Raw genomic sequence first — 576,716 nt, forward strand, 5'->3', positions numbered from 1 at the left:
TGTGTCGCGAAGTGAAATACAGCGTTTATACACACCTGAGAGCGTCTGACCTGAGCAAAGTTCATAAGTTGTGAAAACTCCTCAACTTTTGAGACGCGAGCGAGACAGGGGGAGAAAGGGAGACGGGAAGCACAAATGCAACGAGACACTGATGTATTGAGGAGGTGATGTGTGCTGACTGGCAGCCAGGGGCCCGGCAGGTAGGCAGGACCCCCGCGGGCCGCTCACCGTGATGAGAGGTTTGTTCGGGGAGCCTCCGCGTGTCTTGTGATTGTTTCTCAGGGCTCTCAGAAGTTTCCGGAGGGGGTAGAGTATTGACTGTGGAGTATTTGAGAATTTTTTTGTGACAGTTGCATAAATAAATAAAAACACAAAGGGAACCGGAGGGAGCTGAACCTGTGTCGGCTGATGGGAAGTAGAAAGAGAAGGAATCAAGGCGAACGAGTGACTGATTAGAGAAGCATAGCACGAAATCCAGAGCAGAGCCGTCAAACAAGATACCGTCACTCCACTGAATCGGAGCGTCCAGTTCAGAATCAGACTCTCTGACAACTATCAAAATCCCAGAATCATTGTCAGATATTTTGTTTTAAATGCAACTAGAATCTTTCTAGAAGATGCAAATGTGTGCATTGAAATGACTCTTGTCTCATCTTGTCTGCTTTGAGCAACTGGCGACTGATGATGTTCACTTTTTGGGTGTTATTCATGGAACACGAGCAGAACATTTCTGTGTAAATCACACACTTTCATTCAAATCACTTAATGCTCATCAAGGCTGTGTTTATTTGATCAAAAATACAGTAAAAAAAAAAAAAAAATTATTACAATTTTAAATAACTGTTTTCCATGTGAATATATTTTAAAATGTAATTTATTCCTGTGATCAAAGATGAATTTTCAGCATCATTACTCCAGTCTTCAGGGTCACATGATCCTTCAGAAATAACTCTAATATGCTGATTTTCTGCTTAACAAACATTTCTGATATTATCAATGTGCTGCCCAACTGTTTTTGCTGAGACTGTGATACATTTTATTTTTCAGGATATTTGATGAATAGAAAGTTCAAAAGAACAGCATTTGTTTGAAATAGAAATCTTCTGTAATAAATGTCTTTACTGTCACCTTTGCTCAATTTAATGCATCCTTGATGAATTTTAAAAAACTTACTGACCCCAAACTTTTCATTCAAACAAATCTTTCTTACATAACTTGCACATTTGATTAAATGATATGTTTCATGTACAAAACAAATAATATATGATTTACGTTCTGCTTGTATTTCATAAATAAGGCCTATATTGCATAATCTATTATAACTTTGCTTCTGTCTATTATAGCTAACCACTTTCCCATGAATCTATTTGTCCTAAAGGAACATGGGAAACTCATTTACTGAGCGTCACACATGACATGTATGATTCCCTGCCATTGCTTTCTGTGTGATTCAGAGACGTATTTACAGACACAGCAGGAAGTCGAATCTGGACACAATCCACCTGGCAACATGCAACACTTCGGTTTGTCTGCCAGTTTTCATAACACAATTCTAATTCCATTTGGGAGCGTTCCCAATTCCGACGGCTAATCTTACGCCGGCTCCGTTTGCTTTGTGCTGTGAAGGAGTGCCCACGGAACGGCTCTGCAGACGGTAATAAAATCAATGGCAGTGATTGAGGATTAGATTTCACACTTACCAAGACGCGTGGAGGAAAAGGATGCGGTGCTTTGACTGGCACCATCATCTCTAATTCATGCCTACAAATGTGTTCTGAGAGTGTGGCAAACAGGCAGGATTCAAACTGACACGGGTCACAGGTGTCCATAACCCAGACAGAACCAGAGAGCGGTACATCACCGTTAGCTGCTGCTGGTGAGGCCTCATGCTCTGACCTCTGACATTGTAAGGCACAAATACAGACAGAAGAGCAGAAGCTGGTGAACTGACAGTAATTAAAGGAATAGTTCACATGAAAATGTGCTGAAACTGTACTCACCCTCAGGCCATTCAAGTTGTAGATGAGTTTGATTCTTCGTTAGATTTGGAGAAATGTAGCATTGCATCACTTGCTCCAGGAGGAGGATCCTTTGCAGTGAATGGGTGCCGTCAGAATGAGAGTCTAAACAGCTGATAAAAACATCAAAATAATCCACACCACTCCAGTCCATCAGTTAACATCTAGAGAAGCCAAAAGCTGCCTGTTTGTAAGAAACAAATCCATCATTAAGATGTTTTTAACATCAAACCAGTTGCTTCCGGCTAAAATACGAGTTCATAATCCATAATAATGCTTCCTCCAGTGAAAAAGTCGTTTTATCTAAATCAGGAAATAAATATGTAGAGATCAAGCACCGTTTAAACAAATATGTGGCTGGATTTTGATGTGAGAGACAACAGGGGATGGACTTTTTCCCTGGAGGAAGCATTATTATGGATTTTTATATGTAGCTATAAAGTCATAAACGTCTCGATGAAGGATTTGCTTACAAACATGCAGCTTTTGGCTTCACAACACATTAATTTGATGGACTGCAGTGGTGTGTGATGTTTTTATCAGCTGTTTGGACTCCATTGGTGAGCAAGTGACGGAATGCTACATTTCTCCAAATCTCTAAAACTCGTCTACATCTTGCTTGGCCTGAGGGTGAGTAAATTCGAAGCATTTTTGGGTGAATTATTCCCTTAAATGGCAGTGCTGTTGGTTTCTGTGTGGATTACTGCAGATCACTTCAAATGTAGCAAATTTTACAGGGTGAAAAGCACTCTCAGTGTCTGGATAATTGTTACAATGTAGCAGTGCGGGTGGAATGTTGAAGTTCAACTGTTACATTTCAAATTTAAATGTTTCATTTTGAGTCAAACATGCCTGGCTGAAAGAAATGGGTTGCGTTCTGTTAAGAGGAATCTTTGAAATGCTTCTTTTTATTTTGCTTGTTCGTTTAGTTTTTAAGAGGACTTAAGAGTTTGTATTTTCCACAGCACTGTTTGAACCCACCTCACTGTGTGTTTTTGGTCTTTATAGAACATAATGATATTATTTATTCCTCTGCATTTCTTTTGGTGTTCCTGACATTGTTTGTGACATTCACCAAATGTTTTGATGTTCCTGTCTCTGATCTCTGGTTATTCCATTTGACAGCGTCATGTTAATACACCGGAAATTAAACCTGAGGTTTCACCAAGTCACTGAATTACACTTTAGCACTTTCTTCAGGACAATGATGAAGACACAATGCTTGAACTGAGAGACCAATCAGATCAATCAGAGAATGTCAATCTATTGATCAGTTGTTTTTCTTATTTTTGTTCCTATGAAATCTATAAACCTGGGGAAACAGCAATAAGCGTGATGTATAACTAGTGATGTGAGCGTCAGATGTGTTGGAGACGACAGTAGATCCATAAACCGTCTGTTCACCTGCGGTTCAGGTCAGACGCTGTGGACGGAGTCGCCTGCGGCACCAATCAAAACCTGGATGGACAATAAGCACACAAACTGGATATTATTAAGAAAAGAACAAATAAAAATTATTAAGAATGAGACTGCGTCTGAAGACTGTCATTTGAGCGCCTTAAAAATGAAATTCAGCTTTAGCTGATATGCATGTTTTAAAATGTAGGCTACATTCTTTCTCTTTTAGGAAAGTAGACCAAATTATTGATGCATCATGTTAGCCAATCATAACAGAGGAAACAGATGTCTTAAAGGTACAGTAGCAAAAAACTGCCTGTTTAATTGTAAAGATCAGGCTGGATCTCTTGAAAACCTAAAATAGCCTACAATTGTTTTTGGTGCACTTACATTACAAATAGACTTCAGGGAGAAAATGACTTCACTGCAATAGTATTTTTGTCTTGTTCTTCAGTACAAATAACTAAACATTATTCAATCAAGACATTTTCTTTAGAAGCAACATGACAGAGATATTCAGTCTTTTCTCAAAAAAAAGTATCAAAATGAAGTTTTTGCTTAAAACAAGAACAAATATTTGCCAATTAAGTCAGAAAAATCTTTTTGATTTCTGTTTGAATTTCTTTTTCTAAATTAATTAATTAAAGCAAAAAATCAATAAAATAATGTCAAACTAAAAATGAAGAAATCGCACAGAAAGGTTTTGCCCTGAAACACAAATATGTATCTCAAAATTATTAATAAATAATAAAAGATAAAAACAAATGAATTAATAAAAAAATAAAATAAAAAAGACTTATCTTAAGTAATTTTGCTTCTCATGTAATTGTATCTTGACTGTTTATATTTGTACTGGAAAACAAGACAAATACTATGAAAGAATTTTTTTTTTTCCGATGTTTAAATGTTTATTTCTTACATGTTTGATTACAGAAATCCATTTAAAAATGAAGGATTTGGCTTTTCATCTTCTTTCCATTCAAACTCCTGTTTCAGTCTTAAATGAGCCCTCGCTTTGTGTTTCTGGTCCGCAGGAGCTGCTGGTGTGGATGTCAGTCTCTCTCTGCCCTCCACCATCTGTCTAATTACACCTCCACAAACCAGCGTCAGGCTGTCTGTTATAATTACGGAGGAATCTCCTCGTGTGACACCGGGCAAGCCGAGTGTGTGTGTCTGTGATGCTGGTTAACTCTCTCCTGTAAGGTCACAGATGTCAGATCCAGACGCTGAGAGCTGCAGCTCATGTGTGGTCTGTTTAGTTTCTTAAAGATCAGACAGTAATGCAGAAAAACCTGAGAGCGCTTCAAAACAGTTTTTACGCTCGCTTGAGGTGGTTTTTGACTTGTGCGAAAAAGGCTTAACGCGAATAATGGGAGATGGAAACGCATTTAGCGAATAAATCCTGCATAAGCGTTCAAAACCGTCATGTGACTTTGTGCTATGGGATGGCATAACCTGACTAACCAGCGGACTGATTTTGTTGCACAGCATCTGAAATGTTGTTATGGTCATTCTGAAGTGCCCGAGCAAAGTCTGTCAGAGTATTTCTGTATAACTGCCTCCCAGAACGGTCTGCCAAATAAACCTATAGCAGATCAGTAGGAACACGTCAGTTAGAAATACCAAGGGTTCACTCAAAACAAGGGCATCTGCTTTTAGCTATTAGTTGGAACCAGCTTCCAGAAGAGATCAGATGTGCTCCAACACACTGTAAAAAAAAACTAAAGTTGAGCCAACTTGAAATTTTAAGGCAACCAGCTTCAGCAGATTTCTGAGTTTGCTCAACTTATTTTTGTGGGAGATTCTCACATTTTTGTTGTATAAACCTAAAACGACAAGTTGAGAAAACTCAAAAATCTGCTGAAGCTGGTTGCCTTAAAATTTTAAGTTGGCTCAAATTTTTTTTTTTTTTTATAGTGCAGTAGCCACATTCAGATCCAGACTCACAACATCTGTTTAGCTGTGCATTTGCTGGATGAGCACTGTGCTGTATACCACTGATACCACTCTATGTATCTATACATGTACTTTCCCTAGTGCTTGTTGCAGAGTAGGAATAGTTTGTATACAGTAGTTCATTGTGTTGTACACTTAAAAGTGATGTGAGTAACGGGGGGCCTGTGCCCCTGTAGAGCTTTATGTCTAGCAACGCCCCATATGATGTTAAATTAAGAACATTTCTTTCTGGAAAATGAGCACTGATAAATCCTTGCTAATAAGAGCAGGGACATTTAATAAGAAAATAAATCGGATAGTATTTGATTTGATGTTGTTGTTAACACTGAATCTAGGAGTCAGAAAACTCATTTTCTGGTGTCAGTAACCCCAAATCTCCTCAGTCACTCGTCCTAAACTAGCAGCGTTAATGACTGTGTGCCGTCGGACTGACGGACGGAAGCGCTGGGATAATCTGATCTGGGTCTCTCCAGGTCAAACACTAAAGTAATTAATCCTTTTTTGCTCCCGACGGATGGACGGATGGACTGCTGCTCCGCTTCACCTTTCTGTTCCCATCGGCTTCTTTCCCAAACTTCTTTTTATTTCTTCATCTCACAGCAGAGAGATTCTTGGTCACTGTGTGAGAGAGAGAAATAAATCTGGACTTTATGTGAATTGAAGTGTTTTTGTAGTGGTCCATTTGAAGGTCTGCAGGGATTATGATGGATTTTGGTCATGTAGAGAAGCGTAAGTGTGTCAGACAAGACACGAACTGATGTAAACCAAAACAAGAGGAAAATACTGTCAGACATCCTCAACATTCATAAAAGCTAAACATCAGTTTTGTAAAACAAAGATTTATTTATTTGTTTGTCTATTAGTTTTTAAATGTTACTTGTTTGTTTGTTTTTGTTTTTATTTTGTTTTTTATTTATTCGGTTTTGATTTTTGAATTTAGATGTATTTTGTTTTTATTTATTTATTATTTTAAAAAATTGTTTTGAATTATTTAATTTACTGGTTCATTTAATATTTATTATGTATTTTATATTTGTTTATGTTTCGTTTTTATTTATTATTTTATTTTTAGGGTTTTATTTTAATTTTATTTCAAAAATATTTATTTTATTGATTTTATTTACACTTATTTTTATTTATAGTTTTATTTAAATAAAATGTATTTCATTTAATTAATATTTATTTTATATGTATGCATTATTTTTACATTTTATTTTTAGTTTATTTCATTATTTTTATTATACAATTTTATTATATTATATATAATTTATTATTATCATTTATTGATTTATTTTTATTTTTATTATATATATATTTATTTGTATTTATTGATTTATTTACATTTTTCTTTTTAGTATTTTTTTTAATTTAGTGGTTAATTTTTAACTTTAATTTTTTCTATTTATTTGTTTATTTTTATGTATTTCTTATATTATTTCTTTAGTTTTTATTCTTTATTTGATTTAATTTGTTAAGAATAATATTTTGACTTCATTGTTCAGAGAATATATCTTGAATTAAGTTCATACAACTGCATTGGCAAATGTTTTTTTTTTTTTTTAAACATATCTTAAAACATGTTTCTTTTAAAACATTTTTAAGGCAATGTTTTAGGCATACTTAAGCTATTTCCCCTGCTCTCCTGAAGTATTGTGGCTTGTCTTGGCGTTTGCGTGCTGCTCTGTGGCTTTACAGTTTTTGGGTTTTTTGACAAGCGCTGAAATTGTGCACTTTGACCTTTCAAACCCTTCATAAACTCCCTATTAGATCTTTTATCCACTTCTTTATTTATTTATTGCTCAGCATAAAATCCTGCATCCAAAAAGCCTCCTGACATCTGTCTCCCCGCAGCTGTCCGCCTGCCAAAAAACAGCAAAATCTCCGTCTTTCTGCAAACGCTTGATTGCGGGGAATTACGCCAGTCATCAGCGTTATGAGTGCGGGCCGGACGGGCGGCATGTGGGTCAAAGACATCAGTTAAAGCAGGTTGAGGGGCTCTTAACCCACTTCTCTGGATTATAGAGGGACAGCGGTTAAAGTCAGGACAGGAGAAGAGGGTTTTGGCTTCATCTCCTCCTCGGACCCGTGACCCTCAGAAATGCTCACAGGCTTAGGAAGATGCTGGAGCAGATAAAGCGTCATGTTTGAGTCTTTGTTGTAATGTCAGCTTTACCGTTTACATCTGTTTGCTGTCAAAAAAAAAATTAATAACTGTATTCAGCAAGGACGCATTAAACTGATCAAAAGTCACAGTAAACATTTATAATGTTACAGAATATTTCTATTTCAAATAAACACTGTTCTTTTGAACTTTCTATTCATCAAAGAATCCTGAAAAAATAAAATGTATCAAGTTTTCCACAAAAATATTCATCAACACAACTGTTTTCAATATTGATAATAATCAGAAATGTTTCTTGAGCAGTAAATCAGCATATTAGAATGATTTCTGAAGATCATGTGACACTGAAGACTGGAGTAATGATGCTGAAAATTCAGCTTTGATCACAGGAATAAATTAGATTTTAACACACATTCACATAGAAAACACTTATTTTAAATTGTAAATGCAGTAATAAATAAAATAAATGCAGCCTTGGTGAGCAGAAGAGACTTTCAAAAATAAACATTAAAAAAATCTCCAAGCATTTCTATTCTAAATATTTTAGCAATGGTTTATAATCACCATACTTGCATTCATGTATACTAAACTTTGCCAGCAAAAGTAGCAAATGAATCAGATAATATTCATTATGGAATGACGTCAAGTGAAAAAATGTATGTAGCCTAGACCACAGAATGTACAAAGTATATCAGCATGACAGTTAAATCTGTTTACAGGAATTAGTTACTGCGGTAATATTTATAAATGAGAAATTTCTTTTACTTTATTTGTGATTTAAATATGTATGAGATAATTTCCAAATTTTATGCCATATCAAATCATCAACACAGCTATTCCAGAAAGTTCTAATAGGAGGTCTAGAGACTTTCAGACGTCTTTACTGGAACACGGTCCGCTTGGGTGTGACGTCAAACGCAGGTCTTTATTTACCCTTGCATTGCAAACAAGCAGAGATTACGCAGTAATGAGGTTTAGTCACAAGCTTTTTAAAATGCTTTTCATTGGTTAAATGCTTGTAAAAACCCACAAACAGATGTAAAGATGACCAATAGCACTGATTAAAAAATGACGAAAGATAAGAGGTTTTTGCCCGACAGCATATATGTTTATTTATTTTAATTTAATAATTTCGGCACAGTGGTTGGGAAACACTATCTAGTAGATCTAGTGGTGACATGTAAACTAAGGTTAATAGCTGGTTACTGTTTAGTTTTATATACAGCCAATTCATCACAATATCAGAAATGATTTACAAAGGCATCTGGTGCTTTAAACCCTACTGAAGTTCTTTCAGTGTAAATCTAACCTTGTTTCACCTGGACGGCTGTCAGAGCTGCTGGTTTGATCCAAACATTTTTAGCAGTCAGAGGATGAAAGACCTTCAGTAACCCTCACAGAAAATCATGAAAGACAAAAGAGAGAGAGAGATGGGGGACAAAATAACTGCCTTTTTCTCTTTGAATCAGTCTAATGAGACACATACACTGTCCCACTCCATCAGAACCAACAGATATAGACACATTCTGATACTAGAAGACCAGAAGGACTTCTGTTATGATTAAAAGAGGCCGTTATATCGTCCCAACAGGAAACACACGACTGTCTCATTTCACATGCGAAGAGGTCAGCCAATCACAACAGAGCTCATTTACATACACGTCTTAAAGAAGAGTTGGAAGACAGATAATTGAGTGTTGGAAAAGTTCAAAGAGCCATGAGCGTGGAAAGGGCCGAGACAAATAATGGAGGCCAGGACTCGTGATCGCACACACACACCGGCCGTCTGATGGAGAGATGATGATGATGATGATGATGATGATGGTGTCAGATGCACGTCATTCAGACCCTTTGAAGACACTGAAACAACAAAGACTCTGAACGACATCCTTCATTACAGGAACAGAACAACAACGGCCAGAGCTCATCTCTGTGTGTGTGTGTGTGTGTGTGTGTGTGTGTGTCGCACAAGACAGAATGTACAAAAGAGAGAGGAACAGGTTTTTCTCATCAACAAATGGTGCCATGGTGTTACCATGATTGTATATTTCCATTCAAAAGTTTGGGGTCAGTAAGATTTTTGTCATTAATATTCTCTTCTGCTCACCAAAAATACAGTACAAAAATTGTGAAATATTATTATGATTTGAAATAGCTGTTCTCTATGTGAATATGCATTAAAATGTAATTTATTCCTGAGATCAAGCTGAATTTTCAGCATCATTACTCCAGTCTTCAGTGTCACATGATCCTTCAGAAATCATTCTAATATTCTGATTTACTGCTAAAGAAACATTTCTGATTATTAACAATGTAGAAACGGTTATTTTTGTGGAAACCATGATACATTCTATTTTTCAGGATTCTTTAATGAACAAAGTTCAAAAGAACAGTGTTTATTTGAAATAGAAACATTTTGTAACATTATAAATGCCTCTACCCTCACTTTTGATCAATTTATTGCATCCTTAATGAATTATAGTATGAATTTATCTTTTATTTAATTGACCCCAAACTGTTGCACAGTACTGTATATGATCCAGTACATAAAAATAATAATAAAGAGCAAAAAATATCTTGCGTGAAGTTTGATTTATGTGAGTTTAATAATGTTCATTTTGCACATTTTCAGTGAAAGCAGACATAATCAGGTTTGGTGGGTAAATTCACTTGCTCATCTTGCTTTACACACAGTGATCTTCAAATGAGCTTCTTCATGAGCTGAGAGTAAATAGACACAAACACTCTTGATTTACACTAATTTTGATGTTTATTTTGTAGATTATGTGCCATTTAACATACTACAGCATGACCTTTTTTCAGATTTATGAGGTGGTAAGACTGATGAGAGTCGACCAATCAGAACGCAGCTTGACAGACACAGCGTGATATAATTTACATAATTCCTGCATAATAAGGACAATCAGAATATTCCAGTTTCCACAGAACCACACTGAGCTTCTTAGCAGCTGCATAACAACACCCTAGCAACCAACCAAACATGCAGGTGAGTGTAAACACAGGCTCAGATTTTCTGCACACAGATCCCAGATCAGCCCTGGAGACTCTGTCGAAGGTCTTCGAGAGCTCGTCTGGTGTCTGATGGTGTCTGAGTTTCCACTGTGCTCTGGATGTGTGTTCGCTGCTCACACGCGCTTGTTTTCAGGGTTTCTGTTTCTCTCGCTGTCTGTTTTCTGGTGTTGTGGAGAGTCCAGCTGGACTCTATCTGTTCTTAGACCGACCACCAACAACAGCTTCAGTGAGCCCATGGGTGTCTTATTTAGAAAATTTATAGATTTTTCCACAAATAGGTCACAAATTAGTTTTTTATTACTGTTTTTAAACCAATAGAGTGATGCAGTGATTACGTATTTTTATAAGTCACCCCACTGGCTTTTGATTATTGCACAATATACGCTCTGCGGCCAGCAAAAGTTCATGATTTTTACATGTTTTGTTCATTAAGATGATTCCCACAATTAATGAACTGTAATTAATGAATTCTGAAGCCTAAATACAATCACTAGAAGTTAAAAAAAATAAATAAATAAATAAATAAATTGAATATCACTACCATAAAGCTTCCATTAAACTCTTTAAAATAAAATAAAATAAAATGTATGAAATTATACTACAGATAATTTGGACTCTTTATACATACACATTCAATTAAATCAAATGAAATTATTTGTTTCGTAAAAATCATATAAATATTATACAAAATAAATAAATATTAAGTAAAATAAAAAATATTATAAAATATAATGACATTTCAAATTTATTTAACATAATATAAATGTAGTATAGTATGAAATATAATGTAAATATTGAGGACAAACATATTGATCATTTGTCTAAAACACTTAAGTGAAATCATTTCCGAGCACTATTTTGCACCCCATTCATGTTAAGGGACTTATGCAGATTTACGACTGATTTATTCATATATTTGTTCATGTCCACACACAGTAAAAGCTCATCAAACGCTCTCAGCACTTCTTCTTTCCAAGAGGTCGTAAATGACTCATCAGCTCTGAAACGGCCTCCATTTCCATTCCGCTCTCGTGTAGACAGAAGGTCATTTTCATACCTCACCTGAATAATCGTCATCCTCATTTATGGGAAGGCGATAAATTGCAGCAGTCCTTCAACAAACGTTGCACTTCCTGTCAAGATACACACACGTCCACAATGGGTTACACTTTATTTTAAGGTGTCCTTGTTACAGTGTAATTATACATTTAAGCAATATTGTACTTACTATATGGTTAGGGTTTGGTTTAGGGTTACTTGCATGTAATTATGCATAATTAATTGTTATTATAATAGTAAGTACATGTAATATGTGTAACAAGGACACTTTAAAATAAAGGGTTACCCCACAATGCTTATCTGCATGAACGTCATGAGCTCACAAACACACTGAACATGGAGTCAATGAAACTGGAGATTATATGTGACCCTGGACCACAAAATCAGTCTTAAGTCGCTGGGGTATATTTGTAGCAATAGCCAAAAATACATTGTATGGGTCAAAATTATCAATTTTTATTTTATGCCAAAAATCATTAGGATATTAAGTAAAGATCGTGTTCCATGAAGATATTTTGTAAATTTCTTACCGTAAATATATCAAAACTTCATTTTTGATTAGTAATATGCAATATGCATATTATTTATTCAATTTATGGAATTGACACTTAAGACTGGTTTTGTGGTCCAGGGTCACATATACTGACAAACTGAGAGCCATGTTTGATTTATTAATCCACCGCAACAGTTCAGCGTTATAGCTTTATTTTTTAAACCAGATGTCCTAGAAATAAATTCATAAGCATTCCTGTTTCTCAAACTGTAGAGCATGGTACTAATAATCTAATATCATCACTGTTGTGGGTTGGAATCCCATGAAAATGATCAAATGTATACTTTGGATGCAATGTAAATCGTTTTGGTTAAGAGCATCTGCTGTATGCATTTTTCAAACAAATGAAATTTGTTTCATGATTTTGTCAGCGTCCAATTTTTGCCTCTCTGTACAGTTTACCATTGTTTTGCTGCTCTGAGGTTTGTCCCATATTCACCAGAATAGACTGAAATCATCAAGATAGACAGACAGATAGATTTTCAAAATGATAGATATTCAAAATAATGGACAGATAGATAGCAATATAGACAGATAGATAAACTCTATCTCTCTTCTTCTGTTGGTATATTTTTCAGGAATATAACAATGCATCTCCTTCTCAAAGTACAGCATCCAAATATCAGGAAAACATTGTGTTGCTGCGACCCAGTTTCACTCTGCCCCATATTTATTACACACACACACTCCGCTTCACTGTCAAACCTGTCGACACAAAGACCTTGAGCCTCTGGTGAAGGTGTCGTGTGAAATTCAGCGCCGCTAGAAAATAGTGTCTCACCTCCTGACTGTGCACACACACACACACACACACAGCGTCTTAATGAGAGCACTGCTAACACTGGAGAGAGAATTCATGTCATTACTGACATCAGGAATGTAAATGTAACAAAAATATACCAAATATCTTAAATGTCTTCACTGTTTAAAGCTCTGTGCGTGTGTGTGTGCACGTATTAAAATGTTTACATATTCTGATGTGCTTGAGAGCTCTAAGTGGTTGCTGTAGAGTTATGTGGTTGCGGTGGTATTCTTTTTTTTTTTTTTTTGCCATTTTTGCCATTATTTTGACAGATCAGAGCTGACAGGAAGTGAAAAGTGAGAAAGAATGTAAGTCACTGTACTGTGGTATTCTGAGTTATCATCAGTGTGTTGCTATTGTGTTCTCTCTCACACACACACACACACACACACACAGAGAGAGAGAGCGAGAGAGAGGGCTACAGGCCATCAGACCACAACTGAGGTCAGAGAAAGAGTTGGGTTTCATTTTGGAGTCATTTCAGTGAGTCTGAAACACACACCAATACAAGTCAATAATATATAGATAAATTCAAATGGTGTCTTTCAAAATTTCCCTGACCTTTCACTTTCCTGTTTGTTGACAGCTGATACATTAATACCACTTTACCACAGTTTTACTGTCGTAGTTTCAGTTACCGCTTATAAAAAGTACTTCGGTGTTTTTGGAAATAGTACCATGGCAAATACCATGGTGTTTATACACTGGCATGACAGTAATATCAGGTTTGGTTGAAGTATCTTAGAGTACTTTCGGTTTACATCTAACAACTCTCTTTCTCTCTCTCTCTCTCTCTCTCTCTCTCTCACGAAATAACCCGGGAAAGGTGCGTTGCCATGGCGACCAGGTCCTGCCGTACAGGCGCGAGATTAGGCCGCACGCTGCCATTTGCATGCAGATTGTCCAGCTGGTACCTTGTCGTCATGGCGACGGCACACAGAATCCCAGCATCCCTCAAATGAGCGACATCACCCCAAATACACCTGACAGCTTTAGCACACACACACACACACACACACACTTGTTCTTCTGGGACTGACTTATAATTGAATTTATAATTTATTTACTTATAATTTAATTTACTTGTAATTCTTTTCTATTTCTATTATTATATTACATATATTATGTGCTTAGAATATTTTTAAATGTTTGATTTTATAATGGGGTCACAGCGCCACCTAGTGACTGACTGTCACATATGCTGCAGGCTTAATCACCATTTACATTTTATGATTAATTTTTCCCTTTAAAAATGTTACTAAATTATACAACATTTAACTTACATTTAACTTATACCTTATAAATTTAAACCTTATATATTTACACTTTTATAATTTCAGAGTGCAGGACTAGTTAAATGAACTAGTGAAAGCAAAAATGTGTGTGTATATATACACAAAGAATCAGCTCTTTATCATTTTAAATTTATTAAGCTTTAAAAAACCTTATTTTATATTCATATTAAAATCATATTGCATCTTTTGCATTTTTATTTAATATGCATCAAATTAAAGTTAAATTCCAAGAATATTTTCACCACTGTACTTTTGTATTTGAAACTACTATGTGATTATATTAGGCAAGACCAAATTTCCTCATGTTCGGAATACAGTACTATTATCACATTAGAATATTTCAATTATATTAACCTGTTAGCATTCCAACGTTCCACCTGCGGGACATTTTGCATCGATTAAATTATATAAAATACTTATTTCTTAACTACCTATAACTGTAAGCTAATACCTATAAAGTAAAAATCAATAAATAAGGTCCAAAGTACAGTCCTATTAAAATCTCAAAAATAAATATGGATATCTATTTAATAATAAACAAAAATCAATACTTAAAGAGTACCATCCAGAAAAAAAAAAAAAAAAAAATTAAAAAAACAAACAAAAAACTAAAAAAATTATTGTAAAAAGGGGCTTTTGGGTTTTAACACTTGGAATTCAATAAAATAATGTTAAACGGGATATAAAGGTAATAATAAAGTTATTAAACAAAGACAACACGGTCAGTTACAAAAGATCACCTGGACGCTGTAATTAATTCTGAAGTTTATTCGTCCCATTTCAATTAAGAATTTGAATTCATCAAAATGCCTTATAAAGAGTTTATGGCTGAAACTCACTGATTGCTTACAGGAAAGATTCTCTTCTAAACAAATCCCATCAGTCCACTGAAAGAATCAAAATGGCATCAGATTGCATCTTGGTGTGTTGTGTCGTCTTCGTTACGTCCTACTGTTCACGTCACAGTTTAAGGCCAAGGGGTACGTGAACGTACTATCAGAAAATTTGAATTCCATTAATGTTTGTGGCAACAAAACATCGTAACGCACTGAGGTTTCGTTGGGTTCCCGCCGTGTGGAGGGATTATGGGACAGAACGGACCTCAGGTGGTCGTTTCTTCATCTGAAATACAGTCTCTTCATGCACAGGCATCCTTCATAGTACCTAAATCAATAGTCTGTTGCAAATCATGTTTCAATATCAAAAAAACATATCGATCGCAGTACAAACGTGTCATCATGTCACAATCTCAGCTAATCTATGACCCGGCGAACACATACACACACACACACACACACACACACGTTCTCTCACACACACAAAAACTTTAAAAAACGTTGGAAAATGAACAAAAACCCCAACAAATACATACATGAAAACATCAATCATGTTCCCATGATTCCAACACAAAAGCAAACAACAAAAAAAGCAACAGAAAAACTGACAGTGGGACCCAGAGAGTGTCAGCCAGGGGGAAATCCCCCATAATGCTTTGGGCCTGACGCGCCGTGGCCATTTGTATCCAGTGATGTCGCCTTTCAGAGCCTTTTCGGGGGCCACAGCGTGAGCGCAGACGCCCCTCGGACCCTAAAACAGCAGCACTCGAGGGCGAGGGGCGGCACGAGAAAGAGAGAGAGAAAGAGAGAGAGAGAGAGGGAGAGAGAGAGGGAGGGCTCTGGGGGTCGGGGCGGAGGACAGGTAGGGCCGGGGGTCGTCCCGTTGTCCTGGAGGGGCTAGCGGTTGTTTTTGGCCGCCTCTTTAGCTGCGATGATCAGCGGCGTGAGGCTGGACAGAGGCTTGGCCACTTTTAGGAACTGATGCTGCAGGGAGAAAGAGAGAGACGTCACTTCTGCTCACCAAAGCTGCATTTACTGCATCAAAAATATAGTAAAATCTGAAAAAATTATGAAATATTGTAACATTATTACAATTTTAATTAAAAAGTTTTTTTTTTTTTACTTTAATATATTGTAACGTAATTTATTCCTGTGATATTGTTATAATTTTACAATAGAAATGCTTGGAAAAAGACATGTCTTTAATATACAGAGATTTTTTTAATGCATGTTTTTTAAAGTCTCTTCTGCTCACCAAGGCTGCGTTTATTTTATCACAAATCTGAATCAAACATCTGGAATATTATTACAATTTAAAATAAGTGTTTTCTATGTGAATATGCATTAAAATGTAATTTATTCCTGTGATCAAAGCTGAATTTTCAGCATCATTACTCCAGTCTTCAGTGTCACATGATCTTCAGAAATCATTCCAATATGCTGATTTACTGCTCAAGAAACATCTCTGATGATTATCAATGATGAAAACAGCTTTATATTTTTTGTGGAAACAATTATACTTTTTTTTTTTTAAGGATTCTTTGATAATTAGAAAGTTTAAAAGAACATTTATTTTATTTTATTTTTTTTTTTTTTCAAACAGAAATCTTTTGTAACATTGTATGTGTCTTTACTGTCACTTTTGATCAGTTTAATGCATCCTTACTGTTCATTTCTTTCATTATAAACCTGTTTTAATGTAATGCATTAGTAAGCACTTAATTACTGTAATTTAATTATGTTTCACTGTAAAAAGCAAAGTAAGGATTACTCCTAATTTTTTAATTTCCAGGTACTTCTTATGTAAATGCATTAAACCCTGTATAGACTATATAATTTCACATTTAACATCTCAAAATTTAACATCTAATGTTAAAATGTATGTTTTTGATCTAACCTTCCTAAATAATAAATAGTATTTAATAAAGTAAATAATAATACAAATTAAAAGCTTTCCTAATTGACAAATAAAAGTTGTCTACTTAATTTTTATATTGTAATAATTGTAATCCATTTGCCACTCAAATCTATTAATTTGTTAGCATGAAAAGTGATTTATGTTTTTTCATTTTTATTTTTTAATGAACCGATAAATTATTTTCATGCATCACTCAAAGTCTCTAAAATTTTCTAAGTCACTTTTTACTGATATATATTGATCTATTCCAGGTTTATCATTGTTAACTAATACTAGAACCATAAAAAAAATTGTTACTTGAAACAAGCTGTTTTAGGCTGGTTCCAGAGGCAACATTTTTCATTTGAATTTAGTTTAAACTAAGGGCTAAAATTAAAACTGAAACAAAAAAAATTATTAATTAAACATTGATACTGGAAGCTAATTTTGATCTAATAAATCTAGGAGGAAACACACACACACACACAAACCTGTAAGAGCTCCTTGGCAGAGCCTCTCTTCTCCACGTCCATCTCCAGACAGCGGTTTAAGAAATCCCGAAACACGGACGAGAGTTTCTCTGGGTTCTGCAGCTCCGGCGTTCCATTGGTGGCGATGAGATACAGAGCCTGGACAACAGCAGGGGTTAAAGGTCACACAGAAATCATCAACATTAACTACAGCATCAGTTCCTTTTATTTAAAAAAAAGTATGTTCTTGTAGATACTACATCATGATCCAATGTAAATCTAGGCCTATATAAAATCATCCAGAGGTTTCTAAAAAATGAACAGGCAAACTGCCCGTTGTTGCCACTATATCAGACTACTGCTTCAGTTTTGTTTGCCACAAATTAACCTCATGTCTGCCCACAAATAGTTTTAGCAAGCATATCAAGATAAAAGCTTTTAGAGCTGATGCAAGTCGAAATAAATGTTGTATTCTGTCCTCCCGCAAAGTATCAATCGATTAAATCAATGCAAACGTTTTCATTTATTGACATCAAGAGAGCATCTGAAGTCACTCTGAGCTCACGAATCCAGTGATCTAAAACAAAGGATGGATCTCATCATCATAATCAAGTGTGTGTGAACCTGGTCTTATGCAACAGCCTCAAAAGTCCAATAATTGTAAGCAAACTTGTTACATCCCTTATCTACATAATATTAGACATTTATTTATTTGTTTCTTTCTTTCTTTCTTTCTTTCTTTCTTTCTATCTACTCAGCATTAGATTTTTATTTTATCTATATTTGTATTTATTTTTCAGATATAATTTTGTATGTAATATTATTAAACAATTAATTCAGATCAGGAACATATACATTATTTTAATATTATATGCATTTAGATTGTTTTATTCCACTGTTAAAATTAGACTATTCATTTATTTATATATCATTTTATCTTTTTTTTTTTCTCCATAAATCATTTTGTATGTAAAAAGCTACATATTATTAAACAATCAATTCAAATCAGGAATAGATATGTTATTGAAATATTATAAACATTTATATTGTTTTGTTCCACTCTTTAAAATGCAATAAAGAAAAACTAAAAAAAAAACAAACAAAAAAAGTATATTTCAGATTTTGAGATGATCTCATCTCAAAATACAGATTTTTCTAGATTTTTCAACTCTTTATTTATTTGTCTTGGACTGAAGGGGTTTGTAAATTGCATGTGTTTATTAAAAACATTTTTGTTACATATTATTGTTTTAAAACCTGTATTGTCTATAACACCTTATATGAAATTTGATTTCGTGTTTTTCATGTGCAATTACTGCAAAATACTGTTGCATCACCATGTTTTTTTTTGTTACATGGTACCATGGTAATACCACAGTTGTTGGAAACCCATAGTACTGCAAATAATACCATGGTTATATTTATATATCTCATGATCATCAAGTACCATGCTATTACCAAAAAACAGGAACTGAGTGTGGCTTAGAAGTCTTTATTCTCACCCTCAGAGGGTTTTCGTTGAGGTACGGCGGCTCGCCCTCGATCATCTCGATAGCCATGATGCCCAGGGACCAGATGTCCACTTTGGGCCCGTAAGCCTTGCGGGTCACCACCTCCGGGGCCATCCAGTATGGCGTCCCAACCATGGTGCTCCGCTTGCTCTGTTCAGGAGTGATCTGAGCGCAGAAGCCGAAATCAGCTGACAGACAGACAGAGAGACAGAGAGATGTTAAGACCGGCTGCTGTTAAATAAACTGAAAGCATAGCGGCAGATGCATAATCTGGACTCTCACTCCCTCTACTGATGAAAAACATAAAACCACTGAGAAGCCTTTGCACAAATGAAAACATCATAGTCATTCTTACTTGAAATCATTGTCAAAGCCAGGGGTAGATGAGGCCAAGATTTACATACAGTTTAAAACCCAGAACAGCCTTAAATGTTTTGCAGCCTGAAACAAAAATTTGCAGCCTGAAACAAACTCACTGAGTTTGACCGAGCCATCCATCCCCAGCAGAATGTTGTCGCTCTTGATGTCTCTGTGAATGACCTGATTCGAGTGCAGAAACTCCAGCGCTTGGAGACACTGCATGGAGAAGAACAACAGAGTTAATAAAGCAAATGAAAGCATGCATGTTTCAGCAGGGCCAGGTACGGGGGAATAGAGCCACTGCCCCTCTTTGGGTATAATATGTAATAATGTCATAATAATATACTACACTGCCTTATATAAGACCTTATAAAAGTGCTAACAACTTGTTCAAAATATCCACATTCTTATGGATTCGATAAATCTAATCAAATTATTTAACCCAATCAGATGTAATCTAAATAACACCAAATTTGCTGTTGTTGGCACTTTGTAGACAAAAAAAAAAAAAAAAAAAAAGCTAAAGGCAGTTCAACATCGCAAACATGGATCCAAACCTCCAGCAAGACAGCAGATTAATCACCACATAGAATACTTTGCAGTTTTTCACACTTTAATTCTTGTAATTATGTATATTTCCCATTACAATCACTTGTCTTAGTTGATACTAGTAATCTATAACACATCATATTTATAATATTTTATTAAAACCAAATTTAATAGTAGACCTATAAATAGTTTAAAAAGGTAATATAAATGTTCTAAATGAGTTGTGTATTAGTATATAATATAGATTTATGCTATATAAGATTAAATTAAATGTCTAATACTTCCATTGAAGAGGAGACATCTTAATCTATTATTTATTTAATTAATTTATCTTAATTGCAAATCATGAAAGATGAGGTGCATCACGATATTTCAGGACAGTACCAAATAAAAAAGGGCTTGCTGTAAAAGGAACAGGTAAATATCAAAATGTGCAACAGTAAAGATTTCTGTTATTATCAGCAATGTGTTCACATATCAGCAATTCTATCAAAACACCTCCAATAAAGTCTGAAATTATTACAGAGAGTGCCGTCTTCTCTTTTAATTGTATATTGGTAACAACTGGATATTTTGTATTAACAAGGTCTGGGCCACTGTCCCTCAAAATGTATGTGCCCTGTGTTTCAGTGACAAGAGGCTCACGTGACCGTGTTTCAAAGCGACACAAAAGCAGAAAGTAGTGAGCCGCCTAGCTTCACTGCACAACGCTCTGCAAACAAGCTTACTTTCAGTATTCTATTAAGTGCTTTTGTCATTTTTGTTAGATATATTTAGATATTTCTATTTAGCTGTAATTTATTTTTATTTCAGTTTTTGTAGCTAATTTTAGCACTTCATCTTAAAATTACTATATAGCATTATTTATATACTAGTATAGTATTTATTAATATTTTTAAATGGCTTTGATTTTTATATATTTTCAGTTTTTATTTTCATTTTATGTTTGTCATTTTTATTACATATTTCTATTTAGCTGTAACTTATTATTTCAGTTTTAGTCATTTAATTTTAGTAACCAATTGTATTACTTAATCTTACTATATACTATAATTTACATACTATTATAGTATTTATTCATATTTTGAATGAGCTTTTATTTTTTAGTTTTAGTAATTTTGGTTTAAGTTTCAGTATTTTATGTGTTTCTGTGATTATTTATTTATTTGTAGATATTTCTATTTAGCTGTCATTTATTTTGAGGTTTTTTTTTAAGCTTCTGAATTGAGTTTTAGTAGTGTTTATACAGTGTTATTTATATACTATTATAGTATATATTCAAATTCTGAATTAGCTTTTACTTTTATATTTTCAGTTTAGTTTAAGATATATTACCAAGTTATTATATTATATTTTTATATATATTATATTATATATATATACACATATACATATACACACACATACAGGGATTCAATTGAATTAAAAATTTGCTATTTTACTCAATATTTGTGTGTGCTGTGTATTTTTGTGTTTATTAAAGCATTTTGTAGCTCGTTTTAATGACATTAAACTCTATTGGAATTAACAGAGTCTTTTTAATTAAGGAATGCTTTTGGCGAGTTGCCTATGCAGAGTGTTCCAAAACTTGTGAGGTTCGGTTTCACAGGAGACTGTTTTAGTAGGCAGCTAGACAGCACGGCAGCTCAGCAGGTTTGGAAGAGATGCACACTCACTTCCCGACAGACGGCGGCGATCTGAGCTTCATCCATACATGTCTCCGTCACCACGTCTGTCAGGGAGCCTCCGGCCAGATACTCCATCACCACCCACAGCTCGTCCCCCACCAGGTAACTAAGGCAACAAGAGCGCATCGTCAACACACGTGATGCAGCAGCATCGCCGTGACAACAGAATCACTGGACCCTCCTGCTTTTATTAGTGCAGACGTGGAGAAATTCCTCATGGACACAGAAACACATCAGAGCCGAACAGAAAAACACCTGAGTTGATGTCACCACAATAGTGCTTGGTGGAATGATCTCATCACGTCATTGTTTTTTTTTTTTTTGTGACTTTTTTTTTTTATTACAGATTCATATTCATCTGATTTTCATTATCTTTAGAAACTAAATTGTTTTAGATCATAAGATCACTTGTTTTTAAAGAAAATATATTTTAAATTATTCATTATCATTTTAAATGTATTCCTTTTCTTGACTTACGCATAGTCGAGCAGATTTTGGAAAGTTTGCAAAGATTGTGCTTAAAAAAAGAAAAAAAAAAGGAAAATACACAGAAAATAAAAGAAAATATTACTTTAAAATAAAATATAAAGTTAAAGAATAAAAGCAATATATATATATATATATATAAACGTAAATAAAAAACAAATGCAAGAAAAGAAAATATCAATTTAAAAATAAAACAAAAAGAAAAGAAAAGAAAATGTAATGTAAAAGAAAATAGCAAAGAGGAAGATGTAACAAGAAATAAAAATAAAAATAAAAGAATAATAAAAATAAAATATATCAAATACTAAACGGAAATATATATATAATTGTGTTTTTGTTTTATACATACATACCGTATATATATATATATATATATATATATATATATATATATATATATATATATATATATATATATATATATATACACACACACACACACACACACATATATATAATATAATATATGCATAATTAAAAAATAATTAAATATAACTTTGAAAAAGAAAAAAAGAAAAGAAAAATAAAGCAAATTGAAAGTATTCTCTCCGAGAAGAAGAAAAAAATGCAAATCTCTTTTTATTTCAAAAATTTCATACATTTTTATACGTATAAAAATAATTAAAATGCAATATTCTTACAGGAAAATGAGAATAAATACTGATTAGGGAATAGCTTAATCTAATGAACTGACCTGTCCAGGTAATTGACGATGTTGGGGTTCTTGTTTTCCCTCATGACTAAGATCTCGTTGATGATCAGCTCTTTCTTGGGCTGCTGCTGTAGGTTCATCTGTTTGATGGCCACCTGAGAGACCAACCATCAGAATAAAAGCTTTCAGACTTGACGATGAATCAGAGTTTCTGGCTCCATTAACATGAGTGAGGATTGGCTTTTTGAGATTAGCTGTGTGTGTGTGTGTGTGTGTGTGTGTGTACGCAGGTTCAGCTCTGAGGAATGTCATCAGATCAATATCACATGTCGTTTCCCTCCTGCATCCCCTGATTCACTGCCATCGATCAGGAGAATGTCGAAGTCTCCATCGGAGGCGCGTTAATGATGACGAGAGTTGAAGAGCATGTGGATGCCGAAAAGACCGTCAATATCTCCAGTTCTCCATATGAACACAAAATGCTGCCAAATGGCGTATTTTCCATTCATGTTTCAGAAAATGTGCAAAATATAATAGCTAAAGTTAATAAAGACGGTGTTTGGGTGGTAAAAGGACATTGCTACGCGGTTGCTAGGGTGTCCAAAACAGTTGCTAGGTGGTGTCTTACTGGGTAAAGGGTTAACTGGACTGCCTTACAATGGTGCATGCAAGTCTGAAAATTATATAATGTGTCACATAATATATTATTATATATATAATGTTTGTAGTAGTAGTAGTAGTAAATAATTTTATGCTGTTTTTATTTTATTTTATTGCAGTTGGAAATAAACTTGAAGTTAACTTAAGTCAAAATCTTATTACTTTACTGATTAATAATAATAATAGTGACGCATGCCTTATTAGTGATGTTAGGCAAGTACTGACCTCATGATGTTCCATTTTAAGCATTATATTTGTTGAACAAATATCATTTAATGGGCACAATGTGTCATGCATGTGCTAATGTTGCTTTAACATCTATAAGCAAACGTAATGTAATAAAATGTACAAAATGTAATTAAATTTGATATTTTACAGGTTAAAAAAACCCCCAGTAAATTATATTTTTATTTGCATTATATTTAATTTCGGAATTTCATTTGATATATTTTAATATATATGCGTGTATACACACATATACATATACATATACACACACATATACACACACACATACACACAAATGTTTGTTTTTGTGAAAAGTGGGGACATCCCATAGGCGTAATGGTTTTTATACTGTACTTACTGTATGTGCTATTGCCTACACCAACCCTACACCTAAACCTACCCCTTACAGGAAACTGTGCATTTCAACTTTCCCCAAAAAAACCTCACTCTGTATGATTTATAAGCGTTTTGAAAAGTGGGGACATGGGTCAATGTCCTGAAAAGTCACCTTCACCTTGTAATACCTGTCATACATTTGTCATTATACACATCTATGTCCTGACTTTTCACAAAACACGCACACACACACACACACACACATGCATGCATACACACACACACACAAATATGTATATAGTAGTATTAGTAAACCAAAAAATATATAATTTATGCTGTATTTTATTTTGTTGCAGTTGGCAATCAACTTGAAGTAAACTTAATTCAAAACATATTCTCTGAATATATTGCCTTATTATTTTACATAGAAAGTATATAAAATCAATTTGTTGTGTTTTATTTTACATTTTATTTAATTTAAATATATAAAACATTATTATTTCTAGTAGTAGTATAATTTTGTGCTGTTTTTATTTTATTGCATTTGGAACTAAACTTATCAAATTAATTCAAATAAATATTTTCCAAATATATTCTCTTATTATTTTACACAATAAGTTGTTGAAATCATTAGCCCACTGGTCAATAATAATAATAGTGATGGTTGCCTTATTAGTGGTGCTTGGTAAGTATTAATTTCAAGCATTATATTTGTTACACACATGATTTAACACATGCAATATGTCATGCAGGTGCTGAATGTTGCTTTAACACCCATGAAGAAATGTTATAGTGTCAGTGCACACTCTTCCTGAAGAAAACGCTCGTCTAGGTGACGTACGTGTGAGAAACGTCACCGGCTGGCACCAAAATCTCACCTCTTGTCCTGTGGCGATGTCTATGGCTGTGTAGACTGTTCCAGACGCCCTGATGAGGGAAGAAAATGAAGATGAGGACTGTTTAAAGATTTTTTTGGATTTGGCATAAATAATAAGATAAAATGTCCATCATTAATCTCACCCCTGGCCAATCTTCTCAAATCGCGTATACTTCTTTTTCGGGTCGCCCACGCTGACTATACTTCCTGTGGAGTGAAGGTCACGTGTTATTTTAAAAGGTAAGAAACACTACAAAAAAATGAAAACTTAAGAAACACAGGAAGACAAAAAGGCAGCTGTTTAAAAGACAAAAAAGAAGAATGAAAATGTAGTGTTTCAGAGCTTCACAACTAATCAAACTTATAATCAATACACTGATATGACCTTGTGCAATGGAGGTGTTGAATTAAAAAAAATAAAAAAATAAATCAGACAAAATAAAAGCTCAAGGATTAAGCAGACTGCCTTAAACAATGCATATGCAAAATTTTAAAAGAAATGACATAAAATAGCATATAACAAGTAAATAAATGAATAAATAAATAAATAAATAAATAAATGTTACTATTATACTGTTATAAACTTTGATTATTGAGAATGATTATCAGTCTTTCTACATTTTTTTCTACAATTTAATTCAATGTGTTACTTGCTATATCTTTTTGTAATTTATTGTAAAAATTTACTAGCAATTACAGAGTAAAAAATTGTTTCTACACATTTTTTTTCAGTACAGTAATAGAAAATTTGATGCTGTTTTTATTTTATTGCAATGAGAAATATAAACTTAATTAAAAAGTCGATATTAAGTTTGTAATAAACATTTAAGCAAATATATATTTTTAATTTAATGAATAAAAATTTATATTTTACAGGTTAAAAAAACAGTATTATTGCAATAATATTATATATTGCTTTTATTTAATTTTACATTGATTTAATTTTTTAATTAATTTTTTATTTTTTTATTTATTTATTTTTTTTATTTAATATTTTATTTGATCAAATTAGCTGGGTTCCAAATGTGTATGAAATATACATTAGCTCTACTCCGTCACATCGCCAGTCGTCTCTGTTGCTTCACAACAGGCATCGCTTGCTAATTCTTTTCAAATGCTTTGTTCTTTTAGTCTATTATTATGCCTTTTGTTAAATGTATGTCATGTTGCGGTTTGAAATGGATGCAAATACTTGTGAGGATAAACTGAATCGTTCCTCTCACAGTGGACACATATAAGAAGAGAGATGCTCAGCTGTAAGACTCGGTCGTCTCAGTTACTCAAACAGACTTCAGTCCCACACATGCAAACGATCCTTTCCAATCAACACAAGTTGAGCAATGAGAGAGAGAGAGAGAGAGAGAGAGAGAGAGAGGGGGAGGAAAAGGACTCTAAGCCTTTAGGAAAAGACGGATTTACAGGCAGTGGGGTAACGGAGGCTGGGAAAACACAGAAAGGAAGAAGGCCGGGGTCTTAAATTCAGGGAAAGACAGAAACGTCTTCATTTTGACCTGTAACCCAGCAACTATTGATGAACGGACGTTTTAAATGGAGGACGACAAATCTTTGGCCGAGAGGGGCCTGAGGTGACAGAGAGACACACTGGATGACTGCAGCAGCATCCCGTTCTTACCAGCAGAGGGCGATCTGAGCACGTCTGGAGCGCATGGGGTTTTTAATAAGATACAGGTTCTTAGAAAGTCATGCATCTCTACAGCAGCTCAAACTAAATGACTGCCAAACATTTCATGCTAAACAATAACAATGCATGTAAAATAAAACAATTATGACTGCAAAATAATGCAACACAAAAAAGAAGCATTGCATGAACGACTCAATCAAGAGATACAAGCAGGTTTGAGTTTCTCCATAAAATAAACACATCATACATATTTGATATGTCAGGAATAATGTGCAGTCAGCCGGTCATTAACATAAAATAAACCTTGACGGGGTGATCTGTTTTTTTTTTTTAGCAATAATGTCTTGCTGACTGCACATTATCCTGCTTACAGGGCTACTTACTAAATAAATCAATAATTGGACATGAAATATTGATTTGTATGTAAATTATTATATCACATGGGGAGAAAAATAGACCCGAAGAGAGACCTAAAACTAGCACAGACTAAATAAAATACTCTAAATCTAATATAAATGGATCATTAATACATATTTTATTATTGTCATCTGCCACTTTTTTAAGATAGACTAATCAAAACCGAAGTCTCTTCTCACCAAGGTTGCATTTATTTGATCAAAAATGTTTAGTAAAAATTGAGTAAAAATAGTAAAAGAATGTGATATTATAAATTAAAATAAGTGTTTTCTGTGTGAATATATTGTAAAATGTCATTTATTTCTGAGATCAAAGCTGAATTTTCAGCATCATTACTCCAGTCTTCAGTGTCACATGAAATTATTCTAATATGCTGATTTGCTGCTCAAGAAACATTTCTGATTATTATCAATGTTGAAAACAGTTGTTCTGCTTCATATTTTTGAGCAGACCGTGATGCATATTATTTTTCCCAATTCTTTGATGAATAGAAAGTTCAAAAGAGCAGCATATATTTGAAATAGAAATCTTCTGTAACATTATAAATGTCTTTACGGTCACTTTTGATCAATTTAATGCATCCTTGCTGAATAAAAGTATTAATTTCTTATATATAAACAAAAAAATCTTACTGACCCCCAAATTTTGAACAGTACTGTATATCACTCACAATGGGCTCTAGAAACACAAACATGACTTCTGACCCTTGAAGGTTTGAGGTGTGGACACTTACGAAGTTTCTCGAGTATCTCCTCGTCGGTCATCTTCTTCTTGCGTGTTTTGTCGGTGTTTTGTGGGGTGGAGGGTGGAGGGGTGTTGGAGTTGGTGTTGGTGGTGCTGGCTGTGGCGGAGGTGGTGGAGGGTGTTGGGGTGGGACTGCCGCCATCAGCGGCCGCGTTAGTGATGGGCGACGTAGCGGCGTCTTTGGTGGAGAGCGGAGGAGGAAGAGGGTCAATAACGGAGCGCGTGTAGATCTGTGGGGTGGAGACACGCGTTATATTAGCAGCAGATGAAAAAATACATTTAATATATAAAATGAAATGAAATCAATTAAAACGTAAAATAAATTAAAGAGTTAATTTTTTTTATTAAAATAAAAATAATAAAGAAATAATTAATATAGAATAAAATTATAGAATAAAATTATATATAATAAAAAGAGTGAAAAATAAAACAAATATTATATATATATATAGTTGGAGTTGCTGGTTGTGGTTATTTTGTGTGTTATATTATTAATATAATATAATATAATATAATATTATATTATATTATATTATATTATATTATATTATATTATATATATATATATATTAATATTAATATTAATATGTGAATGCTGGCAAATGACCATGGCATAAACGGGATAATCAACGGCTAGCTGTGCATTAAACGATTTGAATGCACACGGAGGCGAAGAACCGCCCGACGCCAGCGCGGCGTGCATTCAAATCGTTTAATGCACAGCTAGCCGTTGATTATCCCGTTTATGCCATGGTCATTTGCCAGCATTCACATATTAAAGATGTTAATAATATTTGCGCTGCAATATTTGACCGGAACAATAAAAATAACGGTCATTTTACTATATATATTACTATTTACTATGACGGTCTGTATTACTATTCAACTGTAACTATATGTTACTATGGTTACCAATGTTTATAGGAAGCGCATTAATATAGAACGTGATTAAACTGACCTGGAACTACCTGTGCAGTTCAACGAATTTAATCAACACCTGCCAGCCAATCAGAATCGAGTATTCAGACAGACCATGGCATAAATATATATACACAGGTGCTGGTCATATAATTAGAATATCATCAAAAAGTTGATTTATTTCACTAATTCCATTCAAAAAGTGAAACTTGTATATTATATTCATTCATTACACACAGACTGATATATTTCAAATGTTTATTTCTTTTAATTTTGATGATTATAACTGACAACTAAGGAAAATCCCAATGACAGTTGTCCAAAAGACGACCATTGACACGTTGCACAAGGAGGGCAAGACACAAAAGGTCATTGCAAAAGAGGCTGGCTGTTCACAGAGCTCTGTGTCCAAGCACATTAATAGAGAGGCGAAGGGAAGGAAAATATGTGGTAGAAAAAAGTGGGTACAAGCAATAGGGATAACCGCACCCTGGAGAGGATTGTGAAACAAAAGCCATTCAAAAATGTGGGGGAGATTCAAAGAGTGGACTACAGCTGGAGTCAGTGCTTCAAGAACCACTACGCACAGACTTATGCAAGACATGGGTTTCAGCTGTCGCATTCCTTGTGTCAAGCCACTCTTGAACAACAGACAGCATCAGAAGCGTCTCGCCTGGGCTAAAGACAAAAAGGACTGGACTGCTGCTGAGTGGTCCAAAGTTATGTTCTCTGATGAAAGTAAATTTTGCCTTTCCTTTGGAAATCAGGGTCACAGAGTCTGGAGGAAGAGAGGAGAGGCACACAGTCCACGTTGCTTGAGGTCCAGTGTAAAGTTTCCACAGTCAGTGATGGTTTGGGGTGCCATGTCATCTGCTGGTGTTGGTCCACTGTGTTTTCTGAGGTCCAAGGTCAACGCAGCCGTATACCAGGAAGTTTTAGAGCACTTCATGCTTCCTGCTGCTGACCAATTTTATGGAGATGCAGATTTCATTTTCCAACAGGACTTGGCACCTGCACACAGTGCCAAAGCAACCAGTATCTGGTTTAAGGACCATGGTATCCCTGTTCTTAATTGGCCAGCAAACTCGCCTGACCTTAACCCCATAGAAAATCTATGGGGTATTGTGAAGAGGAAGATGCGATATGCCAGACCCAACAATGCAGAAGAGCTGAAGGCCACTATCAGAGCAACCTGGGCTCTCATAACACCTGAGCAGTGCCACAGACTGATCGACTCCATGCCACGCCGCATTGCTGCAGTAATTCAGCCAAAAGGAGCCCCAACTAAGTATTGAGTGCTGTACATGCTCATACTTTTCAGTTGGCCAAGATTTCTAAAAATCCTTTCTTTGTATTGGTCTTAAGTAATATTCTAATTTTCTGAGATACTGAATTTGGGATTTTCCTTAGTTGTCAGTTATAATCATCAAAATTAAAAGAAATAAACATTTGAAATATATCAGTCTGTGTGTAATGAATGAATATAATATACAAGTTTCACTTTTTGAATGGAATTAGTGAAATAAATCAACTTTTTGATGATATTCTAATTATATGACCAGCACCTATATATATATTCATTTTATACATACACACACACACACATACATACATACATATGTATGTATATGTATATTAAACAAATAAGTTACATATATAAAATAAACCATGGTTTCCTTAGTTTCCTGTCCAGATGTGTAACCACTCGGACAAAAAGTATCAGACCACATGGGGCCCAAACGGAGCGATGGATGATTCACAAGACATTCTGGGAAAGGACCGGCCGGCTGGTACCCACAGAGACAATAAAACACAGATTCCAGCACATCTCGGTCTGAAATGACTCAAGTGAATATAATTCTGTCCTCAGACCTTCACAAGCTGAACAAAACCCTCAAGATTTCTGCTCTCTGGAGCCTCGGTGCTTAATCTGCTACAACAGAACCAGATCACTGTGACGCGTATTAAGTTTCCTGCTCTTTTCTTAGAAGATTGCTTTACAACACTGGGGTTGGGCTTGTGTTCTTTAATTCATTTTGGAGACAAAAAACAGAGCATAAACAAGCAGCCAAAGAACTGAAGTGTGCAGTCAGGTGTTGATTCATTACAGTGACTCCATGGAAACTGTGTACAGCAGCGTCCATCCTGATACTCGCTCAGAGCCGCCAGGATCAGCATCACACACACTCACAGAGAGCGCAGTTCTTTACTATTAACCTCAGAACAAACACCAGCTTTGTGTGCGAAGGGTTAATAAAACACCAGTACAATATGAACAGATTGACATCTTCACCACGACATTAAGACATAAATGAAAATAAATTTGTCTGAAGAGTTTTTTTTTATTATTTGAGACAAACCTTATTTTTAACCAGTGTTTCATTCTGAACTAAACATTTTAAAATTTGTTAAAACTGTTTTTGTTAACTGAAACAAAGCTGAAATAAAATAAAATAAAATAAACAAATCAAAATAATAAAATAAAATAAAATAAAATAAAATAAAATAAAATAAAATAAAATAAAATAAAATAAAATAAAATAAAATAAAATAAAATAAAATAAAATAAAATAAAATAAAATAAAATAAAATAAAATAAAATAAAATAAAATAAAATTTAAAATCTTAAATGAAAATGCTGCCTTGGCAACTAACTAAACCAAACTAAAAACTAAAATAGGAGTAAAACTAAAACTTATTAAATTAAACCTAATGTAGATTAAATTTTAATTTAACTTACATTAAACCAATTAAATAAATAAAATAAAACACATATAATACAATTAAATATTATCATCATCATCTATCCATCTATCCATCTATCTATCTATATATATATATATATATATATATATATATACACACACACACACACACACACACATGAAATAAAACTAATGAAGTAAATGAAAATGACAAAAGCACACGACAATTAAAACAAAATTCAATTTAATTGTAAACTGATTAAAGCTACTTCAAAATAGTATTCCGAATAGTGTTGTCAAAAGACCCGGTACTTCGGTACCAAGTCGGTACTAAAAAAATGAAAACGTCACGGTACCAGGTTTTTTTAAGTACCGGTGGTACCGAGTACTACCCGGTCAACCCGGTTCTTGACGCGTACAGCCCTGATTTCCGCGATGCATAAATACATAAATACATAAACAACATCTCCAGAACTGCTCTGAGAGTCACTTCACGAGCATTTTACCGTTTCATTTTAGTAAAAACAGCGTCATATCATATACACACAAAAAGGTAAAGGAATTCACGGCAACCCGTCAAAATAAAAGTTCGGTTTAGACATTGTGCCAGAAATATATTAGGCTACTATTTAGTAGAATGTATGTCATACTACTACTACTACTACTGTTTAAAAAAATTTATAAAACGTAATTTTTTTAATAAATAATATAAATAAACAAATATAATTAATTAATAAATAATTAATAAATAATAATAATATTCACACAATATTTCTTCCATATTTTAATTTTAATAGTAAACCCCCTTTATTTAGGCCTACCAAAAATAAAATGTTTAAATTTCATTAATTAAAAGACAAATTAAATTTGGGTGAATCTTGTTTACAGTTTTCCATACTTTTATTACTTGTGGAAACACTTGAAACACAATTTTAAATAAGCATAAAGAATGGCATTGATTTTTGTACATTTTATTTTTGTTTGACTTATAGTGTGAAATGGTGTTTTTTTTAATTAGCATGTTTTTGTGTATTGCTTTGGTACCGAAATTGGTACCGAGAACCGTGGATTTTCACTGGTATTGGTACCGAATACAGAAATTTTGGTACCGTGACAACACTAATTCCAAATAGTAATAATAATAATAAAAAATATATATAATAGTATATAAATAATACTAAAATAATACTAAAATAACAATGTTTCTAACATTCAAAATGAAGTGCTCGCATTGTAATTTGTTCTTCTTGGAAAGAAAAAAGAAAAAAAAAAAGAAAGAAGTCCTTTAGGGATACATATTTGCACACTAAGCCACACTCAAACATTCCAGATTTTTCTCTACTTTTCTCAGAATCAAGATTATTGTTCTATATTTTTTCAGTGATTTCTGTTCTGAGTGAAATTTTCAATATTTATCCTGTGTTTACCCTATAATATTTTTATTCTAATTTTGGAATTTTTCAACACTGTAGCATGAGCTCAAAGTTCACAGACAAGCCCTACATGCCCTGTGTCCACTATTGCTGGTGGGGGTGGGTGTGTGTGTGCATGAGAGAGAGAGAGAGAGAGAGAGAGAGAGTGTGTGTGTGAACACATTACGGGACATCATTCATCTCCTCTGACCTAATGAGTGTGAAACCCCTTCACATCAAAACCACACATGAATGAGTGCTGATGGAGCATCTTTAATCATCCGGGCGCCTCAAAGCCCACCAGGCCTGATCTTGTGATCTCCAGACAGATGAAGGGACACACACACATACACACTCCTGCAATAAAGCTCCAGTCACCTACCCGACACTCTGAACACATGCATATTTATTCTGTAATTACAGGTTAGCTTGGAGGCGTCTAGAGTCAGAAACCTCATTATTCCAGACTGCAGACTGGACTGTCATGCATCTGCATCTGCCAGCCAACACCCACAACACTGAAAGCACCTCACAACCGCCTGTCTAACCAACCACAATAAACTACTAACCACCCCACAACTACTCAGAGCACCTTAGCAATGCCCTCGGAAACACTTAAAACACTCCTAGAAACCTCCTAGAAACCAATCACCACAACCACTATCTGTTTGTCTGTCTAGCAACCAACCACAATAACCTACTAACTACCTAGCAACCACTCACAATAATCTACTAACCAGGATTATTATCGTTAATTCAAACTAAATCTATTAAAAAATATTTTGTTAATTGAAAAACTGAAGTAAAATAAAACAAATATTAGATTTAAAAAAAAAAAAAAAAAAAAAAAACTAAAATGAGAAGTGTTGACATGAAATAAGTTTCAGTCGAAGAGTGAAAATTACTAACTGGAAATAAATAAATAAAACTGAACCAAAACTGAAATAAAAGAACGGAAAAAAAATCAATAATATTAATATTAATATTAAAATAAAAGCCAATTCAAAATATTTTCAGAAATTATACTAGTGTATAAATAACACTAAAATAAAACTGCTATAGATCAAAATAGAATAGATCAAAAACACCACAGGAAACACTTATAAAGCCTCGTTCAGACTGTCAGCCCAAATCTGATTTTGTGCATATCTGGATGGAATCCGATCTAGACGACTGACTGTCCACACAGTTTATCGCAACTGTTCATATCTGATTTGTGTGTCCATAAGTGTTCTTTCGTTTTACAGAATGTGCATTGGTTTCTATGGCAATGCCGTTGCTTTGATATGCCAACGCTTAAAAACAACAATACAGTTTGCAATACAGATGTTGTCTAATCACATGACAACATGTTCCTGTCGCGCTGGATTATTATTATTATGGATTTTGTTGTATGAGGCAGCGGCAGAAATGCAGGAAGCTGGCATGTGCGGCTTTATTCTGTGCTACCATCTGCTGGTTTCAACACTCAAAGAGGTACGTATACTAGCAGTATATTGTCTTTTTCCGCTTGACTTGCAGTTCGCAACTGCACAAGTTTGTTTCTGCAAAGACTTTCATTATGTTTTCTATAAAAACATCCTGCGGTTTTACGTTTTACGTAGCGTGAAAAAGCTAGGCTAAATCTGATCTGAGCAGTCAGACTGAAATGGATTTCCAGAAATGCGATTTGAGGATTCCAAACCACATACAAATGTGGCTCAAACGGATTTACACAAATCGGATTATGTTCGTTAGTTCGTTGCCGTTCAGACTATCTAAATATGATCGGATTTCAATCGGATTTGCACAAAAATCGGTTTTGGGTTGACAGTCTGAACGAGGCTAATTCTATAGGCAATACGAGGCAACTGCCTAGCAACCTTGCAAAATTCCTTAGCAACCACCTGGCAACTACCCAGACATAAGATAAAATAACTAAACTAAACTAAAAATAAAAATAAATTAAACCTAAATAGCAATATAAAAAAAAACTAATAAAAATACACAAAGCACATAATGACATTATGTAAAAAGTCAAAATAATAAATTCAAATAAAAACAATAACAGAAAATAAAAAATTTAAGTCGAAGCACTAAAATTACTAACTGGAAATAAATAAAAACTTAAATTGAACTAAAACTAAAAATGAAATAAAAAAATAAATCTATATAGTAATTTTAAAAAATTACTAAAAATATAGAAATAAAACAAATTCAAAATATTAATAACCTAGCAACCTCACAAAACACCTTAGCAACCACCCAAACATAAGGCCTAAATAAACTTAACTCAATTTTTTTACATTTCCCGTAAGCATTTAAGGCAACATCTCAAAGTGAGTATTTGCATTTTATTTTACACCCATTATTTTATTTTTTATTATTATTTGCACTTAGTGTTATTTTACTTTTCAATTTCATGACAAAATGAAAGTATAATTTTTTATAGAATAAAAATAATATATCCAAACTCAATCTGAGAGCATAACTGAGAGAATATTTAAATTACTTAAACCAAATGAAATTACAACTTTTTTTGCCTCGCCAAAAAACTGCAATAAGTTTAAGTTGCCGCACTAAAATTACTAACTGGAAATAAAAGACAAAACTGAATTAAAACTAAGACTTAGTTCACACTGCAGGTCTTAATGCTCAGATCGGATTTTTTGCGCTGTTGTTCACATTGTCATTTAAATGCGATTGCCATCAGTCTCCTGTGTGAACCGTATACAGCCCTGAAGTGACCCGCATGCGCTGAAGAAGACGTGACATCAGACGCAGCGCACTGTGTTTGCGGAAATAAAAATGGATAAGAATTACACTAAAATGAAAAATATAAAAATAAAAGACAATAAAAAAAAATTATTATAAATAATTATTTAATAAATAAATAATAATTCATTATAAAAAACTATACTAGTATTTAAAAATATATACACCCTGGAAAATGCTTAAAACACCTCAGCAACTGCTCATTGTCCCATATAAGTAAATACTCACAGATTTGGTGTGTTCGGGACGGGGTGCGATGATGGGTGGAGGCGTGGCTTCATCCTCATCCTCATCCTCGGAGACGGTGGCCACGGCGGGGGTCTCGGAAACGGTCTTGGTGTTCTGCGGAGCATGAAACAAGCCGAGCAGGAAGTGAGGCTGACCGACTGACATCACAACATGAGTGCAAAACAAACCCAACGCCAACATGCCAACCACACTCAACCCTCGCCAGCTGACCCAATACACCCCAAATAAAACTTCACTCCCCCATCCCGCTTCACATCTAACCTGATTCGGTCTGAGCTACGGCACGACTCAGCAGGAGAATTGGATGAAAAAGATGCTGATTCACAGTGCAGAGAGAGAGAGAGAAAACGAGAGCAAGAGAACGAGAGAGAGAGAGAGAGAGAGAGATAGAGATGAACCCACTGGCACTGCCTGGAGTGGCTGGCATCACTTCTGTCCTTCTGTTGAGTGGGCAGCTCTTACAGGACTCTGTCACCTTGTTGTTCACTGCATCCCCCCCCAGTTTCAACTCTCGGTTCCCTCCTCTCTTTCGCGCTTCCCCCCCTCCCAGCAAACTTCCTCCCGTCCCATCCTCTGTCAATCTGTCGCGTGAGCCGAGAGGACATTTGTTCACATTCCCCTCCTGACCTCAAATGTTTTTCTGCATGTCACAGATAAAACTGGAAAACAGTCAGACGTCACAATGACTCACCACTGCGTTGGAAGAGCTGAAGTTATCTGCACCTTTATCTGAAATTAAAAACAAGACGAATGAGAAATGAGAAAGAGACATACAGTAGATCTAATTTACAGACACCACCTTGCGGGTATTGTTTTTTTCAACTGCTGATTTATAAAGGGTTCAATGGCTGATATGAAGCCATTAATAAAAGTTATATAATACATATACACATATATATATATCATGAGATTATGCACAGGCCCAGAAATTAGATAATTATTTGACACAGCAAAACTGTTGTTCTGTGTAAAATGTGCGTAAAAATCATTCTTCTGGAAATTGTTACACAAAATTGAATTAAGCTTAGTTTTATGAAAGTTTTACAGAGGTATTCGTTCTTCATTTTGCTCATATGTCATGAATGGAGCCCAGTATCAAAAAATCAAAACAAAACATCAAATCAAAAAGATTAAAAACATTAAATGTGATTATCCATTGAGATGCTATTTTATAAAATATATAAGGATAAATATAAAAGAAAGAAATAAAAATATAAATAATTATACATAAAAAAAAAACTGTATAATGTCAAATATATACATATACATATACATATATATATATATATATATATATATATATATATATATATATATGTGTGTGTGTGTGTGTGTGTGTATATATTTTTTAATATATATATATTCATAATATATCATTAAAAAATTATATATATATTTTAATTATTAATTAAATTATTTAATTACATATATATATATATACACACACACACACACACACATTCATTTTATATATTTGTGTTTATACGATATATAAATATTAGTGCTGGGCAACGATTAATCACATCCAAAATAAAAGTTTTTGTTTATATAATTTGTGTGTGTATTGTGTATATTTATCATTTATATATAAAGACACTCATGTACAGTATATATTTTGAAAATATTTACATGTATTAACATGCATATATTTATATTCATAGAATTTATATTATATATATATATTCAATATATAAACATAACATTTTTCTTAAATATATACATGCATCGGTGTGCATTTATATATACATAATAAATATACACAGTACACACACACATATACAGGTGCTGGTCATATAATTAGAATATCATCAAAAAGTTGATTTATTTCACTAATTCCATTCAAAAAGTGAAACTTGTATATTATATTCATTCATTACACACAGACAGATATATTTCAAATGTTTATTTCTTTTAATTTTGATGATTAGAGCTTACAGCTCATGAAATTCAAAAATCAGTATCTCAAAATATTTGAATATTACTTAAGACCAATACTAAGAAAGGATTTTTAGAAATCTTGGCCAACTGAAAAGTATGAGCATGTACAGCACTCAATACTTAGTTGGGGCTCCTTTTGCCTGAATTACTGCAGCAATGCGGCGTGGCATGGAGTCGATCAGTCTGTGGCACTGCTCAGGTGTTATGAGAGCCCAGGTTGCTCTGATGGTGGCCTTCAGCTCATCTGCATTGTTGGGTCTGGTGTCTCTCATCTTCCTCTTGACAATACCCCATAGATTCTCTATGGGGTTCAGGTCAGGCGAGTTTGCTGGCCAATCAAGCACAGTAACACCATGGTCATTGAACCAGCTTTTGGTACCTTTGGCAGTGTGGGCAGGTGCCAAGTCCTGCTGGAAAATGAAATCAGCATCTCCATAAAGCTTGTCAACAGAAGGAAGCATGAAGTGCTCTAAAATTTCCTGGTAGATGGCTGCGTTGACTGTGGACATCAGAAAACACAGTGGACCAACACCAGCAGATGACATGGCAGCCCAAATCATCACTGACTGTGGAAACTTCACACTGGACTTCAAGCAACATGGATTCTGTGCCTCTCCACTCTTCCTTCAGACTCTGGGACCTTGATTTCCAAATGAAATGTAAAATTTACTTTCATCTGAAAAGAGGACTTTGGACCACTGAGCAACAGTCCAGTTCTTTTCTCCACAGCCCAGGTAAGATGCTTCTGGCGTTGTCTCTGGTTCAGAAGTGGCTTGGTAGCCCTTTTCCTGAAGGCGTCTGAGCGTGGTGACTCTTGATGCACTGACTCCAGCTTCAGTTCTCTCCTTGTGAAGCTCTCACAAGTGTTTGAATCGGCTTTGCTTGACTGTATTCTCAAGCTTGCGGTCATCCCTGTTGCTTGTGCACCTTTTCCTACCCAAATTCTTCCTTCCAGTCAAGTTTCCATTTAATATGCTTTGATACAGCACTCTGTAAACAGCCACACCTTTCAGTAATGACCTCTGTTACTTACCCTCTTTGTGGAGGTGTCAATGTTCGTCTTCTGGATCATTGCCAAGTCAGCAGTCTTCCCATTATTGTGGTTTCAAAGAACAAGAGATACCCAGAATTTATACTGTAGGGATGGTCATTTATTCAAACTCAAATGTAAATATTCTAATATTTTGAGATACTGATTTTTGACTTTCATGAGCTGTAAGCTCTAATCATCAAAATTAAAAGAAATAAACACTTGAAATATATCAGTCTGTGTGTAATGAATGAATATAATATACAAGTTTCACTTTTTGAATGGAATTAGTGAAATAAATCAACTTTTTGATGATATTCTAATTATATGACCAGCACCTGTACAGTGGGGAAAAAATTATTTGATCCCCTGCTGATTTTGTATGTTTGCCCACTGACAAAGAATTGATCAGTCTATAATTTTAATGGTAGGTTTATTTAAACAGTTATTTGAACATCTAGACTGCTATAGCTTTAATATGGAAGTGAGTGTCACACCTGTAAAGCTCATGTATTTCTGGCTGTTGGTCGTTTCTTTAGAGTCATAGAATTTAAGCACGTCCAGAACGGCCTGAGGATTCTTCTTCTGCTCGAGTTTGGTGATGTTGGACGTCTGGAGTAACCGTGCCCACTGCTCAGGCATGCCCTACACAGAGAGCCACGAAAACAAGCACTGAAGACGGTGTAAACCACGGTAATCAGTCCGTACTGTCACCCAGAACTATGACAGTCACAATGCAGCTTTCTCAAGCATGCCTTGCCAAAAGCAATGGTAAACCTAACAGACAGATTAATATGGTCTCATTTGTGATCAGTTTGAGTGTATTTGTGGTGAAGACACGCTGCTGGACCACCGGCATCAGTTTAAGGTCTAATGGACTGAAGTAATTTGAGTGTCTCTGCTGGTGTGGTTCTGACCCACCGGCTCTCATTAACACTCATTACACAAACTGAACTCAACTCAGTGTCACACACAGGAAACGTACAGCTGATTTAGGGGTCAGGAAAAGAGCACAGCTCATTTAATATCTCATCAAATATAATAAACCAGATGTAAAGAGGAAGACAGATCTGGACCCGGAGGTTAATGCTGCAAGTCTGAACTGCTGGAGGTTCATATTCTATATTTGGGTTGCTGATGTCAAACGGGTGCTAGTCTATAAATATATATCTTCAGTCATTTTTCTTTCAGTTTGTCATTTTTTGCTTGCTTTCTTTAGCATTTTCCCTTTATAATCAGATGAGTTCATTCATTTTACAGGTTCAGTGCAGATTCAGATTTGGCTATAATTTGTCAAAAAAGTTGTCTTACTAGACAAAAAAGTCAATATTTTGTTCCCAGTGGTTGGCGAACTGGATACTAGATCAAATGTGGAGTCACAAAAAGAGAGTCTAATAATTTAGAAATATATGCATATGTAATAATGTCTTAATGTTTAAATAAAGAAGTTTTCTACACAGAGCATGTTGGCACCCTGCAGGAAAAGATCTTTGCTCAGACTTACAGTGAATTCTCCAGTGACGGCGTCAAAGCCAACATGGATAGTGTGCTCAAAGTCCGACGGCAGAGAGATCTCCGGGCGCTCCTTCTTCTTATTGGCTGAAGACGAGGATGGGTGAAATAAGAGAATAACAGTTAAGGGATGTTTAAACTTCTATTATTCAAATATTTAGTGTAAAACATGTTTTTTATTCTGTATCTTTATTAGACAGATACAGTACAGAATAATGAGAAACTTTTGCATATTTTTTTAAAAAATTATATTACAAATAATAAATTAAAATAACTAGCTAAAGTTTGTCAAGACAAAAAGCCTGAGAAACATGAAGGTTTTCAGTTTGAAGTAGTCTGAAGTAGTTAATATCTTAAAGTTTGAGGGTTTTGAAGGCCATTCAGAAAACATAAGGACAGATGATTGTAGCATGCATGTTTTATTATGTTGCTAACATGTTTTAACAATGTTACCATGATTTAACACATAGCCAGCATGTTTTAACATGTTGCTAACATGCTTTAGAACATCGTTAATGTTTTAACATGTTAGTAGCCAGTTTTAACACATTGTTAGCATGATTTAAAACATTACTAACATGTTTTAACATGTTGCTAGCATGTTTTAGAACATTGCTAACATGATAGTAGCCAGTTTTAACACATTGTTAGCATGATTTAAAACATTACTAACATGTTTTGGAACATCGCTAACATGTTTTGGAACATGGCTAACATGTTTTGGAACATCGCTAACATGTTTTAACATGCTGCTATAGCATGTTTCATCATTGTTATCATGATTTAACGCATAGCCAGCATGTTTTATCAGGTTGCTAACATGTTTTAGAACATTATTAATGTTTTAACATGTTAGTAGCCAGTTTTAACACATTTTAGCATTATTTAATACATTACTAACACTTTGCTAGCATGTTTTAACATGTTTCTAACATGTTTAGAACATTTCTAACATGTTAGTAGCCCGTTTTAACACATTGTTAGCATGGTTTAATACATTACTATGATGTTTTAACACTTTGCTAGCATGGTTTAACATGTTGCTAGCATGTTTTAGAACATTGCTAACATGCTAGTAGCCTGTTTTAACATTGTTAGCATGATTTAATACATTACTGACATGTTTCAGAACATTGCTAGCATGTTTCAACATGCTCATAGCATGTTTTAGCACTTGTTAATTTTGCTGGCATGTTTATCACGCTGCTAGTATGTTAGTAGCATTTCGTAGGCTAATTGCTTTTGCACACATAAATATAGAGAAATATGTTAATTTTACATATTTACAATTCAATTTTTTTTATCCATCTATCTATCTATCTATCTATCTATCTATCTATCTATCTATCTATCTATCTATCTATCTATCTATCTATCTCTGAAATATTTCCATAAAACATCACACCAATCCCTAGTTTTTGATACATCTTATTTTAGTGCATATTAGCTTAAAATGGCAGACAACTAGTGTTAGTGATACTTATAAGTTTTTTGGACCAGTGCTGATCTTCATAAAGTCATCATTACAATATATACGCCGTCTGGCATGTATTACGCTCTGCTCCAGTTCCTGTGTGTCACTCATGTGTGCAGATGCTGCTAATGCCTGTTATAAACGTCCTCATCTGCTCTGTGCTGAAGCCAGGCAGGGTCTTTAATATTAACTATGTGCTAACGGGCTTGTAATTAACACAAAACAGTCCTGCAGAAAGACGAGCTGCTCAGAATGCATGAGTGAGACGAACTCTTGACACAGAGACGCATGCGGACGCACAGGTGTTTAGAGACGCGTGTTATACACTGAGAAAGTGTGAGAACCTGCTGCCACAAAATAGGGGTGGGAATCTTTTGGTACCTCATGATTCGATTCATATCGATTCTTGGGGTCACATTTCAATTAAAAATTGATACACTATTTTTTTATTTTTGATCATGATTCACGATTATTTTGATACAAAAACACACCAGTCTATAGTATGGGTAGCCCTGACTCAAGAAATCAGTGTTTCCTATTAGCTATTAACTTCCTAATAAAAAATATTTTACACTTCCCATTAGGGATTTGCTCAAATCCAAATACAGTGTTTAGAAAGGAAAAGACATGTACTACGGAACCCCTAAAGGCAATAAATACAAGATAGGAGGAAAAATATATACATCAATGCTTTCTCTCACAATTTTATCGTTGGGTAATTTTACTGTATATAAATTGCGGGCATCGGGGAGCTGTTATTAATATGGGCATTGAAATCGCTTTTGAATGCACAATCTCTTTTGAGATCGCGATCAAAAGTACTGTGTGTATACTATGGAGCGGCAGTACTTGGCACACATTTTACAAGATTAGATGTTTATCCGTGGTGTTCAGAATCTGCAAATAATTTGCATTCAACATCTCTCCTTACTGTCTTTATGTGGTAAACGAAATTTTATGTACTGTAATGTAACAGGCAACCACTAGCAAGCGGCTAACCATGTCCCTTTAGTGGCTCTGTAGAACATGTTCGTTTTCCATGCCTTTCTGAATACTTCCCATAATAACAAAAGTTCAATAATTAATAATATTTTTCCAAACACTTGCCCTCGCTAAAAATGGGGCCGGATATATTTGTTTTTCCTCCTTGCTGTTGCTGTTTTGTTCCCGACAACATCATGTTGTTACTATTATTATTATATTAACTAGAAAATCGATTTTTGAAATTTGTGAATTGATGCGAATCGCTAGAAGACTGAATCGCGATGTGAATTGATTTTTTCCCCTACCACAAACTAAGGGGAACTGACCCAACAGATTGGTGTGAATAAACCTCAAAGGTCAAAAGGTTTATGGTCATAAAGTTGGTATTTGCTATACAGATGTCTTGTGGTGCTTCTCGAGACCTTTGACCCTGATTCCTTTTAAGTCCTTGTTTTAATAATCACTCACTCTTGTCTCCACCTCCGGTGAGTATGGATCGGATGAAGCCTTCTTTCCTCCTCTTGTCCTCAGGGTTGGGCGGCAGAGGTTTGGAGCCGTGATTCAGTGGGCCCGAGTCTTTACCGGACGAGCCAATCATGGTGCTGGTGTTTCTCATGGGCGGAGCTGGTGGCTTGTCTTCTACTTCTCCATTGTCTGACATCTTCAGCTGTGGGCGTGGGCCGCGTGGCTAAATCTGAAACACACAACCAATCAGAGCTACTGAGTTGGTGAAAAGGGGAGGGGCTAAAGTAAATCAACAGCAGGGGATGCTGGAATGAAACAAAGAATAATTAGATTTACCAAATTACCACCAATCTTCTTTTAATAGCATTTAGATTCAACTAGGACACAGCAGGAAAAAACAGCTAAGACTGGAGAAAACACCATCTGATGTAGATTCAGTCTGCTGTATGTATTACTTACAATTTATATTTATATATATATATATATATATATATATATATATATATATATATATATATATATATATATATATATATATATATATATATATATATCATGGTTACCACAAAAACATGAAGCAGCACAACTGTTTTCAACTGATAATAATAGAAAAATGTGTTTAAAAAAAAAAATAGCAAATCAGCATATTATAATGATTTCTGAAGGATCATGTGACACTGAAGACTGGGGTAATGATGCTGAAATTTCAGCTTTGATTAAAGGAATAAATTGCATTTTACAATATATTCACATAGAAAACAGCTATTTGAAATTGTAATAATATTTCACAATTTTATAGATTTTACTGTATTTGTAATCAAATAAATGCAGCATTGATGAGCAAAACAGACTTCTTTCAAAAAAATAAAAAATAAAAATTTCACCAACCTCAAGCTTTAGAGGTTTATTCAAATCACCAATCCTAATATGAGCAATAGTGAATATTCCCTTATTAAACAATGTTCTTAGTTTTCTTTGCTGAAAGGTGCAAAGAGACCAAAAACAGCCCCGTCTTTGCTGTAGAAAGCACATGATACAGTGCAGCGGCTCTGACATCAGTCCTGTCACCTCGACTCAAACCAGGATTATGTAATACTGGACAGACTGAATTATTTTTGGTTTGTGCCCCTTAATATGAAATGCTTTTGGGAAGCTGACATGTGCTGCAGCGTGACATGTTCGTCTCCATTTAAAACTATTTTAAACAACGTTTTGCTGAAATCGTTTTATTCAATGTTACACATACAGATTTATGATGGAGATGGAATACTTTTTTTTTAAGTTACAATAACTAACAGAGACCAGTTAATAACAGAGACCAGTTACAATAACTAAAGATGCACTTTTTCCTAAACAAAAACATTCATAATAATAATAATAATAATAATATAATAATAATTACAATTCTTCTTCTTATTATTACTACTACTTTCTTTTCTGCATTTCATTTCACCACTAATTTTATGTTTTTATTTTTAATTTTTTAACTAAACCTGGCATTGTATATACTATGACAATTTTGACTATGGCAAATCGCTCTGGATGAAAGCCTCTTCTAAATGAATAAACGTAAATGTGACTTCTACCCTAAAATCTTCATGCTATTTACCAAAAATGGTTCATGGGCAAATGATGTGTCAACTACTTCTGAATATGCGAATCTGGGCACACAATCCAAACAAGACACAGAGATAACAGCGTCATGACAAATACAAGCACCAGATACTGACAAAACAAACACAACCCTTATCTTTAAATTCAAAACTGTCACTATCAGCTCTAGTAGAAGTAGTTGTTATTATCAGTCAACATTAATATCAGTCAATCAGTGCCAACAGAGAGCAGCATAATGCAATTTAATGACAGCAATTGAGATGCACACAAGCCTGCTGAATGAAATAAACATCTATTTTACACAACATTTACTCAGAATGGCCAAACCTCAGTCAGTCCATCACTAACATCAAGTGAACATTCAGATCATTCACACGAAAATATAAATATAAAATACACGTCTGTTGATAGTCTGTAATAAAACTTCACCTCACCAAACACCATCCAGCATAGTGACCCTCGATCCCTGCAGTATTCCTGTAAGAACAGCACCTCCAGATCCCACCTGACTCTGAGCGAGTGTGTGTGACTGTGTGTTGGTTTTAAGAGGTTGTGGCCTCCCTGATGTGATGTCACAGGCGAACAGGAAAGACTATGAGTTTGATCTGTGACTGACTGGCCATGAATGGTGTAACACAATAGCTGAGATTCAGAAACACACACACATACACAGAGAGAGAGATAATACAAACAGGAAACTGTATTACACTTCAGCCTTGAGAAAACATACATCAGAAAGGCAGCAGGGCAAACAAACACACAACACAAGTGTGTTAAAGTCACAGTAACACTAAACACATGCACACACAGCTGGTCAACGACTGCTTGAGAGTGACAGGATCTGTTGTGTGAAACCCTTTTCCATCACTATGTTTTCTATGTTTTACACTGAGCTAATGATATTTTATATCGCCTAACCTTACATGTAACCTTTCTGCCGTTTTAAATTCTCCTGAAATCATTATATGTAGCCTATATCAAGTAATTTTTCTCTCCGTCTCCCTTAACGTAGCTGATTTCAGGTTGAACTATCCTTTTAGTCCTCACAATAGGCAAAACCTGACCCACACACAAAGAGACACACACAACGCCCATGCAGACTCACATTTCAGACAGTGTCGTCACATTTAGCAGAGGTCTGTCATCACTGTGGTCTCTTTTATCAGGAACACACACACACGCCTTAGTTAAACTAAATACAGAGTCGAGGTGTTAAAGTTCATCTGCTGATAAACGTGTCTACAAAAAGATGTGACTAAAAACACATGCACACATCTAGGCCCCATGTAAAAAATGTATAAAGATAACTAAATAAATCAAATAAAGTAGAGAAAAAGCATTTAGACAATGAAATGAAATAAAAAATTGTTAACTAATAGCCTACATAAATAAAAAAGATAAATAGGTAAACAAAAAGAATAAAGAGATAAATGAGTAAAAAATAAATAGATCAATAAAATAAATAAATATATGCATAAAAAGAAGAAACAAATAAATAGATAAAATAATAAATGGATGGATGATGCATGGATGGATAAATCAAAAGATACAAAATAAAACAAAAACAAATGAAATCAGTAAATAGGTCAATAAAAAAGCATGACTAATAGATAAATTAAAAAGAATACATAAAAATACAGCTAAAAATAAATGGATGGGTGAATGAATGAATGAATGGAGAAAGAAAGAAAGAAAGAAAGAAAGAAAGAAAGAAAGAAAGAAAGAAAGAAAGAAAGAAAGACAAAAAAGATTAGTGATTTGAATTTAACACCCTAAACCCAACTAATGAAAATTACAAAAAAGTACAAAAAAAGGATAAAATAGTTTATAATAAGAAACAAAGTCACAGTGATTTAAAGCAATTATGAGAAACCGAGCTGCCATTGTGAGCCGCACTGTGAGATATAAAGTAAAATTAAGTTTAAAATCACCAAAACACAAGTACACAAGTGTTTTAGAGACAAAGACAGTGAAACAGCAGGAATGAGGAAGTGAGTAAGTCTTTGGGACTTTGGTCTGGTCTCTGGTAATTAAACTGACCTCAGTGCACGCACACACACGTCTAACAAACCTCAGGTGCTTTTCATTCAAGTAAACAAAGGGCTTCCATTCACAGCTGAACGTGTGTTCCCCTTCATTGTCTCAAAGAGCACATGCAAAAACCAGAACCAAGTTCTGAGACCTGAAAACCACCAAACACACACCATACATAAGAAGTTCTAGCGTGTACCTGTGAGTCAGTGCTCTGTTTATCAGGTCGTCTACACTTAAATGACATGATAAACACCTGATGGCCGTCCTGTGACGCACCGGCGAGACATCAGATGTCATCAGTGTGGTTTGTCACTGATCTCGACAGTGTTTCACTGTTTTATCCTCACCTGGCTGCTGCATCCTTCAAACACTCAACACAACTACTCCTGGTTTTCATGTCTACAGGCCAACTGCAGCTACAGTGAGCGGCTCTGATTGCAAAAAAAAGATATAATTAACTCAAACTCCCATTTTATTTTAATTGCAATAATGACTGGAAACAGGCTAAATGATGCTGATGCACAAATCCCACCTGGTTTACTCTTTCAAAACATCTTTCCCACTCTAAAACTAATGAAAACTTGGTTCCGCTACTGCATGCAAAAAAAAAAAAAAAGGTTATTCTGACTTTTTTCCTATCAATTTTGAGACAAAGTCAGAGTTGCGAGATGTAAACTTGCAATTCTGAGGGGGAAAAAAGCTAAATTGTGCGATATACACTGGCAATTGCAAGAAAAAAGTCTTATTAGAATTGTTAGATAAAAAGTCACAATTATAATTAAAATTATGCAATTTAAAAAGCTGAATTGCCAGATGTAAACTCAAAATTGTGAATTTCTCAAAATTCTGACTTTTTTCTTGCAATTCTGATATTTTTTTTTATCAGGTTATTGTGCAGTTAGTGTCATTATTGTTAATTAAAATTATTTAATAAAGATTTTATTAATTGAAATAAAATATTAGATTAAAAACTATTAAAAATACACAAAAATTAAAGCGAAACAGAAATATTAAAAGGACATAAAATGATTACATTTTAAACTGACATTAAAATCGAATAAATACTCCAGTGCTAAATAAATAATGCTAAAACAACATGCCGACAGAGATGAGGTGGGGTTTTCTGAGCTCAAGCGAGATCACACAGAACAAAGCATCATTCATCAGGATAAGAATAGCTCTCGTCTCTCTGGAGGTGTAACAGAGCGAGGAGTGACGGAAGCACAGCTATTAAAATAGCCGCTGCTATAAATGTAGGAATTGTGAATTTATGGATTCGCCTCGTCAAGCAGCTCCAGTTTGAGAAGTAAATTCAATTCTGAGCTCTTCTTGATAGACTCCTAGAAACACAGGTTTCTGATTACTCCTGCCTCACGCTAATTAAACGCTGGTGTTGTGACATTCGTTGGAATCAGCCGACAGGTTTGGGAAACGGTTCCCCGACATGTGGGTTAATTTGCCTCCAGCTGCGTGAAACGGCCTGTATGAGACCTGCACGGCCAGGCCAGAAACAGCTTTTCATTACCTCCGTGAAGCCACGCAGAGACAGAACTGGCACACACACGGTTTAATCTCGTGTTCAAGCTGGTGTTAAGAAAATGATAGCAAACAAAGACGCGTGAGAGGGTGTGGATAGACACAAGATGTCTGATCCTGAGACTAAAATTACACTGAAAGCATCTTTAAACATTCACACGTCAGAAATGCATCGAAGAGACACAAAACAATATTCATTTTGCTAACATGTCTAAGACTATTAATATGATTGTTTCTGCTATTAAACTCTTTTTAAAAGTTTTAATACCTAGATTTATGTATAAAGTATTTATTAATATTTTGAATACAATTTAATTTTACTTTAGGTTTTAGCTATTTCAATATGTGCTTTTGTCACTTTTATTTGATCTAGAAACAATTTTCAAATTGCTAGTAAATTTCACAAATAATTACAGAAAATTGCAAGACAATGAATATTTTTAGTAGTTTTTTTTAAGTTGTGGTTTTTCATTTTTATTTTGTTTTATTTTTCAATTACTGAGACAAATTTGTAATAGTTTTAGTTGGATAAAAATTGAAAGTTTCACACAGCCAAACTTTAACAGAATGAGAGCATTTGATTGACAGGCCAAGCGGCCAATCAGATTTTAAATGTTTTTAACATCCCATTCAGGGGTGAGTTTATTGCTGATTTCACAATAATAGACTGACATAGTAAAAAAAATTAAATAAAAAAAGTCTGTCTGAACAGAATAAAACTGCTAAAAATAGTTTGTAACCATTAAACAAAGAAATTTCATGAACATAATTCAGAAAACAAAGCTACTAAGTACCTCGAACCAAACTCGTGACATCAATCTTGCAAACTTGTTAAAATCCTGTAGTTAGTTCTTCCTCAAAAATACTAAATGCATCAACCCAGTCTGCATCTTGTGCACGGCGCATAGTAATATGTGTGTCCAATTTGCATTTATTATTTTAGGCAATATGCAAGGCGCACGCAAGGGCGTTCAGTCTGAGAGACAGCCTACTTTTTATGCAGTTTTCTTCCAGTGAAGACATTCCATATAAATGAAATAAACCTGTCTCTCTCGTCTGACGCATGCGTTCACACACGTCCTTCTGTTGCACCTCGGAGAAACTCATCTGAATGTCTGTCTGATGTCCAAACACTCGACTCTGACAGCGATGGGCTCACGGACATGACAGATCTGTTTCATAACAAGACCGCTGAAATCAGAGTCTCTCGACTGACCATTCATCAAGACATTCACAGTGGCCTTTTAATATGATATTAAACCATTTTTTGACTTCCTAATAATTGTTCCTGGTCTCATTCGGCACAATTCAGCACTAAACATTATTGGAAGGAAAATACAAATGTTTGTTTTCAGTGTTTCATCAAAATGCTGAGGAGTGCAGGCAGAATTTAAAGGAATAGTTCACCCAAAAATGAAAGTTTGCTTAAAATGTCCCATAGGCGTGGGAAGTGGGGGTGCTGCAGCACCCCGTTTTTTTCTGTGGGCAACTGTTTAACTGTTTTGGGGGGGGGGATCAGAGTGTCTATTTAAATCAGCCTCTACACTAAGTGCAAATAGCCCGCCTTGTTTGGCAGAGGCTATTTACACTAACTCCACTCACCAACGTGTAATTGGACTAGTCAACATTACAAAAGACGGAGCTCAGTTGTCAACTCCAGTGGCGCAGGTGGTCAAGTGTGTGTAATACTCTTTTTGATGCGATCGACCCGGGTTCAAATCTGCCTTTTGTCAAACTTTTTTTCTCCCTTTTCACATTTCAAATCACAACAGAAAAGCATTTATTTTTAATAAAAATTAAATAATCAAAAAGTTGAAAATAAAGTATCGGGTAGGGTTAGGGTAGGTGTAGGGAGGGCTTTTGTCCCAATAAGGTGGCATCCATTTAATAATTTGAATTAAAATTAAGATTTACACTTAAGTCATTATTGCATACTGTTTTATAATGTATTACAATACTGAGGTGCAGATAATTGCCACTATTTGCAATAAGTAATTAGCAGAATATCCTGTTATTATAACATGGTATAAATAGAATCTATAGCTATTTGCACTTAGTGTAAATAGCATATCACTAAAAAAATACTGATATTTTCACAGTGTAAATGGCATCTAATTGCTATTTGCACTTAGTGTAGCATCTATTGTATTAAACTGATGCATACTTGACACGCACATTCTGTCATGCCAAATCATGCATGCAGCACTGCCTATGCTTGCTTTTATGTTTGTGAATGTTATGTTTGTGTTGTGGGATCTGTAGGTTGTGGCTAAGTGATGCGTCTTAAAAGTGGAACATGGAAATCTCATGGATGTACTGAAAAAAACGTTTTATATTTTTTTAAACACTTAGGCTAATGTATTTCCCGTGTGCAGTCAAATGTCCAGGTGTATGGGCTATGCAGTGTTCTCAGTGATTTAATTATTTATTTATTTTGTTCTCAGCGATATGCTTGTGTTTTCCGGAGTTTGACATGTTATATACTCGGTATTGTTTCCTAATGGTTTCTTAATAAAATCAGCAGCTGATAAAAACATCACGATAATTCACAAGTAGTCCACACCACTCCAGTCCATCAGTTAATGTCTAATGAAGCCAAAAGCTGTGTGTTTGTAAGAGACAAATCCATCAAAATATTTTAACTTCAAACCATCGCTTTTGGTAAAAACTATTATAGCCTATAATCCATATTAACTCTTCCTCCACTGAAAAAGTCCATCTCCTGTTGTCTCTCACATTAAAATCCAGACACATATTTGTTTAGACTGTTTTAGTTTGCAAACGGGGTTTAATCTGTGCTGATTTCTATCTCGATTCAGACCAGATGACTTTTTCACTGGAGAAAGCATTAAAGGACTCGTATTTAAGCCGGAAGCAAGTTAAAAATGTCTTGATGGATTTGTTTCTTACAATCACAGCTTTTCACTTCATAAGATGTTAACTGATGGACTGGAGTGGTGTGGATTATTGTGATGTTTTTATCAGCTGTTTGGACTCTCATTCTGACGGCACCCATTCACTGCAGAGCAAGTGATGGAATGCAATATTTCTCCAAATCTCAGTAATTTTCAATATAGAGTGAACTGTTCCTTTAAAATAATGCATGCATTTAAAACCTCATGGAAAAAAGCAATATTTGGTTTCACTCATAAATGAATGCATTGTGAATGATAATTCACGCTGTCTTTAAAGGCAAATGGCACGAGAGGAAATGCACAAAGGAACCATAACAAATCCAAAACCAACAAAACCTAGTTACATTTCTTGCCTTGTAATTGTTTGTGAAATTTGCCAGCAATTTCTGAGAGAAAAATTTTTTCCTCAGTGTAGCAGGCTGAGGTTTCAATCGATGCATATGACATGCAACTCAAAGCTTAAACTATGTGATATTGGAGGAGTTAAATATTTATGGCTTTCTGAAAACTGCATGAAATCTCACCGTCATGCACAGAATATTTCACATGGCCGATCAAACTCTGGGTTCAGTGGCTTCAAAACTCTAGCAGTCTGTCGTTCCCTGGAGATCCAGCTTTAAAAACACGCTCAGGCCCGGCAGGACATGACGCTTCACATCTCCCCAGGAGGACACACGCTCTCCCAGGGTTAAACTGGGTAGCAGACCATCCCGTCATCACACACACCCTCCAGACAAAATAATTACACATTCTGATGTTCAAAGACAGATGATGTGAGAATGAGCAATGCATGTGTGTGTGTGTGTGTGTGTGTGTGTGTGTGTGTGTGTGTGCACAGCCAGGCATCTATTAAAACCATGAGAGACGATCATAACAGTGCCGGCGGTCGTTGGAGGGGGTCGTGTTACATACGGAGAACAGTGTTGCAGCTTTATGTACATGCTAATGATCTACACAGGGTGGGGTGCAGCCAGACACTTTAAGTGTATATTTTATCATATTTTAAAAAAGCACAGCGCTGCAGCTCCTAAATATGCTGAATTATTCCCAAGACACACAGGAATACTGAACTCACAGTTTTCAGGTGGAATTTGCTGGTATTTCCTAAAAACACATAATCTTGGAGGACAAGCAAATTGCACATATGAACATTTTAAATGATGCATAATAGATTGTTCCCAAGTTGGCATAATTAAACAAATAAATAAATAAAATATTATAATATAATATAATATAATATAATATAATATAATATAATATAATATAATATAATATAATATTTTAAAATATAATTTAAAAATATTTTAAATAATATATTTAAATACATTTGCAAATATAAATTTTTTATTTTTTCAATCAATGCACATACCATGCAACTCAAAGCTTAAACTATGTGATATTGGAACAGTTAAATATTTATAGCTTTCTGAAAATGTTGTGAAATCTTGCTGTCATGTAAGGAATATATTTGCATAATAGATCGTTCCCAAGTTTGCAAAATCTGCAATATTAAAAAAAAATAATAATTATCAAGAGGCAGAAAAAAAATATATTATTTTAGAAATATTTAAGAAATTGTAAAATATTTTAATTAATTTTAAAACATTAATATTTAAATGCTACAAATATAATTTTAATAATAATATTTCTAAAAAATAAATATTAAATTAAAAATATATAATTAAATATTTTAATTACTTCTGCCAAGATTAATCTGTATAAGAGACATTCACTTTGAATCCATAAGAAAAAAAACTGGATTTACAGATTTCATTCCTAATTTTACATTGTGGTTGCTAATATTATGCATTTCCTCCCTAAGAATCAATAATCATGATAATCTTCAATTATCTTGAAAAATAAAGCTGGATTAAACATCATATAGACATGAATAAAGAGCTTGAATGTGCAGAGCATGCTGGGAAGACAAAGAACTTACAAGATCTGGAGGAATTTGGTTAAGAAGAGTGCAATATTATGCCTGCAATTAAAATATATTAACATTGTATGGTTTAATTCTTCATATGTAGCGGAGAATGCCCTAAGTGAGCTAAATGTGTCTTTGGGGGCGTCCGGGGATGTGTACAATTGCAAAACAACTTCTAAATGGAGTAAATCAGGTTCTAATAAAATCTAATTTTAGGGTTCAGGTTAATAGAACAAAGTGTGTGTGTAGCGGAAACACAGAGATCATCCAATCCCTGGAGTCGTGATGCTGCCATGGCCCGAGCCCAAAAACAGCAGATGGTCCTGAAGAAACACGGCCAATTTACATATAAATCAACAGACAGAGAGAGAGAGAGAATTAAACAACGACCCACGACACTGAGATCTGAGCAGGAGACTCCATCAGTGACCGCAATGACACTCAAACTCACCATTATCAGACTGGTTCAAATTGGCTTAGCTCTTGGATTAGTCTTGGACTGGCGGATTAGTGTTGGATAAACTTGGGCATAACATGCAATCACACAAATAAACACAGTCCATCATCCAGTTTTCTCCTCATGGTGACCATGGAAACATCTCAAGGAGACTTCATCCATCATGCCTGAATCCCAGACTCTCAATATGTCTGCCGTTCCTTTCCATGGTCTTTTGCTTCTATATAAAGATAATTATAAATACTACAACCTTACCCTAACTGAAAACTTGCAGCATTTTTAGAATTTTTAAAAAGAATAAGCTCTATTTATATGTAGTTTGAAGACATTCCCAGATGTCTTAAAAGGAGGTTTTATCAGATTCTCTCACTTTGTGGCAAATAATATTGCTAAGAAGGTACACACAAAAACACGCACAAGAAATGTAGTCTGGATCAGTGGTTCTCAGCTAGTTTTGCTTTAGTCCCAGATTGGAAATTAAGTGGAGATCGAACGCAATACCGAAATTGTTTATCGTAAAAAATGTCCTTAAAAATCAACATTTAAATGCATGACTGCACAACGGAGTAAAAATCAAAAGTGTTTTTAAATAAAAAGTAGTAGTAGTATTGGTAAATAGGCTAAGTTTTAATTATTTAAGCTTTTTTTTTTTTTTTACACAAAATATGAAATATTACTAATAATATTACTTAAATTATTAATACTTCACTAAAAATAAAGCATTTATGAAAAATACAGCAACAACATAATATTAATAATAATAATAATAATAATTAAATAAATTATTTTTAAAGTTTTAAACAGAATAGGAAATATTACTATTAAAATTAAATATTTGTATTACTTAAATTAGTAATTGTTATTATTATTATTAGTATTATTATTATTAATAATATTAATACTATTATACCTCACTATAAAATAAAACAGTATTTAAGAAAAATTCAACAACAACAACAACAATAATAATAATAATAATAATATACAAGATTAAAATTACAGCACATTATTTATTGCTCTCTTAATTTTCATGCATTAAACCATCAAGCTTTTATTTTAAGACCCTTTAAAGCTTCTCTTTTGTTGGCGGTCAAACAGCCAGTTTAGAAGTGCTTCTCATTACATGTTTGGCAAGATGGTTGGCGCATGTTGCACTCCCAAATGCATGATTTGATAATCACGCTAATCCACATCACGATTTCAGTTTTAATTCGATTAATCGGTTTGGTTTCTAAACATGTTTGGCTCACAATCCACCACTGACAGCCTCCAAACTGCATTTGCATTTACTCCCCCAGCAGATGCATTTTAACCAAACGAACACGCCATTACACAAAAAACAACAGGAAACAGGAAGTACACACTTCAGGGGAGTCATAAAACTTCAATTTATATCCCATCATCCCTCCAGCATCCAGACGGGACGCTGGGAGGGGCGGCAGGCCTCAAACACACCCGCATAATCTATGAGACGCGCCGCTCGCTCTAAGAGGCATTACTGACAAGACCCCCGCTGAAATGTTAGTTTAAGGAACATACGGACATCTTGCTTGCAGAGTCCTCTGGGAGACGAGAAAGAGAGACAATAGCATCTATTTTTTTGGGGATGGGAGTGTCTCTATGGGACCCTGAAGATGAAGGGGAGGGGATTATGTGTGACCCTGGACCACAAAACCAGTCATAAGGGTCATTTTTTTTTAAATTTAGATTGAATAAGCTGAATAAATAAGCTTTCCATTGATGTATGGTTTGTTAGGATCGGACTATATTCGGATGAGATACAACTATTTGAAAATCTGGAATCTGAGGGTGCAAAAAAATCTAAATATTGAGAAAATCGCCTTTAAAGTTGTCCAAATGAAGTTCTTAGCAATGCATATTACTAATCAAAAATTCAGTTTTGATATGTGACCCTGGACCACAAAACCAGTCTTAAGTCGCTGGGGTATATTTGCAGCAATAACCAAAAATACATTGTATGGGTCAAAATTAATCGATCTCTCTTTTATGCCAAAAATCATCAGGATATTAAGTAAAGATCATGTTCCATGAAGATATTTTGTACATTTCCTATCATAAATATCAAAACCCAATTTTTGATTAGTAATATGCATTGCTAAGGACTTCATTTGGACAACTTTAAAAGCCATTTTTTGCACTACAAGAGTTGTATCAGCCAAATACAGTCCTATCCTAACAACACACATAAATGGAAAGCTTATTTATTCAGCTTTCAGAGGATGTATAAATCTCAATTTAAAAAAATTGACCCTTACTGGTTTTGTGGTCCAGGGTCACATACAGTGAGGAAAATAAGTATTTGAACACCCTGCTATTTTGCAAGTTCTCCCACTTAGAAATCATGGAGGGGTCTGAAATTGTCATCGTAGGTGCATGTCCACTGTGAGAGACATAATCTAAAAAAAAAAATACAGAAATCACAATGTATGATTTTTTTAACTGTTTATTTGTATGATACAGCTGCAAATAAGTATTTGAACACCTGTCTATCAGCTAGAATTCTGACCCTCAAAGACCTGTTAGTCTGCCTTTAAAATGTCCACCTCCACTCCATTTATTATCCTAAATTAGATGCACCTGTTTGAGGTCGTTAGCTGCATAAAGACACCTGTCCACCCCATACAATCAGTAAGAATCCAACTACTAACATGGCCAAGACCAAAGAGCTGTCCAAAGACACTAGAGACAAAATTGTACACCTCCACAAGGCTGGAAAGGGCTACGGGAAATTGCCAAGCAGCTTGGTGAAAAAGGTCCACTGTTGGAGCAATCATTAGAAAATGGAAGAAGCTAAACATGACTGTCAATCTCCCTCGGACTGGGGCTCCATGCAAGATCTCACCTCGTGGGGTCTCAATGATCCTAAGAAAGGTGAGAAATCAGCCCAGAACTACACGGGAGGAGCTGGTCAATGACCTGAAAAGAGCTGGGACCACCGTTTCCAAGGTTACTGTTGGTAATACACTAAGGCGTCATGGTTTGAAATCATGCATGGCACGGAAGGTTCCCCTGCTTAAACCAGCACATGTCCAGGCCCGACTTAAGTTTGCCAATGACCATTTGGATGATCCAGAGGAGTCATGGGAGAAAGTCATGTGGTCAGATGAGACCAAAATAGAACTTTTGGTCATAATTCCACTAAACGTGTTTGGAGGAAGAAGAATGATGAGTACCATCCCAAGAACACCATCCCTACTGTGAAGCATGGGGTGGTAGCATCATCTTTGGGGGTGTTTTTCTGCACATGGGACAGGCGACTGCACTGTATTAAGGAGAGGATGACCGGGGCCATGTATTGCGAGATTTTGGGGAACAACCTCCTTCCCTCAGTTAGAGCATTGAAGATGGGTCGAGGCTGGGTCTTCCAACATGACAATGACGCCAAGCACACAGCCAGGATAACCAAGAAGTGGCTCTGTAAGAAGCATATCAAGGTTCTGGCGTGGCCTAGCCAGTCTCCAGACCTAAACCCAATAGAGAATCTTTGGAGGAGCTCAAACTCCGTGTTTCTCAGCGACAGGCCAGAAACCTGACTGATCTAGAGAAGATCTGTGTGGAGGTGGGCCAAAATCCCTCCTGCAGTGTGTGCAAACCTGGTGAAAAACTACAGGAAACGTTTGACCTCTGTAATTGCAAACAAAGGCTACTGTACCAAATATTAACATTGATTTTCTCAGGTGTTCAAATACTTATTTGCAGCTGTATCATACAAATAAATAGTTAAAAAGTCATACATTGTGATTTCTGGATTTTTTTTTTTTTTAGATTATGTCTCTCACAGTGGACATGCACCTACGATGACAATTTCAGACCCCTCCATGATTTCTAAGTGCGAGAACTTGCAAAATAGCAGGGTGTTCAAATACTTATTTTCCTCACTGTATATTTACAGTAGGAAATTTACTAAAAAATCTTTACTTAATATCCTAATGATTTTTGGCAGAGAAGAAAAATAGATCATTTTGACCCATACGATGTATTGTTGGCTATTGCTACAAATATACCTGTGATACTTATGACTGCTTTTGTGTCTACGGTCAGATATAGATGTTCGCTTCACGGGACGCAAATTCTGGAAGTTGACTAACAGGACGGCCTGTAAGAAACTCTAAAGACAGTGTCTGGCAGGTCGATTTCATTGATCAGCTTCTGGCTGGCGGTTCTCCTTCAGCTCGCTGCTGCTGAGTGCGGTGAGATGGGCTCTGGATCTCAGATCGATACTGTGACTCATGGGTAATTCTTGCCTGTCGGACTGCAGCGATGCTCAGGATAGAGGAATCTGAGCGCAGCACGTGTCTGTGTTCATCTATACCATCTCTCTCTATGACTAAAGCGAGTGAAAACTGAGTCCGTTAAATTATGTTTAAATGCATAGAGTAGACATTTGAGATTTGCTTTAAGAGCAGCTGAAAGCCTCTGATGGAACATTATATTGAGCGTTTGCCAGATTTGCTAGGAACTTACGCTTACATTTAAGAATGTGAGAATCAGCAAGATCTCAAAGTTGCCAAAAAAAACTTCGGCTCTGTCAAACAGACTTTCTTCTTTAGTTTTAGGGCACTAAATGCAAACTATGCACTATGTGAATTGGTGTATAGAGGTATAGGTGTATAGATATCACCCTTCATTTAATAATAATAAAGTTTTTTTTTTTTCAGCAAGGATGCATTAAATTGATCCAAATGGCATTTATAATGTTACAAAAGATTTCTGTTTCAAATAAATGCAGTTCTTTTGAACTCAAAAGAACTCAAAACTCAAAGAATCCTGAAAAATAAAATGTATCAAAGTTTCCAAAAAATATGAAACAGCACAACTGTTTTCAACATTGATAATAATCAGAAATGTATATTGAGCAGCAAATCTTTAACATCTTATATATGTACACTGTATAATAAATCCGTAAAATTACAGGCAGCTCATTACCAGGACATTATCCATTAATTTTACGGATATTTCCATGAACTCTAAAGCACAACTCAATGTCTAAAATTCAAAATACAGGTAAAACACCTGTAAAAAAAATAAATACAGAAAATTGTCAAATTAATATGGTAAATTTTTTAGTGTATATATCCTATACTTTATCATACATAGATGCAAAGCTTCAAATTGTTTGCATCTAATATCAACACTTCAAGCAACCACTCGCTCTATCTCTCTCTCTCTCTCTCACCTCACTGTCTTGTATTATTTATAATATCGATGAGCAATCATGTTAATAAACACAAAGGCAGAGATGACTGTGCCGCGGTCACGTGCTCTACAGGCCGCTCCTCCTCTTAAATAAATCTCTCTCTGTGTTTGTCAGACAGTAATGTCAGCAGAGACGGACTCTTGGCTCCAGTACCGATGGAGCAGATCGAGTGTAATATCACTTAATGTTCATACGCAACGTAAACTAAAGTGAGCAGAGCAGCGGTGAGATAAATCACAGCTAGTGTTGATGTCAGGAAATCTCTAAAACACAGACATAAACACGTAAAAGGAGACTTTCCACTGATATTTAAAAAAAAATAAACACTCTTAAGTGAATAATTAAATAAATACTGATGTATCATATACTTATTTTGATTTTATAAAATAAATAAATAATGACATCTCTTTTACCTCTACTGCTCTAATAAATAAAAACATTTTTGTTTTAAGAAAAAAATAAGCAAATAAGTAAATACTGATGTGCCATATTGCTTTTATAAACAAATCCAATTAATAAATAACAAATAATCAGTACTGAATAATGTATTCAAAATAAATAAATAAATAAATAATCAGTACTGCTATACCATACTTATTTTGCCTTTATAAAAAAATAAATACTGATGTACCATAATGTGTAAATAAGTAAATAAATAAACAAATAATCACTGCTGAAAAAAAAAGAAATAAATAATCAGTACTGATATACGTATCATATACTTATTTTGCTTTTATAAATTAAAAAAAGCTGCTGATACACCATGTAATTATTTTGTTTTTATAAATAATTTTTTTTATTAATTTATTAACAACAAATAATCACTACTGAATAACAGTATAAATAAATACATAAATAAATCACTACTGATATACCATATACTGTATATAAACACTGACTTCTGTTGTTTTATACTGAGCAAATGATGTTTTTCATCCCTTTTCATCCCTAAATCTAACTCATACACACCGTTTTGCATTTAAATGATCAGCAAGACATTATTTGGTGTATTTATTAAGGCTTTTCTCAAAGGAAGCTTTAGCTGCTCACTACTATGCAGGTGATTTCAGGTTGTACTGTTCTTGTGGGAGCATTCAGTCCTCTTAATGTGGACAAAACCTGATCACAAAAACGACAGCGGCTCATGCACACACACAAAAAAAACACATAACAGGGCTTATTCCAAAGACAGCAAAATGATGATCACGTTACGAGCGCTTATGGGAGACACGTCAGCTAAAAGTAAGTCCCATCGCTGTAGTTACACCACGTGTCTCCCAGAATGCCTTGCGCACAACTTTCCGCTCAAAGCCAACCTAAAGTCTCTGCTTTCTCTCGAAGGGCTCGTCAAAGAGCTGTAATCTCATGACATCATGTGCAAAACATTCCCTGTCCCACCCTTGGATTCCTTTGGATTCACAAAACTAAATTTTTTGATGAAAATACAAGTGGCGAATGCACACAGAAACATCACCGTATGATGCTAAATTATTTGTGTGACCCGTTTTAATCATCCACCAGGTGAAAATCTGAACATCTGATCACTTCATAAATTTAATGCACACCTCTCCTCATACTTGATAGTAATACTTGACTTTACAAACACGGTTAATTTCATTTTTACTCAAATAAATGTATAAATATAAAAAAAAAATTTAAATAACATGTATAAATGTATAAATATTGTGTATATGTATTACGTAAATATTAAATAAAAAAATATATTCAATAAAAATATTTAAAAAAATAAAAATTGATATTTAAAAATAAATTAAAATACATGTATAAAATACATACACACATACATATACATATATATATATATATAAAAATCTGAAAATAAATATATAAAATAAAAATAAATAAAATGTTTAAATATATAAAACATAAACTAGCTGTCTATGAACTTTCAGGTGTGTTGTGGGAGCTTGAGAGAGATTTAAGAGTGAAATGAGAACAATGCATAGCCTGTGGTAGAATAGGCCTTTCTATTATTCATCAAACCCCCACCGGCTCGACTCCACCTCTGCTGCTTTACAAGAGGCACACAGGTATCAGGTATAGCGCTGAAAGCAGAGAAACAGACCAAAGACAGACAAAGAAACACAAAACGTTTTGTGCAACCTAGTATGAAAAGGTTTGAACCAAACGATTCACAATGATTTTTGAAGTTTCCATAAAAATATATTCATAGGTTTTTAATGCTGCTGTGCACATTTATACTTGTGCACATAAATGAAGATGATTAAATATCATTCTTCCCGTCAGCCTAAATGATAACAGATTAAACAAATTCAATTTTCAGTCATTCTTTCTGCAGGTTACATTGACACGCCAGTAGGTGCCGGGAATTTACTTCATCTTAATGAGCGAGTCATTGATTTATTCATTCAACGATTCGTTCAAAAACATTCATTCAGGAAAGAAACACCCCTACTATGTGTTGCTTTTAGATGCACAATGGTTAATCTTTGGAATGTATTTTAATTCATTAAAAAACTATAATAGTAACAATAATATCATGTACAGGGCCTACAATTAACACTTGCCAAGTGCTAATCAAGTAAAATCAGTGTTGGCGAGTATGAGACTCTCCAGTTGGCCGTTAAGATTTTTAATTAATGTTACTAATTCCTGAGAATGCGATATGGTTTAGTGCGATCACCAAATCACAAAGTGCTGTAATTATAAAAATATGTAATCTAATGCAAAAAACAACCCGTAAATATTAGTTTAACAATTTTACTGTTTTTACATTAAATAATAATAATAATAATAATAATGATATATAATAATGATAAATAAATAAAAAATATTTATAATAATAATAATAATCATCATCATCATCATCATCATCATCAAAATTAGTTGCGTTTCTCCAATGTCCAGCATGTTTTTTTTTTTTTTCAAAATGTCATTTATAAATGTGTGCGTGGAATTATGATTAACATTTGTACTATTCATATTATTATTATTATAAATATAAATATATTAATATGGATAAAATATATAATAGAAATAAAGCTATATAACTCAGTTCTGAAATCAGGAAGAAAACAAGTTTGAATATCAGTTGTATTCCCTGCAGGATTTTTTTTGACGGATCGCTTGATTGGTGTGAAATATTCAGGGTGTGCAGATGCAAGTTGAGACATTTAAGTCGACTGCTGATAAACTGGTTATTTCAAATCATACTGTTATCTTACATCAAAATGAGCTACACCACATCCATAAAAATACAAAACAAGCCTGGAACGGGCAGAGAGCGCGACCTCACAGAACAAATCGGAGCATTCGATCGAATGTAAAAACGGCTTCAGAGGTCTGCAGATGGAGGATTTTACAGCACTCTTGAGCAGAGATCAAGGGGAAAAGCAGATAAAGTGCTCCAGACAGGCTATCCCACAATGCACTGGGCAGGCTCCATCACTTTTAAGTGGATAAGCATGAGTACGGTGCGGACTGCAGGGAATGCTGGGTGTGCAAGTGATGGATGGGCATCCGACTGAAGAATGATCTGGCACGGACTTACAGATTTCCCACCAATCATAGTTGGAGAACAGCACGTCAGCCCCAAAACATCTCCAAGCGCACACGCACACCTGTTTGGCAGCTCAACCAAACATGCACTCAATTCAACCTGGAAGAGATGAGAGAACTGGCTCTATAACAGCTCAACAGAACAATACTCAAGCATTTACCTGCTTACAGACCATCAATAATGTGCATAAACCTCTGAGCCAAAGTGTGATTTCAGACGGCTGGAAGATTTCAGCAGGATTTTTATGGCTGGAACTAGCAGGTGAGCAAGGTGTGGTTAACTCTCACACGGCCAATAAAAGCTGAGGAGAGATGGCAGGCCTGCCGATGACTTCAGCACACAATCCCCTTCTATCATATGATAACCATTAAGAGCAGAAAGAAATACGAGGCCATGGAAAGAGCCAGATCTGTGTGACACCTTTGAGTTACTGGTGTGAATCGGACAGACCAAGCTGTGATGCTCACTGGATCTTCAGTGCAAACAAAGTCCACACACACAAACACATTGAGTTTCCATGCTTTTTGGGGACATTCCATAGGCGTAATGGTTATTCTCCTGTACAAACCGTACACCCTACACCAACCCTTCAACTAAACCTAACGTTACTCCTTACAGAAAACTTTCTGCATTTTTAGATTTTTAAAACACTTCATACTTGTTACCTCATGGGGACCAAAAAATGTCCCCACTAGTGTTGTCACGGTACCAAAATTTCAGTATTCGGTACCGATACCAGTCAAAATCCACGGTTCTCGGTACCAATTTCGGTACCACATGCTGATTAAAAAAAACACACTATTTTTAATAAAGTCAAACAAAAATAAAAATGTACAAAAATCAATGCCATTCTTTATACTTTATTTAAATTGTGTTTCAAGTTTTTCCGCAAGTAATAAAAGTATGAAAAACAGTAAACAAGTTTCACCCAAATTTAATTTGTCTTTTAATTAATTAAATTTAAACACATTGTATTGTTTTGGTAAATAAAGGGGATTTACTATTAAAATTAAACTATGGAAGAAATATCGTGACTTCTTAAAAAAAATAAAAAATAAAAAATAAATTTAAAAAAATTATATATATGTAAAATTATATTTCTGGCACAATGTCTTTAAGATGAACTTTTATTTTGACGGGTTGCCGTGAATACCTTTACATTTCTGTGTAGCTATATGATATGACGCTGGTTTTACTCAATGAAACGGTAAAATGCTCGCGAGGGGACTCTCAGAGCAGTTCTGTAGATATTGTTTATGTATTTATGTCCTCATTGAGACGGCAGATGATGAATCACCGCGAGCGTCACGCGCGCTTCAGTGTATGTAGTAAAAAAAAAGAAAAAACCGCGCATCTCTGCCATTCATTCATTCACTCACACAGAGACTCGCAGAACATGCGGGATTCATATTTGAATCGACTTTTGCAGCTTAATATTTACAGATACTAGTCCACGTCGCGATTTGATTTAAGTGCAATGACCTACTTTTGATTAATTCATCCAAACTTTGACAAACTCCGTGACATCCCGTGCTAAACTGTAAATTCCGTTTTTATAACTGGATTCCGAGATTCCGTCCGCGTTTTCTGCATCGCGGAAATCATCGGGCCGTACGCGTCAAGAACCGGGTTGACCAGGTACTCGGTACCACCGGTACTTAAAAAAACCTGGTACCGTGACGTTTTCACTTTTTTAGTACCGACTTGGTACCGAAGTACCGGGTCTTTTGACAACACTAGTCCCCACAAGGACAAGGATTTCAGATATTGCCATCTTTGTGGGGACATTTTGTCCCCATAACGTGGATTTACCTGAACCACACACACACACACACACACACACACACGCATTTAGACATCTAAATGAGGAGATACCAGGACCCTGGACCACAAAACCAGTCTTAAGTGTCAATTTTTAGAAATTGAGATTTATACATCACCTGAACGCTGAATAAATAATCTTTCCATTGATGTATGGTTTGTTAGGATCGGACAATATTTGGCTGAGATACAACTATTTGAAAATCTGGAATCTGAGGGTGCAAAAAAATCTAAATACTGAGAAAATGGCCTTTAAAGTGGTCCAAATGAAGTTCTTAGCAATGCATATTACTAATCAAAAACGAAGTTTTGATATATTTACGGTAAGAAATTTACAAAATATCTTCATGGAACACGATCTTTACTTAATATCCTAATGATTTTTAGCATAAAATAAAAATTTATAATTTTGACCCATACAATGTATTTTTGATTATTGCTACAAATATACCCCAGCGACTTAAGACTGGTTTTGTGGTCCAGGGTCACATATACTATTGCTTTTATAAATAAATACTGATGAATGAATGAATGAATGAACTATGAACTTATTTTGCTTTAAAAAATAAATCCTAACCAGCAAAATACTTTTAGGCAAAAAAAAAAAAAAAAAAAAAAGTACTAATATACCATATGCTTGTTTTGTTTTTAGAAATAAATAAAATCACTACTGATATGCCATTCTTATATTGCATTTAAATACTACTATATTTTACTTTTATAAATTAATAAACATAATAAACAAAATCACTACTGATATACTGTACACTTATGTTTTTATATATAAATAAAAATACTTTGATAAACAAAATCTGATATACCCATATACTTATTTTTGCTTTTACAAGTAAAAATAAATATATTGATATACCCTAAACTTACATTGCTTATAAATAAAGCACTATATACCACCATAATTATATTGCTTCTATATTATATATATTTGTTAAGAATAAATAAATCAAACAAACAAACAAACATACATTCACAACCTTTTAGAAATTAATAAATAATGAAATGAAGATTTACAATATATAAAAAAGTCCATAGTTTGAAGTCCAACAAAATGGGCGGGGGCTCACACCCGTCACACACACACACTTATATATGCGTGCACACACACATACACACAGACACTTCTTCTGTAAATGAGGGGAATCCGTGACGCAGCTGTCTCCATCCACCAGCTGTCCAGCTCCTCCCTCATGAAGCCCAATACTCAGAGGTGCCCATCGCCATGACAACCTGCTGAATAATGCACGCCTGCACGGCATGCTGGGAATGAAGCGCTCCAGCGGAGCACACACATACTGCTCTGTCTTCTTCGCTCTTCAAAGAGCCTCTATTTTACACATTCACAGCACTTTATTCTCTCCCTGAAGTCCACTTATGTTCAAGTTTCTTTCACCAAAATACCCCTGATCATTACCACCCTTTCTCCAATCCACGGCTATATTTGTCATGTTAACATCCTTAAAAGACTTCCATCTTGAATATCTGCCAATGCAATAAAGTAAAACACAAATGCCTTTAAGACACAATCCCAGTTTAAGCATCTCAGGAATTGTCTTTTTATTCAAAAAAAGACCAAAACTGTTTTTGTAAACATCAATATGCAAATGTGCTCTGCTGTGATTGGCTGATCTGCACATACCGCAGTATATCAGGCATCAAAGATGCGCAGGCATTACAGTAAGAGGCTCTTAAATGTTTCCTGCTCGATCATCTGATCTGTTCCAGTCTGTGTTTTGCGAGTCAGTTGAGGTGAACCGGTTTAAATAAACAAGGAAGTCTTCATGATTCTAGCTTAATACATTTTAGTCATTCATGCACCTTCCTTTATAATTACAGCATTAAGAAGCATCTCGAGCCTAATCATGAGATCTGACAAATCCCCGTTCTGTTTACATGCAGCACAGCTTCCTCAAACCGAGATCTGTCATTCAGCTCACGCAGACCATCCTAAACGCTACAGTCTTCAAACCGGTCTCTGAGACGTCTTTATCTTTAAATAGCCCTCCAATCAAACATTTTGGGACCTTTAGCCAATGTTTCCATATGCTATAGTGTGCTCCAGACAAAATGTGTTTTTTTGTAGATATGCAGAATAATCGATAATAAAATACAAATTTAAAAACAAACACACACACACACACACAATTAAATAAAATAAAAAATACTTTTTTCCCCTTTCTTAACAGTCAACAGGTTGCAAAGGAAGAGTTTTGAATTTATTTTGGAAAGCATCCGCATTACATTCATTTAAGCCACAAGTTGTCAGCTTTTTTCCCCCCTTCCTTTCTTTCTTTCTCCTTCCTTCCTTTCTTTCTTTGCTGATCTGTAATGTTAATTAAAGGCTATTAATTTGGCAATTAAAAATATATCACAGTTTCCACTAAAATATTGGGCAGCACAACTGCTTTCAACATTAATAATAATCAGAAATGTTTCTTGAGCAGCAAAACAGCATATTAGAATGATTTCTGAAGGATCATGTGACACTGAAGACTGAAGTAATGATGCTGAAAATTCAGCCTTGCATCACATTAATAAATTACATTTTAAAACGTATTCAAAAAGAAAAGTTATTTTAATAATTTTTCACGATATTACTGACTTTACTGTATTCTTGATCAAATAAATGCAGCCTTGGTTAGTAGAAGAGACTTCTTTCCAAAAAATCTTACTCTTAATAGAGTAAATATGAAATATTTGTTATATATTTTTGTAAAGTAATAGTGTAATCATGTCCTAGGACCTTTAATATGCTAAACCATTTAACGGAATCTTTAAAACTGTTTTGATCCTCACAATCCAGTAATATCTTTGCTTTATGATGTCACTCAATCAACCATTAGGTCAAAGTACACCTGATATTTTGCCAGAGGTGGAAAGAGTACGAAAATATTTTACTCAAGTAAAAGTAAAAAGTAGCTCATTTAAAATTTACTCAGAGTAAAAATTACTTAGTTACTTTTTAACAGTGGGAGGGACACAAAATGGGATCGACCAAGGGTGTCAAACTCGGCCACAGCACTACACAGTATAGATATTACCCTAATTAAACACATCTGATCCAGCTAATCATAAACTCGGTAGGGCAGCGGCTCTCCAGGAACTGAGTTTGACACCCCTGGGATAGGCCTATAAATCTCAAACTCATTGTTTTTAATTAAAGGAATCAGTTATTTAAAATAATAAGACATTTAGGCAAATTAAATCAATATCAACAAAATGCATCTTTGCAATGCAGAGGAAACACAGAAGCTTCATCTGAAGTGGCATTTAGATGTATTTACACACTGTTTAATGCAGGACATGAATGCATTTAACCTGCAGTTACAAATGCAGAAATAATGTTTTGATATATAAGACATAAAATGTTGAATACTCATTTGAAATTATAAAAAAAATAAAAAAAATCTAAATCAAAAGATACTTTTAAATGTGAAATTAAAACCGCCAGTAGGTGTCACCAAGTCACTGTTAATAAGTGAGTCATTGAGACTGAACTGAATCATTTAAACAGTTGATTCATTCAGGAACGAAACACCGAGAAGCAAAACTGTGCTGTGGCTGTGTTTGGGATTATTTTTGTTATTGTAAAAAAAATCTATAGGCTATGTAATCATGCTGATTTTTGGAGAAAAACGGCACTCTTCGTGTGATATTGATTTACTATATGAAATGACATAAATATACATTTTCTGCCCCTATATCTTCAATTCCGTGATCATTTAAAAAGCATTTTTTATCAGACTGAATCATGCAGTGAAAGAGCGCGCGCACTGGTCTAATCTACTAGACTTCACGGCACTCTGTAGGAGTGTTTTGTTTGGTTTTTGGCTAAATATTGATAATGTCAAATCGCACATCGTTAAAACAATGACGATATTATCGCAGTCGATATATCGCACACCCTTGCACCACTGTCTTTTTGCCTAATTTGTGCAAAACCTTTTGCTAAACTGCCAAAGCTTCATTTTAACCACCAATGCAATGATGCAAGTATTTACTTTACCTCTACATGCTTGCGAAGGGTTGATGTTGAGATTTATAAACTGCTAGTTTGGTCTCCCTAGGCAAACACAGTTTACGCTGCATAAACATGGCCAGGGGTTCACTTTCAGCAGGTTTGGTTTTCAGCTGGGCCTGCACCATTAACGCCTGTCTTGTCATTCTGCATCTTTCTTCTGATTTTAGCGCCAGTTTGTTCTCCTGCCCATTATATACTGCAGTAGTTTCCAGGAAGCGATTTTTCTTTCTTTTTTTTTTACTCAGTAATTAATGTGTTTTAAAATGTAGCGAAGTACAATACTTCAAACAAAATAAACTTAAGTAAAATTACAGATTTAAAAAATTACTTAAAAGTTAGAAGTGCACAAAAAGCTACTCAATTACAGTAACGCGAGTAAATGTAATTCGTTACTTTCCACCTCTGTATTTTGCAAGCTTAATTGTTCACTAATAAACATTATGAGTAGGGGTGGAACGGTACACAGATGTCTCGGTTCGATACGATTTCTGTACAACGGGGAAAAAACAACAACAAATCTACTATGCTCGGTTTCTTTTCATTTATTTTGAACAGACAGTAGTAAAAATTAAAAAAATTTCCACCTAGATGTGAAAATACTAAATATTATTATAAAATCTGCAGTACATATACATACAAGGAATAAATGCTTGAAATATATTTGATTTAGTTTACAGATAAACAAGGGGGAAAAAACAGTGCGACACGTAACGTAGCCTATATGCTGAGTTTTCAGTTAATTTTTGTAACACAAAACACATCAGTTCCAGCATTGCTAACTTGACAGCGCAGTTGGTACTTTATCAAAATAAAATACAGTGAACCAAACATCAGCGCGCATGCCTCTGTGTCACCGTTGGAATGCGAAGCCTATAATTTACATAATAAATAATAGTTTAGCATTCAGATAATTTACATAGCAAATGTGTAAATATTATGGAATATTTGGATGTGTGCCGAATGAGAGAGGTAGGATACACGAGCACAAAGCTTCATTTCGCATGTATCGTTCCACCCCTAATTATGAGTAATGTTTGCATGTGCATAGGAATGAAACTAAAAACATACATTTAACCTTACCAGGAAGTTAAATTGTGAAAATCAACAAATGAACTTTGAGAACTGTGGGCCCTTTCTGAACGCCGGATGCTATTGAATGAATTTTGCATGTGTGGACTCTTTTATAGTTCTTAGTCATATCAGAGTGGGCGGTGGATGTTTTATGGTTCATGCTGTGGGGGAGTTCATAAAGGATTCAGCTGGAATATGAGTGATGACTGAATACGGTCATCTCTAAAATAAGAAAAAGGAAGCTTATTAAATTAGTCATTAACGTACAGAGCTTAGAGGAACTGTTGATGAACTTGTTGATGAACTTCCCATCTCTGCCATGCGCTGGTTGAGAGGTCAAGAGTGAATCAGACTCATGAGACACATCCAGGTATTTTCCATTCCAAACAATGACTGACACACAAAGCATTCCTGTGATGACATTCTGTGATGTGAAACAGGTGTACAGACGGTAGTCACTAGTTCACTCTGTCTACTGCCCACATAAGCGGTTACTTCTAAGGCAGCATCCTAACTCGAAATCTAAAACATTTGGAACTTTATATGAGACTTTGGCTGAAGTTTAATGTCACCTATGTTGCCTTAAAATACCATCCAATTTGGCAAACCACCAGGTTTTCCTTCTTAAAGGAAAAGTTCATGCAAAAATGAACATTTGCTGCTCATTTACTCAACCTCAGGCCATCCAAGATGTTTCCTCATTAGTAGAACAGTAAAGAAGATGTTTAGCTGAAACCGTGGTCCTTGGTGATTCATACAATGCAAGTCAATGGCTACCGTCACTTTGAGAGTCAAAAAAGCAAGTCAAGGATCACATGGCTCCTGACTACACATTAAAGGTCTTATGAAGCTAAATGATATTTACAGCATTATCACCTGTAATCCAAAGCCTCAGGCAAACGGTCCGGAGTGATGTCCGGTTCATAAACGAATCATTCTTCTGAACAGGTTCTTTTTAGTGAACTAGATGAATCAGTTCACCGAATCAGACTGAATCATCTGAAACAGTTTGTGGCTCAAGCTGCACAGATCTACAAGTTACTCGATCAAAACTCACTTTTAGATGTGTGACAGTCACTCTGACTCGAAATGAGTCAATATACTGGCGTATCTGATCCTATGATGAATGAACTCATTCAGTGCTCCAGTTCGACTCGGACCAAAGACCGATGATACGAGCATGAGTTAAACGAACGCTTGAACGAAAGGGTGAAATGAAAGTTTTTATGGTTTCTCATGATTTATGTGAAAAGGTGAACTGATGAACGCCAGTTTATTCACTTTATATGTTTTAGACATGAAAAACATTCACGTTTCACATCATTTCTGGGTGCAATAATAATATAATTGCGTATATGTTACATCAACGTGTGGTTATGTATACAAACTAGTGAATTGAACTAGTTTATTGAAACGAACTGTCCGAAAGAATCAGTTCAAGGAAAATAATTAGATTTCCTCTTTGCTTAAGACTCTGGATTACAGGTAATGGTGTAAATAATGTTCAGTTTCTTGCACAGACCGATCATTTCACTTCATAAGGCCTCAATAGGCCTATATCTCCAGGAACCACGGGTATTAGTTTTGTGTTCATATGCTTTTTTTTTGACTCTCAAAAACAGATAGCTGCCGACTTACAATTTATGAATCACCAAGGACCACGCTTTCAGCTAAAAATCTTCTTTACTTCTACTGAAGAAAAAAAGCCACCTACATCTTAGACGGCATGAGGGTGAGTAAATTAACAGCAAATCTTCATTTTTGGGTGAACTATTCCTTTAAAGCAACATGAAGTGCATTAACTAACACAGTTATAAAAGAGGATGAAAGTGCAAAACATATGCAACATCTTTAACAAGGTACAGCTCATGACATAAATGAAGCAATGTTACACACACACAAAAAAAACATTCTTCAGGATTTTTGCATTTTTCTTGCAAGAAAATGCAAGTAATCTTTGCCCATGCAAAACTCACTGATGTAATGCTATGGAGTTCTGAGTGGTTTATAGCATGCAGCTAGCTGGTGTTTTAAGCACTTTTAAGGTGTTCTGGGTGGTTTCTGAGATCCATGTGACACACAGGCTGAGGGGGAGGAAGGGCGAGGAATAGGAGGAGTTGCTGCTCATTTCTTCTGATCTCATTCGGGGCCTCGCACTGAGACGATAACGTACAATGACAGGTATTGCATAACGATAAAAAAGCCAAGGAAAACTGGGCCACAGGAACGCAAAATCAAAACCCGCACGCATGCTGCAAACTCACTGAACCTTCAGAGGATTCACGGGCTGGATTTGCAGAAGCAAATTAGGTTATACAATCCTGTTCCTGAACATTACATCCAGTTCTTGTTATACACATTCTGAGCAAAATCCATTTTTAAAATGCACAAAAAGTTTATTTACTATAAACATACATAACAAGAGCAACAATTTCAATGCAATTATGAGATACAGTTTTAGAGCACCAATTAGGCATCATTTATCTTTAAATGTGGGTGGAGCATGATATTATTTCAGCTTAAGTTTCATAATCATAGTACAATGAACCATTTTAAAAGATCAAGGGAAATCAGACTACTTATATGACACCTTTAAGCGGTCACATGAAAATCAGCATCTGACCAGAGACCAAAGGAGTGAGATCAGACATTTCACTGCCTCCCACACTCTTCCTGTGTACTGATGCTTTTCTTTAAGGACGTGACCTTAAGATTAAACCCTTTTTTATTCCCATCTCTGCAACGGTAAAGAGTAGCTGCATTGTCCACTGCTGTAACTGGCTAACACGCTCCGCATTCTTGCTTTTGTTAGTAACCCTTGCAGAGAAACCAGGAGAAGAATATTCCCATATGCTTCTACTCGCATCAGTAACCTCCTTTTCTACTCTGCCATGGTTCTTCCATTATTCCTATAAACAGATTATGAAAAGACCATCACATGTATTGTACACTATTGTTCAAAGGGCTTTTTTAAATAAATTAATATTTTTCTTCAGCAAATATACATTAAAATAAACAAAAGTGACAGTAAAGACATTTTAAAATGTTACAAAAGGTTTCTAATTCAAATAAATGCTGTTCTTTTGAACTTTCTATTCAATGAATCCTGAATATAAAAATGAATATAAATAAATATGAAGCAGTACAACTGTTTTCTACATTGATAGTAATAATCAGTAATGTTTCTTGAGCAGCAAATCAGCATATTAGAATGATTTCTGAAGGATCATGTGACCCTGAAGACTGGAGTAATGATGCTGAAAATCCAGATTTACATCACAAGAATAAATTACACTTTACAATATACTGAAACAGAAAACATTTTATATTGCAATAATATTTTATAATTTTACTGTATTTTTACAGTAAAAGACCCCAGGTGTGTAATTTGACTTTTAAATGAAACCTTCATCCTTCCACCATAAAATGCAAGATTCCCTGAGAAATGCATTATGTGCCCTAAAAACCAAAGACAACAAGGCACATGTACCAATAAGAGAAATCTCTATCATTTGTGACTGTGAAATGCCAAATCTGGAACAACCATAAAGTAGAGTCAGACACACTCACATAACAATGAGCATGAAGTCACAGCAGCGTCTCTGGGCCAAACGCACATCTGGAGGGTGTGTGTGGGGGTGGTTGGGTTTTTGTCCCGTGTTTTGGGATGATAAACAGGGTGTTACTGAAACCATATGGTGATGTGTGGCCCAAGGGTGTGCTTACTTCACAATCACCGACCCCCACTTCACTCTGACAGCACAAACCCCCAATAAATGAATCCGATTGCCATCTACAGATACACAGACCTGCATGTGCCTTCAAGCAATTAGAGACCCATGTGCAGAAATGCTTACATTTTTAACAAATTATACTGATAAGCATTTCAAAAAGATGACGCAATCTCACTGCTAAAAATACCCTTAAACGATGACGACAATGTTGTGAGAACGAAAATCCTCCACAAACTAGATCGGAGACTGATTGAAAGCCACTTGGTTGGTACAGAAGTGAAAGATTGCAGAATTATAGCCGTCTGTCATTTCCTCATTACCTTTTAAGCGCATATGTTCTGCAGGCCATTTACAGATATCAGAGCCTGGTGCAATATCCCGGAAGAAACACGCGCTTGACTTAACTGGTTTAAGGATTTTGCTGATACATGTGACCCAAATCAGTCCAAAGCGAACTGAACCACTGCCCGCTGCTCTTATCTTACACTATCATCTACAGCGTGTCACGCAGATCCACCATCCGTAATGAAAACACATTACCAACAGCACTGCAATAAAACCACACGAATAACCCTAAAGACTTCATTCTGAATTTATGCTTCTTAATAAACACACTTGTAAAAGCTTCAGAATATTAAGAGCCTACATGTTTTATTTCCATTATATTCCATGCAAAAGAAGCCAAACGCATTCTGTAGCCCAATTCAGCTCAACCGCTGAAAAGGTTCTTCAATCCTGAAGGAATGCTAATGGTATCATAATTTGGACACAATCCAAAGGATCCAATAAGAACCAAACACCAAGGAAAACCTGAATTTCCTAATGTCAGCTCATCCACTAGAACTGAATATTTTTAGATTCTGGACTGATCTTTTCCAAAATATAATACAATATCCATTAGCAATCCTGTATTATTTTTTGACAATGGATTTCTCATTGGTCCAGTCTGAACACAGTGACAGTCGAGAGCTGCTTTACACACCCAGCAGTGTAAATACTGAATGAGCATTTTCAGACTGTTGGGTAACTGTTAAGTAATATTTTAACATTTAAATTTACGTATTTTGCAGATGCTGTTATCCAAAAGAACATAAGCAATTCATCCAAAAATTTTATAAATTTGTAAACCGCTCCAAAAATGGAAACACACAATAATAGATGCACGCCTTATGATGATAATAATAATGATGAAAACTACTAATACAAATAATAAAATTTTGCAATTTTTATATTTTAGATTCATTAACATTTATATTTAATTAAATGAAAAAGCTAAATGAAATAGTACTCTAATTACATATTGTATTATTTGTCAAAAATTTTAAATGCATATTAAAATATATATTTAACATATATAAGATTATATATTAAAGAACAAATATTACAGCCAGTATTAGCATTGATATTTAACTAATAGCAATAGTAAATAATAGTAATAAAATTAATATGGCATTAATGACAGATTTTATTATTTGTCAAATAAAACTAATTTCATATTCGAATGTAAGCATTACACAGACATTATTAACGTTATTATTGAGAGAAAAAAAATTATGTACTACTGCTAATAATAGAATGCATGTCACATTTACATATTAATATTTAACCTATTATTGTCTTATTAAACATTTACATGATTGTAATTGTTTTAATATAACATTACACATGGTGCATACCAGAAATATTACACAAAGATCGATGTCATTATTATGATCATCCAACACGCATATATTTGGATGTTGTTAGATTGAATAGAAAGCGAGCATACCTTGTGTTGGAGGCACATGTAACTCAAGCACACATCAGACGCTGTTATTTGATCTCAAACCACATAAACGCGGAGAAGAATCACTATAATCAGAGCAATTCCTGCTGATAAAGCCACATCCACATCCGAGTGCTGTCTTTGATGAATAAGCAGCTCTTCCTCTGTCTGCTCTCCACAGACACGCGCCCCACGCCAGCCAGTGCGTCTCCGCGTCACGCAAGGTCCCGCTGAACGCGACTGCGGCTGCGGCGCGTCACAGCGGTAAAGAGCAGGCGGCACGCACTCACCTCTGTCCAAAGACGCGAATGTGATTTCCCCGAGCAGACTCTCCCTCTCTCTGTCACGCATTCAGCGGCTCTCCGCGCTCATTAGCTCCAGTGTTCTCCGCTCCGTCAGTCTGTCTCTGCCGCTGCTGCTGTAGAGACGCACACAAACCTGCTGCGTGAAGCGCCGCCCACGCGCGATCCCACTGGACACTGTTCCCCACGCAGCGCTGCGCTCACGAGACGCGTCACCTGCGCCAGTGGAGGAGGAACATGCAATATTAAAGACACCACATGCCTGATATCTCATCATACAACTCTACATGTATGCCTTAGAAATAACAGGGATGCGGCCTAGACACAGACAGACAGACAGACAGACAGACAGATAGACAGACAGACAGACAGACAGACAGACAGACAGATAGACAGATTATATTATATATTATATATATTCTATTATTTTGATCTTTTCATTGTTATTATATTTCTCCACATATATTTCAAGCTTAGGCAATATTGTATTTTTACAGTCATGCCAATAAAGCAAAATTGAATTGAATTGAATTGAATTGAATTGAATTGAATTTAATTTAATTTAATTTAATTTAATTTAATTTAATTTAATTTAATTTAATTTAATTTAATTTAATTTAATTTAATTTAATTTAATTTAATTTAATTTAATTTAATTTAATTTAATTTAATTTAATTTAATTGATAGACAGACAGACAGACATATAGATAGATAGACAGATAGATATATAGATAGATTCAAAGGATATATTATATATACAGTATTATATAACAGTATTATTGTGAAATATTATTACAGAATTGTTTGTTGTCTACACACACACACACACACACACATAAATAAATAAATAAATATATATATATATATATATATATATATATATATACACACTGATAAAAATGATTTTGTGGTGAAGTAAATACTACAGAAAAACAAATGTAATTTCTACATTAAATAATTTAGTTCAGGCAAGAATTTAAATAAAAGATTAAATTCAATATTAGTACTCAATTTAAGCTTGTAGAATTTAAAGTTTGAACTTATAAGTATATTTGACTTGGAATTGTTTGTTATTTTTACAAATATTGTTTAAGTAAATATCAATGTCATGATCCCGTTGTTCCCATCATGCACTTGGGCATGAATAATTAATAAGGTAATTATTTTTTGCTGTTTTCGAGATGTATTTAAACTGTTTTATGGTTGCTTTTGTTGTTAGGTGAAGTAACTTGCTGTTTTGCTCAAAATGACCCATTCGCACTCAAACACTATTCACTGATTGTCACCGTCATTGTGTATCATGTGCCAAGTATTCAGGTCTCTGTGTTCATTCAGTTAATAACTATATTGAATCAACATATTACCTTAAAATGAGTAACGAGCAGTTTACTTGCTTACATACGTGCTTGTAACTTAACCACATGCTTTATAGGCTTTTTTTTTTTTTTTTAGTGGTATGTTGTTTAAGTAAAGTTTACAAACTGTGACTGAGTGAAATGTACTTGAGTATTGTAGGGTAAACTTAAAATAATTCAGGAGAAATTACTCATCAAACTCTACCTGGCCACATTAAATTTACTTAGTTCCTTTACTAATTTTAGATAACTTAGTTAAGTAGATTTGACTTAATTTAATTTAAATTTTACTTTAAAAATATGCATGCAAAACCTTGCAAAATAAAAATTAAGTAAATTTAACTTCTTATTTTTTTCAGTGTACACACACCCACACACACACACAAATATATATATATATATATATACAGGTATATATACAGTATATTTCATCTGGAATGATGTCATGAAAACTCCATTACTAAGTATGTCAGCGCCCTCTGCAGGTAATTATCAGATAACAGACTAGCCAGTGTTGAGGATTACCACTGTTAAAGGTGATGAAGCACCTGTAAATGTTTAATAATTGCTTTGTTAGTTTTTATTATTAGTGATGATATATACAATATTTAATCAGAATAGCTAAATTAACTATTTTGATTTTTGATTCATTAGCTATTAGTCAGAAGTCAGAAGTCAGAAGTCAGAAAGAGCTTTATTACAAAGTTTGTTTACACACACAAGGAATTTGACTTGACGACAGGAGCTTCCAGTGCAGAAGAAAGTACGGACATAGTGCAACATACAAGATAGTGCAGACATACATAGGAATAACTCAGTAGAAATGGAATATAGCTAACACTAACATGAGAAAAACAGAAAATTAAATAATGCACTTTTATCTAAAGTCATTTTTGCTTATTAGTATGGTTGAACTGGATCAAAGGTCAGTAGCAAAGACATTGGCTAGTAAAATGAGATTAGATACATTTGTGTTATTTAACATATTTAATTATTGCAAGTTTGTGTCATATTCTGAGTTTGCAATTCACTGTTTTAATTCATTTTGATGAATACTAAACCTTTTTTTTTTTTTTTTTTTTGCGAGCGATATGAATAATGCACATTCACATTTAGTATAAAACTACAGTACGATCATGTTCACACAGCGCACACAATGCCTCTGCACTTCCAATTTCTCCCAATATGGGGACAGGAGAGCTGTCAGTCAATAAATAAAAAAGTAACTCAGATATTTTCTTGTAAATTAAAAAGTAATGCGTTACTTTACTAGTTAACTGTTCTATTCTGGCCAGAAGACAACAAAAGGCAACATTTTTAAGAGAGAATTATGCACATATTTATTTGTGATTTATTAGATATTATGTAAATGCATATCTGTTGCATATCATATCAAATACATTTCTTTTTTGACCTTTGATACTATAATGACCTTTTTGGTTTTGCCCAGATCACCATGACTCATAAGAGTAGTGACTCAAAGTGACTTGCAATATTCATGATTTACTGTCTCTCCACCATCATCACTCTGATGAGACAAGCATGGGTTAATTCATTTTATTATTAGTCACACGTTAGTTTGGGATTGTTAAAATATTTAAATCTACATACATTATCTGATTATATACAGTGTTGGTGAGTAACTAGTTACATGTATTTGCGTAATTGCGTAATTTAATTACAAAATAATCTGTTACAGTTGCTGAGAATTTGTTTTTATTAAATTACAGTTACTTATGAAAATGTTAAATGAATACAAAGGGGGTTACATCTGAATATTTTCACACACATACAGATATGATTGATTTCTTTTCCAAATTGCATTGACTGCTTTAAAATAGAGACACCAATGTTTCAGGAGTTTAGGACACAGAATAGGACACGTGCTTATTTAACTGTTTTATTTCCTATTTGGGTTGATGTATATGCTTTATTTTTTAAAGATCAACTGTTTTTTTTTGTTTTTCAAGGTATTGTTAGATGCCAGTGTTTCCTGCTGTAGCTATGATACGATTTGATTTCAAGTAGGCTATCATAGCTATTAAAAGGTCTAAAGTCTGATTTTGTGGTAGCTGTACCTTAAAATTAAATTGTTATAACCTTAATTCAAGTGATGAAGGATTTTGAAAGTCTAACATCAGTGTTGAGTTCTACTGTATCAAAAAGTAATCAAATGTAATCAGTTACATTACTTTAAATGAATTGAAATAGTTACACTACTTATTAAATTTTAAATAGGGCAACTTGTAATCTATAACCTACAGTTTTACATTTCCAAAGTAACCTTCCCAACAATGATTATAGTTTTTATATGATATTTTTCTTATATATTACATTACATTACATTACATTATATTATATTATATTATATTATATTATATTATATTATATTATATTATATTATATTATATTATATTATATTAAAGAAGCTTATATTTCTGTTAGATTAAAGGGTATTCAGGTAATGTTTATTCTTTTCCCTTTTCAAATCTTACTAAAGCTAAAGGACTGGCTCACATGAATATTATTTACGTAACCAGACGTTCTCCAAGTGAGCCTCCTGATTGGCTGACGGGCAGACGTGGCGATAGTCAGCTGACGAATCACTGTTACGATAAAGATTGCCTCATGAATATGAATAAGATGGTCTGGACACTCCAGGAAGTCGCTAGCATAGTCTATTTAATATTCATGAGTCAAGCTTTTTGCCATAGTGGGTTGCGCTGATTGAATCAAAGTGGGCGGGGCTATTGGCGCGGAGGCGTGGCCGTTGTAAAGTTGCCTGACCGGATCAGAGTTTAACACGATTATTCGGAGGATGAGATGGCAGAGTTGGCCGATCTCGCCGTCTCCCTGTCCTTCCTGCTGGGGATTGTAGTTTTTAGCGAAGTGGCGAGGAGAACGGCTTTATATCTATTCCCAAATAGAAACTGGATCATCTATGCGCTGGAGTCGATCTCCACTTTTCAGCTGTGCGCATGCACGCACGAGTTAAAGCTGCTCGCGGAGGTGGGCGGACTGGAGCCGCGGATCTCGCTGACGCTCACGTTCCTCATCTCGGTGGTCTACGGACTTTCATTCCGCGGCGCGATCTGTAACCCGACCGGCGCTCTGGAGCAGCTCTACCTCGGGACTCTGACGCGGCGATGCGCGCTGACGCGGATCTCATGCCAGCTGATCGCGGCGGAGGTGGCGCGGCGCGTCATGCCTCACGCGTGGGCGCTGGCGCTCTCTGACCTGCACGAGCAGCACTCGCTGACGGGCTTTACATGCACGAACAGCCCCGTTAACGCGCCTCTGCTGCAGGCCGCCGCGGTGGAGCTGGGCTGCGCGTTTGTGATGCACACTGCGGGGTTTACCGTGGAGAAGGTGGAGGAGAAATACCGCGTTCCTGCGATAGCTGCTGTCATCACCACATTAGTCTATGCAGGTGTGTGTGCACTGACCACAGCTACCATGCTACCACCACAGTACTTTATAAACTGTGCAAGTGTTCTTACCGGCTTTTTCAAAATTATCTATCTATCTATCTATCTATCTATCTATCTATATATCTATCTATCTATCTATCTATCTGTCTGTCTGTCTAGAAAATATCTATCTATCATAATATTTTCTATCGTTCAGTCTATCTATCTATCTATCTATCTATCTATCTATCTATCTATCTATCTATCTATCTATCTATCTATCATAATTCTTTCTATCGTTCAGTATATCTATCTATCTATCTATCTATCTATCATAATTCTTTCTATCGTTCAGTATATCTATCTATCTATCTATCTATCATAATTCTTTCTATCGTTCAGTCTATCTATCTATCTGTCTGTCTGTCTAGAAAATATCTATCTATCATAATTTTTCTATCGTTCAGTATATCTATCTATCTATCTATCTATCTATCTTATCTATCATAATTCTTTCTATAGTTCAGTATATCTATCTATCTATCTGTCTGTCTGTCTAGAAAATATCTATATAGAAAATATCTATCTATATCTATCTATCTATCTGTCTGTCTGTCTAGAAAATATCTATATAGAAAATATCTATCTATCTCTATCTATCATAATATTTTCTATCATTCAGTATATCTATCTATCATAATTCTTTCTATCGCTCAGTATATCTATCTATCATCTATCTATCTATCTATCTATCTATCTATCTATCTATCTATCTATCTATCTATCCATCTATCATAATTCTTTCTATCGTTCAGTATATCTATCTATCTATCTATCTATCTATCATAATTCTTTCTATCGTTCAGTATATCTATCTATCTATCTATCTATCATAATTCTTTCTATCGTTCAGTCTATCTATCTATCTGTCTGTCTGTCTAGAAAATATCTATCTATCATAATTTTTCTATCGTTCAGTATATCTATCTATCTATCTATCTATCTATCTTATCTATCATAATTCTTTCTATAGTTCAGTATATCTATCTATCTATCTGTCTGTCTGTCTAGAAAATATCTATATAGAAAATATCTATCTATATCTATCTATCTATCTGTCTGTCTGTCTAGAAAATATCTATATAGAAAATATCTATCTATCTCTATCTATCATAATATTTTCTATCATTCAGTATATCTATCTATCATAATTCTTTCTATCGCTCAGTATATCTATCTATCTATCTATCTATCTATCTATCTATCTATCTATCTATCTATCTATCTATCCATCTATCATAATTCTTTCTATCGTTCAGTATATCTATCTATCTATCTATCTATCTATCATAATTCTTTCTATCGCTTCAGTCTATCTATCTATCTGTCTGTCTGTCTGTCTAGAAAATATCTATCTATATAGAAAATATCTATCTATCTCTATCTATCTATCATAATATTTTCTATCATTCACTATATCTATCTTTCTATCTATCTATCTATCCATCTATCATAATTATTTCTATCGTTCAGTATATCTATCTATCTATCTATCTATCTATCTATCTATCTATCTATCTATCTATCTATCCATCTATCTATCCATCTATCATAATTCTTTCTATCGTTCAGTATATCTATGCATCTATCTATCATTCATTCATTCTGTACTGTATTTTGTGAAGGTGGTCATCTGACTGGCGCTGTGTTTAACCCGGCACTGGCGTTCTCAATACAGTTCCCCTGTCCTGGGAACAGTTTTGCGGAGTACAGTTTTGTGTACTGGATTGGACCAATACTGGGTGAGCAATTAGTATTACAACATTCACTTTGACCTTTGAAGAAATCCTTCAGAGACTGTTCTGTAATCAGCTATTTTTGTTAGGAAAACAAGTGTATCCTGTCAAACAAGCATAACAAAATACCAATCAATAAAATGTGTTTAGTGCCAGAGGAAAATCATATTTGCACAGTAGTCATGAACAACACAAACTACTCAACAAAATGTCTGAGAATCATTTAAGCACCGCGTGTATTTCTCAATGTTTATTTGCTCACAATCCAAACCTATATTCATAAAGCACATGTGTGCATGATAACTCATAGTATTTATTGTTAACAGCAAGAAAAATACATTCTATGTGTTCCACCAGGATCTTCATGCTGTTTTCCCACTTATCTTACAGGTATGACAGGCTCTCTGCTGCTTTTTCACGAAGTGATCCCTGCTATTTCAGGGAAAAGCACAATTTCAAAGCACTTAAACTCTAATGGACTCGAGATGAAAAAGATGAAGTGAATTAAGGCCTTATGATAGACTGTGATTGCATATGTGATTATATACTGTGAATATACACTGTAACTCTTCTGCTCATCTCCAAGTAATAACCAGGGTTTGTGGAGGTTTTAAAAGGTCTTAAATCGCCCTTCTCAAGGCCTAAAAAGGTCTTAAATCCATAACATTGGAAAAATGAATATCTTCCTCAGTATTTTGTCTTGTATTTCTAATACAAATATTTAAACATCCTTAAATCAAGATATACTTAGTTGATATGCAAACTGAACATATGAAGTTTGATTAAAACAAGAACAAACATCTGTCAATGGGGAATGAAAACTTTTACATTTGAATTAAGTTGATTTGTCTAAGCCTACTAGCATATATTTGTTCGTTTTAATCATAAACTTTTGATCAATTTCTCAGAAAACAACTTTAGTTATTTTGCTTCTCTAATAAGTGTATCTTGATTTGAAAATCTTTAGACATTTGCACTAATGCAAGACATTTACATTTAGAGACCATATGCAGTTTATTCCTTTATTTTTTTTCTTTAAAGTATTACATTTTATCTTCATAAAACCTGCAGAAACTCTGAATGACGAAACTGAAGGGTCCTTAATGTTTTTCTTTTTTAGAAGGTTTTTGGTGAAATTTCAAAATATCTTAAATGTCTTTTTTAATAAGAACATGCGTATTCATGAAGCACAATGAATCTGTAATGGGCAAATAGCTGCGGGTTTACAGCAACATTCATAAAAAGCACATGGCCTGTATGCCGAGAATCAACTGTAAATGAGTTCAACTTTTTTATGTGTTAAATCATATTTTAGCAGATGGACATTCCTGGAATAAGAGATCTGAAGTGTTCTATCGCTGTTAGAATACTATTTTGTGTTACATTCTACTAGCGATGGTTCTTACCTAGTAATAGGTAAATGTTATAGTAGTACTAGTAATCTTTAGCACAGTTTTGCAGTGCCTTTGGATTATTCTGGGTAAAATAACCTGGGAAGACCACACCGGATTGAGTGCCGCGTCTACAAGCCAATGCAGAATGTATAATATGGGATAATAACACACTCCTGTGTTACGAGGATTTAAATAAAGCAGTGATAAAATCTGTTTGTAATTAAACATTACATAAAAGCACATGGCTCAGTGGTTATTTAACTTGAGAGGGCAAACAGGCTGTTGTGAAATAGCTTCTGATGGACCTTTGACATTTTGCGAACGCACAGATGTGCTGAACCAAACTGATATGGCAATTTGTTTTTCACTACAGCGTGCAACAAAAGGCAAGCAAAACGGAACAAATCAAAGTGAAAAATTGTGATATGTAGCTTGCATAAAAGGGCGTTCACACATGAATTGTGCGGTCAAATTCCAGCTTTAAAGGAATAGTTCACCCAGAAATGAAAATTTGCTGAAAGATTATCAGATTTGGAGAAATCTTGCTCAGCAATTGATCCTGTGCAGTGAATGGGTGCCGTCAGAATGAGAGTCCAAACAGCTGATAAAAACATCACAATAATCCACACCACTCCAGTCCATCAGTTAACATCTTATGAAGTGAAAAGCTGCGTGTTTGTAATAAACGAATCCATCATTAAGACGTTTTTAACTTTAAACTGTCGCTTCTGGACAAAATACTGTACAAGTCCCCTATCCATAATACTTTCTCCAGTGGAAAAATTCCATCTGGTCTGAATCAGGAGAGAAATCTGCATAGATCAAGCACAGTTTATAAGCCAAAACAGCTCTAAACAAATATATGTGAGGATTTTAACGTGAAGGACAACAGGAGATGGACTTTTTCACTGGAGGAATTATGGATTATGGACCTGTATTTGGGCTGGAAACAAGGGTTTTAATTTAAAAAATAATAATAATTGTTAATAAGATTTGTTTTACAAACACAGCTATTGGCTTCACAAGATGTTAACTGATGGACTGGAGTGGTGTTGATTATTGTGATGTTTTAATCAACTGTTGATTCATTCTGACGGCACCCATTCACTGCAGACAATAAAATGCTGAGCAAGTTTCTCCAATCTGCTCCCATGAAGAAACAAACTCAAAATCTTGGATGGTCTGAGGGTGAGGCCGTTTTCAGCTAATTTTCATTTCTGGGTGAACTATCCATTTAATCTTAATAAACAAATTTATTTAGTTTATTAAGATAATTCAGATAAATCGTTTATCTTAATGTGTGAAATACTAATGATGGGTGCTTTAATTACAAAAGCTCTGATACCCTTCAGAACGATTGATCGTAATAAGATTGGGAGGAAGTTTTAGCAGGTGTGTGTAAAGTATCATGTGTGAATCATTAGCAAGATCATCTCAGCACACTCAGAATAAGTATGGAGTTCATTTAGAGGCCAACAGATATGCTTTTAAGATATATAATTAGTACATTTCTGAAACATTTAGCACTTGTGCAAGCTGCTCAGCCAGGGTCTGTTCTGTGTGTCAGCGCTCGCTGCTGTATTCGGTTATTAGAACCGAGTCCTAATCAACAGAGACAGAAATAGCACAAACCCCAGCATTCATTCATGAGAATATCTGTCCGATTACAGCACTGAATAATATAACGGTTTAAACAGGAGGAAAGGCGACTTGAAGTTCACTAATACAGTGACAATCAGCACAAGCAAAGGAGGGAGAAATCATTATCGGAGCACCAACAGAAAAAAAAGTCTCATAAAATCCAGCGTCAAGGTCACATTTCATCCCATAACCAAAAACATAAATTTTGTATAAAGACAAATAAAATACCATTCTTTTTTTATTTTCCCTCTTTTATCCTTTTAATGACAATTATTTGTGAGGTTACCATTATGTATCTGGATTTTTTTAACAACTCCCATTACTCTCAGTGATGATTTTTAAAAACAATATTGTAACAAATACTGCCATGATGAATACTTTTAGTAATTCTTGTGTTTTCTGTAATTTTGATTTTTTTTTATTAGTTTTAATTATAGCTGAAATTGAATTATTATTTTTTTTTTTACATTTTATTACAGTTAATGTCTATTTCATATCGAGTAAAGCATTTTTTATTATTTTAGTTAATGATAATAACCCTGTTATGCACAATACAACAATAAATAAATAAAAAATCTTAAATGACTCTAAAAATAGGCTTGATTTTCTTCACAAAGTATATGATCTCATATCTTTCTTTGATTTTGAAATCACCCAGACATTTCTTGACAGATTTTGTGAGATTCACCCATATGACTGCAGGATGAATTCACCGATAAAATATTTGACCTCCTGTGAGGAAATACACAGGAAATGATTAGAGAAGGATGTCTCATAAACATCTGACTATAAATACAAACTGAGAACGAGCCAAAATGAGCTAAATGAGTATTTTAGTACACTTCAACACATTACAACAAATTATAAAAAGAACCGCCCAATATTTCATAGACAAACAAAACACCAAATATGGGGAAAAAATGAGGCTTTGGTACAAAAACAGATGTATTTATTGAAATCTCTAACAAACTCATCAACATCACTCCAATGAGGAGGATCATTCTGGAAGCTGGTCTTCAGGGAAAACTACAAAATAGATTAGTGGGAACTACACAGGGCCGTGCATCTGGAAATGTACGGCCGTGGTGTAAAACAGCCCATTAAATTCAAGCAAGGAGAGACAGAAATGATAAGAGCTTTGAGAGTCAGCCGGTATCCCAGCATGCCTCACTGAAGTGCTTCAATCAGCTGTACAGAAACGCAGTCCATCTGTCAACAGATTGAAGAATTCAGATTCACACAGGAGCCACACAACAGCTTTTATGTATTTTATGTATGAATTATTTCTTGAAGTGTGCGAATGAAAGTTGGCTGGTCAGTTCTCACTGTCAACTTTCATCAGTTTCTGTCCAAAAAGTGTTGTTTTTGTCAATTAAAACAAACTATTAAAAATAGCATTCAGTTACTGAAATAAAGATGAAATAAAAAATAAATTAGATGATTTCAATTTAAACTTGAAAATCATAAAACATCAAATTTAAAACATAAATATGAAATAAACAAGTTTAAGCTTAAGTATTAAAATGACCAAAATCTACATGAAATAAAATCTATATAGAATGAAATGTTTAAGAAAATAATGGTAACATGTAAAATAAATAAATATTTCAACAAAAACTAACCAAAATAAAAGCACAAAATTACTTAAATTGCAACCGAAACAAAAATAAATCGAAAAATAAATATTAAAAATGGAAATGGTTATTAAAAAATAAATAAAAATATTTAAACAAAAACTAATTAAATTACTAAAACTACAAACATGAAAAAATGTTTTAAAAACAATAGAAATATTAAACAAATAAGAAAAGTTAAACAAAAATTAATAAAAAAAGAAAATACTAAAGCAAATAAATGACTAAACTACAACTGAAGTACAAATAAAACATAAAAAAACAATATTTAAAATGATGATAATATAATATATAATATTCCTTTTGAAAAAAAAATTAATAAATATAAATAAATATATTGTATATATTTATATTTATATATATATATATATATATATATATATATATATATATATATATATATATATATATATATATATATATATATATATATATATATATATATATATATACAAACTAAAAAAAAATACAAAAGCACATAAAATTACAAAAACATAACAATAAAAAATGAAATGAAATAAGACCCAATTCAAAATGTTAATACATTTTGTAGTAGTATATAAATAACACTGGCCAGGACAGGAAATGCAATTGGACAATCAGGATTTTGAAGACACAGTTGTATATATTTACCAGTGATCCACATCGGCGTCGTCAAACTGTCCAGCAATTGTGCTCGAGTCGACTTCCATTCCATCTGAACACAGAGAGAGGGAAGAAAAAGTTTGATCACCGTATTAAATTACGACCGTCCTGCCCTGTGCTACTCCACTGGGCTTTACCCATTACACATCCATTAGCGCTCAGGAAATCCTGCTTACAGACACACACCCATCTGACCATCACGTCTGCCTCTCTCAAAACACTGAAATCCAGCCACATGCACACACACAACAAAACACTCATGCATTCTGTTCAAAACATGACTGTTTTAGCATCATGTGGGGTTTAAAGTAGCATGACTTTTCTCTCTCACTGCCATCTAGTGGCTTCTCATGTGCATTATTTTTTTAATTGATACATTTTTAAATCAAGTAAATTCATCTGGAATGTCCGTAAAACAGGTTACGAAGCTGTCAGAATTATATTTATTAGATTTATATACATTTTGGTGACACTTTTGGTAACATTTTATTTGCAAAATGAAAAAAAAAAAAATTAACTGCATTATTTAAACTAACAACAATAATTCTGCAGAATTTAATAATCTTTGTTAATGTTAATTTCAGCATTTAATAATAGATTTGCTAACATTGCTTAATGCACAGTCAACATGAACAACTGTATTTGTTTACTTTACCAAAGATTAATAAATGCAGTAAAAATAAATTGCATATTGCTAATGCATCATATGTTAAAAAAATGAGACCTTATTGTAAAGTGTTATCTATATTTTAATAATATATATTTAAATATTATAATAATATTGGAAACTATAGTTACTATGGTACAATTTTGTGGGACTACCAACTAAACTAGACCACCACTACTGAAATAAACTATCAATGAGTTGTCACACACAGACCTTCAAATTCGGCCGACGGCACGTCGGTTCTGACTCCAGCCATGTGGTACTGCTGTGCGACGGACTGGGCCAGCATCCCCTCCAGCCTGTCCAGTGTGGCCTGACCCTCGGCCGTCAGGTGAGACAAACCCTCTTCATAGGTGTAAAACGTGGGGACTTCGACCTGACCCTGACCCTGCTCTTGCTCTGAGAGAAAACAGGAAGAATACATGAGCACTGAAACAATGTGAAAGCTGTAGAGGAGACAACAAACCTCAGTCTCAGATCACGGACTTTAATATTCCATTAAATAGTAGAGAGAAAAAAGATCAGCAGTTGTCAACCAGGGGCCAGGAGTCATTAGGGGGCCTCAGGAAGCTTTAAAGGAGATCTCAAGATGGCTTTAAAAAGGCCAAACCAGCTTTAAAATAAGCTAAAAAAAATTTTTTTTTCTAATTTAAATTATTATTTTTATTTGTTTATATAAAAAAGGGTTGAAAAGCCTGGATATGTGTATATATTTTCAAAAAATTATTTAAAAACCATTTATTTTTAAAGTTAGTTTTTCAATTTCATTCAATTTTTAATAGACCTGGAAAAGTCATGGAAAATGATCAAATCTTTATAAGTCATGAAAATGTATATAATGAATATAGATTTTTCTAGTTATTTCATGCACTAAAATATTTAATAATGCAGTGACTTGCTGAGAAATTGCCATTTGAGAGTAAAAAGTATTTTAAAACTTATCTTGTAATTAAACAATGTAAATTCATTGCTCAATAAAGAGTGAACTCGAAAAAAAAAAAAAAAACACCAAAACATCTAGAATTACGGAATTAAATTATTTCAATTTGAATCACTTATAAGAAGTTTATTTAATTATTTTAAGAATTACAGAATTTTTTAAATTATTTAAAATTAGTTTTTCATTTTTCTAGAATTACAGAATTTAATTATCTTCATTTAAATTGTAATTATATACAGAATTTTTTTTTTAACTATTCCTTTTTTTATAAGCATTACATTATTTCAAGAATAACAGAATTTAATTGTTTGAATTTAGAATTTATTGAAAAGTAGTTTGTTTCATTATTCTAGAATTAAAGAATTCATTTATTCAAATATTACTTTAATTACTTATAAATAGTAAATTTCATTTTTTTTTAAAATATTGCCATTCCTGGCTTGTGTAAATAATAATAAAAAAAGCTTTTATCAGCAGCTTTTGCGCCAGAAATGTCTTGGCCTGTTTGAGGGGGTTTGAATATTGTCTTGGACTCTGGAGGACCTTGGAGTCCAAAAGGCTGAGAACCACTGCACTGATGCATTATGGATCCAAATGACTCACCAGCCTCTTCGACGTCATACTCCTCTCCCTCATAATCGTCATCATCGGTGTCGGCGTCATCGGGGTCGGGGTGCAGGGCCTGACAGTCACACATGGCGGAGAACATGGGCTCCACTGCACACACAAACACACACCATCACTCATACAGGAGAGATGCTCACGCTCAACTCATCCGCGCTCCTTCCACACACTCACATGCGGCTTTATCACTGGGCACGAAGCGGATCTCTGTGATGGTTCCTGAGTCTTCGCTGTCGCTGTCGCTCTCCTCATCGTCCTCTCCTGCATCATCCGAAGCTTTATCCAGCTGCTCTGCTTCAGCTTCATCTGGAAACACAATGAAGAACGGTCAGGTCAAACCTCCGGAAACCAGTGCATCTCTGTTTTGGAAGTTGACGCCTCACCGTCCAGTTTTGCATTGACCATCACATACAGGTGCTCTTCTGGAAAGGCGCCGAGATCTCGTGAGATCGCATGCAGACTGATGGAGGGGTATTCAAGACAGAAACCCATCCCTGAACCATCAAACCAGGACAGATGTCTGCGAGGACAGAAAACAGCTGCATTAGTACATACATCCCAAAAACAGCATGGCATGCTAATACCATGTTTTTGTTTGTTGCTTGTTTTTGACATGAGCTACCTTGTAAATACTATGTGTGTGTGTGTGTGTGTAAAATGTATAATACATAATTATTAATATAATACATATAAATAAGTAATGAAATATAAATTATATATAAATAACCATTTATATATAATAAATATAACAAAATAAATAAATAAGTAATAAATAGCTAAATATATAAATTATATAACAATATGATAAATATAAAATGAACAATAATAAAAATATGCTGCTATATTATGGAATATATTTACATAAAATAATGAAATATACAAATATAAAAATATAATTATTTACATTTATAACATGTATTATACATTATAAATATAAAATACACAAAATAAATGTCTAATTAAATAAAACATACAAATTTATATATAATTTAATTACACGTGTTTTACATTGAATTATTCTGTAATTCTAGAATACATATACATATATATATATATATATATATAGAAGTAATCAAATAATATTTTATACATGATGTATAACATTGTATTGTACATAATAGATAATGAAATATTATAAACACATAAAAAGTATATTTAGATATTTATTTATAACATGTATAATATATTCTAAATATAATACATATAAAATAAACAATAATCAAATAATCAATAATTACAATTTATTTCTATAATTTTATGTACATTATATTGTAATACATATAATTATAATAAATAATTACATATAATAAGTAAGAAATATATTAACAAATATGTAAAAATAAACACATTTAGATAACGTTACTTATTTATATATCACTATATTGCATGATTACCATCTCATGCAACCACTGTACTACCTCAGTACTTTTCGTAAGGAGACTACTACCCTTGCTAGCCATAATGTATGTTTATTTATAGAGTCTATGCATATATAAATAACTAAATGCGTGCACAGGTGTTCCTGCTGTAGGACACACATGGCACATGAGCACAACACTGATGCTGTAAGAAACTCACGCCTCAGCCACAAACAGCGTTCCTGCTCCCAGCCTCTTCCCGTCCAGAACTGCGGTTGTGTCGGCCTGCTGGAGCCTCACGCCCTCGCTGGGTGGATGCAAACTCTTCAACACAACCATCCTGATGAGTTAAATCACTGTGAAGCTGTGAAGGCGCGAACACTGATGCTCTATTGAGACAATACGCAAGTAAAGCGCGGCAGCGGCAGCAACAACAGTAACTCTCATTCAAGCGTCACGAAGCTTTCTCCTTTAACTGCATTCATGTGCAAGTGAAACGCAGCCCGTTTGCGTGGCGAGAAACTTTCAAATGGATTATATAGTTCAAAGACTCGCTGTCATGCGTCACTTCTGTAGTATTCACTCATTGGGCGACAACTGGCACTAAAAACTGTTTCCTGTGGAAAAATCCCGGTTCATCACTGCAAGGGGCGCTAAGTGGCCCAGAAAGGCTGATTCTCCATTGAGACGCATTCAAATCTCAATACGTTTTTTGTCTTATTGGAGACGTTTGCGCAGTTATAAGTATAATTTTATAAATAAACCAATTACAAAGATTAGTATATGTTAAAATATCGAGTATTCAGCAGAGCAATATCTGAAAAAAAGATTAAACAAAATACAATAATATGTAATCGTAAACGATTGTGATTGGTCAACGGTCTGGAACGAAGAGAAAAGTAACAGCTACCACGTGATATCGCTGCGCGTTGCTGCTTTAGCAGCGATATGGATCAAAAATAGCTCTTGAAAAACAGTACTAAGAAACGTTAATAGGGATTGAAAGCTATTCATTATTTTTACACAATTTAACGGACTAATTACAGATGACGTACGGCCGCTAAGCACCGCCCAGTGTAAAATAAGTGTTTAATCCATTCCACCCGTTATTTATTTCTATCAGCGCCAGACGCGCCGCTTTATGACGCAAGAAAAGAGCGCGTGCGTTTCATATCATAAACAAAAGCGTAGCGCGTCTTCAGGATCGGAGGAGATACTGCACAATTTTCTTTGTTTACAATTTAACTAATTCAGCTGATTTAAATATAACATTTAATGCATTTAATAACATGTTTAATAAATGTTTCAAAATGTAAATATATTCCTTTATTGTTTGCATATGGGTATTCAACCAATACACACGCATGTTTTTATACCCATAACGATAACATTAAGAGACTACACAGGATATTTGCACTTTCAATACCATCCACAGCACAACGTTTGCATGTTTGCATTACTAAACATCTAAAATATACACTTTCTCTTATTTGTTCATATGCATTTAAATCTAAAATATGAAATTTTCATGTTGTCAACTACCTATATACAGTAAGTAAATGCTGCTTGTTGTTACTTCAATCCATTACAGGTACTTAAAAACAAAAAAATACAAACTAGGAGCCAAAAACATTAACAGCAACATTTAAGTTTATTTCTGTTTTGTGAATAATTTCCTTGAAATATGGAGACGTACATCTGGAAAGTAAGAGTGAAATAAAATGAGAAGGAAAACACGAATTCCAGTAGTACACGGCTCAAAAACACATTCTTTAACAGAAAGCAAAGACCATAATTATTTTAAAACACCATTATTATTCTAGTGCTTGTGGGTTTTTTTTTTTTTTTTGAATATTGGATTTGTTTTGTAATGGGGTGGATTTGTGTTGAAATGATTTCATAGTGTTCTAATTCAAACAATCTTCCAGCATAAAGAACACCAGCCTGGAGTAAACACTAAAAAACAACTCTAAAAAGAGCGATCCAGACTGTTGTCGAACAGAACATTTCAACAATACAGTACCAAACGGCACCGTCAAAGGTGCTTGAACGACAAGTGCATTCAGTTGACACGTTAAAACTCAAGACAGTGTCCTAAAACTTCAGCAACAGCTTTCAAAGTACAGAAAATGTCCTAATCTGAGAAATAAGTAAATAATATTCTTTGTAATACAATGTTATTTTAGGTAAAGAGAGTATATTAGTCTTTTAAATTAAAATCATTTGCAGCTAAATTGCAGATCTTTAATATTAAGATCATTTTCAATTATCGTCCAATGTGTCTCTTCCTTTATTTGCTGGTCTACTAATTTAGTGTATAGGAATAATTCACCCTAAAATGAAATTTTGCTGAAAATTTAAAAATTTGTTTTTTCATTTAAAGAGATTTGGAGAAATGCTCAGCAATGGATGCTCTGCGGTGAATGGGTGCCGTCAGAATGAGAGTCCAAACAGCTGATAAAAACATCACAATAATCCACACTACTCCAGTCCATCAGTTAACATCTTGCGAAGTGAAAATCTGTGTGTTTGTAAGAAACAAATCCATCATTAGGACGTTTTATACTTCAAACCAGCTAAAATCCATATTAATGTTTTCTCCAGTGAAAAAGTCTGTCCGCTGTTCGCTCAAAATCCACCCATATATTTGTTTAGAGCTGTTACGAACTGTTTTCGCTTGTAAATGATGCTGCATACTTCTCTCCTGATTCAGACAAGACTTTTTCACTGGACACGGGATTTAACTTGAAGTTAAAATATCTTAACGATGGATTTGATTCTTACAAACATGCAAGATGTTAACTGATGTACTGGAGTGGTGTGGATTATTGTGATGTTTTTATCAGCTGTTTGGACTCTCATTCTGACGGCACCCATTCACTGCAGAGCATCTATTGGTGAGCAAGTGATGCAATGCTACATTTCTCCAAATCTGCTCCCATGAAGAAACAAACTCATCTCCATTTTCAGCAAATTTTCATTTTTGGGTGAACTGTTCTTTCAATTAAATGAATGCATTCAGGCAAGGTTCGGCATCACAAGTCAATCCCAAATTTCCTTCAGGTACAAAAAGAAGAAAACATTAACACAGAGAATGTAAAAGTCCAAAACACCAGTTTGAAATGCACGTAACACGTAAGCTTCAAATGCGCACCGTCCAGTGTCTCAAGAGGACGACCGAAGTCGCTTTATACAAACGAAATCGTACTGGCCGTAAATGACAAAGTGCTTTACTCTGAGGAATGGTGACTGGAGTATTAAGAAGACCCTGTTCTAAACCGGTAGGACGATGCATGCGGCTGGATGAACTAGAGTGCATTCAAACATCTGAACGGACACTACGGCATTCGTCTGGAAGCTTCGTTTTTGGTCCACTACACCCAAAACCAGGAGACTACGGTGACTGATGAGGGACATTCCCGTGACAAGGCGATGAGAAAATAAACGTATTTAACCTACTGAGCTGATCATGACAACTGTTCACTGTCGAAAACAAAGTTAACAAGGTCCGTGACTCCAGTGAACTCTTCCTCATCCTCATCGTCGTCGTCATCCTGAGCTGCGGCCCTCAGCGGGACTAAGCCGTTGTGCCTGACGGGACCTCGAGACCTCGCTGTGTGCTTCCATCGAACGCTTCCTCGTGTGTTCTCCTCTTCCTCCTCTTCTTCATCTGTTTCGATGCGGTTCGATCTCTTGCGGAGAGGCTGTTCGTCTTCCTCAGAGTCCTCTGTTTCTCCTCCATCCTCCTCCTCGTCTTCACTGGAGCTTCTCTGCTGTCTCTGTTTTTCTCGTTTGTGCCTGTGTTTGGAGTCTTGCCTTGATGAATCACGCTTGCGTCCTTTTCCTGATCTTTGAAGTGATTCCTTTGGCTCTTTAGGAAGTATGGACTCTGGAAATACAGGAGGAGAAGAAAACAGTTTACATTTCTAGTTGTAATTAAACAGAATGGCTAACAGTGAGCTAATATTTATATTTAGTGACAAAATGGTGGGAATTACAAAAAAAGAGAGGGTCCTTAGGGATGCATAGTTTCATTTTAATATTGTCTAGTTCTGCAAAAAAAAAAAAAGTTTCTGAAAATTGTGCCATAAATAAATCATTATGCTGAGCACTATGAGTTTGAGCAAGAACAAAAATTAAAAGACACACCACTACAGAAAAACCAAGACCAAAAATATATTTATGAATTAAAATAACAAACAAACAAATGAAAAATACAAAAATACAGAACAATTTTTTTTTTTGGGGGATAATGATAATGTAGATAATGTCTAAATATATATTCAAATGAAAAACCTAGTAAAAGTTAGTAATTATGACTAAAAACACACTTCCTTGCACTTAAAAAGATCTGCTTTCCAAGCACTGGATTTCAAATTACTCATATTACATTAATAAATACATTTGATCTATTTTAATATTATATATTTTAATATCATATTTTAAAGTTAAACACTATCACAAATATTATTTCTAATATTTTGTGCGCTCAAATAAATGCATGAAGCCTGCACATTAAACAAAACACACAAAAGTGAGTGGTTTTTACATTTTCTGATACATTTGCCTGAGGAAGCTCTATTGAATGAAATGTTGATAGTTTGAGTTGTGTGCAGGATCTATAATTTTTTTTCCAAGTCTATTTTGGATTTTTATCTGTCATATCTACGAATGACTTGGGTGTGTGAGACACTATATGTGACCCTGGACCACAAAACCAGTCTTAAGTCGCTGGGGTATATTTGTAGCAATAGCCAAAAATACATTGTATGGGTCAAAATTATAAATTTTACTTTTATGCCAAAAATCATTAGTATATTAAGTAAAGATCATATTCCATGAAGATATTTTGTAAATTTCCCACTGTAAATATGTCATAATGTCATTTTTGATTAGTAATATGCATTGCTAAGAATTAATTTGGACAACTTTAAAGGCGATTCTCTCAATATTTTGATTTTTTTGCACCCTCAGATTACAGATTTTCAAATAGTTGTATCTCGGCCAAATATTGTCCAATCCTAACAAACCATACATCATTATTCAGCTTTAAAAATTGACACTTAAGACTGGTTTTGTGGTCCAGGGTCACATATTTTCTATTATTTTATGTATAAATAAAAGGTGCATCATTTCAAGGTGAATTTTGTCTTGTAACATGAAATCCCCTCAAAATACAAAACATTAAAGTAGGGGTGTCCCTGACTAAGGATTTGCATAGTCGAATCGGGATTTTCGAATCTTGCTGATAGTCGAATCATATGTTTGGGGGCGGGGTCAAAATACATTACCAAGAGTCAAGTTAGGCATTCAACAGTCATAATTACTGACAATAACACACAGGGAAAATGTGTAACGGATGCCTCGCAGATACAAAAATAATGTTTTATGTTTTGATTAAAAGATAGTTAACATTAAACGTCAGTGAAACCCTAAGAATTCACAACATTTTTTACAACAGTGCTCTCATTATAACGTTATGTATATGACAGTACACTGTTAAAAAAAAATTAAAATAAAAAGTTGAGCCAACTTAAAATTAAGGCAACCAGCATCAGCAGATTTTTGAGTTTTCTCAACTTGTCGTTTTAAGTTCATACAACAAAAATTTGAGACAACTCAAAAATCTCCCACAAAAATAAGTTGAGCAAACTCAAAAATCTGCTGAAGCTGGTTGCCTTAAAATTTTAAGTTGGCTCAACTTTTTTCTTTTTTTTTTTACAGTGTAGTTATTAATGTTCTGCATTTCTGTTTTGAGCTGCGCACGCTGAAGATGACCAGCAGAATAAAGCATTTGATAGCAGGTTTTTAATCAATGGGATTTAACTCATTTATCTCATATAGAATACACTTCGTTATTTATACAACATAACGTTAATATTACGAATTATAGGCTATCTGCACAAAACGCCCCGAATGCATGAACGTGTCTGCGCGGCTCTGAATGAACTCTTGTTGTGGATGCGTTCTTCACGCAACAACGTGCAGAAACACAGCAACTATAAACTCTAAAAGCGTTTTATTATAATAGTGTTCTCATTATAATGTTATGTATATGACAGTCCCAGTCATAGTTATTACTATTCTGCATTGCTGCTTGTCCTGCTCACGCTGCGCGCTGAAGAGATAATCACCGTATAGTACTACAATAAAGCGCTTTACTGCAGCGCAACTCAACCAAATGCATCTTATACGAGATAAATAATATATATACAATATATATAAACCATCTGAAATGTTTTGAAATCACTTGTACCCTACCAAAAAAAATCCAGTCTTTCACTCTGCCTGTGTCAATTTGAGTCTTGTTAAAGATTTAAATCCCTGCCACCAAGATGCTCCTCTGTCGGTCATGGATTATGGAAAGTGAAACTTAAATCTATAAGGGGTGGTTGCAGTTATTGTTAAAATATTTCTTATTTACAGCATTATCTTAATTGGGAAATTGGGAGTTTGGGAGTCGAATCAGGCTCCTCCTATCGAAGCATTGAATCGTCGACTATTCGGGGTCACCCCTACATTAAAGATTACTGAAACAAAATAATATAGTACATTCATTCAATTAAAAAAAAAAAAAAGTTATTATACTTATTGTCTTTGGTCAGTTTCGATCACCATGGATCACAAGTGTGACCCCTAAGTGAGAAATACCAGAGTTGAGATAACATTTTTTGGGCTTTTTTGCTTTTATTTAGATTGGACAGCAGGAGGACAGATAGGGAAAGGACCTCGAGTCGGGACTCAAACTCAGGTCTCTGGACCATATCAGAGCACTTGCTCACACAGCTATGGCTCAGATGACATTGGCATAAATAGCCATTTGAAAACAGGAATGTGGCTGCGCTCACCTTCACTGTTGGAGCTGGACAGCCGTCGACGGTGAGGAAGAGAGGAGTGTTTCTGATTGGATGCCTTCCGTGACCCTTCAGACTCTGACGTCTCATAGTAGTTGACCTGAGAGTTCTGCCGCCGTCGCGGACGCCTTCTGTTCACGTCCACGTCGCTGTCGCTGAACTCGTTAGAGCCTTCTGTTTCTGCCAGATCAACACAAAAGTAAAAACCGTAAGTGAAGAATTCAATGTGACACTAATGAGGCTCTGTTCCAAAACCTAGTGACCTACCTAGACAGCCTACCTCCAAAAACACAAGCAACAAAATTATGCTGCCTTATAAAGTAAAGATACCAGTTCACTAACTTTGAAAGAGTCTATAACTGCGTCCCAAATGACGGACTATACACTATGCACTTATACACTGTGTACTTATGCACCATGTACTCAACCATGTAGTGTATGAGTTATATAAAGTTATTTTGTCATTCCCCTTCAGTGTGAACATACTACTTGTACTATTTATACTACAAAACGTTATAGAATAGTGCATAGGTACGCGATTTAGGACGCACCTGATATGTTATTCATTTATATGAATGGATATGAATACAGACCCATTTCCTCTTCCTCCTCCTCCTCTTCCTCAGAGTCTAACATGTCCTCTTCCTCCGAGGAGCCTCTTCGTCGGGCGGGAGGTCTGGGTCTGCTCCTCCTGGTTCTCTGGGTGTGAGCGCTTCTTCCTGTTCTCCTGGAGACGGGTTGATTCTCGGCGTCACTTTCACCGCTGCACCATTCACTCGCGTCATAAGAGCCTGCTTCACCATCAGATGCACCGTCTCCTGAAACCACAAAATCCTCCTCCTCCATGCTAGCAACATAGAAATCAAAACAAAATAATACTTTTATTCAGCAAGGAGGCATTATATTGATCAAAAGTGACAGTAAAGACATTTGTAATGTTACAAAAGACTTCTATTGCAAATGAATGCTGTTCTTTTGAACTAGTATTCATCCTGAACAAAAATGTATCACAGTTTCCACAAAATTCAACTCTGATCACAGGAATAAATTACATTTTAGAATATTTTAAAATAGACCATTATGATAGTTTTTTCCCCCCTTTTTTACTGTATTTTTGATCAAATAAATGCAGCCTGGGTGAGCATTAAAGATGAAAAAAAAAAGAAAAAAGAAAAAAAAAGTTAAATGTATTAAAAAAAAAAAAAATTACTGACACTTAACTTTTAGGACAACTACATTTCATGAATATTAAACATTTTTCCCACAACTCTCATCGTCAATAGATAAATAGATGTACTGTAATACAGCCATTTTAGTGTATAATTTACTACATTACAGCACAAAATACTGTAATGATTGACAATGACAAGAGTGATAATTATTAGATCAATGTAAGTTAAGCAGTACAACAAATACTACCATAATGTATAAATAACTTAATTTTGCATTATAGAGAAATTTTGGAGAAAAATTTTGGTGTTAAATAATCATGCAAAAAAAAAACATGATAGTCCTAAAAATACTAAAATAATGTCTTATTTCTTTAAAATATGTAAAATAGGTATAATATGACCATCGCTAGTTCTTGACAGGTTTTGTGAAATTCATCAGGAGCCTTTTAAGTCTAGCCTAAAATCTTATTTGTTTGATAAGGCTTACAATCTGTATTAATGCTTTCCTGTCTTACATTTTATTGCCTAATTTTTTTAAGTAAATGTGTTTTTTCTTTTTCTTTTGTTGTAAAGCAGGTTGGACAACCATGGGTTGTAATTAATGGTGCTATATAAATAAAATTGCCATTGCCATTGCCAAGCATAGAATATTTGGAAAGCATAATTGTTTATTTGTGAATGCGGTATGTTATATTTTGATGAAATAGTATAAAATCCACCTAATTCGAACCCCAAAAGCCCAAATTTGATTCCCTGGTACTGTAAATATTCTGGTGTGTGTTTACACACACCTGTCACTGAGCTGGAACTCATCCTCGCTCTCCTCCTCATCCTGCGTACTGTCACTGTCCAGGTCATTGAGTCGCCGGCGTTTCCTCTTGCGCGGGGCTGGAGCTTTCACAGGCCGCCGACTCTCTCGGCTCACCGCGCTCCTCTGCTGACTCGTGACGGGTGCCGCAGGTTCACCGCGACCAGCGCCTGCAGGACACGCCACCACTCAATTCAATATGCAACCAAAAACATATTATAAAACACTAAACAATGTCTCACGTGACCAACCTCCTCCTTCTGGATCTTGAGGATCTTGGTCTTCCTCTATTGCTTCATCAATGGCTTCATCGAAATCATCAAATCTGGTAGTTAGTGATAAGAAAATCAAGAATTAGTCAGACTTCAGATATCTACTCTTAAGAGTTTATTTCTACAAGAAATGTTGATTACCTATAACTGATGGATTTCCTCGTCCTAGTCGACCGCCTCCCCAGATTCTTAATCTTCTTGGCATCTTTTTTCTTCTCTGTCAAGCTGTCCTCTCCATCACCATCCTGACATGATAAAGAGGAGTGCATTTAAAAACCAAATAAAGCTGATTCAGACATTTTAATTCTCACCTTATTAGCTTACAGTATATAATTAATATATGTTTAATTCATTTATATATAGCATAGCATACTATGGCTTACTATAGTATACCATGGTATAAAATAAGGTATTTTACAGTATGGTACAATATAGCATAGCACATTATGTTATAGGAAATTACAGTATGCAACATTCTATAAAAATACAATATAATACAAAATAACTGATTTATGTTTAATGAATTTAGATATACGCTACACATAATTTAGTATAATATACTATTGTATAGAATGAGGTACTATACAGTATGATACAGTACAGCACATTATGTTATAGGAAAGTACAGTATGTAACATTGTATAATAATATGATACAATATAATAATTAATTTAGATATAGCATAGCATATTATGGCATTATTTACTGCAGTATAAAATAGCATATTGTACAATATAGTATGGTACACTATAGCACAGCACATTTTGTTATAGGAAAGAATGGGACATTATAATATAATATAACATAATATAATAATTAATCTTTAATTTAAAAATAGCATAGCATAGTATGGCATAATTTACTATAGTATAAAACAGTACAGCATATGGTACAATACAGTATGGTACAGTATAGTACATCTCATTATTTTAAAGGAAAGTACAGTATGGGACATAATAATATAATATAATATATCATATAATATAATATGGTAACACTTTACAATAAGGTGTCATTTGTTAACATTAGTTAATGTATTAACTAACATGAACAAACAATGAACAATGCATTTATTACACTATTTATTAAACTTTGTTAATGTTAGTTAATTAAAATACAGTTGTTCATTGTTTATTCATGTTAGTTCACAGTGCATTAACTAATGTTAACAAACACAACTTGTGATTTTAATAATGCATTAGTAAATGCTGAAATTAACATTAACTAAGATGAATAAATGCTGTAGAAGTATTGTTCATTCTTAGTTCATGTTTACTAATGTTGTTAACTAATTAACCTTATTGTAAAGTGTTACATATAATATAATATAATATAATGGCTGCATACTCACTGGGGTGGGTATAATGTTCTCCACACTGATGCCCACATACACTAACCGCTCACGTCTGTAAGAGAGAAAACAAGAACCAAAACTCAGAATCACATAAGGCTCCTCGTCATTGATGATGATTCATGGGAACAGAGATGAGCTGATGAGAGTGTTTATGACGTGTGTGCATGTGTGTGTGGATCTAAACCTTCGTTCAGCTCTCTCTTTCTTCTTCAAAGCCGTGTCCAGATTCTGAAGCTGCTCTTCCAGCCTCTCACAGAGAAGCTTCTGTGAATGACAAGAGCATATACTTCATGAATACAGCTCACATGCGCACACAAGCCTATGACACAGAGACTGAACCCCTTACATGCTGGCAGGGAGGGCAGAACCATTCTCCATCAGGAATGATCATTAGAGGAGGCCTCAGACAGGCCGTGTGATAGCCGCTGTCACACATGTCACAAAGAAGGATCTGGGACAAACATACAAGAGAGAAATGATGTTCTTTAAGAATATTAAATAAGCAAATAGTTTTAGTTATGTCTCTTTTTAAAGTATTATCTATGCCATTTAATTAAGTCTCATCTTGTAGCTTGAATCATTTCAGAAGCATTTGTGCCTCAATTACACTTCATATTCTTTTATACAGTTTTTAATGAATATTATAAGCTGAATAAGCCCTTATACCTACAGTGGGAACCATAAGTATGTTCTATTATGTATGTCTAATTTTACTTTTTTATTCATTTATTTATTTACTTTAAACAAGTGCTTTGCCTCCCAGGCAAAGAATATGGGTGATAATCAATGTTATTTTAGAATTATTTATACACTATTACATTAGTTATTAATATTTTAAATTAGAATTTATTTTTAATTTTCAGTTGTCATTTTCATTTTTGTCAGTTTTTTTTTTTTTTTTTTTAGCTTTAATTTATTTTAGTTTCAGTTATTTCAGTACTTCAAACTGATTTTATTTTAATTAGTTGCCAAAGCAACAATTCTAATATTTCTAAAGTTTTTAAAGTTTCAGTTTTTCATCTAATATTTATATTTTATTTCACTTCAGCATTATTTCAACTAAGAAAAAATATTTTAATCGTTTTAGTTGTATTTAACAATAAGAAATTTTCAAATATCCCATAGACCTGTAGCGAATTTCTCTTAATTTGAACTAGTAAGTAACCAGCTAGCAACAACCTAGCAATTGTATATCAACATGTTAAAAACCACATAGAAACACTCTAGTACTGAGTTTCACATGAGCAAGTACCACTCATGTTGTCATTTGATACTGTGGTTGTACACTGTACATTTGAGTCCTAGACAACTCTCCCTTTTGGGACATTAAAGTATAATCGATTAATAACCTATAGTAGTAGTCTGAATTGATGAACAATAACTCACTAGTTCTGGGTGGTTGGCGAGCCCACAGTGTTTACAAGCATCTTCAGGTGGAATCTCATTGGATTGGTCCGATTCGGTCTCACTCTTGTGGTCTCCTTTCTCTGATTTGTTGTCTTCATTGTTTGCGGATTTGTCGTCAGGCATTTCTTCTTCCCGCTCCTGAGCTCCTTTGGATTTGCAATTTTTCGTACGAATTTTCGACCAACGTTTCCGCCTGTGTCGCCGTTTGGCCTAAAAGAGTCAAAAGAACCATTTGCGTGACTAAAAACACACTGTAAAATTCATTGGACTGGATATAAAAAGCTTTCGTGCTACCTTTAAAGACTTGGGCTGTACTTCCGTGTCCACTTTTTTGTGCATGTCCTTCTTGGGATGAACTTTCGCCTCTTCGTCTTCTATGCATTCCTCTTCCTCCTGAGCCGCTGAGGAGGCTGAAAGTTTCCCGTCTTGTTTCCTATCCTGACTATCTGCCACCTTGGGGCTGGGCTTGCAGATTCTGGCAGATCTCCGCAGTGATCTCCGATTGCTGGTTTCTGATTCTTCAACATCCTTGTGCTGGAGTTCAGGCGTTCGTCTATGAAGCGGGATTTTAATCTTCAGGCGAATCCCTTCCTTCTGAAGTTCTGACGATACCTCTTCGTCACCGTTGCGTCCAATTTTTTCAGCATCCTTTTCCAAAACCTCTCCAATGCTGGATGCGTTTTGCCCGTCTTCTCTTGCTTGCAGCTTGGATTTGGTCTTTTGTGAACGTCTCTTTCTTGAGATTTTCAGACTTTTGTCTTTGCCGACATCCTCAACATCAGTTTTCTCTCCAGCTGACAAACCAGCCGTCTTGCTTTTGAGTTCATCATCTTTATTGTCAGCTTTTTCCAACTTTTCCTCAACTGAAGTGGTCTCTTCAGTCATTGGCGACTCCCCAACAAGGTTCTCCACTTTCGCAGACACATCTGGGCTCTTACGGCAAACATCTTTTGACAAATCCTCAGGGATACTACAAGGAAGAGGACCGTTGTCTGCTTGAACCATGGATTTCCCAACAAGGACAGACTGTCTTACACTATCTGTGCCTCCAACTTCAGTCTTCAAGACATTCCCATTCCCATGATGACCATTTGAAGAATTATCGTTTTCATTCGATGGCTTTTTAAGCTCAATGGGACCTTTGATAACACCTATGTATTGTTCTCGTGCTGCCATTTGGTCAACCTTTGGCTCTTGTGGGACAGCGATGATGGCTGTTGGTCCTTTCTCCCCATCTTTTGGGTATTCTCTGCCGATTTGCTTTTCCTTCAATAGCAAGACGGCAGGATTGCGAACGATTATACCTCCCGTGCTGATGCTACCGTTGCTGTTAAGGTTGTTGTTGTTGTGATTGACGTTGCTATAGTGATTGCTAACATCATATCCTCCACTCCTCTTCAACTCCCTCTTCTTCAGTGGTATTTTAGCCTGTTGGTCGCTCTTTAGCTTGTTGGTAGCTCTAGCCACGTTCTCAAACACTGGCTCTTTCGTGTCTTCGTGTGCCTCTGATTTCACCGTCAGGTCGTGTTTGATGGAAGCAGGGGGCATGACGACGGAAATGGCGTTCCATGGTTTGGGACAATCTTTTGGTTCTTCTTTGACGAGTGTTTTGATCGTACTAACCCTGTTGTCAATGACAACTTTGGGGTTAAGAATTTCTGCAACTTTTTCTTCTTGCTCTGGTTTAATGGGATTCGTTGGTTCTTTCTTAACGTCTTTAGGTATTAACCCACTCTCATTGGAATTGAAGGTGCTGTTGGTAAAATCTCCTTGTCTGGATACATGGTTCTTCAAGTCTTCGGCCTCACCTTGAAAATGAAACGATACAGAACTACATGAGAAACGGTTTAGTTTCAACCTCTATAAGTGAGAGCATGGCTGTAACTACACATTGACGCTTCAGAATCGGCCACTGGAAAACCACAGCGGTTGACCACTAGTCTGGATACTTTGTGAGACTCTTTCCTCTCAATGTCTTTGGTGCTTACAGCCCTGAATGGAAATTATTTTCCAATGAGTTTTACCTTTAACACCTTCTGTCTCCATTCTTGGGCTGGTGGGACAGTCTTGCTTCTCTTGGTCAGTCGCGGCTGGGTCAATCTTGGCTTTAAGCTGTTCTAGTGTGTCTGCGAGATCATTCCTAGTCCTGTTGAAACAAAAATGCATTTCTTATTCTTTGATAAACTTCATTAAATTAGATTTCACTCTTATACTTAGCTTGTATACTAGTATAACAAGATTAAACTTTTGAGGGAACACAAATAATGTTAAAATGTAGTCCATGTAATGTTCATCAAAATTCATGTTTCCCTCGTAATTTTGGTAAACAACATTCTGGTCTTCTCCCCACTATTTGCTCACCTTGCAATGCATTTCCATGAGGACCCATCCAAATCATCCTGTTCCTCAGAATAAACACGTATATTCTGTTCTTGATCTAACTGGAACCAGTAGAGAAGACCTTCCTTGTCTCTACCGATAGGCTGTAGACGCATCTTGTCTGGATCTTCCTCGTTGATTAATGTCTTAAACTTGAGATTATCGTCAAACTGGCACTCGCACAAGTACTGTAAGAGAAATAAGGAATAAAGGTGAATCTCACAGTCGCAATAGATTTTAGGGTTAAATATGACGTGGACACGTTCTTGACAGGTTTCATTAGAAGCAATACAACTTTATAAAGTAATATCGCCATCAAAACAAGTCAAACTCTATTGCTTGAGTACAGAAAATGAGTTGCTTTGGAAATACTGACCTTTAAAATGCCAGTCTTACACTCTACCGTCATTTCCAGGTAGCTTTTTCTCTCCATTTCCCATGCCCAGGTGCTGTTAAATTCCTGGCACACCTGCATCAACATGGTTTTGACAAACAGATGCATTTTCATGGACGTTTACATATTCATAGCATATGATTTAAAACTAAAACACTTACCTTTACAAGATACTTCTCCCATCTGTCTGGAGTGACGCTCTTGCCAATCTTCCGCAGTAGTTTGACATGGAGCTCAATCAGCGGCCGAGGAACTAAATTGTACAGAAATCAGAATTTCTATTATTTTACCATTTGTAACATTCTGTGGGGGAAAAAAACATGCTTGCGATACCTTTGATATTTTCTTAACTGATGCAAATCACATTCAGACATTTTTACATAACCAAACACTTTTATGTGGACCACTGTAGTTACGTATGCAACTCATAATAACAGCATTTATTTTTTTCTCATTATTGTTTTTCTCATAAATGCACTTTAAAATACATCCCTCTCATTACTATACAATATTATCAAATCCATCCAATCCTCTGTCAGCGATGTCAGAGCATGAAGACCAATAATTCTGCGGTGACGTTCACATACGCAGTTCTCCTAAATGACAACATTAGTGTGGTGGACCTCGCATTCAGCTATTGTTATACGACACCTACGAGTACACAATTAATACAGTGCTCAAAGGGGGCGGGGCGTAAACAATCGCGCGTAAACAAATCTGTGCAGCGGTACTATTATTACAATCGTTACATTGTAACATAGGAAGTTTGACAGCGGCCCGCGCATGCGCACGGTGTGGCTACGGTCCCATCGGTGTTTATAATCTGAATGTAAATGTATCAGGCCAATTTATCGAAGTGTCTCTGCATTTAATTGTGGCCAACAGCATGCTAACACCCTTAGCAGTGCGTATAGTCAGTGATATGCTAAGATTAATCTTTAAATGTGATTTTTTCCCACTGGTTAAGGGTGGAAAAATCACACATGACTGCTTTCAAAAACACTTCGCTACTTCACGTTCCGTTTGAAAAGCATCGGGGACACGATTCCCATCCAAACAAAGACAACGAGGACCCAACAAGCCAAACTTTAAGTGACCAAACCCCTGATGGGTAAAGATGAGGAGCCTGTCCAAATAAACACAAACCCAGCCTGTCGCACAGCTCACCCGCCGATGTCTCCTGTAAGTACCGCTCCAGCTGGGGGAACGTCAGCTCGGGCAGATCCAGAACAGACCCGTAGCGCTCCAAAAACGAGCAGACCACCGCAAAACCGGGACTGACATCTGGAGGAAGAGCCGCTGTGGTGCCCAGAGCAGCCATCTTTCCTGGAGATGACGAGCTGTGCTCTGCTTAGACCCAAAACTGCCCACAATACACCGCGACACCCACCCAGAGCATCATCCAGAGGGGCATCGACAATGCCTCGCCACCATCACAACAATAAAGTGTTGATGAAGATGATGAAGATCATAAAGTGCTGCTTTAACATGCCCACTGACTCTTTTGTAATAGAAAAAGCGTCGTTCATTCGTGATCGGGATGAATAGTTAAATAAATAAATACATTATATTGTATGTAAATGTAAAAAAAAAAGAGTTTTCTTTTTTTTTTTTACTTCGATAACACACAATATAATATAATGGAATATAACATATCACACTTATTTCCTCAGACATTTTTCTATTAAACATATCGTGCTTGTGTTTATTCATTATGAATAATTAAACTGATAAACACATAAATGCAAATATAGATAATATTTTGATAACAACAACAATAAATCATTTTATTTATGAATTATAACCATGTAATAAAATATTCTTATATATTTTATTTATTCCTTAAGCAATATCATAGCACGAAAATCAATAAGAGTACTTCTGATATGACGTTTACATATGCAATTCTCTTGATATATAATTATATTTTATATTTTATATGAAACGTCGTGGCAGGTCGGTTGAGATGATGAGTACCATGCCGTTGACTGACTGACTCCAGCTTTTTGTACGTCACTGAACGGCAGCCAATCAACGTAAAGTGCTGAAGCGTACGCTGATTTGACGCTGGCCACTGACGTACGCGGTGGGTGTGTCCCACCGTCACACGAAGAGAAACACAACACAAGCAAGATTGAGTTGCAGGCCGAGGCAAGCTTATATAATATAAATTAAATACATGTATAGTGCATGAATTATAAAGTTGTTTTTGTTACGAATATAATTTTTGCATGAATAAAAACCTCGTTTAAAGCAGATAAGGCAGGTTTTGTTGTATGCATGTACAAGTGCTTCGAAGCTGGTTAATCGTTTTCTAAATTGTATTTTAGATATAAAATGTTTAAAAAAAAAAAAAGTTGCATCACTTACAACAAAGTACACTGATGGTGCCAAATAGTAATACCATAATACTGAAATTTTAACCTATTAATGTACTATTTTATTTACACGGCACTCCCAAGGATCTTTAAAAATAGCATGGTACTTACTTAATAAATGCATGCGATTTGTCTTCCACTCTCTTACAGGAAAGCTGATCATGTCTTCTCCAGAAATTGCTTCTTTATCCTGGGGCCACATGAAGGTCAAAGGTTGCTCCACATCCTACAAAGACTGTAAAGTGTGGCCGGGTGGCAGCCGAGCCTGGGACTGGCGTGAAACCGGCACAGATGTAAGTTGAACACCAGATCACACTGTAAAATCATCCTCAACTTATATATGTCTTCTTATAATTTGATATTGTCAAACATTGCAATGCATTTGAGCCATTTACCCTTTACATTACAGCAATGCCTAATATAATTTACATTCTATGATGAGAGAATGAGCTTTATTTCCAGGTATGTTTTCACATACGAGGAATTTGTTATAGTGACAGAAGCTTCACAGTGCAACAGAATGACAGCGACAGGACACAGATAATAAAAAGAATAATATACAAATATACAAAATAGACAAATGTACAAAATAGCAAAAACACAATATATAATATAGACAATTATGTATGTACAGATATGTGCAAACTTGAAATGTAAATAAGTATGTGTGTTAGATAAATAAGTGTATAAATAGTGTGTGTTCCACAATTATTGTCAGGTGTTCATGAGATGGATTGTCTGAACAAACTGTTCCTGTGCTGGTCGTTCTGGTGCTCAGAGCTCTGTAGCGTCGACCAGATGGCAACAGTTCAAAGAGCGAGTGTGCTGGATGTGAGTGGTCCAGAGTGATTTTGCCAGCCCTTTTGCTCACTCTGGATGAGTACAGTTCTTGGAGAGTGGGGAGGGTTGTACCAATGATTCACTCAGCAGTCCGGACTACCCTCTGTAGTCTTCTGAGGTCAGATTTGGTAGCTGAGCTGAACCAGTTAGTTATTGACTGCAGAGGACAGATTCATTGATGACGGAGTAGAACTGTTTCAGCAGCTCCTGTGTCAGGTTGAACTTCCTCAGCTGGCGAAGGAAGTACAGCCTCTGCTGGGCCTTTTTCACAATGGACTCAATGTGATTGTCCCACTTCAGGTCCTGAGAAATTGTGGTGCTCAGCAACCTGAATGACTCCACTGCAGTCACAGTGCTGTTCATGATGGTGAGTGGGGGGAGAGCAGGGGGGTTTCTCCTGAAGTCCACGATCATCTCCACAGTTTTGAGCGTGTTGAGCTCCAGGTTGTTAAGACTGCACCAGACAGCCAGCTCCTTAACCTCCTGTCTGTAGGCAGACTCGTCACCGTCCTGAATGAGACCGATGACTGTGGTGTCATCTGCAAACTTCAGCAGCTTGACAGAGGGGTCTTTAGATATGCAGTCGTTCGTGTAGAGGGAGAAGAGCAGTGGGGAGAGGACGCAACCCTGGGGAGCGCCAGTGCTGATCATACTAGTGCTGGATGAGAATTTTCTACAAACAGGATCCTCACATAAGTCCCTGGTCTGTCTAGGTGTTGCAGGATGTAGTGCAGTCCCATGTTGACTGCATCATCCACAGACCTGTTTGCTCTGTAGGCAAACTGCAGGGGGTCCAGTAAGGGTCCAGTGATGTCCTTCAGATAAGCCAAAACTAGTCTTTCAAATTATTTCATGGCCACAGACGTTAGCGCCACAGGTCTGTAGCATAGACTGTAAAAAAAGATGGACGACGCGACTCCGCTTCCTTCCACTATAGAAAAGTGAAGCTAAAGGATCTCAATGTGGCCGTTGCCATCTTGAGAAAATTACGTCATTTGGAGCCCGAGTCTGCGCGGTAGTGTCGTGAGGTGGAGCCGCGGAATCAAACTCCCGCAGACCCAATCAACCATAACGACATGCTTGGGCTGTGCAATTAATTGAATTCGACTTTCGGTTTCGTGATTAGCAGTAAATCGCCATCACCTGCTTTCAGATGGAGCGGCAGTTAATACAAAGAGCCGTAGTTCACTGACAAGCTACGCTAAACCGCGTTCATAATCAAAGGTGATTCGTCTTCTACTGACGAGATGTGCATGATAATCGAATTCGATTAATTGCACAGCTCTACGACATGCCCCGTTTTTATAGCATCAAATTACTAGCTAAAATGAAACTTATCACAAAAATGAACAATTGAACATATATCAGTGTAATAACTACCTTAAATTACCAAAACGATATTTCGGAAAATTGTATTGGAAGTGTAATTTATTTTTTTTTTTGACTCAAGTCCCATTCATTTACATGGAGAGGGTGGGGTTTATGACCTGTACTGCAGCCAGCCACCAGGGGGGCGATCAAAGAGCCCGCAGCTTCACTTTTCAGGACATGTGAGGCACACCCGGTCTGTAGTCATTAAGTTCAGTAATTTTGGGTTTCTTTGGGATGGGGATGATGGTGGAGCGTTTGAAGCATGAGGGGACTTCGCACAGCTCCAGTGATCTGTTGAAGATCTGTGTAAAGATCAGCGCAGGTTTTCAGACAGACTGGTGTCACACCGTCTGGGCCTGGTGCCTTCCTTCTCTTGTTCTTTCTGAAGACCTGGCCACATCATCTTCACTGATCTGCAGTGCAGGAGGGGGGAGGGGGGAGAGGGGGGTTGCAGGAGGTGTGAATGGTGTTTTTTCAAACCTGCAATAAAACTCATTCAGATCGTCTACCAGTTGTTGATTCTCCACAGTGCTGAGGGATGGTGTTTTGTAATTGGTGATGTCTTTCAGACATTTCCACACTAATGCTGAGTCACTGGAAGGGAATTGGTTCCTTAGCTCTCCAGAATAATTCCTCTTTGCCACTCTGATCTCCTTTTCCAGTGTGTATTTGGCCTGTTTAAACAAGAATCTGTCCCCATTCCTGCGAGCATCTTCTTTGGCCTGACGGAGCTATCTGAGTTTTGCAGTGAACCACGGTTTGTCGTTGTTGTAGGTTAAATAAGTCCTGGTAGGAAGGCACATATCTTCACAGAAACTGATATAAGATGTTACAGACTATGTGAGTTCGTCCAGATCGGTGGCAGCAGCTTCAAAAACAGTCCGATCCGTGAGGTGGAAACAGGCTTGTAAATCCCGCTCTGCTTCATTAGTCCTTCTTTTTACAGTCCTTAATACAGGTTTAGCTGATTTCAGTTTCTGCCTGTAGGTCGGTATAAGATGAACCCAACAGTGATCAGTCCTAAAGTTGCCCGTGGGACAGAGTGATATGCATCCTTTATTGCTGTGTAACAGTGATCCAATATATTACTATCTCTGGTGGGACATGTGATGTGCTGTCTGTATTTTGGCAGTTCACGGGAGAGATTGGCTTTATTAAAGTCCCCTAAAGAATGATTAAAACAGAGTCCGGGTGTTGTTGCTCAGTCTCTGTGATCAGATCAGCGAGTTTCTGTAAAGCCAGGCTCGCGTGAGTTTGTGGAGGAATGTAAACACTCGCGAAAATGAACGAGCAAAACTCCCGTGGCAAATAGAATGGCTTACAGTTAATGAAGAGAGCTTTTAGATCGGGACAGCACATCTTCTTTAACACAGTTACATCTGTACACCACCTTTCGTTGATGTAAAAGTTGATTTCTCAGTGCATAGTAGCAAGATGCATCTACTTATTGTTTATTGCTATTTTCAAAATTTTAGAATAATAGTAAAGCTTTTAAAACTATGAAATAACAAAAATAGAAGTATGGGGCTATCTAGTGACCAAAATGTTCAACATATTATCTTGTATTTGAACCAGTCTGCTTTAAATGTTATTTATTAGAGTTCTATCTAAAGTGCATCTGTGCTCCTGCCAGCATCATCCAGGCGTCCAGCCAGCCGACCTGGAAGAGGTCCTGAGGAAAGGAGTGCAGACGCTGGTCATAGGAAGAGGAATGAGTGAAGCTCTTCAGGTAACAATGTGAATTTGCTGATCAGCACTGTCCATCATCTGAATATTGCAATCCTTAAAGGAACAGTTTACCCAAAATTGTAAATTTGCTGAACATCTACTCACCTTCAGCCCATCCAAGATGTAGATGAATTTGTTTCTTCATCAGATTTGGAGAAATGTTAGGATACATCACTTGCTCACCAGTGAATCCTCTGCAGTGAATGGGTGCTGTCAGAATGAGAGTCCAAACAGCTGATAAACACATCACAATAATCCACAAGTAATCCACACCACTCCAGTCCATCAATTAATGTCTGTGAAGAGAAAATATGTTTTTAACTTCAAACCATCACTTCTGGGTAAAATATGAGTCCATAATCCCTTCAATGAAAAAGTCCATCCCTTGTTGTCTTCTCAAATCCACCAACATATTTGTTATGAACCGTTTACGCTAGTAAATGGTGTTTAATCTGTACACATTTCTCTCCTGATTCAGACAAGATTTGTTTTTCACTGGAGGAAGTTTTATTATGGATTATGGTCTCATATTTTTGCCAGAAGCAACAGTTAAAAGTTAAAACATCTTAATGCATTTCTTTCTTACATACAGGGGGGAAAAAAATAATTTGATCCCCTGCTGATTTTGTACGTTTTCCCACTGACAAAGAAATGATCAGTCTATAATTTTAATGGTAGGTTTATTTGAACAGTGAGAGACAGAACAACAACAAAAAAAATCCAGAAAAACGCATTTCAAAAAATTTATAAATTGATTTGCATTTTAATGAGTATTTGACCCCTTCGCGAAACATGACTTAGTACTTGGTGGCAAAACCCTTGTTGGCAATCACAGAGGTCAGACGTTTCTTGTAGTTGGCCACCAGGTTTGCACACATCTCAGGAGGGATTTTGTCCTCTTTGCAGATCCTCTCCAAGTCATTAAGGTTTCGAGGCTGGCGTTTGGCAACTCTAACCTTCAGCTCCCTCCACAGATTTTCTATGGGATTAAGGTCTGGAGACTGGCTGTAGGCCACTCCAGGACCTTAATGTGCTTCTTCTTGAGCCACTCCTTTGTTGCCTTGGCCGTGTGTTTTGGGTCATTGTCATGCTGGAATACCCATCCACGACCCATTTTCAATGCCCTAGCCCTGACGGTACATGGCCCCATCCATCGTCCCTTTGATGCGGTGGAGTTGTCCTGTCCAGAAAAACACCCCCAAAGCATAATGTTTCCACCTCCATGTCTGAGGGGATGGTGTACTTGGGGTCATAGGCAGCATTCCTCCTCCTCCAAACACGGCGAGTTGAGTTGATGCCAAAGAGCTGGATTTTGGTCTCATCTGACCACAACACTTTCACCCAGTTCTCCTCTGAATCATTCAGATGTTCATTGGAAAACTTCAGACAGGCCTGTACATGTGCTTTCTTGAGCAGGGGGTCCTTGCGGGCGCTGCAGGATTTCAGTCCTTCACAGCGTAGTGTGTTACTAATTGTTTTCTTGGTGACTATGGTCCCAGGTCCCTTCACAAGATGTTAATTGATGAACTGAAGTGGTGTGGATTAGTTGTGATGTGTTTATCAGCTGTTTGTGGAGTCTCATTCTGACGGCACCCATTCACTGCAGAGGATCCATTGGTGAGCAAGTGATGGAATGCTACATTTCTCCAAATCTGTTCTGATGAAGAAACAAATTCTGTTCTGATGTTTTGGTGAGAACATTTTCAGCAGATTCAGCAAATGTCACTTTAAATAAACTAATCTGTTTTTTAAATGTTTTAGGTGCCTCCATCCACCCTAGATTACGCGAAGAAGCAGGGTGTCGATGTCAGGGTGTTTCAGACCGAGCAGGCTGTTAAAGAATATAATGCTCTGGCAGGACAGGGAGCTAAAGTCGGCGGGGTCTTCCACTCCACCTGCTAATCACATCATTAACACAACCAGCTAATTAATTTACTTGGTTGTTTAAAGTGCCTTACATTACAAATGAACATTGTTTTCTTGCTTTATGCTTCTTAATTTGCACTAGTCTAAACTACTGGAGGATTTTTTTCCCTTTGGTGAAAATGTTATTTGCTTTAAAATCATTAAATGATTATTCTTTGAATGTAGGCTACGAAAATACCCCATTATCACACACACCAGTGATACAAATGAACAAAAAAACATTTATTTCAGATAAAACATAATTGTGAAAACACTTGATTTTGTGTTGGCTGTTATTTTCACATATATACTGCCTGGATTCCTCGGGTCAGCGCCGAGCTGGTTTGGGCATGATGAAGACTTTGACGGGTTTGCTGAGGTGGATTGTGCCCTCGATGCAGCTCTCGCTGGTGGGCAGACCGTCCATACTCTCATTCCATGCAGGTTTAGAGGCAGATTGTTTACTGCTGCTGGAGCTGTAGGCCAGAAGTAACCGCACCTCAATCTGACAGGCCTCTGAAAGTAAAAACACCAGTGTTATTTTAGTATCACTGAGATACTATTATAGTTTTCATTAATAGTTTTTATTTTTATATTTTCTGTTTTAGTTAAAGTTTGAAGATTTTTATTTTTTTTGCATTTTATTAATTTACTTAATTTACTTTCAAGTAACCAAATGTTTTTTTATGATTTTAGTTAAACATAATAAATAAATAAGAACAAAAAAATGCGTGATGCATTTTAGATTACATTCTTCTTTATGCTGTGATTGTTCTCTTCAAAATGACTGGAATGGTATCAGATGGTACTACTATGATAGAAATGTACACGTTAAAGTACTATGGTATTTGTATGGTACTTCAAGGTATTTTGGTAAGTGGAGTATACGAAAATCTTTTTAGTGATGTCTTCCTGCAATTTGTTAGTCAGTATAATCCTAAATTGGTAATTTCCATGCAAAATCAGAGTATTTTTAGGTGCCTCCATCCACCCTAGTATTTAGTGAAAATTATAAATTTTAAAAGTTTAAAATTTTCCTTTATATTTTCTTTTCTTTTTTTAATATTATACATATATAATACTATACTTTGTGTTTTCTTACATTGGCATTAAATTACAGAAAGTGTTTCTATAACAACAGCATCTTTCTCTTTTCTGACCTTTTCCTCTTTTTGTAAGGTCATAGAAATGCTATCGTGGATTTTTTCTTTCGCTATTGGGGCAGGTGGAAATGCAAATATTATATTTGTTGTAGTTTCTGTTCACCACTATATTACACAACTATGACAACTTGCGCTTCTGAAAACCCTGAAAATGTGAAAAGGGTCCATAAAGACAGGGAAATGCATTTAAAAAAAAACATCAATTTTTATTTTCACAAAAGCAGAAATGTATTCAGCCTCAGTATTCTGGTGGTCACACAGACACTCTCAGATATAAAATAACTCATGCCTTGTTGGACTGGATGCAGTTCTATTTATATCTGTGGAACTGTGAAGGGTTCATGCTGTTCGCTGCCAGCAGAGAGAGATTTGTCATGGTGTTTGCAACATTATTTTATTCAAGGACAAAGAATAGCTACTGCATAATAATCCTCAACCAAAAATATACAACTGATGTCTTGATGTGCACGTGTCTATTAAGGCACATTTCAGAAAGGACACGTACCTGTCCAGGCAGAATGAGAGAGATAAACCTGCGTGATCAGTCGCACACGTCCAGGTCCTGGGGTCCTGAAATCTCCAGGTTTAGGGTGGATTATGTGAGACTGTCCATCTGGATACAGAACCTGTGGGACGATGAAGAAAAAAAATGAATAATGTGCATCAATTGTACAAAGGTTTTATTAAACAAATTATTAAAGCCAATATAAAATGGCTCATTTTATGCACAAAACACAATTTTCAATGAATTGCAATGTTTATGCAACTGGCATTCCAAAGTGAATGCATTCAGATAAAAGTTTTTTATGCATTCATGCATTCAATGGGAATCAAAAGTATGACCTTAGCATGCATAGGTTGGGATTTAAATGCATCAATCAGAAATTGATTAGATGGGCTAACGTGTCTACAAATGGTTGGAAAGTCATTTTTCTTAGTGAATTGTTCTTAATAACAGTTTTTTTTATTTAACTGAAAATAAATGAGGTTAAAGCTTCTGACCTGCACTTTGACTGTTGTCTGTGGATCTTGTACGTGTTCAAGAGTAGCATCGATGTCTAACGCCACTACCAGACCAGTGGTGAATTTCAAAGGGTTGTCTGATTCTCCTGTCGGCTCAATAATTGTCGCTGACGCCCTGTGGATCTGACAAACCAAAATAACCAGAAAAAGAGATATTTCAACAAACATTTGGGAACAAACAATCTAGAACTTCCTGAAGGATCCACAAACCTGCTCGGGTAGTTTGAGATGGATGAATCTGCTTTGCCGCAGTGTGGTCTGAAGGATTTTAACCAGATCTAGAGGTTTGCAGGCCGTCAGCCTGGGCATCAACTCCAGGAGTTTCTCCACAAAACTGTCCTGAAAATGGGGTAACTCTGTCATGAAGAGCCTGAGAATGGAAAGACAAGAACATTCAGTGATTCTTCATACATAACAGCATTTAGATTGAGATCTTATGCATGTATTACACATCATCTTTGACCGTTTTTACCTCTGAAATGACTCCACATCCTGCAGGAACTTCTCACAAACACCAAGTACACGGTCAACCCTGTTATTTGGAAGAAGAAAGATGATCAGTTTCAAGACTTGAGATTTTATTGCATCATAAAGTTTATTAGTAAGTGCTGACCCTCGTTTGGATCGGGCCGTCAGGATGAGCAGTAACGCTTTCGCCTGCAGTCGGACGTTGTGAATAGAGGCGATCTGCTGTGTCTCCAGACCGCTGTATAAGAACTCCAGCTTATAGGTCTCATCCAGGATCTGTCACACATTACAAAGGATTTTTGGTCAAGTTTGGTGAGATGACTCATGTTCAAATTAATTTCGGTAGGACATACCTGTCGAGCAGCTGTTGAAACTTTGGCGTTCTGTTTAAGACAAAGCGGCACAGCCATGGTCCATAACTTCTCCTGGAGTGCCTGGGGTTAAAAGAAAAAATAAAAGTTATGGATATGCCTTATTTTATCAATACAGTTACAAGGGTTTACAAAAGCATTATTTAAAAGATCTTATTACTCTTATGCTCATCTAGGCTGCATTTATTTGATCAAAAATATAGAAAAAAACTAATAATGTGAGATGATATTATAATTTAAAATGACTGCTTTCTTCCAGTCTTCAGTGTCACATGATCCTTTAGAAATCCTTCAAATATTCTGATTTGCTGCTCAAGAAACATTTCTTATTACTATCAATATTGAAAACAGTTGTGCTGCTTCATATTTTTGTGATGCATTTTTACAGAATTCTTTGATAAATATAGAACGTTCAAAAGAACAGCATTTATTTGAAATAGAAATCATTATAAATGTTTTTTACGGTAACTTCTAATCAATTTAATGCATCCTTGTTGAATTAAAAAAAAAAAATGTCCTACTGACTCCCAAATTTTGAATGGTAGTGTATGTAATTATATTCAGTAACAATAATAGTGACTAGGTTTTTACATTTTCTTTAGAAAACAGGAGTTGTGATAAAGAAGCACTAGCAGGGATATTTGTATTCACCTTGGTAAGCAGCAGTTGGCAGTGCAGGTATGTGGCACAGAAATCCGCAGATCCGGCCAACTCCGTCTGCAGCTCCCCCAACCGCTGCAGATCTCTGCATGTGACACAAATCAAAATCATCTTAACAAACACTTTATTAAAAGACCTTAAAATAATATAGTTGTAGTGCATTAAATGTTCGAACCTGATGGTAAACTCCAGCAGATCCTGAGCACCAGGTGTTTCCAGGTTCTGAAGGGCGCTGACCCGAATGAGACTGTCCTGAAGGAAGTTCTGTGCCGACTCCAGGCTGCCTGATCCCACGCCGGACGCCTCCAGACCTGAACTAGCAGTCTGCTTTCTGCCCGGCAACTGAGACAAACAGCAAAGATATGGAAGATAATTAAATTGCTAAAACAGAATAACGAAAGAAGTCACATCTGCTCACCAAGGCTGCAATAATTTTATCAAAATACAATAAGTATATAGTAATATTATTACAATTTAAAATAACGGTTTTCTATTTGAATATATTGTAAAAAGTAATTTATTCCTGTGTTGCAAAGTTGAATTTCCAGCATCATTACTGCAGTCTTCAGTGTCACATGATCCGTCAGAAATCACTCTACTATGCTGATTTGCTGCTCAAGAAACATTTCTGATTATTATCACTTGTGCTGCTTCATATTTTTTGTGGAAACCATGATACATTTTCTCAGGATTCTTTTAACTTGATCAATGTCTTTACTGTCACTTTTGATCAATTTAAATGCATCACTGCTGAAAAAAGTATTAATTTCTTCCAAAAACATGAATTTAAAAAAACTTGTGAACGGTAATGTATATTATCCTTAAATAAAAGTGAAAGGCTGGATATGAGGTATGCAGGCAGGTTTCTCACTCGGAGGTGTGGTACCAGGTGGGACAAGCTGTCACGCAGGTAGGCGTAGTGCCTAAACGTGTGATCCGAGAACAGTGCTGGCATGGTGGGACAGGATTTGGCTGCGTTGAAGACCAGAACTAAAACAGCGATGTCTGAACAAACCCAGGTCAGGAAAACAAGCTATGAATATCCAACACATGAATATCTACAGCTCTGAATAGACGGGAAACAGAAATTATCCAACAGCAAAGTCTGAACAGCAAATAAACACATGAAATTTGGAAATGCATTTCAGCCTGAATATTAAGATCAGAGTTATTCCTGCCATTCAGTATTCAAAGCAATTTGCTTATGTCGTATTATTCATCACATGTGACCCTGGACTACAAAACCAGTCATAAGGGTCATTTTTCCAAATTGAGATTTATATATCATCTGAAAGCTGAATAAGTAAGCTTTCCATTGACGTATGGTCTTGATGTATTGATGTATGGTTTGTTAGGATCGGACAATATTTGGGTGAGATACAACTATTTAAAAATTTGGAATCTGAGGGTGCAAAAAATCTAAATATTGAGAAAAACAGCTTTACTGTCCAAATGAAGTCCTTAGCAATGCATATTACATCCAAAAATAAGTTTTGATATATTTACGGTAGGAAATTTACAAAATATCTTCATGGAACATAATCTTTACTTAATATCCTAATGATTTTTGCCATAAGAGAAAAATCAATAATTTCGACCCATACAATGTATTTTTGGTTTTGTGGTCCAGGGTCACAAATGCTATGTAAATAGTCACATGCATTAACATGTTATGACGTCAGATGTGCAGGATACAGGCAGGGTCGTCCATGTCTGGTTCTGGGGTGTCGAAATATGGATGTGTGCTAAGCAGCTCAGGGACAATCGGCAGCACCAGGGTCGGGTGTCGAGAACCGAGGAACTTCAAACATCTGGAATGCAGGAGGAAAAAAATAATACTAAGCACGGGGCTGGATGACAGCGAAAAACGGACAGGAACAGCCACTGGAACTTACTTCCAGACCGAGTTGCGGTCGGTCGGGTACTTGGAGAGGTTCTTCAGGAGTTCCACGAGGGCCAGCTGGATGCACTCTTTAGTGGACACATTAGTGTAGCAGAGCAGCTCATGCAGGGCCTCGCGAATGTCCCGTGATGAGTCCTGCAATGAATGGCCAATTAATTGGTCTGATATTATGGCTGAATGATTTGGGAAAATGTCCAAATGCAATTTTTCTGATAAACATTGTGATTGTGATTTAAAAAATAAATGCGCTAGGTTTGCCATGCTTGTTTGTAGCCAAAAAAACATTTGGTTATATTTAAATGACTATATACTACTACTACTACTACTAATAATAATAATATTATTAGGATCATTATTAGGATTATTGTTGTTATTACTATATAAAACATTACCAAGAAATAAAATATTACTATTGTGATATTTCACTGTAAAAAATTATATATATATATATATATATATATAAAAATAAAAATACAAATAAATATAAATACAAAATAATATATTATTCATATAATAACAACAACAACACTAATAATAATAATAATAATAACAATTATTATAATTATTATTATTGTTGGTGGTGGTACTGTATTTGTTAGGATTATTGTTATTGTTATTGTTATAATTTAGAAAATTAAGAAATATTACAATTGTGATATTTCATTGTAAAATATATTTTTTTAATTATATTATTATTTTACTGTAGAGTACAACTGTAAAATTACTGTAGGCTACTAATATTTATATGTTTATAATATTATCATAATTTATACATTTTCAAATGCAGAAAACTGCAGAGAGCAAAAAGTTTCAGTGCTACGCTTCACCCTTGAAACACACAGTGTATATATTTGTTTAAATTAATAAAATTATCAAATTGCAGGTTTTGTGATTTGATAATGACACTAAGCCTTACTGCAATTTTGTTGTATTTTGATTAACTGTACAGCAGTCATGTTTACATTTCGCTCAGTGGTTTAGGTTTTGTCACATATATCAGTGGCCTACCTCCAGTACTGCGAGGACAGTGTCCAGCTGGTCTTCTCTGAGCGTGATGTGAGTCGAGATCTGCCGCAACACGTGGATGGACTGTAGCCGCACCTCCTCGATTTCATCATTAAACATGTCCACCAGGAAGTCAAGACACTTTTCAGCAAAGCTGGGTGAGGATTGGGCGAGGGAACATAGTGCCTCTACTGCAGCAATACGCACCTCTGTGAAAAGTGATACCAAATGAATAACTAAGTGCTAAAATGTCCTCAAAGATAAATAATGGTAGTGTTTTGAAATACATACCGTACATCTCATCTTCCAAGCCATGAACAAAAGCCCCACAGGCTCCAGAGTCGATGAGATTTACGCCCGAAGTGTCGACTTTCTCTTTAGGAGCATCATCGGCCCATCGCCGTCCAGATGAGAACTCTCCAGAAGCATACAGTTCTTTTGCTCGTTCATGAGCAGTACGTTTCCTCTGAGACAGAATGAGAATTATGTTTTTAAAAGTTCTTGCATTTACGTTTCTTGCATGTTTTTCATCATTTGTTTTGTGTATAAATACCCTGAGATCTGACATCAACTTCTTGTCTAAAGTCTGCTCCAGAAAATGAGGGCTGACTTGATGCATTGAGCCCTGAGAGAGTGAAAGAGTTGGATGGAAAAGTGATTGGTGAGTCAATAAGAAATGAATCATGTGGTTATGCTACAAACACACCCGACACTCACCAGCAGTTTTGCAGCTTGCACTCTGACTACCCATGAACCGTCACTGACCATGTGACAGATCTTCCCGAAGGAGTCGTCCACCAGTCGGATCTCCTCATTGGAGGAGGGGATGGGAACAATACTGTTAATGCATAACAACAAATTAATGTTCAATCCATGTTAAGAGACTTCATTCTTGAGTTTCTTGAATTGAAATAACCATTTCAAACAGTGCATGCTTAGAAAAGAAGAAAGCAGTGAGTACACAATGGCTGCAGTCAGCATTACCTACTCTTGAAGACTGGATGGGCACATATATCAAAACACAAAGTAAGGCTTCAGAAATACAGAAGAGATTGAGTCTCTACCTCTCAGGATAATGCTGGCTCAGAACCCAAACCATCTGCACCGCTGCTGAACGAACCTGCTCATAATCATCACTCGAGAGCTTACAGGCCTGTCCAGGGGATCAGACATTCATATGCAAGTTATTTCTTTTGTAATCTCATGCTCAGTGGAATGAAAAATTAAAAACATATATTACCATTCAGAAGTTTGGTAAGAAAAACTGATCCACTGACTAAAAACTGATCCACACAGTGAGGATGCTTTAAATTGTTTAAAAGTGTCAGTAAAGACATATATGTTACAAAAGATATCCATTTCAAATAAATGCTGTTCTGAACTTTTAATTCATCAAATAATCCTGAAAAAAATGGGTTCCACAAAAATATGAAGCGGGACAACTGTTTTCAACACTGATAATATTTAGAAATGTTTCTTGAGCAGCAAATCAGCATATTAGAATGATTTCTGAAGGATCATGCGACACTGAAAATTCAGCTTTGCATCACAGGAATTAATTACATTTTACAATATATTCACATAGAAAACAGTTATTAAAAATAATAATATCTAATATTTTTACTGTACTTTTGAACAAATAAATGCAGCCTTGGTGAGCAGCTTTCAAAAACAAAACAAATCTTACCAACCCTAAACTTCTGAACGGTAGTGTAAGATTATTATAGCTGATATTGACCTGGTTATAAATAGTCTGTTGAATTTTCATCCCTCTTTCATGTAGCTGCAGCTGATCGGAGAAAGTAAAACACACAGAAATGCAAGTAAATAAAAGTCACATTTTATGCATTTTAACATGACGTTATTCTGCAGAGCTCATGTACCATGGCTTTGATGGCGGCGGTGCGAACACGAGGATCCTGGTCCTGGAAGTAGTCGCTGATCAGACTCTGTACGTCCCGTACAGGTGACGTTTGTGCTCCGGGTCCTGCATCAGTCTCTTTACTGAGAGGTTTATCAACCGTCCCCAGACAGCCCAGCAGCTGGAGACACTTATTCCTCACTCCGAAATAAGTGCTTGTGAGATGCTGAGGACAAATATAACATGAAAGTAAAATATTTAACAATTATAATAATATATCTGATTCAGAATGATATAAAACGTTTCAACCATTGTTACTGCCAAAGTATGATTTCAGTGTTATAGGAATGGTAGATATCTTCTTAGTTATTACGATCACCTTGCAAGCCACATCTATAAGTCTCTGAATGACAGCGATCTTGTCTGGGAGTTGAGTGCCGATGATCAATAGAGTGTCCAGAAGCTGCGCCAGAACCTGATGAGACTCTAAAACACAGGCAAAATTCTTAGAAAAATCCGATTTCCACACACAATTAACCCAAACTAATCAGCATTGATTGCATTATACAGGGCTTGGCAGTAGTGAGGAATTTTTCTGCTGACCTAATTGGCCAGTAGTTCAGATTCTCACTGACTCTACCATAACAAACAATACATTTTAGTAATGCATTTTATATGTGTCAGAATTTTATTTTATTTATTTATTTTTATTATTGAGTTGGTCATACATTTTTTATTAAATTTTACATTTTACCAAAAAAAAAAAAAAAAAATCATATAATCTTCTAAAGACACTTTTGTGAACTATCCGGGGCCATTATTATTGTTGAGGTATGACATTAAGGGGAGACACGGCAGGCAAAAACACAGTTTTTTCATGCACCTGTCAAGTTTGAGATTTTGGCCTTTTTGGTTTTTCATAAAGTGTTTTTTCAGACTAGTGGAAAGAAAATATCCAAAAGGCACAATATATATTTTTAAAGGCCGTTTTCTCAAAATGAGTTTTTTCTCATACGATGAGCCATAAATCTCAGTAGCACTTACACACACACCAAACTTTACATTTTTATTCCTGTCTATATCCTGAAGGTTTTTACAGAGGGATTTGTTCATATATAATTTGCTTGAATATATACAACATTTTATTCCCCCAAAAATTGTGAAAATATAGCATTTTCTGTCCGTTCTAAGCATTTTCTGAATTATGGAGTGACAAAAATGAGATACTTATAATACAAAAAATGTTTGCAATTATCAATGTAATCAATCAGCTGGGTAAGTAAGGTGATAACTATTAGTTGTTGTTTTTTTTACCCTATTCACCCCGCAGTGTCTCGCCTTAAATAAAACATTTGTTTAAATGACAAAGACATTTATATTAAGTGTCACATTACTCTGTAGTGGAACATTATAATTTTAAATCAAAGACTTACTTTCATTGTTGAGAGTGTTTATAGCATCATCTACTACGCAGTCTGGAGCAAAGCCCTGGGTTTTCGATAATAAACCCAACAATGAAGCGATCTTCAGCCTGACAGAGTTATCTGACTCCTGTAGACCACATTAATGCAAACACATAAGACACAGTTATTAAAAGTAATACATGAATTTACTTACATCATACACACATAAACTGAAATGTGCAAGTGTCTCATTTTTAAATTTATAAGTGGTAAATAATCGATATCAGTATCAAGGAACATGTATTTGCAGGTTTCATGAAGCTTGTGTGTTGCGATACCTTGTAATAATGCTCGAGCAGTATGCGCACGACCCCCTCCACGCTCTCAGCCTCCACAGGTTTCCGTGCGAAATGCAGCAGGTACTGCAGAGCGTCTGTGGGGCTGGTGGCTTTACACAGGTCAATGTGAAGAGCGGCCGATTTACTGGGTTTGGTCAGTCGAAGCTTTTTCGCTGGAACCTCCTCAAGAGTCACCTGCTGCAAAAGAGGTGATCACATGTTCAAAAAACAATAACAACAACATAATCAGCTTAAAATGCCCTGATATAAACATTGAGAAAAGACTGATATCACTCAGACACAATGAATGCCTCAGACACAACCACTTATTATTGGAGACTGATTCATTTGTGTTATATATATATGTTTCATTATCACACAATCTAAGAGTTTACTTATCAAACACACAAACAGCAATTGCTGGCAATGAGCTGTTATTGTTCAAAGACTCCAAAGATAAAATAAATGGAAAACACATCATTACGACAAAAAGGGAAATTTAAGCATCAATGAGAAAATAAGAAGTACAACATATATGCGCATATAAAAATGTATAAATAGTGTTTCAACTGTCCACTAATTACAACAGACTTTAAATAATACAAACTACGACCAACTAGCACGCACAAATGGGTTTTTATTATTACAAAAATAGTTAATACACATAATAACGGTTACAGTAATAATCACACTAATGCTAAATGCTACATCTGCTTTACCTGTATTCTAAAATTATCATTATAACATTATAATATTCTGTGACCAGCACAATAATGACATTTTATAATCAGTATATGCAGTGTTTTATGTGTTCACCTGAGAAACTTTAGAGAATTCCTCATAAACTCGTTTCTTCAGATGAGCTGCCATAGCTGTGTTTATAGCTGCGCTTCTGCTCTTCTTCGCGCACACTGTTCAGCGGCGTCAGAAGTTTGCGGCGGAAGAGCGTCACCTCATGGACGGAAGTCTTCAGAAATCACACATTCTATGCCTTATACATACTATATTTTTATTGTCATAATATTAGAAACAACCTATTCTGATTTTAATGAGATAACAATACCACAGATAAAAATATTCTTGACTCTTTTTTTGCTGAGCTTGACCTTTCACTCGTATCAGTGACTATTCACATGGAGAGATGATTAAAGATTTCAATAGGCCTATCTATTTTAAAGAATTATAACATATACCATAAAATATAAGCGGCTATAATAATAATGCAACAGAGAATAATGGACTAAATGCATAAAGCAATCAGTGAATATTAGACAATAATGTAATCAATTAAATTTATTTTTGACATTCAAAAAAACTTGGTATCCTGGTTCTTTAAACATATATGAAGTAATACGATACTACAACAGCAATTCTGCTGGAAATGGCACATCACTCTTTCTTAATATTATTTTGCACCGTTAATGATCTGCATGAGCAAAGGGTTCATCAAGTGTCTTGGCAGCAAAAAAAAACAAAAAAAAAAACCCATCATAAACACATGCTGTACAAAGTGAAAATAGATATATTATTTACACATAGCACAAATTAGGGAGATTATAATGTTGGTATATGAAGTGGACCTGTTTTCACATTCTTATATAATGCATTGGGAAAGCATGATAAAATATACCTTAAATACAATGCAAGTTGCTTTGGATAAAAGCATCAACCAAATACATAAAAGTTGCATGCATAAAAAAAAAAAATGCATCAAATTGTACAATTCTCAGATGTTGACAAATGAACAAGCCAAAAGCATTCCTTAAGACCTAAAGCTGATTTGAAGGGTTTATGGTTAAATTAAAAGCAAATTAAAGGCTGCAGCGTCTAAAACTATGCATTTACCTAAATTATGTTAAGTCCATTTCTGTACACACAACTTGCATTGCCACAAAGCATGCCACAAATGCTGCTGATAAAAACTCAAACATACATTCCTAATAAAGACACATCCGTGCAGAAGCTATTTTAAGCCAAAAGCCAGGATTGTATGAGTCAATATTAAACAAGGGTTTAACAGATACTGACAGATAAGAACACCGTTGCACATGATTGACAGCTGTCGAAAGGTGGGTCTGCTAAAGGAACAGAAGCTGTTAATGTCGAATTTGTTTGATAAGCTGATTATATAATATATAAATCATTCCTTCACTTTTTAAATGCCTATTTCCAGGTCATGAGCTTGGACCTGAAATTCTTCACCACCAAGTGAAAATCAATTTATAGAAGAAATCATAGCTTTTAAAGAGAAACCCTTTGTCTATGCTGTGTGGTTGGATCTTTACTTTATATCCTTTGGCCTCTATGTCCATTTTGACGCAATCTAACAGATCTTCCACTGACGCGGGAGCTTTCCACGGACCAAAGCTCACCACAGACTCTCTCGGGGTGCCGAGACTGTCAATAGCATCGTTGTGTCTGGCTAAATCATCTTCTGTCCTCAAAACACACACGATTATGTTGGAGTAGCGTGAGGCAATGGCCTCGGCTCTGGCCACCCGCACAATCACCTCCAGGTTTTCTCGATAATTCGGCACATGGGCCAAGAACTGCTGTCTCCCGACTGCCTCTCCGAAGAACTGCGGCGTCTCCTCGATGGCTTTGACAAGAGGTTTGATGTCATAGTAAAGCGCCTCCTTATGCACCTCCTGCAGGTGTTCAGTAGGAGGTTTCTCCGTTCTGAGGTACTCAAGGATGTACCTGAAATAAGTCCCATCGCGGTCTATGAAGTGACGGCCCTCAGAGTCCATCCGTTTGGTTGATCCATTAAACAGGTCCGCCAGTGTGGAGTTTGGGAATTTACGGATGGTTCCCAGCGTTGTGCTGAAGACATGACCTCCAATGTTCAGCTGCACAACTTGGGATTTCTGTGGAGAGAGAAAACATGTTGGTTTTAACAGTTAATATGAATAGTTGATTGAAAGTCTGAGAGATGCTGACCACTCTTTGTCATTATTGATACCAACACAACAGACTATCTAATGTCTCCAAGGTGCAATTAAAGACCAACATGAACTGAAGCAACTTTTGTGGAATCAAGCTAAGCAACAAAATAAGACATAATTCAATAAATCTCTTAATAATTAAAAGTACAAAAAGGACACAAAAAATCTCAAAATATTTATTTAAATCAAATATGTCAAATGTGCATACAATATATATATATTGTGTATAAACGTAAATTGTTTATATATGTGTGTGTGTGTGTGTGTGTATGCATATAAGTCTATCCTAGTAATCCTATATTATATATTTTAATGTTTTACATAATTTACAATTATATGCTTATACATACATACATGCACACACACACACACACACACACACAATTTAATATATATGTATATTAATACAATATAAATGTATAGAGCTAATTTGTATGCATGTTTGATAAATCTGATTAGTATAATATTTATATATATATATTTCTAATTATATATAATTTACTTCTGTTCTAATCCTATATAGTGTGTGTGTATAAAAACACTAAAATTAAAGCAAAGATTGTTATATTTACATACACACTATTTATAACACTACCATGAATTCGGAAAATTCATAGAAAGAAACATATGTTTAAAAACCATGTTACTGCTGTGATCATGTACATGTCAGTACGATAATAGAAATAATAACGCCATGCATTTAGTTGGAGTTAAAGAATGTAGCACAAGCAGCAGATTTAATGACATAACTTGCAATTAATGTTACGAACTGCATTCTCAGTATTTGAATTTTTAAAATCACTTTATTAATCTCGGTTTGAAAATGAAAATGTTTAATCTTTTACCAGCTTCCTCCTTAAGCATACAATACTATTGGGAAGTAAGTGGTTTCTTGTTACTGGACGAGTATCGTGTACTAAGTGCATGCACAGGATGTTAAAAACAACTCGCGCGTATTTGCTTTACAGGAGGTGCTGTGAAAATCTTGTGAACAGCACGCGATGATAGAGACATAATAATCTGTCAAAAATGTAATTAATTTTACATAAACACATCTCAGGCGATTCAAAAGAATAGCTGAAACACAGAACAGCTGTTACGTGAAACAGAACACGATGCAAATGTTACAATGTATCATTCCATTTCTTTCTGTTCATGTTTAATGTCTTACCGACTGCACAGGTGCTGAGGACTGTTTTCCAGGCGATTTATAGTCCGGTAAACTCATGATCTTCAGCTAAAACTTCTGTTCTTCATGCAGGTAATAGCAGCTCAGGCTGTGAATCAGGTGTGTGTGTGTGTGTGTGTGTCATGGGTGGATCTTATAAAGTTACACACACACACACACACACAGACAGGTAAGGCAGCACGGAACTGCTGCATTCCCTTCTAGCTTCACGAATAAGAATGAACTATTTGTTAAAAACACTGAAAAGGTTTAATTCAACAGTCCACTAACAAATAGTGGTTTAAACGTGTTTGTTTTGGACATGTACCATTGTATCATGTATAAAAGAACTATGGTAATCCTTCTGCACCACGATTCTTATCATAGCACTTTTGGTAACACTTTATTTTAAGGTGTCCTTGTTACACGTTACATGAATTTACTACTATAATAATAACAATAAATTATGCATAATTACATGCAAGTAACCCTAATCTTAACCGTAACCATATAGTAAGTACATGTAGTTAATTAATATTACGCAGTACTTTAAATGTATAACAAGGACACCTTAAAATAAAGTGTAACTCACTTTTTTTTCAGGTTAAGAACTAATGGCCATTAAAATAAAACAAGTGTAATGTTCAACTAAAGGCAGCTGATGACCTCTTCAGCAGTGCTTCTCAACTTGGCGACATAAAAGATGACTAATTAAAATAAACTAAAAATCAAGATTTCTTATTGTAACTTAACTTCATTTTAAAAGTGTTATTGGTCAATATTAAGTGGCCTTAACTACTATGTACTTACATCAAAAAATAAGTACAATGTACTGTATTGCAAAACACTTGCTGCTATTGAGGTGGGATACAGAAGAGGTTAGGGACAGGTTTGGTGGTATGAGTAGGTTTAAGGGTGGGTTAGGGTGTAAGGCAGGGGTCATCAAACTTGATCCTGGAGGGCCGGTGTCCTGCAGAGTTTAGCTCTAACTTGCCTCAACTCACCTGCCTGGAAGTTTCAAGTATACCTAGTAAGACCTTGATTAGCTGCTTCAGGTGTGTTTGATTAGGGTTGGAGCTAAACTCAGCAGGACACCGGCCCTCCAGGACCGAACATGGTGACCCCTGCCTTACACTCTAACCCACCCTAAATTACATTTAATTATAAATGCAATTACAGTTGTAATTACATGCAGGTTTCTTAAAAATACAAGTATGATTTAAAAACATGTACACAATGCATCGTAAAAATGTATTTAAATGAAAGTACATAGTAGTTAAGGCCACTTAATATAAAGTAGGTCCATGTTATTTAGAAACACCTGTTATTTAGATAATGTGTTATTTAGAAATTGTGGTTGAATATATATATATGCATGTAAACATATACATGTCTCTTTAATTCTTATCCAGAAAATACCACAGCTGGGAAAGTCACGAGGCCTTTGCATATTGTGCAATGGGGGGCCATGGAGTCAAAACAAACAAAATCACTCAATACAACATTATATTGTATATATTATATGGGTTTCTCCCCATAATTTTACAATTTCATTACAATTAAACACTGCTTTATAAACTTAAGTAAAATCAATAAAAATAAGTTTGTCACAACTCCCATTGTCGTAAAGCTTCTACTCTTAACATGACTTCCAACTGCATTCTGCTGGTCACGGTCATGTTTAGCATCTCCAGGTAGAGTATACTCAAAGGTGTTAAAAGCTACTAAAATTTCCATGTATTGCAATCATAACGTCTTTAAAACATTGCTCATTTGAAGTGAATGAAAACAGACAACATTTTCCCATTTATCATTTTATTTTTTTTTATACAGAAAAGTATAGGCCTTCCATCAATGATCGGTCAACCTGGAAGAGATAAAAACGTCTTGTTAAAATAACAAAAAAGCATAAAGAAACTAGTCTGAAAGAAAAAAAAAAACCTTCTCAGACAAATGCCTCTACATCTTCAATCTAAGAGGACACATGATCTCTGAGGAACTGAAGACAGACGCACAGAACGTGAGCCTGACCCAGAATCCTCAGAGACAGGCCTCGATCCGACTCGTCATCGTATCATCACTGAAGGGAAGGTGGAGGTCAGTGTGGGGTTTTTGGCTCTCACCCCTTTATGCGGTCGGCACTGGGGTTCCCTGTGGCATGACTGGGACATCGGGCTTGGCCCCCTTCTGTTCGGACACCGGGGTGGTGGGCAGGACCTCATCTTTGGGCTCCACAATGCTGACGTGGTCAGGCAGGGGCTTCTTGGGGCCAATCTTACCGCTGGGATCCCAGGGAAGCATGATTTTCACCTTGATTCCAAGCACACCTATATGCAGACAAAAATCACAAGGACACATTACAAAACTAGACAAGTCAAGAACTAGTCAGCAAGAATAAAAAAATAAACACCCTTCTCAGACAAATGCCTCTACATCTTCAATCTAAGAGGACACAAGATCTCTGAAGAACTGAAGTCAGACACACAGAACGTGAGCCTGACCCAGAATCCTCAGAGATGTGCCTCGATCCGACTCGTCATCGTATCATCACTGAAGGGAAGGTGGAGGTCAGCTGGCAGACATGATCACAAGGACATTACAAAACATTGACCAGAATCCAGTATACTACCATGCCATTTGAGCTTCAGCATACGTTTGAAAGCATGCATTCAAAGCCTTCTCAGACTAACGTCACATTGCTCTGAAGAACCAGAAATTGACCAAGACTCTTCTGAAACAATCCCATTCTGGTTCAGTATATTGTCATTGAATGAAAGATATATACACTTCTGAGGTTAAACTTCCAACAATTAGTTGCTCAATATGTTTGACATTTGAGGTGCCATGCTAAACCTTATTTTATATGGTAACAGATTTGTATGGTGATACACATTTCTGCTCCTGACTTTCTGATTTGATTTAAATTTGAGTCACATGCTCTCAATGCAATATATATATATAGATAGTTTCTTGTATAAAAGGCACAACTTGCACTTACAAATATATTATTTGTAATATTACAAATGTCTCAAATATTATTGGGAAGTAATTTAAGCAAATTAAATTATATATATATTTTTCTAATTATACTATTACTTTTTCTTCTATATATAAAAATCATTTACTTTTTATTTTACACTAATACACTTCACTCAAGATTTAACAAATGAAAATCCACAGTACTTATGTCAAATAATTAGAAAAAGTATACACCGATTTCTTAAAATGCAATAATTTGCTAGAGATTTGACAAATTCAGTTCTTTTGAATATTATGTATAAAATTATAAATATTTAGAAAATACTGAGATATTTCATTTTTCCTACTCGTAGTACTGTTCTGTTATACTCATTTTAATTTGTTTTTCCCACACTTTTTCCTCTAAAGATTTCCACAGACCCCCTAATAAAATGCTAGAGTTAATTTACAGAAGATCTGACACAAATGAAACTTCCAGAGAACCATTAGTCCATTTAATCTTCATCCGTGACTCTTACTCACCCTGTCGGAGCAGTACGTGGCGGACAGCAGTGTCGACGTAGTAGTTAACGGGGTCTCCACTGTGGATCATCAGGCCATCCACAAACTTCATGGACTTGGCTCTCTGACCTCTCAGTTTACCAGAGACGACCACCTCACAACCCTTGGCCCCGCTCTCCATGATGAAGCGCAGAACACCGTAGCAGGCCCTGAGGATAACAGACACGATACGCAACCATAAACACGCAGGAAAAGGAAATGAAAAATAATCTAGACTCCAAATTAAACACGCTGCCGGCTTTCCAGCCATCCTTCTCAGACAAATGCCTCTATGTCTTCAAGCAAATAGGACTCACTGCTTTGAGGAACTGAAGTCAGACGCACAGAACGTGAGCCTGACCCAGACTCCTCAAAGACAGAACCGGCCCCGTTCCGACTCGTCATCGTATCATCACTGAAGGGAATTTCAGTCGGTAACCGTGCAGCCCAAAGCATCCTGGGAAGTGAACGCTTACCTACGGACAGCCAGTCCTCCGAGCAGCTTGTAGCGCAGAGACTCTGCCTGAGCGATGGCGCAGAGACCCCGGGTGGCGACCTTCTCAGCGTACAGCTACGATAAAACAAACCAACACTTCAGAACATGCAGTTACAAACTAGTTTTGGACCCCATTTACACCTGTGTTTGGCACTAATCTCACCTCCACACTGCCTTCAGGGAATCCAAATCGTTTCTGAACGACGGCAGTCAGTTCACGAATGCGGCGGCCTTTCTCTCCCAGAACGTTCTGGGTCCTGAAGAGACAAACGGATGAAGTCATTACACTTTAAGCTTGAGTTAACCCATGTAAATGCTTTTTAAATGCAAGTTTTAAGCATGTAATGTAGTGGAAATGAACTCAAAGGAGTGTAAACGGTTCACACCTGGTGGCTAGGATGATGATTTCTGTTCTTGTTGGCGTGACACGGACCTCCACACCGGAGTACCCATCCTCGGCCAGCTCTCTAGTTAGAAATTCATTCAACTCAGCTTTGAAGATGCCATCTGACACAAACTGATAGAGAAACATTAAATGATTATGGTCTTCTGATTTCGAAATAAAGTGACAGACAAATGACAGTCTCATATAAACATTAACATCTTGCAGTATACTATGACAAATGTCAATCAAATATACGACAAAAAAGCTGCATAACACATTAGTGATGCACGTACTGCTTGTATATTCAACTTTACAAGGTCCATACCTGAATACAGTGTCAATTTTTAACTGTCACACTAACGTCAGCTTCCAGAAACATATAATGTGCTTAAATGTAACGTCTGTATTGCATTTTACACATTTGAACCGCTCAAATATAAACGACACTGATATCAGCGTTGCGTTCAACTGCCATGTTTCACATCAGATTCAGTGCCGACAGCATCCAGCTCAATCCACCTCAACATCCTTATTAAACCCTCATCTGAACATCTTAGGTTATAGTTAAGTACCATAGTATTCAAGCGCCGCTCTTATTTTGCACTTCTGTGCTTTAATTACACAAATTTGAAATGAAATTCGTACCAACCTTTCTCTTCTTCGAGATTTGCACCGCCATCTTGCCGGAGGCCGCAGACAGGAAAGGAATTGGCAATGTAGCGGAAGTGCGTTTATGGTATCGAATCACTTCCGTATGACTGTGAGTAATGATGGGAATTGTAGTTCTCAGATCACACGCGGTAATCTCTTTTTAGTTAGTGTTTAAATTGTGGAACATTAATACGGAATAAGATATTGTAATTGCCGTCCTTGCCGGAATATTTATGGGAATATTTATTGCCGTCCTAAATTGTTTTAATAGGATATGGTTTAAATGTTTCATAATCATAACAAATGTTTTAATACTAGGATAAACAGATAAATGTTTGTGTAGCCTATGAGTAAAGTTAATAATGTAAGATCAATATAATGAAATATAATTATATTTTCATTATTTTTCAGGCTAAGTAACTCTACAAGTAACTACATTAACACATCAAATTAACAAACAAGTAAACAAACAAACGTAACTACCTTTTTCTTTAGGAATTTTTCTTTTTCTTTTGGAAGTTGGACCATTACAATCTTCTTAAACATTATCTAAACATTAAAAAAATGAAACTGCTATTTATATATACTGGTAACTACTTTTTAGCTTTAATACAAAAACTCTGGTCACACATATATAAGGTATCTACATGGGTTAAAGGTTATAGGTTTAGGGGTAGGTTCAGGGTTAGTACCTATAGTTATTACCCAGGTATTGTAATTGTTATAATGATAGAATACAAAGTTTACAAAATTATGCTGTGTGGCTATGCAAGTCAACAATATATAAATACGTAATTAAATAAAAATAGTAAATGGATAATAAATAGAATTTAGAAATATATAATACAGTAAATAGGCTACTATATACGTGTTACTATATAGTGTGATACTCCATGAGAAATAAATAAATGTTATTTTTTATAAAATTGTACAGCTTAATTTTCACACCTGCTTTCTCATCTTATTGAATCCTGAGGTATGAGACAAGTGAACATTTTTAAAAAATTTTAATATGATAAACATATGTATATCACATATTACAAATGCGGTCTTAGCACTTTAGAACATTGTTAAAGATACACACTGGAATTATTTAATACAATTGCAGGGGCAATTCAAGCCAAGTAAGGTTAGGTTTTTCCAGAGGTGACCAAATCAATTGCTCATCCAGTGGACACACAAGTGTTGGGTTTTGAACATCCTCCTTGCAGTTGCTTTTATCGATCTTGGTGTTATTAACAGCATAAACCCCAACAGAGCCATCCTGAAACCCCACATACACAAAAAAATCCTCAGAAACAGTCAGAGTAGAGGGGTTCTTGCACAAATAGAACCTGCCTACGGTCTCCCCATCAGTCAGACGTATGGCTACCAGCATTGGCTTCTCATGTAAATCACAGGATATATTTTGGCACACCAGAGAGGAAAAACATATATAGACCACATATTGTCCAAAAACACCTACAGATGCATATTGTTGCAGAACAGGTCCTTCGGTTCTCAAAGAGCACAGTTTACTGTTGGAGAAATCTAAGATGTTTATAGTGGATTCAGATATTGAAAGGATGGCATACCCCCCATCTGATGATAGTCTAAAGATCTCCGGTTGGCACAAAGAAGAGTCTGGCAGCTGGAATTGATGACAAATAGTATCCTCTGTTAACCTCCAGGAGTATACATCGCCTGAGGCTGAAGATACAATCACGTAATCTGGATGGTCAAGCAGAGAATGGAAAGCAACGACATCTGACCGGTCAGAGCATGAGAAGCGTTTGCTTACATTACCAGACCAGAGGCTAACAGCCAAGAGATCCCCACTGTGAAGTCCTAAAAGGAAGGTGCTTTCTGGGGAAATGCTGGCATTTCTGAGATGAAGATGAATGCTGCAAATCCCATGTCCATTCTGCAATTTCCACACCCTTGATGGACCTGTCTCTGATAGGGCAACTCCAGAGTTCCCCTTGGGTGTTATTAGAACCTTGTAAGCTTGACTATTAGAGATTCTGAAAGTATTTTCCCCACTACTGGTTTCCCAGACATATATGTCTCCAGTTGCAATACTTACAAGGTAGTTGCCATCTCCAGAGACAGACATAGACTCCACACTACCTTGGTGAAGGAAGCGGCCTTCTACTTTGCCACTTGATACACCCCACTTCCAAATAAGTTTGGAGCCATCCAAAGAGTAACAGCTTTCTCCATGAGATCCCACAGCCACCATCTCCACCCTTTTTCCAGATTTTGGTGCCAATGCTGAAGCTGTAATGAGATCCATGTCCCAAATAAGAACACTTACGCTTGTTATTGCTGCCAGGTAAGTGACCCCACATTTCAGAAGTTTAACAGCTTGACAGTTTGCAGTGTCCAGACTCAACACACACTGTCCAGAGGCACAATTCCAGACCAGCAGAAACGGGCAATTGCACAGTAAAGCAAGGATGAAGCTTGAGTTGTGATCCATTATGGCTTTCTTAAATGTTTTGCCTTTTGGGGGATTAAATTGGTCAAGTACATCAGTTTGATGAATGTCAATGAGTTGCATTTGTTTCTTTTTACATATTAGGAGAACATTGTCTCCTTTGTAGTCTATGTTTAACACCTTCCCCTGGGTTGTGCAATGGTTCTCACAAATCAGAACTGGTTCTGTTATGATCTCAAGATTCCAAGCAAACACGTTTCCTGCTTGATCTACACATGTAATCATCCCGTCACCCTTAGAGAGAATCATATCAATTAATGGCATATCTTTTGGACATGTAAAGGTGGCTAGAAGCTGACCATTGGACCAGTCAAATATTGTCACAGAACCTTCTTTCTGTCCACAGTAAATTATATCACCTTCCCCAGAACATGTCACACAGGTAATATCATAAGTGCAGTGCAGTTCGGTCTGTTCCTCTCTATCGACAAATACATTAACAATGTTTTGTCCTCTCCACCATACAAAGAGTTTGTCATTAGACACTAAGACACCCCCAAGAATGGTGTTCTCCCTGTTTTGGGTTTGAATTTCTTGAGGCTGTGTGTTAACACCTGCATCCCACAAGACAAGTTTACCGCAATGGGTGCTCAGAAGGAATATGTTTCCAGAGCTACTGACATTTGTGAAATGCAGTTTAGAGGACTGGGCTAGTTTGAAGCCTTCAAATATCCCTCCATTACAAACCCAAGCAGCACCATTCTCTAGTACAACCACCACAGTGCCACAGGAAGATCCAGTTGACTGTATGATCCGGGAAGCTGTCGACTCTTGCGGTGTACAGTGGGTGTAAGGTACTGCAGGAATTGGAGGCAACACAGTATACACTGCATTTTTTGGGATCATACCTTCAGACCTTGGCTGATTAGCACATTCTTCCAATGCAGGAAAGACATTCAGAAAAGGAATAAGTTTGGCTTGCAGTACTGTTGGCAGATCAGCAGGGTTGTTCCTCAGCAGACAAGCTGAAGATCTCAAGATGATGTGGAGGAGCTGAAGTTTCTTGGGAAACACCAACTGAGATGTCCTCTCAAGCCACAGGAACAGTTCGTCAGCCAGTTCTGCTTGCAGCATTGCCTGAGGGTATTCCTGAGAAATCATTTGGTTACCAAGCTCCTCAATTCTCCCACTTTTCAACAAATGGAAAGGGAGTATGTGGAGTTTCCTCAAATTGGGATGTGTTCTTGCTGATGGAGTCTTGGCAGTAGAGATAAAGAAAGGAGGAGAAAAGATCCAAGGTTGACTTGGCACTTGTCTGTCAATGTTAATATTTTGTGGGGCATCTGAAGAACTTGGCATTTTCATGTCTTCGTTGATGATCAAAGGCTTTGCTGTGCCACTTGCCCAACAGCCACTGAAATAGTCTGACAGCACTTGATGTATCTTCTGACTTGTTTCCTCTGAGCACAGGTACCTCTTACATATGACCAAAGGAAAGTGTCTGCTGACCCAGAAAAGAGTTTGGGAACCTAAAATGTTCCTCAGCACTAGAAACCCCTTCAGGTCTGAAAGAAGACTTTCCACAAAAACTTCAGGAACCCTCACTGTAAGCGGTACGCTATCGCCTGGTGGAAGGAAAGATGCAAGAACTTTATCATCACAAGAAAGAACATCAGTCAGCTCAGCTGCGGTAATGCCGTACCTGGCCAAGGTAAGATAACTTAAAGCTTTGGAGACTACAGCTTTCCCATGCTTCTTCTCCAGATGATCAAACATCAGAGCAATGTTATTATGGACCTCTTGGACCAGAGAGTTCTCCGTAATCTCAAACTCTGACTTCCAGTGGATTGCCTGTCTGTGAAGGAGTTCCACATATAGTGGGACAGAGCATTTCTTAAAAGCCTGATTCACATACATCTGTTGGCCTGAGGTGATCTTTCTGTTGGACTCCTGAAGAAGTGTTGTCAGAAGCTGGCTGCAGCTTTTACTTTTTACTTCTTGCAGCTCACAGAACACAGTTGAATCTGGGTAATACTTCTTCAGAGTAGCAAGAAGATCAGGCCTGTTTACATTTATAGAAATGAGAAGCTTTACATTTGGAGCTAATGATTCGGGAAGTAATGTCAAGTCGAGTTGTCCATCAGTCTTTGGCAGTTGGTCAAGACCATCTATGATGAGCACCAAAGGATTCTTGGATGGTGATCTTGCGGTTAGGAGTCTTTTGAAATTTTCTTTTAGCTGAAAGATGTTGTTGACACAGGTACTACTTGAATCAACCCCTTTACAAATGTCTTTGAGAAGCTGTCTCAGTGAGTTGTTGACATCTATGAAGTACACAATGATCTCGGGATCCAGGTTCTTCAACCATACGGATGCCTGCAAATGCAAAAGACCACATTAATGTCACAGAATACATTACTAATAGTATTTCTTATTTTAAAAGGGGAGATTGCAAAACAGGCATACCTGACTTGCACAGTGAGCCAGAAGCACAGTTTTGCCTGAGCATGGTCTACCGTTGAGTATGAAGGGAAATTTTGTAATTTTTCCCTCTAGGTATGATTTGACACGTTCGACTTCCCCCCGTTCAATTCTGTAAAGAGAAGAAAAGATGCGGCACAGACCTTTCTGGCCAAATTCATCGATTGTAACAGCCCTCTCATTTGAGACAGCACTGTCAATGAGTCTCTTGAGATCTGTATGTAGCTGCTCACTCAGACCAACAGCAAAGTTGAGCCTCATCTCAGGTGTGTAACCTTGCAGATGATTGCACTTCGTGGTGGTGCTGTACACCAGGGCTTTGTGGAAAGCAACCATGCTTGGCAGGAAGTTTTCTCGGAGCTGGGTCAGCTGGTGCAACTGGGCTTGTTTCTCTGGAGGCAAACCAATTGCTTTCCTTGGGATAGTTATTTTATGAACATAGCAAAGACATCTTGCAATATCTTCACTGCAATGGTCTTCATATGCATAGCGGATGTCGTTTTCGAGAGCTGGTGTGATAATCATAAATTAGACACTTTTGATTTGGAATATGCTGCAAAATTATGCAATTCGACAAAGACACTGACTTACCTGATCGGAAATATTTCAGAGCTTTTTCATGTGTCATAATCCCCTCCTGAACACACTGGGTCACAACATCATGAAGGATTCTCCTCACCTCTGGAAGCACCTCACACCAGTTGTTCTCTTCATTTGGATTCTTTTGCTAATGACAAACGATTAAGGACTTTAGCTAAATTATCCGATTCTGTGCACCAATACTGCAAAACATGTTACTTGCCTGGACACCAGGGGGTTTAAAATGTCCTGCTGGATTGAGCATACAGAAAGAGGGAGGAATGGCATTTTCATCTTTCTGGTAGCATCTCTCCAAAATGTCAGTCCTGAGGCCCATCTGCTGGCATACCTTGAGAACATGCTGGAACTCAGAGGCTTCGATCTGCTCAGGTAAACATGCATCTCCATACTGTTCACCTACCAACCCCTGAAATGAGAAACTGAAACTGAAACTGAAGCTCATTAATTTGGTAAATTTTAAATTTGTTTTTGAGAGATGGGAAAACGTGAACTTTCCCACCCCAAATATGATTCATTTTCCATTTATTAAAGGATTAGTTCACTTCCAGAATAAACTTCTCCGGTTTTAAGGTGTCCATGTTATACATTTACGTACTGAATTATATTAATTAACCAAATGTACTTAATATATGGTTAGGGTTTGGTTTATGGTTACTTGCATGCAATTATGCGTAATTAATTGTTATTATAATACATGTAACGTGTAACAAGGATACATTAAAATAAAGTGTTATCAAATTTCCTGATGTTCATGTCTTTCTTTCTTCTTCAGTTGCAAAAAAGTTAAGGTTTTTGAGGAAAACATTCCAGGACTGGACTTAAATGGTGGCCAACAGGTTGAAGGTCAAATTGCAGTTTCAGCGTAGCTTCAAAGGGTTCTACATGATCCCAGCTGAGGAATAAGGGACTTATCTAGCAAAACGATCGGTCATTTTCGAAAAAAAAAAAAACTTTCTTTGTGACTGAAGGAAGAAAGACATGAACATCTTGGATGACATGGGGGTGAGAAAATTATCAGGAAATTTTTTATTCTGGAAGTGAACTTGTCCTTTTATAAGCGTTGCTCCAATGTGAAGTATTACTTTAAGCATGGTAACATCCCTGCATGTTAGGAACACATGACCATAAGTGGGTTATTGCTTTTATAAAATGTTTTAAACTATTTTAGAGCTGTTGTATCAAGTAAAATCTACCATATACCTACAATTAAATCATGCTGTACTGAAACAAATGTTACCACAAAGAAAGGCCCCAGAGAGTTCTTCCTGCAGTCCTCCAGAATTTGCAATCTTTCCTTCTGCGTAGGCCAGTTTTTTGGTTGTGCTGCTTCATACGGGTCGATACCCTGCAGACAGGTTGGATCAAAAGACAATTTTTTGCTTGTTTTTATTGTTAGTTCTTGTAGAGGGAGGATGCAGATGATTCAATAAAGACTTTGTGTTGGTGGCCTAGATCCCATCTATTAGCCAAAACAACCGCAGTGTTTTATGCACCGTAAACAGTCTACTGACATGCTTTTAGAGAGCAGTATAGAAATAGTGTTAACAAGAAAAGTTCAATATTAACCCAGTCAGCCTTTTGTTATTTGCACAATTAAAAATGCATGATGTTTAGATAATGAGACAGTAGGAGGGTCTGTTAAATGCTCAATGTTCCAATGAAAGAAAAAAAACCATTATTTATTCATGTTTATGGATTAAAACACAATTGCTTGTGAAGTCATTTGTTATTGTCAACTGGAAGCAAATAAATATTCTTCAGAATTAGATTGTTGACAGGAGATGTGAAAAAAGAATGATGAATGTTTGCTCACTCTGAACTCAACTCCGTATGTGCATCTGCAGTATTCCCTCAGTCTGGGGAAAACTCTCTGCCTTAGTAACCTCCTCTCAACCACAGATTCTGCAACACAGTTTACATGAGGCGACATTTCAGATGCGATTCAACTTTTATCCATCACTTTCTAGCCCAGATTTTTAACGTTGACCCCGTTTACTTTTTTAATGCACTTTCCTCATCTTACTACGAACAATTCATTGGTGCATGTTATTACAAAAGGGGGAAAAAGTCATAATCTTTTATTAAAATAATCCCTTGCTCCACATTATTTTGCAACCCCTCCTCTCCAGACCACTTTTCACAATTTAGTCATTTTCTGATTAATAAAATCAAGTTTCAAAGAAATAGTTCACTTAAAAAAGTAAATACTGTCATTTATTCATCCTTATGTTGTTCCAAAATTGCACAACTATTAAATCCAGTTTGCACATGTGCGTATTAAATGTGCATGTGATGCTCAAGAGTCATACGGGTTTGAATGACATGAGGGTCATTAAATCTTTTGGGGTTTTTTCATTAATGATTTAACCGCTGAACTACAAATAAAACCAAATACAACATCTCCTTCATTAAAGATGTGCTGGTAGTAAATTATTCACTATATTAGCAAGATTGTTAATTATATTAAAGTTAGTTATACTTTGGTATAGTTATGCTTTTATTCCTTTAAAAAAAAAAAACATGCCTGCAGACATTATAAATGTCCATTCAAGTTTAGATTACTCTGTAGGCATATAAACATTTAAGATTTACCTAAAACAAACTGTGATACGTACCTTCTGGGCTGGAGCACAAATAAACTTTAACACAAGCCATCTAATTTCCTTCAGAGAGAAAGTTTCTCCTTCATTCCACATGGCCGCGTAAAATTAACATGCTGAAACATTTTGTTCTTGCAGAAATATGTGAAAAATCCACACTCATTACCCTGTGGATGGAGAGAGGATGGAGGAGGAGGGAGATTGCATGTTTTGTCTCGTATCTCATTTCCCAGCAGGAAACATGTCTCTGTTATTTACATGGAACTCTGGGAGAACCGCCCACTCTTTTGAAAACTGACTGACAAGCAGCATGATTTGACAAAACAGTCTTGATATCATCTGACAAAAACACATTCTAGATTTTAAATCAATTTGAAAACATTCACACATCTAGCATCCTACTGCAGGAAATACAAAATTTGAATTAATTTAAAAAAACAACAACATTTAAATTAATATAAACATTTAAATTTGAAATTACATTTTTTTTAAAATCTTTAAAAATATAAAACAAATCTCATATTCACAAGAAAGCTTAAAAAAATAAAAATGGTGAAAGGAGGTATTTAACCTTTAGATGTTCAAATGTCTTTGTCTTCAAATGTTTGTCCACTTAATTGTCCACAATGTGTTTTGTTTTTACTATTATACTGAACAAAATTATAAAAGCAACACTTTTGTTTTTGCCCCCATTTTGTGCAGTTTTACTGTATTGGGGGTCCGGGTGGGTCCGAAAACCAGACAATATCTGGTGTGACCACCATTTGCCTCACGCAGTGCAACACATCTCCTTCACATAGAGTTGATCAGGTTGTTGATTGTGGCCTGTGGAATGTTGGTCCACTCCACTTCAATGGCTGTGCGAAGTTGCTGGATATTGGCAGGAACTGGAACACGCTGTCGTATACGCCGATTCAGAGCATCCCAAACATGCTCAATGGGTGACATGTCCGGTGAGCTGGCCATGCAAGAACTGGGATGTTTTTAGCTTCCAGGAATTGTGTACAGATCCTTGCAACATGGGGCCGTGCATTATCATGCTGTGGATGAATGGCACAACAATGGGCCTCAGGATCTCGTCACGGTATCTCTGTGCATTCAAAATGCCATCAATAAAATGCACCTGTGTTCGTTGTCCATAACATACGCCTGCCCATACCATAACCCCACCGCAACCATGGGCCACTCGATCCACAATGCTGACATCAGCAAACCGCTCACCCACCTGACGCCATACACGCTGCCATCTGCCCTGTACAGTGAAAACTGGGATTCATCCGTGAAGAGAACACCTCTCCAAAGTGCCAGACGCCATGCAATATGAACATTTGCCCACTCAAGTCGGTTACGACGACGAACTGCAGTCAGGTCGAGACCCCGATGAGGACAACGAGCATGCAGATGAGCTTCCCTGTAACGGTTTCTGACAGTTTGTGCAGAAATTCTTTGGTTATGCAAACCGATTGTTGCAGCAGCTGTCCGGGTGGCTGGTCTCAGGCGATCTTGGAGGTGAAGATGCTGGATGTGGAGGTCCTGGGCTGGTGTGGTTGCACGTGGTCTGCGGTTGTGAGGCCGGTTGGATGTACTGCCAAATTCTCTGAAACGCCTTTGGAGATGGCGTATGGTAGAGAAATGAACATTCAATTCACGGGCAACAGCTCTGGTGGACATTCCTGCAGTCAGCATGCCAATTGCACGCTCCCTCAAAATTTGCGACATCTGTGGCATTGTGCTGTGTGATAAAACTGCACATTTTAGAGTGGCCTTTTATTGTGGCCAGCCTAAGGCACACCTGTGCAATAATCATGCTGTCTAATCAGAATCTTGATATGCCACACCTGTGAGGTGGATGGAGTACCTCGGCAAAGGAGAAGTGCTCACTAACACAGATTTAGACAGATTTGTGAACAATATTTGAGAGAAATAGGCCTTTTGTGTACATAGAAAAAGTCTTAGATCTTTGAGTTCAGCTCATGAAAAATGGGGGCAAAAAGTTTTGCGTTTATAATTTTGTTCAGTGTACCTATGAAATAGGTTTGCATTTTTTGCAGCTGTTTTACTAAAATGTGGGGCATCATTAAAAATATCAATTTTTCTATGAAAATAAACACTAAACATGAAATAAATACAATGTATAACTGACTGATTTGACACACATCCATAAAAAACAAACAAACAAAGAGAATCACTTTCCCCAATTTTTTATTTAACATTTGTACACAATAAATACAAATAATTTTACAGCTAATAATATGCAGAAAGAATATTTTTCACCTGTTCTCTGATATTGTCACTGCAGCAACAGTCAATTGTTGTTATTCCATCTGTTTTTTTTTTGTCTAGCAGCTCGGAATCACCTTCAAATTTTAATAAACGCAAATAAAATCACCTTAGCAATAAAAACAACTAGAATATGCAGCTAATGCTATTGAAGAAGCTCCAAAGAGTTGAAACTGGCCGAGAAAACTGGGAGCGCAATTTAAAAAAATGCAAATGAAAATATCAAAATTTGCGTTCGTTTCGTAGGCGAGAACAGTTTTTGACACAATGGGCTTTAACCTCTAACCATAAACTTCAAAACAAGTTTGATAACATTCAAAAGATCTCAACGAGATCAACAAGAAAATAGGTTGTGACAGAGGAAAATAGAAACAAAGGGAAGATACTCAAATATCTTCCGCTCGGATTAAAAAAAGGCTACCAAACCAACGTGTTTTTTTTCCCCTCCCGTGTCTCGCACACGTTCTTTTCGTAATGACCCTGTTCTTGCTTAACAGAACTATGGTACCATTTCACAAAATGGATTTTTATTTATTTATTTTTTATTCTTTTCCACTGTCTATATTATGGAATCAACATAATAACTCAGTTCTCTTTCAAACGTTATGGGAAAACTACAATCAGTCACTCTCACGAGATCAATAACACGGCGCTGGGCAGCTTCATCATCCAAAAGAGGCAGCTGGGACACAAGGACGTTAAAAAAATACGATACAATTAAGGGGTCAAAGCACTGAAACTCCAGAAAAAAAGATCGAGATATGCATGAAAATACTGTGGAAATGAATAAAAATGATAAATCTAAATAACAGCCATTGCTTATTTAAGATGAAATGTCTCTTCAAAAAAGTAACTCTTAAAAAACAAACAAACATAGCTGCCCCTTCAAGGGAGGAAATGCACTTAGGACACGATAATAGGTTTGCGTTCGTCAGCAATAATTAAAAAGAAAAATCTCCGTGATGATCCACCTTTTCTGTGCTTGTTGGTGGGAATCTTTCCCATCACATTCATCCTAAATACTGCCATAAAAGAAACACAGCACATCCGTTCAGTCCTCTACAGTGCCGACACATGACAATGAGAAATGCGTTAGGCTGGAAAAGCACTTTAACTGATACTTGGATATTGATCGATTACGTTCCGCCCGAACAGAAGCAGAATATTCGCCGTCTCGTGCTCACAGACGCGTCTTTAGGTCGCGTGTTTCTGAGGACTAAATATTAGTAATACATACAAACACTGGTCTTCATAATGAAAAGTTGAAGAAAAGGATATAGCTATGTTGTTAGTACTTTTCTCAGATCAACACAAGACAGAAAGAAGCTAAACCGATGAGGAAAAAAAGAGCGAAGTAACCAGCCTTCCTCTCTTTTTAACCCTCGTTCTCCTCTACCGCTCTCTTTCCTTGTAGCCTTTTATGTACAGTTCCCTTTCTCCGTTATGATCTGCGATGTTTAACGTGAATATAACATTCCTATGACGACAGTAATGTACTGTGCTATTACATATGAAATACGTAAATGGTAGGACTATTCGTGGCTGACCCCTTTTTCACTCCCGTATCATCCCACATTTCCTAGTATTGCATGTTTGGCTCTTCAAAAGCCGCCGAAGAGATGGATATGCAAGTGTAGCCTCTTAAAAACTCTCGCTATCCCTTGATTCCTTTCTACGTTTTTAGACACACACTTACACATCAACCCAAAATTTTGCAAAAATTAACTGGCATCGAGTGGATTAACAAAGTTTTAAACAAATTCCCGTTGTAAGATAACGTAATTACGAATACAAGGATTAGAGTTTGGCATGAAAGCGGTTTAAGGCACCAAACAGTCTGTGACGCCAAAAGAGGTGTTTGTTTTTATGAAAAGGGATGCCTTTGAGATGCTGTTCTCCGCCCCCTCGGGATCTAAGGATGCTCATAGGGCGAGTTAACACACGCCCCGCCCCTTCCGTGAGGAGTGGGAGGGGTTAGAGGTCAGATGGGGTTTGTTCTCAGTCCACTAGGGCGGCGCTCTACACCAGCGTGATCTCCACCTCTTCGGTTTTCTCCACCTGTCTGCGCGCGTGCTGCTTTGGAGGAGGAGGTGCTGCCCGAACCTACGGACAAAAAAATAACAGAGTTTAATAGAGAAGATGAAAATGTGTAGGTCTCCCGAAAAAATAAATAAATAAATTATATAACAATTATATTGAATTCTAAAAATATTTTTGTTATTTTTTGGGGGATGAAATCTGGTCTGTATATATTATTGACAGGTTTCATGAGATTCACACAGATAAATCTCTCTATTTTAAAAATTTGTAAAAATACAGAAAATTATAAAAAAAAACGTTATAAAAATAAGTTATAAAATATATGTTTCTCCGGTCTACTGAGTTTTTTCTATTTTTTTTTCTTTCTTTTTTTTTTTTAAATATAAGAAACTGCCAGGGTTATTAAAGATAACTAAAACGAAACCATAAAAATGCACTTTCGTTACTTAAAATAAATGTTAACTGAAATAAAATAAAACATTAAAAAAAACATCAACGTATTTTATTTTAGCTAGTTGCCTGAGCAATATTTCTAATTTTCATTTAGTTTAACTTGATTTACTAAAATAACTAAAAATGAAATTAAAATGACTAAAACTATAGGCATATTTATAAAAAAAACAAAACTTACTAAAACTTTAAAATTAAAATGAAACTGACAATATAAAAATAAAAATGAATTCAAAATATTAATAAAATCTATATTAGCATCTTAGTTTAAACTGCAAAATCTTACACACATAACCACTTTAAAATGCACAATGTTCATAAAAGCATAAAAAACAGATTTGAGACTAAGCAAATCCTTAGAGCTGTGTTGTTGACATACAGGTCTGAGTTTTCCGGGGCCGGATCCGTCCGGAGTGAGTCTCAGCGGCTGAGAGAAGCCTGGGCTCTCTGGACTCAAGCTGGAATTGTGATCTAAACCAAATGAAAAAAAACATTCTCGAATGAAAACACTGACAGACTCAAATACACAGAGGAACACATGACACAGTATCTGTGACTAGAGTCTTACTATGAACGGCGGCTTTCTGCGGGATGGGCAGTTTGTGTTCTCCGTTGACAGACGGCGAGCGGGGCAGCGAGGGAGCGCTGCTGGTCTCGGGGCTCGTGTACGGACTGCAGGGCGGCTGGTCATACAGCGGCAGAGGAGGAAGTGATGAATGAAGCCTTTGGCACGGGGACACCTGGGGACGACAACGCATGTTAGCTTGCCAAGCTAGCGTATCCTTGCCAAGTCTTAATAATGTTCATATACACCAGCGTTCAAAAGTTTGGGGTCAGTAAATGAAATTAATTTTTCTATTTAGAAAGGATGCATTAAATAGATCAAAAAGTGCCAGTAAAGACATTTATGATGTTACAAAAGTTTTCTACTTCAAATAAATGCTGTTCTTTTACGCTTTCTATTCATCAAAGTCCTGAGAAATAAAATGCATCACGGTTTCCACAAAAATATAAAGCAGCACAACTGTTTTCAACATTGATAATAATCAGAAATGATTCTTGAGCAGTAAATCAGCATATTAGAATGATTTCTGAAGGATCATGTGACCCTGAAGACTGGAGTAAAGATGCTGAAAATTCAGATTTGAACACAGAAATAAATTACATTTTAACATATATTCAAACAGAAACGAGTTATTTTAAATTATAATAATATTTAGCTGTTTTTACTCTATTTTTGGTCAATTACATGCAGCCTTTCCAAAAACATTGAAAAAATCCTACCAACCTCAAATGTTTAAACAGTAGTTTACTGTGTTTTATTCAATTATACAAAAAACAGAATCATATTAAGACATTCAACTCTCAAAGAACATGTTTGTTATTATTTTAGGCATAACAAACAACAATTTAGCATCGTTATATGAAAAACTAGAATTAGTATTTTAGAGAGTCAAGTAACAAATTATATGATTAAAGTACAGTTTTATTATGACTGTATTTACATGATTAGCTCCAACAAGATAATGAGAATCGCTTTGATGTGGCCGGATGACGTTAATTACAGGAAGGAAGCAGGCATGCCTGTAATTAACTACACCAGGCATCAGACATCAAACCCACTCAGAGACTCGGTGTGGTGATTTACTGGTCAGACTGAGCTCTGCTTGTCTCACCTGTGTGTCGGTTCCCCAGTGAGTGTCTCCGTTCTCTGAGGCGGTCAGGTCCTCCACCAGCACTGACGGAAAGACGCCCACTCGACCGTTAAACTCGCCCTCCCAGAAGCCGTCGTCCTCCTGGTTGTCCTTGTTGAGGATGCGGATGATGGCTCCCTCAGGGAATGACAGCTCGTCATCCGTCTGACCCTCGTAGTCGTACATGGCCTTGACAAAACTCACTGGGAGAGACAAAGAAGAAAAGGAGGAGGTTAGTAATACACCTCGACCTCGGTCAGGTTAGACGGCATACTGAATGCAATACGGCTGTGAGGGATAGACTTACAGTCTTTACAACGGCACGCACTGTTTAAAGGTCTGAGATTAAGTCATTTTCACAGCATGCAACTTTCAAAAGAGCTTTTTGTCTGCTAAAAGTTTGGGGTCTGAAAGATTTCATTAAAATAAATCTCTTCTGCTCACCAAGGCTGCATGTATTTGACCAAAAATAGAGTAAAAACAGCTAAATATTATTATAATTTAAAATAACTCTTTTCTGTTTGAATATATGTTAAAATGTAATTTATTTCTACGTTCAAATCTGAATTTTCAGCATCATTACTCCAGTCTTCAGTGTCACATGATCCTTCAGAAATCACTCTAATATGCTGATTTGCTGCAATGTTAAAAACAGTTGTGCTGCACAATATTTTTGTGAAAACGGGATCAGGATTCTTTGATGAACAGAAAGTTAAAGAGCATGCATTTATTTGAAATTTAAATGTCTTTTATGTCACTTTTGATCAATTTAATGCGTCCTTGATGAATAAAATAGTTTCTTTCAGAAATGTCCAGTCATTTCTTTTAGACCTTATTTATTTCCAGGCTGATTCCCTGATATTTCCAAGTTCTTTGTGAGAAACCAGACCATGTCACAAAAACAAAACAAAACCTAGTACTATGTCCAAAAACAACAACACAGTAGCAGCATGACACGTTTTCATTAATAAAGGTCAGAATGACCATTTAGATGCACTGTGAATCACATCATCACCCACACAAACCATCAGCATTCACCCGTCTGCGTGTGTGTGTGTGTGTGTGTGACTCACTGCTGCTGTCTCCGTTGAAGCTGCCTGATGCCAGCTCAGGCTCAGTGGAGTTGCTGGAGGAGTGCGAGCGCGCATCCAGAGCAGCGAGGGACTGGAGCATGCTCAGCACACTGTTGGATGTGGGGAACTGCAGGTACTTCTCTGGAACGTAGCCCACCAGACCGGACTTATTCCGCGCCTGGAACCAACCATGACAACATTCAGCAGAAGCCAAACACAATCTGCAGACTTTAATCCAATTTTCTTCATTGATTTTGAGAGAAAAAAAATATCAGTAATGGTTCCAAACATGATAAATACGTTAAACAGTGCTAAAAGAACAATCAAATTATTACAAATAACAATCAATTGATAATTTTTTAATTTTGAAAGCTAAACAAGATTATAAAATAAAATTGGAAGACAAGATGGCTGCAAATAATTCTGGTTCGGCCTGGGCGAGTATGAAAAGTACAGTAGGCCTTAATAATTCAAACAGCAGCACTCATGTTGGATGGTTTTAATTCTGACTTTGAATTTGCAAATGTTTTAAATTTTTTATTGTTGTTTTGATCATTTTGATTTTAGCAAAGAAATTCAGGAAATGAGTCTTAACCTTATGGATATTCAACATTGATATTCAGGATGTTGAAAAGGCTTTTAATTCAGTAAAGATGAACAAAAGCCCTGGACCTGATATTATTTGTGGCCGGTTACATAAATCATGTGCAAAAGACCTGTATTTCATGATATTTATAACAAGTCACTACAGACACAACATGTACCTCATCTCTGGAAAGATGCAACTATTAATGAAGCTCTGAATAATGAAGAATATGCAATTTGCATATAGGCCTCATAGAGGAGTGGAGGATGCTACAGTCACATTGCTTAACTAGCTTTTTAGACATTTGGATGGGAAGGGGGCACATTATTTATAGACTTTTCTTCGGCTTTTAATACAATTCAACCCCACATTTTAACCAGAAGGCTTTTAGAACAGTTTGAGTTAAGTAATAACCTGGTAGGTTGGATTCTTGACTTTCTAACAAATAGGACACAGAGAGTGAGGGTCTGACCGGGAAAGCTCTTCTGCTGGGTCTCCTCAAGGGTGTGTCTTGTCACCTTTAGTATTTATTCTTTATATGTGTCAGAGCAGCTATGATAATAGAACCATCATAAAATATGCAGATGATTCGTTTATTGTTAGTCTGCTTCAGGAGGTTGAGATCAGCCACGGCCCAGTTGTCGATGACTTTGTTCACTGGTCTGAGAAATCCTACCTTCAGCTTAATATATCAAAGACTGAAGATATGCTCATTGATTTTAGGAGGAAGACTCGCATGAGAAAAGCTACTTTAAATCAAAGGCCAGACTATCGAGTTCGTGCAATCTTATAAATACGTTGGTACTATTATTGATGATAAATTGAATTTCGAAGCTAATTGAGCAGCTGTGCAGCGCTTGTATTGTTTTGAGGAAATTATCACACTTTCATACTGACCATAATAATAATTATTATAATAATTCCAATTAATAATTAATATAATAATTCCATAATAACACTGGAATTCAAATGGAATTTCTGCACTAATTTTGGAGTGAAAAATCTCTGGGATGAACCTAAACATAGTCAAATGTGTTAAAGCTTGCAAGAAATTAAAATGAATTCTCATATTTTTAAATGAATGCTATAGATTGTATTGTGAAAAGATGTTGCTATTCTGTTTAATTGCGACTTTAAACAGAGCTAATGAATTCTCAGATTATTTATAATAATAATAAACTACTAAACTAACAAAAAATGATTTAAACGGGCCCAAATGGAATTTGCACTTCAAAAAGTTTTTTTGAATAACGAATTCGGTGTAAATCTCATTACAAGACACACAAAAATCCTTTTCTTCTGTAGATCTTTTCAATCTGTAGATTGAATTACTGTCTAATTGAAATGAACTTCAGCAGGTTGTGTTGAACTGCTGAAATAAGCAAAGGTCTGATTGGTTTACCTTCACCCAGTCCTCCATGTCTCCATCTTCTATAACCTCCAACATCTCGTGCTCATCGATCGTTAGTTCATCGGGCTGAGAGGCCTGAGAGATAGAGAGAGGTAAAACACTATTGAGCAATGCCAGGTTAATATTTTTCCACAAATCAGTTGACATTTTAGCAGTTTCCCCAGACACAACCTTTACAAACAACAGAACGATGCAGTAAAATGCAGGGGTGTAGCAACCATTTTCACTGACTTCAACACTTATTTTATTTGGCTGCAGAATGACGAATAAAAATAGGAAGCACACAATGCACACATGACATGAATGCCACATGACATAATTAATTTTCATAAGCCAAGCTGCTGGGCAAGTAGGAGAAAATTTTGACTTTAATGTTATTGCTAAGCTAATGTTTCCAAATACAATCGTGGGGGACATTTGAGACTTATCTCAAGAAGGTCATGTTTGTGAGAGCAAAGTATCTATGTTAGAAATCAAACAATGCCAAAGTGACTGACATTTCATGAAACTTTGATTTTCAGATGGTTTCATATGTACAAAACAAATGAAGAGACGCTGAGGAAGTTTATTACATTATATTTTAGTCTTATTTATATATTACTATACTGTATTACAGTATTTATTAATATTTGAATTCAATTTTTGCGTTTTTGTCATTTCCATACATTTATTTAAATATCTCCATTTAGTTGTAACTTCATTTTCAGGTTTTTGTTTTAGTAATTTTAGTGCTTCAACTTATTTTAACTTCAACTGAGTACTTTGACTTAATTCAGTTAGTTGCCAAGGTAACAGTTTCAATTCTAGTTTAAGAGTTTTACTTTTCTCATCTAATATTCATATTCCATTTTATTTCAGCTTTATTTCAATGAAAACGAAAACAATTTGTAATAGTTTCAGTTTTAGTTAATTGGCTTGCAAACTTTTCAGATTGTTCCTAAGCCCCAGCTAAATGTGTTTTAAAATAAATAAATAAATAAATAAATGTACTTTGACAAATATTTATAGTTTATCAATATTATGTACAATTTATAATAAACAATAATAATAATAAAAACATTTTTGTTTGTAATAAATGTTAAATAAAATAAAATTAATACATTATAAACATTTTTCTAAACAAATTAATATGTATTACTTTTTAATACAATTTTATGCATAATTTATTATTAATAAAAAACATTTTTTAGTTTTTATTTAGAACATGAAATTACATTAATACATGATTAATATTTATTATAAATTACTAGTTCAGTTGAAGTTTTTCATCTAATATTTATATTTTATTTCATTTCATCTTTATTTCAATGAACAAAATTAGTTTTAATAGTTTTAGTTAACAAAATCCACACTTTTTAGATAACTCCTAAGCCCGAGTGAAATGAGTCAGTGTCTTTTACCTTGTATGAGTAGAGCACCTTGCAGGTGAGCGGGTAGTTCCTCAGGGTTCCTGAAGGACTCGAGCTGCTGTCGTCGTACGTCTCCATGTTCTCTTCTAATTCTTCTCCTTCCTCTCTGTCCAAATCCACCGTGGTCTACAGAGACACAACAATGAGTGTCAGCACACTGACAAACGGCACGGCTCACTTATTGGTTCAGTATCGGTCAGTAACCTTTAAAATTTTGGCTTTCTTTGTGAGCTAACATACAACGGCATGGAACAAACAGCTCAACATAGGTGTGTGGACTCTACTTAGTATCCGCCCACACTTATAGGATAATCTCATTGGCCTAGAGAGGATCAGGTGACCATTTTTCCCAGGAGACAAAACGTGGCAAACAGAAGAATAAAATCATCAACAAAGGACACATGGACACTCACACCTTCACAGGTGTTCAATGTGCATCTCACGTAACCGGATTTAACTGGGTACAATAACGGATGAAAACTGATCCCGTGTCAGTCAGTGAAGGTCTACAGAACTGAATCATGGGACCAGGCGAGGTCATTGTAATCTGTAACCTGTGATGTGGTGGGCGGAGACTGATCTACAGGCCACGCCCACTGCTGACATAAAACAGCTTGTGATGAGGTAATAAAGCTTAGATGGAGTGTGAGAAAACACTTTGAGGTTTTTGGTGCAATTGTACATATGTCCACCTTGAGCTTGCTCTTCACGGTGTAAGAATAGCTTTTATGTTTGCAATATTTAAATATTACTGGACTGAGGCATCTTAGGTTTACTTGATTTTCTATCCATTGCAACAAAAATCGTGTTGAAATGTATCAATAAATGGTTCAATAAACTTGCATTAAAAAAAACTATTATTGCATATGTCAGGCATTACAGGTTTAAAGCCTAATTTCCACAAAGATGTGTGTAAACCATCTATAATAACTTTTCTTTTCATTTCATATATGCTTTTATCATCTCCTCACATCCTAAAATATCCTCGTCTGAAAATAAACCGAGGGACAGGGATCATGCAGCGAAAGCGTGGTTCAGTTATTCCAGCTTTCCCAAACTCACATCAGTTTCTGTCGTGTCTTCTTGTCTTTAGCTTTCTCATGTTCTGCTGTAAATCTCTCCGTCTGTGTCTGTGTGCTGCAGGGCGCTGTGAGCTGAATATTAAACCACAGACGGAGGTCAATCTCTCTGTGCTGTGGGCTAAACTCGGATACATTATTTATATTTCTGCTGTCTTACCTAAAATCACTCAATGTTTACAATGACCTTGACACTCCATGCTACACTTGTGCTTCACACTATGTTCGTGCAGTGCTTCACACTCGAGCTTAATCACAGTACTGCACTTTTCCCACACATTACTCAAGTACTATTGATGGAGTATATAAATTTATACTCAAATTTCACGCCCGATTAGTCAACTTGCAGCACGTGCTCTTCACTGACACTCTTCTAGTCAGCAAAATTTTGCACACCATAGATTTAAAAAAAAAAAAAAAAAAAAAAAAAATCACAACAGACTTTAGATGTGCAAAAAGTGACAACTAGCTAAAAAACATTGGCATGTAACAGCCAGTGAAATATCAAGAGAGCAAAAAGGCTTAAGAAAAAATTGAGAGAGACTACTTTTACTGTTTATTAATTTAGCAGCTGCATTTATTCAGAAAAAGAGAGAATAAGATAATATTATTTTAATTATTTTGGAGCTATTGTAGTATGTGCCTTTGTTTATGGTTGTGGATTAGTTAAGTGCTAATGATAAAATATCTATAATTTTTTAATATAATACATGATAAATATAATTAATATATAACAAAATGTGTATTTATTAAAAACAAGTTATAAAAATGTATAAATATATTTAAAATATTTATAATATAAACAAAAAGATTATATTGTACATATAATTATTATAAATATATAAATATTACCATTTTTAAATGCAATAAAAATAATAATCAAATACATTTTAAATATAATAAATACATAACATAAACCTTTTATAATAAATAAATAAACAGAACAGCTGTCCGCATTTCACCAACAACTGTCTCCTTCATATTTCTGTGCTTTTTTCCCGCCATTCTGTGCAAAAAATGCTGCAAGATATTCCTCCATTTCATTTGTTGACAATGATCAACTCTACTGTTCCAGTGTGTGTGAGAAAAATGTTTGGGAATAACTATGAAAGTGTGTAAAAAAAACACGAAAGCGTAAGCGGTCAAAAGTGCTTTAGTCTTATAGTGTGTACTTGGCATAAATGGCACTACTCCACCCAGAACTCATAACTCACTGTCACATCTTCTAGCATCTCAGAGGGATTGGGGTCTGTGTGAGTGCATCTGTTGAGTTCAGGGGAATGTAGGTGGCGTTTGTCTGCTGTGATCAACATTATTTCTCTCTGCTGTGGCAATTGCTTGTTTAGGCTGGTCTGAATACAATGGCGCTGACAGGAACGGGAAGGAGCGGGTCGGGGAGGTTGGCAGGACTCTTTTATCAAATGCATGAGAACAAAATCCAACCTCATCTGCATCATTTGAAATGGAAACTGACTACTGAAAGTGAGAGAATCTGCATGTAAACTCTTTGATCTCACCGACAGAGAGAGGTCGTGGGTGGTGAGGGTGGGCAGTGACGCCCAGCGCTCGTTCTCCAGCTCCTCCATCACCTGGTTCATGGCGCTCTTCAGCCACGTGTCCACAGAAACTCCCACCTGCCGCAGGAGGTCCAGACGCGCTTCTGCTTTCAGCTTTATCGTCTGAAAAACACAAAGAAATACAGTCCTGTTCATACATTTACTGCTTATGAATGAATAACCAATTGTCCAGTGTGGTTCAGTTCAGTCTGGTGTGGTTAATGCTAATAAAACTAAAATTACTAAAAATCTGTCGTCAACTGAAAAAGAGCTGAAATAAAATGAAAGTAGTAGCCTTGGCAAGTAATATAATTACTCAAACTAAAATAAAAATAAAAATACATTTAAGCTAAATAGAAATATACATTGAAATACTTTAAATAAATATACTGAATATTTAATAATAAATGTTTGAAGTAGTCAATTACTAAAAGTGAAGTAAAATAAATATTCTTTTAATTACTAAATTAAAATATATTAATTAAAATTAAATTAAAACTACTAAATGACTAAATAGAAATATTTCAAAACAAACTAATAAAAATAAAAATTAAATTAAAATGAAAACTGAAAATAAAATGAAACAAACTAATTTATAATAAAAGGTAGACAAGATAGAAATAAGCTGAAGTACTAAAATTACTAAAATAAAAATAAATTAAAGCTAAATAGAAATATAAAAGAAAAACTAATAAAAATGCCAAAAGTACATAATAAAAGATGAAATAAATAAATACATTTTGTTCATACAAAAGCTTACATATAGTATTCAAGCGACCAAAATTAGAATTATCAAAATATTTTTGTTAATTGAAAAAGAGCTGAAGTAAAATAAATAAAATAATATTACAAGAATGAAAATTAAAATATTGCGTTGGAAACTAACTGAAATAAGATTAAGTTGAAGTACTAAAATGATTCAAATGAAAACTAAAACAAAAATAAACAAAAGCTAGATAGACATTAAAAACCCCAAAGCTAACAGAACTGACATAAGTGACTAAAAAAGTACAAATACAATAAAAAGAAAAAGAAAAAAAAAAGCTAATTTAAAATAAATGAAACAAAGAAAACAGCTTACTTGTACTGTAATTTTCAAGCAACAAATAAGTTGTCCATACAAAAATGTGAAATCATGCCTTGGCAATGAACTGAATTAAATAAGTTGAAATACTTAGGGGGGATTAAGGGGGGATTAAGCTAAACAAATATAACACCACATTCATAAAAAAGACAAAACCCCAAATCTTAAAACTAAAATTAAAATCTATAATTCAAAATACTAATAATACTATATTAATATCAAAATATTACTAAAATAACACTGGCTCAGTCCAGGTTTACCAAACTCACTTTCAAAATACAATTTTGCAATGAAATTGAGTGCTGAAAACTGAAGGGTGTCAGATTGACTATAAAACAAACGGTGTATGAATGAATGTAGCTTTAAAACAGGCCTGACAGCCGTAGATTCTACTGCTGAATGAGAGCACAAAGCTGAAGTCTTTTAAAAGACAAATTAGCGTCAGACAGAGAAAAACAAAGAAGATAAAACTGTTGGGAACGCGAGTGTCCCGTCCCGTCACTGGCGCTCAGTAATGTCTAGGGTAGCTGTGCTCATTAGACGGGCGAGGCGTCCGATCTCTGAGGATCCTACAGCTGTCCACCAGCTTCAGCGTTTCTCATTATCAGCCAAACTTTCTGAAGACTCATCACTTTCAATTTAGACAACAAACAGCTCTCAGAAGCCATTTCTGTGTGGACTCCCTCAGTCTTTCATTTCGGTGTAATTCTGACGAGACAAGAAATTTCTAAGGAAATAATTAAAACCCAATTATACTTTTAATATTTGTTGAGGAGTAAACACGGATTCCTCTGGCACACTGCCTGGTGCCAAATAACAGCTTAACATTTCCAAATGCAACTTTATGTTTCATTCCTTATTCTGTTTGTTGTGTTGTTGCTGGTTGTCCATTAGTTCTTAATGGGGTTATTAAATATTTAATGATCTGTAAGAACTAATGGAGAAATAGTTTGGCTTCAAGCATTCTGAGTTCAAAAGGAAAAACAAAGATGGTGTTTTATATACATATTTAGTCCATTCTCTGTAATTACTTAAATGTCAAAAATGTCAATTCTGTCATCATTTGCTCACTCTCGTATTGTTCCAAACCCATATGACTTTCTAAAGAGGAATTTGCACTTATGCATATTCAAATTTGGTGGGATTTTATCAGTTACAAGACATGCAAGAACATGACAAACCAGATAAAATGGCAAGCTTGAATGCATGCATGCACAAAACCTGAGAGCAACGCTGGAGAGCATTATTTCCATGGATTAAAACATTAATTTTCAAGCTATTGCAGGACGTACGAAGATTCAGAACATAGCACACTTTAATGGTTCATTTATTGCTCTTGGCCATTAAATTATTGTTAACTTAAATTTATTTATTTCAATTAGTTACCAAGGCAGCATTTCTAATTTTTCATTAAAAAAAATTATTAACGTAACTTGCAGAAAACTTATAATATTTCAGCTCTTACAGGAAAATTTGTAATAGTTCAAGTCGAAGTACTAAATTACTAAGACTGAAATAAAATAAATTAAAGCCAAAACGCAACAGTTAAAATACAAACAAATAAAAATAAAGTACAAAATTTTACAACTTAAACCAAAATTACAATGAAAAAGGATAAAAATACAAACTAATTCAAAATAAAAATAGATAGAAATAAGTTGAAGTACTAAAATGACTGAAACAAAAATTAATTTAAGCTAAACCAAAATAATAATAAAAAAACTAATAAAAATGACAAAACGCAAGAAAAAAGCAAATTAATAGATAGATTGTCCTGTTCATATAGCTAACATTTACTGTAGCATTCAAGCAGTTACCTATGACAAACTAGTTGTCCATTATAGTCCAGCGTTGTTAATGTTCACTAAAACTATTAAAAATGTTTGCATTAATGGAAATACAGCTGAAATAAAATAAAAGAATATAGCATTTTTTATGGCTCATTCATCTCTTAATCATTGTATGGCTACAGTGCATGGAAAAGCCATTCAAATTATTCACAGAATACCTTCAAGGAATAATGAAGTCATATGGGTTTGGACCCACCTGAGGGTGATTCAACTACCACACAATTGTCATTTTTGGATGAACAGTTCCTTTAACATATAATCTATAAGAGAGGTCAGAGGCAAGGCCAGCAGAGGGCGCCTCGACTGCTGGATTCATGTGGAAAGACACGGCAGGACATCTTAGAGGAGACACATTGATCAGACAAAGAGACTGACAGCCTGTCTCTGAACGGATCGATAGAGAGGAAAGGGAAATGCATGCATTACAGAAAGACAGAGAGAGACATTTGGGACATTATTACTAAGTACTTCTGCCTTGTTTGGTCTCATAAAAACAAATGAAATGCTCCTCAAATAAATGCACTATATAAAAGTATTCTTTGCAAACATACACGTGTTTACAGCGCAAGTAAATACAGACTGATGCCATCAAGCTCCAAAAATGGTAATCTACATAGTAAAAAATTAGTTTTTGTAGTTGAAGTGCATTTACAAGAAAACACTACTTTAAAATTGCATGCAATAAATTTCATTCAATATCAATTTCTGAGTGAAAAATTGATTCTACATCAGTTTTTTTTTTTTGACTTACGCACTATATTCCAAGCCTTCTGAAGCGATATGATGCATTATCCAAGGAAAAGACAAAAATAAAAGCTATAACTCATCTCCAGTCCACTCTTTTACTGTAGGGCAAAAAGCAGCGTGAACATCCTGCTAAACTTCTCCTTTTGTGTTCCTCGGAATAACATGATGAGCATCATTACGTCACCTCTGCTTTGCGCATGTTCTCCTTGGCCTCCTCTATTCGGAATTCCAGCTCATTCCGGCTCTGTTCCGTGGGCGGAGTCCCGAGTGTCTCGCATTCCTCTAGAGCCTGCCATAAAAACAAATTACCGTTAATCAGCTCAATTCAATTAGCTCATCAAGCAACTAACCTAAGAAAAAACAGCATCAGACCACATTTCCTGCTGCTAATCTAACAAATCGCACAGTACACGCATAACGTTTAACGCAGTGATTCACATTCCTGAATCATGACCAGACTTTCCCCTCAATCTCACAAAACATTTTCAGAAACGACAAGGTCATATTTTACCTCAGAATCAAAAGGAAAAGGAAGACACTTTACAATTTTAGTAAACTAATAGACTTTTTCATGATTGCTAAGCACATTTCTCTTCCAAATTATTTGGTACATTTTAAAGAAAGTATACACCATGGTAGTATCTGTTCTACCACTTTTATTTTGATTTTTAAATATAATAATATTGCAATACAAACATTTTGTATAATATTGTACTGCAAGAATTTGGGGCTGGAACTCACTTTAAAATAAAATAAAATAAAATAAAATAAAATAAAATAAAATAAAATAAAATAAAATAAAATAAAATAAAATAAAATAAAATAAAATAAAATAAAATAAAATAAAATAAAATAAAATAAAATAAAATAAAATAAAATAAAATAAAATAAAATAAAATAATAAAGTTCACTAAAATAGTAAAAAAGATTAATTTCTTTTAATTTTGTGGAATTATGTGACCTGGATGGATTTTGAGATTAAACCTCCTGTGAAACAGGTTATGTCTTAGTCATCTGTAATTAAATTAATTTGCAAAAATCCTCAAAAGTAAAATATCCAGAATTTAGGGCTGGATCTCACAGAATTGTCATGAAAATAGAATAATATTGCAATACAAATAATATTGTATAATACTATACTGCAACATGCTTTATTGTAGATAAAAAAAACTGTATAAATAACATGCAACAAACAATCACCACTGAGAATAACGCAAACGACAAAAATAAATAAATTGGGGGTAAAAATCTTCAAATGTAAAATTTCCAGATTTAGGGTTAATTTCATTTTTTTTTTGTCTTTTATATTTGTGGATTCATGTGACATGGACATGATTGTGAAATAATTTGTAATGACGTCTCATAATTTGTAATCAATTACTATAAAATTACTATTCTATATTACTATAAAATGATTAATTTGCATCTCGATACTTACAGAAGATTTTTAAGTGTTTAAGTGTGTGTGTTGCTGAAGTTTGTAGTAGATGTAGTTTTGGAGTGTAAATGCGTGTGTATGGCATCCAGCGCCTCTCACCCGTTTGTAATGGATGATGTTTTTGTGTTCGCGAGCCACACGTGTGGCCCATTTCCTCGCTTCTTTGTTGAGACTGTGTTCTTCGGTGGTTCCTGTCTCCGATTCCAGCTGTCGACTCTGAGAGAGAGAGAGAGAGAGAGAGAGAGAGAGACACACACACACACACACAGAGAGAACTGGTTACCACAGCAACACACACCTGCCGGAATCACAGGTCTGAGATCAGCCTCATTACATTCACAATTAAAAACACAAAAGCACAGACCCAGAAAAGTGCTGAGAACATTTCAACATCTCTGATATCAGACCTGAAGCACACGAGGATTCGTTAATCAACTCACTATTAACCAAACTTCTTGGATTAGCAGAGGTTTAGTGGAAAAAGACGGTTATCAAACGACAGGTCTGAGGATTGCTGGATTCTTCTGTCTAATGATAAGGGATGCAATGCAACATACATCATTTTTTAGGAGGCGAGATGAGGCTCATTGTGAAACGTGCATGTACAGGAAAATCTAATGAACTCATATTTCATTTCAGGTTGTTACAAAGTCTTTTCAAATCTCAAGTCTGTCTCTTTCTCAGCATCATTCCAGCTGTCATTCACTAATTATCCATCTCTCCAATGCATTTATCTCTGAGCTTAAACACCTGAAAACAATATGCATTTAGGCAAGTCTCTTAGGAGTGCGAGAAAAAACATCAACAGGAATCTTTGCTGATCAGTTTATCAGTGTACATTAGCGTTCAAAAGTTTGTTTTTGCTCTCTCTTTTGTTCCTTAAGGATGCATTAATATAATCAAAAGTGACAGTAAAGACATTTATAATGTTACAAACGATTTATATTTCAAATAAATGCTGTTCTTTTGAACTTTCTTCTGATCAGAAAATCCAAAAAAAAAAAGAAAAAAAAAAAAGTATGAGCTTCCAAAAATAAAAATGAAGCAGCACAACTGTTTTCAGCATTGATGATGATAATCAGAGATGTTTCTTGAGCAGCAAATCAGCATATTAGAATGACTTCTAAAGGATCATGTGACACTGAAGACTGGAGTAATGATGCTGAAAATTCAGATTTGATCACAGCAATAAATTACATTTTAACATATATTACAGTTGAAAACAGATTTTAAATTGTAATAATATTTCAAATTTTTTAATCAAATAAATGCAGCCTTGGTGAGCATAAGAGACTTCTTTCAAAAATATTAACAAATTTTGAACAACCCCAAACTTCTTCAACAATCTCTTTTATTTTTCATTGCCTTGATGAATAAACCCCACCCTACATATTCCTTTGGTTGAATATTGCATTTCACTCACAAAAATGTCACAACTTTATAAAAATAAAATGGGTTGCAATGCCAAATTCATGTTAACTTTAAACACTGCAGTATATTAAACATTAAACATTAAATCAAAATACTTGTGGTTTTCTTGTCATCTATACACATTTTACTCTTGAAGTTGACTAAACAAACATTGGAATGTATGTGTATTTTAATAAAATACTACTGAGCATTTTTCTAAATAACAAAAAGCCCTTTAATCTGACCTGTCTCATATTCATCTTCCAATAGAAAATTGCCACCATATTCTGCCCAATTCTATAAGAACAACACATGCAAATGACAGTATCCTGTGATATGAGTGGCAGTATTGCTGACTCTGCATCCTTGCGTGTGTGAATATTTGAGTCTGACGGCACTGATCAATACAAACTCAATCAGAGCACTTTAACACAAGCGTCTTCACCCGAAATTGCCACATCAATCTGATGTCTACACTAGTCTCGGCTGACAAGCGTTTCTCGAAAGGAAAAAAAAAATGCATCCAAACATCGCTCTCCTTTTTTCTGTCTTCCTGTTTTTCCTTTCGGTGTGACCTTAAGCAGATGCGGCGTATGTGTTTGAGGCATGCTGGGTTGCCCGAGTCTGCTGGGAAACACATGACAGTCTGCAGGGTCTCCATCTGGATCAGAGGCGCTTGTGAAGGCCTAATCAATCCCATGTGTCTCTGCTTCAAACTCTGAGACATGCTTTCTGGGAGAGCGTGATGGAATGCGTACGGCTTTGACGCTTTCTGCATGTTTGTATAATGGAAAATATTGTGTGTGTTTGTTTGCACTGTTGATCAATCCCAGCAACTGTCTCTGCGAGCATTAGATGTGTCAGGGTCTTTCAACAGCTGAGGATTCGACAAGCAGAATTCAGTGTTACAGTGTAAAAGCCACTTTTATGTAGAATTGTTTCTTCCTGAAGTCTAACGATATTTTACTAGTACGTAAACGATATAAACAGCAAATATACCCTTTAGAAAAGCATGACTGACCAATCAGAATCGAGTATCAGTGATCATTCTTATTCGAAAGATGAAGTGTGTAATTTGAATGGGATGTATACCTCGAATCAACCATAATTAAAGATACATTTCTAGCAATATTTATTAATATTAACTTATATATATATAGATTAATTAACTGTGCGTAAATTTAACAAAGCAGATTTACAGAAATGATTTAAATTTTGATAAAATGATAAAAATTAATTTGACTAAATATAAATAACTATTAATATTTATTAATGACTTAATTATATATATATATATATATATATATATATATATATACACACACACATATAAATTACTATTAATAATCATTAACAAATACATAATATTAATATCTGCATTTATGTAAAGCTGCTTTACACACACACACACACACACATATATATATATATATATATATATATATATATATATATATATATATATATATATATATATATATACATATATATATATATATATATATATATATATATATACATATATATATATATATATATATAAACATAAAAAATATATATATACACACATATACATACATATATATATACATACATATATATATTATATATTAGGTGGCACGGTACACAGATGTCACGGTTCGGTATGTACCTCGGTTCGGGGTCACGGATCGATATGATTTCGGTACAACGGGGGGAAAAAATCTACTTCTTTCTACAGTTTCTTTTCATTTATTTTGAACAGACAGTAGTGCAAATTACAATTTCTTCCATCTAGATGTGAAAATACTAAATATTATTGCATGTTATATATATATAAAATCTGTTTTGTTTTCATTGTGAGTGTACACAAATAAAAGCAGACCTTTATACAGTGATTATTAATAAGACAATAAGTGTTTACAGTTGATTCTGCTGGTATAAGGGAACAGTTGAAGTGATCGCGCCGGAGAGCACGCGCGCACACACACACACACACAAAACACATCAGTTCCAGCATTGCTGACTTGACAGCGCAGTTGGTACTTTATCAAAATAAAATACAGTGAGCCAAACATCAGCGCGCGCGCCTCTATGTCACCGTTGGAACGCGACTGAAGTACAAAGCCTATCATTTACATAATAAATAATAGTTTAGCATTCAGATATGTTACATCGCAAATATGGAAATATTATGGAATATTTGGATTTGTGCCGAATGAGAGAGGTAGGATACATGAGCACAAAGCCCCATTTCGCAAACAGTTGAGTGCGCAAGCCTTTAAAGTATACTCCCTTGTCAGTCTGTATTCTGTATTCTATATGCCTGTATTCGTCGTAAGGCCTCATGCACCAAACCGAGACGCCCGTACCGTGACGGTTCGGGACGAATACATGTACCGTGCCACCCCTAATATATATATAAAATTTACTTATATATTATATGATATAAATTCTGCACTGCTGGTGGCAAACTATCTGCTATTGGTCAGACAAACAGAAAGTATTGCCCTACAGTCAAACCATTGGCTGAACCAATTGGGCTGCTAGCGGTGCAAACATTATACACTTCATGTCTAAAATGAACAAAAAATAATAATTATTTCCATGACGAAATTTCCACAAGTGCACAGGCTAATGTCAGCATGCAAAGAACAACAACAACAACAAGTTGATGATGGCTGCACGAGACTGATGCATGATGGGAAATAAAGTCCAACATACAGTGTATACCTGCGCCAGAGTCATTCTCATCACACTGACCGCCGATGGCTCAATGTCCACCAACTGCTGCACAGAGCTCAGAGTCTGAGCCAGAGAGGAGGAAAGATGGGCACACACACAACACACACATCACACACGCGCGCACACGCACGCACACACACACGCGCATCACACACACGTGGTGGGGTTAAGAGAGGGTTAGAAACAGACTGTTAGAGGACAGAAAAACAGGGTTAGAAACAGCAAAGCAGTCAGAAAGATGTTCAGAGATGTTAACGCTAGCAAACACAATACATACTAACTACCAGAGCCGTGAGAGAGGACAATCACACCACAGGATTCAACACTGAACTACAGGAAGATGGAAGGAAGAGAGAGAAAGATAAAGAGCGTTGTGGAGTGTTTGATAGTGATTCAATTCTGATTGATTCATTGCTTTTAATAATTTAATTGATTAAGCTTATTTAGTCAACTAATCAATTTTAAAGCAAAACTGTGACCATTCCAGCAGTTAGTCAAAAACACTGAAGGAATCTGAAGATGGAAGATGAAAATTTGATTTAAGTTAATTAACACTACTTCATTAAGTAATATATAAAGTAGCATGTTAAGTATTTTATGATTCACACAAAATAAAGTAAAGAGAATCTGCCATATTTTCTTTTTTTCATTTAGCAGACACGATCCAAAATGACTTACAAAGCAACAAATCTTAAGGATGCAATAACATGAGAACAATAAAACTGTAGAAACTGTGTGAAACAGAACAGATTAAAACAAGGAGGAATTTATTAGAGTGAAAGCAAAGAAAACATTTTTTTAATTCTTTTATTTTATATTTTTTTATATAATGATTTTATTAAAATATAATAATGAAGGTACTAAAATGAAATTCACACTAAAACGCATTACTAAGCCAATTCCAATACCTTTATTTGAATATATTTAAATTATAGTTAAAAATAGTATAGTAACAATTCATCGATCAGATCATTAATTTTAGTGACAGTTATGAAAACTCTACAGCTAATTAATATAATTTAATAAAATATGCTAATTTATCAAAATATATAAATAAAAACAACAACTCACAAACAATACTGAGAAAAGCCCTTCAAAATAGCCTTAACACATTATTATGACAGACCTGTAAACCGTGAACAAGCATTAAACTTACATTAAAAACGGAACTTTTTACATTAAAAAAATGGCTTTAGAAGTCAAAATAATTCAATTTCATATTAACAGATGTTCTGGTGTAGATTTAATTGAGCAGTCTGGATTGATCACGGACTCACACAAACACGATTCTCATTTAAGCGGTACTTTCGAGCTTGAATTGCTCTGACGGAAGGATAATTTTTTATTACCAAGTTTATGTATATGTCGTTGGGCACTGTATTAAATCAGCCTGTTAAAATGTAATCAAGTTAGTTGTTAGCACACTAAAGTGAAATCAAAGTTTCAAACAGGATAGAAGAACGCAGACAGATACAAAGTGGAACGCTATGGCATGAGAACACGAACTAAATATCAAACACACTTGAGCCGAACTGAAGCATAACGAGAGAACGCTCACAAAACGAGTGGTGATTAAAGCCTGAGACGACGAGAGTTTAAACAGCGGGACGTTTCTTCATCACCACAGGAACAAGAAATTCTGTTCCCAGAGACTCGGATGCGTCAGGCTAAAAATAGAAGGTGATGATGACATTTTTTCTGCACAGTTGTGGGTTAAGTGTTGATGACGTTGTTAACGCTGAATAAAACGGAAACGTTTGAACACAATTTAAACCTTTAAATAGGGAGAACAACAGAGAGAAGACCAAGACAAGAAGAGAGAGCGCTGATACGCTAAATAATGAAACCAACAAACCAACCAAAAAAAAAAAAAGATGATGTTTATGTGAAAACTGGAGGTAGATTCCCTGCCATAACATGGTTTAAACTAAATAAAATGAAATTTGGGACGACAGAGAATCGATAAATATATGACTAAAACACATTTTTTTGTAAACATACACAACTGTTCAAAGGTTCAGGGTTGGTAAGATTTTTTTAATGAAGTCTCTTTACTTTTAAAATACAGTAAAAACAGGAAATATTGTTAGAATTTAAAATATTTATTTTCAACTGTAATACAACTCAAAATGTAATTTATTTCTGTGATTAAAGATGAATTTTCAGCATCATTACTCCAGTCTTCAGTGTCACATGATCTTCAGAAATCATTCTAATATGCTGATTTGCTGCTCAAGAAACATTTCTGATTATTATCAATGTTGAAAACAGTTGTGCTGCTTCATATTTTTTGTGGAAACTATGATACATTGTATTTTTCAGGATTCTTTGATGAATAGAAAGTTGAAACTGTAACATGACATGACTGTCTTTACAGTCACTTTTGATCTATTTAATGCATCCCAAACCTTTTGAACAGTAGTGCATGGCTCCTTGATTGCAGTGCAGTTCATAAACATGCATGCGTGAAACTCACCGTATCGCTATCGCTGGGCTGGAACTGGAAGTCTTGTGCTTTGTGAAACACTGGGTTCTCCTGCAGGAACAGCTGCTGGTTGAAGTCCTGCATCACCTGGAGATAAAAATAAAAATTAACAAACATATCAAGATGACGCAAGTGTATCTGACATGCAAAAATGTTCCTTTAAAGGGAGTTCGAACACGATAGTAGATATTTTGAAACACATCTCAGTGCTTTTTGTGCACATAATAAATGTTAACATTCTGCAAAATAGCTTTCATGTTCTGCAGAAGAAAGAATGTCGTACAGGTTTGGAATGACATAAGGATGAGTAAATGATGACAGAATGCTCATTTTTACGTGAACTTTCCCTTTAAGAGCTTGTGCAAGAAAGATCCTTGCGTAACTCTCTCTCTCTGTCTCACACACACACGCGTCACAATAGTGGTATGTAAAATTAGGCCCCCTTGGGCAGTGAAATAGTGCTCAGACAGATGTGTTTGTCAGTGCGGTGGAGGAATGATATGTGTGTGTGTGTGTGTGTGTGTGTGTGTGAGGGGATTTCTTCATAGGGGAGCCGATAATGAGGCGCTGGCAGAGGGAATCTATTTCTGGGAATGAAGAGGGAAATTGAAAGAGTGATGAAACTAAGAAAGGAGAGAGAGAGACTCACTCGACTGGACTTCTCCAGCAGGAACTGGAAGGTGCTGTGGACGGCTTGAAACGCTTCCAGTTCGGTCCGACAAAAGGATATCAGATAATCCTTCACATGGTCATAGACGTTCCCCTCCAGACCCTAGAGAGAGAGACAGAGACAGATTACATACTCTGTGTTTGAACTGAAGAAATAACAAATGACCTTGTGCTTTCAGAAAGGGTCAGAGGTACCAAAGAGTGAAACGAGAATGATAGACGTACTACAACTACAGAAAGACAGAAATATAGACAAACAAACAGAACAACAACAAAAGACAGACAGAATTATGTACAAAAATAACAGAAGGGTTGACAGAACAACAGAATGACAGATATGAGGAAAAAAGTATAAACAGAATGACAGAACTATAAACAACAACAACAGAATGATAGAATGACACAGGAAGACAGAACAATAGACAGAAATATAGACAAAAACAAACAAAAAAGAATGACAGACAGAATTATGCACAAAAATGACAGAATCGGAAAAAGAATAGATAGAATGACAGATATATATATATATATATAAATAAAGACAGAACAATAGACAGAAATACAGGAAAAAAATAATAGAACAATAGAAAGAACGATAAAAAGAACAACAAAATTAGAGAATGACAGAATGAAATGACAGAGAAATAGATAACCACAGACAGAATGACATGATGGAAATATTTACTGACAAAAAGAACAACAGACGGGATGATTGAAAAATGACAGATTGAATATACAGAATAACTGAAACTATAGAAAACACTGAATGATAGATGAAATGACAGACAGATACAATAACAGAAAGAATAAATAATGGTGGAATGATGAGAAAAACAACAACAACAACAACAACAGAACTATAAAAAGCATGATAGTGAATTTAGAACAACAGAAATTAACAGAAAGATATTAAAAACAATAGACAGTATGACAGAATGATTAAATGATAGAAAAATGACCAAAACAAAACAACAGAAACAATAAAATTGAGTTAATTGAAAAGCTTTGTATGAGAGACAGAAAGAAGGACAGAACGTCCCGTCGGCCCCCTTGTGGCCAAACGAGCGTCGAACAGACGGACTGTTTTCTCTGGACTGTGTGACGCTTGGATCAGAGCAGATTGTTCAAACAGCAGCAGCTGCTGGGAAAGGTTAGCCAGTTCAGATTCCAAGGCCTCAACGTGCAAAAACAAAACTCGAAACCTCTGCTTTCCCCCTCCCTCTCTCTCTCTCTCTCTCTCTCTCTCCCGCTCCCTCCATGTTCAGCAGCACTGGGAGGGAATGTATTTTGGAAACAGGGACTTTGATTGGTACGAGTGAGCTGGAAATGACACGGACCCGACCGCGAGCCGCTCCGTCGGGTTACAGCAGGTGCCGCCGCTGTCAGGAAGCACTCGAGTGTCGTATGCGTGAGAGAGATGGAGAAAGAGAGGCTGTGCTTCCTTCTGATAGGATCATGTCTACCTCCACCCACCACACTCAAACTCCATAACACCCGTGGACAGAGAGCAACGGGACCAGCTTGCTGTGCTTTTCTAGCCTTTCAAAGTTGCAAGAGATTTTAAAGGAATATTTCAGCCAAAAAAGAATATTACACACCCTCATGCAATATGTAGATGAGTTTGTTTCTTCATCAGATTTGGAGAAATGTAGCATTTTATCACTTGCTCACCAATGGATCCTCTGCAGTGAATGGGTGCCGTCAGAATGAGAGTCCAAACAACTGATAAAAACATCACAATAATCCACACCACTCCAGTACATCAATTAACATCTTGTGAAGTGAAAAGCTGCATGTTTTTAAGGTGTTGCTAAAATACAAATTCTATAAATCACACTTCCGCCAGAGAAAAGTCCAACTTCTGCTGCCCTCTCACATCAAAATGAGACAAATCCACACAGACAAATTTGTTTAGAACTGTTTTGGCTTGTAAACGGTGCTTGATCTGTGCAGATTTCTCTCCTGATTCAGACCAAATGACTTTTTCAATGGAGAAAGCAATATTTAGTCATTTATAACAAACATGCAGCTTTTGGCTTCTCAAGATTGATGGACTGGAGTGGTGTTGATTACTTGTGAATTATTGTGATGTTTTTATCAGCTGTTTGGATTCTGACGGCACCCATTCACTGCAGAGCATCCATTGGTGAGCAAGTCATGTAATGCTACAATTCTGTCCCCAATTTTTTTGGGTGAGCTATTCCTTTAAGCTTGCTTGTTTTGTCAAGGCTGTGCATTCACAAACTCTCTGAAAACACACCCAAATGTGTCTCCATGTGTGAAAAACTATAATTCACGTGGCCCGTGGTTATGAGCACACCCGGACAAGACGGGAACACACGCATACACACACAACACAGGAAAAGACAAAGTAAACACACTCATCAGCTGAACAAACACTTCTGCTGCATAATAAATGCTTCACTTTACACCCCAATGCCTCCTGCAGGGAATTAATGAACCCCTCACCACAAACACACACACGGGAAGATTTCTCTGAGTCTATATGAACCTGTGGTGCACATTTAGCAACAGCCGTCTGCTGACTATAAATAGAGGCTATCAAAATGAATATGCAAGTTATTTTTATACATTTTTTTTATACCAAGTCTATATTGTGAGGATTGAAAGGGAAAAAAAATCTTCAACCTAAATTAAATTAAATCAAAACATTATAGTTATTTATAACGCAAGTTAATATTCAACATTACACTCTATCATTCAAAAGACTGTAAGATGTTTTGATATTTCTGAAGTCTCTTATGCTCACCAAGGCTGCATTTATTTAATTAAACATAACAGTAAAACAGTAATAATGTGAAATATTATTACAATTTCAAATAACTGTTTTCTATTTGAATATATTTTAAAATGTAATTTATTTCTGCGATACAAACTGAATTTTCAGCATCATGATCCTTCAGAAATCATTCTAATATGCTGATTTGCTGCTCAAGAAACATATCCTTTAAGCTTTCAGCAGACATGGTGTTTCTAGGGAGGCCACATTTGTTCAGAGTTCAGTAAATGTCAACTTTCTATAAAAAAAAAAAGCAGAAGTGTGACACAATGCTGGTGGTGTTTGTAGATGTCGGCTGGTTCACACACAAAAACAGGAATAAGAGTTAAGAATACACGCAAAACACACACACACACACATCTGACATAAAGCTGCTTTCACCTCTTTCCTCACATCTACAAGTACAAAACAATACAACAATGACAAACTGCGGGGAAAACCCACAGCCAATCTTGAAAGCAGAAAACCCCCTTTCTTGTTCTGAGGTGCCGTTAAACATTTAAGTCAAAATAAGGACTATAAGAGCGACTTACTCAAAACAGGATGATGATGCAATGTGAAATCAGGGTTTCTTTGCAAAAAAAAAAAGTGTTGAAACACATCATGCAATTTAGAAAGTTTGAAATTGTGTTCAGTTTAAAGAAATGATTCAAGATTTTTTATGGAAATGTGCATCAAGCTCAAAACAAAAGTTTCGGGTTTCACAAAAATATTTCTGAATCAGTTTTTTCTTCAATGTGCTTTCTTTGTAAAAAAAAAAAAAAGTGCACAATGAAACTACATGGCATAGAACACTGTAATAAAGTTTTAAAACGCTATATTTAAGAGCTGAATGCAGGTCCCATTGACTTCCATTGGAAGTGCATTACTCTGAGGAACAAGCAAAATGATTTTCTAAGGCGACTGACATTATGCAACTTAGTCTATGAGCTTAACTTGTAAATTAACCTGATATATATGTGGACCACCAAATTGAGGCTTATAAAGTAGGGGGCGCTACAGAGCAACTGCCACAGACACATGGCGAAATGAACCTGGAAACACTTATGATGAGGGAAAAAATGTGCAAGGAAAAGAAAAATTGGAGAAGACGGGGAAAAAGAAGTCCTTAAATCCGCCCTGACAGCAATGGAATATATATCTAAGAATATATCTGGAAATATGACTGATGAGACTATTCTCATTTATAATCAAGTCATAGATATAGAGCTACAGAATATTGACTGTAACCAAGGTTACGGCTCAGCCAATGGGAGATGAGGAGAAAGGTTGTGGTGGACCGGTCGTTCGGCAGCTGGTGAAGCCTGAAGCGCAGATTCTCCATCTATCAATAATTTAAACCAGATTCTCGCTCTCATTCAGACTGCATTCATATCGCATTCATATGGCTCACGGTCAGAAAAGAAGCGGGTGGAACACAGATGATGTCCTCCAGTAAGAACAGGAGGAGACTAGGAGTTCGGCTCTAAACGCAGTGGAGAAACAAAGCTAATAGTTGCGTTATGACACGTATGAGACCAGATCAAGCGGAAAAATGCAGCTTAAATGCTCGTCTGGTCTGATCAGGAGTAAAAGTGCAGAAATAAAAGAGAAAGATTTAAACAGATCAACAATCTGATACAAACTAAAAAACAAAAGGCCAGGATTATTATAGTTAACTAAAACTAAAAACTACAAATAAATTTTAACTAAAATAAAATAAAAAACCTGATGTACTAAAACACCTAAAACTGAAATAAAAATTTAAAACCTATATTGACATAGCAAAAACTGAAAAATGACAAAAACATAAAAAAAATAAAAACAAACAGAATTACTAGAACTGTAACTAAAATGAAAAAGAAAATATTGAAAAGTCCAAATATTAATAAAAAACTACAACAGTATATCAGTGATACATTAAAACATAGTAAAATAACAAAAAGTCTTCATATAGAAAATCTATAAAACCTATATAAATTACATTTTCAAATGTAAATCTTTCTAATGACATCTTACTAAATTAATTTTCCAAACAAAAAAACAAATAAAGCTGCTTAATTGTGCTTTGGATAAAAGCATCTGTCAAATGAACAAATGTAAATGCAAGCAGATACTAATACACCATAGTAATTGATGAAAAAATGACTTATTATTATTATTATATAATTATGTATTGATTAATGGTGTCTTGTATTTGTTGCTGCAAAATACATGTGACTTTTATAAGAGTGACTTTCATCATGGTTAAGGGGGGTGTAAGGTGTTTCGCTTTGTCACCTTTAAAAGTGTATCAATTTAGTTTTGTTCATCTGTTTCAATTCTCCATCACCCATGATGCCATGTGTCTTTTTAAGTCTTTTAAAAACTTCTGAAAAACATTTAATATAAAGCTTCTAATTTCTAATTTGAGAAGCATGTACTCTGATGTCAGATTTCGAAAAGTTTGCCTAAAGGGTGATGCGTATCTTTGGGGATGTGGCGGTTGTTTGGCCAGCACATTCTCCCAGATATCTGTTCCCAAAGGTCCAAGATTAAGAAAGATGTTGAAGAATTCGAGAGGGTTTTTTCACTAAATAAGGCCATGAGTGGAGCGGCTGTCAGTCTGTGGAGATGAAGCATAGATTTATACTGGCACATACATCCACTGACCCGACTGCACAGCATCAGCGGACACTCGTCATATTTCAAGGCCTGAATAATTGGATAACAATGTCTTTGCAAACGGGCTCAATGCTCAGACCGTACATGAGATTTGTTAATCTCACCCTATTTACAGTCCTAATAGATGCTTCTGGTTTTACTGTGAATGATTCAGTGCACATTATTCAAAAGGGGGAAAACAATTGTCTTCATCTCTTTCATCGAAGTGTAATAACCTGCTCCACCTCTGAAAGGAATTTCCTTTTTGGCTGACATCACTAAAAGGTCATGGTTTGGTTGGTTAAGCACAGCTCTGTTAACACCTGCTTGTGTACTCTAAACTACACCATCTGGCTCTATTAATGGAGGTGTGCATTCTGACAAAAATATAAATCATAAATATTTCATTATATTAAACTAAATGTTTTATCCATCCATCCAATGCAAAATGGACTTGTATTTTCACAGCTCATCAAGATACTATAAGAGTTTTTTTTTTTTTTCATATTTTGAATTAGTTTTTATTTTTATATTTTAAAGTTAAGATTTTAGTAATTTGTTGTGTGTTTGTCATTTTTAACTAGATTTTTTGTATATGTCTATATCTATATAACTATTTTCATTTCAGTTTTAATTTTTGTCATTTTAGTACATCGAGTTAAACTAAATGAGAAAATGAGAAATGTTGCCAACTAGCTGAACAAATAATTATATATAAAAATAATACACACACACACACTTATTATACTTAATATATATTTTATTTTATTTCAGTTAACTTTTATATTATTTCCAAGATGAGAAATGATTTTTTTTACGGTTTTAGTTTAGTTAACTATAATAACCCTGATGGTCACTAACAAAGCATTTGTTCCTGGACTATATTTGTATTTAGAAATAAAACGGTCTGTGAATGCCATTTCACATTGTTGTCATTAAGTAAAGGTAGAAGTTTCGTGAGTAGCACCAGATACAGATTAAGATTAAATCAAGGTTTATCTAATAATTCTGTTGTACCAACATTTAAACTTTGTTTAAAAATAAGCAGACTTACATTTAAGCCATCAGTTTGATCCTGGTTTTAATTTACAAGTTTACTTTAAAACTCTGATTTAAATCTCAGTTATGGATTAACTTTAAACTTACAGGTTAAAAGGAAATGGAATTGAAACACAATTGCTGTTTAATTACAATAACGAATCAATCATGGCAGTCAAAATAACTCGTTTTAAACTTGATTTGTTCATCTGTGTTTAAAATTAAGTGGTGCAACACAGCTCAAATTAAAATAAACCAATATCAATAAATCTTTGATTTAGTCTAAATTATGGTTAATTAATGTATGGTTAATGCAATCCCACCCTTGTTCTCTGAGCTGCGATAAAGTCCCATGAGCGTGGATGCACTGTGGACACATACCAGACGTGCTTCAATGTTCTAGCCAACTTCTGTCTATTACACGCACAGCCAGATATGCTGGACCACAAACACCAAACATTCAGTTACGTAATCGGCCATTACAAGCATTTAACATCTGCACAAGAAAGACACCGTAATACCGTCTCCAGTCAGCCAGTGTGTTTACATGCACAACATGATACACAATAACTACCACAAGTCAGCTTATTACAAATACCTGAGGAGATTTAATCACTTTTCTCAGTTTTTAAAACACAAACACAAATGCCAACACCAGGTGGTCAAGTAGTTTTTACAACTTAATGAATGCAAACACACTTAGTGACATAAGACTAGACCGCTCTTATCCAGTAAAAGAGCAGAGAAAGAAAGCATGCAGCTATTTCTCTCTGCAAAGGAGCTTTTTCCTGTGAGGAAATCTACACAGGAAGTACATAGTTTGATCTGCCCATAGATTACATCATTGTCTGACCCACTGTACTAGATTCATGCCAACACACATGACTCATGTAAATACATAACCAACAAATCAGAAATCATGAAATTTAATATTCTGTAAAATTAAGTCAAGCACTGTTAAAGTTCAACCACCATAAAAGTCCTTAAAAGGACAATTTAGACAACATTAACGCAAGTTTTTTAAATGAAGGGCTTTCATGCATTTATGATGCTAGGTTCAGAGGTCATCGCAGCAGTGTTGTTATTAACTAAAACTATTAAAATCTATTTTTGGTGTTGAAATAAAACTGAAATAATATCAAATATAAATATTAGATGAAAAATCTAAACTTAAACTTAAATAAATATATTTAAGTTGAAGTACTAAAATTAGTAAAACTAAAACTGAAAAAAAAAAAAAAATAGAAATAATAAAAAAAAAAAAAATATTAAAAATGACAAAAGCATGTAACAAAATTAAGATCAAATGATTAATAAAATATTATAAAAAATAAACACTATGATAGCATATAAATACTAAAACAACACTGCATCGCTGACTAGATATCATGGTGCTCACCTTGATGCAGTTGACCAGGTCGGTCTGATAGTAGCGGTCGTGATGTGCGTTGGCGGCCGCCAATGTGAGAAGATATTCGTTCCTCGCGTGGGTCGCTTTGGAGTTACAATCGCTCCTCTTTGCTTTCAACTGAAACACACACATAAGGTCCAAAACTTCAAGAAGTGCAAAACACAAGACTCTGGAACATCCATTTAAAGGGACAGTACATCTATAAATTACAAGTTTGTCATAATTTACACATGGTCAAGGTCATTCCAACACTGTATAATAATCAGACAGACAGACAGTGGTGTTTACCTTCACACTGGCCTTCTGTAAACTTATCCGGGACTGGAACAGACCCAGCTTCGACCTGAGAGAACACAGAGCAGGTATTATAAATCACACATATATCAGACCTGGCGGAAGGAACAGGCAGGATAAATGAAAGCCCAGATCAAAACAATCCCAGATTTGTGTCGAGGAGGAAACAGACATTATACATCAAACTAGAGTGGATCACTCCTGCAACCTGTGAAAGGAAGGAAGAGGCTTTATAAAGCTGGCATGAATCTTGCTGAGATGACTTCTTCTCTTAAAGGAACAGTTCAGCCAAAAAAAAGAATCATTTATTCACTCTCATCTTATTTCAAACCTGTATGACTTTCTGAAACATAACAGGAGATATTTTGAACAATGTGCACACTGCTCTTAACAATACAATGAAATTTCATAGAGAACATAGATCAGAAGCTCCATAAATGGAGAAAAAACATTTAAAGTTAATTATGGCTTATGCACTATATTCCACATCTTTTGACATCATTAAAAAATGAAATTGAAGTACTAAAATGAAAAATAAGAACTGAAATCAAAATAATTTTTATTTTATTTAATTTTTTATTTTATTTAGTTCTTGTTTTTCATATTATATAAATTATAATATATATATATATATATATATATATATATATATATATATATATATATATATATATATATATATATATATATATATATATATATAGCATTCGAAATAAAAGTTTGTTTACATAACATGTTTGTATACTGTGTATATTTATTATGTATATATAAATACAAACACATGCATGTATATATTTAAGAAAAATATGTTGTTTATATATTAAATATTTTTATATATAATATAAAATATAAGAACATGAGTATATAAATGTATAAACATGTAAATATTTTAAAAATATATACTTTATGCGTGTGTATTCATATATACATAAATATACACAGTACACATACATTTATTATGTAAACAAAAACTTTTATTTTGGATGCGATTAATTGTTTGACCGCACTAATATATATATACATACACACGCATACAAAAATGTACTGTATAAAAATGACAAACACATAACAACATTACTAAAACTACAATTAAAATGAAAACTGAAAATACTAAAATAATTGCTAATTCAAAATATTAATAAATACTATAATAGTACAATAATATTAAAATATCACTGCCTTCCACTGTGGCTCTCATTCAAAGAAGTTTTTTCATAGCCATCTATGTTCAAATTCGAATGCCAAAGTCATAAAAGGATGGACAAATTGCACAAACCATCAAAATGTAACTTTCTGTGTTAATGTCAGATTTACATCTGGATTCAGAGATTATGTCTACATGACAGAGCCGTATTCATTAGAGATCAGAGTTGTTTTGGGGTCCGATACAATTTGATTCATCAAGTTTGCATGAAATTAAGAACACAAGACAGATTCTGTCCCGTCTTCCTTCTACCGCTGAGAACAATAACTGATTCTAATTCAGCTTTACTGCCAGCCATGCTAAGCAGCACAACATCGATAGCCAAAATCAATAGAAGAACTGAGCGAGGAGCTCACAACACCATGCCACTGGACTCGTCTTTCACCTCTCTGTCTAATCTGGTTTTGGCAGAGGCTTTGAAATGGCAATTGTAGTGTGGGTACAAATGGCCCTTGAAGATGGGAGAGAGATGGTTGAGTGCGTTTAACAAATTCTGCATCGGGCTAATAAATTGCTTTGAACAGAGTGGGGTATTCCCTACAGGGGGCTTAAGTATCAGCCACAGAAATGCATATTTAATGAAGGCATCTCAACACAACGCCACATCTTTTATATTCTTTGGCACTTTTAATGCTTTGAGTTTGTAATTCTGAGCCTAATGTCTTTGATAAGGTGGAAAACTGCTCAGCGCAATAACATTTTAAAATTACAGTACCAAAATATGCACATTTTTCAAAGAGTAGAACATGGTGCTAGCAATGCCAAGGTCATGGGTTTGATTCCCAGGGAATGCATAAACTGATAAAGCGTACCTTGAATGCAATGTATGTCGCTTTGCATGATAGTGCCAGCCAAATACACTAATGTAAATGTAAATAAATGTAAAAGGATTTATGCTCTATTGAAAAATGAAATTAGAGTACCAAGGTATAGGCTAAATATTTTTTATAGAAAAGGCATTCCTGTAGCTCAAACAGTAAGGCACGTTTAGAGCACGTTGAGAGTAGAGCATGGTGCTAGCAATGCCAAGGTCATGGGTTTTATTCCCAGGGATTGCATGAACTGATAAAGCGTACCTTGTATATAATGTAAGTCGCTCCGCATAAAAGTGTGCCAAATGCATACATTTAAATACAAGTAAAAGGATTTACGCTCTACTGATATGCACACTTAAAAAAAAAAAAAATCATGGGTTCGATTCCCAATGTAATGTAAATATGTAAATATATGCAAAATAATTCAAGCTTTACTTAAAATAAATAAATAAAATACAATACCAAAATATGCACATTTTTATACGCAAGGCATTCCTGTAGCTCAAACAGTAGAACATGGTTCAAGCAATCCCATAGTCATAGATTTAATTCCCAGGGAACGTATGAACAGATGAAGCATACTTTAATGCAATGCATGTTGCTTTGCATAAAAGTGTTTAGCAAATACACAAATGGAAATGTAAAAAGGATTTAAGCTCTACTGAAAATGTAATTGCAATGCCAAGATATGCACATTTTAATGGAAAAGGTTCAAAAAGCTCAAACGGTAGAGAACAGTGCTTACAATGCCATGGTCATGGGTTCGATTCCCAATGTTACGTAAAATGTTTCAAGTTCTACTGAAAAATAATAAAATTACAATTCTCAGATATGCACATTTTGATGGGAAAGGCATTTCAGCAGAGCATTCCAGCAGAGCACCAAGGTCATGGGTTTGATTCCCAGGGAATGCATAAACTGATAAGGCGTAACTTGACTTTTCAAAAGGTACTAATATGCACTTTTAAAGTATTAAGATGCACCTTTAAAGTACTAATATGTATCATTTATCATGTATCATACCGCCCCAGTGACAGCTTCGTACATAATTTTTTTCTGAGAGTGTCGTGGTTATTCATTAATTAATGGAACTCAATTAATGGAAAAAGCACTTGTGAAGTGTGTGTTTCTGATCCAGGCACCTCTGGGACCGTTTGCACCTGCAATACCAGACACACTTACTTGGACTCAATGTCGGCCTTTTCCCGCACAGCCTGGGCCATCTGCTCCAGCTCAAAGTATTTCTTTTTGGACTTGGCCAGATCCTTTACTGAATCCTGGAGCTCTGCCTGGATCCGACCCAGCTGCTCAATGCACTGCGGGCGGCCGTCATGGGACAGCAGAGAAAGAGAGAGGGGATGTTAGAGAATCACATGAAGGATCGGGGCACAGGATCGAGGACCGAGGTTGGTACCTTTTTCAGCTGCTGTTCTTTGTAGAGGCGTAAAGTTTTGGCGGGGTCAGAAATCTCGTTCTTGTAGTTCTCGCAGACGTTGAGTCGAGACTGGGTCACCTGCACGGTGCCTTCAAGATAAGCCCGCCACACTCCATACACATTCCTGCAGCAGGAAAAACATGGTTACTGATTGCAAACACTATTTATGGAGTGCTATTCCCATGCAAACAATTAGACAGTTTCTGATTACATGTACAGTAAAAAAACAAAAAAAAAAACATTAGCACAGTTCCTTCGCAAACAAAACTTGGACTGCAATCAGATGGCTATTTATTCACAGGTTGTCCTTCTAAACTGGAAGTTTGCTTCACACATGGTCAGTTATGATCATAATGAACTTACTCAAGGTAAAGTAAACATTTCCTACTTGTTGCGTTATTATAGTGGTCTAAATGAAAGAAAAAAAAAAAAAGGAAAAGCATATATTTAAAAAAAAAAAAAACACTGGATAGATTGGCTCAATGTCAATGTAGTGAAGTGGCCATTTGATTTAACTCATGTAGTTCATTTCAAACAGCTATCCAAATTTTCATTACCATGCAAAGCATCAATCGTCAATCAAAAAATAAAACTACAGTAGTCATAAGATTTGGCCATTTTTAGCACAATTTCTCTTAAAGGTATAGTTCACCCAAATATGAAAATTTTGTTATTTCCTCACCGTTACATGCAAGTTGTTACAAACCTGTATGAATTTCTTTCTTCCAAAAGAGTTCCATTGTTTGTTTGTTTTTATATACTATAAAAGTCAATGGCTACCAGCAACTGTTTGGTTACCAAGATTCTTTAGTTCAGCAGTATAAAAAAAATCATACAGGTTTGGAACAACACGAGGGTAAGTAAATGATAACAAATTTTCATTTATAGCCTTTAAGATGTTGATTTAGAAGGAAAAAAACATTGACATTTGACATTTCTATTTTCGACAGTAAAATCACAATGAAATTAATCACTAGACAACTCTGAAACTTAGTTATGGCTGTGTTGTAAGATTCACGAAACAAACTATCACTGTAAAGCACCCATAGGGAAACAACAGTCGTTAAGCACCAAGATCCTTATGATTTCACCTTAAACTTGTGAAAGATGATTTTTTTATTCACCTGTAATCTGTCCTCTGGTCGTCTGGTTTGATCCCAGGCCAGTCCCTCTTCAAATACTGACTCGCCAACTTCTGCAGGGCCTGAAAAATATAAAAACAACAGAAAACAGCGTAAGATGCTTGAATGTGTTCGGTTTCTCACGCCACATCCCAATTCCGTTACTATCCAGTAGTGGAAGTATGCAAAATACAAATTAATGTATACAAAATCCTAATATATTTATAACAGTGTGCCAAAACTTGGGTAAAATTACAGAATCCCAAGAGACATTTTCAGCTGAATACAAAGCTGTATATGAATGAATCTAAAAGTTATGCATTCATAAATATTAAGCGAAAAAACTTCTTAATTTGATTGTTAATTCTTACAATCAAACAAACAGAAAACAACAAGGTCAACAAGACATTTCATGAAGTGAACGTCTGCTGTACTGTTTTGCTTGTAGTGTGCAGTGATCTGTTATTTTGTGTTTTCGAACATGAACACAAAGCAATTAACAGGCCATATGCGTGTTCTCATGACCCTGTCATCAAACGCCATTTATCATGGATTAACAGAAGCACAAACACACGACACGTTACAAAGCAACCCAAATTCCAACGACTGTGACATATGTTTGCTGTTGGCATGAAGAGCGGGGAGTTTGCACTCTCCTCTGGGAACGTGAAAGGCCTCCGCTCGAAATTACACTTCCATAACTGCACAAACGCCACCTGACATATGGTGAAACGAACAAGGCGGCCTCACTTCCTAACATGTTCTCTCTTCCGCCATATTGCAAATGGAGGAGAGAGATGGTCCTCTACGTAAGGCCGATTAGCCACTGGCTTTCGTTGTGTCCCATCCCCACCTGCCCCATTCCCAGATACCAAACGACAACGGCATCTACAATGTGTGCGGATGAGAGAATGGCATGTGTTTGTGTAAGCAGCAGGGAATGAAGCAGAAGAAAGGAGCCGTTCTCTTCGGCTGAGGGCGGCGGTGTGGCAGAGACTGGCCTCTTTCAGTCCCTCAACAGGACGCTACAGATCAGCTGGGCTGACGTCTTTTATTTTCCTTCCTCTGCATGACTCCCTCGGCGTATTAAAATAATCACTGGATGTGTTTTTCTAACACTCACATCACCGCTGGACAAACACTCACACTTAAAGTGAACAAGTCAGAATAAAAATGTCAAAGAGAAAAAATGTCTTAGTGTGCAAAAATATTAACAATATACTCAGTATGATTTTGTTGGCAATATAAACTTGAGCAACACTGAAAATCACAATGATTGCATGTCATTTTTCTACGTCTTTGGGCTAGTTTTCCAATCCTTTAAAAATAATAAAAAAAAAATCTTTCTGTGAACTATTGATGATTTGTTCAAAATTACCACATTTTCATAGATTTTAGTAAAATAGATGTAGGTAAGCACCAAAAAGTTTGTTCAATATGATTTATAAATGCTGCCGTTTAAACAAATAAAAATATATTTACAAATTATGAAATATTAAACTACGTTGTGTTCATTTAGTCATTTAGAAAAATACTTTTGATTATGTCCTTTGATCATCCCCAAAAACAAAACAAAAAACACAAACCAAACCAAAACAAAACTATTTGTTTCAGGGCCAAAAAAAAAAAAAAAAAAAGCATACATATGGTAATATATGAAACTTGAAAAAAAAAAAAAAACATTTTTAAAATAAATAAATAAATAAAACCCTTTGAGCAAATACAAAACTAAAGTATTTTGAATATCTTCAAACTCAAAGGCCAAACAACTAAATATAATTATAAATTACAAACTGTAAATAAATTAATGAATCAAGAAATAAATAAAATCCTTTTAGAAAATACATAAACAGAGCTGTATATTGATTATCATCAACAGCAAAAAACACACACAAAAAAAAAACATTAATATGATAGCTTTGCACTTGGCTTATAGTATCTTAACTGTTCTTTTCTGTTTCCAATTACTTCAAAAATGGTTGACTCTAAAACATCCTTTTTCTTATGCAGACTTTCATAATATTTTGCTGAGAAATACAGACACAACCACAACACAAAATAAAGAAACAAAGGGTAAAAAAAGGGTACTGTGCATGCTGTCTCAACAACTGGTAAGAACGGCACCAGAAAGACTGACACAATATCGACAACACGACTGCTGTTTCTTCAGAAGTGAGCCACAGTCGTCTGCCTGCGGTAAACAGAAAAATTTCACATGAAAGAAACAGGAGCCACTAATGTAAACATGAGGAAAAATGAGCCAGTCTAAACACGCAATCAGGCAAATCTGGCAAATCTGACAAAACAAGTGAAAGATTCAGAAACGTCCTGTCAAATAAGGCCTGGATGTCTGAAACCTGACAGAAATGCCAGCTAATGGCACAGTTGAGGGGTCAAACCTGGTGCATGAAAAGCATGCAAGCATCAAGCCCAGCATGCATCCTGCATACATTCTCAGCGAACGAATGCATTTTGTCCAGGGAGGCGTTCAGACTCGGCTGATTGTTGCTTCCAGATGACTGTCGTCTACAGGCGTGTGCCGCGTCTGCTGAAGCGTACAAGTCAATTCGAGACTTCCGCAGTCGAGCTCAGGTAATTACAGGCAAACACAGCACTTCATCTCCATAAACACCTGGTGGAGCGGTTGTCATGGCAACCGGAACAGTCGTCCTGTTCGGTCTAGATAAGGCGGACCACTGCTTTGAAACGGTGCTCTGATAAGGTGTGGCCCAGCTACACAAAGCTGAGCTGTATTCTGTCACGAGGGATCATGGGAAAATACTGCATTAATGACCCTGTCTATTTTTTTCCTGATTTCACATGAAAATGCTATATCATCTCAGAAACACATAAGCTTTAAAGATGAAGTGTGTAATTTCTGGGAGTATAGTGTCACCAAATAGAAATGCAAAAATATTAATTGCAAGTTAAAAGCTGCAATTATGATTTAAATGCCTTTTTTTCCAGGTTTGCTGTGCTTGTTTTTAGGGCTGCAAAATTGGGCAAAAAAGAGGAATTATATATAAATATGACTAGACAATATTATTATTAATAATAATAATAACAACAATAACAATAATTACTATTAGTATTGTTTTTCTTACTACTACAACTACATAAAAATATTAATAAAATAAGATATTTTTTAGATAAACATTTTTTTAATATTGTATGAATATTTTATTGAATATTGCAATATTTCATTATAAAATTCAAGTCAATGTATTTAATAAAAAAAAAATCATTTTTAATTTACAGTACAATGGTAAAATTACTATGCTAATAATTATGTTTTCATTTCTTTTTCTTCAAACATTAAACCATTAAGCATTCATTTGGCAGAAATCCACAGGGAGCACTTGCTAATTTGATACTAATTTATTTCTCTACTTTTAGTCATCTCTACACATTAAATGGAATATGAGAAAGAAACATTAATTAAAAAACATACTTCAACTGTAACAAACATAACACCCATTAAAGCAAAACTATGTCAATTCAAAATGCAATAGTGAGTGAGTCTGAATTAGGCTATAATGAAAAACAATCAAAAGCTATGAACTATTTAAAATGCAATGGTCAAAGTTGCCCGTAGAAGTAGTGGATGCATGATTTTAGCAAAACATCAGCAGTTTTAGGCTCATTGTGCTGCAACATTACTCTTCTAATGCCTTCTTCAGTCCTCACTCTTCTCTCTGAGACGTCCTCATCTGACCTGCTGAGAGCAACTAACTAATCAGATTTCAGGGCACTAATTAAAGGTCGTCTAAAGCATCTGAAGCTGCAATGTGTCAAGACAAGTTAAGAGCAACTCTTCTCATTCCAGTCTAAAAGTAAGACAAAGGGAAAGTGAAAGGAAACTGTCCCAAAAGCAAGACCATAAACACAGATGTACAGCGCAGTAAAGTGCAACGTGTGGAGATACTCGGTAAAGAATGGTTTGTGGTATATGGGTGTGAGCATGATGTACTGCAGTGTGTATTTTAGTAGATGACACATAAAGAGAGGAAATGCAAATGTGTCATTACAGCAGACTCCGACCCTCTAAGATCTGTGTTATTTATAGAAATGACTACCATGGGAAACTTTTGCTGTTCACTACCTTTAAAAAGTTTGGGGTTGGTAAGATAGGCTGCATTTATTTGATTAAAAACACTGGGAAAAATACAGTGTTTTCTATTTGCATAGATTTTAAAATGTAATTTATTTCTGGGATCAAAGCTGAATTTTCAGCATCATTACTCCAGTCTTCAGTGTCACATGATCCTTCAGAAATCATTCTAATATGCTGATTTGCTGCTCAAGAAACATTTCTGGTTATAGTCAATGTTGAAAACTGTTGTGTTGCCCAATATTTTTGTAGAAACTGGCATATATTGTATTTCTCAGGATTCTTTGATGAATAGAAAGTTTAAAATAACAGTAGGCTATTTATTTGAAACAGAAATCTTTTGTAACATTATAAATGTCTTCTACTGTCACTTTTAAACAATTTAATGCATCCCTGATGAAAAAAAAAAATCCTTTTAAAAATACTGACCCCAAACTTATTTAAATTGAATTAAGCAGAATATTGACACTATGAAGCTGCTTTTAAATGAAACTGAATTCATTTCATAACTGACAAATCTGACAACATTAAGTTATTTTAATGTATTATTAACACAAAGCTGCTTTAAAACAGTCTGTATTGCATAAAGAGCTATATAAATTAATGTGACTTGTAAGTTAATAAATCAATATACTGTACTAGAAATCAATATACTTCAACTAGACTTTCTGATCACTTCGAAAAGTAACAGCACACCTTTCCTCAACAAACCACACCCAATGCCTGCGGTTTGTTCGAATGCCCAAGTCATGTCCAAGTATGAGCAATAGCAGCAACCGTGATGTTTTCCAGCATTAATGAATACGGGTGCTGTGTCAGAAACACCATTATTGGACATAGGTGTGGTAGCAAACAGTCATAACAGGAAGCTCCCACCACTGCACACACAGTCACTTCCTGTTTGCAGGCAGAGGCTGGCTGGCCCAACGGCAGGATATCCGCTGCAGACGAAACTGAGCGAGGGAACGAACAAGTGAGAAATAACAAGAGATAAACGTCTCCTTCCTGCTCTGCTGTTCTTGTGATCAAGTGCTAAATTAACCAGTGCAACTGCCGCCAAACACAAAACAACTCCACGTTAAGATCACAAACACAGCACGAGAAAGTGCAGAAAATCTGGCGGAAATGGAAACAGTAGCTTAAAGACGTTTTCAATATATTAGCAGAACATATTAAAACTGAGAGAGAAATAAAATAGAGAAAAACTTAAATGGAACAAAAATTTGAAGAAAAAAAAAAAACTTTGTAAAAGAGATCATCGATCTCAATGGGACATCCTAGTAAAATAAAGGTAAAAAAATAATAATTGAAGTAAGTTTAATATAAAAGCACTAAAATTACTAACTGGAAATAAATAAAAAATTAATAAATAAAACTATAATAAAAATAATAAAATAAACAAACAAATAAACGATGACAAAAACATCTAAAAATTTCTCAAATTTAAACAAATTAAAACAGAATAAAATATAAAAAATAAAAGCAAATTCATGATATTAATAAAAACTACAATATAAATAATACTAGTATTTAAACAATACTAAAATAAAGAGAAACATGAGCAACCAAAAAAAGTGTGACTGTTAGAATGGCGGAAACATTGTGTTAAAAAAAAAAAAAAAAAAAAACACCCACGTAGAGAAAAGAAGAGTCATAATAAGAACACAACATCACAAAGAGAGGAAATAGAAACTTAAAAAAAAAATCACAAAACGGACTAAATAATAATCACACAAGGGAGGGATGGCACGTTCCACTGGAGGGTCCGTGCTGGTGTGTGTGTTTGTGAAGCACACGTTGGCCCGGGGTTTTCAGGCTTCAGTCTGCACAAGCTGTTCTTTGTGCATCCCTCTATTGTAAGGTCAGTTTCCAGAACCGGCCTGACCTGGCCTGTCCTCTCACAGGGGCACAATAGGGGCATTGAGTGGGCACTGAACTGCCTTTGAGCTCCGATAAAGCACCCAAAACGGCTGCTTCATCCTCTGAGCCTTTTTTCGGCATCGTCCAGGTCCATCTTTTAGTGAAGTGGGAGTTCATTTGTGCCCTCTTTCTCCATGGTTCTGGACTGAGGGGTGAACGGGCTTTCGGCTGGTTCTGGTGTGGCATTGTCCAGTGGGTGGGACGGACCGCAGCTTGGCACCCAGGCTGAAAGCTGTGAAAGCGAATGATTTATGTGCTGTGTAAAGTTTGACTGACTCTAAATGACTGGACAGACCTCTGGGACTGTATAAAGTACAGCACCGTTTATTTTAAATAGCAAACATGTTTGGACAATATACCGCTTTTTATGCAACTCGGATGCCATCCAAACGCTCCATGGCCTTCAAACCTTAACAAGAGTCTGCTGACAAAGGCAGTAACAATAGCTCTCTAGAGCAAACATAATATTATAGAACGCTGGAAAACAGTTTACAATTAAAACACTCAATCATTTCACCACAAAATGAAAGAAAATAGGCCTTTTTTTTGCATAAAGATATAGAGGAAATTTTTTGCATTTGACAGTTAAGCACAATTTAACCCCTAAATGCTCATTACTGGAACGCGTCCAGTTGTGCACTTTTAAGTTTTTTTAATTTAAATTGTCATTAAATGGTGAATCTCATTACTGTAATAAATATATAGCTTTTTCCAGTAATAAAAATAGAAGAATAAAGATATTCAAACATTTAAATACAAAAGTAGGCCTATTCATTTTTATTTTACTCTATTAAATGTCAATTTAAACAGTAGTGCATACCAGTAATGAAAATAAAGAAATTATGTAAATATTTAGAGATAATTTATACATATGTATTTGTACATATTGATAATATTTATTTTACTTAATTTTATTTAAGCAAATTTAATTATTTATTTAATTACAGTTTTAATTACAATTATTTAAATACAGAATTATATAAATATATACAATTATAATAATTATAATTAAAATAATTTTTTTCAAAATCAACATAACTACACGGAAGTAACAAAATACTAATATTTTTAATAAAAATCAAGTAAACAAAATTTACTGGAATACAATGCAATTAATAACCATAAATTAAATACTAATATTATGCATAAATACTTATGTATAAACACAGAAGTTGTTGTAATATATACATATATATATATATATATATATATATATACACACACACACACACACATATATATATATATATATATATATATATATATATATATATATATATATATATATATATATATATATATATATATATATATATATACACACATACACACACACACACACATATATACATATATATATATACACATATACACACACACAGTAGAATGTAGAAAGTTCCTAAAATGTAATAAAATATTGACAGTTATCATATAACATCTCCATCAAAAAGAGCCTTCCCCAGTGTTTTTGGTTTAGAACACATGTGTATGACATACTGAGGCTTCAATCCACCAGAAAACCACCACAGACAACAGTGAAAAGTGTTTACATCAGTCGTGTCTACTGCACACAACACCTCACCTCAACACAACACTACTAAAACTACAGCGAGTGACAAAATGAGTACACAACAAAATGGTGAAGCAAGAATATCCATGTTTAATAATTTGACTCACTATAACTGTCTGATATATAGAAAAGTCCTTTCTATAGCAGCTGCCCGTGAATTACCACACCTACAGGTCATCAACCTCTCATGCAGGTTTCATTTTCTTGAAAAAGTGCATTTTCTTGAAAATGAAACCGTTTCATTTCTTTGAATATAAAAGCAGGAAGAACAGCATCCCCAGGTGAGATCTCAAATGACAAAGCTGTTTGTGCATATATAAGATCTGTAAAGTTGCAAAGATTAAAGTCTCAAACCTAAAGGGATATTCTTCATAAAAGTTAAGACTCTGCCACGCCCTCCTAAAACGGTTCATTCAAACACGCCCCCACATGTCTACTTCGTTTGGCCTTCCAAATGAGTACACAACTATAAATCAGTATTTAAGTTATATTTACAACACTGTTCCAGTGTGTGTGCAGCGCATTTTACGGAGGACTGTTTCCTGAACCTGGAAGAGAGTAGCCTACCATGTGAACACTATGAATGGCTGTGAACACTATAAAGTGGGGCAATTCCAACGTCGCAAGGACAGTCTGGTGCTTCTGACTCACAGCCTGTAAGTATGTTTAGATATTTAAAGAATTTGCTACAGACTATTCAAACGCGAGTTTTGAGCAGTGAAGAATAGTGCTTGTTTGGCGTTTCTACGATCACAAATGCAGACATGTTAATGTTTACGCGGCACGGCGCAATGCGTAAAAAGACCTTATGAGTCATCATAATCAGTAATTATGTCCTCACTGAATGCAACAAATGCCTTGTTTATAGTGGGTTTTATTGTTTTTGTCTCGTCACGCCGGGACACGGCATCACAATACGGTAAGGGGCGTAACATTTCCATTACACACTTGAGATATTCGGCCAATCAAAACGCACTGGATAGCTGTCCAATCAGAGCACACCTCACTTCTCAGAACGGTGAGCTTTGTGAAAAAAGCTCAGAAAGGCGGAGCATAGAGGAGCAACAATAATGTACAGTATGTGGAAAATAATGTGTTTTTGAACCTCAAACCGCTTAAACACAGTGCATTACACACACATCATATGACCCCTTTAAGTAATCTGTCAGTAAATATGTTAATAGATTGTAACTACACTTCGTATGAAATAAGTGTATTTTAATTATATTACTTTTTTACTAGGGTCAAACCATAGTTAACTAAACCTAAAATGAAAGCCATAAAAAAAACCTTAGTTACTTTCAGTTTAGTATAAAATAAACTTAAAAATAGAATACTAAATAGAATAACTAAAACTGTAATAAAAATTCTATATATATATATATATATATAAAAATAAAAATGCCAACCAAAATTACTCAATCGTTAACAAAAAATTACATTTAAAAAATAAAAACTAATTCAAAATATTAATAAAAACTATCATTATCTCGATGGTGTTTCAGTGTTTAAGTGATGTCATTAATTTATGGAGTCCATCAACTTCCAGAAACAGGCAATAGAGGCAATATATTACCTAATATATAAAACAGACTAAATACAAGATTTGATCATACCGCCCACCGAGAAGAAAGAGAAAGAGTGAGAGAGAGACATTAAACATAAGAGGTCTGAGCATGTCAAGGCTTTGAATCAATTCCCCTGTGTGCTGATTCACATCAAAGCTCTTCTAATGGGACGGTGTCCTGACATCCAAACTCTCCTCTCATGCACTACATATGCTTTATGCTGCTGCTGAAGGGGAAGCGCTTAGGGTAAGATGGTAATTTGTACCCCGGGGCGCCGTGCCTGCCATATGCTGCATGTTCCTCTCATGTTCCTTATGAAAGCCGTTTTCTCCTGCTTTCTCTGTGTCTCTCTTGTGTTGATGATAACAGAGATACGGAGAGATATGGAGGGATCATGCATGGGGTCAAGGGTCTCGTCAGTGAGAACCAGGATAAAGGTGAACAGTAAAAGTCCAGACGAGAAGGTATCGGTTTCAATAAGCAATAGTGGGACATGCAGAAAATACAATTTCAACAATATGACATTATTTTATTCTTAACCTTCAAAAATGTGCTGAAAATGCAAATGTAACGACTAAAGAGAGAAGAAATGATTACAATATTTAAACAAAAACTTCAAAATAACTATTTACACTACAGTTTTTGAAGGAATGTAGTCTTTGTTCAAAAAGGCTGCACTGATTTGATCAAAAATACAGCAAAATTTTGAAATATTATTGCAATTTAAATGAACATTTTTGTATTTGAATACATGTTGAAATGTAATTTATTCCTGTGATCAAAGCTGAATTTTCAGCATCATTACTCCAGTCTTCAGTGTCACATGATCCTTTAAACAGTTGTTCTGCTTCATTTTTTTGTTATTTTGTGAAAACCATGATACAGCATGAAGAAAGAACAACATTTATTTGAAATAGAAATATTTTACAAATGTCTTATGTCACATTTGAGCAATTTAATGCATCTTTCCTCAATAAAAGTATTAATTTCTTAAAAAAAAAAGAATTACAGTCCACAAATGTTTGTAGCAAAAAGCTTTTAAAAAAGGTCAGTTTCCTGTACGGATTCAACAGCAATAAATTTGTGTATTTTTACACCTCTAGTAAGAACAAAAAATAGATTTTACTTTTATTGAACTATACGAAATCAGCAAATAACTAAATTGAGCCGAATGATGACACTACACTTGTAAAGCTGCTTTACAGCTGAAATTATATTTCTGCTTCATAACGATTCATTTTATTACATTGTTATTTTCCTGTTTTATTAATGCGAAGCTGCTTTAAAACAGCCTGTAAGGGCTATATAAATAAATGAGACTTGACATTTCAAATGAAAAATTTCTATGCAGTTTTAAATGTTTTCTCATTGGTTGTTAGCATATTATGCAGTTGCAAGGGTGTTTGTTTTTACTAGACTGCGTTAATACAGGTCCATCATCAAATCATGCTATCCTGGTGTCTAGAAATGTATCAGGTCCCTGAAACATAATAATTAGGCTACGTTTAAAAAACAAAAATATTCCACTTTTAATAACCAATAGCAATGCTAAAATTTAACCCACAAAAAGCAAGCATGACTCCAAATTAGGGGTTCAGAAAGGCCTAGACACCAGGGGGTGATGAAGACTAATTCATCTGGTCTATATGGCGCTCATCCGTCTGGAGACCCAGGGCGACACTGACCAAACCTCCAGTCCGCCTTTCACCCCGTGACCTCTGACCTCTTGGCCCACAATTTAATGACTCCTCTGAGAGATATGAACCCCAAACGCGTCGCTCTGCAAAAAGAGCCGCTCTGGTTTGAGTCCAAACAGACACCAAAACAGCACTGGTTTTCTGGCAGGAACAGAAACTGCGCTCGGATTTGGCACAGATGTCGAGTCCCTCTGCGCAAACTCGAAATTAACACGAAATGCAAACATCTGAGAGACCACACACATTATCAGACGCCTCCAGCGAGCTCATGCGTCTAAACATCACACCCAGCCTGTTGGAAGCGATCTGTCCTTGGGGCCGGCGCTGCCACATTATCAGCGTTTTAATGGAGACATGGTGCATTAAAACACTATTAAAGTGTGCCAACACAGCTCACAAAGGAGTGTGAGAATCGATCGTGGCCATTTTACGCTTTGTCATTCTGATTAATACAGTAAGACGCAGTGGGTGGGGTGAAGGCATGTGTTGTGTTGTGTTGCGTTACGTGATGAAAATTCCTATGGAAGGAGAGAGTCTTTAAATGACGAGGGCGGGAAAGGACCTGATTGAGACATCTGGCCCTGGAATGACCTGCTCCAGAAAACAAAAACAAAACAACATGCACCCCAACTCTGACCCCTCACGTTTCTATGGCAACAGCCCCTTTCCCGCCCATCTTTCACCAATGCAGTCGACCTGCACCTCAACATCAGTGCTCACGGATACATCTGCATAGACAAACCTAGATTCAATCCCAATTCACACACACTAAAAGACTGAGTATGCATTAAAGAGCAGCAGCTTAACATTAGAAAGTACTGCTACAATTTAATTCTACGTCTGGATTGCACAATACTGTAAGCATTTGAAATGTTAGGGGCCGTTCACACACGATGATTTTTTGTATTCCACTGCATTGCTTTTCCATTGTTTTTCTATGTAAATCTGAGCTAGACAAGCCTTTTGCACATGACACAGTATTATAAAAACACAGCCCTCAAGTTAAAAGTTGTTAAACCTTTAAAAAATGTGGCTGATTTTTTGTTCCACTGCTCTGGGTCTTTACCTCAAACTGCATTTTATGTGAATGGCCCCTTAGCATGTAGTTAAAATTGCTACTTTAATATATATATGGCTGTCACTTAAAGATTGTGGTGTATGGCTTGCATATTTAATGCCATTTTTCTGAAGGAAATCAAAGTCTTAAACTTGAGCAAGGGGTTGTGGGTAATAATTTTCATGAAACATTAGCACAAAAGTATACACCAGAAATAGTACACCATTCAGGTAGGGCTTCATAATTTGGCGAAAAACAAATGTAATGGTGATTTGGGGGGGAAAAAAACAAACAAAACCTTATAAAATTATAAAATTTTATAAAATTTGGCAAAAATGTGTTATATATCAATATGATGATGATGATGATATTATTATTATTATTATCATCATCATCTTTAATTTAGCTTATTACAACAAAAAATAGTAAAAAATAAATATTGCTATGGTAATATTTGACAAAATAAATAAACTGTTTAAGAATGTAAAATTAAAATATAGTAATTTATTATTAGTTATTATTATTTTTGTTTGATTGTTATTACAAAAAAAATACAATTGTAATATTCAACAGTAAAATAAAAATAAGATTTAAGAATTATATGTAAAAATGTAGTAAATAATAAGAAAATTTTTATTGACGGTACAACTGTAAAATTACAAGACTAATATTTATGGCTGCCTTTCTTCCTTCATTTTCAAATGTTAAACTGAGATTTTATTTTGGCAGAAAACAGCATGGAGCCTGTGAAGCTTGTCATGAATTTGAGGAAGAAAAAGAAAAAGAGGGTCAGGCCACTGGTCTCATCACATGCACAACTTATTGGTAATTGATTAGGGATTCAACAGTCTAACATACAGTTTTGGCCTAGAGTGTTGTTTATTCCATACAAAAAACACTGGCAGAAAGAGACTGTCTGACTAACAAGTAAAACAACCAAATATCAATGTTCACGTTACATTTAGGGACATGTAAAAACTGTGCAAATTAAAAAGGTTGCGTTGATGCAAAGTGACTCTCATGCAGAAGTACACAACCATCCTCTCCCTGACGTATTGATGCACACTTGGCTCCATCTCTGTACCTGGAAGAGCATCTGGCTCCACTGTGCTGGAGCTTAATGTGTTTTACGGCCTTTTTAAAAGGGCTATTATCAGCTTTGCTGCTCAGACATACACAAACATGAGCGCGCACACACACACACAGAGTCAGCTGGGCATCACAACACGCTAACGCACAATCCCTTGTATTTGTTCTCACACTCTACAGGAGGTCCGTCTGTCTGTCCATTTCGCTTTATCACACTCTCTAGTCACTTCCTCCTCAACTTTCCCTCTCGTCGTGTCAAATCCACCCTGAAGCGTGATTGATGATGCCATCAGGAGGAGACGGGCTTCACCCCAAACTATGACATCATCTCCTCGCTGGTGTTCAGCTGCAGTCGACTGGGTCGTGCAGGATTAGAAAACCCACTGATGCTGATGTAAGCCGAGTCACGATTGAGAGTGAGAGCGAGAGAGAGAGAGATGCATGTACCTGTGACAGAGAAACCCACTGACGCAAACGGGATTAACGTATTTCATAATCTTAGGAACTTCACATCAGCATCACATTTCACAAACTCATTTTCCCATGAAGTCAACAATTCTGACCCACAGAATTAAAGAGGACGTTTTCGCTCATGTGCCTTTAATAATGCATTCCCATAATCCTCATTGCTAAAGCTGAGCATTAATAAAATAAATAAAACATCTCTCATTCCTAGAGGACAGAATTTTTGCTTCCCTTGAGAATTAATTAGAGCCGAATCTCCTCTGCTCACCAAGGCTGCATTTATTTCATTAAAAATACAGTAAAAACAGTAATATTGTGAAATAGTTTTACAATTTCAAATATGTGCTTCCTATTGTAATTTAAAATGTAATTTATTTTTGTGATCAAACTGAATTTTCAGCATCATTACTCCAGTCTTCAGTGTCACATGATCCTTCAGAAATCATTCTAATATGCTGATTTGCTGCTCAAGAAACATTTCTGATTATTATCAATGTTAAAAACAGTTGTGCTGCTTCATATTTTTGTGGAAACCTGAATATATATTTGGGTCAAAGGTGTTAAGATGTCCGCATCCAAAAAAATTTACAAAAGTGATTTTATGTCCATAGAAAGCACATTAAATGTAAGTAAAGTGTCTACTTTTAAGGTTATTAAAAAAAGTCTTACTGACAAAATAGGCAAAACCTAGGATAGTGGCAAATTTTAAAAATGTAAAAATTACAACTATTTAGTATTTGGGGTGAAAGTAATTAGTCTTTTGATGTGTCATAAATTGATTTTTGTTGTAAATATGCCTGACAAGACTGTTACACTGAATGACATTTTAGTGGGTGTAAATCAGGGAAAAATTTATGATATTTATTTTTTGCTCAGAAAAACAAAATTGCAATTAAATTAAACAGAAAACTTTTTCAGTTTTCTGGGGAAAAACAACAACAATTTAAAGTAGTATTACACTTAAACCCTTTTTCGTCTTTGACCCATTTTATTCTTCAGGATTGTGTAACGAATAGAAAGATCTTCTGCAACATTACAAATGTTTTTCCTGTCACATTTGATCAATTAATTAATGCATCATTACTAAATAAAAAGTATTAATATATTTCAAAAATATCTTAGTGATCCCAAACTTTAGAATAGTAGTCTATAGAGTCAACAACACGTTTCTTCTTTTTTACTCTCAGATGAGAAATAAGTTGTTACATAATGTCTTTACTGTCCTTTTTGATCAATTTAATGTGTCCTTGCTGAATAAATATATATACACACAAACTTTTGAACAGTTATATTATGTGATATCATTTAATAAGCATTAATTTACATATTTCATACTTTTATTTTGATAGAGATTAACAATATTACCTTTCCAATGCAAGTGCAGACACTTTGTGCTCACATGCTCCATAAATATTCGGATACAGCAGTGTGAACGCCTACTAACACCAGCAGTGCAGCAGCTCTGTGACCTGCAGCGGTTTAATGAGCGTCAGTGTGAACGCCCCTCTAGTGACTCAGTTACAGCAGCAAACAGGCCGTTGTGGTCCATGTACTGTCTGCAGGTTTGTCTGTACCTGTCAGCACGTCAGGTCTTTGGACCAGCTCCGTGTGAGCGTGTATGCCGTCTCCCGTGAACGCTGGTCTGTGAGGATGTGCTGTCAAGCTGTTTGCAGACTTCTGACATATGTTTGTCCCTGAGCCAGACTGTAACACTCTCAACATGCTTCATATTCATGAAGGTCTGCTGTATAAAAACACTACATACAAACAGAAATACAGCAAACATGAACGACACCTCAAAGCGTGCAGCTTTGTTGAGGAGAGATGCTATTAGGTTTATATATATAAAATATTCCCATAAACCCAAACCATATTTAAAAAGACAAATCGACTCTTTGATTTGGGCCATTAACTGCCTACCAACTACTCAGAGTGCCCTAGTAACCATATAACAAATTTTGATGAGTCAAGTAATCACTAATTTTTACTTAGGAAAATCGGTTTAAAATGATTTATTTAAAAAATCTGAGAGGAATTTATTTCTAATCTGAGAGGAATAAAAATTGCAAAAGATTTTTAAGTTATTGTGCACAAAGAGCATCAAAATGTCACTACCATTGTTATTTGGACCACATAAAAATCACACTCAAAAGTTTGGGTCAATAACATTTATTTTAATTAAAATTTATTCAAATGTATTTTAAAAATGTAAATGTAAAAATGTATTAGAATTATTAAAATTAATGATTTAATTCAGTAATTATGCATTAATTTCATCAAAAGTAACAGTAAAGACATTTATAATGTTACAAAGGATTTCTATTTCAAATCCATGCTGTTCTTTTGAACTTGTTTTAAAATCAAATCAAAGAACTCTTAAAAATAAAATGTATCCCGGTTTCCACAAAAATATTCAGCAGCACAACTGTTTTCATCATTGATAATGATCAGAAATGTTTCTTGAGCAGCAAATCAGCATATTAGAATGATTTCTGAAGGAACATGTGACATTGAAGATGCTGAAAATAAATAAATTATATAAGAAATAAACAACATTCGAAAATATATTACAATAGCAAAGACCTATTTTAATATGTAATAATATTTCAGTGTTTTTACTGTCATTTTTGATCAACTACATGCAGCCTTGATGAGCCATGAGACTTCTTTGAGAAATATTAAAAATGATCTTGATATCATTTTTTGAAAAAATTCAATAAATGTAAGAATAACTGCACTGAGTTGTGGCTACACATTTTTAGAATGTTAAGTTGAAGAATGCAATCAATGAAACACACTTACAGATTAATATAATCGTAATTTATTGTGATACTCCAGCAAATAAATCCTCAGGGCTCTCATTAACAGACTAATGGTTCTCTTTTGTCCATCTAAGTCATATTTAATCAATTTATTCATTAGCATGTGGATGTGAGTGCAAGCAGGGAGGGGGCCGGCCACTGCACAAAGAGCCGCTTGATTTGTTCTGGACAGGTGGCCGAGCCGACCAGTGAAGGCTGCCGCTCTCCCCGAGAGCCCGCCCACAATGGCACTAAAGACGATTATGCAAATGCAAGACCTTTCCCGGAGACTTTCCCAGGAAGGGGAGCCGAGAGCGAGGGGGATTGGAGGAGCGCGCGTGAAGGGGGGAGAGCTGCAGTGCGGACGTCAGGCCGATTGTGTCTCAGCTGGCGAGAAGGATGGAAAAGGCTGTGCATTCCAGCACTGCTCCCGAAGATGCATTTCTGAACGGCTGTGGCTGGTTTATTGTGATCTCTCCGCGGTTAGCAGAACGTGGAGATAAAGCCACATCTGATGGGCCTGATGAGTGTCGCTGACATGCACAACTGTAATAACGAAAGATTATTGGCATGATAATTACAGCTGACAGATGAGTGTCACAATCCTGCTGAGAATAACTAGATTAAAGTGAAAAGGCGGAAATATTAAAACCTTTAATTATAGCCCAATCTGTCCGCTGGGAAAAGAGGGATGGTGGGAAGAGAGAGAAAGAGAGTGCAGCTCTCTTTGTAGTTTGTCTTTCATTTTTGCTCGTTTTTGTTTAGTTTAACTTTAAGTACTAAAATAACCAAAACTAAGACTGACAGAATTAATAACAGCTAAATAGACATATAAAAAAGTAACAAAAATGACAAATAAAACAAACTTACTTTAATAATTAAAATACAAAAATATAAAAATAAAAACAAATTCAAAATATTAATAAGCACTATAATAGAATATCGATGAGTTTGTTTCATTTTTGCTCTTTTTGTGGAGTTTAACTTTAAGTACTTAACTAAAACTAAAATCATAAAAACTACAAAAACTACATTAACGACAAAAAACTAATACAAATGACAAAACGCAATAAAATTATCAACTTGAAGTACTAAAATAACTAAAAGTAAAATTAATTCTACAGTAAAATAATAAATTATAAATAAAAAAAACAACAACAAAATATAACAAAAATTACTAAAACTAATATATATATATATATATATATATATATATATATATATATATAGTGTGTGTGTATACATACATATATATTTATTTATTAAACTATATAAATAACTATAAATAAACTATAATAGTACATCAGTGATACTGAAATAACACTGAATAAGATCAGGTAAGGATGCACCTGAAAAAAAAAAAAAAAAAAAAAAAAAATCGAAATTCCATTTGTCTTTCAAAAAATTAAAATGTAACTTTTTTTAAGTTGCAGGTTTGCTGCACCGCTTTGTTATATTATAGGTTTGCTCCTGATTTAAAAGCTGCTTCAAAAGGTAGGAAGCATAATTACGTATTTTGGCCAAATTAGGAAGCACTGCATGTATACTTTGCATATAATCCCAGAATGCACTGCCATTTTTGAGACTTGAGGGCTCTACATCGCAAGCTAACAAGCAAGTTTACCACGTCAGAAAATCACATATATGGAGCTGGTTATGTGATGCAAACATCAAAATGCATTAGTTTATAAATCATGCACTATGGTAAAAGCATTTTGAGGTCATAACATAGTATTATGCAGAAAAAACAGCATGCAAATAAGTCTTTATTAATTGATAATCAGCCCTTGAAATCTTAATTTGTGTGAAAGGAATACAAGTTGTTTATGTTCTACTGCCACTACTGTTCATTTTAGCTGGAAACTACAGTGAATTGTATGTATAGGTAGGTTTTTGGAGTAAAATGTAGGTAGAGAAATATTTTCCCACTGAGATGGCGGAGATCTCACGGTGACAGGTCAACCCACAGGTCCATGTGCGCAATCTCTCTTCTATCTCACACACTCAGACAAACCAACTGTGTGAGATCTGATGCATGCAGACACAAATATAATCCTGTATTTACCCTCAATATTTGCACATGCCCAAGCAAATAATCTTCCTAAACCGCTCAAGAAGCTTTTTCAACTATCAGTGATTTGTGGTTGTGCCTGAGCAAGTCTACAGTGGATCTTGCAATGCGACACTCAGTGCCACCATGCTAGTGGGTTGCAATTATTAGCATGTTGCTAGGTGGTTCCTAGGGTGGCTACAAATGGTGTGGGATAATTTATGCGTCAAAGTTTAGTACTTTAAGACCTTCCTCCCACGTGTGACTGACAATTAGCTATGTGTCTGCCTACACACGGGGAGCTTGTGATCTACATATTATGAAGGCCAAAGGTTCAAAAGCCTGGTCTGCTCCTGCTGGACAAGTCAAAAATGAGCCAGATTTCACATTCCCACTGGAAGTCCTCACAAATGCAGCCATTTAATTACATTGGCAGCACAGGTTGTGCACATGCAACCAAATCTGTGGGAAAGAGCACTAGATGTACGAGTGGGACTGAGAAATGATGCAACTATAAGACTAATGAGAGCTGAAATGGGAAATGGAGAAAAATATATATTTGGCTATTGGTTGGTTAGCATTGTCCAGTTATCATTATCCATCAGCTTTAGCCATTGTCTAGACTACAAGATAATGGTAATAATAATAATATTATTAATAATAACAACTATTACTACTAAAAAAAAAGTATAAAAATCAAATGTGAAATATTATTGTAATATTTCATTGTTAGGTTAAAAAATGAAATTAGTATTTAATAATAATAATAATTATTATTATTATTATTGTTGTTGTTACTACTAGTAAATACAAATCTTAAAAAGAAGTTACAATATTTCATTGTGAAGTAACAGTATAAAAAAATTAAGAATACAAAATATTGTTGCAATATTTTGATGTAAAGTAAAAATACATGTTTAAGATATTATATTTTTATTTAACAACGAAAATCAAAAATGTATGATTTTTTAAACACAAAATATGAAACAAAAAATATTTTTTGGAATATTTCAGTGTAAAGTAAAAAATGATTATTACCCCCTAAACCTAAAGTATGTACTTATTAAGCACCACTATTCAGTATGATGTAGATTACAGGATCACATCTGCCAGCTGTAGGTCAGTGCAGGTATGGAGCTAATGTGCAGGTGTTTAGAGACGTGTGCATATGCATTAGGCATGGCTAATGTACTTTCGCGCTGTGCGATGTGAGCTCATGCGATGTGTCAGGCAGAATGAAGTCTCTCAAACCCCCAGCACTCACATCTCTCCCAATCTCTCACCCTTCATCCTGTCATCCTGCCTTTTCTCTGCATCAGGAGCCAGCAGCACACGGGCAACTCATTAGACCCAAAGAACAGAAAGAGAAAAGACAGAAAGACGGAGAATAGTGAAGAGAGAGTGAGTTTCTCCATCTGTTATAGCGCTATCCAGATACGCTCCAGTAGAAAGAGATCTAGCAATATCCATTTATCCTTCCTGTCTGCCCAGAGAGTCACACGAGGTCAATGCAAAGTCCCGATCTGAAGTATACTGCACTTGAAGAATAAATTTAGCACTTCAAGTTTTTTTTTGGTTCCTGCTTTAGCAAAACAGTAAGGCTGCTATACAATCATTTCACCAAAAAAATTAATAATAATAAACCAAGTAATAATTACATAATCATTTATATAATATTATAAATAAATGCAACTTTGCCTAAAGATAGTGAAGCCTATTTAAAATCATTTGAATTTGTTGCTATCAGCAGGTAAAATTAGTTAAAAAAAAAAAGTAAAATATATATTTATTTAATTTAAAATATATTATTGTAATATATACATTTTTAAAAAGTAATCATTGTACACAAAGTAGTGTTTAATCCAAATTATTTTGATTATTAAAATCTTACCCAGATAGGACAAGATTTTAAAGGTGCCATAGAATGGAAAACTGTATTTACCTTGGTATAGTTGAATAATAAAAGTTCTGTACATGGAAATGACATACAGTGAGCCTCAAACACCACAGTTTCCTCCTCTTTATGTAAATCTCGTGAATAAAAGACCACTGAAAAATAGGCGAATCAGAACATAACACAGACTGTGACGTAACATTCGGGATCACTACGCCCCCAACATTTGCAAAATAGCAATTGCAAAAATGCAAAAAGCAAATAATGCGAGCCACTAAAGGGACATGGTTAGCTTGTTAGCAGTAGTCTGTTGCATTACAGTACATAAGATTTCACTTACCACATAAACAGAGTAAGGAGAGATGACTGAGGATGATGGTGAATGATTTACAGATCCTGAGCACCACTGACAAGCATCGGATCTTGTAAAATGTGTGGTAAGTACCGCTGCTCCATAGTATAAACAGAGTACGTGCGACCGCGAATCTCCAAAGTGAAAGTGAAACTATAACGTGATCTACCAATCGTTCAAAAGCAGTTTCAATGCGGTTCCCTGATTCCCGCATTTTATATACAGTATAATTACCCGACGATATAACAGCGAGAGAAAGTATTTAAATATATATTTTCCGCCCTGTGTTTCCTTCCTGCTGTGAGCTACTGAAATGAGCCGCACTGTGAAACAGCCAATCAGAGCAGAGTTCATTATTATTCATGACCCTTCCAAATAAGCCAATAACAAACCATTTCATTCTAGGGAGAAATCCTAGGGTTGTAAATGCACATGTACAACTGTTTCTGGAGATTTTTTGCCTTTACCTAAACCACATACCTTCTATGTAGATATCAGAGAACAATTTAAAATACTGTATCAATGCATTCTATGGCACCTTTAATGTCATGAAAATAATGTCACAGTGGGGGGAAAAACCTATAATAAACAAAATATTTAAATAAAAAAAGTAATTAAAATAGGCTTAATTTTCTGGGACTTGAATCTTTTTCAAGTCAATATCCAATCAAAACTGTTCATTAAGGCACATTTTTAAAGAAAAACTTTTTTTTATCTTCCAATTAAAATACAGTAACTTTCTCGGAAATGACTTTTTTCATTTAATGTGTAATTTGACCTGGGTTTTTTATGTTAATTTCATGTAGAAGAAAGCACACATTGATGTGTTGGGTTAACTCAAACATACGGATCGTCCTTGCGGTCTCTCTAGTCTACAGTGAGGACATGTCTTTCTCTCCCAGCGGTGATGCTGGATGTCTTATCACAGCTGTGATGGCGGTCGAGTCAATCCCAGCGCTGGCTCAGCTCACAGGATAGACTGACTCCATCTCCAAAGCCACACCCCCCTTCCTTGCCCCCTCTTCTTTAAAAAACAAGTGTTCCTCTGTTTGTCAGGCCTGGGCAATAAAACAATGTTTATTTGTGTGGACAGCTGCACAGCGCGCCGAGTTCATGTGCGAGCCGTGAGTAGGCCAGCATGCCAAGTGCGATAAAGGATAAAAGACTTTGAGAAACGCCTCTTGGACCTGAATGGATGGCTCTCAAGCTCACTTTCAGTCATTTTATTAATCAAACTAAAACTGGTCCATTCAAAGAAATAGGAATTAGCCTATCCAACCAAACTGGCTAAAGGGAACCATCAGATTGCGGCTTGTTTTGGTAGAAAATGACTGATAGCATCACCATGGCAACATCAGAACCATTTAACAGAGCTCTAAGCCCCGCCCCCTTCACCTGTCCTCTGCTCATCAACAACAGAGTGAATTAGTGCCCGCCCACTTTTTCAGCAGCATTGGTTCCAGAAGTATTTTTCCATTCCATTCCATTCAAAAAAAAAAAAACTTTGTTAAAGAGTCTTAAGCTTTAACCAAGCAAACGAGGTATGAGGTAAAATCCCAGCAAATGTTCATTTAAAGCAAAAAGGTATTTGAAAATCAGACAAAAAGACAGAGATACAAGACTGTGTACTTAACAGGTTTAGTGAGGAAAAAAGGAACGGCAATGCAATGAAACATTGTGAGAATCAAATTTAAAAAGTACTAAATTTAAAGTTGCTAATTGTTTAAGTTTATTGCAAAATATACATATCTATCTATCCATCCATCCATCCACATATACACACACACACATCTATCTATCTATCTGTACACAAACACACATAACATATATATATACATTTGTGACCCTGGACGACAAAACCAGTCTTAAGTGTCAATTTTTCGAAATTGAGATTTATACATCACATGAAAGCTGAATAAATAAGCTTTCCATTTATTTATGGTTTGTTAGGATCGGACAATATTTGGCCGAGATACAACTATTTGAAAATCTGGAATCTGAGGGTGATATTGAGAATATTGAGAAAATCACCTTTAAAATTGTCCAAATGAAGTTCTTAGCAATGCATATTACTAATCAAAAATTAAGTTTTGATACATTTACAGTAAGAAATTTACAAAATATATTCATGGAACATGATCTTTACTTAATAGCCTAATGATTTTTGGCATAAAAGAAAAATCGATAATTTTGACCCATACAATGTATTTTTGGCTATTGCTACAAATATACCCCAGCGACTTAAGACTGGTTTTGTGGTCCAGGGTCACATATACATACATACATATATATCTCAATACTATATCTCAATACTTCATAGGAATGGGCATTCCCTGCAAGCTCTTTTGGTATGATTTGCTTGCTGCAACTGTCTGATTGGTGGAATTTTCTGTACAGCATTGTGGGTAATGTAGTTTTTTGTTTTTTTTAAACCATGAACTTGGCTGCTGCAATGCATTTTATTGCATTTACATACTTGTACTACACACTAAATGCATATTCTTAGCTGTCATTGGGGAAATCATTACTACTGAAAATGTAACAAGTCTCTGTTTACAATATTTGCTCAAAAGCCATGGGTATAAAAAAAAAAAAAAAAAAACACATAAAACTAGGGCACACTTCAGTCATGCTATTTTAATATAGGCCTACTATGATTTGGGATACACTAATCCCAATTTTGCATATAATACAACTTGGAAAGTATGCAAATTGAGATTCACCTAAAAAAAAAGGCTTTTAGGATTTGTCATTATGTCCAATGGATTATGGAAATGTGCCATACAGTAAAACAGAAACTGATTAAAGACTATGAAGCATACAATATGAGTTAAATATTAACACCACCACAAAAGCCTGCCTGTAAAATCATTTCAGTTATTAAAGTCAGATATGAAAAAGTTAAGTAACACGAGTAAGGTCAAACTTTCACAATGTTTGGTGTCAAAGTTCAAGTCCCTATAAACATTATCGCAAATGCATACACACAGCCCAGCTTCTAGAAGAATAAAGAAAACTCTTCCAATTTAATTATAACCTAAATCCACCAAACTGTTTGCCCAAATACTCGCCCGTGTGTCATACATCTGGTGCGTGTGTGTGCACGACTCCATTAAGACCATGTGGCATTTGTGTTTATAGCATTATAATGTGTGTAAGATGATGCAGTGAATTAAAAACGTTTAAAAACCCATTTTTATCTGGAACTTAATAGCCATGCAAACACAAAGATTTATAGCGAAATCTTTACAGGTTGATATAGCTTGTACAATATAATACTGTCTCAATAAGTGTTGTGATGCACTAAATACTCTAAAATAGAGCCAAAATCATTACTTGAGACCACTGTACAACCACACACACAGGACCACACAGAATATGAGCTCCTAATCCAACAGTTAATAATCTGTGGCATATAATCTCAGGATCAGCATGCATCCATTCACCTCTTTTGACGTAGCATTTGCGTGACATCTGACAAATGTCATCCCTCTGTTTTTAATGTTGTGAATTCTGCAAATATAACAGTTTCTTTTATATCTCAGAAGTCGCAGTTAAAAGTCCCCTGCAGTTACTAATTTGATCCCTTAAAGGTATAGTTCACCCCAAAATCAAAATCCGGCCATCATTTACTCATTGACTTCTATTGAACAGAAAATAAAATACTATGGAAGTCAATGGCTAGCATCAACTGTTTGGTTACCAACATAAAATATCTTCTTTTATGTTAAATAGAAGAAAGAAACTGGCTTGGAACAACTTGAGGGTGAGTAAATGAATGTCTTTTTTTTTTTTTGGATGAACTATCCCTTTAAAACTTTCATAACCAAAATGACATATCATATTTCCTGTGAAAAAAAATGTCTTTATGCTTTAAAATGTCTTTAATATAACTCTACACCCTTAACTTATTTAGCATAAGAGGATGCAAATTAGTCCCCGCCTCCACTCAAATCACAACAGCTCAGACCTGCTCCACTTTCACCCGAATGATGAATTTGCACATGGTTTGTCTTTAATCGTGATAAAAACACCAAAAAGACATGTGAACAATGTTGAAAACTTGATTTTCACCAGATAAAGCAAACTTCAAACAGCAGGATATCCAGAGGTCGACAAAGAGCAGACGCATTTTCTCAAGATGCTATTTCAGTTTACTTTTCTAGAACATTGTTAACCTATAAAACAGTCTGGAAATGCGTCAGCTTCAAGTGCAATGCACTTCAAACAGTGCTTGGAGAAAGCAGAATGCATATCTTCTTGACAAGCACAAAAGAGATTACCGGTGCAATAAAAAAAAAAAATCATTATCTTGGCAATAAAATACATCGGCATGATGTCTAATGTCGAAATGCATGATAAATGCAAAAAAGTGTGCTTATGAAATATGAAGTGACCTTAAACCTGGTAATACAAGCTGAACTCTATAATAATTTTAAGGACTGATTACCTGTGAACAAAACTATGACCTTTGTCATGCCTCAATGTGATGCACGTTTGCAAACCTCTGCTATATCATGCAATATGTGGAACAAACAAACTAATTAAACATACTCAGCCAGCAAGAATATATGCTTGGTCATAATTCAGCATGCAGCAATACACCAGAAATCATTTCTATAAAGCCTAATGCAAACTACGAGACAAAAGTTTATCGAATCTGTCTACCAACTAAAGGGTGCATTCATTAATTAATTTTGAAAATACAGAAATCGTACTGCATCTACGCTAAGCTACACTTGGCGCAAGATCTTTGCACACTTTCCAACATTCAAAGGCGACAGAAGTTTGAAACACTTGGACACAAGATGTCTGGCATGACTTCTGCTTAACTCAACCAGGTTTACAGTTAATTAGCTAAAATCAATCATCTGTTGACAGATTCTTACTTCTTTGAAAAGCAAATGACATTGGCTCATTAATGCTGAATGATTATCAAACTAGAGGTTCCTTAATAATATGCTGGAAAACCAGATTTACAGTGGTCCTATTATAGCAATAAACCAGAGTGGGCAATGGATTTTCTGCTGTTTTGATGGTTCCCAAAAGAGCAGTGAACGTTTGCACGGCTGCAGCGTGATATAAATCAATGCAACAGAGCTGTAATCAACACTCTAGACTTTGGTGAAAAGATTTAACATGCACACAAACCCTCAGACATCATCATCATCATCATCAGGAAACACAAAAACCGTAATCTCACCTGCGCGTAATCTCTCTCCAGCGTGGCCTTTTTCTGGCTGTAGGTTCTGCAATTAGAAAGAAAAACACAGTGTAAAACTTTCAGACAACAATTTTAGCACTTCCATTTCCATCGACCTGAAGTTTGAAATAATGCATCCATAATGTTGAAGCTTGAAATAATGTCTGTGTTTATCACAAGCTCAAGATATCTTCATCTTTTATTCTACATCATAAAATATCTCAGTAAAACCCCCTAGTGTTTTTTTTTTTAAAAGCTTTTACTTGTCACAAAAAATGTAAACAAGTATCTAAATGAGAGTACAGAGGTTGTCGGGGAAATTAAACATCACACCAAATATTTATAAAATCATCTACGCACTAGTCGCACTCATGCAAACTACTCTAACTCATACTTTCAATAAAATGCTTTTAAATAAAGGCCGAAAGCTTAATGCTTAAAGTTAGAATTTTCATATTTCATGTTCATTTGTGAAGATGATGATCATGCTAAACAAAACGTGTAAGAATCAAAAACCTTTGCTGGTCACAGAGCTTATTTTCTGCAATAATCCAAAAACCAATAAAAATAAAAAATAAATAAAACAAATAAAAAAAACACTTTTTTTGTTTGTTTGTTTTTCAAGTTTCACCTGCAAAAATATATCATCACTGCAGCTCAGTGAAAAAAATAAATAAATAAAAAATAAAGAATATTCAACAAAGATTAAATACAGAACATTTTGGAGCACTTATTGCTGTAACCTTACTATTTTAAATAACAATAATTTACTGCAAAACCATAACTAAATAGTCAACCAATAGGATGTCTGGCCTAAATGACATCACCTGTAAAGGAAAGTTGTTTGAGACCATGTTTTTTTTTTCTTTAAGTCTTAAAAAACAAAGATTATTAAAGTATGTTTTACAAGAAAATAATATTTCCATCATATTTGCCATTTCAATTATCTGCAAAATTGTGAGTGAAAATTGTTTCAAAGCAAATCCTATGCCATTTTTTCAGTGCAGATTAAAATAACATTCACAATAAGCCCAGAAATATGCATAAAGAATGTAAACAGGGTCGGTTTTGGTTTCATGCTGAATTTAAATCATAACACAAGATCACAAGGGTCAGAGTTGTGATTTTTGAAGTTCAAACAGTCTGAGCAGCAAGAGTTATTCATCTCCCTCACACATCAGACCATGAGTTGGCTGTGGCGACGGTGTTTTTAACATTCTTCCTGGTATGACTGGTTTGCTTTTCGAGCCAGAGGGCAGGAGGCATCCAGACAGCTGATGGTTTGAGAGCAATGCATCTCCCTTCACATCATTACAAAGGAGTACAGTCTGAGTCAAGATGACGAAAAACCATCGAGATACTGTTTTGTTTTGCTTTTCCTCCCTCCAATTCCTTTTCCCATAATCCCATCCCTTTGCTGCACCCTCTGATTTTAATTTCAAATCAGTTAAACTCATTGCACGTGTTTTCAAACTCACGGAGGAAGGCTGTAGGACCGTCCTATCCTATGGGTGCCGGTTCATGTTTATGGGATTAGAGCGTGTGCGTATGTGGACTCTGTGACATTGCTTTTATGCAAGACAGGAATTTCCGCACCTCCCCCTCCCCACAGAAATACTTCCAAATACGCAGGAAACCAAACTACAGGACCCCTCTGTGGCCCGGACCCAGAGTCCTATCAAAACAGGCCGAGATGCTTACATAGCGCCACAGTTTATGGGGGAAGAGGTTTCGTGTGGTATGTCACACATGCTTGCTCATCGCTTTTCACTTTCCGAGGGTCTGTGGGCCAGCGAACACACCTAAGGCATTTCATCCCAGTTCACAGCTACTGTAAAGACGTCTTTAAAGACACCTTTATCTGCTGCACATTTACACTACACTATACAAAATGTCAATCCCAGCGAAATTCAAATTTTACAGCAACAACAACAAATGTGCAAATTATTTTGATAACACTTTCCAATGCAGTTCCATTTGATAACATTAGTTAACTATATTAGTTAACATGAACTAACAATGACAAATACTTCTAAAGCGCTTAGTAATGTTAATGTTATTTTCAAAATGTACTAATGCATTATTAAAATCAAATGCTGTGTCTGTTAATATGTAATGGACCTGAGCTGACATGAACTAACAATAATTACATTGTAACAAATGTATTGTTCATTGTTAGTTAATATTAGTCAAGTAACAAACTAATAAGACCTTATTGTAGGGTGTTGCCATTATTCTTTTAACACCACGTCAGCAGCAAGGGCTATCTTTACCACAAGAAAAAAGTTGTACAATAAACAAAACAACAATATAAAATACATTTAAAATCAATATAAGAAAAAGACATCTCTGACCTCTGAATAAAAATGCTGTTTATTTACATTACAAACAGTGCAGTCCAGTAAAACATCTTTAAAAATCATTGTAGTTTTGCACTATGGTGGTTCTTCACCTTTCTATAATAATCACGTATAAATATTGAATTACCCAAATGGCACCTAGTAAAATAAACTTAAATCACACCTAGAATTGAAATGACAAAGAAAAAAAAGAAAAAATGGTAACACTTAACAATAAGAACTCATTTAACATTAGTTAACTACATGAACTAACAATGAACATTATAAACTAATGCTAACATTAACGTCAGTTCACATTAGTTTACAAATGAGACCTTATGCTAGGATTTCATTCATATAGGAACTTAATTGCATGAACAAATGTGCCAATAAACTATGGCTGCATACAAAATGGCATACTTCCCTATATAGTAGGCGGGTAGCCAGGGTGCGTCTCAATCAGCTCCCTAGTTCAGTATTAAGTGCACTGCCCAGGGAGCTGACCATTTCTAGGGCCGTCCCAGTGTCTAAACAAATCCAGTGCACTGACATTCTCACTCCCTAAAAAATTCCCAGAATGCACAGGAAAAACCACCGGAAATGTCTTCTGAAATCCCACAAGCTGTCAGAGAAATTTATGAAGCCTTATTTTCAGTCTTTAAAAATATATTCTGTTTGTAATTATCTTTCATCCCTAACGTGCATGAAAACTTAAGTAATTTGAGTTGTTAGAAGAAGATTAAAAAGCTTCTTTTTTATTTATATACATTTATGCATGCTCTAAAATGCTTCAATATTTATTAAACATTTGAAACATTTAAAATGGCATTAAGCATGCATCGTCTGTTTTGCTAAATTTGAAAAAGGCAGGCATATATTTTTTTGATTTATTTATTTACATTTATAAATTTACATAATTAAAGTTTTTTCTTGTAAAATGTACTCCAATAATCTTTATTTAGAACTAGGGAGCAGGATGACACAGCGCAGGAGTGTGTGGTCAAGAGGAGCGCTGTGAAAATGAAAATCTTCTGGCTCTATGGGAAGAAGAGCACCTGGTGCTAATTGTACTGTCACTGGTTTCATAAGAGCATGAAGAGGTTGACCTCGAGGTCCAGTACAGCGACACACAGCCGGGCCTGATGTCTGCCAGATCCCCTCCACTGAAACAACCTTCTTCTTGAACATCAAGGACACAAGCCAAACTATCAGGACATTTGCTTGTTTTGTCATTTTTCTGTAGTAAGAGCGTCTGAGTGCTGCTGTCCTGCTAACTGTAAATGTGTTTATTAGAGGGGAAAAAGGGATGCATATAGCCTGTCGATATCTACACAAGTGGCATCTATAAATGGAAACGAATCAGATCACGTGTACACCCTCCGAGTGACAGACAGAGACGCATTCGCACAAGAGCAGGTGTTACCACACATCCTCTTACTGCTGCAACAACACTCTTTGTTGCAAACATCGAGTCAACAAATTAATCTTTTACTCAAGCTACATGTTTTTTTATTTATTTCTTTATTACTTGAACTTATCTTGGAGGTAAACGAAAAATTGCATCACGTTTGGTGTGAATAGTGTTAATTAGTGTTAACATTGCATTAATCTCACAATGCACTGCAAGCAGACTGGTCTGAATAGATGGAAATATTAAACCAAGACTAGAATGGAAATAATATAAGCTTGGTTTTGTGCTCAGAGACCCATTTTTGCGCAAAATGCGTACACTCTTCTGTGTCAGCTGTGACATAGGGATGCGCTGTTTGCGTTCAAATGAAAGCGTAAATCCACGTAGAAAATGCATCCTTGTGTCGTGGCTGACACAGAAGAGCGTACGCATTTTGCATGCAGCAATACTCTCCAAAACGGCGCTAAGGTGACACTACGGTGACGTTACGGTGCCAAATTGTAGAATAAAGTCGTTATTTTTGTTTTATTTCCCTACAAAAGTATTCTCAATCGCTTCATAACATTACGGTTGAACCACTGATGGCAGATGGAGTATTCTGACGATGTGTTTCATACTTTTCTGGACCTTGACAGTGTAATTTACTTGGCAGTCAATGAGACAGTCACAAACCTCCCGGTTTTCATCTAAAATATCTTAAATTGTGTTCCGAAGACGAACGAAGCTTTTATGGGTTTGGACCGACATGGGGGTAAGTGATTAATGACAAAATTTTCATTTTGGGGTGGAGTATCCCTTTAATCATATATTTTTATATATATTTGTATTAATGTAGTTATATAAATAAATCTAAACATAAAAATGCAAATATTAAAATGTAAATAAACACTTTTGGCAAAAAATGCACATGGAGTGGGATGAATAGTTGTCTTTTTCTACACTTTGCACAGGACATTAAGGTGACAACCACAAGTGCAGAGTGGTAAGAGAAGGTGGCATATGCTAACAAGGGTTAACAGACTCAGTGTGTGGGGTGAGGCTGGTTGTAACTAGGCAGGAAGTACAATCCACAAGAAGAGGCTGCATTCAGACAGTGGAGCATGTGAACTCCAGATGTTTAACTCTTTGCCACGACTGACTTACATAGGAAACACCATAGTAAGGGTCAAGGGTCAATTGGCCTGAGGTCACGTCTACTAATATGTCTCCTCTGTGAGCTACACAGTCAAATGTGGTGTACACTGCCGTTTAAGAGTTTTAGGTCAGTACGTTTTTTTTTTTTTTAAAGAAATTAACTTTTTTCCATTAAGGATGCATTAAATTGATAAAAAATTACATGAAACACGTTTATAACGTTACAAAGGATTTATATTCAAATCAGTGCTGTTCTTTTGAATTTTCTATTCAAAGAATCCTGAAAAATGAAATATATCATCAATATAGCAAATCAGCATATTAGAATGATTTCTGAAGGATCATGTGACACTGGAGTAACCACGCTGAAAAATCAGCTTTGCATCACAGAAATAAATTACATTTTAAAATGTATTACAATATAAAAGATGTATTTTAAATTATAATAAATTGAGTGTTAAATTGAGCAAGTAGTTTTAACTAATTTTGTACTAATTACTTCATAACACTTTTTAAAAAAATATTATGTAGCATGGCATTCTGAACATACATACAAGGAAACAAAGAGAATCGGGCCGGAAGAGGAGGCATCCAGAGGAAGAGGAAATGGGGTAAGATCGGAGTCTAAGTCAATAATTACAGCAAACCTCAGAATGACTAATTACAGGGCAGCATCTCAGCCTGAGGAGCCGTGGACGTCTAATGAAGGTCCTTGCTCTGGGACCAACAGGTCTGAGTGTCTGTCTACAGCTGGGAAAAGCCCAGCAGTGTCCTCGGAAACACTGTCAGTCCGGATTGAATGGCACTTAAATTATTAAATCAATACAGCAATGATTGCAATTAGAACTTGAATGTTATGTGCTAATTCGATCATTATATCTGGAAAGCAATCTTAACGATTCCTCTTGCAAGCATTGCTATTACTGCTACTCATTTCAACAAACCCCGAACACATTAAGTGCTAGATTTTAGCATGTAACTAGTCCAACAACCACCAACCGACCAACTAGAAGTTCCTAACCACAGCAACACATTAAGAAAATGAAAATATCTAGTTAACTGTAATTCTTTAGACTTTAAGTGGACTTGAGCATTGAGACACACTGTGTTTACTGCGAGCAGAACGGCACTTTCTGCAGGGGTTGTTTAGTGCGGAAACACTCGAGGCAGATCTGAGCAATTTGAATGCTTAGAGTCAAGCTGTAAACCCAGGAATCTCCTACAAAACTACAAACACACACAGCAACGCAGCCAATGTCATTTATCTTATAGGCAGAAGTTACAAGAGAAAGTCAAACACTAAAAGAATAGCGTTTGTGAGAAACAAAACCATCATTTAAACAAGTCCTGTGGACAATAATGCTTTCGCCAATGTAAAAAGTCATCTTGTCTGAATCAGGGGAGAAATATGCACAGCTCAAGCACCTTTTACAAGCCAAAAACAGTCCAAAATGGTTCTAAACAAATATGTGGGTGGATTTTGATGTAAGAGAAAACAGGGGATGGACTTTTTCACTGAAGGAAGCATTATTATGGACTCATATTTTGGCCAGAAGTGTCTTAATGATGGATTTGTTTATTATAAACACGCAGCTTTTGGCTTCACAAGGCATTAATTGATGAACTGCAGTGGTGTGGATTATTTTAGGCATTTGGACTCTCATTCTGACGGCACCCATTCACTGCAGAGGATCCATTGGTGAGCAAGTGATGGAATGATACATTTCTCCAAATCTGTTTCAATGAAGAAACAAACTTATCTATATCTGGGATGGACTGAGGGTGAGTAAATTTTCAGCAAATGTTCTTTTTTGGGTGAACTATTCCTTTAAGCATGACTTAAGTTTCTAAAAAAAGTTTTGGGAGACACTAACAGGTTGCAGTTGTTTATACAAATTTGTACAAAATGCGAAATGACTAATTGCTTCCTAAGAAGCAGTACAACAGTCAAACACTGTAAAAACATACAGATGGGAGAGTGACGTGTGTGTGTTCAGGCATAAACACATAAAACTAATCCAGAGGTCAGTAAACCAAGGAAGATAATGTGAACTACTTCTGGCCTAATATAACAATTTATCATAACTATCTACTTTCACTTTCCATTTGTTTTATCCAAACCACTTTTTTTTTTTTTTAAAGAGAAAGTCTGGTCTTTAAATATGGCTCAAATCCCTCCTTCGGTGTATTTTTTTTTAACCTGTTCATCTAGCAGGTAAAAATGGAGCATCTGTTCACTTAGAAACATTCACAAACAGACCAGGATGATACACAGTACTTTAATTCTCAAGGTTAAAGGGTCAAAATTACTAACTCCAAGCATGAGAACCGGTAATAGTGATGCTTGACTCTAGCATCACTAACAAGAACAAGAGTGCAGGAGAGTTAAATCCAGAGAATAAAAACAAAGTACAACAACAGGCCAAGACAAAGGGATGGAGAGACTCGGAGATGAGATAAGAGAATCGATGGGCATTAGGAGGAGCGTTTTCGATCTAATTAAGAATGTCAGAGGCGTCTGAGCTATTGGTGAGAGGAGAGGAAGAGGTCACAGAGGTCAAGGCCTTGTGTTTCACTTCTAGCTTTTCCAATTAGTGGTTGTTTGGGTGTAAGACCGATGTAATCACACAACACAACAGATGGCCAAGTGTGTGTTTCTGATGTGACGTCCTCTGTGAATCTCACAAAACCTTTAAAGAATATGTCTGAGTAATTTTACACTCCAAAATCAAAAGACAGAAATATTTTTCTTAAAAGAAAAATGAAGCTTATTTTGAGGAACATTAAGATTTTTTTCAAGTTCGGGGTCGACAAGTTTTTCATGTTTTTGAAAGAGGTCTCTTCTGCTCACCAAGGTTGCATTTATTTGATCAAAAATACAGCAATTATGAAATAATATTACAATTCAAAATAACTGTTCTCAATTTTAAAACATTTTAAAATGTAATTTATTTCTGTGATGCAAAGCTGAATTTTCAGCATCATTACTCCAGTCTTCAGTGTCAGTGTGCTGATTTCTATGATTTGTAGTGTACATTGTCACATCATTTTCATGACAATAAAGCACACTTTGCCTAAAACTCAAATAGTAAAATATTTATATGCAAGGGATCGTTTAATTAAAAATTACCGCATTACAAAAAGATGATTTTACCGCATTAAAGATAATCTGAAAAACATCACTTAAAGAGGTTAAAATGTCTGAAGCATTACAGTAGAAATAATTTGAGGGGAAATTACTTTAATACAAAAAAAAAAAATTCCTCAAATTGGCAAAATTTTCTTTATTTTAGTGTAAACTGCGCGTTTTCGTGACTTTCTGGAGCATGTGTAAAGCATTCCACTTTGAAGCATTTGGCTCGCTTGCTCTCTTTAAGAATTCATAAACGTGTACGGTTGAATTTGCTTATGAATGCTGTGTTTGTGTGGGAGAACATGACTCGGTGTTAAAGTGAGCATGAGAGAATGTGAACTCGAGGGAGACAACTCTCCTCCTTCCTTTATCAGCACCTCCTGCTCTCACATGCCTCCTCAAATTCCTTCATCCCCTTCTGAAAAACACCCATCATAATCTATAACATCACACACTGGCTCACTTTTCACATCCGAATCCGTTTTGCTCGCCTCACGTGTTGTAAAGCCTCCATCCTCAAGGCACGGTCTGAAATCTCCAGGAATTTGCGCACTTTTCCTTCCCTGATCAGAGTCATCTGCTTTTTTCCACACTAAACACTCACGAGCAAGCACACACACAGCCCTCCAGATCATCTCCAGGACAGAAGGCATGTCTGGGCCTCTCGCTCCTATTGTTCTACCGCTCTAAAGACATCAGAGAAAGCACTATAATACAGATTCAGGGTGCTAGCTAAGGCAAGAATCACTTCTCATAACAACGTTTAGGGATTTGAAACCTCAATTACTAAAATAAAAACCATTAGAGCACTATAAAAGTAATATCTTACAACTTGTGTGCTACATAGGTGTTCTGAATTCATATCATCGCTTTGTGTGAGTAACAGGACAAAATGAAAGACATTTACTTGTGGTAAAAACAATAATATTATTGCAATTTAAAATAACCGTTTTCTATTTGAATACATTTTAAAATGTAATTTATTTGTGTGATGCAAAGCTGAATTTTCAGCATCATTACTCCAGTCTTCAGTGTCACATGATCCTTCAGAAATCATTCTAATATGCTGATTTGCTGCTCAAGAATCATTGCTGACTATTATCCATGTTGAAAACAACTGTGCTGCTTAATATTTTAGACATCTGAATGTTGCAAAACATTTCTGTCATCATTTTACTGCATCATAAAAGTAATATATAAAACTGGCTTGCTACATTAGTCTTCTGAATTCATATAATCGCTTTGTGTGAGGAACAGACCAAATTAACAGACATTTTCCTCTGATTAACTCTTTTTTTTTTTTTTTGCTCATGCAATGAAGGTCAATGGTGGCCAAATCAACAATAGACCCCATTAACTTTCATTATAAGAAAAAAAAAAAAAAACAGACACGTTATTCAAAATATCTTCCTTTCTTTTATTGTCTTTCTGTAGAGGAAAGAATGTCATACAGGTGACATGAGGGGAAGTAAATGACAGAATTTTCCTTTTTGTGTGCATCTAAAACGATCGCTTTAATTTCATGTCTACCTAGACCAACCTAAAACATTTACACTATTTATTGTCCACGTGTGACGCAGATTGAGGCTCGAGCTGGTCTGAAGTCAGCGAGCAGATGCGTTTTCGGTGTTTGAGAATGCCGTTGAAAGAATGAAAAGACTTTTCATGAAATACCTCTCTGATCAAATTAGCCTTGAGATTCAGGAGGCAGGCCGACTCAATTTCATTAAAGCCTTTGAGAGTCGTGGGCTTGTGAGTGTGACGTCGGTGGTAAGAAAAGCTCATTCATTAAAGAATGATGGAGAGCATGATTTCTGTGCATTTGGATGATAGAGTTAACGCTCAGGTCAGATCTGATTCAGAAAACCCTGTGAGAACCCAACATAAGAGCCTACAACAACCCAACACAATTGAGCTATGTTTACTGGGAATTCAAAGCAAAAATGGCTTCTATATGAAATAATAATTTAATAATGTATATGTTTTAAATAATCCAATAAATTAAACGGCAAAACATTCATAATTTAGAAATTTTGCATGATTATTTACTTTGCATTAGGAACTTGGACACACAAATATTCTTAAACATAATACTTAATTCATAATAATGGTCATATCAAATGCCTTTTTCATAAGGTTTTCCTCGTCTTGATTAAGGACAGACATTATGAAATGGCTCTTCACCACTCTCACATGTAAATAACATTAAGCAGGCCTGCACACTCATAGCGTTTTCTAGAAAAACAGTATAGTCGTCATACTGCCTCACGGGTTCACAATGAAACAAAGAGTCAGAAAGCGCAAGAGAAACAGATCCAGCCAGAAGAGTCTTGATGGAACTCATTATGTGTCTCATACACAAAGCGGCTCCCTCAAAGCAACTATTTCTCCTCGTCTGCTTTGCTTTTTCCATCTTCTTCATCTGCTCCATCCATCAGTTTCTGAAACAACAACTCTTTTTCAGCTCTTTAATATCACACAGGATTCCTCATCTATTTCCCACAATCCCATGTCTTCCTGTCGGCAGTATCAGGGCATCTCTGATTTAGATACAGTCGCTCAACCGCTGCCCTGTGCAAATAATTTATCCCCCACCATTTGTGCTACGGATATGAATGATTCCTCAAGTCATGTGAATAGGAGAGGTGTGTTATTTAGGGCTGAATGATTAAGCAAAATAAAAATGAAATCGCAATATGGCTTAGTGTGATTATCAGTATGCAAAGGGTGTGATGTATTTACATAAAAATATGCCCCGTTGTGTTTCTGTGTGATGCGCTGCATGGTGTTCATTTACACATGAGCATCTCATGATCCAGTGTTTTCAGTGTTTCAGATCAGCTCACAGTAAATTCTGCACCACTTGAACTCATATTTACATCTGCTTACAATGTGCATTTGAAAATGCAACATGCACTAAACTTCTTCTCAAATTTGCATTGAGAAGCACTTATAAACCAGCTGTTGTCAACAAAAGAGAAGCTTTAAAGGCACAGAGCGGTTTTCTGTCAAAGTAAAAGCATGATGGTTTAACATTTGAAAATGAAGAAATTATTCAAATACACTTACGTAATATTAGTATTGTTTTTATTTAGATAATAAGTAGCGATAACAACATACAAGGATTATTATTATTGTAATAACAGTCATATTTAATTATATCTAAAAATCACAACATTTTCTGGCCAAATTGTGCAAACAAGCACAGCAAACCTGGAGCTTTTTGTTTTTGTTCGTTTAAAAAAAAAAATAATAAAAAAAAAAATTAAATAAAATCACAAAATCACAATTGTTATTAGGTAGAGGAAAGACTGAAAAAAAGTGCAACGCTAATGCTATTATTTTTCTAAATAATCAGACCTTGATTTTCGCCCAGCAGACAAAAAAAAGTTGGGACCTCACCTGAGCCATATCTAGTGACTGGAATATCTTGAAGTTGGACTTTTTTGACCAATAGACAACAACTCATAGCAGCCTAGCAACCTAAAGGGGTGGTTGATTGCGGTTTCACTTTTTTAACGTTAGTTAGTGTGTAATGTTGCTGTTTGAGCATAAACAATATCTGCAAAGTTACGAAGCTGAAAGTTTAATGCAAACAGAGATAACGTATTTTAAAATTCTGACAGTTTAATGCCTACAAAAACGGCTGGTAGTTACTTCCCGGGTCCTTTATGACAAGAACCCAGAATTTTACATAAACCCCGCCCCCGGGAACACGCAGCAAAGGGGGCGAGGCCATGCTGCCCTGCTTTAGAGAAGAGGAAGAGAAAACTACGGGTGCATGTAAAAATCTATTCATATATGAATCGTGATTCTGTCTTCTAACGATTCTAATGGATTCACAAGTTTCAAAACCAATGTTCCAGCAACAGTTCTTAATACTGTCCATCTGCATCTCTCTCTCTCATTCAGATCATCAGCTCAGTGAATACACTTTTCACATACTGTAGCTATGAGAAGCGTTATACATGGACGCGTGTGCGGTTGCCGTACTGTATTAAAGCTTTAATTAGAATAAAACCGTATATTAAAAGCGAACAGAAGCAGTAGCACTTACAAATAACAGTGTATCTAAAAGTATGAGACAACAACAAACAAAAAACTTAGGCCTACCATTAAAAGCACAGGTTCTGCGTGATCCTCTTCACTACTATTCTCTGTGTCTCAATCGGGCTCAAACTGATAAGCAATATAGACGACACCATTGTTTACAATACAACTGGAGCACATGCCGCTGAGGTGAGGGGCGGGATATTCAGAAGCTCTCTAGAGGCAACACACTGGACCAGCTAACCAACCAGAGCCCATCGTGTATTTTTGAGGGAGGGGCTTCATAAAAGCAGGAAATGATCACCGCGTTTAGAGGAGAAGGGACAGAGCGGTGTGGAATAAAGGTAAATTATGTGAAAAATAATGTGTTTTTTTAACAAACGAAGCATTAACACATGTTAGACTGCACCCCATAAACACAATCAAGCCTAGAAAAAAAAAGTCCACCACCCCCCTTTAGCACAAGTAAAGTAACTCAAATGCTCACATCAGCGTCTGCGCATTTGCAAACAGGTGATCAACAGTAGAAATAAAAACACAGACTACAGCAGAGCCCTTCATGTTTGAAGTTACTACTGACTCCAGCGTTCTGGTCTGTAAGAGTCAGCAACACTTCCAAAAATACACTATGAACTCACCGCCAAATATATCTGACAGTGTGAGTGTAACGGTTATGAAGTTCTATGGTAATAACATATCTGCTCACGCGGCCGTCCCCTTGTCCTGTCTGAGAGACTATGGTCAGAGCATTAGTGGGCCAGTAGGTAAACAGGAAGATCAAACTCACAAGAGCAGCTCAATCAATGGGGCTCTTTGACTCCTGGCCGAGACATCGATTTATCCCTCTAGACCACCTTGAGAATGTTTGCGTATGTTTTTGTCAGCAAGAGTCAGACGGAGAAACAAAGAACAGAGGACAGAGACCAGATCTATGGATGTATTTCACATTGAGAGAGTGAATAAAGTCCATAAAGTCACTTTTAAAAGCACGCAAACATAATATATGACACCATGAGATTTTCACTCGCAGACAGGTTTTGCGAAATCAAAAATAGGTGTTTGTTCACGCGAGTGACAATCACGCAGTGTGAATTATCAAAGACGCAAGCTAAGAGAATCGCCAACGCCTGTGAAATATCTGGCATGATAAATATCAGGACGTGTCAGCGATTCAAAGTCCTGCTGTGTGAAATGAATACTGACTGAAAAATACATCGGCGATGACCTACAGCCAATGAGAGAGCAAGATACAGGGCAGCGGGAAGTTCAGGGAGGAGTTATATGAAACGTAGTTTGTGGACCAGACAGAGTTGTTGGCGATTCTTCCTATTGTAAAAGTCATGCAGTGTGTGTAACCTCCTGTCGCCGATCCATCGTGCAATGTGAACACAGCAGCAACTGAATGCTACCCCAGCCAGTTAGTCCTGCAGTGTGAAAACAACGGTGATCCGACAACAAAGCATTAGCTTTCAGCATCTGTAATGATCATTTCACACTAGTCCACCTTACACAACATTCAAACAGCTCAAATTGAGATCAAGTGTCAATGTAAATTCACACGAACAACTTCAAACCGATGCAAAATCTTCTGTCCACAAGCGAAATTGCCGACTGTGCACATTCCTATTGAAATGACTCTTCGCCGAACTAAATGTGATGTAAATGTGAATGTGTGAACGTGTAAATGTGAGCGTAAGTTTAGTCTCCTTTAGCTAACTGTATGCTTGCTGAGCTTTTGTCTCAATGGGCTTTATATGAAAGTACAGTCCACTTTGCATTAATTGAAAAGACAACATTGAAAATTATGGAAGTCAGTTTCCGCAACAGAATTAAAAATAAAAAAGGTAATTGCGACTTTTTATCTTAGAATTTTGACTTTTTTTCCCATGCAATTCTGAGTTCACATCTCGCAATTTTGACTTGCAATTGCAAATTTATTTCTCGGAATTCTGACTTCTTGCAATATGCTTTATAATCTCGCAATTGCAAATTATATTTTGCAAGCTCATATTTTGCAATTATGTGTTTATATCTTGCAGTTTTCAGTCAGAATTGCAAGAAAAAATAACTAATATAATAATTATCGTAATTATGTTTAAAAAAAAAAAAAAAATGTATACTGTGGCTGAAACGGGCTTCTATAGAAAATATATTTTTCTCCTAATTTTAAGTGGACATATAAACTATGAAGTTAGACATGATCTTGGACAGTCTGAGATCTTAATCGGACTGCATTTCGGTCTCATTTTCACACCAAATTGAAGGCAAAGTGTGTAGTTTCTACACCACTAGTGACATCAAACAATACTGCAAAAATTAAGACTTTAAAACAGAGTTTCCAAATGAGTTTTCATGCTTCCCTTCCATCTTTGACTTCCATTATTAGGGCAAACAGTGATTCAAAATCGGTTGAGACAAAGTTGACAGGCCTCAAAAAAGCAGATCAATGTTTCCTTGGCAGTTCTTCCTGCACATTAAACTGAGCATTTTCACTAAATAAATGACAAGCATCACCTTTAAGCATGGTGTCTAGCCTGACTAACAATGGTGATGGGACACAAGGCATCATCGCTAGCAGCAGCTATGGAACTGCACATTCGGCAGGATTCCAGATGGTTAGCTGACTCACGGCGTGACTGACTTTCATGTCTCAATATTTTTTGTCTTGTTTTCTGCCTGTAGTTGGGGACAGCAGAAACACCAGCTGAAGGTCTTTGGCTATGAGGCATAAAGCTATTAAAGTGTGCTGCAAGCAGCTCTCTGCAAAGATGCAAAGCTAGATGCTGGCAGACTTTACATGCAATAAAGTATTCTCCGAACAGAAGGTATGACAAACAGACTACTTAATTTAAGAATCAGATGTTTTAATTGAGCAAGAATTTACAGGAGGCCCTTCTATATTGTGAATAAAGGCAAAGCTATGCAGTATGACACAGAGTGAAGCACCTGCAATAAAAGTATTTAAGTATTTAAAAGTATTTAACATGTTTCAAATGATTAGAAATGTGACTTCCTGGATATTCTGGAAAATACATTATGCAAACTTTAAAAAATAATAACAATTTACAATAAAAATTGCAACTGCAAATAGGAGAAGCGTTTAGAAAACCTGTTTGAAAACAATTATTAAATAGTTATTTTTGCAATTTCATTATTAAAAACTAACCCCAGTGGCACTAGGAATTACACATTCGCCTTTAAATTAGACTAGTCTTTCAGACAGTCCATCAACTAATTACTTGTAAAAACATGGAGTTCAGCCCATCCTGACCCACTCTCTCGCTTTCTTTTGGACACACACAACTTTTTACTCCATAACACTAACACACACCGAAATAGCCTCTGCAGCAGATTACGACTGCACTGTAATTTTTGTCTTCAGCTCTCTTGTGAGGGTGTGCCACTGTCAAATATCTTCTTAAACACCCGTAAGCATGTACAAACACATACAAGCATAAGACATGCATAAATTCCATGTCCAAACGCAGCGGTTTTAACACGACTCCCTCCCCCTGTTCTGAAACAACCCGCAATCCCTTTTAAGAGAAGACAAGGAGAGAAAAAACAGGAAAAAAGAGAAAAGCAGCACAGTTATGACTTCCAGCTGTGGGAACGACTGGCCCGCGAGCAGGAAGTCCAAAGGAAATGCCTTCGTCACATCCCGCTCCTGTGTTCATTCTTCAAAAATGGGGAGAATTCACTCACTTCTTTCTGCGGCCTGTTTTATTAGTTTATTTTTCAGGATACGGGTGTGTTTTAGGCAGTGTTTTTTATGCCTTACCTCATATCTTCCAATAAATCACATTCCGTCTGGTGTTTGAGGTGCAGGCGGCCGAGCTGCTCCGTATGCGTGTTCTTCAGTTCCTGTGTCACTTTTACCTGAAGAGCAGACAACATCATTAGAGGTGAGGAAGAGGATGGCACATGCCAGCTGCACAAACACACAAAATGTCCCACATGAGCTCATTATTGTGTTTCCAGGTCCAGTCAGCTGTACAAGACACGACAACAAATTCACAATCCTTACAAACAACAAGTGCAGAATTCCCATTAATCAAACTCTAACAGAGCAGAAGGACACAGTTTTATGTTTGATTCCTTCTATAAAAAAAATACAGAATGTCACAAGAGAAATTAAAGCTCAAGTGGGTCATTTTTTGGGTGTTAAAACTTTTTCCTGTCACAGTTTGGCATGCTGTCATTCAAAACGTTGGCTCAACCAATGGTGTGAGTTTGGGGGCAGGACAATCTGACCAGCAGTGGATTACAGTGACCAGCAGTGACAATCTGACCAGCACAATATAATGCTGCTCATCTTATACTTTAGAATAATATAGATAGATATAGTTCTATAATAGTCTAACCTATAAGATGAGCAATCACAAACCTGATCTAACTGACCTGGACTAACAATGATGAAGCTTTATGTTAAGTACTGTAAGTTTTTTTTTTTAAGCATACAAAAGAAATTAAAAACACATTTTTACATCAACTGAAACAAACTTAAATAAAAACTGTACCAAAATTAAAAACAGATGTTTACATTTTTTCTGCTGACATGGACATTTCTGAAGAGACTTATCCTCATAAAAGTAACACTGAAGTGTATAAAATGCCTCAAATGCTTCAAAGGCTTTAAAATGTCAGAAATGTTTCCAAGTTATTTTAACTGGATAAGATTAAAGAATTATATCAAATTACAACAGATTATGTATTTTTATTGTGAGAAAAACGTGTTATTTATATTTAGCATAAGAGGGGAATTGTTTCCTGGCATGACACATCCTAATATTATTTAATGTTATCTAAAGAGTTCAGAAACGATTATGTTATACAAAATATGCCAATTTTATACAGTATCAAAAACAGAAGAATTCATAAATTTTTACTTACTAACGCAAGTAATCAGCAAAGGCACATTTAGAACATTAATATACCATGGTACAGAATAAATTCTGTCTGAAAATACATGGTAGTAGCATTTTGTCACATTTTTCTTTTATCACACTCTTAAAAGTAAAGGTACCAAAGGGAAGTTTCACAGTGATACTATATAAGAAACATTTTCAGTTCCCCAAAAAAAGTTCCTAAAAGAACCATATTTTTATATTTTTGAAGAACACTTTAATAATCTAAAAAAAAATATATATATATATAATTTTCCACTATAATGGAATGGTTCCATGGACGTTAAAAGGAATCATTGATTAAAAATAAAGGTTCTTTATTAACAGTGTGCAGTGTCATACCAGTAATATGAAAGATAAAAGTTTTAGGTTTATCTACAGGAAATTGCAAACATAAACGCTTTAAGGTCAACAATTAATATGCAGGTGATGGTTTCGTTTAAGACCTTTAACCGCTCACATCCTGAAGTATGTGGAAGTAAAAGTCAAGGAATGATAAAGAACCCTTCAATTATGAATCAACATTGATTGAGCTCATAAACAGCTCTGTGCTGGAATGACTATGGTGGCGTAACCGCCCAGAACTCTATAAAATAATCTTGATTACAGGAAATATGGCATTAGTTCAGCAAAAATAAAAAAATTAATGAAAATGTACTCACCCTCAGGCCATCCAAGTTTGTTTCTTCATCAGAACAGATTTGGAGAAAAGTAGCATTACATCACCTGCTTACCAATGGATCCTCTGCAGTGAATGGGTGCCGTCAGAACGAGAGTCCAAACAGCTGATAAAAACTTCACAATACTAATCCATATGTAGCCCACACCACTCCAGTCCATCAGTTAATGTCTTGTGAAGCAAACACATCTATCATTAAGATGTTTTAACTTTAAACGGTCCCTTCTGGTCAAAATATGAGTTCATAATCCATAATAACGTTTCCTCCAGTGAAAAAAAAGTTCATCCCCTATTGTCCTCTTGCATCAAAATGCAATGACATATTCGTTTGGATTGTTTGTCTTGTAAATGGTGCTTGATCTTTGTATATTTCTCTCCTAATTCAGACGTGACTACTTTTTTCACTGGATAAAATAATATCATGGATAGAGGATTAGTATTTTAGACAAAAGCAATGGTTAAAAAAAAAAAAAAACGCTTAATTATGGATTCGTTTATTACAAACAAACAGTTACTTGCTGTTTAATGCAAGATGTTAATTGATAGACTGGAGTGGTGTGGATTATTGTGATGTTTTTATCAGCTGTTTGGACTCTCATTCTGACGGCACCCATTCACTGCAGAGGATCTTTTGGTGAGCAAGTGATGTGATGTTAAATCTCTCTAAATCTGTTCTGATGAAGAAACAAACTTGGATGGCCTGAGGGTGAGTAAATTCTCAATTTACTACTCTCTTAAAAACAATCAAGAGGAACACATTCTCCTCAATGTCTGGGTTCTGGTACCTGAACCAATCATGGCTACAAAGAAGGTGCGATACTCAGCTGCCCCACACAGGCAAGTAAAACCCAATGGGACCAGACCAATGAGCCCGGGCAGGTTGACTAATATCTGGGGAGAAACTGTTAATTACAACAGAAGTTCTCCACTTGGCAGGTGAGGAGATAATTGGTTCTGTAACAACTCCCTAAAGGTTAAAGGCAAGGAGGATGGAAAATAATACAGAACGGCCGGCATCCAACCCTACCAGCATCAGCAGGATACAATGTTACACCATAACACACGGTATGACAGCCGGCTGCACGGCTCTCATCAACACTTTGAGCTGTACAGGTGAAGCATTATTACTCCGAGATGGAGGAAACACTCACAGCAGCATTTGCGTCAGAGGAAAACAACAAAACAGCACATTTTCCAGGCATTTGCTCAGGTCTTTATGGAAATATCCACACCAATGGCAGACATAGATCAGATCAGATCTGATCAGATAATTATCATGAAAGACACATTAGATAACACATTTACTGTCTGACCAGCACATGCACCTTTTAGTCTCACATTTAACCTAGGATTCACACAAATCATATACTGTAGGCTATCTCCTGTGTTCTGCATATCTATAGAAAGAGCTAGACTTGCATTCAAAAGAGAGGAAACATTATCAGCGTGACAACGACCAGAGCAAACGCATCTTTGTTTAATATTTGCATTTTAAAGCGTCGTTTAGCGAAAATAAGAGTATTATTGTGGGGTAAACGTGTGCTACATGCTATCTGCCTTCCTTCTCTTCACAAGACAAAGCAATTGCAAAATTGCTCAGACGTCACCTTTAAGGATTTTACACTCTGATGCAATGCTTTGATGATAAGAATGCATAAATGTGCACGGAATGATAGGAATACAATGATTTTGCGTGGTAATTTCACATTCCTCCATACAGCCTGTGGGACACGAGTTTGAAACCCAACACCTCTGCTGTCACCTCCAAGAGAGAGACAGTAAAACATCTTTCTGTAGGATATATGCATTTAAACGCATTTTTCTCACATGTGCGTGACATTTGGACACATTTAAGCCTGATGTGTAACACAACGTCAGACTTTAGGGTGAGAAAAATGATCAGTGATCCGTCTATTTGACAAAAGCGTGGTGACTCGGTCAAATCTGAGTAAAAACACACAAAACAAGACGACTCTAGTGGCTGCACGGTTTAACCGTTATCTGAGAACAAACCAGCCTAAAACACTCATCTACCATCTCTAGAAAAATATCTGCTGAATTTCGGGATTATTCGCAACCGCTGCTGCTTTAAAAACAACAATAAAAACAGGACCGCTCGAGAAAACTCTTGATACATCGTTTCCGTTACATATAAAAACTGATACATTGTTTCAAAACAAACCGCGGCTGGGCACAAAGTTGCAACTTCGGGACAATGTAACAAATCACATTTAAAAAAAAAACAAAAAAAAACACACGCTGTTCCAACGCTGGTTTCTTACCTTTCTTGGCGGAGGCTGCATGTTTGAACATTGGCACAAATGAAGTAAAATCCCAAAGAAATGATTCCCAGAGCGATCGGGATGGATGATTGAGAAAAGGAGATCAGACTGGGATTCGGATCTGAATTCAGACGGCCATGATGAAGCAGGTCCAGTCGGGCAGACGCTCAACAAACACTGCGGATCAGGGGAGAAAGTAATGAAAGAGAGAATATGCCTCCAAAGATGAGTCTCCAACCGTGAAATCCAGCCCAACAGCGCCCCGGACCGGGCAAACCGAACCCCGCTGTACGAACCCTACTACTGGGAAGGCTTAGCTCATGAATATTAATTACGTAACGGGACGTTCGCTCACTAGGAGAACCTGATTGGCTTACGTTGGCGCGTGGGCAACGGTCAGCTGGTTATTTAAATATTAATAAAGTTGTGTGATTGGACAGTTCAAGAATGCGCCAACGGCGAAAGGAATTCATTACTATTCATAAACTACGCCTTTGCCATAGTAAAGTTAGTACATTTCGTACATTGTTTCTTTATCCAGAGGATGAAAACAAAACAAATGTAGATTTACTTCCGACGGAGTTGCAAAATTAATTATCGACTGTAGAATTCGGTCAAAATAGATATCAAATGCATAGAATAATTAAACGAACAGTTCTGGAATGTCTAACACATCTGTAGCATCGACATACAAAACCACTAAATCTGCAGGGCTGAACATGAGGCTACACCTTCAAAGATTTATTAGATTTTTCTTGGTATGTGTCATAAAGGTCCTTGAACTTGTGTATCTGCAATATAAAATTCACTGGATATTACACAATGATGCATAATATGATGCATATTTCTATCAGACAATGCTTTTATTCTTTTTCCCACAATGTAAATCTCTCAGAACAGGCTGGGGCTAGTTGTCACAAGGGAAGAAATTAATGAAAGAACAGTCAAAACTACTACTCAGACTTTATTATGACTATTTTCTACATGTTGGAGTGATGGAAAAACCTGATACAACTCCAGTGGAAGAATCATAAATTCAGTCAAGTGTGCCCAAACATTTGTTGTAAGTGCAGAGACCAGTCACATAAAGTTTAGCTCAGGTTCATAACTCAGCTTACTAAGGGTAATAATTAATACTGTATTGTTAGGCAAGTAAGACAGCAATCGAACACCTTGACGTTCTTTCTTTCCTTCACAGTGACAGAGTCACCGAGTAAGGATGACGGACCTCATGTAAATCTGATGAAGCCTGTTTTGTCCTTGTATTGGAACTGTGAAGGTCTCAGATGAATTCAACCCTAGAGGAACAGAAGAACAGGTCAGTACAAAGCTTTGCTGTTTTTTTGCATTCAGTTCATTAGGTTTTGTCCGTGTGTAAAATATTTTTTTGTATTTGTACTGTAAAAACAGTTTGTCAGGAAGCCAAGCAATATGCCTCATGTGTTAACATCTAAACTATGGTTTTATTCAGGCTACTGTATATACCGTATGAAGTTAGCCTGATTACTTTAGATAACATATTTGAAGAACATAACAAAAAGTATAATTAAAAACAGAATGATCGACAACACAATACTAAGAATCCATTTTCAAAGAAAACTGCCATAGATTTTAGAACATGCAGTATTTCCCCTGAACGAATGAATTTCCATTTTCTTTCGGGTTGTGTGAAATTCTCTTCACTGTACTGCTGGGCAAGATGTTAATTATTGATAATTAGCATACGCCTTTTTCCTTTGCCAAACTCTGCAGGGTTCTCGCCAAGGGCAATATTCTGAAACATGTTAAAATGCAAAGCATGGTGTTTTGTTTTTTTTTCTTCAGTATTATTGATTTGAAATAGATTACTGAAACATAATCTTGATAAACAGATGTGATTTCAGTTGTAACCTTAAAGAACTAGTTCACCCAAAAATGAAAATCACCCTCAGGCCATCCGAGATGTAGATGAGTTTGTTTCCTCATCTGAATCAATATTGACTTTTATGAATCAACATTGACTTAAAATTATGAGCTGGAATGACTAGGCAGGAGCAGACATCAGGAAGTCTAAAATAAACTTGGTTACAGGAAATATGGCACTGATAACAACGTTATGAGTTAAAGGAAAAGTTGACCCAAAAATGAAAATTTGCTGAAAATATGCACCCTCGGGCTATCCAAGAAGTAGATGAGTTTGTTTCTTCATCAAAACAGATTTGGAGAAATGTAGCGTCCCATCACTGTCTCAGCATTGGATCCTCTGCAGTGAATGGGTGCCGTCAGAATGAGAATCCAAACAGCTGATAAAAACATCACAATAATCCACACCACTCCAGTCCATCAGTTAGCATCTTGTGAAGTTAAAAGCTGCCTGTTTATAAATAACAAATCATTAAGAGTTTTTTTTTTTTTTTTTTTTACTTCAAACAGCTGCTTCCAAAAAATGAGTCCATAATCCATACTATTGCTTCCTCCAGTGAAAAGGATGTCTCATCTGAATTGAAGTATTGAGAAATATTGAGAATTTTTCACAGATCAAGCACCATTTACAAGCGAAACACAGCTGTTTGGACTTTCTTCATTCTGACGGCACCCATTCATAATGAGCAAGTGAAGTAATGCTACATTTCTCCAAACAAACTCATCTATATCTTGGATGGTCTGAGGGTGAGTACATCTTAAGCACATTTAAATTTTTGGGTGAACTATACCTATAAAGTGAAATAAACCTCCCCTCCCTGCAGTCATGCTGTGTGAGGCTTCCAGAATGATTGACATATTATTGGCTGATGCTGTGGCCTATGAGAGCAGGCTGAGGCATGTAAACACACCCACAGTGGATATATGCAGAATAAACAAGCAGAGAGGTAAAGCAGGTAGGTATGCAAACTGAAAGGAGGCACAACTGTTGCCTGCATTGCTGAAGGAACCACTGAAAGTATCTGTGTGAGTTGCTTTTAATTTTGCATGTGTAAATGATGATTCTTTAACATCAGTAAAAATGCATTACTATTTGTATCATGAAGTTTTTTTAATGATCAGTTAAAAAAAAACAATCAATCCAAAGAGAGAGCAACTAAATTATACATTCATAAAAGATATGGTCTGTCTGGTTAACATAAAAAAAAACAACATAAAAAGCTTTTGTTCAATAGTTTAAGTTACCTCAAATGTCATTAGACGCAGATATGATCTATAACAAACATTGGACCATGTTCTGAGGAAATTCTTAGTGAGTTCTCAGCTACTTTCTGATTTTATCTAGTGCACTGATGGATATGTTGCTCTGCGTCATTAATGAAAGCACTATAAGGAACAAGCATTTAGCGCTACTTTAAAAGCTCGTTTTCTACATTGGGCTTTGAAAAACAACTGGAAAAACTCAGTTAACAACAAAGTTCAAGAAACACTTGTATGCTGTTATATACTAGCTAATGCATGCTGATTATTTTTTTAATTGATTTTTTCTAACTTAAATGCACAACAACTAGGTTTATATATTTATCAGCAATAAATCCATGAATCAATCTCATTCATTTGAACTAATTAAATATTGCTTGTTTGACAGATTTGATGTATATCATTTGTATATGTTGTCCCCTCAGTCCTGAATTTCATATCTTATTCCTCAGATATGATTGATTTCATTGTCTTTCTTCTCTGGCAGATCTGGATCAGAATGGCAATATTTAACAACACCACCACAACTAACATCAGCGATCGCTATCACTGTAAGATAGAAGAGAACTTCAAGTACATTCTCCTCCCGGTGAGTTACACTCTGGTGTTTGTGTTCGGTCTGGCGTTGAACATCACGGCCATGTACGTCATCCTGTTCCGAACCAAACACTGGAAGCCCAGCACCATCTACATGATCAACCTCAACGTCTGCGACACGCTTTACGTCCTCACCCTGCCGTTCCTCATCTACTATTACGCTGATAAGAACGACTGGCCGTTCGGTGAGCTGATGTGTAAGCTGATTCGCTTTCTCTTCTACACAAACCTCTACGGGAGCATCCTCTTCCTCAGCTGCATCAGTCTGCACCGGTTTTTAGGCGTCTGTCATCCGGTGCGCTCTTTGTACTGGATGAACGGCCGTCGCGCTCGTTTGGTTTCTGTGGGAATATGGATGATCATTCTCATCTTACAGGCACCGATTCTTTATTTCTCCAGGATGAACAATAACGGTGACATGAAACCACAAGCAACGGTCTGTTATGACACCACAAGCAAGGAACTCTTCAATGACTTTATTGTTTACAGCTCTGTGGTGATGTTCCTGCTTTTTTTCATACCGTTTGGGGTGGTGCTGGTCTGCAACGGACTGATGGTGAAGAAACTTCAGGAACCCGGTATTGGTGGAGGTCCAACGTCACAGCGCTTTAAGCAGAAGTCGGTGAAGATGATCATCATTGTGCTTCTGGCTTTCATGTTGTGCTTCTTGCCTTTCCACGTGAACCGCAGTATATACTACACCTTCCGTTACCTGGACAAACGTGTGAGCTGCTCGATGCTGGAGGCTGCCAGCATGGCCTACAAGGTCACACGACCTCTGGCCAGCGCCAACAGCTGCATCGACCCCATCCTTTACTTCATGGCAGGACAGGGCTTCAGAAGCAGCATCAAGAACAAGAAGAGTAAATCAAGATCTGAAAACAGGAAATCACCCTCAACCTCTTTATAGTGTGCTTGAGGGAAACGAAATTTAAAAGTATGTGGTGAAATGACCTGTGATGAATGACTGTGATCAATGTTGATGAAATGTCTGAATACAAAAAAAATCTTAAAAGTAGCTCCTAATAAGGAACCATTTGGTGTTGTATATATAGAAGGACCTTCTTCCAAAGGACATTTTGTAGAATGTGAAGGACAATATTGCTATATATATATCTGCTCTCTGACCAGAGAACATGCTGCGTTCTTTTCATGTTGCATAAAACTCTGCTTCGGTTTAGGAACCTTGCAAACTGGCACTGTGCCTGAAGATTCATGGGAATATAGGTTAATTAAGTGTTCACGAAAAGGTGTGTCAGGACAGTTAGTATCAGCACAACAGCATTTCACTAACTCACTGGAATTTGGTTCAGTTCCAGGATATTGTTCCAGGACACAGAATCAAATAGAGATATCTTAACATGCATTTGATGAGATCAGGGAGTCAAGCCAGCTGTTATTGTCAATTAAAACTAAAACTGAAAGTAAAAATATTAAAAGCTGAAACAAATAAATATTAGAATAAAAATAAATAAATATTAGATGCAAAACTTCTAAAACTTGAACAGAAATGAGAAATCTCACCTTGGGAATGAAACTAAAACTAAAACCAAATTAAAGCTAAATAGAAATGTTTAAACATAACAAAATGACTAAAACTTAAAAATAAAATGAAAATAAAAACTATAGATAAATAAAGAGAATATAAAAGAAAAGTTAATACTATATAAATAACATTAAAAGAAGACTGTCTTCGATTCAAACAACACGACATTGCTGAATCAGAGAAAACTGAAAAATTAACAATGATATTGATGTTAAAGGAGAGGTTGAACATAGATAACACTGATGTCTAATAGTTTAAAGTGTCTAAACTAATAATGGAGTATGTGATTTATAGTTTTATATTCATTGCAGTGATAATAGAAAAAAAATCTAAGTGGTTTGTCATCCATTTATTTCTTATTGTGTGTAATCAAATAATGCAAAAGCAAAGTAAAAGCAAACAAACAAAAAATGTTGTAAATGAATTGGGATATAGACTGCACATATACTTGGTTAAATATATGTTGTTGTGTAGGGCAACTATCCTGTTTATAGTTTTCTAGAAAATAAACATACGAGCGGCTTACTTGCAGTCGTCTCTGCTTGTTAAGCTTTGATAGGAAAGTACTTGAAGTTACAGTCACTTTCCGTAAATAAGTGAACTGTGTGAACATAACTTTATTAAATATTAAGACTTGTTTTAAAGAATATGCTTTTTCGTGTTTTAAACAAACCTAACAAATGATTTTTGTGCTTAAAACAAGAAAATGAATCAATAAATAAATGTCTGAAGATATATGTGTAAATATTAAGAAAAGTGTCCATGTGGTTTAAATACCAAGAAAATCAATAAATGCGTTATATAAATAACTTTATGTAAATAAGTACCCTGTACACTTGAGGTTATATCATCCATGTCCATGCTTTCACGGGACATTAAACCCATGACATTGGCATTGCTAGCGCCATACAATACAATTTCAACTTAAACCACACAAACCAAAATATGAACGGTGACTTTTCTCTGGTCAATTACTGTCATTCTGAACATACAATAGCAGTATTGTTTGAAATGATAAACTGGCACTTTTTAAAGATGGAAGTCATATTAGGGTGAAGTTTAAATAAATTTGCTACTTTGGTTTAAGCAAGTGTTGACATTTTCTGTCATCCTGGTTTGCACTAACTTGTAAAATAAAAACTGGCAATTTATTAAGAAATTTCAGGTGTTTCTTAAATTCTTTTTCTTTGTCTAATCGAAATGTTTCAAACAAAACATGTTTTCTTGGGAACAGATTAAATTTGAATCACTTTCATTTGTAATTACAGTATCACTTTCCATCCAGCACTCAGAAATAAAGGTGCAAAACTATCACTGGGACAGTAATACTGCATGTACCTTTAAAGTATTATATGTATAATTTGGTGGTAAATAAGGTTCACAAATGTTTTTTGTTGTTGTTGTCGTTGTTTTTTTAGTATTAGTACCTTTGGCCATTTCACGTTACATCACCCTACATTAGCTAAATATTCCTATACAGTAACTTACGTCACTGCATTGCTTGCACAAATGTGTATGTTAGTCTAAATTTGGAACAATAGGGGCCGGTTGTGTAAAAGTCTTCCAAGTTTGTCATCAAATTTTGTTCTTTAAGACTGGTCTTTATTTTTATTTATTTATTTATTTATTTTTTTTTTACATTAAAATGTAGATTAGTCTAAGATGAATGCAAAAAAATAAGACTGATTACCCCTTGGATAACTGTTAGTTGGGCAGACTAGTTCTTAAGACACAGTCTTAATGTAGAGGCTAAGTTTATGCAGCTGGACTCTTGTCGCTCTTATCTGATTAACCGTAATGAAGCAAAATGCATAATGTTAACCTAAACAGTGACTCTGTCGTGGACATGGTTCAGGAAACCTAAACCCGATGGTAAACTACTTACTTCAAATAAGCAATGAGGTAAACCGGACGAGAAGCACCATGCCATCATGTTCTCATGTTAAGGCAACAGTCCAACATCTAATCACTGAAACTAATTACCTTACAGGCAAAAAGTTCACTTGAAGAAAGAAAAAAAATGGGCATCATATGCTTTATTCAGTGCATAGAAAGTCAAATGTATAATAGAAAATTTCTATACACGCTCTCCCAGGCTAGGGAGAAGTCATATTGCAATTGATGTGAAGGGCGCCAAAGACTTCAGATATACAGAACAAAGATGGTGCACTACTATTACTTTATGAATGGGAGAAAATCCAACGTGCAATATGGCGAAGTCCCACCTTCAAAATAAAAGCATTACAAGTAACGCGAGTTACGTAATCAGATTACTTTAAAAAGTAACTAGTAAAGTGACATATTACTTTTTAATTTAGAAGGAAATATCTGAGTTACTTTTACAAATAAGTAACTCAAGTTACTTTGTTTTCCATGTATTGACTAACAGCTCTCGTGTTGCCATGTTGAGAGAAATGATGCTTACTGTATTTCTAGACTAAATGTGAACATGCATTTACTCATCTCACCTGCACAAAAACAGATTCAACATTCCTCAAAATCAATAAAAACAGTCAAATGCAAACTTAGAATATACAAACCTGCAATAATGAAAAATGTTAAATAAGATAAATATCATTTATGTATTTAATCCCATTTTATTAACCAATGTCTTTGCTACTGACCTTCGATGATACAATTCAACCATAATAAGCAAAAATGACATATTTGTGTTTTATTTTTGTTATTGCTGAATAGTGTTGAACTTGACATGAATTTACATTTCCTTCAGCCTGAAGTGTATTCATTTCACTTTTGTTGAGAAGGGACTTTTACATTTGTAAAAGAAGAACTTCTTTATATTAAAAACAAACAAGCAGGCCCTGCCCAGATTTAAAATGCAACTCAAAAATAACGTAATGCATTACTTTCCATAAAAAAGTAACTAAGTAATGTAATTAGTTACTTTTTTAGGGATTAACGCAATATTGTAATGCATTACTTTTAAAAGTAACTTTCCCCAACACTGCTTGTAACTGGAACGCTCTCCCAAGTTGGAGCTCCGACTCGGAGTCCAATATGGCTGCTCAGTGCATCAACAGTAGAGAAAAAGTAGTAATATTTTGTTTATAGCACTTACGTTTGTCTGTGTCTCAATAAACTCAGTGGTGCAGACAGTACTATCCAACCTCTATTTGTGGACATGATACTATCTTTGCGAAATACCAAAAAACATGATTTTGAACAGCTCTGCGCTTCTGTATATAATATTAATCAACTTTAATATTCTCTTAATATACAATTTTAATACATTAACACATCAAAATCGCGCATGAAAATAAATACTTATTTCTCATGCGGTGAAATTAAATGGACCTTTTTTCACATTTCCGGGTTTCTAAGCAGCGGAAGTCATTGGGTAAACTTCTTCTATTACATCAAATATATATTTTTGTGTTTCCATTTGGTCAAATAGCAAAAGAAAAATTACAAACTAGTGTTTTCATGACTTTTAAAAAGAGGGGTAAAAAAACTAGAAGTGAGACTGATAACAGCAGTCAGAAGAAAAAACAATGTCAAATTTACCTTCACTCCAAAAGACGCTGTATTAGAAACACCCTCACAGCAGCAATGCTAGCTTTGGTATAAAGTGTTAGAAATATACATACAATTAAAAAAAAAAAAGAAAAAATTTAAAACTTTGCCGGATTTTTACATCACAGTCTGTAAAACTGGTCCATCATCAAACCAACAGACCAGCAGCTAATGAAATTTTGAGGTAGCATCCAGGGTGGCCAATCAGATGTGCCACCATCACTGTTCATAATGCATTCTGTTTACATATTGTTTATTAAAATAGCTGGCAGTATATTCCATTCCAAACACAGTCTGTTTTGTTTCATTGCTCTGACAAACCAGTAGCTCAAACATTGGTGTAATTTTACACAAATTATGGAAGATGGGCATGAGTTTTTGGAAACCTGTTTACCTCTAGTGGAACTTTTGGAAAAAAAAGTTCTCTCAGCATATCGAGTGATTGACTGATGCACTGACCAATGAGAGCAGGCTTGAGGCGTGTTGACATGAGTAGTCCCGCTCACAATGAAGAAACCCAGCATTAACAGGCAGAGGAAGAGCAGGTCTGTGCAGGTATGAAGAGCTTGAGGGGACATTCCTGAAAAAAATCTGTCGAAAACACATGTGAGTATGTGACTTATTTGTTTTCTTTTCTTTTCTTTCTTTTTTTGTTGACAATCATGTTTATCTACTGAATGTGTAACTTACAAAAATATGCAATGTTTGGACTTCACTGTGATAGATAAAACTATCAAGATGTGTTAGTTTGTGGAATATATACTGCATTTTTACGTTTATTCATTTAGAAAATGTCTATCTCCAAAAGTGACATCTAAATAATGAATGTTACAACACCAATGATTCATCCTAAAAACACAGTAACATTAGACAAAAGTCAAAACTGTAAAGTTCTGTTTATGTTTAATACTGTTTATGGGGTCCACAATTCTGAGACCCCATAATAAAAAGACTTGCTTTAAGATTCCTAGATTCTCAAATCATGCTAAATAACATGATCAGGTTTTGGTTATGACAGCATTCGATAATATATCATTTGCAATGAAATGTGGGAAGTGCCTGGAGGCTTTTTGTGAAATTACCCGTTATTGAAACATTATCTGAGGAAGTTCTTAGGAAATTCTCAGGAGGTTTTCAAGATACTTTGTGGTTGATTTGCTTCATTGATCGATATGATGTACTATTCTCTGGCATAAATGAGAGTGCTGTTAAGCTGTATGATTAGCAAAAAAAATCATCTGTACTTCATCTGTTCGTCCCCTGAGTTTGGAAAAAACCATTTGAGATTACTTCAACACTCTGTTAAGAACAATATTCCAGGAATATTTCTAGGCTGTCATATGCACAACAGTATCAATATGGGTGTGAGCAGTTTGTGGACATTTACCACCTCTTAGAGAAGTACATGTGTGGTGTATGTATAGGAGCCCAGACAGACGCCACAATAAACACTTGTTCCATTAAAATATTGCAACATGACATCCAGTTGTTCAAAATAGATCAAGATATATTGTACTATGCAAGACCAGGCTTGGGAAGCAATGAAATGCTTGGAATGATGTTACAAAAATAGATTATCAATATATTTATACCCCCAAATACAACATGAATATGGTCTTGACAGGTTATATGGCATTCATCCTGATATATTTTCCTAACCAATTCACTGCTGAAAAAAGCTTTTTTTGTCTGGCAGCGTAGCCATTATTTCCTCTTTCTAACATAAAGCAGCATCATTTTACTGTTAATATTGATTTGTTAACATAGATCATTTGTTTTGAAGATTAGTTAATATTGCTTAATTATCTGTATTTGCATATACAATGAAAAGTACATCGATATCACTTTGTAAATTTAAGATATGATTTCATTGTCTTACTCTCTGACAGATCTGGATCAGAATGGCAACGGTTAACAATACTGGAGGAACTAATGATAGTCAAATCTACCGTTGTGAGTTAAAAGAGAACTTCAAGTACATTCTCCTCCCGGTGAGTTACACTCTGGTGTTTGTGTTCGGTCTGGCGTTGAACATCACGGCCATGTACGTCATCCTGTTCCGAACCAAACACTGGAAGCCCAGCACCATCTACATGATCAACCTCAACGTCTGCGACACGCTTTACGTCCTCACCCTGCCGTTCCTCATCTACTATTACGCTGATAAGAACGACTGGCCGTTCGGTGAGCTGATGTGTAAGCTGATTCGCTTTCTCTTCTACACAAACCTCTACGGGAGCATCCTCTTCCTCAGCTGCATCAGTCTGCACCGGTTTTTAGGCGTCTGTCATCCGGTGCGCTCTTTGTACTGGATGAACGGCCGTCGCGCTCGTTTGGTTTCTGTGGGAATATGGATGATCATTCTCATCTTACAGGCACCGATTCTTTATTTCTCCAGAGTGAGACTTAATGGTAAGGATCTGGTCTGTCATGACACCACCGTCAAGGAGCTCTTCAATGACTTTCTGGTCTACAGCTCGGTGGTGATGTTCCTGCTTTTTGTCATACCGTTTGGGGTGGTGCTGGTCTGCAACAGCATGATGGTGAAGAAACTTCTTGAGCCCGGCGATCTCAGAGAACCAATGTCACAATGCTCCAAGCAGAAGTCGGTTAAGATGATCATTATTGTGCTTCTCGCTTTCATCTTGTGCTTCTTGCCTTTCCACGTGAACCGCAGTATATACTACACCTTCCGTTACCTGGACAAACCGGACTGTGATGCGCTACGACTCTCCAACAACATCTACAAGGTCATGCGACCTCTGGTTGGTCTCAACAGCTGCATCGACCCCGTCCTCTACTTCATGGCAGGACAGAGCTTCAGAAACAGCATCGACAAGAAATCAAACATAAAGTCTGACAAATCCCTCTCAACATTACAGTAAAAATTTTGATTTTTTTTTAGAATGACTATATGTCCTATTTTCCTGTCCTGGCCAGGATTTCTAAATTGCCTAAAATGTCCGGTTTTGGCTTTGTTTTTATACTTGCTAAAACGAATGACTGAAAAGTAGTTTGACCAATAGCATGCAGGCATAGTGCATAATCCGAGAAGGTGGGCTCTACAGAAAATGGTCAAAGCAATGCAAATACATGTAGGCCTACATATAACGTATGAGGACTGCAGGGAGAGCATCAATAGGAAAACAAAGCCAAACTCGGACATTTTAGGAAGTTTAGAAAGTATATCTGCCAGGGAAAATAGGGCTTTTCACTCTGCACTTAACCTATCATCGTTCGAGGAACGTTTCAGACGTGTAGCTAATTTAGATGTGAGGTTGGCACCATTTTTACCCGGCGAGCTAGACACCCGATCGCTTGCCTCACCCGTGAAAAACGCGTCAATTGGAGTGAAGAGGCCATTTTATCCTCACCCATATAATATTTAGCTGATTTAAATGTTTAAATATAGCTGCCTTCACGCCATGTCATAATTACTTCCAAGTCCGTGGTTTTAGTGATCTCTCCCCATGCTATTCCACAGAGGGGGATGCAATTGGGTTAGTCTCGCATAACCAGACCTTCAGACTGACGGCAGAAGGTCTGGGAACCTTGGTCACTTTCAATGGGCAAGAGGCCAAGGGGCCATATGACTGACAGGTAAAGAAACTAATCATGTTGCGTTTTGTGCCGCGTCATGTTTAGGGGGTGAAAATGTCCCCACAATAACAGTGTGTAAAACTCTTGGACATATTTTCAAGATTCCATGTCGCGAACTTTAAATATTTCATATACTTTTGAAAATCCAGTGTTTAGATGATCCTGATGCTCATCGTCACAGTTCCAATTTTGTGTGCGATATCTGCATCAGATGGTCCAGCTGATTCAGCCAATGGTCCGTGTGCGTCACATCTGAGGCTGAGACTATGATTGGGCTAGTTTTGAATAGCAATTGACCCTTGCAAAAACCCATCCTCGTTAGTTACTGTTGCTATGTCCTACAAGCCATGCCACTCTCACACTACACATCATGTTCTCACACACTAAAAAAAACATTGTGGAGCAAAGAGGAAACTGGCAAAACGACCAACAGACAAGACAGAGCAGGTTACTTCTGGTATGAAACAAGGTCTCAGCTTTAAAATATTTTTCCCATTTTGTGGCTCTTTAATGTGTCTTGACAGATCACTGTATTGCCTCAGTTCAAGTAGCACACGTGAACTGATTGTCTTTTCATATTTAGGTTACTTAAAGCACGAGAAAAACTTGAATGAACATCATAATGTATTTTACTTCAACTGTGGAAAGACGTCAATACACATCATTTTTCAAGTTTAAGTCCACTGAAGTTAATCTACTCTCCTGTCTGATTTGTTTGTCGGGCAAGATGGCGGATTCGGCGTTATTATTGGTCAGGTCGCCTGTCAATCAAGCTCTTTGCGAACGGTCAGTTGGGCTGGTTTTGTTTGGCAGACCTGGCAACCCTGTTTCCAAGTCATCAGACTCGGAATTATGCGCTATACGCAGGGGCGCACTGGCCATAGGCCAATATGCTCAACATATTTTTTTGTTGTTGTTTTTGTTTTTGTTGCCTGCCGAATGTACTAAAGTGATTATTTCCGAATTCGCCATTCAATAATATTAATTAAAAAAAAAAAAAAAAAACGAATTACTTATTTATCAATTAATTACTGCAAAATAACCAACAGGACATAATTACTATTGTGAAGAGTAGGAATTTAGCAGACAAATACTCATATAATCGTTTTATAACAGGTTTAGAGGGAGCCAAGGCAGACAACAACACAACGAAAATTAACATGGTTGCTATAGTTAAACCATGGTAACCACAAATTAACAATGGTTTTACACTATATAGTTCACCATGGTATTTATAGTAAAACTCTGGTTATACAATTGGTAATCAGTCTGCCAAAAAAAAAACATGGTTACTTTTACCATAGGCCTAATAATACCATGGTTAAGTTTCCTTATAGCACAAAGCATGACCCATGATAATGCAAAAACATATTCAGTGTTAAAAAATTTTTCTATAAAGATATATTCAGGATGTAGCTATTATTGTACCAATTTTGACATTTAGGTAAGATAAAACAATAACATATCGTCCTAATGTAATCCTTATTTTTTTCTAAAATAAAAGTATACTATGTGCAAACAAATTATAATGATGTGGTTGTTTTGCAACAAGGTGATGTGTTGATGAAAAAAGTAAACATACACATAAAAGAGAGAGATGTCAGGGAAAATGAAGAGACTAAAAAGGAAAATGGAAGTTCAAGTGATAACCTTGAAGTGATAAAGAGATTTCCCGGCCTGAAATTTTGTCCCAGTCCGCCCCTGGCTATACGTCTAAATTTCGCGGCATAATTAGCTATAAAGTGTGAAAAGCCTTACTGTTTATGTTACTGTAACAATATTCTGGTAATCATCAGGTTATTGCATTTGAATCCGTCCAACAGCATGTTAGATCAGGATAGTGTTAGTATACTGGAAATGCTACAGCTTATACTGTTTTTTTAGCTTGCTAATTTAATTTAAGCATTTAGCCATTGCTAATGCTTAAAAATGCAAAAGTACATTTTAAACCACTGTTCAAAGACGTTTGGGGTCGGTAAGTTAAATATTTAATCCTTTAATTGAGCAAGGATGCATTTGATTAATCAAAAGTGACAGTAATAACCTTTTAAATGTAGTGTTACAAAAGTGTTACTTTCTATTCATCAAAGAAACCTGAAAAACCCTGTCTCACGGTTTCCACAGAAATATGAAGCAGCACAAAAGTTTTCAACACCAAGAAGAAAAAGAAGAAATGGTTCTTTAAGCAGCAAATCAGCATATTAGAATGATTTCTGAAGAATAAGGTGACACTGAAGACTGGAGAAATGATGCTTTGCTTTTTGTTACTGTGAATTCACGCAGAAAACAGTTATTGTGAATTGTAATATTATTTCACAATATTACTGTTTTTACTGAATTTTTGATCAAATTAATGCAGCCTTGGTGAGCAGAAGCAGATTTTTTTTTTTTTTTTTTCAAAAACATTGCAAAATCTCACCAACCCCAAACTTCTGAATGGTATATTACCAGAAAAATCATCACAAATATACAGCATGGAGAAGCATTTAATATCAGTCTATAAAGATGAATTTCCACATCTCAGTTACTGCAGTAAAGTGTTTTATTTCAAGAGTATAAATATCAAGAAAAAAACAACATTATTATTAGAATGATAATAAATAAAAGCAACAACAATACAGAGCTGAGTTTCCCCTTACCTTGTCATCCTAGTCGATCTTTGCAAAGTAAGGAGTAACAGTGATTTATGTCTCTAGCTCTAGCTACAACTGTGATGGTATTCAAGAAATGATTGCAAACAAACACGCGTGTATTGTATAAAAATTCACTTTATATAAAATGTGCATGTAAATGTAACAAAACTGTGACGCGACCCTCGAGTAGCCTTTCTCTGAACTACAAATAAATACAATGGAAGAAGGAAATGATGAAACGCAGAGAAATATTTCATAATGTACATTTTTCAATTACCTCAGTAAGCTTCACGAAGACACAAATTTCACAGTCAAGGTGAAACTCTGAGCTGAGCTGAGTACCGTAATCATTCAGTATCATTTGATTTGAAGTTTTGCACACACAGATTCATGTTTCTCTACATCTGAGGACTGACGAACACTCAGCTATATCCTGTAAGAGGAAGACATGTGCGTCAGAGGAGCGTACACACTGCAAGCCAAACTGAACAACTACAATTTTCTGCTTAAATGTGTGTTGTTGTTTTAGGTTGGACAGACACTGCAAAAATGATTTTCGTACTTAGTATTATTACAAATATCTAAACCTTCTTAAATCAAGATACATTTAATTGAGAAGCAGAAAGACTTAACAAGAACAGAACAAATGTCTGTCAGCGTGGAAAGAAAAATACATTTGATTTAATGAGAAAAAAAACCTCCTTATCCCATTGACAGATAGTTTTTCTTACAATATCTGGTCCTAAATCTATGCATTTTATTTTCTGTGTTAATGTCACTATTGACAACTTTCTTCCCCAGTATTTCTTCCAGGACAAATAAAGCATCTAAACATCGCTAAATCAAGATACATTTAAAAGTCTTGTTTTATGAAAAATGTATTAAAATGAAGTGAGTTTAAGCTTAAAACAAGAAAAATATTTGCCAGTGGGGTCAGAAAAATAAACTTAATTCAAAGGGAAAACAAGATTTATTTTTCATACCCAATTGATAGACACTTTTTCTTGTTTTAAACATAATCTCACTTATTTTTTCCCCTCAAGAAGCAAGAAAATATCTTGTCATTTTCCTTTTAAAGTAATTTAAAAATACTTTAATTAATTAATTAATTTTATATTTGTAATGGGGAAAAAAAGACAAAATACTTATAAAATCATTTTTGCTGTTTTTTTTTTTTGAGGAAATCAGCGAGTTTCATATGTTTTAATGAAATTATGAACTTTAATCTTCTGGTCCTAAATCTATGCATTTTTATTTTTATCTGTCACTGCTGACAACATCGATTAATATATTAAAAAAATATTTTTGCACTTTTGCGTATAATACTTCAAAAAGTTCATAAATTATTTTAAAATTCCTGCAAAAGGATGAATGTAAAGTTTGATTTAAAAATCTGGTCAATTCTAACCACACTGTTCACACTGAAATCACACATAAACAAATCTGATACATAACATATTTCCATTGATATCAGAACTGAAAATGTCCGACTGAGTGTTGTTTTTCAAATCTGATCCACATTCAGCTGCAGTGTGAACGTCATCCAGACGCATGAACGCAGTGTTTTGTCATTAATAATGTCCAGTGCCCACTTCACTGATGACTAATGTTTGAAAAGAACCGAGAGAGAAACCAGGTCCAGTTTGGACTGAACAGCACAATGAAATAATATCCTACCGCCTCAATAAAGCGAGCAATCTGAAATGCACGAGGTTTAGTTCTAATACTAAATATATTTCATTAGTGTTACGTAGCAAAGAAGCAGGCAGTTAGTCTGAGGCTCTACAAATGTTCTTGAGATGATAATACTTTCAGAAGGAACAATAAACCTTTTTTTAGTTTAGTTCTAGCATGATTTTCTCAGCAGTCTGTCCTCAGATTTGCATGCTGTATTGTAAGATGCCTTGATAAGAAAGCGTCTCCTAGAGATCTAAATGAATACAGTGTATTGCTTTGTTTCTTTTTTTCAATAAAGCTGATGAGCTGAAGGTTGTGGTGTGAAAGAGTTTGTTTGTTAATATATGAAATATCACAATTCTACTGTCATGGTCAAAAGCTTGTGAACACTTGAAAATGCTCATTTCTAAGTGATTTTGCTACTATTTCTGTGCGATTTACATCAGCAGTTTTTAAACTGTGAAACAATTAGCCGCCTGTTTTTTTAATCCTTAAAGAAATAAAAATGCAAAGCAAAAATGCGAAACGTAGTGGTCCCAAAAAGTATTTAATCACACTTAAAAATGTCCGAATGTCATTGCATTAGTATCAAACCGTTGCAAAATATCAAGCTCATTTGAATAAAAAGACTTCAGCACACTTTTCAAGCCATCATTTGACACAAAGAAGTTTGGAATAATTGTCATAAATTGCTGGACTCTGCAATCACACATGTAAGGTTTAGGGCTGCTGTACATTAGTCAGGTATGTTCCCGTTTCAGACCGTTTTATGTTGAAGTTTTGGTTTGAAGTCCAAAGTGTGACATTCAAAAGCACATTCACTGTATTAGCAAAGATTTTAGTTGGTGAACGAGTGTAAACCATCTTGAATAAATATTTTTGTAAATTCTGTACCATTGCGTGTTAAAACCACAGAATACTATTTTTTATATAAACAATAGAATATATATGCATTTGAAATTGACAATGTATGTTTTTGTGTTTTCTTTTATTTCTTATTAACAAAACAAGATGTTTGAAAACTTTTGACCATGACTGTACATATGCAATTCATTTAAAATCTTAAATACTAAAAAACAGAACTACAGTAGAAAAAAAAAAAGCAAGAAAAGTGATGTAAATCAAACTAGTTTCTCATAATACTTTGTAATGTTTTCGAACTGGAGTGTCTCGTTGTTCCGAGTGCTGTTTTCCGCACTGAAGACCTCTTTAGTGTCTTGTGGAAGCACACATGCTTTCGGAGGAAATGCCCTTTGCTCTCCTATTATCTGCTAGCAGAGACAGAGCTTATTGTTTTTTAATAAAATAGTTCTACGACTTATGCAATAAATACGAATGTTTCCTAAGGTCTTGAATTCAAGGCTCCTCGAGGTGGTGAATACTGACATCACTGCCACACGTCCGCCCCGATCGCTCGCCTACTGATGACGTCATCCGTCCCCTCCTGGACGTCCTCCTCAGACGTTCAGATGTTCATCTGGAACAGAGGGAGAGAGAATGATTAGTCACATGAATTAAACTCATTTGTTGGTTAACAAATGCAAAAACTTTTCCAGCCACCAGAGGGAGCCAGACAATATCATTTGACTAGGTATGAAGTGAACCAGTGGAAAAACTGAGTCCAGCTCTGACGGGAAAAAAAACAAAGAGTTTGAGTTGAGGAGAGGAGAGGAGAGGAGAGCAGATTCTCACATTTGTCACTGTATTCATCCATGAAGCACCAAACAAACACAATGAACCCTCTATAGACCACATTACATGTTTAAAAAATGAGCTTTTTAAAGATATATCCACAACTGCAGGACTTTCTATATTTTATATTATATAATTATATATTTTATTCTAGGTTAGTCATATTTTATTTATTCATTGTTAATTGGTCTAAAAGAAAACTGCTTTATAATAATTAATAGGTTTATAATCATGCTATATCTATATTGAAAAAAAGTTCAGAACTGGTCAGTACGTTTTTTTTTCTTTTTAAAGAAATGACTACTTTTATTCAGCAAGAGCACTGAATTGATCAAAAGTGACAGTGAAAGACATTTCATTGATAATAAGAAATGTTTATTGAGCAGCAAATATTAGAATATTATAATTAACAGCATAATGTAGTGACATTTCACAGTGTTAATGCTTTTACTGTACCGTAAAACCAAGCCCATGTGACTTTATAAAATTGATTTTCTAGTGTTGTTCTGTGTGTCATTTATAAATGCCATAAGGCCACAGAGGGTTAAATGCCCAGAGCAGCTGTAAGGATGAATAGTGAAGAGAAGCCTTGAGGTATTTCGGTAAATCCCAGGAGCTATTGATAGTCAATGTGAAGCCATTAGCCCACCGCCCCGCAGATTCTTATGCAAGAGGGTAAACAGTTACATTAGGTAACAAAAACTGGCCTTCCCTCAATGCAGCTCCACTAAAATGATTACACAGACATGAATGAAATGGTGCATTTCATACCATTTTTAAGGTGAAGATGTCTCGTATAATCACTTAATCAGCAAAAAAACCTGCCACGAAGACATGATTCCTGTCTGAATTGAAGCCACCAAAAGATGAAAATGCAAACATGAGCCAGATGTTTTCTGCTACATCTGTGGGTGTTTTACTACATCCAAACAGCTACAGAAAATGACAGATTTTGTAAAAGAATAGCTTATTTATTTATAAGCGTGTGTTTATATTAAATTACTTGACATTAAACGGGAGTATTTGAACATATCTTTACACTTCTTTGCATATTGTAAGTTAAATGATACAGTTTGAATACTTTACTTTGAATTTTATTTCTTTGTCATTTAAAACTGAGACTTTGACAGCTGCATTAAATCTGATATGTATCTTTATTCTTATTTTGCAAAACCACCATGTGATGAAACGTTTTACTGCCATTTTTAAACCTTTTAAACTCAGCTTCATTAAATTAGATCATCTTAAAAAAAAGAGCCTAATATTGTCTACAGTGTTCTTCACCAGATGTTCACTAACCTGGACTAATTAGCCACGACTCAAGAAATAACTCTTGAGTGTTTCCTATTCATTTACTGGTGGCAAATGCACCAGACTTCCTGTAGGGATTTTTACACATGGCTTTAGACAATGAGCTTCAGGTCAAGGAAGTAAAGGAAGAGATGAGGAAGAGGAAACTAAACCGAGTCAAAAGGATGTATCACAGAAGCAAAAACATGCACGGAGGAATATACCTGTTCCGCTTGTTTACAAACTCACCTCCTGTCTGGACTTTGAGGAGGCGGAGTTACAGGAAGAGGATACGCCCAGCAGGGAACGCTCTTCCGCAGGCTCCGTGTGGCCGCTGTCAATGGAGTCTGTATCGCTCGGTTCCGGCTGGGTCACTTCCTTGGAAGCTGACTTCACTTCTGGGATCTGAGCAACTTGAAACCTGTTGTTCACATGAAGGTGACACAGAGGTCAGTGAGTGAAACTACAGGCCTGATGTGTCACTGTGAGCAGAACCGGGTGTGTGTGTGTCTGAGAATGAGATGTGAATTACCATCTCAAAGCAACACACCTGATTCAGTCATTTACAGGTCTGCTCCAAAACCTAGTGAGCTCGAGAGACTCTCTGAACTCTGACACTAGTGTACTGATATATTGAAGTTAATATATACTACTATAATAACAAATAAAAAAATACACATATAAAACTGCCTAAGAATATTGGGCAAAAAAGGCATTTTAATTTTTTGTGAAATGGTTTGGACGGTCTCTATATGGGAAGTGCATCTATTTTGTCTAATAATGTTCACGATGTTTAAAGAACATTTCTCATGTCTGTATTGAAACAACACATTTGGACTGAAATGAAGGCCTTTCTTCTCAGCATTCACATAATTGTATATTTTATTTTCTATTTTTTCTCACCTCCCTACAGACAGGATGGCGACCTCCGGCGTCTTGACCGGGTTAGTGGGGCTCTTGTGCGTATCGATGGGCAGCAGCAGCTCGGGCCACTTCTTCTGACTGCAGCGGGAGCAGCAGAGGCCGGAGCGTGGGGCAAGCCCGTTTATAGTGTGCAAATGATGCTGATGAGAACACAGCCGTGGCAACGACCGGAACGGAGAGAAATGAGGAAGAGCCGGAAACCTGAGAGAGACACAGACAGAGAGACACTCACACACTCATAGCCATACTGTGTGTATTTTACAAAAATATATATTATATATATATATTTTTTTACAATCATTTTAAACAAAGGTACAGCAGGCTGGAAACGATTCTAGCCAAATTCAAGCCTGGGACAATGACATGGCACCCTAGCAACCACATAACAATGACCTAAACAACTCAGAACACCTTAGCAACCAGACAGCAACACTCTAAACTACACAGAATGCCTTAGAAACCACATAGCAACACCCTAAACTGCTCACAACACAGCAACCAGACAGCAACACCCTAAACAACAGAGAACACCTTAGAAACCACATAGCAACACCCTAAACTACTCACAACACCTTAGCAACCAGACAGCAACACCCTAAACTACACAGAACACATTAGAAACTACATAGCAACACCCTAAACTACACAGAACTCCTTAGAAATCACATAGCAACACCCTAAACTACTCACAACACAGCAACACTCTAAACTACACAGAATACCTCAGAAACCACATACTGTAGCAACACCCTAAACTACTCACAACACCTTAGCAACCAGACAGCAACACCCTAAACTACACAGAACACATTAGAAACCACATAGCAACACCCTAAACTACACAGAACGCCTTAGAAATCACATAGCAACACCCTAAACTACTCACAACACAGCAACACTCTAAACTACACAGAATGCCTCAGAAACCACATACTGTAGCAACACCCTAAACTACTCACAACACCTTAGCAACCAGACAGCAACACCCTAAACTACACAGAACGCCTCAGAAACCACATACTGTAGCAACACCCTAAACTACACAGAAAACCTTAGAAACCACATAGCAACACCCTAAACTACTCACAACACCTTAGCAACCAGACAGCAACACCCTAAACTACACAGAAAACCTTAGAAACCACATAGCAACACTCTAAACTACTCAGAACACCTTAGCAACCAGATAACAATGCTCTGCCATCAGCACTACAAAAATCCAGTGTTTAATTTATGCTTTGGCATACCAATGAAGCTTGATTCTTGGCATACCGAAACAGGCATGTGCAGATAGTTCTTAAAATAAGTCTTGAATATTTTCAGGTCTTCTCTTAACACACTGAGGGCACATAAACCACAATCCATTCATGGCGTCCTGACTTCCCCCCGCCCCCTCCCATAATTCCACTGTGATGATGTCAGCGTCCCTGAGCTCGTGGCAGCTGTATAACGCAGCGCTCTCCGCCTGCAGAAAAGGGCCTGGAGTTAAATGATCTCTTGAACTGAGCTGTTATTTCAGCAGGCAGGCACCGATGATGGCTGAACACCGGATCTCCGGATCTGTGCCAGTAAATTTCCCAGAGGTCACTGTACAACTGTGATGTCAAAGAGATGAAGCATGCTCTGTCTCTGACTGTTATGATGTGTTTGACATTATAAAATGCATAATTATGACTCTGAAATCTGATTGGATGCATGGGAAAACAGTCAATAAGTATACACATAAAATGCACAATAATGACCAAAACAAAAGAGAAATTAGAAAGCTCCCTCTGTGCTTTTTAAGGGACCTTGACCTCACTGTGGTGATGCAGCAGTTGGAAAATGAACAAGCACTTCCTTCTTGATGATTTATAGGCTTGTCAGCGCTGCTAACCAGGTGCAAACTCATTAACACAGATACGATCTCTCCCTCAGTTCTTCAAACACTACATTGATTTTTCATTAAGGAGTTTACAAGAATGAGCTGCATCTTTATCTCAGCTAACGGAAAACTGCTTTCTGTTTCACAACAGGGAATTCCTCTCAGAGCTCAATTCATGTCATTAGGCTGGAGATGAGTCACGCAACGATTCAAGCATGCACTGTGACCATCTTCAATCATACACTAACATTCAAAAGATTTTTAATGTTTTTGAAAGAAGTCTCTTCTGCTCACTAAGGCTGCATTTATTTGATCAAAAATACAGTAAAAACTTTAATATTATGAAATATTATTACAATTTAAACATACTGATTAAAAAAAAAAAAAGTATAGCCTGAATGCACTGTAAGTCGCTTTGGATAAAAGCGTCTGCTAAATGCATAAATGTAAAATGTAAAGTATTCAGTCTTATGTGTAAAATGTACATTTCACATTTTAAAACTTGCAATTATCTCATAAGGCAACATTAAACCTGTAATATAAATTACACACTTTGCTAGTCACTTATTATTATTATTCATAATGGGAATATTGAAGATAGCATTCGAGCAAATAAGATAGATTGACAAGCATTAACAAAGTCACTCTCTACCTGGTCGGGGAATGTGAGTATAAATTGGCTTTGTAACTTTCTTAAGGACTGCAACATACATGGTTTAAATGGAATTGTAAGAACTTGCCAAGACTTTTACTCACAACAAAAGATTAGTTGTGACTCACATGTCTTGCCATCAGTAGTTTATCTAGGATGCCTAAAGCTTATTCTTCTTCAGACCTCCCTGTGGTGACACATACTCTATATGGAATATTTCTCACAAAGACACTAGGAACTAAACCACAACGGTTCTTTATGTTTCAGTTACAGTTTCAGTTTCACAGATAGACACAGACTGACTCATTTATGATGCTGTGTTGACATAATGACCTGCACTGTGTGTCACTAATGTGCAAGGAAAAAACATCTTAAAAATCCCACCGTTTTAAGGACAAAAATATATTGTGCAATAAAAAAAAATACAAAATATAGTTGCATGGCCATTAAGAAATATTTATGGACAATGCATTTTCTCAGTTCAAAGATAATTTTGGACTCTGTGTGCCACTTTTCAAAAGTGATTTTGAGTAGGTTTGTGTGTTTAATTACTTGATGGATGAGCTCTTGTTGAGGGCCATCTGTTTATTCTCATATTCCTGCAGAAGTTCTTCCAGAGCAGCCGCGTTTTCTGCAACACACAAACACATGGAGATGCAATGAGACTCTGATCTGACAGTGTGATGTGAGGGTGAGTTAAATGTGTCGAGAAATATCACACACCTTTCTTCTCTGTGATGAGCCGCACCAGAATGCTGATGGTGTCTTCATTGGGGTCATCAACAATGTAGGGACAAGGGTTTCCTGAGGAGAAAAGCAAAACAGTTCATGTCTGTACACTTTTTGCTATATTTTATATTTTAAAGTTTTTATATTTTATTTGCTCGTATATAATTAACAAATTACATTTTTTAAAATCTAGTTCAAACAAGATTTTTAAAAAAGTTTTTATTCAAATAAGCATACACTTCAATTTAGTACAACAAATAATGTATAAAGATTTTACAAATTAAATGTCTTTTTTCCTCACACTTCAAAACAGTTTATTATTGTTAACTAAAGCTAAAACTATTAAAATCATTTTCTGTAATTTAAATAAAGCTGAAATAAGATAATATTATATAAATATTAGATGAAAAACCTAAATGATAATTTAAAATATTCCAACTAACTTAAATAATTTAATACATAACAATACAAAAGTAAATAGATAGGTAAATAGAAATATGTAAATAAAAATGAATAAAAATTACAATTTGCACATAACAAAATCACTTAAAATTAAATTGTAAAAATAAAAGTGAAAATACAAAACTGAAAGCTAATTAAACATTTTTTAAATGCTATAATAGTATTTCAATAATTCTAAAACAGCACTGCTTCACATTATTGACAATTTGAGGGAAAATGAGCTTAAAGTACCTAATAATAAGCTTCACCTTCATTATGCAAATGATATGGGTGACACATACATGTTTTCGACCGGTTTTGTGAGCTTCACAGTGAACAAATATTATTTTGAAGCTCCAGCAGTATTTAAAACTTCTCTGTGGGTGTGTGTTTGCATTGTCATGATGTCATCCCCATCATTAAGTGCTATTTTTAAAAGAGTTTAACAGCACAGGGAAGCCGCTGCACTCCGTCCTCATTAACCTCATCCAGAGAGTTAAAAACACGCCATAAAAAATGTACCATTAATCACCACAGGCAGACGGAATCAGAACACACCAAAAACGTCGCCACGCCACTGCTAAACTCTCACAGTCTCTATTGTGACGCATTTGTGAATCTATAGCATACAGAAGGCTCAGTGTGCAGTTATCAGTGTCTCTATGGCAACTATATCCCAGAGTTCCAGAACGAGGCAGCTGGGGACGTACTGTAGAGAACAGCTCACTCAGCACTCTGCTATATTCACCCAGAATGAACGTCAGCACTGCAGCGCCACTTCATTATTCTCATCAACCAAAGACAGTCTGTTAGAATCATAGACATGCATCTGCTGAAGTGCATGGACACTTAAAATGTCAAAATACCAATGCAAATATTATTTATTGTAAAGAAAGCAAAACATTTGACAAAAAGAAGTTTGTAAGTCTCGAATGATGCAACAGTAGATCTAGTATTGAAAACTTTTGTGACTGTTTGTTTGTGGTTAGAGGATAATGCTGATTTGTGGTTTCTCTCTTTCTCTAGAGTCTAGGACACCTGTGTGAACGACTTCATACATCCACTAAAAACACCTGCTGCTTAAACATGATCATAAACTGGCTAGAAAATTCACTTTATTTTTATTTGCAAAAAGTTTGGATCTTGGATTTTCTGGTGTTCTTGAATGAAGTCTCTTCTGCTCACCAATTAAGGCTGTATTTATTTGATTAAAAACTAAAAACAGTAAAATATTATTACAATTTTAAATATCTGTTTTCTATTTGAATATATTGTAAAATGTATGTTATTCCTGTGATGCAAAGCTGAAATTTCAGCATCATTACTCCAGTCTTCAATGTCACATGATCCTTCAGAAATCATTCTAATATGCTGATTTGCTGCTCAAGAAACATCTATTATTATTATTATGTTGAAAACAGTTGTGCAGCTTCATATTTTTGTGAAAACCATCATACATTTTACTTAATATGTGGTTCAAAAGAACTGCATTTATTTGAAATAGAAATATTTTGTAACATTATAAATGTATTTTATGTCACTTTTGATATTTTTATGTTATATACTGTACAAATTCTGACCATTACATACCTTGTGAAGTTTATAGCCTACTAATCTAAATCATGTTTTTATTTCTAAAACATTATTTTGCTGCTATAAAATAACCAAAACAATTTTTTTATACTTTCTAGCTTTGGATGAGCGAGCGTATAGCGAGCTTATTCTATGTCTGTTTGTCTATCTACAATAAAATTACCTGCTAAACTTGATGCAATGTATTACAGAATAATCTAATTTCAAACTTGCTGCGAGCCATAAAAAGGCTCTTTTTAGCTCTGTCATTATTGTACTGGTACACCTATTATGCTTGAACTTTCTCTGCAGCGACAGGAGGCTGCTGTGAAATGCATCTTTGACACCTTTATGGTTTTATCTCAGAATAGCAGGTGTGGCCAATGGCAAAAATACGATACAAACATCACACTGATGCAATACCTGAATCATCTACTATTGCATACTGCACCAGACTTCTCCTCCAAAATACATCTGAAAATCGAAAATGCTCGGACATCTATGCGGGTTCATCTCACAGCTGAAATGGCTATATATCAGATTACTGTTAGATTCTGAAGCATTGAAATGCTGGTCAAGGTAGAAGTGCTCTTGAGTGCTTGAAAGCAAAGTGCTTATGTAATGGTTCCAGCTCCAAAAAAGACATTTAATTTAGCACTGCACCATCAGAAATCGACAGGGAACACTGACGTAACAACAGTGAATGGAGTGCTGCATTCTGACTGCAAAAGTCGTTACTTCGTTAAAATGATTTCGACCCCATTACACCCCAGAGACTCATCATCCTCTTTCATCTGGATGCTGTCACCTGCTCTACACCGTCCTGGATCCAACCCAGACTTATACAACACAAGCTTTCAGACTCCACTCGAGCCAAGACGTTCATTATTAAATACCTAATGGCTATCTTGTGATGTTTTCAATACGCTTTGTTCCCGAGACTTCTTACATAAACGGTGCACAACAGTGCACCCAATAGGCTATTTTCTTCTTCTATGTATGTAGGAACACTTAAAATAGAGGTTTCGCCTGGCAGTCTTGCAGTTTTTAGTAGTTTAAGTGTGTCTAGGTCGATGTGAATCTGATGTAGTTCACACTGACTATGTTAGAACTAGTCAACAGTACGTGGATAGTAGTCAGAGAACATCTACAAGCACAGAACCGACTGAATTATTGATCTACAGAAATGAGATACAGTGGGAGTGTTGTGCTGCTCTAAGATAGATGAGGAAAGGAGAGAACGCTTTAGCAATCACATAGCAGAGCCCTGACGACTTTGTAGCACTGCACACGCAAAAACAAAAAATCAGAAACATAAAAATCACATTTCAAATCACAAAATTTAAATTGGCTGAAAATTTACTCGCCATCGGGACATCCAAGAGTTTGTTTCTTCATCAGATTTGGAGAAATGTAGCGTCCATCACTTGCTCAGCATTGGATCCTCTGCAGTGAATGGGTGCCGTCAGAATGAGAGACCAAACAGCTGATAAAAGCATCACAATAATCCACACCACTCCAGTCCATCAATTAACATCTTGTGAAGCCAGAAGCTGCATGTTTTTAAAAAACAAATCCATTAAAACGTTTAAAATTTAATCTGTCGCTTCTGGCCAAAATATGAGTCCATAATCCATAATAACACTTCCTCTAGTGAAAAAGTCCATCTTCTGCTGTCCTCCCACATCAAAACCCACTCACATTTTTGTATAGAAATGTTTTGGCTTGTAAACGGTGCTTGATCTGTGCATATTCCTCTCCTGATTCAGAACAGATGACTTTTTCACTGGAAAAAGCATTATTATGGACAGAGGACTTAAAAACACCTTAATGATGGCTTTGTTTCTTACAAAGATGCAACTTTCCACTTGACAAGATGTTAATCGATGGACTGGAGTGGTGTGGATTACTTGTGGATTATTGTGATGTTTTTATCATCTGTTTGGACTCTCATTTTGACGGCACCCATTCACTGCAGAGGATCCATTGGTGAGCAAGTGATAAAATGCTACATTTCTCCAAATCTGATGAAGAAACTCATCTACATCTTGGATGGCCTGAGGGTGAGGACATTTTCAGCAAATTTTAATTTTTAGGCGAACTACTCCTGTTACCATCATGAATAGCCTCTTGTGGCTTACATGATTAACTTCCTTTTCTACTCTTTTTCTATTGAACACAAAAAATTATGCTGCCTGACATCTTGAACAAAACCCCAAATCCAGTTCTGCTGCTCTTGCTTATTCAGCTGCAAAACATGCTGTAATTAAGATGTCATTTACTCGTACCCGCTTTACAGGCAGAACTTGAACCATCGTATGCTAGCGCTACTATAGATGAAACACTGAGCTCATCACAACAGCTACGGCTCCACCCACTGATTCACATGCACACAAAGGAGAAGAAAACACTTTGTTCTTTTTGTGTAGAGATCATTTATTTAGTTTCACTCTTAGGAAGGGTTTTAGTCTAACAATTGGGCCACTGGGTTCATATTAGAAATCAAACTTAGGTGAAGTGAGTATTAACAGACAACAAATGAACTGTATGGAGCCATTTGCATCATTAATACGGATGTATGCTTGACTTTTTTGTTTGCTTGATTTGATTATAGAGTTTTTTTAAAAGGTTCATATCAAATGTGAGATAAAAGATTTCTGCTCACCAAGGCTGCATTTATTTGATCAAAAATACAATAAAATCTGTAATATTGTGAAATATTATTACAATTCAAATTAGCTGTTTTCTATTTAAGTGTAGTTTAAAAAATATTTTATTCTTGTGATACAAAGCTGAATTTTCAGCATCATTACTCCAGTCTTCAGTCTTCAGTCACATGATCCTTCAGAAATCATTCTAATATGCTGATTTGCTGCTCAAGAAACATTATTATTATTATCAATGTTGAAAACCGTTGTGTTGCTTTATATTTTTGTGAAAACTATGAAGCACTTTTATTTTCAGGATTTCAGGAAAGATTAAAGGAACATTATTTGAAACAGAAATCTATTAAGCTAACATTATAAATGTCTACTTTTGATCAGTTTATTGAACCCTTGCTGAATATAAGTATTCATTTCTGTGATTGTGTACCATACCTTCTTTCTGTGGAGTGGCGGCTTCTGCGTCCACCCCGTCTTTCTCCGGGTTGCAGCGGTAGCCCTTCTTCTTGAGCAGGTTGCAGATGAGAATTCCCAGCAGGCCCATCACACAGAAGATGGGCACCAGTGCAAACACGGCGTACTCCGTGCTCTTCTCCTCTGAACCCTGAACGCTGGTGGCGTTTGCCACTCCAGACCTGTTGGGGGTGCCCTTAGAAACGTTACGTCTCCGCCGGCTGTATGGCTCTGTAGATATACACAAGACATAATTACTAATAAAACAAATGATTGCAATTCTAAATGGCTCAAAAGGGGTAATTAAATGTAACAAAACATGTAAAAATGAATCATTATACAACATTTTATCAAACTTTGATAATTGCCTTAATCTTTTAAACAGTTGAGAAGACAGTGCTCGAACTACAATTTGTAACAATCACCTGTCAAGTTTTTGAATCCATGTATCAGCATATGAGAGAGGATCGTAAGGTAATAATTATTTATTTCGATATTTTTAATGTGCTAATATTCCAAACAACAGCCAGATTAAATTTTTGATGGATAACATGCATAAGGGGTAATGTTTGATTTTTGGGAAATTGTGCTGAAGTCATTCAAAATGTTTTTCAGTAGATCATTATAATAATTTTATGGAATTAAGTTCATTTTGTGGCATAAGTAAAAAACATGTTACTCAGAGATTCATATGTTTGGCTTGTCAAAAATGTTACATTCATTTCATTTAATTTCATTTTTTTTTTTTTTTACCAGTAAAGGAGCTGTTTTTGATGTGCAAAGTTGTTTTTATTGTCTCTAATAACAAAAATCTTTTATATAAAACCCATGAAAATGCAGATCCTGTTGTAAATAGATCACTTTTTAATATGGTTGTTCTATTGTAATGTTTTATAGAATGTAGGCTGTTTAATAACTTCGTTACAGTAATGAGAATCTAATAAGATTTACTATTAAGAATAATTTTGAATATTTAAAAAATAATAACAAAAAATTTAATTCTGACTGTTGGATGGGTCACATTTGAAGTTATTGTGAGAAAGCCAATATTTTGGAATACATTTCTACCATATTATCCTGCAGAAGAACTGTTTATTCTTATGTTAATACTATTAAATGTCAATATTTATTACTTTTTTGTTTGTGAAGAGTAAACTGAACAGATAGGTGTGGCCTTCAATTTCCAGGTTTGCTGTGTAACATTCACACAACTAAACTAAACAAATAAAATGCTAAACACTTACTCCTGATGCAGGCGTGGAGGGTGGAGGACTTCCATTTAGCAGCAGGGTGAAACCTGAAAAATATGTCAGTTCATAAATATGCTTTCCATTTCATTCTGTTTTGGAAAGTTTGTGAGACTAGGAAAACACATCTGCTCTGATACCAAAGTGATGCAATGATGAAGACGATGACTAAATATTTTTGGTTCTTTACCCGGGAAGGCATCCTCCACACACGGCGTCAGAGTGCGAGGTCGGTGCGGTCGACATCCAGCGGTTCAGTGCCCTGCAGGAGAGATGTGGGTGGCACGGTTCAGTGTCATTGGTACCAGAGAAGGTGCCTGCTGGGCAAGTCCGGCACAATCCGGTCTCACCGGGACCCTCAACTTCCTCACAAGCCTTAAAGAAACAAATACACACCACTAAGATGACATAACTACAAATTGTGTGAAAGAACAAACTGTTACGTCTCTCACAGCATGGTATCAATTTCTGCACTGAAATGTGTTTTAGATAAGATCAACAGGTGAATCTATATAAATATATTACTAAAAATAAGAATACAAATGACAAAAAGTAACAGTATCAGTCTAATAAGCTTTACTCTTAAGAATAATGGTTTAAAAATAAATATAAAAAATTAAATATAAAATGTACATTAAAGCAACGACAATGGAAATGTAATGGAAATAATGAAGAAAAAAAAAATTCTTAATGGGCCTAAAAATTGATTTATTTCTCTTTATATAAAATTAAAAGTATATAAAAGTGTTTTTTAAATTTTTTTTTAGTGAAATGTTTTCTGGACATGTTTTCATGAGATATACTCCCAAAACGTTTTAGGTTTGGCTTGTTCAGATGATACAAACCCCATCGAAATCTTGAATGTGCATAAATACAATCATATGATACACTGATACATTTATTGTGTTTTTCTGATATATACCTAAACTGGAGTGAATTCTCTGGACAGAGATCATACTGTTTTGTGAAGTGTGTTTTGGTGGTGTTATCACTCACCGTGGTGGGCTCCTGTCCGGCTGGACAGAGCGGACACACACACCCATCCTCCCACCGACACTGCGCCGATAACGTCCCCCATAACTCCAGCAGCTACAGACACACAAACGACACCAGCCAGTGTTAAAATCACACAAACACACCTGCCTGTGAAAATCAAACTGATGCATACATATTAGGATAATACAGTGGGTAAAACACAGGATAGTAACGTGTAATTTAGGGTATATCTATATATATATATATATATATATATATATATAAAAAAACAATACCTTATATATATATCCAAAACAGAAATTTGAACATTGGATAAAGCCAGATCCAATATTCATTTTTCATTTTCATTACATATTTTTGGATGTTTTATTTGGATATTCCTTTTTATCATGTAATAAATCAGAAAATATTGTCAACTGCCAGTAAAAAGAAAAAAAAATGTACTAAGTTTTTTTATGAACTTTTTTAATCAGTCAAAATGATATATGAACAAACCCTTCTGTAAAAAAAAATAAATCAGAATATAGATATACTGTAATTTTTTTTGTTAAGTTGTTAATAAAACAGATTGAGTGTTTTACAAAAAATACTTTTTAAGTTTTCTACTTAAAAATGTCATATGTAATTCATTGTGTTACTTGCTGTTTGTAATTGTGACATTTATGAGTGAAATTTGTTTCTACACCAAACTGTTTTCAGTGTAGTAATAAAACTGTAAAATCCAGTGTATGTAGGTGCTGTTAGGGATTTCTGGCTCATTGCATGAGCAAAAAAATCATTCTGAGACTTTAAAATTTGTATTTGAATCGAAATCTACAGATGCAAATAGATAAAGTGTAATAAAATATCTATTTTGGATGTTTCTTGCCACTAGCCTGAAAGTAGAAAGTAGCAAAATAGCCCAATATTTCAAAATTGTCCAGTGTATGCCTTGCCTAATTGTGGTATAATGTAGTACAGAATGAGATGTTTCTTCATTGACTACATTGCAGGTTCTCAGTGAAGTGAAGGAAGGAACATTCAGAGAAGTGTGAGAAGAGACACAGTGTTCTGAGAGAAACCTCACTGTAATATCCCTCATTAATTACTGATGACTTCAGCATACCGCAGTAATCACAGGTACACACACACACACTCTAATGAAGAGTCTGAAACTTACGATCAGACAGACAGGAGCTGAGCCGTAAAGGTGGTTCTTCATCTTCTTCAAAATATTCTTCTATACTCATGTAATCTGAAAAAGACACAGCAGGAACTCAATGACACATGCAGAAAATATAACATCATCAGCGTCAGCAGAAACCACCGAAACCTCACCATGCCAGAGACAGGTAAACAGCACTTAGACTCTCCTCTGATGGACACAGAGGGTTTGTACTGTATGTGTACAGAGGTGATCTATAAGCTAAAGCGTGACATAAATAGTCAGCTGAACTAAAGCAGGCCTGTGGTTTGGGGCAGAACTGCTTTTCTTGGCCTATTTTTAGACCACATATGCCCAGTCAGGCCAGAAACCACTTACTGGATCTACTGGAGCAAAAGACAGAAATGGTTCTCTGATGAGAAAATAGTGGAGTATATCCTCACTGTTGAACTATTGCTCTCATACAAACATCAAGATCTACACCAGACCATGAGATGCCAGCTGTGCTTCTCAGACCCTCTTCTCAAACACATGAGATTCACTGGAGATCAGGCTTTAGCTGGAGTTTCTTGCTTCTCAGATTTTGTGTCAAAGAAAACGGTAAACTAACATGTCCCATCTAATTTAATAAGAGTTTAAAAAGAGATCTCGTCAAGTTCTCAAAATGTACTTCAGTGTGCAAATTAAAAATCACAGAGTTGATATGAACCAAATGATCTGAACCGCTCTCCACATTCATTTTACACTGAAGAAAGAAAAAATAAGATTTTTTGAAGCTGTAAATAAAACAAAGATTGCTGGAGTATGTTTTACGAGAATTTTACTAAGCTTTGAATGAGCAATTTTTACTCATTTTATTAGTTTATTCACATCTAGTTTTGAAGACATCATAAGAACTACTTAATGAACATTACATAAAATCTTAAAGTTAAGCAATAAATAAATAAACAATCAAAAAAACAAACAAATAAATAAACGGTAAGAAAAAAAAAAAGGAAAGGGTACTGGTAATTTGTATACTGGTAATTTCTTTTTACCCTAAAACATAATGCAATCCAATGCATAATTAAAAATACGGGTAAAAAACCTGTGAAGAATAAATACGGAAAATTACTTAGTATTATTATTTTTACGGACTCTTCTTACAGTGTAAAAGACAAGACAAAATTCTGTAAGGTAAGTCATTTTTTCTACTAATTTGTTAGTTTGTTCTATTTGTTAGACATTTGTTTTCTTCTAACAAAAAAAAACAAAAACAAAACTATACTAAATCTCTATATAATATTAACTTATTTAAACAATGCTATATAACACTTTGCACAGCAGATAAAAGATAAATAATGCTTTGATCTCGTCGTCATGACAACAGAACGCACACAGGTGCGCCACACTTACCCCAGTGTGGTGCTGTGCTCTGTTGCCCTGGTAACAGCTGAGGATGCTCTGCTCACTATGACGACGCCTGCTCACTGTCCCACTGTACCTGTCTGCATAACGCTGTCATTCCTTATACTGCCACTCAAAACCACGGCTCCGCCCACCACCCGAGAGAGGCCCCTCCTCCTTTACCACAATCCTCCAATCACATGAGTTCACTGATGATTTACACTGTGGTGGAGAGGTTTTTACATTCCAAGTAAATGTTTTCTAAACCCAAGTGAAGAATATAAAACATGAATGAATAAAAACACAATAGCTGAGCTGAGACCGCACGTGTCCGTCTGCAAGACATTCTGGCCCACGCTGGTCTGTGCTGCCACTGATTTTAGCACATGACCACAGCAAAAGTTCAATACCTACACTACACGTCTAACCTAACGGTGAAAGCGATTATGCAAAGGAAGCACATGTTCCCGGATCATCCTTGTTTGGTCTGGCATGACATTTCTATCAACCAATCAGATTTTAGAGACAGAAAAATAAATACAGTTTCTTATCAACCAATAAATTCCCTCCATTTCTTTTGCATTTTATATAAGACTACTTATTTTAATGAATTTATCATTAATTTATTTAAATTATTTAAAAAATATAAATATATATTCATATTATTTATGAGTTTGACTTAAAAAATAAGAATAACTGTAATGCTGTAATGAAAATAATTAAGAGTAAAATATTTTAAAATACTTTAAATACCTTACGGATCATTTGTAAAGAAAATATGCTTGATTTTCAAGAAAATTATAATTTTTTTTTTAAATGCAAAAAATGTCTTCATGGGCCCAAAAATGTATTTTATTTATATATATTGAACTTTCTCTGTTTTTAACTCGTATTCTTCCATATGCAATACATAAAATGTTTTGTTTTTTTTCCTTTAGATTTTTGGGTAAACTGTCACCTGAACATTTTTTCGTGACATTCACTCACAGAACGTTTTACTGTAGGTTTGGCTTGTTCAGATGATAATGATCCCACAATAATTTTAGCCAATTGAGATTCTAGAGATAACGATAAAACGATACAGTCTGTAAACCAGTTGTTTTCCATTAATTAAGACTTGGAAAATATTAATTCAGTGTTGGATCAAAGCATTTTCATGCATGGATGTTAAAGTCATTTGGAATCTGGAGTCACGTTATATTGGTTGGGAAAACAACCTGCAACATTCCCACTAAATATAACTAGTCTCACCCATATCCGGTGGGGAACAGCTTAAATCAAGACTAGTTAAACTTCTGAGTGTTTCAGAATGCAAAGATACAAACAAATGAGTTTACAATTTTGGCAGCGATCACCCCTTCGCCCTTCTTGACAAATGACAGGGTATTTTGGGAGAAATGTTCAAAGAATGAACGAACGCCCACCTCCTCCTCCTTCGCCCCGGCCGCCCACCCACAAACCACCACACAGAAATGGCTCGTCCTTCGCATTTCAAGATCAGCTGCCAGTCAGACGTGCCCCATGCCTGCTTAAATTTAGCTCTTTCATTAAAAAGCAATAAAGTCGCAACGAACAGTAATTACAGTTCTTGCAGCTCTATCTCCGTACTGTCCAATTTCCGTGGCTTTGGGAGCGCATGAAACACAGCATAAAGTAAATAAAACAACAACAAACATAAAACAATCACCTAGAATTATCCATTTTAGGATCTGTCATGTTACAGATTGGCAACGATGAAGGGGTTGCCCTGGACTGACTTTTGGGAGCGCCATGTTTTGCAGCTCGCGTCCTGCCAGCACGTCGCTCCAGGATCCACACTCGAGTTCTAGACCGGACTCAAGCCATAATACGAGACAAAGCAAGAGTCCCGGTCCAAGAGTACAGCTCTGTTCTACAGCCAAACCTTCAGACGAGAAACCACAGTCTAGCCATCTTTTTAAGCTTTCAGAAGTATTGATTAGCTACAACCAAATAAACAGACACATGCATCAAATGCAATTCACAATATATCATTTTTGCTGACTAATACAAGCTAACCCACAACAGGATCACAACATCTAAGATCACCCAAATCGGTAATGATGCTGCTGATTAATCACACTTCGAGACAAAAATGGGAGGTTTGTTTGACTTGTCTCAGCTGAGCTTGCTGATATACAATAAAACAAGATGATAGTACTTGATGGTTATATTTGCTTCTATGTTCCAAACAGGGAACATTCTCCAAATTTTGGTTAACGTAACATTCTGGCAAGGCTCTATTAAAGTTATGTACAAACATTAATGTAACATTTGTTCAAAGTCATCTGGTCTTTAATGATGTTCTTAAGACATTAGGACAATAACATTATTTATACATCGTTCATGGAAGGTTTTTTTCCTAAAACATTTGAGATGTTCATTCAGAACGTTCAGAGAGCATTCAAAAGAAACATTCCCATAATATTTGAATTTGAATTAAAATCAGTGAAAAAATGCAGCAAAATTATGAAACATTTTTAGAATTATAATAAATGTTTTTTATTTGAATAAATTTGAAAATGTATTTTATTCCTGTAATCAAAGCAGAATTTTCAGCATCATTACTTCAGTGTCACACGATCCTTCAGAAATCATTCTAATACGCTGATTTGCTGCTCAAGAAACATTTCTTATTATCAATGTTGAAAACAGCTGTGCTGCTTCATATTTTTCGTACAATGTTCTTAAATGATGAATAGAAAGCTCGAAAGAACAGCATTTTTAATTTTTTTTCATTGTAACAAAATATTTGTCACACTAAATTCTTTACTGTTACTTTTGATCAATTTAATGCATCCTTGCTAAATAAAAGTATTAGAAAGAATGAAAGCATTAAAAAAAAACACATTGAGCTTATTAAAGAACACAAGCCATGTGAAATGGTCATGTAACTCCTGTCAGCAAGTTTGGCGCTGACATGTGCCATACGACCACGTGCCACTTCCTGTTCTCGCTCTGAATGCTCAACACCACCATCTTTCTTCAAATCCCCACCAGCCTGATGTTGCTGACAAATATAGCCTAGGATTTTAATAGCCAGACACTTTCCATTTTCCCTCACTTTTACTCCCTCTGTTTCTCTGTTCCTTCAAATGAACTGACCACCGTTTGATTTCAGCTGCTAACAGCATGTTTTGTAGTATGTCCTGCATGTTTCAAGATACGTGCCAACCACGTGCTGTGGTCGGTGACCACCACAAAACCTCTGTCACCAGGGGTGAAGAATGTTATGCAACAATTACACTGAATACAAACCTCATCAGACAATGAGATGAAAAGGGAGTTTCTGCTCATAAAGCTGAATTGGGCTTCATTTTATGTTGCTTATGAACAAAATGAGCATCCAGAGCTATGATATACTGAGAAGGGAAAAGCAACATTGATGTTAGGCTGGGACTATCTGTTAGTCAGATCAATGGCAGACAAAAAAATGTGTTTTGGAAACCTGTGTGAAAACAGTCATTATTTTTGTCATTTGGTAATGCTAGTGCTACAAAAAAATCAGGCTCTTCAGCTTCAATGGTGCAAAAATATGAAATGCATCATATATCTGCCCTATATCAGTGGTTTATATATATATATATATATATATATATATATATATATGGGTTCTGAAAAATATTTCAACCTGCTTACATTTTTTTTTTTTAATTTGGAAAATACACATCATTGGGTGGAACTGTCTTTTGAAACCCAATAGGAATGACTTCACATTTGCTAATAGCTTTTTAATCAGAGTTAAAGAAACTGCAGTGGTAAATGAAATGTTTTGTTGCTTGTTTGGAAGTGTCTCATGTTCCTGTTTTGGACCATTTGCTGTTAAAAGACGAGGTCACTGATACACAAACATGATTATGGGCCATGTGCATCATTCTACTGTGGTCTCTGCTAAGAAAAACAGAGGAAAACCAATTATTCTCTGAGATGAAACATCTGCCTGTTCAAAATAAGGCCCTTGATGTCATGCCTAAATAACAGTTGCCAACCACCATTCTGGACAAATACCTACAAAATGGCTATTATCTCCTCCTATGCACACGAGATTTGACTATTCATAACCACTGTAGATAGCATAACGATAGCTCTTTTCGCCATTAAATACATGATTGTCTCATAAGTATTAGACTGTGTCTATATTTAGGTTTGTTTGTTGTTTACTCAGTGTTGGAAGAGCTATTTTGACACAAGACGGACAATTTTGATTGTTGACTTCAACCAGTGAAGCTACCCTTACAAAATACACTGAAGCTATTTAAGGGGACAAAATCTTTTTATATGTTTAATGTTTGAAATAAATAAGCACATAAAACTATATGTTGGCATTGGCAATATAATGCAATTAATGCAAAATACAGCACAGGGACTTAAGTAGTGTCAGTACTTCTACTGAGTACAATGCATATACTTCTGCTGCTGTTTGTATCTTTCCATTAAGTGTTTATTTATGATAGTAAACACAAGCTGGCAGTAACCATGTCAATGCTGAGAATGTAAACCGACACGGTAAGAAAGAACACCACCTGTAAGGGAACAGACTCAATGTTTGCTTGCAGGCTATCACAGCATTCAGCAAACATTTCACTATCTATAGAAAAAGAAAAAGAAATCATTTCTTACAGAAGGAAATGTAAAAAGTGAAACAAGGAAGAAGTAAATCATAAGATGCATGAATTGGGAAAAGCAGGAATCTGTGTTACAACCCTATAACATCGCTGAGATCATTCTGGCAATTTAATATTAATGAAATCCATATGTTAAGTGATTCCACATTGCCAACAACTGAGATTCTCACAGCATGATCTGCAAATAAGAGAGAAATGGTGTCATAGTAAAAATGCAAACAGCCAAACCCTTGCGAAAAAGAAATGTGCTTAATTGCGTTCACATCTCAAAGTATATTTAAAAAAAAACTGTATTTGTAGATAATATAATATTATGTTTTAATATAATACAATACAATATGAATCATGTTTTAATATTTTGCTGTGCTTTAAAGTACACTATTTTAAACTGTTGACTTATTAAAGTGCTTATTAAATGTAATTTGTGGTATTTTTTATTTTCTACTTTTAAAAAAATCATGTTTAACTTTTCTTTTCATTGTAATTATTTTCTAAATTTACAAGCAATTTCTGAGTGAAAATCGTCAAAGTAAATCCTATGCCAATTTTTTTTTCAGTGTGTTGCAAAGACAATATGAAATTACATGTCTAGATGCATTCACTTCAACTAATTAAATATACTTTTTATTTTATTTAAATGCAAAAAACATGCAACTAAGTGTCCGAAAACATTACATTTATATTATTATATTAAGTTTTATGAACCACATTTTTTTTTTTCCAAGTATATTGCTTTTTCGTAAAAGTATTCATTGCTACTTCTTTTTCACAATGGAATGCCAGTTGGAAAACAAGAAAACAAGGAAGAGATCTGGAGGGAGACAAGCTCATTTCAACAGGTTGCCAGGAAAACCCTTCCTTGATGTGGAACAATCCCAGTTCCCAGGGGGGGAATTCCACCTTCAGTTCTGTTATAGCAGGAATGTTAAATGCACCCATATGCCAGCATCAAAAACCGGTTTGAGAGACTTCTGATGAAATATATTTGCATATTATAATTTGTATTCGTTAACAAAAGCAGCACATTTGCTAACTTGTCCAAGAAAGCCAAATGTCTAAAGAATAAGAGAGGTCACAACCTTTTCCTTCAGATGAATTTTTCACCCAAATCCACTGGCCGTGTCTTGATCTCTGAACCCGTAATTATCCTCCACTACAGAATGTCATATTACCCACGCTGCCCCGTGCTAATTAATGGATGCCGGCCTTTGCGGAGGGTGCAGGCCTGGGTCATGTGGCCCTGCATATGATGGGGAGGGAACTTCCTGTCACATGTCCATCTATGCCCTCTAATAACACCCTGAACGGGCACCAAAAGTGGCCCCGGCACCAAGTGCTATATCATCACATCCTGAATAGCAACATTTTCCCTTTGTGTTGGTCTTTGTGGTCACAGCTAGTGTAAAAACTAACATTCCTGTAGCTCAACATGGTGCTAGGGATGCCAAGATCCTGAGTTTAGTTCCTAGCGAACACACAGTAAAATACACACTTTAAGCATGACTCACGTTGGTCTTCAATGTACTAGTGATTCTGATTCAGGAAAGAATTGTTCTTTTGAGCCAAATTATTTTGATAAATTAGTTGAACTGTTTCACAAACAACCCACTGACACACTGAACCAAGAATGTTTTATTCACAAACCAGACTGAATCAGTTCTCAGGTCAAAACCTCACTGACTCATTGTACCAAGAATGATTCTTTCACAAACCAAACTGAATCGCTCATAGCAGTTCTTGAATCAACAGCCCACTGACTCATTGAACCAAGAATAATTCTTACATAAACCAAAGTGAATAGCTCAGAGTGGTTCTCAAATGAACAACCCACTGGGTCCTTCAACCAAGAATAATTCATTCAAAAATCAGACCGAATTGTTCAGAGCAGCTCTTGAATCAACAACCTACCGACCATGATTTTTTTCACACATCAGAATGAATTGGTCAGAGCAAAAATCAACAAAAAGAATCAAAAACCCACTGACTCACTGAACCAAGAATGGCTCGATTCATTCAATAACAGAACTGCATCAGTCACAATGCACTCATTGGTCACTCAGGGGTTCTTGGGTGAACAATTAGGCCTAAAGATGCAAAAGCAAGACACTTCAAAACTTTTTCAGACTTTTTTTAGTACTGTTAAATGAAAATTATTCTTAGATTCTGAATAACTTACCATGTATTTTATGAGCTAAATATAGCCACAACAAACTGAACAACACATGAAATGACCAGAAACACTCTTACTGATAAAAATTTAACTGGGGGGAAAATCATATTGGCATGTTTAGGTGCGTGTAAAAGCAATAAAAGAATCACTGAATAATTTTTTTAACTAATGTCTTGAACTTCATATCAAAAGAGTTCCAATTAGAAGAGTTAGAATATCTCTTGTGCATAATATGAAGATTTTTCTCACGATGCACCTTCAATGTTCAGTCACACAACTCAATGTATCACAGTAGTGGAGTCAGCAGAAGCCACAGGTTCACAGAGTAAATCCCTGCTGATCTGAGGTCAGAACTGTCCGTATGCCAGCAGCGCCCAAACCACACAGAGGTCAACACGGACGCGGCAGCCAACGCAGGTAGATGTCTGCACGCGAGGGAGGGAAAAGTATACAGTAGATTTGGTTGTTTCTGGTGAAACGGTCCACCAAGACAAATAATAAAGCTTTAATTAAACCATTGATTCCTGCATCCAGCCGTGGCGGGTTTGGAATCTGCCCAGACGTTTGCTTCATAATTTCAGAGGAGCGTGCCCAATGTCAGAGCACAAAGACTCCTGCCAACCAAACTCCCACTTCAAAACTCGCTCCAGTACGGGTCAAGCAAAGAGCACGGGTAATTACAGATAACAGACCTAGCAAGACCTCTCGGGCTTCCGGGCAGAGTTGGTTCTTGTTTGGATAGCAGAGTCACAGAATTAGGATGATCAAATGAAGTCTATCAAAACAAAATTATGCAAGCATGTGAAAAATGCACAGACAGCTATGCGAACACATGAACATAAGTCTTGTTCATATGGAAACATTCTGCCACAGTCTGGCACTTGTGAAGATGAATTTGTCTGAACAGACTGCTGAATTCTCCAGTGGGACTCAAATTCTCTTTGATAATTAATCATGATAGTTTAGAGCAGGGATGGGCAGCTTCGGTCCTGGAGGGCCGGTGTCCTGCGGAGTTTAGCTCCAACCCTAATCAAACATACCTGAAGAAGCTAATCAATGTCTTTAAGATCACTAGAAAGTTACAGGCAGGTGTGTTTGATTAGGGTTGGAGCTAAACTCTGCAGGACCGAAGTTGCCCATCTCTGGTTTAGAAGATTTATAGCAGTGAGAAACTCTAATTTATGGGTTTGAATCTGTGAGCTGCATAAACTAAAGGCATCTTTACACAGTCAAGTTAAGGCTGGTCTGTGCCTGCTCAAAATTCAGTTTAAAGATACAATGCCACATAAAAGCCAGACTAAATTATGCCTGCTCTGACCCACCTCAGCCCCTAGTTACAAAATGCACCACATAAAGTTGCAATTGCTTTGTAAATGCATTCATGCCACCTCTAAACAGCTTTAAACAGTCAGTGTAAAGATACCTAAATGCTGCAAAAGTGCTTCTGTGCCACCTTTGCAGTGTACATTTGGTGTTAACTGTGCAAAGACGTCCTATAATGCCAACATTTTACTTCAAAGGTGGCATAGAAATAGGGCTGCCACTAACGACTATTTTTATTTCGATTACTCTATCGACTAATTTATCGATTAATCTAAACGATTAATTTCCCACAAAAAAATCTACAATTTTACTTAAGAATATTTTATTAAACCATATGAAATCCAAATTTCTATTAAATCCTTTTTTAGTAAAGTAAAGTGCAACAGAGTGCAAGAAGCAAGTGTCCATCTCAATCAAAGTTCAGTATTATAGTGTAAGAATGACAACATATCCACGTGTTCTAGTCTACAAATAATACAATTATAATCAAAAAACACTTTTTAAAGGAGTACCCGAAATATTATTTACCAGAATTTATTTAGGTGAAAAATTTAAATGTGCAGTATTTCTGAAAAAATAAAAAATAAAAAAATTAATAAAATGCTTTTTTAAATATAAAATCAATTAATTGGAGATGCTTTTGATTATTAAAAGAAAGTATAGAAAAATGAAAATGAAAAAAGCAAAACAAAACTGAATTTGGAAATAAAACGGATTTCATAGGGCCCTATAATTATAATAATTTTTTTGTGGTAATAAAAATTGATTTAAGTGAACAATAGCTTTTAAAATGACTTAAAATACATATATAATAGCAATGATGCAATAATAATTAGTTCAAATAAAGTATCAAAAGCAAGAAATCATATGGTTTTATTGAACAAAATTGTTAAAATAAATAAAGTATTATAAACAATAGAGCTAATGTACATTACGCATAACAATAAAGGCCTGCAGGGGCGCCAACGGCCTGACAGTTGTTTTTACACATTACTGCGCAATCTAAACCGCTGTGTGACGCACATACGCAACATACATGCATCGCATATAATTATTTTATTAAATCATAGCGTTTGTGAATTCACAATTATGCTTAATTATGATTTTTAAATTATCATGCTTATCATGCAGCCTTAGAAAATAGTCAAAATATTTGTTTTACGGATTCTCGTCCGTGAAATGCACCACTTCCGGTATTTTGCCAGTTAGTCAACGCGAGCAAAATGAAGTAGATGATTTTTTAAAAATCGACTAGTCGACTAAAATCGACGAATCGCGACAGCCCTACATAGAAACACTTCTGAGGTGCCATTACACACTGTTTAATGCCACTCACACAGCAATTATGATATCAGGGGCTGAGGTGGGTCTGAGCAGGCATAATTTAGTCTGTCTTTCATGTAGGATTGTGTCTTTATGCTGAATTTTGAGCAGGTACTGAGAAGCCTTAACTCGGCTGTGTAAAGACACTGATTAGCAGTCTGTTTATCTGCCTAATGCACATTTCACACAAAAATCCTAATAGCTAGCTGAAATCATCAGTTTTAAACAGACTGACTGGCTTTATGCAGATAAACCAAGTATTTTACATATTCTGCCTCTAGTCTAATGCCTTTCCATGCACAGTAGGGTGGATCGGAATTAAAGGTGGATTAAAAATTGTAAAGTATATAAACTGTTGCAGACGTCATGCTGATGAGTCAAAAATCTAAATTCAGATGTGCCAAATATATTACAACGTCAGAGTGAGTCTGCTAACCTGTCCCATGACAAACATTGCCTGTATTAGAGTCATGCATTCAGTGCACAATGCTTTATAAACCTTAAAGTTACTAAAGTATTTGTGTGGCTCATAAAGCAGGTAATGCTGAACACGGTAATAATAGTGCATATTTATTTCAAACGTGAGCATAAAACACGTTTAGGCATTTTGTTAATGCCTGTTAAAAAAGTCAAACTACAAAGACGTGGCAATTACATCCTGCTTTATAACAGTCCAGGCTGTGTGCCAATGCTGCGTATCACTATAATATTCACGGCGGGTTTACAAAAGATTTTAATTATAACGACACGGGTGGTGCCTTGTAACTTAAAGTCTTTTAAATAGGAATTTTGGGATTTATCCAACATGCTTTGGTGCCTATAGGTTATACATATATGTTGTACAATGTTTTATAACACAGCATTTTTGTTTATAGTGCAGACCATAAATTATGCATGCAGCACAAACATGTGTTTTCAGCTGGTATAAGCCGCAGCTGGCGCAGTGCGTGCCAAAGTCTGGAGCCAAAGTGTGTATGTGTGTGTGTGAAGCTGCCCAGTGGGCGACACATTATGATGAGCTGTATTTAAATCCGCTCACTGCCTTAGTTAACTGAGTTCACTGGAAAAGAGCAGAACAATTTGTGATCCCTGAATGATTTAAAGAGCTGAAGTGGATGACACCATGACAGGAGGTAAATGATGGTAATATATTATTGTGTTAGTTTCGTAAAACCAATAAATGCTGTTCCTCATTCTGCTCTCATATATATTAGATTCTGTGGAAACTGCAGCAGATACGAAATGTTTATAGACCCTCCATAAACGCTGTTGGTAAGTTCACAACATACAGTAAAACACAATGTTCCTGTAATGTAAGGAACAATGTAATGTTCCTGTAATGTACAAAATGTACTTATTTAATGGTTCATGCATTTGCAATCATAATCTTATGTTCGGGTAACACTCCATAATGAATATATATATATATAAATTATACATAACACTTAACAGATTAGTGATTCCCTCTACCGTTTTTTACTAAGATAATCATAGTTTGTGACAACAAGTGACAACAGTACAGCTATTGTTATTGCTGTAATAATAAACTCATTTTTGGATAATAAAATAATATTACAATAAATAAAGTTTATCATTGTTTAGTTCCCTTCTTTTCCAGAGACATTGGTGGTTAAAAAGTTGTTTTATAAACCAATAAATGGAAAATCACTAGAATTTTGTCAGGAAAGATAATGGTACATGGTGCATTTTTCATTTAAAGATCATGTACATTCAAATACGCATATATGTAATTATTAGAATCACCAGTTTAGCAATATACAGTGTAATATTTGTCTATAAAGGAGGAATTCTAATCATAATCAAAAGCAGTAACATAAAAGTAATGATTTAAAAAAAAAAAAAAAAAGTAGGCTAACCGACACTGTTTTACAGCCCTTTAAGTGAATGAGACTATCACGAAACACCAAAGAACTCAACTCAACACATTTCTATTGTTTCCTGTGTGAAACGGTTCAGTAGGACTATCGGCAAAACTCTGATCTCAAAATCTAAAACCACCAATGTATTGAAGTACAGCTCAGTACAGTATATCCACACTCATCTGAGTACGCAGTATACACTACAGTACACACAAGTAGGCTAACTGAAAATATACCGGCAGAAATGCCGCATCCGCACTGCAACTGTCCCCATCTGTTAATAAACTCTTTCACACAGTCAATAAAGTTCGTATTTTATCTTACCTGTTTTACTGTGAAGTCATTAGTGTCCTACAATCATCATATGCCAGATGTGTGATCTATAATTACACAAAGAGAGGGAGAGAGACAGAACCGCAGAGATGAGCAGAGCGATCCAACATTTGAACCGAGTCGCTGAGAACTGAGAGAAACACGTCACAGCGCGTGTAATATGAGCTTCACCTCGCGCGCGCCCTCTGTCTCTCTATTAATTCCTGTCAAGATTTACCGCACTGTAATTGTCAAACGTGTCAAGTGATATTACAGCCTACAGAAGGAAAAGAGAAAAATGAATTTTAAAACTAAATAAAATCCCGAAAGAAATTACATTGTATTCACACTTAAAAGACATTTGAAAATGAAAATTTGCATATCAGGCCATTCAAGATATAGATGAGTTTGATTCTTTATAGGAACAGATTTGGAGACATTTAGCATTCTGTCACTTGCTCACCAATGGATGCTCTGCAGTGAATGGGTGCCGTCAGAATGAGAGTCCAAACAACACTCCAGTCCATGTGGGAAAAATATAAAATCAAACATCTCACCTTTTATTTCATCTAAATAGTGTCTACATATGTTCTGTTCTTTCAGTTTTGTTTTTTTGTTGTGTGGAATGCACTCATGTGGCACAAACACATGCTGCAGGGCAGTTTAACACAAGCTCACACTAATTCCTTGTTATTCCGGGTGCGTTTTAACAGTGAACCCTACAGCAAAAAACAATTAAATTCATAATTGAAAATTATAGTTAGCCTACTTCAGTGATTTCACTCTGAATTCATGTGAATAAATCAGATGGTTGAAGTCATGCTCACCAAAACTGTGCATTAACCCTGTGTTCATTAACCCTGTAAGGCCCACTGTTGTAATATTACAACATCATATTTAGCTTGACTAAAATAAAGCTGTTCATGTTTTTTGTTTTGTTTTTTTTTCTCCTCTAAGACCACATTTACACAACTAATAGGTCCTGTTGTTTAGCCTTGCAATGCTATTGGATGCTAGATTTAAAAAAAAAAAAAAAAAAAGGCCTGTTTACCAGCCATAAACTTATACAACCTGAAGCACATCATCTTGTTTTACTGGACTGGATAAAGTAAGTAAAATGCCTAAAACATTTCTTCTGTGATTAGTATTGTCTAGATCATGTAGATATTACGGTATCGTTGAATGCATTGATCAATTTAGATTTTGAGCTTATGTCATGTCAGTGTTGTAATTTACAACACTGGGTTAAAGCGGTAGCAAAATATGTCTGTGCACCTTACACATTACATGGATAAATTGTGCTTCTCACTTGTAGCACGTGGAAAAAGAAAAAAAATCACTCACAAGTTTTGTCTTTTTTGTTGCCATTTTGAGATTCAGTGAAGATTTTATGATTATTAAATTAGTTCAAGTTGAAGAATAAATAATTTCTTTGGGAATTTTAAAGTATTTGTGCTTATAAAATGTAATGTTTTTTCTGGGCTTTGTTTACCCAAATATCTGCTTGCTGCATGAGACACAGGTGATAATGTTCTGGAATGTGGGAGGTATCAGTGCTATAAGCATGACAAGTAAAGGACACAATAAGCTATCAGACAGTATTGTGTGAATTCTGTGAATGGGTGAATTCTGTATGATTGGGATTCATTTGCAGTGGTATTTCTACTCTGGAAAATAAACCTTTTTTTTTTTTTCATTTTAGAATGTCACCAGCCAAGAAAAACCGTCTCATCATATGTGCATCTGATACCATCCAACAGTGACTTTGAGATGGACTCTGATACAAAAGAAGAGTTTTAAAGTCAAGTCATTATGAATGTTCTCTACATTTGTTGAGTGAGTAAAATCACTGATATTCTGTTACCCAAGAGCCCAACGTTGCAATATTACATTTCCCTAAAAACTGACTAAAATGTCAAAAATGTAAAAGCCTATTTATTTCTGCATTAGAGGGCCTCCTACAACAACATTTAAAAGGTGAAATACTTTTTCCACAGGTTTGGGTCTTTCAGTGTTAAAAATCTAAACATTAATGTCTGGAATGAGCTTATGAAGTACATGTAAATCCACCTGCCTTTAAAATGCTGATAAACACAACATTTGTAATTGCTTTCAGGTTCAAACATCTTAACTAACCAACTGAACATCTGCAGATGAAAGCATGTATTATTTTCAGCCTCTATTCAATAATAACCTAATATACCTGGTCATTCTAAACTTCTGAAAACCATTAAGACATTAAAGAAATGGATGATCCAAAAGAACATGGCAAATTCTGGCACAGGATGCACATGATAATTCAAACTTTTTTTTCATATTCAGATAAACTGATGCTTCTGTAGAAACCTTAAGTCTTTAATTAAATGAGTGATAATGGTTACTCTGAGACAGAGCTCATGTAGGCTGCATCATTCTTTGGTTTCTTATACGCCAACTGCACAGAATCATGCGTCAGAATAAAAGCAGATCTCTCACACAAAACATGAACTGCAGGGTCAGGCCATGAACTTTCATTGCATGACATTATAAAGCTTTCTTTGTGCCCTCACACAACTAGTTTGCTGTGAGATGACGTGAATTGGTCTTGTGTGTTTCATTTTGTATGAACGTTGGACAGTCATTCAGAGCCATGAGCTGCTGACACACCAGCAACACAAGCATCGCATATTTATAGAAACTCTTTCATTCAGCAAGGATGAATTAAATTGATCATAAGTGACAGTAAATTGATTTATAATCATACAAAGATTTCAATTTCAAATAAATACTGTTCATTTTCAACATTGATGATAATCAGAAAATCAAATTTTCACAAATCAAATTAGTAATAATAATGAATTCTGAGAGTTCAAGTAACACTGAAGACTGGAGTAATGCTGAAAATTCAGCTTTTATAACAGCAATAAATTACATTTGAACGTGTATTCAAATAGTTATCTTATTCACAATTTATTTTTGACCAAATAAATGCAGCCTTGGTCAACGAGATTTCTTTAAAAAAATATTTAAAAGCAGTACCAGGTAATATACACCCATATTTAAACGCATAAATGTCCTTGCCCTCCTTAAAATTCTTTGGGCCTGTTGTGACCAAATCATGCATGTTAGATTAAAAAGCTTTTTTCTGTTGTCAAAGTTATTTTAATCCTAAACTAGGTGATGATTCACACTTAAATCACGTTTTACACTTATTAATCGCATACTGAAGGAAAAGATTAAAAAAAGCAGTAAGTAAAACTATTAAATGCGAATCATCACCTATAGCTTTTGATGAACCTCAAATGGATTTTCGCAGCAATGTAACTAAACACAGAAGTCAAAAGAGTGCAGTGTAAAATGACCTTATTTTAATTACCACACATGTAATATTTAGTTGTCTCATACATTTTGTGAGAAACCCTGTTACTTTGTGATTTGAAAAATGTCGTTTCATAAAACTGTGATACCCAAAAGTTACCGCAAGAGAAATAGTAGTAAGTCTAAAACTTTTTTTTATACATTTTTAATTTCAAAATGTACCAAAATTTCAAAAGAGTCTTATTTTGTGCCATAAACGTCCTGGCACTGACAGTGACTCATTTGACTGCGATGACAGGTGAGATCGTGTGCGAGCATGTTTGTAAATGAATTGACGGAGCCTCTGGATTCTGGCATCAGTGAATGTTTAATTACAAAGAAACCCACAGTGACAAAATAGGACAACGGTGTGAAATAAGCATGATGACTGTTACAGGAACCGCAGACGCGGAGCGGCTTCTCTTCTTTTAAAATACTGGAGTAGTTTTAATTTAAATGAGACGGCACATGCCAAATGAGGAAAAAAAAAAAAAAAAAAGACAAAAATACTTATAAAAATATGCCATTAGATTCATATGAACAATCGTGGACTGTGAGAGCACTATGTACAGAGAAAGGCAATATATACCAATATTTACAATAAACATTGATGACGTCTTTCACTAGAAAGGGCTGAGAGGGTCACTTACAACAGTAAGACTCGACTGAGGACTATCATCACTGACTGATTTAGATATTTGATTAAAAAGCAAAAAATGCAGACTCCATTTATGAAAATATGGTTCTCTGAGGATCCCATTTGTAGCAAGAAGATATCTTCTGCAACACTTTGATGTTTACCTGCGAGTTCTTGGCACTAGTGTTCACAACTACTCAACAGATCGATCGATAAAACAATTTTGTGAAATATTCCCATGAGTTTCCATGCATGATGCGGTCTGGGAAATGTCTGACTGCACATCCTTGAGGTGAGCGAGAATTTGGGTGTGACGCGGTTCTTTTCAGACAAACTAAGGCAGCTGAAATTGCTCATTTAACAGGAAGTGCACCCACCTGAGGCGGGCGGCGCAGGCAGAGCGCTTTTAGCGGTTAATTGTCTGTCATAAGCAGCCACAAGCAGCCGAAGGGCTGTAACCCGTCTGACTTCATTCTACGTGTCATAATCTACACACAGACACACTCACAAACAAACACAGAGTTCATCTCTCTACTGCAAACTCTGCATGTCAAATCGATGCAGTCTTCAGCAACATCGTTTAAGAAACAACACAATTCCCTTTCCTGAATTATCATGGTGATGAAAACGACCACTGAAATTATACAGCTGTTCATCGGTGAATCTCACCAATCCCGTCTAGTTATATTTCATCCCAAAATTAAAAGAAATTTACATAAAATAAATTCTATTTTTTACTTTTTATTATTAGATTTTTTTGTATTTAGAAAAAAAAAAATTGTTTTACATTATTTTAATGTCAATTAATTACATTTCCCCTAAATTCCAATTACTGTAATGCAAAAAAAATAAAAAAAATAGAACTGTAATGTGAACAAATTACAGTACATCTGTAAAGTACAAACCATAGTATGGAAGCCCATTTCCACCACGGGATTAAAAAAAAACTAAAAGGTGATTATCTCACAATTCTGACTTCGAGTTTACATCTTGCAATTCTGAATTTTTTCTCAGAATTGCATGAAATAAACTTACATTATGGAGTTAAAAGTCAGAATTGTGAGAAACTCGAAATTGCAAGAAAATTAAGGGGCCGAATTGTTTTCCTAAGATTTGGACTTCTGAGAAAAAATGCCACAATTGTGAGATCATTTGCAATTGTCGTTTGTTTTTTAATTCAATGGTGAATTAAGCTTCTACACCATAGTATTTGTTGGATTAAATTTAATCAAAAATCAAAAAATTGGAAGAATAAAAATGTATTACAGTAATGTGAATGAGATTGTTTTTGCATCACAATTTTAAGAAATTAAAGTGAAATTGCAAAATCTTCTTCTTATTTTTTTATGCTTCTTATTATTTTGGGGTGAAATATGACCTGGATGTTTTTTTTTTGTGAGATTCACCAGAAATTTTTTTTTTAAAATCGTACAAATGTGCCCTCGCTGACCCAACTTGAGTTGAGCATCAAAATCTTTCAGTAGAGAAAAACGCCAGACTACTTTATTTATAAATTAAGTGCTATAAAAAAGACTTAACTAAAAATGAAAAAACATAAATACTGTACAAAAGGTCACAATACCTATATATGGAATGTCATTGCTGTTCTTTTACATAACATAGTGAAGTCTTATTTTTTTCATACATAAAAATGTTTCGATAACCAAAAGAATAAAGTGATAATGTGTAATAACTCTGACTGTGAGTTTGTTGATTATTGAAGTAGTAAAGTGTGTGTGTCATATAACGGTTTGTAGGTACTCTAGCCTTATATTGCACATTGGTTACGTAAGATTAACTCTCATCTCGCCCCGAACAACACAAACGAGAGCTTTACCAAAACATCTTCATTCTCCAATCAAATCACATTCTGTCAAGACCAGTAGTTGACCATTAAAGTGTGCGGACTGACGAAGTGAAGGATGAAAAACTCATCTTTCCACTTTGTACGTCCATCTACATTACCCACAATCCTCCCTGCCTCGTGCGATGCATTCAAACCCTCTCTCTATCCAACAATTCTTGCTTCCTTTCTTTTTTACTTCACCTTTTCCCGCTTTCTCTCTTTTCTTCTTCAAGGTAATGATAATTTCGTCCGCTTTTAAAAAAAAAAGTTTCAACACAATATTCAAAAGCAGCCACAGGAAACACCACATGGCAAGCGAGATCGAGATATTTTACACCGAGAAACGAAATGACCCATAACACAACGTAACGAAAAAACGAACACTCCATAGGTTGATGTCTTACACGCTCATGCACAATGCATCAGAGAACAGGAAGGGGCGGGGTTTCGGGGGGAAGTGCGTGGGCTGGTCCAGCGGCTTGTGTGTCGAAGGGGCGGGGTTTCCGCTACACGCGCCACAGCAGTAAGTGGTTGGTGCTGTCGTCCCGCCCCACCGTCTCGCTGCTATTGGTCAGTCTAAAGTCTTCATAGCCGTCGCCGCCGCTGATGACCAGCAGGTTGGATTTGGTGGGCAGGAGGATGGAGGCGCGCCGTCGGGAGGAGTCTCGTCTCTGCAGGCCTCCGCTGCTGCTCTCAGAGCTGTTCTGTGCTGAGTTCACTATAATACAAATTCAGAAAACACACCCATATTTGTTATCTGATGCCACTGTGCCATATTTTATTGATAGTCTCTATTTATAGACATCCGTCTTGGAAGCATCCAATCACAAGCATTAATCAAGTTTACAACACTTGCTTTTAAAACACTCAGTGTTTGATTGACAGGCGAGTAGACGGTTATTTTCTGTTGTTTGGGATGCATCAGGATGAACTGATGTTTACACTGCAAATGAAATGATCGCACATGTCCCTGACCTTTGTAAACGGTTTGATGGCAAAATGTTCTGAACCAGTTTACACCTGTCTTAGCACTGACTATTTGAGATGGCTAAATTAAATTAAATCAAATTTAAATTTAATATGCGATATTCTTTTGCAGGGCCATAATTGGGTGTTTTTTTTTAATACCACAACACACAATGTTACATTTTTTAATAATAAATAATGTGTGTATTAGCTAGACTTTTTATTTATTAACCTTCCTTTTAAACAAAAATAAATTCCATGCCAAACAATTACTGTAAAAACATGACAACATGAGTTAAACAAAAGAAAGAATAACAAGGTACATTTCAGCTCACATTAAAAAACAAGGTAAAAAAAAAAAAAAAAAAAGTATTACCTAAAAAACAAACAAAAAAGAATGAGTTTTTTTAGGCTGGATTTAAATTCAGTTAAATATTTGATATTGAATTGCAGGGCCATAATCACATTATTTAAGAATACCATAATATTCATAAAATGTAAAATAATCTTAAATTATTTATTGAATTTTTATTATCATCATTAACTGTGTTTGTGTTTTTATGAATACCGTAACATTTTTTATTATTGTTAATATTTTTATATACAGTATAGTGCAGTGCAATATGGTAAGTTTTTAAAATATACTGCTACATAAAAAAATTTTAATTGTATGAACAAATGATAAAATTACAACACATTTAAGTCGCACTGAACTCCTAATACTCTTATTGTACCTTAATAACAACAGATAAAAAACACTTAGAACAGATCAATGTCTGCAGGTTTCTGTATTTCCATAATGCACTTTGCAATTTTGTTGCCAGATCCTCTGTTAATATTACCTACACTGCAGTAGGAAGTGAGAAACTTACCTGATTCAGACGGCGGTGGAAAGTTGACGTCAAAGCCCTCTGGCAGCTCAATGCACGTGAGGAAGCGGACGTGTCCGGTGTGTCCGTGGGCGGAGCCCATGGGGAGGAGGGGAGCGCGCAGAGAGCCCTGCCCAGTGCTGGAGGACACGGGCGGGATGGCCAGAGTCAGGACCACCCCTGCACTGGTGCCGATCCACAGCAGGTCCTTACACGCCAGAAGAGCTGTGATCCGCAAACACGCTGCTTTGTGCTGCCGGATAATGGCATCAGAGCCTAAAAGAAAAAAATGAGACAGGGATTTGATTTGATTCTGAAACAGTTCTTTATCAAAAAGCAGAGTTTATTATTTACTATTATAGCTAAAAAAACAAGCATGTTTACTGAAAAGTGTAACCTGCTAAGACCTATGCACACACACACACACAGTCTTAGTATTACTTGTATACTGTTATAGTATTTATTGATATTTTTAGTTAGATTAAAATTTGTATTTTATTTTAAAGTTTTAGTAATTTTGTTGTGTTTTTGTCCTTTTTATTTATTATGCATCATATTTGTTGAATAAAATTGTTGTTTCTTAACAATTTTGAGGTGCTTATTCCAAAAATAGCATCTGTTTTGCTCAAGCACATCGGATTTTCTCAACAACAACAAAAAAATTTGTATCAGTTTTGTTTTCGACAACCATTTGTGCAGTGAAGTCTTATATTATAACTTAATCAATAGAAAAACTGCCACAAACACATGATTCCTGTCTGAATCTGAGCCAGATTACGATTTGTTCAATGCTCAGCCCATTTTCACATGTATGAATGAATCTAAACATTTTATGCATAACGCTGATTTCAAGGACAGAATTATTATGGCCAGTGACAGAAGAAAATGGAAACATGAGCCTGATGTTTTCTGTGGGCCCTATGTTTTACTGCATCCAAACAGCCACAGAAAATGACAGATTTTGTAAAAAAAAAAAGCAGCTTACTTTGTAAAGTTTTTGAGTATTTGAACATATTTTCCCACTCTTTTGCAGATTTTAAGTAAAATTATACATTTTTAATGCTTCTTTTTGTCATGAAAACCACAGCTTGTGATATTTGACTGCTTTTGTTATTTTGATAAACATTAAAACTGATACACATCAGTTGAAAAATTGAAAAATTATTTTGTGAAAAAAACAAACAAACAAAAAACTATGTAATGGAAAGTTATCGATGTTTTTGAAAAAAAAAAGCATTTGCAGAAGAGCCATAATTTGACCTAATTTGATGATGCTGTAATTAATGCACACTAAACGGTACCTGCAAGCATCTTGTGCACGGCTGGAGCCACGTCGACCTCCGTCAGGCTCTCGTAGGTGGAGGCGTGATAGAGCCGCACCTGAGCGCTGCCCTGTAGAGCGATCCACACGCCTTTACCATAACTCACGATACTGGTCACGCAGCGCCCGCTGTCCTGACCCACCTGGAATGAGTGCTGACAAACACATTCAAACACAATGTCAACATTGCTAAACTGATTCAAGAGCATGAATGTCTACCGCTGTTCAGAAATGTGATGTCAAGTGGATATCTTTGGTTACAATTGCCATTTTTGTACAATTGCCATATGTCAAGTCACATTTTTTATTATTAGTGTCAACATTCAGTTCAAATTTTGTTCTCATCTGATGATGTCAGTGCAGGTATATCTATAATATTTCTCAATATTAATTGAATATTTCCCCACCCTGTTACATTTGTGGTGTTTCTAGTCAAAAATGATGTACAAAAATTGTTTGTAAATTTCTTGTATGCTATATTAATTACCAAATATTGGATTCAATTTTTTTTGTCAACTTGTATTCTTTCAGTTAGCACAGGTGAAACTAATTGTTCGTAGGCTTCTCTGATCTGAGTGCATGCACCACGGTTTATGAGTGAATATTATCAAAATTTTCCACAAATGATGCTTATTCACTCAAAAACTGAGGCGCAAACACTCAAATCAATGAGGCGTATGATCATTCAGTCCCAAAAACAAACACAAAACCTGTGCTAAATGAAAGAAGTTGACAAAAAGATTGAATCCAAGATTACTTAATTATTTAAAGGGCTGGTAATTTTTGACCAAATCAGTTAAAGGATTTTCAGCATAAGACTTAAACCAAAATAGCTTTTTCCAGACATCATCTGCATGTAGTTTGCGTCTGACCTCTTGTGCTAAAGTGCTGGTGTTGACGATAAGGACTCTGTTCTGACAGCCACACCACAGTTTTCCCGCCACAGGAACCATTTTGGTCACGGGTCCACTCGGAGAGCCCAGACACAGCGTTTGAGAGCTCTGAGGATCCCAGAAACTTCCTGTTATGTAGAAAAAGCAGAGAGAGTCGGTGTAAATCACTCTTATCAGTTATAACTGAATCATTTTAAATGGATCTGAGCTCACCTGCTTCCCTCTGATAAACAATCACCTCCCCGTTCGCCAGGGACACAAACACTTTGTTGTCAAGATACCTGCGAATTAAAAAAAGATGTTCAGTCTCCATGCTGACGTTGCATAAGTTACCACGGCAACAGATCAATGAGGTGGAAGATGCTTACAGGATACACAGGATAGAAGCAGAGTGCTGCATCTTCATGCTGTTCTTCCTGTTTCTGATGTTGTCTGACGACTGGTACACATGAATACTGAAAGAAAAAAGTCATTATTACAACACGATTATGCTTATGAAATATGGCATTTATGTCCTTATGTGTTTACTGGTAATCACAAACTTATGTTGAAAAGTTTGGGGTCAGTTTTTTATATTTTTGAACGTATCTTAAGCTCACCAAGGCTGCAATTATTTGATTGAAAATAAAGTAAAATCAATTAAAACAAACGTTTTCCATGTTTTCAAATACATTGTAAAATGTAATTTATTCCTGTGACGAAAAGCTGATTTTTCAGTATCATTACTCTAGTCTTCAGTGTCACATGATCCTTCAGAAATCATTCTAATATGCTGATATTATTAGGAATTAAAATACATTATATACACAGGCATCAAGTCAAATGCTCTCTAAGTCTTTGTTTGTTTTGATTTTCAACTGGCAGTGGGGCAAGAACAAATGCTGCACACCTGCTTTTGTGACGCAGAGAGTGAGAGAGTGAGTAAATGTTTGTATGGAAAGTGACAGGATGCACTGAGGACACGGGCAGGTCTGATCTTGAGATAATGAGTGTCTCTGTGGGAACGCGGTAAACGGTTGTACTGTAGTCAGATCAGGGTCACCTGAGGTGAGAATTAAACCCCAAACAGAAGAACGGCAGGGAGGTGTTTTGTGCCGCTAAATGCCATTACGTCACTGCGTGTTACTATCGTTCGACTTTAAATTAGGCCCATGGGCTTTGGATGCTGCCTAAACACAAATTTGAACACTTATAATAACTACCAATAATTATATTAACAAACATTATGTCATTATTTAATAGATCATTCATTTTGCATTCAAATGGTAAGAACTTTCATGAAAATGAAATGTTCATATTTGAATGATTTTATTTTTTCATGTTTTGACAAATATCTTGTATATAATGTATTTTATTTGTATTTATTACTTAGCCCCTAATAAGCTTTTTAATAGATTTTATTGTTATATTTTGTTATATTAAAGGGGTCATGAATTGCATTTTTTTTTTACGTACACACACACACACACACACACACACACACACACACACACACACACACACACACACACACACACACACATATATATACACACACACACACAAACACACTACTGTTAAAAAGTTTGGGATCAGAAAGATTTTTTATGTTTTTTTTTAAAGAAGTTAAATCTAATATTTGATCAAAAATACAGAAAAAGTCATATTGTGAAATATTATTACGATGTAAAACAACGTTTTTTTATTTTAATAGACATTAAAATATAATTTATTCTAGTCATGCAAAGCTGAATTTTCAGCATCATTACTCCAGTCATCAGAGTCACATGATCCTTCAAAAATCATTACAATATGCTGATTTATTATCAGTGCTGGAAACTGTTGTGCTGCTTAATATTTTTTTGGGGAACCTGTGATACTTTTTTCAGCATTCTTTGATGAATAAAAAGTTAAAAAGTAGAGCATTTATTTAAAATAGGAATATATTTTTTAACAATGTATACTACCGTTCAAAAGTTTGGGGTCAGCTAATTTTTATTCTCTTTTTTTGAAAGAAATTAAAACTTTTATTCAGCAAGGATGTGTTAAATTGACAAGAAGTGATAGCAAAGATTTATATTGTTAGAAAAGATTTATATTTTGAATAAATGCTGTTCTTTTAAACTTTTTATTCATCAAAAAACCTGAAAAAAGTACCAGTTTCCAAAAAAAAAAAAAAAAAAACATTTGGCTGCACAACTGTTGCCAACATAGATAATTTTAATAATAAATCAGCATATTTGAATGATTTCTGAAGGATCGTGTGATACTTTAGACTGGAGTAATGATGTTAAAAATTAAGCTTTGAAACACAGTAATAAATCATGTTTTAAAGTATATTAAAATAGAAACCATTATTTGGTAACACTTTACAATAAGGTTCATTAGTTAACTACATGAGTTAACATGAACTAATAATGAACTGCACTTATACAGCGTTTATTAATCTTTGTTAATGTTAATTTCAACATTTAATAATACATTATTAAAATCTTGTTAACATTAGGTAATGCACTGTGAACTAACATGAACTAACAATGAACATCTGTATTTTTATTAACTAACGTTAGCGAAGATTAGTAAATACAGTAACAAATGTATTGCTCATGGTTAGTTCATGTTAGTTAATACATTAACTAATGTTTAACTAATGAACCTTATTGTAAAGTGTTACCCATTATTTTATATTGTAATAACATTTTGCAATATTACGTTTTTTTTTTGTGGAAAAATAAATGCAGCCTTGATGAGCATAAGAGACTTCTTTAAAAAAACATTACAAGTCTTACTGATCCCAAACTTTTGAACGGCAGTGTATATACTTATAAACATAATATTTTAGAAGTAATAGGCTACTTTCTATGTGTCTGTCTGTCACAAGTAAACGCCTACTGCTATGACTGGCTAACAGTTTTGCTTATTAAAATAACAACATGGGTCTTTCGGGTTTAAAACATACAAATACTCTGTATATAACAAATGGTCTGGAATAGACAATGGTAAAATATATCAACACAGACACTATTGAAAGAGAGCTGAACTGCGGCACAGATTGACATGACAAATCCCGACAGTAAACTGATGTCCCGTTCTATTTTCTACATACTCCAAGCATTCATGCTGCTTCTGACCTGAAAGAGAAATGGATTCGCGACATGACGTAACAGCGCTTGCGTCAGATCTAGATATGTTAGGATCACAAGGACGGCAATTCAAAGATGATTTTTCACCTACACAACACAGCGTCTTGTTATCTTGTAATGACATCTGTATGGTTCTGTTAAAGGAGTAATCCTGTGTTTGCGTCTCTCTAGTATAAGTTTTTAAACTTATAGGATGTTTTTTTATAGTGCATTGACTTGTTATATGTCAAAAGGGAAATTTGATTTCTCATATATATATATATATTTTTGTCATTACTTACAAATATACATTTGTTTTTTTAATACTTAGAAGTTAACATGAATTAAAATGAGCATAGTTTATTTTCTTTATTTTTTTGTATTAATGTCAGGTGTTAGAAGAAAGAAGTAAAAGACTTCGTTTCAAATTATTATTATAATTTTTTTGGTTTATGCTGATATAATCATGGCCAGTTCGGCAGTGAAGATAATAACAACTAATAATATCACAGCCTACTTTTAAAGATACAATCAAATCCTGTTAGAACAAATCAACTACATAACACAGTAATTTATTCTCTTAAAACCTAAACTAGATCTTAAAAAAATTTGAAACTGAAGTAAGTTTAAGTTCTATATTTACTAAACCTAAAAAAAAAAAAAAAAAGAAAAAAAAAGTAAACTGAAAAATAGACAAATAAAAGCTACATCACAGTACAGAAGTTATTTATTCTGTCATGCAGTGACCCACCAGCCGTCCTCGGTCCCGAGCCAGACGGAGCTCTGATACGCCTCGGGGTCGATGCTCAGCAGGTCCTCCAGACTGGCACGGGTGAAGGAGCCTCGACTGGACCGCCGCATGGCTCGGCCGTCCATGGGACTGTCCGCATTGAGCCGAGGGGCCCCGAATGTGCTCGGGACAGGAAATTCCTGTTCCTCCTCGGAGCTGGTGGTCTCGGTGGCCATGTCCTTTGAAACGGCTGCTTCATCATCTGAGAGAAACAAATAAATACAAAACATCATCAATAAGACAAAAGTAGAGTACAAAATCACCAATCAACTGATTACTTCTACTGGTGTTCCTCAAGGATCTATTTTGGGTCCACTGTTCTTTGCTCTATGTATGAATGTTCTTAATTTGGCATGTCCTGGTATTAATATACAGATGTATTCGGATTATACTGTAATCTATTTACATGGTAATAGTTTCACACAAGTTGACCTTACAAATTCCATGGTTAATGTGTCGGCATGGCTAAAAGAGAATTGCTTGCAACTAAATGTTTCCAAAACAGTATGTATGTTTTTTTCTAAGTCAAATAGTTTTACTAAAGAGCCAGATGTTTATGTGTCAGGGCTGAGGCTGTAGGTAGTGTCCCAATATAAATACCTTGGAATACTGATTGATTCTAAACTTACATTTAAAGCTCAGGTTTAAAAGGTTTGTAAGCAGGTTAAGTTCAATCTCTATAATTTTCGGTTTATACGAGATTATATGTCATTTGAGGCAGCTAAGATGTATATGCATTCTATGGTTATTCCTCACATGACTTACTGTTTAACGACTTGGTCTCAGGCGAGTTTAATGACTCTAAAACCATTAGAGTCCTTATATAAACGTACACTTAAAGTTCTTGACAAGAAACCAGTACATTTTCATAATTGTTCAATATTGAAAAAGTATAATCTGCTGAGTTGGGAAAACATGATTAAGTATGCAAATGCATGCTTGATGTATAAGATCATTTATGCTTTAACTTCTCGCCCTCTTAATCAGTTAGTCAACGTTAGAACAACTGTTTATCGTTCTACAAGAGGTGCATTGAGAGGAGACTGTATTATACCACTTAGATGGAGTAAATATAGTCAATCCGCATTTTCTGTTAAAGCTGCATGAGAATGGAACACTATTCTGACAACCATAAGAGATCTAGATATAAGGTATTCAGGCTTCAATTAAAGAAATGGTTAATTACTACTCAGTTATGTAAACATTAGAATTATATATTGGTGGCTGCCCTTTTTATTTTGGATTGTGTTATGTATTTGTTAAATGTTAAATTGTCAACTATTATGTATTCTAATCACATCTTTTTAGGGTGACTTGTAACATCTGTCCAGGGACTACAGATGAAAAATAGCCTTTGGATAATTCTGGTACATTTACAGAAATGTTTTATTAATGTACAATGTCCCTGTTAACTAAACAAAATAAATAAATAAAAAATAAATAAATAAAGACACCAATCACAAACATGAGTGAGTATATATGATTTTAGAGACTCACTGCCGAAGCTGGATGAGATGGTGGAATGGGACGCTTGGCTCTGCAGTGTGGATGAAGGGCTGGGAGAGTCTTCATCATCGGTGTCGTCGCTATCGAAGGGCACGAGCTCTGTGGCAGGGACCGCGGGCGGCTCGCTGAGCTCCAGAGACGAGCCCGAGATGCAGATGTGGAGCTGGGGTTGTGCAGATGCTGTAGAGTTTGACTCAGACGGGATGGAGGGGGTCGAATGACCCACACGCTCTCTGCAGTAGACAGAATGGACATTTTTGCACTTGCAAACTGCTTATGTGTGTAAAAAATTACTAGAACATAGAATACTACACTGCTATTGAGGTGAACCTGTTTTAAAAGGCATATTCATTTAAATTAGCATTAAATTAATATATGTGCTGTATCGTGAATAAAACACAGCTGCCGACCAGTCAGAATCGAGGAATGGAACTAACCGTTTTCTAAATATATATATACACATACATACACACACAGGTATACACACACACTACATAAACTTGGCAAACAACTAAAATAAATTAGAACTAAAATTATGAAAAATTAAATTTGCAATAAACAAAACAGATAAATAAATAAATCAAACTACAAATAAAAACTTCACAAAAGCACATAAAGTCTGTTTTAAAAGGCATATTTCAGGATATTTTAAACCTAATAACGGGTGTATTTCATGTTGTAGAAACAATATATAATACACACAAACACAAAAACTATTAAAATTGTTTTTGGTAATTGAAATGAAGCTGAAATAAAATAAAATATAAGTTTTAGAAGAACTTAAACTCCAAAAAAGTTTAAATGTTGCCTTGCCAACCAATTAAAAAAATACTTTGAAGTTGAAGAACTAAAACTAAACTGAAAAATAAATTAGTTACTAAAATTGTTACTCATTAATAGAACTAAAACTGTAAATATAGATATAACTTGACAAAAGCATGTAACAAAATTACTAAAACCTAAACTAAAATAAAAAATAAAATATAATAATATAATATTAATTAATATAATATAGTATTATATTTACATATGTGGTTAAATGCACTTCTAAAACGAGCAGGCAAAAATCCGAGGGTTTAGAGCTCATAGTTAGACAGTAAAAAAAGAAAATGATTTGTGCTGCAAAATTGTACAGAATTTAAATACATTGAAGCATGTTGAAATGAGTGTCTCTGGTGAGATCTCTCCTGATCCCTGGAAATTCCCACATATACTGTAATCTCATGGTGCTCATTTATCATCAGTCTTTAACAGGAGAATTTGTCCAGTTAAGCAGATGCGTTTAGGGCCGTCGACGGGTCTCACCTGTTCTTCAGGCCCGGCACGGCTGCGATGCAGATGATGCGAGCGGAGCAGACGGCGATGCAGGCCTCCACCGTGGGCTCGTCCCGGATGTTCAGCAGACACACCTGACCCACGTACCCGTCGCTGTTACACACCCACACCTCATACGTGTTCTCTGGACAGCTGTGACTGGGGGAGGCGCAGGAGAACTGCATCCCGCTGCGGGTCTTCATGATGGGAATGGCCTTCAGGAACTCAGGGTCCCACTGGTCTTTGTTCATGGCTGGGCAAAAGATGGAAAACAGGGTGCTTTTGATGAAAATGTAGCAGAAAATATTTTTCTCTTCTATTAAATGTACACCCCATATTTGTTGGGCTAATGTGAATATGAAGTATACATCATTAATACACTATATAAAGGATTTATTGGCCTTCACAAGAATATTTGAATTTTGTTTTTTGGTCATGAATGTAGGCACTATTTCTTGGGCTTTGAAAAAGAATATTGTGCAGTATTGGCATTTGCATTGAATATATACAAAAGTTCTGTTTTTCTTTAATATATGCTGTATTTATTAGATTTTGCATGAATATAGGTAGTATTTCTTGGGCTATGCATAAATATATATTATATTTTTCCATGAATAGCCTAACAAATACTATATAAATTCACAAACAATTACTGCATATGGAGGATCATCAAATACTTAATATATTTTATAATATATTTAATATATTCTAATATAAGCAGCATTTGTTAAATTTCTTGTGAAAATATGAGGTTAAAAAATAAAATAAAACCAAAATCAGAAATGTTGGCAACTAAATTTAATTTTAAGTCATTTTAGTACGTAAACATTTATTTCAGTTAGCAAAGCTAAAATAAAACAAAACAAATAAAATGACTAAATTACTAAAAAAAAAAAAAGAAGAAAACTATATATTAAGCCAAGTTAATAAGCTAATGAAAAATATTAATAAATACTATAATAGCATACATACACAATTTGTATTATTTATATTATAGTAGTTAATTATATGACATTATTTGTAATATATATTAAATACAACAATACTAAAACAATGCTGGTTTCTGTGGTTACTCTGTAGTGTTTCTAGTGTTTATTCACTAGCTTGTCTTGTGCTAAATGTCAACACAAAGTTTGTAAGAGAACATAATAATTTCCCAATTCTTTCTCTGTAGGAAAGTAATGCTTTGATGTAAATTGCTCTCAGATTGCTGTACATTATTTAAAACAGAAACAGAGGGTCAGCTCTGATGATTTACCGAGCTTCTTCTTGGCATCCTCAAAGGCCTGCTCGAAGTTACTGCGGGTATCAGGGCTGCTGAACTCAAAGATGAAGGTGGTCTCGGCTGAAGTGCTGGTCAGCTCTAGTTTAGTGGGCAGTAACGTCATGCTGAAGGCCAGAGACTGCTTATCGGCCAGCTCCCGGTGCACTGACGCCATCAGATCCTTTATCACATCGTCCAAACTCTAACACACACACACACACACAAACACACTTCAGAATATTTCATCTGTTCCAAGGAAGAGGCAAATAAAGTCTGAGTGGCACAAGTCAACCGTTTTAAGCCAACCGTCAATATTTGTATGTTATCCTTTCTCATTAAAGTTGATAAGTCTGTCTATTTTTTTTAATCCTAAATACACAGAAATATGGTTGCATTTTATTTATTTTAATTTTTTTGCATGCACCAATGACCCCCACCCTAGACAGACCTGATGGGGGAAACTGAGTGTTTCTGACAGTTTGCTTATTTGGCCAAGCGTGCTGAGATCTTCATCCAGACGGCTGATGGTTTTCTGGATGTTTTCTCTGTTAGTGGCTTGATTAGAACCTGTGATGAAGAAATTATATTGGGTCCGTAAAAGAGCATCAAAGTTCAATTAAGCGTAATGGAAAATAATATAAAAGGGGTAAATAAGTAAATAATGCATACATTCAATGAATTAATAAAAAAATAATACATAAACTTAAATACCAGAAAGTAACATAATAATAATAATAATAATGAAAAAAAACATAAAATTAAATAAATAATACATAAAAATAAATAAATGAATAATTCAATAAAATAATTAATAAAAATTTAAATAATATATTATATGTAGCAATAGCCAAAAATACATTGCATGGGTCAAAATTATAAATTTTTCTTTTATGCCAAAAATCATTAGGATATTAAGTAAAGATTATGTTCCATGAAGATATTTTGTAAATTTCTTACCGTAAATGTATAAAAACCATCATTTATGGTTAGTAATACGCATTACTAAGAACTTCATTTGGACAACTTTAAAGGTGATTTTCTCAATATTTAGATTTTTTTTGCACCCTCAGATTCCAGATTTTCAAATAGTTGTATTTCGGCCAAATATTTTCCGATCCTAACAAACCATACATCAATGGAAAGCTAATTTATTCAGCTTTCAGATGATGTATAAATCTCAATTTTGAAAAATTGACACTTAAGACTGGTTTTGTGGTCCAGGGTCACATATATAAATATATATCTATATATTAAAAAACATGGAAAACATGTAAATCATGTCATGCTGATTGTGTGAGATAATAACGGTACCTTTAACCACCTCGATGTCTTCTAAGGGCAGTTTCCACAGGAACTTATATTTACTCGAGGTGTCAATGACACTAGCAGTGGAGTATCTGAAAGAGAAGCAGAGAGAGAATTTAATCATCAGTCGAGAATTTTTTTCCAGCATGGGCTGATGTGGGCTAGTAATTAATGATCTATTCTGATATCTGATAGTTTGCTGGTTCAAATGTGGTGAGTGTTAATCATGAAAGATCACTGTTGAACCCTTAAACAACTCATGAATGAGCATCTACAGTGCATTTTTCACTGTGCATTGTAATGTGATGCATTTCCATATTTTGATTGATATCCCAGAAATAAGTGTACTGGAAATCACTTTAGATAAAAGCATATGCTAAATAAGACTATTTATGTGGTGTTTCCATGACAGTCCACTAGAGTGCAGTGTTATTCAGAAATGAACTGCATTTATTTTGGCCATCAGAGCAGAAGAGCTCAGGGGACTCTGGGGTTTGTAAACCAAACACGAGTTTTCCCAGGCCCTCCTCACATCTCTGCACTATTAAAAGAAAACTGCAAAAGCACAGCCGCACTCACAGACTCATGGAGCTCCTGCGCAGAGATCCAGACTTCCTCTTTAGCGTGGTGCAGATGAGCAAATCGCTGAATAGAAACAGAGACCGGTCCTTCTTACCGCCCACCGTTTTCTAGAAGGACAGAGGTTTAGGAAGCTCATATGTTTGCTTAAAGTAATTTGATTTCTCTTGTTTATTTATGCTCACCGATTCCACCACCATCTCTTGTCTCAGGAACTTTCTCTGCGGATTTAGGATCTGACAAGGAAAAAAAAACATTATTAGATATAGCTGAGGGCAAACTAGCCTACATACCACTGTAACATGTTTGTGTGGTATCAGTCGAACATATTTAAATCAATGTGAAACACATTTGCAACCAAAACTGTAAATACACTGAAAAAACAATATTATTTTTCAGTTGACAGATTGAAAATCTGTTTTTTTTTCTTTTTTCTTTTTGAGCAAAGATTTACTTAATTTTGATACATTTAGTAATGTATCAAAATACATTATTTCACAAAACAAGACTTGATATCGTATGGCAAGGCAAGTTTATTTATATAGTACTTTTCATTTATGATGGACATTTAAACTGCTTTACATTAAAGGGATTTTTAAAAAATATTTAAGAAATAAAAATGTAGTTAAAATATTTAACATATTAACATATTTACTCATCACACTGATTTATAAACATGCAAAAATTATTTTCTAATTCAGTATTTTTGTCTTTTTCACCAGTACAAATATCTAAAAATAAGATGTAATAAAATATTCAGTCTTGTTGTCTGGGGAAAAAAAATAAGTATTACAATCCGAATTCCAGAAATGTTGGGACGTTTTTAAATTTGAATAAAATGAAAACTAAAAGACTTTCAAATCACATGAGTCAATATTTTATTCAGAATAGAACATAGATAACATAACAAATTGATAAACTGAGAAATTTTGCAATTTTAATGAGCTCATTTCAGATTTGATGCCTGCTACAGGTCTCAAAATAGTTGGGACGGGGGCATGTTTACCATGGTGTAGCATCTCCTCTTTTTTTCAAAACAGTTTGAAGATGTCTGGGCATCAAGGTTATGAGTTTCAGGAGTTTTGGTGTTGGAATTTGGTCCCATTCTTGCCTGATATAGGTTTCCAGCTGCTGAAGAGTTTGCGGTCGTCTTTGACGTATTTTTCGTTTAATGATGCGCCAAATGTTCTCTATTGGTAGATCTGGACTGCAGGCAGGCCAATTCAGCACCAGACTCTTCTACTACAAAGCCATGCTGTTGTAATAGCTGCAGTATGTGGTTTTGCATTATCCTGCTGAAATACACAAGGCCTTCCCTGAAATAGACGTCATCTGGAGGGGAGCATATGTTGCTCTAAAACCTTTATATACCTTTCAGCATTCATAGTGCCTTCCAAAACATGCAAGCTGCCCATACCGTATGCACTTATGCACCGCCATACCATCAGAGATGCTGGTTTTTGAACTGAACGCTGATAACACGCTGGAAGGTCTCCCTCCTCTTTAGCACGGAGGACACGGCGTCCGTGATTTCCAACAAGAACGTCAAATTTGGACTCGTCTGACCATAGAACACTTTTTCACTTGCCCACAGGACACTTCTGGACCATATTCACATATGGCTTCCTTTTTGCATGATAGAGCTTTAGTTGGCATCTGCAGATGGCACGGCGGATTGTGTTTACCGACAGTGGTTTCTGGAAGTATTCCTGGGCCCATTTAGTAATGTCAATGACAGAATCATGCCGATGAGTGATGCAGTGTCATCTGAGGGCCCGAAGACCACGGGCATCCAACAAAGGTCTTCAGCCTTGTCCCTTACGCACAGAGATTTCTCCAGTTTCTCTGAATCTTTTGATGATGTTATGCACTGTAGATGAGATTTGCCTTTGCAATTTGATATTGAGAAACACTGTTTTTAAAGTATTCCAAAATCTTTTTATGCACTGATTGGAGAGCCTCTGCCCATCTTTACTTCTGAGAGACTCTGCCTCTCTAAGACATCCCTTTTATAGCTAATCATGTTACAGACCTGATGTCAATTAACTTAATTAGTTGCTAGATGTTCTCCCAGCTGAATCTTTTCAAAATTTCTTGCTTTTTCAGCCCTTTGTTGCCCCCGTGCCAACTTTTTTGAGACCTGTAGCAGGCATCAAATTTGAAATGAGCTTATTTAGTGGATAAAAGTGTAACAATTCTCCATTTAAACATTTGTTATGTTCTCTATGTTCTATTGTGAATAAAATATTGGCTCATGTGATTTGAAAGTCTTTTAGTTTTCATTTTATTCAAATTTTAAAAAATGCCCCAACACTTCCGGAACTCAGGTTATAGAACCTATATAAGGCATTTAAAAAACAATCTTAAAAAAATCATAAAAGAAAGAAAAATGGATTTGAAACCAAGTTTGAATCACTTTAGTTAATAAACTGGATGAGTGATTTTGAGTGATCTCTCACATGCTCCACGCCCTCGATGTGCGCCTCGATCTCCTGCATAACACGCGTCTCTTTCTCCAGCTCCTCTGCGGTGCGGCGGCCCTTGTTGATCCTCTCAGCCAATCGCTTGATGTTCTTCTGGGCGTCCAGCAGAAACAGGTAGTCAGGGTGATCTTCAGGAGTGTGCTTCAGAAGATCCTGATCCATACAAACAATGTGTCATGTAAAAACTAAACTACCAAAATTACAGGTAGTACCTAAAAAGACGCTTATAAAATGGACAGTTTCAGTCCTAGAGATTCAACGACTGTATATTATAGCAGAATGACAATTCATTTAAGCATTTTTGTTCTTAACATTAACAAACAAGATGAGTACATATTAAGGATTTGAACTAGTTGGTGGTCACATACAAAACATACAGTGCTGAATGATTTAATTAAAATCAAATTGCATTTTTCTGATAAAAATTGAGATTGTGATAAAAAATGTTTTTTTTTTTTTTTTTTTTTTAAAGAGATCCAGGTTTGCTGAACTTGTTTGTAAAATAAAACTATTATTTTAACTCCGCCAGTACTCTAACAATAGTATAATAATAAAATATACAAATATTATAATTATTATTAGTACTACTACTACTACTACTACTACTACTACTATTATTAAATAAAAAGAGTATTTAATAATACAAAAAAAAAGTACAATACAACAGTAATATTACAATGCTAAAATGTATGTCCTAATTTCAAACATTAAATATTTGAGCTTTTATTTAGGGGCAAATCTGCCAAAGTTAGGTTTATAAATGTTACTCATTACAAATCTGTTGAAATGGATGGCACGTTTTATTCCCAAAAGAACATTATAAGTTCATTATAACATTGCTGCGCATGTTTAAATAAAATGCACTCTTTGCAATTTGGTAATTTTGCAATTTCAATTTTTATTTCAATTAATCATTCAGCCCTGCCTAACATATTCCAAACCAGCCCAAATACATTAAAAGACATGTTATCAATAAAAAACAAACAGGCACAAAAAGGCAGAAATAAAATGGGAAGGTTAGTGTTACCTTAACTAGCAGCTCGTATCGTGGGATCCGCTGCACCGGCTTTATCATCAGATCACCCAGAGCTTGTTTCTCTTTATTCTCACGCATGCTTTGCTGAAGAGGAAAGAGACAGAATAACAGAGAAAGAGCGAGACGCAAACAAAACAAAATAGTTTAGAAGTACAACTATACTTTATCTTGATTTTAACTGCATGTGTACAGTTTATCCAACCATGCTTAACTAGATAACTTAGTTTTAGTTCAGTTTGAGGAGGTACCACTAGAGGGCAGCAACCCTCGAAACTGTCAAACATGATTCAGCTGAGAACATTTGAAAGCATAAACATGCATATGAAAGGAATAAGGAATTTATGTATTGCTTTGGCAACTAATTCAAATAGGTTCAATATTACTAAAAGTAAGATTAAAAAAAAAAAAAGAAAATAAAAGTCACAGTTTCTTTACACAATGGCAAAATCCTTTGCCAAACAGCCTCTCGAGGGGATAACTGTAGTGTAAATGTATTTTTACCTACACATATGCACAGAAGTAAAGCCGTAATGTACCTCTAGAAACTTCAGGAAAGCAGGCTTGGCCTCCTTGGCGATTCTCACTGCGTCTTTGGCATTCATGAAGTTGTCGATGTACGCTGAATAAATATTGGCGAGGATCTCTTTGGAAAACTGTGAAGAGAAAGCAGAGACATTATCAGCACTGAACAGAACAAGCTGTGCAACCTTTACAAACTCTACTCAACCCTCGCCTGCAAATCATTGATAGAAACCTTTTAAGGAGCAATACTGTCCTTAGAAAATGTTTAAATGTTACCATGTAAAAAAAAACAAAAATGGCTTTTTTTCTGATAGTAGGGACAACATTGAGTAGCATCTTTGTGAATGGATGGTGTGTGTGGACAGACATGACATGAATCTTGGCGGGTCGTGAGGAGACACAGCTCATCGTCAACGCTATGAGCGTGTGACTCAGTCTGCTCTGTAATGTTTCACTGTAAAACACGCAGGGGGACAATTTACACCCACCAGAAACAGAGGCCTAGCTTTATGAGCCCTGAAGAACAGGCTGACACATCTGCACAGTGTCCATTTTATGGATGCTTTCATTCTGACTTGAAACAAAATAAATGAATAAATAAAACTATTTTAAATTTTATGTACAGCCACCTGATGATCAGGTTTTCCTGTTTGTAGTACACAGTTGTTCTGAATATTAAAGTGCATATAAATGTCAAATAATAAATAAATAAATAAATGGAGGTGGTGGATGAGGAGATCCCTTTGAGTGCCTAAAAGCGCTATGTAAATGTAACTAATTATTATTCATTATTAATTATAAGTAATAAAAAATAAATGAAATCAAATAAATGAAATAATATTTTATACTTTATGTACAGCTGCGTTGGATTTTCTTGTGTATAGTTTGCAGCTTTACTGAACATTAAAGTCCGCATGAATGTAAAATAAAATATTAAATATTATAATAAATAAAATAATTGTTAAAATAAAGCAAATTAAAAATAAAGAACTATTTTAAAAATGTATGCACACTCCCCCGATGCTCAGGTGTCTAGTTTGCATTTGAACACTTAAAGTACACATGAAAATAAAATAAAATAAAAAGTGTTTCATAGTTTATGTACTGCCACCCAGTGCTCAGGTTTCCTCATGTCTAGTTTGTAGTTGTACATTTAAGTGCACATGAATGTAATATAACAAACATAATTAAATAATTAGATATTTTAGTTTATCAAATAAGGTGAATGACCCTTGATTTTTATGTTTCTGGTTATCTTGACTTTAGCATGTGACTTGGGTTTCATGTTATTTAATAAAAGTAATAAAATAAGATAATGCCCCTTTCTTGCGGCTTGTACTGTTCAGATGCATCTCAGAGCATTTTGCAATCCCTATGGAAAAAAAGAAATGAGAAAAAATGTCTCCCAGAACCATAAAACCCCCAGAATCATTACAAAACAACAATGAAAACTACAGTAAATTACACTTAAATTACAACTTGAGTGTTTTCATGAGCATAAGAAACGTTTCCACTGAGACTTCTGTTCAATGTCACAGGGTTCAGTGCAAGCCTAAAGTGACGCGCATCCTTAGAGAAACTCATAAAACACAATTACAGCGTCGAAACAAGCAGCAGATCTCAGCGCTAACTACCTGAGTTTGTCGACTCGTTTAGTCAGAGCCCATAAAAACCCTGCATTTGATGTGCGAACGTGAATCTGACAGGAACGTCTAAACAACACTGAACTAGCGGTGGCGAGGCACTTTTACTCCATACCGGGCCAGAGGGTCAGACAGATTAAAACCCCACACCGAGACACTCAGCATTCCTTCAGCTTACACTTAAACTGTTACACTGCATCCCAATCAGCATGCTTACACAACACACTAAAAGTAATGAGAAAAAGTATATAGACCAGAGTTCCAAAGTTTGGGCTTGGCGAGATTTTTAAATATTTTTGTGTTTTATGCTCGCCAAGGCTGCATGTATTTAATAAAAATCTAAAATATTATTGCAATTTAAAATAATTGTTTTCTATTGTAATATATTTTAAAATGTCATTTATTCCTGTGATCAAAGCTGAATTTTCAGCATCATTACTCCAGGCTTCAGTGTCACATGATCCTTCAGAAATCATTCTAATATGCTGATTTGCTGCTCCAGAAATATTTCTGATTATTATCAATGCTGAAACCAGCATTCGGGATCCTTTGATGAATAAAAAGTTTAAAAGATCAGCATTTATTTGAAATGAAAATCTTTTGTAACATAACATTTTGTAACATTATCTTTTGTAACACTTTTGATCAATTAAATATATTCTTGGTAAAGAAAAATACAGAGATGATACTTAATGTAAGACGAGGATCTAGCAGCAGGAGAAATTGTATGTGTGTGTGTGTGTACTTGTGAAAGACAGAACGGCACCAGCATCACGACAGCACAGACCCTAACATTGTAAGTCCAGTGAGGTGAGACAGTGTGGCGTCCATGTCGGTTAATAAGCCTCCCTTTAGCACGGAAAACAAACACCTGCTTCACGTCTGTCAGGACGGTCTGAGAGCCGCTCCAGCCTAGCGTTCATGCACTAGCGGAGCGGATCTCTGGCTAAATGTACAAACCCATGTGGGTGGCCAATCACGGAGGATGAATGACATCATCATTATGAGACGTGCTGTTGATGTGAAAATAGACTATTGAAATATCTCTTGATTGCAGCAAAATTTAACAATTCGTTCCCAAGCTATTTCTGAAACAGGTCTTAAAGGCTGTAAAATTACTTTTAAGGCAAAAAAACACACTTCTCATATGCACTTCACTGGTGATAGGAAAGTACACACTTTTGAGTATGTAGTAAAACCATAAGCCAGTATTGGGACATATGATGTACATATGATATCATAATTTAATATTTTATAGTCATAAAATAGTGTTTTGATCCATAATTACTACCTAATATAATTTTTACCTTAAATTTCATCATTTTTTAAACTTTGAGGTTCATACATTTAAAAAATGCTTCAGCTTTGTGGTTTTTGCCATTTTTCAATATATCAATAGAGAACCATCACAACTTCTCTTAAAGGGATAGTTCACCTAAAAATGAAAATTAGCCCATGTTTTTACTCACCCTCAATGCATCCTAGGTGTCTATGACTTTCTTCTTTCAGACGAATCCAATCGGAAATTTTCCTTGCTCTCGTTTTAATGGGAGTAAGCAGGTGTTTGTTTTCAACAGTCCAAAAGTAGTAGAATAAAGTCTGCGCATCCGTAATAAAACGTGCATCACTCAGCTCCGTAACGGCTTGCACGTATGACAGTCAGCGGAAGTGAGAAAATGTATTTATAACATTTTAAATATGGATATTTTTGTCACAAAAACGCACCGATTCGCTGCAGGAGACCTTTATCCACTTTATTCATTCATTTTCATTTTTAAATGAAAGGGTGAACTATCCCTTTAAGTTGCACTTAAAAAAAAATCCACTAGAAATAGTACAACATCCAACATTAGTTGGGCCCGTTTTGTTTTTCCTAAATTTTGTGTTTTCTATTTTAATTGTCTTGGATTCCATTTTTAATGGTTAAATTAAATTTGAATGATCAAAATTCATTACACTTTAACAATTTACAAATTTATTACAATTTTAATAATAATAGTGCCCTTCAGAAATGTATCATCAAGAAAGATGTAAAATTAACCTTTTAAAATGCAATCAAATTAAATTGCAACAATTTCTTGATGGAAATGAAATGAAAAATTGTATGACATTTCTGAAAAAAATTAATAAATGGCATTATTATTAGTAATTTTACTTTGAGAAATACATTCTGTGGTACAACAGTAATTTATTTAATTCATAATTTCTTCAAGTTAACCCAAACTTATATTTTGGTGGGTTGGAGTGAGCACTTTTGAGGTTCTGTATGTATCTGATGATAATTGTATCAAATGAAATGGCGAAATGCTTGTGAAATTTGATTCCGTACACATTTTCCACATTGCAGAAATCAAAAGGGCCCTACATTAGCATCCAATTATCAATATACTTTAATATTCAATATATTCAGTATATTAATGTTGCATACTCCATAAGACAGACAGCATGCAAATCGGGACACAGCATTAGTTCTTCTCATCCAGATTGTGGACAACATTGCCCTAAAAAAAGCATGTACAGATCCATAAAACCAAAAACCACCTGAAAAAGTTTACCACGTGTGAGAATTTTCAACATAGCGAACTAAGATTTGGGATGCAATTACCAAACAGCATTCAAACAGTGGTTAGGATCTCACCGATTGGATGAGCACATGGCCGATAGTCTGTCTGTCGTGCCACTGGTTGACACAGTCTAGCACCTGCTCCAGGAACTGCTCGTGATGCTCCAGAATCTCAGGGATCTGGTAGAACATCTCGTCCACCAGAGACGGGTCACAGAGAGGCGAGTTTTCCGGGTGCTTGAGGGGCTTCATGTAGCCCTGAGATCAGAACAACAAACACAGAGAGACGGAGGTTATGCGGGAAGAGCTGAAATCCTGCAGCTTTATTTACATGGAATAACTGTTACTTTTTAATAATGAATAAATCATAATCAGTATTTTCATTGCAATGCATTATGGCATTAACTGCTAAATTTCCAATACTGTCTAGGTAAGAAAGACTGTGGATTTGTTAGAAATATTTAACATTACATTGGTGCATGCTTGACATATTAGACCAAGAATTGAATATGCAAAAATAAATATGAACAAATATGCATGCAAATATTAAAGATTATGCATGAGTAAATGACAGAATGTGTGCGTGTATCTGCGTTTGCATGTGGTGATAGTGGTCTGGGACAGACTTTGATTAAAGGAAATGCCTAACTCTCCTCTTGGGACGTAAACTGTGTCACATCAAACATTCTGCTCCTCCATCTTCAGAGTCACAAAACAGACACTTTTTAAAACCAAAATTGTGTCTCAATGATTAAATACAGCTAATTCAAAATCAAAGTCAATATTAAATGTCATGTGTAACCCATTTGACCTCCATAAAATGACATATTAATGGGTAACATGACATTAAACAAGAAAAAAACATGTAAATTTATAAAAAAATAAAATTATATATATGCATATATATATATATATATATATATATATAGTACACCTTTTATTTTATTCTATTACTTTTTAGGGGTTTTCCTGGTGCTTCAGCGGCTTCCTTTGCAAATAACATTTGCAACTGTCATTTCATTTGCAAAAGAAAAAATAAATAAATAAATTTAAAAAAAAAAATCTACAACGTTTGTACTCTTAATATTTTATCTCTGTTTGAATATTTCAATGCTTTACCTTCATCTTTTTCTTACACTAAAACTGTATTTTTTTCTTTTTTCTTTTCCTACCCTGTATGAATCATACAAAAATGTAAAAATATTAATAAATAGCCTAATTTGATCTCATGTTGACTTCAAATACATTTACCAACAGCTAAAACATCCCTTACAGTAAAGTACTGTGGTGTTACCATGGTACAGCCATGTATAAGATGGTAACATCTTACTTCACATATTTTATGATACTGAATGCTAATCACATTCATACACTATGGTATTCACATGATACTTTTTCCACCATATGTCCAAAAACGATGTCCACCCCCACACACACCCTGTTGGCACACAGAGGTGCGTCTGATTCAGTTTCTGTGTTTTGACTAGCAAGCATCTGGCCAGCGTTGTTTTAGCACTTCAAACGCCCTAAAACGTGCCCAGAAACACGCCAGTGCCACGATTGAGCGCTCTCATCTGTCATCTATCCGTCCACATCCACACCTCGAAGCTGATTAACCTGTGCTTGTGCATCTCTCTCACTGTTGGCTCAGGTTCACCCGCTGCACGCCATTTACAAGTAATGATGTTGACTGGAACACAATCATTTTCCCCAAAGATAACCACTTCCTTCAACACAGAACGAGAGCGCAAACCATGCTGAGAATTGCTCAGTAATGGGGCATTTTGGAGGTGCGGTGGGCGATTGAGCTCAAACACTGCTGCGCTCCGCCACTTGCTCACCTTGTTGCCATGGCAACCGCTGCACCAGCTGGAATAGGTTGTTATGAGTCAGGAGCGATTGGAAAAGATGATGATTTGTTGCTCTCTTTTGCTTATTAAACTCAGTATGCAGCTTCCGCTCTCGCTCTTACAGTAACATAAGGCTTCTGTTGTTCTGTTCTATATTCACGGTAAATTGCGTGCAAAGGATTTATGTGTATTAAACATCATATTCAAGGGTTGTTTCATAAACACAAATTACATATGTTTAATGATACAGTGCTTTTTTCATTTTGGCCATTATGTTTGATGTGATAATTGTTGATTTTACAGAATTGCTTGCAAGTTTAAGTATTTACTGTCCCGAGAAGAGAGTTAAAATGATAAAACCTTCATTTGCAGACATCCTCAGATGTAAAATCAGTTTGTAGTCAATATTATTAGTTTTATATAAGCTCAAAAACAGTCTTTAGTATTCGTTTAGACATGTACGTGAATGTATTTGTGTGTTTCATACCTGAATGAGTGTGCGCAGAGACTCAACGTAAGATTGTTCAGTGTCCAGCAGAGTCATGATCACATGTCTTCTCATATCCTGTAGACAGAAATATAGCAATAAGATAAATACATAAAAAACTAATTAAAATTAAGATAAATACATGAACAATTAAAATAAAAATAAATAAAATGTAAAAATATTAATACATTTAAAATAAATAAATGAACAAACATTAAGATAAACACGTAAATATGAAATTAAAATAAATTAATAAAATAAACAAAATGAAATTGAAATAAATTAATACATTTAAAATAAATAAATAAATGAACAAACATTAAGATGACGATAAAAAAATGAATGAATAAAATAAACACGCAAATAAATAAATAAATGTTTACATAAAAATAATAATGGATATATTTAAAATAAATAAAAATATACATTAAGATAAATAAACAAGCATAAAATAAAGAAATAAAATAAAAAATGAGCAATTAAGATAAATTAAAATTAACGTTAAGACAAATACAAAAAATAAATAAATAAAAAAATAAAAAATAATAATAATTAAATGAAGAAATAAAGAAATTGTTGACACAATCCTGGAGACTCAATACGCACAAAACTGCAATATGTTTGCAAACATTAACGATGGATGGTAGCCAAAGCTTCGACCAAAATACTATAGTAAGTACAGTTATTAGAAGTGCTTGTCACTTTTCAAACATCTAAAGTCTCAATATCTTCCTGCAGCGTTTGTTCTCCAGACACGAATGATTCCTTAAATCATGTGTGTCATTGACGAGAGCTGAGCTGTTACTTTACTAGCTGATCATATGCACCATTTTCATCCGCTGAACCATAAAACAAATGAAAAAAATCCCACAGATGCATATTAAGAGAGACATATCAAAGATTGCAGAGACTCTTTTCACTTTGTGCAGAGAAAAAACACCTATCAACAACCCAGAACACCCTAGCAACCACATAGCTATGTGGTAAAAAAACAGTCAGAACATTTATGTAACCTCTTAAAAACACTGTGGCGTAACTATTTTACCTAAAGGAATACTACTTATGATTGCAAAGCAGTCAAGAACGTTATTTTAGTTGCTATAGTACTTTTTTGTAACGGAAACACACACAAACACGCACTTTATAATGAAGCTCTAATCAAAATAAGAGTTTCCTGTTTACTGGTTTGTGTCAGAGACTGAGCCAAATATGTGTATGTTTCCGTCTAAGAGAAGATAACCTCCACTAACCGCTGTGATTCAGCCCTGAGCGACACCACACAACAAACACATCTGACTGAGACAGACAGAGAGACGTTATAGAGAAGAGCTGATAATGGCCAGGATGTGCTGTATGTTACGCAGCATCTCCTCTGAAATGCCCGCTCAAACACGCAGTGTGACACGGATGGAATCTGAACAGGAAGTGCCACCCAAAGTCACGTCTACCACGAACTGGGCTGGAGGAGAGAAAATGTACTTGGGTTGCTTCAAAATGATGAACGTTACTTTTTAGACTGCTTCCTGGGAGCAGAAACGGTGTTTACCGAAACACTCATACGGCTCCACAAGAGTTTATTTCTGAAAGAACGTCAGTAGCATCCCACACAAAGATCACCATTACAAAATCAGCCCCAAATATGGTTTAAAATCAGCTCAGAAAGGTCAAGTTTGGTGTAATGCTTCTTTTCTTCAAAAATTTACTGTTATTCAGCAAGGATGCATAAAACTGATTAAAAGTGACAGTAAAGACATTTATAATGTTACAAAAGTTTCTATTTTGAATCAATGCTATTCTTTTCATGATGATTTTCAATATTGATAATGATCAGAAATGTGACATGTGACACTAACTACTGGAGTAATAATGCTGAAAATTCAGCTTTGATCATGGAAATAAATTTCATTTAAAAATATATTCACACAGAAAACAGATATTTTAAATTGTAATAATATTTCTCGATTTTACACTTTTTACTGTTAAACATTGATCAAAATCTGTATAAGTTTCAAAAAAGTATCAAAAAGTACCATGTCATCATTAATTGTGTACAATATTATTCGTAGAAATTCAGTAATCAAATACCATGGTACTTTATCATAATCATTTACAATGGTATTCATATGGTACTTTAATATATAATGCAAAACAAGGTTGTACAGCACACCGAACTACTTCAACTTAAAAACTTAAATTTCAATCACTGCCTTACATTTTTAAGCATAATCAAATGGGCCTCATTTCAACTTGAATGACATTAAACTGACTTAAAAAAATCAAGTTGAATTTTACATAGCTAAAAAAACAAAGTTAAAATTGGTTAAATCATTTTGATAAGTTAAAGCAATAAATTACTTTATCATCTATCTATCCATCTATAGATTATATATAGTCTTACTGATTATATCATTTTTGCAGTGTACTATCACGACAGTATAGAATAAGAAATACGTAACACAAAAATGGAAAGAAAGCAAAGGAAAAAGCAAGCAAGCACACAAGAAAGAAAGAAAGAGGCTGATGTGTGTCGTGTGTGCTTGTATCTCTCAGACTGATGATCATGTCATTGAGCCCATTTCCTCCCATAAAAAGCAGGTGGTTTGACAGACTGTACTAACCAGCACACTGTCTTAGCCGACACGTCCAGCTCTTAACTGCACTGAATAAACCTGAAACAAACCTGCTGACCTGCTGTGAGTCGCTCTAAACCGACTCATTCTGAACCGGTTTAAAGTAGTTTCCCAGCAGGCCGCTGCAGTGTCATGTGACTTTTCACCAGGGAAAAATCAAACACAGGACGGGCAGAGCTGTATATGCTGCGAGGAATTTTAAGAGATTACTGAGCCTTTGCCTGAACCTGGTGCTTAATATAAACTGGTAATAAAAACACATTTAAACTGCATTTAGAGCGAAACACTCTCTCTGGAGTCTCATCAGGGGGCCAGAAATGTGCCCAGCAGCTCCAACAGCATGTGTGGCAGCCGCAGAACACGTCCCAAAAGAGCTGTGGGTATTTCTGAAATGCCCCGATGACACAGACGCGGCCTGGCATTCAGTCACAGGTATGCTCAGTGGATTTGGAAAGGTTGGTCTATTAAAACTATTATGGAGACAAGAAAAAAAACTTACAACAAACTTACATTCCATTCACACTATAAATTATATTTTCATGCATTGCCTGGGGAGTCGAACCCATGACCTTGGTGTGCTTTACTGTTTACAAACTATACTTAAAATGTTATGGAAATGTCAGTGTGAAACAGAAATAAATGAAATAAAAAAAATGGACTACAATAAAATAATTTATATAAAAAAAGTGAATTTGTGATTGCAAAAGCATTTAGTGTTTAATTTCAGCATCACCAGATTTAAAAAGAGACAGAAATGATACTTAAAAATAAAATGGAATAAAATGAAAATACAATAAAATCTAATCTAATCTAAAATAATATAACAAAATAAAAATAATAATATAAATAAATGTGATAAAATTAGTGATTGCAAAAACATTTAGTGTGCAATGTCTTAAACAAATTTTTTAACAAAACAAATCTAAAACTAGTGACTTTTCAAAAATGTAAATGAAATAAAATTGTTTAAATGGAAATGAAAAAAATCACACTGAAACTGAAAGATAAAATACAAAACAAGACCAAAACAAAAAGTTATAGTGAAAACTATTTAAAAAAACCCCTCAATATTTGTATACAGACAAAACTGTTCATCAAAACTGAAAATCATACAAAATCTTCTCTCAGCACAACTACTTGCATTTCAACAGTAGACTGATCTCAAACACATGTGTGACCCTGGACCACAAAACAAGTGTGTCAATTTTTTGAAATTGAGATTTATACATCATCTGAAAGCTGAATAAACAAGCTTTCCATTGATGTATGGTTTGTTAGGATCGGACAATATTTGGCTGATACACAACTATATGAATATCTGGAATCTGAGGGTGCAAAAAAAAAAAAAAAAAATCAAAATATTGAGAAAATCGCCTTTAAAATTGTTTAAATGAAGTTCTTAGCAATGCATGTTACTAATAAAAAATGAAGTTGAGGGATATTTACGTTAGGAAATTCACAAAATATCTTCATGGAACATGATCTTTACTTAATATCCTAATGATTTAAATCTTAATATCCTAATGAAATTGATAATTTTGACCCATACAGTGTATTTTTGGCTACTGCTACAAATATACCCCAGCGACTTAAGACTGGTTTTGTGGTCCATGGTCACATATACAGAATCTTATGTGTACTTTAAATCTTTTAATGCCTCTAATAATCATAATGTGATTAGATTGGTCACAACAGTCACACACACACACACACACACACACACGGTTCAGGTCTGAAAGTCAAAGCACAGCTTCATAACTGCATGAATCTAATTCATTTAAACATCATCAAAAGCCATGAACATTCCTGCTGTGTGGCTTATATAATGTCAAAAGGTGCCTTGTGCACCCATCCCATAGCTGTTCCCCTGATGCATTATGGGGCAATATCATTATAATGAAATCATATTATGAATTCAGGAACCTCCAAATGCATTTCTTGGAAAGACGAAGTCACACAGAGAGACCCGGCGGAGGAGCAGGAGAACATGAAGCTCTGGGGAGAAATATTTCTCTCTAATAAGTCAATGTTCATAGCAGCTCATGTGCTGGACATGTTGGGGTGCATAAACACTAGACAAATCAAGAGACGGACTGAGAAAACACACAAACAATAGCACATTTCTAGAGTCAAGAAACAAAGAGTTTTTGTTTCTACTTTTATATCCCAGGGGTTGATTTTGATCAAAACAAACTGATTTCAAGACTGCTTCATTAATGAAGTTCACACTTATTACTTTCACATTTTGCTATAATCCGAATGCCTTTTATGCATCGATAGACCTTCAATCCATCACTCTAAACAAAGTGTGAAATGATCAGAAACCAGTTCAGTTCATCACTCTCATTTTCATTACAGAATGCCATTAAAATAAAATAAAGTGTGAATTGGTGACTACTGAAACATTTAGTGAATACTTTAACAAAATAAAATAATAAAATGCAATAAAAATAAACCGAATAAAAATGAATAAAAAGTCATTTAAAACTACTTACTACTTACACAATAATCTATATAAATATAATAATGATTACTATAAATTTTCATCCTAAACAAAACACTTGTACTCCCATCAACAAACAGACACACACAAAATAAGAATTTCCTGTTTACTAGCGTGTTACAGCTCACTACACCAAATAGGTCAATGGTAGTAACATAAACATTTACAAATACGGAAGCTTAAACTTGAGTCTCAAGTAGAATGGTGACTAACCTAATACACCAGAATTGACTTGGCGCATTTTGACCAAATTTATTCATCAAAAACCGTCAGATTAGACAAAGTATTTAATATGACCTATGGCAGAAATGTTGTATAGATCTGAAAACATCCATATTTGGTCTAGGTAGTCATGTCTGACCTTGATTTGCACTCACCAGGTAATGAGGTCACCGTGCAAACCGCTGTCTGAGGTTCTGGCTGTAGCGTTTGATTGGGTTTTATTAGCAGAGTGAAGCAAGAGTGTGTTTAAGTTATGAGAAGATCTCATTTCCTTCTAAAGCCTGAGGTACACCGTGCATTTTAGCCAAATGCAGTATTTGTGCCAACCACTGTGACTTCAAAAAAAAACACACATACATCTACTAGAGCGAGTTTACCGAACTCTGAATAACGCAGGTGGAATCTGCAATTTGATCAGCCCTCACCAGTCAAATCAACCTCCCTCTCTGATCAGAAACGGTCACCGGTCACTAATCACAACGAGAACATTCTGCACGGTCAATCACGAAAGAGGGGTGGAGAACGTTCAAGCGTTACATGGGAATTCGACTGCTGGACGCGGTTCAAACAGGTGCTGCAGATACAGGTGGTGTGGTGAAGTGGTTAAAGCATACAGCTGGTAATCAAACGTTGCATCTGCTTAATGACTACTAATTTGCATGCTATATTAAAATCAAAAGTAAAAAGCTGGTTACATTTTTTCCAACCTCAGAACCTCTCACAGTGACAAAAAATATGACACCAAATAAAATTAATCTATGAAAAAACTGATTCAAATAAAATACTAAATATTTCACTCAAATAAAATACTCAAAGCTGAACTCAAAGAATAATTTAAAAATATAACACACACACACACACACACACACACACAAAGATACAAACAATATGACCAGTGTTCATTTTAATGAATGAATTCATGAGTCATTATGACTAGAATTATTATTATTTTTTTTATTATTTATTTATTTACTTTTACAAACACAAAATTATTTTATATATATACACACACATATACACACACAGTATATATACACACATACATACACACACATTTTTATTTTTTAATATTATATTAGCTATTATTTCAGATTTAATTTAAATTCATTCAATTAATGACTACATGCAGATAGCAGAGTCTGTAAAACAATATCAAGTTTTAAAACACATCTCCAGACCCCTGCAACTCGACTAGTCATTCAGGAATTCCACCAAATTGTAAGACAACTTAAAAATAAAATTTTTGGTCTTGCATATCTCTAGCAGAAATGCAGGAGAGCACAAACCGAGTGCTTTGACAATGTGAGCATCTAGTTGCCTAGCACCAGACATCAGTCCTCAGTCTCCCTCCACACCATAGACGATCTCCACTGTCGTCATTCCCGGTGACGAGTGTCCTTAACTACATCACAAGAGCTGAAATCACACAGCCTTTCAACACTTTCACAGAGCCAGCTCATCCCACGCTCCTTTCAATCCTTCCCACGGTTCATAGACTGGCTTCCAGAAAAAATGTACTGTCCTGCAGAGCTTCTTCAATAAGATTATGCAACTATGACAATGACTCTGGCAGAAGCACACAGAGCCGTGCATGTGTGTGTCAGGCTGACGTGGTCTGATCACTTTCCATTTACAATATTGATCAAAACACCACTGACCAATTTGTCCAAACCAGTGGCTGACAACAGCAATCTAGGAAAGAACTACTGTACACGAGTTAACAAATAAACTAAGCAACGAAATAAGATGATCAGATCCCAGTGGAAAAAAAAAAGATGATAATCTGGAAAAATAAAATAAAATGAATACTGTAATAAATGAATAATTGAAATAAAAAAATGCATAAATAAATAGAAAGTCAAGACAACCTTGTTCCTCATTTTAGATTGCTGTGCTTTGTCCTCAGGCCATGGATATTTTCATGAGACCAAAACAAAGAAAATCCCATAATATTGTAACTGTACTCATGGACAGAATAACTGTCTTTGTTTATCAAGTGGGGCAAATCTCAACCAATACAACCCAACAATAAAACAAGAGAGACCAATGATTTTCACACACTGTCTGTGCTAACGGACACGAATGATCCCTCATATTGTGAGGCATGTTTGTTTTTCCATCTAGCAAAAAATAACCGGGTAAAAAAATCCCCTAAACTTACATTTCAGTGAGGATTTCAGCCATATCTAGAGTCCAGAACATCATAGAGAGATGTTTGACCACTGAGAACATCCTAGCAACCAGCTAGAAACCACCTAGCAACATACTAATAACCACCTAGAACAACCTAGCAAGAAATGCTACTACAAAGAGATGTACACATGCAGAGGTCTCTGTATTAAAATATCTTATTAAAATGAATATGGACGCAGTGTAAAAGTAAAGCTCACATTCAGTATGGTTAAGTTGTTTGAATGAAAAACTCGTGCAGCATTTCTACTGCCGTCAGTACCACACGCTCAATGCCAGCTCTGCCCGGCCTTTACAAAAACAGGTCATGGGATCACAGCCAGTCGGCTATTTCTGGCTGGAGTAGAACATTCACGAGCAATAAACACACTGAGAAAGAGTATCGCAGACTAAAACAAAGCCAAAAATGAGCAAAAAGAAAAGAAGCCGAGACGGAAAGTAAAAACAGCAGGAAAATATACAAGAACATGAGGTAGTTTGTAGATTGCAGAGAGCCTGGAAAAACACACGCTATTGGCTGCTGTGGAATCCAGCATGAACCAATCATCTCAAAGACACACGCTGGTCAGCGATGGACCTGATTACTTGTGCCATATGTGAGGTGTATAAGACAGTCTTAAGACAGACGCCCACAGGGTCAGAGGAGACAGGTAAATCCCCTCAGTGTCTGGACATAATCTCAAGACACTCCTCTCAGCTCCGTCCAGTTAGTGGAGTGAGGGAGAGAGGAAGGGGTTTAACACACACACTCGTTTGTTTTTGTGAATTGTGGGGACATTCCAGAGGTGTAATGGTTTTTACACTGTACAAACCTTATTTTCTATCGCCCTACACCAACCCTACACCTAACCCTACCCCTTACAGGAAACTTTCTCAAAAAAACTCATTCTGTGTGATTTATAAGCCTTTTGAAATATGGGGACATGGGGTAATGGCCTCATAAGGCACCTTCTCCTTGTAATACCCATGTCATACCCATGTCATTATACAAATTTGTGTCCTCGTGTGTCACAAAAAAACACGCGCGCACACACACGAGCAGGTACAGAGCAGAAGATGGTGGTCTCTCTCTGAAGGCGATGTTCACTGCCTAATCTCATGATTCAACCAGCCACTGATTTAGACGTTCTAATTCTATCAAGAGTGAGAAGAGAATAACCTGCTGCAGGAGAGACCGACATGAACCTACAGACGACAACACTAGAGAGGAAGAAAGATCTATCTATCAAATGATGTATATCTGCCAACCTACCTATCTCTCTACCAACCTATCTATCCATCCATCAGCCTACAAACCTGTATATCTATACATCTACCAACTACATATCTATCATCACATTCTCTACCAACCTATCTACCATATTGTCTATCTACCAACCTATCTATCTACCATATTGTCTATTTACCAACCCATCTATCCATCTACCATCCTATCCATCTACCATCCTATCTATCTATCTATCTATCTATCTATCTATCTATCTATCTATCTATCTATCTATCTATCTATCTATCTATCTATCTATCCCAAACCATCTATGATATGGTCTATCTACCATCGTATCTATCTATCTACTAACCTACTGTATCTACATGTATCTATCCATCTACCATCCTATCTACCTATCTATCTATCTATCTATCTACCTGTCTATCTGTCTACCTACTGATGATCCATCCTTTCATCAATCCATCCATCCATCCATCCATCCATCTATCCATCTACCATACTATCTATCTATCTACCTGTCTATCTGTCTGTCTGTCTACCTACTGATGATCCATCCTTTCATCAATCCATCCATCCATCCATCCATCCATCCATCTACCATACTATCTATCTATCTATCTATCTATCTATCTATCTATCTATCTATCTATCTATCTATCTACCTGTCTATCTGTCTATCTGTCTGTCTGTCTACCTACTGATGATCCATCCTTTCATCCATCCATCCATCCATCACAATACTGACAGTTAAGAAAAACACAACAAACTGAAAAAGACAATGAAAATGTAACCGGTAAACTGTTAAATAAAAGACCTTGACGATAAAGTGCCACAAACATAGATGCCCTCTAACAATGAAAACAACATAGCTAACAAACACAGCAACAGGTTCAGACAACAACAACCATCGGCGGTCAGTGCTGTTAGGTTCGTACCTCAGCACTGGTCTGAGGGGCGCCCACGCTTCCCCCAACCCCGTTTCCATTGGGCTCGACAGAGACTGTCCTGTCCACCTCTTCACCTGCCCCTCCTCCTCCTCCATCATCACTGGTGCTCTCTCCGCTCTCCTGCATCTCATCCAGGGCGATGGTGAACTGGGCGAGGGTCCGTACCATCTGCAGCATGCGACACGTGTCCCTCGCCCCCCGGGTGACTGCGTATCCGACGGCCCCCCCACCCACCTGACAGCTCGATCAGCTCCACCAGCTCCACTAGGAGATATGCAGCAACAGGCTGGAGAGAGTCAGACTCCTTCCATGAGGAATAATTTGCAAAAAAACATCTTGGGTTTAAATCCAAGACTGTAAAAATCCAAAGTTGGAGGGGGAATGTGTTTCACCCCTATTTAAAACCTAGCTCAGTGTTGTTTGCTCGCTTTCTGAGGCAGGTAGAGCCGATGACAGAGAGAGACAGTAAACAGAGAGACGGCAGGGAGACATCAGTGTGTAATGAGAGGCAGCAGACGGGCACCAGCTGAACGCAGCTCTCCAACAGCACTTAGCAGCTGAGCTCAGAGCAGCACTCGCAGACCTGACCAATCCATGACCGATCCCGCACTGGCTAATTGGATTGGCTCAGCCTGTTGGGGATGGAAACCCAGAGGTGTGGCTGTGTCTCCATGGCAACAAGGGAGCGAAGACTTGAATGACTGATAGATAGATTATTCATACAGTTTACAGCAATAAGACTACACTTATAGACTAGAGGAAAGAAAGCAGAAAGATAATTCTAATTTATATTGATATATATTTAAATGTTAACACCATGCAAGTCAATCATTTTACCATATTAAATGCCCCAAAAACATGGTATCACTAAGGTAAATGTCCAAATAATGGTACTGCCATAGAAAAAGTCCAAATAAATAATATTACTAAGGTATGTGTCCAAATAATGGTATTGCCATAGTAAATTTCTAAAAACATGGTATTACTAAGGTAAATGTCCAAAAACATGGCATTACCATGGTAAATGTCCAAAAAAAGGTATATTAAAATAAAAGTAAAAAACATAGCATCACTATGGTAAATGTACAAAAACACTGTTGTAATAAGGTAAATAAATAAAAAAAATGGTATTACTATGGTAAATGTAAAAAAAACAAAAAAACTTACCAAGATAAAAGATCAAGGAAAATGGTATTAAATGTCAAAAAAACATTACTGTAGTTAATGTCCAAAAACATGGTATTGCTATGGTAAATATCCAAAAAGGCATTACCCTAGTAAGTGTCCAAAAAACAAAGTATTACTAAGATAAATGTGCAAAAAACATGGTATCACTATAGTAAATGTTCAAAAGTATGGTTGTAATAAGGTAAATATCCAAAAAATGGTATTACTGTGGTAAATGTAAAAAAAATCATTACTCTAGTTAATGTCCAAAACCATGGTATTGCTATGGTTAATATCCAAAAAGGTATTACCCTAGTAAATGTCCAAAAACACTGTATTACTAAAGTAAATATCCAAAAAAAGGGTTTTACTAAGGTTTGTACTACATTTTAGATAATTTACATTGTTCTACCACAGCATTGTCAGTAAAACAATGAATGAACAAATGAACAAACTGAACAAGTATAAGTTTCTACGATGTTTAAAAAAAAAAAAAAAAAAACTATTTCCCAGACATCAACATTTCCCAACAATTCTCTTTCTAATCAGTACCATATTCTCACTTTCTCTCTGTTTTTCCGTTCCTTTCTTTTTCCATTCTTCACATTTGAATCTGTGCTTTATTCCTGCAGGGTTATTTTTAGCCGAGAGGTTTTTCAGCACTTTTTTTGGGGGGAGTGTGGAAGCCATTAGCAGCAAGTGCATTTGTGCTGATGCATTATTGACGTGGAGAGAGACGCTTTCATCTCCCTCGACAGAACAATGACAGCGGACACCTGAACAGAAAGATAACTGCTCCACATCTTCACTGTAAAAGAGCAGACGCTTTTGTGTTGCACATACACTCATGCTCGACCAATTACCTACAGAATTACGCAAGTTCTCAGCACTGACTGGTGCTCCGCCAACAGATCACGCAATCCCATCTTTTATGAGGTATTTTCATATGACAAAACTACATAAACCAATGTATATTCTTTAAGCACCATGTAAATACCATTCAGTATCTCTACATTACCATCTAAAATCACCAATCCACTGTATCACCAGTATTTTTAAGGGTTATCTCACAGGCTGCCTTTCAAAACCTATTGAGCCGCCTACGTAGACTGCATTTATTATATAAATATTTCTATTATGCCCAAAAAAAAAAAAACGCTGTTCAGGCATGCAGCTCTCTAGGTTTTGAATCCTCATGCATGAAAGGTCCTCGAGATATGTCGATGAAAAACGAGATCTGTTGTGTGTCCTACACCCAAACGCTAAAAGGTGCTAACACATTTTTCTAAAGCCTGTGTCTGCTAATTTACATTCAACAAGTCTTACTGGAATGCTTGTTTTCATTTTATACCAAAGTCAATCTGCGTGTCCATATCTGTTAGCTTTCCTGCAGATATTTGTGTCTGGTCCAGACGTTTGATCCTTTGCTAAATGCTCGTGTTGCAATAGGGCATATCAGTTCAGAAACAAGTTATTTTTTTCTGTTCTATTATTTATATCTGTATCTGAATATATCTGAAAAATTATTATTGTTAACTCAAACTAAATTGATTACAAATGGTCATTGCAATAAAGCTGAAATATTTGATGAAATACCTAAACTTAAAAATGATAAACGTTGCATTGGCAACTAAGAGAAAATATGTTTAAGTACTGAAACCAAATAGAAATATTAACAAAAAAAGTGGAAGTTATTAATTTCTGTTCTTTTTTCATCTGAAGAAGAGCGTAATAATTGTTCATCAAAGTATTAAAACCAGTTAAAAACCATTAAAATTAAAACCAGTTTTTGTTTACTGAAATAAAGCTGAAAAAATTTTAAAGATGAAAACCTAATACTTTAACTAAAATAAGTTTATTTTCAAAAAACAAACAAACAAGTTAAAAAAATTACTAAAACTTAAACAAACATTAATATTAAAATTGAAAATATTAAAGAAATAGCATATTTTTATTTAATTAAAATTGTTTTTTAAACTGTATAACACCACTGAAAAGAAGAATTTTAATGAACAGAAATAACAGAACTTTTCAAAGCACTGCAATGGGAGACTCCACATTTACTGCGATTCCTGGTTAGTAGTGAACTCTTTGACCTCTCTGACATACGAGCATAATACGTGACTGCATTGATTTTCATGGTACCTGTAAGCAGCATGACACTGACAGATGTGCGTCCTTCCTCTAATATCTGTCTCTCTTTCTCTTTCTATCTCTCTCAGCAGACTGAAACAATGTGCTGCAGTCAGAGTCTGCTGGGGCCGGTAAATCAGCCAGATCACAAGCTGGAAGAGTTCCTTCAGAGAACACAAAACAGTCGGACTGCTGACATTTAAGAGAGAGAGAGAGAAACATGAGTCAGAAAGAGGGAATAAAACAAAATGAAATGAAAATGGAAGAGTCATTTTAACCATAAACCCGAAACATCAAAACCAGAAAAATGCAATTCTACAGCCGTCACTCTGAAAAAAAAAAAAAAAAAAGCAGCACGAAAGCTACATTTCCGGCGGCCTTGAGGCAGATGTAAAACATGTTCTTCAGTTCAACAGCGAAGGAACTCTCCTCAAACGGACAAGGCCATAATTCTGCTGGAAAACATTCAGTGCTAGAATAAAAATAGAACTTAAAACATAAATGCTGGGATGCACGCCATCAAACCTCATAAGGCCAAGAGAGGTACAGTGATGAATATGTGTGTGTGATCGAGCCGCTTAGATTTATTAGCGCTGTTTGTTAAGTCTAAGCATCACTATGTTCATACACCCTGAAGTACGAAAGTATGGCATGTAACTTATCTTGCACAGTTTGTCCTATGGATATGAAAACACCTACAAAACACCCGTGCTATATATACGTCATATACAAACACTACCATTTAAAAGTAGCAGCACCGTTTTTGAAAGTAGTCTCTCTTGGGCTCCATTTATTTGATTAAAAAAAGTCAGTATTATTTGTGAAATATTATTACAATTTCAAACAACTGTTTTCTAATTTAATATATTTTTAAATGTAATTTACTCCTGTGATGCAAAGCTGAATTTTCAGCATCATTACTCCAGTCTTCAGCGTCACATGATCCTTCAGAAATCATTCTAATATGCTGATTGGCTGCACCAGAAACACTTCTGATTATTATCAATGTTGAAAACAGTTGTGCTGCTTCATATTTTTGTACAAACCGTGACACATTTTATTGTTCAGGATACTTTATTGAACAGAAAGTTCAAAAGAACAGCATTTGTTTGAAATGGTACCTTTTGTAATATTATAATTGCCTTTACGTTAACGTGTCCTCGCTGAACAGAAGTATTAATAAAAAATAAAATCTTACTGACCCCAAAATTTTTACCACTAGTGTATAAAATCAACTTGCACACACTTTGACATCACTCCGATTAATGCTTCATATAAAACACTCATCTTCATGGAAACCAAGCTACTGCTATTCTGAAACGTGATGCACTTCCGGTATAAAAAATCTTCCCTTTCAGCTTCTTCCTGATGGGGTTGCCTGGGGTCCTCAATCTAAACCAGTAAGGCATCTTGAATCTGCAGACAAAACCTGACCCAGATATCTGTTTGACACACACTTCATTTATTAACTGCTCATGGTCATCAATATGACCCCTCGATTTAAACGAATGACTCATTTTCTCACAGTGGCTTCGCTTTATAAAACCCTTTCAGAAGCTATTCATTGCTTTTCCACATGCACCGTGTTGCACCTGACATGATATCTACAGTATTAATGAAAGAAGACAGCAAGGACAGATTAGCTTTATTAAATAGCAAGCAATAAATTCTAACGCAATAGAGAAATGCTGTTAGCAATCAGCCCAGCCAGCTGTGACCTACATTTTGTGCTCTCAAAACAAAAATAATACAGCAATAAAATTCCCTGACTGCATTTAAGTCTCATTCTCACCTATTAAACTAAACAAAAACTCAAATAAATCACTAGAAGTGTGTCCTCGGATGGTTTTCCTGTGCTGTGTGGAGCTTTACAGCAGCAAGATCGTCAAAAGACAAACTCAATCAGGTCTAAAGTAGGACTACATGAGAACAAGATGTACCTAAAATGTGCTGCGAGCTATTTTAATCTCCAACTTCCATCATTCTGCTGGAACTTTAACCACATAACCAAACCCCGCCCTCATAAAATACAATGTACATAAAAAATATTTAAAAAAATGAATACAATTTTATTAAATTATTAAATAAAATAAAATACATATACAATAAATTAAAATTTTTATTAAATTGAATAATAAATAAAATTGAGGTAAAAAATGATGTCTCAACCTTTAATACTACAACAAGATTTGTGATGGTGTTTTAGTTCTATGATTTAGGCTGGTAATACACACTACTACTATTGTCACAAAATTAGCAATTTTCCTGTTCAGTTGTTTGGTAAAACATAAAAATAACTAAAAAAAAAATAACAAAATCACCTTTAATGTGAAAATTACAGACCCCAAAAGTTATCATTCTCATTGACTGTTTTTGAAAAAAAATTAAATACAATAAAAAAATCAAATGTATAAAATAGAATAAAATAAATAAAATTCTGATTAATAATCACTCCTAAAGAGAGTTCTAAAATTCTGTTATAGAAAAATATGCAGCCTACTGAAAGGAAAGAAAATCTGTGTATAATATATGACCAGATGACAGATAAGGGCAGACCAAAGGACAACTAGAGAGCGAGAGAGTGTGTGTGTGTGTGTCTAAGAGAGAGATGGGTAAATAGTGTGGGTGAGTGCACAACGACACACAACACGCTCATAATGAAGACACACTCAAGCATAACAGCTATTAACTGCACTTCTTCTGCCCACCTGCTGTTTTGCAAAATGTCCATCAACACACACACACACACACATGATCGTTTTTGTGAAAAGTGGGGACATCCCATAGGCGTAATGGTTTTTATACTGTACTTACTGTATGTGCTATTGCCCTACACCTAAACCTACCCCTTACAGGAGACTGTGCATTTCAACTTTCCCCAAAAAAACCTCACTCTGTATGATTTATAAGCGTTTTGAAAAGTGGGGACATGGGTCAATGTCCTGAAAAGTCACCTTCACCTTGTAATACCTGTCATACCTTTGTCATTATACACATCTATGTCCTGACTTTTCACAAAAACACGCACATACACACACACACTTAAGGAAAATGGTGGCACATGAAGAGGTTCTGCACACAATCTGTAACAGATTACAAACAAGTGATAATTGCAGCGATAGACTAGACTTGCACATGTTTTGAAGAAAATATGGAGCACACCTCTCTGTAACAAGACACAAGATTTGAGCAATCAAAAAATAGGCACAGGAAGATTGTTTAACTTAATTACAGGTTTGAGCAACGATAATAAAGACTACACTGTGAAAATGTGTTTTTTGGGGGAATCGTGGGAACATTATGTGATAAAATCAAGCAGATCTCAAGTCTGTAAGTAATTTTATGCATGAAAAAGCATCTGTTTTAAATCACTGTATCTTTGCTACAACATCACTATGGTCAATAAAGAAAGTGTAATTCGGGCAATGAAACGCTATGGAGCGTTGAATAACAGACAGTCCTGCCAGCAGGGGGTGCCACTGAGCTCAAGTCCAAAAAGTTGCGCTTTGATGCCAATTGAAATCAACACAATAAAACATCATACCAGCAAAACTTCTATTCTCACTACATCTGGACGGCAAGTGTTCGCAGTGAGAAGTGACCTGCTCTGTTACTGCGTTTCTAAACATCAATCTGGACACAGGCAGAGAAACTGTGAGCGTTACTGTATCACGCGGCTGAAAGGGGCTATTGTTTGCGTGTGTTTCTGTGTGTGTGTGTGTGTGAGGCAGATCAGGACGCTGCTGGGAAAATGTGTGTGCGTTGAGGAATCAGAGAGATGAGCCATACGATATCATGGGAAACAACTTCATGCTACTTGATATTTTTGGGTCATGGACGGATGACGTGTTCATGCTTTTATAGCATCACAGAATCTCACTAACAAAAAGTACCCAACTACAATAGTATTTTGGACATGGAAGTATCATCCTTTTTAGAGAAGTACCATGGTAATACCCTGATATTATTTGGAGAACTTAATACCATGGTATATGAGTATGGTAACCATTCAATAACATGGCATTACCATGTTCAAAGGTCTGATCCAAGGTAACACCACAGTATTGTTTGTAATGGCAATGCAAATCAGGCTGGCTACCAAAATTCATGTACCATGATATTTATATGATTCTTCCAAGATTACATGGTACTGCCATGCTACATGTCCAAAATACCACAGTAGGACCATGCAAAACATGGTTATACAATGGTCAAAGAACAAAGTAGTATAGCAATACCATGGTATTCTTTCTAAAATAAATAGTACAGTAGATAATATAAAAAAAAAAAAAAAAATAAAAATAATGAAATACTTATATTCAGCAAGGATGCATTACAAGCAGTGCTGGGAAGTAACTAAATTACAACTAAACTAAATGTAATTTAATTACAAAAATGTAACTGTAATCAGTTACAGTTACTGAGAAATAAAGTGTGTAATTAAATTACAGTAACTTCAGGGCTCGCAAAATCACTAGCCTGACGTCCCGGGGCTATTGTGTTTTCCAGTCGGGCTACCAAAATGTATCACTGCCTGCCCGACGGGCTCCTTAAATACAGATCTCCCGCGGGTCCTTAAAAACTCTTAAAGTGAGTTGTATCAAACTTAAGGCCATAAAAAGTTTTAAATACGTTAAATGGTATAAGAAATGTCTTAATTATAATTTCAAGAGGTCTTACAGTTGGGGACAGAAAGACAAGAGTCGCGATACAGCTGGATTAAACTTCAAAAGGCAATGATGTCATTGAATAAATATGAGCGCGGCACGTTTAAAGTCAAAACGCGGCGCGGATGTCTTTATGTAAATGTATCTGAAGGGAACCGACTGTCCTCAGAAATGTGTCGTTGTTGGCATTTTAATTTCATCTAAACTATAATTCCTGATAAAGCAGCGTTTATGAGCGCAGAGCTGCTTTGTGTACAGCGTTTCCAGGGAAACCGCAACATTTCAGCGCTCCTAAAGCGCCACCTCGTGGCAGAGAATGAATTTGCATTTCCAATAAGCCTTTCTTGCTGTTTATGGTCAGATCAATGCAAATATCAAATTTTTATGCAGCAAACACATAGAAGTTAATATGCCTTCAAAAAATTTAAACAATTAAGACAGTAATATATATACATTTTAAATTAACATAATTTATATGCTTGATTTATCCCTTTTCATAAAAATGGTCTATAGCCTGAAATGCTGTTGTATAAGATTTTTGTTTTTGTGAAAACCTGTATCTGAACTGTAAATCGTGTAATTTTATGGCTCAATACTGTATGTACCATAGACACTGTCCAACCCCGCTCATTCTGTTCATTTTACTTGTACAGCTCTTAAAATGGGTCATAAATTGCCTTAAATTTATTTTTTTTTAATTCTGCAGATACCCTGTAAATAGTGAAATAAGATTCCTTCCTTCATATTTGTTGATATTTGTGTATTGAAAATATTTTTGATTTGACATTTAAACTCCTATCTGATTTTCTATATTTAAAAAAAAAAAAAAAAGGTCTTTTTTTCATTTGGGCTAGTTAAATTAATTTTCGGGCTACCAAAATCTGAAGAGTACCTGCCCGAAGGGCTACCAGGGATTTTGAAATTTTGCGAGCCCTGAACTTATGAAAATGTTAATGATTACAAAGGGGGTTACATCTGAATATTTTTCACACACACCCACATACAGTTTTATTTGATTTCTTTCATAAATTGCAGTGACTACTCTAAAACATGAGACACCAATGTTTCAGGAGTTTAGTATACAGAATAGGACACATTATTATAGTATCAAGGCTACTAAACTATTTCTTGTTATGGTTTTAAGTCTGTATTTACCTCAGAATGATTTCAAAGTAAGTCTGATTTTGTGGTGGCTGTGCTTTAAAATGTAATGATTATAATCTTAATTCAAAGTCTGACAGTAATTACTTCTGTAAAGTTAACCCTGCCGGGTTTACATGTTTGGAAATGATTAACAGTTGAAAACATTAGAAATGTAGAAAAGTCATCAAAATGTAATCAGTTACATTACTAATGTAACTGAAATGCAACTAATGTAATTTTGATTTATTCATCCAAACTAATGTACATTACTACATTACAATTAAAGTAATTGAAATAGTTACACAACTTGTTACACTTTAGATAGGGTAACTTCTGTAACCTATTTTCCAAAGTAACCTTCCCAACACTGGTCACAAGTGACAATAAAGACTTTATTAAGATACAAAAGATTTCTATTTCAAATAAATGCTGTTCTTTGAACTTTAAATTCATCAACGAATCCTGAAAAATAAAATGCATCACGGTTTCTACAAAAGTAGAAAGCAGCACAACGGTTTTCAAATTGTAATATTATTAATTGTAGTAATATTTCACAATATTAGTATTTTTACTGTAATTTTTATCCAATAAATGCAGCCTAAAGTAAAGTAAGGACCATGGTAAGACTATATAATACCATCTCTTAGAAAAACTGTATCAGATAGCAATACATGGTACAGAAATGAACACCAGCAGTGTTTCTACAACATCCAAATTAGATTTTAAATGCAAAAGCTGCTGGAAAACATCACAAACACTTGGATTGGATGTTTTGTGGAGGTTCAGATCATCTCTCTGAACACACATGAAACAAACGAGTGAAGTACAGTCATTAAAAACAACATGGTCTGTTATGTCAGGCTTAACTTCATTTAATTTAATCTTTTTTCTATATTAACTCGACCCATCTGAGCTAGAGTGAGCTAAAACCACAGCGAAGATCAAAAGTCTGATTTTTAAAACATGACTATTGAAATGAATGGGGAACATAATGACAGACGCGACCAAATAGGGACAAATACAACTACAATCCCTATTAAAATAACCTTTAACAATTCTCCATTCACTTTGTTCTACGTAAGCAAGAAATGCATACAGGTTTGGAATTACATAAGGGTGGGTAAATGATGACAGGATGTTTATTTTGGGGTGAAATATTCGTGCATATTCCAAACAAACTCAGAAAACACTAAACTTGGCCGCCGACTTCAATGGTTCTAACTAAACGTTGAACTGGCATTAAAATCAGAGCCAGACTATGAAGACAAACTACACCAAACATTCAAACCACCCTCTTTTATTTCCAAAATGTCTGATTCAAGGCAAAGCCAGAGAGATATTCATCTGTATAATAGTCGGGCAAAGAACTAGCTGCTCTATTAAGTTAAACTCTGAGCCGGAAATTCCTCCTGTGTCTCTCTCTCTGGCTCTCCTCCTCCACCTCCGAATAAGAAACACAGCTCTATTTTTGGGATCTGGATAAATAGCGGGGAATATGGAGGGAATGTGGTCTTGTCGTTTTTCCTCTGCATTCTTTTCATCGTCACTAAGGACACGGGAAACCAAACGTGCTGTTCTTAAAAACACTCTAATGTACACACGCTCTCTTGCTTTTTTTCTATAACACATATACAGGTTCAGAAACACTGGGGGGTGTTGTGGTTAGTTAGGAAACAGCAGCTCACGGTGTTGAGTTACACAGGCTGTTTAACATTGTCACTTTCTGTGAATCAACTGAGGTTTCTCATGTCATGTCAAATCAACCACATTAACTAATTAACACAACAAACACACAACCACATACAAACATACTGATCTGTCATTGTGTTCCAAAATGTATCAAACCACATTTCAAAACACAACACAAAAGTTATTTTTTTAAATTCCATTTTTTTCTGGATTTTTCATTTTAATGGTTAATTGAATTTGAACTTAATAATTTATACCATTAAAATAAAAAAATCCAGAAAAAAATGGAATTTAATTTCTTTTTTGAAATGTGGTCTGATACATTTTGGAACATGAAATGAAAAATTAAACAATTCTAGTATTTTTTGGCAAACAATGTGCTGCTCTTTGTTTGACAAACTGTTACTGTTAAAATTAAAACATGGAAGAAAAATGATGAATTCCTTCAAAATAGTTTAAAATAAAATCTTATGATGATTATCATTATTATTATTTTGAGAAGTACATTCTACTGTACAACAGCAAAATATTTGTCACAATTTCTTCAAGTTAAATCAAACTTTTATTTTGACAGGTTGTCATGAAGACCTTTGAGTTTCTGAGTGTTGTAGACAAAACCCATTCACATACGGAGACATGCAGACTTCATATTTAAAGAGTAGTCTTTATGCAGTTTAATATTCACATAGGGCCTAGGTCTACGGCCCTATTTTTGATTTATTCATCCAAAATTCCAAATTTAGCTTAATATCATGAAAAAGTCTAAACTCTGCTTGGGAACAGCACTGACTGACACTTTACAGATGTATTAAACACAAGAAACCCAGCGCAGACTCAGCAGAGTTCATTTCATGACCCAGAGAGGGAAAAAGATGACTAATGGTTTGGGTTTGGTAGTATGTGTGAGATGAATGATATAAGGGTGTGAAAAAGAACAAAAACAAGAAAGGAATAGAGTAGGAAAGAGTGTTTCTTCCATTCAAACCCACTGAAATCTTCTTGTGAGCGTTTAAAAGATTATCGGGCGCATTACAAACACAGCAAAGCTTCAGTTCTTGCTTACTGTGACTAGAAGGCCCTGCCAAAAATCACTCTTTAGATTTAACATTTGAAACGGCTCAAATCACTGAACAGTTCAAGTAAAGTTACCATTTTAAAAAGCACACCAAAGAAATTCAAAAGCTAGTGAGCTGCCTACTCTACATAGACAGCTACACTCTTAAAAATAAAGGTGCTTCAAAAGGTTCTTCAAGCGATGCCATAGAAGAACCATTTTTGGTTCCACAAAGAGCCATTCACTCAAAGGTTATTTAAAGAACCATCTCTTTCTTACCTTTTTATAATCTGAAGAACCTTCTTTCGTCACAAAGAACCTTTTGTGAAACAGAAAGGTTCTGCAGATGTTAAAGGTTCTTTATGGAACCATTTAGACAAAAAGGTTCTTCTATGGCATCGTGAAGCACCTTTTATTTTTAAGAGTGTACCTTTTAAAGGTTTAGTTCACCCAAAAATGAAAATGATCCTGTTATTTACTCACCCTCAAGCCATCCTAGGTGTATATGACTTTCTTCTTTCAGACAAATCCTATCGGAGTTATATAAAACGTCGGCATTGCGTGATTATTGACGAGCGCAGAGAGAGAACAAAACGAAACAAAACAAAACAAAACGCCAGTCACGAATTAGAAACACAAAACAAGGATTTGTAAAGAAAAATGTTGGAGGATTTCGATATAAGCCAAGAGGAGACTGGTTTTCCTTTGCTAAAGTAAGGGAACTTCGCTTCCTTTGCTCCTATAAACAAACGTTGGTTTTTGCGAAACTCACACACGCATGCGCTGCGCTGGCGTCATTTTTGGGTGAACTAACCCTTTAAGACAGCTCCAAATTCACAATAAAACCTCACAAGTGACGCAAATGCTTGAAGTATTATGTGCAACCCAGATAAACAGTGCTTCTGAAGTGAACCACATGTTGCTAAGCTAATAACAAGCAGAAAAATACATACCATGCATAAATAGAGGATACATGATCTAGATTTTTAATTGAATCAATCCTTTTCATTATATCATGAATCAGTTATACACTCTAAAAATGCTGCATTGCTTTAACCCAACATTGGGTCAAATATAGACTAACCCAACTATTGGATTAAAAATTTAACCCAACAGTTGGGTTAGTCCATATTTGACCCAAAGTTGGGTTAAAACAACCCAGCATTTTTACAACATTCTAATTAAGTGTATTTATACAATATTTCTCACCATCCACCATCTTGGAAACACACAAGCTTGTTGCAGTGCATATTGGGATTGCACTTTGGCCAAAACAAGATATCTTAAGTCAATTTTTGAGTACGATGCATAAATAAACGTATTTTAGTGTCTTTTTTGTTGTTGTATTCATAGCTGTTTTGTGCCAGATAAAAAATAAAAAATAAATCAATAAATATATAAATACTAACTTAATACTAATTTAAATTACATATAATTAAATCACATAAGTATATATATATATATATATATATATATATATATATATATATATATATATATATATATATATATATATATATATAAAAGTTACAATATAATATAATATAATGAAAAGTACAATAATGATAAAAATAATAATATATTGTAGATTACTAAATTAACACTAATTTAAAATAAATATATATATTAAGAAAGAAATAATATATATAATTAAAAATATTTATAAAATAATACAAAATAAAATTATAATATATTGTAAAACACAAATTTATACTAATTCAAATAAAATATACATAAATTGTATAATTTATAAAATATAAATATAAACAACAAAATAAAGCAATCACTTCAAAGATTGAAAAAGAATGAAAAAGTGATTTGTTGCAAAAGAAACAGAAAACCATTAAACCAAATCTTTTTCTCTCCTTTGTTTAGTTTGTCTGAGATATAAAGAACATACTCTGAACAAATGGCTCACTGTCATCAGAGTAACGGCACAACCCGTCCACACCTAACACGACCGGCTCCTGTTTATATTAAGATGTCTGCGGTCAGACTGAAGCTTTGAATATTCAAACCACATAGCTGTCGGGATATATTCACTAACAAAAGCATTCTGATGATAGATAAAGTGAAAGGACTATCTGTGCTTCGATAGTTTCAAAGCAACAATGTCATCAACATTGACTCAATATTGCACGCAAAAACGTTATATTCATATACTCTTACTGAACTGCAGTGGTTTCTGCTCTAAAACATCAATAAATCTGTCTGTGACCACAGCACAGGACAAAGCAAAGCCTTATAAAGACTTCTTTTAAAGAATGCGTTTGTGATTGACTGGAATGAGAAAGCAGAGAAAAAGAAAAGATCAAAGCAAACGCTTATAAACAAGGTGCACCGTGAAACACTGACAACTACACACACCACAAGCATGCACTCAAACTCAACATGAAACACATTTCACCTAGAAGAGGGTGTTTCATACCAGCTGAATGGTTTCTGGGAATCTACTCGCCTCCCGAGTCTTTTGAGGAGGTTTTTTGAAGACTAAAGGTCAAGTTCAACCTCCAGAGCATCTCCAGATATCCCAATGGTCACTTTTCTACAACTATTTGATATTATCTCTGTGACCCTAAAATAACCAGCAAAAACTTTCTAAATGACCTTTTTAAGATTTTAGAAAGATCACATTACTAACAATAAACAATTACTTAAGGCCCGTTCACAACAAAAAGACAATAACTATAACAATATAGTTTAAAACATTCGAATTAAATGAGAATTTGAAAGCTCACACTACAACTATAATGATAACGACGCAGAGGAACGATATCATTGGAAACATTTTCAGGACACTTTTTTTTCCCGATTGGTGGATTCTGATTGGCTGTTGCATGAAAAAAAAAACAGCCAATCAGAATCCACCTTTATAGGGGTCATTGGATGCCCATTTTCCACAAGTTGATATGATTCTTTAGGGTCTTAATGAAAAGTCCATAACACACTTTGGTTAAAATTTCTCAAATGATAGTGCAAAACAACACGCTTTTTACCCTGTCAAAAACAGCTCTGTTCACAGCAAGCCGTGTCAATCAACAATCATGGGAACGTACGAACCCTGGGTACGTGTGACGTGACAGCCAAGCATCTGAGATCGGCTTGATTTGAGAAAGGGGTAATCATTTATCGCGATTTAAAAAAAAACAAAAAACACTGGGTGGATTTGTGTCATTATAGGGTGGATGAGTACACACACTGCCAACACACATTTATGTTCAAACAACATGTAAAAGTGAATTTTGCATCTGATGACCCCTTTAAAGGGCTAAAGCATTTAAAGTGGCAGACGAATAAACTACAGCGCTCGCTTAAAATAAGCAGAACGTTATTGTCTGTTAGTGTGGATGCTAATGTAGTTATCCTTCTTGGTGTGAACGGCCTTAATAACAGCTATTCGCATTTTGATGAGAGACCATAAGCTTTTTATGAATTGTGCACAAGACATGAATTAAAGGGGTCATATGTTTGTGCATATATAAGATGCCAAGATGAGTCTCAAAGTTTAAAGTCTCAAACCCAAAGAGATATTCTTTATAAGGTTAAGACTCATCCACGCCTTCCTAAAACGCCTCATTCAAACACACCCCCGACAAATCTACGTCACTGTGTGGGAAGATACGCAAAGAAAGAAGGCTGCGGGCTTGAGTCCTACAGGGATAGCAAAAGAAGAGAGTTAAAAAAGGAAATGAAAGATAATGAGAAGTAATGCATTAAATATGATGAGCAGAGAATAAATGAGAGCCTTTCAGCAGGCATATTTCAGAACATGATTAACTCAAGAGTGAAAGAATATTCTGTAAGAAACGTCTAAAAATAGACGGCCAAAGGCTCTAAACGCAAGGAGAACACCTTTGAGGAACAATTCACCTGAAAATGAAAGTTCTGTCATCATTTCCTCAACGTCATTCTAAACCTCCAAATGGAGAAATCCAGAACGTTCACCCAAGTCTTTTCAATAGAAACCAAATCGTACAGTAACCAGTGGTTGTCAAGCTCCAAAACAACATAAAAAAGCACCGTAAAAGAAGTGAAAGTATATCTTCTGAAGCCATATATTCAGCTGAGAGCTTCATATGAGGAGCAGAGCATTTCCAAACGGTCTCTGGTTGCTATATGTGTCACTTCATGAAAACACTCATTTAAATCAACCATAAATAAATCATATATAATTAAAAGAATATATAAAATAATAAAACAACAAAATCATCATAAAATATATTGTAAAATACTAATTTAACACTAATTTAAATTAAATACAAATAAATCATAAATTAAAAGACTCTGGTTGTGCATGAAATTAATTAATTACTAATTTAAATGAAATGTAAATATTTTTATATTATAAAATACTAATTTTACACTAATTAAACTATACAATGAATAGAGAAAGTATCTTTTGAAGCCATACATGAGGAGCAGAACGTTTCTGAACGGCCTCTGATCATTATATGCTTTCGATGCGTGAAAGAGTAGCAGGAGCATTCGTAATAACATCTTTTGTGTACCAAATAAGAAAGCAAGTCACATGCATTTGAAATGACACATGGGTGAGTACACGACAACAGAATTTTCATTTTTGAGTGGACTATCCCTTTAATTATAGGTCATTTCGAAACCAAAATTGGGCACCCAATGAAATGCCAAATATGAACAAAGGAGCGACAGGAAGTCAGAGTCAGAGATTACAGTTCATTGGCTTCTGCTCATAGTTCATGAATGGCCACTGCAGTGCTGGTTGCCACAGAAACATCCTAATGTAATTTGTTCATTCTGCTGTTGGCTGTGTTAGTGCAGCAGAAAGATATCTACGTGAAAAAAAAATGCATCTGAAAATGTCAGCATTTTTTGGACCTCTCAGTGCTTGCGCAGGTTTTTCCATCACAAAACTCCAGCTGCTTAGAATTTACTCAAATACCTGTTGAGATTACCATGCAGTATCCATGCATACCACATGTGCAACCACACCTACACACACACACACACACAAACGTATACACTACTGCTGACAGTAAAGAAAATCAGAAATGTTTCTTGAGCAGCAAATCAGCATATTAGAATGATTTCTGAAGGATCATGTGACACTGAAGACTGGAGTAATGATGCTGAAAATTCAGCTTTGATCACAGGAATAAATTACATTTTAAAATATATTCACATAGGAAACAGTTACTTTACATTGCAATAATATTCACAATTTTACTGTTATAGAAAACTCTCTCTCATGGAAAACTGAAAGTCCATCTAACCTGCAGTGGGCCTTTAGTCAAAATCCCTTGAAGACACAAACAATAAAAACTAGTGTGGCATAATTCAGAGACATTTCTAATGCCATTACATGCTTTTTAGCTGATTTTATGAGCTGTCATCTGAGCTAACATGGGCCAGAACTACAAAATAAAGCAATAATTCTCCCATGTCTGTATAAGACTTTACCATGGTTAAGGGGTGTTGTTTTTATAATGCACTACAAAATCATTTATATTTATGCATTTGGCACACATTTTTCAAGAGACTTGCACTGCATTCAAGATACACATTTTATGTGAACCCGTGGCTATGGCTTTATAAAATGACAGCAATAGCAATAAACTAAAAAAAGGAATGGTCACAAACAATTAGCTTTAATAATGACAAAAAATAAGAATAATCTCTCAAGGATCATGTGACATTGAAGAGTGGAGTAATGGCTGCTGAAAATTCAGCTTGCATCAGAGAAATAAATTATGTAAAATAAATAAATAAATAATAATAATAATAATAATAATAATGTATATATAATGTATTAATTTTTCATAATATTACTGTTTTTATGAAATTTTTCCTCAAATAAAAATGCAGTGTTGGTGAGCATAAGAGACTTCTTCAAAAACAACTTTATTAAATTGAATGTGGCTCATCCAATCAGATTTTAGACCTAAAACTGTCCACTCCCACCATACTCTCCTTCTCGACTATGAAAACAGTCCTGCAAATGAGTAATTTTTGAGAATGATCCTGTTCAAAGTAGCAACAGGAATGAAGCACACCTGAGAGGAAGGGGAAGAGGAGGGAGGCATGCTGTAAACACCCACTGGTCGGTTCGGATGAATCTAGCATTCCATCCTAGAGCTCTATCTGCTTTAATATCTCAAACCTGTTCAAAGAGATACGCCAAACAAGACACTTCAAACACAAAAGGAATAGAGTGAGGAGGAACAGATAAGCCAGAGATTGAGAGAAGAAGATAGAGCTTAGTGGGGGGAAAAAAAACACATCAAAAGTGGCCCTAGCACCTATGAGGAGAAAATCAAACACACAGAAGCCCCTGAAAACCACAATATCCTCTGGAGCTGGACCAAAGCGCCGTCATTCACGCTGAGAGTGTCCAAACAACAGCTTCTGATGACAGATCTAAACCGCTGGGAGAAGGTCAACGGTGAGAAGTGCCAAAACAGAGACGCTAGGAAGCTCAGAAAGAGTTCTGGCTGACCTGAAGAGAGTTGTTTCCTCACAACTGTCATCAGTAACGACTAATAATTCATCTGATTTACAGCACTAGTTATTTTTCTTGTAAACACACACAGAGGCTGTTACAAACCCTTGTGAGCTGCCTACAGAGGGAGCATTTTAAGGCATTATATGCATACACCGACATGAACCATTAAAATTTCACACAATTTTTTAGTTGCACTGTGCAACGTCAACACAAAAAAGAAGGAAAATGTGTTTTGCCCTAATCCAATATTATTAAATTAAAATATTAATATTAATTGTTTAAATAAATCATCATTGTCATCACAATCATTCAAAATAATATTTTAAATTATAACAATTAAATAAAAAAAATATAATTACTAAATAACACTGTACTGCAAATGAAAACATTATGCAAATGAAAATATTTGATGTAAATTATAAAAAGTAAATCAAAGAAATATTTCTGTAATGACACTATGGTACTGCAAAGTGTATTATTATTTATTAAAATAAAAGGATAGTATATTAAATAATGTTTATATATATATATATATATATATATATATATATACACACACACACACACACACACACACACACACACACATACATACACATATATACTGTAAAATTAAAAAAGATTATTTATTATTATAATTATTATTATTATTATTATTATTATTAATATAAAAATACAATTGTTTAAATGATAAAAATTAAATCAAATAAATGTTGCCATTGCAATAATACTACAGTACTGTAAAATAAAGTGTATTTATTATTATTATTATAAAAAATAATAAGATGAACACTGAGATTTTTTGTTCACAGAGTTCTAAACAACTCATAACAAATTTGATTAAAATTGCTGGTGTGTTTACCTTGGATTTACACAATTTGAGTCAAACTTGAGTTTAAATGAGGGAGGGAAATTGAGGGAAATTCATATAAATATGGACAAATCACATCCCTGTCACACCAAACTCTGACTAGAAGTGTTAATGTGTCTATGATGTCGCCATAGAGCATTCCAAATCAGTCGCTCTTGAGGTTCCATGTCACACAGGATGCTACCTAAGAAGGAAGCAAGGAGACCGCGAGGTTTTGGAACAGAGCCGGAGCCACAATCCCAACATCCGGTTTATGAATAGAATTCAGAACGTAATAATGAAAGTATTTTTATTGCAGTGCCGTGATTAATGACAATTTACTGTATCACTGATATCGGGCCAAAACAGGCTGTTGCCTTCCCAGAATCCATCTGGGGTCTGTTACTGAATAGCTTTTTCATGCATGAGAGAGGAGGATTGAGTTTACTTATTTTTTACTGATTAAAGGGATGACAAGGATCGAGTGAGAGAGAGAAAACGAGAAGAGGTGGAGACGACATCAAAGAAATAACGGCTGTACAGAAACACCTCAGGATGACAAATGTTTCAGTCGTGAAGCTTTTCAGATCATATCATGTTTCTTCTATTAAATTATTTACCATTCTGTCATCTATGTCAAACATTGGTAGGTTATGTGCATTCCCTCCCCGTGACGAATGCGGGATTCCTGAGATCAAGCTTCGTCCCGTCTCAGTTTTAGAGTTCATTAAATTCCATCAGCACTGTTTTTAAGACCCCACTCGGCCCAAACCAGACCGCAAGAGCTTAAAACTAATGAACAAACCCCCTACTGACCTACAGTACCTTACATCAGTGAACATTAACCTGAACCTGCCTTATTAAACCCGAGACTGACTGCAAGACAACACAATCCACAACAGACAACTGGCTTATTCATCTGCTCACTCGCTTATATTTTTAGTCCAAAAATAAATGATCTATCTATCTATCTATCTATCTATCTATCTATCTATCTATCTATCTATCTATCTAAAATAAAAATAAAAATAACATTATAAATATAATATATAAATAATATCAATTTAAAAAGTGTAATACATATAAAAAAAAAAAAATTATATTATGTCATTCAAGATAGTTATATTCAAATGTGCATATATAAATAAATACTTTATTTTATGTATTTTATATATCAATTTATACTATTAAACAATAACAATAAATATAAAATATAAATAATATCAAATAAAAATGTACATACATTATGTAATGTATATATCAGAAATTCTATTAAATTCTATTGTTATAGTTAAAATTATATTCAAATGTGCGTTATATATATAAATAAATAATTATTTATATACATATGCCGATACATACCATACATTAGTGCTGTCAATCGAGATTAAATCGCATCCACAATAAAAGTTTTTGTTTACATAATATGTGTGTGTGCTGTGTATATTTAGTATGTATATATTCAAGAAAAATATGTTATGTTTATACATTTAAAATATTTATATATAATATCAATTATATTAATATATATATATATATATATATATATATATATATATATATATATATATATATATATATATATATATTAGTGGTGGGCGTTATCGGAGTTAACGTGCTGCGTTAACGTGAGACTCTTATCGGGCGATAAAAAATATCGCCGTTAATCTATTCTCAAAGTTGGGTTGGGAGCTGGGTCTATACTACGCAAACTATGATGACTTTCACCTCGATATTTTAGCGGATGTATACCTAGCGAATTGCACTGTAGGGGCGAGAACGAGTCTTCGAACCTGTGTGTATGCGTGCTAACATGGATGCAGCTATGAAGCCGCGGGTTTGCTTCAGGAAAATTTATTTTTAAGAAGCTTCCCAATGGAAATCGGCAAGTCATTTCTGTCTCTCGTTACATGGTGGCGCTCTCTGTATCGCACAGCGGAGTTCCGCCCGGTTCGCACACACACACACACACACACAAACAAGCGTACACACAAGTGAGCACACTCCCACTCCTATTTGTAAATATTAAGCCGCAAAAGGTCTATTTAAATATGACTTCTGTGTGTCTCTGTGTTAATGTATGGCGCAGGCGCTTGCGGGTTTGTTCACTACTCATACAGAAGACCGCGTTACGCTTGCGGCGATATTAACGTCTGTCGTCTCACTAAATGAGGACATAAATACATGAACAACATCTCCAGAACTGCTCTGAGAGTCACTTCATGAGCATTCCAGCGTTTCATTTGAGAAAAACTATCCTCATGACAACCCGTCAAAATAAAAGCTCTGTTTCACTTGAAGACATCGGGCAGAGCGTAATAGGCTACTACTACTAAAACTATTAAAACCTTATCTTTAAGGAATAATCATACAATGTCTTCAATGTTATTATCAATATTAAATTCTTGATGACTGCTAGTTGTTTACTACTAGTAGTGAACTTATTCTGATCTACTTGGCAGAATTCAAATGAGCCATTTTAATCTAGATTAATCTAGATTAATTCCAAGATTACAGTGAGATTAATCTAGATTAAAAAATTAATCTATGCCCACCACTAATATATATATATATATATATATATATATATACACATATACACACATACACTGTATACTGTATGTGTATGTATTTACATATACATAATAAATATACACAGTATACACACATATTATGTAAACAATTTTTTATTTTGGATGTGATTAATCGCGATTAATTGTTTGCCAGCACTAATATAAATATAATATATATATATATATATATATATATATATATATATATATATATATATATATATATATACACACACACACACACACACATTTATATTTAAATTTAACAAAGCTCTGTATGATATCGTTTTCAGTCGAAAAGATATACATCTGTTAAAAAGTCATTTATAAACTTTCACAATTTTAACATGGTCCAGCCGATTCTTCCAAGCAGTTTCGACAAACCCTCATTTATCCAGCAGGCTTACCTTAGTGCAGTGGTTCTCAAAGTTTTTGGTCACTCCTCCCTTAAACCTATTAAAAAAATCCGGCAACTGTAGCGTTCGATGTAGACGCGGTGAGTGAAGCCGAGAGCAAGATATGCCTCATATTTTCTATATTTAGCTTTTGAATTACCAGCACCTGCCTGGGTCTGTGCGACTTCATCTATGGCTTTTCTCTTCCCTTTCACACACCGATCCATCTCCCATTCTAAGTTACGTCCATTGGCTGTTTACGGTTTTATTTATTTTCTTTTTCTGTGTATGGCCCCCGCCCCCCCTGCAGTACCCGTGAGCCCCCCCCGGCGGGCACACTTTGAGAACCACTGCCTTTAGTGTCATATGAAAAGCAGCAGAATCATCAAGAACAAAGTTTCCAATGTACACACACACACACACACACACACCGATAGGACAAGTGCCAGTTCTGTCAGCATATCATTACTGTAAACCCTGCATATGTTACAGCATCTCACTCAGGCCAGGTCTGTACAGAGAAACGTAACTCTCTTCACGCAGATCAGTGAGTGTTTTTGCTGCAGGGCTGTAAAAGCAAGGCCTTTGAGTTCAGCATAAACCTAATAAGGCACAGGACCCCTAAAAAGCTGGAATATAATGTCTTTAAGTAAATATATGGCCTCATTGAGCTGAGAGCCACTGAGCTCTGCTCTTTAGTACACATATAAAGTCATCTAATGACGTCATCCAGTGACTCTGACAGCTAATGCATCTCTGCAGAAGAGTAACACACATCATGACATCATGTCTAGATTCATAACAATACATAACATTAGACTTAAATCCTGTTCTTTAAAACAACAACCACAAACAGCAACTGAACGCTGGCAATAACACTATTTTACTTCAAGTGAAATGTCAAATGTTACCAGAGGACCTGAGTGAGAGCAAGCAGAAGGCTGGAAAAGGAAAAAGGCACCAGTCAGACAGACGCACTAAAATTAATTTTAATCTGATATGGTCTAATCTGATTGGCTGGCTCAATGAGTCGACATGTGCAAGTTTTTAATCAGTCCACCTGAAACAAATGTTTCTGTAGAAGGCAAGCACTTTTGAGGAAAAACTAATCACTGGATTTGCCAAGTTTGTCAGGTCGGCAGCATCAAGTCTTTGTAAAAAATCATTACACATTACTTTGGACGGCGGTTTATTAAAACAATCTCTCTCTTGGCCAAAATAGGCTGCAAAGTGGAACCAACTTTGTTGACAGACAAAATTCATGCCTATTACAGACAGACACACTACTGTTTGGGGTCCATAAAACGTTTTTTGTCTGCATTTATTTGATAAGAAATTCAGTAATATTGTAAAATATTATTACGATTTAAAATAACTGCTTTCTATATGAATAGATTTTGAAATGTAATTTATTGCTGTGATCAAAGCTGAATTTCAGCATCATTACTCCAGTCTTCAGTGTCACATGATCCTTCAGAAATCATTCTAATATGCTGATTTGCTGCTCAAGAAACATTTCTGATTATTATCAATGTTGAAATCAGTTGTGCTGCCTCATATTTTTGTGGAAACCATGACACATCTTTATTTTCTTTCTTTTTATTATTTTATTCTTTTGATGAAGTTCAAAAGAACAGCATTTATTTGAAATAGAAACCTTTTGTAACATTATAAATGTGTTTACTGTCACTTAAAAAAAAAAAATTTTATTCATCCTTGCCGAATGAAAGCATTAGGCCTAATATTTTCCTACTAATATAAATCCTACTGGCCCCAAACTTTCGAACAGTAGTGTAGGTTAGGAACATCTGTAAATGAGGTGTAAATAAACGAGAGCCTAATCTGCTGTCTTGCATATTAATGGTGTTTATAAACACATTTAGTTCTCTTAACGAGCTGGATTAAAGCTAATCTTCAAGATTAGAGGAAAAAAAGTGCTACTGTAATGAAAAATAACCCATTGTAAAACCACAGGAACACAGACCCACATAAACATGAAGATACAAAACAAACGCGAACAGAATAGAAAGTGACAGAGATATATTCAGCACATCAGTAATCAACAATGCAGATCTCAAAACAGAAATACTGCTGTCATATGAGCATGTTTAAAATGAGTGAGGAGAGTCTAGTTTTGGCAGTTTAATCAAATGAATCAAGAAGCAGATGTTGAAAATCACCACTGATGAGCATTCATTAGTCACACTGGAAATGAAAGATCTAGATCATTGCATTATGGGATACTGCATTCAGTCATCTCGTATTTTTTTAAGATCAAAAACATGTCCAAACCACGTTGTTTTACACAGTTGTTGCTTTGCACTGCTTCATAGGTGTGCAGCTAATCTGCAATCTACAAATATCTGTCACGCCAATAAAGCACATTAAAAAAAGAGGAAGAGCAGCAGAAGAGGGACAGCAATCAAGCCGTGCGCTCTCGCTCTCGCTCTCTCCTAATATGGCAGGCTTCTCTCTGACTGTGATCCATGCGGGCTCCGGCCCAGAGACGGCTGCTCCCTCCCGGAGTGTGATTAGATCAAAGTCCCTCCCCCTCCATCTCAAAAGAGCCTCTCTCTCTCTCTCCCCTACAGACCCAGTTGACCAGCCTCGGCCTGCGCCGATCCCCCCTCAGCTGAACCACCGGCCTGTAACGCAAGAGTCCAGAGTATTCTCCATTTAAAGCACAGAGAAAGAGGGGGGGGAAATGATCCCCACCCTTTTCCCAGAAGGTTTTGGCTCCGTCCCAAGGAGCTGGAATGAAATGCAGGAATCCAGGTACAAAATGAATGCAGGGATCGCGTGCGGTCAAAATCTCACACACACACACACACACACACACACACACACACACACACACGCACACACACACGCACACACACGCACGCACACACACGCACGCACACACGCGGCTCTGTGTGCAAATGCACAGAAGCGGAGAGGAGCTGCTTTTTGTTGGTGGTGGAAACTATGGTTACCATGGTAAGTTTGTATGTAAGGGTAAAGTTTTACCAGGCAAATATTATGGTAAGCATATGTATTTAAGTTCTGATTTATTTATAAAGCACATGGTTGACCAACGTACTGTACTGTATGTAAAGTTATATACAAATGCAGTTACAAAAGTTTAAAAGTGCAAGAGAAAATTAGTTTTTAACATAGATTTGAACTCATGTAATCATGGTTAACTGTAGTGTGTTCAAAAATCAATAAAAATATTTCTTAATAAAATATATAAAAATAAACAGCTACCATAAAAACATACAAAGTAATTATACAACATACTTTAATCTTATTTATAATTCTAAGTACAACAATAATTCAATAATAATTAAACAAAAATAATACATTTATATAATAAATAAATAAATAAATGAACAAACAAACAAATAAACAGATTTATATATAGAAAAATATACTCACTCTCCACTGTCACTCCCCTAAAAAAAAACTATTCTGACAAGGAAATCCAAGCAAAAAACAAAAGATAAAACAAAAGGAAAGAAAATTTAATTTGAACTGTCAATAAATTGATGAATGCCTTTGGAAAACCCTTTTTTTTTTCCCTTCACATGAGCTCGATTTAAATGCATATGCTCAGATTTCATGTGCATGTACAGTTTTGTGAAAGAATAACATTATCAAGTCAACCATCAGCGCTGAATCAACCAAACAAACAGGGAATCATTTTTATCTCCTGTCATCCCCACACCCTCTTCTGCTACATCTATCTGTCTCTCCCTTCCTGTGCCTCATTTTTTCATTAACAAACTCTTCTGCGTTCTCACAGTCTGAGAGAGAGAGGACTGTTTGTTTTCATGTCGTAAGTAAACATTATTCCCATGGTCATACCACTATATATAGACGGACATGAGTCCCTATGAAAAATGTCTTCCACTGCGGCCAGTGATTGCTATGACGACAGGGAATAAACACACGGAGGAGGAGGAGACCGCAGGAGCACTGTATCTGTACATCAGCTCTCTCAATCCCACACCGCTGATGAGGGACAGAGATTTCCGGAGTCCATAAACGCAACGCAAGATGTTAATACAGTCTCTTTCATAAGGAGCAGACTGTTACAACGTATAAACGAGTTGCAACCAGGCACAAAAACAATGTCTACAAGTTGTAAATTTAGATGTTGGGGAGGAGATGGAAACAGAAAGAGACAGAAAAGGAACAAGATAAAGGTGGCAGTCTTTACTTCTACAATATATTGACAAATCAATTTGAAAAATAAATACTAATTAATCATAATAATAATAAATCTAAAAAATAATATATTAAAATTAATAAAAATAACATTTTAATAATATAATACAAATATTTAATAAATTATTTTTTATTAAAAAAAATGTTTTACTTTTATTCAGTATGGACAGATTAAATTGATCAAAAGTAAAGACATTTATAATTTTACCAAAGATTTCTACTTCAAATAAATGTTTTATTTTTTTACTTTCTATTCATCAAAGAATCTTGATAAAATATGAAACATCACAACTGTTTTCAACATTGATAATAATGATTCCTGAGCAGCAAATCAGCATAGAATGATTTCTGAAGGATCATGTGACACTGAAGGCTGGAGTAATGATGCTGAAAATTCAGCTTTGCATCACAGGAATAAAATATATTTTAAAATACATTCTCATAGAAAACAGTTAATTTAATTTGCAATAATATTTCACTATTTTTACTGTACCTTTGATCAAATAAATGCAGCCTTGGTGGAACATCTTTCAAAAACATTATAAAAAAATATCCAACCCCAAACTTTTGAACAATAATGAAGTTCACAATATTACTAATCTTTTTCCTTTTTTCTTTAACTAAGACAGTTTCCCAACTTCTCAGGCTACATTTAAGGAAAAAGCACAACAAAACGAGAGAGAAAGACAGCTCAGGGTCACAGTTGTAGCCCAATGACCTCCACTCAACCGGCTGAATGGATCCAATTATTGACCCAGTTTATATGGAAGTTGTGTGTGTGTGTGTGTGTGTGAGATATATGACCGATTCTGTTTCTGCTCTGTTCTTACACAACAGAGCAGAAAATTGTAAAGGTCATTAAAGCACGTGTGAACCTGCACATACAGTTAAACACTAATCTCGTGTGTCTTCCATGCGTTACTAGTTAACACATTTCAGTCCAGTGGGGTTTTGCAAAAAAAAAACAAACAAAAAAATCTAAACATACTGTATATGTATATACAAATATGTCAATATTCACACATAATACTGCTCTATTTTCACTGGGGTACCAAGAGGTCAGAGGTCAAGGGTCAGTATTTCACTGATTCTGTTTGTCGCTTGTATCTCCGCACCTCTCAAACCCGGACGTGGTAAATACCTCTACCTGTGATAATCATAAAGGGGTGAGAGGTCAAAGGTCAAGGAGGGTCAGGGCCTGCTGCAAACGGCGAGCTGAAATCCGGCTGACACACACATATAAGCGCAGCCCGCTGGGATTACTGGGTCAGGTGATTGTGGCGTGCTCCGACACAACAATCTATAGCATTATGAAAGCAGGGATTTTAGGCCACTCATGTCACTGCGGTGAGGAGAAGCGAGATCAAAAGGAGTCAACGTTTCAAAGAGTCAAATTATGCCCTGCAACCGTGTTCATTTCATTCTACAACCACTTCTGTGGTGCTTGAGTTTGGTTTGAGCAATAAACAGACCTTAAAGGGATAGTTCACCCGAAATGTGTCATCATTTACTCATCTTTATGTCTTTTCAAACCAGTATGACCTGCTTTCTTCAGTAAAAGATAAAAAATATCTTAGCCCCCAGATAGATTTTTTTTTACATATATTTTTTTTATATATGCTTTAAAAAGTGGATTTAAATCAATTTAAGCTCAAGGATAAAGGGGAAAAACTCACTCTTTAAAAAATAAAAATAATAATAATAATAATGATATATAACAACAACAATTATAAATATTATTACTACATGACAACACCATTATTATTATTTAAATATTTTAATCACATTATAAAATTAATCAAATAAACAATATATTACTAGAGTACTAATACAATTGTACTGTAAAATACTATTACTATTTTTCTATTATTATTCCTACTAATAATGAATTATTATTATTATTACTATTACTACTACTAATAATAATGGTAATAACAACAACAACAATAATTATTGTTATTATTATTATTTATTTTAGAGAACAACAGTAAAATTACAATACTAATATTTTTGGCTTTCAGATTTTCAACAATAGAGCTTTTAATCTGGTGGAAATCTGCAGGAAGTTTTTAAAGCTTTTCTTTTGCTGAAAACAAATTTAGGATTGATTATTATTGTTACTACTACTACTATTAGCATTTTATCTTATAAATTAAAGAAATATATTACTATCCTTTCACTATCCTTGTGGGGACATTCATAGGCGTAATGGTTTTTATACTGTACTTACTGTATGTGCTATTGCCCTACACCAATCCTACACCTAAACCTACCCCTTACAGGAGACTTTCTACATTTTTAGATTTTCAAAAAACTTAATTCTGTGTGATTTATTAGCTTGTTTGCCCATGGGGACCTCAATCAGAGCAACCTGGGCTCTCATAACACCTGAGCAGTGCCACAGACTGATCGACTCCATGCCACGCCGCATTGCTGCAGTAATTCAGGCAAAAGGAGCCCCAACTAAGTACTGAGTGATGTACATGCTCATACTTTTCATGTTCATACTTTTCAGTTGGCCAAGATTTCTAAAAATCCTTTCTTTGTATTGGTCTTAAGTAATATTCTAATATTTTGAGATACTGATTTTTGACTTTCATGAGCTGTAAGCTCTAATCATCAAAATTAAAAGAAATAAACATTTGAAATATATCAGTCTGTGTGTAATGAATGAATATAATATACAAGTTTCACTTTTTGAATGGAATTAGTGAAATAAATCAACTTTTTGATGATATTCTAATTATATGACCAGCACCTGTATATATATAAAAATGTATTATTAATATGAATTATAATTATTTAATTTTATTTTACAGAACAACAGTAAAATACAATACTAATATACTTGGCTGTTTTAATTTTTTTGCTTATAAACGTGAAACCACAGAGCTTTTATTTTGGCGGAAAACCACAGGGTAAAGCTTCTTTTTTTGTCAACAACAAATTTATAAATGACTCTCATTACAAATTTGGGAAGATGTTTAACACATGTTGCCTTTTCAAATCCACGTTATAAGTGAGCCAATCCAGAGCTGCTCGGAGACACTAAAAACACCAGAAACAGCAGCTCACATGTAACAAAAGCCACAAGTTAACATATTTTGGATTCAAAATGACGATTCTCACCAAAAGGTGACAAGTTAGCATTCCTGTAACTAGTATATCAGTCCCGTCAACAGACTTTCAAATCACAGAAAGCAAAAGTAACAGTCGACGTGTGAGAAAAAGATAGCGAGGAGAGAGTGGGAGGAAGATATTATTGCAGTACTGCTCTTTCTCTACGCTAAATGCAACTTTGTCTTTTATGGAATGAGAACTACGAATGAGAACCAGATGTAGGCCTGACGACACAACAGGCCCGAAGGATAAAAATAGGTGGAGATAAACGGACGGGATAGTTCCTGCGATGAGGGGGAGGACGAGGCTGCGGCTGCTGGTGGCAGTAACTTGGCCGTTCTCATCTGGAGGCCTGCGCCAAACTCAACAACTTCCTATTCATACACAAGTTCCACAGAAAGAGGTTTCCAAGAACGTACAACACAGGTTTCATCATAATTTAGCTGTCATCTACTAAAGAGATACAAAAAAGGGTCACGGTCCATATCGTACATGGCGTCCTGCCAATCAAAAGCTATAAAACAAGGACTCAGCTGCAGAAAAATGACAATAAAAATGCCTCGTTTAAGTTGTGTTCAAGTGTCCCTGAAATTTAATGGCTAATAATCTCGTCTCCTGTTACAACTTGAAGAGCTTCATGCTGATGTCATCTAATATTCCATCAGCATGTTTCCAGAAAAACAGTTGAACGAGCATCTGAGCAAAAGGTTAAACTGTGATGAGACCGTCGTTAATTTTCATTCCCTGAGACAGAGACTAAATTTGGGCTCCTCTGCGACATGTACCAGAGAACGGACTTGACGTTGAGCTTTCTTACACAGCCCAACAGGAGACTTAAAAACTCACAAGCTTTAAATAAGTCAAGAGTGATCCCTTTAAGACGTGTAAAGGGAGAGAAAATGAAAAAGAAAGAAAAAAAAAAGCAGCTGCAAAAAAGAGAGAAAACTCTGTTATTGCAGCTGTGTCCGTTCTACTATTTCTAAAGAAGAAAAGAATCTCTAAAACCTTCGAGAACAGGTCAAGGTCATTTTCCAGCACAAAATCCAAAATAAAAAAAAAATCGGATGCATTAGGATTTTGTGCATCGTGAGCAGGGTTATTTTAGTTAATTAAAATTAAAAAAAGAATTCCTTTGCTTAAAATAAAATTTTACTTAAATACAAAACTTAAATAAAAACTACACAGACAAATATATATATATATATATATATATATATATATATATAAATTAAAATGGCAAGAAATACTAAAACTTTACAATTAAAATGAAAAGGAAAATATAAAAATAAAAATATTAATAAACACTATAGTAGTATTTCAATGATACTAAAATAACATTACGGCATTATGACAATTTTATGAAAATTAATTACACATTCTCCCAATTCAAGCAAAAAAAGACTCATCACTATTGTAAAAAATAGATAAATAAAAAACAATGAAATATTACTTGAATTGAGAAGTATTAAAATATTATAATAATAAATAGAATAACTGTTACGGTTTCACTGAAATGCAATAAAAATAGCATATTACAAAGATAAGAATCTAGTGGAAGATGGTAGTAAAAAGAGATGATAAATGCTTACTGATAACTGTTACAATAAAAAAATCCTAAAATAGGCTTAATGTTAAATTTTGTTTATTTATTTATTAACCATTTCTGTAGAAGAAAAGACAAGACAAAGCCAAAATCAAGAGCTGGTGTAAGAAAAGGAGAACAAAATTGAGACTTTTCTCATAGTCTTGTTTCTTCTCTAGAGTTTCTCAATTGTGCTCAGAGATTTCAAAATGAACTTAGACACTTAAAATCTTTAAAAGCTGCTTTCTGCATTCACTTTTTAGTTCAATTATCTTACTGTATAGTAACAAACATGGCACATAAAATTAATACTACAATAAAACATAACTGAGAGCTGCATGAAGTCTCATGAGATATGTATAGGAGCAACCATTGAGCTATAAAATCCTCCTGCGGGATGAACCCTGAGTAACTCTGAAGTTATTTGCTACACACACATACACACACACACACGCACACACAGCCTGTAATCCCAAACTCAGGCTTCTATTACCTGCCCATACGGGCACAGAGTCCTCATTCATAGGAGGTCAATCTCTACATAATGGCATGATTTAGCCGGTGTCCTCCAGCAGTCATCTCTGCTGCGCTTTTTTCTCTTTGTACGAAACATTCGCAAGTGGCTTCCGACCGCCTGTCTTTCTCGGTTTCCTCTCCTGCGTTCCGAAGGCTCTGGAATCAGCGGTCATTACCATTATCACAATCATCATTAGGAGGGTAATTAGGGCTATTATGATTGATGAAGGCTGATCCGTGGGTCGTGCTGAAGACGTGGGACCCCGAGAGTCCAGCCAGAGGACATACGGCTCACCTCTCTCGACACGCACACTCACGAATGTTTAAACATGATCTACGATTTTGCCAATGCATATAAGCTCCACATGAAGCATTCTTTACACTATCAGGTGAAATTATAAACCTTTCAAGAACGTCAAAGTCATTTTCCACCCTAAAAATAAGAAAGTTACGATTTTGTGCTTTATGACATTATTTTTATGACAATTAATAATATTTTCCAGCCAACTACCATGCAAAATGCAAATAAAACTCAACATTAGTATTAAAAAAAAGAAATATTACATAAATTATATGTGATAGCATTTTCTTAAATTTGTCATTTCAATTAAAATAATATTTGTAATATAATTTTTTTTATAAAACAATTTAATACAACAAAAATACTACATCACAGTAAAAAGAATATTTATTTATATTTTAACATTTTTAAATAATTAAAATAAATCAAATACATACTATCCCTCATACATTTATATCACATAATCTAATGTGCATGTTAAATGAAAAAAAAAAGCAATAATTTAAAAATAAAAAAACTACCTAAATATTTTCTGATTTTGAAGTGAAATGTTTTTGTGATACCAACTGGAGCTCAACAATGAGTCAGAAAACTCTTTTTTTTCTCTCATCAAAAGAAAACAACCAATGGCTGGGGTTTCATATCAGACAGACCTTGCTAAACATTTTTAGACGTGATGACTGAAAATATTGGGATTTATTCTACTTAAACCGATCAGATAAGCATTGCTTTATGAAGGGGGCGCACAACCTTCAAACTTCCCAATTTCCTGGCATTCATCTGATGGACCGAACCTCAGAGGAGGGGGCGACCGGCGAGGGGTCCTGGCACTGACCCAGTCTCTGCCTGCCTTCGCCAAGCACCAAATCCAGCTCTTTAATCGTGTGCATGTCTGATTTAGAAACATCTTTGCTGGCGTTCTTTGTCTATATTAAGGTTCTTATATTGGAGAAAGAGCAGAGCCTGAAAAAGGAAAAACAACCCGAATAGCTATTTCAAGACTGTCAAACATCACTTTGAAAAGCTGCTCAAATTCAGTTCCGGACCACCCTTAACGTGGCGTGAAACCCAAACACAGATAATTATACCGCAGCAACATTAACAGTTCCTGAAGTGTTACGTTAGCCTCAAATAATGCTAAAGTTCCTAGCGCCTGACGTTATCCCTGCAGTGACTCCTGCTATTATGGCCTGCTGAATGTAGACTCTGTAACCTACTTGTGTGAGAAGTGGTCAGCTAACTACTTGGAGGTAACAACAAAACTACTAGCTTGATGGTTCTCTCATGAGATCAAACATTTACAGGAAGGCAAGGTGAGAATACATTCAACTTAAAGAAACAGTACACCCAAAAATACAATTTGTTCAACCCAACTCAAAGACCGAGACAGCCGTCCGCGGCTAAAAATAACTATTGTTCTTAAATGTTTCATAACTTTTGAACTGCTAATCCTATCTGAATGCTTTAAAAAGTGTTGTAAATCAGAGATTTTCGGAGATATCGCATGTGTGTCATTTGGATATTCAGAGGCTCCGTAGTATACGTGATTGCGTCATCACATTTTGACAACATTGATTCGTCAGAAGAAACCAATCCATTTCGTCCCTCTGAGCCAAACAAAAATGATTGTTGACGCTTAGTCCCACCCCCGTGCCCAGATTGGTTCAAACGGTCCCATATTCAACCAATAAACATAGGTTATGGTCTTTTGAACATTTACAATGTTTCATTGGAAATTTGAACAAACGTAAAGTGAAAGTAAAGTCTATCATGCGTACATGAAAACAAACACAAAATAACACATTTGCATGTGAGAACTCTCTGAAAAAGCACAAAAAAACCCCAAAAACACACGAATGAGTACTTTGGCATAAAACAAACCAAAAACAAGGATGAAACAGCGGTGCATATCGGATAAAGCACTGAAATTCATGTCTTCGCGTCGCTAGGCGATGTCCCAGTAAAATCGATTCCGAGGCAGAGTACAGCCAGTGGATCGATCCATTTATATTATGTAAACAATAATTATATAGTTCATAAAGATCATTTTGACTATTTTTTCTGTTGCACTCTGTATATTTCTCACTCATTTTGTGTGTAGTTTGTGAATCATTTGCACTGTTTGTATTTTTGTTGCAGAAGAATTTGTGCAATTGTTTTCATTATTAGCTGCACAGTTTGTGTTTGTTTTTGTTCATACTCGGATTGAAAATATATTTCTCTTAAAAAAAACAAAAAAAAAAAAAAAAAACACTTTTTTACTGTTTTGTTATTATATAACACTGATTCCATTTTCTTTACTCCCTAAACGTTTTTTATATAGATATTGACACTATATTGTTTGTCAACTATATAGACCTGTTTTTTTTTTTTTTTTTCACAAAAATTGCTTATAACAATATTGTAATAAATGGCTATAATTTGCTTGGGGAATGTTATATGTAGACAAAATTTTATTTGGAAGTGTAAAACCCAGATACAACTTTCTAAAGAAAAAAAATCAAAACTTCAGGAGTTTCTGTTTGAGTACTACACAGTAAAAAACACCCAATTGTTGTTTGCATTTTTCTTAAAATTCTGGAAATTCATTAATTCGGTAACACTTTACAATAAGGTTCATTAGTTAAACATTAGTTAATGTATTAACTAACATGAACTAACCATGAGCAATACATTTGTTACTGTATTTACTAATCTTCGCTAACATTAGTTAATAAAAATACAGATGTTCATTGTTAGTTCATGTTAGTTCACAGTGCATTAACTAATGTTAACAAGATTTTAATAATGTATTAGTAAATGTTGAAATTAATATTAACAAAGATTAATAAACGCTGTATAAGTGCAGTTTATTATTAGTTAATGTTAACTAATGTAGTTAACTAATGAACCTCATTGTAAAGTGTTACCATTAATTCTTAGACAAATAAAAGGAAAATTGGGATTTTAAATTAGCTAACGTCAAGTTCTCCTGTTTATAATGATATATGGCACTTGATGCTGACTGCTAGAATAGGTCTTAAAAACAACAAAGAAAATGCAGGCGCGTCAGGTGCCCTAAACATGTTTGTTTCTTTATCAGAACAGATTTGGAGAAATGTAGCATTGCATCACTTGCTCACCAATAGATCCTCTGCAGTGAATGGGTGCCGTCAGAATGAGAGTCCAAACAACTGATAAAATAATCACAATAATTCACACCACTTCAGTTCATCAGTTAACATCTTGTAAAGTGAAAAGTTGCATGTTTGTAAGTAGCAAATCCAGCATTAAGATGTCACTTCTGGCCAAAATATGAGTCCATAATCCATAATAACACTTCCTCTAGTGAACAAATCTATCTCATGTTGTCTTTCACGTCAAAACCCACCCACATATTTGTTTAGATTCGTTTTTGACTGTTTTGGCTTGTAAATTATGCTTGATGTGTGCATATTACTTTTCTGATTCAGTTTAAAGTAAAAAAAACAAAAAAAAAAAAACATCTTGGATGTGTTTCTTTCAAACACGCAGCTTTTTACTTCATAAGACATTAACTGATGGACTAGAGTGGTGTGGATTACTTGTGGATTATTGTGATTCTTTTATCAGCTGTTTGGACTCTCATTCTGACGGCACCCATTCACTGCAGAAGATCCATTGGTGAGCAAGTGATGCAATGCTACATTTCTACAAATCTGATGAAGAAACAAACTCCTCTACATCTTAGATGGCCTGAGCGTGAGTAAACTTTCAGCAAATGTTCATTTCTGGCTGAACTACTTTATTAAGCAACATTAAAAGAGAAGCAATATCAAACAAAACGACAAAAATAATTTCTGTTCTTAAACACCTCCTCCATCTTCCACTGGTCGTTCAAACATGTAGTCCTGCTCCAAAGTCACACCATTGGCTGATAGCAATCAGTCAAATTAACTCTGACAAGCACTAGTTTCCCAAAAGATAACATTAAGGCTAAAATAATAATAATAATAATAATAATAATAATAATAAATAAAAATGTATAACAAATTATAATAAAAAAAATTATAATAATAACAATAATAATAATAATACCCCCAACAACCAATGTTCTAATGCAAATCAAGAAAAAAGCCTGCCTGATTGTTGAAGTCTTTGCCCTGTTCCAAAACGTTCTTCCTGGAGGCGGGACTTGGAGTTTTGTAGTCCTTCCTGCCATCACCGCGGAAACGTGAAGCCCCTCCAAACCGCCTCACCGACGCCATTAAACCCGAACAAAGAGCGAGAGCAAGCGCGCGCAGAAGTCTCGATCGTTCTTCTTGAAACTGGCACACTCTCTACGAGTTTGATCTTGAGCTGTGACCATGTTGTCCTGCCAAGTCCGAGTCAGTATGCATGTGAATGCATCAGTCAGAGAGTGACCGCCGCTCCGGTCCACCCACATTACGAAGGCCCCGGAGCCCACATGCTCAGCTATGCCCCGGCCCGTTACAGTACATGTATTGTCCGTGAGGGACAGCAAGTGGGTTCGGACGCCAATGAGGAAACACTTGAAGGATGAGGATGGGTTTTATTCAGAATGTATCATAAGACGCCATTCATTTACAGACATATAACATATGAACAGTACTTTTCAAAATTTAGGGGTTGGTAAGATTTTCTAAAGGTTTGCTTAGAACGGCTGCATTTATTTGATAAAAAAAAAAAAAAAAAAGTAGTAACTGTGTTCTATTTAAACATATTTTAAAAAGTAATTTTTAAAATGTAATTTTCAGCATCATTACTCCAGTCTTCAGTGTCACATGATCCTTCTGAAATCATACTAATATGCCGATTTGCTGCTCAAGAAACATTTCTTATTTCTTTCATTTTTTAACATTATTAGATGAATAAAATTTCAAAAGAACAGCATATATTTGAAATAGAAATCTTTTGTAACATTATAAATGTCTCTACTGTCACTTTTGATCAATTTAATGCATCCTTGCTCAATAAAAGCATTAATTTATCAAAAAATTAATACTTGTAAAAATCATGTAAACATCTTAAAAAGTCACATGATAATCTGATGAAGTACCGGTCATGTTTATCCTGCGCACTACTTGTCATTTATACTAAGGTCAGATTCCCAAGTTACATCAGATTAAAACCAAAAATGTATCAATGTAAACTGTACCTCAGTTACTAAAACAAAAAACACTGTTCCATTCCTGAAGATTCCACAAAGACATTTGTGATTTTCTAAATAGAATTTATGCAAAAGAGGCGGTTCTTTTCCATGTTGCCCAAACTTGTGGAGAACACTGATCCAGAGCGAAATAAAATGAAATATGGATGTCTTACCCACATCACACGGACAGCTGCGGCATTCTGGGTTTATAAAAGAAGAGAAGAGAACCACAACGTAGAGGAGATAGCGGATTGAAATACATAAAAATCCAATGCTACAGTCATAAATCATGTCTTTTGTCTTCGTTGCCCAAGATGACAGACAAATATGCTTTTTAATAACCGCACACGCAGGAGTCCAGTGACATGAAATAAAGCAATATAAATGTTAGACGGGCAGCAGTGATTCTTTAGGGAACCCCAGAATGAGGATAAACCATTCTCTCCCGCATAAGCAAACAGAGGACTGTAATTACAGAGGGTGGTACCATCATAATGAGAGACAGAGAAAGCAAAGTTATAACTGACATTGCACAAAAACACCAGGGACAAAGAAAGAAGAAAGCTGATATAATGGCATAACGATAATAATTAGTGGCGCTTGTTAAAGCAAACATCACTATTATTAGTGCTCGTACTTCAGATTGGGGGTTTGTTCTAAACCTCTAACCCCAAGTATGAAATTGTGGCATGCTCTTCGTTTGTGCTACAGGCAGAAATGATACCTTGAGGCTTGTTGAGGAGAACTGTTACTTTACTTAGTTACTGGATGATTTTCACCTGCCACACAATAAAACAGGATATCTATACATATACATATATATATATATATATACATATATATATATATATATATACATATATATATATATATATATATATATATATACATATATATATATATATATACACATATATATATATATATATATATATATATACATATATATATATATATATACACATACATTATATATATATATATATATATATATATATATGTATGTGTATATATATATATATATACACACATATATATACACATACACACACACACACACACACACATCCTAAAATTAATAGTGATGCTCGTATCAGCAAACAAGCACTACTAACGACAGGACAAATCAAAGGCATTTAAAAATACCCTTTTTCTTTTCCTGTTTCTCTAACGCTCTCCATTTCTCCTCTATTCCATGCCTTGAGTTCATCTCCATAAATCAGTGTGATGCAGAAGGGTTACATGGAAGATAAACAAATCAACACACACAAACACTGGAGCTGTGCCAGATGTACCATGGGAAAGGGTGAACTGCATCATTCTGTGACCCTGTTCTCATACAGAATCTGTCGTCCATGGCCTACCACTTGAAACCAAACACACATGACGTGCCCATTCTCTGCTTTTTATGCCACAATTCTCAATTTACCCACTCGCACCTTTGCGTTCCACTGGCAAGATGTTTGCTTGAGTTGGCAGAATTCGTGCATAATACTTTTAAGTTGAAGAAATGAGTGATCCGTCTAGGAGACACGTCAACGTGTGTCATTTTATTCATAAGAATGGAACGACAGGAAAAATGAGAGGCGTTGGCGGTCCTGTCAGCAAAATATACATCAGAATGAGTGAAAAACGCAACGGATACTCAAAATCCATCAATCTGAGGAGCTGCATGTGGAAAAACATGGAGACATTTGAGCCAAGAGCACTTAGCAGACCACACAAAAAAAGAGAAACAAACAGACAGACAGAGAGAAGGACATGAATCTGGTAGTTTGAAATGTCTCTTTTCATAAATACAGAAGTATGAGAAAACATATTTGTGTGCATGTTTGGAGAGGGGCACATAGTGTTGCTATAACAGCATTCTCAACACATTTATCTTCTGCAATGTGGGAAATAATGTTGGTGGGACTTGACTTTATCTATCAGGTTTGATTGGATTGTGAAAAATGTAAAAGAATCACTCACATTACCTTCAGAAAATGCTTTAGAAGTTGATAAAGTTAATAGTTAGCCGATTATAAGGTTTTAAAAACCTGTTTTAACACACTCTTTTAATAAAAAATAAGTACAGTCATGGACAAAAATATCGGCACCCTTGGTAAATATGATCAAAGAAGGCTGTGAAAATTAATCTGCATTGATAATCCTTTTGATCTTTTTTTTTTTTTTAATTCACAAAAATCTAACCTTTCATTGGATAATAAGAATTTAAAATGGGGGGAAATATCATTATGAAATAAAGGTTTTTCTCTAATACACATTGGCCACAATTAACGGAACCTTTTAATCAATACTTTCTGAAACCTCCATTTGCCAGTTTAACAGCTCTAAATGTTCTCCTATAATGCCTGATGAGGTTAGAGAACACCTGACAAGAGATCAGAGACCATTCCTTCATCCAGAATCACTCCAGACCCTTTAGATTCCCAGCTCCAGGTTGATGCTTCTTCTCTTCAGTTCACTCATTTTCTACAGGGTTCAGGTCAGAGGACTGGAATGGCCAGCAGAAGCTTGGTTTTGTGCTCAGTGACCCATTTTTGTGTTGTTTTTGAGGTTTGTGTTTGGATTATTGTACGGTTGGAAGATCCAAACATGGCCCATTATAAGATTTCTAACAGAGTCAGTCACTTATTGATTTTTTATCTGTTGGTATTTGATAGAATCCATGATGCCATGTGTCTAAACAAGATGTCCAGGACCTCCAGCAGAAATATAGGCCCACAACATCAAAAATACAGCAGTATATTTCATTGTACACATGGGGTACTTTTTATCCCTGTGTTCACCAAACCCATCTCGAGTGTTTGCTGCTGAAAAGCTCATTTTTTAGTTTCATCTGACCATAGAAGCCAGTCCCATTTGAAGTTCCAGTCGTGTCTGATAACTGAATATGCTGGAGTTTGTTTTTGGATGAGCGAGGAGAATTCTTCTTGAAACAACATGTGGTGATGTAGCTGCTGTTTGACAATTTTTCTTTTTTAAGGTTTTCTGACCCCGAGACACAACTATTTTCTGCAATTCTCCAGCTGTGGTCCTTGGAGAGTCTTTAGCCATACAAACTCTCCTCCTCACCGTGCATTAGGACGATATAGACACACGTCCTCTTCCAGGCAGTTTCCTAACATTTTATGTTGATTGGAAATTCTTAAAGGGGGGTTACAATGCTGTTTCGTCCATTCAGAGTTATTTACACGGTTAAAGAGTTGGATTCTCATGCTAAGCATGGCCAAAGTTTCAAAAAATGATTTGGAAGTATGACTGAGTATTTTTGTGGCAAAAATCCTTCCGGGTTCGTACAAGTTTCGAAAGTTTTTTCAATCATGGCTCTTGCTGACGTAAACGACGGTGGAACTCATTATATGGGCATTTCTCCCAGAAGAACGCGTCCGTGCACGCATCGACCAGAGCGCGCCCATCAACGCGCTTCACTCGGCTGCACTGCACAGGACTCGCTCGGGAAGAATGTCTCTAAAGAAGTGTGTTTTTGGTTGTAAGAGAAAGATAACCTTGTTCAGCTTCCCAAAAGAACACAGCGTAACATGAACAGTGGATGCAGTTTGTTTTTCCGGGTCAGCAATGGAGTTTCACAAGTGTGTTTGTTAACCATCGTTTTATAAACAAGGCCCAGTTCAACACTGGATTTGCACATCATCCCAGCTATAAAAGATCCCAGTCATGATTTAGAATTGCAGGCGGTCAGTGAAACGGCATTAAATGTCTGTTTTGTTCACGTTCGGTGCAAGTGCTCGTCACTCTTTAGCTCCGCCCACAGCGCCTCCAGGAGCTCTGCTTTTTTTCAGAGAGAATCCTAAAGCTGTATCTTTCTTTTATAAATATGATAAAACTAAAGACTTTTTGGAGATATGAAGGATTCAGTACTACTCTATAGGTACTCAAGATTAACATGAGATTGGGTGAAACTGTGTGTGTTATGCCCCCTTTAATTATTGTCCTGATGGTGGAAATGGGAATTTTCACTGCTCTAGCTCTTTTCTTAAAGCCACTTCACTAATTTGTGAAGCTCAATTATCTTTTGCTGCACATCAGAAATATATTCTTTGGTTTTTCTCATTGTGATGGATGATTAAGGGAATTTGGGCTTTGTTTTCCCTCCTATTTATATTTCTGTGAAACAGTAAGCCATGGCTGGATAATTTCATGTTCATAATCACCCTGGAGTGCTCAAAATTGTGAATATGAATGGGAATATACTTCAGAGATATTTTACTCATAAGAATTCCGAGGGGTGCCAATAATTGTGTCCAACGTGTATTAGAGAAAAACATTTATTTAATAATGATATTTCCCCCCCATTTTAAATTCTTATTATCCAATGAAAGGTTAGATTTTTGTGAATGTTTTAAATAAAAGATCAAAAGGATTAATTTTCACAGCCTTCTTTGATCATATTTACCAAGGGTGCCGATATTTTTGGCCATGTCTGTATATACTAATTTTAAAATAATACTAATAATGATAATATAACACCAAATAAAATATATAAAGTAAGTAGGTTAGTCAACAAAAAAAAAACAGAGTCACCTTTATTTATATAGTACATTATACAACAGACTGTTTCAAAGCTGCCTCATTTAGAAAATGGAAAATAAAAGAATCAATAATGGAAACTTCAAAATTATTACAATTTCAAATTCATCTCTAAAAAGGCAATGCTATTATTCAGCATTGATTTAGTTCAGTTCAATAAAGAAATTCAATTACAAAACGAGTTCAATTCAGGTCTTCTGAAGGCAATAATATGTTGTTATTCAGCTCAAGTCAGTTTAATTTTGATTTGTCGATGTTGCAAAATTCATCAACATAAAATTTGATTCAGTTCAAGTTTTGTTCTTATCTGATAGATTCAGTGCTGTCGAAACAATATTACTAGTGAATATTAAGTGTCTTTTAACCCTAAAAAACCCTGAATATCAACTGTCTTTTAGAAAGTAGCATAAGAAATGTTAACAGCACACAAAACCACATTTTCAAAACATGTAATATGCAAGAGAAACCACTAATTCTCAAATAACACAGGTCTGAATTCAGACTGCGGTTACACACAAGATACTGAGATGAAGCACCTGTTTGATCAGCATGAAGCCCTGAGCAACATTTCACTCCGTCTGCTCCTGATGGAAAACTCCTTAGCTTCATTTTACTGGAAGTTACAGTGGTTAAAATGTCAACTGAATGACAAGTGACCTCTAAAAGCGTGTACACATGAGGAGGAGGTGACACGAGGAATTCAAAAGCACCTGAGAAACAAACATGACATGCATTCTTGAGCATCTGTCACACTTGGAGCAAAACACACTTGTGATGCAAACAGCCAGATCTGTGAGCCCTCGTACTATGAAAGCTTGTTTCTGCCATGGAACAAAATAATCAAATAAGCAACTGCAACCTTTTTTCTCAAAAAGGCCAGTTAATATCTTGCCATTTTGAGTTTATATTGATAAAAAAATAGTCAGAAATGTGAGTTTAAAAGTCTTAATTACCTTTTTTATCCCATGGTAGAAACAAGCTTTCATGTCAGACTGACAGACACGTTACATAACATCTCTGACTGCTTTGACGTTTCTCTTGCACTGATCTGCTGAGAGATTTGATCCTTGCATGACAGAACGCATGAGTTTAACTCCAAAAACGTGTGCTCTCGTGCTGACAGAGACCACCAACAGCAGAAAACACCCAAAGAAGCCTCATCTGATGATGGATATGGGTTTGCATCAAACCCCAACAGTTAAGAATGAGCAATAAAAACATCAGGACTGCCAAATGATTAAAATATTCAATCATGATTAATCAATTAATAAAAAGTAACTTAATATGTTAATGCATTAAGGAAAGAAGAGTACATGTGAGTATCTGTGTAATCTAATTCTAATGGATAAAACCAAGCATTATTTCACTGAATATCCAGTTTCTCTCATAAATGTGTCACACTATGGAAGTTAAAGGGAACAGAGTCAATATTCCTGATAACAGATAGCAGAGGAAGCTGAGTCCAGGTCACCATGATCACCTGACACAACCCAGGGTCATGACCCCTGTGTGAATGCTTCTGCTGGGATGAAATTATGGGTAGTTGTCAAAAAGTACAGTTTATGGAAATTTGTACGTGGGGAAAAAAACATTTGAGTTTCATTCATTCACTAAAGAAACTAGATACAAAGTAACACTTAAATAAAGATGAAATTTTGAAACTGCATTTTTTTTTGTTGTAATAAATATATCAAATAAATAAATAAAAATCCCACGGCACACTAAAGCACTGAAATATGGGGGGGGGCATTTATTTTTTTTCTTTCCTGTAATTAAACACTGCGTCATCAGAGTTGGTATTGTGGTTTTATCAAACACTTGCACTTAACATTATATGAAAATCAAGCTCAAATGGAGTTAACAAGGTTTTTGACCAGCGAATGCCAGAGATCTGTGTTTTGTCTGTCTTTAGAACGGCTGTATCTGAGTGCATCGCATTACACTTTTCGCATTGCGCTTTCAACGTTTATTGTAGATATATGAGCGCTTAGTTTTTCTTGTTGTTTAATACACTTGGCCAAAATCTCATGACAAGAAGCGCTATATGCACAGGATATTTAAAACGTACAAATGTATATTGGCTACAACTAGACGGCAAATGTAACTTCTCCACTCCACGTAGCTCTCTCCTAACGAGCTGGTTATCTGAATCAGGTGTGTTAACTAAGCGAGACATGCAAAATAAGCAGAGCGGGGGGGCGCGAGGACTGGAATTGGGAACCGCTTGGCTACATCATGTGTCATTCACCGGTGAGAAAACTTTATAGTACAGTTAGTAAAATTACTACAATACCAGGAAGGAAGATCGGGTTGTTGATGTTTGTCTGCCATTCTCGCTCTGTCTGCAATAGTGTACGTGAACGTGCTGATGACATATCCTGTCTGTACGAACAGGGTGCGCAGAGGTATGCAAATACATACGTTGACAGGCAGGTAGGAAAGCCAATTAAAACGCTCGGACCGAGCGTTTTGATTGGACGAACATTTCTTGGTCCTATGCCTTCCATAGAATATATAAATACAAATAAATACATTTAGACCACTTAACTTAATGATTGCTATCGGGATGTGAGGAGACTTTCAACCAGCATAACAAAAAATGTTTCTGAAGACAATCACCTATTGCACCTTTAATATAATTAATTGTACATCACTACAAACAGTAGTAGAAACTTTCTTAAACCTCCATAATCATTTGTCCTATTCTGAAGGGAAGTGGATTATCTGTCCATTAAAGCTGCTCATCCTGTTAATTTCTCTTTCTCATTCTCCTCTGAAAGCCATATGCAGACAGCTCAGGAGCTGAGGAACATTGTGGAGGGATGAAGTCATTTTTGTCGTTCTTCCAGAAATGAGATTCAGCCCTGATATCAGGTATGCTGACAGGGAGGGAAGGAGGGAGTAATGGATGACAGCAGGGCTGTAAAAAAAGAAAAAGAAAAGCAAAGTGATACTTGGAAATGAAAAGAGGGAGAAAATAAAGGACTGACTGAGTGTAAATGAAGCGAGCGAGTGGAAAAGAGCACAGGAACATGGAGGAGAAGAGAAAAGGGGCTCTAGTTGTTCCCCGTTGCTTTCATTTAAACAGGCACCAGGAATGTGGCCTTCTTTTCCTTCACTGCTGCAAAACGGCCATGAACACAACAGCCAGCATAGAACAGAGAGAGAGAGAGAGAGAGAGAAAGAAAGAGAGAGAGAGAGAGAGAGAGAGAGGTGAAAAAAACTCTTCTTTCTCTAGTGCAGACTGTTAACTAAAATCATAAATCATTTAATATAATCATTTGTTAAGTTAAAACTGAAGTACAATAAAATATAAAAAGATACATATTTAAAAAAAAAAAAAAAAAAAACCTTCAACTTAAAAAAACTAAAACTAAAATGATTGCCTTGGCAACAAACTGAAATTAAATTAGTAAAATAAAAATAAGCTAAACAAGTAAAAAAACTAATAAAAAAAGTGACAAAATCAAATAACAAAATTACTTAAAACTGTGTGAAATTAAAATTAAAACTGAAGATATATAAATAAAATAACAAATACTATATACTTACTAAATAAATAACACTGACATGCTAATCACAGTAAAGATTAATTATTTTACAACATCCTATTAGGTTTGTTAATGCAAATTCACTCGTAGTAGTGATTTGAACAACCACCTAGCAACCACCTGCAACACCCTAGCAACAATGTTAATTTTGGCACTGCTAGTTTCAGCAAACAAAATTGCAAAAATAAAGGCAGTTTCAAAATATTTCTTGAATAGTAACATGAAAATATTTTAATGACACTTTAATATTATGCTTTAATAATATTTTACCTCCCACATAGACTTGATTATTTAAGAAAATATTAAGGCGGGTAAAATCATTACATTTTGAATTTGAAAAATTCAACATAAACATATTTTTCTTTAGACTCTGCTGGAAAAAAACTAAACAATTCGAACCAGCCTAAGATGGTTTGTTGGTCTTAGCTAGTTTAAAATGGTTAGCAAGCTGATCTTCCAGCCTGATCTGCTAAAAAGTGTCAAAAACTCCTCTGAAATTAGTCAACAGTCCTCTTAAACCAGTAAACCAGCTTAAAGCCATTTTTTCCTCAGCGGGCAAACTGATGAATCACTCACAACAGCAGCAGTGCCTTTGTAAGCAAGTTTAAAGAGTGAGAAAATCTACAAACATATCCCACATATCCAGACACTGCATTAAAACACACTGACTCACAAGTGTCTGAGCGAACATATACAGGGAATTACGCTCGGTTAAAGGGGAAGACACAGACGTGACTGTGTCCCCTCTGAGACGACGGTCCAATCGCAAGCAGACAGCAAACACATGCCCTCATTCCAGCTGAGCCTTTAATCCCGCTAAAGACACTGAGCAGCAGTTACAGCCAGAACAGCATCAAAGCTTTGACAAGTCATGCAAACACAGCACACAGTCGTCTGGAGTGAGTGTGAGTGTGTGTGAGTGTGTGTGTGTGTGTGTGTGTGTGTGTGCGCGCGCTGTCTCACGCCTGGCACTTTGTTTCCAAACAGTGTCTCGAGCACAGCGGCACATTCCAGCCTCTGCAGCTCATCAAACATATTAGTAACCACAACAACTTCCTGTTTCTGTTCCCCAGCTTCCTGTCTGCGCAGGATCACTCGGCACTGGCGCTGATAAAGGAGCAGAGACTCTTATAACACACACACACACACACACACACACACACAAGCAGTGTCCCTCCCTTTCCTGCTAAAACACACATCATAAACCAGTTAAGACCTGCAGACCAGCTGAGGTCATAGAGCTAAAAATTGAATGTTGATTGCCAATAAGATTATTTGAGATGATATCGAGATCACTAACTTTTGACTGCACACTTACAGCACAGTTTGAGACTTTGTCGAGATCTCTTCTGAAACTCTTAAGCAAATCTGCATTTGCTCTCCGTTTAATCTTTTAAAGATATAGCCTAGAAAAAGTTTGATCAGCACAAAAATATTTTCAATTTATCCATCAATTCTTATCTATCAATTTGTGTTTCTAGGCATTTACAATGGAAGTCAATGGGGCAAGGCATTGCTTCAGGATCATCATTACACAATATGCACTGGTTTACACAAGAAACAATGTGTTATTATGCCCAGTGTGACAGAATCGCTCACTGACTTTGTCAGTGCAATGTTATGTCCAATCTTTCAACGTCAAACAATTTAATATTTACATGATGGAGCAAACTCCAGCCACTGGAATTACATCAGTAATGCATAGCCAGATATGCATCTACCTCGAAAAGAAGTCCCAAAATGGACAATTTGGTTGACTTTACAGATCATATACACATCATATTATTCAATTCAAGCACTTTAAAACACAAGCTTCACATTTCTGCTTGCAAACCCTCTGAAAGACTGACCACAAACATTCTCATAGGTGCATTACTGTAGAACTTAAATGAGGAAAAAGTGGAGTTTAATCGAGAACATCAGCAACTTGTTTAGATTTTTCATTACAGTGGCAGCATTTTTTTGATTACGAACACTCTCACATATTTGTGTTATACATGGAGGTTGTTTAGCAGGCTGTGCTTTTGTTAGGTTCTTTTATCTAAGCTCTTTTGCTTGCCTTTGTACAGCTGAGCACAATGTGCTCACCCTCCTCTATCCAAGCACCGTTTCACATTACCGCAGCATTGAGACATCTTCACAGGTTACTCACAAAGAACTCAATCCAAGGGCGTTTTCCCCTCCACAGCCTGTCCACATGTGTTTTTCCTTCTTTTTTTGTGTGTGTGTGTGTGTGTGTGTGGGGGTACTGTTTCTGATCGTCACAACCTCAGGGAATACTTAGCTAACCCATCTCCACACACTCTTCGCAGCCCCTGTAATAAACACCCTATGTTTATGGTCTGAACTTCTCCAAGCCTCAATATTCATTAACCCACTAGTGTCAGATGTCCACCCTCTACTCTTTCACTAAAGAATGACTACAGTAATACAGGCAACATAATCACCCTGGTCTCAACTTTTACGCAATAAATGCCATTACTGTGGTTAGTGATTACCTGATTATCCAAATCACATAAAATGCCACCAAACACATGTGAAGAACTACTTATAAGTTGAAAGAGAACACAATCCACTGGCCCCAAAATGTAACTTAAAAATGACTTAAGTATCATTGCATTAGAGGCATTTCTTAAAAGGAAAGATCAGCACACTTGGTTTGATATTTACTTATATAATGCAATAACGCTCATACATATTTAAGTGTGGATGAAGTGTACAAATACTTTTTGAGGCCACTATATCAATTTACAAATGTTCTGTAGACAAAATCTTTGGACACTGTACTGAAAGGAGGGGAAAAAACCATGAAAGAAACATCAAACAACCCTACACATGTCATAAAGCAGGCATTAGTCTCTGGAAATGTGCCTGGAGCTAACAACTTAAGAGGAGGAACATTAAGCTCTATTTACACTTTGTGTTTTCATTAGCCAGAATACAAATGCATGCGTGTACGTTCCTGAGAAGAGAGTCAAAAGCGTGTGCGAGTCTCCAAGACTCTGTAAATGATGGGCTCAAATTAGACTGCATAATCCAAGCTGAATGACAAGGCCATGCAAACATTTCCCCAATGTGTACTTGATAATGACCCTTTGCAAGGAAAAAAGAAGAATTAAAAAGGGGAAAAAAGGAATTTGGCCAACAGAACGTTACTCAAACTCATCTGCACCCTTTATATAATCAGCCAATATCAGGCGGCTCCAAACAGAGTCCTAAGTGGACCACAATACTGAAAGGACAAGCTGGCACAGACAAAATCTCAGGAAAATACAGCACCATAAAAGGTGGACTGAGGGAAACTATGACCAAACCCAGTGTCTGAGACAGACCAACCGTGCTACAGAGGGCTTACCAAAGCCATACAGAGAACTAATCCATCACTGAGAGTATGCAAGACTTTGGAAAACATCATGGCCCTCGGACATACACTACCAAGCACAACACTCTTAAATATGAAGTATTTGAAAGGTATTTCTCCCTAAGGTCAGTTTGGTAACACAAACCTTTTTTGAAGGTTACTTTAGTCTTTTCTAACTTTCCATACAACAGATAAACCATTATATAAATACACAAAGAGATAAAGCATTCCCTTCAAAATATGCCAGTTAAGAATGCCAGAATATTCTGACTTTTCATAGAGGCAAGTAAACAAAGGAACATTTGCAGCAGACAGTGGGAGAAACACACATAAGTGTACACACACACACACACACACACACTCTCTCTCTCTCTACAGGCATTGGACCAAAAGGAAGGTAGGCTAAGGAGAAGAAGAACAACATGACCGCAGAAGAACCTGCTGTGGGCAAAATAAATGTCCTTCATATTTCTCAGAAACATTGTTCTGCTATTTCCATCATTGGTAAAAACAAAGTTGGGAGCAATAAATTCAGCTGCACAACAACCTGAGGTAACAACATGTTGAACGCTGCACAAATAAATTCATGATTTGCACATGCATTGCTTTTCAGAGTAATACATCACTTTTATCCGTAATATAATTCAGTCCAGAACACCAGCATTGAGGTTTCATAAAATATGCAAAAAACACTACATCTAGCTTTGCTCACAAGTTATCGCCCATGATTATAGAGCAAAAGGCTACATCCAATCAGCAATCTTTGCTGAGCACAAACAACTGTTTATAGAAATATTTTCGCAAGCATTTACGTCATAACTTGCCATAAACAAACGATTCAAAAACAAATAAATAACCAAAATAGAGAACAAAACACATCACTCACCACTCTTGGTTTGGCCTTCAGAGAGGCAGTGGAAAGTTCCTCGCTGGACTTCCTCTCTAGTTTTGGCTCAGCAGTGGTGGTAGGAACTGAAGGTGTGGAAGTGGTGCCTTCCAGAATAACCACACCAGTAGCTGCAGGGGTCTCCGCCGGGGACTCTGGAGAGTTCAAGGCCAAGATGTATTGCTCAGTGACATCCTCTAATGATGGAGTTTCTTCCCCCGGGACTGTTTTGTTGGGTGTTGAAGACTCTCCGACATGGCTAGACCTCTGGAGGTCCTGGGAGATGTGGGCATGTGAAGGAATTATGGGCACAAATGTGGCAGGTTCACTGGCATGACGCACGTGTTTGGGTCTGACCTTTGATGCTGGAAGCTGGGGGAGTATGGATGCGGAGGACTGCTCTTCGCCTTGTTCATCCAAGTGATCCCCATCATCACAAGACAACTGATGGGTAAAGCGGTTTGTGCGTTTCTTGGGGCTTCTGCGACTGGTGCGAGGAGACAAAACCTGAGCTAGCTTAGGGTCAAAAGGAAATGTGGGCTCACCTGGGGCTTTTGTTTCTCCGTTATGACCAAGGTGGGAGGGCAAAAATGCTCAGATTGAGAACGAGACCTTCTGGTTGGACAATAAAGTTGTCGTTGTTCGCTATTGAGCGCCCAAAGCTCGTCTCTTTGCTCGGATAAGATGGGCTCACTGCTGGAAGGTGGTATGGATTGTTCTAGTTCACTAATTGGCTCGCTGGGATGCTTTTGAAATTCTAGGACAGTATCTGCCAGTTCTCCACGTCTGCTAGGGTCGCTAAAGCTCTTTTTCTTCACAGCCTTGCCATTCGCCTTCTCATCAATAAGATTGTCCATTGCACCAGGTTCACAAACAATGCTCTGAATCACAGTACTGTAATCTCTCAGGCTGTCGCTACACACGGAAAGGTCACTGGCAGCACTGCCTGTATATTCAGAAAGGTCTGCTGCAGAAGACTCCACACCAACACCCACCTTGGAACTTAGAGAGAGTGAACCGAGCAGGTTGCTGTCCATGGAGAAGCTCTTTCCGCCATCCTCTGCATCTGACCGACGTCTATGAGGCATAGGATCACTCAAGGAACGGTACGCAGACTCACCATTAGACTCTCCATTACTGCCATTGCTGGAGTCTGAGCCGTTGTTTCCAGCTGAGGAGAATTTCCTTCGCCTGCGAATAGCACTAGGAGTAGACGGAGCCTCCAAGGCCCCCTGGTTTACATTTTTACTGCAGCTAATGTCTCCTCCTATGGCTACTCCCTCATACGCCGTCTTAACAGACGGAACTTGAGATGAAAGAGATTCCTCTGGTGTTATATCAGGCAACTGCTCTTCGCACAACCCTGACTGATTCCAAACGGTGAGAGTCTGACCCAGCAAGTCTTTACCGCAGGATAGCCCCCCATATGAGCCAATCTCTGGCTCTGTGACAATTCCTTCATCTGTCAGGCTAGATTCATGGCCAGAGAGTTCATCCAATGACTTATCACAGAACATGCTCTCCTCCAAATTTCCCTTCTGTAAACATTTTCCACTTTTTCCATCAGCCTCCCCTTCCTTACACCCAGTAAAATCAGAGTGTTCAAGTCTCGTCATCTCCTGCTTTGCCTTATCTTCTTTTTCAGTGTCTATTTTAGCATCACTGTTTTTTGTCTTGAAACGGTCTTCCTCATAATCATCATCGTCATCCTTACTTTCACTCATCTGACAAATGTCTCTTATCACCTGTCTGGCTTCCTGCACGTAGCGGTCTTGCAGAGGGGTCGGCATTGACTCGTCGTAACCGTAGGTACTTCTACAGTCGTCGCTCTCAACCTCCCTGTCAGCAATCAACACCTGCTCGCCACTATCTTCAGAGTCTAGCCGTTGCTCGGAGGAACTCCTTAAACCTGGCCCGCTACCGTAATATTGCTGCCCTGCTGGCTTCTCAGAGTATGAGAAAGACTTTGCTCTCCTTAAAGTAGCAGTGAGATCCTTCAGGGAAGGACGTCCATGGTGCGGACGATTTGTCCTGGAGCCCATTCTGTACACAGATGTGCCTTGATCAGAGTTAAGATTGACCTCATCATCTTGTCCCTTTTTCTTCATTCTCAACTCGGAAAGATCGGTCTTAAGGTAGCTAAGAAGCGACAGAGTTTCTGAGGCAATGTCAGGGTTGGACATAGAGATCCTGTTCCTGTCTTTCTCATTATTTAAGGAGTGGCAGAATACCCTGTTTTCTGAACTGTGTGTTTTATATTCTGCTGGGCTTACGCTGGGCATAAGCTTAGGATGAACTCGAACTGGGGTGCGAGAAAAGTTATCTCCATGTCCAAAACTAGGCGAGCGGTACATGGTGGCATTGCCATGGTATGTTTTACTCAGGACAGCTGATGAAGCCCTGCCATAACTGTGGATGTTGGCTGGCTGATCCTCTTCTTTTAACGTCTCCGTGCTAGAATACCTGCTACTACTTCTTGACCCCAATGGACTGGATGTAAATGAGGGTATGGTGACTTTTGAAACACGCGACACCTGAGGAACAGGGCTAGTTCCGACTGACCCTTCGAAATTTCTATACAGGTGCCTAAAGCTGTCCTTAGTCACATGGGATCGTTGAGATGTGCTGTCTCGTGCCCATGGCATGCCTGTATAACAACCCCTAGAACGGAATCCCTCAATCCTGCGGCCCACCGTTTGAGAATCACATGGCTCCATCATTACAGGTTGGTTGTCACTGTCATCTGACTCTTCATTGCCTCTGCTGCAATTGCTTTTCTTCTTTTTCCTTAGCGAGCGACGTCTTACGTCCCTGTTGTGGTGAGCTAACGCTGCAGGGCTGTCCTCCTCACTGCCTGAAGACCTTCCTCTCAACTTAGCCCTGATGCCATGCTTGTTTTGTGGGAAGTTATCGCCTGTCCGTTCTCTGAACTTCTCGTCCTCTTCTCCAGAGCTCAGTCTTTCCCCAGCACCGGCTAGTTCCACGGAGGGCCCTGTCTGTGGTTGGGAGGAGTTATGTGAGGAATGCGAGCTATCCGGTGGCTGTGGCTGCTCTGCCCTCTGTCTCTGCTCCAGCAGCTGCCAACGGTGAGACCCGAGGGGCAAAGCGGTCGTTCTACTGCGTGGTGGGGGAGCAGGAGGAGAATCACAATTCAAAAACTCAAAAGAATGGCTTTTAGCAGCTAAAGTATGGAAGTTAGGGATTGAACAGTCCGCACACAATGCACTGTTGTCATGATGAGAGCAGTTTGTGTCTTGCCAGGCTCCCTCTTTAGCGTCGAAATGCTGGAGGTGTTGACAGGCAGTTTTCAAGTCATCAGCATCTGAAGTTGACCGATGTTGCTTTCTGCGTCCATCCCCAAATAGTTCTCTAATCTTAGAAACGCTTGGCCAGTTTGCATCAATATGAATAGATGTCTCTCCATAGGAAGGGTGATGGCGACGAGATTTGCATGTTGGGCTCCCTAAAATAAAAACATTGTTAACTCACATATGTATTCATTAAGCAGACACACTGATCCAAATCGACGTTCAAAGAACATCACAAGCAAATTGTCAGTACACTAAATACAGTACACTATGCTAACTTTAAAGTATGAGCCAAATTAGCACATAAGCTTGAGCAGAAACGTTATAGAAAGTGTCTTTTCGTCTCTGACGATTTGTTGGGTGCCAAATGAGAACTAGTGATTTCAAAACAATGTATCTTACCTGTGTTTGGGCCACCCACAGTTTTCCGGAGCCTGTGTTTATCTCCTCTGTCCGAATCCGACCCTGACACAGACTCTCGAGCCGAGCAATATCGGTTACCGTCCTTAAGTTGTTTCTCCGTCGCAGACTCAGAAAACTCCTTGGATAAGCAGCCACTCTCGCTCAAAGACGAATCTTCGACACTTTTTGTGTTTTTAACGCTTCCCGTGTTGACTAAAGAGCTCTGTGTCCCGCCTGTGCTCGAAGTGAACTTCTCAGAGAGCCGACGAACCGATGGAGATATTCCATGTGAGGCTTTCTTGAGGTCTGCGGTCGAGAGGCTGGCCGCTGAGATTTTGGAAACTTTTCTGGATACAGTAACAGCGTGCGTCGCTTGTGATGGCTGCGCGCTGTGCTCTACGGCGTCTGGGGGAAGGGCACCGCACCTATCCAAATCCTCTCCAAATGATCTGCGCTTTGCGCTCCTGCTCTCCAACTTTTTGAAAGAGACGCTTCTGTGAGCAGGCGCCTTTCTTTCAGTCTCCCTTTCAGCCATTACGATGCCTGTCCTCCCACTTGTCTTTCTTGCTATTCTCTCAGTTCATTGATAAATAGTCCGCACTTTTCTTCTCCTTCGTTTTTCCGTGGTTGCCTTTACCCCCCTGAAAACAACTTACAATGCCCCCATTTAACCACAAAAGTTGCTTGGCAGTGTTTTCCGAAGAGGAGGACAAAAATTCAGGAACAACAGAGGAGATTGTTTACGAAAACAGAGTTATATCCCCAGAACTTTGCGCATGTTTGCTTCCCTTAGTGTCCATCCATGCATTTAGAAAGAGCTCAAAGTTTGAGCAGAAAACTCCCAAGTGTTTCAGCCCAACACACACTAGAGCAACGTTTGAATAATGTACATTTTCCAAAGTAAATCCCATTTCCTTGGCCGACCGTCTTTCTTCAGAAGCATCCTTTATTTCCAGCTTGAATAAGTGCGCTCAGCCTTATTTTGGCACAATTAAGGGTTTCCGTGACTTGTGGCTTTTTACATGCAGATAGTTGCTTGGATTGAGGGCGGGACTAAAACATGGGGTCGGGGTTAGAGAGAGAGACCCCTGGGGAATACGAGGGGGGATCCAGCTTTTCCTCTTTCTGATGTGAGAGAGCAGATAATGCTGACGGTATGAGTCAGTTTGTAAACACACAGTGGGAAACGTTTGAACAAATGATCATCTTCATTTTCTTTGAGCTTTGGGGAAGCTCAGACATAAATCTATTGCCTCTTTAACCAAAAGCTCTGCTTGTCTGCATGGTGTCCATAAACTGGCTTTACAGAAAAAAAAACTTTTGCAGTCCTTTGTTTCGAAGGCTTCTTTTTTTTCCCCCCTCTCTCTTTTCTCCTTTTTCGTCGGTCTTTAGTTGCATGTCTATAGAGTGCACTCTAGTGGCCATGTTCTTATTTACTCTTATCTAAAGTTGACGGTACGAACGTAATTTTATCAAATAATAAATAAAATATCAAACCAAGTGTCGTTATTATTTTAAAGCACACTTTTCAAGACATTTTTAGTTAGTTCCGATAAAATCTCTGGTATGATTTACTTTCAGATGTCTGGTTTGGTGTTTTTTTTTTTTTATGTAAAGCAATGACATTTATACGTTCAAATGTACTTTTTGAGTGTAGTGACCTACACTGTAGGTCTTTCTTGAACCTGAATATTAGCTACAGTAATATAAGAAACACTGCAGGAAATTAAGTTTATTGATTTGTCTTTATTGGACCAACAACAAACCAGGATAAGAACACAATTCAACTATAGACAAATCAACATTTCACATTTAAAAGCAAAACAAAAAACATTCACAAAGACCTCATTGAGGATATAGATTTGAATAGCTTCATTTAATATTATACTTGTTTATGTATGTATGTATGTACCAGGAGCACCTTAAAAAAACACACACACAACAAATTCCTCGTGTGTTTGCGCACACCTGGCAAATAAAGCTAATTCTGATTTTGATTCTGAACTACACTGTAAAAAGTGATAAGTTGACTTAACTTAAAAATTTTTAGGAAACCCGTTGCCTTAAAATTTATAAGTAAATGATAATTAAAAAAATAAGTTAAGTGAATTGTCAAGTTCGCTTAACTTTAAAAAAAATATATTATTTACTTATTAATTTTAAGGCAACGGGTTTCCTCAATTTTTTTAAGTTAAGTAAACTTATCACTTTTTACAGTGTACAGAATCTACAGATTACTTGATTATGTATAAACAAAAGCAAACATTCACTGACAAAAAATTTCTTTGCACAGTGCAAAGCATTCAATAGCTAGTATTCTTATTTGAAAAAAAAGATCTTGTATGCACATACTACAACAGACACAGATGAAATGACTTTGCTAGTAAATTGTATAAGTATACAATGATGAATTTTGCCCACAAGTTGCATGTCATATACTATTTAACTATTTGAAACTCTCTTTTTGTAAATGCTCGAATAATGTTTAACCATTAGTGCTGAAGCAGGAGGCAAATGGTCAGTTTAATGTGCAAAAATCACGTCTGCTTTAACTACAAATCTTATTGGTCAAGTGCGCCACCTACTGGCAGTTCACAGAGTCAACCACAGTAATGTTTGCTTGGTTAAAGTTGCTCACAAGTTAACATTATAAGTTAGCAGTATGTACAGTATGTTTAAAATAGCACAGTACTACAACCATTTCTATACTGTATAAAGATTGTTTGTAGGTATGGAATACCTAAATGATCTACTATATTTGCCAAAATAAAGCCATTATTTAATTAGACAGGCACAAAACTGGATTTCAAAATGCAAAATAGCATTTAAAAAAAAAGAAAGAGTTTATTTAATGATAACTGAATGACACTTGCTGAATTAGTTTAAAGGTTGCATAATAACAATGTATCTGTTTGACGTGATTATCACTGCATAATGCATACAGTTTCACAATTTAAATTAAAAACAAGGTGTAGCATACAGAATTTTCAGTGCAGTATATAGTAGTTATATTTCACTCCGAACTTAGAGTGCTTCATGTTCATGCAGATTGAAGAAAAAGGCTCTTCTCCAATCAGATATAATAAGGCAAAATTCATTCATATTTAAAAACTCACAAAGATAATACTGGCCAAATGACTAAAACACATTCACACTCACAACAATGCAACATAATTTGTTTTACCATACTGTCAACCCAGCCTTCCAGCCATTTCTGTTTGTAGTTTTTGGTCATGATGAAACTTCAAATAAAAGCGTATAACCCATATGATATCTACAGCTGCGATTAAACTGCTTCAAGAAAACACAATGTCAGCACAGGCAGTACAAATATGTCTTTGTACGTGAGCTCTGTGTTGTTAACACAAGATCCCTCTCTTGTAGGACAAGATGTTACATCATAAGCATGTTGAGCTGTACAAAGTGTTATTAAACCATCAAACATCTGATAATGACCTTCAGATAATGTGCAGCAGATGCCGTATGTTAAACAGATGGTGTTATTCTTTCCGTTCCAAATGCTTTCATTCATCTCTCTCTCATCCATAATTCCACACATCACTGTCTGTCTCAATGCACCAATTTATCCTAAATATCACGCATATACATTACCGTTCAAACGTTTGGGGTTGCTAAGCTGTTTTTTTTTAAAAAGAAGTCTCTTCCGCTCACCAAGGCTGCATTTATTCGCTCAAAATAGCAAAAACAGTAATATTGTGAAAAAATATTACAATTTCAAATAACTGTTTTCTATTTGAATATATTTAAAAATGTAATTTATTCCTGTGATACAAGGCTGAATTTTAAAACATTTCTCAAGAAACATTTCTGATTATTATCAATGTTGAAAATGTTGTGTTGCTTCCATATATTTGTGGAAACCGATAAATTTTTTTCAGGATTCTTTGATGAATCCAATGTTCAAAACAACAGCATATATTTGAAATTCATATTTGATTTTATAAAATTACAAACATCTTTACTGTCACTTTTGATGAATTTAAAGCATCCATGCTAAACAAGTATTGATTTCTTTAAAAATATCGTACTGACCCCACACTATATACAGTATATACTATATATCTTAATCTAGATATGGTATAGTTTTTTTTTTGTTTTTTTTTATCAAAATAATTTTAATAATGAATGTGCGATTTCTTTTCCTAGTGTTTTTAAACAAACATGTTTTTATATCTGCAAAACCTATGCAACTTAATTATCAAAAGTTAACAATTCTTTTTTTTAAATTTGCACCCAAAATCCACTTGGATCAAAAATATGAAACTGGCAAGACATTTCTGTTTTCTCAGCTCTGTAATTCTTATATAAACATTTACATCCTATTGCCCTCATAAAATGTTCATAAGTGCACCACCTTTTTCCCGGTTAGGAGAGATCAGCTGATCTTGACACTCAGCCAAACTAGTGCACTCGTTCAGCTGCCATTCACAGGGTTCGGACCCTCAGATGCGAGACACACAGCTCTACTGTGGGCTGTTCTCTCAAAGCAAATGTATGATAGTTCCAATCATCATAATTGATTTTTTGTAACACTGAATCAGTCTATTAGAATGACTTCCTTCAACCTTCACAGTACAGGTATACTTGATGCATTGGACGTTTTATATTTAAATATTGACTTTTTTTGGTTTCAACATCCACACAGCCTACTAAGTGTATCTTAACGCAAGACACCACAGGTTAACGGGGTTAAACTAACAGATATCACCATACTTTTCTAGTTAACTAATCACAGTTACATCAAGACATGTTGTATTATATGTTATGATACGCATATGAAGCATTATCTAATTAAAAATGCACTAATTTGAAATATATTCCCAAAGCAGAAATCTGAACACTGGATAAGGTCAGGCTTAAAATTCTTAATGTTTTTTTGTTTTTTTTAATTCTTAAAATTTCTTTAAAAATTCATTTTGTTGGCATAGAGTAAAAGGTTTTTAGGAAGGGGATTTTGGAAATTTCTTTTTATCCCTCCACCAAAAACAAAATACTGTCATGTTTTCAGAAAATAAAATATCATATCTTCACTTTATTGTAGTAACAGTTTTAGCAATTTTGTTGTCTTTTTATTGGTATTTTTAAAATGTCTATAAAGTTTTAATTATTTTTTTAACATATTATTTAGTTTTAGATATTTTAATACTTCACACTAATTAAACAAAAATGAGAAATGTTGCCTTGACAACCTGCTGAAATAAAAATTCACATTTTTAATTAAATTAAATTTAATTTACTTCATTTCAGTTATTGTTTGTTTTATTTCAAGTATTAAAAATGTTCTTGTTTTTTTTAGCGGTTTCAGTTGTAGCTAACTATAATAACCTTTGAACAAACCCTTCTAAAAACCGTGCTGCTGAAGTGGAGATTTTTGGATTAGTGTATGAAAAATACAAAAATCATTTTGAGAAATGAGCTTTTAGAGATATGTACTGTAATTGAAATCTATAGACTCGGATAGTGTCAAAATAAACTCTTGAATTTGCAGTAAGCGATTTCTGAGAAAGGCTGTTGAAAGTGGATCGGACAGAACACCAGAACACACTTGTAGCCAATCAGCAGCAAGGGGCGTGTCCACTAATGATGGGGGAGGTGCCAGTGTTGCAAAGCATGTTAATTAATTGGGGGCGGAGCTATCAAAACAGGGGTGTGATTCTTTTGGTTAGGGGCGTGTCTGTTTTCTTTTGGCGATTTCAAATATCAACAGCGTTTCTCAGAAACTGCGTACTGCACCTTTAAATGTCTATTTTGGATGTTTTTTCCACTACACTCAGAAATAAACTATAGGTACAAAACTGCCACAAGGGTGGCACCCTTTCAAACAGTACTAATTTGTAAACTTCAGCCTAAAAAAAAACTCAAATATGTCCAATAGATGAAAAACAATGGCTATGACTGTAGTGTCTTGCTTTAAGACACAGTAATTTTCGATTCAGTCAGATTTTGTCAACCTTGTCTTTGAGCGAGGTGATCTTGAGCAGCAGACTCCTGGTGCTGCGTCTGTACTGCGGCTGGGTGAAGTAGAACAGAATGGGGTCCAGAACGCTGTTCATGCTGGCGAAGGGTCTGGTGCTTTTGTAGACCACAGACAGCAGGTTCCTCAGTTCGCAGGGGGCCGTGGGAAAGGTCCTCACCAGCAGGTAGAGCGTCTTTGTCACGTGGAACGGCAAGAAGCTGATGGCAAACACCAGCATCACAATGATGATCATCCTCACGGCTTTGTTCTTCCTCTCTATGGCCACAGCTTCTCGGGCTTCACCGGCCTGCCAGAGAAGCCGTGCCATTTTGCAGTACAGCACCACGATCACTAGAAAGGGCACGACGAAGCCCAGACAGGTCAAAGTGATGCCGTACGGGAAGTACGCTGTGGAGCGCTCTGGAACGCTGAGGTCGTAGCACACTGTGCGGTTGCGTTGGATGCCGGTAGCGGCGAACTCGAACGTTGGAGCGCAGAGAACGGCGACGGCCACCCAAACGCCAGCGCAGACCAACCACGCCAGCCTGCGTCCGCCTTGTCTGGGCCACACCGTCAGCGGATGGCAGATGCCCATGTAGCGCTGGAAGCTGATGCAGGTGAGGAAGAAGATGCTTCCGTGCAGGTTGCTGTAGAACTGGAAGCGAACCAAGCGGCAGGTGAAGTCGCCGAAGGGCCAGTAGTCTTTGCTGGCGTAGTTGTATATGAGAAGCGGAAGGGAACAGACGTACAGGAAGTCTGCCACCGCTAGATTCAGCATGTAGATTTTGGTCCGTGTCAGAGTGCGCCGGGAGCCCCAGATCCGCAGGATGATGATGAAGTTGAGTGGCAGTCCGAAGATGAAGACCAGGCTGTAGACGGATGGGAGGAGGAAGCGCTTGAAGTCCTCCTTGTAGGTGCAGGAAGGCAGAATGGAGGTGGAATGGTTAAAAGACGCCATCTTAACAGATAATGCCTCACATTCTGGAAAACAGAAACGTTTATGCATCAGTGTAGTCGTACATGAACAGATGCATAGATAATCTTGTACTCTGATTATTTCACTTGTTAGCATTATTTATGGTGCTTGTCCATGCACCAGGATTATTATAGTTAACTAAAAACTAAAAACATTTTAAAAAAATCATTACTTGATTGATACAAAATGAATGTTAACTAAAATAAAATAAAACAAACGTTCAGTTTCTTATTGATATGACTTGATATATTAAAACAACAAACTAAAACTGAAATAAAAATCGCTAAAACTTTACAGACATTTAAAAAAAACTAAAATTAACTAAAACTTTAACTAAAATGAAAAATATTAATAAAAACTATATTAGTACCTAAATGATAGTAAAATATCATTGCCATGTAAAATTATATGTATGTATATATATATATACACTGTATATATAAATTAGATGAAAAACTTCCAGAAAGTTAGAAATATTGCCTTAACTAAGTTTAAAAGCAATAAAAATGTTTATAAATATATTCTATTTTTAAGTTTAAAAGCAATAAAATTATAAATCAAATAAATCAAATTATTAAAACTTACAATGACAACTACAACAAAATTTTAAATAAAAGCTAATTCATAATATTAATAAATGCTACAATAGTATATAAATAAAATGAAAATAACACTTCTGTACTATTGTTGCAGTGTTTCTCTTTGCTAGGCTGTTTTGTACATTGTAATCAACTATTTTCTTTAAAAAAAATGCTAATAAAATTATTAAATAATTAATTTATACTTCAATCAATATTTCATCTTCACATATTTAAGTCTTTTGTTAATTTTGATTGCTTCAATTGTCCTCATTTGTAAGTCATGGATAAAAATCTGGATAAAAACGTCTGCTAAATGACTAAATGTAAATGTAAATATTTATTTCTTTGGTGAGAATGTGTGATAAGCGAGAAAATGCACAGTCAGCCAGTCATGATCACAAAATCAAATTTAACTGTACATTAGCCAGTATATATTATATTATATTACATCTAAATCAGTAAATTTATACTGTGATCCCTCCCCATCGTTCAAAAAAGGGCCAAAACATATTTTATTTAGCATAATCCAGAAGAAAATATTGCCAAATGGATGCTTTTTCACAGCTCTGGAGACAACCTGAGTTCTCACCGAGTATCATTTTTGTCTCAGTATGTTTCGCCTAAAATTTCAGTTGTAAGTAATTAAAATGGACACAAATGAAGCTAATATCGAAAATCTCTGACAGGCATTATTCAGATTCTTCATAGAAATCATAGGAGAACTTATTGGAGTCTTTCTCCGGAGAAAATCAGGTGACTTAAACAAATCTCTCTGACATTAAGCACTGACATTAAAAAGATCTCAATAGTGATTTTTCTTTCCAACAGAACTAAACAAATAGATCCCTAAATGTTGCAAACTGCACATCCATTCAGTGTGTGCATGCAAAACACATTTATACAGTCCAAACATAAGTAAAAACCAAATTAGAGAGAAAATATAGCTCGTTCAAACCCAATTAGAGTAAAAACATTCAATAATGCTGCAGGATTCATGCAGACAGTGAGCGAACTAACTGTGTTTGCCAGACTCTCAGGAGCCACTGGGCAACTTTATTAATCCTACCGCCGAGTGAAAGCACTCACTGCTTTATTTTACTCTATATTCTCTGGTGTTGGATAACACTGAATGTTAAGACACAAGTCAGATGGTTAATATATAAACATGACTGGATTTACAGACATTTTCTCATGTGATTTGCCTAGATGTAATTTCACATGAGAATATCAGAATTATATTTATATTTGGTGTCACTAATAAAATGCAAGGCAGGAAAGCGTCACTCGACCAGCAGTGGAGTGTATTTATTGTGTAACGATGTGAGAACATATGACGGGATGTGGAGGACATCATATAGACTCAGGGTTTAAAATTATGAATCCTTAGTAAACAAATACGGAAAGTGGAAAGAGGCATTTGATTGCTGATTTGATGCTCTGGACTTGAGGTTATAATACTCAAAAAGCCTTAAAATGTAAAATAACATCTACTTAACAAACGTATTAACAGAAATGGCTTAAATGAGCCATTATTTACACCCGCTGACTAGATCATCTAAATGCAAAGTGTGCAATTTCTGTGCCACTAGTCGAAGCAAATGGAATTGCAATCCTGATAGCATTTTATTCCTGATAATCTACTTTTCAGGGACAAAAACCTGTGTTTACTTTAAATAAAAAGATACTGTACACTAAATAAAGCTAAATGTAGCATTCTTGAACCATTCATAAAGCAATTTCTTAGTCACACTGTTAGAAAAAAATTGCAAAAGATTTCATTGCACTTTTGATAGATAGTAAAGTGGCACAAATCATGTGACACACGCTTGCTAAAGACACAGGAAAAGAAAGAGTTTGCATTCCTCTTTTACTCCTTTCAGTTCCCAGTTTGAATGAGTTGATTCATATTTAAATGAAGTGCCCCATTCTTACTATAAAAGAAGGCAAAACATTCACGAGAACGGTGATAAAGGATGGCCACAAAGACTCCTCAAAGTCTCCATTCATGCGTTCTTTGCTTTTATGTCCAATTCCTATATATATATATATATATATATATAGGAACAGCATAAAATTACAATATTAATCTGAATCCTTGGTAGATTAATTCTATAGTTGTTCAGTTCACGCAGCGCATGTCCTTATATTTCATCATTTTTTAATTGTAGGTCTATGTACACAGAACAGAAGCTTTTACAAAACCCTGCTGTCTGGATCGATTCCCAATTCGTGCCCATTCTAAAAAAGAGGCTTTAGTAAAAGCCTAATTTCCGGGATATGCCACCAACACACATTACTGCAGGTAATGCGATCAGTAAATGTATGTTTATTGCATAATATCTCATCTTTATGAGCTTATCTACACTATGATTAGTGAAAGCTTTGTTGCAGTATATGAACTAAAGACTTTTCCCCCTAAAGTTCTTGTCTTTCATCACAGCGTCTGACGTCATTATCAAGTGGTGTTGTGCAACAACAGACATGAGACATTCCGTTTCACAAGAACGTCTCTTTGTCTGAGCCTGTGTGTGTGTGTCTGCCCACTACTAACACCTGTGCGTATTTAGCAGATGCTGTTAATCCAGCAGTTTTTGCAGTCGCCTGATTGCACACACAGTCTGTCTTCAGTTACTGTTGCTGAAGTGCCTGATTCTGCTGATTCCTTATCATTAGTCTAGCCCAGCCCAGCCCAGCCCAGCCCAGCTCATCAGCTCTTCATCATTTATCCCAGAGACGGCTGGAGTGAAAGTAGAAGGCTGGACTTGTCTAGACAGGTTCAGGAACACACATCTGACCAGCCTTAGGTGGGACTGAGCTAAAACACTGAGTTCTGGAAGAGAGTAATGTCAGTTTGGTTTTCTGACATGTTTATGTTCAATTTAGTTTTGTTTTTATTTATATATTTATGTTTTATATTCATATTAATATTTGTATATATAATTTCTATTTCTATTATAGTATATTATATTTTTATTATATCTTGATTAATTGAATTTGATGGAATTGACTTCTCCAAGTATTACCACAAAGACAAGCCGACCTCCTTATTTGGGAAATGCTGTTGTAGGTGGTTGCTAGAGTGTCGCTATGCAGTTGCTGGGATATTCTGGCTGTTGCCAGAGTGTTATATGTGGTTGCTAGGGTGTGGCTATGCTGTTGAAGATTTTGCCTTAGTGTTGATATGCCATTTCTAGGGCATTGTAGGTGGTTGCTAGGGTGTTGCTGTGGAGTTGCAAGAGTGTTCTAGGTGGTTGCTTGGTTGTGGCTATGCTGTTGCCATGATGTTGAAGGTGTTGCCATAGTGTTGATATGCCATTTCTAGAGTGTTGTGGGTGGTTGCCAGTGCATTGCTATGCAGTTGTGGTTGTTATGGTGTTATTCTGGCATTGTGATTGGTTGTCAGGGTGTTGCTTTGCAGTTGCCACAGTGTTCTCAGTGGTTGCTATGGTGTTACTGTGGCATTGTAATTGTTGCCAGAGTGTTGCTATGCAGTTCCTACAGTGTTGTGGGTGGTTGCCAGGATGTTGCTATGCAGCTGCCAGAGTGTTCTGGGTGGTTGCTAGGTGGTTTTTATGCTGCTGCCATGATGTTGAAGGTGTTGCCATAGTGTTGACGTGCCATTTCTAGAATGGTGAGATTGGTTGCCAGGGCATCACTATGCAGTTTCTGAAGTGTTATAGGTTGTTGCCAGGGCGTTAATATGGAGCTGCCAGATTGTTCTAAGTCGTTGCTAAGGTGTCACTATGCAGTTGCCAGGATGTTGTGGGTGTTGTCAGAGTGTTGCTATGCAGTTTCTAGAGTGGTGTGAGTGGTTGCCAAGGTGTTGCTATGTGGTTGCCAGAGTGTTGTGGGCATTGTCAGAAAGTTGCTATGAAATTGCTATGGTGTTGTCGGTGGTGGCTACGATGCTGGGATGCAGTTGCTAGGTAGTTGCTTAGCCTATCACCGAGTCTGTATAATTTTGTTGTCCACCAGGCAAAAACTGTAGATTTAAAGATTGTAGATTATCACAAATCTCCAACCCAACATTGATGGTTGCATTTTCATTAGATACTGGTAAGTCAAAAATAAAAGTCTATATAAATGTTGTCTAGAAAAGCATCATGCTTCTTCTCTGCCCCAGGGTTATTTGAGTTCTTGCATGAAGTCAGAGTCACGGTCAAAAATAGTCTGCAGCTGGAGTTTGTCATATTTATGGTAGAATGTGACCTGCATCTTGACTGTATTAATGTAACAATATTGACAGAGACGGTGGAACTTCATGGAGTGGAACGGAGAGGGAGTGGTGGTTATGGCTGTTGATTTAAGCAAACAGAGATATCTGTCAGCTGTCTGCTGACTAGAACTCAAGAAACCCCAATCAGGACTTGTTTGAGTCAAGAGTGTTCTATATGGAGGTTAGTTTTTGTGTGACTAAATATATTTCTTGTGACACTTATGCAATTATCTGCAGGGGAGGTAACAGAACGTTTGAGAGAGCAGCAACCTGAAACCGCAAGAGTCTTAATTTAACAGTTGCTCCACATGACGAGCTCTTACGCAAATTTCAGACAGATTGGATTGATAGAATTATAGAAAGAGAGCATTATCAACTTACCAGTATCTAATGAAAATGCAACCGTCAATGTTAACTGGGTTCACGTTCATGGCATTTGCCCTTTTCCAAACACCCTCTTCCACACCTTTTTCTGGGAAATTTGGCATATTTTATATGCGAAGCAAACAAAACACTGTTGCAACTGAAAAATAAAACAATTTAAAAAAAATCCTGTCAGGTCTTGAAGTCATATTTGGCATGCTCATTTTAATTGAATACGAATACTTGCATTGTGACAACACCCAAGGCAAATGAACCCTGGTTATAAAGTATAAACGAGTGACATAGTGTCAGTTTTTGGGCATGAAAATGGAAGCAGATACTAGTAAGAGGGTCATTTACCTTGCAAGCATTTATCATACTAGTCAGGTGCAAAAATAGCACAGTAGAGCATGGGTTTGCTTCCAAGCAACATCAAGTGGTGACATTTCTCTACAGCACAATTATTACAACAAACCAACAGCAGTAGGAAATTTGCCATTTTGGTGAGGAAAGTCATGTTTCTGAGTGGGACATTGTTCTCTTTTATCTTTTCCTAGTGTTTGGCTTGTGTTTTCTCTCAGTTGAGGGTACAAACCGCCCCTTGGTGCCACTGGCTGTCATCGCGATGAACTTAAGAAGGTCAAAGAATAAAAAAAGAAGGCTATTGTAGATTCTGGCCTGGATTAACAACCTCTTGGAATGCTTTCTTTTCTACACACATTTCTTCCCACACTATGATGTCATTTCCCCTAATAACACATCTACATGCACATAAAAGAAACATAGAGCACAGAAGCTATTAGAGCATCACTAACCTACTGGAATCTGCACTGCAAACAATGACTTACATTGGAATCCAGCAATTCTGTGGGATCATACTTCCACACAGCTGTTTATACAGGAGTTAATATCAATCAGGACAGAATGATACTTTTCAGACACAGAGACGTGATTTACAACACTAACACTGTACTAACATCACTGTACAAAATAAATTAATGTGACAGTGTGGATCTGAAACTGTATATCAATCAATAAATCAAATATTTACTAAATCAATTAATAAATGAATGATTTCACAGCACATAGGTGAAATGTGAACATAAAAGGTTTTGTCTTATAAAATCTATATTTTACAAAATGATCAAGACCATGTTTTTGAATTCATTTTTCATTTTAACATCAAAATCTGAATTATGAATAGCCTATACAATCCAGAAAGGTAACAGGTGTTAGTCATTATAATTATGAATGATTTGTTATTGTAATTAATATAAGTTTCTTTAATGTTTCACTGTTATATATTTATTTGTAGCACTAGAGCCGTTTTGTAGGCTATTATTAATTTTGTAAAACCATGACAGACAGCAAAACATAATATATTTCAAACAAACAAAACCTGGATTAGGAATTAGTATTATTCATTAGTATCTACATGCATAAGTAGCTAAACATCGCTATGCGTGCCCATAATAAACAAACTGATCAATAATAAACAAACTGTGGCAAATAATCATTTCATGCCACTTGATTTTATTATCGTAAACAAAGTATTTTAATTGCTTCCTAAACTTACCTTTGCATCCACTCTTTCGGTATTTCCCCTGTTGAACACCAGCAAACAACTCTGTCCGCGAAGTAAAAGTGAATCTCCTCAGAGAGACGAAGAAAACAGAAGTGGCGAATTACTCTGCATTGCTCTCTTCTTCTTTCTGCACTTGCGGGTCATCTACACCCTGTATACAGTAACCCGCCCACGTCTCATGAATATTAATCACGTAACGTTACGTCTGATTGGCTGAAAGACTTTCGTAAGTGTTTTTTTTTCTCTCAGTGTTTTTGCTTTGGAAATTGTATGTGTAGATTTCTGTAGATACATGTATTCATTCTATAAATAGTTCATTCTAGAAATTCATTCTATAAATAGTCTATAATTTGGCACATTAAGACACATTGCGTAGCCTATTTATTATCTCACAGAAAGTTGGTGGACAAACATAGTTCAGTGTCATAATATTTCAAATTACCTCGCAGTTATAACGGCTCATACACCACTGTGTTTGAATAGCATATGCTGAGCATAATCTTCCGTTGATATCAACAAACAACTGTCAATCAACACGTTTTTCTTTTGTACATGATTTTGGCCTGCAGGCAGTTGTCTGCTGTTTACACCAAAAAAGGTTTAACCAAAGTTTCCCAGCTGTTCAGCAGCTGACTAATATTAAAAGACATGCTGCAAACTGATTTTATGTGATCCATGCAAACTCCTCATATTTTTGCACATTTGTAATGGTGAAGAACAAGTTAAAGCAGGCACATGCGCAGGCACATCAAAAGTAGATTAAATAGTCCACCTTGATATTTACATTATTTTTTAATCAAAACAAACTGAGAAATTCTTTTCACACACATTATGTTGCTCCAAAAGTATGAAAATAAAAACTTGGCAACTTCAGACAGACCTCTTAAAACTTGGCATAAGACCGAAAGAGGTTCTGTTGTTTATGAAAATGCTTTGCTTTCATTTCCAGTGAATAAGAGCAAATATTCAACAGAAGCTGCATCATTTAGCGTCAAATTTATTTTTGCCTAATGGATCCAGTAATGCTCAGTTAAACTGGAAGAGGTTTTGTAAACATGCAGATTCAAGTGAACAAGTTCAATAAAATGCAATGATACTAATCTTGAAATATAATAGCTGATAATATGTTATACTCTTAAAATAAAGGTGTTTTCGCAGCAATGCCATAGAAAAAAAAAACATTTTTGGTTCTCCAAAGGACCTTTCAGTGTACAGTTCAATGAAAAATAAAACATTTTCTTAGTCTGAAGAACAATTTAACAATTCTAAAGGACCCTTTTCGACTATACACTCTTAAAATACTTGGTGTTTTTAAAATGGAATCTTGGAATCGATGGAATCTTTCTATTCCACAAATAACACTTTGTAGTGGAAAAAGGTTCTTTAGATTAAAAGAATGTTCTTTAAACCAAAAAAAAGTTATTTTAGGAACTGAGAACTGAAAGTTCTTTGTGGAATTCAAAAATGGTTATTTTATGGCATCTCTGCCAAAACCAATTTTTTAAAAAACCTTTTTAAGTGTAACGAATCTTTCGTTTCCATGGAAGTTAAAGGTTCTTCATGGAACCATAGATTCCAATTGAAAACCTATATTTTTAAGAACATTTGAGGAATCTAGGTAAAAAAAACAAACATAATTATTGGTGATAAGACCATTATTTCCTCTATTTTGTACAGGTGAATGCAAATCTGGGCTCATTTTCATTACTTTTTCTTTTTTTTTTTTCTCCATGTTTGTCATAGTAGTGAGTAAGGAAAATAAAAGAATGGGAACGGGATTGGGAAATGCATCACATCGCCTACACTGAACGTGTCGGAGCATGTGCATTAACGGCTCATGTTCCAGCCATGTTGAGTGGGATGCAGAATTTCAGGTTCTTCATAACATCAGACCTAATTAAGCGCCTGTTAAGATCTAACAGACATTTCCGTCCAGGGCAGGGCTGGATTATGGGCCCCGGGGCTCTTGAAATGCCTCCAAAACCTCAATCTGTGTGGTTTGAGAGCTCCAAAGGAAGCATATGGCAAATGGTTGAAACCATCTCTATCTGATGTCCGGTGTTGGGTATGTGATCATGATCCCCAGCTGACGACAGAGAATGCCTGTATGATTCTGCACACATGTACTAATGCTAATTAATTAGGTTAATTGGATTGCCGGGAGCATGCAGCTGGGATGACTGGGGTGATTAGGGCGGGAAATGGACACGCGCAACACAAATGACCATTACCTCCTTTCTAAATTTACCCAGAAATGACCTCTAATGGCTTTTTTGGGACAGATTCAATAATATTATTACTCCTCTAAAATTTCACTGAAAAACAACAAGGGGGGAAAATAAACAGAGCTCTCAGGCAATTATAACATGCTATATTTGTTTGAACAAGTCATATTGGTGATTCACTATATTCTTAATAAAGTTATCTTTCTGCCTGATTAAACTTTTTCACTAGACATTTTCAGAAAAAAAGGCATGATATATGATTTCCTTTGTCTAAAATTCCATCTCTAAACTGCTGGTTAAAAGTTAACAAGAATGACAGATGTTAACCCTGTCGCTATACTGAACAAATACATTTAATCATGACTGTGAAGTTGATCAACTGTGACACTGTGGTTACATAAAAATTTGACTTTTTTTTTTTCTTTTTAAATATGCACTTAAGCATTAAAGTGGTTTGCAGACAGATTGACATATTCAATTAAATTCAAGTTTATTTGTATAGTGCTTTTTACGATACAAATCGTTGCAAAGCAGCTTTACAGGAAATTAAGCTTCTACAATATATTTACTTATGTATATTTAATATTCTCAGGTGTTTAGTCATCTCAGATCATTTAAGGGTTGGATCCAGACTGAAAGCAGAAACAGAGAAACAAATAGAGACATAATTGGCGTTGCTGCTGTTCCATCCAAGCAAAATTGATTTGTTCATCCCAAGCTAAAGAAGAATAATGTGCGTTTGATCAGATATAACTGCAGTACAAGATTGTAAGATGCATTATGTGAATGCTTGGCTAAAGAGATGTGTCTTTAATCTAGATTTAAACAGAGAGAGTGTGTCTGAACCCCGAACGTTATCAGGAAGGCTATTCCAGAGTTTGGGAGCCAAATGTGAAAAAGCTCTACCTCCTTTAGTGGACTTTACTATCCTAGGTACTACCAAAAGTCCAGAGTTTTGCGACCTTAGGGAGCAGGTTGGATTGTAGCGTGGTAGAAGACTAGTTACACTGTAAAAAGTGATAAGTTGACTTAACTTAACAAAAATTGAGGAAACCCGTTGCCTTAAAATTATTAAGTAAATAATAATTACAAAAATAAAAAGTTAAGTGAACTTGACAATTCACTTAACTTATGTTTTAAATAATATTATTTACTTGATAATTTTAAGGCAACGGGTTTCCTCAATTTTTGTTAAGTTAAGTCAACTAAACCATTTAGGGCCTTATAGGCAAGTAATAATATTTTGTAACTGATACGGAACTTAATAGGTAGCCAGTGCGGAGACTGTAAAATTGGGGTAATATGATCATATTTTCTTGACCCTGTAAGGACTCTATCTGCTGCATTTTGGACTATCTGTAGCTTGTTTACTGAAGATGCAGGACAACCACCTAACAGTGCATTACAATAGTCCAGTCTAGAGGTCATGAATGCATGAACTAGCTTTTCTGCATCGGAAACAGGTAACATGTTTCGTAGCTGGGCAATGTTTCTAAGATGGAAGAATGCTGTTTTTGTAACATTGGAAATATGATTTTCAAAAGACAAATTGCTGTCTAATATAACACCCAGATTTTTGACTGTAGAGGAAGTAACAGTACATCCCTTTAGTTGCAAATTGTAATCCAAGAGATTCTGTGTACTGTTTTTTGGTCCAATAAGTAATATCTCTTAGTAATAGAATAGAAGTAATAGAAAATTATTGGTCATGCAATCTTTTACATTTTTAATACACTCTGTTAACTTAGATAATTTAGAAGTTTCATCTGGTCTTGTTGAGATATATAGTTGAGTATCATCAGCATAACAATGGAAACTAACCCCGTATCTTCTAATAATATTACCAAGGGGCAACATGTATATCGAAAATAGCAGAGAACCTAGGACAGATCCTTGTGGTACTCCATACTTTACTGGTGATAATTGAGATGACTCCCCGTTTAAATAAACAAAGTGGTAGCGATCTGACAGGTAGGATCTAAACCATCTTAAAGCCTGCCCTTGAATACCCATATAGCTTTGTAATTGATCTATGAGTATGTCATGATCTAGAGCAGGGATGGGCAACTTCGGTCCTGGAGTGCCACTGTCCTGCAGAATTTAGCTCCAACCCTAATCAAACACACCTGCCTGTAGCTTTCTAGTGATCTTGAAGACCTTGATTAGCTGGTTCGGGTGAGTTTGATTAGGGTTGGAGCTCAACTCTGCAGGACAGTGGCCCTCCAGGACCGAAGTTGCCCATCCCTGATCCATAGTGTCGAACGCAGCACTAAGATCAAGTAAAACTAGCAATGAGATGCAGCCTTGGTCTGACGCAAGAAGCAAGTCATTTGTAATTTTAACAAGTGCAATTTCTGTGCTGTGATAGGGCCTGAAACCTGACTGAAATTCTTCACAGAATTCTTGCAAGAAGGAGCACAATTGAGCAGACACAAATTTTTCAAAAATTTTAGACATAAACGGAAGATTTGAAATGGGTCTGTAATTTGCCAGTTCACTAGTTGTGGTTACTTATTTCATATATCTATAGACCCCACTGTTGCTTTTTAACACATAATGTTCTTGACAGTTAAGAATTACAACTGAATAAAGATAAACTATTAAGCATTAAGAAATACTGAAGCAAAACCATTTCCCCAAACTGACTGAATTAAATTCAATATTATAATCTTGTCTTTCTCACTGTGAATAATGAATGGCACTATTACTTTTTGGCATGCGTAAATGTTTCTTATGAAAAGGTTGCAGGTAGTAGTCTGTGAACTATACAAATCTGTAGATGTTACTTCTACTCCTGGTCTCCGCTGCCACTGAAAGTCTCTAGGAATGTCGGAAACATGACTCCACGTGCTGGAACGAGTATATCCACTGTTTCCAAATGAAGAAGAAAAAATTACCTGCTGACACTTGAACAGCTTGAAGAGATTCATTCACATTTCTGGGTTTGTTGCAAAACAATGTCTGGTGTCTGCTTCTAAAATATGAGTAAAGTGAAATGATTAAAGATTTAAAGGGATAGTTCACACAAAAATGAAAAATCATGCCATTAATTACTCACCCTGATGTTGTCCCAAACCTGTAAGACCTTTGTTCATCTTTGGAACACAAATGAATATATTTTTGATGAAATCTGAGAGCTCTCTGACCAGACAGCAATGCAAATGTTCCCAGACCCAGAAACGTAGCAAGGACATCAGCAAAACTGTCCACCCTCCAGGACCAAAGTTGCCCATCCCTGATCCATAGTGTCGAACGCAGCACTAAGATCAAGTAAAACTAGCAATGAGATGCAGCCTTGGTCTGACGCAAGAAGCAAGTCATTTGTAATTTTAACAAGTGCAATTTCTGTGCTGTGATGGGGCCTGAAACCTGACTGAAATTCTTCACAGAATTCTTGCAAGAAGGAGCACAATTGAGCAGACACAAATTTTTCAAAAATTTTAGACATAAACGGAAGATTTGAAATGGGTCTGTAATTTGCCAGTTCACTAGTTGTGGTTACTTATTTCATATATCTATAGACCCCACTGTTGCTTTTTAACACATAATGTTCTTGACAGTTAAGAATTACAACTGAATAAAGATAAACTATTAAGCATTAAGAAATACTGAAGCAAAATCATTTCCCCAAACTGACTGAATTAAATTCAATATTATAATCTTGTCTTTCTCAGACCCAGAAACGTATCAAGGACATCAGCAAAACAGTCTATGTGTTCTCTTGATAATGGTGGAAGATTTAGGAGAAGAATTGTTGAATAAAGTTATTTTTGTGTTCTTTGCACACAAAAAATATTCTCGTTGCTTCGTAAAATTACAGTTGAACCATTGATGTCACATGAACTATTTTAATGATGTCCTTACTATGTTTCTGGGCTTGGGAACATTTCATTTGCGTTGCTGCAGGGTCTGAGAGCTCTCAGATTTCATCAAGAATATCTTAATATATGTTCCGAAAATGAAGGTCTAACAGGTTTGGAATTAATGACAGATTTTTCATTTTTGGGTGAAGTATCCCATTAAGAATTATTGAAGTTATTTTTGTTGACAGCAGCTGTTCAGCTTTTCAGACTAATGGTTTAATCTAAATCATTTTACAAGTTATTCAAAACTGGTTTGCTGGTGGAAAACACTTTCTTCCAATTGTTTTATTTATTTATTTTCGGGATTCTTTGATGAATAGAAAGTTCAAAAGAACAGCATTTATCTGAAATAGAAAGCTTTCATAAGATTATATGTTCCCGTTCAAAAGTTTGGGGTCAGTAAGATTTTTATTTTTTAAAGAAATTAAAAACTTTTATTGAGGAAGAATGCATTAAATCGATCAAAAGTGTCAGTAAAGACATTTAAATTAGGGGTGTCTATTTCAGCAAAACAATTATATTTCAGCTGTATGTATATATATATATATATATATATATACACATTTAGTCATTTAGCAGACAGTTTTATCCAAAGCGACTTACAAATGAGGACAATGGAAGCAATCAAAATCAACAAAAGAGCAATGATACGCAAGTGCTATAACAAGTCTCAATTAGCTTAACGCAGTACACGTAGCAAATTGTTTTTTTAAATTATATAATAAATAAAAAGAAAACTGATAAAATAGAAAAAGAATAGAGCAAGCTAGTGTTAGAGGTCTTTTTTGCTTTTGTTAATTGTATAATAAATAAAAAGAAAACAAATAGATAGAATAAAAAAAGATTAGAGAAGCTAGTGTTAGTTTAGTTTTTTTTTTTTTGGTTTTGTAGGCAAACATTAATGCTTTGAATTTTATGTGAGCAGCTATTGGTAGTGCAAATTGATAAACAGAGGTATATATATATATATATACTGTATACACACACACACACAGAAATATATCAGACATATTTAAATATTATAAGTTTTATTACTATAATATATAATACTGCTATGCTATACTATACAGGTGCTGGTCATATAATCAGAATATCATCAAAAAGTTGATTTATTTGACTAATTCCATTCAAAAAGTGAAACTTGTATATTATATTCATTCATTACACACAGACTGATATATTTCAAATGTTTATTTATTTTAATTTTGATGATTAGAGCTTACAGCTCATATCAGTATCTCAAAATATTAGAATATTACTTAAGACCAATACAAAGAAAGGATTTTTAGAAATCTTGGCCAACTGAAAAGTATGAAAATGAAAAGTATGAGCATGTACAGCACTCAATACTTAGTTGGGGCTCCTTTTGGCTGAATTACTGCAGCAATGCGGCGTGGCATGGAGTCGATCAGTCTGTGGCACTGCTCAGGTGTTATGAGAGCCCAGGTTGCTCTGATAGTGGCCTTCAGCTCATCTGCATTGTTGGGTCTGGTGTCTCTCATCTTCCTCAGATTCTCTCAGATTCTCTATGGGGTTCAGGTCAGGCGAGTTTGCTGGCCAATCAAGCACAGTAACACTATGGTCATTGAACCAGCTTTTGGTACCTTTGGCAGTGTGGGCAGGTGCCAAGTCCTGCTGGAAAATGAAATCAGCATCTCCATAAAGCTTGTCAACAGAAGGAAGCATGAAGTGCTCTAAAATCTCCTGGTAGATGGCTGCGTTGACTGTGGACTTCAGAAAACACAGTGGACCAACACCAGCAGATGACATGGCAGCCCAAATCATCACTGACTGTGGAAACTTCACACTGGACTTCAAGCAACATGGATTCTGTGCCTCCACTCTTCCTTCAGACTCTGGGACCTTGATTTCCAAATGAAATGTAAAATTTACTTTCATCTGAAAAGAGGACTTTGGACCACTGAGCAACAGTCCAGTTCTTTTCTCCACAGCCCAGGTAAGATGCTTCTGACGTTGTCTCTGGTTCAGAAGTGGCTTGGTAGCCCTTTTCCTGAAGACGTCTGAGCGTGGTGACTCTTGATGCACTGACTCCAGCTTCAGTTCTTTCCTTGTGAAGCTCTCACAAGTGTTTGAATCGGCTTTGCTTGACTGTATTCTCAAGCTTGCGGTCATCCCTGTTGCTTGTGCACCTTTTCCTACCCAAATTCTTCCTTCCAGTCAACTTTGCATTTAATATGCTTTGATACAGCACTCTGTAAACAGCCACACCTTTCAGTAATGACCCTCTGTGACTTACCCTCTTTGTGGAGGGTGTCAATGTTCGTCTTCTGGATCATTGCCAAGTCAGCAGTCTTCCCCATTATTGTGGTTTCAAATAACAAGAGATACCCAGAATTTGTACTGTAGGGATGGTCATTTATTCAAACTCAAATGTAAATATTCTAATATTTTGAGATACTGATTTTTGACTTTCATGAGCTGTAAGCTCTAATCATCAAAATTAAAAGAAATAAACATTTGAAATATATCAGTCTGTGTGTAATGAATGAATATAATATACAAGTTTCACTTTTTGAATGGAATTAGTGAAATAAATCAACTTTTTGATGATATTCTAATTATATGACCAGCACCTGTATGTCATACATAGTTTTTTTTAGACCCTTATACATACCTTGCAGTAAATAGAAGCCTCTTCCCATTATTTAGGGTTTAACAGTTATTTATGGCTAAATCTTTCTTTTAATAATAATTCAACCATTTGACATTAAATTTAATTGACAAGACGAAAAAAAACCATCAATTCATCATCAGAATTATACATCATCAGTGTGTGGCAGGAACACAAAAAACAACAGTTTTTTTTTTTGGAAAGATTTTAATAGTTATTGAATGTTCTACATCTTACAGTAAATATTATACAATTACAAACTTGGCTTAATTATGTCACAAAGATCACTAACTGATCTTCAAAAACAAAACAAAACAATAAAAAAACCCAAAATAATAAAAACAGTTTTACACTTCATTTCACAAGCCTGATGTGGGTCTCCTTGCTCAAACGGTGGAACGGCACGGTCTGGACCGCACTGGCGAAAACGTGCTCGGACCTGCCAGAACCTCGCAGGAACGAGATCTCCATGCTGCCAGAACCACGCAGTAGTGCGTCATACATACTATGGGGCAAGGGCTCTTGAACACTCACTGAAGGGAGATAAATTCTGGAAGACTTTCCCCTTTTTGCTTTACATTTAGAATGCAAACAACAAAGTCTTATTCTCCATACGGGTCAAACACAAATAGCTGTTTTCCTAAACAGTAGCGTGAAATAGCAACCCCTCGTTTGTTTGCGTCAAAGCCTATGGTACATATCACAGGTTTTCAGCAAGAGCATGAAAGCAGTGCCACAATTACTTTAGAAATACCTTTACATACTTGTGACGTGACACTGACTTCACTAGAGCTAATAACCCGCTGCATGCATCACGGGCGCTAGTAAACAATCCTTTGATCGATGCCCCGTAACCAAAGAACAGAACAGTGCATGGGTTTGCAATAGCAACATCAAAACGATCCAAACAGAAAAAAAAAACAGGAAACCAAAGCCTCTTCCACACCACGACCCGGAAAAGACCACCTGATTTCACACGGAAAATGGATCCGTTTAGTTTAAAATGGGAGACACGCATCGAAAACCCTCACTGGATTAATGTGTGGCGAGCAGGAAAACATCGGAGAATTGATTCAACTGTTTAGGATTAAAGGAATAATTCATCCAAAAATTGAAGTTCTGTTATCATTTTGACTTTTTTTTTTTTCTCACAATGTTTCATTTTTGGATGATCTGTCCCTTTAAATTCATGATGATGACCCTGCATTAAAATGTCCTTCAACATATTTGCTCATATCTAATTTTTAACCGTAGCTGCAGAATCGCTGACCTCTATCCTCCTTGAAAAGAAAAGAAAAGAAAAGAAAAGAAGAAGAAGAGAAAGACAGATTGGGGAAATGCATGTAGAGGAAGAGGAAACCCTTTGAAGACTTGTGCTCTGAAATGCCTCTCAACCACATGGACTGTATCACTCCACTCCAGATCAACTGTAAAGATCTCCTATTTAAGAAAAATGAACATCAATCATTAATTAAAACTTTAAATAACACTTACGTAAAAAGCGCCTAAATTACATGTCAGAGTGGATGGTAACGTCCTCTATTTCGGAATCAAAACCCTTTATTCATTTTGCAGTGTAACTCTAGTCCTAGAGTTCAGAGTGTCATATGTCGACTACAGTGATTAAATGCATCAATCAAGTCTTGTGATGCAAACTTATGCAAAGACAGAAAATATAGTTCACTGCTTGATATAATACTGTATAAGACCAGAAAAGTAAAGAGTAGGGCAGAGAGCGCAGGAAAATGTCATCATGTGTCATCAAAACAGAGACAAGAGTATGTGAACATGCTGTGAATTACAAGATTCTCATTCAATAATCAACAAATGAGCTGGTTTGACTGATTTTTGCATTGCTTATTGATGACACCATGTGAATAAAATTCCATCGTTAGACAAATATTACATATACCAAAGGTCTTTTGACTCGCTTTTGCCAAACAGCAGGAAAACGATTATACTGCAATGAAGTTACAGTCATTTTCAGATGAATCTCATGGAACCTGTCAAGAACATATATATAAATAATAATTATTTTTTTTGCATAAAGAAAATGAAGCCTATTTTAGATTTTTTAAATTATTATTATTATTATTTTCATGACAATTTCCTCTTGGAATTTAGATAAATTATCCATGAATCATGGTAATATTTGTTGTACTGGCTTTGTTGATGTAAAAAAAAAAAAAAAAAAAAAAATACAATATTGCAGAGATTCTAAAAAGAACCGCTATTTAGAGTAATACAAATAACCATTAAAAAAACTACAGGATGTTTTACAGTAATGAGAATTTGTGGAAAAATTATTCAGAAAAAAAAAAGCAAAAAAAGAGGCTTCACTTAATTCATGTGATTTATATATATATATATATATATATACACATACACATAAACATATTCCATGTGATTCATGACTCATTCTGCGCTCTCACTCTCTCCCTGTACTTTAACGAAAAATACCAAAGGGAATGTGCTGTAATGTAAATGTATTATTAAAAGCAATCCATAAGCTGCAATTCAACATGATGCAACCATGCTTCGCAAGGGCATAGTTTCCATCTGATTACACTATACTGCATTCACCCGCATGACACATGCATTACTAGACGTTATGACTTTCACATAAGATCAGAGAATCGCTTCTTCCCACTTTTGAGTGTACTATATATCGCAATAGTGGTCGCTTAGCCAACAAAACAACGAAAAGAGTGATACTGTTCTGTACTGACAATAATATTACTTCCAGAGACATTACCAAGACTAATGGTTTGCAGAGTAAATGCTTGATTTTCTTAATTACATCATTAAATATGAGAGTGTACCGTATAATTGGTTATTAAGTTACGTCTATTTGTCAATGTGCAATGCTTCGGTATGATAAGATTTCATAGAATACTTGATATGTCACTTCAGAGTACACTATTCATGGATACAGGCGAGGCCTTGGGATAGGAAATCAAAATTCTCTCTTTATCTCTCTAAAAATGCTGTAAATTACAATTAAAAGCCATTCAAGCAGGCCGTTCGTATTATTGCATTGAACAACTCCGTTCCTACGCCTAAAATCTGTGCAACTACGGGCCTAAAGGCCCAAGGATTCACAGAGGACCAGGGGTCAGACCCACTCTAGACCCGGAGCTGATTGGAAATGATTTTTTTATTTATTTTTTTGCTTTTAGTGCTATCTACGATGCCGCAAAGTCCCTTTGAATTGGATGCGATCCTAATCGTTCCGTCAGAGTAGCGTCCGTCCTGTCTGGCCTCAAAGTTGGCACACGTTTCGATGCCCATGGGACGACATCGCACACAGAGGCTCCAGCTAAGTGCCACTGATACATTTTTTTCCCTCAATATTCACCGTGAGCGCATGCCGCAAGAGCACCCATGCGCGCACATTTTTATAAATCGCATATACACGTTATAGTTTCAAAGCTTACGCTATCCTGACACATAAGCTAATAAAGTAACCGGCTCACTCAAACGTTCTCTATTTAGTGAATAACTAAGATTACTGTATGTACTCGATATCCTAATGAAGGTTAAACCACGTTTGCACTGCCCTACTAATGATATATTCCTTACAAATCTACATGAACAGCTACAAGCTGGAAGACACCCTTGTTATCGATGACAGAACGAAATGAGGGAGAAATGAAATTTCCTTGAACGATTCCCAAGCGCTTTGGGAAGGCTGAAATGAAACTCTGCTGTAAATAAATAAAAGAAAACGAACCCTGTGCTAATATCTAAAGGTTATCAAATTTGGCAGCATAAGTGGATGATTATGATCCGAGTGGTGCTGATATTGCGTTGGTACATTCCTACACACCAGCGTTTATACTGAACACAAAGACGGGCCGTGATTGGTCGAAATCATTCTGGAGTTCTTATAGAATAACTATGGAATAATGAAGAATTAAAATAACCTAATGCAAGAACATCATCCCAAAAAAATGAGAAAAAAAAAAAAAAAAAATCAAAAATCAAAATTAAATAAAAAGATAAAAAAGCAGCTTTTACAAAAACACGTAAGAATGCATAAAGTGACCCTTGCACTTTTTTCTCTTTTTGTTCTTGCAAACAGACGTGGCGCCTCACTGTTGAGCACAGAGCGCCGATGTAAGACTTGAGTAGTTGCATACAATGTTTGACTCCAGATCTGTGAAGGAGAGAGAGAAAACGAGAAGAAGTCAGCGATCACTCTGCGCTGGGTGAACAAATGAGTCGTGTGGGCGGGAACTTACATGATTGGCAGGTGGGCTCTACCAGTGAGGTGGCACGTAGCTGTACCCAGGTGTTCCTTGGGGTCGGTACGTTGGCACGGTGACGGGGTGTCCTCCGATCTGAGTGTGCTGAGGGGTGGTCAGCAGCGTTCCTGTTGAGAGAGATTCAAGGGTCATTTTTTCAATCAAAATCCACTATTATACAAAACACATGAAAGTTCTGGAACGGACATAAGAATTATACTGTGCTGCTTTACTGCTGAACTAAGACAGTCTATGTATGCCAGTAGATGTAATTTTTAATAAATCTAATTAATAAAGTAAAAACTTTTACAATATTAATACATTTAAATAACTTTTATAAATGATACAAATTTTATTTTATATAAAATATTCATTTTATTAAAAACACATTTTTCTAATATACAATTAAAATGTAATTTCTATAAATTCTATATGTATTTATATTTAACCAAAAATGCAATCAAATATATGCATGCTTGTATTTATATTTATTAGGGCTGTCAGTCCATTAAAATGTTTAATCTAATTAATTACATGGTGCGGTGATTAATTAATCTAACTAAATTTGGCTGTGAAGATACTTACAAAAGATTATTTAAAGCTATTATTGTTCTAAATGAGAAAGTATCAAGTTGACATTACAAATAGTAGCTTTAGAAAGAAATATTTTACTTGATTGAACATAACATTTATTACACATAATTGTTTAGGCTATAACAGCCTAACATAAACTATAGAACAAAAGAAGATAATTTAAGAAACATGTCAGTATTTTTTGTTCATGCAGTGAAAGTCATTGGTAACCAAAACAGCTTTGTTAGCAACAGTCTTCAAAATACCTTCTTTTATGTTCCACAAAAGAAAGTAAGTCATTCAGGTTTGAAACGACATAAGGGTAAATGATGACAGATTAATTTTTTTTTTTTTGGTGAATTATCCCGTTAATGTTTTTATTATTTAATTATTTCTTTAATAAATAAAATGATACTCTAAATAAGTAACTAAAACTGCCAGCAAAATGTCTTTATGAGTCATTCATTCATTCGATTCGTTCAAACAGCTGATTCATTCAGGAATTAAGTAAACGGATCTCTCTTTGTATCATTGGTTCACAAGATTCGTTCAAAACAAGGATTCATTCAGAAACTAAACACCGCTATGTTTTTCACAGATGCACAACAGTTCTGCAGTGGCTTTATAGGTAATATTTTCGTTGGCAAATTGAGCAAAAACACCTAATATTGTTTAAAATATAACACAATATTAACTTCTTATTTACTGAACTATTGTATAAAATCACACTTAAACTTGTGCCGTTCGTGACAAAAACAGCACTCGTGTGATATCGCTCTCGCTGCTCCTGTGATATCGCTTATCATTAATTAGACAAAAACTCAAACAGTGGCATTTTTTGCCACAGTATCTTGAATTTTAGGGCATAACTGCATTTATGGAGTTGTTGCCCTGCATCATATTTGTCAACAGTCAACTGAATGAAATGTCAGATGACGTACAGGTCTGGGGGCGGGGCCAGTGCATTAACTGCGTTAAAATATTTTAATTGCGTTATTTTTTCATAACCAATTAATTAAGTTAATGTGTTAAATTCACAGTCCTAATATTTATATATGCATATATTAGAGCCCTGCATGGGCTTCAAATTTAGGCCCTAGCCCGGCCCTGGCCTGAGATGCTCAGGCCCTAGCCCAGCCCATGTCTGACAGCTCATCAGAATTACCGGCCCGAGTCCAACCCGAGCCCGTCTTTTTTTTTCTATTAAAATAGATCAGTTTTTTATGTAATGGCAAAGTGATTATATTTCATTTAGTTTTTTTATTAAGTTAAAAAGAGCAGTTTTTGTTCGTCATAAGTTTTTGTTTTTTAAAGTAACGACCAAGCGGCCAGCGGCATACAGTAAGCTGATCATAGTCTATGTTTGATCAATTTAGCCTTCTCAAATCATCATGACCTGCTTAAAATAAAATCTACAGATATAAAACAGTTCAAGCATATAACAATATTTAAACGTTAAACCTAGATAAATGTGCTCTGCGGCTGTATCCAATAGTTTGTGCGGAGAGTGGAAGCTAAAGCGCGCTTTTCAGGACGCCAGTGCCATCATTTGCATTATTTTCAATGGATCCGCCGTCATTTTTCCCTCATAAAGGTAAGAGTAATACATCATTCGGAACTGTAAAGGGTCTACTTTTATTTGTGTGCACTCACAATATCAACAAAACGTTGTGCTTTTATAAAATAAAAAAACAAACAAACATGATGCGCTTTCTGCTGTCTCGTCTTGAACAGGAGTGCTTCACAAAAATGAACCGAAACTCAGCGAGTACATGCCTCACAGACATGATAAATATCTATAGAAAGTTTTATTACTTAATGAAATAAAAAATAAAATAAATAAAAACTCTTTCATTATAATCATAATCATAATCCGTAAAGATGCATTTCTCTCTAAAGGCGCGTCTAATGAGGAGACAGCGAGTCAGGATCAGCAACAGTTTATTAGTAAATAATTGAAATCGCTCCTTACTATTTCCCCCGGACACATTTATGGTAATTACTTTTGCTGGGGCTTTGCGGCAAGCTTTAGCCTATTGCATGCATTTGAACGCAGATCTCTTCAGCTGTGCTGATGGCACGCATGCTGCTGCGGGACACTAAATACAATCGAGCCCCTTGACAGCTGCGGTAGCATGGTCTCATGTTGTTTCCACCAGCGTGGCAATTTTTTTTCATCACTAATTGATGGATGTCTAAAATAAAAAATAAGGAGAAGCCTAAAACAGGCCCGAAGCCCAGCCCGGCCCGCGTCTGAACTATGACGTGAAAATTGGTCCGAAGTCCGGCCCTAGAGGCGTAAAAAGTCAGGGCCCATCGGACCCGGGCTGAAATGCAGGGATCTAGTATATACTTGTGCACACACAATTATATATAGTATTTTATTGTGATTTGTTACACGTAATAAATCTAATTAATAAATTCAAACATTTATTATATAAATGTTATATAAATGTAGTATATTTTTCATTCTAAAATTCCCCAAAATATATTAAACATAGACATATATTTATATTTAATAAAAAATACACCTTAATACTGAACTAAAACAGTTTTAAAGAGATGACAGCAGTTGCATTGAAATAAATCTAGTTAATAAACTAAAAGTGTATTAAAAACAGTTATTATATGAATTGTAAAACTTATTTTAGTATATTTTTATTATAAAATAAAAACTATTTTTTATTTTAAAACTATGTATGTATATATGTATATATATATATATATATATAAGATACCTACCATTGAAGTAGAAGAGTCGCATATCAGTAGCTGTATTTTTAATACACATTCAAGCATACATTAATTTGACATTTTTAAATATAATTTCTTAGCTTCAACAATATTCTCATTTTTGAGCGTCTCACCAGCAGACATGGCCATCGTTGTTCCGGCCACCATGCCCATGGCCATGCCGTTGGAGCGGGGCGCGGGTACAGGAGCGGGGTAGATGGCGGAGGGGATGCTGTTGGGCTGGACCACGGTGGTGTGGTGGATTACATGAGGCTGGGCGGCGTACACTGGCTGCGTGTAATAAGCACCCTGAGAACAAGACCAACTCAAATTACTAAAGACCGGTGACGGGGAGCTGAAAGGCTGAAGGTTCAAAACCTGTAAGGGATGATTCACTGTGTTGTGATGCTGGGTGTTATGGGAACAAATCCCAATAGTCCTGGTTGTGTGGCAAATAAAGTCTAAGTTGACTACAAAACATCAAGTAACCAAAATGACTCTAGTGATGGTTTTAAATCCTAAACCACATTACTTTAGCATTTACTACAGTCAGATTAGTATATCAGTGTTGATGCAGTACCACAGTAAGCTATTACAAAACATTTTTGGTCATTCAAATGAAGCTGAAATAAAATATAAATATTAGATGAAAAACCTAAACTAAGTGAAAATTAGAAATAAGATGAAATAAACTTGACTTACTAAAACTAAAATAAATGAAAAATAAAAATAAATATTTAAAACAAAAATAAAAACTACTACAGAAATATAAAAAAATTACTAAAACTAAAATTAAAACTAATTCAATATATTAAAGCATACTATGAATAATACTAAAATAACACTTTACTAAATGACTAGCATATTTATTACACTCAAAAGTATTTTTTTGATACTCAAACAGTCCATTTGACTTCTTTAATGCGAATTATTTGGGTAAAACAATATTCTATAAGGAAAAAATTGATTATTTTATTAACTAGGAATCGATTTCACTGTTATTTGAATCATTGTTTGATATTACTCCTGTCATCTTTATTGCACAAATGCATTAGCTATTAGCAAGATTTTACAATGCTTGCATATGGTTTGACCTAGATGATGTCATTTCAGGTCAAGAAAATTAATATATTCTGAAAGAACATGACAAAACAACACTTTTTCCTGATGAATAATGCAGAATAAGATTAGAAGAGTCAACTTTGATTACTCTCCTAGTTAAAACGCAACAAAACATTAAGCTAATCATGGACTGTGGTGTAATTCCAGTTTGTTCCGGGTCAGATTAGGGTCTTACCTGAGCATAGAGGTTCTGCTGGGGATAGGCACTTCTAATTGGGTACATGGCCGTTGGGTAGGGGTTAGGAGATGGGGAATAGGGCGGAGGGGCTCCGTTGGTCTGAGTAGGGGGCACTTTATAAGGCGTTCCTGCAGTATATCCTGAAATACAGAATGAGACAGAGAGAGAGTGTCAGGTCAAGCAGGCATATGCCAAATAACAATCGAATGAACACATATGTATAAAAAAATGTTTTTGGTTTTTTTTTTACACTCGTCCATGTCTCTGGTTGGATTTCCAAAATCTCCATGTCGCACCCTTCTGGTGAGCAACAGTAAACCACACTAGAGTTGTAAGGAGAGAGTGCGCTGCAATTCTACAAGTGTGCCACATATGAAGTGCAAACACACACACACACCCTTTCAAGTCAGAAATATCACATATTGAACAAGCAAACACACACTGACAAACTTTTTCTTTTCTACACACACCATCTGACTTTTATTGGAGGATTGTTGACAACAAAGTTGTAAAAACTGCACATGAATGTCACATCAGCTGCAGAAATGGGAAGAATACATTGCATGAGGCGTTATTAGTTACACAACACACCAACATATTCCCTACATACCGAAGAAATGCTGTCAGGCATTTCTACACGTTTAACCGACCACTGATGCAACACACCGGATTCAACTCTCTTTAGTCTAGCTGAGCCATTCAATCTGTCTAATTCAATCCTGCAACCCTCATTTAACACTGCAATCCAAGTCCAGAAGCCCTGCCAACTGTCTACAGTGAGAATGAAACCTTAGATCTCAGACTGCATGTCTACATTATGCAATGTGAGATATTACCTGTCACAAACCCTAGTGAGCCGCCTACCTAGACAGCATTTTAAGACGTCATAAGCACAATCTGACACAAAAGAAAATACGTTGCTTTTCAGCATTAGCGAAATCCATAAAAAACATTTCCGTTACTTGAAACGTTAACTGACATCAAATATTCAGTGTATTACATTTCAGCTAGTTCATTAAAATAACTGAAACTAAAATAAAATTAATAAAAAACTAAAAGAAATGACAAAACCACACCACAGAATTACGAAAACTTTAACTAAAATTAAAATGGAAAATAAATATATTAATAAAAACTGTATTAGTATATCAATGATTTGCATTTTTGACCAAATTACTGTAGCATTATCTTTTGCGGTGAGGACAATCCCAGAATGCATTGTGAAAAATCATTCAAACTCGCATACAAAGCGGAAAAATGGCAATTATAAATATATTTATATAAAAACAATTTCAATCTTATTAAAATTCTATATATCTATCTACAAAGCATATCTATTTTATATACTAATGTCAAATTTTATTGCAAACAATTATGAATTGAGTCTCTAGAGCACTTCCAGAGCACTTCATGTTATAAGTCAAAATCAAAATAAATATAAAATAAGAATGTTAATTAATAGGCATAATAATTATTCAAAATAATATTTTTATTATATAATTTTTCAATATTTAACAAATCGATAATCAGAAATAAATAGATTATTATTGCAATAATTCTATTGTGCAATAAAATACATTTGAACATTAAAAAAAATCACTATTATTATTATAATAATTTTTTTTTTTGTATTTACAAAATTCATATGGGTCTGAAAATATGGAAATCAATATAAATGCAGAAAAAAACACATCCAGTAAAAAAATAATAAACAAATAAAAAGTGATTTAAAAAAAGTTTCATTTTGACTTCGGATGCTGTCTTATAGTTGCCTATGTAAACAGAAGGCAGCAGGGCAGCTCACTAGGTTTTGGAACAGAACTTGTTGTAAAGTGTGTTAACACAGCATGCGTGAAAGTCATTATGTGATCAAATCCTGCAGCGTCAAAACTGTGTGTTTGTGTGTGCGCTCAGGGGAAACAGAACAATGAGGGCAAGTGTTCTTCAGATACAGTGCGGGGAAAGGGTGTGTGTTTGTGTGTTATAGAGTCACAGGGAACACACAGCAGTTACAGTAGAGTATAGTAATGATATTTACTGAATGCTGTAGATGAGGCCTGGTACTGCCTGCTCTCTGAGCCAGCGTCCATGGCCAGGTCATAGGAGCCTTCTGCGGGCCCCGGAGCAGATGCCGTCTGGGGCCAGGCCTGCTTCACCAGCAGCACTGTCCCAAACAAACACAACAACACAAGAAGAGTTACACACATGCGTCACTATTGTGTGGCCACATCTTTTATCTCCAAAAATCGCCCAGACTCTCCTCTCCTCCACTCACAGCCCATCAGTAAACCTGCATTAACAAACCCCAAAAGTAGGGCTCCAGGAGTAAAAATACTAGTCAACAAAAGGACAGATCTACCGTAGAAACCATTGATTTCAATACTGAGTTCAATTGGCTACACTACCCACAATCCTGAAGCAAGAAGGTGCTGAATTGAGCATTAAAATTTTCCCAGGTTAGTGAAGCCAAAATGACCAAACTAGCTAGCTAGTTACCTAATATAGGATGTGGTGTTGTAATATACTAAATGTGCTTTATTCGACATTGATATATTCTTCTCTAATGGCAATAAAGAAAGATAAAAAAAAATCTAAAGATTTTTCTATTAAAAAAGATATATATTTTTAAAAAGTAATTACAAAAACAACACTGTATTCAAAGAATATATATATATATATATATATATATATATGATAAATTTCTTGCTAGATAGATATGCTAAATGTTTTAACTTTTGGCAGTGCAAAAAGATTTTGAAATATTAAAACTCCATAATCAGAATTATGGATTACAATCGAATGGATAGGAAAACTTGCATACAATACAATACTGTCTATTACATCTTTACTTCAGCATGTAGAGTCTAGTTATATCATCTCAGAAAGGTTATTTTGCACTTTAATCCAATTTTGGGTAAAATGTCTTACTTTTGGCAGTTCAATCAACAAAGGAACATGTTAAAAATAAACCATGGTTCATAATGGTTTATTCGCCACTTTGGAAATAGAAGATTACGTGCGAGATATTCCATGTAGTGTGCTACAAACATATACTGCACATTTTGGCAAATGTAGCAATCATTATCTGTGGAGTTTATGCATACAAAAATGTTACATGCTACATATACTACAAAAACAGGATTAGAAATATGGCAGAATGCCAATGGCATAGAGGTTGGCACAGAGAATAAAGATCTAAGCAAGGTACATAGTAAGCTGAAATCAGTCAAAGGGATCCCTCATGAACTACTGGCCTTACGAAAGTCAAGTAACCCGGATTACTCCAGGAGGATCTCTGTATTAAGATTACTGGATGATACGTCAGATAAACGCATCGGCAAAGTGATTAAAAGATATTTAATTGTAAGCCTTCCTTCCAAATGCAGCAATCCTCTCAGAGCCACAAGGGGGCGATGGTGTGTACTCATGAGATGTTCCCAAACACAAGAGAGCACAGAGGGACAAAGAGACTGCTGGAATCACAATGGCATGATGGGACTCTGCCGCATAGATGCCTCACACATGACTTTACCGCAGCACTTCAGCCTGCGCTTATGCATGCATGCATATTATGATATGCACGATATGTATGATAATGATTAAATTATGACACTATAGGAAGAAAAGTCTGAAAGAGCCATACATTTAATAGATACGTAGAGGTTGACCACTAGCAGATTTTGCCTATACTGATAATGAAAATAGAAAAACATGGTTGATAACTGGTTATAGTTAGTAGTTAATAAAATCAATAATATGTTCAAAAACTTTCCACTTAATGTAAAATAGAGCAGAAATTTAAACATTTTAAAGTATTTAAAATGAGAACATTTTGAAATTTTTAAAATCAATTACAATACATAAAAAGAGCTAAGCTTCATCACTACTGACACTTTTATTATTTTTTATTTTACTGTCATATGAAATAACTAGTGCAGAAAGATAAAAGAGACAGAAATAAATTCAACTCAATTCTTTTAAATGTAATTTCAATTGATAGTCGATTTTGGTCAACTGACAGTGGATTTATCAAAATAATGGCCAATAAACAATTAAAATCAATATGTTAGCTTTTAGAAAACGTTCCACCTAATGTAAAATTGTGCTAAACGTTATTTTATCATCATTTTAAATATATAAGTAATGTAAAATTAGTGGAGAGAAAATCAACTTAATGTTTTTAAATGAGGTCAACCAATAGTGGTTTTTACAGATACCGATAACTAAAATTGGAAAATGTGGCAGAAAACCGATTAATTGCTAATAGTTTTGAAAAAACAGTAAAACTTTCCATCTAATGTAAAATTGTGCTAAATTAAGAAGATTAACAATAAACCATGAGAATATTTTGTATTTATTGAAATATATCACTACCTATTTGGATGTTATATAAAATATATAATTGTACAAGAGATGGATAGAGGAAAAAAGGGACAGAAATAAAACGGCCCAACACAGGGCCAAAATTGTTAGTGAACAAGCACATTTTAATGGTATACAATTATTTATTGCATAAAACACATTGTAGTCGGCACAAGCCACATCCTCATTCTTGATATGCCCATTTAGCATCTGTCTAATTTTACTGCCTTCATCCAAATGATGAATTTGCACAAGACATTATTACAATATTTTATTGGACACAGTTTTTTTTTGTCAACAACAAAATATATATAAAATATAAAATTCCCTTTTAAAAGCTGATAATTTGCTATCCCAACAATGCTCTTTGCCATTTAGCTGTATTTTATTTTTTTGTATTTAGCATCTGATTACCAATAGTCTTATTACAAAACATAGCCTGTGTGATATATATTTTAATTGGTATTTTTAATGCCAAAAAAAGATCTTTGAGCTCTAAATGCTTTTAATGGAGATATTGGGTGGAAACCAAAAGAACTTGTTGAGAAAGTGTATCAGATTGTGTAAAAGAATTGCTGGTCAACTAAAAATCTGAGATCATATCCAAGCAAGCCAGAAACTAGAGCAAACAAAAATATTAATTAAAAAAAAAAAAAAACCCTGATTCCAACAGCAAAATGTCAACTTGATCTCTGATCTACGACAGCCTGTATAAGCATCTGAAAATGGCAGGTGGCATGTCATAACATTACAGACAGAAATTATACAAGCATCTGTTCAGGGCGGCACTGATTACACCACAGACCTCACAAACCAATCCACTACAGCACCATTTACATCCTGATCCAAAAATGTCTGCTTACAGCACAAATCCAGTTTATCTCTTTTAACAAAACAGTATTAAACACCATGCTAAATGTTGAGTCCCCGCTGGCTCAAACAAGCCTGTTAACACAATACTAATAGGAAACGATCTGCACTTAATGTCAACCTTCTTCACATGACTCATCCTCACTGCATCTGCTTTCTCTCAAGACTCAAATCATGCAGGTTTACACCTGAAAAACTTCAAAATATCATTTGCGGATGCATTATTCACATATGTCTCTCCAGATCGAGACACAAATAGATTTATTGATAGAATTCATTTCAGGGAGCAGCTCATGAAGAACAAAACACAATTAGTGGCCATATACTTCAGTATTGTTCAAGTTCAACTGTTACATGAATACTAATAAAGCCAATTTTGTGACGCTTATTGTATATATTTAGTCCGAGCATTGCATCACTTGCTGGAAGCAGCACTATATATATATATATAACAGTAATATGCTGTTTAATTGTTCAGCTACAGGCCAGCATCATCGAAACGAGGCTAGACAGAATAATGCATTAGGGACCGTATGCATTTGTGAGTACAAATGCATGTGTTTTATTGGTGTTAATGGATCATTAAAGTGTGTAAGTGTTCGGCCTCATGTATTTTTTGCTAATGTAAGCGTGTAATGCTTCATAATCAGCGGACAGAATGCATGTGTGTGAGTGTGTACACACCTGGTGGGTATCCCGGGCTACCTGTCTGATAAAGGTTGGCTGTGTAGGTCGGGGCAGTCGTAGGATAACCTCCAGGATAACCTGTACACATGTAAAGAGACAACAGTTGAGAAATTATACTAAAACTTGCTGAGAATCAAAATGAGCAATTTATTGGATGATATAACAGCCGGTTCTAATGACTGAACTTCACTGGCTAACAAAGTAATGTTTCAGTCATATAAGATAAACAATAAATTGAGCAAATATTGTGCAGAAAAACTTTAATGTGTGTCATTTTCTGATATTAAATTGTTGTATATACTACAGTTCAAAAGTGTATTATTTTCTCTTATGCACATCAAGGCTGCTTATTTGATTAAAAATACAATAAAAACTGCAAAACTGTGAAATATTATTACAATTTAAAATAACTGTTTTTTTTAAATTTTTTTATTAACAGCAATTTACAAACCTGAATAAAAACATGATATCACATATAAATTCATGTGATATCCCTTGCGGTCTCTTTGGATAGAAAAGTTAACATAAAACCAAAGCCACAGGAATCATAAAACACAAATTCCAGCAATCAAGAATGCGAAGGAAAAAATAGAATAAAATAAAAATACAGCGTTAAGACATTCATTCTGAGTCCTGATCGTGGTTTTGTGCAATATACTTGGAGATCTTTTCAGCAGCTATAGTCCAGATCTTTAATGTAGACATTTGTGCCACGTTCACCCGAGCCGCGGATAATTCAAGCATTTTAATGTCCCTAAGTTGTATCAACCACTTTTACATATCCAGGCTATGTGGTGGAAGCCAGTGTTGCGCTAACAGTTTTTTTTTGCAGATGTTAAGCCAGCCAGCCAAACAGTTTTTTGTGGCTTAAAGAAATTCAACAGAGAATCGTCACTCAGTAATAATATAGAGGGGTTCACTGGTATAGGATAATCAATCATTTTTGATAAGATAATACACACCTCATTCCAAATTTTTTTAAAACTTTTTCGCATTCCCACATCATATGAAAAAAGGGTCCGAGTTGTTGATCAGGACATTTATCACAGAAGGGACTAAAGGAGGAGTCGATACTCTTTAGTCTGGACTCTTTCCCAGTCCATAACATCTTGTTGACAGTCTCTTTCCCAAGTGCGCTGTATAGCTAAGCATTTTGTTGTAGCCTCTAAGGCCTTTCTGTACATCCACGAGGTGAAATGGCTAGAAGAGGACAGATCAAACCAAGCAATGATTGGATGCATGGGAAGACTTTCCCCTCAGGGAAGCCTGCAGGCCTTCATGGCCGACCTTAGGCGCAAGTATAAGAACAGAGAAGAGGGTTCAGTTCCCTACCGCTCACACAGTTCTTGAAAACTTAACATGCAATTAGAACCTGAAATATCTTTGAGAGTATAAATTTCTGCATCCAATCTCTTGAGAACAATGGTGCACCACCAGAACAAATATAATTATTATACCAAATAGGTGTGCCAATTATGTGAATGTTGAATGCATTTTTCCATCAGTTTAAAATCGACTATTGTATTGGCAATAATTGGACCAAAAGCTTCCATACATAGTTTGTTGTTTAGCCCAGAGAACAGTATATCTTGTAACCTATATTTATCTGCTAAGCACATTTCAATCTCTCTCCAAGGAACCCTAGAGAGCAGGTTAAGCCAAACATCGATGCATTTTATTTGAAAAGCCCTATGATATAATTCAAAGTTCGGAAGAGCTAATCCCCCATTATCTTTTGTACGCTGCAGAGTTTCAAATTTCAATCTAGGTTGTTTCCCATTCCAGATGAATTTACGAATCATAGAATTAAGTTTGTGCCAAAACTTTTTAGGAGCAGGTAATGGGATCACAGAACTAAGAAAATTGATTCGCAGCAAAACATTCATTTTAACACTTGCTATTCTGGCATGTAGTGATAAGGGCATCGAGGTCCATTTTTGGAGATCTTGTTCCACCCTAGTTAGAGTTTGGGGATAGCTGGCATCTGAAATAGCCTGCAGGGATGGTTGAACAACAATGCCTAACTAATGGAAGTTTGTATGGAAACATTACATGGTAGTCTAACTTTTTTAGCCATGCAATTAAGTGGAAGCAAAGAGGATTTATCCCAATTGATTTTGTACCCGGAAAGCACACTGAACTTTCCAAATACCTTCAGTATCCGGGGAAATGACGCTTGTAGATGCAAAATAAACAGTAATATATCATCCGCATAGAGAGATACAGTATATGTTGTTTGTAAGACTTAACTGAAATTGAATGTTTTCCTGTCAGCTGGGCTCGAGTGACAATGCAAATAGCATGGGGGATAACGGGCACCCTTGTCTGGTGCCTCGTTTTAAATTAAAAGGTAGAGAATGCACCCCACTGGTTATAACAGAAGCCGTTGGGTTTGTATATAATACCTTTATCATGTTCACAAAATTTGTTCCAAAGCCAAAAGCCTCCAAGACAGACCAGAGGTAGTCCCACTCCAGCCTGTCAAACGCCTTCTCCGCGTCCAAGGAAAGAACCGCAGCTGGAGTGGGACAAGCTCGGGATTCGTGTAGGACATGCACTAATCTCCGGATGTTATCTGCCGACAATCTACCTGGCCTAAAGCCAGTCTGATCTGGATGAACTAATTTGTTTATATATCGTTGTAATAGCAAGGCCAAAATTCTAGCATACATTTTAATATCTGTATTTTTAATTTTTTTTTTTTGTGATAAATTTATTCAATAACTTAGAGGATGGGTTAGCTGTAGTATCAGGGTGAGACTTATCCAGTGCAGGATTTAAAACAGCATTAAAATCACCACCAATCACTAAAGGACAATCAATCTGCTCAAGTGATATATTGGAAATATTTGTGAAAAATATGCACTGTCTGCCTCATTCGGGCAGTAAATGGAGACCAGTGCTAACCTGTCATTATGTATTTTACAGCGTATAAAAACATATCTACCTTCATCATCATTCCCGGTATGTTCAATAGTTAAATGTAACTTCCTATCGACTAAGATAAGCACCCCCTTAGTTTTATTAGGAGCACAAGAGAAGGCTGTCAGTTTGTAATACTTGTTTTGAAAACGTGCCACATCGCATTTTTTTAACTGAGACTCTTGGGCACAGGAAATCGATTTACGGTGCAAATATTCTAATATCCGGGTACGCTTAATAGGAGAATTTAGGCCATTCACATTCAATGATAAGATATTCAGAACATGCATTGTGTGCTCGCAATGCCCAGATTCTGCCTAAGTGAAGAGAAACAAAAGCAATGCCATAGTGCCAGTGACATGTAAACATCTAGTATGTATCTTAGATACCAATCCACCTAGATGCATAGTCCTTTTAAAAGAAAAGCAGAATAAATAAAAGTATTGATGTCCTGTTGAAGGGCATAGAAAAAAAAAACAAGAACAAGGAACGACAAACAACTGTGTATGAAAACCAAAGCAGACCGCACATTACCGAGAGTGTAGGTCTGCATACACAACAGAAACAAATGTTGATGCGTGACCAGTCCACTTCAACGCAAGACATGTCCCCAAAGGCCCAATGAGCCAAAAGCGTAGTGATTGAACCTGCTCTCCATCAGCCCGAAGAATAATAATAATAATAATAAAGAAAATAAATCATTATTATTTACCAATCAGCGGATGGACGTACAGGGCAGGGGCAAGATTCCAAAAAGAAATTAACAAGTGTCCATGGCCACCTTGTTATTGTCCTCTTCAGGGCAGTTAGGATCACCACAGACATCACTGTTAGTTTTCCCTCGTTAAGCTGAGAGGATGGAGATGGTAGCGCCGCCTTCCTGCTGCTTTGTAGTGCTGCAGAATATGTCTTCAGTGACAGTGAAGTAACAAAATCCTCCGCCTTTTGAGGAGAGTCGAACATCATCTGCTCACGTTTGTGCCGTAGTTTAATTACCGCCGGATAGGTGAGGAAGGGCTGGAGACCAAGTGCAGTCATCTTCTTCAAGACTGGATTAAAGCTCTTTCTCTTGGTAGTTGTGGCTGGACTAAAGTCGGGAAAAAATAGTAGCGTGACATTGTCCTGCGTATATTTCACCAGATATGCCTGACGAGCACCCTTCAGGATCGCCGATCTGTCATGCCACCTTAGTACATGGAAGATGAGAGTACGCAGCCGATCAGAGTTTTTCTTTCCATCATACACACGATGGGCCCGGTCAATCTCGATGTCACGGCCTAACAGGGAAGGGATCCACTTGGAAAGATTAGCTCTGAGGAAGCCAGCTGCATCAGAGCCTTCCGCCCCCTCTGGCAACCCCACCAGTCGTACGTTATTTCTCCTGCTCCTATCTTCAATGTCCGTAATTTTTTCGGTGAGTTGCTCCAGCTGATTTCTTAAAGGTCCCATGGCATAAAAATGTCACTTTATGAGGTTTTTTAACATTAATATGAGTTCCCCTAGCCTGACTACGGTCCCCAAGTGGCTAGAAATGGCGAAAGGTGTAAACCGAGCCCTGGGTATCCTGCTTCGCCTTTGAGAAAATGAAAGCTCAGATGGCCCAATCTGGAATCTTCCCTTTATGTCGTCATACGGGGAAAGGTTACCTCCCCTTTCTCTGCTTTGACCGCCCATGAGAAAATGAGCTACTACCGTGCGAGGCAAACGCAATATTTTTTCCTGGAGAGACATCATGGCTTGCAAACGAGCAAAGCATGGCAGTTGCTCAGTGTTTGGATGTACAAATGAACAACAAAGTATTTTTTTAGTTCCTTCATCCAAGCCTATGGCTAGCATTAGCTACATGATAATAACTGTAACAGCATACATAAACAAACCAACTAAAGTACCATATCCAGACACAATATTTTAAACTAACCATTCGGAGACGTCCTGCTGTAGCTGCTGAGTTGCAATTTCTTCATCCGGTGCTTCTCCATCCGGATCAGATTCTGGGTCAAACTGAAAAGCTTGAACGACTGCGTGCCTATGAGCCATTGCGATACATCCACTGTCAACATTAGCGCATGGTAGTGCAAGCTGGTTAAGGCCACACACCCACCCTCCACCTTGCCCCGCCTCTCTCCTCCTCATTAGCATTTAAAGCTACAGACACAGAAATGGCACGTCCTAAGGAAAGCTCATTGTGGGACTGGCTCATAGTGGCTGAAATTCTGCACCAAGGCTGAATTTCGGGAAAGAGACTTCAGATACAGTACTAGGGACCACTTAGGCCTATATAAAAGCATCCAAAAAGCAGCATGTCATGGGACCTTTAAGTTTGTGACTGTCCTCCTATCCTCACGTGCAGCTGCTTGAACGGAATCGACCCGGTCATGTGTCTGTTTCGCCGCGATGGCTAGCTTTTCAACTTTTGCTTTTAGCTCTTTTACAGAATCGTTGGTCGTTTGTATATCCAAATGTAGATCACAGAGTGCTGGGGTCAGTACAGAGTCTATCGCTTCTCTTACAGTTGAAGCCACTACCGAATCGAGAGTACTTTGTTGCTTTTTAAGCGCTAGCTTGCTACCGTTAGCTATAGCAGTGTTGGGATCCTCTCTGGAGATGGTGGAATCTTTGAATTTTTTCTTTATTGGCAATTATTCACTCTCTCTTTTCCGGCTGTCCTTGACTGCTGGGGTACTCATAGTGAGCTAAATAAAGAGTGGTTCAAAACTTACTGACAGGATATATACAATTTCTGAAAAAGTGAGCAGAGCGAAGGACTATGCGTGCATTGCTGCCGAAGGGTCACATCATTCCTCCATTTTAATATCTGTATTTAACAAATGGGTCTGTAATTTGCAAAATCTGAGTGATCCTTCCCTTTTCTGGGTATCAACGATATAAATGCTGTATTCAACTGTGGGTGAAAGGCCCCAGCTTCTACTGCCACATGAATGGCCGTCAGGAAGACAGGACCGAGTAGATTTAAGAAATAACTCTACAGGGATCCCGTCTAAACCTGGCGCCTTGCCTTTTTTGGCACCTTGTAACGCCCCTTTAAGTTCCTCCAAGGTAACAGGCTGTCCTAACTGTTCCGCTTCTTCATGACTAAGATCGAGGTAAAGTAAGAGACTGCAAGAAAGTAGTACAGCTTCGACTAGCGGGACAGTTAATTTCTTTGCTATTCCCAACCAGTCCTTTGGATGCTATCAATTATTATATCAATGCATGCTTTTGCTTGACTTTGCTTCAATTTAAGGGCTAAAAGTTTGCTAGGTCTAACACCACTTAAGTAATAATTCTGTCTGGTTCTGTGAAATACAAATTCTGCTTTCCTTCTCAGAAGATCATTCAGTTCAGCCTTAAGGATTTGAAGCATCTTAAATACAGAACTGGAAAATTAAGATTTTAAGTGATTTACATTCTTTTTCTAAATAGTCAATTCTCTGATTTTGCATATTTTTTAAATTAATAGCAAAAGCTATAGAAAGATCTTTGATAAAACCTTTCGTGGCTTCCCACACAAATATAGGGTCTTCAACCGATCCAATATTAAATGAAAGAAATTCAGACAGACTGGTCTTGAAGTCTACATCGAACTGGTTATTCTGTAAAAGAGAGATGTTAAAACCAGTGTTGGGCACGTTACTTTAAAAATGTAATTAGTTATAGTTACTAATTACTTCTCACAAATAGTAACTGAGTAAGTAACTCAGTTACATCATTCTAAAAGTAACTAATTACCAGGGAAAGTAACTATTGCGTTACTTAAAAAAAAAAAAAAAATTGAAATATGTCAAATAACTTGGATGCCCCCAATATTAAATCTGTTAAATGAAGGAAATGGACACTAAATAGAATAAATTATTATTATAATACATTGTAGACTAGTCTACACTATTGTAATGTTACGGTGTTACTGTGGGACAATGTGAGAGACACCTATCAAATTCAATATATTATTGTAAATATTATCAACCCTCTACGGGCACCTTGGCAATAGAATTGCCATTGGCTAGTAAATTTTTACCATTGGCTAGTTTACTCACCAGACTAATATTAATTATCTGATATACTATTTTATATCATATACAGTGTGTGTGTGTATATATATATATATATATATATATATATCTTATGTTTGTAAAATAGCACAGTTTTTTTAAGTATCTGACACTTAGCATCAGTCAGTCAAGCATTATAATATGATATTATGATAATTTAGCATTGTATGATATACTTTAGTAATTAGAATAACCATGTATGAATGCATTTTCGTCATGTTGACTGAACTTAGGACTGGTGGTGGTGCTTAAGATATTGTTATTATAAATTATAGTAATATTATAATAAATTATAGTAATGCCGCATTTTATTGTCAGTAAAGGTAACGGCGTTGTAACGGGGGAAACAGTAATTTGTTTGATTACTTGTTACTGAAAAAAATAACGCCGTTAGTAACGCCGTTTATTTATAACGCCGTTATTCCCATCACTGGATGTGGCGAGGGGGGCGTGGTTCAGCGAGGTCTGCAGCGGGAGAGAGAGCTGGGAGACGAGCGGTGAGTAAGTGGGTCAAGTGCAAATGACAAACACCTGTGTCTTGTTCCAGTAAGTGGCGTGGGGAGACCGCATAAAGACACCTGGGAACGTCAGAGAGGGAGAGAGAGACCAACTGTTGACTGCTGACTGGGGATTGTGCAGGCATGGAACCCTCTATTGCTCAGGAGAGCAGAACTTTATTTTGCGTATGCATTGTGTTATATTGAACGCTGATAGCGCGACTTTTTGTTGACAGTTGAAGCTAAATAAACCCCAGTGACAGCCCAGTCGACCTCGTCCTCTTCCTTCCTGAACTTTGACTTTGACTTTGTTACACTGGTGCCGAAACCCAGGAAGGAAGCAGGAGGGACGCTGCCATCATGCAGACTCCAACAAGCACGCCGTTTGCGGACGTCATCTCATATCTCGCGGTCCTCCACCAAGAACAACACCAGGCGCTGCTGGATATGCGGACTGACCAGGAGCACCGCTTCCAGGCCATTTTCCAGGCGCAACAGGAGGACCGCGAGACGTTCCGGAGCTGGATGAACTGGGAGGTTCGGGCAGAAACAACAGCACGGGCAACCCCACCCCCCCACCTGTCTCTGAACAAGATGGGGGCTCAGGATGACCCCAAAGCTTTCTTAGATCTCTTTGAGAAAAGAGCGGAAGCTGGGGGGTGGCCTCGAGAGCAGTGGCCGGTGCGTCTGATACCGCTGTTGTCAGGGGAAGCGCAGGTGGCTGCTCAGCAACTGCCCGTGCCGAACCTTCTGGTCTTTGATGATCTGAAAAGAGCCATCCTCCAGCGGGTCGGCCAAAGCCCAGAGCAACATTGCCAGCGGTTCCGTTTGCTGGTCCTGGGCGAGAGCGGTCGGCCCTTTGGGATGGCACAACAGCTCCGGGACTCATGCCGCAAATGGCTGCTGGCTGAGGGAAGCGACGTCGACCACATCATTGTACTGAATGGTACTGGAGCAGTTCGTCACTCGTCTGCCGGGGAAGACTGCAGAGTGGGTCCAGTGCCACCGACCGATGTCGCTGGACTCAGCCATCCAACTGGCGGAGGATCAGATGGTAGCATGCCCCGGGGTCGGCGAACCCCTTCCAGCTGTCTCTCTCTCGTCACCTTTACTTTCTCGCTCTCTCTCTCCCTCTGCCGCTCGACCTGTCCCCCTTCCTAGGTCCCGTCCTCCAGGTCTTCCTCGAGTCCCGCCCCGAGGGCAGGGTGGGACCGGCCAGGATTATGCCGCTGGTCTGAGAGTCCCGCCCAGGGGGGCGGAGCTGACCACCGCTGGGACAGATACTGTCTCCGTTTCCCTGCTCTCTCCACGCCACTCATCCGGGTCCCGGATGCACCGCAGGCTGCCCCCGGTCAGGCTGGCGGGTACCAAATACCTGTGAGTATTAAGGGGGGTACCTATCAGGCTCTGGTGGATTCAGGATGTAACCAAACCTCTATCCATCAATGCCTGATTCGGCCCGAGGCATTGGATACAAGCCGCATGGTTCAGGTACGGTGTGTGCACGGGGATGTGGTGAGATATCCTTTAATGTCCGCTGTGATCCAATTTAGGGGACAAAATCATAGTGTGGAGGTCGCAGTTAACCCGCACCTCCGACATCCGCTGATTCAGGGAACTAATTGGCCTGCTTTTAGTGAATTATTGGGATGTTTTTGTGCGGATGTCTCTTGGGGAAAAGGAAAACAGGGAAGGGGCGCGCTCGTACAGGTGGGAAAGGTTGAACCGGGACCACTGAGTCCTGAACCAGAGGAACAGAGTGGAATCGAGAGGCTGATCCTCTCGGAGCGCAATGATTTTCCTCTGGAACAGACTCAGGATGAGTCATTAAAACATGCTTTTGAACAGGTCTGTTATATCGACGCTCAACCTCTCCAGCCTGCTCAGCCGCTCTCCTATCCCTATTTTTCAATTGTGAAAGATCGGTTGTATCGAGTGACCCAAGACGCTCAGACAAAGGAAGATACGACACATTTGTTAGTGCCAAAAAGCCGTCGGGAAATGCTTTTCCAGGCGGCTCATTGTAATCCCATTGCTGGACATTTAGGCCAAACAACAACACTAAATCTTCTCATGGCCCGTTTTTTTTGGCTGGGCATTCACGAGAACGTACGCAGGTGGTGCGCGTCTTGTCGCGAATGTCAGCTGGTAAACCCACTGGCCTCCCCAAAAGCGCCTTTGCGCCCTCTACCGTTAATGCAGGTCCCCTTCGAAAGAATTGGGATGGACCTCATCGGGCCATTAGAGCGATCAGCGAGAGGACATCGCTTTGCATTAGTCCTGGTGGACTATGCAACCGGATATCCCGAGGCGGTGCCGCTCCGCAGCATTTCTGCCAAGAGTGTTGCGGATGCGCTGTTTCGCTTAATCTCCCGAGTGGGGATCCCGAAAGAGATCCTCACTGATCAAGGCACGGCGTTTATGTCACGTACGTTACGCGAACTATACGAATTATTGGGCATTAAATCGATTCGCACCAGCGTCTATCACCCACAAATGGACGGACTGGTGGAACGATTTAATCGCACGTTAAAAACCATGATTCGTAAGTTCGTTCACGAAGACGCCAAAAATTGGGATAAGTGGTTGGAACCCCTCTTGTTCGCTGTGCGGGAGGTCCCGCAAGCCTCCACGGGGTTTTCCCCCTTCGAGCTTCTTTATGGACGTCAGCCCCGAGGGGTTCTTGATGTCCTGAGAGAAACTTGGGAGGACGGACCTTCTCAAAGTAAAAATGAAATTCAGTATGTACTGGACCTGAGAACAAAACTCCACACTCTGGGCCGTCTATCTAGGGAGAATTTGTTACAGGCCCAGGACAGACAAAGCGGGCTATATAACAGGGGAACCAATTTGTGGAAATTTTCACAGGGAGATGAAGTGCTTGTATTGTTCCCAACTTCGAGTTCCAAATTACTTGTGAAGTGGCAAGGACCGTTTGAGGTCACACGGCAAGTTGGAGATCTCGATTATGAGCTGGTACGAACAGATAGGAGTGGGGCACATCAAATCTATCACCTCAACCTCCTAAAAAAATGGAGCGAGGCGGAGTCAGTGATGCTGGTGACGGTGGTGAGTGGAGAAGATGATCTCGGGCCGGAAGTGAGCATCAAAACGCAATCTCTTGCTCTGGCCCCGGGAGGAGATAATCTCTCGCCCTCCCAGCTCACTGACGTGGCCAGGTTGCAAGCAGAATTTGCTGATGTGTTCTCGCCCCTTCCTGGTCGAACAAATCTCATTCAGCATCATATCGAGACCGAGCCAGGCGTAGTAGTACGCAGTCGGCCGTATCGGTTACCTGAACACAAGAAAAAGGTGGTTCAGACGGAATTAGAGGCAATGCTCGAAATGGGAGTAATAGAAGAATCCAGTGATTGGGCGAGCCCGATAGTCTTAGTTCCTAAAACGGACGGCTCGGTCCGATTCTGTGTGGATTACCGCAAAGTGAATGCCGTGTCGAAATTCGACGCGTATCCAATGCCGCGAGTCGATGAATTGCTTGATCGGCTGGGCACAGCTCGTTTTTATTCGACACTGGATTTAACAAAAGGATATTGGCAGATCCCCTTATCGCTGGTATCTAAAGAAAAGCCTTCACAACGCCGTTTGGATTACACCAATTCATTACGCTTCCGTTCGGCTTGTTCGGGGCGCCGGCTACTTTTCAGCGACTCATGGACCGTATTCTCCGGCCCCATGCTGCATATGCCGCTGCCTACCTGGATGATATCATCATCTATAGTAATGACTGGCAGCGGCATATGGAGCATGTGAGGGCTGTCCTGAGAGCGCTGAGGGTGGCCGGACTCACGGCCAACCCGAGGAAGTGTGCGGTTGGGCATGTGGAGGTCAGGTATCTGGGCTTCCACTTGGGTCACGGACAAATGTGTCCCCAAATTAATAAGACTGCAGCCGTTGCAACTTGTCCGAGACCTAAGACCAAAAAGGAGGTGAGACAGTTCCTGGGGCTGGCGGGATACTATAGAAGGTTTGTGCCTAATTATTTGGACCTCACCAGCCCGCTGACTGATCTCACTAAAAAGGAAGCGCCCGATCCGGTCCAGTGGACGGAGCTGTGTCAGCAGGCTTTTACCCAGGTAAAGGCTGGTCTGTGTGGCGGACCGCTATTACACTCTCCTGACTTTTCTCTCCCCTTCTTGTTGCAGACTGACGCGTCTGACAGGGGGCTGGGTGCAGTCCTGTCCCAGGAGATAGAGGGGGAGCAGCGGCCGGTGCTGTACATTAGTCGCAAGCTCTCGAAGAGAGAGACTAAGTACAGCACCATAGAGAAGGAGTGTTTGGCCATCAGGTGGGCAGTCCTCACCCTCCGATATTATCTCCTGGGACGGGAATTCACTCTCTGTTCGGACCACGCCCCTCTGCAGTGGCTCCACCGCATGAAGGATACCAACGTGCGGATCATTCGTTGGTATCTGGCGTTACAGCCGTTTAAGTTCCAGGTGGTCCACAGGCCGGGTGTACAGATGGCTGTGGCCGACTTCCTCTCCAGGAATGTGGGGGGGGGGGGGGGGCTGCAGGGTCGGGCGGTGGGGGTATGTGGCGAGGGGGTGTGGTTCAGCGAGGTCTGCCGCGGAAGAGAGAGCTGGGAGACGAGCGGTGAGTAAGTGGGTCAAGTGCAAATGACAAACACCTGTGTCTTGTTCCAGTAAGTGGCGTGGGGAGACCGCATAAAGACACCTGGGAACGTCAGAGAGGGAGAGAGAGACCAACTGCTCACTGCTGACTGGGGATTGTGCGGGCGTGGAACCCTCTATTGCTCAGGAGAGCAGAACTTTATTTTGCGTATGCATTGTGTTATATTGAGCGCTGATAGCGCAACTTTTTGTTGACAGTTGAAGCTAAATAAACCCCAGTGACAGCCCAGTCGACCTCGTCCTCTTCCTTCCTGAACTTTGACTTTGTTACACTGGTTAAAACGCCACCGCTGAGATCTTTCAACAAACGAATTACAATTGAAATCTGCCATTATAGGATTATGATCAAGAATAGCTGAAAGTATCATCGTCCTATCAAAAGAAATCAATAGTTCCTTGGAGCACAGTAGATAGTCTATTCTTGAATATGAGAGATGCCGTGTCGAGAAAAATTTATAATCTCTACTCAAGGGGTTTCCAGATCTCAGCGTTTTTACAAAATTATTAAACACAGTGGAAGAATTAATCTGGACTTGATTGCAGGAGGAAGATCTATCCAATACTGGATCTATAACTGCATTCATGTCCCCCCCAATAATCAAAGAATAATCTATCAACGAAATCAAATGGTTAGTAATTTGCGAAAAAAAGTAGCCTCAAATATCGAAGGGGCATATATTGATACAAATGCTATTTTCTTCCCCTTAATGTTTGTGCACACTTAGGCAAGTCTACCAGATTGATCTTGGCTCTCTCTATCAATCTTCATATTACATCTACGAGAGATCAAAACAATAGTACCTTTAGTTTTAGTATTGTCAGCAGAGAAAGCTGCCACTCTATAAAATTTATTCTGCTCTCTTTAGATGGGTTTCCTGAATTAAAGCGATATCAACCACTTTCCTGCGCAAGTAGATCAAAAGTTTGGCTCTTTTGTTTGGACTATTAAGTCCTCTGATATTAATCGATATAACTTTGAGTTTATCCATAATCTATTGGAAAAATGGTGTGAATTTTAAGACGTTTTGCACAACCAAAATATATCTGCATAATATCATATATAACAACATGCATAATGTAAACAGTAATGACAGTCAAAAATATATGTATAAAATAAATGAACAGAGTGCAAGTGCTTGACCAAATAAATAAATAAACGCAGCAGGTGATCCTGATCAAAAATTGGTTCAGTTTTCATCACTTCCCTGGTTCCCTGAAGAATCGCTTGCCGGTCCTGGTACCGTAACACGTGAAAGATTTACCAGAGCCGTAAATTCTGTGAGCTTGGTTGATCTCGATCGGACCCTTCTTCTTCAGCGCTGGTATCCAGGTAGGGAGCATCTTTTGAAGTCATCCCCTTCTCGGCCCTGCGGGAGCCCCACCAGACGCACATTATTACAGCGAGACCTGTCCTCTAACTCCGCAATTTTCGAGGTGAGGTTTTGCTGCTCTGTTTACACGTTTAAATCTTTCTTCATCTGTCGCGTCTCACCCTGAGTCTTGTCAACCTTTGATATCAAGTCTCGTACCATGTTCGTTTGAGATTGTACTTCTTGGTGGAGCTCTATCAGAGATGATTTAACATCTTCCATGGTCCCTTGTATAGCTTTCTGAACCATTGTTTCAAGCGAGATTTGCTGTTTCGAAAGCGCCTCCGCAATGGCATCGGTCAGATTAGCTTCAGTGCTCTCTAGCTTCATCTTTTTCTTCCCCGAGGGGGTTGTGGATGGCGAAAAGTCCTGTTTTCTGTTTCCGTGCATTGAGCTGACACTATTGCAAGTAGAAAATACTGACTGTCGGGTACTAATAAACTAGTTAAATTGCAAAAGGAAGGGGGTTTGGACGGAGCATTAGTTTCTCTCAACCATCATGTGTATGCGTCACGTGACCACCCCCAAAATAACTGTTTTCTATTTTGAAAATATATTTTATTCCTGTGATCAAAGCTGAATTTTCAGCATCATTACTCCAGTCTTCAGTATCACATGATCCTTCAGAAATCACTCTAATATGCTGATTTACTGCTCAAGAAACATTTCTGATCTTTATCAGTGCTGAAAACAGTTGTGCTGCTTCATATATTTCGTGGAAACCATGATACTATCTTCTGATGAATAGAAAGTAGATCAGCATTTATTTGAAATAGAAATCTTTTGAAACATTATAAATGTCTTTACTGTCACTTTTGATCAATTTAATACATCCTTGTCCAATAAAAGTATTAATTTCTCTGAAAAAAACCCCCACCCCTGAATAAATCAAATATACATTTTATCAAGTACATGCATTCACGGGGAATCAAACCCATGATCTCTGCATTGCTGACATTTTTGAGCATACACCAAATACATCAAATTAGAACATAACAAATGTTTTCCTTTTCTATTAAAGTCATCAGAACATAAATTAATGACAGCTAGTGCAGATTCACTTCTGTAAATGAAGAGGCTGTTAGTCCAGACATACTGATCCAGATCACTCTCTGTAACCTGTGCCATCATATGAAAAAGACAAAGAGAGTCAGAGAGAGCGAGGTGAGCTCTTGATTGAACAGGGTGGGCACAGATGGTCTCCATTACGACTCGTCTGTCTCAATAAGACACAGTCGGATGAGTGTGAAAGGCAGCGCATCGCTCTCATACTGAACAGCACGAGCTGTCAGACGTACAGGGCATCATGGGAAAGAGTATTCATGTCTGAACAGCTCACTGCAAGGGATGCATTTGATCGATACTGGAGGATGCAGGACAAATAAAGCTGTTCAGTTTGTTAAGAGTGAACCTGTGAGTATCTGTTTGATCATGTGCTTCTTAAAGGAACAGTGCACCCAGAAATGACAACACTCTGTCATCATTTACGAAATCTCATTGCATTTCTGTATATTTCTCTGTAAGAAGATATTTAGAAGAATGCTCAACCCTGGCATGTACATAAGCAAGAAGTACAAATTCACCTGCCAGAGCATTTCTATCCCACATCTTTTTATAGCATATGCTGCTACTATTGCTGTAATTAAATTACTGTCTCAAATATGAGCAAATATTCAATATATCAAGTCGTTTCATAATTGATGAATGTTGCAACATTAACACTTTATTATGCTTTGAAACAATCTGTAATGTATAAAGTGCCACATTAATAAATGTGACTTGACTATTAGCCTTTTAGAAGATTTCAGAAAGCAATTAACCTAAAACAATGACTGAAACTATCGAAACTAATTATATTATGATGAAAGATTACAAAGACCAATATTTTCTTCTTTGGAATAATATGCACTGATGAATCATTAAAAATAGGAGCAGAAACAGGTGTTAAGAAAGTAAATATGCTGAAACATTGAATTATTTTTGTCCTTAAAGCTGAAATTTGTAATTTCCGTATTACTATTTGTACCAAATGGAAACAGAATGACTGTTTTCAAACTAGTTTCCCAAACAACACTTTGAATGTGGCACACTTTTCAGAAATCAGCTTAATGGTATAAATATAGTGGTCTCGTTCAGCGACTAAGAGTATTTTAAATTACATACTTCACTTTTAAAGAGACAAAATGCATTAAAGCTACAGCAAACGCTATCCTAAGATATGGTGATATTCGTCTGTGTAGATACCAGAAGATCAGACAAGTACAGAGCATCCTATACATTCTTTCCTCTGAAATGACCTGAAAAATCAACCATGCGTTGAGCAGCGCTCACAAAGACAAGATTTGATTACGAGTGTTTCCAGCCCCGATACAAACACTCTCCACCTGCAAGTGCACTGACCCGCAACTCCCTTTAAAACGGGATTTTACTGTTTCATTCCATCATTCTTTCACTTCAGTTCATTCCAGCGTCAATAGACATGCAGAACCGCTTGTACTTTAATAATGTCGTACAGTTATTATAAGAATGTGTCCAGTGAACTGTGTGTTGTCTGTCTTGTCTTCTATAGGGAACCTCTCTCACAGAAAGTCTGTTTTCATTTGGGTTTTTCTGGGTAAGTGAATGTGTCAAAAAGTTACATTTAAAAAAAAAGAAAGAAATTATCAGGTAAATATTAGGTCTAATAATATTAATGCAATTATTATCTACAGTAATTATACAATAATTATAAAATTGTATTGGTAAATTAATTGATATATAATTTATACATTTAGTCTATTCTATATATTAGGTCAATATGATAACATGTATGGGTAATTTATAGTGAAAAATAACATGTATTAGAGTAAAAACTACACTTACAGCAGCTATTTGTACTGAATTTCATTACATTTTAATTCTACTTCCAATTCTACATCCTGTTCGATTCAAATTAAGAAATTCTAGACGACCCTGACTAACTAATGACCAACTACTGACTACCAACTTAAAATAGGTTTCGCTAATCTCATAAGCGTACAGTTTCTCAACATCTCAAGTTGTGGTCAAATTTGTCTCGATACCAAAGTCAGAGATGATTCAATATAACGTAATTTCTCGTCAAATTATGTCAAGAAATAATATTGCTTTCTACGTTCATTATTACAGCTTAACTCAGATACTTTCACTGTACGTCAACAACTGTCACATCTGTCTCTATTTTTATTTTTCCTAAAGAATTTTCTAAAATGAACCTGATACTTCGCATGTGAGAAAACCTCTAAGCAATAACATTTTCCTCTTGGTAACGGAAGATAGGCATCATGAAAAGACTGAAAGCGAGGGAGAGAGAGATGTTGGCATCTAAACAGTCTCTATTGACCCAGAGAATCCCTTCAATAAGAGCACATCAAATATGAGCCCACAGTTGCCATGGCAGCAGACAAACACCTGCCATGAGTGACACAGACGCACACAACACACACATGGCTCTACATGCATGAACACACACACACACACACACACACACACAGAACAGAGAGGTGAACTTTGCATTAATGTACACGCAGCTCAGATGAAAACACTACAGCATTCCTGCTTATCACAGACAAACAATGCTGTCATCTGTCATTTTTAATGTTTTTTTCCCTCAAAAATACAGTAAAAAAAGAGTAATGTTGTGAAATATGATCACAATTTCAAATAACTGTTTTCTATTTGAATATATTTTCAAATGTAATTTAACCACGTGATCAGAAGCTTTCAGTTTCCAGCATCATTACTTCAGCCTTCAGTGTCACATGATCTTTCAGAAATCATTCTAATGTTGAAAAATGTCATTTTTGGGTGAACTATCCTTTTACAGATGATATTAAAACAACATTTGCACTTTTAAATTTCTATATATTTCAGAGTGAAATAGGAAAACCTAATTAGTATATTATATTATTGGCTAATATTATTTATGATCTTGGATACATCAGCAGAAAAGTCCTTTCATTGCTTGTTCATTATATTTTAATGAAACCAAACCTCTTCTTTAACATGCACTGATGAACTGACGAACATGTACCTAACCACCGACATTTATTAATAAAGCATGTTGTGTTGTTGTTAAATACATGTGTGTCTCTCATCACGTACCTGTGTATGCCATATTCTTGGGGTTTCCGTACGGGGTTCCCGGCTGCACTGGACTGTACACCGGGTTCATGGTGGAAGACAGCCTGTTCTTACTGAGAGAGACAGATAGAAAGAGAGAGACAGAAACAGGCATGAACTGCTGCAACACAATCATCTGCCTAAAGAAATCAAAATGAAGACCAAATGCACAAACTCTCAAACACACGACTCAAAATTTGTAGGCCCTACAAGATGCACCATACATTTCCTGTATACCACAAAAACACCAGTCAGTGGCCATTTTTACCTGGTTTTGAAGAACTATGTTTAGCCCGGTTTGACCTTAGATCACATTTTAGATGAGTCTGTAAAGCCTCAGTCGAGACACAAACTTCACATGTGTTTGACTGCAGCTTTTCGCATGATTTTGTTGTATTTTGCATGATAAAACCTTGTGTTTCAATGTAAGTATTAGATTACCATTAAAGTCAATTTAACTGTCTGCTGTGGTTTAAACTAACATTAACATGTTTGGGGTCAGTAGGATTTTTTTTTTTTTTTGAAAACAGCTCACCAAGCCTACATTTATTTGATGAAAAATCAGTAATATTATTACAATTTAAAATAACTGTTTTCTATGTAAATATATGTTAACATTTAATTTATTGCTTTGATCAAAGCAGAATTTTAAGCATCATTACTCCAGTCTTCAATGTCACATGATCCTTCAGAAATCATGTTAAATCATTCTATTGCTGCTCAAGAAACATTCTTATTATCATCAATGTTGAAAACATTTCCTCAGCATTTTTGGATGAATAGGAAGTACAAAGGAACTCATTTATTTGAAGTGGAAATCTTTTGCAACATCATAAACGTCTTTGTCATTTTTTAAAATTAATTTAATGCATCCTTGCTGAATAGTATAAATTTCTTTAAAAAAAAAGTTATTACCACAATGTTTGAACAGTAGTGTAATAGATACTGTTTAATCAAATAACTGTTTCATGACGGCATTTTAGAGCCTCGTTAAAAAAAAATAAAAAATCTAAGATTACGAGAATAAAGTCGAAATATTTCGAGAATAAAGTAGAAATTACGAGAATAAAGTCGAAATGTTTCGAGAATAAAGTCGAAATTACGAGAATAAAGTCGAAATATTACGAGAATAAAGTCGAAATATTTTGAGAATAAAGTCGAAATTACGAGAATAAAGTCTAAATGTTTCGAGAATAAAGTAGAAATTACGAGGATAAAGTCGAAATGTTTCGAGAATAAAGTCGAAATATTACGAGAATAAAGTCAAAATATTACGAGAATAAAGTCGAAATATTTCGAGAATAAAGTAGAAATTACGAGAATAAAGTCAAAATATTACGAGAATAAAGTCTAAATGTTTCGAGAATAAAGTAGAAATTACGAGAATAAAGTCGAAATGTTTCGAGAATAAAGTCGAAACATTACGAGAATAAAGTCGAAACATTACGAGAATAAAGTCGAAACATTTTGAGAATAAAGTCGAAATATTTCGAGAATAAAGTCGAAATTACGAGAATAAAGTTGAAATGTTTCGAGAATAAAGTCGAAATTACGAGAATAAAGTCTAAATGTTTTGAGAATAAAGTCGAAATATTACGAGAATAAAGTCGAAATATTTTGAGAATAAAGTAGAAATTATGAAAATAAAGTCTAAATGTTTCGAGAATAAAGTCAAAACTCTACGAGAATAAAGTCGAAATATTTAGAGAATAAAGTCTAAATTACGAGAATAAAGTCTAAATGTGAAGAGAATAAAGTCGAAATATTTCAGGAATAAAGTCGAAATTACGAGAATAAAGTCGAAATATTACGAGAATAAAGTCGTTTTGAGAATAAAGATTATATAGTTATAATATTCTGAGATAGGCTATTCTTTATTCTCAAAATATTTCGACTTTATTCTCGTAATATTTTGACTTTATTCTCGAAACATTTCAACTTTATTCTCGTAATTTCGACTTTATTCTCGAAACATTTAGACTTTATTCTCGTAATATTTCGACTTTATTCTCGTAATATTTCGACTTTATTCTGGAAGCATTTCGACTTTAATCTCGTAATTTTAGATTTTTTAATGTGGCACTAAAACGCTGTCGTACTGTTTATATCTGATCATTTAACTTTAACTTTTACTCATACACGTACAAATACAGGAGACTGAGTACACAAGTATATGGGAAAAAACCCTTTGTCTTTCGCTGTGCACTTAAGTTCAACTTTGCTGAACCCATTAGTGAACTAGCAAATGCAAAGCCACAAAAAACTGACTTCATTTTTGCATCAAAACAAGTTCAAAAGACTTATAATTTAGCCATTTCAAAACAGTTATAATTTATTATTTATTGTGCAATGTAGGGATGCACGATATTGGATTTTTGCCGATAATTTGGTAACCTTAACATTTTATTTTATGATTTAACATTTGTAAATGGTCTAAAGCAAAAGAGATGTAAAAATTCTGAAAATGTTTTAGAGCTCATAATTTGTTTAAAAAATATATAACATATTACACATAATGAATAAATCAGTATTTATAAAATATTAAATTTAAGTGTCATGTTTGTGATTTTTTTTTTCATGTAAGCTATAGCTTCTGACCTTTAAATCAAAATATACTCATGATTTTATGTCATCAATTACTGCTTTATTTAATCAGAAACACAGTCTAAATATTATATGTGTATTTTGCTTTCATTTTATTAGAAGTATTAGACAATTAAAACTCCTTACTGAGCAGGCAATTAGGACCCGGGGGAGGCTGCCGCTGCACGTGCTATTACGGTTTACGCTATCATACACCGAACGCATCATTCTGTACGTGTATTCTCAGTTTAAATGCAGCAATCCAAAACAGTGAATCCAATCACCATTCAGGCAAAACTTTGCTTCAAGAATGAGCCACAATGCTGACATGATCTAATCGCTAGCACACCCTGAGCACATGTCAGTTGATGTATTCCTCTTGTGGCCAAGACATATCGGCATCATTTTTCATATCGGGCCGATGCCGATATTTACATTTAAAGCCATTATCGGCCGATTCCGATATTGGTCCGATAATATCGTGCATCCCTAATGCAATGTATTAATTATTGAAAACAGAAGCCCTCATATCCTGTTGCTCATATTCCTTGCAGGGTCTGAAAACATCTTACATGTGATGGATATTTATCAAGACTACAGAAAGAATCATCGAACAATGTTAAAAACGAGAAAACAAGTGCTGAGCATTAAAACAGCAGCAGAGTGGCTCCTTACGGAAAACAGTGTGCCTGTCTGTCTGTGTGTGTCCTCTCTTATTGTGCATGTGTGTGGGTCTGATCTCCCCTGAACACTCTGATGGCATTATCAGTCAGTCAGTCAGGGGAAAGACGGAAATAGAGGAAGAAAAGCTCACGAATATGGGATCATGCGTCAGAACCTTCCCCTCGCTTCTCAGCCACACACGGAGGAAACAGGAGAAGGCTGTGAGCCTGGAGCTGTTAGCATGTGTTCAGATGTGCCGTGAGTGTGTCACGAGCGCGTGTGTGGGAGAGGTGAAATGTCAGAGCGAGCGTATTTATGATCTATGATCACACACTCACAAACACAAGTATGGAAGATCAAGGTCACGACATCTAGCTAGTCAAAGCGGCTTGAGGCTGCATGAAACACATATCAAAGACTCAAAAAGAAAAAAAAGAGAGCTTTCCATTCCCCTAAACATGCAAAATACAATCTCTAACTTTTTTTTATAAAAGCATTAAGTCATGAGAGGTCATGAGTTGCAGTGATTTTACTATGTTTAAGGGGGATCAGTTGCTTAACAAGATCCCTTTATCATAAAATCATTATAATGCATGGTCTCTCATGGCTTATTGCTTTAATAAAGTATACGCTTAATAAGAGATATAAAATGACATTATAAAATATTGAATTAGCCCTGTTTGAAAAGGCATTGTAAAAGGCAATACACATACTTGAATTCTATATGTTTGTGATTATTCAGCAAAGATACATTAAATTGACCAAACATGACAGTAAATTATATTTCAAATAAATTTGTTGTTGTTTTAATCTTACTATTCATTCATCAAAGAATCCTTAAAAAAAATCTAGCAGTTTCCACAAAAATAAGCAACGAAATATTTCTTGAACAGCAAATCAGCATAGTAATGATGCTGAAAATTCAGCTTTATTCACAGGAATAAATTACATTTCAAAATATATTATAATAAAAAACAGTTCATTTAAATTGTAATAATATTTCAGAATATTCACTGTTTTTAGATCAAATAAATGCAGCCTTGGTGAGCATAAAAGACACAAATATTTCACAAATATATAAAAAAATCACAACTCAAAACTATTCAATGGTAGTGTATATTTAATAAATTATACATTTAATTTAAAACACATTATAATACCACTTTTTCCTTTATGGTAAAATTAGGGTAAAACCACCTCTTATTGCTTTAAAGTCAACATAAAATCAAAGTCTATTTAATTTTTAAATACACATTATGACCTCTTATTTTTCACCGGGAATGACCTGATACATAATGGCCTTGTTTTTTTTTTTTGTTTTTTTTTACAAATGCATTTGAATATGAATCGGAAATCTATGACATCATCATCATGAAAGCAAAATAGGTTACGAATGACATTTCATATTGACTTTAATAAGCTTGATCAGAGGAACAAAGCCAGCAATGAGCAGGTGAAACCTGTGTGCTTCTCTGAGACAAAACACATCAAGGTCATACAAACCCTAGAGGAGAGAAACATGACATACAACACATATGAGGCTCATCATAACAGCTGGAATCAGAGTGAACACAACATCAATAACGTCCCAACCCCAAAAAAAAAAACACACACACAAATACATGCACACACATGGTGGAAGGTGCTGAGCACTAGACTGACCTCTTAACGTTCTGACTGGTGTCTGTTGGGTACAGAAAACTGAATTTGTCAGTGGAATGCCCGCTTGCCATTCTCAGTGAAGGAAAGGCAAATGAAGGAGGTAGGAAGAATGGATATGCAAATCTGGAAATGACAAAAAAGAAGGAAACAAACAAAACGAGAGCAGGTCGTGATTAAAAGGCAAACCATCAAGCACAAGCACAGCAGAGCAAAGCAAAACACAGCAAAGCAACATAAAGCGAGCAAAGCAGTGGCAAAGAGAGAGAGACACAAAGTGACAAGCAGCAGAAATCAAAGCTCACACACCTTCACACACTGATGGACAGATCAGTATGGGGTGAATAACAGTGCGCCGGGGACAAGAAGCGCTGGATTTGAACAGTGTTCTGTGAATGTTCTCGTGTGCATGTAGATTTGAGTTAAACTGCAGTCAAACCCACTTAATATCATTTCTTTAATGAGATGCTTATTTCATTCCCACACACTTTAAAGGGGTCAGTGTGCAGGACGAACAAGGAATGTCAGCTCCATTTCGCATTATTACATATTAAGGACGAGTTTTACAGCTTAAAGGAATGGAAATGAAAATTTGCTGAACATTTACTCACCCTCGGGTCATCTAAGATGTAGATGAGTTTGTTTCTTCATTGGAACAGATTTGGAGGAATGTAGCATTACATCACTTGCTCACCAATGGATCCTCTGCAGTGAATGGGTGCCGTCAGAATGAGAGTCCAAACAGCTGATAAAAACATCACAATAATCCACACCATTCCAGTCCATCAAGACATTAGTCTCGTGAAGCCAAAAGCTGCATGCTTGTCAGAAACAAATCCATCTTTAAGGCATTTTTAACCTTCAAACCATTGCTTCCAACTAAACTATGAGTTATATTGCTTCCAGTAAAAATGTGAACTGGTCTGAATCAGGAGAGAAATTTGCACAGAACACCATTTACTAGCCAAAACAGTCCAGAACATTTCTAAACAAATATGTGGCTTGATTTTGATGTGAGAGTACAGAAGATGGACTTTTTCACTGGAGGAAGCATTATTATGGATTATGGACTTGAACAGCAACAATTAAAAGTTAAAACATGATGGATTTGTTTCTTACTAACATGCAGCTTTTCAACTCACAAAATGTTAATTGATGGACTGGAGTGCTGAGGATTACTTGTGTATTTTTGTAATGTTTTTATAAGCTGTTTGCACTCTCATTCTGACGGCACCCATTCACTGTAGAGGATCCATTGGTGTGCAAGTGATGCTAAATTTCTCCAAATCCATTCTGATGAAGAAAGAAACTCTCGGAAGGCCTGAGGGTGAGAACATTTTCAGCAAACTATTACTTTGTATAAATGTGCTTAAAAAGATAGTCTAGCAAAAAATAAGTATCATATATCACCATATACTGATGGAAAATTAAAGACTAGACATCACATTACCCTTGATTCATGTGCAATAGAGGCCAGAGGAGCCTACAATTTTTCACCAATGCATTTCGATTACTTTTTTTTTTTTTAACATGTGACTACAGAAAAAGAAGAATAAAAACTGTGGTATTGATTACTCTAAATTATAAAATAGGTTAACATTGAGTATGCAAACTCAATTTTTTTCTTCTTCATTATTTATTTTGTTACATCACCAATACTAACTGACAAGTTAACTAAACAAAGATTTCCATGAAAAAAAAAAAAAAAGCATAAAAAAATTGCTGACACAAAATATTTTGAAATGCAAACCGCTGCCATTAAGGTAATGCACAAACTTTGGGCCTAACCTTTCACATTTTAATCATTTCACATGGTCTAGTAGCACTTTCCAGTTTCTTGCATATATAAAAGTATATATGCTGGATTGCTTGACTAACAAAAACCAAATACAACACAATAAGTATCTAAATACTTCTACACTTGACTTGGAAATGCCTGAAAGAACACAATCTCATCACATCGATGTCATTTGCATATTAAATGCTAGTTAGCTTTCTAATTAACTCCAAGCTTGCAAACATGCATATGCATATCCTATAAATTGTGTTGTAAAATGCTACAAAAAAAATTCATAAAGAGCTTTTAGGATCCTTTTGGCGCAATCACACATGCTGGATTGATGTCTTTTTTCAAATGTAATGCAAGTAGGAAATGCATCTAGGTAACAATCCTGCCTGCACACTTTTTTAAGGCTATATATTACGTGACTTCATAAGCAAGCCAACAGCGCCCTCTAGTGAAGGTATTGTGCACCAGTGCTTGCCGTCATCTCAGGTTATCACTGCTGTTTAACAGACAATTGAAAAGGACATAAAGCAGGTTTGACTGCACTTTGTGCATGTGCATGTGCATGTTGTGTTTCATGTGCATGGGCGGCTCTGAGCTGCTGGTGTTCTGCAGACCGTGAGTCATTAATCAGGCCGTGACAGGATCACCTTGAGCTGCTGGTGGATGAAGGTGCCCCTCGCACCAGAACACAATCACCTCTCCTCTCTGCACTAATGTCTTCCTCAGTAGGCCAGTGTGATTGATGGCATGGTGAAGGATATCCAACTATCACACAGACGTAACTGGGAAATCTACTGAAAACAGGTGTGTGTATCCAGAACATGCCCAGACGTGATGTAATCAGCTTCCTCGGGATTCACCGATTCTTATTATCATCAAATATACTGATGGAAAACGAAAGACCAGATAACCTGATTCTTGAGCAATGGAGACAACAAGCAGGGATGCTACCATTTTTCACCAATGAATCTTTTTTTTTTTTTCAAATAATTTTATGGAGAATTCTGTGGCAGATTTCCATTTGTTTGTCAGATATGAATCATAAGAAATGAAAGACTGAGCTTTAAATGCATCTCAATGTGATCAAGCTGGCTAAATTTCTTTCAACTATTTATATAAATTATTTATAATAAATAATATTGTATTATATATGAACACAATCAATTATTTCTACTCTTGTTTAGGTTGAGTTGAAGTACTACAATTGAGTACTTCACTGAGATAAAAATGAACAAAAACTAAGTAGAAAAAATTAAATAATAATAAAAAAAAATCAAAATGGAAACTAAATGGAGAATCTAAAAATAAACACTAATTCAAATGATTAATAAATACTACAACAATATTTCAGATGGCCTGTTATTTCCAGATTTTCAATTATACGGTAATGCTGACAAACATTTGCATGTGGGCACAAATAGATGTGCATTTATTCATATAAAATGATTATATCGATGTTCATGGTTGTTTGTTTTTCTGTTTTTAAATATGAACATTTTCCCCATTTCAACAGGAACAAAATATCATCTTCATAAACCACATATACAGAAAACACAATCCTCAATGGCAGCAATGGTATTTGGAGTAATTAACTGGAACACACAGAGAAAAGAAAGAAGTTTCTTATGGCTCAATGAGCAAAATGCAACACAAAATCGGAGACAGAACAGACTGAAGTGCACTCATTATCACGAGCAGGTATTATTCACAGCTTTATGTGCTCTTCTACAAGCCAAACACGCACCGCGGCTGATGAAGGGTGGAGAATGGGGTTGTGAGAGCACACTCGGGTAATGAACCAGCATCAAGCGGCACCAGACTGCCCTTCCGTCGTCCCCGTAGAGTCGTTCATGGGAGAAGAGATGTGCAGGAAAATGGCTGACTGCTAATACACGGCTGGTTTAATGCATAGCAGAGCTCATAGATGGCAATAAAAACACGGCATTAACTGATATTAATGTATGCAGATGAGAGAGAGAGAATATCACAGAGACACAGGTGCTCAAGATTTCCTCCTTATCCTCACTAAGGGTTTCCTTTCCTCACTTACTTCTAGGGTTGGGAATCGATAAATGGTTCTGAATATTTAAAAAAAAAAAAAAAAAAAGGAACTAAATTATTTATTATGTTTGGTTACGTTTACAGTTCTGGAATGTCTGCTTCCTTTTTCATGCAAATGGAATAAAATATGCATTCACAAAAACATTTCTGAAAACAATGTAATATATATATATATATATATAAAATTATGCACAATTGTGCTTTCTTTTTGTCTTTTTTAGATCTTAACAGAAATGGACTATGAGCTGTCATATAGAAACAAGCATGCAGAATTGTATAAATTACCATTTTAAAATATATCATATATATATTATTTTATTCCAGTTGCATTACAGAAGAAAAAACATGTAATTATGTACAAACACACAGCCTCAAAATAATATATATATATATATAATTTTAGACTTTCTGTTCCTTTAAGAAAGTGGAATTATTGTGATCTAAATCAGAATCTGTCTGTCATCTCTCCTCACTTGCTTTCTCCATTCGACTGCCTTTCACCATCTCTCCCGTCCTCCCTCTGAGCAAATCAATACCTCCTCCTTTCCGTCCCTCCCCCTCTTTCCTCAATCTCTATGAATAACTCTCTTTTTTTCTCCCTCCTTTTTTATCAGGGTGAATCTGAACACACTGCAGTGCCCTTGAGCTCTCGCTCCTCTCCTTCTCTCTCAGGCAGAACACAGAGTTTGGCAGTTATGCTGCCGTTATGTAACGCGCTGCTCTTTATAACACGTTGTTGAAAGGTGCATTGCATACTGCTCATTATATCTGCCCTGCAGCATCAGGAGACGGGAAACCAGATGAGGGGAAATCAAGACATAAAATCAACCATATTCATCTCATCTGCTTATTAATACAGTATTCAAAATGATGTGAATCTGGATGTGGTTTTATGATTCAGCATGAACAAATTGTATGAGCACAGCTTACTCGAAGCCTTTGAACCTATAGAAAGCAAATCATATATTTAAAATGCATTCTACCAGTATGTATATATTGGTATATACAAAAGCTAAATAATAACAAAATAATATTTTCATTGTGACCAATACATAGTTTTTAATAACAATCATGAAAAACACATTTTAATGGTCATTAAAATCCATTATACATCTTCTTAATTAGCAAGTAAAAAAAAAGAATAGTTTTTTTTTTTGAATCTACCAAATCCTGTCAAAAATGTGTGGGTCATATTTCACGACAAAATCTTAAAAAATAAATCTATAAATAACTAAAAATCTAAAATAAATAAATATTTGTAAACATTTGTTTTTTGATTCAATAAAATAAAATATTAAAAAAATGACACTGTCCCTTCTAAAAACTTATTAAAAAGGGGCAGTAAAGCAGAAAATCTGTAAAAATAAATAAATAAAATTCCAAAATAATAGTAATAAAATTATTAATAAAAATAAAACAAATAATTTATGCTTTGTGATATAATAAGATCACTGATTTCATAATAAAATTAATGAGAATTACAATCAATTCTTAAAAGTAAAACAAAAATGCATAATGAGAATTTGGGATAAAGTTGTTCTAAATTGACATTGTAAAAAATAGGCTTCTGAAAAACAGGCTTCATTTTTTTTCCTTTTGAAATGAGAATGAAATACTAACATTTGTGAGGTTCACGCGAGTGCTTGTGTCTTTGAAAACACATTAGACAGCAGTTGAGTCCGGTGGAGGTTTTCTCTGCTGACTGGGCAGTCAGGGTAAATCTAAGGACACACACTCAGCTCTCTGACCCCGCAGTGACCCTGTGATGATGATGATGTCATCACAGTGATATTGGGACACACCACTAACAGCACTGGACGTGGTTTCCTGCGACCCTGTGTCTCAGTAACGCTGCTTCATTCACAATCCAGACTGAAATGCTTTGTACTGAACGGTACGACTGCAACAAAGCAAAGATTTTGTTGATGAAAGCACTGTCTTCTGCTGCTTAGTCATCACTTTCATTCATTCAGAGATCCTCAGTCCAAGTACATGCCATATTTCATTTGTCCATTCAATAGGTTGTACTGTCTTCAGTCTTATTTTCACAATCCAAAGTTTTTATTTTCCAAACATATCCACATATTTTGTTAATAAATGTTTTCATTCAGATACACTACCAAAACCAAAAAGTTTTAGAAAGAAAACTTTTATGCTTATCAAGGCAGCATGTTTGACCAGAAATACAGTAAAAACATTAATATTGTGACATATTATTATCATTTAAAATAACTGTTTCCTGTGAGAATATATTTTAAAATGTAATTTATTCCCGTGATAAAAAGCTGAATTTTCAGCATAATTAGTCCAGTCTTCAGTCACATTATTCTTCAGAAATCATTGTAATATGCTGATTTGCTGCTCAAGAAACATTTCTGATTATCATCAATGAAAACAGTCGGCTGCTTCATATTTTTGTGGAAACTGTAATATATTTTATTTTTCAGGATTCTTTGATGAAGTGAAAGTTAAAAAGAACAGCATTTATTTTGAAATAGAAATCTTTTGTAACATTATTCATGTCTTTACTGTCACTTTTAATCAATTTGATGCATCCTTGCTCAAAAATATTAATTAAAAAAATAAATAAATACATACATTACTGACCCCAATCACAATGGCAAGAAATAATTCACAATTACACTAGTACACTGTACTCATATCACATTAAGCTGAACCTGACATGCTTCTACAGTTCATGTTTGAATATTAAAGCTATTTCAGGCTAGATGCCATATTTAAGTCAACGAAAGATTACAGGAACATGTGGTTCTCCAGGCAGGTCTTTTGATGAACAAAACTGCTCAAGGCACATCCAACACCTGTTGTAAGTGATACTTCATCCTTATTTCAATTATTCATCGCTGTATGTGGTAAAAAATAATAAATAGAGGCTTCGAAACAATGGAGATCTTGAGCATAAATTATTATATACAATCTCTAAATTCAATCAATTTCTAGTATGGAGAGTTTGTAAATTTTACACCCTGGAAACATTAAGACTATGACGTTTTTCTTAGTGCATCAAAAATAGGTATCAGACAACATTATTATTATTAATAATAATAATAATAATGATCAAATTTAGATTCAAAAGCATTTGCTCTACTGTATATCATAATGTTTTGATGCCTCATTTCACTAAAAGCATAAAACTCTAGAGTGGAGCTTAACCAGACGGAAAGCACTACATTTTTAGCATAATATCCCTCACCAAAAAAAAAAAATAAATAAATAAAAATATACAACACACTGGTCATCATAAAAGCATCAACCAAAAAGTTAGTTTTTTTCCCCGCACTGACCAAAATGGCCACAGTGCTGCATTACAACTGCATATACACTGACCTCTGTGCGCAGAACAAGTCAATCTCACACAGACTTTATAACTAACTTGCGAGTTAACGTCAGGGTAAGATGTTTTCTCCCAGTTACGTGGACCAGCCCTGAGGCGAACACATCTCTCTTCTCCTCTGCTCAACAGTACAAGCACACTGAATTAATAATTAGAGCCTGAGGGCCCAGCCATAGGGACATAATATCACTGACTGATTCCTGAACAAAACACCAGGATTCTGTGACCGGTTTTACTTTCATGAAGCGGTGTGTTGTGCGGAGCAGAAAGACGCGCAACAGTGATAAAGCATATTCAGAAAGAGACATACATTTTAAAGGGGTCATGAACTGACAAATCAAAATTCCCTTATGAGTAAAATATCTCTAAATTCCCTTAATCTTTTGATATTTAAGAGGTCACTGCACTATAAAAACATCCGGTAAGTTACAGAACTCAAATTCTCAGTCTATAAACAGCTTATATTGAAGTTGTATGATGTAATAGTGCGGCTAAACACCGCCTGCTTCTACATCACTGCCTGTTTAGCCCCGCCCACTGATTTATGCACATATCAGATAAATGACAAGAGTGGAAAATGCACGTCTACACAGAAACCAAACGATAAACTGTATTTGATGAACTTTATTTTTAATGAAGTTTCAGACCGCGTGCGTCAGTAAGAACTTGGTCCTTTGTTCAATTCATTTTATTACGGATTCGTTTACAAACTATTCCCTATTGCTTTGTCTTATTACAGATCGTTTGATATGTACTGAGTATTTATGCGTTTTTGAGCTAAATCACAGCAGCGTCCATCTGTGAAGGATGTAGGATGTCAAACATACACAACTATTAGTCAATCATAGCAGTGGGCGTTTACTTCCAAGTCTACAATCCTCCACGCCTATTCAAACAGAGCGTTCTGATGAGGGGGGTTAAAAACAGGGCAGAAAATAGCCTATTACTTCTAAATGATGTTGTTTTTTGATGCAAAAATCTTGATGACATTGTTAGTGGACCTCAGAGAACAGTACAAAAAAAAACAAAAACAAAGGCAGCTCATGACCCCTTTAATTAAGAGCTTGCAATATTAATATGTAGGCTGTATTTAACACCTATTTGTCTCTTTCCTGATTTTAGTTCTCTACTTTTATTAGTGGTGATTGTTAAGTATCATTACTGGTGCAACAGCCTAGCAACCAGCCACAATGCTTGCATGGGCAAATACCCCACAGATTTCCTTCAGAAATCTAGTTGATTCCCATAATTCTCAGTTCAGATAGCATGTGAATGACCTTACGACTGGCATGAGCGCAGACAGACCAACAAAACACAAACCAAGTGAGATAAAGGACACATCGCAGTCTTTTCCTCCCATTCGTCCCTCTTTCCTGCAGTGTGGGTGACAGAAGAGAAACGTTCCTCGCTCTCTCTTTAGGGGGCGACAGGAAAAGAAGGTTTTCTGTCTCCATGACTCTGATCTGACAGACACACACGCACACACACAGAGTGCGAGAGGGGCTGAAACACAGGGGCGTCTGAATTATTTAGATAATAAGCGCTTAAAGAGCTGCTGTGAACAGAACAGACACCACCACCTGTGTATCTGTGAATGTGTGTGTGCCAGTGATCACGCTGTGGGGACAAAACAGTCTCTGCTGTGAGGTCCAGCTGTGTGAGCTGTGCAAACAGTGGGAGAAAGACAAGCTAACCTGCACCGTGGTGAACACACACACACACAGCCTGGTGTCACACACAGCCTGGCTACTGTCAAAGACAAACATTTTCACACCAGAGCTGCATCATACAGCTGACAACAGATCAGATCGTACATTTGGTTATTTAGGGTTATGGGCCTACAAAAAATGTGTGCAGCTGATTGATATCTGGTGCGAAACAGAAATGGCGTAAAATCCACTAACAAGACAAATTAATAGATAAACATCACCAACTTTAAGCAGTAATTAGTTATAGATTAATACATATTAATCTATAACTAATTTACTGCTTGGCCAATTAATAGAGCAGACAAATGATGTTTTCAAATGTTTTTGAATGAATCTGGGGTAAAATAATTATCTCTAAATAGCTATACAGATACAGTGTATCTTTACAGCCTACCACCTAAATGTTAATCAATAAAAGCCATTCATTTGTGGTACAAATGAACCGTTTTAAGGACTCTGTGAAGCAGTGAATGAAGAAATGAACTACCTGACATTCAGCGACGACCTGAGTGAATGAAAATCTTCCCAGACAGTCTCGTGTTTAACAAAGCCTGTCTCGTTCCGCGGCGCTGATGGGGTCGAGCTGAAGGCAGAAGCACTGTAAATTCACAGCAGTGGTACAGAGCGTCTCAGCGTCCCATCCCCCTCACATCAGCTCGCTCGCTCTAGCATCCTTTTTTTGCACTCGCCAAGGTCCATAAAATCAGTGTGAGGGGAATAACAGTGATTTACAGTAACATTTACAGATTCAAGCTGCAGGACAGTCGTTACGAATTCCGATTCCAATTCCAAGTTCTGAACAAGAACAGGTTCTCAATTCCCTGCAGTAATAACGAGAGAATCAGTCAGACAAAGAGAAAGCTATTCATCCGCCGGTGCCAAACCAGGCGTAAATTTCTGTCGTATAATTTGGTGAAGGAAGCACTTCAACAGCTGAGAAAGTAATTGGGATTCACACACACATACAAAACATTCATGCAAAGCAAGGGACGCACGCGTGTCCACGCACGTACAGTCATGGCCAAAAATATCGGCACCCTTGGTAAATATGATCAAAGGCGGCTGTGAAAATTAATCTGCATTGTTAATCCTTTTGATCTTTTATTTTAAAAAATTCACAAAAATCTAACCTTTCATTGCATAAGAATTTAAAATGGGGAGAAATTTCATTATGAAATAATTGTTTTTCTTTTATACAAATTGGCCACAATTAATGGCACCCTTTTATTCAATACTTTTTGAAACCTCCATTTGCCAGTTTAACAGCTCTAAATGTTCTCCTGTAATGCCTGATGAGGTTAGAGAACACCTGACAAGAGATCAGAGACCATTCCTTCATCCAGAATCACTCCAGACCCTTTAGATTCACAGCTCCATGTCGCTGCTTCTTCTCTTCAGTTCACTCATGTTCTACAGGGTTCAGGTCAGAGGACTGGAATGGCCAGCAGAAGCTTGGTTTTGTGCTCAGTGACCCATTTTTGTGTTGTTTTTGAGGTTTGTGTTTGGATTATTGTACGGTTGGAAGATCCAAACATGGCCCATTATAAGATTTCTAACAGAGTCAGTCACTTATTGATTTTTTTATCTGTTGGTATTTGATAGAATCCATGATGCCATGTGTCTAAACAAGATGTCCAGGACCTCCAGCAGAAATATAGGCCCACAACATCAAAAATACAGCAGTATATTTCATTGTACACATGGGATACTTCTTATCCCTGTGTTCACCAAACCCATCTTGAGTGTTTGCTGCTAAAAAGCTCATTCTTTAGTTTCATCTGACCATAGAAGCCAGTCCCATTTGAAGTTCCAGTCGTGTCTGATAACTGAATATGCTGGAGTTTGTTTTTGGATGAGCGAGGAGAATTTTTCTTGAAACCCTCCCAAACAACATGTTGTGATGTAGGTGCTGTTTGACAATTATTTTTTTAAAGGTTTTCTGACCCCGAGACTCAACTATTTTCTGCAATTCTCCAGCTGTGGTCCTTGGAGAGTCTTTAGCCACGCAAACTATCCTCCTCACCGTGCATTAGGACGATATAGACACACGTCCTCTTCCAGGCAGTTTCCTAACATTTTATGTTGATTAGAAATTCTTAATTATTGCCCTGATGGTGGAAATGGGAATTTTCACTACTCTAGCTCTTTTCTTAAAGCCACTTCACTAATTTGTGAAGCTCAATTATCTTTTACTGCACATCAGAAATATATTTGTTTTTTCTCATTGTGATGGATGATTAATAATAATAATAATAATAATAATTCCTTACATTTATATAGCGCTTTTCTAGGCACTCAAAGCGCTTTACATTGTTGGGGGGGGGGGTCTCCTCATCCACCACCAGTGTGCATTGTGTGGATGATGCAACGGCAGCCATAGTGCGCCAGAACGCCCACCATAGTGCGCCAGAACGCCCACCACACACCAGCTTATTGGTGGAGAGGAGACAGAGTGATGAAGCCAATCAGCAGATATGGGGATTGTTAGGAGGCCATGATGGTCAGAGGCCAATGGGCGAATTTGGCCAGGATGCCGAGGTCACACCTCTACTCTTTTCGAAAGACATCCTGGGATTTTTAATGACCACAGAGAGTCAGAACCTTGGTTTAACGTCTCATCCGAAGGACGGTGCTTTTTACAGTATAGTGTCCCCATCACTATTAAGGGAATTTGGGCTTTATTTTCCCTCCTATTTATATTTCTGTGAAACAGGAAGCCATGGCTGGATAATTTCATGTTCATAATCACCCTGGAGTGCTCAAAATGATGAATATCAGTGGGAATATACTTCAGAGATATTTTACTCATAAGAATTTCTAGGGGTACCAATAATTGTGTCCAACGTGTATTAGAGAAAAAAACATTTATTTCATAATGATATTTCCCCCATTTTATATTCTTATTATCCAATGAAAGGTTAGATTTTTGTGATGTTTAAAAAATAAAAGATCAAAAGGATTAACAATGCAGATTAATTTTCACAGCCTTCTTTGATCATATTTACCAAGGGTGCCAATAATTTTGAGCACTACTGTAGTCTATAAACACTGCATTCCATCTCTATGAGATTTAATACGATTCATCTAAATGTCAGTTTCAATACATACTATATGTGGGATTTTTTACTTCTGTTTTTCTCATATTGCAGAACACTAACACAATGGACATACATGCTGTGTGTCACTTAACAGGATCAATATCAGTTACAATGACTTTAAACTCATATAACTTTGGTGTTATTATTCCAAAAATACCTTGCTGCACAATTAAATGGACTATTCAGGTTATAAAATATAACAGAAGCTCCATATTACACAATTTTTTTGGACTACCACATAGTAATTATGAGTAGTTCAGAAATTTTTTTAAATTATTTAATCATTTTTACATTTCTCATTTATAATTATTGAATTATCTGTAATACTTCTATGGCTACTAATAATTACTAAAAATAATTTAATGATGATAATATATTATATATATATATATATATATATATATATATATATATATATATATATATATATTTTTTTCCCCTTCCAAGACAGTAATTCAATTTGGTTTTAATTAATTTAACTTCAGTTCTTAAAGGAAAAACACACTATTGAAATGCACTACACTAAATACACCAAAAAACCCTATATTAGTTCAAATGTTTAGGGTTGGTACAATTTTTTTGTAATGTTCTGAAAAGAAGTCATATGCTCACCAAAGGTTTTTTTTTTTTTTTTTTTTAAAAGAACATTTGAAATAGAAATTGTAACTATGTCTTTTCTGTCACATTTTATTAATTTAATGTGTTTTTGCTGAATACAATTATTAATTTCTTCATAAGAAAAATCATACTGACCCCAAACTTTTGAATGGTAGTGTAGTCTACTTTTGTTTTCCACAGAATAATGTAAATCATACAGGTTTGAAACAACACAAGGGGTGTAAATTATGTGAACTATCCCTTTAAATTGCGCTGAACCCGGAATGTTCCTCTAACTGGGTCAAGCACTAACTTTTGACTCACACAAGAGAAAACTTCTGACACAGCTGCAGTTAATGCTGGTAATTTGTTACAGGCTCACAGGTGCAGGAGAACAGATCTCACCTGAACCATCCGGAGAACCCAAGGGAAACCCTTCAAGCCTTAATCTCTCCCCCTCTCTCTCTCACACACACACACAGACTTCATAAAAACACTCGTGAGAAGCTTAATTAGCTATTCAAAAACAATAGTCACACAATAGGTCCTTCCCTTCCCAGCGTCTCCCTAACGGGACCTGAATGAGAACAGTGCATGGATGGGAGTGGCCCTCTTCCAAAAAATGCCATTGTTTTAACTGCCCTGCAAGAGCTTGTCCTCTGATTCTAAAAAGGTCCATTCGGTCTCAAATCCTGCCTTTCACTGAGGCACTACCTCCATTTTGTATAGGACATTATCCTGCAAACAATTGCCTCAAAACCAACATGGTGTGCCGAGATGCCCCTGTCAGGATTCAGAGCCTGGATCTTCTGTTGCCTCTTTCTCCCTCCATTTTGCCCCCGACATACACACACAGCGCCGCTAACGACGGCACAACAAGAGCCGCATTTTTAAGCTCCTTTCCTTTCTTCACCTTGTCACCTTCTTCCTCCGTGGAGAAAAAGGAAGGAATGGTTTTCTTATCAAAGGGCTTGACTGGAACCACTACAGCAAACTATGCATTGTGTTTTCTTGGGGTCGTTAAGGCTGCATTTATTTGATTAAGAGTACAGTTAAAAAAAAAAGAAAAAAAAAAAAGTAATATAGTGAAATATTATTGCAATTTAATAGAACTGTTTTCTATGTGAATATATTGTAAAATGTAATATATTCCTGTGATCAAAGCTGAATTTTCAGCATCATTACTCCAGTCTTCAGTGTCACATGATCCTTCAGAAATCATTCTAATACGCTGATTTGCTGCTCAAGAAACATTTATTTTTATCAATGTTGAAAACAGCTGTGCCGTTTCTTATTTTTATATAGCCTATATACTTAATTTTTTTAGGATTTTAAGTTTAAGAGAACAGCATTTATTTTAAGTAGAAATCTTTTGGAACATTATTAATGTCTTTTCTGTCACTTTTGATCTATCTGATACATCCTTTCTGAATAACTATGATTTTTAACATCAATTTGTTAATATGAAATATCTATATGAAAATTCTCAAATCTGCCTGCTAGGCTAAAGTTTAATAGATTTTTATGCAAATGGATTTGCAATGCTAAATAACTACTTATCAGGATGAAAATGTAATTCCACATTACAATGCATGTAATGTGATGACAACAACATAACACCACTGCTGACTGTCACAGCATAGATTCTACTGATTTACATATATTTTGTACAAAACAGTATTCATTCAAGCTCAGATTTTTCAAAGTTATAAATATATTATATACCCAAATAAATATTGCTTGAGTATGCGTCACAAGAAAATACTACTTCCGTCTTTTTACTTCAAAATTTCATGTTTGGCTCAATATGTTACTTGCCTTTTCTTTGTAATTATTTGTGAAATATACTAGCAGGTTCTGAGTGAAAATTGCTTATACACCAAATATTCTTCAGTACAGATCAGATCACACACAAAAAAAAAAAACCCTGACTAAATATGCTAAATCACTAAACTCACTCTCTGAATTAAGCAACAATGTAGCATACTATAGCTTGAAAGTTTTACTGTTGCATAATGCATGCTACTTTACACTAGAACCCAGTATATACTGTGTGTACTACGCACTAGTATTCCACTGTAAACACATGCATTCATTGAAGTTTTCTGTCCTCTGTCTGTGTCGTCCAGCGTTTCGTCAAGCCGCTGCATTCTTCAGATGGTTTTGTGTGAGGGAGTTCAGGCTGAACATGCTCAGTACTTGTGTGATGCTAAATTATGTTTGGCAGTCTGAACGGTACCCAAACACACACACACACACACACACACACACACGCACGCACGCACGCACGCGCGCGCGCACACACACACACACACACACACACACACACACCACCCCACCACACAGTGAGTCACTCTCTAACCAAAGTCCACGTTTACCTAAATGTGTTGGTTCAGCAGGATTTTTGTGCAAATTACGACAATGGAGAGGAGCCAGCGGCTGGCGGAGACCGTACCAAACACAAACACACACACACACACGATAAACACTGCTGTAATGTCCTTCATCTTATCAACAGATATCAGAAACAATCACACACTTAGATGTTCTGACGGCAGCAGGTAGACATGAAAACTCTGCCAGCAGGTTTGACCTGAAGGCACGAGTGTGTGTGTTGCCCGAGGGCCTACAGTACTGCTGAGAGAGCGAAGGTGAGCAGATATGAGTAATGGAGGGGGCACATTAAAAATAAGATAGATTATCACTCTACTGAATACAATCATTTAAACTAAAAACAGAAGCAGTCTACCTGGGTACCGTTTCAGAAAGGAGGTTAAGTGAAATCTGAGTATGTTAACCCTGAAATGAGGGAAACTCTGGGTTTTCCGTTTCAAAATGGGAGGTTTGTCAAACCCTGGAAAGCAGGGTAAGTCAAGCCCGTTTCTGAAAGAGAGGTAACTTATACTCCGAGTCAGTTACCATGGTAACTTACTCTGTGAACCTAACCTGGTCGGGAGCAGGTTTTCTTCGCCAAACCCAGAGTTTATTTCGGTCTCCACCCCTGTTTTAAAGTGTAAGCGATGTTTAAATACGTTCATTCATGCTGCAAAAATGCCTTTTTTGTCTTATTTCAAGTACAAATATCTAAAAATTCTTAATATGCATTTTATAAATGAAAATTGTCTAAGATATTTAGTTTTGTTTCCTGCGGGATTTTCCTTTTAAGTGCATTTTACGTAAACCAAGTAAAATTGTTCGCCATAGGGTCAGAAAAATAATCTTAATGCAAACTGAAACAAGAATATTTTTGGTTTATTGCCCCATTGACAGATCATTTGCAAAATAAGAAAAATGCACTTTAAAACATCGGAGATGCAGAGCACATTACACTGAAAAAAAAAAAAAAAAAGATTAATTGAATTTACGAATTTTTTTTTTAAAGCAAGTGGTTGCAATCAATTTATTTTAGCTACATTTAAATAAACAAATTGAGCTGACTGACTTTCAACACATACATATATACATATATTTCTTTCTTTGTTTTTTTTTTTTTTAATTAAATGTAGCTAAAATAAATTGTTTGCGACCACTTACCTTAAAAAATTTTTTTTTTTTTTTTGTGTGTACAGGTCCACTGTATGCACATTTTAAGGAAAGTGGTGTAAAAATCGGTTTAAATGAGGCTAATCTGATAAATGACGTTCACTTAACCCCTTAACTGTCACTCACAGTTTTGAACACAGACATGATAGTGCACTATCCAAACTTATTTTTTTATAATTCATGAATGAAAACATTTTCCAATGTGATTTTGATGTACCATTTCCATGGTAATGCAATGTCTGATTTTAAAATGGGTTTCAAAGGATGAATTTTGAGATTTTAAGTTTTCAACTGATATATAATTTCTTATGATTTCTAAAGCATGATAGAGAAAAAGGCAAATAAGAAGACTTTCTGTGACAAAGCTCAGAACTCCTGTTATGATGTAGATTTTTCAGGTGCACTCTTGTCATAAATTAATCTATTACTTTTCCTACATAATTTTTTAACAAAAAAAGTGGTAAAATACCTATTTAGGAGTCTTAGACCTTTCCAACGATATATAGTTTGTCATGATTAGATTAGGATTTAATTGTAAAATAGTGAAGTAAACGTAGGCGTCCCACAGGGTGGACGGTGACAGTTAAGAGGTTAATAACATCTTTCTGTGAAACTCTGGAAGTAGCCTAACCCAATAATCAGAATTTCCTTCAGGATTTCCAGTGTGGTTGGATGCATTGATGACGAGCATATCTCCACCGTCACAACTTCTGAAAATGAAAGTAATTACTGTATGGAATGGAAGGATGCCAGATGGAGGAGTAGTAGCTACGAGATGCCGTAACCACAGCTGTTAAATCAACACAAATTATTCACAATTTTTTTTGGTCATCTTTATTTCCTACAAATACAAAAGTAAAAGTTATTCTTGTTACTTTTGGATTTTAGAAGTCTTCCAATACTTGACCATCTCCTCTTCATCTGTCAGAGGTGCTGGTGCAGGTTCTCCCCCCTTTTTGGGAGCCCCTGCCTTCTTGCTGTTGACAAGTCAGTAGTTAATTTTATTACTCTAATTAAGAAATGTAACAGGTTGGATTAGAGATTTGAAATAGAAACTGAATGATATTTAAATGTCAAATGTGGCAAAAGCAGCATTTAATACACAGAGCTGTAGTTCGCTGACAACCTACGCAATATCGTGTTCATAATCGAATGAGATTAATCAGCGATTATGAACGCAATTTTGTGCAGCTTGTAAGTGATCTACGGCTCTGTGTATTAATTGCCACTCCATCTGAAAGTATGTGATGGAGATTTACTACTAATCACAGAACCGGCTTTACTGACGAGATGCGCATGACAATCACATGCAATTTATAGTGCAGCCCTATGCTCAAGCAAAAAATCTAAGGGATTAATTCTTAATTTGCATAATTCTTGAATTAATTTAAGAATTTTATAAAAATATGGCACAAGGACAGCCTGATTGGATCCTTTGAAAACTTTGAGAACCTCTAGTTTAAAAAATGTTATTGTTAAAAAAACAACAACAATCCATTAAAAATCATTTTCGGTAAAAAATATTTGAATACAAACTTAAACGTATTTTATTTTAGTAGCCAATGCAACATTTCCAATTTTCATTGTTTAAGTGGCACAATTACTAAAACTAAAAGTGAAATAAAACTAAAATGAATTTTTTTTTTTAAATGTACAAAATCATTATTGGTAACACTTTACAATAAGGTTCATTAGTTAACTACATTAGTTAACATGAACTAAGAATGAACAATGCTTCTACAGCATTTATTAATCTTAGTTAATGTTAATTTCAGCATTTACTAATGCATTATTAAAATCACAAGTTTTGTTTGTTAACATTAGTTAATGCACTGTGAACTAACATGAATAAACAATGAACAACTGTATTTATATTAACTAACATTAACAAAGATTAATAAAGAGTTTAATAAATGTAATGTTCATTGTTCGTTCATGTTAATTAATACATTAACTAATGTTAACAAATTACACCTTATTGTAAAGTCTTACCTCATTATTACATTTTTTTTGAAAATATGCAAAAAATCAAAAAAAAAAAAAAAAAAAAATCAAAATAATTTTATATAAATGATACTAAATATCACACTGGGTCTCAAGAAAACCATCTGGTGCAATAAAGAAACAAACAATAATGAAGCATCAAGCAACTCAAGAACCCTAAATGGAGAAAAGATAAAGTAGAAGGTTCCTTACTCAACCTGCGGTGCTGCAAAGGTCCACCAAAGAACCTTCGGTACACTTAAAATGCTCCGAAATCACGTGTTACTCATGTCACAGCTGTGCGACATCTAGAAATAGACTTGAATGAGTATTTGGGTGGCTTTGAGTATGTGCATGTATGTGTTTATGATCTATAGCAGCTTTTCAAAGGAGCCGGAGATGCTCACACAGCCAGAGACTTCTTTGTTTACTCCCTTGAAAAGGAGACTAATCTTTTTTCATTTTAATATGTTTGGTGCGACAAAACCAGTAGGAGTTTCATTTTTCCCACAGAGAAATTCGGCAAGGCTGTGATTTCAGTGTCTGCCCACAGAAAGTCCAAAAATACGCCCATCCAGAAGCGTCTCAGCCTACACGCCGCTCGGATGATGTTTAGTAGACGTTTGTTCTCCTCACACAGTATGTGTGTCACACTACAGCACGCGCAAGTTCTCCACATTACTAACAATTAGCGTCAGCATCGCGCCAAACACACGCTCACTAACAGCAGCCCGATCCTTCTTACTGCCACTTCCTTATCAAATTTTGGTCTAATTTCTTACTAATTCCTAAAAATGAACTCTAATTAGGCTTTAAAGCTCTAAAAGTCAAAGATATACTCTCTTCTAAGTCTTTAACCAAAGAGCATTTGAGTTTCATAATGAAAAATTACCATCAAAGTGAGTATAATGTGGTCTTAACTAAGGAGCGTCTTCGTAAGGATGATCTCGCTAACTCTAATACAGACTTTTCACTAGCAGGTTATTATCCTCTTAACACTTTTCACTCTGATTTGATCTCTGACTCGTGTTGTTTACTTGGTTGAGGTTGAGGGCATTTGTGAAAACCTGAAAAACAAGCCTCTTGTTCAGCTATATGGAAAGCCTTATATAAAAAAAAATAATAACGTAAATGAATGATGAAAGGTGCATTAACCTCTTAACTGTCACTCACAGTTTTGAACATAGACATTATAGTGCATTATCCAAACTTAAATTTTTATAATTCATGAACGAAAACATTTTGTAAGAGGGTTTTGATGTACCATTTCCATGGTAATGCAATGTTTGATTTTAAAATGGGCTTCAAAGGATGAATTTTGAGATCTTAAGTTTTCAATTGATATATAATTTCTTATGATTTCTAATACGTGATAGAGAAAAAGGCAACTAAGAAGACTTTCTGTGACAAAGATCAGAACTCCTGTTATGATGTAGATTTTTCAGGTGCACTCGTCATAAATTTATCTATAAATTGTCCTACATAATTTAACAAAAAAAGTTAGACCTTTCCAACGATATATGGTTTGTCATGATTAGATTAGGATTTAATTGTAAAATAGTGACGTAAATGTTACCTTGGTAAATCCCATGTTTTTTTTTTTTTTTGGACTCACAAAATATATATTTTTTATTTATTCAATTTTTAAACACCATGCCAGCATCAAGGCTATTTTCATGGCAATCTCTGAATAAATTATACAAGGTATACAATTAACAAAAAGGTTATAAAAGACATTTCAGATGTACACTAGACAAAAATTCTAAAATAAGACTCAAAATAACTAAATATATAAAAAATGTGCACATTAAATGCAAGTTAAGTGTAGCAAACAATGTTAAATAAATAAACAAATAATTATACACATTAAATGCAAGTTAAGTGTAACACAATGCTAAATAAATTAGGGGTTGACCGATTATAGGCCTGGCCGAATATCGGCAATGATATTAGGCTGGCCGCACACTAGAGGATTTTAAGGCCCGATTTGTGGCGTGTCGCAAGCAATTTTTTGTCCAAACATCCTCTATTGTGTGGCATCATTACGATTATTTATCTGTTCCCAATCGAGAAGGAGCGTCGCCGAACTCAAATCGTAAATATCAAACATGTTTGATATTTATGACTCTTCATTGGGCTGCCTCTGACGTGATACCCGCTATAGCCAATGAGAGCGAGCAAGTGTCACCTACCGGATGTTGCGTGCTTCTACAGCTGAAACTTGGCAGCCACAAACATGATAAGAAAGCAGAGAATATCACCCATATTCTTTTCTATACTTTGCTTTCCACTGTGAAACAGAACGCGCACCAGGAGAGCCAGCTGACAATGTTGATTGTCCTCTATTTGTTTTTCTTCTCTAGTCACGTTTGATTTCGCAAGTGTCAGTGAGATCTCGTGTGACTGTGAAATCGTTCCTACAATACTACAAGTGTGTGGTCTCGCGGTCTGGTTGAATTGTCTAGTGTGCACATTCAGAGGATTATAAGGCTAAAAATCAGTTGAACTGTCTTCATGTCTGTGGTCTCCCATGGTTTTAAAATAGTTTAAGATTTGAAAATCGTCTAGTGTGCAGCCAGCTTTAAGCATTATGGTTATTGGTATCAGTCATTTTCTAAACCGATTTGCCGATAAAATTATTTAAAAGCATTTATAGAAAGTTTTTGTCAGAGCTTGTTATTCTTAATTTTGACATTAATTTTCATTTTCACACAAGACATAGGCATGTATATCGGTTATCGGTCTACTTGATCTGTAATAATCGGTATCAAAAAAAATTTAATAAATCAAATTCAGTTTCAATTTTATTCAATAATTTAGTGCAATAAAAACAGTGTGCCGATAGGTACTATTTCTTTTTTCCATGATAACATACTTTTCACGTAAATACTGTGGTATATGAATATAGTAATCATTTAGTACCATATACCAAGGTACCACGACATATGTCCAAAATACCATAGAATTTACTGAGATAGGCTACTCCCACAGGATGTTTTTGTAAAGGTGGGTTCTGCTTTTGGAGAAGCTAAAATAATAATATTTAATAATACTAATAAATCAGGGTAATAGTAAAAATGTGACTTGTATAATAATGTTTTTTTACAAAAATAAAGTGTTGAGAATTTTTTTTCTAACTTTAGTAATCTACAGATTGCTACTCACAAACTCCACACAATGCTCTTCAATATGGCCACTGTAGGTCTGTTTCCAGTTCACAAGATACTTATGTTCAATAGTCTATATTTTATGTTACGTTTCACATTATTGTTAGCTGATCTCATGAGGAGATACTGATATCCTGAAACAGCATCGCAAATCTAATGGGATTCCCCTGTAGCCACCAGGCAGGATCTCTGAGCATTTCTGCTCCTGTTTATCAGAGGAAACCAACATCCCCTCAGGGTGCGTGTGTGTGTGGTTAATCTGAGCTCTATAAGCACTATTACAGTGAATGCATACGCTAACACTCAGCTGAGAGGTGCCGTCGATCATAGTTCTCTCATTTAACTGTGGATTTGGCTCACACACACATCATCAAAAAAAAAAAGAAAAGTAAAACCACCTCCAATGAAAAAGGAGTCTTACAAAAGACGCATTAACACACAAGTGCGCAGATACGTACTGTGACAATTAACACGCTGCCACAGACTCGCATGCTAACATGTTTGTGGCAAACTGCAGACTTTCAGTCCTCGTGAGAAATATCAGCGGCCCAATTACTGAGAGTACGGGTGAAGAAGAGCTTCTCGGAAAAGTCTGGAAGTCGTGGGAGGAAAATGTAGCAGTGAATTTAGTCGAAATCGTACAACTTGAGCGTCTTCTCTACGTTAAAGTTCTCTAGGCCATCATTAGAGAAGACACACATAATGACACTAATGAACACCAAAAATGTGCTGCACTCAAATACTTCCCTTTTATAGCCTTTACTCTTCATATAAAATAATATGGTTTCATCCAAACCATAAAACATCTACTGGCATTTCTACTAGATTCTGAAGAAGTGTGTAGTAAAAATTATTATTCAAGGTTAGAAAATAAAACAAAGATTATTGAAGGGCATTTTACAAGAAAATACAATTTCAGCCTGTTTACTTCTAATTTTGACATTTCATTCAATGTGTTACTTGCTGTTTCCTTGTAATTATTTGTGAAATTTCTGAGTGAAAACGGTTTCTTTTTTCACTAAGAGTGTTGCTAGGTGGTTAATTACATGATAAATAACCACTTGATTATATACTTAAAGTTTTTTTTTTTTTAGTCACAAGTTGGATAATTTTGCAAAGTAAACAAGTAAGCACTTAGGTTTCATACTAAGGGTTAAGAATAGCTTAAGTAGAGCTGTAGTAACTAGTCATACTGGCTTAGTATGCACACTAATTAAGACATTTTGTGATTAGGCCTGACTGTGATCTCAATGCTCGAAAAGCACATTTCTGCTCTTCTGTTTCATCAGAGCACCTGCTACTCCTCCAAAGACAAGAAATCCTTTAATTATGACAAAAGCCCAAACGCTTCAGCATACTTGCAGCACAATCCATAAACCTTTAATAAGTTGCAGTCATACTGTGATGAGGAGCTTTTCTGTACAAATTGAATTTTGAGCTGATAATGAAACTATCAATGAAAACAAACGAAGCGTTTTCTGTATCTCTTCAGCCACTGTAATGTTAAGACCATCAATCAGAAAGCTATCGACGCTTTTATTGCAGGAACGGCACATGACGAGGAAGCCAATCCAAGCATCACAGATGCAGAGCAGAAACATCTCAGAGATTAATAAACGTCAGATTTCTGGCTTTTGGATTATGAACACTTCACATTTTTGTTGGGTAACTTTACATTTCATTGTCTGTGTTGGTTAGAGATAGAACAATACATGTGTGTATACACACACATATACATATATATACACACACACACACACACATATAAATATAACAATAGGAATTATTTTCATGTTAGGTTTAAGTTGAAACAATAAATAGATCATTAGACTACAATAAAAACAACATCAATTAATAATAATAATAATAATAATAATTATTATTATTATTAGTAGCAGTAGTTGATTAATTCATTTTAAAATACAAGTACTTTGAAGAGCTTTACATTTCTGCATTTGACACAATTATAAATAGATTAGGTTACCTCAATAAAAAAAATAAATCAATTATAAAAAACAAAATATTAAATTCAAATAAAAATATAAATATTTTAAGGAGCTTTGTTTAAGTGCCCAAATTGTTTTATTTCTGCATTTTGACACAATAACAACATGTTATATAACAATAGGAATTATTTTCATGTTAGGTTTAAGTTGAAACAATGAATAATTAGACTACCTCAATAAAAACATAACATCCATTATAAATTATTTATTCAGTATTATTAAAATAAGTATTTTGAGCAGCTGCTTAATTTATATATTTTAAATAATTTAATCACTTTTATTTATTGATTTATTTTTTCATTATATTTATTAAACAAATGGACGAGTTAAATTATCATCCATTGTTATATCTGTAACTGAAGGAGGTAATAGATAATGTTGTTTTGCATTCCCTCACTAAAACACAAAGTACCCACATACTGGCCTGTGAATGGCTGTAGATATGAATTTAATTTAATAAACATGGCACCGAAATGCTCATGGATTAGGTCCAAAACACACTGACTGCTATTCTACATGGACCAATGTGCTGTTTCCCTTTGTATCAATCAACCAGGAATGCAAATGGCAAACATATGCCAAAATAAAATCGATAACGCCATAAAAATCAATGGCACTGCAACCGAAAGCATCGTGTATGGATGCAACAAAAAAAAAAAAAAAAAAAAAAAAGAGAAAGTAGAACTGTCGCTCGAACGCGCGTTACATTGTAACACCGATCAACAAAAGATCTTTATTGCGTCATAATCGCTGTTACATTGTTGCACATGGATGCCTCTGATTCTTTGATCGCGCCTCATATTTCCTCATAACAGCGCTTATGATCGGCTCTAGTGCGTTTAAAGGCCTCAAACTCCTTCAGACACCATTTTGAGCGTCTCTGTGTCTCAGCTCTATGGAATGTCCAAATGCATGACAAGGGAATGAACAAAGTCAGCTTGAAAAATCCCTCTCATTCACGGATCTGTCCCGAAAACGCCGTTAATCGACAGTCTGAACTCGAATGGGTGAAGCGAACGCGTTCGTTTTCTCTTAAATCACCATCAGACAAATTAGAATGAGCTTCACCATCACTAACACACACACACTGGCAGGAGAAAAGCATTGCTGCTGTTTGATGGCAGTGAAGCTCTAATGGTGGTTGGATGGTGTTTCTGGACTTTAGAAATGAAAACTACATCAAACGTGACTTACCAGTGCGAGATGGTTTAGATAGGTCACCCTGATCCAGTCTGTGATCCCGGTTATAAGCGATCTTCTGGGTTGCTGAGGGTCAGTCTATTCTCCGCGAGTGTGAAGGTTTCCTCCTCCGGTTGATTTTTCAGGCTGTATGGAAGCACATAAAGCGATGGGGGATGGGGGATGCCAGAAGAGAAGAGAGGAAGGGAGGGGGATAGAGAGCGAGAGAGAGAGAGAGAGAGAGGGGGGCAGTAACATGGAAACACAAGGGGAGGACCTCCGTGTCTGACGCACGACTAAACGCACCAGTCTTTCAGTGCACCATCCATTCGCCATATGCACGAGCAAAAATCAGCCAATATGGCCAAATATGAATGCATGCGCATGCATGAAAATAAACCACACTTCATTCTGCCCTGATAACTCACATGCATAAAGATCCACGCGTGTGCAGGGACTGGTCATAGTCTGCGTGAAAACAGCCAGAGCGAAAGTCTGAAAAATGCGCCAGTTTTCATGTCCACCAGAGAACAAGCACTGTTTCTTCAGGATTGTTGTATTTATAAGCTGGAAATCCTGGGCTTGTATCACACTTAAAATGATTAAAATAATATTTTTTAAACAAACAAATATTATTGATCACATTTTTCGTAAACAAACAAACAAACACACACACACACACACACACACACACACACACACAGCTGGTTAGATTACTTACAAACTGTAGTCCGTTACTAATTCCAGATTACATTTAAATAATAATAATAATAATAAATAAAAATGTAGTTAGTAAAGTAAAATAGATGTGCATTTACATGCAGTATAATATTTTCTCATTGACACAAAAACCTTCACAAAGAAACTGATGAGACTTTGGTTCGCGCGCCCTCTGGTGTCTGTAATGCACCTCTATAGTACGGAGAGAAAGAGACGAAAGTTTTTTGTTTTTTTTAACACCGACGACTCGAGCAATTGAAACGGGAAAATATGTAAACTAGTGTCATATTTCAACAAGTGGGGCAACGAATAAATCTCAGTATCGTTCTGAATGGCCAATTTCCCGGTGAACTGGATGAAGAGAAAGCAGTTCATTCCGCTGGAAAAGATCAACAATGCCATCTAGAGTTTCCAACATGTTACATCACATTTCATCTGTATCAGCTTTCCTTTTGTGTTCTTGACTGATGCTTTGAAACTTACAAGATATATTACTTAAATGATCTTACAAAAAAGGAACTTAAATATTGGACAATAGTACATTTGTATACCATGTCAATATTACACAGTAAAACCTACTACTTCAAAGAGCACAATTGAATTTCCAGTATGGTATCAACATGGTACATGCAAAATACCTTTATATAGTTTTCATTTAATGCGTCACACATTTTTTGTGCCAATTTTGTAAGCGGTAGGCTAGTGCAACTTATAGACCAATGTCAGAGCATCAGACCAACAGAGCTCCAGTTCTTATGAGATGAGAAACTCAACAGCGCCCTCTTCTGACAGTGAACAGAATGCCCGACAGTATTATGAATGTACAGTGATGGAGAGCTTAAACATACAAGACATTTGTATTTAAGTCACTCATTAGAGCAATGTTTTTCCAGCAGATTGAACCTACAAATAAATATTTTAACACTTTCCAAAATACCATGGTAGTTTTCCATGCTATTCTTGACAGCACCATATTGTACAGTAAATAACATAGGACATAAATCAGTTTCATGAATGACTTTTGCCGTGCAATGATTTCTATAGTACTCCAAGATATGTCCAAAAATACCATGGTGGTAAAATCCAAAATGCTTGATGATAATGATACTGCAAAGCGGCTAAAGCTCTGAACAGGTAACCAAAAACACTGCAAGCTCAAATCAGCAAGGTCAAAACTGGAAGACATAAACTATCACCTTGACTTAATGTACTTCAGGTGGCTTGTCTTTGAAACAAGTGTACTTCAAAATGATTATTATATTTTGGCATTTATTTGCTATCTTCTCTGTCATTTTATATAATGCGTCTCTAATCTGTCAGAAAGTTATTCATTTTTTAAAATAAACTTTATCCATTATTTATCGTTTTTAACATTGTCAACCTCTAAAATATAACTGTTGGCACTTTTCAGTAAGCTTATGCAATTTCCCGGTAATTTTCTGCCTGGTACTCTAAATTATTTATTCTTTTTCCAGTTATAGTATTTATTATTTTATAGTGGAATTTAAACCATAATTTTTACTTTAAAAAAGTATAATAATAATAAAAACACATTCACCCAAATATTCTGTCATGATTCACTCATCCTCAATTTGTTCCAAACCGGCATGAGTTTTATTCTTCTGCTGAACATAAAAGAAGATATTTCGAGGAATGTGGTGACAAAACTGTTGCTGGTCCCCATCGACTTCCTTAGCATGAAAAAATATTCTATGGAAGTTAACTAAATAATAATAATAATAATAATAATAATAATAATAAACAACAAACTAAATAAACTTAAACTAGCAAAAATAAATAAAAATGACAAACAAAACAAAAAGTAAAAACGGTAAATATAAAAATAAGGATAAAACCATAATAGTCAATGATACTAAAATCTTTATCTCATTACGTAAACGTTCTAACTGTTTTTATCTGAAAACCTCAGGCTTTGACTGAAAATTCTCCCTGTTATGAAACCGAATCACCGCTAGAGGGAAATGGAGGGCTATTCTCATTGGACCAGAACATCTGTTGGGCTCCACCCAAAGAACTGCTTGTCCTCAGCTTGGGAACAATTTCAAAAGTCTCACTTGTACCATAAACTGAGCATTTAATGAGGTCAATGAAACTTTAAAGTAATTACATATGATCCAAATTCAGCAAATTAATCTCAAATAATGCTGTTTGAGAATACTTTAGGTGTGCATGCGTCTTTATAGCATATCCTACCATATGTGTCTTTTAGCAGATAATAAACGACTGAGAAGAAACCTTGTGCAGGTTCTTCGAGGAACTGCCAATGTATAGGTGCTAAATGTGCTACTAAACGTGTTACGCTGGAATGATCAGCAAAGTAATTACATAAGGACAAATGACACGCAATTGCTTATGTTTGTGTGATTAATTCCATCTTCTCTCCCTGACAGAACAGAAAAACACGTTTATCTCACCCAAGTGACTTTTTTGAAGTATACGAGTAACAAGCTGTGGTGAAAGCAGACATGACAAGGCGCCAAAACACCTCTCACTCATCATCCTAACACAAGCAACACTGAGCAGAGGCGTGTTTAACAGGTGAATGATCGCGACACAGGTGTGGAGAGCAGAGGACGCTGCGTTATATGCTAATCAGAAGTGTTGACGAGCCAAAGCGAACCACTGCTGCCGCTGCGTGTGACAAAAGTCATTTATAAAACCACAAGATCTGAAGAACTCGTCGAAGAAGCCACTGAGGGGTATCATTTTCATGCCAACTTCTGTGCTGAGATGTTTGACACAATCTTTACGACAGACTGCAGGTGATGAAATCCGACCAGTTTGTTTCAGGCCAGATCACATTTCTTCAAAATCACTAATTTGGCTACAAATATGCAACATTTGAGTGTAGACTGCAAAAAAATAAATAAAAATCAAATAATATTTGAAAATATCAACATTAAGTGAGTTTTAAAACAAGAAAAATCTGTCAAAGGATAAGAAAATCTTTTTTTCTCTTTTGTATTAAGTTTGTTTCTTAGCCCAGATATTTTTGTCTTGAAATTTAAAGATGTTTGTCTCGTTTTAAGTATAAATTCACAATGATTTTTTGTTTTTGTTGCATCTTGAACTAAAAATATTTACATAATTTAGCAGATACTTTTATGCGAAGTGATTTAAAACAGATAAACATAAGCAATTTGTCACAGAGCCAGCAATATTCATCGTATCGGATGACTGTTTCACTAGAAAGCTAAATTAGGGTGTAGAAATGTGAATATTTAGATATTTGTACTGTGAAAATAAGACAAAAATACTGAGCAAGGAACTAATTTTTGCAGTGCAGTTCTCAAATCGTCTCACATTCCACAGATTTTCCCCTGAAGAATCAGTGCATATTCTATCTCAGGGCTCCTCAAATCTGGACCCCGAGGTCCACTTTCCTGCAGAGTTTAGCTGTAACCCTAATCAAACACACCTGAACATGCTAATCAATGTCTTCAGGATCATTAGAAAATCACAGACAGGTGAGTTTGATCAGGGTTGGAGCTAAACTCTGCAGTGGATTGGACCTCCAGGGTAAGATCTGAGGAACCCTGTTCTATCTGGTTGTTCTAAATGCGACTGTGTGGACCTTGAGAGATTTTAGAGATTCCACCTTGTGGAAACCATGAGAAATGCAACCCGAGTGCTCCAGGGATAATGTATTTTTGCAAGTTCTCATCACTCTGGTTCCCTTGACAAAAAGCAAGTATGGATTTTCTTTTTAATTAGCTTTATTGCAGAAAATGAGCTCTGTGGCCAACAATGTACATGTTTTGTTTATCAACATAATCTTCATAAAAGAACACAATGTTTATACATTCAAAAGCCTAAAAGCAATCACTAGACTTAAAAAGCTAAAGGTAGACTATAAACAAACTAAGCAATGGTTGCATAACTTTGACGTCACCACAGCTAAGCTTCCGACAAATCTTTATTGTAAATCTACCAGTCAGAACGTTTGAGTTAGAATAGTTTGCAAGAACATTAACAAATTTTCTATTTGGCATGATGACGTTTAATGTCCCAGACAACTTCTGTAGCCCCATATAGCCACTTTTCAAGTTCCGTTATTCTACTAGTTCACATTTTCAAGACAAGTAAAAGCTTTAAAAAAATCACGAGTGTAGTATTACAGATGCATTTAATGCCATAGAATAAAATGTGAAATATCTTGAGTTTGTTGTTAACCACACACCTTATTTGAAGCATTTAACCAAAAACCCAATGACTTTGGGACAATGGAACCTGAGTTTTATGAGTTTTAGGACTCACATGCAGCATTCTAGTTCAGAGCACTTACATCTATTTATCACATACTCATTCGTACAAAACAAAGTAACTTGAAGTCAACAAAGTGAGTAAAACTTTACACACAGGTCAACTTCTGTTCTCACAAACATCATGAAGGCGTCCCGATATGTGTAGTCCAGCTCATTGTTGCTTCTCTACACGTCTGTCTGGTCTCTCAGATATTCCAGACTGTTTGATCTTTTTTTGTTTGTAATTCTGCATAGAGTAAGAAAAAAAAAAAAAAAAAAAAATCACGCTTTTCCCTTTGTATTTCTTCCCTTTTTTCCACCAGGTCCCACAGAGATACTGATGTGACTTTGAATGAAGAACCTGAGGGCTGAGCGTTGATGTTGGTAGGCCTCGTGAGACGCTACAATCTCGTATGACTTCTAAAAAGTCCTACAACAAGCCCAAAGAGCCTTGATTCGGCAGCCGCCGAACACCACCGAGTTAAAACAGGACAGAGTGCGAGACAGACAGAGAGAGAGCGACAGTCTTGAGACGTACGTTTGGCAGGAACAAGGACAACACATGACAGCCATCAAGAAGACAAGAAGATATTTCAGAGAGACTCTTGTCAGAAAATAGTCGAGTCGTCTGTTTGTTGTCAGAGCCACGTTCCCCGTTCAAAATTGCACCGTGGAGAGGTAACTGCGGTCAATGATTGTTTTGCCAAGGACAAGCAAACATCTACCATCTGAGTGTTTTACATCATTTAAAGAATCTTGATGCCTGGAGGCAAGAATTTCAAACGGCTGAAAAAGTGAACGTCGTCTTATTGCTTCATTACTGATTGCATTGAGAGACCTGCTGTTGCCCTGAAGAATGTGAACGGCGTATGTTGAGTTTTGGAAGCTGATGTTCTCATCAGGCTTTTGAGAATGTTTAAGTTTAGCTGGTAAATAGCATTGCTAAACAAACCAGTAAAAACCAGCTTCGAGATAAATGCTGCAAAGCCGAGATGCCACATTGTCAGCCATATTGGAAAGGTTGAAATCTGGCAATAAACAAATGCAAGTGAACTGATAAAGTAAATGCAGCTTGTGATGCTTTTGAAAAAATAGAAAAGATTTTTTAAATTAAAAGATAAAAAAAAAAAAAAAAAATTAAAATACAGAATGATTTATTTTTGAAGTTGTAAATAAAACAAACATTATTGGAGTACATTTTTACAAGAAAATATTTCATTCTAATTCAAAATTTCATGTTTAATATAATGTGTTATTTGCATATTCTTTGTAATTGTGAAATTTGCTTGCAGTTTCTGCGTGAAAATTGTTTATCAACCTTTAGATATTTTTTAAATGACTATTGAAATAGTTAAGTAAAGCTAGAACCATTAAAAATGTTATGAAATAAAGGCAAAATAAAATAAACATTAGATGACGAACTTAAAAAAACAAATAAAAATGAGAAATATAATGAAAATGAAAAAATACATTAAAATACATAATGTAATGTTGCATATTTAAAAAAAATAACTCAAAATATGAATAAACAATAATAGTACATAACAGTGAGCATAACTATTAAAAAAAATACAATTCACTGCATATAGATTTTTTTTTAAATTTAAATTTCCATTACTTTTCATATCCTATTTTAAAAATTACCAAACAATTGGTTAAAATGTATTACCCTATTTTGTCTCTAGTCAATGTATTGCTGGTTTGTTGGAGCATTTGTGTGCGAGTAATGGTAATAGGTTGGCTAATGTTTATTTCTGATGAGTCCAACCTGTAATGTTGACCTTTCCGAGATGGCTGACCTTTTGATATATGCTTTTTACACCAAGGTGAATTGAGAGACAAGCCATTAAAATATTATAAATGTGCATAGAATGAGTCACATACTTGAGCATTAGATTTTAATGTAGGAGTGGTGATGAAACTTGGCTAAACTTTAGCTCCTTAAATTCAGCTTTGGTTGAAATATTTCCATTTTTTCACAAAAAGCAGATCAGACAAATATCGGCAGCCCTCCTGCAGTACTGCCACTGACCCCTGTTGACCACTTTTATAAAAACTCCAGAAGTCAGTCAGAGTGTATTGTCTAATCAGGACAGATTAGTTAAAGTAAAGTGAAGAGATACTTTTACTCTGACTTGTAATCGTAGACGCTCTCTCATTATAAAGCCACGGTGACCTCTGGGGGCGCGGAGGTCTCATAACAGCACTACTGCTAAAGAGGCAGCTGCGATGAGGGCTTCCAGTTTGGCTTCATTAAAGATGAAACAGAAAACACAAACACCCACTGACTGATACGAGGGGTTCCGTGTAAAGCGCCGTGCCAGACCGCTCTTCTGATTGGACTTCTGAAGGTGCGTCTGTCTATCCATTAACAGCCCATTATGTTCAGTAGCAGAGCTCTTATGCACATCTCTATGAACACCTCACCACTGACCTCATCAAAGGGCCACAGAGAAGAGAAGAATGGAGGAAATCAAAGAGGAAAACAATCATTTAGAGCTAAAATTCCTGGAAAAGTGTCAAAATAGAGCTGTGATACCTGGTGTTGATCTCACTGGGAGATTTAGGATTCAGAATTGAATTGCAATTTGAATTTGAAATGATAGAAAATTAATTGAAATGCAAAGAAATTCATATAGTGTAAGTTTTAACTAGAAAAGCAAAGACAAACTGAATGAAGGCTGGACAAACATGTTTGACATTAGATAGATAGACAGATAGATAGATAGATAGAGCAAGTAAAAAGGTCAATTTTCATTTCATGTTGACCCTTCCATCTTCACCACACACACACACACACACACACACACACACACGAGTGGGCCTGAGCTTAGTTTGATGTGACTTTGAAGCAAAGCTCGATGGAGTTGTCTTCCCCTGAGCTTTCCAGCTGTTTCCATTTGTATTCACAGCAGACAGCGACCGCAGTCACAGCTATATAATGCTGAGAACTTCCTGTAGATTCATTTCACTTTCCCCAACTTTCTTCTCTGTCAATATATTTTTCTGTTTCTAAATTTAGTTTTTTAATACACTGACTAACTTCACCATTTGCTTTGAGCATGCATTTATATTTTTTCATTAACAATGTTTATACTTCAATTGCAATTTCCATATTTGATTTCAGAGCAGAGGGATTTTCAGCAAATAAACCTAGTAAAGTTTTTAGGGAATGAATTGGGTTGTAAGATCCACGTCGCTCCCATAAGTGATTGAACTCTGTGTGTACAAAATGAGATTAAATTCAGAAGAAAAAAAAAGACAAATCAATTTATGCAGTTTCTATGCAGTCTTGAGAGAAGTCATTAGACTGAGAGAAAATATGGAGGTGATAGTCTCATAAGTATGCAACTTTAGTTGCACATTATTTTGAGATTGGCCAGCAGGAGCTTTCAGCTGATGCTCTGGTCAGGATATCTAAGAGTGTTGTTCCTCTCAGAGTGGAGAACTGCCCATTTCTGCTACAATGGGGAAACTGTGAGTCTCAGCTCCCTGTTTATTAAGGAGAGAACAGAAATGTTGTGTACTGCTAAGTCTGCGCTTCTCTGCTGGAGTGAGGATGAATGGAGCCAGTGGGGGAGAGGGAGAGAGAGAGAGAGAGACGATCAGAATTCAGAAAACAGCAGCTTCATGCACTCACCACCTGGGAAAATGATGCTGCGTCAGCAAATTTCTTCATTGCACTAGTTCCATGTATGTAGCCTTTATCATACCTAAAGCGTGACTATAACTCTCTGACACTCAGTAGTCAGCTGTTTTCTTAGTCAGCTTAGAATATCACACTAACATTCTGCTTACTGAACAGGGCTAAACAATCAGATATGGCCACACTGTTGCCACCAATATTTGATATTATTGATGCTGCCCTGCTGCACTCCATTACGCTCGAATACACTGCTGATGACAAAAAGTAGGGATGGGGAGTCGACTCCAAAAGAGTCGATTCCTCGACTCTGAATAGCTCTAGAGTCGGAGTCGACTCCAGCACTGGAATCGACTCTTGTTGTGAGTCGACTCCAAAATTGCGGATGTCTTCACTGATTCTCACATCTCTATAGCAGTGATCCTCAAATCTGGCTCTCCCATATGGAGGACCAAGAGTGCCACTTAAAAATAAAATGAAGAATCAATTTATTGATTTAATAATTAAAACATAAAAATGTATATAAATAAATCACTTTTAAAATGGACAAATTAATTGACATATTTAAAGATGTTTATTTAATTTGTGTTTTTAAATGTAGTTTAATAAAACAATAAAACAATCAATTTAAAAAAATAATTTTTAAATGTGTAAATAAAAAGATAAATTTAAAACTATTTAATTCATGTTTTAAAACGTGGATTAATAAAATAATAAAAAGTACATTAATCATTTTAAATGCACTTTTTAAATCGCTTTTTAAAAAAGCATTTGGCAAACGCTTTTCTCTCTCTATTTGCCAATTGCTTTTATTTGTCCTTTTGCCAAATGCTTTTCTTTATCCATTTGTCAATCGAGTTAAAAAATGCCATTGGACAGTACACACGTGGGAGCAACCAATCAACTTTTGCCGCAATTTGAAGAGCCAACCCCTCTTTCGCTTGTATATGTAACACGCACTCTCATTGGACAGTTAGAAAAGCTATACATCATTACAGCGGTAGTTTGAAGACGGGTTCAAGGGATGCAAAATGTCAGGGGAATCTGAAGGTGTTTGGCGAGAGATTGTTGATGATTTATTAGCTTTAGCTGATTTCTGCGAAAAAAAAATTCTCCTCTCGATTATCATTTTATATACAGAAGCATTTTAGAGTTGAGGGAAGATGTTGCAAATGCAGCGGATAATTGCGGTTGTACAGTAAATGGAAGGATTTGGGTTAAGTTTGAAGAGGCACAGAGTGTCATTCAACGAATCAGCCCCTTGGAATGCAGCAGTCATCACGCAATGATTGTAGCTCCAAGCATTCTTGAACAACACCAGTCGTTGGACTTACCAGCAGAAGAGACGGCAAGATGTATTGGTGTGTCGCTAAGGACAGTCTGACGAAAACTTGCACGTGATGGTTTAAGGTACTCTCATTAAGGTTATTCACTCCAATTCGCTCGAAGACCCCCACGCTTCAGCGGCGTGGTCTCCACCTCAGTGCAAAGCGAGAACGCCCATGTTCTATGCTCGGAGGTGATGAATCTGCTGGAAAAAGGAACTATAGAGAGAGTTACTCCAGCTCAGAGTGAGTCAGGCTTCTATAGCCGTTACTTCCTCGTCCCCAAAAAGGATGGCGGCCTCTGGCCCATCCTCAATCTCAGATGCCTGAATTGCGCCCTCATGATGAGGTCGTTCAGGATGATCAAGCTGAAGCAGATCCTCTCGCAAATTTGTCCAGGGGACTGGTTCTTTTCTCTGGACCTGAAAGACGCATACTTTCACATCCAGATAGCCCCCCCTTCACAGACGATTCTTGAGATTCGCCTTCGAGGGAGTGGCTTGTCAGTACACGGTCCTTCCCTTTGGACTGTCTCTGGCCCCCCGCACTTTTACGAAGTGCATGGACGCGGCTCTTTCCCCTCTAAGACAGATGGAAATCTGCGTTCTCAACTACCTCGACGACTGGCTCGTTCTGGCCCAGTCAGAGGTGGAGCTATTATCGCACAGAACCCTCCTCCTCAGCCACCTAGAGCGCCTAGGACTCAGGGTCAATTTCGCCAAGAGCACGCTGTCCCCCAGCCAGCGGATATAGTTTCTGGGGACAGTTCTCGACTCAGCTCAAATAAGAGCCGTAGTCGCGCCAGAACGTGCTCTGGCCATGCGAAAACTCACGACCTCCTTCGAGATCGGTGCCGCTCACCCTCTTAAACCGTTTCAGAGGATGCTGGGCCTCATGGCCTCAGCATCTCCAGCACTACAGCTGGGCCTGCTTCGCATGCGGCCCCTTCAGCGCTGGTTGAAACCATGGGTTCCATCTAGAGATGTTCCGATACCCTTTTTCCCTTCCCGATACAGATTCCGATGCCTAGGCTCAGGGTATCGGTCGATACAGAGTACTGATCCGATACCTGGGTGTGTATCTGGTTATACAGCTGTATGTACTACTTACTACCCTGTATGAATTGATACAATTATTTTATGGTGTGCTTCACCATAGATAGATAGATAGATAGTTGGCGAGTAAACGAAAAAATATAATATATAATGTTTGGAAAATGGCACATCTTTTTAAATATCTAAAAGTACACTCTTAACATCAGTCAGTCAAGCATTATAAATATATTATGTATTAAGTATTATTTAATGATAGAACTTTAGCAATTAGAATTAAAACTTGGTAACCATGTATGAATGCATATTAGTCATTTTAACTGAACTTAGGACAGGTGGTGGTGCTTTTTTGGTCATTCAGTGTTTCTGTAAAAATGGGGAAAAAAAACGATCAATAATAACGATAAGATAAAAATCATACTATGAATTCTGCTAAGAACAATATAAACGCACTAAGGATTAACGAGCTGCTGGATTCATGAATATTATTCACGTTGTCTGCATTGGCTTGAACTGATTTGCTGAAATCAAAAGCGCCAGCCAATGAGATTGTCGTTTGAGCATTAGCTCTGCCTACTACCGGAGAACCCGGCAGTTAAACTGAAGAATTCCAAAGGAAAGGAAAATACAACAAAGAATATCGTTTACATACCATTCGGAATTGACGCGCTACATGTAAGGTCTCTCTGTTTCTGCGTGTGAGAAAAAAGCAAAGCGACGGCGAGTCATGCACTTCACACTAGAGCTTATGGTACGTCAAATACAGGTGCGCTGCGCATTCATTCAGATGATCTGTAAAACAGTCTGTATTTTTTGTGGTATCGGTGGAATTTCCGATACTAGTATCGGAATCGGAACAACCCTAGTTCCATCCCATGCATGGCGTCACGGACGCCTACATATCAAGGTGAGCCAGGCCTGTGTAACCCTCACTGGATGGAAAAGGGCGTGGCCATGGGAATGGTTTGGAGAAAGGTTGTCAAGACAGATGCCTCCAACACAGGTTGGGGGGCGCTGTGTGAAGGCAAACTGACTTTAGGCCATTGGTTGAAAGAGGAGAAAGGGCTCCACATCAACTGCTTGGAAATGCTAGCAGTATGTTGAGCCTGCCAGTTCTTCCTGCCAGACCTAAAGGGACACCATGTGCTAATCCGCTTGGACAGCATGTCAGTGGTGTCCTAAATAAATCACCAAGGAGGCCTCTCCTTGAAACGCCTCTGCCTTCTGGTAGAGCGCCTTCTGGAATGGGCTCAACTCAACCTGCGCTCGCTAAGAGCAGCACATATACCGGGCAAGTTGAACCAGGGAGCGGACATGTTATCTCGGAGCAATGTCCCCTCAGAGGAGCGGACGCTCCATCCGCCGATGGTTCAGAGGATTTGAGAGATCTTTGGCAAGGCCGAGGTAGACCTCTTTGCCTCAGAAAACAACTCTCACTGCCCAACTTATTCGAAGGTCAGAGATGGCCCAACCTCCTCCTTTATGCGTTCCCCCCTGATCGCCCTGATCCCACAAGGTTTTCTTGGTGTCCCCCCTGTGGAAGAACTAACCTTGGTTGTCAGATCTAACTCAGCTGCTCGTAGCAGCCCCGTGGCCCATTGCCCTGAGACGGGACCTCCTCTCTCAAGCGAATGGGACAATATGGCACCCTCGGCCCGATCTGTGGGCCCTGCACCTTTCGCTGCTCGACGGGAGCCTCCGAGCTTCCCAAAGAGCATGTTAAACACCATTTCTGAGGCTAGAGCCCCGTCTACAAGATGCCTCTACGCTCTTAAGTGGTCTATGTTCTCCACTTGGTGCCTAGACCGTGGTGAAAACCCGTCTACCTCTGACTTATCGGTGGTTATGTCCTTCCTGCAAGAAATGCTGGATAAGGGACGGTCCCCGTCCACACTCAAGGTGTACATAGCAGCTATAGCGGCCTCCCACGCCCCTATAACAGGCCAATCGGTGGGCAGGAACACTTCGATTGTCCGCTTTTTGAGGGGTGCCAAGAGGCTGAATCCGCCTCGGCCCCTCACAGTCCCCAAGGAGTGCTGAAAATGCAAGAGTCCTCTGGAACGATTACCCAGGCCGGGCGTAACCTCTATGAGTTTAGTCGAAGTAACCTGAGGATCCTATGGTGAAACGGCCGCTTACATAGCCATTCTGGCGGGCTCTGGAAGGCTTCGTCGCCATAGGCTCGTGCAGCTCGGTTCATTTTTAACACACTGCACGAACCAATGGCCATGCAGTTTCACTGCGTGATTGAATAAGGCTTCAGTTCAAGAGAAAAAAGTTTTTTCCCCGTAGCGTCTTTAACAAGACGCAGTACTCGTTCTGTATCTCAGGGAACCGAGGTTACGACAGTAACCGAGTACGTTTTTCCACCATAAAACCAAAAGGAAGAAGCAGCAGCATCAATTTTAACTTGAAAGTGTGTGAGGTAAGATTTAAGTGGCTATATAATATTTGACAACTGTTTGACTATAGAAAGGTTAAATGGATGAAAGTAATATCCACTGATTCAAACTACTCGACTTTTATTATAAAATTTGACCATTTTGAAATGAAAATATGGAAATTAAATGTGACGAGACAGAAAACTTTACTCATTTATGGTAGGCCTATATTAGGCGTAAAAGTGAATGCGGGCGTATATTAAAATCTAAATATATTTGCAAATATTCCTGTTGGATTACTTCACCTCAAAAGATCTTTTACTGTTTTTTTTTTCTCTTTCATTCATTTATATATTATTTGTTCCCTTAAATTCATTTTAAATCCTTTTAAATAAAGAGAACAATTAGCCTAATACCATTTTTTATTTTGTTAATTTTTAGACCAGTCTGGTCATAGACCACTTTTGGAGGTCTAATTAAATAATAGCCTAAACCAAGAAGGATAATCACAATTGATATAGTTTCCAGTTTATTAATTGCATTGTATTGCATTCTGGGATACTGTACACAAGTAGTGTATTATATTCGCATATTGCACATTTTGGCAAATGTAATAGATCATAGACATTCTAATCATACATAAAATTTACATAGTACTGTACACAGTATGCATTAAGAGTAGTTGCCCATGCTATTACAAAGCTAAACATTTCTTAGTACATTCTGTGTGCAGCTATAATTTTATTAGTATTATTATTGTATCTATCTTTTTTTTTTTTTTGATTGAGAAAGCCAAATTTAGGCGAAAATTGTAACTCAACACTATTCATAGCTTACGTGACCGGCTCGAAGAGCTGGAGGGCAAAACATCCATAGAACTGCAGGACAAGCCTGTTAATTTTCCATATGTTTCACAGCCACAAATATTTAGATCACCTCTCAAAAGAATAAAACAAAGGTATGTGAACAAAATACAAGTTTTGGCCATTTGCAATCCATATTAAGCACCCGCGGCGATATTTCAGTCATTAAACAGTGCGACAAAAAACAAACAAACAACAACAACAAAAAAAACACTTAAAGTGCCTTAATATATTTAAAACAGTAATATTAAAATATCAAATTCAGTAATCTCTATATTAATGATACGTAGTTTACAAGCAGATGAGGCCAGAATATGAACGCAATCCGCTTGGTTCAGTATTTTCTTTCTAATGGTTTTCTATAGGAAACCACATAACGTGAAACTTTGCACGTTGCGTTTATATTCTGACTTCATCTTGCCTGTACGAAATATACATCATCAATAAGGTGTATACTGAATTTCGCCTTTTAATATCTGCGTTTTACTACATTACTACTAAATGCAAACTGCGTAAAAATAACTGGCGGTCAGTGGAGCAAAGCTTCGTTTTGCCCTCCAGGTGGGCGTTCCTTTAAGGGTGTGATGTCACGTGAAAACTTAATTTCTACTTCTACTTCTATTTTCATTTAATCTTACATTCTCACCCACACTCTTAAAAATAAAGGTGCTTCACGATGCCATAGAAGAACCTTTTTTGTCTAAATGATTCCATAAAGAACCTTTAACATCTGCTTTAACATTCTTTGTGGCGTAAGAAGTTTTTTCAGATTATAAAAAGGTAAGAAAGAAATGGTTCTTTAAAGAACCTTTGACTGAATGGTTCTTCTATTGCATCGCTGTGAAGAACCTTTTAAGCACCTTTATTATTAAGTGTGCATGTGCGACCAAGAAAACAGGATGCTTAACAAGGAACCACCTCTGCTTCTGGCACTACTATTACTTTTTCTAAGTACTCAAACAAACATTTCTCGTCCAACTGTAATAATTCAGAAATCATATCACTAATTATTCTCTATGTCACAGCAGATGCACAGGATCAGTGGGCAATTAAAATCTCACTCATTATCAGAGTCACAGCGGAGCAGACCCACCTCTGAAGGAGAAGTAATGAGGTATGAAAAGATTCTAAATAATGTTCTCTTTGACCTTTGCAACTCTTCTTTCTTTTTTCCAAAACAGCACATCACTTTGATGTTTTAAAATTGGCATGACAGGAGAGCTCATAAAGCTTCAGATGGAGCACTTTTCAGAGTCAGAAATGTTCTGTTCTTGTTCTAACTTTTGAACATCTTCCATTAGCAATCATTTTGAGTGTGAACCACCAAAATGCATGTCAAAATCCTATCCAGACACTTTGAAAGACAGTGATCATGCTGTGGGTTAGAATGCAACCTGTGTCCTTCCCTAATCCACCTCTCTCCATCATTTCCTGTCATCTCTCCTCTATCAATATCTATTCAGAAGTGCATACTACTACTACTATAACTCTAATAGGCCTATACAAAGAAAGTTTTGTGTATGCATGCCAACTTGACAACTTATTAGTGTGTATTTTTTTAAAAGGTTAATGCAATGAATTATGCAAACAAAAGAGTCAGTTTCAGCCTGATTGACCGAATTCTACACAGTTTCCACATATTTGTAATACGCATTCAGAATGCGGGTGCAACAGTTTATTTTATTTTTCCATCTAACCTACAAGTTGTGAAAATGTCTTGCCTTCTGATACTACACACAAAAAGCATGCAAGCTTTTGAAATATTTTCTACTTTTAATTTAAAAACACCAATATGAAATGGCCAAGTAATGAAATTGAGTTACTAAAAGCTTTTGTTGAACTTTTCATATAGAAATATTACAGGACAATGCAGACTGTGTTGCATATTTGCACTACAGTATAAGAAACACTGCAACTGACTGAGGGAATCCATTAAATACCATAAATGCAGAACAAATAAAGTATCTACAACATTCCTCAAAGTAGAACGTGTAATCAGAGCAGACATAACGTGAGTGTGAAACTACTTAAAAGGAGATAATGCATCGAGAAAGCATATGCTAGTTTACCAGACACATTCCAAAATCAGCAATTATTGTGCATTTACGTTTTTAAAAGACCTGCGAGGATCAACAGCATTGCCCGTACACAGAAAATGGTAAAAATGTAATTGGAACGTCCCTATAATAAGCTACTCCAGCTGTCTCGCATCAGATAAAATGTTTGAGAAAATTACGAGGCAGATGGCAAAGCTGAATTTAAAGAATGCAGAATTTAATTTGCATAATGCTCCTTTTAGAGAAAATTACAAAGACATTTCTCAATTCTCATCAAGTTGACCTTGATGTTGTTTTCATCCTACATAACTCTAAACCCCAGGGAATAAAAATCAGGACAGATCCTATAACCTGCACCAGCACTTAAAGGTAAAAGTGACTGAAACTCTAAAGACTTTTTAACTGTAAGTGGCATCAGCGTCAGTGAAGCGACACACTGCCAACTTGAATTTCAAGCCATATTAAAGATGCCTCACTATACCACCAAATGAAAAGTGAAAGCTAATTATATTATTAATAAATACGCTAAAGTGGTGTAACCCTAACTTGAACTGAGTATGTTAAAATAAAATGTTCTAAACCCATTTGCATTTCTTTCTTTTTTTTAATGCTGAACACAAGAGTTCAGCATAAAATATTTTTTAAGAATGTGTTACAGTTGCTGGTAGCCATTGACTTTCATAGCATTTTTCCCCATGGTATGGAAGTCAATGGGAATCATCAACTATTTGCTTACCCATATTCTTCAGAATATCTTCTTTTATGTTCAACAGACAAAAGAAACTCAGTAAATGATGACAGGATTTTCATTTTTAGTTGAACTATCCCTTAACTTCCCAGACCGTGATATGCACCACAGGTTCCTTTGTACGATGCCTTTGGGCAACCAGCACACAGAACAGTCAGTTATCTGAGGGAAAGCCTGAAGATGGTTCGAAAGCAGATGTTTTGACAGTGGAAAGACATTAAAGCTCTAAACTTCGCAGCTGTGCATGAGCGTGTGTGTTTCTGTAAGACTGTGTGGCCCAGTTGTGCAGATACGCTTGCGGCTGTTTGGTGTCCCACGACTTTTTAAGCACTAGAGAGACAAATCCCATGTTTTTGTGTGATATCTATTAGATTTATTATATAATAGTTTAAGATTAACCTAGAATCAAAAGAACATGGCTTTAAATTCACAAATTGTGTTAAAAAGGATTGTAGTAAGTAATCTCACTGCATGTTCCCAATTTTTACACTGTGGATTGCATTTATCAAACTCAACCTTGCAACATTTTTACTGAAGTTAACATATGAAAAAAAAAAAAAAGATCACAAAACTAGCTAACCACTTAGGATTAGGATCGTAGACTATTTCAAGTGCATCTCTGTTCACTAATGAAGAAGGAAAAAATTAAATCCTTCATTGATGGAAAGTGCCTTGCAGCTAATGTCGTGGATGGTTTTAATAAGCCCCTGGTTAAAAATGTAAATGGAAGAGTGAGGCGAACAGCTGCATTTCAGTTTGAGCTGAAACTGTTGTGACTTTACGTGTCAGCTGAGCTGTGAATCACATAATCACCTAACACTGCAGCTTTATATATTTATTTGATCAATTCAGTGTTTGGCATTACGAGAGATACTTTAGGCTTTAAAACTGACTTGAAAAATTGACCAAACAAAACCTGACAGTGACGGTATTGTCTCATTCTAATTTTCTGACTTAAAATCTACGCGTCATTTCAACATATCCTTTGAGTTTGTGGAACTCATCTCAATGTAAACAGTGTTTTATTGATAGTCACATCTTGTCTCTTACTGGTATCATTGCATGGATACCAGCCAGAAGTAACTTGGTCCTGACAGAAGTTGGAAAAACAAATACAAGATGTTATATTGTGGAAATAACTTTGAGTTCTATCACTTCAGTCAGCCATGTCATGGCTGTGTTTTTAAAACCATGTGATAGTTTTATTTGCTGACATTAATTTGTGGTGCTTCCTGCTAGGCTTTCATTATAAGTATTCTGACCGCAAAACACATTTCAAGTTAAAATTATCATCTGTGGTAATTGACAGCATGCCACACATGATGAGTAGACATTTAGTTTCCAAAGTCCACATCCTGGGAAAAAAAAGACCAGTGAAGATCTGATAAAGCTAGACAAAATTGTAGGCTAATTGAAGAAAAACCAAGTATAATCACAATTAAACAGTATTTCAATGAGGATAATATAGCATATTTCATATACTATAGATTTGAGGATTTACACTGAATATAACACATCTTTATTTTTTGGAGCTTATTTAAAATCTCACTGTAATAAGTTGATAAGTTGATAAGTTGACTTAACTTAAAAAAAAAAAAAAATGAGGAAACCCATTGCCTTGACAATTCACTTAACTTATTTTTTTTAATTATTATTTATTTAATAATTTTAAGGAAACAGGTTTCCTCACACTGTAAAAAGTGATAAGTTGACTTAACTTAAAAAAATTGAGGAAACCCGTTGCCTTAAAATGATTAAGTAAATAATAATAATAATTAAAAAAAGTTAAGTGAACTTGACAATTCACTTAACTTATTTTTTTAAATTATTATTTACTTAATCATTTTAAGGCAACGGGTTTCCTTAAGTTAAGTCAACTTATCACTTTTTACAGTGTAACATGGAAACATTCAGTGAACATCAACAGCATTTTATCATACTGAAAAATATTCAATATTTTGATATGTTCCTTGCCCAGGATATATAAGCTTAGTTGGCTAATTGGGTTGCATGCTGACTGTCTGCCAAAAATTGTTTAATGTACCTGGAGAAAGATATCCATTAGCATTTCCATTTATCTCTGGCAATTACTTGACTGGCACAGGATTCCTTGGAAGCACACCGCCTGTTTGCTGCCATCTTTGCTCAGGGCATTCAGTTCCAGGAACACATTTGTTCAACCAATCACTTGAGCTGTAAATGTCATATGACTGATCACTCTGGAAGCACAGAAAAAAGGCCTCATAACAACTGATCAGATGGCAGCACAAGCACAAAAACAGTGCTAAAACATTCACTAGTGTCTTACCTGAACTAACAAAAACAACAGACAGAGCTCTTATCACACTTTTTAAAGAGCGGTTGTCATACAGCAAAATAGGGTAGTTAAAGTGTTAACCACTAGGGGGCAAACATCCCATGCTAACTAGCCAAATCAACCAAACCCTGCTGATGCCAAATGTTTGTTTGATAATTTGTTTCTTCAGTTTGTGATATTAAAATTATAATTTAAGTACTATTCATTAAAGCACTTTTATGGTTAAGACTACCTAAATCATCAAGTGATATTAAAATAATTATCCTGTGATATATATATTTTTGATCAGGCACTGAATAAAACACCTAAAATGTTCTATCTGCCAATGGAATCACAAGTTATAATAATTAATATTACACCTGCACTGATCCTTTAATTAGCATGAGAGCTACCCTTACCAAAAAGTAGAATACTTCAAGTTTATTTTATTAAGTATACTTAAGTAAGTTCAAGTATATTTTAAAGTATACTTTATGTAGTAAGTATACAAATATCGGTGTACTAGTAGTATACTTGTAAGTGTACTATTTCAATAGAGTGGTGGAACTATGATGTCACTTTGTAGGCAAAAACCCAGAAGCGAGTTAGCATTTTAGCACATTTTAGCACAATGGGTTTTTTTAATGGGATTTTGGTTAAATCCCTTAAATAAGGTCCATGGTTCAACACAGGCTCAAGATACTTTCACGTTTTATTCTACGACATAAAACACACCAGTTACACCCCACTCGTGATTTTTTTTTTTTAAACTGTTACGTTTCTTAAAAAAGATGGTTGCTAAATGAAGCACATGAAGCTGTTAGAAAGCATATACAGTAGATTGAGGATTTCCTAACTCTGCTGTTATTTAAAGGTGTGGTTGATTGCGATTTCACTTTTTTTAGCATTAGTTAGTGTGTAATGTTGCTGTTTGAGCATAAAGAATATCTGCAAAGTTACGAAGCTGAAAGTTCAATGCAAACAGAGATATGGTCTTTTAAAATTCTGGCAGTTTAATGCCTACAAAAACTACAGGTAAGGGACTACAACGAGTTACTTCCCGGGTCCGATACGTCACGGACCCAGATAAACCCCATCCACGAAGGGGGCGAGGCCATGCGGCACTGCTTTAGAGAAGAGGAAGAGAAAACTAGAGGTGCACGTAAAAATCGCGATTCTGTCTTCTAACGATTCAAATGGATTCACAAGTTTCAAAATCATAGTTTTAAAGCAGCGGTTCTTAATTCTGTTATTCGCGTCGCCCTGCTCTGCACACGCTCTGCATCTCTCTCTCTCTCTCTCTCTCTCATTCAGATCGTCAGATGAGCTCCAACAAACTGTTCCAATTATACACCTATTTTCACATAGCTAAGAGAAGTGTTATACATGGACGCGCGTGCGGTTGCCGTGCTGTATTACAGCTTAAATCAGGATAAAACCGTATATTAAAAGCTAACAGAAGCAGCAGCATTTACAAATAACAGCGTATCTAAAAGTATGAACCAGCAACAACAACAAAAAAAAAACCCCACATACCATTAAAAGCCGTGCTCGCACAGGTTCTGCACGGTTCTAGAGGCGGTTTAGCCAATCACAACACACTGGACCAGCTAACCAATCAGAGCCCATCACTTATTTCTGAGGGAGGGGCTTCTTAAAACCAGGTAATAATTGGGGCGTTTATCAGAGAAGAGACAGAGCGGTGTGGAATAAAGGTAAATTATGTGAAAAATAATGCGTTTTTCAAAAAACTAAGCATGGACACATGTTTGACTGCACCCCATAAACACAATCAAGCCTAGAAAAAAAACAATCAACCACCCCTTTAATAGATTAAATGCACTAGAATTTTATTTAAAAGTAAGTGGAGACACGTTTTTAATTAAAATATTCATATTAATCAAGGATTTATTGACTTTTAATTCACCTTATTTCGAAATGTACAGAAATACATGCTTTCAAATTCACTATACTGTTTATTACTAATGTCTCATTTCAGTTTTAGTTAGGCTCTAGTTTTGTATTTATTCCAGTTCATATGAAAAGGTTCATGTAGCGTGGATTAAAATTCATATATAGAGTAAATACTTTTCACTGAACATTAAAAATAAGTTTGAAACAGTTGTCGGGAGCGTGATGGTGGTGACGTTGAAGGCGAGCGACCGTGGTGCTGTAGCTCGTTTATAGCCTAAGTTTAGCTTTTAAGTTCTGGCGCTTGTATTTAGGCTTCAAAATTCATCAAAGTTATATTATTTTGTGAAGATTATCTTAATGGACAAAACGTGCAAGTTTCATGAACTATGATTGAACACAGAGAGCTTATTTTTTGCGATAATCCAAAAGCTATGGAAAAATCCTAATGGTTTAAGGGAACCAGTGCGATGCTAACAGCCGATCCGCATACAAAGTGACGTCATAGTTCCCCCACTCTATACTGCTTGGGACTAATTGGCCCACTTTCTAGTATATAAAAGTATAGTTTTAAGTATACTTCAAGTATAAAAGTAGTAAACTTTGAGTACACAACTAGTTTACATCAATGTCTTTAGCTTGTACGGCCAGTGTTGGGCATTAACTAGTTACTAGTAATTTAGTTACTGTAATAATATTACTTTTTGCAGTAACTAGTAGTGTAACTAATTAATAATAAGATTTCAGTAATAATATTACAGTTACTTTACATAAAACAGCTTAGTTACATAGTTACTTTTGATGCCTCAACCCCGCTGATTTAAAATCGAACAATCAAATAATTCCTAGATTTATTTTCATAATTTTCATGACTCGCACATGCATGTGATGCCCCCAGTGCAGCAGGCAAGCTTGGAATATGGAAAAGCTTACATTCAGCAGATAGAATTATTGCATTATACTGAGTTTGTCAGGAAAAAAGATCTGTTGTGTAAGTTGTGGCTTTACTTTACTCTGGCATTATATCCCTCTGATCAGCATGTGGTATATTATATTAATATAATTAAAAATATTTTTGGAAAATTAAACAGTTTCTTACAAACTCATGTGATTTGATCAAATACATAACGAAATTTAAACGCAAATGGGTAACGGAAAAATTACTTCAAGCTACACATGACAATTAATGAGATGACACAACACTTGAATGTCACAATCAGTCACTATTGAGTGTTTGTAATAACTTCTGACTGCGATCCAGTGTGGATGTTGGTCAAATGATGAGGCAGAAATATGTTGTTAGTAACATTCTAGAAGAATTTTATCTGGAAGATACACAGTTACAACTTCTGTGGGGCGTGAAGAAAAAGTAATGTAACTAGTAGTGTAACTAATTACTGTTGCCAGAAAGTAATAAGTAAAGTAACAATATTACTTTTGAAAGGAGTAACTAATGAGTAATATATTACATTCTTTGAGTAACTAGCCCAGCAATGTGTACGGCAACTATACTAAAACTGAACTTAGGTATACTGATAGTTTACTAATTAAATACTTGTAGTAGCATGTTTAGTACACTTGAAGTATAGTCTCAGTAAACTACTAGTTTAGTGGTTTATACTGCAAGTATACTCGTAAGATTTCTTTAAGTGAACTTTACATCATACTTTAAGTATACTACTATGTCCCTATTTAGGTATTAATTTGTATATATTTTGTTATATGAATATCTGAACATACAAAACATGATTTGGTTTTATGTTGAACAGAAGTGTTAGTGTAGGTCTCATGGAGTGTGTGAAGATGTCAATCCCAAATACTGTGTGAACATGTTTTTTTTTTGTTTTGTCTGGTGATGCATTTGCTGATGCAGAAAAAAAAAATGTTTTATTTATATTAGATTTGCATTGCTAAAGGAAATACCACTTCTGGTGTGGCAGTAAAAAAGTGTTTTGTGTCATGACATGGTCACAGCCTCACTGACAACAATCCACACTTTACATCTGAATTCATTATATTACTGAGTTTATTATGATTATTTTTGGTCCGTGTAGACATGCAGGTACATGTCTTTGGCTTTGATCGTTTTGAAAGTGACAGTATGTTTTCATAGTCCATTAAGCTCTTTTATCTGTAAACATCAAGGAAGATTGGATTCCTCCTGGTTTTAACATCTTTAAACACCCTGTGTGTAAGATTAATATAATCTCGGAGTCCATTAACTAGCTCTTCTGCAGTTCTGTGGGAACACAATTTTCACATGACTCCTGTTTTCCACTTGAAAGTAACCTTCATTAAAGCCTCTATGAAAACATAATCTCTCTCTCATGATGAAAACGTGGTTGTTTCTAAGTCAGCCCAACATACAAATCTAATGATTAAGAAATAAAACTGGCAATTGTTTTCCGGCTCTACGGCAAATTACATTTATCTAATTAATAAATAATAAAATGAGGTCTGCTGCTGCTATGGCAAAGTCCATCAAATGTGCAATAGTGATTCATCTGTTTCAAAAAGTTGTGTAAAATGCAACGGGTGGTTTGTACCCTCGCAGGTTGTTTGTCATGTTTGGTAGTGTAGGGTTCTCACTGGCTTTTGCGATGTCCTTGTAAAATTGAGTATGAATACAAATAAAAATAAAAATGAATGTATCCTTCAAGTATTTCTCAGTAAAGTTCTCTAGTGATTATTCCAGACAGTAATAAAGAACAAAATTACAAGCATTATCTGAGCTGCATCTTGTACGTGTCTCAAATCACCTTCTGAGGTCATTTGAGTCTTCATATTGCGGTCTGTCTCATGCATCTTGGAAGACAACTGTAGATAGTTATACATTCAGGACTGAAAGTCTATTATTACTTGTTTTTCATCTTAGCACTGACTTGGCACCACAGAACCAGTGTCGTTGACATCTAGAGAATCATAATAAAAAAATATTGCCTCGTCCAAAAGAAGATTTTAGTGCCATTCTTTGCAAAATTAAGCACATCCAGATCAAACACTGATTACAGTCTAAGACATCTGATTTTGGTAATAAATTAGTTTTGACTAAATGCTTATTTACTTTTTGGAGGATGAAACTCTTTTCTGTGATATGTACTCAAATACTGCCTCTCACAGTGAACTACAAAGAAGAAAACATGTCCATTTCACACATACTGTTTATTAAAAGCTGCTTGTGATGCAACAGGTTGTAAGGCAAATGCAATCTCATGCTGTCATTCTTATGATAGCGTGCATAGAGCCATAAAAGACTTCTCACTTAACACTGTTTTTGCTAGACTTTTAGCAGAGTGTAGATACAGGGAAGAGTCTGAACACTTGTACACTTAACACATAATCTGTTTTGATGTTAGGAAGTAATGTTGGGGATGGTTTTATTATGGATTAATAAATGGATACATGAGCAGCACTTTTTAACAATCATTTTCACCACTCGTCTCAATTCAAATACATTCACATTTGGGAGCTTGTTTAAATATGACGTGTAAGTGCATGTTTAACATCAATGATGCCAAATGCTATTGTTTCATTTTGTTATGTAAATGATGACAGAATTATAGAATTCATTATTTTTAGTTCAGTTGTTCCTTTAAATGGTGTCACTAGGCACAACACAGAACTGCTGTAAAATCACTGTTGCATGTGGTGTTCAGTGTTATTTTATTATGTATATACTATTATATTATTTATTTTGAATTAGCTTTTCTTTTTATTTTCCATTTTAATTCAAGTTTTAGTCATTTTGTGAAGCGCTTATTTTTTGTAAACTTTCTTTTTAATGATTATTTTTTAAGTGATTCAACTTAAACATTTATTTCATTTTATTGGTTGAAAGTTACGTTTTTCATCTAATTTATTATTATTTTTTTATTTCAACTTATTTAAATGAAAACTGATGCCAAAACTTGTTTTAATTCAAAACATTGTGTGCTATTGCCACCTCTTTAAATCAATATGATAATGTGTTTATTTTGATCACAAACAGTTCTGACAAGTAATATTGTATAATTTCATTTAATGAGCTGTTGGCTGTTTACTTATAGCATTAATATAGATTTAACATGGGGTCACTGGTACAGCACACTCTCTAAGTTCAACACCTTTGAGCGTGAGGAGAAACACATGCTTCAGTGGACATTTGGACTGTGAAAGCAAAATTGGCTGCTCAGTGACAGATGAAATTCAGCAGTGACCGGTGCGATACAGCAGAAGACAAAAACACAAAGACACATCATATTTTCTTTCTTGTGGTCTTATGGGAAGGGGAATGAAAATCAATCGCTGCTTGTCCTATACCAAACACAACTCGTAATCCCGAGTTCCTCAGAGACTGTGTTGTTGGATCAATAGATGCTCGCCGTGAGCAATGTGTTATGTTATATACTCACTATATGTTACTGTGATGGCAGGTCATCATGTCTTATCTTTAAGGCGGCTCTTTGATAATCGTGAAGAATGGAGGATGTTTAAAAGCACATTTGAGAGTTGTTGCCTTAAATATATAGCAGCTCACTAAACTTTATTTTGGGCTACTTCTTAATTGTAGTCTTACAAGAAGAGGAACAGATTTGCCAAAGTTTGGCAGGTTACTGGCATCAATTCTTAAGGAGACTTAATAGCAATATACACGATATCAATGAGCAGAAATGTGTATTCTGAGATATGTCTATAAAATAGATTATTACTTTCTCTTTTAGATGGACCTATTTTTTTGGGGTCAGCAAGATATTTTTTTTGTAATATCTTCTGCTCACTAATACTGCCTTAATTGATCAAAAATACAGCAAAAACAGTAATATTGTAAAATAATTTTACCATTTAAAAGAACTGTTTTCTATTTCAATATATTGTAAAATGTAATTTATTCCTGTGGTCAAAGCTGAATTTTCAGTCTTCAGTGTCACCTGAACATTCATAAATCATTCTAACATGCTGATTTGCTGCTCAAGAATTTCTGATTATTATCAGTGTTAAAAACTGTTGTGCTGCTTCATATTTTACAGGCAGTTCTTGGTCAGAATAAGCTGAAAACAGTTCTTTTTTGGCCTAGAGTTGTTTTCTTCCTTGATACATGAGACTATAAATCATAATGCTGAGTGGTGAGTTATTTTCAAAAACACTGGATCTCAGACTGTAATTGAGCTTTTTTGAGTCGGTAAACTGGCAGTAGATTAACTCTAGTTTATGTGACTATAAACACAATGTGCAGTGTCGAGTTTGCACTGACGTGTCTTCTAGCCTACAATTTTGTCTTCATTTTCTCTCTCAAGATCTGCGAAGAGCATGGTGCGAAAGGCTTTGGTGTTGCTTACAAATGAAAGAACTGCTCCATCACAGACTATGATCAAAATAAGGCATGAACATGAAGTCAAAATAAAGGAAGAGAATGGAAATTAATTGCTAAATTAATTAATTGCTAAATAAATTAATTAATTGCTTGAACGTTACATGATTTCTTGTTTTCTTTTGAACATGAACTGTGAGAAATCTTAAAGATACAATAGAAAAACAGCCTTTTTTAGGGTTATAAAGAATGTGGAAAACGTAATGTAAAACTACATTTAAGGCTGTTTTTGGTAAGAAACCTTGACTGACGTTATAAGTGGACTTGTCTTATCTGTCATCCAATAACGTTTTACCAATAAAAGCACTATGTATTCTGTCGGTGCGTGGATTTTCTGATTTTATGTATCCCATCCACAGGGTCTCTTATACTAGTTTTGACCTTGCATTGGCGGCATATCTCAAGGAGATTATAGAGTTTGGAGACCTTGCTAAAGGAATTACTCTGACCCTGAGTAGATAAAACCAGAGAAAATAAACAGAAATGAAGCGCACAAACATCCTTAAATCCTCAGCCAATCAGTTCCTCACCTGGGTAATCCACTTTGAGCGAGCGCTGGCCACCGCTTTTTGACAGGCACAGATCAACCTGCCTGATAAACCCGGAGAATTATTCCTGTTAATGCATCTGTGAATAGATGTGTGTGTTTGTATAAAAGTAGAGCGTTCATGGCAATGTCAATATATCAGGTGGGTTTAAAAAAAAAATTAAAAATTAAAAACCCTTCGGGTGTAGCGCACAGGAGACTGGACTTTAGCATGGCATTAGTATGTTGCTAAGATAACCAAGTGATCTTCTAAGCTTTAAAATGTATAGAATGTGCACAAAATGGGTAAATAGAACATTTTTATCTCTTTCCTTGCTGGAACTTTCTGGCTTTGTGTTTGTCCATGCAAGCTTTGGGGGTACATGGAAGCGATCTGCTCCATCTATGTTTTGACCATCATTCTGAATCCGATCTGGATATAGTTTTTGACCTCTCTCTCTCTATAATTTGAATAAAACTTTTAATAAAACCCATGTTCAAGTGTTGATTTAAAAAATGCATGCAGCTAGAATAAAATGTTAAAATAAAATAAGTATTTATGTATTTATTAAGTATACTAAATATTCATGAGGACCATGAAAATTGTGTGAAAATGATCAAAAATGCTGGCGGTGACTGACTTTTTTTTTTAACTCTGGAGAGAAAAGAGTAATTAGACTTAATCATTATTATTATTATTATTATTATTATTATTATTAAACTTTTAATCCTCCAGCTCAGTGCTGTTGTAAACTAAAACTGAAATAAAAATGGATTAAAGGTAAATATTAAAATAAAACAACAATACCCAACAAAAATATATACAATTAAAATGAAAACTGAAAATATAAAAATAAAAGCTAATTCAAAATATTAATAAATACTTTTATAGTTTATAAATAAAACTAAATTAACACTACTGGCTAACACTGGCTAATTTTCTGTTACAGTGTTTAATGCAGTGCTTTTAATATTTCCAAGAGTGGTTTGTTTGGTTTTCATAAGCTATTTAAATTTTCTTATAGTGTGTTTTTTTTTTTTTGAATGACCTTGTCAGATGTCACCTAAAACACAACAGAACTTACTTATGTCTGTGTTTTAGTTTTAGTTTTTACTAATACAAGATTTATATAGGTTATCAAGGCCATGCTTTATGTTGTTGGTTGTTTAACATGATGTAAAAGCACAAATAACAGTGATGGCAGTTTAAAAAGTTTATATAAATTAAAAGTGTAGCCAAGACTATTATTCGGGATGAATGGCATCCCAGACACGACTCTTAAAACTGAGACTTTTGGTCTGCTTATTTTAGATAATGATATAACTTTTGGAGTTTTGGTTTTGAAGTCTTAACAGTCAGACACGGGTGAGTTACTAAGATTATATCCATGTTTAACCGAATCAGGTTCACTTTCTTTGGAAATAATGATTTATAATGAGTGGTATTATTGTCATTAAGACAAGTGCTTCCCATTGAAAGCTGAAGGTCTTGGTGATGTGGAGTTCCAGTTTTCTTTGGTTGGCATGTTTGAGAGGTGAATGAATGATTGATCACGGTTCTTCTCCTTTGTGACAGTGTGAAGTTTCCACCAGAGAGCTCTCCGATGGTTCTCTTAAAACATTCATGGGAGCTCAACTTCAGTGAATTTTCATAATGCATTTGGTTATGTATGAAAGGGAAATGTTTTTATCTCAAATCTTGAAAACGTTCGGTAAATATTACACTTTTCGTGGGATTTATCATCAGACGCCCTGCCAGTGACCTGTCTGATGCATGTGTGAGTTTCACAGAAACACAAAAGGCAAACAAACGCGTGGAACACATGAAAGATTATCCCTTTGTCGTGAGAATAGAGAGGAAGAGAGAAAGGAAGACCTAAGCGATTCAAAAATATACTTTGAGGCAGAGCACATAGGATATAAAGGGCTGGAGAGAGGCAGGCAGAGAGACATGAAAAGTTTCAAAACAGACAATAATACTCATTATTCTTCTCAAGCTAAAAAGGGAAACGGAGGAGAGACTGACAGCGATAGAGCAAGACAGAAAGGCATGAAGTGACGGATTTATGAGGAGGATAATGGAGGGCTGCCCCTTCTTCTCCTCTGTAGAGTTTGCTCCGATGGTAAGATCTCTATACATTATTCATCCAGAAAAGGGTAATTGGAATCAGCTCATCCCTGATTCAGATGGAGGTTTGGTAGGTGACGCAAGAAACTCCGACAGTAGTTCCCTGGAAGACGGATGGCAGAAAGATGCACAGTGATTGATTTTTACCCAGCACAAGTAGGACGTGTACCTGGATAAACATGCTCTTTGAGTTGCTCTTATGTTTTTGAGTTTTGGGGTTTCCATTGTGCTGAAGAGTGCAGATTGTGTTTGGTTTGACAGGAATGCTGATCTTGGAACACGTCTTACATGGCAACAACATGTTAAAATGTTCAACCTTGCAGTAATTGTAAAGCAGTGAGCCACATTACTTACCAAACTATAGTTGACATTGGACAACTTACAGGTTTTTACCTATGACAGATTATTATTTTTTATTTAAATTATTTCATTTATATTTATACATACATACACACACACACACACACAAATATATAAATGAATGTGGGTAATGATATAGCAGCTAGTGATGAGCTTTTTGTGGATCCCAAGCAACCAAGCTTAATATATGCAATAATATAGAATTCAATTGCTGTTCTGTCACAAGTATATTAGCTATAACAGATATGAACAGCTCATTCAGTCAGATTTAGGAGCTGGAACTCTGTTTCATAGCAGCATCTCTCTGAAGCAGGTGTGTAATGTTAGCGTCACCAAACCTGGTTTATGTAGAGATCTATTCACTTTGTCACCTTCTTCCAGTGCTGTTAAATGTTTAATTTGAACGTGAATCTCAGCCAGGCTGCTCAAAGTAGCGTCATATATCAGAAAGCGTCGTCGTGTACTTGCTCTTTCCATGTATGAGTGAATGGTTCTTATTTAACAATGTGCTAATTAACATTTATAATGTGGAATGAATCTAACCACTTATTGCATCTTTAAAACATGCTCGAGCATCTGGAGTAAATCCCCTCGAGGACTTTTCAAGGTTATTTTACTGCTTGTGTTTTCATTGGAACGCACAGGAGTTAATGAAATTACATTCTGAAATCTTTGCTCCAAGCTCCACTGCCAGTTTGTCCTTGGGCCCATTGGGTTTTTGTCTTTTTCTAATTTAGATTTTCTTTATTTTTATTTCTCTCCCTCTCTCTTGCTCCGTTCCTCACGCACTTTCCAACTTCCTATAAAAACTTTTCCAATAGATTGGTATGTGTTTTGAATATCGACTTTGAGCATAAGGTTTCAAATTCCAGTGTAAGTGAAAGTGAAAGTGAAAGTGAAGTGACATACGGCCAAGTATGGTGACCCATACTCGGAATTTGTGCTCTGCATTTAACCCATCCAACATGCACACACACAGCAGTGAACACACACACACCGTGAACACACACCCGGAGCAGTGGGCAGCCATTTACGCTGCGGCGCCCAGGGAGCAGTTGGGGGTTCGGTGCCTTGCTCAAGGGCACCTCAGTCATGGTATTGAGGGTGGAAAGAGCGCCCCACCTACAATTCCTGCCAGCCCGAGACTCGAACTCGCAACCTTTGGATTACGAGTCCGACTCTCTAACCATTAGGCCACAACTTCCCAAGCAAAAGGAAGATGTTGTTTATAAAGTATTTGGCTGACAAAATACCAAAGCATCTAAATGCTGAGGTCGTCAGCGCAGCCCAGATCAGAAACTACAGGCTAAATGAGACATCTTCACAATTGCCTCCCAAGAGCAATTTCATCTGTTCCTTTCTAAACTCCTTAAGGTGAATCGTGTGTGCTGCTGTTGATTATCCAATGCTTCTGCATTAGGCTCAAATAACCATTAAAGATGTAAAGCATACTTTTCAATGGGAACATTTTTGCATAGTTTCACATTAAACATCTTAAAAATGTTAAATAGCAGCACACAGAACAGAAAACTGTCATTAACAGGATTCCTTTAGCAATTGACCACAAGCAAACATCTAAAATCGCAACTCTAATTTGCTTAGTTTGCTAGATTTGTCCTCAAACAATGAGAAAACACAACATTTCAGTTTAAAATGTATATTACAGTGCCCTTAAAGGTATTTTGACTCTAGTATTAGCAAAGTAAACCGTCGTGTCAGTGAAATGGTTTGCTTATGCTATTTTCCTTTCAAAGAAATTAGATTTTGTTATCTAGTGCAATGACATTCACACATTTATTGGGTCATGAATTAAAAAAAAAATAACAAATCAAATTTTCCTTAAAGAGGTCATTGTCCTATTATAGAAAAACAACCTTTAAGTTTTAGAACTCGAAAATTCTTTATTAGTTAAAATCAGCATTTACTGAAACCAAGCAGCCAAAGTGTGATGTCATAGTACGATGAAAGACCGCCTCTGCAGAAGATCGACACCTACTTCTACATCATTGCCTCTTTAGCCCTGCCCACCTATTCACACATGTGAAAAAGCAAATACAAGAGAGACGCAAACAAAGGGTTACAGAATAACAAAACATTACGAGATTATTAACTATCTTTAATAAATTCCAGATCGCGTCAATAAGACACTGTTTGTTTGCTCGCTTCGGTGTACTGCAGATTTGTTTTTAAACCAGACACGGTTTGACACAGGCTTTTCAGAGAGACTGAGAATAAAAGATGATACAGCGCTGACTATATTGGATCGGACCGTAATGTTGCAACATACAAGTATGAGTAACCATGCATTTACCACGTGTCACTTTTGCTTTGTCTGTTAAACATTGTTTGATATGTACTGTGTATTTATATGGTTTTAGCCTAAAATGACCCATATTATTTCCAGAGTACATCGCAGAAGCAGTTTTTGTTAATATGCAGAACTGTTAGCCAATCACAGCAGTAGGTAGGCTATTTAGTTCCAAGTATTGAATGAACCGATCAAATGAATCATTTCAAAGATAACATGTACAGGTGCATCTCAGTAAATTAGAATGTCGTGAAAAAGTTCATTTTTTTCTTGTAAGTTATTTCAAAAAGTGAAAGTTTCATATATTTTAGATTCATTGCATGTAAGTTTTTTTTGTTTTAGTTTTGATGATTAGAGCTTACAGCTCATGAAAGTCAAAAATCAGTATCTCAAAATATTAGAATATTTTCATTTGAGTTTCAATTAATGACCATCCCTACGGTATAAATTCCGGGTATCTCTTGTTCTTTGAAACCACAATAATGGGGAAGACTGCTGACTTGGCAATGATCCAGAAGACGAACATTGACACCCTCCACAAAGAGGGTAAGTCACAGAGGGTCATTACTGAAAGGGGTGGCTGTTTACAGAGTGCTGTATCAAAGCATATTAAATGCAAAGTTGACTGGAAGGAAGAATTTGGGTAGGGAAAGGTGCACAAGCAACAGGGATGACTGTAAGCTTGAGAATACTGTCAAGCAAAGCCGATTCAAACACTTGTGAGAGCTTCACAAGGAGAGAACTGAAGCTGGAGTCAGTGCATCAAGAGTCACCACGCTCAGACGTCTTCAGGAAAAGGGCTACCAAGCCACTTCTGAACCAGAGACAACGTCAGAAGCATCTTAACTGGGCTGTGGAGAAAAAGAACTGGACTGTTGCTCAGTGGTTCAAAGTCCTCTTTTCAGATGAAAGTAAATTTTGCATTTCATTTGGAAATCAAGGTCCCAGAGTCTGGAGGCACAGAATCCATGTTGCTTGAAGTCCAGTGTGAAGTTTCCACAGTCAGGGATGATTTGGGCTGCCATGTCATCTGCTGGTGTTGGTCCACTGTGTTTTCTGAAGTCCACAGTCAACGCAGCCATGTACCAGGAGATTTTAGAGCACTTCATGCTTCCTTCTGCTGACAAGCTTTATGGAGATGCTGATTTCATTTTCCAGCAGGACTTGGCACCTGCCCACACTGCCAAAGGTACCAAAAGCTTGTTCAATGACCATGGTGTTACTGTGCTTGATTGGCCAGCAAACTCGCCTGACCTGAACCACATAGAGAATCTATGGGGTATTGTCAAGAGGAAGATGAGAGACACCAGACCCAACAATGCAGATGAGCTGAAGGCCACTATCAGAGCAACCTGGGCTCTCATAACACCTGAGCAGTGCCACAGACTGATCACCTCCATGCCACGCCGAATTGAGGCAGTAATTAAAGCAAAAGGAGCCCCTACCAAGTATTGAGTACATATACAGTAAATGAACATACTTTCCAGAAGGCCAACAATTCATGTCAAAAAATGTTTTTTTTATTGGTCTTATGAAGTATTCTAATTTGTTGAGATAGTGAATTGGTGGGTTTTTGTTAAATGTGAGCCTAAATCATCACAATTAAAAGAACCAAAGACTTAAACTACTTCAGTCTGTGTGCATTGAATTTATTTAATACACAAGTTTCACAATTTGAGTTGAATTACTGAAATAAATGAACTTTTCCACAACATTCTAATTTATTGAGATGCACCTGTATATTTAAAAGCCTGTTACTTCTTTGATGTAGAAATCTTGCTTTGTGGACCTCAGATAACATTATAAATTAATAAAATAAAATGAATGAATGCAGTTCATGGCCCCTTTAAAGGTGGTTAAAGTGTATTTCATTCTTTAAGAATGTACTTTATTCAGAATATGTTGCTTTGGTTTAAAGTCTATATAAATTCTATATACTCTCCCTGGACTTTGACCTTGATCCTCCACCACGTCTCTTCTCAAGACATGTTATTCTAATTATGCAGTACATTTAATGTCCCCATCAAATGCATCTAAATATATTTAGATAAAATATTAAAGTTTATTATTTGAGCAGATGGTGCTATTTTTGTAATGCCCCCCAGTGCTGCTTCTAATGTGAAAAAACTGGCAATTTATTAATAAATATTCCAGGTGTTTCTTAATTTTTTTCCCTTTCTCCAATCAAAATGTTTAATTAACTCGATTTGAAGCTCTCCTGTTATTGAACTGTCAGTCCCTCACTAAGCAATGGCTAACTTTAGCTCTTTGTTTTTGTTCTGTTAAATGTATTCCGCATTCCGTTAATCATCTTGATGGGTGTAAATGAAGTTATAATTAAAACAATTTCAGTCCTTGACTATACAGTCTGTCAAACCCTTTTAATGACATTTTTTCCTTAAATTACAAAACAATGCTGTTAAATTTCAGTTCAAAATGTTCGACCCACCTACAGTCTTGAAGTCCGTTAGACGAGCCATCTTCCCTCTTCAGCTCAGTTGAACATAGTTACAGAGAAGAGATTTGAAGGAGAGAGAAAGACAGAGAAGAAAGTTTGATTGAGTGTGACATTTCATAATTCATCACAGTGGGTTACATCATCTGAAAGCGGGACGAGCCCTCCTGCAGTAGCACTGGACGCCTGAGGGGGGTGATGTTGCTCCACGAGCTTTTGATTTCTGCTCTGACTTTGACTCTTCAGATGGAGCAGGTTTGCAGGTTACGGCGCTGGGTGCACTTCAATGTATCTCTCCCTCATTCCCTCTGTTCTCAACCCCTTCATTTGTCAATAATACAAATATCAAAATTCATAAGAATCAGGAAGCTGAAAGAAGCATGTAGTTAGAAATACCAACACGATCCCATGTGATATTAACCAGGAGTTCAAAACCCTGGGGTGGTTTGGTATTCACTAGCACTGAGCCAGTAGTATAGAGCGATGTTCCCTCATAAATAGAAGAAAAACAGTGTGTTTGTGCGCGGAACAGTATAGCAGAAATTGGCTTGCATTAATATAAGCATCAGAATATGAGAAGTGACCCCCCCCCCCTGCTTTGACTGACAGAATATTTTCTTAAATACTGTATTTTTTTGTTTTGTTTTGTCTTTATACTTCTTTATTTAAAGATGTATTCAAACATTAAAAATTGTTTCTCTTCATTCTGTTTGAAGTTTGGGATAACATTTTATTTATTTATTTATTTTTGTTGTTAGTTAGTTGCCTTTTATCAATGTTATAAATGACGTTTACCTTTTCTTTATGATTCTGTAATGTTAATACTAGTTAATGTCTGAAGTTGTTCAGTGAGTTGTGGTCAGTCAAGATATTTCTGTTGTAATTGTTTATTGGTGCATATGAGTCAGTTTATAGTCAGTTTTCGTACATTTTAAAGGGATCATGTCAGCTGTCTTATTTCAGTATTATTCATATAGTATTAATATTGTGAATTTCCAGTTTATACAGATTGTTTAAGTTTTTATTATGCTTTTGTCATTTTATTCCTTTTTTATGTTTCTGTACAGATTCAATTAAACAATTTAATCAGTTGCCAAAGCATTTTTTAAATGTACAATTTACATTTTTCATTCATTTATTTATTTATTTTGCCAACGACATTTAAAAAAATAGTTTAAAAATAATAATAATAAAATAAAATTCTCACTCTTTTGCCATTCTCATGTTGTTTTGTGGAGGTTAGCCATGCAAAACTCAAAAAAGTTATGTCGCTGTAGTAGTCCTTCTACAGTGTTTAAAGTACAGCAGTTGCAAAAATAGCACCTTTAAGTGTCAGAATTGGATTTAAATGGTTTAACAGGCCTGAAGACAGCATATGCGGTGTTTTACTGTACCTTGAACCTTTTAAATGTGCCATGAAAGAAGAAAGAAACAAGGAGATGCTGGAAACCGTTGAGGTTTGAACTGTATATCTCATTGTATAAACAGAAACACACAAACACACACACACACACACACTGGACCTCTAGCACCTCCCCAAATGCACCAGCTCGTGACTGAAACATATTTCTAGCTGGTCATGGGTGTAAAATCCATTCTCAGTGTGCCTCTACACAGCCAAGGTAAACATTCAGTCATGCGAATAATTAATAGCTGTCTAAAGTGTGCTGCCAACAACATACAACCACTGGAAAAGCCCGATTCTGCTGTGCGTTTGTGTCAAACAGAGTGTGTGAGAGATGTTTAAATGTCTTAAGGCACTTGTCATAAGTTTGTGTGTTGTGATGTTCAGTTCATTGTGATTGGTCGCAATGCATGCTGGGAGCTTAAAAGTTGGATGATACTGTAAATTATTTGCTTTGAGAGGAAACTTAAAACAAGCTGCTGTGAAATCTGTTTACTGCTGTTTGCTAAAGTGAACATCACTACCAGTATTGATTTGAACAAACCCTTACAGTAACTCTAAGCATTAAGTTTCCATTTTATGGCAAGTGATTCCTGCATTTTGCGCTGCAGACATTAGTGATACCTCAAATCATGTGGCTTGTTTAGGAGAGATGTGCTGTTGCTTTTCTAAATGATCAGACTTGTATGGAGGACAATAAAATGGGCAAAAACATATTTTTAGATATTTTTATTTAGCTTTATATTTATTTCAGTTTGTGATTTTTAGTACTTTAAAGGGTTCACCCAAAAATTAAAATAAACCCATGATTTACTATCCTCAAAGCATCCCAGGTGTGTATGACTGTCTTCTTTAAGACGAATCCAGTTGGAGTTATATTAAAAAATGTCCTGTCTCTTTGAAGCTTTGTAATGGCAGTGGGTGGGTGTTTCTGTTCAACAGTCCAAAAGAAGTCCAATAAAATGCATCCATCCAATAAAACGTGCCTCACACAGGTCCGGGGGGGGGGAGTGAATAAAGGCCTGAAAAAAAACGATGTGTTTTTGTAAGAAATATATCCATATTTAAAATGCTATAAACATTTTTCTCTCACTTCCGCTAACTGTCATACTTGCAAGCCGTTGATTAGTGACGAATGTGGAAGCGTGAAGGAAAGAGCAAAACAAAACACCGATTATGAATTAGAAGTAGAAAATGAGGATTTGTCAAGAAAAATGTTGGAGGATTTCTGTAACAGGGCTGACGAGACGCGAGACATGCGGATGCAAATGCAAGCTTTTATTTACAGGGATGGTGATAAATACAGGCAGGGTCGAGCAATGGCAAACAGGTATGGCAGGGACAAGACAAAGAGTAATCCTAGGGCAAGCAAAGGTCGTTCGACAGCGAACAGTATCCGAAGGGGCTAGGCAGAGAGATAATCCAGGTACATGAGCTATAATCCAGGCAAGGGAAATAATCAATCAGAGTCTGAACAGGGAAACAGGGGTAAACACTAGGAACACAGACTAGAAAACATCAAAAGTTCCATATCGCAGCTAACACTAGGGGAGTGAAAAACGCAGAACAATACAGGAACTGAAAAGAAACACGGAATGGCACAGAAAGGGTTAATCCAGGAAACACGGGTAGAAATAAACACAGGTGAACAGGTAATGCAAGACTAGGATACTGACTAGGGCTCAGTAGAGTAGCTACGGCTAGGGGAGCGGTAAACGCATACAATACTCGGAAACGAGGGAAACAAAGTCCAGGGTTTATATAAGGTGTGTGATCAGTGTGTGCGTGGGATCAGGTGTGCGTGTGATTAGTGCAATGAGTGATTAGTGACAGCTGTGATCAGTGTTGGATGATGGGAAATGAAGTCCAGTGTTATGTATGGTGTGAAGTCCATGTGGTGAGCGAGTGACCTCTGGTGGAGGGTGAATGGAAGTGCAGACTGGATTCTGGCTGCGACAGGACAGGACGAGGATTCGTAGATGGCCTCCATAGCCATGACAGGACAGGACGAGAGTTCAGGGACGGCCTCCTTGGCCGAAACAGGACAGGACGAGGAATCAAGGATGGCCTCCATGGCCGTGGCAGAGCAAGACGAGAGTTGGTGAGTGGATACCACTGACACCTCCGGAGGTTCTGCAGCGATTGCCGCCACCTCTGGAAGTTCTACAGCGGTAACAGTCTCCTCGACCGCAACTTGACAGACCGAGAGAACATTGCAGTGCGCCACCACCATACAAGAGGCTGAGACGAGCCCCGCCGCTTCGGGAGGTTCTGCAGCGTGTGCCGCCACCTCGGGCAGTTCTGCGGTGGTGTACGCAGTCCAAACGCAACATAAAGCGATTCCCATCAGGGGAAGCGCGTCGGACAGGGGAATATGCAAAAGAACAGGAGAGTTAGAATGAGTGGGTTTGGGGATACCAGCTGCGCGTGCAGACACCAGCGGTACATCCCTCAAACTAGACCTCAAACCAGGATAATGGGAGACTGACCTTGATGATTTGAGTGTGTCAGCCCGGACGTGACGTGACTGGACGGTCAGCGGAGACGTGACGTGACTCTGGGAGGTCAGCTGTGACATGCTGTGGCTCTGGACGAACAGCTGTGACGTGCTGCTGTGACTCTGGACGAGCAGCTGTGACGTGCTGCTGTGACTCTGGACGAGCAGCTGTGACGTGCTGCTGTGACTCTGGACGAGCAGCTGTGACGTGCTGCTGTGACTCTGGACGAGCAGCTGTGACGTGACTTGACTTTAGGAGATCAGCTGAGACGTGAAGTGACTCTGGACGATCAGCTGAGACGCGCTGCTGTGACTCTGGACGAACAGCGGTGACGCGCTGCTGTGACTCTGGACGAACAGCGGTGACGCGCTGCTGTGACTCTGGACGAACAGCGGTGACGCGCTGCTGTGACTCTGGACGAACAGCGGTGACGCGCTGCTGTGACTCTGGACGAACAGCGGTGACGCGCTGCTGTGACTCTGGACGAACAGCGGTGACGCGCTGCTGTGACTCTGGACGAACAGCGGTGACGCGCTGCTGTGACTCTGGACGAGCAGCTGTGACGTGACTTGACTTTAGGAGATCAGATGAGACATGGTTTACCTCATGAATATCAGCTTGGCTTGAACCGAGAAGATCGGCTGTGGCTTGACTTGACTCTCTGACATCAACTGTGACTTGGCTCTTTAACATCGACTGTGACTTGCCCTGATTCATGTAGATTGACTGTGACCTGGCTTGGCTCTTTAACATTAATTGTGACTTGATTTGGCTCTTTAACATTAACTGTGACTTGGCTGGACTCATAACGATCAACTGTAACTTGCCTTGATTCATGAAGATCAATGTTGACTTGACTTAGCTCTTTACTGGCAGCAATGACATGACGGGGTGTTGTTGTGGCCGACATTTTGTGAACGGGCTCCGGTGTCATTGCCATTTTAGTCACAGACGCTGTGTTGCGTTCCTTTTCCGCGACACCCACAGTAAACGAAGAGCCAGCACACAGCAAAGCATAGTCCATAAAGTCCTTTAGCTTACAATCAAACTTCCCTTCAGGTAAACATGACTTAATGGGCACATTTAGTCCGAAGCGAAAAATGTCTTTTAACACGACCTCATCCCAGGGAACCCTATAATATAACTCACAGAATTGAGTGACGTAATCCTCAATAGATGACTTCCCTTGTCTCAGGTTGAGCAGCTGGTCACAAGGGTCCGTACCTGGCCAGGGTTCCGTAGAAAAGCTGCTGGATCTTCATGGGGCCGAGTATTCTGTAACGGGGCTGACGAGACGTGAGACATGCGGATCCAAATACAAGCTTTTATTTACAGGCATGGTGATAAATACAGGCAGGGTCGAGCAATGGCAAACAGGTATGGCAGGGACAAGACAAAGAGTAATCCTAGGGCAAGCAAAGGTCGGTCGACAGCGAACAGTATCCGAAGGGGCTAGGCAGAGAGATAATCCAGGTACATGAGCTATAATCCAGGCAAGGGAAATAATCAGAGTCTGAACAGGGAGACAAGGGTAAACACTAGGAACACAGACTAGAAAACAACAAAAGTTCCGTATCGCAGCTAACACTAGGGGAGTGAAAAACGCAGAACAATACAGGAACTGAAAAGAAACACGGAATGGCACAGAAAGGGTTAATCCAGGAAACACAGGTAGAAATAAACACAGGTGAACAGGTAATGCAAGACTAGGATACTGACTAGGGCTCTGTAGAGTAGCTACGGCTAGGGGAGCGGTAAACACATACAATACTCGGCATCGAGGGAAACAAAGTCCAGGGTTTATATAAGGTGTGTGATCAGTGTGTGCGTGGGATCAGGTGTGCGTGTGATTAGTGCAATGAGTGATTGGTGACAGCTGTGATCAGTGTTGGATGATGGGAAATGAAGTCCAGTGTTATGTATGGTGTGAAGTCCATGTGGTGAGCGAGTGACCTCTGGTGGAGGGTGAATGGAAGTGCAGACTGGATTCGTGACAATTTCGATATACTAAGAGGAGACTAGTTTTCCTTTGCTAAAGTAAGGAAACTTTGCTTCCTTTGTTCCTGTAAACAAACTTGTGAGACTAGCATGTCTCAGAGGCACGTGCGCGACACATACGTCCTACATCATCCGCCACGTATAACAGTTAGCGGAAGTGAGAGAAAAGTGTTTATAACCTTTTAAATATGGATATTTTTCTTACAAAAATGCATGGATTTGCTACAGGAGGCCTTTATTCATATGGATGCACGCACTTTATTTGACTTCTTTTGGACTGTTGAACAGAAACACCCACCCACTACCATTATAAAGCTTGGAAGAGCCAGGACAATTTTTAATATAACTCTGATTGGATTTGTCTGAAAGAAGACTGTCATATACACCTAGGGTTGAGGGTGAGTAAATTATGGGCTAACTTTCAGTTTTGGGTGAACTAACCCTTTAAATTCATTTCAAGATTTGTAAATTTCATTAGCTTACATTTTTCATCTAATATTTATATTTTGATATTTTATTTCAGCTTTATTTAAAAAATGTAAGAAATGTTTTAGTAATTTTTTTTTTAGTAATTTTAGTACTAATTTTAGTACTTTTAGTAGTTAGTTGCCAGTGCAACATTTCTAATTTTAATTTCCTTTTAAGTATATATTGTTTTATTTCATCCGTATTTCAATTAAATTATTGTTAATTTTTAATTAATGATAACAACAGTGAGTCACAAAAATGCATTAATGTCGTACCTCAAAATAGGTAATTTCTTGTCAAAATACAACGTGCTTCTTTTAGATCTGCACCAAGCATACTTATGCCTGAACATTATGACCAGTGAAATGAAATAGGCACTGTATACTTGAGTGTGGCAGCTATTTTGACAGCAACAATTGTGTGTGTTTATGTGAGTTAAGTGGCAATCTGTACTCCGGCTGAGAAAGGAAATGTAAGTTAATGTCATTGCATTATTAGTGCTGTTTGCTAAGGTAAGCATCTCTATTACTATTACTCATACTTAGGGTTAGAGATTTGGGATTTGAACAAGGTCCTTATTAAATTCGGGTGCGTAACTCTTTCTGCACAGTTTGTGCTACAGACGTGAATGATTCCTCAAATTGTGTGGCCTGTTGAGGAGAAGTGTGCTAGTGCTTTCTAAACAATTCGACTTAAGATTTGCATGTGTGATTAAAACAGGCAGAATAATTTACATGTATTTGGCAGACAGTTTTATTCAAAGTGACTTGAAGAGCATTGAAGATGTTTGTTATATCAAAATGGAACTGAACCCATGACCTTGCTGCTGCTAGAACGATGCTGTACTAGTTTATCCAGACAACATTTCATAGACTTATAAAACACGTGGAGACCAGAATGTCCTTAGATTTGAGAGTCAATCACTTAGAACAGGGATTTTCAACCAGGGGGCCTCAGTAAACTTCTAAGGAGGCCTCCAGATGACTTAAAATACGACCAAAACAAGCATCAAAACAAATTAAAACACCTACAAATCAAGACATTTTTCTTAAAAGAAACATGGTTCCCACTGTATTGAAAAATGCCAGTCCAGGCTCTCTGGAAATATGTGAGTCTGCCATTTTTTTCCCCCTGAAATCTGAAATGTGTCGCTCCAGGTTCATTTTGCTGCACTTTTTAAATGACATGTCCACAAGAGGCGCAATTTTTTTTTCCTCCGTTGGAGATGCGGTTTTATTAAACCACACAGTGTCATGAAAAACCATGTCTGTGTATGCAAAATGGTTGCAAAATGATATTGCGTTACTTGTAGCACATTTCACGGCAGTTTCAAAGTGAAACGTCTAGTTTCTGGTGCTAAATAGCACGTTTAATTTACTTTGAAACAGTTAAACGTGACTGTGGCAATGCTTTAAGTTGTTTGTTTGTACAGGATAGTTCAGAAATGAAATGTCCAGTGAGTGCCACTGAAAGATTAATGCTCAGTTGCATTTAAAAAATGTACCATCTACATTATAGCTGATCCTAAATCTAACTGATGTTGTTAACAAAAGCAAATGTAAGATAAAAATGTAATTGCTAAAGCAAGCATGACATTTTAGCTTCCTCATACAAAGCTTTGAGGTATTATGTGGAGTATCCGATCACATTGCAAGTGCAATGCTTTACCAGGTGCGCTACAGAGCAAATTTACCTAAGAAAAGCCATGGTGACGATAACGTGACGCAAACGTTAAAATGTATTTGTTTACACATCATGCACTATAGTACAAGTGTTTTGAGGACTGTGCAAAAATAAGCTTTTATTTATTGATACTCTACTCCTTTAATCATAATTTGTGTGAAAAGTTCCAAAAGTTGATGATGCTTTAGTGTTCATTTCACATGGAAACTGAAATCTATGTATAGGCACATTTGTGCAGAAATGTAGGCAGAGTCATATATTTCCAATGAGTATTGGCTGAAAAATATGGATAGTGCCCTATGAAATCTGTTAATACTAATATTCTTTTCTGTTAAAAGAACATCTCAAACCACCCGACAGTTTTTACATTACTTCAGAAATCCATTTGTGCTTTTTCAGAATCAAGCACATTAACTATTTAGGAGCATCAGTGCTTAGTTTCGTTTAGCACTTAGAATGGATAATGTTGTGCATCGTAGAGCAATCAAAACCTTAGCACTAAAACTTCAACACTCGTTCTGTTGAGTGGCTAATGCGTTATTCTTTATTAATACACAAATGAGCTGTTCGTCACATTAAGAAGCCGTGCAGCGGTGTATGTGCATTATATTTTAATGGTGACAAGGGAACGTTTTTGTCTTCAGAAGCGTGATTGAAGTAGTGTGCTGGATCTGAGCGGGTGATGCAGAGGTCATGGGTTCGATCCCGTGATGGGACGACCTGTGAACTGTTACGGTTACTGATGTCACCGTCATGAGCGAAGCCCTTAACCTCCGGTTGATCCGGCGGGGCCTGCTCATGTGATCAGAATACAACGCATCACTTTGGATAAAAGCTTCTTTTACATAAGTATCCAAGTCTGCCTCATACTCACCTGTTGTTGCCATGGAAATAGAATGCGAGGGATGCTGTGCCGGATCTGTGGGAAATACGGGGGTGGGGGGGGGGATGAATGGATACGTTTTTCTGCGCATTATGGTAATCAAGGGAGTTGAAGTATGCATCTCTTCTGATTGTTTATATGAATATTTTGTGCGTGAATGCGCTGGGTTTTCTCTCTCTCAAGTAAATTGCAGAGCTCTTTGTGGTTTAAAGTCTGACTGCAAAATGGAGGGAGCATAGGAAAACAGGAAAGCCACTACCTGTCGATGTAGAGACTTCCTTTGAGAGTGACTAGGAAGTGTGTTTATCCATTCCGTACATATGTATATATATATTAGTGCTGTCAATCTATTAAAAAATGTAATCGCGTTAATCACAGTCATGGACTGAGGTATTATGACAAAATGCATTATGAAGAAGAATTGGAACTGTTCTGCAGGTGCATTAGAGCTAATATTAGCATCATGCTTCATAAGACAATTTATGAGATTAATAGTACACTTTTACTCAGAACTCACTTCAAACCACCATCGAGTGTTTGTAATAACTTCCTTTTACGATCACATGTGGAATTTGGTCGTTTACTGTTGTTAAAATATGCTATTTATAGCCTTTTATATCGCTGCACAAATTAGCATTTCAGATGTACACATTCTACTTAAGACAATCACATACAAACCATATCTATCGTAATTGTGTGTTTATTATCTTATATAATCTATAGTGGCTGTTGTCATGTATATTTCTGCTGTGTAAAAGCCTTAACATGTATGCTCTGCTGAAACTCACGTTGTTTGTGATGTTACAACCGCCTCTCCGTTCTTAAGTTGCCAGGGATACATTTCAAGTATAATACACATTAGTAAAAGGATCTATTTAAATTTTTATTTGTCTATATACACTTTGGGCTGCCGTGGTACATTATAAAAGTAGCCCAAAAAACTGCAACCCACGGCTCTGTAATTTTTCCCACGACTATATTTTCAAAATAGCCCACTTGTGCCGCTGCCCTGGCAACACTGGTTCGCTGTACCCTCATCACACAATGATAGATAACCTTCCGAACTACGATGATGGCAAGAAGTTGGGGTCAAACCTTATCACACGATTAATTTGCGTTTAAAAAATATTAACCCATTAAAATTTTTAGATTAATCGCATGCGTTAACGCGTTAACGTTGACACCCCTAATATATATGTAGGCCTATAAGTATGTGTGTGTGTGTATATATATATATATATATATATATATATACACACCTCAGACCAATTAGTAAAAACTCTCAGGTTGTGGAAGTTATTTGTGTGAAGAAAGGTTGTGGACTGAACACAGACACTGTACTGTATATAAAGCCACGCACAGGCATACACAGACATATGCACACAATATTCAGTTTTAGTTTGTAAATATAAAATGCTCATTGTGATGACCTGAGTTAACCTGCTTCAGCACCTCTATTCTGCAGTCTTCATAAATCAGCTTGTTTTTTAAACTTGTTTTACTGCAGAAGGCCTTCTGTCTTCACACCTTCACTGCCTTTCATAAAGTTAAACCCCAGCACCACTTCAGATCCCATGCAGAAAAACTTTTGATTTTGTTCTTAAAGCTTATAACTAAACAGAATAGCAAAAACAACCTGTTTCCAAACAGGTTTCACTCCACCTTCCTACCATTTGTCAGACTAGCCCCATACTAAAAAATGAGAAAACATCAAAAATCTTACGATCCAAACTGATTTGTAAGAACAACAATCTGACTCTGACTGATGTCAATGATATATATAAATTGTGTGTGTGTTGCAAACAAAATTTCCTGTAAGGGGTAGAGTTAGGTGTAGGGTTGGTGTAGGGCAGGCATCCTCAAATCTGGCCCACTCCTGCAGAGTTTAGCTCGAACCCTAATCAAACACACCTGAGCATGCTAATCAGAGTCTTTAAGATCATTAGAAAATTACAGGTAGGCGAGTTTGATCAGGGTTGGAGCTACACTCTGCAGCAGACTGGCCCTCCAGGGAAAGATGTGAGGAACCCTGGTGTAGGGCAATAGCACATACAGTTTGTACAGCATAAAAACCATTACGCCTATGGGATGTCCCCACTTTTCACAAAAACAAACATGTGTGTGTGTGTGTGTGTGTGTGTGTGTGTTTTGTGAAAAGTCAGGACATAGATTTGTATAATGACAAAGGTATGACAGGTATTACAAGGTGAAGGTGACTTTTCAGGACATTGACCCATGTCCCCACTTTTCAAAACGCTTATAAATCATACAGAGTGAGGTTTTTTTGGGGAAAGTTGAAATGCACAGTCTCCTGTAAGGGGTAGGTTTAGGTGTAGGGCAATAGCACAAACAGTAAGTACAGTATAAAAACCATTACGCCTATGGGATGTCCCCACTTTTCACAAAAGCGAACATGTGTGTGTGTGTGTGTGTGTGTGCGGTGTATATATATATATATATATATATATATATACAAAATAAAATATAATTAATTAAATAATGATATAATAATGATATTAATAATAATTATTAAATAATTCATTAACATTAACATATACATATATATATATACATATACACACGCATATATATATATATATATATACACTGTATATGTATATGCAGTATATACATATACAGTGTATATATATATATATATATATATATATATATATATATATATATATATATATATATATATATATGCATGTGTATATGTATATATATATGTATATGTTAATGTTAATGAATTATTTAATAATTATTATTAATATCATTATTATATCATTATTTAATTAATTATATTTTATTTTATATATATATATATATATATATATATACCACACACACACACACACACACACACACACACACACATGTTCGTTTTGTGAAAAGTGGGGACATTCCATAGGCGTAATGGTTTTTATGCTGTACAAACTGTATGTGCTATTGCCCTACACCAGGGTTCCTCACATCTTTCCCTGGAGGGCCAATCTGCTGCAGAGTTTAGCTCCAACCCTGATCAAACTCACCTACCTGTGATTTTCTAATGATCTTGAAGACTCTGATTAGCATGCTCAGGTGTGTTTGATTAGGGTTCGAGCTAAACTCTGCAGGAGTGGGCCAGATTTGAGGATGCCTGCCCTACACCAACCCTACACCTAACTCTACCCCTTACAGGAAATTTTGTTTGCAACACACACAATTTATATATATATCATTGACATCAGTCAGAGTCAGATTGTTGTTCTTACAAATCAGTTTGGATCGTAAGATTTTTGATGTTTTCTCATTTTTTAGTATGGGGCTAGTCTGACAAATGGTAGGAAGGTGGAGTGAAACCTGTTTGGAAACAGGTTGTTTTTGCTATTCTGTTTAGTTATAAGCTTTAAGAACAAAATCAAAAGTTTTTCTGCATGGGATCTGAAGTGGTGCTGGGGTTTAACTTTATGAAAGGCAGTGAAGGTGTGAAGACAGAAGGCCTTCTGCAGTTTTAGGGCGTCTTTAAAAAACAAGCTGATTTATGAAGACTGCAGAATAGAGGTGCTGAAGCAGGTTAACTCAGGTCATCACAATGAGCATTTTATATTTACAAACTAAAACTGAATATTGTGTGCATACTGTATATCTGTGTATGCCTGTGCGTGGCTTTATATACAGTACAGTGTCTGTATTCAGTCCACAACCTTTCTTCACACAAATAACTTCCACAACCTGAGAGTTTTTACTAATTGGTCTGAGGTGTGACTCCGCTAAACATTTTTCCAGGATCTTAATTAGACAACACCCACTATCCAGTTTAACCAGGCACTGAAATAGTACTTCTTATCAGACACGCCTCCTTTTATGTAAATGAGGCTCAATATGCTGAATTCAGAAATGCTGTTTGCCTGACTGTTGTATTGTTACACTGAATCAACTGCACAAAGCTGACAGTGAACATATTTTGATTTAAAAAGAAATGTGTACATTTTCTGTTAGTTGTGGCTGCAGTTATCTTCTCGCATTATAGACAAGAGCTTTATATCATTTTTGTTTGTAATAATAATATAGCTTATTTTTGTTATATTTTTAAATTATCTGTTTGTAAACTTAAGTTATATTTATATTATAAGTCTCCGATATACATTTTAAATGGTTTTACTTCTTTTCTCACAATAATAACATTCATTATGTATGTAATTATATTATTTAAAAAATAAAACAAATGATGTTGTTACAAACTACCAGGCTCAGGGCAGCGTAACAATAATGGGAAGGCCACGCACAAAATCAGTTAACTCAAAATAAACATTTATTAAAGTAAATTATACTAAAAATAAACCCCAAAAGGGGAAGAGAAAAGAAAACAATTAAAGAAGGCTCAAAGTCTGGTGCTGGAGAGAAGTCAAGCTCAAACGGGGCACACCACACTATAGGACAGAGATCCTTAAATCAGTCAACTCATCACTGGAGATCCACTGCACCTGCTGCTCGTTTCCACCCTGCAAACAGACAAAAGAAAGACACAACACAAACCAGAACCTAAAATGCCACCTAGAGGCGAACAGATCCCGTTTAGGGAACAGGTGCTACCCGGGTCGTAACAACTCCCCCCTCAAGACAGAGACTACTCAAAGCCTCTGGACCAAACCCAAAATTCCAAAACAATCCAAATCAAGACAGACTACTAAAAGCATCTGGACCAAACCCAAAACAATCCAAATCTCATTTCTCCAACTAAACCTAAATAAATTAACCATAAAATGCATAGCCTAATCATATATATAAAGACCACCCACAAAAAAAGCCCCACAATCCCCCCAAACCACACACCCCTCTCTTCGAATATTTCAGGTGCCTTGAAAAAACGAGAAAGGGATATCTGAATGAAAGGAAAGAGAATCAGGTAGATGACTCATGATGACATCTCAAAATGAACACACCAGAACCTTTCGAGGAAAAAACTTTGCACGCATTACAGAGCAGACTGAAAACATGTTAGGAAAATCAGAAGCATTTTTATCATCCTTAATGGCAAATGAGGGGGTCAACCTAACAACAGGAGGTGGTGGAACATCATGCCAAACTTGTCCCCCAACCAAATCACTTCTTCCACCTGCAAAAAGGGACGCAAGGCCATCACAACCTCACCTTGCACAAGATCTGAATACAACTGGATTCTGTGCAGAGAAAGTCTGTAATCCAATTCCTCGTATTAACACACTACTACCCGCACTTGATTCAAAAGAAAAAGGTAATGTAGATTCTAATATAAATGATTCTAGTGAACCAGTGTCCCGCAATATCTTAACAGGCACTTTAATATAATCATTCACCAATGAAACGAAACCGCTCGTGATGAAAGGGCCATAGTCAGACATCGATAACTCAACAGAAGTCTGAGTTTCACATCGTTTATTTTTCACCATTGTCGCAGATTTACCAATAAGAGAGTCGACAGATGTATCAGAATGACACAATTTCCCAGAGGCTAAAGCTACAGACTTGGGAATTGATTTGTTACTCTTGCCTCGCAATACCGGACACTCCCTCTTCCAATGTCCCTCTTCAAGGCAATAATTACACGTGGAACTCGGATCTACTTTTCGATTTGGATCAACTTTCGAATTAGCAGACTCCCAGCGATTACCATCATTAATGCCTCTATAATAATAATAATTCCTTACATTTATATAGCGCTTTTCTAGGCACTCAAAGCGCTTTACATTGTGTGTGTGTGTGTGTGTGTGTGGGGGGGGGGCACAACACAAACCAGAACCTAAAACGCCACCTAGAGGCGAACAGATCCAGTTTAGGGAACAGGTGCTACCCCGGGTCATAACAATGTAAATAATATAATATAAACCAATCATTTATATGTGAACATCCTTGTTTCCTGTGTAATAATTGTAATCAAGATGTTCCTTGGAAAACCACCAGATGATGCCATGTATTGTAGCCCCAGCAGCGATATTTGATTAATAGAAAGTTGCAAATATCTGATTTAAAATATTGGTAAAATTGATTATTGTTCCTTTTCTAGTCATAACCAGGCAATGATCCAGCAGATAGATGGACGGTGTAGTTGTACTTGTGAGCGCAGCTCAAAAATAAATACAACTATAAACCATAAGAGAAAAAACCTGAAATGTCAGCAGTTGAAAAAGTCTTAAATCAGTTCTCGTTGGCCAAACTCCATAAAGGCGTTTTTTTCTCTCTGTGCAGTAGCTTGGAGGTTTTTGACCCATGGACGTCATGTTCAGTGGCAGCCGCTGACTTGGGTTGCTCAGTTAGAGTGACAGTTGGCATCACAGTCGTCTGTCTGACCAGAGCCGTTGTTGTTGAACAACTAAATTTATGGGGACGGCCTGCCATCGGCAGTGTGGATGTAGTTCCCTATTTCTTCTGCTTCTGTATGATGGACTGCAATGAGCTCCGAGGTTTGTTCATGTGACCTTTGAAATGGTCTCGTGTCCTTCCTTCCCAGATTTGTGCTGCATTCTAATTATAATCCTCCCTTGTTTTTGAAACTCTTTTGTCGTCATTTTGGTTTATACAAGTTATTTGAGAAGGTTTTTATACACTCCTGAAGGACCTACAAAACTAAAAGTAATTAAAAATTCATATACTGAACAAAACATTTAGTGTAGAATTTTGAAGTTTCTTGTAAAACATTTAAAAAAACAAATATCGATATATTCTTTTATTTATGTATTATTTACTTACACTGTATGCTTATTTTTTGGGGGGTCAGTGAGTTTTATTTTATTTTATTTTTTTAATTAATACTTGTATTCAACAACAATGCATCAAATTGATCAAAAGCGACAGTAAATATATTTATGTTACAAAAGAGTTCTGTTTGAAATAAATTCTTTTGTACTTTGTACTCATCAAATCCTTAAATATGAAGCAGCACAAGTGTTTTTAACATTGACAATAATCAGAAGTGTTTCTTGAGCAGCAAATCAGCATATTAGAATGATTTCTGAAGGATCATGTGGCACTGAAGACTGGAGTAATGATGCTGAAAATTCAGCTTGATCATCAGAAATAAATTACGTTTTAAAATATATTCAAATGAAACAGTTTAAGTCATATTATTTCACAGTATTACTGATTTACTGTATTTTTATTTAATTAGCCTTCATAATTACAAAAGGTAGGAACATTCTCAACGTTATCTAAACATTTTAGTTGTATATTTTATTTTGGCATTTCTTTTGAATTATTATTATGGTGTAAAATACTGTGTATCAGACTAGTATTTGTTCAGTTTGGAATCTGTAAGGCGCTGTATGTTTACTGGTACTTTGGATACCACTTTAAAGCTGATATTTTGGCTGACGGTGTGCACACACTGAGAATGCAGTTCCTCCAAGGCCACCTGGGTTCTGTGAAAATCAATTTTTGCTCTATCTGCCTGAAGTGATACATAATGCCCACATAAGCTTACACACTGAAAAGCAGCCCGCTCTCTCCTCCAGAATGGACATGTCACCTGAATAATTGGAAGTGACCCATTTGAGGCCTGATGGTGACGGAGAGCACTCGGGGTCGATGCTACTGTTCGATGGCACTTCCTAGCAAAATCCATCTCCATTTCATGCCGGCTCAATGGAGAGATCCGCCTTTTCTGTATCTGTACTTGTATTCACATACTGTACTAGGATTTTGCTTAATGCATTTCGCAGTCCTTTTGCTTATGCATAATACTGCCTCTTGACAGAATTTAGGGCAGAATTCATTGTGGACTTCCTGAGGACAAATTAACGTTCATATTGGGTGAGAATAAGACGGCATACATCATGTCATGGAAGTTGTCACATCAAACTCTGCGTCGCTTTTGCTGTATATCAGTGAGACAGACTGTGAGAGTGATTAGACAAAACACACAAACAAACGATTAGTCTTCCATTCTGAATGCTTTTAAATTATGCAAATGAAATGATTATGGCTGGCGTCGTTTGTATTATTTTCCTACCATCCCATGTGTGATATTTGTAGCAGATGTTTGGTACGCCGCCATCGGAAAGCATTTCCAACTTTTCACGTTGAGACTTTTAATGGGTTTCTATTCAAGTTATTGTGTTATAGTCAATGCCTAAATGAGTCTGATTTACTTGCAAGCACAATGAGTTGTTTTGCTAAGTTCACCCTGTTCAAGGCTAAATGAAAATTCATAATTTGATGTTTTATAGCTGCCTTTTAAAAATCATTAAGCCTTTTCACTGCTGGCTCAGTCTGTTACTAAGGTTTGCGTTTAGTGGCCTTGTTCATAGATATGACCCAAAAAGTTCTTGTAAATCAGAATCGTTAATGAAGGATGAAAATTATTTATTTACAACATTTATTTTATTTTAACATTTATTATATTTCAACATTTAAGGAAAGAAAAAATTCAAAAGCATGCATTTATTTATTTACAAGACAATGTGTGTGGTGACTTAAATATATAAAATATTATGGTAACACTTTATTTTAGGGTCTCTTAACTAGTTGCTTATTAGCATGCATATTACTAGAATATTAGCCATTTATTAGTACTAATTAAGCACATATTAATGCCTTATTCTACATGACCTTATTCTACATCCCTAATCCTACCCAATACCTAAACTTAACAACTACCGCACTAACTAATAATAAGCAGCAAATTAGGAATTTATTGAGGGAAAAGTCGTAGTTAATAGTGAATTAGTGTTCCCTATTCTAAAGTGTTACCATTATTATTATTATTATTATTATTATAATTGCCTGCCGAATGTACTGAAGCGGTTATTTCCGAATTTGCCATTCGATTAGTCATGACTAGTGATGTATTTGTTGTTGTACTAATTTTTGCATTTAGGCAATTTAGAAAGTAGTGTTTTGTTTAATCCTGAGTATAAAGTCATGTGAGAGACAGAGAGGTATCTGGGCAAAATAAAGAGACTGAAAAGGAAAATGGAAGTAAAGGTGCAGTTCAGGAGAGACCTTTTAATTATTTTGCATGTCCCCAGCCTAAGGATTTAAACCTTTTTTCATGCGATGGCCATACAAAAAATAGGGTTGTCTGTGTTTCAGAATTTGTTGTGGGTGTATGGGATGGCCTGGATGAGTGTGAGATTTCCCTGAGTGTATGTATATAAAGGCAAATCTTTTGGTGAACATTATCTTTTGGATAATGTATTACCCCAAAATTGAAGAAAAAATGATTATTTTTAGAACCATTACTGTTGTAAACAAACAAGTAAATATTAACTTATTTATTATTATTATTTATTATTATTTTTTTTTTAAAGAAATGTACTATTATAATGGTAGTTATTATAGAGAAAATGTTAGAAAAATAATTTTATTACTGTGCATTTATTTTTTAAGTTTGCTTTGGAGTGAAATTATAAGCTAGTACATGTTTCACGCGAAATAAAATAATTTTGGTTTGTATGTTAATACAAATATTACAATGACTGAACTTTTTATACTTGTAATAAGAGTTTTAAAAAAATCCTGCATCTTTTGCTTTATATTCTTATCTGGCACACGTGTTCTTGCATGTGCTTTTTCATTTTTCTTTTTTCATCCTTCATTCTGTTCTATTTTGAGTTGTTCAGCTGAAAATCCTAGGTGAGCAAATTTATTGTAATTTATTTATTTATTATGGTGGTTGCATATTGGCCATATTTCTGTTATTATGGTTTCTAGATATCCATTTTATTGTCCACCAGGTAAAAAGCACAAGACTGATCAGTTAGAAAAGTAATAGCACACTTCTCCTCAACAAGGAGTCATGGAATGTTGCTCTAACCTCTCATAAACAAGACTATAGACAACCTTTTCCCATCAGTATCTGCCATATCATTCAACAGGATCGTTGAGAATAATAGTCTCTCAAAAGAACATTTTTAGTGTAAACCACACTTGAGGAAGTTTATGGTGTTTTTCAGATGCCCAATATGTACTTGTCACGTATGTGCGTCTTTTGAAACTAGTTTTTTCTCTGTAATGTCTTAAACGCACTCGTGCTGTGTGTGATATGGCCATAAATGACTCTGCTCAGTTTGAAGCTGTGTTTAGAGGCACACGTGAGAAAGGGCAGATAACACTCATTTGCCATTAAACGCAGCATGTGCTCACATTACCATACGCATGTCACTGAACTCAGCCGATGTCAGTTTAAATGCATCATGGAGGGCATGTCAAATGAGGATGCACAGATTACTGAATCCAGTAATTGCTGTCGGTTAATGTGACACAGAAACAACAATGGCACAGTGAAAGACTATTAATAGACTATTATAGTGTACTGTGAGTATTGGGATGTGACAACACACATGGGAATGGCGGTGCAAATGCTCAAAGAAGTTCTCATCTGTACAGAGCAAATGGAAACAGACAGGTGCTAGGTGACAAATGCTTTGGGGCATGTTTACATGTCGTCCTGCAGGAATCCGAAACACAAGCACCAGTCCAATGCTGCTGAGAGACAGATGGGAATGACTGAATGAAATGTAGCTGCTGTTTGCGTTGTGAAAGAATTAAAGCTCTGTAAACTACACATACAGTATTGTTCAAAATAATAGCAGTACAATGTGACTAACCAGAATAATCAAGGTTTTTAGTATATTTTTTATTGCTACGTGGCAAACAAGTTACCAGTAGGTGCAGTAGATTCTCAGAAAACAAACAAGACCCAGCATTCATGATATGGACCCTCTTAAGGCTGTGCAATTGGGCAATTAGTTGAATTAGTTGAAAGGGGTGTGTTCAAAAAAATAGCAGTGTGGCATTCAATCACTGAGGTCATCAATTTTGTGAAGAAACAGGTGTGAATCAGGTGGCCCCTATTTAAGGATGAAGCCAGCACTCGCTAAACATGCATTTGAAAGCCTGAGGAAAATGGGTCGTTCAAGACATTGTTCAGAAGAACAGCGTACTTTGATTAAAAAGTTGATTGGAGAGGGAAAACCTATAAAGAGGTGCAAAACTTATAGGCTGTTCAGCTAAAATGATCTCCAATGCCTTAAAATGGAGAGCAAAACCAGAGAAACGTGGAAGAAAACGGAAGACAACCATCAAAATGGATTGAAGAATAACCAGAATGGCAAAGGCTCAGCCAATGATCACCTCCAGGATGATCAAAGACAGTCTGGAGTTACCTGTAAGTACTGTGACAGTTAGAAGACGTCTGTGTGAAGCTAATCTATTTTCAAGAATCCCCATAAAGTCCCTCTGTTAAAAAAAGGCATGTGCAGAAGAGGTTACAATTTGCCAAAGAACACATCAACTGGCCTAAAGAGAAATGGAGGAACATTTTGTGGACTGATGAGAGTAAAATTGTTCTTTTTGGGTCCAAGGGCCACAGGCAGTTTGTGAGACGACCCCCAAACTCTGAATTCAAGCCACAGTACACAGTGAAGACAGTGAAGCATGGTGGTGCAAGCATCATGATATGGGCATGTTTCTCCTACTATGGTGTTGGGCCTATTTATCGCATACCAGGGATCATGGATCAGTTTGCATATGTTAAAATACTTGAAGAGGTCATGTTGCCCTATGCTGAAGAGGACATGCCCTTGAAATGGTTGTTTCAACAAGACAATGACCCCAAACACACTAGTAAACGAGCAAAGTCTTGGTTCCAAACCAACAAAATTAATGTTGTGGAGTGGCCAGCCCAATCTCCGGACCTTAATCCAATCGAGAACTTGGGTGATATCAAAATGCTGTTTCTGAAGCAAAACCAAGAAATGTGAATGAATTGTGGAATGTTGTTAAAGAATCATGGAGTGGAATAACAGCTGAGAGGTGCCACAAGTTGGTTGACTCCATGCCACACAGATGTGAAGCAGTTTTAAAAAACTGTGGTCATACAACTAAATATTAGTTTAGTGATTCACAGGATTGCTAAATCCTAGAAACAAAAACGTTTGTACAAAATAGTTTTGAGTTTGTACAGTCAAAGGCAGACACTGCTATTTTTTTGAACACACCCCTTTCAACTAATTTCCCAATTGCACAGCCTTAAGAGCGTGCATATCATGAATGCTGGGTCTTGTTTGTTTTCTGAGAATCTACTGCACCTACTGGTAACTTGTTTGCCACGTAGCAATAAAAAATATACTAAAAACCTTGATTATTCTGGTTAGTCACATTGTACTGCTATTATTTTGAACAATACTGTACATTATATGACATTACAAACTCTCGTGGCAGTTCGTAACTGTTTTATGTAAAACAGTTACATTTTCTCACAAGATCAGTTTGTATTGACTGATTTTCTTATTATCAGAACATATATTAAGGAAGCAGTGTTACTAGATCTAGATTGTTGTGAGACAGTGTTTTACAACAATAACAAAAAAACAAAAAAAAGGTTTTTGAAAAGATCTTGACATTTGAATTCAAAGGTCATGTGTGGCAAATCATTACAATGATTTTTAAATTAATAACAAAACATGCCAATTATTTTCATACAAAGAAAACTATTTATGAGGGCAAATCTCATTGGTGAACATGTCTAGATCATATTACACCATAATCAAGAGGGGAAATAAAATTGTATTTTGCATTAAGAAAATTTAGGCTGTTTTTTGAACCATTACTGCTGCAATGCAATAGTAGTATTAAATAATAGTAATTTATAATTTAATAATAATAAGTTATTTATGAGTATTTAAAACAATGCTAGCATTTCCTGTACACCCGTGCTTCTTTCAATTTAAAGTCTTTTTTTTTTTTTTCTTAAAAAACTATTTTATTTTAAACTTATTTTATTAAACCTTTTTGTATGCATGTATGCACGTTTGTTTGGCAAAATTATGACCTGGGCATATTTGCATGTGATTCACCCATGAATATATAAACATTTAACAAAAATCATCGATTGGTTTATGTTTTACAAAAAATTCCAGTCTCTGATCTTTTTATATATTAATAATAAGAATTTTAAAAATCCTGCATCTTTTGCCTTGGCACTCGTGTTCTTGCATGTGATTTTTAGTCCTTCGTTGTTCTACTTTGGGATGTTCAGCAGAAAATCCTCAGTGAGCAAATTTATTGTTATTCACACATTGCAAAATCTGCTTGGATAATAGATAACACCAGTTTAAGCCCAGGCCTAAGCCTAAAAATGATTTTCACGGCAGAATCATCAATTATAGTGTAATTTAATGTAGGACAGGGTTTATTGTGTGTCTGGAGGCCTGTAAACCAGCCATCAGGATCCAGAGGCAGGCCTACATTTGCAAATCTCTCTGGATCACGAAAAAATTCTGGCTGACTTTGCTCGCAAAATGCAATAAATTAGATGTCATACAGTACTCGAAATACACTGTGACTGAAAGTGTCAAGAATGCAACCGCTTGTGTCTCGCGGACAGCAGTTTTCAAGAGCGTCTTCTCACTCTATTTTCAGCCTGACCCGATTTGATTCACTTTTCCGTGGCACCCAAGTGGCTTCACTTATTCTGAAAAACAAATCTCAGCCCTCAGACATGCTTTATGCATTATTGCAGACATGAACCGAATGGGAAAGTGTCAAAATGCAACTCCGTCTAAGAAATGAATGGAGAAGCGTTTGTAGAAGATGGCAGCCAAAAGTGTGCACGCTATTAATTATTTTGTATTCTGCTTGACCACTGTGTATCGATTTGCGAAATGAATCGCCAGCTCGGAAGCTCTGAGAGCTTGACACAGAAGATTAGGAGAACGTCAAAACCGCGTGTGATCTGTGAGGCATGAAGTTTGAAGATGTTAACTGCAGTTTTTCAGCCAATAATGTGCAGTCCATCTATCGCTCATAGTCAGGATCTTGTTCAAGGGATGATTTCCGAGGCTTGTTTTGGCCCAGCAGTCTCTGGGACGAGGAACGGCGAGCTTGGCTAAGAGGTCACCGAGCTACACTCATTCATGAGGAGATAAAGTAAGGTTTTGAGACAAGGGCGACTGCCATTGTGGAGGGGCCATGGCTATGAATAGGATTGCACTGCCACAGGAGTATGAAGAATGCTTTGCTATAATCAGTTTCTGTTCCCATGGTGCAGTGCTTATTTTTGTGCAACCGAGGCATTATCCAGCTTATGCTGTTGTGAAGATGTGGGGGAAATGTCGAATTGTTACACATTTTACTCTAGTAGATATTTCTCAGATTCCACATACTTTAAAGTTTTGGCTGAAAAGCTAATGAACATTTATGTTGCTATCCAAGGAAATTTTTCTCACCTTTTTCCAATATGAGGAAATATGGATAGGACATGTTTTTTTTTCTTCTTCTATTTATATTATAGCATTTATTAAAACTAATGAGAGTGAAGAGAGGATTATTTAAATTTTTTAAATTTCAGTTTTTGTAATTTTAGTACTTTTGTGTCACTTTTTATGACTTGTTCAGAAAAGTTGCATTACATAATACATAACTTATTTTCAAATTCATCATGGCTTTTCCATTCATTTTTATAGATAGACAGGCAGACAGACAGATAGATAGGCTAGATAGATAGATAAAATACAAAACAAATGAAACAGTAAATGTAAAAAATAAAAATAAAATACCAAACCACTATTTTAACCAACAAACACCACAATTTAGTAAAATAATTGAATTTGTAAAGCTCACAATGCATGTGACAACTTGCCCCAATATACAGTTGGCTTTTGTCTTAAAGTTCGTGAGGGTCATTTTACTGTGATCATTTGTTACACAACAGATAATACAGAAATATGTTGATATTTTACTGTTAAAAAACAGAATTCACAAAAAAGCAGGCTTTTGTATAATTTGTGACAACTAGCAGTCTCCCCTATATCAAGAACATTTATTAGAGAATTGAATATGCATCATGAAAACTTCATGGGATTGTATTTAACCTCTAGGCCAAAACACATGTTGCATGCTAGTCGTGCGATTTTAAAATGATCAATTTAACATGCACTCTTAAGAAATATGGTTCTAAACAGTACCAGAAAAGGGTTCTTCAGCTTGTAACAATAGCAGAATCATGCTTTGAAAATGCTATATAGGACCTTAATGGTCTTTCTAATGATAGTTTATTTTCATTAATATTAGTACATTTATATTTTTAGGTTTTTTTTTTAGCCCTCTATCTGCCTGGTCTAGCCTCTATTAGGGTTTTTACATAATAAAACAACAATAGAATGTCAATTAGGTACTTTTATTTATTTATTTTTAATGACATGCAAAATTGTAACAAAAATTACAGTGCTCTAACAACAGCTATCAGCAGAATACATTAATAAACGACAATTGACATTGAACATAAATAAAAACAAAATAGAATCAGAAAATATTGTGATGAAGACCAAGTTCCAGTGAAATACTGTATCTTCATAATCCTCTATGATTCCTGAAAGTCCATCATTATGCATATTTTGGTGTGATTGAATGGCAGTTTCTCTCTGCAGATGACGAGGTTGTAAGATGTGACAGCATCTGAAATGCACAATTGAGTTTATAGTTACAATGTGTCTCCTTCCATTTGTTTAAAACAATTGTTTATGAAGGTCAAAAGTGGTATGTTAAAAGGAAAAAGTGACAAAGTCATGGGATAGCTGTGAATGGGTATGTTTATGCATAAACCCAAGTAATAATAATAGTAATAATAATCGTCATCTCACATAAATTCTATCTTTGTTACTTGGTGGTGAAGAGGAGATAAGTATCTTCAACTGAACAGGGCTGGTCACACTTACATATTCTGTTAAACTAAATAGAGACAAAAAGACATTGGTAGGAAAGGAGTTACATTATAGTTACATTATATTATAGGAGTTAAATTATAGACATTTTAAAAAAGAAATTATTTACTTGTTGAATGTGTTGACAGTCTGTGTAGCTGAATGGCTGAGCTCCAGAAAAGCAGTATTGAGCCTTTTATATATATATATATATATATATATATATATATATTGTTTTACCTGCGTCTAATATATGCCTATTAGGGTTTTACATTAAAACAACAACAAGAACAATGTTGTGTGGATTGGGTACTTTTTTAAATGTCAGTGCCCTTAACAACAGTTATTAGCTGAAAACATAAAAAAATGACAATTGAAAATGAACATGAATAAATATACAAAGAAGTAAAACAAAATAAAAGCAAAAAATAGATGTGATGAAGACCAAGTTCCAGTGAAATATCTTCATATGCCTTTAAGTCCATCATTATGGTGTGACTGAGTGACAGTTTATGTAAAAACAATTATGTTCACGAAGGCCAAAAGTAGGAAAACATGGACAGTATGAGCCCTTCACAATCTTAAAAGAAAAAAAGTGATATAAAGTCATGGGATGGCTTTATAAAACCAAGTAATAATTAAAAAATTCTAACAGTATGGATTATAAATTCAATATCGCTGTTACCTACTTAGTGGAGAAGAGAAGTATTCTCAGCTTAAAAGAGCTGCTCACATTTACAAGTGACCAAAAAACTAAAAAGAGAAAATAACATGTTTGTTTGGAAACCAGTTAAATTTTTAAACTTAAATTTGTATTTAAATGTAAGAATGAAATCATTTACCTGTTGAGAGTGTGTTGACAGTCTGTGTAGTTGTATCACTGAACTCCCGAAAATCAGTAATGAGGTGCTTTGACAGTTATAGATTTGAAAAACAAAAGGGCGGGAATAAAGAACACTAAACTCTAACACAAAGAACCATTTCAGCATAAAAGGGTTCTTCAGGATGCTATGGTTCTAAATATAACCGTTACTACATGTAAAGAACCTTTAAAGAAACATTGCATAGTGTGGGCTATTTCAGATATGGGTTAATATTTCATATTTTCCTCACGGATGGAGTGTTAGAGTTTATAGTATGAGGAAAAACTAACACAAACACACACACACACACACACACACACACACGCACGCACGCACACACACACACACACACACACACACACCTGTGGTTTGTGTTTGCAGTTATTTATCACTCAGTGTTTGCTGTGGAAGGGCAAAGGCTTTGTTTATTTCAGAAATGGAAAATGCCGTGGTAAGATTTGTCACTGTGTCACGGTCAAGGTTGAGTTTAAGAAGAAGCACAGTTTACTAACATGAGCAGCATGCTGTGATATGTCGCCATATGTTTACTGAAGCTGCTAGAATGTGATTTATCACTCGTGATGCACATAAATCTATGGAAAAGACAATTTTAAAGCATGTTCTTTTATTTTTTAAATTAGTAGAGCACTGTAAAAAAAAAAAAAAAATTCAAAGTTGTAAGTGAAACCGCGATTATTAGAGTATGTTTTACAAGAACATACTATTTCATTTTTCTTTTCCTATTTAAAAATTTTACATTTAATTCCATTCCATGTGTTCCTTGCCATTTCTTTGTATTTACTTGTGAAACTTTCTAACAATTTCTTAAAGAAAATAGTTTCTACATTAATTATATTTATTTGTTTTTATTTATTTATTTTTTTTCAGTGAGGTGGCATAAAGTGCTATAACGATTTATTAATAATAGTTTTCTCTTTAATATGGTAATTATTTTTGCTATTAAGAATAATTTGCATTAAAGCATTAGTGTAAATGATTATTATTTATATTGGTTAATTAAATAATTTTACTAAAATATACTGATCAGCCTTCAGCTGGTTAGTTTAATTTTTTTTTTCTTTTTTAAAATAATTTTCACTATTTCTCCTGACCTCACAGCCATGGTATAATCTTAGTATGGTATTAGAATTTCTCATTTATATTAACTTTAAACCTACAACTTAGAGATAAAATAAATAGTGCAAGTGTGCATTCTAAAGCAGAAGGAAAAAATATTGAACATCCGAGAAAAAAATATATATAAAAAAAAAAAAAAAATTCACTTTCCGAGCACAAAAAAGCTTTCTTCCTGAATGTCAGGGTTAGATCTTATTTAAGTTATGTAACTTCACATTCATTTGTGCTGGCAGTGTGAAATGAGTACATTAGCATTTAAACCCGCATAACCTTGAAGACTTTCGACATTTTAAAAACACCCTCCTCCTCTCCTTCCCACATTTGAACAGTATATATCACACCAGTTTCCCTGCAATTCCTCAAACTTCCCTGTGATGAGCAGTTTAAAGTATTTAAAGATTGCAGGGGAAATGAATGGTAACCGACTCTGATTTCAGCAGGACTCAAAAGCACAGACTTATGGGGAGGATTTTGCTTGCGGTGGTTTTGGCTTTGCCACTCTAACAATGCAGCCCATTAATGGAACTAAATTATTTTTCCATTAAAGATAAGCCTCCGTGTGCTCACCCAACCCCGGTCTGGCAGCTGAGCGTGAGCAATTAAAACTTGCTATGACATTTGCCATCCTGCTGTTTTGTGAAAGATGAGGGTAATGGTGGTACCGCTGCGATGACCTTCGCTTTACCCCCTGTCGCTTATAAAGTGGCTCTGCACACGTTTATAAACTCAAACGGTGAACACATGGCAACCTTTGGATGTTATAGCAGAAACCTAATAACTTCACTGCTCTTGTTCCTCAGAACTGTTCAGTGTAAAACACTGAGCTGAAGTGTGCAGGCATATAGCTTAGAGTCGATTGTGTTTTGTATTTTTGTGCATGAAAATACAAATTGTGCATGTATTGTTTTTTTTTTTTAGTTAACAAAGAGTTGAGAAAATTTTAAATAAAATACGTTTTAAAATGCAGTTAATAGCCGTTTTTAATTATTTTAAATTTATATTTTATTTTATTTATACAATTATTATAAAATATATAATTATATTATATTTATATAAAAATATTTTATTCATCAAGGATGCATTAATTTAATCAAAATATTTGCAATCAAATGCTGTTCTGAACTTCAGAGAATCCCCAAAATAATGTATCCTGGTTTCCCCAAAATATGAAGGAGTACAATTGCTTCATCATTGATAATAATCAGAAAGGTCTCGTAATGATGCTGAAAATTCATCCATGCATTATAGGAATAAATTACATTTTTGAAGTATATTCAAAGAGAAACCAGTTATTTTAAATTGTAATACATTTTCTCAAGTTCATTTGATCAAATAAATGCAGCCTTGGTGAGCAGAAAAGACTTCTCAACTTTGTTTTAATTTAATATAATTTTTTAATTTAATTTAATTTTGTTTTATTTTATTATTTTTTATATGATTCAATATCTTGCTTTTTCATTACATTAGAAAAATCATAATGACCTCAAACTTTTGCATGGCACTGTTTTGAAATATAGACATTAAAGTTATCTTATTTTTAAGCGCAATGAGCACTTGATGTGCTACTGAAATTCTTATTTTTTAAATAATTTTCCATGTTTTTAATTATAACTTAAACTGTTTACATTTCCTGGAAACTTCTGCTGCTGATCTTCATCCTGATCGATATATCACATATTATTCATCAACATGCATGAGCTAAGCTCCAAGTAAAATGTTATTTTCTGATTTGTATTAATTGTACTAAATTTGACCTTAATTTGGCATGATATTTAACATGTCCCCCAACCACAGGTCCTGAATAATGGGACCCTTGATAACTCAAACTACCTGATGTCCTCGGTTTTGAAACTCATAATACACACCTTATGATTCAGACAAATTCTTGCCCTTCACGTTTCCTTTCTGTCCTGGATCCCTCCAGCTAATTGGCTGGCTCCTCATCAGTCCTGTGATTGGCTGAAGTCCTGGCCCGTCTCTCGCTCCGAGGTCATGCTAATGAGGCAGGGAGCAGATCGTCTTTCTCCGGCCTCTCTCAGCTCCGCTTCCTAATGCAGAGTGATGCATGACCAGCTGGCATGCCTGCGTACAACTGCTGCTGATTAGAAAAATGCCTCTTAGACTCGAGCAGATACAGAGATGAAATAAACGTGCTAATGAGGAAGGAGAAGCGCTAAGGATGGAGAGATGAGAGAGAAGAGGAGAGACTCTCTGCACTCACTTTAAAGAGACTTTAAGTTTAGTGTGTGATTGGCATCAGACGGCCTTTTCCTGCTGGGAACTCCGGCTGTAGTCCCTCGGTTCAAAACATTATAGTATTGCGGACGCTCTTTACTCAGTTCTCAGCTCATCTTGATGCTGAAGATATCATTATTTTGAAGCATGAATCATGTTTTCAGTTTCAAAAATCTGCATGTACAGGGGTGTCCGAAAGTCTCAGGATAAATAGATTTTATATTTAAACCTTGAAATAAAAATTGTGAGCATTTTTAAAACAAAGAAAAGCTGTGACTGTAAAAACACAATACTTTTGCACTATTTTTAGGTCATGGAGGAAACCTAAGGATTAATTATACTGTATAATACGCACAAATCATAGACATTTGGATCCCACTCTTCTGTCTAAAGATTGATGTACTGTATTTAGTTTGAGATTAGTGGCATCATCTAATAACAAAAGTTTGAACTTCATAATGTAAATCTACTATTTTTAAATTGCTTCAAGTGAAGTAGAAGTAGATTGGTCCTCTATTAGCATTTAGTTAGTGGAGGCTTATAGTATTAAGGTGGGATAATTGTCATATTTTCCTTTTGATATTTATTTGCTGCAGTATGAATATGAATTGACAGCAAAATATTGGGCTCTCTAGTGTCTATGATAATATGATATTATGAATATAATACAATAGGAATGATATAATATGAAATTCAGACATGTTTATCCAAATTGACTTGCAATCTGTGTTTGGGGTAACGCATTACAAGTAACTTTTTTTAAGTAACTAGCAAAATAACATTACTTTTTAATTTAGAAGGAAATATCTGAGTTACTTCAAATAAATGTGTTTGCCATGCATTGACTGACAGCTTTCCTTTTCACACGTTGAGATAAATCGTCCCAGGTTACGTATATAACCATGGTTCCCTGAGGGAACAAGACGCTGCGTCGGAAAACGCTAGGGGAACGCCTTCAGTGATACCAAGCTCTGAATCATATGTGTAATCAGTCCAATCGATGGGCAAGACCAGGAAGCTTAAAAGCACATGAGGTGCAGCCGGCGTTAGCTTCTAGGAATGAAGCAAGCTCTAGTAGGGATGCTGGAAGTATGGCCCTGCGATGCAGCATCTCATACCCTCGGGGAAGCATGGTTACATACGTAACCTGGGACGTTCCCCTTCAGGAACTCGAGCTACATCGGAAAACGCTAAGGGAATGAGATGTCCACACTGCCAGACTTGCAAATCCCTGCCTAGTGTGGAAGAGCACAGCTATGGCAAGAGAACAGAGGAGCCTGGAGTGGCTCGCAAATCTAGGCCATAGAACCTGACGAATGTGAGGGGCGTAGACCATCCCGCAGCGTTGCAGATGTCCTGCATAGGAACATCTGCCAGAAAGGCTTTGGAGGCCGCCACACTTCTTGTTGAGTGAGCCTTGATCCCCAATGGTGAGGGGAGATCAGAGGACTCATAGGCAACAGTAATGGCATCAACTATCCACCGGCTGAGGGTCTGCTTGGAAGCAGGATGACCTCTCTTAGGGGGACCATAGCAAACAAGCAGTTGGTCCGCCCTTCTCCACAGGGCAGCTATGTGGACGTATGTGTCCAGTGCTCGTACTGGACACATACAATTAAGCCTCTGCTGGTCGGGCTCCCTGAAGGGAGGAGGACAAAAAGCCTGAAGTACGACAGGCCGTGATGTAGAGGAGGGGACCTTAGGGAAATACCCTGCACGAGGGTACAGAAAAGCTTTGGCCAGACTGGGCGCAAAGTCGAGATAGGAAGGGGCCACAGAAAGGGCCTGCAGATCTCCAACTCTCTTTAGAGAAGATATAGCTAAGAGAACACAGTCTTTAACGTAAGAAGACAATCTGATATCTCCTCAATAGGCTCAAAGGGAGGCCTACAGAGAGCTTCTAGCACCACAGCGAGGTCCCAAGGAGGAAATCACACCACGGAGGAAATGTGTAACCAGGGGGTCCTTGCCTACTGACTGACCACCAAGAGGAACGTGGTAGACCTTCAGGGTGGAATGGGTTAACCCTGTGGAGAAACGGGCCTGCAAGAACTCCAGCACTGTACCAATCGGGCAGTTAACTGGGTCAAGCAGGCGGTCTCCGCACCATGAATTGAAGAGTCTCCACTTTAGGGCATACAGTTTCCACGTTGAGGGAGCTCTAGATTGGAGGATGGTCTCAACAACCTCGGTTGAGAGACCAGAGGCTATGAGTTGTGCCCCCTCAGGGGCCACACCCACAGCTTCCACAACTCCGGGCGGGGGTGAAGGATCATGCCCTTCGCCTGTGAGAGGAGATCCCTCCTGACGGGAATCTCCCAAGGAGAGCCATCGAGGAGAGAAATCAGGTCCGAGAACCATTCTCGGCCCGGCCAGAACGGGGCTACTAGCAATAGACGGACCCCGTCCCGGCGCACTCTCTCTAGAACTCTCTCTCTCTAGGAAAGGCGTACAGACGAAGCCTCGGCCAAGTCTGTACCATAGCATCCAGCCCCAGTGGAGCTGGATGAGTCAGAGAGGACCAGAGGGGACAGTGCGATGTCTGACGAGTTGCAAACAAATCCACCTGAGCCTGGCCAAAAACTCTCCATATCCATTCCCCGGGCCTTGGCCCCTGCCTTGACAGGATGTCTGCTTCCATATTGAGATGCCCAGGAATATGAACTGCTCTCAGTGAGAGGAGCTTGTCCTGGGCCCACACAAGGATCTGATCCGCCAGCTTGTATAAGGGGCGCGAATGTAGACCTGGTGGTTGATATAAAAACCAACGCTGTGTTGTCGGTGCGCATCAACACATGACGATCTCTTACGTCTGGAAGAAAGTGTTTGAGTGCTCGAAACACGGCCAGCATCTCCAGGCAGTTGATGTGCCAAGTGAAATGGCGACCACTTCACAGACCACGGGCAGGGTGGCCACTCATGACCGCTACCTGACCGGTGAGGGATGCGTCCATTGCTAGCGTTACGCGGCAACAAGGAGCTCCCAGCACCGGGCCTTGAGACAAGAACCTAGATTTCCTCCACATGTCTAAGGCACGTAGACATCGCCGCGTGACCTTGATCATGCGAAGCGGGTTTCCCCTCGGGGAGAACACCTTGGTCTTGAGCCACCACTGTAGGGGTCTCATGTACAGCAAGCCAAAGGGTATCACGTTGGACGCAGCAGAGAAAGCACACTTTTCTTGGCGTTTAGTCTTAACCCCAACTCTTTCATATAAGCGAGAACGACATCTCGATGCCGAATCGCCATCTGCTCTGATTGAGATAAAATCAACCAATCGTCTATGTAATGGAGTATGCGGGTGCCCTGGAGTCGCAGAGGAGCCAGAGCAGCATCCACACACTTTGTGAATGTACGGGGTGAGAGTGCTAGCCTGAAGGGAAGAACCCGATATTGGTAAGCTTTGCCCCTGAAAGCAAACCTCAGGAACTTCATTTGACTGGGAAGTATGGAGACATGGAAATAAGCGTCTTTTAGATCTATCGTGACAAACCAGTCCTCGAACCTGATCTGAGACACGACCTGTTTGACAGGGAGCATTTTGAAGTACCGGCTGTAGAACCCGAGAGGAGGGACCACCTCGATGGCCTTCTTCCTCAAGAGAGTGTTCACTTCTTGTTCTGCAGGTGCATCTCAATAAATTAGAATGTTGTGGAAAAGTTCATTTATTTCAGTAATTCAACTCAAATTGTGAAACTTGTGTATTAAATAAATTCAATGCACACAGACTGAAGTAGTTTAAGTCTTTGGTTCTTTTAATTGTGATGATTTTGGCTCACATTTAACAAAAACCCACCAATTCACTATCTCAACAATTTAGAATATGGTGACATGCCAATCAGCTAATCAACTCAAAACACCTGCAAAGTTTTCCTGAGCCTTCAAAATGGTCTCTCAGCTTGGTTCACTAGGCTACACAATCATGGGGAAGACTGCTGTTCTGACAGTTGTCCATTGACACCCTTCACAAGGAGGGTAAGCCACAAATATTCATTGCCAAAGAAGCTGGCTGTTCACAGAGTGCTGTATCCAAGCATGTTAACAGAAAGTTGAGTGGAAGGAAAAAGTGTAGAAGAAAAAGATGCAAAACCAACCGAGAGAACCGCAGCCTTATGAGAATTGTCAAGCAAAATCGATTCAAGAATTTGGGTGAACTTCACAAGGAATGGACTGAGGCTGGGGTCAAGGCATCAAGAGCCACCACACACAGACGTGTCAAGGAATTTGGCTACAGCTGTCGTATTCCTCTTGTTAAGCCACTCCTGAACCACAGACAACGTCAGAAGCGTCTTACCTGGGCTAAGGAGAAGAAGAACTGGACTGTTGCCCAGTGGTCCAAAGTCCTCTTTTCAGATGAGAGCAAGTTTTGTATTTCATTTGGAAACCAATGTCCTAGAGTCTGGAGGAAGGGTGGAGAAGCTCATAGCCCAAGTTGATTGAAGTCCAGTGTTAAGTTTCCACAATCTGTGATGATTTGGGGTGCAATGTCATCTGCTGGTGTTGGTCCATTGTGTTTTTTGAAAACCAAAGTCACTGCACCCGTTTACAAAGAAATTTTGGAGCACTTCATGCTTCCTTCTGCTGACCAGCTTTTTAAAGATGCTGATTTCATTTTCCAGCAGGATTTGGCACCTGCCCACTCTGCCAAAAGCACCAAAAGTTGGTTAAATGACCATGGTGTTGGTGTGCTTGACTGGCCAGCAAACTCACCAGACCCTATGGGGTATTGTCAAGAGGAAAATGAGAAACAAGAGACCAAAAATGCAGATGAGCTGAAGGCCACTGTCAAAGAAACCTGGGCCTCCATACCACCTCAGCAGTGCCACAAACTGATCACCTCCATGCCACGCCAAATTGAGGCAGTAATTAAAGCAAAAGGATCCCCTACCAAGTATTGAGTACATATACAGTAAATGAACATACTTTCCAGAAGGCCAACAATTCACTAAAAATGATTTTTTTAATCGGTCTTACGAAGTAATCTAATTTGTTGAGATAGTTTTCCACGACATTGTAATTTATTGAGATGCACCTGTAATACCAGAGCCTGCTCGGGGCCCACTAATGTGAGAAAAACCCCTTTGAAAGCTCCGCCACGTTCCCGGGCGGAAAATACTGAGAAAAACACTCGCTGGAGACCGCTGCTCCCTGGAACACTGGCAGGGTTGGCAGAACGATCGATGGTCAGTGGGGGGTGATCACCGGAGTTCCTTCTAAAGTCCATCACAACCTCCTTTGTCTTACTCACATTGAGGGACAGGTTGTTAGTGCCACACCATTCAGCCAGCTGTGCCACTTCCTCTCTGTAGTGCGTTTCATCATTGTTGCTGATGAGACCTACCACTGTTGTGTCGTCAGCAAACTTGATGATGTGGTTGGAGCTGGACTTGGCAGTGCAGTCGTGGGTCAGCAGCATGAAGAGCAGCGGGCTGAGCATACAGCCTTGTGGGGCACCTGTGCTCAGTGTGGTAGTGCTCGAGGTGTTGTGGCGACACGGACTGACTGAGGTCTTCCGGTTAGAAAGTCCAGAATCCAATTACAGAGGGAGTTGTTAAGGCCCAGCAGGTTTAGTTTATTTATGAGCTGTTGTGGAATTATTGTGTTGAATGCTGAGCTGAAGTCAATGAACAGCATTCTAACATAACAGTCTTTGTTTTCTAGGTGGGTAAGAGCCAGGTGGAGGGTGGAGGAGATTGCATCGTCCGTAGAGCGGTTTGGACGGTATGCAAACTGGAGCGGGTCGAGTGTGTTGGGAGGCTGGTTTTGATGTTGTGCATGACTAACCTCTCAAAGCACTTCATTATGATTGAGTCAGTGCTGTGGGACGGTAGTCATTTAGACAGGACACAGGTGATTTCTTTGGTACCGGTATGATTGTTGTGGATTTGAGACATGTGGGGACGACTGCCTGGCTCAGCGAGGTGTTGAAGATATCTGTTAGGACATCTGTCAGCTGTTCAGCACAGTCTTTCAGTACACGGCCAGGTATGTTGTCGGGACCCGCAGCCTTGCGTGGGTTGATCCTAGATAGGGTCTTCCTTACGTCGGCTGGAGACAGACAGAGCGCCTGGTCGTTGGGAGGTGTGGGCAGTTTTTGTGCAGGTGTGTCATTCTGCATTTCAAACCGTGAATAAAAGTGGTTGAGTGTATCTGGGAGGGATGTGTCATCATCACAGGCCTGTGGCGGGGGCTTGTAGTCTGTGATGGTCTGAATGGCTTTCCACAGACTCCGTGTGTCTCTGCTGTCTGTGAAGTGATTATTGATTTTTTGAGCATTTGACTGTTTTCCATTTTTGATGCTGCGGGACAGATTGGCTCTTGGTGTTTTGAGGGCTGCTTTATCTCCTGATCTGAAAGCTTCATCTCTGGTCTTTAGCAGCCCGCGAACCTCAGCTGTCATCCATGGCTTCTGGTTGGCGCGTGTGGTGATGGTCTTGGTGACTGTCACATCATCAGTGCACTTTTTGATGTAAGCAGTCACAGTTTCAGTGTACTCCTGCAGGTCTGTGTGGTTGTTGTAGGTGGCCGCCTCTTTAAACATGTTCCAGTCTGTGTCCTGGAAGCAGTCCTGCAGTGCTGAGGTACCATTTTCTGGCCATACCGTGATCTGTTTTTGAACCGGTTTGGCAAGTTTGAGAAGTGGTCTGTATGCTGGGATTAGCATAACAGAGATGTGGTCGGAGTACCCGAGGTGGGGGCGGGGTTCGGCTTTGTAAGCGTTCTTTTCTGTTGTGTAAACAAAGTCCAGTGTGTTATTTCCCCTTGTTGCAAAGTTCGCATGTTGGTAGAACTTTGGCAAAACTGTCTTTAAGTTTGCGTGGTTGAAGTCACCGGCTATGATGAAAAAGCCGTCGGGGTTATTTGTTTGTTGTTCGCTGATGGCGCTGTACAGTTCGCGAAGCACGTCCTTAGCGTTTGCACACGGGGGAATGTAAACCTCGACAATAATAGTGGCTGTGAACTCCCGCGGCAGATAGAACGGTCGACACTTCACAACCATAAACTCCACCAGCGATGAACAGTGTTTTGATACTAACGCAGCATTGTTACACCATTCTTTGTTGATATACACACACAAGCCACCGCCGCGAGTCTTACCAGACAGTGATGAATCTCTGTCCGCTCGGTAGCAGGTTAGCCCGTGCAGCTGAATGGCGGAGTCCGGGATGTTGTCGTTTAGCCATGTTTCAGTGAAAACAGACACACAACAATCCTCATGCTGTGTAGACCGACTGAGTTGAATTAAGTCCAGTTTGTTTTCCAGAGAGCGAACGTTTGAGAGCATGAGTGTTGGAAGAGCCGGTCTTGTGGGGTCAGCTCTTAGCCTAGCTCGTATACCTCCGCGCTTACCGCGCTTCCGTCCTCTCTCACACCGCTTGCGATGCCGCCTTGTGCGGGTAGCGTCAGTAGGCGAGGCCGCGGTCTCGAGATCCGGCTCCAGCAGTAAACAAAGGCCTCGTAGCTTCTCAGTAGCCGCCGGCGAGAGTTTGTGTTTGTATGTGTTGTTGATATCCAAAAGGCTTTGGCGATCATAGATGTATCCCGGAGTGATCTCCCGATGAATTAGCGGTAAATTGACATTGTTTGGAGATGAACAGACGACATTAAAAGACATAAAAGCACCGTCTTTGGGACCCGGAGAAGCCGCTGCGTCTGAGCGCGCCGCCATCTTGGTTTTCAGGGAGTAATACAACACTTCTACTTGAATGCCACTATCAATCACTATTGAGTGTTTGTAATAACTTCTGACTGCGATCCAATGTGGATTTTGGTCAAATGATGAGGAAGAAATATGTTATTAGTAACATTCTAGAAGAACTTTATCTGGAAGATACACAGTTACAACTTCTGTGGGGTGTGAAGAAAAAGTAATGTAACTAGTAGTGTAACTAATTACTGTTGCCAGAAAGTAAGAAGTAAAGTAACAATATTACTTTTGAAAGGAGTAACTAGTAATGAGTAATATATTACATTCTTTGAGTAACTAGCCCAACACTGGTGGGCAGGGAGGAACACACAGTCTATAACGCGATTTGCTTTCGCCCTTGTTTGTCTTAGCACTTGCTTTCGACATGCTGGAACTTTATGTTGCTGAATGCTTGTGTAACTGGACAGACAACAATAAATAAGACTCACAGAACATGGATCATGACTGACACACACAGAGAGCTTTGCTGAATGACAGAAAGCTAACGCCGAGGCTGCACCTCACGTACTTTTAAGCTTCCTGGTCATGACGTCACCCACCTCTGATGTCTCGCCCATCGATTGGACTGATTGCACATATGATTCAGAGCTTGGTATCGCTGAAGGTGTTCCCCTAGCGTTTTCCGACGTAGCTCGAGTTCCTGAAGGGGAACGGGTGTGAGTGCAGAGGCATTGTGTGTGCTGTGTGAAATATGAACATGTATTTACTCATCTCACCTGCACAAAAAAAGATTCAGTATTCTTCAAAATGAAAAAAATAAAAATAAAATAAAAAAAGCATACTCAGAATATTTTACAAACGTGCAATAATTACATGTTAAATAAGACAAATATAATTTATGTTTTTAATCCTATTTTATTAACTAGTGTCTTTGCTACTGAGCTATGATGATCCAGTTCAACCATACTAATGAGCAAAAATGACACATTTGTGTTTCATTTTTGTTATTGCTGAATATTGTTGAACTTTCTTCTCCTGCGTCATGTTCTTCATGCGATTTGTTTGAGCTCTGCCCTCTACTGTACAGACATGTATTTTCATTTCCTTCAGCTTGAGGCTGTGAAAAAGAGCTTTTAAATTTGTAAAAGAATAACTTTTTTTATATTAAAAACAAACTAGCAATCCATGCCCAGATTTAAAAAGTAACTCAAACGTAACATAACATTACTTTCCATAAAAAGTAACTTAGTAACATAATTAATAAAACGAATAAACTAATAAAATTAATAAAATTGTAAACTAAATCAATCAATAAAAAGTCATTAATGTTCAATAATTTAATGTAATCATTTTAGAATTTAGTCTGATTCAAGGGGGAGTCAGAAGGTTGAATCCTGAATGAACAAGAGGAGGAGTTAGGGATGGAGAAGGGTAATTAGCTATTGAGCAATGCAAAGCTGGTGATAATACTGAAGGACCTTATATATGGGTGCTGCGATAGATGTTGCACCCCTATAGGTAGACGTGGATCAGCTGAGAGTCAACTGATGCAAGCTTATTAATGTGACCTGTCAGAACTGATGCAACGCTTGATAATAATGATATCTGGTTTATTTAAAAAAGGTTCAGATATTTGTTTCTAGCAACTTTAGATGTTTTTTTCTTAACCCCCCCCCTGCTTTTTTCAATTTTTCAATTTATCTTTTTCTTTCTCATTTTTAAAGATTTTAATATTTTAACTGCTTTTTTGAGGGGAGAAAAAACTGTTCTGAAAAGCGTCTATAGCCAAATGTTGAAAAGTTGGCTCCCTTTTACAAAGTTGAAAAGTTGAGACGACAAGTTGAGTAGCTTTGATGAATGAAGAGGTCTGAAACGGAAACAGTTTCAAGGCCATTTTCTTCTCCAATAAGACTCAAAGATCCAGTAAATGCGTAGTTACTCCTGGTAACGTCTTGCCATGTCCTAATATGCTTCTTCACCTCACATTAATGAAATAAACTGCCAGGAAATAGATGCCCGAAGGCTGCGTTTACCAAAGGATACATGACTGAAAGAAGCTGAATCTGAATGATGCTGTTTCAGCCTTGAGAGAGCCGAGAAAACATGAAGAACAACAACAAACAGAACATCTTGTTTGGGTGCAGTTCTTTCTGCTGCACTTCAGTGAAGCAATCCAAGAGATTTGAGCTTTTGTGAAAGTGAGCTGAAGTGCTCTCACCTCTGCTGTCTTTTCTGTCATGAACACGCATCTTACATCTGGATGTTGTGGTGGATGGATGAAGACCTGGGACACAGATGGCCACTGGAGGAATGACAGACACCAGACTTCTGCAACTCGCATGCATTTCTCCTGCTGCTTTACAGCTGCTCCTCATCAAAGACTCTTCACTTGCAGGCATGTGAATAACATTCATTAAAGCAGCACCACAGGCACATTTAGTCTGAATCAGGGAAGGTGATTAAACATCGCTGCAGACAGAGGTGATGTGAATGATGTTTCTACCAGTTAATCAAAATGTAGCACAATGCATCTTCGAATGAGGAGATTTGAATGACTGAATTCATTTTCCACCTGTGAATGTGCCATTTAGCCCAACAGAAAAAAGTCCACAGAGAAGATGAAAACATTATTTTAGAAATTTAATGGGCTGAAAACATATTAAAAGGAATGTTGGGGTAAAGTAAGATAGTGGTTCTAACCAGTAATTTACCCTTTTTTAATTTTTATATTTTGTTTTCATTTTATATTCAGTATTTTTGTGCTTGTGTTTTTTTTTTTTTTTTTTTAAACTTCTGTGAGGACCACTATCGTCAAGGATGACTGACCATTAGCATACAGTTTGGATTGGCGGTATGGTTCTGTTCTGGGCAAGAACTCCCTGCGCATCCATGCAGCCTAGCATGGAGCAGCAATAACCCCCCCGGGTAAACAGAACAGAACCAACATAAAATGTATTGCAGATATCATTAAAGTTCAATAATTTAATGTAACATTTTAGAAATTAGTCTGATTCAAGGGAGAATCAGAAGGCTGAATCCTGACTGACAGAGGAGGAGTTGTTGATGGAGGAGGGTAATTAGCTATGGAGCAATGCAAAGCTGGTGATAATACTGATGGACCTTATATATATGAGTGCTGTGATAGGTGTTGCATTCCTATAGGTAGATGTGGATCAGCTGAGAGTCAGCTGATGCAAGCTTGACTAACGTGACCTGCCAGAACTAACGCTGACACTAGATAATTGTTTAGCTTTTATTTTAATTTGAGTAATTTTAGTGCTTCAACTTCAAACTTTTATTTCAGTTAGCTGCCAAGGTAACATTAACATTTTTTGTTTAAATTTTATTTCAACTAACAAACATTATATGTTTGAATAGTTTGTTTTAATTTTAATTAACAATATCAACACTGATTCTAATTTTAAGTTAACTGAAACCAAAAAAACAAAACAAACAAAACCAAAAAAAAAGTTAACCAACTTGACAATGTCAGGTGCAGGGGGTGAAGGGATGAGAGCGAGGACTCAATTGCTGGAAGAAGGGCTTTATTAGCAAAAAATAAAAAACAAACAAACAAACAAACAAACAAACAAACAAACAAAAACTACCCCGTAGGGGAAAACAGGCTGGACACCAGGCACAGACAACATTTGACAACGAAATCGCACGGGACTGCAAACACAAGGAGATTATAAAGGGAGCAAAAGAGGAGGGTAATGAGATAAAACACAGGTGGGGCAAATGAACCAATAATCAGGAAACAAGGTGGGTGGGGTCAAGACAAAATTGACATGAGAGCACATGGCAGACAGAAAACTAGGACAAAAGCCATGTGCTCACACAAAACAAAAACACAAGCACATGGCCAGCAATACAAATCATCAGCCATGTGCTAAACAGGACATGAACACGCAGCTAATGAGAATACTCATAAGCCGCGTGTTCACACAAGAGATGACAACATGAAAGCACGCAGCCAATGAAAAACACAAGCTGCATGCCAAACAGAACAAGACAAAAGAAGAGAAAGCATGCGGCCGAACCTGAACCGCGTGCCGGACAAAACACAACGTATACGGACAGAGGAGCGCACGTCCCGAGCGAACTTGAGACCGCACACTCCCACAGCAAGACAGACCTGGAACGTGAGTGTCCGAATCCCGACACGAAAACCAGAACAGAGCCTGAACAAGCCAGCGTGCCGGGATCCAAACACCATGCCCCAACATGAAACAGAGCACGCAGACAAGAGAGCGCGCAGCTCGAGCACACTCGCTCACCAGAAAACAAGACAAGAAGGGAGTGTCAGAGCTCTGTCACAAAACCACGCAAAAACTAGACTGAAGTGACAGAACCGTGATACACAAGTTTAGCAAGTGCACTTTGGTAAGAATTTTTGGTTAATTGCATTTTGCAACAATGTAATAATTTGTTCCCTTGTTTTAAGTACATTGTGCACAGGATATAATAAATCTTTCCCTCGTTTATAATTCATTACCTTGTTTTACTAAATCGGTTTTAGTTAATGTAACGGGGTCAACGAGATGTGAGGCATGCGGATCCAATTGCAAAGCTTTATTTCTGAACATAGACATGGTCATAACAGGCAGGGTCAAACAACGGCAAACAGGTATATAGAGGGCAAGGCAAGAGACGTATCCTGAACAGGCGTGTTAAATCATGGGCTAACAATATCCAGAGGGCTAAGACAAAAGAGGTAATCAGTAAACAAAGCAATGGTCCGGGCTGGGGCAAACAGTATCCAAACGGCAGGGCAAGGGTTAATCCAGGGAACACAGGCTAGAATAAGAACACAGGAAAACAGGCAAGGAAACAGACTAGGAAAACTATCAAAGGCTCTGTAGAGTAGCTAAAGCTAGGGCAGCAATAGGTGCATACAATACTCGGCAGTGAGGGAGAAAAAGTCCATGGCTTAAGTAGAGGGTGTGATTGGTGATAGCTGTGTGATCAGTGCCTTCAGCTGTGTATGTGCAATCAGTGTAATCAGCTGTGTATGTGTCATCAGTGCAATGGATGATGGGAAATGGAGTCCAGTGTGATGTATGCTGTGAGAGTCAATGTGGTGAGCGAGTGACCTCTGGTGGTGAGTGAACGGAAGTTCATAGACCGGATTCGTGACAGTTAAATTGAGGGAACAAATTATTATATTGTGCACACAATTTACTTGAAACAAAAGAAGGAGTTAGTGAATTTAGTAAAATAAGGGTACTTTTTACAGAATTTAGTAAAATAAGGGAGCGAATTATGTTGTGCGCACAAATTAAATTTTTTTTGTTTTTAATTTATTTATTTTTTTACTGCTATTGCAATGGCTGCTGTCTAATAGTTTCTTTAGCTTTCACTCAACAGCCATCTGTAGCTTTTTCATTCCCTAACTTTCCATATTGTCAGCCCCTAAAGGAGCTACATGTCAGATTTGGCTGTAGAGCAGTTCACTTGTTTTCACTGTTTTATTGTGAGGTATACTGGAAGGGAAAGGCATAGAAAACATGCCTTTTGCATATTTGATAATTGGTGGAACACGATCAGAAACTCTGTTGGACTGTGATGAGGTAGAAAAGTTGTGACCTTTTGGGTAAGAATGACCACAGTTTCACAGGTTTGTAATTCAGACCTTTCGTATACAGGGCAGAGAGAAGTGTGAACACGCTGAATAGAATATGTAGAGTGATAATTGGGAGAAAAACACCAGGATCTTGGCCAATGGCTCGGTCTTCAAAACACATTTTAGCCAGATGCAAAACATGCAAAAAGAAGAGGCATTAAAAATAACAAGGAGAAACTAGTTTTTGTACATTTTTCTAAGAAAACGTATGCAAAAGTTTGGGGTCAGTAAGTTAATGCTTTTATTCAGAAAGGATGCATTAAATGGATCAAGTGACGGTTCAGGTTCAGGTTCACTTTATTTGTACCCATAGGTAAACTAGGTTTGCAGTGTTATGAGTTCTCACATCTTTCACATTTTACAGACACCGCAAACATTAAACATTTATAGTAATAGTAAAGACGTTTATAATGTTACAAAATATTTTTATTTCAAATAAATGCTGTTCCTTAGGATCCTGAACAAAATGCATCTCTGTTTTTACAAAAATATGAAGCAGCAAAACAGTTTTCAACGTTGATGATAATAAGAAATGTTTCTTGAACCGCAAATCATCATATTAGGATGATTTCTGAAGGATCGTGTGCTGCTTAGAAAAGCAGAACAGAACATGCTTCGTCAACAAACCATGCAATGTGAGTTTTATTTGACTGTAAAATTTTGTTTGTATGCATATTGTGTGCTGTTGATGAAGAAAATATACAGTAGCCTATTTAGCCACTTAATGAGCAAAAGCCACATTAGTCATAACAGGCCTAAAGCATCTTGACTAGTCTGTGCAACCCCTATTCATATTCAAAAGATGAACATAATCATAAAGTCTCCATGCTACATCAGAGAGTCTTTAAGGACCATTTCTAGACAGCGAAGAGCAAGTCTATCAACAGAGCTGAGGGCAAATGAGGAGAGAGGCACTGGATACAAAAGAATGACAAGCTCAAGTTTGTGTTTGGACTTTTGTCTGATAATTGCCTTGTGTAAATCATTGCATTTACAGAGCTCCATTACCTCAAAGAATGGTTTGCTTTGTCTTGGTGAAATTCTCTCACTGAATAGCCACAGGAAAAAAAAATGCACGAACATCCCAGTGCTCAACATCGCTCCCTGATTGCATAATTCAAATGAAGACATTGAATAAGGGTCCGTGTTCTATGAAGAACCGCATAATCAGAGCATTTGTCCCTTTGCAGCTTGTCCTCTATAAGCATGGATGGGGAGCAGAAAGCGCTGCAACTATCTGTATTTTACTTTTTTTGAAGACTTTTTTTGTTCAACTGTCGTTTGAATTGCTACTCTAATAGATTCCTGATGAACTGAAAATCGAATTCAGAAGTGGACAGTGGCTGTGAAAGCATCTACACTGGCAGCACCAATTGCACCTTGCTAGGGCTGGTAATTTCATGGGTTATCGTTTCCTTTGATCCTGCCTGGTTGTCTATATTTGATCTTTTCCCATTATAGGGAGCACAGAGTTGCCTGTTTAATGATGTGTCGGCCTGTTAGGCCGCAACTGAAGAATGGACTGCACAAAATTGATTGAATATATAATATCTGCTTTCAAAATAAGGTCTCCTGTGTAGAGATTCAATACCAAAATCTCTTTCACAGCCCAAAAACAAGTCAGAAATACAATTTAATTCATGAGGGCTGAAAGTAAAGCTTGTTTATAGTCTGTTAACAAACTTAATGAAGTCATTTCTCATAGAATCAAATTTTCTTTGAACCTTTGACATACGAGTCAATTGATCATCGTCCACCGATTTTCTTTTTCTTTTTCTTTTTTTTTCAAAAACACTGACAGCCTTCAAATTTTATTCACTCATTTTTATTCCCTTCTTCCTCATCTTGGACTAAAATTTATGTCTAAAGATTTATGACATCAGATTTTGCTGACTAGTGAATGAGTGAACGACAGAATGACACAGCTACTGATTAATTCAGAAACAAAACATTTGAATGAATGATTGAATCATTAAAACATTCTCAACTGATTTGTTCGAAATGCTCATTCAATCAGTAACAAGCAGTGTTGGGCATGTTACTTTAAAAAAGTAATTAGTTATAGTTACTAGTTACTTATCACAAATAGTAACTGAGTTACATCATTATAAAAGCAACTAATTACGAGGGAAGGTAACTATTGCGTTACTTAAAAAAAAAAGTTCAAATATGTCAAATAACTTGGATGCCCCTAATATTAAATATGTTAAATGAATGAAATGGACACTAAATAGAATAAATTATTATAATAAAACATTGTACACTAATCTACACTATTTTAATATTTCTATGGGACAATGTGAGAGACACCTATCGAATTCAATATATTACTGTAAATATTATCAACCAATTATATATATAATGCTCGTTTGTAAAATGGCACAGTTTTCTTTTTTTTCTTTTTTTATATCTGACACTTAGCATCAGTCAGTCAAGCATTATAATATGATATTATGATAATTTAGTATTATATGATGATAGAACTTTAGTAATTAGAATAACCATGTATGAATGCATATTTGCCATGTTGACTGAACTTAGGACTGGTGATGGTGCTTAAGATATTTTTTGTCATTTAGTGTTTTGATAAAAAAAAAATTTAAAATAAAAATAACAGATAACAAAACTACTACGAATTCTACTAACAATATAAAACATACTAAGTATTAATAAGCTGCTGGGTTCATGAACATTAATCAAGTCTGTGTTCGCTCGAATTGATTTCCTGAAATCAAAACAGGGACGATAATAGGTGAGCGCCAGCCAATGAGATTGCCGTTTGCGCATTAGTTCCGGTGTTGTGCCAATTTTCGACCCCCCGCCAAATTATTACCCCTCTCGTTGAAATCACTATCTGATTGCCTAATCCTAACTCCACCCCTAAGCCTAACCCCTCCCCCATACCTAACCCTAAACCTACCAATACTAGGGGGTAATAATCTAGCAGGGGTCAGAATTGGGCACAAAACCGGCAGCTACCAGAGAAACTGGTAGTTCTTAAAAGCGGAAGAATTCCAAAGGAACTCTGTTATTTTGACAAGCAAATACAACAAAGAATATCGTTTATATGTAGCGCATCAATTCTGATGTCAGATAAAGCGACGGTGAGGCATGCGCCTTCACACTAGAATTTACGGTAGCCTACGTCAAATACACACTGTGCATCCATTCAGATAAACTGAAAAATAAAATGATAATAATATTATAATAAATTATACTAACGCCGCATTTTATTGTCAGTAACGGTAACGGCGTTGTAACGGGGGAAACAGTAATTCGTTTGATTACTTGTTACTGAAAAAAATAACGCCATTTATTTATAATGCCGTTATTCCCGTCAATGGTAACAAGTGAATCATTAAATCATTCTAAACCAATTTGTTCAAAAACACTGACAGGAAAGAACACACGGATTAATTCAGGAATGAATCAAGTGAGTGTCTGATTCTTTAATAACGCACTCAACTAATTCATTGAGCAACAGTGATTCATTCTGTTGTGGCTTTATTTGGGCCTATTTTTGTTGGTGGAGCAAAAATATTCAAGGTAACAGATAATATTGCACAGTATTAGCATATTTATCTATGAAAACAATATTGCACTTACGTATTATAGGATTAAATTCAACTTGATCATGATTATCCACATTTAAAGATTACAGTCTGAACAGCGTTACCATCACTATTACGAGATTAAATATTAGTTATCTGCCTATTTATGGGTCTATATCCAATAATGTAGACTCCAGTATGTATAGTATTGGCTCCAGGTGTTGTCAGATAAAAGATAAGAAAAAGAATAATGAGCCAAGTGATTGTTCATACTTCCTGTGACAAAGGAAATGACCCCTGGTTTGCACTTTGAGCCACTGGACGGTGACGTATCAGGCTCCAGCTGCTTTTGACATTTGAGGTGAATGAACAACAATGAAGCTGTAGTTTTTCCCCTTTCTTTCTTTTTTTTTTTTTTTTTTTTTTAGCAGAAAATGGAAATATTGGAGGGTGGGAAACAGGGATGTATGATAAATTTGTCTCCTAGGTAGAGTGCACCAGCTGTTCCTTTTCCTTGAGTGCGCCACTTGATAACTTGGCCGCATCTAAACTGATTAGCTCAGTTTGAACACTTGTTCTGTACTGCCTCATCCTTATGAGTGTCAGACTTATTATGGAGAAGAGAAAGAGGGAAAAACAGCAGAGACAATGAGCCGGTGGTGCAGATGGTTGTCTGACCCGCTGGAAGCCCGGGCATGCACAGATGAGATGAGTGTTTGTGCTCAGGTCCTGTAATTGGTTATTAGAGTCAAACTGCACCCGATGTGGCCCCGTGCTGTCATAAAAGAGGAAAGATAGAGGGAATGAGCGAGAAATGAAGGAAGACGGCAACTTTGAATCTTCATTATTGCTCATTACTAGATATATAGAAAGAAAGAAAGAAGTAAAGTGTGATTTACAGAATAATGAAAGCTCTATGGACGTCAGCTCAGGCTTGTAGCAGCACGATTCTAGAAAACTCAGACTGACAAGTACAGGTAAAAAAGGCAACAACAAAGAGATTCACAATTATATTTAGAGAAATAACAGGCTAGTAGAAGGAGAGGGTTGGAGATGCTCTGTAGCTCAGAAAAACGGGTGAGACGTGGCCATTAGAAGACTGTTTCACCCTATTGAACCGGGACTTTGACTACCAGTGGCTTGATGGCAACAATTCTAGACTGAGAAGCAGGAAAAATCCAGTCAGGCATGTCATTAGAGCAACAGTAGGTAGTTTAGGATCTGCCTCATGTCAAGTTTCCTTTTTTAAAGGAATAGTGTACATTTTTTTTTTTTTTCATTTACCCTCATGTCATTCTGACCCGTTTTCTTAGAAATTGTTTGTGCCTTTTTTCCCTTGATTAAAACCTTTTTTCCAATTGTTCATCACAATATATTACATATATTTTAAGGACTAATTTTATGGTGCATGACAGTATAGATTACCATCCACTTTCCTTGACAATGAAAGTTACAAAAGATTTATATTTCAAATAAATATGGTTCATTGAACTTTTTTTTTATCATAAAAAATAAAAAAAATAAAAAAATAAAAAACAATAAAAAGCAGCACCACTGTTTTCAACATTGATAGTACAAATAAATGTTTCTTGAGCAGCAAATCAGTATGTTAGTATGATTTCTGAAGGATCATGTGACACCTAAGGCTGGAGTAATGCTGAAAATTCAGCTTTGCATCACAGGAATAAATTGCATTTGAAAATATATTAAAGTAAACAGTTATTTTAAATTATTATAATATTTCACAATATTACTGTTTGCACTGCTTTTTTGATCAAATATATGCAACCTTGGTGAGCAGAAGAGAATTGTGATTTTGAATGGAATAACCAGATTTTTTATTATTTATTATTATTATTTTTGTTTTCCATTTGTCATTGTACCTTCTATATTAATGTCTTCACAACCACAGTGATTTGTTGTATTCCTAAATTAATTTTAATAATGTGAAAAATCACCTTGATACCAACACTCAGTGCTCGCGCAGTTCAGCTCCGTTCAGATCTGCACAGACAGACTGCAATAAACAACACTCAGCTAACCTCATTATACAGACGCTACCTGCATATATTTTAATTACCTCCCATCCTGCCAACACACCTACATGCGGCTTGGCAAGCCGGGCAGGTGCGTGAAGGGATGATGAGAGAGCAAGACATTCCCAGAGCAGGTGTAAAATATTGGGAAGTTTATCTCTGTAATCTGTCTCTATAAATACTCCTTGGAATATAAAAGCATTTAAAAGAGAGATTTCGCTTTTCAGTCTCTTCCGCTTGAGCAATTAAGTTGTGGCTGGAGTCATTAGCGTCTTCACTCCCACAAACAAACTTAAAAGTGAAGGCAATTACCAGCAGCATGCTGTGATTTCGAGGGTGTTTTTGAAGATGGGTGGGCTGAGTCTCTGTGTGTGTGTGTGTGTGTATGAGCGCCTCTCTGATGGGCCAGCGAAATGGCAAACACCAAAATAGCATTTATCTGAACACAGGTGGTAACGGTTGGTTAAAAAACAACAGCGCAGGAGCCAAGCAGACAGCAAACTCCGCCTTTCTGTCCCGCTGTTGTTGCCTGTCTTTGACAGCACGTGTGCGGTGGGCCTCCCTGGCAGTGGCGTCCTGCGACGGGAGAGTGCCAGCCCGGATTGGGTAGAGACGAGGACAGCAGAGAATAAACACTAATGATGCCCATATGGTCCCACAGATAGATTAATGGAGCAGAGACTGCTGGAGAAACAGACCGCAGAGATGCAAAGATGCACACATCTTGAGTGGAAGTGCAAACTGAATGAAGTACAAAATAAATACATAAGATATGAAAATTAATGACAGGAAATGGGAAGTGAAATATTTACTCACATTTAGATGAAACAGCCGGAGACACAGATTTACTGGTTACGTTTCAATGCAGACTGACTGATTTCCTACTAAAACTTCCATTTTTAGATGGATAATGTGACTCGTCTCCAAACAAAATCCGTTATTTAAGCAACATTTTTGTATTATTTGATGTAAATATGCAAAATTTGCTGCCACAATACTAGCGGTGGTTGCCAGGTTATTGTCTGGCTGTTGCTAGGGTGTTCTGTGTGGTGGTTAGAGATGTTCTAGGTGGTTATGGATGGTTGCCAGGATGTTGCTATGCTTTTATGGGTTACCAGGGTTTTCTAATTAGTTGTTATGGGTAGTTGCCAGGCTGTTATAGTTGGTTGCTAGGATGTCGCTATGCTGTTATGGGTTACTAGGGTGTTATGGATAGCTGCTAGGTGGTTATAGTTGGTTGCCAGGCTGTTGCTATGCTGTTACAGGTTACTAGGGTGTTATGGACAGTTGCTACGTGGTTATACTGTAGTTGGTTGCCAGAATGTTGCTATGCTGTTAGGGTTAGAAAATGTGACTTGTGTTGAAGTCCCCAAACAAAAGCTTTTATTTAAAATTATTTTTTTTGTTATTTGATATATATATGCAAAATTTGCTGCCACAAAACTAGTGGTGGTTGCCAGGTCATTACCTGGCTGTTGCTAGGGTGTTGTGTGTGGTTGTTAGGATGTTCTTGGTGGTTTCTAGGTGGTTACGGGTGGTTTCCAGGAGGTTGCTATGCTGTTATGGGCTACTAGGTGTTCTGTGTAGTTGTTAAAGTGTTATGGGTCGTTGCTAGTTGGTTACATGTGGTTTCCAGGACATTGCTATGCTGTTATGGGTTATTAGTGTATTTTGGGGGTTGCTAGGTGGTTGCCAGGTTGTTGCTATGCTGTTGCTATGCTGTTGCTAGGGTGTCATGGGTAGTTGCTAGGTGGCTACAGGTGGTTTCCAGGAGGTTGTTATACTGTTATGGGTTATTAGGGTATTTTGGGGTTGCTAGATTGTTATGGGTGTTTCCCAGATTGTTTCTATGCTGTTGTTAAGGTGTCATTGGTAGATGCTAGTGGTTTATGAGTGGTTGCCAGGTTGTTGCTATGCTGTTATAGGTTACTAGGGTGTTATGGGTAGTTTGCTAGGTGATTACAGATGGTTTCCAGGACATTGATATGCTGTTATGAGTTCTAGGGTGTTCTGGGTAGTTGCTAGGTGGTCATGTGTGGTTGTCAGAACATTTCATTTAGTTGCTAGGGTGTTTTGAGTGATTTTTATTTATTTTTTTAATGCCAGATTACACTTACACGTTCATTTCCACTATGCCATGTTGCATTTCTATAATGTACAGAATTTACAAACATTGACAGAATTTAAAATGCCTTCCATCATTTTCTGCATCAATTTAAAGGAGGTTAATAGTGATTAGCAGTGAAGAAAAGCTTGCTAAACATTTAATCACTCTCTTTAGAAAGAGAAATTAGAAACGAGAAGTGCAATCTGATGAAATAATTGGAAAATAAATAACTGGAATTTGTTCATTAAATCAGGTGAGAATTCTGTTCAGTGCATGAGGAGAATAAAAAGTTATAGTTTGCAGCATATTGTAGCCTATTTTATTTACATAGCTGAATGCAAATAACAACAATGCATTTGCACCTTTATTAAATGCTCGTTAATTTCAGGTGTAAATATTCTGATTTCTAGCTATGGCTTGGTGTCTGTGGGAATTTTTGTCTGGTTTGTTGTCCGTCAGGCAGAATTGTGCATTGATTCTCACAGGAAGGAGTTAACCACAAAGAGCGTGCCAAATAAGCCACACTTCACGAAAACTGCTCATCTTTATCAGGGCGAAAGAAAAGCTTTGGCGAAACAGATGGAATGAGCCATTTTCGGGACTGGATTACAGGAAAGGTACGGCTGTCGTCAGCAGTCACAGCTCCCGTTTCCCTGCCATTAATTTTAGTTTTTAAAGCCATTGTAAATTAGTTTTCGAAGCTCATCTCTCAGCTTTTCCCACGTTCTCTCGGCGGCAGCCATCATAAGTTATTTCGCTGGCTTCCTTCATATTCCTCCTGCCTCCGTTGTTCTCTACCTCTCTCATTTCCTCGTTCTCTCCTTTCTTCCTCTGGCCCTTTTGTGCTGCGTTCTGTGCGGGGGTGAGTCTCTTTGGGCCCGGCTCCAAGCGCCCGCTGATGGCTGCGGGGCTAATTCAGCCCGACAGGACATTAATCATGTGCCTATCGAGATTCTTTAGGGTGACTGAAAACCGATTTGTGTGTGAGCGTGAGCGTGTGTGTATGTGAGTGTGTACTTAACTTAATGCATGCACTAAATTACACCAGGCTGGAAATGCGTAAATGAAAATTGATAGCTGATGTACGAATTATGACACGTGGTTTTGCATGTGAAGAGACTGCTGCTTGTATAACAATGCAGATTTTAAAATAAAGAAATATGCGCATGAAAATTACTCCTTTATGTAGTATAGGGATCCTATGCTTTGCCTGCAACATGAAACATTACATAACTATTATGTAAGAGCAAGACATTTAGAACAAAGTGCATGCTAACACACTTTTTAAAAGGTTTCTTTGTTTAGTAATTTGAATAACATGAACGCAAGTCTAAATGAACACAAATTTAGCCAAGGAAAAAAATTTAATTGGGCAATACATTTTTCAAGGCTTGTTGCTATTCATAGTATGCATGTTTCTTCATCATCAGTAATGTACAAACTCTTGAGTTGTTCATTAAAGAGAGAGTTCACCCTAAAATGACCATTTGTCATCATTTACTCACCCTCATGTTCCAAACCTGAATGACTTTCTTAACACCGTGTAGCAGAGAAAGAGATGTTTTGAAGTAGGTTAATTGTAGTATTTGGCCTTTTGTTTTAGGATATATATATATATATATATATATATATATACATACATACATATGTATATACACATAAAATCAGCATAGTATTATTTCTGAAGGATCATATGACACTGAAGATTGGAGTAATGATGCTGAAAAGAGATTTAAAAAAAAAAAAAAAGTTTTAGAAGTTTTTGTGTTGCTTCAATTCACTTAGCATTTTAAATGGATGATTTTTAATTTTTAGTGTTTTATTTGTAATTTATTTAGACAAAATAGTTTAGCACTTTATAGACCATTTATTGATTTTTCTCCCACAACATACTTCATTATCAACTTATCTGTACTGGACAGATTTTAATATCAGTTCATGCATATCTTGTTTTTTGTTATTGATTGTTACTTTATCAAATTTATGATGTTGGTTTGATTGGTTATTTGGTGGGTATAAAAGTTGTAAAATAGCTGTCAGATGTACAATTCATGTAGACACCATTATGGATTAAAATTGGCTTGAACAAGCAGCCTTTTGTATAATTTGCCAACTATAGAATATTGCATTTGTTGCTTTCTGTCTGTGCAAAAATTCCCTTCAGCCAGCAAAAACTGGCATCATCTTCTGAGTGTTAGCTAGCTACACCACCGCTAGTACTCACCACAGCGCTTGTGTTCATGATGCAATTGTACCGCAGTTCACAGCCAAAAACAGTGTGAAAGCGACCTGCAGGGGTGAGGGAACTGCAACTGAAATGTAGTTCTGTCTTACCTAGAAAATACAATTCATGTGCATTGCAACCCTTGTACCATGGCATTTTGACACAAACATAATATCGCACAGAGCGGAGTACAATTGTGTTACGAATTAAACACGAATACGGTTCGTGGAGGTGAGGAGTGTGCGATTCATTCAAAGCGATTCCTGTAATCTGATACCTCTCAGACAGTGTTTGAAGCTCACGGTCAGACTCTCTCAGTCTGTGAGGTGTGAAGTCCAGAGGGAAGATAATTCTTCAAGCTGTTGGGATTTGTAACCTCTTTGTGGAGGAGGACACGGTGGGGTAATACGGGTAGCCGGCAGTGGCCTGGGAGTCAATTAGTCACTGCAGTGCACAATACAAGCTGACAGCAACATCGGCCGGCCGAGGGAACACACACAAACTCTCTTGCACTCACTCTAGGCTATCAGAGAGAGCAGTCCCACGGCACCGCGCTCTCCACCGCCTACAGCTTGTTAGAAGACGTACGCCAAGCTGGAACTCGTGCGGAGAGCGAGGGCAAATATTTTAGGGTTATGAAATTCAAGAGGGAACAATAAATACGATGCACAGAAAAAGCGTAGTAACCGTGTTAGTGATAAAACATGAAGCCTGTAGGGCGGTTAATAATGGAGGCTGACACAACACGCCGGAGACCCTGAGGCTTGAAGTGCTCAGGTAAAGAATAGCGCGAGCAAAAGCCTTGAAAGGAGAGAAACCGAGGCTTGAAACCTTGGCAAACCAAGGACGCCCCATTAGCCATCTTTTGAGAGTTTCTGGTGAAGTCGGTCAGCTTTGTTAAGCCATGACGAGACCCGTGGCGCCACATTGATGTGGATTTATTTATCAGCCTTCTCACAAATGTTCCTTAGACGGGTCGTTTTTTATTCATTTATGTACATGTAGCTTGTTTTCAACGAGTGCATGCAACAACAGTATGCTTGCAGCAAATTCCACAGACAACATACATATTTCTAGTCAAGAAATCTCCTGCATTGCAAACACGTCTGGAGGATTTGTTTATATGCAGTACTGTATGTCTCTAAAAAGTCCCTGATGGATATTACAATGACCTTTAGCAGGTTTTTATGATTTCAAATGTATTGGAATCAATGGAGCACATCATTACATTTGTTTTTCTGTTCTCATTTTGTTCTTTTTTTTTCTCTCCATTTCCTCTAAATCCTAAATGAGAAGTCCCTTTGGTGCAACTGTGAGTTCCTGTTGTTGCTAACCTACTTTTGCATTATGTTGCCAGAGTACATTTGCTAAACACAGAAATGCCATCTTTTCTTGGAAGTGCAGAATGCCCGGGGAGAACTAAATCCACACAATACATGGAAACGTCCCCAATAACCACCAATGCATGCAGATGCAATGTAAAGAAAGTGGCAAGAGGGAGTGAATTGGTTTGTTGGTATTTTCAACACAAATTTTGCTGTTTTATAAAATACATATCCACAGACAGGAGCACAGAGTTTTTTTTTTTTTTTTTTTGAGGAGAATACTAGGAAGTGGACAAAGGTTTCTATAGTTGTGAATGTAGTTTTTATTTATTTTATTTTCAGTTGGTTTTGTTCTTTTAATTTAGTTTAGTTTTGTTAGTTTTCATTCTATGACCGTTGGTTTTAGTTTTTATTTTAGTTTGAATATTTGTGCTGCTACGGTTTGTTTCTTTACTTATGTAGTTTATTGTAAATTGTGGCATTATATTTCTCCATCTGGTCTTATCTAGTGACATTTTCATTTATGTTTATTGATGACAGCCTATAAAATTGGAAATCTTTACTCTCTCTCTCTCTCCCTCTACTTGGTGACACTTTAGAATAGGGAACACTCTTATTCACTATTAACTGCAAATTTTCCCTCAATAAATTCCTAATTTGCTGCTTATTAATAGTTAGTGCGGTAGTTGTTAAGTTTAGGTGTCGGGTAGGATTAGGGATGTAGAATAAGGTCATGTGGAATAAGGCATTAATATGTGCTTAATTACTACTAATAAATGGCTAATATTCTAGTAATATGCATGCTAATAAGCAACTAGTTAAGAGACCTTAAACAAAAAACAAATATATATATATATATATATATATATATATATATATAAAACCTGGTTTTGGAGTCATGCATATGCTCAAATAGCTAAATCCACATTTAATATTCATTATTTTACTGTTTTTGGAATACATGATTGATTTTTCTTTTTAATTCTAACATTCTGCAGTCAAATATGCTTGTATTACAATGCTAAATTTGTATAACTGCTTTAAACTGGCCAGGTTTTACAGACAGGGCTTAGACAAAGCCAGGATTAGGCCATAGTTCAATTAGGACATTTAAGTAATTTTTATAAACGCACTTAGAAAAAAACATTACTGGTGTGCATCCTGAGACAAAACAAAGGCACTGGCATATTTTAAGATCAGTCAGTGCAAGTTTCTTTCAGTTAAAACAGCTCAGACTTACATTTTAGTCTAGGATTATGCTTAAGCCTGGTCTGTGAAACCGGGGGCTAATGTCTTGTTTAAATAAGGGTGAATTCTATAACAAACCTGATTTACACTGAAAATAGGCATGTTGTTCCAAACCTTTATGAAACCTTTATATTCTGAAAAATGTGTCCATATAATAAAAGTCAATGTTGTTTGAACCCCAGTGTTCTTCAATATGTTTTCTTTTGTGTTCCATGAAAGAAAGAAATGCATAGTGGTTTGGAACAACAGCATAATGGTCTTCAACAGACATATTAAAACTAAGTTAAAACAGTATCTTTCAAACTTATCTCAAAGAAATATGCTTTAATATAACATTTTATGTATTACAGAATTACTGCAGCTCTTTAAGCATACGTGCTTTAAAAGGATGAGTAGAAGTACATTACCTCTTTGGGCAGCTTTTAATATTGATTATTGCAACAGAACAAGTAAAACGACATTTATTCAGGTCTAAGTAGGAGTGAAGAGAAATACGATGGTAATATTTGAGAGGTGTATAATTTCCTCAGGTTTTCTCTCCTCTCTGGGATATTTTCACAGGTTAGCTGTATGTCCCCTACAGTCATTTAGAGATGGAGAAAGTGCACTGTAGACCTCAGAGCTGCTCTTGTGGATAGGAAAAGCACAGTGGTAGGCAAATCTGAACTCGAGTTCACTTCCCAAAACGGAGAACAATGTTGAAGAGCCAAAAAGTGCAAGTTGTTTAATAGACAGCGACTTTCACCGCACAACCCTGGGGCGGAGAGAGAGGTCACTGCTCTCAGGTCAGATGCCACATCCTACACACATCCCTCCCCACAAATCTGAGCGTATTAGCATTCCTTCCAACTTTTACAAAGTTCTGGAACAGAAGTTATCCTATAGCAATGCTTGATGTCAAATAATTCAGCTTTCGTTTAGTTCCCATGCAGCAAGCTGCTCTTTATGATGGCCTACGAGTACTTGTTTGTTTTGTTATGCAATAACTCGGACCATTGTTGCACAATTGCATCTTCAGAATTGCTTTTCTATGTCTTATTGTAACTGTTTGGAAACTGGCCTTGTCAACATTGCACCTGGATAGCAGGCCAATTGATTTTAGCTCTGTCATAACAATGCATCAACAATCTGCAACAATAATGCATCAGTATGATTCAAATAAATGATTTGGGTTGATGTTGTCAATAAACTCGAACACGCTTGACTTTGACAGCCCTGACCTCTGATGACAGCATCACACACTTTTCATGCACCAATACTGGAACTGATTCATGACTGAAAAATAGGCTTTTAAAGCCAAAAGAGTATTACAGACAGGCATGAAACGCTCTGGACTCTTAGTGGGATGTGATTGCACAAAAAATTGAAAGCCAAGAGTTGACAACCAGTTCTATAACTGAAGTTGAGTTTTTAAAAAAAATTGGAACTTTAGCATGTACTTTGTCTTTCAGGTTTGTGTAATGAAAGATAACTTAAATAGGTGTGGTTTTACTAAGTGTTATAAAGGTACACCTAGCTATGATAAATGGAAAAATGACCAGTTTGGAATAAGTATGTTTTATTAATTTATTTAAATTAATTAATTTATTTTGCTTGCCAAGGCTGCATTTATTTAAATCAAAATACAGCAAAAACAGTAATATTGTGAAATAATATTCTAAGTTAAAATAACTCTTTTCTATTGTAATATATTTTAAAATGTACCTTATTTGTGATGAAAGCTGAATTTTCAGCATCAAGTCTTCAGTGTCACATGATCCTTCAGAAATCATTCTAATGCTAAATATGTAATATGTATTTTTATTTTTTAAATATAAACTAAAATACACTGGCATTGAAATGTTTGGGGTAAGTAAGATATATATATATATATATATATATATATATATATATATATATATATTTATTTATTTATTTATATATTTATATATTATATATCTAATTTTAGATGTATATATAATTTTTTTTTTTTAAAGGAAAGGAAATGAATGCACATTAAATACAGACACATTACATTATCAAAAGTGCCATGTATAATGTTACGAAATATATATATTTTTTATTTCAAATAAATGTATTGAACTTCCTATTCATCAAAGAATCCTAAAAAGATCACCTGTCCACTAAAATAATTAAGCAGTAAAAACTAATTTCAACTCTGATGATAGTAAGAACCATTATAATAATAATAATAATTGCGCAGCAATAACATTTGATGATCATGCAAAGTGTTATTCATTCCAAACCTTTGACCAGAAGTGTGCAGTATATCATATTTGAACATAATATAATTTGGGAAATTGTGAATGGCTTAGTAAGCAGTGCTCTAGAGAGAGAGAGAGTGTGCTTTAAGAAAAAAAAAAAAAAAAGTAAAGTTTTGGTTGCCACTGCTAGCAAATGCTATCAATACTCCTCCTAGTTCCAAAAAAGAAATCTTTCTGAATTGATGGCCATTATTTATATTTATTTTAATAAGCAGTTTTACATTAAACATTTATTTATTTAAGAAAAGTGCTGTATAAGTATAATGGTGTTTCTGGAGTAAATGCACAGCAAAGAGGTCACTGGAAAGTGGTATGTCCTGAAGACATTTTATAGAGCAAACGTAAGTGTGCAGTCTATTAAGAATTAATCTGGCTGAAGTCTTCAGGGTCTCTACATTGATTATTTGATAAAGAGATACACTTAGAGAAGCTAATCAGGCAGGCATAAGCCATGGTGGTGTGGTAAATGAGGGTTAACTCCAGGGTAAGACAATGAAGAGAGGTGAATATCCACACTTCATCTGTTTGCCAGTAGCTTGTTCAAACTCCTTCAGACATCTGTTACATAAGACACAGTCCAGAGGTGCTTCCTTACAATTTCAAATCACTGGCTATATGGTCCGAAAAGCATACTAACATATTACAATTTTCTCTTACAGTTTCTGCAGTCTGCATGATGTGCTTAAAATGCAAATATTCTGTATGCATTATAAATGCAAAATAACCATGGTAACTGGACTTAAACATGCAACATTGTGAGTTGTGACAGTAGTGTAGCACACTTTAGTTTATAATTGCATATGTCATTTTAAAATGTTTCAAAGTATTTAAGTATTCTATTCTAAACATTAGCATTTAATTTTTCTTTCTTCCATGGAGCAAAAAATAAGATGAACTCTAGAGTGTGTGTGTATACAGTATATGCGTGTGTTAATTATTTTAGATTTTAATGGAACAAAATAAGTCATGGTAGCTTTTAAATATGCTACATGTCTATAATGTTTTTATTACATGTATTGGTATTTATATCAGTGATTTTGGCCTTCATAGTGTTTCGTATCAGATTGAAACTTAAAAAAGTGGCATCGTCCAATCTGTTCCTCACCCATACGGGTCAATGCGAAGGTCAGACCTCCGTTTTGACCAATGAGCGGAGCAGCAGTCTAACACTAAGTGGTCTGAGACACAGAACGTTCTCTGCTAGGAAACTGGCTGGTGTTTGAGTGAATGAGTGACATATCATTTTCATGGAAGTGATGGGCAGGCGGATGTCCGCTCTCCTCATGGCTGGATGCCCAAATAACGTCAGCTGCTCACGTGGAATGATGGAGAAAAATGTTTCTCTGCTGACATCCAGAGCAAGGTGACCATCCGCTGAAGGGGATCCGATATAATGCTGGACAGAGGGGATCTGACCCGTCTGTCCCACCTGCGGTCGAGCTCTACTCCCACAGCTTTCACTGAATCAGAGGGCCGTGGTGGTGCTGTGATAGATGGCGTTGAGAATGAGGATATTAGTCCCCTCGGTGAAGCTGTTGTGAGGAGTGGGAGTGAATAATTAGTCGGGGTGTAGCTGTTCACATTTCTCACAGTTTGGTTTGCATCTCAGTTTTGGTTCAGTAAATACTTTGTATGCTGCTATTAGGGCTGCACGATTAGATTTGCATTTTGTGAAATGTCACAGCAGATATGAACAGTTCTGTTGTCACTGTCAAAGATCATTAAGACACACTGGCAAGTAGTGAGCATCATGAGGATTCATCATCACGCACACCAGAGATACAAATCAGAGCAATGCATCCGTTCCAGAACAAAATAAGCAAGCTTCTCAAATTAGTAGTTAAAGTGAATACCTAATGAGTAGACAACAGTACCTAAGTGCTAGTTTAAAAATAGTAATGTGACTAGCATACTAGAGTAGAGTACGATGAGAGATTTGAATTATTTATTGACTTTTAATGATAATTTGTCACACAGTTGTCTGTATTTAAACTCTGGGATCAGAAAGGTTGTTTTTCCTTGAATATTTTTAATACTTTTTTTTTTTAAACTTAAAAAAATATTTTGTAATAATACTTATACTTAAGATCGCACAGTAAAAACAGTAATATTGTGACAGATTATTACAATTTAAAATAACCGTTTTCTTTTCAAATATATTTTATGATGCAATTTTATTTCTGTGATTCAAAGCTAAATTTTCAGCATCATTAGTTTTTACATTTAAATAAATATAAATACAATTTTGACTTCAACTATTTAACTGTTTATTTAACATTTATCTAACTAAAATTGTTTAGTCATTTAAAAAAAAAAATAATAATAATTCATTAATTTTTTACATTTATTTATTTACAGAACAAGTAATGCTCTGTAATGAATAAGTTGCGAAGCACCCTCAAGCACCCACGTAGGACTGGACCTGGAAACATCCAATACTAGCTCAAAACTTCTCCAGTAAGGAATCACCTTTTACCCCCCTTTTAAATTAGAAATATCCTGAGCTTAATTTTGTTTAGATTACGTGACCCAAATCACTGAAAATAAAGTGTTTGGGAGAGGATAGACTAATGCACCATATTATACGTATGAGGAATTTATAGTTGTTGCAAGGTGTATTTTTTGTCTGTTATTTCACCAGTGGTTTGACTTCCACTGAGCCCTCTATAATTAGCAATTAGTTGCTCCTGAAGGTTTAGGCATTGAGAATGTGAATGCTGCTTCTGTATGCATTGTTTAGGTTATACTCAAGTGGTTTGACTTCATTTCAACAGCAATCACCTCACAGTAGTTTTCAGAGTGTGTGACGCCACCAGGGATGAAAGGTCAATGACTTGCTGTTTGATTTTCTTATTCTAGCTCAGCGGCGTCCCATAATCACCCACTGAACGCTGACATATGACCCTGAATAAAACACGAGAACTCTGCAGTATGAGATCCACACGATTTGAGATGAACCTCTCAGATCTGGAAACATAATCGGAATAAATCTCCCATTGCATGTTGTCTTTTTTTTTCTAGGAGTCACTTCGGGACTGTCAGGGATTTTTGTTGCTTTACAATGCGTGTCCTGTGTTATTAGTTATACCTGCAGCTAATCCTCTTCACAGAGGAGAAAAATGGTCAGGCAAAAGCGATCAACTGTCCTGACCTTCTGATATTTTATAGATGAGGCCGCAGAGTAATGTGCTCTTCCTCGAGGCGAGTGCAGATGGAAGCTTTTAGCAGTGCAGCGCGGTACACTAAAGACTACACTATACAGATGCACCATTTCTGAACTGCGTCATAGGGGGAAAAGAGAGATTCTGACATGTTAACATGTGTGATGTGCGCTCACAGGACCATAGGAGAAAATGGGATACTGGTTAGAAATTTTTAGAAAAATTACGACGTGGTTTAGGGTCTATGAAAGGTCTGTGTTCTCGGCTAACAGAAAGTTTAGCAAAGATAGTTCTGGGTCATGTTTTTGAACTTTTGACTTTTTGAACTCATTTTAGTCTATTTTAATTATTACTTATCTTAACCTGCTGATCATATACGAAGTCAAAAATGGTCATCTGCACCAAATTTGGTGAATATTCGATGAAATCTGCAGGATGAGAAGTAAAAAAAAAGTGCTGCTTATTGATAGTAAGTTAGTTAGTTAGAGAGTTAGTCAAAACTACTACATCGTTTTGTTTAGGTATTGGGTAGGGTTAAGGAATCTAGAATATGGTCATGCATTAATATATGCTTTATAAGTATTAATAAACAACCAATATGCTAGTAAAAAGCATGCTAATGAGCACCTATTTAGTAGGGAATGTTGTTCCCTAATCTAAAGTGTTACCTCAAAAATATTGTTTTTTGACTACTTCTCATCCTCCAGTTTTCATCAGATCTTCACTGATTTTGGGGCAGATAAACTTGAGACCATGACACCCTTACAAAAATAAACCATGGTTTTATTATAGTAAAAGTGTAGTAACTAGTGATTTTTGACGTGTTGATTTGTATAACCACAGTTTTACTACAAATTTCATGATTAAACTATGGATAGTGTGGCAAAACCATGATTCATTTGTGGTTACCATGATTTAACTATTGTAATCACGTCTTTTTGGTTTTATTTGCAGTAAAACCATGGTTAATTTTCGTAAGGCCAATCAAAAGTTTGCACACAAGAAGTAAGGCTGTATCACAAAGCTTTGAAATGAAACCTGATGTGAATCAATGCTATTGTGCCCTCAATGCCCCAGTAATACATGAAAATGCATGTCTGCAGTGCTTATTTCCATCAATTTGAACTGATGTTCATTTTGTTATTTCGGCTCTGTCTTTTTACACTTCTTCACCAAGATTAGCAAACAGAAAGGGAGTCATTATCTCAGGAGCATGTGCATATTCAACCAAAACTTTAAACATTATCATCGCTACTCTGCCTTGAATACCACACAAATTTGGTTTCAAATAATGTAAATCTGCTCTCAGCCTTTGAACTAGTTGCTTTTCATAAATTCACTACCAGATCTATGACCAAACTAATCTACACATTTCTGACCCTGTGATTGCTGCTTGCAGCTATATTTTTTAATTAGATCTTTATGCCATTATGGCTGTGTGAAGGACTTCATATTAAATGTGCTAGACATATCAAGAAAAGAAAAGAAATATCAAGATATGTCCTAGCCGTATTTCACCAAAGAAAAAAGAAAGAAAATGTTGTTGTCATCATGCTATAGCTATATATATATATATATATATATATATATACAGTATATATATATATATATATACACATACACATACACACACACACACACACACACACACACACACACACAGTAGGGAAAAATAAATGCTATATGTCTCTCACTGTTCAAATAAGCCTACCATTAAAATTATAGACTGATCATTTATTTGTCAGTGGGCAAACGTACAAAATCAGCAGGGGAGGTTAAATGTGACCTAGTTTACATGTTTCTACTAAACTTGCCTTGAGTGCAGTTCCCATGGAAGGAAGTGTTGTTGCAGAATAGTGCAAATGTTGTAATGCAGTTTTTTCCCTTCTTCCTCAAGCCATTTAACGCATTGGCAAGCAGAGTTAATGGAGTGTTTAATGTCTTTAGTTTGAAAGTCTGTCTGAAATATTTGTAGAACAGTGAAAGGGACAACAGGAAGCATAATAATTTCTCAATAAAACATTACTTTGAGTCATAGTATATTACAAGTCCTGCAGCACCGAGGTGAAACGTTATACTCGCAGGACCCGCATATTGTAAAACAATTACAAGTTTTGGCATTTCAAAAGTGAGCCGTTTCTGCTGTAACCTCAGAGTTTGTGAACTTTATGGTTTCATATCCAACACGATTGGAGACTCAAGAAGCTTTCTTCTCAGGTTTCCAGAAGAAATAGTCCAGGGAGATTACGAGAGAATATGGCGATACATGCCCTCATTATCTCCCTCCATTGTGTCCACCTCATGAAACCCAGGTTGTAGACTCATCCCGGGATTTCTAATGGTCCCCGAACCCATTAGTCACGACAGATGATATCATGAGAGCTCATTTTAAGGTGCGCATTATATCCTCATGCCACTCAGGAATAGTAGCTGAACTAGGGATATAAAGACTCGTCCAGTTTTACCTGAACCAATGCAGATATCCTCAATAAATAAGCTGCTAAAAATGACTCGTGTCTGAAACCTAAAGGTTTTCTTTTTGGACTATTTGTCAGCATTTACTGTGAATGTCCAAGCTGCAAGTGTTTGTTTATGGCCTTAAACTTGTTCGGGTCATGTCCCAAGTCACACGCACACACCTCAGAGAGTTGAGGAGGCGAATCAAGGATGCCAGCAGCACTCTGTTGATCCTATCAGCTTGATAGACAGCGAGAACACACTTGAAAACCAGTGCCAGAAACGGGGCCGGGAGGGTGTTAATGGCATTTCTACATTCAGCTATCAGCGTCTCATCTTATAAAGCAACCAAATCATGTCCATTCAGCTGACACTCTTTTGATCTTAATGGCTTGATGGACTAGGGAGGCTCAGCCAAAAATGGGCTTTGCTCTCGCCGAATGCTCCGCTTGGCTCGGGTCCCACCCCTCACTTCACACCTGTCTCTGAGACTGAATGGCTTCGTTAGAACCATGTTAGAACTCATTCACACTGGCCATTCATCATCTCGCACCTCAGACGTGCACAACTCTCCCGGCTTGGACATGCTAAACGAGTTATTTACCTACGCTTCTATGCGCTCGCGCTATTTCTCTTATTTTACCTTTTTTTTTCAAACTAAATTATACCCTTTCCTTGGATGTTTGCAAAGAGCTGTGAAAATGCGAGCCTAGATCTGGCTGATAACTGGAATAACATGCTCTTTATGTGTCAGTTGTTATTGGAAAGGCAGTTTGCAAACATTTTGATCCATATACACATTATGATAAAAAAAAAAAAAGGTAAATATTTTCTGATTGACAAGAGGTAAATTTAATAAAGCATTACGGCACAGTGACTTTAATATGGTTAACATAAAACCAGTAATGACCCTACATGCTTTCCTAATACATGTTGTGCATGCTTGCTTGCTTATTTATTTACAGAGTAAATCAATCATTATCCAAAAATAAAATGTCTCAAATATGTATTTGTAAGATTTTATTTGCTTGCTGTTATACTATGTCAACAACATTATTATTTAAAACAAACAAACAAACAAACAAAAAAACATTAAGTACTCACATAGTTTTTGGAGATATTGTATCTGATAATAATAATATTAACTAAATCAACTAATTATAATAATATTAACTAACTTAATTAATATTAAGTCAATAACTAAGATGAATACATTTGCGATTTAAAATGGAATCTTTTGTAAATGCACATCCCAGTGCTAAATAAAAGCTCCTGTGCATTTATATTGTTTATAATACTGTTTATCACTGTTGCACCTCTGCAGTCTGTTTGGAGTAAATGAGAGTAATGTATGCCTCAGTGTTGTGTCTGTGTTAGCACTTAGGATGCGGGGAGTTGGATGTACTAGAATGTCATGGAGATATATTAAAATAATGAATAACATCCCTGGGCAAGAGGGAGGAAAAGACACAGAGCAAGCCCTCTAAATGACTTCCATTAATTCCCATTCAACAAACTCTTCCTCGTGCTGTGCAGTCTGTGTGTGTGAGAGTTTGTATGTTTGGTGCTCCATAATGTTCCTTACACCCTTCATTAAACATCTGCTGAGCTTTAATAGAATTCCTTTTGAATTTGTGGTTGAGGTAAAACAAAACATAAATGATAAATCATTATTCAGTTTCAATAGAACAGTAGGGTTCTGGAAGTCTGAACTGCTTCCAAAATCTCCATGGTAAAATTGAATTTTAGTGATAACACATAAACCATTCAAGACAGATCTGTGATGAACTCTAAGATTAGTAAATGATGGTATGTGCCTCCATAGAAGTGTAATTTCAATATGTATTGATATATTCCACAGAGGTCAGTGCTTGTCAGAATACTTCAGTTCCTCTACTAGTTTCTACAGCAGGAAAGGAGCGATTATTGCTATTAGAATATTTGAGCACAGAAGAGAGGAAACATGTTAGGGTAGAAAGTAAAAGACTGATGCAGTAAGTGGCGCCCCAGACAGCAACATAGTTCTGGCCCAGACCCAGCCCACATCTGGCCCGTGTGAAATCCATGCGGGTCAGTTGTGGGCCGGATCTGGGCCGACATTGCTCGCTGTCTGGGACTTAGTGCACTTCCTAAGAGTTCATCTATACACAAGCAGAATTATATATTGCGCCTTGTTTTCCAATTTAAGTTTGTGACATGATCAGTACTTTTTTGGGTGAACAGAAATTCTGATAACTAACACGCCTGTGCAATTATTTGAATTTTTACACTTTTAATTCTTCAGATAAACTCGTCTGACAAGGTACATGCAAACTGAAACAGGCATTTGGCTCTTGCGCGTTTATATGACTAACTATTATTTGGCTCTACTAAAATGTGCTGTTGCAGCAGTAAAAGAGTTTTTTTTTTTTAAACAAAAACTTTGTTTCTGTGACTATTGGACTGTGCTAGTTATCGTATAGCTCGCTGAATCAAAGTATCAGGAACAGAAGGCATAGATTAATGATGCCCACTAGTGTAATGAACATTTACCATTATTGCGTATGTATATGATCTGTGTAATTAATGACTCGTTTTAACAACGGAAGAGTTTTTCATGACAGTTGGTATTGCCATATGAACACAGTGCTTGTATAAGGGCTTCTCTAAAGCTGTTTTATCCCAAGACTAAGGTCCCCTTTCCACCTTGCATTAACTTGCATTTTCATCTAATCATGTTAGTACCGCACTCGACCATGTTAAGTGGTTAAGGATGAATTCTCACATTGGAGACGTGTTGGAATTAAGGTGCAAATGCTGTCCAGCTAAATAACCAGATACTATCCAGAGGTGAAATGCATGGTAATATCAGGTCTAAGTGGAGCCTAACTTTCTTGTAAGAATGCTGAATGCAGAGAAAATTCATGAACTACTTCATTAAAGAAAATGTTACATGTTAAAGAAGGATTCAGATATAGCGAGAGAGAGATTTTCATGCTAATTTCAGCTCTGAATAGGCTTAAAACATCCTAAAGATATGAAGACCTTCCAAAAAGTTCAGAGTAGGCATTTCCAAACAAGATCCATTAACAAAATGCAGCTTTTTGGATCGCTAAGCCGTTCTTCAAAAAGGTACAAAACAACAACATCGGAGTACTTAATTTCGGTTTCCAGTAATAAATAACTAAAACGCATCCATTTGGGCAGAAGATAAATCTACAGTAATCTTCTTAAAAGTTCAAGATCTATTTTGTAATGTCATGAGGAGGTTTTGCTCAGCAGGGGTCTGCTCAGGAAATCTAATGTTATATGCTGAAAAGGCATAGACTGAGGATGGGGATGTTGTCAGGGTTTGATATGTGGCAGCAGAGCTCATTTTGTGACAAAAAATCTGCATCGTCAGTGTCTTGCCACAGGGTACACGTGTATACAGCACAAAATCATATATTGCTCACCTGTTCCTCCCTGATGGTCTGTGTTTGAAGAGTTATAGAGGGACACGAGGAGGTAGAATTCTGCACTGACTGCAGAACTCACTGGGCTTAATTGGATTATTAGTGACTCTTATGGGCTGTAAACTTCTGCAAAGCAGAGCTGAGGTGTTGGGGAAAAGAGATAGAAGGAAGTGAGGAAGGAAAGATGCAGAAGGAAAGAGACAAAGCATAAATGGAAAAAGAAAGAGAGAATGAAGCAAGAAGACAAGAGAAAGAAGAACATAAAACATAAACAAATAGACAAAGAGAAGGAGATGTGGCCAGGAAGGAAGAAAGGTAATGAAATATGAAAAGGAAAGAAAGAATGGCAGAAAGAAGATAGGAAGGAAAGCAAGTTCAGGAAGGTAGAAAAGGAAATCATGAAGGAAGGAAAAAGACAGAAGGACAAAAGGGTGAAAGCAGAAAGATTGAATGCAGGAAAGCAAACATGATTAAAGAAACCAAGGAAGGAAATGAAGGACAGGAAAAAAGCAGAAAAAAGGAAGAGAAGGAAAAAAAGAAAGAGGGAAATGAAGGGCTTGAAGGAAAACAAAAGAAACGGAGTGGGAAGGAAAATATTAATGAAGGAAATGGAGGGCAAGAAGAAGGAAGTTAGGAAACAAAGTTCAAGAAGGAAGAAAGGGCACAAATAAAAGCATGAAGAGAAACAAAAGGAATGAAGAAATGAAAAAGAGGGAAGGAGGACATTTGAAGGCAGGAAGGAAACCATGATTAAAGTAAAAGGCAGGACAGAAGATAGAACCAAGGTTCCTTGAATCAGGAAGCAAAATATTATTGAAGGAAGGAAATGGAGGTCAAGATGAAGGAAGGAAGGAGACAAAGTTAAGGAAGGAAGAAAAATGAAGTGCACAGAGGAAAGCATGAAGAAAAAGAGCATGATGGAAGGAAACTGAGGACAAGGCAGAGAGTATGAAGGAAGAGAAAAGAGTGAATGACGAGAGGAGGAAAACTGAAGACAGGATGGAAAACAGGAATAAATGAACTTAGGAACTAAATGAAGGGCTGGAAGGGAAACATCAACGAAGGAAACGGGAGGAAGAAAAAAGGATGGAAATTCAGGGAGGAAGAAAATGAAATGAGAGGAACATGAAGGTAAACAGAGCAGGAAGGAAAATGGAGGGCAAGAAGTAGTTCAGGAAGGAAGAAATGGAAATTAAGGGCACAAAGAAAAGCATGAAGAAAACATTAGGAAGGAAAGCATGAAGGAAGGAAGAACTAAAAGGAAGGACGGCAGGAGGACCATTGAAGGTAGGAAGAAATGAAGACATGAATAAAGGTACTAAGGAAGCAATTGAAGGGCAAAAAAGCAAGAAAACGAATGAAACTCAAGAAGATAAGGCTAGAAAGATGGTAGAAAACAAAAGAAACTGAAATAAAGAAAGTGGTAGGTCTGTTGTGTGTGTGTGTGGACTGCACTGCCTCTCAACAGGGATCAGGCCTCTGCGTGGAGGCTGAGCAGGAGGGATGTGACAGAGCGAAGTGGGGGAGGAAAGAGCAGGACTGGAGGTGTGTGCTGCTCGTCTCTTTAACTGTGGCTCAGTAATGAGGCAGCACCGGTGCTCAGCGCTCGCCGTCGTGCTGAGAACATGCCGCACTGCAGGCGATTCAGACTGTGCCGCGGCGCCTCTGTCTGCCGTCCAAGTGTGTGGCACCCTGCGGTTCTGAGACTGCCAACTCTGCTCACTTCTGCACAGGACTTTGGGGCTTCTGGCCCTCATTAGAGGATGAGCGAGTGTCCTTTGATATACGGCTTTGCCCTTTGAATCTCACGTTACCTTTGACCCTTCTCACGCCTTTGGCAACCAGCCTTCCGGCTTTTACCGCTTTATGACAAGTCTCCTTGCACTTTCTATTTCCTGATCAAAGGACAATTTAGTTTCCTTTTCTTCTTTAATGTACCTCTCATTTCCCTCCTCTCGTCAAGTCTGTAGACCACGATAAGTCCTCACCTCTGTTCAAGTGCATATCCGACGCTGTTTGGCTACTTGTGCTTGAGCAAAAGTAGACGGAAATAAGGGAACAAAGGGAAACAAGGATTCCCAAAGTTGTCTTTCATTGTGATGAGCTCTTCCCCTCCAGGGTATTGTGTTGTACTTCCTCTGTCTGTCTTCCCTCAGTGGAGTAAGTCTCTCTGAGCTGGAAGAGGATATAAAAGCTTCTGACTCATTCCTCAGGTAAGCCCTGTCCTGAGGGTCAACCCTGTGCCGCTCTTTGAAGCTCATCGTAATTAAAACAAAATGGACGTTTCTTCTAGTTAAAGTCAGTGAAACGGGATACGCAACACATTTTTCTTCTATAATGTGAAAAGGTTGGGTGGGTCTTGAGATTATGTGTAGAGAATTGATTAGATCGTTGAACTGGATGTTCTGTACCAAAATTGTTGTTGAAGTTAGCTGAAATGGAAAGTCGTTTCAGATTTGGGGAAACTGTTATATTCAGATTAAAGACCATCAAGACCAGCATTCTTCGTTGTTTCTTTGGAATAAACTTCCCTGATGATTCGTGGACAACAAGGTCAGGAACATGTACTGGGATAGTTCACCCAAATATGAAAATGTTGTTCCATGTTGTTCCAAACCCATAAGACCTTCGTTCATCTTCGGAACACAAATTAAGATATTTTTGATGAAATCCAAGAGCTTTCTGAACCTCCATAGACAGCAACAGAACTATCACGTTCAAGGTCTAAAAACGCACATCGAAGGACATCGGTAAAATAGTCCATGTGACATCAGAACGAGAATGCTTTTTGTGTGCAAAGAAAACAAAATTAAAGACTTCATTCAACAATTTCTTCTCTTCCGTGTCAGTCTTCAATGTGCATTCCGATTTTCATTTTTGGGTGAACTATCCCTTTAAGAAAGTCATCAGGGGTCTTTTCAACTTCTTGACTTTAAGTTTACTGAGACTGGAGAGTTTGTGGGCTCGCAAGCATGGATCAGTGGATAGAGGTGCCATTTTCATATCTGTTAGGGCATGTGTGCAAGTATCTTTTATACATCGTAGATTAATGTTTAGGCTTTCGTGTGTTCATAGTATTTTGGGGTCTGTGAAATGTCAGAAATCGTCTTCATCTCTGAATATTAACAGTGGTTTCGCCCCAGCAGTCTTAGTGATCAAAAGAGACACGGAGTTTCCCGCAGGTCTTCCTGATTAAAATGCATGCGTGACTGCATGACATTTCAGACCTAAAGAGATGCTCTTTCCCCATCGCCTTCGTGTTCCACAGAAGTTTGGCTCACAACTTTACCTAATGGATGCTGGAGCTTGTAATATGGGCTTCAAGTTGCATTACTCATTTCGATCTGTTCCTCACAGAATGTGCACAAGTTGAGTGGACTACTTTCATGGTTTTTTAGCATTCTTTTTTGAAGCTTGAAAGCATCAATCTCTATTCGTTATAACTGCATGAAAAAAGCAACCAGTATAATTTGTCAAAAAAACAAACAAAAAAATGTTTCTTTTGTGTTTGAGAGAAGAAAGCAAGCTGTACGAGTTTGGAATGACATGAGGGTGAGTAAATAATGACTGAATGTTCATTTTTGGGTTTAACTATTTATTCCTTTAAAGGCACTTATAAGTAGAAGTCAGCCTTCACCTTCAAAAACAGTTTCAGTCCTTCAGGGAATGCTGTCATACTCCTGAACTCTTCGTAACTTTTTGTTTTCAAGAAGAAAGGCATCTAGTTCTGTGAGGAATGACGTAGGTGGAGATCTATTCGGGACTCAAATATTTCAGTAAAGGTGAGATAATCTTTTTGATCTGGCTTGTGAAGAGGTCATGGAAGGATTTTGATCTTATCCTGGTGTGGTTGAAACCATTTTAGATTTATTTATTAAGCATTTGTATACGATCATTATCTTGGAATAGGGAAACCTCATGAGATTTCATAAATGGAGTTCCACTCGATCCCGTAAAATGTCACGGTGGTACAAGCTGTTTAAAAAGTGCATAAAACCCTTACGTCATTCCAAACCTCTCCAAAAGGCAAATAAATAAATAAAATAAAAGCACCATAAAAGCAGTCCATATGACTCATGCCCTATGTTCCAAGTCTTCTGAAGTCATACAATAGCTTTTTGTGGGGAACACACTGAAATATGTCATTATTCACTGAAAAGCTTCACAATGGCTCATTTTTGATGCCAAGCACCATTGGTTCTCATGTATCTCGTAACCAAATGCAACATGCAAGTCGAATTTTCAGAAGTGTGAGTTTGAATCGAACGCCACTGTGAAGTGAAAAAAAATTGGATGTACTGGATAACAAACCAGCATTCCTAGACAGTCTTTTATGTGAACGAGGATGTCTAGATAAGCTGGAATATTAGAAGGATGTCTACAAGAAACCGATATACACAGATCAATACCTGCTTTATGAATTTACAGAGCAGAAGACGGTGACAACATAGATCAGAGAACTACAGTGTTTATCAGATACTTAGAACAGCACTCTTCAACCCAGCAGTTTCTTGCTGTTTTTCCTCCAGGAAAGAAACTCTCACTGCGATGTTAACAAGTGCTTAAACGCTTAAAAGAGGAAAACTATTGTGATTCAATTGCTTAAAAGTTGCAAACACTTTTTGCCTGAGCTGTAGCTCAATCATATTGAATATGTGGTGTACCCTGTTATTTCCAGTCCTCTTTGCTCAAAATAAAGCAATTTTAATTATTTTGTTTTTCTGCAGGTGACAATGACAACTGATGACTGCTTTCTTGATATGCGCCGTGTCGCTCTGATGCTAATTTTAATTGCTATGTGAATAACATGCAATATAACGGGTATCGTATGCATTAGCGTAATCTCTAATCATGCGCTCTTTTGGAGTCTCTGTGTTGCTAAGGTGCTTCTCCGTCTCAACGTGACCAGCAGTCTAATGACACTGGGGCAATTAACACTTCAAGCCAATAACAATGCTAATGCACTGACCTCTGACCTCCTATTATTTAACTTCAGATATTTGCTGGCGTTATGGGGCGGCACACGTGAAAGCTTGCTGGTGCATTTTTTTTTTTTAATTTGAAAGCTCTTTCAAACTAATTTCAGAATATTTGTTATGGTTATTCCTGTTTTGTCTTTTCCACATTCTTTTTTCTTCTCTCTGGTTCATATAAGTATGTTTATATGAAGTTAAGGTTCATTATATACACACACACACACACATATATATATATATATATATATGGTAACACTTTAGAATAGGGAACACTTACTCAGTATTAACTACGACTTTTCCCTCAATAAATTCCTAATTAGCTGTTTATTAATAGTTAGTGCGGTAGTTGTTAAGTTTAGGTATTGGGTAGGATTAGGGATGTAGAATAAGGTCATGTAGAATAAGGCATTAATATGTGCTTAATTACTACTAAAAAATGGCTAATATTCTAGTAATATGCTTGCTAATAATAAACTAGTTAAGATACCCTAGAATAAAGTGTTACCATATATATATATATATATATATATATATACAGTATATATATGACATATTTGTAAAAATAGTCTCCTTAGATAACAACTTAGAAAAAAACACTTAATGTACTTTTATAGTGCAATTTGTCGAATATCTGCCTCTTTGTTTTTATTTAGATATGCACCTTTAAGTTTTAGTAACTGCTTCTTGACGAGCATGATGATACTTATTTTTGTTTTAACATCATCTAAAACAACTTTGTTTTTTTCCATGGGGAAAAATAATAGAAAAATGTAGGCCAGGAACAAACGTTGAGATACTTAAGAGTGCGTCTGACATTTAAGAAGCATTTGATTTTTGTGTTTTCTTCTGATGTGTGTGCTTAGTGTTTAACACAACGCATGGGAAATAATAGTACATAGTGAAGCTTTAGCATATTGTTAAGTTGTATAATGCTTCATTATGGGTCATAAGAGGCTGTACCCTAGATTCTTGAGAAAACAATCTTATCTGATGCTTTTCCAATGAAAGGGCATGATTACCAGAGCAGATAATGGACCATGTTTGGAAAGAGATTGTGTTGGAAAACAACGCTGGTCAGTCCATTTTATTAGTTTGTAGGTTTCCAGGGATTTTCATAATAAATTACCAACACTTCTTCATAATTTTGCTGTAAACGGGACTACAGCATAATAACTGGCGTGTCTAAAGTAATTCATACTACAACATGGAGAGGGGAGTAATTTAGCTGTCACTCATGTAAAACAATCTCTCTCTCTCTCTGTTAGTTGGTTCAATTAAACATGCTCTGCTAGTGAATGGGGCAGGAGTGTTGAGAAATAGTTTTGATGATTTAATAACAGTTTTAATAGAGTTATCTGTCTGATGGATCTTTTAATTTGAGCTTTAGACAGAGTTATTATCAGGGAGGAAACTGAGAGATATTTCTCAGAGGTCCCACAGGGCTCCTTAATTGACACAGTATCTTTCTTCCCCTTCTTTACGCATCTAATTGCCACCTTGGCCCTCCATGTCTGCTTCTCTTCTCTTCTCTTCTCTTCTCTTCTCTTCTCTTCTCTTCTCTTCTCTTCTCTTCTCTTCTCTTCTCTTCTCTTCTCTTCTCTTCTCTTCTCTTCTCTTCTCTTCTCTTCTCTTCTGCTCTGCCTGCATCTTTTTGTTTAATTTTATTTTAATAATAGTCTTTGCTCTGTTTTTAATTTTCTGCATCTTTTTTGTTCTTTTTCTAAGTTGTTTATTTTCACTTCATCTATTCTTTCTTCTGTTTGTTTTTCTTTTCTATCATTTTCTTTTCTGTTTTTTTGCATCTTTTTTGTTCTTTTTCTTGTTTTTATTTCCTCTAGTCCATAGGTCACTAACAGGCGGACTGCGGTCCGGGTCCGGACCCAGAAGCTGTCCCATATGGACCCGGACCAGCTCTAGAGCCGTTTGGGTGCAGTCGTGCGTGCAGTGATGAGAGCAGAGAGCGCCCGCTGCGCACAGACAGATGAAACTTTCAGTGGGTGAAAAACAATGGCATTTTCAAAAATTAGGAAAGTTGACGGGTCCTTAAAAAATCTTAAATGTTACAAGAAAGTCTTAATTATGATTTCAGGAGGCCTTAAATGTGGGGACTGAAAGACAAGAATTGCAATTAAACCTAAAAAGGCTATTCATTGAATAAATATGAGCGCTGCACATTTCAGTCATCTGCTTCGCTGCTTTGTGGAGTCTGTCTCTTGGGCTTTGCCATTCCGAAAGCGCCACCTGCTGGAAGAGAATGATTTTCCATTTTCAATCAGCCCGTATGTCTGCTGTTGTCAAAGGCCATTGTGAAAATCAACCATGTTTTTAAGCAGCAAACACGCAGAGTTGTAAATGTGATCTGGTGGATCGACAAGAAGATAATGTGTTATAAAATGTAAACAATTAAGGCAGTAAAATATATTTATGTTATTTAATTTAATATAATACTTGATTGTTTCTGTGTAAACCTGCATCTGAACTGTAAATCATGCTTTTTGCAGTCATTTATTTATTTATTTATTTTTTTTATTTATTTTTTATTTTTTGTGCAGGTCTTAAAAAAGGTCTTTAAAAGTCTTGAATTTAAGCTTAAATATCCTGCAGATACCATGGCCTGACAAAAACCATCAATTGTTTTTTTATATATAATTGTCCGGACCTCGGCTGGTGGGGAGGGTTCATTACTGGACCTCAAGCCGTTTTAGTTGAAACCCCCTGCTCTAGTCTTTATAATCTTTTTTATTTTTTTATTTTTCAATTTTCTTTCTTGCATGTTTTTGTTCCTTCTTTTTTATTTTCATTTCTAGTCTTTCCGATCTTTTTGCTTTTCTTTTCTATTATTTTTCAAATTTTCTGCATCTTTTTGTTCTTTTTTCAAACTTTTTCTATTTTCTCTTCATCTAGTCGTTACCATCTTTTTTGCCTTTCTTTTCTTTTCTTTTCTTTTCTTTTCTTTTCTTTTCTTTTCTTTTCTATTCATTTCTTTTCTGTTCTTTTTTTCTTTTTGCATCTTTTTTGCTCTTTCTTTTTTTCTGTTTTCATTTTCTCTAGTTTTTCTAATCTTTTTTTCTTTTGTTTCTATTTTTTTTGCATCTTTTTGTTTTTGTTCTTTTTCTCGTTTTTGCATCTTTTTTTGTTCCTTTCCTTTCCTTTCTATTTTATTTTATTTTTCTTTCTTTTCATTTCGTCTCATCCTTTCTCCCCTTTTTTCTTCTCTTTTCAGCACATTTTGCCAGTCTTGTTTTTCTTCTTGTCGTCGTGTCATCTTGTATCTTTTACTTATTTTTATTCTCGTCATCTGCGAGTGTCGTGGCGTTGATGGGGACGCCTGGAGTGCAGGACGCAGCAGTCAGACTCGTTTATTTGTGAGCGCAACAGTCTCTCAGGACATCTGAGGAACATTCAGCATCTTCCTCTCTGGGCGTCTTCAGCTGACCCAGAATTCACATCAGCAAGTCCATTCCACCTAGATTCACTGCCATGTGTTTGACACACACACACACACACACACACACACACACACACACACATGCACGCACACACACACACACACGTGCGCACACACATACACACACACACACAGTCTGGCAAACTACTGGCAATTTTTGAATTTCATAAAACACCGTTTAGTATGTTTTTTAAGCCTTTTGGTTAAAGGGGACACAGGAAGTGTCCTCATAAACCATGTTTACGTTGTAGTACCCATGTTATTATACACATTTGTGTCCTCATAAACCATACATACCAGTGCACACACACACTCACACACACACACACACACACATATTTGCTGGAAAACATAACATTTGCATTCAAAACAACCACACTTCTGCAAATGCATTTAGATGCATCAGTATGTAGGCCATTGCCTAGATTCTGATTACAAGCAGAGATGCACACAAATGCTTTTCTGTTGCACAGGAAAACTAACACAGTTTCCTCTCTACTTATTGGAAGGCTACGAGATCAGCTTTTCCCCAGATGTTTGTTTTAATGGGCCAGGCTGACCCTGCAGCAGTGAATACGGCTTCTGTTTATGGCTATTGTTTGAGAGAGAGAGAGAGAGAGAGAGAGATGTTGCTCAATAAAGCAGCCTCTCTCTCTCCCCAGAGTCTCCAGAGCTGAAGTTTCAGTCGGCTGCTCTTCCTGGCTGTATGATCTATCATGAGATGAGGAGAGCAGCCGAGAGCGAGGCGAGGCGAGACAATAGAGCTAAATAAACAGTGAGACAGAAGATGGCAGTGGTGTCTTGCTCTTTCAGATCAGCGTTTGAGAGACAGCTTGTTTCATGACGTTTGTTTTGATGAATGAACGACACATTTATTATAGCACCTGCCACATATGTACTACAGTAAACACTTTGAGGTGAAACCGTTTACTAAACAGATGTGCCACCTGCGTCTTATTTACTAACCACTGGCAAAATGTGCTGAAATAGTCATTAGTTGAGTTGAATCCCAGATGATGTGTACTATGCTATGTACTGTACTCTGCTATCTATTGTACGGATTTTAGATGGATGGTGTCTACTAGATGAAGAATTGTGATGTGAAAATTGAATTCAGCAGTATCTGATGCTGGTTGATGCAAGAAGACAGTGATCTTCGATGAGTGTTTCTAATAGCAGCATCAGGTCGGTAACAGATTGCGAGCGATTCATTGAGGTCATACAGTTATTGTTTTTAATCATTTCACAGTATTTCCACTGGGAAGGAAATGTTAACCTGTATCTCATTCATTGCTTTTTTCAGCGTTTCATCGGCTGAACAATAGACACCAAAGTACTTGGGATACACATGGGATAATTAGACTTAACTAACTTATATATGGAGAAATAGCCAATTTTTAATTGATTTAACTAATTGAATTAAATTGCTAGAGCATGGCACTACAGCAACACCAAGTACATGGGTTCAGTTCCCAAGAAATGCATGATCTGTATAACTTAAAAACAATGCACGGTTTTTAATAAAATGTCTGACATATGCATAAAGGTGAATGTAATCTGCGTTATTATCAATAACTAATACTGAAATAAAAAAAAATACAAAAACTTAATTGAAATAAAGTTGACATAAAATATATAAAAACATAAATATATATAAATATATAAAAATATAGATAAAAATATATATTTTTCATATTAGATGGAAAAATGAAAAAGTTTATCTGCTTGTTGGGCTCTGGGCTTTGGACAGAATATTTCTTACTTTGAATGACACACGGGTCACTAAATATCCAAGTACTCATTTTTTAAAAACTGCAAAAGTTTCATAAATATGTAGATCATAAATATGTAGATGACGGTGGCTGTTTCGTTAATGATAGTTAATGGTCCGTGCTAAATTAGTATCATTATGAAAAAGAAGCGCTAATGAAGGAATTTGTTTGTTATTAATTGTTTTTCTCTTTGCATTTCTTGAACTGCTGTAAAATACTAAGTGACTGCATACAGAGGGAGTCACCTTTATTTGATTCGGTACAAACTGTTTTATTATGTACTGTAGAATCAGGGCACAGAAAACAAGGGCCATGCAAAGACACAGAGAACACCTGGATTCTTGGAGTACATATTGACATTGTCTAGACAGGCATCGATAGCAGTATCCTAATGGAGAGAATTAGATTTCCTCCTCATGTTTAATTTATATTTTATACAGGAGTAAACAGGATGACTTCCTGCTCACGTGAAAAATAAAACTTGCCTTAGTGGCCTTGTTGGGTAAAAGCAGAAAAATTACAAAGCCTGTGCATTATTTTAAATTAAATTAAATTAAATTAAATTAAATTAAATTAAATTAAATTAAATTAAATTAAATTAAATTAAATTAAATTAAATTAAATTAAATTAAATTAAATTAAATTAAATTAAATTAAATTTTGTTTTGTTTTGTTTTGTTTTGTTTTATTATTATTGAATTTTCTTAATTTGTTTGCAGCCTCTTGCGCTGTTTTTGCTCTCTTTATGAACCAATCTCAATTTTATTGCCATTTTTGAAGCAGCCAGAAGTTCAGACATGCTGTCTGGGTCTGATTGCTTCTCTGCGGTGGCCTGTAGCAAAATACTCCACCAGAATCAGCTCTATGAAAACATAGTTATTATGATATGCCTCGAAAAAATGGTTGAGCCATCCACACAGGGAGCAAGAACCGTGTCTAACACATGAACACGTGAATGCACCATGTACTGTTGTAGTGTTACAGACATAAACATCTTTACAGGTGGGCACGGCTGGTATGTTCCCCACCACTTGTTACCATGACGGTTTTGTTTCTACCTTTTTAAAAAAGCTCCAAGTACTTTTTCCATCCTCTGTGGTCAACAAACAGAGTGCCTCCTGGTGGTTATGTCACAATAAGGTGGAAAATACAGGTACAACATTTTTTCCGACCTTCACAACCCTAATCTATAAAATGAAAAGCTCTTCTTATAAATTAAAAATTGATCAGTTTTACCAAAAAGGTCATCTTTTTCTCTTTTCTGCATTTTTATTTCTGCTCTAGCTGTTTTTGAACTTACTTGTGAAACTTGGCATGACCATACTGCGGGTATTGCTGGCTTTTGTTTGATGTATTGATCATGATGTTCCTCATTTGTAAATCACTTTAGGTAAAAGCATCTGCCAAGTGATTAAACGTAATGTAAAAGTCACTCACTACAGGGTTGCATCTAATGGAGTGGAAGCATTTCTGATTCTAGAACAGGAGGTTTCATTTCATCACTGTAAATTATAATGAGTTTCTGATATACATCTGTTGAAGTACAGCGGCACTTTCAGGTTATTAAAACTAAAATTAGCATGGAAAAGAATTACTGTTTGGCTGGAATAGAACTCAGAGGCCCAAAACTGTCCCACTTTTTATAACAAGGTGCCCATTGTTTTGGCAAGTTATATTTACATATAAATAGTTATTTTTTTATTCCCTCTCTCTGTAACTTACTCTTTTTCAGCAGTTCCACACTTGAGAATTGAATATCCTGCTGTGCTTCTCTCAACTAGCACTGTTGTCAGATTGCAAATATTATCACTGCATTTGTGAACTCTGTAAAGTGTGTCCTAAAAGATGACTTCCCAGCAAGCATTATGGCAGTTTTATACAGATTGGGTGAAGTGTTGCGTAAAACCATAATTTTTGAGGTTTGTCTTTTGTCTTCCCACAGAGTAAAGGTAAAATCACAGAGCTGTAATGATGATGCATGCTGGCGTGGAAGCGGTCAGATACGCTCCAGGTGTTTCATTCAAGATCACCCTGTGAATGTGGATGCCATGAAGAGAAACCATAGTTGCACGTGTTTCAGATTGATCCTGCAGCATATTTCCTGAGCTTCCTTTAAATTCCCAGGACAGTTCTCTAGTATGTCGTGCAATTAGACCCCTAGAGAAGGATCACACAGATAATGAGAGAGGGACGTGACCGACAGTGCAATGACATGTCCATGTTCCACAGAGGGTTAATTGGCACACATGTTCTTTTGAACATGCACGTTTGCGCTGGCCAGTGCTCCAGGTTATCAGTTACCTCTGGAAACCGCATTGTCCAATTATAATTGATATGTAGGGTGTTTCAAGACTTTGAAGTTGATTTTTGGTGTTGGGGGCTATGAAATGATGCACTGTTATTTTGAAAAACCATTATTTTGACCAGTGGTGAGTCCAAAAATAAGACCAAGATCTATGGCAGTTGTTGGTTTACAGATATGTGTTGTATGATTATGTTCACAGCAAAAAAGGCAATGGATGATAAAAGTACACAGCATGCATATATATTTTAGAGTGTCTTTTTTTAAAATTGTACCAAGACCTATTTTACTTGACAACTGAAAGCAGTGTATAAGCAGAACATTTATTTTTATGGCCAAACCTTTTTTTGTGGTTGTTTTTCTATTTGTCAATAGAATAAATAGATGAATTCATTAGAACTCTTCTCATTTTTTAAATGTAGCACAATCAATTTTTATTTTTTGGATTTTAGATGTAAATATGCACATTTCTGTCCTTCCAAAATGTAGTGCATTTAGTGTGTGTCCGTGTTTATTTTATTTTATGCAATTCTTCACTTTAACATTCAGTTGTTGATTCATGTTTTATTATAGGTGATAATTCACATTTATTATTATTTTTTTTAATGAATGTCAATTTGTCGATAAATGAAAAATGAACAGCATCAAATATTTAATTAATACCTTATTTTCCTATGTATGTATGACTATGCCTTGTTATATGACACACAAGCAAAGGGAGTTCAGATGCTTATTTTCCTTGCCACTTTGAGCTCTGGCAGCAGTTGTTTTTGCAAAACCAGTTATTGAAGTATTTACAGAAGTCAGAAGTAACGGTAAAGTCATTTCTGAAGAACCAATGACAAGGAACACCCAGAGGCTTCAGAAAGCTTCCATTAATATTTCATATTGCTAATTACCCAGTAAATTACTTAGGATGCAATTGCAAAAAGCATTAAAACATATTGAGAGAGCCATTACAGCAGATGTATAAGTTATGAATATGATTGGACTTCATTTAGGAACCGTGTCTGTATTGATTGGGTAATGAAATGTGTCTTTCTCATTCTCTGTGTAGTGTTCATTTTGGATGTTTGCCATGAATTGCTTTAACATTTGAATGAAGGGTTTTCACATATTTACAATGAGCTTCACCGTGGCTTCATGTCTGTCACTGTTCAGTTGCATGCTGGGATACTCAGGCATTTGTGACATTTGGATAAATGCATTAAAAATAGAATGCTGGAGCTGAGCAGTAACTAATAGGTTTATTTACCCCTGACTGTGTTTTGAATGGACATCAGTATTCAGTTTTCATGGCTGATTAACTGGACAAGATGCCTAAAGGATTCAGAGACACCAGTGCCTTAGTTTTAGATAGACAAACCTGCCTAAAATGACCAATGACTGGTACAAGTCATGGCCATTTACCTATAGAATTCTTAAAATGAGTTGTAGTGGTGTTTGTCTTGACAAAACTGGTTACAGTAATGGAGAGGTTGCTTTGACTTTAAAGAATAGTTCATCCAAAAATGAAAATTTGCTGATAATGTACTCATTGAAATCTACATCATTTATTCTTCACCAGAACATATTTGGATCCTCTGCAGTGAATCTCTTTCAAACTCTTGCTTCCAGCTAAAATATGAGTCCATAATCCATAATATTGCTTTCTCCAGTGAAAAAGTCATCTTGTCTGAATCTGGTGTGAAATATGCACAGATCAAGCACCAAGTCAAAACAGTTGAAAATGGTTCTAAAGAAATATGTGGACCGATTTGATGTGAGAGACAACGGGAGATGGACCTTTTCACTGTAGGAAGCATTATTATAGATTACGGACTCATATTTTGTCCAGAAGCAAAGGTTTTAATTGATGTATTGGAGTGGTGTGGATTATTGTGATGTTTTTATCAGCTGTTTGAACTCTCATTCTGATGGCACAGTTAGAGTTTGTTAAAAATGTCTTAATGAAGGATTTGTTTCTTACAAAGACACAGCTTTTGGCTTCTCAAGACTTTAATTGATGGACTGGAGTGGTGTGGATTACTTGTGGATTTTTGTGATGTTTTTATCAGCTGTTTGAACTCTCATTCTGACGGCACCCATTCACTGCAGAGGATCCATTGGTGAGCAAGTGATGTATCCTAACATTTCTCAAAATCTGATGAAGAAACAAACTCATCTACAGTACATCTTGGATGTTGATTTTTGGTTGAACTACTCCTTTAACAAACACCACTAATCAACCGCAGCAATAAATCTTTTGTTATTTTTATCTGTATCTGCCGTAGAAGTGTTTGAGTAGCATAGAGGAACAAAGATAAAGACAAACATTTTGTCAAACATTTAAATTCACTAAAACAATTTGCACAGGTTTTGGTATATGGCACAATTCAAGTGCTAAATGCACTGAAATAAACCTATTTTCATTCGTTTCAGTGCAAACACACATCCTTTCTGTGTAAATTAAGCTCATTGTAGAACGCACCTTATTCTCAAAGCCATTTTTCACTCCAGATTTTTTGGGAGTAATTTGCTCCGTTACCTGATTTGCGTAATTCCTTTAGTGTATATGGTGCTGATAATAAACATAACTGTGGGTGCAACTCTCGTTTGCTTTCGAGAACTTGGATACGGCAGTCAGCATGGCCTCGTATCTCGCTTTGCTTTGGCTTCTGTTCAGTTAAAGGTCAGTCTTATTAGCTGCCTGGACTCTTTGCTCTATTTTTCAGCCAGCAAGGACACACAAACAACTGATGCCGATGAGGTTTTAGTGTAATTATCTTTGCATCACAATCAAAGTATAGAAGCATGAATGGAAGGGCATGAATTGGCCCCCCATTAATGCGCCATTCATCTTCATTTTTAATCAGTGTTAATTTAGCATGGGATGTGGGTAAATAGAGCATCGAGGAGTTTCCTGTTAGACTCATGAGTCATGAAGGTGATGTTGATCTTTCAATGATTGCACAAGTACTAGTGCAAATGTTCTGAAATTAATAACACAGTCAATCAAATAGCATTAAACATTTCAGATTATTATGCATGACATACAAAGCTCTAATATATTCTAGGAAGTTCACACAGAAACTCATATTGTATACAGCTTTGCTTTGTACCTGCAATGTTTTTGTTACTTTGTTTGGTCTAAAATGAGTTTCTCTGAGTCATAGCTGTAGATTGGGGACTGTCTGGGAGATGGAGAGAAGATGCAGTGTAATTAAAGACATTTGAAAAAAAAAAAAACCCACTTCTGATCATAGAGCTGAGGCTGATCAAGGGGATGAAGTTTGCTTCAAAGAAAAATAGCTCCCTCCTCTTCCTCCTAACTGAAGACCAAAGCCGCCCTCCCTTGACTGTTTGCTCAAATCCGCCCCAAACCAAACCCACCCTCCCTCTGTTTCTCTGAGCCTCAGAGCCCCACTGATGAAAGACTAACACGAGCAGATGCATATTGAGTTAGAGAACCAGCCATGATGAGCTTTCATCAATGTAGGGCCGTGGAGAAGAACTGATGATGGTGGAGCAGAGGAAAGAGGGGAGAGATTAGACCCGAGACAAAGGACAGAGAGAATCGATTATTTTTTTTATTTACTTTTTTTTTTTGTTGTTCCTTTTAAAGGTTTTTATTTTTCTCAATGGTAAAAGTTGTACACAAAGAAATTTGTAGTGTTTCTGAAAAAAAAGCACAATTAGGGATGCACAATATATATACCGTACATTTTATTACCTTAACCATTTTGCAACTTATTCCATTTAAATGAATAAATTTAGGCTTGGCATATAATGCATATACTACGTTGTTTATTTATGACTGCTATTTAATTTATGTTTGTTTTATACTTATCTTTGATTCCTGTTCTGTTCTGAAAGCAGTTCAATTTAAAGGATTTGTTCTGGAGTAAGGGGAATTGTGTTTATAGCCTTTATTAATTCATTACAAATTAGTGTTTTGTCACAACCTGTTGGGCTCATGTTTTGTGGTCTGCCTGTTTCCTTCCTGTTTGCCCATATTTGGTTCGGTTCCTGTTCTCATTAGTTCATTGTCTAATTATTAGTTAATCACCTTCATTGTGTTCACCTGTCTGCCCCTCGTTATCTGCCCTTTATTAGTTGTTGTCCATTGAGTTCTAGTTTGTCGATTATTGCTTATGTTAACCTGTGTGTTGGACTCCTCCTCCTTCTTCTTGGCACTATATAAAAAGGATTATTCTCTTCAATCGTCTTCGTCGTGTGACTATTGTGTGTGCGCACAGCACAGAGACCATGATATGTTTATTGCAATATATTTTATTTTACTTTATTTCTGAATGTAATCCTAAATTGTCACCAGCTTATTTATCTGGTTTTCTCGACAATGCCGTTTGGACATGGAACAACTAATTTTCCAGAAATTATAGTATTTGGTTTATTCATTATCACCCTAAAATATTTTTTTTTTTATTGGTGTTGGCAATATTGGAAGTTGAATTGTGCATGCTTATTTCCCATGCTCATTTTGATGACTTTTGCCATCATCTAATCTTTGCTGTCAAGTATACTTAAAAAAAAATATATGACTTATGGTTTGTTTTATTTATTCATTCATTTATTTATTCATTTACATCAAAGAAGTGGTTTATTAAAAGGTTAGAATTATAGCCATTTATCAGTTAAGTGACTTATAAATAAAGAACATGTTGCTGTTTTCCTTAAGATGGAGCAGTTTGCCTAGTGGGAGCTGCCATGTTGAGGTCACATGACCATCTCGACAGTACAGTACTTGCACTTTTGCATTTCAGTGTGAATTGACACAGGAACGGTTTCTTCGACGGCATACACGGATAGAATGGAAGATACAATTAAGCAAGCCTGTTGATGTTAAAATTAATACTGTTTGAGAGGAAATCATCGATGCTAATATTGTACATTTTCACGTCAAATGAATGACCGACAGGCATCGAACTCGTGAGCGGTGTGATCCGTGATGCTCAAAGCGGCGAAGAGAAGTGATTTGTCTTTGGGTTGAAATTCTCCAGCTGACTAATGAGCCATTCCTCTTTCTACTTTTTCAGGTAATCATGCTAAGAGCCCAGGAAAACTGCAGGGAGTCAATAGACGTTTTCCGCCTGCTATATCTAGTCTTAAAAGCAGGAAGGGGAGAGCCCTCCCCCACAACTAATCTTTTCACTTCCTTCCTCCTGCAAAGTCTTGAAAGTGCAGTGACAGGCACAGAAAGAACACCTAGCACTCGCTCTTCAGACTTCAATACATCATGTTTCACAAAGACAAGCAGAGACACTGATGCAGGAGGAATTAGTGCTCCAGGCAGCTATAAATACCTTGACGTTTGCTTAAAGGATCGCAATGGCGCACTCTATCTGGGTGCCTGGCGTTTCCCTTCCAACGCAATGATATCTAGTCTTTTCAGGCTTGACTGCAAGGCTAATGGTGTGGAGATATTTTTCTCTCGGAATTGGATCTTATTGTGGACTGAAGCGCTCACTCAAAATCTTATCTCGGCTGAAGCGCTGATTCATGCGTTTTGCTGACTGCACGGGTCAGGGCCGCGCTGTCCGTCAACAAAACTGTGCAGCCTATGCGAAAGACTCAAATCAACCAGTTAACATTGTGAAGAAAGACCGCATGATGAGCTCGGATTGCAAAAAAAAACCAAAAAAAAACCCTGTATCCTGGCAAAGTAAAGTTGCTTCATAATCAAGGTCAAAAAATTCAAATTGATTCACTGATTGTATATAGGATAATATGCATTCAGTTGACCATTAGTATTCTAGTATGTCATTAGGGTCAGTTTTGAATTTTCTGTAAAGAAATATATATATTTTTTTGTATATATTTTAAAATACATTTAGAAACAGTACGGAAAAGTCATAATATAGTATGTAAAGTTTATTTGCATCTTGGGTGATTTGTTTCGCCCCCCCCCTTATTTATTTATTTATTTATTTTTTATTTTGTGGAAAATATTATAAAATATTTTTATCTCAAATTATTTTTTAAAATAAAAATATTTCAAAATTTTCTTTGTTAACTGTAATGTTTTCATATAAGAAATACAGTGTGGAAAAGTCATATTAAAATATATTAGTATCTTTTTCATAAAACATTCAACATATTTTAGTGTGATGTTAGTGTCAGTTTAGAATTTTTAATTCATTATAATTTTTAATTAATTACAATATATTTTGATGAATGATATATGGTGGTAAGCATCATACAATATTATTTATTCATTTTACTTTTTGTAAAAAAAAAAACATTTATGTTAGTATGGTGCCAATTAAGGGTAAATTTAGAATTTTCTTTAAACTAATATGTTTTGACTGAATATAATATATAGCATAGAAACAATGTGGAAAAATCATGCAATATATTTGAAATACTAATAAAACTATAAAACAGCTGTCATGAATTACATAAATCATGAAAAGGCCTACATGACCTTTTAATGCCTTAATATTATAACTTTCATAATATCTTCATAATAAAGGGCATGCTTTCTAAAAGTCAGACAAAGTCTTTCAGTAATAGTTCAAATCAACCCTAACCCTATACTAAACTACTGAATGTTTCTTTAAAAAGTAAAAAGAATTGTTAATGCAATCGTTTAAGAATCGGAATCATAAGACTGTTGGAAAATTCCTAGAATAGCACATATTAAAATAATGACGTAAGCTGTCTGCAATACAAGCGTTTTGTACAAATATTTATTGCGCTTTCCAATCCAATTGAAAAGCAAGACAGGTTTTTCAGATAAAACCTCCGAAGCGTCCTGCTCTTCTTGACTTTCTCTTCACGTATCCACTGGAGTAAGTGATTTCTAAAAAATGAAATTATAAAACACAGCAAGATGCACATCTTATGCACACACGGACTGCCATAATTCAGTAAATTCATTTTTAATTTTTTTCCCCCCTCAGGATAATCATACTTTCTCCCTTCACAAATCTGAATTCTCTCAGCTCTCCGTCAAGGATCTTCCTCTCACCCCGTGCCGTGGTCCAGCAGAAACTTGTCGGCATGTGATCTAGGTTTCTTGATCCTTGAGGGAAAGGAGAGGTAAAAGTTGAAAAAAAGTTTGACTTCATTCATTTGAAGGCGATGCCGTTTCACCTTCAAATGCTGTATAGCACATAAACATAAAACTTAAGATTTATCATGTTAGAAAGTTTTCTTTTACTTTTTGATGAAGTGATATCTTTTATGAGCCTCTGAGGTGCATATATTATCCAGTCGACTCGTCCCAGGACGTGAAGCTCACTGATGTTATATCATCTTTAATGCAGGATTGTGTAGTTTGTTTTGATGTCTCTGTCGTCCCAGTCCTCCCTGAAGCACACACTCTCTGGCTGGACCCAAAGTAAAACAGAAAACAAGACTGTACAGCAGAGATCCATAAATCCTTAAACGTTGGTACTACAGGGCAAAAGGCTTCTCGAGGTAAAGGGTCCTTCAGGTTAGCAATGAAAAATCAGTTTCAATGCACTGATTTGGACAGAATTGAGCTCTTATAAGGTGGGAGTGTCTGGATTTGGGGTTACATTGTGTGGGGTTACATTGTGTGTGGTTGTGTGCTCTGAATGCATAAACTAGACTTACAGTATAGGTGTGATATTATAAAAAGACAATTCATTTAGGCCAGATATGTTTTAGACAGATATGTGTCCGAATTTCAAACTATATATATGGAAGCCTGTTTCCACCACTGAATAAAAAATAAGAAAAGGAAATTCTGACATTTTTTCTCGGAATTGTGTGATATAAACTCACAGTTGTCAGAATTGTTGGATACAATCTCGTAGTTATGAGATATAAAGTCAACATTGTGAGATATAAACTCGCAAATGCAAGTTATAAAGTCCAATTCTGAGGAAAAAAGACAATTTTCTTGCAATTATGAGTTTATATTTTACAATTCTGACTTTATATCTCAGAACTGCAAATTTATAACACACAGTTCTGCTTTTATAACTCACAATTCAAACTTTATATCTTGCAAATCTGAATTATGAATATATCACATAATTCTAAGAGAAAAAGTCATAATTGCAAGATGTAAACTTCCAATTGCTAGAAAAAAAGTCAGAATTATGAGATAAAAAGTCATAATGACCTGTTTTGTTTTTATTCATTGGCAGAAATGGGCTTCCATATACATGCAATAGAATAGAATGTAATGATTTTTTTAGAATTCTGCTAAAGACTTTGCCAGGTTTCTCATCTTGAAGCAATGAAGAGAGTCTTAGTACTTTAATTGAACAATACTACCTTCTGTTTTAGTACTACATTGAGAGACACAAAGAGGAGATAAGACCTTTTGGAGGCTTTGTGAGTGAAAAAAGTCTGTGAAGCTGGACTGAAAGTTTAACAATGAATCGTTTTGTGAAATATCCTTCAGACGCTCTCGGTAGAGGACATGTTGGGTCACAGATGTGGTAAAAATAGAAACTCTGCCGTAAGATCATAACGATGTGAGTTCTATCAAAGAAACTTTCCTTCATATTTAAAGATATCCTCAGATATTAACATTTTGACACAATAGATTAGATTAAACTTTGTCATTTTGCTACGCTCAGAGCCAATGAACTTAGCATCTAATTACAAGTGCAAATAGCAGTACACTCTGAAGTACAAAAGTTTGTGGTCAGTAAGATTTTCTATTATTATTGTTATTTTTAAAAGAAATTAGTACTTTTATTCGGCAAGGTTTATTCGGCTAAGTGTTGATTGAACACTTGATTGAAAAGACCAAACAGACGGTAAAGACATTTATAAATTACATTTTAACATATATTCAAATAGAAAACTTAACCATTTATTTTATTTCATAATGTTACTGATTTTACTGTAATTTTGATCAAATAAATGCAGCGTTGGTGAACATAAGAGATGTCAAAAACATTTTAAAAAGTTGTACGATCCTGAACTTTTGAAAGTAGTGTATATACTAATAAAGGGTATTATTGTTGCAGGGTCATGAGGTACAGTAAGTAGAGACCACCTCTACAAGGAGTATCAGTAGAAATGTATCTGAGATTGTACAAATGCAAGTATAAACAGGCTAAATCTGATGAGTAAAAACTGGGCATAAGGTATTAATTGCAAATATCAATGGAAATACATCGGATGGAAATATAGCAGTTAGTCAACAGTATAAACGGTAACATGGGAGTCCGAATGAAGGTCTTGAGTTCATAGTTCAGCAGACTGACAGCTGAAGGGAAGAAGCAGCTTCCTGTTCTGCTGGTTCAACAGCGAATACTCTTGTAGCGTCTCCCACGCAGGAAGAAGAGTTCATGGCAGAAGAGCCACTTTTATCCAAGGCAACCTACATTACATTAAGGCATTCATAGTACAAATCATACATTTTCTGAAACAAACCCATAACCTTGGTGGTGCATAAGCCGTGCTTTATTGTTTCAAGTGAAGGAATGCATTTTTACATGGCCATTTATTCTTGTTTTCATTCACAATAGTCAGCAGCCGCTGGTGTGCTTTAGTGCTTAACTATTAAACGATTACGAGTGTTTAAAAAAAATAAAAACAATAGCATTTGCATTCATGAGATTCATCGCCCTTGTGTCTAATTGTTGGCTCATTATGTTAAACTAGGACTGAGGAATTCTACTGAACTCTTCTATTCAGAGAATTCCAAACTGAATAATGCCCATTTTAATGAGGGGAATAACTCGCAGCGCTATCGTAAATGCTTCTGGGCATTGGCACAATGCCTCCTCTCTGACTAATGACATCTACAGGGGTTTAACTCTTCAGGTATCTGATGCAGGTACTGTATATGAATGACTTCAGTCTGTGTGGAATTTCCAACTGTGTAGCGTGATCTTAAATTCATCGCCGACTCCATTTTTTATGCACCGCCTATGAATTGATGATTTGCATCAAACTTGGTGTGCTGTGAATAGACTGCAGGAACAGTTCACTCAAAAATGAAAATCTGTCGTGTTTTACTCGCCTTCTAAACCTTTATGAATTTCTTTACTCCACAGAACTAAAAAGAACTTTTACAGTATGTTTCTTTCTGTACTACGACAGTTCCGTAGTCATTTCTGTTAACTTCCAAACAAGCCAAAAGTAGTCCACTTTTGCAATATGGACCAAGTAATGACAGAATTCCCTGCTGGAAAATCCAGATTTCGATGGTAGCTGATTGATCAAACTGGTTATTAGCTGGTTTATAGCTGTTAGACCATCTTGGATGAGAAACTAACCACCTACTAGCTGCTCATACCAGTGTTGTTATAGTTCACTAAATCTATTAAATACATTTTTTGTTCATTATAATAAAGGCAAAATAAAATAAATGATAAATATTAGATAAAATGAATGAATGAACAATACTGTAGAATAAAAATATTTGGGAAGAAAAAGGAACTCATTGAAAAGCACATAACAAAATTAAAATAAGCGATAGATAGATAGATCTAGGATCTGAGAATATTTGAAAATCTGGAATCTGAGGGTGCAAAAAAATCTAAATATTGAGAAAATCACCTTTAAAGTTGTCCAAATTAAGTTCTTAGCAATGCATATTACTAATCAAAAATTAAGTTTTGAAACATTTACGGTAAGAAATTTACAAAATATGTTCATGGAACATGATCTTTACTTAATATCCTAATGATTTTTGGCATAAAAGAAAATCTATAATTTTGACCCATACAGTGTATTTTTGGCTACTGCTACAAATATACCCCAGCGACTTAAGACTTACAATTTAAAAAAATAATAATAATAATAAAAAAAAATTATAATAACACAGGGTAATGGAAATGATCAGATATATTATATTAACAGCGTATTAATTATTGGTGAACTTTTTTCTTTCAGTTAGGAACATAAATAGTGACACTAATTAATCTATCATAGAAGAAACAGTAACTGAGAAGTCATTTCTTGAAGAGCATAACGGTTAAGGAATAAATAACAATAAGCCTGTATTTCATTTTACAACAAATGTAAGATTTTGATGCATTGCTATCAGTGGTCACAAGTCCAGAGAGAGAGAGTTTATATACAGCGAGCATCTGCCACGCTCTAATGAGTGAGTGTGTTCATGAATAAGTCATATCGATTAAAGAGGCAGAAAGATGGAGAAGGGCGTCGTGCATTCAGTAAAACAGCCCTGCTACTTTGGGAACAAACAGCGGAGCGAAACTGCCGGTCTGTCTGTCCACTACGGAATTCCAAACTGGTTATAGTGGCAAATTAGCAAAGCAAATTGGACATTTTGAATACCATGAGTATTGTTAAGAATAAATTGTGATGTTTACTTGTTATTTAACATGACCAGATTTCCTGTGACAGCTCTCTTTGTGGACACATATCCAAATTAGCCAGCTGAATTATATTAAGAAGAACAAGATGATATACAGTCAGCCGGTCATTATCGCAAAATAAACCCTGACAGGGTGATCAGGACCTTGAAGCGAAGGGGTCTTGAGTTATCCTAAAGGAGATTATTTTACCATAATGACCTGCTGACTGTATGTTATCCAGCCTATTATATGGCTACCTATTAAATATGTGAATAAATTGACATAAAATTATTTTATGTGAAAACAACCTGAAACTAGCATAAAAGATACGGTATGTATTTGATATAAGAAAATACTGAAGGCAAAATGTCATGATTCATTATTTTCTATGCCTCCCTCTTCTCTGCATTGTTTCCTGCACACTCTCAACTATATGTATATAATATGATTTATGGATTTTATTGTTTCCACCAGGGGGAAAAAGTAATGGTGGTTTTTTATCTCGCAATTCAGACACAATACAAGTTTATATCTGACAGTTCTGACTTTTTTCTTGCAATTCTGAAGATTTTCTTTCACATATTTTTTCAAACAATTTGGAGTTTATATCTCATAATACTGAAGAACTGCATGATATAAACTCATAATTTTGAGAAGAAAAGTCATAATTCAGAAAGTTGTATTTATCTTTTTAAAATGTGTATTCTCTGGTGGGAAATTTTTTTTTAATTGCAGTATATAAAATGAGAATTCAGAGGGAAAAATTGTCTGAATTAAAAGAAAGTTTGATTTCTGATTTTACGTATGACAATTCTGAGAAAAAAAGTCCAAACTGTGAGATAAAAAGTCGCAGTTACCCTTTTTAATTTATTTTTTTCTGTGGCCAAAACAAAACATAACAAAACAAAACAGGATTGCAAGAATTCAGAGGAAAAAAAATCAGCTTTGCGAGAGTTTATATCTCACAATTCTGATATTTTTCTGATGAGTTTCTGTCTTGCAAATCAGAGGAAAAAAGTCAGAATTGTGAGATAAAAAGTTATCCATAATCTTTCAATAAGAGCGGTCTACTTTGTCATGAGTATGTTGTCAGGCATCAGAACTTTTAATTTTTCACACTAAAATTAAAATATGGGAAAGAATGAGCAGTATGCAGGAGATGGAAAGAATGAGCTCTAACTGTGTCTTATTGCGGGACTCATTTATCATAATTATACAATCGAACTGCATGGTGAGATTGCTTATTTTAAGACAAGTGTTGACATTTCTCGAGCCCTCGGGTTGGTCTGTTTCACTGGGTGTCTCAGGGTGTTACTGATCGCATGCTGGAGTTTTGGGAACTCTAATGATAAATCTGATTAGAACACGAGCCCCTGTGGAGTTAATTCAGTGCATCTGCCTTTAGTTGATACATTGGCCTTTTTCTTTCAGATGCTGTATTTATTTTAGTGATCTAAATTGATAAGATGCATAAATGGAATGTTGTTTTTACATTAATGACACTTGTTAAAAAAAATACATATTTGTTTTAGACATTCAGTAAACATAAGATTACAGTTGGTCTATTGTCATTGAAAATGGGTAAAATTCAATGTTGAGATCCTTATATACAGATATGGGATTAAACCATATGATATACACAAAGAAAAGTTTATTAAGAACTATGCTTCTTTAGTTACAGGCATGTAAACTTTGTAATCCTGTTTAAAAGAAAAGGAAAAAATAGTCTCAGCAAAGTGACCCACATTAGGTTGGGTTGTTATTGAAAGAATGGATGAAACGCATTTGTTCGTGTTCTCACGGAAAGCGCTCGAGATACAGTATCTCTTCCGCGGCTCGGTACGCTTTCAACTCATTTTTTTTAGTAAAAGCAAAAGACTGTACAACATTCACACTACATGATTTGGCTGATTTTTCTGTAGTGAGCGTGACAGCGCACAGCATTAAAAGAAATGATCATTCATGTTTTCATAACCGCTGCCCAAATTCAAAAACAAAACTAAAATTAAAACATCTTTGAGAGCAAGGGGGCCCCCTGGTGTTTCGGGGGCCCTACGCAGCTTGCGTATTCTGCATATAGGGAGGATCGGCTCTGCATATAATGCAACAAAGATTGCTAAAGTCAACAGATTTTATTAATAGACCTACCAATCTCCATTTTAAAAAAATGAAAAATGGATGCTGCCATCTTTCCAAAGTCATTTGTAGATTGGCTCCAAATATCAGATACAAATGTTCATTTAAAAATTGTGGCTTTTATCACTATTTATGTTTGTCTGTCTTCAGGGGAAAAAATCTATTAATTAACCAATTAATTAATATTAATTAATTTAAAAAAATAAATACAAATCTAACATTTTAGCTTTGGAAATTTTCTTAAATTAGGTTAATTTAACCCATAGTCATATCTATTACCATGCTAAACTAATCAGTAATTGCACAATGCTGTCAAGGTGGCATCTTGGTCCATGTTCATTCTGTTCTTTTATATTGACTCATTGTGTGCAGTTGTTGTCTGGGTGTAATTTAACACTTGTAGAAAGAGCATAGACCCTCAAGATGAATTCATCAACCAACACGATGCATTTATAATTTGTTTCGGCCATGATGATATAACCATGTCTTTGCAAGATCCTGAATTATGAGTCAATCAGTAGTGCCGGTGCTCTGCTCTCTATTACATTCACTCATAACAAACAGCCTAGTGAAGTTAATGAGACGTTAATGGGAAGGAGGAATATGCAAGACTGTCTGCTGCTTGTATGCCATTGTTTGTGTGCTGCTGTGATTCAGACTCTAGATGGCTGGAAATATTAGCCATTCCTGACTTTGTAGTCCAGACATATACATCAAATTACTCTTTTAAATAATAAAGCAGTCCTGACCGCTGTTATCCACACCGATACATCAAGTTAGTGCATTTCTCTTATCATACAGTATTTAGTTTTGATTTGTCCTCTCTGGCATAGTTATTGGTTGTTTATGAACTTTATTTTTGGTTAATTAGTTTTTTCAGTCCTCCGGGTGACTGGCAGAGAGCACATATTATTGCTGATGTTCCCCAAGGCTCAGTTCTACATTTATAGCATACACTAAGCTCAATGACTTTCAACGAGATTAGAGTTTCCACCATATCATCTAATGATAATTAGCACATTTCAAAGGACTCGATTGATCCCTCTGTGAGATGTTTTTTCTTACAGACTAAATTTACATGTACTGTAGGAAACTGACAAATTTCTTTTGTTTATCTTACAAAGCAGCAAGATTAAATGGAGAACAACAGCAGACTTTTGCTTACATCTGCTGCTTTCATTTTTCACCATGTGTGTTAATTCATGAGTTTGAATATGCATTCTATCTATCTATCTATCTATCTATCTATCTATCTATCTATCTATCTATCTATCTATCTATCTATCTATCTATCTATACTGTAAAAAAAAAAAAAAAAACGTAAAATTTACGGTAAAAAACGGTTGCCAGAATTTTACCATACAAAATACGGTAGCAACGTTTTAGGTTTTACGGTTTTAACTTAAATACCGTAATTTCATGAACTGATATAATGTTAATATACCAACCTATTGAAGTACTGAAATCTGTTTTGTACCTTTGTAATACACTGATGACCACCAAATGCAGGTGGTGATGAGAAAGTCACATGATGAACCAAAGCCTTATCACAAGCAGCTTTTAAATATTAACTATTAATTAATAGAAGGTGCAGTGTCATTAACACAAACACTATACACCATCATGGTAACACACATGAAACTGAAATAATGCAATAAACATTAATTTAACAACATTAGATGTAACATTCAACCCTAATGTGCAAAACTGATAAGAAAAAACTAAGAAACAGTAATTTCAACAAAAAAAAACATAAAATTTTGGCATGTAGTGCAGGGAATTCTGGGAATGTCGATTTATGGTTATACATTCCTTTTCACTTCCAAAAATGGTATACTACTGTAAAATTACATGTAATGGCCAATACAGTTTTTCACCGTATACAGTAGGGGGACTTACCGTTAACCATTTAACAGGTTTTTACTGTAGCATTTTTTACAGTCTTTTACCATTAAATTCACGGTCATTTTTTTTCTGTCTGTCTATCTTTTTAAAGTTTGTCTTATCAATTTCTAGTCAAGAATTACAGTCATAAATTTCCATTAGAATTTTAATTTGACACATTCTAATTTGACTTTTTTTGCCACAGCATACCCCTGGCAGATGGATAGATAAAAGGATGGATGGATTACATTAAACACAGTGAGTCTCTGTTCATATATTCATAATCTAGAATAGTCCATTCATGAGAAAACCCTATATGTGCCGTTGCTCCTTACTGGGGTGGCGTCCAAAATTACCCGAACTAATGGTTAGTGATTTCCCCCAAGAACCACCCATCCTACTACACTTCTATTCCCTGCTGCTTCAATTAAACAAATGACCCATAAAACAACAGGGCAATAGAGGATGCCAAGCGTAAAGAAACCCGTGCCATCTGAGGGGAGTATGGTCTGCTTTAATGAGAACCGTAATTTAATTCAAATCATTGTGAGGGAGCAAAATAGTTTGTAATGAGACAGTTATGTAATGAACAGCATGGATATTATACATAGCATTAATATTCCGTGTTTATACATCCATAACATGACT

General features: G+C 36.2%; 16 protein-coding genes, 3 long non-coding RNA genes and 3 other non-coding genes across 41 annotated transcripts; 6 read left to right on the plus strand and 16 right to left on the minus strand.

Moving 5' to 3' along the window:
• Positions 1–14,989: 14,989 nt before the first annotated feature.
• Positions 14,990–75,220, minus strand: pak1 (p21 protein (Cdc42/Rac)-activated kinase 1). 2 transcript variants are annotated; one of them, XM_058750875.1, is made up of 15 exons: positions 74,990–75,220; positions 43,034–43,259; positions 40,100–40,194; positions 39,093–39,240; positions 36,319–36,356; positions 35,607–35,720; positions 27,579–27,819; positions 24,930–24,993; positions 24,788–24,836; positions 22,728–22,840; positions 21,536–21,653; positions 19,427–19,526; positions 18,942–19,138; positions 17,461–17,598; positions 14,990–16,056 (listed from the first exon to the last, which is right to left on the minus strand). In XM_058750875.1, the coding sequence occupies exons 2-15, from the start codon at positions 43,224–43,226 to the stop codon at positions 15,970–15,972; spliced, it is 1,695 nt and encodes a 564-aa protein (XP_058606858.1). In that variant the 5' UTR covers positions 43,227–43,259; positions 74,990–75,220; the 3' UTR covers positions 14,990–15,969. The 2 variants fall into 2 exon arrangements, with proteins under 2 accessions (XP_058606858.1, XP_058606859.1); XM_058750876.1 differs by lacking the exon at positions 74,990–75,220 and adding an exon at positions 74,703–74,962.
• Positions 75,221–79,123: 3,903 nt separating this feature from the next.
• aqp11 (aquaporin 11) lies at positions 79,124–83,197 on the plus strand. Its single transcript, XM_058751494.1, has 3 exons — positions 79,124–79,787; positions 81,453–81,569; positions 81,954–83,197. The coding sequence occupies exons 1-3, from the start codon at positions 79,181–79,183 to the stop codon at positions 82,064–82,066; spliced, it is 837 nt and encodes a 278-aa protein (XP_058607477.1). The 5' UTR covers positions 79,124–79,180; the 3' UTR covers positions 82,067–83,197.
• Positions 83,198–85,525: 2,328 nt separating this feature from the next.
• clns1a (chloride channel, nucleotide-sensitive, 1A) lies at positions 85,526–91,515 on the minus strand. Of its 3 annotated transcripts, none has more exons than XM_058750545.1 (7): positions 90,687–91,275; positions 89,492–89,628; positions 89,283–89,414; positions 89,088–89,201; positions 87,758–87,943; positions 86,866–86,929; positions 85,526–85,807 (listed from the first exon to the last, which is right to left on the minus strand). In XM_058750545.1, coding segments are annotated over exons 1-7 (753 nt in total). In that variant the 5' UTR covers positions 90,806–91,275; the 3' UTR covers positions 85,526–85,806. The 3 variants fall into 3 exon arrangements, with proteins under 3 accessions (XP_058606528.1, XP_058606526.1, XP_058606527.1); XM_058750543.1 differs by lacking the exon at positions 85,526–85,807 and adding an exon at positions 85,854–86,003 and having other exon boundaries at positions 90,687–91,515; XM_058750544.1 differs by lacking the exon at positions 85,526–85,807 and having other exon boundaries at positions 86,862–86,929; positions 90,687–91,513.
• Positions 91,516–93,313: 1,798 nt separating this feature from the next.
• Positions 93,314–107,695, minus strand: rsf1a (remodeling and spacing factor 1a). Of its 3 annotated transcripts, none has more exons than XM_058750976.1 (16): positions 107,596–107,695; positions 105,268–105,359; positions 105,089–105,181; positions 104,695–104,900; positions 104,358–104,479; positions 102,628–104,141; positions 102,313–102,543; positions 101,273–101,377; positions 101,111–101,190; positions 100,924–100,978; positions 99,714–99,817; positions 99,552–99,625; positions 99,284–99,470; positions 97,914–98,167; positions 97,315–97,500; positions 93,314–94,355 (listed from the first exon to the last, which is right to left on the minus strand). In XM_058750976.1, the coding sequence occupies exons 1-16, from the start codon at positions 107,684–107,686 to the stop codon at positions 93,934–93,936; spliced, it is 3,816 nt and encodes a 1,271-aa protein (XP_058606959.1). In that variant the 5' UTR covers positions 107,687–107,695; the 3' UTR covers positions 93,314–93,933. The 3 variants fall into 3 exon arrangements, with proteins under 3 accessions (XP_058606959.1, XP_058606958.1, XP_058606957.1); XM_058750975.1 differs by lacking the exon at positions 107,596–107,695 and adding an exon at positions 106,274–106,569; XM_058750974.1 differs by lacking the exon at positions 107,596–107,695 and adding an exon at positions 106,253–106,569.
• On the plus strand, positions 107,644–113,602 carry aamdc (adipogenesis associated, Mth938 domain containing). The gene is made up of 3 exons (XM_058750979.1): positions 107,644–107,777; positions 111,329–111,424; positions 113,185–113,602. The coding sequence occupies exons 1-3, from the start codon at positions 107,646–107,648 to the stop codon at positions 113,323–113,325; spliced, it is 369 nt and encodes a 122-aa protein (XP_058606962.1). The 5' UTR covers positions 107,644–107,645; the 3' UTR covers positions 113,326–113,602.
• ints4 (integrator complex subunit 4) lies at positions 113,557–124,475 on the minus strand. Of its 2 annotated transcripts, none has more exons than XM_058750978.1 (23): positions 124,340–124,475; positions 123,524–123,718; positions 123,216–123,333; positions 122,162–122,268; positions 121,805–122,008; positions 121,660–121,710; positions 120,986–121,074; positions 120,639–120,759; positions 120,475–120,546; positions 120,213–120,387; positions 119,925–120,130; positions 118,909–119,051; positions 118,709–118,824; positions 117,885–118,018; positions 117,189–117,355; positions 117,005–117,098; positions 116,336–116,416; positions 116,128–116,258; positions 115,987–116,046; positions 115,725–115,884; positions 115,494–115,637; positions 114,997–115,117; positions 113,557–113,844 (listed from the first exon to the last, which is right to left on the minus strand). In XM_058750978.1, exons 1-23 carry the CDS (start codon positions 124,391–124,393, stop codon positions 113,657–113,659), a joined length of 2,931 nt encoding a protein of 976 aa, XP_058606961.1. In that variant the 5' UTR covers positions 124,394–124,475; the 3' UTR covers positions 113,557–113,656. The 2 variants fall into 2 exon arrangements, with proteins under 2 accessions (XP_058606961.1, XP_058606960.1); XM_058750977.1 differs by having other exon boundaries at positions 123,524–123,721.
• Positions 124,476–124,845: 370 nt separating this feature from the next.
• On the minus strand, positions 124,846–127,779 carry kctd14 (potassium channel tetramerization domain containing 14). The gene is made up of 2 exons (XM_058751915.1): positions 127,640–127,779; positions 124,846–126,390 (listed from the first exon to the last, which is right to left on the minus strand). Exons 1-2 carry the CDS (start codon positions 127,694–127,696, stop codon positions 125,722–125,724), a joined length of 726 nt encoding a protein of 241 aa, XP_058607898.1. The 5' UTR covers positions 127,697–127,779; the 3' UTR covers positions 124,846–125,721.
• Positions 127,780–129,449: 1,670 nt separating this feature from the next.
• Positions 129,450–132,806, minus strand: rps3 (ribosomal protein S3). The gene is made up of 7 exons (XM_058752405.1): positions 132,686–132,806; positions 132,038–132,168; positions 131,815–131,908; positions 131,632–131,726; positions 131,138–131,325; positions 129,760–129,963; positions 129,450–129,503 (listed from the first exon to the last, which is right to left on the minus strand). The coding sequence occupies exons 1-6, from the start codon at positions 132,713–132,715 to the stop codon at positions 129,764–129,766; spliced, it is 738 nt and encodes a 245-aa protein (XP_058608388.1). The 5' UTR covers positions 132,716–132,806; the 3' UTR covers positions 129,450–129,503; positions 129,760–129,763.
• Positions 129,577–129,722, minus strand: LOC131524982 (small nucleolar RNA SNORD15). Its single transcript, XR_009267136.1, has one exon. It is a non-coding gene; the product is annotated as a small nucleolar RNA SNORD15 (small nucleolar RNA).
• LOC131524983 (small nucleolar RNA SNORD15) lies at positions 130,047–130,192 on the minus strand. Its single transcript, XR_009267137.1, has one exon. It is a non-coding gene; the product is annotated as a small nucleolar RNA SNORD15 (small nucleolar RNA).
• LOC131524980 (small nucleolar RNA SNORD15) lies at positions 131,427–131,576 on the minus strand. Its single transcript, XR_009267135.1, has one exon. It is a non-coding gene; the product is annotated as a small nucleolar RNA SNORD15 (small nucleolar RNA).
• An 873-nt stretch (positions 132,807–133,679) lies between the features above and the next one.
• Positions 133,680–140,949, minus strand: LOC131524411 (NACHT and WD repeat domain-containing protein 2). Of its 2 annotated transcripts, XM_058751527.1 has the most exons (7): positions 140,803–140,949; positions 140,001–140,089; positions 139,425–139,532; positions 138,390–138,593; positions 138,179–138,314; positions 137,573–138,096; positions 133,680–137,482 (listed from the first exon to the last, which is right to left on the minus strand). In XM_058751527.1, exons 1-7 carry the CDS (start codon positions 140,840–140,842, stop codon positions 133,781–133,783), a joined length of 4,803 nt encoding a protein of 1,600 aa, XP_058607510.1. In that variant the 5' UTR covers positions 140,843–140,949; the 3' UTR covers positions 133,680–133,780. The 2 variants fall into 2 exon arrangements, with proteins under 2 accessions (XP_058607510.1, XP_058607511.1); XM_058751528.1 differs by lacking the exon at positions 140,001–140,089.
• A 2,023-nt stretch (positions 140,950–142,972) lies between these two features.
• LOC131524160 (F-BAR and double SH3 domains protein 2) lies at positions 142,973–225,498 on the minus strand. Of its 3 annotated transcripts, none has more exons than XM_058750957.1 (21): positions 225,225–225,498; positions 221,138–221,235; positions 205,290–205,335; positions 179,516–179,595; positions 178,371–178,515; positions 178,139–178,272; positions 174,932–174,986; positions 174,632–174,760; positions 166,753–166,875; positions 166,095–166,190; positions 163,607–163,681; positions 159,584–159,700; positions 158,231–158,335; positions 154,327–154,488; positions 151,722–151,856; positions 150,313–150,396; positions 148,325–148,502; positions 147,234–147,454; positions 146,126–146,297; positions 145,937–146,028; positions 142,973–145,170 (listed from the first exon to the last, which is right to left on the minus strand). In XM_058750957.1, exons 1-21 carry the CDS (start codon positions 225,243–225,245, stop codon positions 145,087–145,089), a joined length of 2,352 nt encoding a protein of 783 aa, XP_058606940.1. In that variant the 5' UTR covers positions 225,246–225,498; the 3' UTR covers positions 142,973–145,086. The 3 variants fall into 3 exon arrangements, with proteins under 3 accessions (XP_058606940.1, XP_058606938.1, XP_058606941.1); XM_058750955.1 differs by having other exon boundaries at positions 163,598–163,681; XM_058750958.1 differs by lacking the exon at positions 163,607–163,681 and having other exon boundaries at positions 225,225–225,497.
• Positions 225,499–226,152: 654 nt separating this feature from the next.
• Positions 226,153–231,899, plus strand: LOC131524162 (P2Y purinoceptor 2-like). 6 transcript variants are annotated; one of them, XM_058750961.1, is made up of 4 exons: positions 226,153–226,542; positions 227,637–227,873; positions 227,951–228,152; positions 228,874–231,899. In XM_058750961.1, exon 4 carries the CDS (start codon positions 228,886–228,888, stop codon positions 229,891–229,893), a length of 1,008 nt encoding a protein of 335 aa, XP_058606944.1. In that variant the 5' UTR covers positions 226,153–226,542; positions 227,637–227,873; positions 227,951–228,152; positions 228,874–228,885; the 3' UTR covers positions 229,894–231,899. The 6 variants fall into 6 exon arrangements, with proteins under 6 accessions (XP_058606944.1, XP_058606943.1, XP_058606942.1 ...); XM_058750960.1 differs by having other exon boundaries at positions 226,153–226,287; positions 226,423–226,542; positions 227,637–228,152; XM_058750959.1 differs by having other exon boundaries at positions 227,637–228,082.
• A 2,676-nt stretch (positions 231,900–234,575) lies between these two features.
• LOC131524854 (P2Y purinoceptor 2-like) lies at positions 234,576–241,309 on the plus strand. Its single transcript, XM_058752218.1, has 2 exons — positions 234,576–234,669; positions 235,953–241,309. Exon 2 carries the CDS (start codon positions 235,965–235,967, stop codon positions 236,946–236,948), a length of 984 nt encoding a protein of 327 aa, XP_058608201.1. The 5' UTR covers positions 234,576–234,669; positions 235,953–235,964; the 3' UTR covers positions 236,949–241,309.
• A 143-nt stretch (positions 241,310–241,452) lies between these two features.
• On the minus strand, positions 241,453–270,822 carry relt (RELT TNF receptor). The gene is made up of 11 exons (XM_058752217.1): positions 270,690–270,822; positions 257,656–257,730; positions 256,497–256,589; positions 255,691–255,875; positions 255,498–255,550; positions 254,236–254,484; positions 249,119–249,199; positions 248,948–249,026; positions 245,859–246,080; positions 245,205–245,376; positions 241,453–243,450 (listed from the first exon to the last, which is right to left on the minus strand). The coding sequence occupies exons 2-11, from the start codon at positions 257,695–257,697 to the stop codon at positions 243,439–243,441; spliced, it is 1,188 nt and encodes a 395-aa protein (XP_058608200.1). The 5' UTR covers positions 257,698–257,730; positions 270,690–270,822; the 3' UTR covers positions 241,453–243,438.
• LOC131524855 (uncharacterized) lies at positions 269,487–273,096 on the plus strand. The gene is made up of 3 exons (XR_009267091.1): positions 269,487–269,618; positions 269,700–269,757; positions 272,380–273,096. It is a non-coding gene; the product is annotated as an uncharacterized LOC131524855 (long non-coding RNA).
• A 1,233-nt stretch (positions 273,097–274,329) lies between these two features.
• LOC131524266 (rho guanine nucleotide exchange factor 17-like) lies at positions 274,330–365,089 on the minus strand. The gene is given in 22 exon segments (XM_058751222.1): positions 274,330–277,214; positions 278,335–278,607; positions 279,633–279,807; positions 280,525–280,673; positions 280,759–280,826; positions 280,914–281,000; positions 284,398–284,638; positions 285,934–286,175; positions 287,248–287,509; positions 288,515–288,722; positions 288,969–289,087; positions 289,832–289,917; positions 290,405–290,514; positions 290,590–290,640; positions 292,864–293,040; positions 293,915–294,007; positions 294,460–294,576; positions 298,727–298,909; positions 300,989–301,066; positions 360,075–360,661; positions 360,664–363,537; positions 363,785–365,089. Coding segments are annotated over 22 exon segments (6,927 nt in total). The 5' UTR covers positions 364,320–365,089; the 3' UTR covers positions 274,330–277,002.
• Positions 365,090–365,521: 432 nt separating this feature from the next.
• Positions 365,522–377,622, minus strand: LOC131523873 (P2Y purinoceptor 3). The gene is made up of 2 exons (XM_058750480.1): positions 377,474–377,622; positions 365,522–370,742 (listed from the first exon to the last, which is right to left on the minus strand). Exon 2 carries the CDS (start codon positions 370,717–370,719, stop codon positions 369,742–369,744), a length of 978 nt encoding a protein of 325 aa, XP_058606463.1. The 5' UTR covers positions 370,720–370,742; positions 377,474–377,622; the 3' UTR covers positions 365,522–369,741.
• Positions 377,623–386,389: 8,767 nt separating this feature from the next.
• Positions 386,390–448,233, minus strand: fam168a (family with sequence similarity 168 member A). Of its 6 annotated transcripts, none has more exons than XM_058750865.1 (10): positions 448,012–448,223; positions 423,513–423,635; positions 418,587–418,678; positions 400,972–401,052; positions 397,094–397,219; positions 395,053–395,195; positions 393,890–394,064; positions 393,765–393,794; positions 390,447–390,577; positions 386,390–390,361 (listed from the first exon to the last, which is right to left on the minus strand). In XM_058750865.1, exons 2-9 carry the CDS (start codon positions 423,581–423,583, stop codon positions 390,465–390,467), a joined length of 831 nt encoding a protein of 276 aa, XP_058606848.1. In that variant the 5' UTR covers positions 423,584–423,635; positions 448,012–448,223; the 3' UTR covers positions 386,390–390,361; positions 390,447–390,464. The 6 variants fall into 6 exon arrangements, with proteins under 6 accessions (XP_058606848.1, XP_058606849.1, XP_058606852.1 ...); XM_058750866.1 differs by lacking the exon at positions 448,012–448,223 and adding an exon at positions 427,043–428,390; XM_058750869.1 differs by lacking the exon at positions 397,094–397,219 and having other exon boundaries at positions 448,012–448,233.
• A 2,459-nt stretch (positions 448,234–450,692) lies between these two features.
• On the plus strand, positions 450,693–454,271 carry LOC131524112 (uncharacterized). Its single transcript, XR_009266921.1, has 3 exons — positions 450,693–450,900; positions 451,128–451,499; positions 453,305–454,271. It is a non-coding gene; the product is annotated as an uncharacterized LOC131524112 (long non-coding RNA).
• Positions 454,272–466,282: 12,011 nt separating this feature from the next.
• LOC131524114 (uncharacterized) lies at positions 466,283–467,432 on the minus strand. Its single transcript, XR_009266922.1, has 3 exons — positions 467,359–467,432; positions 467,095–467,269; positions 466,283–466,405 (listed from the first exon to the last, which is right to left on the minus strand). It is a non-coding gene; the product is annotated as an uncharacterized LOC131524114 (long non-coding RNA).
• Positions 467,433–576,716: the final 109,284 nt, after the last annotated feature.

This window comes from Onychostoma macrolepis, chromosome 18 (assembly GCF_012432095.1).
Source record: "Onychostoma macrolepis isolate SWU-2019 chromosome 18, ASM1243209v1, whole genome shotgun sequence".
NCBI lineage: Eukaryota > Metazoa > Chordata > Actinopteri > Cypriniformes > Cyprinidae > Onychostoma > Onychostoma macrolepis.

What these genes read in the sequence shown, in the direction of transcription:
- kctd14 (XM_058751915.1), bottom strand. Translation starts at nt 127,696, where the DNA reads ATGAGTTTACCGGACTATAAATCGCCTGGAAAACAGTCCTCAGCACCT. An exon ending in CCTCAGCACCTGTGCAGTCG is followed by an intron (nt 126,391 to 127,639) that starts GTAAGACATTAA and finishes CTCTCTCCACAG; the next exon opens with AAATCCCAAGTTGTGCAGCT.
- ints4 (XM_058750977.1), bottom strand. Translation starts at nt 124,393, where the DNA reads ATGGCAGCTCATCTGAAGAAACGAGTTTATGAGGAATTCTCTAAAGTT. An exon ending in TGCTCGAGCATTATTACAAG is followed by an intron (nt 123,334 to 123,523) that starts GTATCGCAACAC and finishes TGTGGTCTACAG; the next exon opens with GAGTCAGATAACTCTGTCAG. An exon ending in TGCAAGCTGCAAAACTGCTG is followed by an intron (nt 120,547 to 120,638) that starts GTGAGTGTCGGG and finishes TCACTCTCTCAG; the next exon opens with GGCTCAATGCATCAAGTCAG.
- aamdc (XM_058750979.1), top strand. Translation starts at nt 107,646, where the DNA reads ATGTCTTCTCCAGAAATTGCTTCTTTATCCTGGGGCCACATGAAGGTC. An exon ending in GGCGTGAAACCGGCACAGAT is followed by an intron (nt 107,778 to 111,328) that starts GTAAGTTGAACA and finishes TGCTCCTGCCAG; the next exon opens with CATCATCCAGGCGTCCAGCC. An exon ending in GAATGAGTGAAGCTCTTCAG is followed by an intron (nt 111,425 to 113,184) that starts GTAACAATGTGA and finishes TAAATGTTTTAG; the next exon opens with GTGCCTCCATCCACCCTAGA.
- LOC131524411 (XM_058751527.1), bottom strand. Translation starts at nt 140,842, where the DNA reads ATGGCTTGTGTTAAAGTTTATTTGTGCTCCAGCCCAGAAG. An exon ending in TTTGTGCTCCAGCCCAGAAG is followed by an intron (nt 140,090 to 140,802) that starts GTACGTATCACA and finishes ACTGTGTTGCAG; the next exon opens with AATCTGTGGTTGAGAGGAGG. An exon ending in TGGCTCACTGTGCAAGTCAG is followed by an intron (nt 137,483 to 137,572) that starts GTATGCCTGTTT and finishes TTGCATTTGCAG; the next exon opens with GCATCCGTATGGTTGAAGAA.
- relt (XM_058752217.1), bottom strand. Translation starts at nt 257,697, where the DNA reads ATGAAGAACCACCTTTACGGCTCAGCTCCTGTCTGTCTGATC. An exon ending in TGTGGAGGATGCCTTCCCGG is followed by an intron (nt 255,551 to 255,690) that starts GTAAAGAACCAA and finishes CATATTTTTCAG; the next exon opens with GTTTCACCCTGCTGCTAAAT. An exon ending in CGCCACTCCACAGAAAGAAG is followed by an intron (nt 249,200 to 254,235) that starts GTATGGTACACA and finishes TTTTCTCCTCAG; the next exon opens with GAAACCCTTGTCCCTACATT.
- aqp11 (XM_058751494.1), top strand. Translation starts at nt 79,181, where the DNA reads ATGGCAGAGTTGGCCGATCTCGCCGTCTCCCTGTCCTTCCTGCTGGGG. An exon ending in CACCACATTAGTCTATGCAG is followed by an intron (nt 79,788 to 81,452) that starts GTGTGTGTGCAC and finishes TATTTTGTGAAG; the next exon opens with GTGGTCATCTGACTGGCGCT. An exon ending in CTGGATTGGACCAATACTGG is followed by an intron (nt 81,570 to 81,953) that starts GTGAGCAATTAG and finishes CTTATCTTACAG; the next exon opens with GTATGACAGGCTCTCTGCTG.
- LOC131524854 (XM_058752218.1), top strand. Translation starts at nt 235,965, where the DNA reads ATGGCAACGGTTAACAATACTGGAGGAACTAATGATAGTCAAATCTAC.
- LOC131524162 (XM_058750959.1), top strand. Translation starts at nt 228,886, where the DNA reads ATGGCAATATTTAACAACACCACCACAACTAACATCAGCGATCGCTAT.
- pak1 (XM_058750875.1), bottom strand. Translation starts at nt 43,226, where the DNA reads ATGTCAGACAATGGAGAAGTAGAAGACAAGCCACCAGCTCCGCCCATG. An exon ending in CACCGGAGGTGGAGACAAGA is followed by an intron (nt 40,195 to 43,033) that starts GTGAGTGATTAT and finishes CCTCGTCTTCAG; the next exon opens with CCAATAAGAAGAAGGAGCGC. An exon ending in GGAGATACTCGAGAAACTTC is followed by an intron (nt 24,994 to 27,578) that starts GTAAGTGTCCAC and finishes TTCACTCCACAG; the next exon opens with GAAGTATAGTCAGCGTGGGC.
- rsf1a (XM_058750974.1), bottom strand. Translation starts at nt 106,427, where the DNA reads ATGGCTGCTCTGGGCACCACAGCGGCTCTTCCTCCAGATGTCAGTCCC. An exon ending in TCTGCCCTCCCTGCCAGCAT is followed by an intron (nt 101,191 to 101,272) that starts GTAAGGGGTTCA and finishes TGTCATTCACAG; the next exon opens with AAGCTTCTCTGTGAGAGGCT. An exon ending in GAGTTCCAGCTCAGTGACAG is followed by an intron (nt 98,168 to 99,283) that starts GTGTGTGTAAAC and finishes CTATGTTGCTAG; the next exon opens with CATGGAGGAGGAGGATTTTG.
- LOC131523873 (XM_058750480.1), bottom strand. Translation starts at nt 370,719, where the DNA reads ATGGCGTCTTTTAACCATTCCACCTCCATTCTGCCTTCCTGCACCTAC.
- fam168a (XM_058750865.1), bottom strand. Translation starts at nt 423,583, where the DNA reads ATGGCAAGCGGGCATTCCACTGACAAATTCAGTTTTCTGTACCCAACA. An exon ending in GGCCTCATCTACAGCATTCA is followed by an intron (nt 395,196 to 397,093) that starts GTAAATATCATT and finishes TCTGTATTTCAG; the next exon opens with GATATACTGCAGGAACGCCT. An exon ending in AGCAGAACCTCTATGCTCAG is followed by an intron (nt 394,065 to 395,052) that starts GTAAGACCCTAA and finishes TCTTGTTCTCAG; the next exon opens with GGTGCTTATTACACGCAGCC.
- LOC131524160 (XM_058750955.1), bottom strand. Translation starts at nt 225,245, where the DNA reads ATGCAGCCTCCGCCAAGAAAG. An exon ending in ACCTGGTCAACTGCATCAAG is followed by an intron (nt 166,876 to 174,631) that starts GTGAGCACCATG and finishes CTCTCTCTCTAG; the next exon opens with GGTCTGGAGGGGAACGTCTA. An exon ending in AGCCCAGCGATAGCGATACG is followed by an intron (nt 163,682 to 166,094) that starts GTGAGTTTCACG and finishes TCTCTGGCTCAG; the next exon opens with ACTCTGAGCTCTGTGCAGCA.
- rps3 (XM_058752405.1), bottom strand. Translation starts at nt 132,715, where the DNA reads ATGGCGGTGCAAATCTCGAAGAAGAGAAAG. An exon ending in GGAGGACTGGCTGTCCGTAG is followed by an intron (nt 131,326 to 131,631) that starts GTAAGCGTTCAC and finishes TGTTATCCTCAG; the next exon opens with GGCCTGCTACGGTGTTCTGC. An exon ending in CCACGTACTGCTCCGACAGG is followed by an intron (nt 129,964 to 131,137) that starts GTGAGTAAGAGT and finishes GTCTGCATATAG; the next exon opens with GTGTGCTTGGAATCAAGGTG.
- clns1a (XM_058750543.1), bottom strand. Translation starts at nt 90,805, where the DNA reads ATGGTTGTGTTGAAGAGTTTGCATCCACCCAGCGAGGGCGTGAGGCTC. An exon ending in GCCCAGTGATAAAGCCGCAT is followed by an intron (nt 89,202 to 89,282) that starts GTGAGTGTGTGG and finishes TTGTGTGTGCAG; the next exon opens with TGGAGCCCATGTTCTCCGCC. An exon ending in GCCGTCGGCCGAATTTGAAG is followed by an intron (nt 86,930 to 87,757) that starts GTCTGTGTGTGA and finishes CTCTGTGTTCAG; the next exon opens with ATGGAATGGAAGTCGACTCG.